Source organism: Balearica regulorum, chromosome 3, assembly GCF_011004875.1.
Source record: "Balearica regulorum gibbericeps isolate bBalReg1 chromosome 3, bBalReg1.pri, whole genome shotgun sequence".
NCBI lineage: Eukaryota > Metazoa > Chordata > Aves > Gruiformes > Gruidae > Balearica > Balearica regulorum.
This window is the reverse complement of record NC_046186.1, coordinates 69176357-69753072: the sequence shown is the minus strand read 5'-3', so window position 1 is coordinate 69753072 and position 576716 is coordinate 69176357. Positions and strand designations below refer to the sequence as shown.

Below are 576716 nucleotides of genomic sequence, written 5' to 3'. Positions count from 1 at the left end.
GTCTTAAGCTGGAAGCCATTTGGGGTGAGGGTTTTGGTCCTTGAAATATTTACCATGTTTAAGGGTTGTTTTAAGCTTGGAATGGAAATTCAGACCCCTGTTTTATCCCAATCTGCAAATTCATGAGAAAAATAAAACAGGAATTTTCAGTCAAATTCACTGTTAATAAAACCGAGCATAACTTTAATCTATTTTCTCCCATTCTGGTAAACCCACAATTTGACACAGACTCTGGTATTACAAACATAATCCAGAATAATCCCCTTTTTCTATTCATTCTGATATGGGTTTCTTGAGAGAATAAATGGATCTTTAAGACAACAGGAATTTAAATAAAACATTTTTTTTAAAAAAGGTTAAGTGGCGCCTGATAGTCTACAATCTGTCAAGTTAAGCAAACAAGGGGGAGGAAACCCTACCTTGTAAATAAGGCAATTACAAATCTAGTTTCTACAATCTGGAACGAAGCCAGGATCTAAGTGTGAAGGATTGAGAGGAAAATCTGTTGTAAATTCCTTCAAGTGAAAGTCCCTATTTAAAAGGCAGAGATTACCGGTTTTAGAAAGGTCATGAAGTCAAAGCAGTTTTTTCAAAGCACAACTCTAAATGTCAATTTGACCTCTTTTTAAAGGCAGAGACAGACACAGCTGCACTTGGAGGGTAACCCTTACGCTAGAAAGAGAATAGCAATGATTATCAAGATGTTTTGCACTGAACTTTGTGTAGACAGGCATAAAAAAAATTAAATATCTACTCAGTAGGCATCACAGCCTCAATGATTGTGAAAAATGTATTGTTGTGTATTCTCAGTTTAAAGAAAAAGAAACAAAAGCAAGAGAAATATACCTCTCATACAGGCACAAAGTTGCAAGTTACACACTTACATTAGAGCTTTGACTTAAGCCTGGTTTTAGCCCCGTTCTAGATAAGGGGACTTGCTGCGGGGACAGGGGAATGTGGCAACTGGCAGACCCGTGGGCCTTGATGGTAGTTCATAAATCTAAGCTCTCTGGGAAGGGGTGTAGCAAAGGTGAAGGAGTGACTCCGAAACACACTTGAGAGCTGACAAGTACTGCAATTCCATCTCTGATAAATATTATAGATGAGTAATTTAAATTCGGGCAGGACTGAAAAATACATGGGTATATATATGTATACCCGCAGACATAGGTACGCACACATAAATGCACTCATATAAAGTTCAGGCAAATTCTACTGAAACTGGGAAGCTGGACTGGAAGATTCACTTTACATTAAGCCTTTGCATTTTATTCATAAATTAAATAGACTGTAAGTGTTGTGACTAACTGGCAGACGGTAAATTGAGGTGCTACATGGTGTTTAACATGAGGTAAACTGTTGTTTCTCTTGATTTTTAATTGGAGTTTAATTGAACTCCAGCGCACTCCACTATAAACAAGTCCTGGCTTTAAAACAAAAGGACAAGGCATAATTTCATGAATGTATTCCCATAGTCTATCAAACATTCATCACTTACATTTCCCAGATATACTGTCAAAGGTGATAAACACATACATATCAATAACAATAGTCTGATATTCTGCTCCATTCCCCATTGCAGAAGTACCTGATCCTGCTTTCCAAGGGAAGCAAAGGCAAAGGGTGCAACCACACTCAAGAATGTGAAATATCTGGCTCTAACCCTCTGAAGCCTTCCTGAACATGATACCTTGATCCTGGTCCTCCATTTCTATTCACTTCACACGTAATTGTACAATGCAAAAGTGACTATGAAGTAGGTATAAAATGACCTAGCAACATTTGACACACATCTACATAACACTGGAAGGCCTTGGGGTAAATGCTCCAGACGCTTGCTGTTACCCCCAGTAACAGGATACTGGTGGATCACCCAAAAAAAAAAACCAAAACCCCACAACTTTGCAAAAAAGAAGGGTCCTGGCAGAAAAGTGATGGTAAATCCTAGAACAAAACTACTATAACACCACAGGACATGTAGGTAGACTCAAACTGTGACCAGCTGGCAAAGCTGCCACATTTCAGGCAGTACACATCTGAGCATCCTCAACACACTTGGAGTTATACTGGGGCTCAAGCAGCGATGAAGAGACACAAATACCTTATTTGTAGCTGTCTGCATACTTTGAGAAATGGAGATTATTAGTTACTGGTTTTTAGCTTATCAGATTTATTCTCTTGCATTGCTACTTTGCTATGTACATTATCCCCCCCCCCCCAAAAAAAAAAAAAAATTAAAACACAACACCCTTAATCACAGGTTGTTCCCACTAATAAATTACCTATTTAATATGTTTATATAGGCTCTTTTCCACAGTATGAGTCATGTTGAAATTGCCCTAATTAAAATATTTCCATTTATTTGCATGACTAATCAGTATTTATCAGTAACATGGCACTTTATATCTTCAAAGCATTTTAACTGCATATAAATGGATTATCTGAAAACTTGCCCAAGAACATATCTTGGAATCTGATGCACAGACTCAGCTATTGCTTCCTGAAATAACAGCTGCCTTTGTATGTGTATTGAGTCGCAGAAAGGGTAATAGTGACAGGCCTGAAGAAGCATATGTGTTACTTATGGAAAGAATGAATAGTCCATAGAAGAGATAAAGACAGCAGACCAGACAGTGTTCAGCGATGACATAGAAAAGCAGATGGCTCAGCCCTTTGAGTGGTAGAAAAGACACAGGCTATCCTACTTCCCGCCATGGTTTTTGCTGAAGAAAGCCATCTGCAAATGAAGTCCCACATCTCTAAAATTGCTTGCAAGAGACTTGCCACCATTCTTTCACTTCCTTCTCTTTGGAGCTTTCTACAGACTTGCATGCCAAAATATTCAGGGCATCTGGTGCTGCTTTCTTGAGACTCTGGCCACTGATGACTTACACTGTGTGGGAAATCAATTTCTCAGTATAATGCCATCACTGTGTCACCCCACAAAGCTCTTACCCTTGGGCTACCCATTGGTTGAAAGAAGATGAGGGTGGTTACTTTTTTTGCTTCACAGCTTGTTTTAACAAGGAACCTATATAAAGAAACAAGCTTCTTCCATAAGCACTGAGTTACCCTGCCTGTCTGCAAGTTATTTTCCTTTTTAAAAATTAAGGAATACAACAGGAAGGGGGGAGGGGGAAGTCTTTCAACTCTATTATATCAAAGGAAGTGATATAAAAGAGTAGATTTTGTAGATCTGTTTTGGTTTTCAAAGACTAAAATACCTTTTAGAGCTATCAATATGCTCTCCCTTGAAGACTCGAAAGTTTAGAGCTGTCTCTAATACTTTCCTTTGGTTAAAAGGGAAAAGCCCACAATTCCTCAAATTAAATAGCTTTGGTTTTCCAATGTTCTGCAGGTGCCTCAACTGAAGGAATGACAATGGTAATTGCAGAGAAGGATGATTTTATTCCAGACAACTGCAAATTTGCAACAGTATTGATTTCCACTGTACTGATTGTGATTTTTCCACTGAACTGAATCTTCTCATGCATTCACTAGATTGCCTCAGGCTCCTTTAAACCTCAAAACTTCACTATGGTTATAGCGATTTGAAGTGCATATGGTGGCTTTTATCCAGAACGACCTGAACGCGCTTGATGAACTCTACCAAGATGCAATTATATAGGGCCTACTCACATCTCTGCAGATTCATAAGATTGGAAAGAGACATCAAGACTTCATTAAGTCTGTCCCTCCCAGCAGGATCAATTATACTTGGGCTATTCCTGACAGAGGCTGCCTAGCCTGTTTTTAAAGACATCAAATAATGGAGGTTCCACAGCTTCCTTCAGCAGCCTAAACCAGTGCTTAACACTCCTTGACTTGAGATTTTTCTACCAACTTCAAGCTCCATGCTGTAATTTAAGCCTATTATCTCTTGTCCTCTAAATTTCTTACAAAAATCTTTATCATACTTGTTCTTAGGACAAAAAATCAGTCACCTCTTCTTAAGGCTATGCAACATCATTTTATTTAATATTTCCTCACAGGCCAATGTTTTCTAAGCAAAAAGCCCTAAGGGGTCAGTTGCCCCCCTCATTAGAAATACTTGCTGTGGCGAGTACTTCAGGTTGTGTGACTGGCACTGCTAGCCCTAAAATGGCAGTCGCCAAAAGGAATGGAAGTGCCCCCCTAGCACAGTCAATGAAAGACTCTTGAAGAACCTGCCTAAAACATCATCCCTGATCCTTTTTTCTGTTCCGTGTTGGTTAGAAATACAAGCAATTTACCATTACTTCCCAGGCAGATTATTTTTCATACTGACATGGTCACAGAGGTTGCTATAGACTCAACAGAAGATCTGAATGCCTGCTGGTTGCATCACTCTTCATCTTCAAGAAAAAAAGAAAAGAAAAATCGAGCCAACAAGACAATCTCTGAGAAAAGCTCCTCTGCGTTGCTTTTTCCATTCCAAACCAAAGCTTTTGCTGCTGCTCTTTAGGCCTTTTGAACTGTATTATTACCATTTAGTATGAAAGTGCCTAGAAGCCAATTAAATCACCAACCCAGCATGCTCAGGAAGTTGCAAATGTAAGATACAGCTTGCTACAAAAAAACAAAAAACCCACCAAACCTTACACTCTCAATAGATAAGACAGGCTGTAATAAAGGGATAGAGCATTAAAACAAAACAAAAAAAAGTTACCTTGTTTGCCAAAGTAATGTAAACAAAATGTCCAGCAGAAAACCAGATACATCCTATAGGTGGAAGCTAAAGATGTTGTAGCTGCAGGGAGTGTGTGTGTGGAGACATCTGCAAAACTGCTCTCCCCCCAATCCCATCACCTGTGTGTCCCACTCCTTCGTTGGGAGTTTTTCCAGCATTAAACAGCCCTTCACTACCATTGAGCTTACGTAAATTATTAAGTTTACAACACAGGCAGCACAAGAGCTAAGTCAAGTTACCATTTTCTGGCTGGAGAGGCACCAAATCTCACAGTTCACCTCCTGATTTCGAGGGGAGCAGGAGACACAGAAGTCACCCAGTCTGAAGGATCCCCCGCCCTAGCTCAACTCCCATGTCCTCCCCACGAAGCACTGCTTGAAAGATAACTTACACTAAGCAAATCAAGCCTGAAAAACATATAATGGATTATCACTTTAAAAGAAAAACATTTTATAACCTAGTTGTAAGATACATTGCCTCTTCAATCCTCTGAATATAGTTTTAACTTACCACAAATCTAGAGATCTCTCAGGAAAATTGTACAGTTTGCACATATGAGCCAAGAGGGCTCCCCCCCCCCCGCCCCAGAGACTCCTTCCAGTCTTCTTTTTCTTCCCCCCCACCCTGAATACAGGAAGAGAGATCACCAGCTGCCTGCTGAAGAAAACAACCACCAAATAGTGTGCATCATTCAGATGGCTTGGATGATTCAGCTTTTCCACGTGAACTTTACTGAAGTTGCACACAAATGGTGCTTTGTGCATTTCTGAATCAAAAGCGTAATTAATAGTCCAAGTACATATCAACACAACTGCTATTTGAAGAACAACTTTTCATCTAAAATGCAGCAATGTATCTTTTACTTTACAACAGGTCCAGTTCTCAAACCTAGTAATAATTACATCTACCTGTGCTTATATACTGCAGTATCTCCAGCCTTTAAAAATCCATTTTACATTGTTCTCAAAAGTTACACCAAATAGGGCAGTGAAAAGAGGATCTAGTGACTAGCTCATCATTTTGAAAGCCACCTGATGTGATGTGCATTGGTTTTAGAGAGGGCTGGGAAGGAACAGAAAAGCCAGATGTTGCAAGCAGACTGCTCTCCCAGATACAACGGCACAATAAGCAGCAACTTCATCACAGATGTCCTGCAAAGTTACCTGTGGCTACATTTTGAAAGTTCAAAATATTCTCATTGTCTAGAAACTTGTAGGAGAATAATATTAAAAGTTTCCAGACAGTAGGCTGCGAGAAAAAAACCACACAAATGCAAAATGCATACACATTTACTTGGTGTATTTCTGGTTTAGCACTGCTCAAAGATGAAGAAATAACGCCTGTTTTGACTTCTCTAATTTTCTTGGCCTCTTCTCATTTGCTCAAATGTTCACTTGAATCCTCTTCATTAACAAGATCCTATTTTCATTTCACCCCTGCAGCCATAAATCAGAAACAGCTCTCATAAACCAAACAGATTTGACAAAAAGTCAAAAGAAGAATCAGATCTAGTGCTGCCTTGGACAGAACCTCTTGCCAGACAAGCCCTGTTTACCTAGCAGGAGAAATGCTTATCTATCCTAGAGTATAAAAGCAGCACAAGCATGTTGAACACAACACTGCCTTCTGCAGGCACACAAGCGTGACAGTGCAGAAACTGCCCAAGGTGCTCAGCGAGGGCAGCCAGATTGGAGCCATCGAGAAGAATACACAACTGTTGCCCAAGCGCACGTGCAGCACCCATGCCACCACAGGCCACCTCACTTAAGCAAAGGCAGAAGGCGGGAACAGATTGAGTGGACTGGTCATCACTGGAAGTCGGTCAAGACCTACAGAAAAATAACAGAAACTTTGCTTGGCCTGGTGCTTTGATTAACAGAAGGAAGCCTTTGGAGTCACCTAGTGTGCCTCTCTCCATTAGGGCACCACAAGGGATTTTGTCTTAGGGGTGCTAGGTAGATAAGAGCACTGGAAAGCAGCCAGAGAATCATGCTTTGGCAGCATCTCTCTTCCACTAATGGCTTTTGTTTGGTTTTGCATTTTTATTACTGACTTTCACTTCATTTTAAGATATAGATGTGTTATGTATGTCCAACCCAAAAAGCTTGTATCAAACTAGTCAGGCTGGAGCAACTCTGACCTTGCAGCTCCTGCTCCGAGTCAACACGGCCCAACTCACCCACCCCCCCTAAGACGTCTCCGATCACGCCCAGCTACGTGATCAGCAAGCACTGTGTGAGACCAGAGGGTGCCTGAAATTTTCTACATTTTGAAAAAGTGTCAAATACTTCATTGGAAACTAGACCAAAAAATCCACATTTGCAGGAGTGTGCTGTGGGAGATGTCATGTGCTTTGGTTACCAGACATGGTTCAGGTTTTCTGAACTTCAAATTTCTGGTGATGGTTTTTTAATTCCCTGCCATTTCTTGATAGCAAGGGGAATACTTTTCATCACACTCCCTCTCTTTGGTCAGCCACTGGGAAAATGCGTCATGGTACTGAAACCTGAGCCTTTTGCACATCCTGCTAGAGACATTATCCCTCCCCCCCCCCAGGCCATATCCATCCCAAGCACAACAGCAAACTCCAGTCCGTAGCAAGTCAAATGCGTTTCTTCTGGTCAGGCTCACCCATGCATGAGCACCCCCGGGTGTCTGCCTCAATGCCTCGCTTCCCAGTCCCTCCCAGACAAGCCCAGTTTACTTGCCCGGTTCACTTTAACAAAGGCCTTTCTGCACAGCACTACGTGAATCATGCCTGTGCCATATGAGGAGCTCATATGCTGCCAAACCTTTTTATTTTTTTTTTATTTTAATAACTGCTCCCTCACATTACCTCTGTGTTAACACTGCATTGCAGGACACAACATCCCTCCAAACTGTGCCTACACTTCTGCAGGAAAACAAACTTTGCAAATCATGTATCATACCACATTAGGCTTTTATTCTGGTTTTTGGTTTTCTAGTCACAGATTCATTTGCTATTTAAGTATACTCATAAGCTAGTTCTGACCTACAGCTCACGGGGACCACAGTCACAGCAATCAAGCACAGGCTATTCACCCCAGGACACCACACAGCCAATACAACCAGGTGTATGTACCACCCAGCCTCTCCCCTCTCCCTGCTATGGGGATTGAGCCTCACCTGGCTCCCAGCTCACAAAAAAGCCATACTGGGGGAGGAAGGAAGTCCCCTACTTGACTACAGGGCAGCAGGAAGCTGTCAGTGAGGTTGCTGTTAGTAAAAATCCAGCCCATCCCTGAAAACAAGGCACAGAGCCGCCCCTGCATGACAGCAGGAGAGGTGACCGCAGAGCTCAACAGTGGCCTGCTGATGAAAGGGTTAGTGCCCAGCGCCACCGGCAGCATCCAGGGCAAGCCTTCCAACTGGGAAACAATTAGATGTACTCGATCCTAAATGTTTGTACTTCCTGTCTTTGAGTTTATTACTTCTAAAAAAATACCTGAACAATCACTCGTCTCTTCTGCAACCAAAACCTTTCTAAATTTGTATTTTGAGAGCTGAATCAGAGGCCCGTCACTCAGCTCGGGGAGGGGAGAGGAGCTGCTGGTTTAGCTGCTGGGCTGCTCCTCGCCGTCTCGTCCCCCCGTCCTGCCGAGGGATCGCACAGACAGCGGGAGAGGGGCAGGCGGCAAAGGGCAGGAGGCCCCTGCGGTAGGTCCGCACCCATCTCTCCAACAGGACCTGCGAATCCAGAGTTACAAAACCCAGAGCGAGGAGAAAAAGCAGACCTTTCTTCCTCTCCAGTGATAAGAAGCTGATGTGTTTGGAGCTAAAGGGCCAAGGACCTCTTGGGGTGGTCTAAGCAGCTTCAAAGCAGAGTCTAAGCCAACGGCTTACTAAGCAGAGAGGAATTCTTATGCGAATCGAGAGCTTGGAAATACCATCTTGCCGGCAACGCTATTTTTACTGGAAAGCTCTGGCCAAAATTATCTCGGACAACAAAACAAACTAGATTATGCTATAAATATTAAAAGCTTTATAGCTGTTTGTTTGTACAATAAATTCCTGGAAAGTCCCCCAGCCTTAAATGTAGGGAGGAGAAGGTCAGAGAGGAAGAAGGAAGTAGGGAAAGGGAAATAATTCATTTTGGAGATAATTTGTTTTGTTCTCATGCTACTCACTTATAGCAACTTATACCAAATTCCCCCCCAGAAACAAACAGTCAAGAGCTGTGCCAGAAGATATTAAGACTTCTGCATGTTCAGTGGGATGCTCAGTGGCCTTGGGGAAGACAGGCTCAGCTAGAGCCGTGTTATGCTTAAGTAAGCCTTTGTTCAAGTTCTGTGGAGAGAAATTGAAACACAATTGCTCTACAAGAATCTACAACACCTGACTAGAGCCCTCGCTTCCTACCGTTATGTAATAAAATCAAATAAATCACTCAAGATGCAGCCACTAAAGTCTGGCTGATCATTTCACCTGGGTGAAAATCCTTAGCTTCATTATTATTCATTATCATTCACAAAGTTATTATTTATAATGTAGAAAAAGGGTTTCTTCTTGTGTTTGGATTTTTGTTTGGGTTTTTTATTTCTTTGTTTTTTTACAGTTCATGGATAAAACTTTACAGCCCATTTGTGACTACTTCACATTATTAACATTTTCACTGTAAATATGTGAGGATTTTATTAGAAGCATTTGCACTGGAAACAGCTAATGTGGGATGAAAGAGGGAAACATGTTAATAAGTAGCACTGAGAAGCATTCAGTTACTTCAAAAAGCCATTAAATACATGTATCAGTTTGGACCGGTGTTTTCTATGGCTCTCAGTAAATATTTCCCGAACAAAAAAGCCTCTAAGTGAGGGTCATGAGGGCCTGAGGCTCACTACCTGCAAAGGCACTCCCAGGGTACATCAAAACGCGGGGCAGCTGAGCACCGGCAGCAAGCACAGCTCACTGCTCCATCAGGATCTCATCGGGTTTGCTCCACAGGTACGTTTCAACGGTTCCTACTCTGGCCCATCCATACGGAAGGAGGGCTACACTTACAGGAAAAAACAAACAAAACAAAAACCCCAAGTAACTAATCCACTTTGCTGAAAGCGGCGCTGTAAATTGGACTGGGTTGTCCTCTGATTCTTTGGCTGGTGCCTATCTGCCACCACGTGTGAACACTCATCTTTGCCAGAGCCCAGGCAACAAATAGAAATTGCAATCACAAACTGACCCCAAGGATTCTCCCTGTAAATCAGCGCTGTCTGGCATTTGGTTTATGGTTCATTCCTCCGTCTCCATACCCAGTTAACAAAACATGTAATCACCTAAGAAAATATATCTTCACCGTCGCCCAAAAAAAATGTATTAGGTTAACTCCATAACCACCTAAGAGGGAAAGTCAGTGTCTTACATCATCCTGAACAACTGAGGTGGCCACACAGGGAGGTTTAAAAAGAAATGTTTACATCTATTATATGTCATGCTAAAACAAACACTTTTCTCCCACTGGCAGGAACTGGAGGACACCCAAAGGTCTGGGGTTTTTTTCCTCCACCAAATATATAATCCTCATTTTTCTTCCCACTGGCAAAGAATGCACAACAGACAACTCCTGCCTGTTTCATATTTAGTATGTATTAAAAAATCCCAACTCTAAATGATATTGACCTGGCAATATTTTTTTAAATTTTACTTTCCACTTCTGGACTGGGTCTAGGGTAACCCAAAGTAACTAAGCTTTTGGACCACTGCATGAGGTCCCACAGGAACAACAATCTCACCAGCAGTTACCATCTACCACAAAAGAAGCCAAACCCGATGGTTATGCACTTGCCAGAGAGCTGGGCTCGCATTGTGCAGGCAACAGGATAAAGAGGGGTTCCTATTTTAAACTGATGCAGCAGCAGCGTAGGCAGTAGAATTTGGTGAAATTATATATTGACAGCAGCTCTTGACTGCTTTTGTCATGCATCTTACAGCTCAAGTACCGTGCGTGGACCTATATATAACTACTTTGAGTGACTGCCCTTGTTTCATATTCCAGCACCACACAAATGTAGCAGTAGAAACAAACGGGCATGCAGCACTCACGTGGGTTGTTTTTTCTGCGAAGTTACTGCTATGCAGCTGAAACAGCGCTCAACACAACACAGACCCATATATTCAGCTTAGCCCGGCACCTCTTCATTCTCCAGACTGAGTCTTTTCGGAGTTCTCTTTCTACATTTTAGTTTAAGTCAATGGCTTTCTTGAGCACTCTTGTCTATTATAAAACCTTACAGCCTGCAAGATGACGAAAGCATTTTTATGCGATAGCCACAAAGAGTGCATGCTCCATAACCACAGCCTGTGGAAAACTCAGACTAGAGAGAAGAAAGAAGCCACAGTCATACAGCAGGACAAAGTCAGTTTAATCCAAAGGACCCAACACTTCTTTCCAGTTGGGCATGAGCATTTCTAACTCACACTCTGAGATGGTGCACTAGGTCGCACGGTGGAAGCCAGGGGAAGAAGTAGTTATCGAAATGCAGAAACCACAAGCACAAGCCAGCACCCACCCTCCTCCAAGATACCAATCCTGCTGGCAAAGGCAGTTCTGAGAATGCATGCACATGAGTCTTGCTGCCCAGATTATGCATAAGAAACTCCAAAAACTGACTGCTGAAAGCAGAAAAGCTCCTGAGGAAGTAAAACCCGCAAAAAAAGATTTGAGCTGAATTTATCACTAAGGTCCAAGCTAAAGCCTGATGAGGGGGTTAACTTGGTCTATTCAGGATGTGGCTACACATGTAGAGCAGTTTGTGAAGACTGCCTGTTAGCAATGTAATCAAACAAGACATAAGATTTGGACAAAAAAATATTTTTCCAAAAAGAAAATTCTTTACCCTCTCCCACTATAAAGCTAGTCTTCACCATCTGTTTCCTGGTTTGGCTAAGTTTTAGATTCCCCATCCCCCACCCCTTTCTGTTCAATGAGCACCCAGCTTATGGAGTATGTTGTTTTTACAACAAGCCCTGCTTAGGAGGAAGAAAAGGTTATCAGTTCATTGATTAGTATAAAATTAGTACAATACTCACAGTACTCTGTTCACCTCTGTTGGTCATCCAGAATTCAAACACTGATTAATTTAATTATCCATAATATTAGAGGAAACACATTGCTTGAAGAATTGCCCTGAACTCTGTCTCTACAAGCCGTTAGTACTCATTTTTATATCTTATTTCCTCTTGCACATTACCATCTAGAATAGCATGTTCTTGCAATGGTTATGTAGGGGGCACTCAAGGTACTGGCTTGCAAATATGCTACAAACTAAACCAGAAGCCTGCTCAATCTTTTTGAAGTGCACATTCTTGAAACCTCTCTATGCATATAAGCAAGAGTACCAAGTACCTTGTCATTTTTGTGGGTTTTACAATCTTTTCCAATTAACTGTGTTGTTTTGCCACCGTGACAAAGTATTCAGAATATTGTGGAGGACTGTACTATGGCAGGATATCTGAATACGTATGTTGTACTCATTAGGGAAGATAAACCTAGGCACAGCTTTTGTTATAGCAGATACATGTACCTTCAATACCAAGAGATGAGCCAAGTTTCTGCATAATAGCAGGTGGTAACTTGTCACCAACATTTTTCTCAGATTAAGCTAGAAAGATATTGCCTGTGATTTATTCCTACATCTGTGGGTCTTTTTTTTTTTAACCCCAAACTATAGACCATCCTCTATATTCACTATACATAGTAAAAAGTTAAGGGATCAACGTCTTTCAAATTTAATCTTTTGGACAAAGAAAGCACACTAGTCTTGGGAGTTCACACTTTTCAGATGTTTCCCCTCTTTTTTCAATTAATATGGTACAAAGAGGAATAGCAGAAGAGCTGGGTAGGAGACAGGACAGATTTCACCCTCTCCAAATGAGATTAAAATGCAAAAGGAACGATCTGAAAATTTTGAATTTTTAACACTTCTCTATACACTAGAACTTCTAACAGGAGCTGTTACTGTAAAGAAGAAAAATAACCACACTTGGGAATATTGTGACATACACTGCTATGGGTCTTTCCTGCATTTTAAACCATTCTCCTAAACTAACAGCAGCATTTCTCCCAAGTAGTAACGATAGTGGTAAATGATCTGTGCCATGTTGCTATTTGCTAAACATCAGCTGGTTAATATTGCACATTGCGCACAGACATAGAGAAAGCTGGGGGTTTTAATCTCTGTTCTTTGCTAGGGAAGAGAGATTGTGCAGGGAAGCAAACCATCTAAAGTCCAAGTGCTTTTCATAGAACAACGTAAAAGCTGCTCTTAAAGATCTGCTTTCTACCAGTTGCTTGCAACTTCACTTTATTTCTCTTCCTACACTGGTGTTTTCCCTCTCACTTGGTGCTCATGCAGTGAAGGATTTCATTGTTTCTTTGGAACAAAATGTAGGACTTTATTAGCTGCTGCTACACATCTGCGGCAGCTTATTCAACCGACTGCATTATGATCCAGTGGCAACAGCACACTTGTTCTCTACACAACACCGAGCTCCTCTCCAGATCAGAGCCTGAAACCCCCATCTCCTCCATCAGTTCTCTTGGAAAGACCTTTCTTATATTATTAACATTTTGTAATAAATACAAAGGAAAGGAAGTAAGAGCTACATGCTTCCTTCTTTGGTAAAGAAATCATTTGAAGATTATTTGTGCATACCTGAGCCAAGACACACCCTTGCTTAGTGGTCACCCCTCAGAGCCACGTACAACCACTCCAAATAGCAAGAGGCTCCGCAGGATGGAGAAGCTTTGGTGTGCCATACACATCGCTAAAGCAGCTGCCAGAAAGTCCTTGAAGATGTGAGGCTCCTTCTGCTAGGGTTCGCTATACTGATTTAAGAATAATCTTGAGCAGAAAAGGGCTACGGAGCAGTGGTTCTCCCTCAAAATACCCGAGCTGCAGGTGGCTATGGACTTAGAATCTTCCCCAAGTCCTTCAGACCTCCTCCCACCTCCATGCAGGAAGAGAGGTAACTGTTACTTCCCCTTGGACTTGACATAATTTATGAACAAGCGTCTCCCATACATATTCCCTTCTTTTCCTTCCTTTCTCTCAGGAAAAGGGACAAAATGGGTCAATTAAAACTGATTTTCACTTCAAATCAAGATTACTAGAGTGAATGATGAGTGCATAACCATAAAGCCCAGAGACAGTTGACAAAAAGATTGTATTAGAAGAGAATCTTGCAGCCAATACCCTAACAGTTAGCCCTGTGTAGCAAAATTACATTTGGAAGAAGGTCAAGTTACATACGTTAGAGAGCTACACAGGCAAAGGAAAGAGGAATCTGGTGTTTAATTCACCTAATCAAGTGCTTGAAGTTACAGCTCTCTATATATCTTATTGTTGTTTCATTGATGCATTTGCTTTTTGGTAATCAATGTCACTGGCACAGGAAGTAAAAAGCTCTAATTTATAGATGTTAGAAAGAGCAGAGTCTGCTCCCATAAGCCTTTCAACTGCACTTCTCTCCTCATGTTTCAAAAAACAGATATGGCCACATTTTAGGTCACTGTGTTAAACTGCTTGTTCCAAAAAGTGAAGTCACTGCATTAAAAAGTCATGAGAAGTAGAAGGGTGAGGGAAGAGCACACACATCCAATATCTACAATTTATACTGCAGACCAAAATAGCCTATCTGTTACTACTCAGAACAGCTATTGGAGCTTTTCCATCTGATAATCAGAAAGGGAAAAAAACCCAACCCTCTGTTGAGGACAATAAAATGCCAGCAAAAAGACTCCTACATACCACACATTACATAAAAAGTTTTGCAGCATAGTGAGCAGCATGTAGTACTTGCAGACAAGCTTATCAAGAAGTCAAGGTAGCTTACTTGAGCACACTGTAAGTTCACAGTAGTAAGGATATGGCTTTTTACAAGAAAATCAGATATATCGTGTTCTGCTATATTTATTCTGCATACATACACTCCAATAGCCCATCAATAATCATAGAATCATTTAGGTCAGAAAAGACCTTTGAGTCCAATCGTTAACCTAGCACTGCTAAGTCCACCACTAAACTACGTCCCTAAGCACCACATCTACACGTCTTTTCAATGCCTCCAGGGATGGTGACTCAACCACTTCCCTGGGCAGCCTGTTCCAGTGCTTGACAACCCTTTTGGTGAAGAAATTTTTCCTAATATCCAATCTAAACCTCCCCTGGCACAACTTGAGGCCATTTCCTCTTGTCCTATTGCTTCTTACTTGGGAGAAGAGACCAACACCCACCTGGCTACAACCTCCTTTCAGGCAGTTGTAGGGAGCAATAAGATCTCCTCCTTTTCTCCAGGCTAAACAGCCCCAGTTCCCTCAGCGGCTCCTCACAAGACTTGTGCTCTAGACCCTTCACCAGCTTTGTTGCCCTTCTCTGGACACACTCTAGCACCTCAGTGTCTGTCTTGTAGAGAGGGGCCCAAAACTGAACACAGGACTCGAGGTGTGGCCTCACCAGTGCTGAGTACAGGGGGATGATCACTTCCCTAGTGCTGCTGGCCACACTATTGCTGATACAAGCCAGGATGCTGTTGGCCTTCTTGGCCACCTGGGCACACTTGCTGGCTCATATTCAGCTGGCTGTTGACCAGCATGCCCAGGTCCTTTTCTGCAGGGCAGCTTTCCAGCCACTCTTCCCCCAGCCTGTAGCATTGCATGGGGTGGTTGTGACCCCCAAGTGCAGGACCCAGCCCTTAGTTTTGTTGAACCTCATACGATTGGCCTCAGCACATTAATCTAGCCAAGCAGATAAACACTCCCGCACAACTTAGTGTCATCTGCAAATTATGGAAAAAACCCAAGAGGGGCAAAAATACTCCAACATTATTTGCCCTTTAGATTGAGAAACCAGGCATGAATGTGTTTTCAATGATCTTCGTGCAGTTGACATGCTGGAGGGAACAGATGCCATCCAGAGGGACCTTGACAGGCTGGAGAGGTGGGCCCATGCGAACAGCATGAAGTTCAACAAGGCCAAGTGCAAGGTCCCGCACATGGGTCGGAGCAATCCCAAGCACAACTACAGGCTGGGCAGAGAATGGATTGAGAGCAGCCCTGAGGAGAAGGACTTGGGGGTGTTGGTGGACAAGAAGCTCAACATGAGCCAGCAATATGCGCCAATCGTATTCTGGGCTGCATCAAAAGATGCATGACCAGCAGGTCAAAGGAGGTGATTCTGCCCCTCTATTCTGCTCTCATGAGACCCCACCTGGAGTACTGCATCCAGCTCTAGAGCCCTCAACATAAGAAGGACATGGACCTCTTGGAGCAAGTCCAGAGGAGGGCCACAAAGATGATCAAAGGGCTGGAAATCCTCTCCTGTGAGGACAGGCTGAGAGAGCTGGAGTTGTTCAGACTGGAGAAGAGAAGGCTCTGGGGAGACCTTATAGCAGCCTTCCAGTACCTGAAGGGGCCTACAGGAAAGCTGGAGAGGGACTGTTTACAAGGGCATGTAGTGATGGGGCAAGGAGTAATGGGTTTAAGCTGAAAGAGGGGAGATTTAGGTATTACAAAAAAAATTCTTCACTGTGAGGGTGGTGAGGCACTGGAACAGGTTACCCAGAGAGGCTGTGGATGCCCCATCCCTGGAAGTGTTCAAGACCAGCTTGGATGGGGCTTTGAGCAACCTGGTCTAGTGGAGGCTGTCCCTGCCCATGTCAGGGGAGTTGGAAATAGATGGGCTTTAAGGTCCCTTCCAACCCAAACCGTTCTATGATTCTGTGATTTATGGTCTTGGTTAATTTACAGTGGAAAAATCAGCTGCATTAGACAAAGTATTGCCAGTAGGTTGAGAGAGGTGATCCTTTCCCTTTAGTCAGCACTCGTGGGGCCACACCTGGGGTACTGTGTCCAGTTGTGGACTCCACGGTACAAAAAAGACATGGACACACTGGAGAGAGTTCAATAAAGGGACACCAAGATGATGGATTGGGGCACCTCTTCTATGAGCAACAGCTGAGAGAGCTGGGACTGTTCAGCCTGCAAAAGAGAAGGCTCAGGGGGATCTTACTAATGTGTATAAATACCTGCAGGGAAGGAGTAAATAAGACAGAGCCAGGCTCTTTTCAGTGATGCCCAGTGTCAGGACCAGAGGCAACAGGCACAAACTGAAATACAGGAGATTCCCTCCGAACATCAGGAAATACTTTCTTACTGGGAGGGTGACAGTGCACTGACACAGGTTTCCCAGGGAGGTAGTGGAGTTTCCATCCTTGGAGATATTAAAAAACTGTCTAGAAATGGTCCAGGGCAACTGACCCTGCCTGAGCAGTGGGGTTGAACCAGGTGACCTCCAGAGGTTCCTTTCAAGCTCAGCCATTCTGTGATTCTGAGAAACTGCAATACAACTCCCAGTAATTTCTACAACAGTACCCATTTCCCCTGCCCATAAGAGCCAGGCAACTCTTTCCCTGGACAATCAACAACTGGTTATCCTTGTGATTGACTGAGAAAATGACAAATTCAGTACCTTAACTCAGCATGGTTAGGACACTGCAGCATGGAGAAGATGGACATTGGTTGGCTGGGGGTTATTTTTGGCTGGGCAGGGGGATTAGCCTATATTTAGGCAAGAAGGCAGATTTTGAAAGTTTCATTCTGCCTCAATGCTTGGAAATTCCTCATAGCTGCAGTGATTTAAAACTACCTGTTAAATTAGGGCAAGCTTATTTCACCACTCTTAGATCAAACTTCAAGAGAACCCAACCGAACAAAAGGAAGCAACTTTTCAGTGTCTTAAAAGCGTGCCCAGGTGCAATCCTAAGAAACCAAGTACCTCCATAGTTTCTTCCACATCAGTATGCATGACACTTCCCCATTCATTTTTAAACCATGGAAACCAGGGCTTTAAAGATGCACAAAAGTTCCATTTTAAAGTCTTGTTTAGACAATATCTTTTACTTTAATCTAGTTCAGTAACTGCGATTCAATTTAAAACAGTCCAGTCAAATTGGGGCTAGCCTATAATACACCACAGTGCCTACAACAGGGCAGTTTCAGCCTTCTCAGAAGCAGGACCAAACTGGTCTAGAGTTTAACTGTCTTGCAGCTGTGTTTGGCCACGTCTCTAGGACAGACTGCCACCTCGGGGAGCAGAGAAGAGTGGCACAAGGCAGACATATTATAATCTGCTCTGATCAGAAAGGTCCAAACCAGTCCCCACGTACGTCACCAGTGAGTCACAATCAAATGTAATTAATTGATAACTGAATTTAACACCCTGTCTCTGCAGGGCTGTAGCACAACTTCATAAGCTTGTTGCAGCAGAATGGTCACATCTTCACAGTTTTTAACACTTATTTTATCACATACGATTCCTGCCCCAGTCCAAAGTGGAAACTAATGTTTAACCTCCCTCTTTCCCCACCAATTATTAAATATAAATTCTTCTTTTCGGCAAGACCAAAAGAGTAAAGGCTGTTGGCAATGTAGCATCTACGAAAATAGTTAAGTCTTATAATTCACAGGGAATAAAAAACACTTTCTTTTTCTTTTCATTTGACTAATCTGTGCCCAGTACCGCAGACAGAAAGGTACAAACCGTATCTGTAAGTGTAAAAAATATATACAACTATATTTAACATTTAAATTACTTCAGACACAACTGTTTGCATACTAACAATCTTATGTACATTCAGTTTTCAACAATACCTCTTTAATATCCTCTTCTTTTGTTAAACAAGTTTTATTTTCCTCCCAAAATACCCAATGCTACTTTAAAAATCTGGAGGGGGGAAAATTTGAGCTATATAGAAAATAGCAAGATGTCTTACAATTGTAAAGGATCATAGCACATATTTTTCATAAAAACAGCACATCATTCAAAAACTGAACCACTGTAAAAGTTCTCATAAGTCCAACAGGACTGTCTTTAAAAGCTTACTTTGGTTAACAGCAAATCATTCTTAAACAATTAAGGAAAAAATATATATTCTTTTACCACCTCTACAGATGCATTTCCTTGGCATGTTGTAGCAATCCATCTATCTTTACAGATGAGCACCGCAGTTGTTCAACGCTCTTTACTTGTACTGTGATTTCAATAAAATGGATTATGTATCTGGTTGGATTGATTTATAATTAAATTAGTCCAACTTCCTAAGATCTCTGAATAAGAGAAATCTCTTCCTAAGATCTCTGGATATCAGAGAAAGAATGGCAACGCTACTACTTCTTCCTTACAAGGGTGATCTCATGCAGTACTTGCAACTGCATCTTTAAGTTGCATGGAACTGCTGTTTCTCTGCTTGCCTTTCCTGGCCAGGAGAGTAACACAGCTTTTGCCAAGCTCTACATACCCTGACACCCAGCCAGTTGCACCAGCCTCTGAGAATTCAGACAACTGAAGTGCCACTGGACTTTACGGTAATGCAATGATTTCCTCTGAGTCATTATGCATATTTCAGGTCATGTGTGGCCTCTAGATCACTGATATTTTACGTATTTCCAGAGGAATAAATGCCCTCAGCTTTTGGCCAGGAAGAGGAACTTGATCTTCATCTTTCTTCCCTCCTTGCACTATGAAACCCTCTGATCCATCAAAACAAAAAAAAAATCACAAACAAAAAGGCAAAAATGTAAGATTCTCCAGGAAAAGAACATCGCATTAGTCACTATGCATCAGTTAAGCTGAAAGTAGAGAAGTCTGACCGAAGAGCAAAGGCACTTGGTAACAGTCCTATGAACAATAGTCAATGAGTCAACAGTTTCAGTCTTGTGATCCAACTGACCAGCAGCGAGGGCTCTGCGGAGGAAGATTTTGTGGATGACGTAACAGAAGATTTTTTAGCACCTTCCTCTTGAAAAGGAATTGTTGCACTGTTGTGGAGGTCTGTATTCATAAAACACCTGCTGCCTCGAATATAATCTGTTCCCCTCACTAACTGCTTGTCAGACACTGGCCTTGAGAGGGGGTGCTGTGTGGAGGGGCTTTCTTCAATGATTGGGGGTATCCTTTCATTACTGAAGTACCTGCACAGGACATCTTCACCTGTATGAACAGGAGGAGGAAAACCAATTATTGCCGACTTCAAAACTTCATTCTGGTTATATTTCTAATTACCTAGATTTTGGTTACCTTTCATAACACAAATGGACATAAGCAGCTGTCAATAGATTTATGGCTTTTGGCATATTTAACATTTTTTTTAAGCAACACAAAGAGGAACAAAATAAATTCACAGAGAGGCTACTGTTCAATTTTTAAATTCCAGATTCACACCCACCAAAATTGCTGGTACAGACTACCTCCGTGCAAATCATTATCATGAGCGAGACCTAACAAACCTTCTCATAATGTGCCATTCAAGAGGATGATAGACTAGAGCTGAATCCATGTTTATCTGACTGTAACTCATGACTAACTTAAAAGCTACAAATATTACTATAGACAACAGAATTAATTTTGTATATAAAGATATAACCACTTCCCTGGTTCTGACCATTGATTTATGATGCTTTGTCTGCTTTTACTCTTCCCTAGACACCTGACCATGGTGGCTGCTGCTAGAGACATCCTACTGGGCTAGACAGGCCTTTGTTCTGACCCCATGCAGCTTACACACAAGCCTGCAGCACTTAAGTACATTTCAAGTGTTAAGCCAAAACAAAACCAAAAGCAAAACCAAACAAAAAACCATACACACAAAAACCAGCCCTGCCACCTGGTGATCATTCTGTTAGACTTGTTACTTAGCTTGCTTCTACTATCACTCCAGGTTGATGTTTCTTGTTATCAGCTTCTATTTTCACAATAAAATCATAGAATTCAGCTTTTATTTTTCCCTAGAATTACACATTAGCTTTCATAACTGATTTCAAGAATAAACTAAATAGTCATCCTTTCTTATTTCCCACTCTAACAGGACTCCTAGCCTTTCAGATGCAAAAGGAGGAGAGGGAGAGAAGGGCAGTAGGGGAAGGAAAAAGCGCCACACAACCTAACACCCAGCATTATCAGCTTCTGTCTCTCTCCCACTCTGTGACATCTGCAGAATATGTTGTTTTCTAACAGCAGTTGCAGCAAAAACCAAGTCCCTACATTTTACTATTGAGAACAAGCTTGCTTCTATAACAACCTCCACAGCGAGCTAAACAAACAGACTTACCAAAAAAAAGCAGTTTTATGATCAATATTAAATGCAGAAGAACGGGAAAAGGGGGTTTGTAAGAGCAAAATGGTAAACCTGTGCTATAAAGAGACAAGTACAGATCTGCCCTAGTCATTTCTAGCCTACTTTTAATGCTCACAAGACTTGTAAGATGGGACAACAAAAGTTTGAGCCCCAGCACTGAATAGCCTCACAAATTTCGCAACTACCATCTGGTATTCCTGCTAAAACCAACATTTGTCATCTTGGATCAGTTCAGCAATATGTAAACGCTAATCCTCCATTCCCAATTTAAACACTTCCACCCAGTTCACCCCAAGGAAATTTTGGGGAGAAAGGGAACAGGAAGAGGGACAAGATCTAAACCCTTGCCTTTTCTCCCTGGTGCTCGTGGCCTAGAGAAGGGTTCTGCAGCTCCTATCCAGCTCCCATCAGCAGGCATTGACAAAGGACGAGGTTTTCCTAAAGGCAACATAGAAGGTTATAAGGAATTATACTAAGTTTAGGAAACCAATTTTTAAATTTATACTTTTCACAAATTAAGCAAAAGGAGAGATACAGCAATAAGGAGTTAAAATTGCAGAAAAAAAAAAAGTATTTCAAGATACTTCCGCTGATGAAATATAAGAAAGCAATTTGCCAAGTTTAAACAGCCACACTGTGGCTTGTTTACAGCAGCAGTGGACATAATGATCAAAAGTTATAACCAAAACACACATGGAAATGGCCAACCGTAGCAGCAGAGCCCAGCTAAACGACATCCATAAAATAACAGCATTTAAGTCAAATTATTACAGATGTGGAATTTCATTCATATTCACAATTTGCACAGACTGCCCTTAATATCCATCAATGCTAACAAGCAGTTTTTCTAACACAAATTATTCCAAACTGACCAAAGTGTTTATCATAACAGCAATAATGGAAGAGGAATGAACTCACCATAGGACTGTGTTTTTTCCCTCATCTTGGCTGGCAGGACATTTGCTTCCATGGGATACCCAGGTAACTGATCCGAATCAGCAATAGTAAACCTTCGCCTTCGACTCTCCTGATCCAGAAAAGAATTGGGAGACTCGGCACCCTTGGACCCAGATAGTGGCTGACTGGGTTTGTTGCCTCCTCCATATACAAAACTTCCCTTTTCATCTCTGAAAGAACATTTCATTTCAGTTAGTGGCTTAAGAGAGTTTCACACTACGGACATGAGTAGGTTTGAAAGATACTTCTAGCACCCAGTCATGCTCCTGACAACTGGCATTGTGCTGCAAACAAGCTGAAAAAAACCCAAGTCAGGTGATGGAAGACTTCATTATAAACGTATCTACCAAGGAGAAAAGAAAGCTACCGCCCACATACTAATTCACTTTTAACGAGCCAGTAATTTAACGCACAGAGAAGTTTAGAGGTATGACCCCTGAAAAAGCTTTTGAGAAATGAGACCCTTCTGCCCTGAGGGTATCGCAGCTGCCTGTTCAGTACACAGTTGTGATAGAGGAGCACATACATAGATTTATCCATCTCCACGTAACGGAACACTTATCACCTCCATGTGAGGGACTACGCTTTTCAGTCGTTGTAAGAGCGCAATAACAGCCACTGAATACTCCAACTTCTCTCCATCCACAAGTGGGATCCCCTTGAAAGTTTCAGTAATAAATTCACAGTGTATATACATAGGATTACGCAATTTCTGCAAGAACTCCCCTCCCAGAGCAATCCCTCAAACTATCCTCCAAATTAAGATTTGCCTGTTGTTTCCCCCCAACTCCTTCCCTGTACATGCTACAATCTTATTGCTTGAAGCAACCATCAGCCAAGTCAGGCATAAAAAAAACCAGCAGCTGACTTGACTGAGCATATTCATACCCCAGTATTCACAACAGCCACCTGGCCAGCACATACCACTTTTTCCAGCTCTCCATCAAGAACAATGCTAAAGCTCAGTGACTGGGACAGCGCTATTTATGGAGATTCAGGGACCAAAAATTGCACAGAACTGTTATACCACAACCGTATGTATGTGGGAAATCAGCCACTCCTCTCTGCCTCCCCAGTGTGGACCAGAGAAGATCCATGCCAGGAAGGGAACAGAAGTTTGAGTGAGGAAAAAAGAAATGACCACACAGATGTACCACAGTTTAAAGAGAAGAGCAAAACATGCAGAGGAGAAATTAGATAGATAAACAGAAGGCAAAAGAACTACCCTTTCTCCTCTTACTGGCTGCCACAGTTTCCCAAATTTGCTTTCTTTAAAAGTCAATGTCAAGACGACTTCCCCTTTCCAGACACCATCCAGGGCAAGTTTTACAGCTTACATTGCTACTTCCTTCCTTGTCAACATGGATTCAGGTCTAAAGGCATCTGAAGCTAGATATAATTCTGTGACTTTTTAGGGAAGAGATAAACAAACTGAGCACATGCACATAATTCAGCAACATACTTGAAAGGTAATGATCTAAAGAAAAGACCAAGGCATTCTAAACTCAGCTGTTAAAACTACATACTTGTTTTTATGCCAAAAAATTTGATTACTTTTTTATTTTTAAGAACCAAGCATGCATAAACATGAAAGATGGGGAGACAACAGGTCAAGGTGTGTCCAACTTCAGTTGGACTTCAGGACAAGAGACCCTACCTTGGAGAAACCCTCTCCCCCAACGCTGGTACTGCCCCAAAGACTTCAGGAATACAACCTCTGTCTCTGTATCAGGCCTTACATGACAGAAGGCAAGTTCTCCTCCCATATGATTCCTGCAGCAAAAGGTCAGAGTTTCTGTGCTAGGCTATCTAGGTGTACCTAAAGTGTCAGGGCAGGACAGGAAGCATGTCCTGCCTGAAAACCCTTTTGTCCATCACCTTCCCAGGTCAGCTGGCATGAGTCAACACAGACTTGAGAACAAACAAAAGCTAGCCATACCATACTCCCCACCTCCCTCTTTTGTGTACACAGGTCTGCATTTTTATAGCTTACACTGCAAGGGAAAAGAATAAGGTTGAATAAATTGACTCTCCCTTCAGTGGGAACATTCTTGTTTTATACAGCTTGCAAGTTTAACAATTTAAAACAAGTTCTTGTCTATCTTAACTCCCACAACAGTTACTTAACTTGCTAAAAAAAAAAAATCCCACCAACAAACAACAAAAAAAACAGTGGAAAGAGTTAGACAAAAATGACTTCTTGCTACATGCAGTCAGATTTAAACAAAATCAAAAACATAACCCCACAACAAAACCATGGATGACATCTGCTCATGTTTTAGGAACAACTCTGATCTATGCAGACACAATAATCTAATAATAAAATCTACTACCATCATGGTAATTTATGCATTTAAGCATAAGCTTAAGCAAACCTATGCATTTAAGCAACTAGAAGAAAGTCTGTAAGATCTGCAATTTCCTCAAGCTAATTTGCACAGAGCTCCAACAGCAAGCCAGCTCAGAAACAAGTGTAATAAAGGAGTTTGTTATTCAGTAGTGCACATTTATTTGCATACCGGGGAGAATAGGGAACAGCTGGTGGAGGTGGTATGTACAGATCCAAAATGGCTGGCTTCTCTTTTTTCAGTGAGGTATCCATGGTGCTTTCTGGTGACTGGGTTGAAGTTGGCAGAGGACTGGTCTGAAATGTTAGACAGCTATCAAACATCTGAGCACTGATTTATCATTCATAAAAAGATAACTCAATAATCAATAGTACCATTTAATCCCCTAGTGAACTACTATTTCTATGCTTAATAAACATGTTAAAAACTCTTAGCATTTACATTTTCCTCCACCCCCAGTTTTGGCTAGCTTTGCAGTCCCTCCTACAGAAATCCTATCACAGGTAATGCATTGCTTAAGAATATTTTGCTCTTTCCATTTCTATTTTTCCCTGCAAATTCCATAGACAGAAAAAGCAAGAGAGACAAAGCCCTTTCTTCTATTTTTAGATCCATTAAAAGAATACAATTTGTTAAATACAGATACGATCTGCAACAAAGTCAGCTCACACTACCCTTATTCTATACAGTCCAATGCCTGGGGCATGGGCAGAAATATGGTAAAGTTCACCACAAATTGCATCAAGTGATTAACTAGGGTAAGGGAAGCAAAGGAAAAAAATATTTAGTATTGCTCATCTAAGCAAGTCTGCCATTTTGTTCTTTGTGGCTCACTTCTATGTCCCCAGCATCCTGTCTGCCTCTAGATGGGCAAAGGCTTGAAGGACCTTTTCAACTTTGTCAGGTAAGACTCGCCCTTTTCAGTCAAGAACCTGCCCAGGCTTTCACTCTGGCCCTTCAGTTAATGGCACCCCTGCACAAGCATCTGCCTTTTACCAGTCAGTACGTTCTGAGTCCAGAACTCAGACTTCTCCCCTCACCCATTCCCCCAAGCAAACGCTGCTTGGCACAGCCTATAACCCAGCCCACCTCAGCTCTTCACACTGGTAACACAGCCCTTGCTTTGGGTAACTCTGGAAAACTCAGGGTGGTGTTTTCTTTGGCGCTGATTAAACAGCAGGCATGATGCCACAAAAATAAGACACAGGCATTGGTGAAAGGAAGGATAAGACAGGAGTCAAGCGCACCTCCTCTACCCAGTTTGAGAGAAATCTGCCTGCCTTGAGGCTTGCGATAGCTACTGGTATTTCACAGGTTGATAAATTATCCTCACAGCTGTAGGGAGACTCGTGTCAGAACAGGAGTAAGAATGGAAACTCTCCCTGGTTTCTTTATTTCAGGTAGTTTAGATTCAATTAGGTTATTTCCTCCTATAAGCATTAAGCCCTAAGCTTCTTAAGACATGCCATTCCTCAACATGGTTATTTAAGTTATTACCTTCATTTTCTCTGTCTGCTTTGAATTGTTCAACAACCAAATCTTATTTAAAAAAGTTGTTTAAACAACTTCTTGAAAAACACTCACTCTTTCCCACCCTTCACCAGACTAAAAAGAGGACAGATATATGGAATAATCTAAGTTGTTTCAGCAAAAACGTATTACACTGCTAAACAGAGGAAGCATTTATTACTCCACACTGATGAATTCCATACGTATCAGTGGTTTCAGCAGTTTCGCCTCAGATAAGTTCTCCCAGTGGCACGTTGACTGATTAAAATGCTCAATACACCTAGTACCCTTGTGTATCAAGGGGGCATTATCTGAGGTTAAACAAAAAAAAAAAAAAAAAGACAAGAACATTTTCCCTTTTATCTAGGAACCAGAAGAGGACAGCCGTTTCACCTAACCTTCCTTGATCATGAGTACCTGGGAGCATTTCTGGTATTTCTCTTTTTCAAGTTGCAACCAACGCATTCCCATCCCAACATCACAGTTGAGCCGGCAGTCTTTCACCTGCACCAACGGTGGTTTCCAGCGCAGGTTCTTCAGTGGAGCAGGAGTGAAATGGAAAGAGCCAGTGGGACGTTTCTTAAGCAGCAGCCTAACTCCAGCAGGGTTCTCTCGCAACTTTGCCACCAGGTTTTTTAGTTGCCATCCAACCTGGAAGACAATAAAGACATCTTTTATTTAGTATTGCTTTTCTGAAAGTGAACGAACAAGAAAAAACTAAATCCCTCAAGTGAAACTATCTGTTTTAACATGAACCTAAAGAGCGAAAAGAGATCCAAAAAAGCCAGAATAAACAAAAATATTGGAAAGGATCATCTTTGTTTTGTCTTAAAGAAAGAGCTCTACTTAAGCTGTAAACTAAACACTGACATATCAAGCAATACTTTTTATACCTCAACTCTGGTCCTAGGAGGATGTGTGAACGTGCTCAAATTGAGCAACACAGGGATTCACAGTGAACTACTTTCTCACATTGAAAGGAATTGCTTACCTATGCTAAGCAAAAATGTTATGTTTTTATCCAAGTTCCAGATGCAAATGATTTGACAAATATTTCAGGATTTTTTAAAAGCTGTTTTATCTGCATTCCAGTAGATCATAACAATGCATTTTAAACCAGGCATTAACACAACGTGAAATATTTTAATATGATGCATACAGCACTAAGAATAAATATGCAATATTTAGTGTTTATCAAAATATTGCAAGGAATTGATTTTAAGTCCAAGTAAAATTTGCCTTGAAAGCAAAACATTACAAAGCCTCAAAAATTTCAACAGGAAAACACCAGAACTGTCTCCTGACCCCATTCATTCAGAACCTATGGGGAGCAAGCTTTGCAGAGCAAGCATAAGGGAAGATTGGTAAGGCTGTTTGTTACTAACCACAGTTTGCCGATTAACCTGGATCACTTCATCACCAGCATGAATCTTCTGAGATCGATCAGCAGGGGACTATGAAGAGGAAAATAAAAGGCACGTGCTTCAGCAGGTTTTCTCCCCTCCCATAACAACCCCCACGAAGCTAAGTCAAAGGTTGTATCTATAACGAAGAGCATTGCCGAAAATTTTCGCATAGCTAGATCACACATTACACCCATTAATGATTTGAGAACCAATTAAACCCTCCAACCCACAAAATAAATCCATTTCACTTTCCCTTTTTGTTTCCTAATGTAAATAATGGCTACCAACTTTAACATGAAATTACCTGCCTGCATCAGCAAGCTCAACAGATAAAATATATCCTTGCACACATCAAATGTGCATAAACAGTTATTTTTGAAACACATATCTAATAATAATACACCTTGAAATACAGTTTGCTTGGAACAGAAACCAAGCTCTGAGGAACCATTAGTGAGGAACAGCTAAATGTGTCAATATTTATTCAGATTTATCTGACTGGTGCCATGCACCAGCTATCACTGCAGTTATAGCGTCAAGACTGTTTTTAATAACACACCAACTCTGATCAGCCTTGACAACACCCAAAGCGCACAAGCACACTACCTTGCTACATCGTCATGGGACAACTACTCCTTCCATTCCCCCTACCCCATGAGTAATCACCTGGCAGCAGGCCAGCTCTTCCTAGTGACTCCTAACTAAGCACTTGGATTAAGGATCCCCTTCTCCTCGCCATCACACTTTCAGAGTTCAAGTAACTATTTTATTAGAAGGAACTGTAGGAATAAACAGTGCAACAAGGGAAGAAAACATGGGGGAATTTGTGGGAGGCTCCAGCTATCATGAGTAACCCCATTTCTTCATTGTCTTCTTGCTTCCTCTGAGAGGAAATGTCTCCGTGGACAGCTGCATATATACGAGTCAACCATAATCATGAAAAAATGCTGGGCCAAAGTCAAGTTTGTGACAAACATAGCTCATTTCAAGCTGTCCTTTGGGGGATCAACAGCCCATCTGGAGGAAGGTGGGAGACCCTTGCATGGAGGACTCCTACAACAAGTGCCAGCCAGCACAGCAGACACTGCAATCACATTGTGAGAATGGAGGAAAGAGTAAAGTTTAGCTCTAAGCCAATGTGACACAGGAAGTCGCAAGTAGGATGGCACAACTCAGGAATCCTCTTGGCTGACCAGTATCAAATACATGGACTTCCTCAGTCCTTCCAACATACATTACTGTTAATTTTGGGGTGCAATTCCACTGCATTCCAACACATCAGCTTCTGAGGACAGCTACTAAAATACCATTCCAAACCTAGCAAGGAAGTTGAGCTAAGACCCAGCATGATCCCACACCATGAGAAAGACACCAGTTGTTTGCAGCTCTCTGACATCTCTGGTGTTGTTGCTCCAAAGGAAAAACTTCTCCAAAGGAAGAACCAGTGTTCATAAAAATGTCAAACGCTCATCAAGCTATAGAAGCTATACAGCCCAACTCCTGGCCTCCAAAATGAGATCTACAGCACAGGGAGCTTGGCAGCAGTGTTACATTCTTTCACATCAGATGTTGAATTTGCTGTCAAAGTGGCCTTGGTCTATGTTGCAGACCCTACACAGAGTTATACCAGGGTAACAGCATAAAAGCTTTCAGCTTTCACTCTGAACTGCAAGCACAGATTTCCACCCACTCCTCCCTGGCCCCTGGACTTGGCAAGGGTACAACTAGAACCACTGGTTCTTGTGACTCACCAAAAAAAAAAAAAAAAAAAAAGAAAAAAGAAGGAAAAAAAAGGCATCAATGCAAAAGCCAAGTTGTTCTGCTCCTTTTTCTTTCAGCCACTGCTCCTGTAGAGCGGCATGTCTGACACCACCACAGCAGCATCACTCACCAGCCTCAGCTACTGGCCAGAAGTCCAGTGCAATGACTGCCCAGAAGCGTTGAATAAAGTCTCAGCTACAGAGAATTCAGAGTGTAGGAACAAAACAAGCAACCATCTGCAGTAAAAAATACAGTTGCCTATCATGCTGACCACTGTGCTCCAGCAGATCACTCTTAGTCTTACTTTTCTGCAGTCTTTTTACTTTGCAAGGTAATTTTGTCACTGAACAGCTCATTGATTTCATTACTCATTACTGAACTTAGCACATCACCACCCAAATGTTCCTATTAGGTGAGATTGCCTTTGCCAGCAGAGAGCAAATACATTCAAGGCTTTGTTAAGCAAGATACTGTAAGTGCTCAGAACAGCAGATACAGTAACTTATTAAAGCAATTATTTTAATGTCAAGCATTTGAATTAACTCATGTACTTGCAGAAAATGGTTTAATTAGACTAACAGTGAAACATGCAGACACAAAATATTTACAAATTGTGGGTAAACAAATGATGCATCACACAATATTTAAAGCAGTAATATCATGAAAGTCATATGTAAAACAGGAAGAAGTAGTAAAAGAAGTCACACTAACTCAAAGCTACTGTTGGATAGCCTGAGTTAATCTACATTTACTTCACTTACGTTTTCTGTAGTTCCAGTAATTACATGTAATCCATCATAAGTTGATTTGATGTACATTCCCTAAATGTAAACAGAAAATGACAAACAAGTTTAAAGGCCAAAAAAAGTGTAACTTATCTGATTAAACAACTGTTGGCAACAGACTCAAAACATTATTAAAAAACACATAACAATTCACGTGTTCTCCCTGGAAGAGCGTGTGGTCTAATATTACAACATTCTAAATCTCCTCACAGATCACTTTTACTGTAATTAATTATGATATTTCAATGACTTAAAAATCCTAATATATGGAATGCAATTTAGAAACACTAGCTGGCTGGCAATACCAAACACTACTGGTTTTGCTGTCTTGTCAGTCTTTGGCCTTGAACAAACCTTTATTTCCTTATTGCCCTGTATGCACTAGACAATTACAGGTTTTACTAGATGGCCACCAGTTCTCTCCATACAAAGCACATTTACACAGGTGGGCTACAAAAACTGCCTACATATTCTTTTACAATTTCTCTTGGCAAGTCAATACACAGGCTGCCTTGTAACCACAGTGCTGACACAAGCAATAAAAGCTCTGGCAGAACTAAGTATTTGTGGCTGTATATATGTTAATGCTCAGTGCAAATGCAAGGACAAAAACAGATGAAGTGGGTGTTGACCATATGAACACCAAATTAAAAATCACCAACAGTCTATTAACTATTAATTGCATAGATTTCCCCACCAGAGGTGACCAGTACATTGGTTTCATCATTTATGAACAAATACATCTCTACTTTTCCTACCTATGTCTGTTGTTAGAAGCACTCACACTGAGCTGTACAGTACTGGATGTTACTTAGAAGTCACAGGCAGCTTATCTGCCTGAAGTTACCACATTTGCTTAAAAGTACAAGGGAAAACAAAAGATTTTTTTTTTTTCCCCTTCCTCCAACCAGTTCCCTTCCCTGTTTGCCTGTCAGTATCCAATTGCGTGCACCTACCTCCTCATTTCTCACTTAGTCCAAGCTAGGCTGACTCTGCTTCATTATAGCTTGTGCATTAACAAAGAGATCCCCATAAATTCAAGAATGCATGACTGATTCAAGTCAAATCCAGTGGCCTAGGTAAAACTATATAGCACAGTAAGATTGTAAAGCTTCCTCTAACAATGTTGCTCTGCCTTCAGGGTGGCAGGGGATACAAATGCATTTAAAAATTTAAAGTTCCTCCAACTCACTCTAACATGTCTGTTCTCCAGCCAGAAAATCCACCAAGATTTCAAACTCAGTTTCCCATAACCAGCACTCAGCCAAGCAGCATCCACTGAATGAACTAGACTCAGGAACGTTGCACAGCCTCTAAACATTTAAAAGGATTTTTCCTATTCCTGCTAACAGCAAGCTTCAAAAATCCTCCTATTCTTCACAATCTTGCTATAAACACCCATAAAAACATGTCTTTCAAAAACACACACACACCATTTCTCATCACCTTGATAAATGCCCCCACCCCAGCCCCATCACTGGAAAACAGCTAGTTAAGGTAACCTGCAAAAATAAAATGATGGATTTCACAAGTATCTATGATTTTCCCAATGCGATGTTCCCAATATCCTAGTTAAGACACAGATCTGCAATACTTCACCACCCAAAACTATACTTGGGATCAAACCTAATAACATGCATACCCATCTCTGGCAGTCACTCCAGCATGTCACCTGACAATTAACTTCCAGAGTTCCACCCCATGCTTCTTTCTGTTCTCCACAGGATATTAATGGGTCTGAAATATCTTGCTATACACACACATGCAGTGGCTCACAAGACTACCTATTAAACACCAGGGACATGAGGACAGAATCGGTTCTTACCAGGCCTTCCCCAGGTTTAATGTTGGTTAAATGAACCTCCTCCAGACACGCACACTGGCTCATCAATGGATCTGTAGTTGATCGGATGGCTTTGTCACAAATGCCATTTAAAGTCTTGGCCTACAATGAGAACATACAGAAAAGAGTTAGTTAGAAAACTTCTCTCCTGGCTTCTTCCTCTCTTAAAAAATGGAAAGGAAATGAGTTCTAAAACTTGGTCCACTAATAAAGCATAGTTAAGAATCACCGAAATAGACAATTATTTGTACAGATCTATTCTACAGCATGTTTATTACTGTAACCTAGTACAAACCACCTGTTTCCATTAGTGCCATCTCATCATCACTAACAGACACCAACACATCCTCTATTTAAAAAAAAAAAAAAAAACAACCAAAAAAAAACCAAACAAAAAACCAACAACCACACAGCAAAAAAATTGGATCTGGGGTTTGTTTGCTTTAACAAACTATAACCCATTAAAATATTGAAACATTTTGATGATTCTTTGTGGGAACAATTGACAGTTTTTCATATTGTTCTTTATTTCTGCTATGAGAATAAAACTGTCAGAAAAAGTGAGGTGCTAGCCACTGACTTAGGACATCTAGCACTTAAACGTTTCAGTATAACTTCTCTCCACTGTGCCTCTGAGTTGACCTCTTCTGGAATGCTTACACAGGCAAGGTTCATATTTCCTTTTGACCAAAACATAACTGATCCTAAGCCAACATTATAACTAAAGGCGAATTCTGACCTCGCATGTGTGTCAGTGAAGTCAGAGGCAGAACGGCTTTGTCTTGTAGAATTTTTAACTAGCAGAATGGCTAATTAATCAGAAAGAAAGAAAAAAAAATCACAGTCCAAATTAAGGCTCCACAGCATGTTTTGGGTCTTGATGTTAACTGAAGCGATGCTGAAACTCAAAGTAGGTTACAAAAGCTTAAAGGATAGGGGAGGGAGGATTACTACACAGTACAGTAGGTAGTTATACACAATTTAGGAACCAGCAAGGTAAGCCACTTTTCACAAGGGGTTTGAATCCTTCAGTCAAAGTAGACATATGTAATTACAAGACGCAGGACAGGGCGAGCTGTCTTGTAGGAAGACATTGGTTTGGATTACAATGGACCCCGGAGACAATAGCTCCAATGTTTTTTGTTTGTTTTACATCAGATTTATAGAGCAACAATAAAATAAATCAAAACAATGCTTAAGTGTGAATAAGAGGAACTGATGAAACAAGGGAACTCCAAACAACAATACCTACTTCCAGAGTGGGTGTGCACAAATGGAAAAAGAAAGATGCAAAAAACTCCTTTTACATGGTCTCATTATTTATGGACAAAATTATTTTTAGTTATTGTGCTACTAAATTCCTAAGCATCTATGAGCTAGCGGAAGACCTTATCAAAGAGCACAGCCTGGTTCATGTCAAAAGCAGGAAGCGATGATTAACTGTTACAAAAATATAAAAAACATTCCATTACGTTCCTCACTTGGTCACAAGGCTGCTTCAAACAACCCCAAAAACTCACGCTCAAGTACAATCAGAGACAGAACTTCAGTTCTGTGCAGGGCAGTTCTTTTACATGTAGAAGCTTAATAAGGAATAGTGTCTGCTTATTAAGGCACTAAATGCACATCACAGGCGTAATTGGTTTATTTAGCCTATGATCATTCTACAGTACTACCCTTGAAAAATCTGAGGTCTAAATTCTCTTGAGAAAATAGCTGTGCAATGAAACCTTAAGGAATACTTAATACCATGCTATCACACACACTACCTGTCTGTTCAAATTTCATTGATTTCCTCTACAGCAAAGAATATTCACAAAATGGCCCATAACAATGTTTACTTGCACAATATGCTTGTATGTGTGGGATTGGAAAGCTGTTCTCAGTACAGTCGGCATAGAAGCCACCAAAATAAATGTGAACGAGGGCAGCTGAATTTGAACAGAAAGAGGTACTTACTACATTCTGAACTTTATCTTCCATGTCAGCCACAGTGCAGTCCTAAAAACAAAACAAGAACAAAAGCCCTACATTAACCAATAAACATGTAAACACATCATCTCTGAAAACTCTGCAAAACTGCCACATTAACCTCAAACTGAAATTGAGTTATTCATGCTGTAGAGATTAATCAGATTAGTTTCATCCAGTAGGGCTCAAATGTATGGTTAAACAACTATTTTCTGCCCCTGGTAGACAGCAATAATAAACCTTGAAAAATAAGAGAACATGGGATTCAATTACAGCAGCAGACTTTTCCAGAAAAGCAGAACCCTGCACAATAAAACTAGACTCTCAGAAGGCTGGGCACACGAGCTTGCCTTACAATGATAAACCCCAACTCAAGTGCTTCTCTGTCCCAGGCATCAAAATGGATCTAAAACATATTGTTAAAAATAGCATATTTTTTAAAAAATCACTTTTCATTCTACCGATGACATTCCTGCGTGTCAGAGGACTGCACACAAAGCATTATTTACACAGCCCAGGTACAACTGTCTTTGAACTGAAACAAGTTCATGTAACAGACTACAGAAGTCGTCATTGCTTTCTGCAAGAGCAGCCAAACTAGAGAATGGTATTAGATTCTCAGATAAAAAAGTTCAAACAGCAAGTAAATAATAAAACAAGACTTACAATATCTATAAGAACAAAATCCCAAACCCCAAGCATTTAAACAAGCTTAAATTTCCAAGATATTTGCCATTGACATCTCAACCTGCACAGCTACCACACAATCCCTGAAAGATGCATCCAGGAGCTGTGAACTGAAGCTGTTCCATATTTCTAATCATCTTCAACACTACTTCTGTTCCTCCCTAGCTCTATTCTCTGCTTTTAAATACAGAAATAAATAAATAAAAGAAAACCCCCAACAGAAAACCCCCATACAGGCCTTCAAATATGGGCGCACCAGGGATATAAAAACCAGCTCAGCTGTGTTCTCTTTCATGTTTTCATATGTCTTAACACTCTGTTCATTGTTGTAATGACCACCAAAGACTGAGGTCATACTTTTTACATTCTGTCTCCAAAAGTTTCAAGACTTTTCCTGAACACTACTACAAAGTTTAGACTCCATCATTGTGCATCAGTGTAATATTTCTCTGCTAAATACATCTGCATGAATCAAGTGAATGTCACCTACCATCATGTAGCCCAGTTGCTCAATATTGCAAAGCCCTTCCACTCCTCTTCATTTCTATTTACGCTGATTATTATTTTAATCTTAAAGTTTGCCATAATACTTTAAAAAATAGTGGAGTAAACTATGTTCCTTGTACCTATATATGTATCATTAAAGTCAACTGGAATCTTACTGCATTCTAGTCCTGCCTTGTTATTCACCCACTTTTACATACCATTTATGATTATGCCGAGCAACATTGGTTTCAAGAGAGCCACACTGGTCTCCTTTCCACTATGAGAACTGACCATTTATTCTTACACTCTATTCCCTACTAAGAAATACTAAGTCCAAAAACTCACCTAAAGACTTTTCAATTATATCTTTCCACGTCAGTGGACTCCTTCAGACCATTCTATGTATTTGCAGTGTCCCAGTACAAAATAGTGCTCATTCTTCCCCATTAATGCTTTTTCTCATATGCACCAATCCCATTATTACAGCTCTCATCAAATTGGTTTATTACAGCTCATATCAAATTGGTTTATTACAACTCATATCAAATTGGCAGAGAAGTACTCTGAGGCTAGAGTTGTATTTGCCAGTTTCCATTCCCCTGCCATCAAAGGCTGATTTAACTGACAGATTAGACACCATTTTTATTTAGTTTTATTAATACAGTTTAGCAATCTCATATCTCAGTTCCTGTAGCACTCTTGGGTGAACACCATCTGCTGCTAGAAACACTTACTGTTCTACTTCACAATCTGCAAATCCGTAGCTATAAATCACTGACTTTCTGCAACTGCACACGCAGTGCCCAAACAAGAAGGGCATTCAGCAGCAAGCCAAACTTGTACGCCTTTGAACTTATAATATCCAGACACTATCCTTCCACAATAATCCAGCTGATATAATTGGGTGTCATCATAGCTTGACAATTCACAGGATGTTTCTGTCCTTTGACATCATTCCCTCAAAACAGGGAGAGAATCACCCATGTCACAGGACATGGTCCTTCAGAGTTCAAACAATATACGACCATGGACCAAGGGCTACCAGCAAGTTTGGCAGGAACCAAAGCGTGCACACCATGCTTCACAGCCAAAGCAGCGACTCGTCGTCAGGACTGTTTAGAAGACAGGCAGTATTACTCAGAGCACAAAATTATCTCATTTGCCGAGACTGCCACAGTTGCTATGTGTCATTTTAGCTATTACCAATATGAGTGCTAATCACATAACTGAGAACTGGAAAGTTTTGAATCAAAACATTGTGGTCTTACACTACTGGAAGAGAAAGCCTGGCTAGTGGGGTTTCTATCAAAAAGGTGGCAGCTCCTTCCATTACATGCAGCATTTCTCATCTGATGGCTAAAACACTGTACGAGACAAGACTAAGAAGTCTGCAAGCATGGATATAATAACAAGAGGCATAGTTTTGTTGAGAATTGGCACTGATAGCTATTTTTCAACATGTCTAGAACTTCAAATGCAGACTATTTCAAAAACTAAATCCTACTTCCATTAAAGCTCAAGAAAACATAAGTAGCCTTTAAACTGTAGTCGCTTAAGACACAGCCAGCAATAGTAAAATTAGAAATTAAGTAAATAAAAAAGCAACCTCAGAAAAATGGACAATTGAAACTCATTTCCATATATGCCTTCCAATTAGCACTCTGTACACAGCAAGCACATCAGTTCCCCAAACACTCCTTTCCTTCCCTTTTGGAAAGCAAAGAGGAAAAGAAATCAGCTGACCTTCTGAACAGTAGTAGTGAGATCCAAGCAGAGCTGAATGATTCTGTTCTTCATTGATGAAAAGTCAGCAATACCTGTAAATGGGGTCCTGCAACAAGAGAAAATTCCCCTTAGATTGAAGGGACCAATCTTCTCCCATCCTACCTTATCAGTAAGGAACAGCATGTGAGAGCAAGCGCTGTAACTCTGACATCCACACAAGTGTGAGGACACAGTTTTACAATATAAATATTCCTGACTACATAGTCCTGCTTCGTCTTTCCACCAAAATAAGTGACTGTCCAGCTCCATGGTAAGCAAGTTCAGAGAGTAAAACCAGAAGAAATGGTCAATTTTCCAAACTACAGTTCTCTCAGCTGCATGCTTGAGTTGGATCACACTGATTGTGTTCTAAAAATCACACCCTTGGGTTTGCCAGCAAGTAGATTTCTAAAGTTCCAAGTCTTTGATTACTAAACTCAGACTGAAGGAAAAAAAAAAAAAGAAAGAAAAAGATTCTCTAAAAGAAGAAAAATGGATTTTCACATTTTACATTCAGAGCTACAGTGAGGCTCAATCTTAGAAAAGGATCATTATAGATAGGGCAGCTTTAGAGCCTACAGATTCTCACCTCAGATCCTCCAGACAGCTGAAAGGGCTAGAAGCGGGGGTCAGAAACCCCAGCAGGTTTGGAAATGGACAAGCCGGCCATCTTGCTGACAGTGAGCTGCAGAAGAAATTTAGGCTGAGCTGCCAGCAACGGGGTGAGAGGCACAAGTGTTAACGTCACTGCCTGGACACAGAACCGACTCCTTGCTGGAGAGTGAGGATATTGAAGGATGAAAGCTCTCCTTGCTGCCGGTCCCCATGCAGCTCTCCTCCTAACCTTCCTTCTCAGGAAAGCTGGCAAAGGGCTTGAGAATTTATGTTCATCTGTTATCATGGACAGCATCCCTGCCAGCATCCAACTGGCTCTGCTGCCTTATTGCTTCCGCTGCAGCTGTCACAAAACAACTCTGGCTCTTGCCAGGAAAAAAAAAATAAAAGGGGAAAAAAGAAAAAAGTCAGAGGAAGAGTCTCTCCTCAGTCTTCAAAGTGCAGAGCTAAGGCCACAATTTCAGCAGAACATTAAGAATTCTTTTAGAAAGGGACCTGCCAATGACAAGTAATTTAGAAGGTGGGAAGGGGAGAGGAGGAAGTCACATGTATGAGAAGCTGACCCAAATGGGAAGACTCCTACTTTTATAAGCCTGTTTGGATGCAATATTAAGAGTTTCACTGGTTTTAGCAAGAGTGGGAGCGCTAGAGTAGACACCCAAGATTAACAACGGGGTTACAGCATCAGTGGATAAGGGAAGATGACATCTAAGGGAAATTGCTACAAGTCATCTACCTGGACTTGCGCAAAACATTTGACACTGTCCCGTACAACATCCTTGTCTCTAAATTGGAGACATGGATTTGACAGATGGACCACTCAGTGGATAAGGAATTGGCTGGATGGTCGCACTCAAAAGAGTTGTGCTCAATGGCTTGATGTCCAAGTGGAGACCAGTGACGAATGGCATTCCTCAGGTGTTGGTATTGGGACCGGCACTGTTAACATCTTTGTTGGCAACATGGACAATGGGATCGAGTGCACCCTCAGCAAGTTTGCCAATAACACCAAGCTGTGTGGTGCAGTCAACATACTGGAGGGAAGGGATGCCATCCAGAGGGACTTTGACAGGCTTGAGAGGTAGGCCCATGCGAACCTCATGAGGTTTAGGAAGGCCAAGTGCAAGGTCCTGCACATGGGTCAGGGCAATCCCAAGCACAACTACAGGCTGGGCAGAAAATGGACTGAGAGCAGCCCTGAGGAGAGGGACTCGGGGGTGTTGGTGGACGAGAAGCTCAACATGAGCCAGCAATGTGCACTTGCAGCCCAGAAAGCCAACTGTATCCTGGGCTGCATCAAAAGAAGTGTGACCAGCAGGTCGAGGGAGGGGGTTCTGCCACTCTGCTCTGGTGAGACCCTACCCTGGAGTACTGCATCCAGTTCTGGGGTCCCCAGTACAAGAAAGACATGGACCTGTTGGAGTGAGTCCAGAGGAGGGCTGCAAAGATGATCAGAGGGCTGGAGCACCTCTCCTATGAAGAAACACTGAGAGAGCTGGGCTTGTTCAGCCTGGAAAAGAGAAGGCTCCAGGGAGACCTTCTAGCAGCCTGCCAGTACCTGAAGGGGGCCTACAAGAAAGCTAGAGAGGGACTGTTTACAAGGGCATGGAGTGACAGGACAAGGGGTGATGGCCTTAAGCTGAAGGCAGGTAGATTTAGATTGGAGATTAGGAAGAACTTCACTGTGAGGGTGGTGAGGCACCGGAACAGGTTGCCCAGAGAGGCTGTGGATGTCCCTTCCCCCTGGCAGTGTTCAAGGCCAGGTTGGATGGGGCTTTAAGCAACCCGATTAGTGGAAGGTGTCCCCGCCCATGGCAGAGGTGTTGGAACTAGATGATCTTTAAGGTCCCTTCCAACCCAAACCATTCCATGATTCTATGAGATTTGTCCACTCAAGGCATTCTGGCAACACCAAAAAAAAAAAATGGGAGGAGCGAGATCAAGAAGATCTTTATATCCAAGCATCTATAAATTGCCCTACAAGGAGAAACAATTCATTATAGCAGTAAATTAAAATACGAAGATTTTATTCTTACCTGTCCAACCATGCAAGCAAGGCTTTAGCAGCACCAATAAGCTCTACCACAGAAGTAAGAAATTCATTGGGGGGCTTGCGAGAGGTATTCCCATCATAATTTGAACTTTTCCTACGGCTGCTGATGTAATTTTGCAGATTGTTGGATGATGCTCGCAGCCTGAGAACCAGGTTCTTCATATTGTCTGTTTCAAGGCCATAGTTCTGGAAAGAATATTATTAAATTTGATAAATCTCCCTACTGAGTCATCCTATTTATTATACCACAAGTTAGAAACTCATTTGGGATGAAAGGTCTGAGGATTTGCCCAATTTTTCTGGTTTTTGGCCAAAATGAAGCATCTAGGTCTTAGAAAGAAGGACCTACTTTCTAAGTTGTCCTTTAGCTTCTAGTAGACATGAAATCTTACCTTGAAGTCCCTGTTGCAAGTACAGAAGTAGGTAGAAATTGGAAATCACACCTACACCACAAGTGCAGCCTTACTGGACAAACTTAATTTCTGACTGTGCAAACTTAGTGATATTCCATGTACTGCTAATAAATAGCAAATGGGTTTAGAGTCAAAAGCTGTAAAAAGAATGGCTGGCCTCTGGTCCATATAGCCCAAAATCCCGTATCAGTGCCTACACAATAGCTGTTCCCCAGGACGGATTGCAAGCATATTCCAACACCCCCACAAACGATCTTGTCTGCACCCACCTATCTGCAGCTCAGCAGCCACAGGAAGGAATGGTGGTTAGGATTTCTACCAGAAATTCAGTTTCTTCTTTCAACCCACATGAATGTTAGCATCCTATGGCAAGGCATTCTACAAATTAATGACTTCCTTCAACACACATGCTATTTTCAAGAGTTTTTTGGGGGTTCTTTGGCTGGGCTGTGGGAGGACTACACAGTGTTAATGCTACCTTCATTTAGTGCACCTAGTTCTTCTACTGGAAGAACCAATTCCCTACTCACCTCCATAACAGGCAAGATTTTACAGACTGCAGTTGTCTTTTCCATATTGACAAATCCTAGACCTTCACCTTCTAAGATTTATTCTACACTACAGCCACTAAAAATACTTCCTGTGGGTGCCAAATCCCCTCAGTTTTACTGACATTAATGAGATTTGAGGATACTTTTCAAATCAAAATGAAATCCCAATGTTCTATCAGATCTCATTAACCTTTAAAATGCAGTTGGAGTAACAAGATTGTGTTGCTTTCCTTTAACAAAAAGAAAAAAACAACTGCTGTTTTTTCTAAAAATGTTTTCTATACTGTGGCACAAACACTAAAGTAACATTTCATTCACAACTAAAGATAAATTTAATCTGGCAAAAGATAAAAACATCTACAGGAAGCAAATGTAATTTCACAGTCAAAAGCTGGAATAAATATTTGGATCACAAGTTTTCAGCAACTGTGCTCCTTGATTACAGCAGTGCAATTTTTTGGAAGTTTGAAGACTGCATTAACACCATACATAGTAATTAAAACCATTCTTAGACATCATATTTTCAATTCAACAGCATCCTTATAAAATGTTTTAAAACCTAAAAAAAATTTAAAAATCTGTAAATCCAGTCTGTAACTTCAACTTTATAAATTCAAATACAACCAAACCACACTCCATAAGATTAAAACCCAATTGTTTTGAGCAACACATTCATCATCTCATTCCAAACATGCCAGAAATGCTACATTGCATCTGTTCTGAAGGCAACTCAATTTTGTAATCAAGATTTTCTTCTTTTTGCTGTCAGTGTGCAAATGTGTGAATCACATAGCAATCAATATGTTGCTGAGTACCTTTGCTTTTGAGTTGTCTCACCTTGCAAAACTTCTGTGGGCATTTTCTGAAAGTTAAGTCCTTTGTAATGCTTAGCTCTTTTGGAGTGAAAATTCCTACTTTTCTTTAAAAAACCCAAGAAATAGAAAACCCTACCCAAAAATAAAAAAAAAAAACAAACCCTGCCTTTATTCTTTTGCTGTTGCAGTTTCTTGCTACCAACCACCAAGTTCCATAGTTTAGTCAGCTATATTATCTATTCTTTTTCCTTTCCCCCTCAAAAAATTAAAGCAACTAAAGCAAACCTTAATTCCATGCAATTCCAAGTTTCCAGGATTCCCAACACTTCCACTTAGGATCACAGCACCACCCAGGCTGGAGGGAAGCTCCAGAGGTCTCAGTCCAACCCCCTGCTCACGGCAGGCTCAGCTCTGAGCTCAGACCAGCTTGTTCAGGGCTTCATTCTGCCAGGTCTTGAAAACCTCCAAGGACAGAAAACCTTTCTTGGCAACCTAATCTGCTGACTGTGAGAACGTGCTTCCTTAAACTCAGTCTGAACCTCTCGTTGCAATTTGTGCCCAAAGTCTCTCATCCTCCCACCATGCACCACCATGAGCAGCCTGGCTCTGTAATCCTGCTGACCCTGTACCCCCACAGTAGGTGCTGAGGATCTGGGGTCAGGCCTCCCTGAAGCTATCTCTTCCCCAGACTAAAGAAGTCCCAGGCCCTCAGCCTTTCCTCACAGGCAAGTACCACAGCCCTGACCAACCTGGTAGCCCTTCACCAAGCTCCCTCTAGTTTGTCCATCTCTTTGCTGTACTTGGGGGTGGGGGGCATACATAGACTAAGAGCACCAAGTAAAGGGCAATAATGACTTCCCTGCCTCTCCTGGCCATGCTCCCATTAACGCAGCCCAGGATGCTGCTGACTTCTTTGCTGCCAGGGCACACTGCTGGTGCATGGCTCCGTTTCCTCCACCATCAAGCATCTGTAAAACAGGCTGGATAATTTTACATGAAGTCATTTACAAAAGATGAAACAGAACCTTTGCCCCAAAGAAACCCACTAGTGTAAGGAGATGTTTCAGCTACTCCGCTACCTGTAAAATACCTACCACCTCCTGTGGATAAGATCCCAGTGGGCCTAAGTTACACAAGTGCCTCCCTCCTCCCCCTGAAGGCTCCTGGCAAGGAAGTAGCCTTAAAGTGCAGCCAGGAGTAGTGGTTGAGAGGATATATCCAATTAAAAAAATGCTACTGTTGCAACAGCAAAGGATATCCTTAAATTTTCTAGGATCAGAGAGGGAAAGATTTGGATTAGTAAACAGTGTTAAAGTACTTGCACACTGTCATGTGTGGCCTTATCACCTTTTAACAAAAAAAACCCCAAACAATACAAACCACCAACAAAAAGCATCATTTCAGACGCATTTTTTGTGGTCAGTTTTCTCCTCCTCACAGAATATTGCATATTAGTCTATTTTTGGAGGAATACTTTTTCACCAACAGGTCTGGGTGTGGGTTAAGTTTCTGTGACCACAAGAATTTCAAAGTAGCCGTGTGCCACAAATCTCCCCCTTTAACAGGGGAATTAGAGGATACTGACCCCCCTCCTCCCATAAAGGGACAGAAAATACAAAAAGATTTTTTTCTGTACAGCGGTATAACCACCTAATCACTCTGGTCAGAACTTGAGTCTTCATATATTTAAGCATCTCCAGGTCTTTCTTTCTGTCATTCAGGTGCAGATATTGTGCCCACCACCTGTGGGTGTCTGCAATTAGAGGTGGCCCCAGCATTTAAGACGACACGCATTGATATACCAGGTCAGACTTCAGCATTGGCTCTGAAACATTCACACACTCCTTATCACACCTCTTTCACCTTATTTATACAGCGGGTCAGTCCGGTGTGACTTTTCCAGTTCAGTTAGTTTTTAAATAATTCTGTCAAGTAGTTCTCAGTTTTGAGGTGGACTGCAGCCACACAGGTGTGGCCTCTGGAGATACAGGGGCTCCAGCTTATGACTGCAACCAGTCTCCCCAACTGCCTATCAAGAGCACACCACAGCCAAGCTCTCCAGTTAATGCACTAGGCTCTCCTACAACTTCTCCCAGTGACTCTACGGAGCGCACCTGAGATATCTAAACCACTTTGCCTATGCAGCATAACAGGGACCATGCAGCTCATCAGTACAGGTGACCAAATTCTCCAATTTTGACCTGTTTCCTTTAATACACAGAAAACACTATGATCTTTCACCAGACACAGCAACGCTTCTACCTTAGCCTGATACCTGACACCATCTCACCACCTCACACACAACCTCCTATTTGTGCTGTTTTTCTGCTCTTTCACTTGCAGTGGCAAGTCTGTTGGCAGGGCTGGTTTGGGGAACTAAACCATTAAAAAAAAAATCTATTCCCTTTTTTGCTGTAGTGTGGTCTCAGCTAGTTTAGCTCCCTGAAGTAGCTCACCTCAGGGTCAGCTGAGTGCAAGCACAAAAGATCACTAGTCAGAGGACAGGAGGGGGTGGAGGCAGCAGCTGACTTGGATTAATTTAACTTGTCAGGGAGCTGAAGCCCCAATTCAGGACAGATAGGAATGTTGATAGCATGGCAGCATGTCAAACAGCCTTCATAGCTACACACAGTTGTAGTGCAAAGCTTAGCAGGCTTTTCTGGAATATTTCTACAGGACTGAGACTACAATATTTAACAACCAAAAGGTTTTAGATGTTCCTCGTGAACCAAAGAACATGTTACATTTTCTTATTGCTCCCGATTTAAAACATCAAAGTTGCTTTCATCAAAACACAGGCTCAAGCCAGCAGTCAAGAGCACCCTGTGTCGAACATTCCCAGGTTGTTACTCATTAACCTGGAGAACCACATGCAGGGCTGGAGTGAGAGACAGCACGCACACGTGCACAGGACAGCACGTGCACACAAGAGTGCACGCTTTCCAAACTCCATTACATTTAATGAGAAAAAGCACACTGATCAAATAATTGCTCAAGGTCAGGCAGCCAACATAAAAATCAAATAATAAAAAAAAAAAAGCGTGGCTAAGCAAAGTCAAAAGAGCACAGCAGTTGTGTCAGAGCTGACTTGGGCTGATCCAGAGCTCTGCTACTGCCCAGGGGCAGCACTGCCTTCCCCTTCATAGCCATGTTCACATGTCACAGTGTGATGAGCTGAGCTGGATCTGCTGGCTGATCCAACTGAAAACCAGCTCTGGGGAAAAAAAAAATAATAAAAACAGATAGAAAGCCTGCTCAAAAGCTGATCCAACTCACTGCATGCCTATATAAACAGTAGAGTTAACACAAGGTACTGTCACACAATCACCCATTCTTGCTCTCTCTCTTTTAACAAAAATGCATCCTAAAGAATCCTTTGGAGTCCCAAATTTCCTAATAAACAGCACTAAATTTGAGACCTCTAGAAAACTGTCATCTTATGAGGTGGTGCATAGACATGGTGCTTTTGACAAGGATTAGTCACAAAGGACAAGTCTTCATGTACGTATGTTCTATTTCATGTTATGATGTTGTATTTTGCTGCACTGCAAATACACCAGCAGAACATTACTACCAGTGAAATAATCGAAGGCATAAATGCTAAAACCTATATTCTTTTGGTTTTGTGGGGGTTTTGGTGGTTTTTTTTTAGATTGCTTAAAACTAGTATCTCTTCATTGTAACCTCAAGAAAAATCAGCTGCTTTTTTTCTTCCAAACTCTTCCATCATACAGTGTAGGTGAAGATTCAGAAATCTAATCCAAAGAACACATTAAAAGTGAAAATATTTGCATGTAGTTTCCTGTTAATGCTTGGATTGTTTTATATTTATTAATCCCAAACAGGCAAGTCTACTCATCAGGCAATGACGAGTAAGTATTCAGTTTTCACCACCACTCCAGATGCTTTTTATCCCAATTATTTGGCTGAGAAAGCTTATTTTCTAGATCTCTGCCCCTGTTTTTGTGGGTTTGCATGGATTTAAAAAGCATACTTAGGTATGTTTGTTCCCCTCTCCCCCAAATACTTCAGTCAAGTAAGAAATTTCTTCTTCCCATCACTTTTTTCCCCCAAGCAAATATTGTCATCGACAAAAAGATGGAGGTTTTTTCCCCTCTAGGGAATTCAGTTTCTTTGATATGTCCTCTAAATTCCTTAAATAAGTCTTCAACACCTGTTCAGAGAAGTCTATTAGACCAGCTCGAGAGCAACGGAAATGTGTGCTTGCAGGAAACCTTCACTTTTTATCCTTGCCCACAGTCTCCTGCTGCCTCTTCAGCTGCAGCTGTTGCACATGTGGCCACTGCTATGAGATGATGAGGGAACACTGCCTCATCACCAAATCAGCAGAGAAAGATGTATTCACTTCTCTATTAGCAATACTGGTTCTAGAGTTCACTTTGCAGCAGCAAACACCATAGCTTGCAGATGTATTTTCAGCTTGGCAGTGTAGCTGTCAAAGAGGGCTCTATCCCTATGAAATTTTTTTTTAAAAAAAGTGTATTTGGTGTCCTTTCTAAATGAAAGGACTACCTTCACACTATATTTTTACAGCTCATCTACTGAGGCTGGAAAAAAGGTCTGTATGGTCAATGCTTGAAAAGAGTTACTGCAGAAGAAAGATGCTCCAAAGACAGCTGCTTCACTGCTTTTAGAGACACAAGTGTTCTTGCACTGTGACAGAACCAAAGCATTGATTTGAAGGAAGCTCAGCTGAAACAAGACAACAAGCTAAATAATTCTTGAGAACTCCAGGACTGGGGAACCAACAAAACCTCCTTCTCAGCCCTGCCTTCCCCTCCTGTCCCAAGAATGACAGCTTTCAAAGCCTGACCTCAGGCTGGCCTAGGCAATGCCACATTTCTATATGGGAGCTAAACATACAGTGGGGAGAAAAAAAAGAAGAAAAAAAAAGAGAGAAAAAAAGGAAAAAAATCACAAATAGTACCTTTGCTTTTCAATTCAAGGCCCCAAAAGTTAGGGAAATGTCACCATATATACACACACACACAAAAACCCCATCCACTAAATTATTTCAATACACAGACCCACTTTTAAAGAATACAGATGGAATAGGGAAACGTTTGTTCTCTCACACAGAAGAGACTGCAAAATAAAAAACTGTCTGTCACTAGAACTTAACACACTATGAATGGTGATGTAAACAACAATCCAAAAAACCTCAAGGGAAGGGGCATCAAGAAGGTGACAAAGGGCATACCTAAAACACAGGAATTCTTCCTCCACCTCCTAAAGTAACAAGGACATTTCGGCTGCGATATGAGACCTCTAATACATTAACTTGAGCTGCATTTCACAAAGGATTTCCAGAAATGAGTCTGAGGTCAAAACTTTTGTCTACAGAGGAAATTAGAAGGAAATTGTAGGAGATAAAACACAGCTTTAGGTTCTGGCAGTTGTCCAGCTTTGTTCATTTTATTCTAATATTTTAAAAAGTAAGAAGAAAAAAGTGCCTTTGGGGGCTGCCACATCCATTACTTCAGTCAGGACTGTGCACAGCACACAGTATGTTGACTAACTCACCAGACCTCTTCGCTCACCCAACAGATTATCCCTTCCCACAATATGAACTGCATTTCAGACTAATTCCATTCTTCTATTAGATTTTCAAGTTAAACATTAAAAAAAATTTTAGACATCCAATACTGAAGAAAAAAATAAAACATTTTCAAATACAAGAGCAAGTCCTTGGGAAACATTTCAGATTGTATGAAGTGATTTCATGAAATACACTTCTTTCAGTAAGGGCTAGTCAATTTGTTCCTGGTTATGGAGTACGAAGGATCCCCATAGCACTTCTCTGCAGTAAATAAAGCACATATCACAGAAGCAATAAAGACTCTCCAGTTTAAGAAGAGTATGCTCAGTACTGCAAGCCTTGCCTAGGTGAAGGGAAGGGAGGCCACTGCTGGCTGAGCAAGTCTTTCCCACCCTTCTCCACGATGTGATCGTATATGCCTCTGGTGCTCATTTGCTGCATTACATCAAACATGTCTTCAAGATTGTATCCAAACTACAGCTTTTAAATAAAGCCTGCACTAGCAAAACAATCTGAAGCATATTTATTCTCTTCAGAGTCTGTTTGTTTTAAAAGTATCTGTGCAGTTATATATCAGGAGTAAGACCGAGGAACAGCTTAAGTTCCAAATCCAATGAGAGTTGAACTCAACTGAGTTAGCAAAATACCTCTCGTTTCAAAAATGTTTTCTTCACTCTGTATGTAGACTACAGAATTGCCCTAAGCACATTTCAAGTGACGTGAGGAACCATTAGCAGTTGTCATTTCAACAGTATGTCTTCTATCTTCCATAACAAATTCACTCAATAGCAATTTTAATCGCACTATTCACTAACAGGAGCCACAAGCTCTAACAATGCCACTCAGACAACTTCTTTCTTTAGAAATGCAACCAAATTAATTAGCATTGCCTCTTATCAGGAAAATGTTAGAGCTATTAACACAAAGCTTGCAAGAATTAAACACATTCTTATTGTTTTCTTTTACTATGTTGTGTAACAGAAAGCAAGACACACAGGTATTCTGGTTTTATCAAACTCGCCTTAGTTATTCACCCAAAAGAGCACTTTAAGAAATTATTTGCGTGCCTGTTCACCACTTAACTAACCAGTGCACACAGGAGATCCACAGCCTCTAGAACCAGTTCCTGGTGTCCGATCCGTGAGATACCCAAGTCTTCAAGGTCCTGGTGAGAAATCTGTAACAACTGTTCACCATTTATCTTCTCTCGTTCAAATTTATGGACATACTGCTGCAGGCAATCATCCAGGCCTATCAAAGCACAAAAGAGAGAGAGAAAGGGATGTGGTTACAAATTGCTGTCTTTTCTTCCCCTTTTCTCCAGTTAAAAAAAAAATTAAAATTAAAAAAAACCAAACTCTCTGAAAGGCACAAAAGGCAAATTCATATAATAATTATGAAAGAAACTTGCAGATTGGAACTCGTACTACAGGGACACAGAAATGGAAAACACAGGTTATGTGGATCTTTGGGTGACCTAAGTCACTGCACGACCCACCTGCTCCTTGTAGATCAAGCTCAGCAGGTAAGAATGTCCGTTTGGTGTCCGTGTAGGCAACACTATCAGAGGGCATGTGTAGACTCAGCTATCAGGGTAACCCAAAACCCTGAGAGGCAACCAAAACAACAACAACAACCAAAAAAAGATAACGACAAGGCAAGAACAAAGATCTTGCTCAAAGCCTAGTTAAACAAGCAAACAAACAAAAGCACACAAACCTGCAGTTTCACATCCACTTTTTTTATATAGAAGGGCTGAATAAATGATGAGAGGAAAATGGAACAATCAAAGGCACAGCAAACAAAATGATGTTTGGCTCAAGTCTCATTATTCCATTGATTTATGAGACCCTGCAGCTTCCTGAATCAGCCATTCCTTTCCCTTGCTAAGGATTAATGGCACACACCAATAAGACATCGAATTCACTTTTGTATCTGTGATGTATTTTTAAAACAGTTTAGTGTTTTGTCCCAACCATATCCCCAAAATCCTCACTTTAAATTGTGATTCTATGATCCTGTTCTACAGTATCTCTTCCCCAGTGATTAGAGAAAGGATTTCTGGTTTTCATTTTGTTTTATTTAACGAAACTTCATGTGTTAATCCTGTTTTCTTGTGTATTCTCCTCATTTCCTCTGTTCTTAAAGATCCTGTACACAGCAACAATCTAGGGAAAACACTTGGATGGATGTGTTATTTTAAAGATGATGCAGTGCTCTGGATGCCCTGTTCCACTTCAACATATTAGCCAGAGCAAAAGGAACAGATCCAATTAGATGTGTTTTGTAGAAATACATCACGTTCACTGATAATAGCTGATGTGAGAAAAAAATTCAGGTTACATATTTGACATTTACTATGTGGCATCCACAATAGCTACATTGTTTCACCACTCAGTTTTAAAATTTGAACCTTGAGCTGTATAAAGGATGTTTATCCAGTACACTGGCTCAAAAGGAAGCCATTGAGATAGACAGGATGTTGAACGCTGCAGATGAGAAACACGAACAGCATCCTGAACTACAAGAAAACGAGAGCCAGAAGACCAGCACTCAGTCCCACTCACGGAGGCACAGTAGCAGCCTGGAAAACAAGCACTCCCAGCACATGCTACTGCCAAGAAAACATTCAAGACAAATTGCAAGCGGGGTTCTAGGGGTCACATGAAACACCCTCATTTCATAACAGCAGCACAAGCAGTCGCTGCTGTCTTGCAGTGCCTGGTCACAGCAGATCTGGAGCTTACGGACTCTCATCACACATCTCTCGTCTTTACACTGCTCGCTCAGAAATTAATGACAGACACCCTGGCGCTTAATAGTCACCCCTCTGCGTGACTCGGGCAAGTTTAATTATTGCAGTACATCAAAATCTGGCTGAACAAGCTTGACTCCTCCACGTGCAGAGCTACTAGTGTGCACAGCTTGATTTTTAAGCATAATTATGAGTGGGAAAACCCACATGCAAGATGAGCGGAGTCTCCCAGGGCTACAGTTGTTTGGGGTGCACGCTTGTTTCATCCCATCTGTCTTGGCAAGGCTGCATAAATTTTGAAAATTGAGCCCAGTGTTCTCTTTCCCACAGCCACCAAATTCTCCCTTAGGCTATAAAAACTTTTTTCCCAGGAAAAATAATAAAATGATCTGGCCTTCATTGTTTAACAATTTATTTTTTCAGAACAAACTCTCAACCAAGGCTGACATACAGTGCACATATTTGACATTCCCAATTCTTAATGCCGTCTTGCAGACCACTGTTTCCCATCATTTGCCACTGTAAGCCCGTAGTTTCCAATGCAAATTGCACAAACACTTAAAATAAAACACTTTATGCAACATGCAACAAAGCTTTAAATTTAAAATTTCTTGGATGCAATGCTGCTTTTGCCAACTATCCTTTCGGTGTGTTGACTCAACTTTCTAGATCCTCATTCTGTGCTAAAACACGAGACTCACAAATTTATATATTACCCTCAAGAAATACAACTATGGCTTTCAGCCTGCCTGTGCTTTTTTCCTTTTTTTTTTTAATTCATGCTTCCATGTTCTTGAAGGTCTGTTACAACTTGAACAGCTACCTCTAAAAACAATACTTCTACAATCACATAAGATTAAGTGACCAAAACTATGCAAACTAGCAAGTGAAGACAGACCCACACACTCGTGGCAAGCATTCACTAATGGTTTAAGAGGTGCTTACTAACACTGGTGGTGGTGTTATTTTTACTAAGAAACATAAGGAAAATCTTAAACATTTTAATTGAGATTGCAACCACATTTATACCCTATTGTTTAGTTATCCATTGCATGAATGAAATGCTTAAACATCATATGCAAACAAAAAATTCCTATTTCTCCGAGAGGGAAAGGAGAAGGGAGGAAAAAAGGACTCATAAATCAGTACAATAAAATAAACTAAATAATATTTAAGTCAAGTTTAAAAAGTCAACATTCAAATGCTGCTGGTAATCTAAATTAACTGCTCATTTTTTCCTCCAAACATCTCAGTTCTTTCCATGTATTTTCTCTGTGAACTTCAAAGCCTCATGCAGACTTAGTATTGCCCATTAGCAAAGTCTGGATGTTTTTGAGAAACTTAGATGAATTAAAAACTATAAAAAGCAGCCTACATTACTCAGAAAGATGCTTTCTTATGGCAGGTTCAAGCAAGAAAATAGTTTCCTCTATTTCCAAAAAAAATAATTTTTTATATAAAAATAAAAAAATGTATCTTTATCTCCTTTACCCACTGAAGAGCCCTTCCGAAGTCTAATCTATTTATTTTATGCTCTAAGTGTGTTTAAAAAGCATTTGTTTCGATTGCATGTGAGAAATCTTTATATTATTCCTTGCACATACATCAAAACCATGCACAAAAGGTAACAATCTTCCTACTCACATAACTGTTACAGAATGAGGGAAGATGGGAATACAAATAGCAATTGCAGAATGCTACCCAAGTTTTACAACAATAGTAGCAGTGATTTTGGGGGGAGGGAGGCAGACTAGTCTAGCTGGTGTTATTCCTATCAAGAAAACCCTTCTGAGGAACTGCAGTGTAACTTGAACAAAACTCCCTCCCAAATTTTGGCAGGTGTAGAGATGTGCAATAGATCCTAACAACTGTCTAGACTTTTCTGTCTACAATAACCTTCCACCACCATGCAAAGCACCCCAGAAGACATTCAATACCTTGCATTCACGCAAAAACATTAGGACAGGGCTTACATTTACAGATTTGCACTGATACCAATCTCAGTCTGCTTCCAAGATTAAGAAAGTTATTTTGAATAAGAATTGAGGGGAAAAAACAACTTTGAGGGTGTTAAGGGGGAGGCTTGAGTCTAAGCCACAACTATCAGTTTACTATTCAGAGAGAATTAGCATTTCTACTGTAGATAGATGTCAGCCATTCAGCAATGACATATCTGACTCTAAAAGTACTAGAGATGCGTGTTTTATAAATAGAGTCATTAAGTAGTTTCAAACTTTTTGCTCAACTTCTGTGCTGGACATTACTAAATAATTTACCTACCATAAAGCAATAAAAAACAGTTAACAAGTGTATTATGGCCACAGGTCCAAAACCAGCTGACTCGCTGCCTCTTCTTTCTTCCCATCATCCCACTCTTCCTCACTCTCTTATGAGACCTCAGAGTCTATATACTCCAACAGGGTGAGGGAGGGCAGGGAAGGGGAAATAGGGCAAGGAACTGAGGAAGAACAGGGAGGTGGAACTGGAAGGTGATGGGGATCATTTTCTGTTAGTTCTGGAACTTGAACAGATTCTCAAGATAGCTCATAAAATGCCAAAGCTGACACAAGGAAGCAGGAGGAGCACAAGCCACTTGAACTGAGGAAGAACTCTTAGTACAAGACCTTCTTCTTCACATAGCACCACCATGGGCATCGCTGCTCACAGGCTCAGGGAAGTATAGACTTACTACAAACATGTACTCTTGTCTGTTGGGCAACTCATTAACGAACTGGCAGCATTCAGTGTCCCAGGATAGCACCAAGATTCAGCTACAACCCTCAGCCCACCAAGGGGCTCCCTTGGACCTCAGACAGCTGGCTAGGCCAGACTGCCAAAGTCTTTTTTTGCTTCATAACCTTAAGAAACACACATTCAAACGTTGTAAGAATCTGACCTTCCCACCTAAGAAGGTTACTCTTATTCTGATCTCTCCTTCAGAGTCTATTCATTCACTACTTCTAGTCTCCAAGACACACCAATTTCAATCCACCCTCCCAAGCTTTGAAAGGTCATCAATTCTAAGAAAATCTTTGACATACCCCATGGTACGTGCTATTATACTATCATTTATATTCTATATCATTTTGTAATTGCTATCGTGATAGCTTCCTCCCTTCGTTTCCTTTACCTGTTTCCAGGACTGGAAGAAATTAATAAAGAAAAAGCAGGAAGGAATCAGGGCAGCAAAGGAACTCTAGAAAGACAAAGCACTGCTTCGTAAGTGGGTGAACCAGCACCTGAGAGGCAGATGAAAGTAAGGAAAAAGGGTCTGTAAGACAGCTGTGAAAAGCTGAAGCAGCTTAGTAGGACAGGTACAGCGTGAAAAGAAACAAATTGAAACTTTCAAGGAGAAAGAAAACAAACACAGTTTTCTTCAATATAGAATTGTTCCACGCAGCAGGAAGGTTGTTCCACTGTAACACCACGGATGCCATATCCTGCGATATTACAGAGCAAGCCAGGGATGACTTTAACAAAGGAATTTAAAGCCCTTTAACAGGATGATAAACAACACATCTAGAGCAGTCAGTAGAAACATCATTCAGTAATAATTTGAGCCTAGGTAAGAAATTGCTTTCTAGGACCCACATGCCTGATTGTTTTAGTATTTATCATTCCATAAGTTTTCAAAACAGAAGTTTAGTTATCAGCTGGTGTAAGCCACTTATAGGGGCCAGAAGAGAGCTCAAATGCCTTAGTTTTCCAAGAAAAAATAAATGTTTTCAAGAGATCTGTGAATTACTGTCTAATGAAAAAAAGGTAAAACAACTTCCTTGTTCAATTTTTTTGATCTAAGTAGTTTCACAATCACTCATAACATTGCCACCATCTGAAGTATCACTTTAAAAAAAAACCAACAAAACAACCAAACAGAATTGAAGAGCAAGAGCTGCTTATTATTAGCATTACAAAATGTCTCCTGCATAAACCAGCTTGTTTAAGTAGTAAATTCTCCTCAGACAGGCAATTGTAAGCAACTCTTCCACATTTCTGTTTAATTCTCTGCATCCTAACCACGCAGGCACAGCCTGCTGCCTCACCAGGCATTAGGCCTAGCTTTGCTGAGGACAGGCATTGCCTAGAACAGCCAGAATGGTACAGAAGCTTCTTGCCTGTCCCCCAGCTTCATACAGGAATGGAACCAGACAAATTGCTGGCCTCTGCCTGCCAGCAGGAACGCAAAGGGCAGCTCTCTCATGAAGGTCACAGCAGGACAGAGAGAAAAGGAGAAGTCTTCAGCTTTCATAATGAATGCTTTACTGTCCCCTCTGTAATCCCCTCTGACTGACAGTTGCACAGAAAGCCTTTTGCAACATGTTCCTATTTTCAGTATTTCCAACTAACATATTTAGCCTGGAAAAACAGACTATATACACATGCATTCACACTACCTCAAAATAAATCCATTCATTCCCTTCAAATCCATTCATAAATCCCTTAGCTTCTTTTGAATACAAAACTGAAAGCTTTGCCTTGTAATAAAAGAACTGGTGGGTAAATTTGGGTTGTAAACCACCCTGACCAGAAGGGCTATGGAGACTGTGTTTAACCTTTAGATAAACCATATAGATGCGATCTCAGATTGACAGGCCTTCCGCTGTGCTATACTTTTTGCCAGTCCTCCCTACAAAGCCAGTGATTGAGATCATTCATTCCAGCAGTCCCCATTACCACGCTCCAGACTGTAAATTTGAGGACAACTATAACCTTCAACACTTCACAGGGTAAATCACAAAGTATGTTAAGGAAGAGTCAAAATAGCTTTTGTCCACATGCTTGCTAAACCCTTCCAAGAACTCCAGCAGGTTTGCTAAGCAAGACCTCTCTCTAAAAAAGCCAGAAAAACTGATGCAGATTTCCTTCACAAAGTATTCTCAGGAATACTAAGCAGACATGGGGTAAGTAAGAGTGGAGTCTTTACAGAATAAGATTGTAGACAGGAGAAGGACACCACAAAAACCTATAAGCCAGAAGTGGCACAGAAAAAAAAAAAAAAAAACCAGAAAAAACACCATTTATACATAGTTTCTTCCAATATTGGAATTAGGGAGAGCCATGAAAGAGGTCCAAGTAAGCACTAAGAGAGTGATTCTTCACACAGCAGTATGCGATGAACGATCAACATCCATACGGGTTCAGGGGAAGGTGAAGAGGTTCATGAAAGAAAATGCCGCAAAAGTCACATCTGACTCAAAGACTCAAACAGAAACGGTTAAAGGCTTGAGGAAGCCTGCAGAAGGAAACGCACAATATGTCCTCTTTCCTATGATCCTCCTTACCGTACCCCTTTTTGGCAAACATTCAGGATGGGACACTGAGCTAGACTGCACAGGACGCAGGCCTTCCACAGCTATGCCATACACAGCACCAAATGTAGGTGGCAGCTTCCTTTTAATCACTGTTATTCTACGACTTAACAAAATTGTTCTCTCTTCACTAGTGAGAGCTACTATTGGTGTTAATATTTACTGTAATAGTGACACAAGATTTTCCCCCAAATGCAAAAACACTATACAGAGAAACAGAAGGGGGGGGTGAGAACCACCCAGCTGCTCTTGTGGGTTGTAACACAGCTTGAGAGATGAACAGCAAGTGGGAAACTGCAAGAGTGAATTAATTTAGAAATTGTACCTTCCATTGACAATGAGTGAACTTGCATCAGGACCGTAAAAATATATTTGACATGAGTGAATGGTAGCATACGATAAACTGAGATAACAGCAATCCTGTAATAAATGAAAAGTTAATGGTATTTAACTCCAAAAGTATTTTAACTAAAACTCAGAGCTGAGTTTTCTTTCTTTTTAATAGCTCTTTTTCAGGGAACTCATGAAATAATTGGGGTGGGAGAAAGCGAAATCTATTTCTACTATTTTCCATAGGGGGTTTCTTATTATGACATAGCTTTAAGGCTTCAAATTAAAGGCAAAATTAAAATGTAACACTATAGAAATTGAGAAGCGTATTGTGCTGGCATGCCATATTTCTAAAAAAAGAAGGGAAAAAAAAGGACACAACACAATGAAATACAGGTTTAATCTGAAAAAATTCTCTTTACAAAAGAGATACAAGCATGAAGACATAGGCCAATCATACTTTACTACATTGAAGAAATAGATCACTATGCCACAGCGCGACAGAAATAAAAGCCTTTTTTAATCTAACAGGGCATTCCCTCTAGACATGAAAAAGTAGAGCATACCAGGAAACAGACACACACACTCAATATGTATTGTCTTACATTCCCACTGACGTGAAGGCGGGTGGGTCAGAGCACACATGCAGTCATGTTTTTCACCAGCAGAGCTGGACTGGACACCTGTGCACAGCTGTGGGCCCCTGCAGCACATACTGGCCATAACCTAGTGGGACTCTGCTGCCGTCACCCGCTTCCCCAAGAGAACGTGATGGACTCCACCTCTGAACATTAGGCCGTTCAGTATCGTTTGGCTTGTAGGCTTGGAATTTTGACTTACCTGGAAGGAAGAGGGAAGAGATGAGACACACCCCCTTGTTCAGGACTTAGCACTCAGCCCCAGCCAGCCAGACTCCGCTGTGCCACCCCAAATACTCATCTTGTGAAAATCAGTTTCCAAGAAAGAAGAATAGGAAGCACAAACAAGGGCTCGTATTCAAGACCTCAGACACCTGGCAGCATGCTATCTTGCTGGCAGCACTTCAGCTGTAACTTTGCTAATTCCAGCCACCACCAGAACAGGACTGCTTACTAGAGAAAGATGAAGGATGAAAAAAAGAACTGATGCACATCATTTTTTTCTGCTGACATTGGAGTACATTTTCTGTCTGTATCAAGAATTAAGTTCCATGTGATGAAGTAGCTTCACACAATACAACACTCATGCTTTGGTTTTCTCTTTTAAGAATCAACTACATCACTCACTGACCAGCTATGCTTAGTGAAAGCAATCTTTCCATGCTTTAACAGATTTTGTTTGGCAAACTAAATAAATGAGATGGGAGCAGAGTATAGCCATATGTTCTCTGCAGATAGACCTGGCACTCTTAAGTTTCAACAAAACACGCGATGAAAGCCAACATTCAGCGAATGCATGCAAAACACATTAAAATAGAGAACACACCTGCCCTGGGCAGACAAGCCCAAATAACTTCCTAGCCAATGCCACAAGATGTCTTCAGGGACACTGCTGACAACATCCTCCCTGACTTCACTGTAAAAATAATATCCTACTTGTGGCAAGATGCAACTCACATTCATCACCTAGGTATACTGCAGCACGAGCAAGGCAACATAAATCAAATAAAATGGTAGTATACTGTAGCTGTAATGAAGCACTTTTATTTAAATCAACATTTATTGTTCAAGTAGCACCTAAGAACTACTATAAACTCCAAACTGAAATAAGAAAACATCTCTTTGCCCAATATTCTAATACATGCAAAAGTGTGCCTATTTGTCTTTTGGTTGCATTTAAAATAGCTGCAGTTAAATGGGTTTAGAATGGTTCTCCACTGACACAGAAGCACTTCCAGCAAGTATGACCCAGATCTTGTTACTCTTTTTCACCCTAAGTTTTTTACCATTGTATCTCACAATCAGGATAAATTAATGTGCCCTACAGGCTATTAGTGACACAAAGCATCATCCTCATGTACTGTGTTAAAACTCTGACAATGCCAATTTCACCAAAGTTTAACGTGGGGACTCTGTTCCACCCTGTACTTGAAAAATCTCACTCCTCTTGGATGGTCAGAAGTTGTTTCCCAATGCACAAGGACTCAAGGAACCACTATGTCTTTCTCCAGAAGGAAACAAAAGCAAGTGGTAAAATCAAAAGTAAAAAGTTGAAAAAAAACAGTTATTCCAGTATTTCTTTTTCTCACCCCACTAATGTTTTTTCTTCATACTAAGTACACTTTAAGACATGCTGGCCAATAAATTTTAAATTATATTCAAACAGTAATTTGCAGCTTCTGTAGTCAAGGTAGGTCTGTTTTTCTGTCTCACTGAAAAAGTAATTGTCTGTTCCATTGATGCAAACACCAGCTTTGCCTATGCACAGTAGGGTTTTGGCAGGAATGAAAGCAGAGTGGTATCTGGCCACTGAAAGCTGCAGCTGAGAAGAACCTACAGACAAGACCTTTGTCCTTCCTCCATACAGTGCTAGGCTTTGTAGGGAATCAATTCACTTCACCACATGCCCTCTCCTGTACAGAGCCTATGGGATGACTACCTCAAAAATAAGCCACCCATGGGCATACCGCAGCATCTGGTTCTCCCGCAGCTAGGTGGCAACAAGAACCAAGGTAGGAGACCAACTGCCATTTCATCTTCAGGCTGGTCCAACACCCTGACTCACTCTCTCAGTAAGGAGGCCACATGCAGGACAACATGACCTCAGAACATTCACTGCGTTGGATCCCAGATGGCACAGAGAGATGCATAGTTGGTTACTGCCAACTCACTCTTATCCCAAACTGAGGTAAAGCTCCCCCACACCACCAGAGACAGATTTGTCCCAGCTACTTAATATCTTGACAGCAGAAGGCAAGCTGCACGAATGCCTATGCCTCAACCACTGCAATAGGACCTTTATAAGCTCAACATCAGCAGCAGCTTTAGGTGGTACGATGGGCTGTAAATTGGGAAAAGGAGGACACAACCTGGTCTGCTATCTTTGCTGTGGAATTATTGCAGAGGACAAGAGTAGAAAGTTGCAAGGGGGATGGGGAAAAAACCAGCATAAAGTGGCACAACTACTCCCAGCAAAGCTCATCTGTCAGAGATCAACTTTTACTTCTTGAGATCCCCCATGTTGCTCCTCACTGGACTGGCTGTGGACCTCACTTATTTCCTCACACCCATTAAAGCTCCAAAGAGAAGCCCAAAAGAAACCTTATTTCTGCTACTAACAGATACAGATGTTTTCACTAAATCAGTGCAACCACAGAGAAATACATTTCCCAGAATTTTCCAGCTCACACAAGCACACTGAATTTGTTAGGTGGTTTCTTTTTTCTACCCCTATTCTAACAAATACTTTTTACAGGAGAACTTTTACTCAAAACAAGCCTTTAAAACACTTTACCATTTTGCTTACAGAAGTATAACACTGAACCTAAAACACTCTCAATACTAGCTGTAGAGTCATCCACAAAATTATGGGAAACAGATTTTTTTTTATTAATGGCAACAATTTCATTTTGTTTTATTGTTCTATTGAAATACATATTGTAGCTTAATCCATAGCAGGAATATGGAATCATTTAAGTCCCCAGAGGCAAAAACTCTGAAAGCTGGGGAAATTACAGAATTAGGATACAGTCTGTAAGTCATGTCATATGGCTGAAGACCACCTCTAGTCTCATTCTTCCCATCGTCCATCCCACTCCTCTCTTCAACATCCCCGATCTCCTTCTTTCTCATATGCACCATAATATCACCCCCTTGCCAGAAAACCATGCAGGTCCTATCCATAGCAAAAGTGGTGACAGGGTGCCAAAGTAGAAGTGATGAGGGGCCCCATGGGGTGGTCTCTCTGTGTCTGAGCATCTTCTGGGAGGCATGAAAGTGCACCAAAGAAACACTGCAAACAGTAGACTGAACAAGCTCTGTGTTGTGGACCAACGTACACCATCCCTGAGACACTAGCACACAGCCTGGCAGCAAATGACACCATGCAATACACAGATTTTGGGAAACGTACTATACAGGTGCCATATAGGAGGAACCCAAGAGATGTTGCAGGACTGTATTCAGCACCATGGACTTAATGTAAAAAGGTACTTTAGTGACTGAAGGGATACCGGACAAGAGGCCACCAAATGTAGGGGACAGCAAGGAATACGGTGCAGTGTGGGATGGAGGACTTTAATACGTGGTCCTACAAGGTATAGCTGACAATCCCATTTGCCCCTTTAAGTATTTCGGTCAGAGAGGGGGAGATGAGAAGATGAGATGCACAGAGGGACTCTGCACTGTCGCTACTTGACAGAACAACAATAAAGTCCCTCCTGCACAACACTGTTCACACCATGTCCCCAATACAAAGCGTTCGAGACACACCAAGTGTGTTTACTGCCTAAGTGTTCTACACTGTCTCTGCCACGTCACATCAGTGTCCGAGGTTGCTAGTCAGACTGGTCATCTGGGAACCAGACATTATTACCATCAGTCATTTTGTATAATATTGCTTAAAGTGAAGCAATATTTCACTTCTTACTGAGGGGTATGTCCTTTGGCAGGTTTCACCCCAACCTTCAAAGATATCTCCTTGCTCCAGTTTTCTAAGAAGCAGACATATGAAGTTAAACTTACCAAGAGGCAATTCCCTACCACTCTACTTTTCTAGCTCACCTAACTTCACTATTACTATGAAGTAATTCACAATCAAATTTAAAAACTATTTTCACAACAGCACCAGACATGGAAGCACTCCTGGACAATTTAATGGGCCATGCCCCTTATAAAGTCTTGTAATTTCAATTATAATGTTAATGCATTCACAGTAACATGCAGTTTACATCAGCACCATCGCAACATGAAATTTCAAGGTGTCAAAAATTCACAGCTGTCTGAATGAGGAAATGTTTCTGCTTCAGACAGTTAACCTCAGTAAAATATAGCCACCTGTATTAACACCTATATCACCTTTTGCCTACTGACACTTCAAAGCAATACTTCTTCTGTTCATTATTTTAATGTATTTAACAATTCTCTTTGTCTACATGGCATCACTGATTTCTTATGTATAGTCAATTTTTCCTCATACTGAGGTTTTTTCTATGCAACTATTCATTCTTTTTAAAAAGAAAACAATGTTACTTTCAAAGCTTGTTTTAGCAAAATTTTGTACATTTGTAACTTTTTTAATTAGGGTTGGCTTTCAGGCAAAACAAATTAATCAATAATCAATTAAAAAAAAGGAAAATCACCATTCCTGTGCCTGTCTCAGTTAAACATAAATCCAACAGCTGAAAGGACAGGAAGTGTTAGAGAGGAGCAAACTTAGCAGGAATGAAAACCTCTCCACTGTCATACACACATACCTTTGCAAGAGGCAAGAACAGGTAGATACCTCCTAAAAGCTGACAAACCACTCATGCAGAAAACCTCTGTTAACCCACTGGCTGACCCACTTTGTAAGGACTCTCCCTCATCCCAAATACTACTGCTCCCAACTTCAGTTATACCAAACTTCAGATCATCCATGTCTACAGCTGTAGACTAACCAAGTTGGAAGATTCTCTGAATTGGATTTGAAATAAGGCTAAATAATTAACATTTGTGAAAGTGATAATCTAACCATTTAACAGCCCTACTTCTAAGAGAGTATTCAGTGGACAATCTCCCCTTAAGGCTTTGAGTTCTGTATTTGCAAAACAGATGCATGAAGGGATGAAAATCCCATAAATGGTTTGCATTCTTAATGTCTGACACAGATTAGTCCTCGGGGAGTGCACTACGTGTGTGTATGTGGGAGATTGCATGCAATCTTTTACAGTGAGGCCCTGATCCTAAACCTGTAACATTACTTTAAGCACCAAAAATAACCCACAGTTCTGCTGCTGTACTAAGAGCAGTGATCAAAACGTCACCGATTAACTTTTGCATCGCTATGATCAGTTTATGTTCCTGCTTCCCAGCAAATCCAGTTGCTCTTCCTCAATCTTCTTGGTTGCTCTTTCAAAAAATCACTAAAGAATAAATAAATAAACCGCACAGATACTTCTCGTATGCTTAAGTTGATGATTTGGAGCAGTATGAACACAGTTCATACCGCAGTATGAACACAGACCCTGCATTAGCTACCCCACATACATAATCACAAGGATATGCTATTTAGTTGGACACTAACAACAGGAGATAACTCTTAACAATAAAATCATACAGACAGAACTCTTCAATGTAATGTCCCTAGCCTGGGTTACGAAGACATGCGAGACAAACTGCAAGAGCAGAAAAGGGATGATAGCATTTATTCTTAACACATTAGTTAATCACAAAGCATGAACTCAATCCAGAAGTCTCTGAAACAGGTGAAAAACAGGCTAGAAACAGACAGATGCAAATACTGCCCTAAAACCAGTAGGTGCAATAGGGTGGTTTGGGTTTTTTTCAAGCAGTTTGCCCACTAATAAAAAGGTCTTACATTCAATCCAGAAATACCATAAGTTTCAATACAATACAGTTACTTGTTCGTTTTGATGAACTTAAAGCTGCCCGAGCAGCCTCTCTCTTGGATGTATACTTTATCTCAAGTATTACACAGCCTTATTTCCAAGCTACCTGAAGAGATCAAATACCTTCTTCAAGCTAGAGCTTATTTCCACAGCTTGGACTTCTGCAAGTTGATCTGTCACATGGTTAGTACTGTGCAGCAATCTCCAGCTAGTAATCAAATTTTCAAACTTCCAAATCATAAGAAATTGCTCACTGTGCCCAAGGATGTATTTGGAAACAAATTCAGAAGTAATACTTCTGTGTGCTACTTCGTAAAGGCAGAGAGAACATGCAACCAGGTTGATCCTCTTCAAGAGCTGAGAATACTCCTATTTGTCACCTATGTGGTGATGGACTTTTAAGATGGTGATTTATGGAAGCCTGTTTGATCACAGTTCATCTTTGTTCTTCACTTACAGGCACTGTAGTGACTTTATTTACACCCAAGTTAATCATTAGGTCTTACAGAGAGTGGGGAACAGTGCGGGGAAAGTAAGAAGTGTGGAGGGGGAGGGAAAGGATAGTTTCTTTTCTAAATTGAAGGCATTAGTGATTTTTAGAAGTTATCGAAATGGCAGCAAAGAAACAGTGTCTCACAGATACTATTTATGCAGACTTGGCTTCACATGCCCAAACCAAGAGTGCTACTGAGAGGACGGCACCATCCCCACGTGCTCTACCAAAACTCCCAGAAAACCCACCAACTCCAACAGTGCCCTCTGCACAAGTAATGGAGATCTGTAAGCACAAAGCTGTGAAGTACTAACTTATTCCCAAACTGTCACCAGAGAGGCTACCAGGCAATCCTGTCTTCTGCTTACTGTTAGCTGGAAAAGAACAAAGGCTCCCCACCCAAGGACTAATGCAATGCATCAAATATTTTTCTGCTCTTTCTCACTTCTATAAGCATCGTCTTTACTGAGGAAAAGAGTCCAAAATCCTCTGAAAATTGTTATAAAGCAGTCAGGAGACAGTGAGGCTGCTCCTACCCAAGTAAGACCAACATGACAAGATACCATCTGGGAAAGAAGACCACATAACAGGAAAATACCGGGAATAAAGGGAAATACAGCCACAAGAGGAAAGATGAGGAGAAATAACTATTGAAAATTTCCATTTCAGAAATTCATCCAACAGACACCATTTAACTGACCTTTAAAGTCACACTGCTTCAACTACAGTAAGCACACTTTTTTTTACATTATTTTCTTATCTTAGCATTTATTTCAAACTGCCAGAACTAGCAATATCTCAAAAGCAAGCAATCCACAGAAGAGTATTATGGTCCTATAATAAACAGGGTAACACAGAAGTCCCCAAGTTACTCTGTCTAGACATCCCATCCCCCTCACATGAAATAAGACATTTACTTTACCCCCAACATTTTTGATTCTAATGGATATAAAACTGTCATCAACCTTTTGGTCTGCAGACACTAAATTTCAACTACTATTTCCCCCTCTCACGCACACACACTAATCCTGGTGAAAGACACTGGAATGAGAGCCACAGAAACCAAAACTATGCACTTACTTGCAGACCAGAGCTGACAGCAGCAGCTCACACCCTCTTCCTAGAGGGGGAATTAGCCTGGTGAGCTCTGGGACAGGCCAGACCCCCACCCAGCTACTCTCTCCACCTCCATGCCAAAACCTCCAGCAAGGGAAGCCTTTAGAGACAACTGCATAGCAAAACTCCCTGGCAAAGCAATAACCCAACAGAGACAAAAATCAAAACTTCTGCCCACTCTAAACCAGAGCTGGGCTCCCATCAGTCCATACACCCAGGCTCTGCCCATCTGTTTACTGTTGCTAACAACTTCTTCACAACAGCATGGATAAATACACTTCCAAAGGAATAAAACAGAAACAAGCATAAGCACAGAATTCCATCACATGAAATATTAATCACGGTAATTACACACTGACTACAGGCAACACAAATGCACTGTCCCCTTTGAAGCATACTTCCTAAGGTGGCTGCTTCCATGGCTTGTCAACTTTACTAGGCTAGGCCCCTTCTGCGGGGAAACTAGGTCAACACCTTTCCAGCAAGAGTAATTTTTTTTACTCTTTAGCAAGCACAAAATAAAGACCTCTGCTGACCCTAAAAGTCAATTCCTATCCTTCCACAGGTCAACTCCTATCCTTCCACAGGTCAAGCTGAAAGTAATTTCATTTTCTAAAAGCAGTAACAGTACACTCTACACATCTGTACCACTAGCACAGGAAGCCTGCATGCCAGATAACTTTATGTGGTTAATACGGCACAGCAACCCCCTGCCCTAGGGCCTTCATCTCAAACATGCAATTAAGAGCTTGCCATTTAGAAGTTTCAAGGTTTTTGTGGTTGAAGGAGTAGTTCATTAGTCACAAGAGCTCCTTTTCTTGAACTCTGGTAATTAACACTCTGATGCCTGTTCCCACAGTGGAAACAAGAGGTAACATTGCAAAACTACCTACCTCTTGGCTCCCAGGAAGAAATGGGGTGATCCCTTTAATTTGGTTTGGCTGCCTTCTCGCACCACCATGTGGAACTGTTTTGGCGGATTGCAGCAAGGTCCATTACTCACATCTGCCTCTCCTCTGTGTATGCACCTTGTGAACACTGTGATTATTGTTACGCCCATGAGCTAGCTGGAGAGCAGTTTGCTGTAAGGCAACAGCTGATGTAGTTGCCAGATAGCCAGCCTTTTAGATGACAACCTCCTACACTGTTACGAAACATTTATGACTAGCAGTTTACAATCTCACAGTCACCAGGGAGACATAAATACAAGCACATGAGAGTCACCAGCCATCAGCACCTGCTAATCACATTAATATGTCATAGCAAGCTGAATGACATTAACAGAAAACTGCTGACAGTGCATATCTCTTTCCATCACGGACAAATCCCCAGGAGTCACTACTGAATTCTCCTAGGATATACTGTCATTACTTGGATGCATACATTACTTCATGTTAAAAATCCTCAAAACATTTACATCAGGAATTCTAGATTCTTAAAAGTTATTGTTTGTATTATTTTATATAGCATGTCAGAGTCCCTTCCATGAGCCAGGACACACAAAGCGCTTCAAGACCAAAGAACAAAAACCCCAACCCCAGTCCAAAGGGAGCTTGAAACAGAGAGGGGAACATAAGGAATGACACTCCACCCTGTTGGGCAGGCAACCATTTCACTACGCTAGCCGTCACCTTGCACCTGCAAAGGGCTGGGAAGGTTGATGCCATCAGAGCTGACAGCTTTAAGGAGAACTTCGCAGCAACATGAAAAAGATCAGAAAGCTTAAAAGTGATCAAGTAAAGTAGCCATTGGGTTCCCAACAACAGGTGAGGGAAGACGTGCAGAGCAAGGCTAGGAGAACACCTGGCCACAAAGATCTCCAAAAGCAAAGGCAGCCAGCACACAGTTGAAGCAATAAAGGTGGCAGCAGAGTGGGGAGGGAAGAAGAGACTGATACAGTTAGCACGCTTAGTTAGACAAAAAAAAAAATCCAAAACTTTGCAGCAGCAAAACATGCTGATAATGTATCCTGGTGACAGGAAAGACTTGCCTTGAGGCACCTAATACAATAGGCATTTTAAAGCATATCGCTGAAGCATCTCAGCTTCCTTTGAACAGACTGTGACAAAAACCAAGGTTCATCAACTGAGCAGTCAATCACCAAATCTCTCAGCTTCCCCATATTTTTATAATTGCTTCAAGCATCTAAAGCAATTGCTTCAAACAATTAGCTGCCTGACACATTTTCATTATTCCACATTATCTTACAGCCCTAGTTAGGTGTGCAGTGAGGATGCTACTTCCTACAATAGCAGAGACCTCATCAGAGTTGAAATGCAACACCCCAACTGTAATAAAGCCAGAGGCATCTAAGGTCAACAGTGGTAAAGCTGACTGAGGACTCTTGTCCGAATCACACACAAGTCCAAAATACCACCAACCTGACCAGGAGCCCTGCCTCCTTCCTAGATGTAAAGCAGAGCAGAAAAGGGCAGGAAAGAGCCCTATATCCATCTCAGCCACTCCATCTAACATCCTCATATACTATTTTTTGTGATTACAAAGAGGCAAGAGCAGATATTCCACCCTCTTAGAAAGGTGGTGACAAGATACTTCTGACCCCCTCCTGAAGCTCCAAACACATCTTCCTGATACTTTTAGGGCACAGCAAAGCACCATTCAATATTTGTAAAGAAGTCATTCAATTTGATTGATGGCTACTTGTTTCTTTCTCACAGCCTTTCAGCTAAACTGGGATTTGTTTAGTTTTTTGTTTTTAAAGATCTGTTACAGAATACAACTTTATTGCTGTAGCTTCCAGTGAGTGCCTAATTCCTAGGTGCCAGAAGCATCTCTAGGAAGGGCCCTCACATTATGGCTAACAAAGCTACTAGGGGGACACTGCAGACAGAATGAAAACAGATTAAATCTTAACAGAAAACTAGTTTTCAAAAGTTAATACATTTTTGAGAACACCCAACCACACAGGCCATTCAGTATTCTGCAGCAACCAAGCCATGTCAATTTGAGCAAAACCTGTAAGTGTACATACAAGCTGACAATCTGGGAAATGAGTACTTCTGTGAATGACAGCTCAGCAAAAGTCTCCACTCATACCTAGCATGGAACTGACTCTACTGGGAGCTGGAATTCCTCTCCAGATAGACCGCCCTGAGAAGCCAGTACTAATCTTACTACACTAAAAGCTGACACACAGTGTTGCTAGTGGTACTATGGCCACATCCCAGTGTCCAATTGTCAATTGCTTTGTTTCAAGAGACAATTGTATACACCGAAGATGCTCACTAACTTGGAACCTAGGCACCGTGAGCTGGTCTAAGACAACAAAATATTAAACAGCTTCCCAAAATATTCAGGACTAGCTACTACACCAAAGGTTTGGTTCCAGCAACATCAATGGAAAACATAATTTTCCAACTGTTTTCCCATCATGGCTAGCACTACAAGATAGGAGGGCTTCTGCTGCAAAAAGAATCCAAAGTAGACCCAGAAAGCTGCTCCGAGTGTTTCTAATTATACCACAAAGATCTAAAAAGTATCGGCTATGCCTGATTCACTTACAATTGTTAGATGCTGCCTATTCATGCAATAACATGTGGTGCTGCTCATCTTTTCCAGGTAGCTTTACAAGGTAGTCCACCAATTAAAGGCACTACACTGGAGCTAGGCAAAGTAGAAAGGACAGAAGAGGTCAGGTACCACACTTGGCATTTGTTATTACTCTCACACGCAATATTTTAAGACTCTGTGTTAAAATATACCAAATTTTTCATCAGATACTGAATAGCACGAGATAGAATTACAGGCCTCCCGCATACGGATCACACTGATTACATTCAACAACTCTTTTGTACATCAGAGGCCTATTGACTAGTAGTATTCCAACAACCCTAAATGCAGCAATGCTCTATTTTCTTAAGCAAGAATACACATAATTTTTAAATAAGCATGCCCCCTCATTTGTTCTTATGACTTCCCACACCCTGGAAGTTCTCAGGTGACTGAGAAAGGAGGATCCAGCAACTACAACACTTAACCACGGCCTGCAAGTTTTCTTCCTCTGCTGCAGACATCATGGGATGGACCTGGTTGGAGACTGACATGCTTGAACTCCCAGGATACTCAACGGAGACCTGCTCTGTACTCAAAAGAGCCCAGAGCATGATTCAATTTGCCCCAAAACAGACACCAAGCACAAGATCTGCTGAGCCACTCTCTAGGCTCTAATGACTATAGCAGAAGTACAGACAACTAAATTAATCATGTCTTAATCCCGATTTGAATGCCACCCACTGTATGACCAGAGACAAATCACTTTCACCATATGCTCCACAACGCAGAGCCATAAATGGACACTTGAAGTAGCCCAAACATACAGTTCAGGAGTTTAAGCGCAGTGTAACTGCATTAGGGGATGAAAATAGCCAAGACAATCATGCTAATGCTGTTTCTACTACATAGACAACCTACTTCAGGTTAGTTGGGCCTGCTCTGTGTAAGGTAGGCATGCCCCAAATTCCTCACAATGTTAACTCCCTAGCTTTAAAATGAAAATAACAGCAAATTCCTTCTGAGAGGGGTGCTGAAAGAATAAAATAAAGACTGTGAAGCACCAGGGACCATGTGATAATGATCTGTTAAGGTTAAATCAAGATAAAAATTGCATAAAGCACCAAAAGAACACTTCATCAGCCCCCAGAGACTTTGTTTCTCAAGGCTCTACTCCAATCATCTTCTCTTGATACTTTTAAAATCTGAATAAAAGTACCACAACTAGCCAGCATCAGTCTGGTACACATACTCTAATAAAGTAGTAAGCACCAAAGTGTTTAAGAAGCATGAAACTATCATGAGAGCAACCATAAAAATAAATCCCCCACCACTGAGAGTCCCTACTGCCAGCCACTACCTGCTATGGAAGCACAGCATCCATCTCAGTCCATTTTAATGCTCCAGCTTTGGCACTGCTGCATCAAACCCGCACCTACCCTCCCAAATAAGCAATGAATCTTATTCTCAGTCAAATACCAATATCACATGTTGCTCCAAGATTACCGTTAAATCCTAATCATAACTGAAGGCAAACCGTGGGGGTTTTTTTGGTTGGTTGTTTTTTTTAATGCAGTGATGTCTAACACATGTTATTGTGAGATACAACCAAAATCAACAAGAAATAAAAATGTTATTGGCAGGTTTGATTTCCAAGCTCTTGTTTTGATCATACATGGATTTATTTATATAGTGTTACTGTCTGAAATAGTGTGAAGTATGTATAGTTAGGGAAAAGATGAAGGATTATTTTAAATACAAGGAAATAACTATGATGCTTTTATGTTTACACAGGGATTATATTTCACAAGAGTTATAATATTACCTCCTCTGGTGAGTACAGTCTGGGTCCAAATACTACACAGAATACTACAAATATTAAAGAAAAAAATACAAGTACACAGAATTTATGGCATATTTATCTTTTGTCTCCTCTTTCTTCCAAAGTTTCCATTACAGCTTGCATTAGGAACGCCAACAATTACTAAGTTTTATGTTTTGCTATAATCCTTTTAAAATTCTGTTTGGTGAAGCTAACAGAATACAAACAGCAAGAGTCTTGCACATTGCTAAGGATGGGTGGGTGAAGCAGTGAATCCACACCACCACTAGAACTATTCAGGGGGAGGAAAGAAAAGAAAAAAAGAAAAAAAAACCACCACCATTCATGTTAGAATAGGTATCTGTATTTCAATAGGTTCCCACTTTTCCTCTACAATATGCTCCAGACACAGCTCCATCCCCTGATCCCTGCATGTATTTTTCAGACTACATTCTTCAGGCATGTCTGAACTTGTTTGTACAGCCCTCCTTCCTCAGGGGAAGTCCTACATAGGAGGGGAAAAGAAAAAAAAAAAAAAGAAAAAAACACACACAAAACACCCCCACAAAACAAACCTTCATCCTTTATTGCTCTCTTCTCCCTCTTCACCCTCATAGCCAGGCACACATCATGTCAGCAGTGCCGTGCTACGATACCTGCTCAGGTTAAGCGTTCTGTCTCGTGCAGCCGTGGGATAGCAGCCAACCCAAGATTAAATTTTCAAGGTGCTGAAGTTATGATATTGTTGTCCCGATAAAACAGACTGGTAGTTTTTCATTCTTCAATTTACACATCCACCTGTCACCAAAGGGTTGCCTTTTGGCCATCACAGCAAGGACACAGCTCTTTCACCATGCTAGTTCAGGAGGAGGAAAAAAGTACTGCCAAGACCTGCAGCTCAGAACAAAGCATCTTTGGAACGGGCAACAGCAGTGATATCACAACAGAGGCAGAAATCCTCTTTTATTAGATAAGGATCTTTTACAAGCTACAAAAGCTAGAAAGCCAACAGAAGCCCTTAACCAGTCTGCCTCACTAGCCCACTAGACTCATAATATATCCAAAGGAGGCAATATCTTGAGTCCTTCCCTTCTGTTCTGGCTAGGAAAGCATCTGTACCAGACAAGAAACCTTTTATTTAATGACAAAATGGGTATATTGCAGAGCTTTTCATAAAGCATTAACCCAGCAAACTTCATTCCAGTAATACATGACTCTGAGAGATAAGGAAAGATATTTATGATAAAAGGATGGCAACCTAAGCAACCTTCATTTTGCACACACAAGACAGAGACATCAGGATCATTAGCCTAGAAGCATGTACCAACACTTGCTTTAGCAGAAGCCTTAGCCCTTGATGAGCACCAATTAAGTTTTAAATGGAGTTCTTTCCTTTGATCAAGGAGCAAGATAAGATCACATTTATGCCACAGAGCTTTGATTGCAACAGCACACCAGACACTTTGCTTACCTACACCTAACTACTAGTAAAAGAAACAGTCAAAAAACCTTAAGAGATTTTGTCATTACAGCGACAAAGAACTGTCTTTGTATAAAAGGGTATCAAAGAAGCACATACAAGAAAGTACATGTACTCAGCACTGATGCAATATTGTAACATAATTTGGCCAGATACTGAATGTGTGTCTGTAGACCAAAGTTACAGAGGTCAATGATTTGATCTCACCAAATCAAACACAGATACTTGGTGTCATCCAGAATGTGTGACGTTTGATGAAAATTATCTACATTTCATAATACCACAAATAACTATTCTAATAGGTAATAAATATTTAAAGCCAGTGAAACAGCTCAGGCGGATTGAGCGTACCTCCCGCAGATCCTCCAAGCTGTGAAATGTTATTGCTTGTACTCTGAAAAGATGGGGGCAGGCATATGGAAACCCACAGGCAATTTCCTTGTGCAAAGGAAGCGTGGCCCAGGGATCTGAATGACAGCCTTACAATTCTAAAGCCATCTCACTCTGGTAATGAGAGCCCAAATGACAAAAGGACTGTATACCCTGCCTAACATCAGATGGAGATCCACAGTCAAACAGCATTTTTATTTGAATTTGCTATCTCTTACTGCAGCCCTGTGGACAAACACACTAAAATCTGTGAGCAATGCTGCAACCACAAGAAGCTGGGTTCTGAACTACCGTAAATACATGAGAGGTTGCTATAGAGGCCCCACCTTTATTAACTCCTGTCCACTCCTCCTTTCCTCTCCCCAAGGTAGCCTTGAAAACATCAGTACCTCACTGCTGCTTCCTTTTGACAGGACTTATATATTTGGGGTATGTGGAGGATAGAACGAGGAGACGCTGTGGAAACACCATCCCTCTAGGGAGGTGAGACCTGACTGTGCAACATTGTTAGGAAAATGCAAGGCACAAATTAAGACCAACATCATCACTTTTATGGAAAAAACACAATGGTAATCAACTTTTTCCACTTCATTCACAGAGGCACTGTTCAGACTTATTCATTAACGTACCTTCTGTGTGAAGCTTCCCTGCAAGTGAAAATCTTGTCCTAAGACAACGCAGCAAACTGAAAACCGAGCAGCCTCGCCACCTCTTCTGCAGTCACTAACTGTTGCTAGTCATTGTCTGATGTGCCTGGAAGGAACTCATCTGTTAGACCGTGACTTAAACCAGGCAATCCAGAAGTTTAGATTTAAGAAATCAAAAGGAAAGAACAAACACCACCCAAAAAGCCCCACATACTTTTGAATACTTGCTGACAGGCTGTACGCACGCATTGCTCATAACTGCAATTCATCTGGAAGCATGTGTTGAATAACAGCCTTTTGTCAGGGTCTTTTACTTGAGAAAATAAAGCATCATGACAAATTTAAACATGGATTTTATCCAGTGCCCTGTACTTTGTTTTCCTTTAGCTCTTGCAGTGCTAGACTGTGTACAAACAGAGAGAGGCAGGATCCTCGACCAAGAGGATTTATGTGGTGGAAACATGGGGTCCCAGACAAAAGTGCAAGGGATGAACATACAAGAGAGGAAAATCTGACTCACACAACATTTCGTCAAAAAAAGTCTTTTCCTACAGAAATCTCCAACAACAGACACAAATGACTTCCTGTCACTCAAGGAACAGCTTTAAAGAAAGATGGAAAAAAGCAACCGAACCACTGGCCAATCTCTGCACCTTCTACGGAGCAGTTAGAAGAAATTTCTCTTAATAAGTATACCACCTTATGTCTCTGGTTAATACTGAGCAAGCATCTTCGCTCTTAACACTACTACCTATGTTCAGATACTACTTAAATATACCTTGTATACCTAAAATTCTTTGTGAGAGTTTCACTACATTCCTCTACAAAGGTTACAATCAACTTTCCACTAATGCCCATTGTGATTTTAGCATTTAAAATGTTTCTTTTCCAGACATTATGCTGACAGTATTTAGCTTTTAGACTTTCTAACGTTTGGTTAAAGTAGTTTGAACAGCAACTTAATGGCAAATAAACAGACCTGACTGTGAACATGAAAAGATCAGGGGGAAAAAAAAAAAACCCAGCAGCTCAAGAAAGTGCAACACAGCAAAACACCATGAAAACACGATCTAAATGCATGAGCACAGAGGCCAACTTTGGTTTATATTTTTTCATACACATTCACTGATCTTAGCAACAATGAACGAATAATTTTAAGACTGCAGCAGTACAAACTCGTTGTGCAACTTTTTACTTTGTTTCAACCCACAAATAAATAGATGTATTCAATATATTCACCCTTTGCTAGTAAAACATTACAGGCCAACTATATTCAGAATTTCAGCTGAGATCTGCAAATAGTGGTTATTCGATGTAATTTTCTGATGTATTTAACAAATACTCGACACAAATATTTTTTTAAGTAACCAAGTAAACTGAAGAAAGAGATTCTTCTGCAGCTCCAGTTATGGGCAGCTCTCTGGTCTTCATTGAAAGCAAAATACTTTGTCTTAAAAAATAACCAGGGGTTTCGTAGCGTTAGATTTTCCCAGATAATTTGAGCACAATAGCATTCACTTGAGACTACCTAAAAAGAAAAGGAAGGCTAAAAAATAACTCCAGTGCTATGCATTATCCGTAGTTGTTTCTAAAATCCAGCTATGGTTCATAGCTCCCAGCACCCACAGTTAACATCACTGACCTTGTTGAAATCTCCCTGGGTAAGCAAGATAGCTCTAAAAAAAGAATACCAGGCCTTCAGGATTAATTGCTAACTATTAATAAATTAGCATATTTCTCCCTCTTCTCCCAGGCGCACCTATAAATAAATATAGTTGCCCAAAAGCTTTACCAGGAATGGAAATCAGAGTATTTCATGATATAATAGGCACAGGAATAATGATATCCACGAACTACTGAGGAAGGGAATAACCGACCCTGGAGTGCAATAGAGAGACCAAAGCAGACGCATGATCCCCAACTAGCCGAGTCTACAGCTACAGCGACAAAGGCCAAATTGTAACGGAGCCTCACAACAACGGAGGCTTCTAACCACAAGCGCGTCAAACTGTCTTTACCGTGTAAAATTTGGCTGGAAGTCACAACTCACATAAGTACGCGAGGCCTGGGGGCAGAGAGAAGAGACAGATCAGGCTACAGCAAACAAAGCAATGTTCTCTAGTAAGAGTGACATCTCTCACGCAGGAGGCTCTATCCCATATGCAGCTTTCCTCCTCCTTGCATCTTTTGAGGAATGACCTTAGCTGAGGGGTTTTCAGTAGCCAGGGGTTTCTGAGACCACAGAAAGTTTCTCTACATCATTAGATCACTCTGTTTCCTTCAAATTGTTGCTATGTCAGCAAAATTAAGTCACTGTTGTGCTGGATATTCCTCTATGTGCACAGCCCTACAGAACTAAACAGGTTCTTGCTGGTTTCTGCACCCAGGATAGCTCCAAAAACTGCAAGCCCACCACAATCAAACAAATACCAGCCGTGTACTGCAGTTGTGCTGCAACTTCCATGGCCATATACTTATCCCACAATAACCTGAGTAACTCCAGGAATCCCTCTTGAGGGGCTCTGGGGGAATTCAGTCTCGCAGGCACACAACAGAGTGCTGTGAGATACAAGTGGGGACTTTAGCCCATGAGCATCTTAGCCTGCACAGGAGCAAGACTGCAGGTCAGCGGTAGTACCATCCAGATATTAGCTTATACCCCCCCAACAAGGATCAACTAAAAAAAAAAAAAAAAAAAAGAAAAAAGTTTAACTCTTCCCAGTATAGTCAGGAAAACAGTGCAGGCTGTATCACTCAAGGAGCATAAACTTCATGTCAACCCAAAACAGCATCCCAGCCAAAGCAGTATCTTTTCATGGCTGAATATGACCCCTGAATACCATTTGAATTTGTGTCACACTGCAAGAGAAACCTGTAACTACACTGTCACTTCTTCTAAACAGAAATCAAGGAGCTGCTTATAAAAACATCAGATAGAGTTTTCAAACACAGATGCTGTAGCTAAAAAGTTACCGCATCCTTGGTCAAAGCTGGAGAAATGCTTCACCTACACAGAAAAGCACAACTCTTCCTCGGCAGCTTCAGTTTAACTAGACCAACTCTTATTCGCTGCATAGCCTGCTACTGTCAGTACAGCGCACCCTGCCAGAAAAAACACCCTTGTTCGCAAAAAATAGCGGCATTCTAGTCTGAATTAGCAAAAGGAGACAAGCAACTGTCTTTTGTATCAGCTGTTGTTGGTAACAATGAACAGAGCACTTTTTATTTAAAACCCAACTACAAAAATCTAAAAACATTCATGTTTGGCTTACTAATTCTTGATAGGTTCTATTTTAAATTCTAGATAAATGCTATTTACAGTATTTACCTAGGAGTGAACAGCTGAAAATCACAGTACAAAACTCTTCAGGATAAGAGTTGCCTTGTTAAAAAAAGGTAGTTCAAAAGCCACTTAAAAAAAAAAAAAAAAGGCAAGTTCACCAAGAATAAAAAAGCTAACTGTCCAGCAGTGGTCATACAGCTTACTTTTGGACTTTACTTTTTGGGGGTTGTTTCATGGAATGGGAGGAAGTTTCCATACTACTTTTGGTTTGGAAAAGCTATTTTAAAAAAATCAATTTATAGCTGTTTGATTGTAAAAAGATTTGGAAAAACAAAAAAAAAGAAAAGAAAAAAGGTTCCCAGAGAAATATCCTGGTTTACACTGAACATTAAAATGGGCTAAATCAGACCACCTATTTCTGCTACTCTCTCCATTCTCCAAAATGTTTTTATCATTTTACGATAAGCATGCATCGTTATCTGCAAAACCGATCTCCCCACGGATACCTGGCATCTCCCACCACAGTTATTTCTGTCATTCTTCTAGAATACATCTCCATGGTACCTCAGCACTAACTACAGGCAGCTGTAGAGCTGTAGAGCCAAATACTCTCTCCTAAAGCTTGACCAGGTCAGCGAGGATCATAGTATCACCTAAACCTTCCTAGATGGCATGCATTAAAAAAAAAAAAAAGCGTAAGTTCCCCTCCAATCACATGTTTTATAAAACTAACCTTGACAATGAAATTTAATATTTGTAAGGTAAAATACAGAATATTGGTCTTCAATCAAACATAAAATCCAGTGGTTGTGAACTACACAGTAAATAACCATTTCAGATTAAAAATAAACTATAAAACATTGTGCTCATAAGGCTGTAAGCTAGCTATTAAAGTGTCAATTTTAATGTGCAGAGATGAAAGTGTAACCATAAAGAAAAATTTTCCACATCTCATTTCTTTATTACAGTCTTGTCATGCAGAATGTGACATAAAATGACGCTGTGCACCAAAGGGGTGGAAAGCTTACCTAGAAACTGAAAGACAACAGCAGAAACAAAAGTCACCAGCAGCCTTTAATTTATTCCTTTGCATTTCAAAGGACACGTGTTTGCATTAGTCAGAAGATCCACCTCCTAACTACAGCCGGCCCTCAAATTATTCTGCATAACACTAATTGAGGGTCCAGCTGAAGAGTTACCTGTTCAAGGAACCTGCGAGTAAAATAAATTATGCAAGAAAGCAAGCCAAGCATTCTTAAGTATAATAAAGCCTTTTAAAACGATTAGCAGGTTTACTCTTTAATCTGGCAAGGTAACAAACTTTCAGTTCCCAAAAGAAAAAACACAATGAGGGAAAAGTATTATATAAATATTCCACATGCCAAAGCAAAAGGCTTGTTTCATTGGAACAATGTACTCCTGTTTAAACCAATACCAATCAGAAAGAAAAAAAAAGAAAAAAAAAAGAGATCTTTCTGTGGAAGTTATTTATATGTTAACGCATAACTTCACAGCACGTTTGTATGGAATCCTCTTCTCACAAAGGCTGCTTGGACAGTCACTCACTGGCACCGGCCCCTTCTGCACATGTTCACGCTCAGGAGGGCTGGGAGTATCCATCTCACGCTGTATGAAAACATGCGCCTGCTTTCCAAATCTGCCTCAGACTTGAGCAGATCTACTGCCAAGTGCTGACCACAGGCACGCAGTCTAATCAGCATTATGGTCCTGAGACAGAGGAGTAATGGCTGCTATAAGTAAATGCCACTTCTAATCCAGGGAAACTTTAACCTCTGAAAGCATTCCTAATTTCACATCAACTTCAGCAAAGCCCGTGAAAACGCTTCACGTAATAAAAGATTATCACAGTAAAACGCAGTCCTACAAGAAAACAGAAATATATTTCGGAAGTCATAAATCCCTCACCTAACTCATAGCTGTTTCCCTTTTGATTTATTCCCTGTGGAGCGGGAACCGCGACAGCAATATCCTAATCGGCATTCACAAAACACCGAGTCCAACCTGATTTGACAAAACTGAGGTTCGACACGCCTTCAAAGAAAAACCCAAAGACACCCAGCACTGCAGAGGTCCCCCACGGAAGGGACGGGGCACTTCGTGGGTGCAGCCCACGACCCAGCGCCTGCTTCGTCCCCACCTTGTCTCTCCCACCAAAGAGCCCCCCGGAGCCGGGCACAGGGACAGGCTTCCCAACGCCGCCTTCGCACATCAGTCCCGCCGAGGCTTTCCGCAGCTCCGTCAACGTCCTGAAGAAACTCGGAATCGGAGCCGCAAGTTTTGATAGGCGGGATAAGAGGCAGAGAAACAAGCAGACACGTACACGAGAGGTGAAGGGTGGGAGGGATGGACGGACGGACAGATGGATGGAGGGGCCGCCATTCGACTCTCCGAGCGGGAGCACAGCGTTTTAATCCCGTCACCGTTAGGCAGGATAAAGAGTTCTTGCTTACTTGAGCTAGTTTATAAAGTTTTTGCTTAACTTCCAAAGTAAGCGGCTTTTGCTTGAAAAGCTGGAAGTTAACTTACTATAGCTGCCTGAAGGAGCATCGTTACTATCCCTGTGCGAGCAGACTGGCCAGCACAACCACAGAAGAAGGGGATCGAGCCCAGGGAAGACCCCGCTACAAGTACACGTACCCCGAGCCAGCCACCCTCACACAGCCCGGTGCAAAGTTCACCTCCCCCCTTTCCCACGTCCCAGACAACACCCCACAACACCAAGCACGCACCAGCAGGTAAGGCGACAAGTCAGGAGGGAGCGGTGAACCGCCAACTCCCAAGCAGCATGTCGGGGGAGCTCAGGCGCTCAGCCGGCAGGGCGGCCACAGAGCCGGGGCCGGCACCGCCGCGGCGCTGGCAAAGGCCCCGCTCGCCCAGCCGGGGAACCCGGCTCCGGGAAGACAAACCGCGGCGGCCAGCGCTACCTCGCCGAGCGACAGGTCACCCCGCAGCCCGACACCGGGAAGTTCCCGCGAAGCAAACCCGGCCTGGCCGGCGCTCTCTTACCCTTAGTCCAGTCTACCACTTGCTTCGGACTCCACCTGGTCACCGGCTCCATGGCGGGCTTAACCCCGCCAGCACCAAAACCCCCCGCGGGAGACCTCAACCACGCTCCTCCAGAGACGGACTCGTCCCACCTCCTCTCAGACTCCCATCCCGGCAGCGCCGCTTCGGGCCTCCCCCTCTTCGGACTGGCTCCTCCCGCCGCCGAGCCCGCCCCGCTACCGCTCCGCCCCCAGGTGCTGTACCCCGGCGGGCCAGAGGCGAGCGCGGACGCGAAGGCCGGTCACGGCCCGCAGCCATCGCTGCGGGCCGTGACCGGCCTTCGCGTCCGCGCTCGGTTCCGGCCCGGGCCTGTGCTGGGAAAAGTGCCGAGGAGAAACTTCCTGGGGTCGCTGCGGCTTCTCCCGGGAAGGAAGGCGGTGTCGGGGCGGGGGGGCGGGCAATATTTTTAAACTCTCGTTACCTTTCACCCTCTGCCTGACATCCCCCCCCCCGCCGGGCTAATAGCACCTAAAGTAAGAAAGTCACAAAAACACCTGAAACTTCGCCAAACGCTTTAAAATTTTATTGCTGTCTATAGGCCACGTCCATCTTTGACGTGGTCGGGTATAAACCCGCACGGAAAAGATGCTCTGAAGTAGCACGGTAGCCGAGACCACGCTGCAAGAGCTGGCGAGCGTGTCGTGTCTGAAAGCCACCGCTCTTGGGACCACGTGGTGACACAAATCTCACTTTTCTTTAAAGCGAGGTGCAGTTTTAGGTCTCCTAGGTGTGAATACCAGCCTGCAAAATTTAGAGAATCCAGACAGCAAGGGAACAGAAATAGTAATTATTACTAAACACAGGAATTGCTACTAGTGTTATCACCTCTACTGTCATATTAACATTACTTAATTTGTACTCAATGATTAAAGCCTTTTTTTTTTTTAAAGGACATACTTTGAAGGCTCAGGATTTCCATGTACACAAGGAGAGGAAGGCCACCACCAAGGTGGCTGCATCTGGTGATGCCACGGCGAGGAAAAGGAAGGAGCGATGGACGTACAGGATGTTTCCCCTCGCCGGAGCTTGCACGGGGGTGGCCTGGCAGCGATTCGGGAGCCACCCGGCATGGCGGCCTGCCCACGGGGTGGAGCGGCAGCCGGGCTCTTCACCCCGCTTCGGTGGCAGCTCTGTGTGAGTCATGGCCCCGTGGCAATTTTAGCAGCAACTCCAGACTGCCTTCAACTGTGCTTGTCCCAATATTGGCATTTGGAGGTTTTATTCCTGAATCCTGCACTTAAAGAGTCCCTGGGTGTGGAGGCTGTTTCACCATAATAGATGACTTCTGTTTTGCTGCTCTCGCTTGGGAGCTACATTAAGCCATCCGCTGTACCTCAGGCTTGCTTTTCTCAGAGGAAATGTTTCCGCCTGTGTCCTGGCCACCTCCTGAAGCCCATGTAAACCCTTAGTGTCAGCCTCTAGTCAGAGGTTTAGGTGCTGACCTCCAAAACTGTATGCCCAGCATACTGACCTCCACCATTCCTTGCTACCGAATATGTAGCTCAGCCTACAACCACTTTTCCATTAGCAAAGCAGCAAGGAGACATGAAGAAACCAGGTATTTTTATCCCATGCATCACTTAGGGGATCTGCCTCAGCAACAAATTCCAGCCTGAAGCCCTTTTGTAACACGCATGAAGGTCTCGCTGCTCCTCTTCCTCAGTGAGGAAGAGCAGAGTGAACTCTGCTGTGACAGTAAGACTGTGAAATTTTAAATTTGGCAGTATTAGAGAGCGGGTAAGTAGCTGGGATTTCAGACTGTCCAGTATCCCACTGTTTTCATCGGCTCCGGTCTCTATCCATCTGTTGTCCCTAGTCACGTACTTGAAATGTAGGCTGCTTGGGAGAGGGGCTGTCAGCTCTGTGCGTGGCTGTGCAGCGGCCAGCTGTGCACTGCCCAGCTTTCCCACTGTGGCACAAACAGCTGCCTTCTTGCACGCCCTGCTGCAGACCCCCGCCACGGGGTCAAGAAGCAATACTTCACAAGTCCTAGTTTTGGGAATTAGTAGTTAAAAAAAATGGTCTTATTGCATGTGTACCTAAAAATGAGTAATTTGTTCATTCTTTCTGTGGCATGGTAGTTCAAGGTATATTTTTAGTTTTTGATTATAAGGTCAACTCATTATAGCTAATTTATTTGCTTTTTAGTTTGTGAAATATTAAGCCCATCAGTCAATGTCTCTGCCTATTTGAAAGATTAAAATGCACTTCACCACAGCTTTAATATTGGTGCAACAACCAAAAGTTTCTCGATTTCCCATTGTGTTGGGTTTGCATGGCAAGGTTTTGGTATTGGGGGGGCTACAGGGGTGGCTTCTGTGAGAAGCTGCTAGAAGCTTCCCCTGTGTCTGACAGAGCCAATGCCAGCCGGCTCCAAGATGGACCCGCCGCTGGCCAAGGCCAAGCCAATCAGCGCCTCTGTGATAACATATTTAAGAAAGAGAAAAACAGTTAGAGAGCTTTTGCAGCCAGAGAGAGGAGTGTGAAGATGTAAGAAACTCTGCAGACACCAAGGTCAGTGCAGAAGGAGGGGCAGGAGGTGCTCCAGGCACTGGAGCAGAGATCCCCCTGCAGCCCGTGGTGAAGACCATGGTGAAGCAGGCTGTCCCCCTGCAGCCCATGGAGGGAGGATGAGGGGGTGTAGAGATTCCACCTGCAGCCCATGGAGGGAGGATGAGGGGGTGTAGAGATTCCACCTGCACCCCTGGAGGACCCCATGCCAGAGCAGGTGGAGGCACCTGAAGGAGGCTGTGGCCCGTGGGAAGCCCACGCTGGAGCAAGCTCCTGGCAGGACCTGTGGACCTGTGGAGAGAGGAGCCCACGCCAGAGCAGGTTTGCTGGCAGGACTTGTGACCCCGTGGGGGACCCCACGCTGGAGCAGTTTGCTCCTGAAGGTCTGCACCCCATGGAAGAGACCCACGCTGGAGCAGTTTGTGAAGGACTGTCTCCCGTGGGAGAGACTCGTGTTGGAGCAGGGGAATGATGAGAGGAGTCCTCCCCCTGAGGATGAAGAAGCGGCAGAAACAACGTGTGATGAACTGACCGTAACCCCCACTCCCCGTCCCCCTGTGCCGCTGGGGGGGGCAGAGGTTGAAGCTGGGAGTGAAGTTGAGCCCGGGAAGATGGGAGGGGTGGGGAGAGATGTTTTAAGATTTGGTTTTATTTCTCATTCCTCTACTCTGTTTTGCTGAGTAATAAATTAGATGAATTTCCTCTCTAAGTTCAGTCTGTTTTGCTCATGACAATAATTAGTGAGTGATCTCTCCCTGTCCTTATCTCAATCCATAAGCTTTTCGTTGTACTTTTTCTCCCCTGTCTAGTGAATGAGGGGAGTGATAGAGCAACTCTGGTGGGCACCTGGCCCTCAGTCAGGGTCAACCCACCACACCCATTGAATCCTGTGTCATTCACACTTAAAGAGCAGCAAACCAGCAGCTCTTCCCCCTTGCAGAGGCCTGAGTAAACAGATGGGCCTTGTTAGGTGCCCTGCTAATGGTTTCACAAGGGTTAATGTAACAGTGCTTCTGTCTTAACTACACAGATGCTTCCCAACTTTGCAGGCAGGAAAGCAAATGTGTCTCGCTGTTGGTGTTTGGAGCATTCATCTGCTGTCATCCTTCTCTGTCACACGACTTGGGCCGGTCCCTGTGTCTGGTTTGGATAAGACGAGCACCATATTTTATAAGGCATGCAGATCTGGTAACTTGCTAGCAGATTGTCAACCTGATAAATCCATTGTTCATTGATAGTATTTTTTGTAATTTGCAAAACGACAAATCTTTTTTCTTCTTTTTTTTCTTTTGTTTTAGGCAGGACAACATTGCAGTGACTCTCTGTTCTTTTATTACATTATGTCCCCCAACACCAGCTGCTTTACAGCCTGCTCTGGACAAATGAAATGGAGGTGACAGGGGAAGGCAGCGAGTCTCCAGTTTCTAAAAGGGATTCATAGCCGAGTTGCTTACCTGTGCTACTTCTTCCAAGCCCAGATTCCAAGTGTTCTTTTGAGTTGATTTTTCTCATGATTGCATCATCTCGATCTCGTCTTTATTTGAGATGAGATTAACTAGCAGTCAATTGGCATGATGCAATTAGAAGTTCTGTTTGTAGAATAAGGTCTTTTTGTTCAAAACATACTCATTGCCAAAAGAAATTTTAAAAAACCCAAACAACTCTGTCTGATTTCCAGTAATGCCAAATCAAAAAAATAACACTGCCTCTTTGCACATTTCAGATGCTCTGTGGGTTAGTTTATGAGTTTTGTGCCAGTATGGAGCATTAGGAAAATGTCTGTTCCCTTTCCCTGCTTGCAGCTTTGTGCAGAGTTTGTTGCTGTGGCAAGGTCCAGACTACCAGCCCTCCAGAAGTTCACATCTTTTCATTTGATATAATTTTCCAGTGATAAAAGTGATTTGATTTGAGAAGGAGATTCAGACCAATTGTTTGCCGATTCCCAGCTTTCTTTGTTTTCTTTTGTTTCATTTCCCCTTGCAGATCAGGGTTTCAGTGGGACATCAGGTTAGTTCACACGGGCAGTCTGGCAACACACAGCTCAGTGTGGACGAGGATCATGGTTCCACCGTACACTCTCCTATCACCCCGCAGCAAAGACTTACAAAACAGTCATAAACCCACAGCCGCACCCCTGTCAAATTGGCAGAGGAAGCTACACAGTGTTTGTCCCCTTCAGGTTTCCATCCTGGCAGCTGGTCAGCAGAAGGAGGGCAGGTCATTCTTTATAACAGAAAGTCTGCTGGGAAAAACTTAGCCTTTCAAAAAACAAACAAACAAACAACAAAACCAGAAGTGTATTTGAATCCTTGGAAAGGCTTAGCATCATTTCAGCAGCTATGTTGGCTTTAGTATGGCTTAACACTGGATTTACCATTTTGACTAAACACAGTCGGATTGACCCTGCCTCTTAGGTCGTGGTTTTTAATACCAAATCTGCGTGCTCCCAGGTCACCAGCTTGGATCTGAGTCATGCATGGAAGGTAGATGATCACATTTCTGGCAAAGTAGCCAAAGTGTACAACAAGGATGGTATTCAAATTTTAAGCTGGCATCAGGGGGACAGACAATGCTTGATCTAGCACAAAGACCTGTTAGTACAGAGAGTACACAACAAAATTCATTGAACAGCTTAGCATTTAGTGAGTTTGCACCAGGTTATCACTTTACATCACGTGGCTGCTCATGTCCCCTGACCGCTGCATCGCAGCCTGCCTGTTACCAGACTCGCTACCAGCTGCCGAGGTACGCAGCAAGTCCCTTCGGGTAGCGCGGGTTTGCACAGGGAGCAGCAGCTCTGCACAGCTGCAGAGCTCCCTGCCTGTGGGGATGCGGGTTTGAGTCTTAAGCCCCTTTCTCTGAGACGTAACTGCTGTTACTCATCTCTAGAGGGGTGAATAAACAAGTGTTTAGCCAAAGGTCATATCCCAAGTTTAAAAAGTGTGTTTTCTGTTCAGGGCCACAAAAAGTTACTTTTCTTATTGATTCAAACTTTTAGAGGAGTCAGCATATTGCAATTTGTATCTTTGAGTGGAAGGGGTTGTGTATCCTGTTAGGCAAAGCGTTGTCTAAGAAGGTTTTGCTATATTTCAGCACATAATTTGTGTTTATAGATTCATTTATTTAATACTCACAGTTGGAAGCTGTGAAAATTGACAAATTTAAAGTATCATGAACACAAGCCAGTACGTGGGTAGGAAATTCAGTTTGCCTCCATTGACAGTCCACAGATGATCATTAGGGAACAGTGATTCCCTGACTTTTTGTCACTCGTAATGTTTCAGAGTCCCCCACTACTACTGTCACTACAAAAAAATAGGGTTTGCGTATGATTTTCCAAACATTACCTTACACACATGGTCCACAGAAGTCAGCAGGACTTTTTGCACAACAGCAAGGGAATGTTACCCTACCTAACTAGAATTTAGAGCTTCCTGGTAAGGTCAGTGAGTATTTAAAGTTCATTTGGAAGTTGCAACAGGTAAATTAACTGAGTCAGAGTGAGTCAAGTACAGAACTGGGTTTGGTTCTATAAGCATGTAATTAAAAAAAAAAATCACACTAATGGAAACTATTGTTGCACAAGAATCAACATCCTACTTCTCACCTCAATACTGGAATTGTTAGTGATGGATCTCTTCTATACGTGACAGTGTGGAAGAACTTGGTATAGCCTATTGAGAGAAATAGTTCTTTTTTGAATACAATGTATTCAAAGAGAGTCTTTTTCAGCTGGATAAGGTAGGGAGGATAGCCGGGGGGGGGGGGGAATTCCTAGCTTGAGCACTTGGGAAAAACAAAGTCCTGGCCATGCCTTCCCTGTGCCTTAGGGAGAACTGACTGACTGACCGAGGTGCACTGTCCTTTCATGTGATACTGTCATGAATTCAGAATTATTTTGATAAAGCAATTAAATTTTCAGCAAAACAAAAATAGTAATTTCAGATCAGACCAACTATATAAAAAGTCTAGCCTTAAATGGACTACTGGTTGCCAAGAAAAGGAAACATCAGAAAGGTATGAATTCTGGCCCCAGTATTCGTGCCAGTTCCCTTGGTGACCTGGATCAAATCATTTAATAACTGTATTTCCATCTCCTCACCACTGAAAGGTTAACAATCTCGCACTGGTGAGAAATACCCTTTTTTTCTTTATCCAGTATATCCCTTCCTTTCTAAATAACTGGAATATCTACAGAAATAAAAATAAATTGCAAACTCCAGTTAATGGAATGATTTCTAAGCCTGGAAATGTTTCTAGGTACAAAGGAGTAAGAAATAACTAGATAAAGAGATGGATGCAAACTAGTTCTAGTGATTTTGCTAAATTCATTGAATTTTATGTGTATCTACAGCTGGCCGTAGTGCAACATGTATTGTATAAAAAGGGCTATGGTTATGACTGGTTTATCAGAAACCAAAGTTAAGTTAGGAGGACCTACATAGACCAATGGCTCTATCAGACTTCTTGTAGATTTATTAGGGTTCTTTCCCATGGTAAGTTTCCTGCACTAGTTATTTCCTAAGGATAGAGCTGCATTGGATCCTGTACTTGGATTGTCCCTGTTTTCTTTCATTCAGCTTTAAAACAACCTACACAAAGTTCCTAGTTAGGTGAAAATTGCCACTGCCTGCTGCTATAGGTGTATATATACGTCTACATATAAATATATGCATGTATATGTACACTGATGACACCGTGCTCAACTGAGCTAAGCAGTAAGAAGAAAGAACTTGTTCTGAGGTTTTTACTTAAAGCAAAATCATCTAACTGAGCATTTATTTTTTTGTTTGTTTTCCTTCAAGGGTGCAGAAATAGGACCTGAACTGCCATGTATTTACATTTTTAATCCACATGGCAATTTTATTAAGTGAGCCTCAAATCACTGCACAGAAGTAATTTCCTCCACTGCACTTTGTGCTGAGGTAGCATATTTTAAAAGAGGATCACAAACCTGTTTTGCAAAATATAAATTTATTATAAATACATTTTATAGTTAATAGAAATTGGATTATTATAAATTTATTTTGGCCTACCTCGAGTCCCTTTACCTGGCTATGAAACTATCTGACTCTCAGGTAAACAGAGCACAAAAGTGATTTGTGTAAAATTACAAAACTCACCAGTATCAATGCTTAAAGAGAAATTTAAAGTCAAATGGCAGCATTTTTGTATGCAGAAATACAGAGACAATTTTACCCAGTCCTTGTTTCCTTGCCCAAATGGCACACAAGAGGGAAGGTTTGTCTTGAACACACCCCATCAGTCAGTTTGATTGGATACAGAAGAATTATGTTCCCAAATGGAAAACAACTGCTGGGAGTCTAACAGTAGCAAAGAGAAGGTTATGCTGGTGGAGTGGGAACAGCAATTTGCAGAATTAGCAGGAGCAGCGTCTGCCCCATCTGCTGCGGATGTTTGTCCAGCAGTCACTTATCAAAGGCACACAAGAGGCAGACTCGGACCCAATCCTGCCTGATGCCTGGGGTGGCGGGGAGGGTGAGACTGGCGCGGTGCTGCACCTCCAGGAGGGGAGGCAGGCAGGGCACAGCCGAGCCCCCGGCGCAAGAGCAGAGGAGGAGGCAGAGGTACCCTTCAAGCACCACACTGCTCCAGGCTGAGGACACATGGGGACCGAGGCTCTGATGGCAAGCTGTGCAGAGGAGAAGGATCGCCCGAGCAGACGGGATGTCCCCACCACCCCTGAAGCCACACTCAGATAGTGGAAACCTCCTCCTCCTCCTCCTCCTGAAGGGGCACATGTGGGCCAAAGCAGGGAAGACCATCTCTCATACATCGAGATGGCACCAGCACACCCTGTTCTACGTTTGTCTGGAAAGTTGCTGAAAATAAGGTCTAAGAGATACAAATTTACTGATGGAAAACCAGAGCTATTCCTGCACGGAGCATACTGTTAATCCTTTATATCTTGTATTCAAAGACTCTGACTCAAGAAGCCCATGTTCTGCCTAAATCACTCTAATTCCTCCTCCCCCTCTTACCTACGTCTTCAGACATGGGGAAACAACAGCCAAAGGGATTTAAAGCCAGGCTGGCTGAATGTGCACATGCAACAGGGCAACCATGAGCTAGAAACAGGCTACATGGCCTTGAAAAGAAGACAGAATTTCTTGCTCTTTTTTACAGTCTTCCTCTTGCTTCTTCTTTTTAAAGGATGGTAGATATGCAAGTATTCAGCCATTTTTTTTTCTTAATAGCTTAAATTTATCTGCAGACACTGAAATGTAAGAAAGGTGTGTTAACTCTACCTGCTAAAGCTTTACTTGCAAATCGAAGTTATTTTTTAGAAGGGGAAAAGAGTAACAGGAAATTAAAAAAAATATTTGAATATTTGCTTAACTTTAAAAATAATACCTAAAATCTGAGCAGAAGGTTTGAAAGGTTCTACGTTTTAAGTAGAATTGGCAGCAGTATCACAACTGGTTCCTGCAGCCAAGAAAATCAACGTGATCAGGAATCAAAGACTCCATTAACTTTAGCAACAGTTTCTCTAGAAAGCTGGAAAGCAAGCTACTGTTGTAGTATCTTCTATAACATCCTCAAATCTTCAGATCTTAAAACACGCTGCAAACATTAATGAGCAGTCTCACAAAATACCTGTGGTCTTGTGGTTAAGGCAGCCCAATTCAATATCAAAAGAAAGAGGTTCAAAGCCTTGTTCTGTCACAGCCAGCTCATGCAAGACTAAGAAAGACTCTGATCCTGAAGTGCTTTAAATTTAGGCATGAGAGTGATTCTGTTAAATTCAATGGGAAGAACGTGCTTAAATGTTTTCAGATTAAGGGGGTTTAAGGGTATCTTTGGGTTCAAAGTCCAAAAAACCCTCCTGCAGCTGCTAACAGCCTCTGACTGTCCATTGGAGCACCTGAGTCGCTTGTAAAAATAATTCCACATACTCCTCTGCAAGAGGGAGGATCTGTGGCAGAGGGTCTGCTGGAAGGATCAGAGCTGGGGGAGGAGGGAGAGCAATAATATCTTAGAACACGACTGTTTAACTACTGCTGTGGCTGTCTTGGCATACCTCTGCCCAGGCCCTCGGTCTAGGCTTGGCCAAGCTCCACAGAGCAATGACTCTCTTTTGACCAAGGCCTTTTCTGGGTTCACGTGCTAACTTTGTTCACTTCCCTGTGGCACGTGGGGATCTTGAATTAATAGGCATATTCAGAGTAGGTCTGATCAAACCAGTTGGGTGAAAACGCTGGGGCTCCATCCACCAGCTGGGCGAGCTGCAGCCTCACCCAGGCTGTGGGGCATCTCAGTTCAGCTCCCCCCCCTCCGCCCCACAGGATTTCGGTTTGCTTCCCAGGGCTGTTTCTAGCAATAGGTTTCACCTCCCCAGTCTGGCCCTAGCAGTGTTTCTTAGTGGACTGGCTCAGCTAATTCTTTCAAAGCTTTTGAGATTTCGTGGCTTACACTCTTTATGTGGCCAGCTCTCCTCACGTGTCGGCTATGTAATCTGAGGAGAAAGCAAATGCCTCAGCTCTGTGGCACTTGCCCTTGTGGCAAGTGCTGTTGGTACTGGCAAAGTACCACTATTATAAAACACTACTTGAAAATGAAATGGTAAGTCACACTCAACAGTTTGCTTTGCACGTTACAGCTTTTTTATCATCATTGCTGAGAAGTTTATACCTGTCATTTCTTCATCAAGGAGTAGCATTGAAATATTTCCTGTATGTTCATCACAAGCTTTTTCCTTTAATAAATTACTACATTATGTATAACACTACCTTAGACTGTGTATTATTACTCTTGCTTCTGCAAAGAGTTGACTCATTGGTTGTGTTGAGCCTGGGATGCAAAGTGAAGCCCTGGGGAGAGTAGCTCGGAGGAACGGAGGGGGTCATTTAATCCTCTGAAAATACAGCTTTGCAGACCAAGGAGTAGGTCTGTCATTTGAATCAGTGACTGCTCTGAGAGCAATAAAAGTCACAAACAAATGTTGCACCACAAGTGTTGGAAGACCTTACAAATCATATGAGAAAGGGTAAAGCAATTATCTGAAGTACAATAGTCCTTCTTGAAACATACTGATCTTCAAAAATAGGCTTACAGCCTCCCTTCTGGACAATAATTTTCATAGCAGAAGTCTGGCAAAAAACTTTGGAAACCACATTCAGTAAGTATTCTTTGTCTCCACTGCAAGGATAATTATGTATCCTTTCCCATGCTTTCAGGACTTTTTCCCCAAAATTTGATAATGTAATTAGAAAGTGTAGCAACAGGCAAAGAGTTCACCAGACTGGAATTGCAAATTTCTGCAAGAATTAAGTCCAAAGTGGCCTTTTAGTGTAAAAAAGCACTTGGGTCACCTCTTACTCAGTAACAGCATCCTAAACGTGAAATTCTAAGACTTGAGAAAGGTACAAAGAAAGATCACAGGGCACATAAAATCTTGAACATTTAAGAAAAAAAGAAAAAGCATGGAAACAGCTTTGAGACAGCAGATTCAGTGGACAAAAATTAGGCCAACACATCAAATATACAGTGTTTATTGTTGATGCCTGAGGCCACAAAATTATTTGGAGTCTTTGGCTTTCTGTGTGTACAAGATGACGGCAGAAGCCAGACAATGGACTGATGTTTGTTCTTTCAAACCCAGCCACCAGACGAGTGGGGTTGTTGTTTTTAAATATTTAGTGTTTCGTTGGAAGGCTGGCACCTCTCACATGCTACTTGAAAGAGAAACAGCACCACAAGGATCCGGCGTGAGTTCAAAATCCTCATTCAGCCCTCAATTATCCGTCCCTCCCACACAGACAGAGCTGTATTTGCAACTTATTAGTTTGGGGCCTACTTTTTTTATTGTGGTTTTGGTTTAGTTTATGGCATTATATATTTTTGGCAATTGTTCTTCGATTTTAAAGTGATTTTCATGGTCATAGGAGGACGTAGAGACCAAAAGCTGCAGCAGAGCAAGGCACAAAAGGCAGGGTGTGCTGAACAAGTCAGCAGCAGTGGCCTTCGGATCAGGGTCGTGGCAAAACCCATTTTCCCTACACGTCCTTAGCAAAGCACCACAGCCCTGCTATATACGGGCAAATTATTTGTAAGGACCTCTGCTTGTGTTTTCCTAAAATGACTTCTCTTTTCCAGAAAACAGAGGTGAATTGGCCTGGCCCCGGGAGATGCTCATTTTAATATCAAGTCCTGTGCGAGCATCTGAGTAGCAGTATTAAAAACAAGTCCGAGAGAAAGACTGATCTCACCCAAGGTCAGCCTTGCCTCCTGGCTCCCCTCCTTTTCCATAGTCACAGGGAGAGATCACCACAGGGCAAATGCATTCACTTGGGAAGTGGGTGGGATGAATTCCTTCTCCACCGATTTACATGCAAAGCTTCCATCAACAAACAAGATTTGATCAACAATCAGCAAGATTTGATCACTTAAGTCATTCCAGTGATCTTGAAATACCTCTCTTTAATTTACAGCTTGATTTGGGACATTTTCTGATGGTTTCAAGGGAGGCCTAAGGAGGTTTTGCTCAAATTTGTTCAAGAAAAAAGAGAAACTGGGGTTCCTCTAAGCTGTTGCATTGTTTATTTTGCCCCCCCCGACAGCTGCAAATTGAAAGGGTGGGCAGATATCTCAAAGCTGAGCACCTTCAGGTCCCACGGGAGCAAATCAAAGATAATTTTAACCATGATCAAATGGGTAAATGATACTACAGGTTTTTAATACCGGAAGTGGAAAGGGCGTTGTGGTGAGTTGACCCTAGCTGGAGGCCAGGTGCCCACCAAAGCCACTCTCTTGCTCCCCTCCTCAGCTGGACAGGGGAGGCAAAATACAATGAAAGGCTCATGGGTCCAGATAAGAACAGTGAGAGATCACTCACCAATTACCATCATGAGCAAAACAGACTCAACTTGGAAAAATTAATTTATTACCAGTCAAATTAGAGTTAAATAATGAGAAATAAAACACCTTCCCTCCCACCCCTGCTTTCTTCCTGGGCTCAACTTCACTCCCAATTTCTCTCCTTCCTCCCTGCCAGTGGCATGGAGGGACGGGGAATGGGGGTTGTCATCAGTTCATCACACATTGTCTCTGCCGTTTCTTCCTCCTCAGGAGGAGGACTCCTCACAGTCTGCCCCTGCTCCAGTGTGGGGTCCCTCCCACAGGAGACAACCCTCCACCAACTTCTTCAACCTGAGTCCTTCCCACAGGCTGCCGTTCTTCACGAACTGCTCCAGCATGGGTCTCTTCCACAGGGTGCTGACCTTCAGGAGCAGACTGCTCCAACATGGGTCCCCCACGGGGTCACAAGTCCTGCCAGCAAACCTGCTCCAGCCTGGGCTCCTCTCTCCACAGGGCCACAGGTCCTGCCAGGAGCCTGCTCCAGCACAGGCTTCCCATGGGGCCTCCTTTGGGCATCCACCTGCTCTGGCGTGGGGTCCTCCATGGGCTGCAGGTGGGTATCTGCTCCACCATCATCTTCCATGGGCTGCAGGGGGACAACCTGCCTCACCATGGTCTTCTCCATGGGTTGCAGGGAAATGTCTGCTCTGGCACCTGGAGCACCTCCTCCCCCTCCTTCTGCACTGACCTTGGTGTCTGCAGAGTTGTTTCTCTCACATATTCTCACTCCTCTGACTGCAAAAAACTGCTCCTAGTTTTTTTTTCCTTCTTGATTATGTTATCCCACAGGCACTACCACCGTCACTGATAGGCTCAGCCTTGGCCAGCGGCAGGTCTGTCTTGGAGCCGGGTGGCATTGGCTTTATCAGACACAGGAGAAGCTTCTAGCAGCTTCTCACAGAAGCCCCCCGTGTAGACCCCCCGCTACCAAAACCTTGCCATGCAAACCCAATACAGGCATACTTCCATGCAGGACTCCCAGCAGATTTCTGGGGCTCCTGAGGCCAGGAGCAGCTTCTCCACTCACTGACCCTCAGCACGGTCAGGGTTTGCCCTATACAGGCTTAACACTGAAGTGAATGAGATTCTTCATTTACTGCCTACAGCAGGTTTGTATGAAGCCTCCTTTGGATCCCTGGCAATTTCTTCTGCAGTGTTTGTGTCAAAACACAAACCTCTTCTTAACAAAAAAAGGTGAACACATACTCTGCACATCAAAGTGATCAACAGAAACCTTTTTTCCTGAAGAAGCAGGGGAGAGCCAGGCAGTGCTGTGTACCCTTTGTTCATCTTCTGAAAGGAGCCAAATTAAATGGAAAAAAAAAATATATATCCCAAAGACTTCATGACTCCCTTTTCATTCAGTGTTACTGTACTGGAAAATTCTTTTATATAACAATATTTTACTATCTTTTGACAAAATTCTAGCTTTATTGTGATCAGTTGCTGGGATTTTATTGCACTACTGTATGTTTGGTAACTCAATCTGTAGTTAAGGCTGCTGGTATATGTTTGAACAGAATAGGTTTACAAATGGACTACTTGCCTGGTGACGCATGAGTGCTTTTCTATTTTTGTGTGTAATTATCTATTAATAGGCACAGTTTCACAGTACCGTATATTTGACTATTATCACTATGTCCTTTGTCTACTCTTCCTTGAATCATGGATTTTTGCCTGGTTTTCTTGTTTTGAAGACCTATGCTTTAAAAAAAAAAAAAGAAGCAACTAAATGTGATCCAGAGCAATATGAATTTGCCAGTTTTGCTAAAGCTGCTGATTCAACAAAGTCTTTCAACATTTGTAAATTTAGGGGCATGATCGATGGGGCTATTTTTGAAACAGTACCACTACTAATATGTTTAAAGTTACAGTTGTGTTTAAGTAAAGTACTTTGTGGAATCAAACCTTAATGCTGTGGGCTAAACTAAGATGAGTCATCTTAGGGAAAAAATCATATATGTGAAAAAATATTCCCACTTCCTGATAAGTCATCAAATAGCTGCTTTTATTAAAATTCCAAAGACCAGCTTCTCGTAGTTGACTATACCATTGTAAGTCAGGAAGCACAAACCTGATTTAAGCACAAACGTGATTTAAGAGGATTCAGCACCATAAGCAGCAATAAAAAATAGAAAAAAAAAAAGTCAATGTAAATGAGAGACACTTTGTTAGCTTCTTAAAGAAAATCCCTCTAACCCAAATCATAGCTGATCAATGCATTTAGCTAACTTCAAGTGAAGAAACGATTCTGGAAGTGTAGGTTCATGGTTTTAAGTAATGCAGGCAGCCAAGTAGAAAGTACTGATGCCAGATAGTTTGCCCCTAAGTCCATAAATTCTGAGTACAGCCTAGTGTTGGGTGTTGTGTTAAACATCCTGAAACCTTCATCAGCAGTTTGTCCATTGGCAGGCTAATTTTCCAGATGGTCTTTGGATTATCAATTATGTTGCTCCTAATTGCAAGTTCCTCCTCTGTGTGCGTCCTTCCCTGTTGCTTCAATGTGAAGAAAGGTAAAGTCTTTAACCATTAAGCATCTGGCAAATTTGTGTAAACAATTCTTGGCCCTGCATTTGAGAATGTTTACAAAATTGATAAGGCTCAGGTGGGCATTTTACTTTTAGTATTTGTTTTTCTACACAAAATATCTCAGAAATAAAAACAGGTAGTACACTCTCAGCTCTTTCTGATTCCATATGTTTTTTTCATGAATGCCATTTACAACAGGTAGCTCTTCCAAACATTGTAGCTGCCGGAACAAAAAGTGCAGATGAACATCAACAATAATAACAACAACAAAGCCAAAACAACAAAACAGTTCCATGTTTAAGTAGTACTGTCTTCCTCTGCCAAGTAAACCAAAGTCTTTAACAACTGCAGTTTGGGGCTATTTTTCACAGATCTCTGTCTTAAAAAAAAAAAAAAAAAGTAAAGAAATAATACATTCATGGAGCTAGTGGGATTTTGAATTTCATTTGACCATTTTTTTGTGGCAGCAGAATGTTGAGGTTTTGTTGGGTTTTTTTGCCATCATGAATTTTTTACTTTTTTTACCTTTTGAAATCATGCGTTAGAAGATTTGCTTATAAATGAAGGTATGAGGTCTTTAGGATATTTGGAACCTTTGAATGACTTCTTGTTGACATATTTAACTGTTCAATCCAATAGAAATAAGATCAGACCTCAGGTGAATCTTCCCCTGGTTACATACCTCACTGCATTCAATTTCCCCATAGTCTCTTAAAACATGCAGTGTTCTTGTGCTTATACAGACAGTTTTGAAATGTCACATGCATGGTTTGTGGCAACTTCTGTGTAGACTCTTCAGGGTATACAGACCCTTGTTAAAATACTAAGCAACTACTATTTCTAAAGACCAATGATCTTATTTGGATCTTTTTAAATGAACTAAACCACATTTGGTGCTAATCTCAGATATCCCACATTGGTCTTGTTCTTTGACAAATCCACTGAAATTTAGTCAAAGTTGTAAATGCTGACTGTGACATTTGCTGTCACAATTTGTGACATCATGTATATCTCTGTTTTTCAAATGCTGAAGTAAGGGTATCTCACAGTCTCTGTTGACACAGAAAAACATTTTGTACAGGAAATCAGTGAACAATCTCTCACTGACTTCAATACAAATAAAATTAGATTCAGCATTCTGCAGTTCAAAAGGTAGTTATAGATAAATAACCACCTTATTAAGAGTTTATCATCTGAACTAAACGGAGCCTCTGAATCTTTGGGAAACATCCCTCTTTAACTATCATTGGTTAATTATCAGCCACCTTTTCCAGATTTCCCACCTATTTATCTTTCCCATTTAACTCCTTAGTCTTCTGATATCTGGCTAATAGCTGATATTAAAAGCTTCCAAATCTGTTGAGGTTTTTTTGTTTCATTTTGCAAGTGATGTATTGCTTGTGTGGTTTTAACTGCTACAGAGTTTGCTTAAAACAAGAGGTGGCAATAATTACCTCAAACTTCCTGGTGGCTTCAGCAGTGACTTGGCAGAACTTTTTAGGAGGTTTATATAAGTGACAACATCTCTAACGGGCCAGTTCTTTTGGAGTCCTGCTATGTTCAGCTTTTCAAGAAGTCTTCAAAAGGACTGATCTCTTTTTATTTGTCCAAATATCTGGCTATTTACACAGTTGCAGGAAGGAAAAAGAAAGAACTTGAGCTAGCTAAAGTGTTCCAATGAGTCAATCAGGGTGAGCAATACATGTTGAAACTGTACTCAGCTTTGAGGAGCTGGATGAAGTTACTTTATTTTAAAAAATATTTTCTCCACACACATTAATAACCCTTTAACTTGACTTATTCCTCTTCCTTCGACATGAGTCACAATTCCTTAAGCACTTTACTTTTGAAACCTGCACCTTGGAAAGAGTTTAACAGCATAACAGTTCTTGATTTCTGTGGGCTGGTATTACATTTATCACTCCGAGCTATGTGCCAGTGGTGTACTTGGGCTGATGCAGACAATAGCCTAAGGTTAACCTGTGCCCAAAGGAGCTTGTCTTCTAACCACACCGAGATAACCACCAAACTGCAAACACCTGCCTAGCATTGCGGTGGGGGAATCATGTTTTCCCGAGGGTGGAGGTGTCCAGAGAAGAATACAGGATTGTTTAGTTTTAGTTAGCAGTGCACTGGAGCTGGTACTGGCCTGGCAACATCCCTGTGTTTTGGAGAAGGCACTGAGGGCTGGAGGGGGCGGCGTTTGCCGCAGGAGGGTATGCTGACTGCCAGGGACAGCGTGGTAGAGGAGTGGAGAAACTCGAGGGAAAGGGGCTGGCAGGCCCAACACATCAAAGAGGAGAAAGGCAAAAAGCATAAGTTAAAACACAGATACTGCAGAGGCAAGTGATAATACATAACAGGGTACAGGGGAGATTAGTCTGCAACGCCTGCGGTTCGGCAACTTAAATTTCTGCCTCCCATGAGCCACCTTTCATCCCCCAAATCCCAAGGAATGAGATAATGTCAAAGTTAGTTCCCAGAAATACCCCACTCGTATATAAGACTCATGTATGTAAAGAGTCAGCAAGATAGCCATTTGGATTACATCTCATATTTCTGGAAATTTGTGGGGGAAAAATTATTCCACAAAGAAAGGAGAAAAATCAAAAGGAGAGGTTGCTTTTTGATAAAGTAGATAATACAAATTAGATATTTGTAATGATTTTTGGCCATTTTTCTATATTCAGTTCTTTCTCAAATGTCATTTTGTCATACTGGGCTCAGCAGTCCTGTGAAATATAATTAAGTCTGTCATTTAATGTAAGGCAGAATGTGGTCCAAGTTTAAACAGCTTTTATCTATCTTTTTTCTCCCAAAATGCTTCAGCAGTGTTGTCATAGACCAAAATCTATGCTGCCAAATAAATACATGGAATTCCTCATGCTAGTGGAAAAGAGCAGCTAAAGTCTCATGCAACAAGTTAAGATGGACATCTGTATCACAAGTGTATTAGCAGAGAAGAAAGACGACTCAGGTATATCACAATGTCACATATATTTTAGCAGAGAAGAAAGAGGACTCTTGTTCTTTTGTTTTATCGTGACATTACAAATATGAGGAGCATCTGCTGAAACCAATCTTTTTAGGAGAACAGCAATATTATTTTTGTTACTAAAAGATATTTCAAATCATTATTGCAAAAATCACTTTGAGGTCTCGCTGACATTAATAAAAGTCTAATTTCAAAAGGAAGGGAAAAATACCTTATCAGGCAAAGCTAAGCAGAAGGAAGATTTTCCTTTCACTGAATTACATCATGATACTATGCTTTGATTTGTCCTTGCATAGACTTTAATCTGAGGAGTTCAAGGAAGTTCACAAATAACTAAATGAGTCTCGCAGAGTAAAGAAAGCGATAAACATTGACTGATTTGCATACAGTCATTCAAAAGTCAGTGTCAGAGAAAGGCCCAGAGCTCACACCACCTGGCTGCAGCAACAGCCATGCTGCTGATTCAGTAACACGCTTAAGGTAATGCCTGGCTTTAAGCACACATGTTCATTTTGAGCAGCTGAGCACAACTCAGCAGAGAACATACTTAAGCACATTTCTGAATTGTGATATAATTTTGTTTGCTAGGGAACTTGGTGAAGCTTGCACCGCATCTGACTTCTGTACCCATTCAGTGGGCAAATAAAAAAGTTTCTGGCTCTGGCTTGCCTCATCCAAACACAGCCATCTCTGCAAGAGACCAAAGAAGAGAAATCATCTTTATTTCACAAGAGTGGCTACCATCTGCTGATGAATATAGGTAAGATGGTTTAAATTAGGATGTTGAAATGTATTTCAGCCCTAGCTCAAACCTTATTTTTTTGTGTGCACTGGAACAGGCCAGGCACAAGCACTGAGGCTGTGTGGCAACTCGGCAGCAGAGAAGACAAGTTCCAGTAGAAAGGTGCAGGGACAGTGGAGGGGGCCGGGGGGCCGGGACATGGTGGGAAACACATTGATTCGGCACAAGGCGTCTGCCAGAGCCTCAGGTGAAGATTTGAAACTTGGAAACTAACAGTGTCAATCCCCGAATTGCCAGGCACAAGGTACTCTATAGATATAAAAGTCAATAAAAGATGGAAAAAATAGTGTTCTAGATTTCTAGCATCCTATACAACTGTCTTGTTTTAAACTTAAGTCTAAATTTCTACTTTTGCTGTGTTTTTTATCAAAATAATATTTCAACAGTGACGTATGCAGCAGCGTTCATTTAAATCAAAGAGATCGGTTGGCAGTGGAAGCTGTGAAGATCAGTTTCTCCTTGCTCTGTATGACATGTGATTTATTTCCTTCTATAACAAAGTGCGGTGTCTGATCACAGCATTTCCGGATTGCCATTCTCTCTCTACTATGTGGCATTTTCTAGTGGCTGGTATTATGCTGGAGCTCACTTCTAGAAACTACCTTCAATAGGGGCACAAACATTCCTCTACTGCACCAAATAACTTCAATGAGCCTTTGCACCTTGATGAAAAATTTATAACACAGAGTCACATTTGCAAAAGTTTAGTTGTCTTAGTCTGTATTTTATTTTCAAGTACCTGCCAAAAATTGATTCTTTTTTTCAAGCAACATCTGGAGTAAATTCAAGCAACTCTCTGCTGCTAAGACCTCACAACGCTACACTATAATACTAATAAAACACACTTAAAAAAACAAATTCTCCGTGTTCTGCTAAGCACTGCCTGTTTACAACAACAAGCTAATTTTGTGAAGACAAGGCAGGGCTTTGCATGTCATAGAAGAATTATTTTAAAACTTATTCAGTTTGCATGCTTTTTCATCAACAGTGAATTGAAATACATCATCAGGCAATTTGTCCCAGATTTGTAAGCCCTCGGAAACTAGATTTCAAGGAAAAAAAAAAAGAGATAATGAAAGTAAGTAATATTACAGATTACACTGAGCCAGGTCTGTTCCCACTCTGCTTCCAGATCTGCAAGTTGAGGGGAGAGTGAAGGAATCCTTTATTTAATAATTAGTTAAGTCCTAATTAGTTTCAGAAGCCTAGGGAAGAGACTAAACTAAAATCCTAGCTATGGATGAATTTATATGGATATTTTCTCTAAGGTTACTAACAAAGAGGAATAAGCATTGCAGGAAAAGATGGACTTCTATGATGTAGATAGAAGACAGAGGAAAACTTCCAAGCGCTTGAGAAAGTACCCTCTCGTATCTGTCAATCATAATAGCTATAGTAATGTTATTGCTACTACTCCTGTACTAATAAACAATGTTGGCAATACTTTCTATTGTGCCTTGAAAAGGCAGTTATGATACTTACCTGGAAAAGACCCACCTGCCCCCTATAGCAAGAAAGTCAGAACATACTCCAACATACTGTATAAAGCATCAAGGCACAGGAATAGAAGACAAGGTAGATGGATCCATCTTTGAACTACCCTGAAGACAGCAATATCAAAATATATACTGATCTACCTTGGGGTCTGCTACCTTCATACGAAGCGCACATCAACCAGGCTGGTGTACGCAATTGGGAGAAGAGTAGTTCTCTCTTCACAACAGCTGTAATCACAGAATAACAGAATCACAGAATGGTAGGGGTTGGAAGGGACCTCTGGAGATCATCTAGTCCAACCCCCCTGCTAGACCAGGAACACCTAGAGCAGGTTGCACAGGATCACATCCAGGCAAGTTTTGAATAACTCCAGAGAAGGAGACTCCACAACCTCTCCGGGCAGCCTGTTCCAGTGCTCAGTCACCCTCAAAGTTTGTGCTCATGGCCCCTTGTCCTGTCACTGGGCACCACTGAAAAAAGCCTGGCCCCATCCTCTCGACACCCACCCTTTAGATATTTATAAGTGTTGATGAGGTCCCCTCTCAGTCTTCTCTTCTCCAGGCTAAACAGACCCAGCTCTCTCAGCCCTTCCTCATACAAGAGATGCTCCAGTCCCCTCATCATCCTCATAGCCCTCCACTGGACTCTCTCCAGTAGTTCCCTGTCTGTCTTGAATTGCGGAGCCCACAACTGGACACAGCACTCCAGATGTGGCCTCACCAGGGCAGAGTAGAGGGGGAGGATAACCTCCCTTGACCTGCTGGCCACACTCCTCTTAATGGACCCCAGGATACCATTGGCTTTCTTGGCCACGAGGGCACCTTGCTGGCTCATGGAGAGCTTGTTGTCTGCCAGGACTCCCAGGTCCTTCTCCACAGTGCTGCTTCCCAGCAGGTCAACCCCTAACCTGTACATAGGGTTGTTCCTCTCTAGGTGGATGACCCCACACTTGCTTTTGTTGAACTTCATTAGGTTCCTCTCTGCCCAACTCTCTAGCCTGTCAAGACCTCGCTGAATGGCAGTGCAGCCTCCTGTTGTATCGGCCACTCCTCCTGGTGTAGTATCATCAGCAAACTTGCTGAGGGCACACTCTGTCCCTTCATCCAGGTGATTGATGAATATGGAAAGGGAAAGCCAAGCTGACATGGTAGTTTAGTGAATTAGAGCTTTAGTCCATTAGACCCCAGTGGCACAGCACTATTTTTACTGTCAAGTCAAGTAATGTCCAAATAACTTCTGTTTCTGGGAAGGAAGAAATATTTGCATTTATTTATCTTTGCTCTAAGAGGCAAAAATTCCCATGAAAGCCATGAATGACTTGCTGACTGAGTTTAGCAGCAAAAATGCCTAACTGTGAGGCCAAATGTGTTGCACAAATATGTTTATTTCTCCAGGTCCATCCTGATTCCATTTGCCATTATTCCCTGAGGTGGACAAAACTCTAAAGCTTGGAAGTAAAATTAGGGTCAGAGTAGTACACAGACGTTCTCATATGGATCCAAGTTTCACACTATGGGAATCCCAACTGTTTTGAAAGCAAGCTGGAAATAGGAGAACAGATTCTTTTTGACTGTTGGGTGTGTTTATTTTATCTCCCTGGGGAGAATGTGGGTTCCCTAAGCCACACTCTGCATTTAGACTCTCTACCAGGAAACCCTAGAGAGGAAATTCTAAATCATAGCTTTCTACACGCTGTACTTGACAGCTGGGTCTTGGAAACTTGCAGTGTCTCTGCTGCTCTCCCAGCTGAAGCCAACAGGATTTCTACAAAGAATTTAATAGATTTCCCACTGGGGGCCAATGAAGTTGTTACTAATATCAGTTATGATGGAGAAATCTTATTCTAAGCATTCTCCTTTGTTTCTCTTTTACAAATAGAAAACATCCACCTAGCTCATTTCAGGAAGAAACAGCATAATGGCATTGATTCAGGTTCATGTATACCTGGCCAGACCAGGCGTAGAGATGAAAGGCTTTGGATAGATACTATTATCTCCCACAGTGATTTTGCATCCTTTCTTTATGTTCTCCACTAAATACAATAAAAACTTGGCAATATTTTAGCTTGACACCTTCCTCTGCTTGATACAGCAGTTTTAATGAAACAAGGAATTTTTTTTTCTGTTTTTAAAGGGACTTTGAGTAAATTAAACACAAAATTCCAATTAATTTAGAAGTGGTCTGTCATGTCATCTCAGCATTCAGCATGTCGAGAAAGAAGACTTAATGTTCACTGGCAACCTCAGCAAACTACTGCCCTGTAGGCTATTTTGTCATGTGGTTTGATCTCTGAAAACTCACATTTTTAGGCAGCCTATTTAGCTGCTTTTCTTCATAAGATGTGTATACCAAGAGGCCCTGCCTTTCCTCTAGGATTGTGTAATTTTTTGAACTACTTATAAGAAAGCAGGAGCTTTACCTATTGCATCTTCTGGAGAATATTGAATGATAATTACATGCATCAATAAGCAACATCACCTATTTTAAAGTTAAACCAAGCTTAGCCACAGCTGGAGATGAGAGACTGGAAAGGTAGAAGTTGGAGGTAACCATGAAGATTTCAGGGCATAAATTTGCTTCACCTCAGCTCATCTCTCCCCCTTGCACAAGATGAAGGTTGACATTCGGAGTGGGGCTGCTGCTCTGGACATCTTCGGTGTTCTTCTGAAGCACCTGGACCTCCACAGCATGACCTGCCACAACGGGGCATCCTGCAGATCCGCAGGAGCTTTCCCGCAGATCACCACGCGGTAGATGCATCCTCAGTGAGACTTAGGCTGGGGTTTTACCTGACAGCTGTTGCCGTGTGATGATCTGTATTTCTTCTTGTGGGAAAGAGGTCTGTGAGTTCCGTTTGTGGCAGAAATCTCATTTATTTGAGCACAGATAAAAAGCTGAATGAAGTTAAGCTGTGTTTAGGAACATTAATTTAACATGAAAATCAATCAATGAAAACATACGGGAGTCAACTTTTTACTTGGGCTAGTTTGAAGTTAGTGAATAGATCAAAGCAGTTAAAACAAAAATAATGACTTACAAAGACCAATGATAGAGAATAAGAACATGTGCAAAAACAAACAAAACACCTGCCTGAACTTGAGGGTGGCAAGGGAATTATCCACAACGAAATATATTTCCTGAAACATGTTTACATGAAAATTGCTTGGGGGTTGGGAGCACAAAGTAATTAGCTGAAAAATGACTAGATGGGTGAGGTTAGATAATCTGTTCGTCTAGTCAGCATTTTAGCGCCAATGCAAACTAATGGAAGCAGAGAAAGGGATAGGAGGACACCGCAGGTAAAAGAAAGGAGCAAAGGACACATTTATTTATTTGGTAGAGTCAATAATAATACCCTATAAAGCTACACTGCTTATATGATTAGAGCTGATCAAGGGTCTCTAACTGCAATGCCTTTCCAACAGAAAATGCAGTTCCCATAAAGTTGTTGCTTTCTACAAGAAAATGATATTGAAATATGTTTTTTCAGGGAAAAACAACATTTTGAGTTGTTGAATTGACTTGAGGTGTTTCGTTTTAAGTCAGGTTTTCCTTCCTATGGCCAATTGCCTCATAGGAGCTTTAGACCAAGCACCTTGCTGTCTTAGGGCTGAGCATTGTCATTGTACATCTCCAGTGAGGCAAACCAGCATCACCTGATTGTATGACATGGTGCATCATCGCTTCTACTTGAACAGAGTTTGTCATGAGAGGTATAACCTAACCAGGAAGCTTGGCCCTTAAAAGAGGGTGAAAATTAACTACCATGAGGCAAAGACAAGGTTCAGCTGCACCAGACGGCGTTGGTTACACACTGTACTGTTTATGGGCTGGAGCGTGACAGGAATTATAACCAGAGCACCTGCAACACTCAGAGAAAAAACACCTAAAGTTTCTGAGATTGAGACACAGGGTGTCAAGTGTAAGTAATGTTCACAAAACAGTCTGCCCTTTCAGGGCTGGGATGAAGCTTATTCCTTGCAAGTTTTTCTAGTAATCAGCTTTATACAAGAAAGTGTTATCCTGAAAAGTTACATAGAAGCAGCTAACCGCTTATTTGTGGCCCTGATAAAAGCATTGATGGCACTTTAATGAACATCAGTTGGAGCCTTTTCCATCCCAGACAACTGCCACACCACGTTCTGGACAACGCTGGATCCCCGAAGCGCTGCTGTGTGCACCCTCATCTCCTGGAGCGTCATAAGCTTGCAAGCACTGGAGCCATATCAGGCAATGTTGCAACAGAGAAAATAATACACACAGAGTGTGTGATACAGATGGCATTTCCTGTCTTCCAGACACTGCCTTTGAGGCCCAACTGTATGATCTTTACTGACACTGAACGAGACTTTCCTTTGCATATCATGCCCTGCCTGCAACTAGTCTAGTCTTCACTATGGGAACATACTCATTATTCTTATATTCTTTACCACACAGTACCTCTGCTCTTAAATTGAAGTATGCGTTTGGCAAAACATCACGGGATGACAGCAAGTCTTCTTCATCCATTGGTGACCACACTGTCAGCATTTATTCCAGCAACCACCCTGGAGAAAGAACCCTTTCCCTCCTATTTTTGGTAATTTCCAAATGCATTTGTAGTCTGCTTGGAAACCCAGTGACTCTGGGTGCAAGAGCTAATCTCAATGAAAACGCACTTCCCAGTTGCATTTTCTTTCTGAAGAATAGACAGCAATGCTGAGGCTTGGCTAGAAAGAATGAAATTTAGCAAAGCCCTGCTTCAGGAAACAAGCATGTGCTTAAATCACACTGACTTAAACTTAAAGCTTTCATACTACCCTTGAAGGGAAACTTTTCCTGAGTGGGGCTTTGATACTTTAACCAACTTAACACTGGTGAACTGGGTTAATAGGCTGCATGGAGTCCATGCAGATGGCTGTAGGCTGTGAGTTTAACACCCTTTCACCATAATGGAGATCTTCTTAGAAGCTGATCTTCTTCATCACTGTTCCTGGGTATTTGCCCCCATAATGCCATGTGTAGGCAGAGGGCAATAAAATTTTTCTTTTATTTAAAGAAAAATAAACAAATGAAATTGCCAACCGCTGGCAAATGCCCAAAGCTGTGCTACCATCTGCCCACCCCACCCACTGATAAAATAACTTCCTGGCATTTTGCCTAGATTCAGGAATGCTGAATTAAATAAGTATTCCTGGTTGTGCACACTGAAAGTCAGAAAATCTGGACCCTAATGGAAAAAAAAGAGGAAATGAGTCAACATCCTAGGGACTTTCCACTAAGAACCTTCTGTTGCCGGCACCTGGAAATTCAAACCCGGGGAGTAGGCCTAAAATCATCTCAGGAAATATTACTGGCTATCCCAGGTCATATGAAAAGAGGAGACCTCCGAGTTCCTGAGACTAATCCTGAAAAAGGTTGGAACACCTTCCCTGAGTCCCTGGGGGAAATCAGAGACAGGGGCACTCAGCAGTTTATGTCAGCAAGAGGACCTGGGGATTAAGGCAGATTAAAGGCCCACTGTAGGCATTTGTGATGGACAAGGCCATCTACTTCTCCTTCCACCTTTGGGGTAGCGTCTGTCTGCAGACAGAGCACAGACACCAAGTCCATCTCAACCTGCAAGGGCAACGGCTGTGTCAAAGGGGGGACGGGATCTGTCACGGCAGTGTGACAGCCCACCGGGACAGTGGCAGCAGCCCTTTCCAGCAAGCCTTACGTCCCCACCTCAGCACCGCAAACCCCGTTAGCACCACATGCTGCAGCGCAGGCTCTGGCTGCTTCAGGAGGGGAAAGCTGTGAATGACCTTGTGCTTTGCTTTTCCTTCCAAGCAGCAATGGGGATCATTCAGAGCCCACAGAGGCGGAAGCAGTCCCTATTTCTGCATCACATTCTTCTTTTGAGAGCCAAGCATCAAACATGACTAGATCCCCAGAATCATTTTCCTATCCGTCTCCCACCCCATCTCTGCTGATTTACACCACTGCAAGTAAAAGTCAAATCGGACCCCACATTCCTCTTCCATGTACGATAGTCATCATCTAAACAGAAAACGCATTTGATACATAGAGTGCTCAGCTATCAGCTTTAATTTTATACTAAGAAGAGCCGCTTTTAATTTTTACCAGGAATGTGTGTCAAAGGGGAAGGAACCAAAAATAGCTCTGGATGAAAAAAAAAGAAGAAAAGCAGCACCATAGCTGCTATTCTAACAGCACATGTAAGTCTGTTAACCTTAAGGATTTGCCAATAGTAAGGGTACATGTTTCAACTCGCTGTAAAATGAATGTGCCTATGGGCCAGATTTGTATCTTAGTTATAACTATGTAAAGCAGAAATAAACTCCTTTGAAGTTGTCAGACTTATTTTGGATTTATAGTACTTTGAGATCAAAATCAGAACTGCGTTTTAAATTGAGATGAGCACAACAATGAGAGAGGCAAACGATTCAGATGGCAATGAATGCAACAAGATCTAGACATCAATTTTTCTGTGCACAGTGTAATGAAGCACGGGAACATTGCTGGCTAGATGGTTCATATTACTATGTAATGAAGTTAGTATATAAATTATTGCATGCAGACACACACGCTCTCACATGCTATTTCTTTGGCTTGTATTTTCATGAGTTTCTTTGCCTTCTTTGTTCTGGGAAGCAAGTAATAAAACAAAATACAAAGTGAATAATATGTATCCAAATACATACATATTAAATATGTTTGGAATCATAATGATTATTTTTTAAATCTGTTTTTCTTATTACGTGGTGCCTAGAATAAAGAAGACAAAGAAATTCATGTATTTCACTTCTTCTGAACAAATAAAAAAAAAATCCAAAGCCTCTCCGTTCTAGGCAGAACGCAAGGAAATATGTAAAGTTCTGGTATGTGTAAGGGATTGCCTTCAGCCAGCATTTTATAGCATTTTAGAACATCTTAGTACCAACATGTTGTATGCCTTCTCCTCTTTCCCATAAGAAAAAATAATTAGTGAATAACCGAAAAATACTGATGATCATTGAAGCATCTCCTGTAATTCATAAACTTTGTTAATCTTCTGTGATAAATACAGAAGCTAAGACAAACACCTAAACAAAGGCCATATTTAATGACAGGTGAAATGGATTTTAAAGTTCTTTTCTGTAATAATAATACATTTATGTACCTAAAAGCACACAAATGCAAATTGTTTGTTAACAAAATATGCTTCTTAAACTGAACTTACAACTTCTGGTTGTTTTGCTTTTTTTAGAAAGAACTAATTGAGATGCTGAGTAAGAATATTTCTAATTGATTTAATGGGATCTGAATATACGCAGTAGTCCAAAAGTCGGGCTTACTCTGCTAAGGAAGTATGGACCAGAAAAGCATTTTTCCCTCCGGATAAATGTGCCTGACTCCTCACAAATAACTTTTCACTCAGTTTCTCAAACAAGAAGCCTGGCATAAAGAATTAATGACACCACAAATGCAGTGTTGTCCTATACCTACTGCATATGAACAATCCTTTTCTGCATGTTACTTTGTGAATTCCCAGTGCCAGTTTGGGTGGTTTTAAAAAAAATTCTATTGAGGATATAGAAAACCACCCCAGCAGCAAGGGTGGGGTTTTGTGTTTGGTTTGTTTTTGGTGGTTTTTTTTTTTTTTTCTCAAACAGCTGCTGTACCCTTACGTTCTTCCAGGAAACTGCTTTTGGTGGGGACAATCACTAGTATGGAGAAACTCAGCCACAAAATGTGTATTGTTTGGAAAAGTTCGTATTTCTGCTGTTCACATGCAACTGGCCACGGCACACACTGTTCATTAGGAAACATCTGTCTATGGGTTTTCACAGTTGCAAGCATTTTAAAGTATAGTAATGATTCTGAGAGTAGATAACTTTGGAACAGTTATATGCAGGCGGGTTTTAATAACTAAATAAAAGTCACACGGAAAATTCATGTCACTGATGAAATGTCAACATGTTGATGTACAGGAAGACAGAGAGGAACATCCAGTCCAGTAATTACTATGCAATGTTTCTTTGTGTTTGAAAGCCAGAAAGGTAATTCTGTGCAGCAGAGAGGTTCCACCTCTATTTTACAGGAAAAAAAAAAGAAATAATAAGCTCTTAGAAAAGGCAAATAATTTGCAGCAAGATGTTTTTTCTAACATTGACCTAGACAGTTTTTATCCAGAAAGGATATAGAAAGAATGGTAATTATATAGCCCAATTCTTTTTGCATCAGTTGTACAGCATTTACATATCCTGTGTGAATTCGAGTCAGTGAAATCTCACTTTTGGTTAACAGCGTTTTGGCCGTGTTAAACACCTGAGTTCCCAAGACTGCATTTGAAGGGAGAACACTTATCCCAGATTCTGACACAAAGAAACTAGGTTTTGGGACAAATGTTTCTTGGGCTCTAGACATTGTGATGCTAAACCCAAAAAATGTGAATGGAAAAGTAATTCTTCTGTTTCAGTGTGTGACACACACAGCAGAGCAAAAACAGCTTCAGCTATGATCCAGTAGTCAGACAGTGAAATTAGATAACCAGTCCCCAGAGTCCCCAGTCTGTAACTGCACACTCTGTGTGTGAGACTTGCAATACTATCGCCTACTCCTCAGCCCACAACCCCATTAAGGGAAGCACAGTTCAGTTCTAAAATGTGCTAAACATTTATTTTAGATGCTCAGCCTGTCTCTGGAGGCAGTGGCAGTTCCGAGGCATACAACACACTTCATGGGGCTGAGCCTTTAAATAAAAGCTTCCTCCGGCCTGACAAATAGAAGTTATGTATCTGATATACTATTATGAATAGCACTTCCACCTGGAAGAAAAGTTGCATAATATTTAATAGGAATAATATCTCTACTGTTAAAAATACATTTATTTTATGCACCAAGGAAATCCAGCGCAACCCATCTGTGTGACTTATGTTAGACATATATAATGGACTTACATGCTAATTAACTACAGCAGATGATAAAGAAAATAATTAATTCTTCACCCTCAAAGTTTACATTTCTGTAGTATCTTCTATCACAGAATCAGACTGAGTTACAACATTCTAATGCCTTCATTACATATGAAGGCCTGTTACGCCTTTATATGTTCTTGGAGGTTTTCAACAGTCTCCATAAGGAATATCAAAGCATAGATCACTTAGCAAAGATGATTTGATGATGCAGTAATATTTCTGCAAGGAGGACCAGCTAATTGGTTTACCGTAGCAGTGATACAGCTGCACAGCAGCAACTGCACAGGACAGGCAAAAGCGCAGTCAGAGGAAGGACTGTACCCTCTGGAGACATCCGGTACAGACTGGGTAGAGTGACAATATAAAATTTACTGTAATGGCCTATTTCACCATACTTACAGATGAACTTTGCGTGTAGTAATAATAATAATCACCATGGTATGAATGCCAAAACAGAGTGATGGACAATTGGGACAGCAAAAAACCCAGGACGTTAGGGGTGCCATGAGTGCATCTCTCACATTCTAGGCATAATCTTGCTCATTTGGAAAAGCTTTGAATCTCAGAAGCAAATTCTCAAAGTGCAAGAATCTTGTTTAAGTATTCAGTGTTGACACTCAAAGGGAGAGAGCAAGAATTCTTCAAGACCCAGAACAGCCACGCTGGCAAATCAATCACTGCCAAGCTTTAACCTCCTGCCACCCCCTTCCCGAGCATAACATCGCAGGAGAGCTGTGAGAACCCCGGGAAGGTGACAGGGCAGGTTGTGGAATACATGTGGTTTTCAAAAATACCCATCAATGTTGTAATGTCTGCCCTGCCAACAGGTGGTTCTTACAGTGGCTGCTAAATGCTGAACATCTGCTTCTATGTTTTACTGATGCTGTCACAGCCATGCAGGGACATGCAGAAGACTCAGTTCTATCTTTCACTAGTCTTGTCAAGGATTTTACCCCCAAAGAGGCTGTAGAGTTGCATTAAAATTTTAAGAACTCAAATAAGCTGGAGCAGCAACATACTTACCTGAAAGCTCATCAGCTTGAGATATTTCAGTTTGAATTCTTCCCCTATCACATCAGAGTGCTTGCAGGCAAGCTCCCAAATGGAACACCGTGGGTAGATGTTGCACATCTAGAGGGGATTGCAGTCTTTAGGCCACATAACACTGCCATGGAGGAAGACCTCTGCTATGGACACACTGACAGTCTACGCACAGCCAGAAGTTTCCACAACTAGATTTCATTGTTGTTTCTGTCCTGGCTGCTGAGTGATTTCTTAACATGTTAGATATTCTGGAAATACCAGTACCAGATGCCAATAAAATACAAATAGGTAGATGCAATACTTAGACAGATGCTAAATCATGTTATCGTGCATTGGAAGACCATAGCAAGTACGGACACTCTTTCTCATTTAGTAGAAAGGACACATAATTAATTCCGTTTAAGGGGAATATATCTTTTCATCCCCAAAGGGTTCCAAAACAAACAAAACACAATTGAAATGTAGTTGCCCAGAGGTTGTAAGACAGCATCAGAACACACCAAACAAAACAAGAGAAAAGGTGGGAGGGAACATAAGACACTATTACAGGTTTTTTCTCCTTAAAACTATTTATTTGGGTCCTTACGTATAAACCAAACTGAATTTTAAACCCAAATCTGACCTGGAAGATTCCCAGCCATTACATCTTTCTCAGAAGACAGGCCAAGTTTACCATACTGGAGTAAATACAGAGCAAATAGATTAAAGCCTAAAATTCACCGCCTAAAAGTTTAGTTAGATTAAAAAATTGTTCTTACATCTAGGGAACTTCATCAGTGCACACCTCTGATGTAGACATAGTGTAGCACGTACTGGTGTTTGCTCAGTGCAGTTGACCTCTTCTTAAACCCTGGAAAACTTTGACACCTGTCTTGAGTGAATTCAGTTCAAGGAGGACAATAGAATATCCTCTCAAATATATACATCTTACTTCCCTGGTATTTGTTAAGAGTACATGGGAAAAGAAGACTCTTTGGTATACAAAGAATTAGAATAAGACAAGATCATAAAGAGAACTTTATAATAAAATTATTTTAAAGATAATCCACCATCTGGTTTTAAGTTTGCAGCACTGTGACTCAGAGAAAATGCATTTTCATTGTTTTTAAATGGAATAGCTCAAACTGGTAAGCATCCAAAATTCAGAAGGAATTTATTTGTTGTAGGTAGAATGCATGGCCAACGAGTGCGGATAATTATTTCCACCTATAATATATTTCTCATTCATTAAGTCAAAAGAGAATATAAACTATTTTTTAAATAAAAATCAAAGTATAACCTTAGTTTGTACTCTTTACTATAAACATATGGCAATGCAATAACCTGTTGAACAGAAGAAAGTAAAAATTACGAAATCTAATTCTGCTTTTATACATTTTCCCAACCTTACTGACTATATTCTTATTCAGCCTCCCTGCTACCAGCTGTGATATTGCTCCAAGCCAAAACCAAACTCCTCCTGTCCTTTTGCTGGGATTTAATGTTTAGAAATATATCTTCTTAATCCCTAAGGATTTGTAGAACAAGCTGTCATTTTAATCCACTGTGATGCAACTTGCCTATTATTTGAAGAAACTTCACCCATTTCTTTCTAGGTGAAAACAAAATGTGGTGACTGTCACATGGGAATGGAATCACTGCTTACTTCTGCTGTAAGAAATTTCAGACGTGGATGAAGCAACCATCACTCGCTATCTTTTCCTATATACAGCCAAAAGAACAGTGCCAGTCCAAGCAGGTTTGTCAGTAGCCAAACCCTGAAGACAGACTCCTTTTTAAGACTTTTCCAGCAATTGTGAGGATCAAGCAATAGTTAGAATTGTGCATCCTTGCACAGATAAGCACCGGCTTTCACCAGAAGATCAACAGAGGACGCAGAAACAGAAGCCCAGTGTCTCAACGCCCCCGCTCACACAGGGACACTGCACTGACACATCACTCGTCGTATCTACTGCGACTTCTCTGAAGCATTCTCACACAATTCCTACTGAAAAAAATCAACGTTATCTGTGTCACCACACAGATTAAATTGATTTTTTTATACCTCTGTGTTACACTAATCTGTTAGTGAAATTACATGGATGTAGAAGCTGCCACATTTGATATATTTATGGCAGAGGGAGCTGGATGCTGTTTGCAGCTCTGTCACTTGACTTTGAGCGACTCATGTAGTCTCTGTCCCAGTTCTTGCAGACATCAAATGATGACAATAACACTTACCTGTCTGACAAGAAGGTTGTGAAATGCTTTTCATTAATGTTTGTAAGAAGGTTTTAGAATTTCATACAGAAGCTCTACAGCCCAATTTTCCAGGTCAATATTATTACAGCATCAGAGTTGTTCTCCTTTGCAGAACCTGTCTAATTAGTAGACAGGCAAAAAACAACATCCAGATGCATACAGTCACATTGGAGGGGCAAGAGAGGATGATACAAACAAACAGCGAGGTTTTTGCCCTTGCCCTTTCAAATTATGATGCTACAACTTTGCTTTTTGTCTCAGTCACTGAGGGGAGAGCCTGCCTATGGAAGCGAATGAAGCAATAAGAAACAGTAAATTCCTCCCTTGGCTCTATGTGTGAGAACAATTGAGTGTCCTCTCGCTATGCGGTGGTAACTGTTCACATCAAGGACTCAGGAAGAGTCCTGGAAAATTTAAATTTAAAAAGTACAATCATCTGTGATATGGTCTTCTTCTTCCACTTTCAAACACTGGCTGAATTATATATCCCTTCATGGGAGGAGCAGAGAGGCTCTAGTTATTCCCAGTACAACTTTGCTGTGTGGCTACTCGAGTTCGTTGCATAATAAAGGTTCTCCGTGTTGAGCAGATCACACGTTCTTCACGTGCTTGATCCATTGCCAAGCCAAGTCTTTGAGTTCAGTGACTGCAGAGGGCTATAACCCTTTTGAAGCAATGAGACACTTCCAGGTAAGAAAAAGGGAGCAGCTTAACTTGGGAGTGCTGTGCTTGAGCGCAAGGTCTCTGCGCACCATGCACAGTTTGCTGTCCCTGTGTTCTGCTGCAGGGAACAAGAGAGAAAAAATGGGTTCATTCACAGCCTGGCAGTGAACAGCAGTGAAGGCCTATTTCCTCAGCCCTACCCAACATCCTCAATGTAATTACTAGGATTTGTCTCTTTCTATATTAATTATTTTTTCTTGTCTTTTAAACCTGCAAGCGTCACAAGACAATTAGAAGGATGAGCTGGGAAAATGCTATTATGGACTTGTACTTAAATGCAGTTTCCATCTGTCTCTCTCTCTTTTTTTTAAAGGGATTTATAAACCTTGTCATCTGTCAATGATAATGGGCCAGTGGAAAAAGCCGGGAACTGAGATTTGGATGACCATGGTTTTCCTCATCAGAACTGCCAACCATAGCAGTGTGTCTCACTCAGCACTGCCCTTCAGCTCCTTGCGTTTCTGTTTGATCTGGCTATTCAAATGGCAAGTTTGTTGGAGATGATACTGTAAGTAGGAACACCGTTGAACACAATAGGGTCTTCACTAGTGTCTTCAGGAAATACTGTATAATACATAGTAATACTTTTGATAGCACTGCCCAAATCCTACATAAAGAAACAGACAGAAGACCCTGTATTGGACATAAGGGTATATCACCTCAATTAGGATGATCTGAGTGAATATGCTTTTTGCTTTCCTTTTCCAGGAGTCCACCAAGGAAAAAAAGAGAGTTCTTATATAGCTGGAGGGTGGGAATAAAAGAAAATGCTTTTCTTCCTTATAGAAATATAATATTGAGAATAGCACCCCTGAATCCTGTCTTCCATCCTCTGTCAGTCAAAGAGGTATCTAGAGCACACAGGCCACTGCCACCAGATGGGAAGTAAATTGGAGCTTCTCACAACTGACCCAATGTTATGAAAATATGAAGAGGCTACCTCAGCTTGTTCATGTCCTGAACCTCTAAGCTGCATTAATTAAGAAAATCTGAGTCAATAAAATTGACTAGATTCTCAAAGGTGGACAAACAATAAACCAGCAATTTAATTGCACTCAATTTCCTTCTCATCTGTCAATGAAAGGACAGGATATCGCTAGTGCCTATAATTAACACCACTACTTGTGCAAGTCCAGACTTTACAGACCGTGCAAATGTATTTCTTGTATGTAGAAACAAAGAACCTGCAATAGCTGAGATGATAGAAACAAGTCATAGGATGAATCAGGTTGATGGCTGTGGGAATGGATTTCAAGGCGTTTATGAAGCTATTTGACCTGGCAAGAGCCCAGGTGGGGTGAGGGAGGAATGGAGATAGAAAAGATTTAGTTGAGGAAGACACCAATGACACATCTAGTAGTATATATGAAAGTGGGAGAGGCTGGAAATAGATTTTCAGAGTCATTGTCACAAAGGTGGCAGCTAAATCTATGGGAATAACTAAAGTAATCTCACTAATTCATTTATCTACCCACACACGTATACACCCTTGCTGACTTCCTAATTGACGTTGTGGCCAGAGAAGAAACACTGAATTCAAAGAGAAGCTATTTGTATTTTATTTCTGATCCAGCTGGACTCAAGAGGTGCCAGGAATCTTGTGAGAAAGGCTCCTTTCAGAAAGAAATTGAGCTGTATTTCAGGCAGTGTGAATTATGGTTCTCTGAAACCTCCAGTCATTTGAAAAATACTTTTTTGCTCAGTAAGGCAGCATGGTAACTGAGCATGATAATGTGCTACACTATTGGATATAGAATTTTTTTAATAATTCCTGTACTATGATGTTTTAAAATAAAAAAAAAAAAAAAGAAGCGAATAGTTCTGTGAAGAGAAAACTGTTGAATCAGTTTTTTCCTTTTGAATTTGTATTTTTTCCCAGGCATCTTTTTACAGCTTAGCCTTTCCATCAACACTTAACTTCTGCCTGCCTCGAAAAGACCCCTGGCTCCATGGTGTGCTCTCTCACTATAACTGTGGAGGGGCAGGAGGTACCGTGGCTGGATCTGAGATGTCTCTGTTCTGGCTGGCCACCCACTACCCATGTCGCCATCAGTCAATGAACACCATTATGCTCTAGACTTTTCCTCAGCGGGGACACCCCTCAGGATCTTATTCCACTCTCCAGGCACTGATTTTCCTTAAATGTGCAGGAGCTTCATATCTCTGAAATCTTTATGCCTTTTCCCAAAGTAGCTGAAATGGTTTGAAAGTTTTAGAAGGCAATTGACAAATACAGCAAAAAAAAATAAGAAAAAAAAATAGTTGTATTGAATTTGGAAGCCTTGTGTTTAAATTTCCCACCCGGTTCATGTCCTTAGTTTAAAAAATATATTAACACGTAGTTCTTAAGAAAAGCAAAATTCGGTTACATCACTTTTTTACTGAAATTTAGTTTGTGCTCTTCAGGTGTCCCAGGCAGCTACACCATAACACAGTGCCTATGCCATGCCTGCAGGACACATAGCCAAGCAGTAGTGTGGTTTGATTTCAAAGTTAGTTTAATTGATATAGTCTATTTTTTTCTATGAGGTAGGTATACACATTAAATTAAAAAATGAGCCATGCTGTAGTGGGTGCAGTCACTGGTCCTTCTTGCCTAAAAATTTGCGTTTGTCAATCTCTAATGTGATCTGCTTTAGATGAAGTCAAGTCCTCTTCTGCCCTGCTAATGCCAGATGTGCAGTGATGTGTGTAAGCAAGAGAGTGCTCATTCTCTGTCCATCAGTCACAACTGATTTGGGATCCAAAAGGGTCAGCTTGAGCATTTCATTCTCAAGGGCTGATCAAGATAATTGAATAAAATGCCAGGGTTTATTTTCATACCTGCTCAAGCACTGTATCTTACTTAAAAAATTTCCGTATTTAGCACTAGAGGATAATTGGAAGCATCTGATACAGCGTCGCTGTTGCCACTGGAGCAGGGAATGGCTGTTAGGCTACGACTAACGAAGACGGCTGTCTAGCTGGCATGGAACTGGGAGCACACCAGGTTTTCATCTCTCTTGAACACTTTTGGTACCTTGCGCTGGGTTATTTTCTTTGTTCCTTTCTTACATAATGAATGTAGTACTAGTCCAGCACCAGTGGGTTTCCCAGGACCTGGGTGTCCAGGACCACAGGGGTTCCCCATGGGGGCAGCCAGGACCCATCCCATCACTCCAGCCAGGAGAAGGCATCCAGGAGCACCAGGGCAGCCCCAGCCCCAGGCATCGGGCATCTCCCTGGGGATAGGGATGGGCTCGGACGGGACAGCAGGTTCTCTGAGCAATTTGGTAGAATTAAACTGCAATATTGGTAACTATCCCAAATGGCTTCGTGCATGAACTGTTTTCTATATTATAATTTTGGATATTAGATCTTGCAAATAGTGGATGAATATGCACAGAAATACATTTTTCTGTTTTTACAAGTTCACTGTATTTGTCCATTTACAAATGCAGCCTCCTGTAGCATTCACTGCATAAAACCTCCAGGTTCTCACCACAGAGTCAGTTTTCCTAAGAGGTTTCTTTTCAAGAAGTTCTCCATGCTTGGTTAGCCAGAATCCTTGCTGAGCTTACAACACCCAGTTTGTTGCCACTATTTTCTCCAGAAGATTCCCCTACATTTACTCCTTTTGGAGGAATAGAGGATCTAATTAAAAACAAGCTTTGCCAAATTATTCAGTTGGGCATTTTGACACACAGTAGTCACTACGTATTTGCATCTATCTTAAGCTATCAAAATGTGGAGGGAATTATACGCAGAAAAAAAAAATCTAAAATGTTTCTGCCTTGCTAATCCCTGCTATTGAGTATAGAACCAGAAAAAGTAAATTATTTCACTAATTGTTCCTGACTTACAGGGTTAACATAGCCTGTGTCAATATATTCTGATCCAAAGATACTATCCTTGTTCTTAGATGTCCTGCAGCTGCTTCCATTTAAAATCTCAGTATTTATGCTCTGGGAGGTGGTGAAGTCTTGCTTAAGATCAGCAATGTAAACAGCATTATACCTCCCTTCAGCAGGAACTATTCGCACACCTGTCTTTTTTGGAAGAGTTTCGGTTTGCTATTTTTATTTCCCTATGCTTGTGAACTCAGTAGGTTAAGGACTCTTTTTTTTTTCTTTTCTTTTTTTTTTTTCTTTTTTTTTTTTTTCTTTTTGGTACTTGTGCCAGCTACACCTATCCTTACTTGATCTGAGGGTGAGCATATCTAATCATAGGAGTGTTTGAGGACCTCGGGGTATAGTGAATATTTTGCATGCCCAACCTACTTCCACTGTGCTGGCTGCTGTTATCTTAGGCATAGCTATTACCTCAGACTTGCCAAATATTAGGTATGTGACATGACACATAATTTCCCACAATGTCTTGCTCTTCCCCACGGACCTTAGTATCTCACTCAACCGTGGGAAATATTTCTTTGTGCAATGGCACATGGAGGACAGCAGCGAATATCATAAAATTGGCAATTCCCGTTGCCTGGAGTCTCCAGATTTTGGTATGGCACAAGTATGTCTGACTCACTGCAGTTTCCATTCTCCCTGTAGGATATGCAGATGTCCATATGTGCTCCCCAATATGTCTTTGTAGATGAAGGTACAGCAAAAGTTGTGGGGTGAGGCTGGTGGTCCATTCCACCATCCCTGAATTGGCACTTGTCACCTTTGTAAACCTTGCTAAACCAGGGAGCCACAAATTACAATAGATCTTATTAACAAATACTTCCAGCAACCGAGTTGGCAGCACAGTTAAGTGCCATCATCACAAACACAGGCTCCCTCCTTCTGGAGGGCGGCTTGGAGCCCCTCAACGGCTCAAAGGACTCTGAGTCTTCTCAGGTTTTGGAGTTTCCCACCATCACTAATGTCGGTGCAGTTCAAGTACAGGCAGGGGCAGGGACAGTGCTAGCGCAATAATAATACACTCGAGTATTTCGTAAAGGTTGTGACATGTCTTTGGTAACACATTTTGAAGCTCCCATAAAGACAGCAAGGCATAAACATGCTTTGCCATTAACCTTGAACCCTAGAAACAAAACATTCATAGAACGAACAGTCATATAGAACTCGGCTAGATCCCACCTATGTCCCGCCTGTTGCCAGAAGGAATGGAGCATGTCATGGAAATATTTCCTCTATGGTGTGATAGATGCTTGAAGAGCAGGAGAGCCTCTGTGCCTTAGAGCTGGAGCTGTAGGAAGGTGATTTCTTTAGAGCATCCCAGAGACAGCCCAACTGCTCTGCCTGCTCTGCAAATGCTCTCCTACGCCTTTGTTAGTTACCTAATCTTATGGTAAAGGATTATTGCAGTTAATATGCAGTAATCTCATTAATCTAAATTTAAGAACACTACAGGATCAGCAGTAGGTTTAATATATTGCAATGCTTGTAGTATGTCCTGAATTCTTCCCATACCAGTCAAAATCCATATATTAGCGAGTGACGTAAGAAGCAGGGCTTTGGAGATCATCCGTATGACAGACACCCAGGCCAGGCACAGACTGAAGATGCAAAATCTCATTGCAGAGGACTGTTTTCTAACCAGGCTGGATCAATATCTAAAATGCCTTAACTTCTGTCATAGCGAAGCATAACCAGACTTAGATCATTACGACGCGGCATACTTACAACATACAATTCTGTTTCTTAACAGGCATGAAGGAAGAACTGCTTTCATGTGGTGACCTGCCCATCTAGACAACATATTGGCGATGTTTTAAGTCAAGCACTGGAAACCATCTGAACTTGGTCTATGTAACTGCTTCCAGTGCTAACACCACTGGAATATTAGCTGGCATTATGGTAGGGAGCTTCCAGGGGGGGAAAAGCTATTGCTGACATAATCCTTAGTCTAAGAGTGAATTTAATTTCCTAGAAAAATAGTATTTCTTTCTCATAACCCTTGTGAGACAATGAACAGCAGCTCTTACATACCAGTTCTAACACACCATTGTGGAAGGACCGGTAAATCTAACCAGTTTTCTGGCAACTTTCTGACATAGAATAACTAATTCCTGAAGATTTATCTTCTGATTTCTAGTGTACCCTATAAGTAATAATGAATAACTAAAATTGGTTTACCTCTGAAGTGGCAAGGAAAAAAAATATATATCAGTATTTGCTTTAAATGATATTCCTGCAAATCAGATTAAGCTCTATTTTTTTTCTACAGAGAAAGGAAATATATAAATAAATAAATAAAAAAAAACCAAACCCTGAAATGTCACGGAGATGGTTGTCCCAGTAGTATCTGAGAGAAAGAGAATTTGAAATTGGCAGGCAGAAAAATTTCACCAGAAACAACTGCTCAGATTAACTGTTAGGTTATTGCATACGTAATATTTTGTTTACATTTTATTTCAGAAAAATTTTTTTTTTAAATGATTAACAGAGAAGTTTCCTGACACAAGGAGGGAAGAAACCTTTTACAAACTGGTACTGTCTGCAATGTAAATTAGTATTAAATTATTAAGTAAATCATTTCTCTATCAGGCCATAATTGTAACAAGTTTAATCCATCGTAATCTGTAAAGGACATCTGGAAAGAATGGTAGAGGCATCTTCCTCCAGTTACCAATAGTGGTTTCAGAGCATCAATAAAGTCTGGAAGAAAAATTCTGTACTGCACTGATTTGGGACTGCACATCATAGTAATGTGAGAAATATTTAATGTATAAATAATATCTAAGGCATAAATGTATACAGACACATGAACATACATGCACATTCACATGCACACTCACTGCATATCTCCCATCACTAATAACTGGGAAGAATATTTGGAAAGAGCTTGATTCATCACTGCATGTCTCCCATCTTATGCCACATGAGGTTCTCTTGTCTAAGCATGGGACACTGTGTTAGAGTGGAATTGCACAGAGATGACTCGTCCAAAGGGCTTAAATCACAACAGCTTTGCTACAGCTTCCTAGATAATGTTTGGCCAATCAGGAAGCCTAAATGACTGTGCAGTTGCTCAGAAGCAGGGAAGCAAAAAATGGACATCAGGATATATCGGCTCTTAAAGAAATGTATTCCTTATTTTGCTTTTAGATGCTTTTAAAACATAGCAAGTCTGTTAACTTACCTGAATCTTAAATACATGCTAAGCATAACGCATAAGCTGTATGCTGACCTGCACAGGGAAGCTGTCCTGACATGAAACATGCACATCACACGATACTGAGGAAGGAAGCCTTCTTTCTCTATCAGAAAGATAAACTGAATTTTGATCATTTGAAGATAAAATGTTAGTTGATAGCATTTAAAAAACCCCTTTTTCGAGGGAGGGGGCAAGGTTTCTATAAGAATCAGCCTTTCCTGATCATCACTTTCAATTCTGTGTTCAGTTTCTAGAAAAGCTATTTCTTAGAAACTATAAATAACAGTTTTATTTGTTATTTCTGTCATTATTTCATTCTTTTTTTAAATCAACATGTACATAAAGTCCATACATAAAAATTATAGTTTTCCACGACCAGCACTTTCCATGTTTCAGGTAAGAATGATTTTCTTCTCAGACAAATTACGTCACCTCATAAAGGATTTAAAATGCCACCAGATTCCTGAGCAACAGCAAAAAAAAAAAAAAAAAGAAAAAAAAAAGAAAAAAAAAGTAAAAAAAAAAAAGTAGTATTAAAACGTATTTCTTTAGAACCAGAGGGCAATGAAGAGCTAATATTCCACAGTGTCACCTTAGGGTACAAATTTTAGTTACATTTTAGTAGGAAAGCAAGCTGTAAAAAACAGATTAAAACATCATATTCCAACACATAAAACTTCAGTTCAAAGAAGCTAATTACTTAAAGCCTTGCTTCAGAAACTGAAGCTGAAATAAGCCCATCGTCCTGCAACGCCCTCCCTTCCCCCATGCCCAAACACTGCTCTGAGGTTCCAACCAGGCACAGTAACCTTGGCATAGAGAAATTGCTGTCTACAAGTCAATGTATGCAATCTCTTTCACAGTGAAAAAATTATTCTGATTTTTTCTTTTCTTCTTAAACTTATCTGTTCTCACAATGTTATTGTGTCCCCAGTGGGTCTTAATTGTCATTAGGGCTCAAGGAGATTCTGAGCATCCCCTGACACCTCAATGAAGTAGGGGTTTTCAGAGTTTCCAAGGACCAGGGATGCAAGTATGTCCAAAAAATCATGATTCAAGCATTCCCAGTGTCACAACTTGAGGAGAGTGGTGACTGTGAATGCCACAAAACCCAACTGTTTTTTAATAGTATGCATACAGAATTAACAACTATATAAGGAACACAAAAATGCCTGAGATGATACTCAAATAAAAGTTTTCCTATACTCTGTGACCAAAATTGAACAATGAAAAAAATAATAATGAAAAATAAGTAAATAAACTGCATTTATTAACTATTGGAATATAAAAAGAATATTTGTTTTCACAACCTGGCATTAACACTTGAAAACCAAAAGTGTAAGCAATGAAAATACACCAAAACCAATAAAAGTTAAAAAGAATGAAAAGAAGATGTTAAAAAAAAAAATTAACCCAGCTTTTCCTTTCAATAACTGAAGCAACATTTTTTAATACAGGTGAAGCACTCCCTTCACAAATTTATGAGCTACATATCTGAGGAAACTATGGAAGTACAATGAAAACAGCTCCTTAATAACTTATTATTTCTTTAACATGCAGCAATCATCTGTTAAACATAAGACAAGTCTTGGGACCTCAGATGTAGTATCACCAGTAATATGCTATAAATCTACAGTGTTTTTTTCTCAGTGGCCTGAAGTATCTTGTTTTATCTGTTGGCTCTCTGTTTCTACGACCTTCACGCATCGTGTTTGGTTATCATACCAAACAAACAGGGCAGAAAATACAAATCTTACTGTTTCCTTTTATAAATCCAGAAATATTTCTAAAGTTTGGTCCTCCAGATTTCTGTCCCAAAGCTTCACAGGACTAGGTAGGCATTGCAAGAGGAACTTACTGAACCTTCCTTTTCTTCAGCTCAGGCCTGTTTATTTTAAGCCACAGCCTCTGACCTGCTTGCTTCGCAATGAGTGGAAGTTACAATCATCAAAGCAGTTTCAGCAATACCTGCATGAGTTTCCAGACCTAATTTCTTCATGTGGAGGAAATGGTATGTTTTCTTTTAGTAACTGCATTTTTTTTTTTGTACTATGACTTTTATTTGTGCAGCGATTAGGGATGGTACCCTCTCTTCCTCATCAAAGAGGGCACGTTTCTTTTCAGTTCCTGTGCTTAGCCGTGATGGGCAGAAGTGTGGCAAATACCCAGAATTAGAGGCTACATCCGTTGCTAATGCTAATGTACTTTAGAGAAACCTTAAATACAGTAGGGATTTTTATCTTGTAAACACCTGTGAGTAATTCCACGCTCCTTGGCGACTGTGATTTGGTACCTCTCTTCTTGCTGGGGTCCCACTGGTGTCAGTGCTGTGTGAGTGGAAATGCCACTCACTGAGGACTTCCCAGGCACAGCTGCAGCAGCAAACTTGCACAGACCTTTCACAACTCTGAAGGACTGTACAAAGACCGAGTTCACCTGGCTCCATGGCATTTAAGTGGATGTAAGTGGAAGGAGACACAGTTTCAAGGGTTTCTGTTGTTTACATGGTGGTTTTTATACTAAGATATGCTTTTCCACCTACTCTTAAGAGTAAGAAAGAGAAGCATCTCCTTTTTTGTTACATAGCTGAGTTGAATAAGAAAAATGCGTACTGTTTTGCACGTATTCTGTAGGTCTCATTTTCTCTGCAATATCTTATTCTTGCTGAGCACCAGAAGCTAAAATGATATGAAACTGTTAATAGAAAGTAAGAAAGAAGGGGCAAAGTGAGTGCCTCTGAAGAGGTCTGCTCCAGGCTTGCTTCTCTCAGGCAGGCTGAGATCTAAGGTCAAGGTGGATTTTACACATTAAAGATGCTGGCTTGACAAGGAGGAGGGATGAGCTGCCACTAATGGTGAGCAGAGCAGAGCTTTGGGCAGTCAGGCAGCGTAGTGTGTAGCAGGCTTCCCTACCAAGCTGGGGCAGAGACAGACGTACAAGCAGGTCAAGCTAAACTATGGCTCTTTGCTGTTTAGGGCATTTCTTTGGATGCTCCTTTGACAAATAAACATGACTTTGTTTTGGGGAAGCTGTTTTTTGAGTTATTTTAATTAACTGCTGTCACAACAGAGATAAAGGGTGTGTAAGTAAGTGCCAAATCCAGTTAGGCCTGTTGAGTTAACCCTGTCGGTAAACAAGCAAGTTGAAACCTTGAGATGTAATCTGAAAGTGGCAGCGTGCATGATTTCCCCGACAGGGATAAGGCAGACCAGACTCATCTGTCTCCCAAAGGGTGCGTTAAAGGGAGACAAAAACAAGTCACCTTTCTGGATGACCACAACTGCGCTAGGGAAAAGAGGAGAGACCTTTTGCTGTATCCTTTAGGCACGAGAAGAAAAAAGTGTTTCCTCTTCCTATAGGGTGGGAAGTCGAAGAGGCAGCTATGTCTTCTCCTGCCAGAAAAGGAGGCATGAAGAGGTGTTTCTATTCATCTTTCAGTTATTAAAATGGCAATCCATTGTGATTACACTATGAATTACTATCCCAGAAAAGAAGCTTTTGCAGGTGTCAGCGACACAGGGAGCACAAAGAGCAATCAGTGTGGTGTGAACCAACACACTATGCAATGGGCAGAGTCAGGTGGCACAAGAAGGCAGGAAACCTCTGGCTGGCTCCACTGCTACCACCTTTTGGAATTTGCTGGGTTTGCCTTGAAATTAAAAAAAAATGTCTTGCAAAGATGAAGTCAAGACTAACTACTCCAGAGAGCTGACCACGGTTGTATGTGCTACAACAGGGACAAGTCACATTATTTCTCTTTTCATCTTATCCTGGCACCTTCCTCTGTCCCATTAGTGACACCATCTTGGGTTTTCCCAGGACCTGAGAATTCTGTACAGGATAGTTGGACTATTGGAGCCATTTGGAGTATATGCAGATTATTTCTTCCAAGCAGCAGTACAAGAAGTGCGAAGATCTTTGCCATCTCCACAGAGATCAGTGATATTCATGAATGCTTGACATCTCTCCCAAGGAGGCTGATGCCCCGGCTTCAACATTTTCATTTATGGAAAGGAGGCTGATGGTTGTCAGCCAGCTCTGTCCCTCCTAAATTCTGTGAGGGCCTCACTGCTCAATCCCATGGATTTAATCTGGGACAGAAGCCGCATGAAGCTTTTCAGTTGTGTAGGCAAAACTGAATTTTGCAACCACAGATGGGAGGGACCCAACCTACTTTTATGGAAAGAGAAGAGGGGTGGGAAAAACACAGAAAACATAGGGAAACTAGAAGGAAACTAAGAAAAGGAAACTAGGGGAGAAACTCTGAAAGCCAAGAGTGCTGCTCCTGCTGTCACAGAAGGTTTGGAGGGGGGTTGGCTCTTTTGGCATTATTGCTTCCCTAGACCTGCTGATGTTTTGCCTGGACAGTGGCAGTGCCAGCCTGGCTTTCAGGGCTCTTGTGCCAGGCACGGTACCCCAGCAGTCTGCAAATGCAGCTGCCGCATTTGCCTTTGCCTCAAACCAGTCTGATCCCCTTTTACCCCAGCACCTGCCAGCATGCTCCTTGCTGCTGATTTTTCTTTTTTTTAAGGAAAATGTGATTGTCTCATAATAACTAGATCTCAGTAGCTGGGGCTTTTAGAAGAAGCTCATAGCATGACATTTACAACAATGTCTAGTGGGTTGGCAATTTCATTTAGACCATAGATTTAATCCTATGCAGATGGTTCCTGGAGGACCTAGTGAGAGATTTTCTTTGATCCGGCTTTTGGGAAGGGTTAAAACTTTGTGTTTGCAAAATGACATTAATTATAAATGTTGATTAGTGCTGCTAATTGTCACTGAACTGCCATATATAACTATATCCAAACATCAGTCTCTAATTGTCCAACCCCATGCTTCTGCAAATTTGCGTTGTTTTGCTAATTGAGCTTCATCTTTATTTGGCTGAAACTTGTTGTGACTGGAACTGTTACTCTGTGGTTGTATGGAAGCCAAAATATGGAGGCTTGATTCCAGCTGGGAACTATAATTGATATTATTATCTACAATGCAAATAATTATAACTCAGTGTACTTCCTCTTCAGTAGGTTTTTCTTGGCAGGACGATTTGACCCTTACTGTTGAATTATTCATTTTCTCCCCACTTAAAATATATGGCTCATTTCTTCATTCCACTAACATGGCAGTCTATCCAAAAGCTTAGCCAAATAAGGCCCAGTTCACGTACATCTTGAACCTGTATAAAGCTCCTCTCCTCCTCATCTGGACCTGCACTATATCAAAAAATGCTTCTCTGACAATTTTTTGTAAACAGATAGCAAACGAGGTATTAACAAATCAGTTAATTATATGAAGATTGCAAATTGGGTATAATTTGCCAGTGAACCTACTGTAATCTGGATGCAAACAAACTGTAAGCGAAGTACAAACGAGTAATAAACCTACTTGCTAGATATAAACAAACTTGAGGTGAACAGACTACAAATTAGGCAAAAAAGAGAAGCACACACTAGTTACAGGCTGAGTACCAGCAGTAAGATGAAGTGCTCGCCTATGTGTTCACCAGAGTATTTGCCTCAGCAGTTCTCCACCACCACTACCAGAGTTCAGAAACTGGGTTGCAGACAGCTCCTTCAGGGTGAGCTTCGCTCTTCCCAGTACTAGAGATGGCATTGCCACTTTTGTACGGAGAGGGGCTCTCAGTCTTTGGGAAGGGAAAGCGCCCAAGAAAAATGGCAATTGACAGTGCTACAAAACTTTCTTCTCTAAGCAACACTGGCTCCATCAAAACCAGTAAAATTTGCTGAAAACTAACCAGGCTTTCTACTAACTGACATTATCATCTCAGGTAGTGTCATTGGCTAGTAGCTGGTCTCTCCACAGGGGAGGAGGTGACCTCAATACAGTGTTGTGAACACCTGTAAAATGGACTTTCTGCTTCCAGGGGCTGACTTTTATCTGTAGGAATCTGTCTGAATGCATTACTGAAGGTAATTTGCCTGCAATTTTATTCCCCGTGAAATAGAGATTAAATTCTATAATTTTCTTCAATTGCCCATGGAAAGACTAGGGAAGGAGAAGAAGGGCTCCTGATCCACTACATGAGGGATATTTTGTTGGCTTTTTTTATTTCCAGTTACTGAATCATATAGCTAAACTACATTTATATTATAGCACATACTATATTGGATTATACTGCATTATATTACATTCATATATTAACAACTAAAATGTATCTCTAACTCTCTACAGGGAAGCCACTACTCTTAGCCATAAGGGTGTTAGATGATTGAAAATGAATTGTGCTGCCATACTAATGAAAGCAGAGAACACTCAGGGGGAGGGTGTCCTGCAGTCCTGCAGCTGAGAGAGCATGTGGAGAGCAGTTCAGTGCATGTCCCCACCATCAACCCACAGCATAGTGTGGGGAAATTTGGCAGGGTATCCTTGGTCCTCTCCTGACTGCAAGCCCCTCACATTCCAGAGAGCCCGGTCCCAATTCTCCTGTCTGACAGACCCTGTCTCCAGCTTCTTGTGTCCCAGAGTGTCCTCGATCCTGCCCCAAAGCACCTCCCACCCGCAACCCCTTCTCCCCCAACAACCTGGAGTGTCCCTATTTCTCTCAATCCCTAGGTCCTCTGCCCTGTTGTAAGGCTCCCACTCAGAGCATCTACATCTGCTGTACGTGAATGAGGTGTTCATCGTCAACCTGTTGTATTACCCCAAGGCATCAGCACTTGCCTCTTACCTCCCATGCATCTGAAAATAGCCTGGTACTCCCAAACCTCTTCCCCTGGGTCAAGCTGGCAAGAAAAAATAAATAAATAGCAGGCAGAGATTCAAATACTGTTTATCCCAATGGGACATAGATGGCTCACTTCATCACATATAGCCTGCACGTTGAAGCAAAATAGGGCCCCCTGAGGTATATGCTTCAGTTGAGGAAAATAGCTTCTGGTTATATACTGCTATGTACTAGCTTCAAGTATGCTGGCAAGTCAGAAGCTACACTCAGCTTTGTTTGGGCAATACCAGCTCTGAAAGGAGCAGTGTTGGGGCAAGGGTTTGCTTCTGCCTTTCTTTTGTTGTTACACTAAGACATCCTTGCCCTTGAAAGCTTTCTTCTGTGATGGTCAACAGGAGATAAATGCAAAGCAAGAAAGGGAAAGGCTAGGGGGACTTTCCTCCCTCTGCTGTTCCAGTCATTAGGGCAGTGCCTTCCTTGAGTCCTTTTGCTTTCACAGGAGACCCCAAAGAAGTAATGCTCAAGTTACCCTTCTGTGGCTGTCCTTGAGGCTTCCATTTGCAGGTTTCCCTCTTTTCTTGGCCAGAATGGTTTTCCTCATTCTTTTTTCCCCATTAACTGACCTGCCCTGCCAAGTGCTGGACGTTTGTGGGCAATGAAAGTCGAGGTCCCTGACAACAGCACACCCAGAATGTCTTCTTGAGAGCTTTGCTAAGGCAAAGGTGTTGCTATCATTACTGAGCTGATGGTAAATATCATCTATGCATATTGCAAATTCCTTGTCAAGCTACAGCTTTAACACTCATAGCTACAAAGAAAGGGAGGCAATTAGCTTTGCAGAGTGCTTTTAGTGCAGCATGCTAAGCCAAACATATGCACACCCAGTCAGGTTTTAAGTCTCATTGGATCATTAAGCCCAGCTATTACAGCATCTAATACCACTGGTTATGCAACAGAAAGGAATTGTTGTTGTTGTTGTTAGAATATTTCTCCTGCAAAGACACCGGCTGGATCTCTTCCTCTGTGGCAGTGTGAGTGCTGATCAGGCCTGCAGCAGTGGCAGAAAGCAATAGGTGAGCATTTTGGCAGTTTGCTGGCAAGACCAAGGTTCAGAAGGTCTTCATGGGACACATCGAGAAAGTGAATAAATGCACATCCCCAATTTCCACATCTAAATTTTGTTACATGAAATCCCGTAGCTCTCCCAGGGACCCGCCATCATTACTGTCAATCTTTAGTTAATTAATCATTTTAAATGAATCTTCTGTAATTAAGCATTTCAATGAATAATGAGGAGATTGTGCTACTGCAAAATAACAAGACACTTTAAACTGGCAGGATGTTTTGATGCAGATTTTTAAACATTACTAGAGCCTGTTGGACTGGAAGAGACAGTCCAAAGACACAGCAACTCAGAGAAACCCAACACATATATCCATTGGAAATGTTATGCTCCATCCCAGTCTCATTTCATCGTACTCCTGAATAAATGTTTTGAGAATGGGGAAAAGGCATTAGAAGTCTAGGGGCTGTTTGAGATACCACAACACTAACAGATGCAGGAACTGAACAGTGCTCTTGAATACAAGTGCCACGCTTCCCTCATAATAATCTCACTCAATCTGTGTTTGAGCACCATTAGACCATGAAGATTTCATACCTTGCACGCCCACAGCAATCTGCATTTAAAACCTAAGAACGCATTTCATCCCAGTCATACACAGACACTAAATAAAAATGCACCAGGAAAGCACTTCAAGCAAATCGAAAAATAGTTTGGGGTGAGAACAGCCTAACCCCCAGGAATGAGAGCCAGGAACGAGAAACATTTTCTCTTACAAGGGTTTTAGCTGGAAAGGCAGAAGCAGAGAGCATTCTTCCTCTAGTAACCATTTCAGCTCCAGTCTTTCAACCTTGACTGCAGAAGAAAGGGCAATGAGAGAAAAATCAAGCCAATCTATTTCTCCATTGGTAAATGACTTATTAATGTTAGAGTGGAAATATCTGAGATTGTTTACAGAGCTCAGCATTACAGATTAGAGTTTTACAAAAACAGGTTCCATTTTCTAAAAGAAGCACAGTTTCATGGCCTTTGGCCAACACTTTCAAGATTAGGTGCCTGATGGGAAGAACTTAATACCAAGGACCTGGTTTTCAGAATTGCTGATTGTCACACAAATTTCACCTATGTCTGTAGTTTGCTGTGCTTCTTGCCATTCCTGGAAATCAGATTGCTTATCTGTATACATCGACATTGAATGTGGGTCTCTGACCCAAGGCACGTGAGTCTGAGGGGGTTTTTCTCATTACTTCATGCTTGAAAAATCCAAGGATGGGAACCAGGTGTGCCTTTCTCCTCCGCAGGTCTGTTCATTCCCTGGCCTTGCTAGTTTGCTCCCCAAGCTTATTGAAAATGGACCTGAAGCTCTGTGGCTAGTGAAATGCAAAGAAGGTGCCACAAACCTACCAAGGGCTCCAGTGATCGAAAACACATGCCACGTGACTGCTTGAATATTCAGAGCTGCTTTACAAAAGCAAATGTTAATACAATGTAATTAACAACAGAAGATACTAGCTACCACTCTCAGACTTTGAGTGTAGCTGGGCCCCAGAGTTCCCAAACTCCATCAACCATTTAAATGAACATGGAAACATTGCCTTTACAGCTGCTGTGTACAGAATAACCTCAGGCATTCAGTGTATGCATGCAACTGTGATCTCCTGTGTCCATACTATCATCTTTGTCATAGACTACGTTTGTGCAACTGCTCACAAAGTCCTCATTCTTTTCAAAGGTTTTCCTTTATGTTTTTCTTGAGTGTTCATAGTATATATTTATGTTAACATATATCTCTTTCTGCATCTTTTCAGCCCCTTGACCTATTGCATTTTCTTCACTGTAATATCAATAATCAGCATTACTTCAGGTTGTTTTCCTCCTCCCTTTCCTATGCTCTTCACAGCCTATCTTAGCAGAGTGGCTCAAGGGAGCCAGTGTCTCCCAGGGAACACAGCCAGGCCATGCAGACAAGTGGGTTTGGGGGAATCACTCTGCACAAACTCTTAAATTGACTGCAGCTAGTAGTTTCATACTGTAACGATGATTAACACGTGGTTTCTTGCCTATGGAAACAAGCACAGCAATGCCTGCAGGCAGTACGATCTACTAGCGCCTACATTTACTCTATTCTCATGCAGAAAAGCAAGGCTTGTATGCTCAGAAACATCTTTTGCAAAATACTCTTCGGACTTCATGCCACAGAAGGTGTCATTAAGTTAATATAAATTAAAATGACAGAGACTTAGAAAACATACATAAAGTATATTTCTCAGTCAAATAAATATTTCCGTAACTAAGCAGTTAACAAATAAGATAGTCTTCAGGAGACAGCTATCCCATAAAGACTTTCCCACCCCCTTGGGATTCCAATCTTTTTCAGCACTGAATACCTACAAGATATTAAGACTTCTATAACTGGTTAGAACTTGTGTGGAGCGTTATGTCTTATTTATGTACATGTGAATTGTTTTGTGAAGAAACTGATCCAGTTGAGGAAAGTTCAGTGCTGTTACAGTGGCATAAGAGACTAACTCAAAATTAATAAACACTTTGAAAAGATAAAATGATGCAAGTACAAAGCATTCTGTAAACATCTTCTAATCCTCAGATGTTCCTGTGCCAGTTTCCCCTCCCTACTTTATAAACCAGGCTGTCCAAGGCCACACAACAAGTCAATAGCTGAGCCAAAATAGACTTCTAATGCTTGAATTTCAGTTCCCAAGCCCCAATGTTCCTCTCCTCTTTCATACTTCTCCCCTTTCCACACTGTGACTACTACTCAAATCCCCCCTTTTACTGAAGAATATGAAAGAAAAAGTTATCGAAGCCTTTTGACACCTGTGCCTTGCAAGTCCAGTCCTGGGATACCAAGGAGCTTTGCAGAACCCAGAGCTTTACAGTTTTGCAGTCTCCATAGTTCAAAGTAACTTTGATCTCAGCAGACATCCGATGTGAGTTTCTACTGCCACATCCCATACTGACATCTGAATTCATACAAATTCTATCCCCTTAGCAACAATTTTATTTTGTCTGTAGACTTGCTGGGAGACAAGCAATGGTAGGAAGAACAGACTCCCAAGAACACAAGTAAGCAGTAAAACTAATAAAACTGCCAGAGGGGCAACTATAGCATTTCCCAGTCAGAGAGATGTCTAGGCTCACAGTCATGCAGTTATCTCCAAAGATGAAGTGACTTGATTGTTTGTGCTCCTACATTGTAGCAACAGCTTCCTTTCCTCTCAGCCCAGCAATGGCATCTCACATCCTCCCTGTCTGTAAAACACATCCCAGCCTCTAGCATTCTGCTGGTGAAGAATTCTGCTTCCTGATTGATTGCCAGCCAAAACTGCTCAGATGCAAGAGAGGGTGATTCAAGCTTTTGGATAAACAGTCTTAAGTTCCTGCATACCTGAATCTGAGCCAGATTGCTGCAGTAGCATTGCTCGCTAGAGCTAGCTACCATCTCTAGAACCCAAACAGCATTTGAACTAAGCTCTCTTGAAAGAATGTCAGTGTTGAGATACACCATTAGTTCAAATAGTGGTGAACAAGCTCCAGCTTTGAGTCTTTGGTAACAGATAAGAAGGCTGCACACTTTTTGTCTCTATTTATAATATAGACTTTTTGTTTAATATACTTTGTCCTACTCCATATATCAATGGCACATATTTTGATAAATGAAAAGCGTTAACATGCTGCCTTTTGACGAAGTACCTGATGGTTTTAATAAATCATCTGTCTGTCTAGTTTCAGTTTAGCCTGTATATCAAAGGCTCCTTTAATTCTAACCACAGAAGCACAGAAATAAAGAGGATGATTGCTTTTGTTACACTTGGAGGGGATCATTAGCTCTATCAGGTCCCTATCATATTTGCTGTATTTCCTTCCTCCACTGCTCTTTTCCCCTTTTTCCTCAAAGTCTCTATCATCTAAAGTACACTTATTGCACATCTCCAGCACAACATAAGAAAACAATGCAGAGCCCAGGAACGTGGTGTGAAAAATGCAGGAGGCCGGAAGCAGGCTTTCAGCCAGACCTGGGCTTGTCCAAAGCTTTCTGAAAGACTTACAAGTGAAAGGCAAAGCAAGGCCAGGTATGCTGACAAGAGCTTCTTTAGATGGTGTTTGCATTAGACAATTAGGGATTTTGGTTTATATTTCAAAACAAGCTCTTCAGAGCTGGGAATTTCAAAGGCCATTGGGGCTGGCTGTCAAAAGTCACTACAATGAAGACTCAGTGTTATCATCGGATGTTTAGGATCTTCTGCCATTCTCCTGAGGATTTTGTAACCTCACTTTAAAAATTCACCACCTTTGTGGCACTGTGGCAGTTGACAGAGTGTGGTATGAGAATGATGTCTATGAGTCTGCTCAACTCCCAACAGATTGTGAGGTTTTTCAAAAATACTTTGTGTTTCTTTTCCCCCCATTTCCATTTGCCTGTGAGTAAAGTACTTGAAGATTAGCAACTGCAGAATACAATTATCTGAAGAGGCAGAGTGAAGTTTTCAAAGATACTGTGGTCATCCTCCCTACAGGCGCACAAACCAGACTTACACATGTCTATCTATCTTATATGGAAAATGTATGTACTTACATCACAGCTCTAGCTTTATCAGCTCCTGGAGCTAAAGCAAGAGCAAGTCTTTTGGACAGCATGAGTTTTGTTTTGTTTTTTTTAAAGTAGCGTATTTGTTCTCAAATAACACTGTTTATTTTGTATAAGACATAATTTATTTCAAATGAAAAACTCTTGAAGAGTGGCATGAGAGCAGTCACTTCCAGTGTTACTGCTGAAGGAGCACTGGCAACCAGAAGCCCATTTAATAAAAAACGGAAACTTCACACAGTTTGAGATATCTTCTTCTCTTTTGCTGTTGAATGACCGACACAAACAAGGGAAGTGACTCACTATCACTGAAACTAAACTGAGGATTCATACATGTATTAATACTTTATTCAGCTATGAGAAGTATTTAGCTATAAATTATTCAGGAAATGTTGTTTCCTGACAAAGAAATTGGCCTTTTGTGTTCATAAGGTCCTAACAATCCCAACAGATACCACCCGTGTGCAGAAGAAGGAATTGAGATCCAATGCTGAAAATTGTATTTGTTGCTATCAATCTGCTGAAGAAGGTTGTTCAAAATTATAGTTCTGAAGGTGAAAGAAAATGTCATAAAATCCCAGCAGTTTTGGTGCCTGGGCTATGCATAAGTACAATTCTCAAAAAGATCATATCCAAACCTTGTAGAACACAGAAATGTTAAACATTTTCTCAGGTGACTGAGAGGACTTTAAAAATGTCATCAGTAAATCTTCAGCATTCTTGTAACAGGTATGTCTCAGGCTATGTCAAAATAATTCAAACTCTTCTTAAGATAATACAGGACATAACACCTAAATTGTATTTCAACTTTAACATAGCCTTTTACTGCACTTGCTAACAGGCCAGATTTACATTGAAGTCAGCAGAAATGCACGATGTAGTGAGCATATTCAGCAGTGCAGCATAGGTACCTGAGCTGTGTGAGAAGCACTGGTACCCAAAAGAAACATAAAAGAGACAGTTGGCAAAGCACCACAAGTACTCAGGGGTCCAGGGCCCTGCCTGCCCTAGAGAAACCACGTCACTGTTCTACCAACCCATCTGAAGGCCACCTTGGGCCCATGCATGAAAGAGCTTCCATCACTTGTTGGGAAGCAGGATTCACTGCTATTCACCATGGGGCTTTAAAGGGGTAGAAAGTGATTAACGTTAGAAAGTGATTAATCTTAGCATAAGCGTACTCAGACACCGGCTCGATGCAGCCATCTGCATGCAGGCTGGCAACAGCTGCTCCCACAGCCTGGTCTGTCAGAGCATGCAGAGGAGCTTGCGCAAATCAGGAGCTTGTGCTGAAGTGCTTCTCTCCTTTGCTATTTCTCCACAGGGAGAAAGAAACTAATTGAACCTTAGAAGGGAAAAAGGGACACCAAATAGCTCACACTTTCAGCCTTTCAGCCTGCATGAACCTTTTGGGAAAGGGAAAAAAAAAAAAGTAGCGGTACTTTATAAAACAGCTTGAGCTGTAATAGGGGAAGGAATGAATTTGAGATCCCATGAGTAACTCCTGGAAAGACTTCTGTTGGCTCATGTCCATCTCCCAAACAACTCAGATTACTGACCATGAACTGGAGGAATTTTTTGTTGTTGTTCTTCTGTCAAATTTGTTCTTTAAGTTACAGTCTTGAAATCACATATTTCAGGAATAAGGACTCTGGATACCTCTTCAGGATCTCAGTCATTGTCCCCTCTCTCTGAGGAAATCACAACATCTGATTTTGGTTTTGGTTTCTAAGTAAGTGGATTAATTTAAATGGATCATCAAACAGAGTCTTGTAGCCCTAACTTCATATCCATACAAGTACCTCAACAAGCACCATGGACTTTGGTCTCAATGGTGTATTTATCTAATACAGATGAGAGTGAGTTTTATTCCTTGTCTCCAGATAAGATCCATCTGATTCTTCAAACAAATAAAAAAACTCACACTCTAGACATGTTTTTGCCCTCACACATTTAACTAACACAGTAATATTATCCATGTAAGTTATGTTTTCAAGTACATGGTATAGATACTCCATTGAGAACAGATTAATAAGTTTTCTAAATAACCTTCCCCCTTTTGCTGAGTCTAGAAAACCTTCTTGTGTTTTTAGGGATTTAAAAAAAAAAAAAGCTCATCATCTCCTCCATCCCCTTGCCTCTCTGTAGATAAAGACTACTGGCACATACTTGTACATCGGGTGCATGTTTGCCATGAGAAGAAGTGTTGTAGAAGTTCCTCACTTTCCTCTCAAGGAAGGTATTGGAGGCCCAGCACAGGCACCCAAAGCAGCCATGCAATCTCCATGCAGGACACGTCCGAGCCTTGGCCAGAAGTAGCCTCAGCTAATGTGGTGTAGTAGCATGACCTAGTCTTTGCATGAGAGGTTGAACAAAGGAGTATCAGAGATCCCTTCCAAGTCTGTAGGGTTTGGTGTTTTTGCAGTATTAATTTCAGCTGTCCCTGAGGCATACCCTCTGCAGCTGTGACAGGTGCCTATCACAATGAAAGCCTCGTATAACAATCATGCTTAGAGATGGGGAAAAACTCATTCTTGCAGTCTAAAGACAGTTGAATGAAGACATTGAATGAACTCCTCCCTTCTTTCCAACCTCTGCTTTTAAAATGGATTTGTTCCCTGAAGGAGAAGAAAAATCTGGAAGTGAGCCATGGCCAAATTCTTCCTAACCTTCTTGTCCTAACTTCCCAAGCAACTTTCTGAGAGGACAAACAGTGAAGTGTTTTCTCGCTTGGCAGGTTCTTCTCATCATTCTCCCCAAGCAGTGCTCCTGAATGCACCTGCAATGCCTCTTCCTCTCCTTTCAGGTGGAGATCCCAAATATTCTAGATTACTATGTGACAGAAAATAAGGCAGCAAATAATGATTCTGACAAGCGAAGAGGAATCCTCCTGTCTTCAAATGTTTCTCTGTCCTTGCTCAGAAGAGACGTGGCTGAGTGGACCCCACACGGCAAGCTCGCCCAGGCAGTGCAAAGAGACTGGTCTGCTCTCAAACAAGAAGGATCATCTGTTTTAAACAGCACTTACGTTTGTTAATTCTCCTCTGAGGTTTTTGTTTTGTTTGGATTTTTTTTAATCAAGCTATTTTCAAAAGGCTTCTTTTACTTTCTTTGACCATCACATTAAACAAAATTCTTCACATGAGCAAGTTGTCTCACAGAGACCACATTTTTCAAATTGGTAAACCCAAATTAAGTACTTAGTTCACAGTGAGACACTGAAGAAAATTACCCTGTTTTCTGAAAAGCTCGGAGGACATATAGAACATATTTTGTCCCATATAGGACAAAAGAAATTCATGGAACAGAGCTTTTTATTTAAGTAATACATTTTCAGAATTTGGTCTCTTAAGTTTGGACTTGTATTTTTCCTTTAAGTAAAAGAAATCTGAAATGCTGCACACTAGCTAATGGAAAGTGATCCAGAACAATTTGTCCTGCCCTACCATACTACAACACATTTTAGCAATCTCATGTTTTTTCTTTGTTAAAAGCTATCTATAATTAGATCTAAAATATCAATATTAATCCACAAAGCTCTTTGCAGGTGTTTAAAAAATACCACAAATCATTATGCTGTATTAGTATGAGCCCAATTTTGCTGCCCATAGTAGAAGTTCTGGGTTGTGTAAAAAGCTGCCGCCCCCATGAACGCTACACGTGCAGCTGACCTAGAGGGGAGTTGCAGTGGTTAGAAATGGTGCTCCGGCCACTGCATTGCCTCACCACCTGACAGTCAGGTAATTTAAGCCTCCTGTTTTATTCCTCTTTTTCTACAAACGAATCCTTACCTCGAGGTTCATCCATCGGGGAGAAGCTTCACTGATTGCAATGCAACTCTGAAAAGGGGGTTTTCACTTGCCTCCCTCTATTAGTATTGCACAGTAACACAGCTGCTCCCATTCACATCCCAAGTGAGCTCAGAGCCATACTCAAAAGTGATTTAAGGTTCAACTCCAGCCCTTTTGCAACACAGCCATCGGTACGTATGGAAACACCTTCCCTTCCGATGAGTCTCTGGGCAGCCCCCAGCAGAGAGGAGAGCAGACAGCGAAAGGCAGCAAGTATCCAAACAAGCTTCTTGGCTCTCCCCAGAGTCCATCAGCAATGATGCTAACTGTTGACATTACCAAAACAGGTCTTGTGCCAAACATAAGGGTCTCAATTGCTGAACTGTATCGAAAGAGTGAAACAGGGGCTCTAAGGAACTAAGTAAGTGCTAAAAATCAACATAAGCAACAAATCTACTATTTTTTTGAGGAGATGAAAAGAAAACATGATGGCTTATTAATTTTAGAGACGGTTCTGAACTCAAACCTCACATCACAGGAATGGATCTCAATGAGGACGTGGTGTCCAGCCACATACCTGTAGCATTTAATAAATCCATGTGCACAAACATCTCTGGTTGTTACTTCAGACTGGGCTCTGCCTTTGCAGTTAAAATAGCACCTTTAACTCTTTTGTGTCTGGAAATGACTTTGGATTTAAAATATCTGAAAAATTAAAAATGCAATCAGCAGAGTAATAATAAAAAAAGCATAAGCAACGGGGAAGAATAAAAATAAGAGTTATCCTTCTCTGATATGAAGGAAGCTCTCCAGAAGTCTTTTTCCTGTTGAAGGAAGGGGAGGGAGATTAGCAATAAAGAAGGATGCTGACAACGAATTTAGTACAGGCCAGTGCCACAGCATGTTGCTCTCCTCCTCATCCTCCCCCCTCTCGCCTGACTCAACAAGGGCAGCTGCTAATCCTTCCATTTTTAGCTCAATGCAAACCTTTCTCTTTGCTAATCCATCATCACATCAGCAGCACCAGCTGATGTGTGGCCCCTTTCTCCTACAACTGCAAACCCCGGTAGTCCCTGCCAACATTCCTGATCCTGCATCCATCTCCTGCCCAAAATCCACAGTGCCATGAAAGGTTTGTGGGATGAACAAAATACTGCTGCTTGAGTGGTGCCTCAGGAGAACTTAGGCAGCCTGAGTTTTAGTTTGTTTTCTTTAAAAGGCAGTTTAGTCGAATAGTGCTCAGATTTACAGGACAAAGGGGAAGAAAAAACCCTACTAACACTGTCATTAATCTCACTGTAGTGGTGGAAAGAAATTCCATCTGTGCTCCTAGGGAGGGTCTTTGCTTTATGATCCAGCGAAGGCTGGATGCTACAAGGCCGCTTGAACTTGTATCAAATTCAGTGGAGACCCACAGCAGTTGAAAACAGTCATTTAATTCTACAGTTAACTAAACTTCTATTCATTGTAGGGATATGCCCTACAATTAAATCCACAATTTTGGCACTTAGACTCAATATGAATTTGAATCCACCTAAATTTATTATAAGCAGCTGCAACATGTAAAGCAGGACAAGCTGTACAGTCCAGCAAAAATAGCCTTTGGTCTTCATTCATCTTAAGGCTCTTTTGCACCATTTTGGTAATGTAGAGGGCTGAATACTGATATAAATTATGCAAGGAAGGACGCCTTAATGAAATCGAAGAAGGCACACTTAACACAAGCTGCGTGCAACAGTATAATGTAGAAAGGGCAGATCCCCTACCAGTTTAAAACAAACCAGACCAAAACAAAACAAACAACACTCTGCACCTGGTGTAAAAAGATTTATATACAAGGCCTCACATTCATTTTTTTGGTCCTGAGAAATTGGAGGACACCCTGAATTAGCTGTTATATAATACATGGCATAAAGCGCAGCACATAATTCATGTATATAACAGTTTAAAAGCATTTGAATCTTGAAGTCCTGTGTGATATCAATAACATGTAAGAAGAGGCATTTAACCTTTACAAAGAATGAAATGTACATTTAAAATTATATTTACTTTTATTGAGAACTAATAGCCTCTATCCCACATCCAGAATATGGATTCTTCCTACCTCACCCACCACATTTCCCCCCGAGGAGAAGGTGAGCAGCTGTCCATGCAGAAAATGTCTCCTTTGCACTTGGAAACAGCTTGCTCAGAAGCAGCAGGACTAATGCTGCTGCTGCACACGTGCAAGGACATAGGCACATCCTTGCACATGTGCAAGGTAGTGCGAAGCAATTCAAAGCTGCTTCTGCATCTTCTGCAACCCCTAGAGGAGATGGTCTCAAAACTGGTACCTTTGTAACTGATGGGCATGCATCAACTGGGGAAGATTACTCAGCCTCAGGGACAGCATACTCCATATTCCTGCAAGTTACCTTGCACCATGGTGTGTACCAAAGTGGGTTTATTATTATTTAAAAAACAACAACAACAACCAACCAACCAAAGCAAACAAAAACACAAGAAAGTGTGCAAAAGTATCTGAGAGTTTAATTATATCAGCTGTGGGGTGGGACGCAGTAGTCAGGAACAAAACAATCTCAGGAGGCAACTTAATAATGGAATTGGCTTCTGTATTAGGTCAGAGTTGCTACAAACCTCACCCATCCTTGAAGCAGAGTCAAATTTGCTACTTTAGTTCAGCTTTATCCAGTAAGCCAAAGGAAAGAGGAGTACAGAGGATGTAGACATTAAAAAAATCCTGGCTCCTGCTTTGGAAGAATCAGGAAACAAAATTACATTATCATCTGAGGAACTTTCTACAGCATAGTTTTTGCAAGACAGTCAGATTCAGCTATCAGCAATACAGAGCACTACCTCATTATCTTAGAGTGAAGATACTCATCACAACTTCACCTTCACAGTCCTGCTTGCTGTGCTAGCAACCGAAAAATAAGAAATAACTCATTGAGAAAGCTCCATAAAAGGTCATAACAATAAGGTAGAGGGTGATGTAATACAGCAAGCAGGTGTTTGCAAACGTGAAATTATATCTACAAGCATGATATTATTCACTGAGGACTTTGTACAGTACAGTTTGCCCCGATACTCTCAGGCTATGTAGAAACTGGAGGAGGAGGAGGGAGGGTCCCCACCAGGCCCGGCGCTGTCTCTGCAGGGAGAGGTGTCCAGGACGTGCACCCGGACTCAGGAGCTTAGGAGCAAGCACGAGGCTGGCAGGCTGAGGATCAGATTAAAATCTGAGTGTTTGTTAAAAGTCTGTTCAGATAATCTTGCACAGAGCCTGGTACCCATGGGCAGAAGGGAGGGAGGGAATTCCTCAGTGACCCTGTGGAAGGACATCCGTCCCCGGCACAGGGAAGTGACCCCAGTACTGTATTTGCTATGCAGGGAAAGTGAAGGCAGCTCTGGACAGAGATAGACACGAAACACAAAACAGTTTTCTCAAGTCTCCTTTAAAAAAAGAGTTTCATTGCTCTTCTTTAAAAAGAAAAAAAAAAAAAATCACAATCAGCTTTCTACTGCTTATATGGCACATCTGCCCAGTAATGTGAGATGCTTTGCCCACTGGTACAAGGCTGCATCTACCTGGCTATTCTGCATCTGAAAAGCCTCCTGGCTACTGGCAAGTGCACAACAATGGAGGCATTTCCCTAAAAAACAAAGGCAAGGAAAGTCTGCCTCTTCTAGCCCACAAGGGTTTAGGACCTACAATGGATCAGCATTTTTTAAAGGAATCAGAACTGTTTAACATATGAGCTTCATTTAAGTAAGAAACAAAGGCAAGATTAAAAGTGAAATTAAATGCAGTGACACAAAAGAACTGAGGCTGGGCTGTGATACAAAAATATAAACAATATAATTCTTAACAATACTCTGTTTCATGTTTCCTTTCCGGAAACATCTTTACTTTCTTTTTTAAAATCAGTATTGGTAGGAACATATTGTCTCAGTAAATAACATTTGTTACTTTTCTCTTTCCCCCACTCCCTTCCCACCCAGATATATGCTTAGAAAGCAAAAGTGATTACAATAAATTCAGTGTCCAGGCACTTGAGAAGACATCGCAGTGAACACAGACCACCCACTGACTTCATCTGCTTTGTTTTTCTAGTTCTGAATTTTTGCAGATTTTCCACTGCCCTTGATAATGAAGAACATAAGCTTTTGCTTTTTCTTCTCTTTTCTTGTCTTTTCTTCTCTTTTTCTTTTTTTTTCTTTTTTTTTTAAATTTCTACATACAAAAAGGCAACATGCAAGGACAGGTAAAGGAGAATTTGTTATATGCCAGGAAATCCAAGACATCACATCGTACATATTGCCTTTCTCTTCAATCTGTGTGCCATCAGTCAGAGCATCCTCCTTTCCTTTCCACTCACATTGTAGCTTAAATGTAGATCCAAACTGGTTTCCCTCTTAGTTCGCCCTCACAAGTCTAGAACAAGACACTGACCACCGTAGTTTGCCTTCTCATACTGGGGTTACATCTATTAAAATTAAACTATAAAGGTAAAACAGAAGTAAAAGTAACCCAGAAACACAGCAGCTTTGTTGTGGTTCCATGGGTCAAAGCATTTATAGAGCTTTCTCCCCAGGGTCCACAAATTCTCTAAAATTTATTGATTTGGCACAACAGCTTGCATAGCATAGTTTGGCTTGGGTGCTATCACACAGAGCTATGTTCTTCGAGGGGTAGGCAAACAAGAGCATACTGCTGACAGGAACAACAGAAAAAGAGACAGTTTAAACTATATTTTGCTGTTGGGGAAAAAAAAATCTAGCTAGACTGCTTCTGAGTCTCCGCAGAGTTAACATACTAGCTTTGCTGTTCACTTCCAAAGGTCACCTTCCTCCTGCTGAGGAGCCTTCTGCCACATATCTGTCCAGTCTAGCTATTTTTGCCAGATAGTTTTTGTCAGATTAGGTTAATTATTAACCCAAATCGCAAAAACAACCCCATCACAAAATCCTTTTATTTTAATTGCAAACTGGCTACATTACTGACAAATGCTGAACAAGCTTAATCTACCGTAAACAGTGGTCATGTGTTACATTTACATAGCTTTTGTCAGCAGTGCTTCAGAAAAACACACACAAATAGGGATCACTTCATCCTTCACTAAACTTAATCAATTTGGAATTGTTAAATGTTATACGGTGATGGTTTGTAAAGCAAAAGGCAGAGCATAACTTCAGTGAAGAACAGAAACCATGAAAAAAATATATTTTTAGAAGGTCAGGCATAAACACAAACTGAAATATGTCCAGAACCATAGAATAGGCCCCTTATAAATAGGGTGATGTAAGTTTTACTGACTGCAAATGGCCAGGGACTTTTATTGTCTGCTTTACTTCAGAGGGTCCACCAGCACATCTTATTTTACCAGTAGATAAACTTCTACCTCAGGAGAAAGTAAAGCCCAGTCCCATAGCTGAAACCTCACAGCTTGAAAGCTAGATATCCAGCATATAAATACATTTGTTTAGCCTTATTTGAACTGTGTGGGGATCTTTGCTTGATAACCTGTCTGTAAAAGATACTACGGATTTTAGTCTTAAACCAGTTGCTTAATTTCCCTCCCTTGACTTACTACTGTATTGCCTACTGCAATTCTGAAGCTTCCACTGGAAAAAGGTTGATTCCTCACAGGGAAATCCAAGCTAAACATCTGAGAAAGAAAAAAAACACCAAAAAAACACCAACACAGAGAATTCAGTACAAAAGTACAGAAGCAGGCATTCTGAATATTGCATTATTGGGACCACTTGTTATAGCAACTTGGTTTAAGAATCAGAGCTGGGTGAGCAACTTCTACTTCTGTACTAATGTTGGATTTGGGGGTTTTGGGGACCTTGGGGGTCTGGGGTGTTTTGTTTGGGTTTTTTCCAATAAAAACTTTCTCATTATTGTTCCCGGTGTGTTCCCCAAAAGTTTAATGCAGACAGCATTTAGCTCAGCCGTTGTCAACAGCTGCAGAGAGAGCAGAACCTGGTGGCAGGTTTCAGTGGAACGCCAGCGCTCAGGCACGCTCTCGGGATGTGTGTGCACGCACTGAAGCTCGCTCTGGTCACACAGGCCCTGTTCTTGAGGCTACAGGGGCTTTCTCAAGTTTCTAATACAGTAGGCATGAAGAAAATAGCTAAAAGACACTTGAGGATAGACACCAAACCATAATTTAACAACACAAGAGAAATTCATATTCTGGACTCCTGGCAAGAAGACGCTTTCTCACTGTAGGTAATAGCTCACTTAACGCCACTAACTCCAATGCCTTGCCCAACTACAAAATCCAGCTCATTAGAAAGTTTAAATTAGCTTTCTTACATCTCCCGGGTAAATCCTGTCTACCCCCCTGCCAAAACACACTACTCTTCCTCTGCAATCCCAAACAACCCTTCACCGTAGGTATCTCCCCTGCAGCTCCTCACAGCGCCATGCAGGCAGTCATATTGCACAGCCACGACAAACGATTGGAGGCAGAATTAAATGCATAAAAGTGTCAGGCTGTCTTCTGGGAATTTGGAGAAAGCTTGATCCAAAAAACTAGACCAAAAAGGAAGAAATATTTCCAGGGTTCAGCCGAGCTTCTCTCACAAGGCCTGATGCATCTCTGCCTGGTCAGCCCCTAATTACACTCATTACTCACGTTCATATCAGGGACATGCTGCAATGCCTGGAGCGCTGTCCTTCAACGGAGATGGCAAACTGAAGCTGCTGTGGGAATTTAGCAGCTGCCCAGAGGACAGATAACAACAGGATGTCATTTATCCTCTGCGGCAGGGTTGGAGGTCTTGCCGAAGCAGTTAGAAGCCAAAGTTAGTTACCAGGCAATGGCTGCTTAGTGATTCATGCAAAATTATTTGTGGCCTGAGCCAAAGTGACCGTGAAGAAGTGTTCACATGCCATTAAGGCACTAATTAGCACTGCCACTGGATGGCTCCATGCAGGTCACAGCCGGGTCTGGATCACACGGTGAATTACCCTGTCCCGCCTATGACACCAGTGTTAATGAAGTGAAAGTTTGCTCCCATGGAAAGGTTAAGTCAGAAATTACTGCCTTATCTGATGCAAATAGAACAGGGAATGGAGGCTCTGCCCCCTCCACTAGTGTCAGCCAGTGCATGCTCAGAGAGGGAAAGCAGGAGCCATCCCAGAAGCTGGACCCTCTGCTCCCTGGGCAGTCCCTATCCCGATCGCTTTTGAAATGAGTCCTTCCTGGTGTGTGTCTTAATCCTGAAAAGGCATGATTTTTATCCTAGAGTATGGGAGCAAGTAGATAACAAGCAGCATGTGGGAGTAGTAGTGACTGCATGGCAAAGGTAGAAGATTTGGTGCCACTGTCAAAACACACATGCTGAGCTTCCTCGCTTGCTTACTGCCGTGTGGCTGAGTGCAGACAAGAGCAAGGCTGGGTCTGTTTTTCACCATGTTAGAAAGGTTCCAGGGAAAGTTTCTCTTTTGACAACATAATTTCCTTAAAAACAAATCAAGTTCTTCTTACGTTGGATGTATATAAACACTTCATAGGAAAAAAAAATCCACACCACTGCTTCCATTCTACATTAAGCCTAATCACAATCTCATTTATAGGTCTTCACAAATTTAGGTTTATTTAATTTCTAAAGAAACCAAATTCCCCACCTGTTCCCAATCATTTCAAAACATTAAAGTTCATGGGTGCCCAAGGGGACCCACAGTAGCAATGTGGATGTTCTTGTTTGATGGCCTGCAGGGAAAACAGAAAAGACAAGAGAAACTCTTGAGAACTTCGCAGTTTTGGAAAAAGTGGAAATCTAGAGCAGTTCGGCAGGTAACTAGAGCAGATGAAGTCCAAGTCTAGATTTGGTAGTGGGGAGTGGCGGCTGTGGCGATGCCATGGGATGCGGCAGCACTCCTGGTGGTGGGCAGGCAAGGTGTTAATGAATCCGGCTGTACACTACATCCTGCTCAGGAGGCCCACATCCATTTCACTTCAGTAGAAGTCTTGACTTTCTTCAGACTTTTTTTTTTTTTATTAAACTTCTTAAGATTTTACTTGGCAGAGGGAAAAAGGGTCTGCAACATTTCCCAGTAGGGTAAGACAGTGAAATTTGATATGTGTTCTTAATCTTTAAGACGTCTGTTGACATCACAAACGTGAAAGTGGAGCCAACGATCCGGGGAGGTGAAGTTTGGATTACATGAAGTACGCTCTTTTCATTTTTCTTTCTAAGCCATTATTGCCTTTAGTGCAAAACTAAAGAATTAAAAGAATTTTAAGAGGATGGGGAGTTGCATCTCTGAATAACAACAGCAGTATGCGATGGTCTGCATTTCAAGTAAGTACAAAAGCAAAGACAGAATTAACAAGGAAGCCAGAGGTGCAGACCTGGACCAGGAAGAGTGCAAGCCTCATGTAAAAGAAGTACCTGGGCCAAACAAGACGGATGAGATCCTGCAAAGGTTAAGACACCCTAAGCAAAGCCATTCCTTCTCCATGATTCCAAAGGATCAGGGAATACACAAGATGGGGCAGAACGGCTCTGTTTGTTTGCAGAAGTGCTCATACAATACAACACTACTGCCCATGGTGGCACCAGTTGAAGTAGTGCAGCAGCCTGGATGGTCACAATCTTCACCCTCCTGCATGCTCTGGAGAGCCCCAGGCCCTCCAGCTCCATGCAAGAGGGAGAGCTTCTGGAGATGACCTCCCTGCCCTGGCCAGGCCCTGGCTGCTGCCCCAGAGAGGGATGCAGTCCTGTGGCCATTGCCCTGGACTGCAGCTCTGGGGATTAACCTCTGCCTAAAGTAGGGCTCTGGGACTCCAGTTACTGGGCTAAGGCAGGGGGTCCCCAAGTCCATCATCTTTTGGGATTTATCCTAGTTGGACCAACCTCTTTAAAAAGCTGAGGAGCCTGCTGTGCACTGCAAGCAAGGAACAGAGCAGTGGGAGTCCAATCCTGCTCTTACGGATGGCAAATGAGGGCTTTACTGTTGACTGCAATGGGGCCAGGATGGCATCCTCACAGCCAAGCAGAGGAAACAAGACAACAAAGGCAAACCTTGCAATCCTAAATAAAACAGCAGATGTCAGATCACACATTTCCAAACAAGAGACATTGAAATCAAATGTTTGAAATGCTAATTGCCAGTTTTGGATCCAGCTCTTTCCAACAGCCCACTTTGACACATCAACTTCTAGTGAGGTTAAAGATCTCTGAATCCTTTTAAATAGGTTTGGGCAAGTTAGCACCTTCACATTGCTTGTTCTCTAAGAGGTTAGATAAGACACATCTAACTTGGGCGGGAGGAGGACTTAACAGCAGGAACAGCTTTCTGCATTTTTACATTGTTTACTACCAATGTTAAAACACACAGAAGTTATGTTTCCTGGAAGCTCTTAGAGCAAAAACCTGATACCATAGCCTGAAACACACCTTCTGCTCACAGGCCAAGTGCATTCTGCTCACTCACGGAAACAGATGTCCTCACTGCCTTGTCAGGCTTGAGGGAGACATGCACAGAGCCTGGAAATCAGTAAATGCCACAAAAAAACAAAGCTCTGTCTTATAGTCCTGATTTAAATTTATTGACATGCTACTTAGAATCATAGAATGAATCATAGAATGGTTTCGGTTGGAAGGGACCTCAAAGATCATCTAGTTCCAACCCCCCTGCCATGGGTTAATGCCTCTCTTAATGCCTCTCTCAGAAGAACTCATCAAATATTTTAAAGAGAGCACAAATTCCTTTCATTACTTCTACAGAATAAAAACCCTGTCATCAGAGTGGGAGAGGGCAGGCCTGTGCCATTAAATGTTTAAACTCTGCTAAATATCCAATTCTTGCTATATTTGTCACTTATACAGTCAAGTGAATGACCCCAGACAGCACTGTATGCAAACTTTAACCAAGGGGTAAAACATCCGTAGCTAATCACAGGTAACTGAAAACTTTTGTGACCACTCAAGCAAAACTCTGGGCAGAAGCCTATTATGGATGTCCTCAGTGCTGGCAAGACAGAGAAATGTAAAAAGCAAACAAAACTCCCTACAGCCAGTAACACTTAGTGAGAAAAGGTTTCTCCTATTACAGAAGTGACCAAACTCACTTTTTCCTCACTGTTAAGCCTGAAGACAACTATTCATCTTTTTACACAATCATATGGGGTCAAATGGGGGTAGCAGAGGCTGAAAAGCAGGAGCTAATGTTAGCGCTGTATATTTTTATGACCTTTGGTGTGTTTACAGAATACAGAAGCTATTCTCTGGAAGACTTTCACGTCTCTCTGTGCTGAGGGGGAGGGAGCTGGCAAATAGGATTATGAACAGTGCTCTGCTGGTGCATGAAAACCAGAGCCAGCATCCCAGCAATGGTGGATCGCTGACCCCCACCCCAACACTTCACCCCAAGCCACTTTAAGAGCAGACAAGAATTGTAGAATACACACCAGCATGTGACAATGAATGGGAAAGCAGCCTTACTTTTACAAAAAAAGGCAACCAAATAATTCTTAGTCTTCTGCTGAAATTTTGTACATAGCTTTGGAGCCCACACAATTCCATAGTTTCGTATTCTGGACAACTTCTTGTAAATACAAGATAAAACAATACGTACAACACTGCCTCTGTTGCAGCAACTCAGTTTTACACTTGCCCTTTCTTTCCCATACAAAAATGTTGCTATAGAGGTGCCTTTCCTTTTCCTTGGCCATGGAGGTTCCTCATCATTTAATTTGCCATCAGCCACATCCAGTGCTAACTGAATGAGGAAATGCTGATTTTACAAGGTTTTTGGACACAGGTGTTGTAGTTGGATGCTCACACTAGTGCAGTCTGTTTTGATGGAAAAATATTCTCAGGTCACAGAGAGGCCCCATAAACATGGGACAGATTTATACTTGCTTGCAGGTTCTCTATTATTCTAGCCATCTAAGAGATAGCTAAGAGATAACTAAGAGATAGCTTAAGCAAACTATCTTCCTCCTCCTACATACAGTAATCCTGAGGTACTTCAATGACTCTCTTCTTGCCTGACTTAGCTACTTGGACTGGAAACTTCTAAAAGCAGGGAGGTTTTTTTGAGTTTGGTTTTGGTTTGTTTGGGTTTTTTTGGCCTTTTTTTGGCAGGGTGTTTGCACAGCAGATTTCCCAGCTGCACTCCAACTGAACATGATACCGCTGGATAACATCACTACATTATGATTGTTGTTGCTGCTATGCAAAAACCTATCTTTTTTCCACATGCTGCAGTACTCTGGTCAAAACAATGAACCAAATCTTTTTAGAACCCACAAAATCTCCTGACCATCAACTCAACCACCTTTCACTAGAGCTTTTCTTCCTTTTTCTACTGTGCACAGCAAGCAGATGATACTGGCTTAAGGACTTCAAAACTAGAAATAAATTAATAGAAAAGAGCAACATATTAACCTTCATTGTATGAATTAGTAGAGTGATCAAACCATCAAGAGAGAAAGGACAAGAGTTGAATCCACTGCTGATTTATCTTGGAGGAAAATGTCACTGATCAGTCATGTCGCTCTAATGTCGGAACAGTTATTGCCTGCTGGTACGGTCCACAGCCTCTAACAGCAGAGGGTCCCAGATGCAGACGCCCGCGGGGATCCCTGTGACTGCACACCAGTGGCAGCCAGCATGCCCGGCCTCTCGCAGAACAAGAGGAGGCTGTTTTGGGTCATCTCTTCCCTCTGACACCTTCAGCTTTCTGTTTTCCAGAAAACCCTGATGAGACAAACCCTCTTCTATCCCTAGTTCCTCTCCATTTTGTAAATACCCTCCCCAGTTCTGTACAAATTATACACGCTCTAGAAAATTACTTGCCTGCTCAGGATCTGCTCAATAGATAGGCATGTGTGAACAGGAGTTCTTAGACTAGAAATTGAAGCTGCTGGTGACCATGGACAACTTGCACTGATAGAACTGTCAAGGAAACTGTTACAGCCTTTGGCTCTTCTACCAAAGCACCATTTCACATGTTGAGTAAAAAAAATAAATAAATCTCACTGCAACCTGTGCTGCTTCCTTTCTGATTTTATCCCTTTTAATAGATGCTAAGAAGTATCCTTTGCTGGGGAAAAACCCCCACAGTTAAACTTTTTGCACTCCATAGAAGGCCAATTTCCTGCAAACCCCTGCCTTCTAACTAATGTCTCAGACTCTGCAAAGGCCATAAATAATTCTGTGAATATCAGAGCACTGATTTTTGGTATTCAAATGAGCAACTTTCATCTGCATTGTTTCAGACCATACCAGTACCGGGAAAAAAGAACATTAGGGAGAAAGAGAGCAGATATTGGTTTTGGAAGTCTGGCTGAGAAGGGCAATTTGGAGATTTTTCCCCAAACTTGAATATTCCCAGGAGCCACCATTGTAACATGGTCTCTGTGCTCTTAACAGGTTAGCAAGCTGGTTGGAGGGGAGAGCAGATGTAAACACCTTTGGAATGCTCGGACACTTTTGTAGGACACTCCTGGTGTGCTCAGAAAGGAATTGTCACCCCAGCTCACACTGTTCATATCATTAACCTTTTTCACATACCTTCTTCCAGGCAATCAGTCATTGCCTTCACACACCATCACATGTACACATTCCACATGTCTCATCAGCTACGTGGGGCCTAAAGAGACTCAGCTATGTAGCAGCTCTCCAGAGTTCCTCCAGAGTTGACCTGGGGATCATTAGTAGGCAGGAGGAGCTGAAGCATCCCACCAAATATTCCTCAACTGGTTGGTCAGAGCCAGCACTTGACCAACAAGAAAATTGTTTTTTCTCTCCTCTGAATGATCTCTACTTCTCAGTGTCACTTAGAAGGAGCCTTCCTTGAGCTGGGGACTGGAGTTATGACTCTGGTTGCTCCCTGGTAAAGCTAGCGCAGAGGAGGGGGCCAGAACATATTTAGACTGTGCTACTAGCTCGCCAAGCTCTTTAACAGTTCACATGGCAAAGGCTGCTCCAGGAAAGGTTCCAGATGAAAAGGTCTGAGCATATAAATCACCATCGACCAGAGTTATTGATATTAATGCAAGAATATCACAACTCTCCACAGCTGGATCTTCAGCACAGATTGTGAGCCAGCAGTTTTGCCATCCTGGGATCTAACTGCAACACGCTCTGGTTTTAGCAGCATCCTCGCTTGCCAGATCTGTGGTCGTATTGGTTTTAGAAAAAGCTGCTTGTTGTGGGAGTAGAAACGAACAAAGGGGTCTGACACCTAAAGAGCAGCCAGATTAACAAAATCAGTTCACATTTCGTTGTTACTTAAACTCTAGTAAATCCAGCCCTAAGAACAAGGGAAATGTGGATGAAATCCAGTAGATTCTTTGGCCTGAATAAACAGTGCTGTACTGGAAGCTGAGACAGGGAGAAAAGGCTTTAAACAATGTTTGCACCCTCTCCATCCTCAGGCTGACCCAGCACAGCTGTAGGACTTGGACATGTGTGACCAGCTCAAAGGCCTGTTTTCGCTGGGGCATCGGAGCGCTCCTATGACGACACTCTGCGCAGTTCATCCATACGTGACCTCCAGCCCTTCTTTTGGGCCGCCCACGCTCAAAGTGTTAGTGCACCTACACACAAAGTAAGCCTCTCAGCACCCTCCCTTCCGAGTGGGAATGTCAGAGTCCTCCTTACAGCCTTCTGTAGGGCACATCTCCCCTACTTTGCAATGTTTCCCTCTTCCCCCATCAAACCTGGTTTAAAATCCTCCTTCCTAAGTTAACAACTCTGTTTGCAATATTTTCATTTAGTTTAGTTAAGACTGCTGGGTTTGAGCACTTTGTATGTACACTGACTGATTAAAAACAAGTACATTCTCACTTACACTGGTTTACACTTTCAAAAAAACACATTCAAGCTGCTAACAGGCAGCTAGTCCATTAAACCTTTTCCCTCCCTTAACTTTATCTTTAAGAACTTGAGGATTTTTTCCCATGCAGTAGTGCTTGTTCAAAAATATTTAAAAATTAAAAATATATATGTATTTGAAGGTTTTTATTAGAGGTGAATAATGCTTGAATCATTGGAAAACAAAAGGTTTGTGACTTTTTTTTAACTCAAAACCCAAACCAGACATTTAAAAAGAAATTGACTAAAATAAATTTCCAACTACATTTCTATCATCAAAATAAACTTATAGGAAATGTAACACTGAAATTGAAAAAGAACAAGTTATTCCTCAAATGACCAGAACAGCCATCCTTTTACATTCTTAAATAATAACGTATTGCCAGCAAACTCATAGGATCACCAGAAATAACTACAGTAGATCTTGAGCTCAATTTGACCGGGAAAGCAGCACATACCTTTCCAATCAGTAACTCACAGATGTCACCCTGTATTTCCAGTGTGCAAGACCACAGGACAGCACACTTCTCTCCCTTTCCAGTCACTAAGGCACACCAGTATTAACCAGTACACTTTCCAGTTGCCTGAGCACAGCCAACCAACCAGCTATGCCCCAAATTGTGTCCATTTGAAAATATATGTCTTTAGTCTTGCCAGTGTCACACATGGGCCATAACAGCATAGATAAGACCTGCGACAGAAGGAAATAGTTTTAGACATGGCAACCCCTTGCCTTCAGTGTTTCATTCGCATGTTTGGGCATCATCTTGCAACTTCCTGGAATACTAAAGAGTTTCCACTTACCAAAATCTTCTTTATCCCATAACCCATGACAGGAAAGGACTGGAGGCCCTTAATGTAACAGATGATCCCTCCCAACTTTAATCACAGCAATGAGAAGGAAATAAGATTTCAGCTTCTCTTTTAACACACTCTCAGTGAACAGGCACCACGTGTTCTTCAAGGTGATAGCTATTAACAAGTTGCCTGTTGAATCCCACCAGGATTGACATGTATTTTCACCTTCTGAAGGATTGTGAGACTGAAGTACCAATATTTTCTAATAGTCCCAGAGCAATCTTGAACCTTTGTTGCCTTAGAGTGAGTGCTGCTTTGGAGATGCATTTCTTTCTCAAAAGAAGTAAGGCTAAACCATAATATGAATCTCTTTGCAGACTCTTACTAATCTTTTGATCAGGTTGCCCATACCAAAATATCAGCCCACAGATAGGTAGAATTTCCATTTGCTGGAAGCTGGCTATCTACTCCTGCAGTGGTATGGGGAACACTGGATGTTTAGAACAAGCACCTCATGATGTACGTGACTGCTCTGCGTAGACAAAAAGGCAGATTAGCCTGGCCCACACTACCATGAGCATGAAGTATCGCAGGGAATGCCAGGCCCCCTGAAAAATCCTTGCGGGGCTACAAGAAGGATAGGCAAGTGGTCCTGGGGAATACTCCACCCTTGAGTCACAAGAGAAGAAGGAGAAGAAAAGTGAGATGCATCAGCAGCATGATGACAACCACCCTTGCTGTGACCTACTGGCACAAGATCAGAGAAGTAGATGATGGAAGAAGAGGGTTTTCTATCTTCAGTCCAACAGAGCGAGTCTGTTTCCTGATGTCCAAAGTGGGAGGTTTGATGTTTTGTAAAAAAAAATTTCAACATCACAAGGCACTTTCTCTGGCTTGTAGGTTCAAAGGAAAAATGTGACCAGCCAGGATCAAAAGCCTTATTCAGTCATGGCTGATAAGCATGTGCTTTATGGCACCTGTCCTGTAAATAGGGTCCTTCACCTTTCAGAGTACATTGTAGCTGTGGGACCACCTACAGCAGAGAGAGGTAGGATGGGCCATCTCCCCATTTACTATGGAAATAAAGAATAATGAGAATCCATAACTGCAAGTACCTACGAAACGTATTTTAGCCTGAGCTTTGTGTTCTTTCAATAGGTAAAGGACATCTTGTCAGGTTAGTTGTATCAAGTTTACAAACTCTTAGAATGGGTCAGTTATTATAGCAATACAATAACAGCAATTTCACTTTTTTACTGGTATTTCCTTCTTCCCTTCCCTTAATTTCTCATCTTCTGGCCCTTCTTTTCCTCCATAACATCAAATTATTTCTTAGTAAAATGTTTAAAGTTATTTATGTTTCAAAAAGTGCAGATTGTTGCATTCTTTTTTCAGCTGGTTGGAGCTACATTAGAGTTTAAATGCCTCTCACACAATGCCTGACCTCCTCATTCCCAAGAAAAGAAAATCCTTCCAGTTTTAATGAAGGAGAACCATTGTGCACAAAGCAGATGACTAGTACTGAGAATACTTGATTGTTTTCCAGTTTCTGCCATGTGCTTCTTGGGTGTTTTCCAGGAATTCATTTTACTTTGCTGTGCCTCAGTTCCCCATGTACGAAATGGAAATAACATTATCCAACAGCATGGTATAAGAAGCAGATATTATCATTATTGCTAAACCAAACAAAATATTCATAGTTTGGGTTTGTGGTTCTAACACCCTAAAAATAAACAAGGAACATTCACCTCTTCCAACAGAAAATAAAACATGTAAATGCACTTCATCCACAGCACCATTTTTACACATGGGAGTAAGAACTGCGTTTATAAACTGAAAGGAGTGAGACTCACTATTTATCACAATGTAAGAAGACAACCCAGCAGAAGTGGCTTGATCACAGCGATTCTTAGCATTGTGAGCAATCTTTACATACACAAATGAAGTCCGTAAGTAATTGCTGTGCTTTGTTACATGAAATAGGGGCTTGGGGAATCTGCTTCCCAAGGGAACTCCAGAGAAAGAAAGTATCAACAGTAGCTAAGAGAAAATTGTTATTTCCCAGTGACACAAACTGAAGTCACTAACAAAAAAAGAAAAAAAAATCCAGTGATGGAAACAACAGATAAGTCACTTAACTAATTTGGCAATAAAAAAAAAAAAAAGAGAGAAATAGGAAGATGCTTCCTGAAGAATTTGAGCCTCCTCAGATCCAGAAAGCAAGCTGGATGCCATATACAGTTTTATAGAACATATTCACCACTGTTTACTATCCTCTTGCCCCAGGGCAGCTAAAAGGTTCGTGTTAGGAGCAGCATGCAATAAATATTTAGCTTTTTTTAGAATGGACTTTCAGTGATCAAGAATTTCCTTTATATGGGATACTTCTTCTGTCACGTTGGCTAATAGTTCACTTCACATACTCAGAAAACAGCCCTAAGTTCCAAGTTACTTTGAATTCATAGAAAAAATATCAGCATATGGGGGGAAAAAAAGCAATGTTTCCATGAAAAAGCATAACGGGCAACTTCCTGTAATAGACTGGTTTTGAAATGCCGCAGAAGATAGTGGCTCTCTCCAGCATTCACTAGGCTGCTAGAAAGGTAAAGATGAAGTACGCAGAAGCCCAAAATTAATCACTGTATTACTAGATACTTCCTCTAGAGAAGTGGACCTAGGCAATACTTGTGCCACCTGAGGCAACCAGACCGATCCCTTGACTTTTCCTTTTTTGTGGCGCAGTGCGATCCGCACGCTCCAGGCCTTCTAGGGAGCCAGAGGGGTTGGACCGCTGTGCCTCCGCGGGTCCCGTCATCTTCTGCCAGAGGCGTAACTCTGCAAAAACGGACTGCGAGGACGATTCAGCACGTCAACTGCTCCGAGCCCAGTCGAGAGCTTGTGAGCTCCCTCCCCTCCTCTAACAGGTTGGAGTGCGGGAGGGATGCAAAAGGAAAATAGGATTTCTCATTTAAAAGAAAAAAAAAAAGGGGGGGGGTGCAGCATGCAAGGCATCCGTGCAGGGCTGCGTTTGCCTGCCGTTCGGCTGCAGGGAGCCCCTTAAAGCACTGTTAGCGTTCTCAAATTTCACGTGTTTACTCAGCGTGGAAGGCTCCTGCCGGGCGGCGGCGGCGGGTTGCGGGCCGGGGCCGCCCCCCAGCGCTGGGTGCCCGCCTGCGCACGGCCGCCCCCCCGCCCCGGAAACCTCCTCCGGCGGTCCGCCTCCGCTCTGAAACCTTCCCGCGTCTTCCCTGGGATCGTATCTGTGTGCTCACAGGTCTCTACATATATATATTCTATGAATGTATCTATAGAAATATATACTCATAGATCTAGATATATTCTATGAATATATCTATGGAAAGATATATTCCTAGGTCTATATATATTCTATGAATGTATCTATAGAAAAATATATTTTTATATTTCTAGTTAAATATATATATGTGTATGTACATATATAGAGACTCAGCTGCACGAGTAAATATTTACACTTTTCCCAGAGAAAAAGCAACTTTCTGCAGACACAAACCATTGGTACTTTATCCTTGTTTGTATTAATATCAGCACAGGGGACAGACAATACAGCAATAAATATATGAGGCTAAAGTGTGACGAAGAAACAATGATAATTCAAACATTTCTTGTAGATATGACAACTGAAGCTCCCTAAGCAATGAAGATGGTGCTTTATATCCTCATTTCACTTTCACAGCTGAATTCCACATCAATAGGGAACATCCTGCTCTGTAAATGTGTGCTCGCTCTCTCTTCCCCCCCCCCCCCCCCATCCTCCGGTGCTCTTCTCCTAAGGTTTTATGATTATTTTTATTCCCAACTTTCCATAGCATAGGTGTTGACCTTTTATACACAGCAAAAAAGCCATAATTAAAGCTTGAGATTGCCTTCAGCTAGGGGTTTGTGTTCCAGAGTCACATTTTCCTACCTAAAACGCTTGGAAGACTTCTGAAATGGTCCTGCAACGCTTCCCAACAAATAATTGTGCAACTTCTGCTGGGAGCAACAAAAGTGCACTGCTAAAAAATGCCTCATGCTTTTTAGGTCCATAGCTACCCTCCTGAAAAATCCCATTGATCACAACTGGATGTCACGCTGCTGGAAACATAGTCACTTTGGAGTATATGGGTGAAGTTTTCATCTGTAGATTCATACCAGTTTAACACTTTATTCCATATCGACCCTGCCAAAATTTACAGAGACTGTCACCTCATTAAGGCCACAGAGGAAAGTGTGTTTTGCCATCCGCCCTCCCTCAGGACACCCCCATCCTACCACGCATAAAGTCCTATGGTGGTGAGTGACTACTTCCAAAGTTGGGACTTACCTTCATTATTTTAAATATGATCATCTTATGCTCTCCCTAGAGAGGGTTAACTTGAGATTCGCCCTGCCTTTGGTGGTCTCCAGTGCCTGCGAAACAGAACTGTACACCCTCCCCCCCAGCTCCGCAGGAGAGTTAGTCTGCCAAAATTTTCCCTGGGCCTTCAGAAAGCTCTCACACCAGATCTTAAGGATGACTCAGCAAACAATCCTTACCTCTCCTACACCCCCTCACATAAAGGAAACTAATCCAGAGGCCTAAATTAAGATGATAAAAAACCTCAGAAACCATGCAGTAATATAGCATCACAGAAAACACAGACACTTAAAAAAATAAAAGAGCTGGAAGAGAAGGAATAGCACAAGGAGCTACTCAAGGCATAATGTGGAAAAGCTAAGCCGCTTCAGAAAGAGGACAGTATTCTCTGTGAACAGGCAGAGCAAATGGTACTTTCCTTTTGATTTAATTAGGGCAAAGAACACAACTTCAGGGATACCTCAGACTTGTTTAAATTAAGAGAGGAAATGACAAAGTATATGGACAACTGCTTTGATTTCATATAATAATTTGTACGTTCCACCATCACGAACCACATTAAGACAAGGATGTGTAACCTTTATGTTGTGCTATGCATTTTAAAACAAACGTATCAGGGTTAGATAGCTGTTATTATTTATGTACTTCCTAGCATATTTATTAATTTTGACTGCGCTCCAATATCTGGACCAGAACATTTGATGTTTTGAGTTCATCCAGATAAGTATAAAAATGCCCTGGTGTATGTGTTGCCCAAATACAGCAAAAGAATTTTCCTAGTCATGCTAAGCATGCTGGCATGTGCTGTACTCTCACATGAAGAATGGATCAACAGAAACACTGGCTTTATTGCTTTCTTTTTTAAATAAAATAATTTCCTAATATTTTCTTAGCTGCTTAAGCACACTGGGTACTGTAATACAAAGAAAAAGCACTTCAAGCTTTGAATAGTGCTTCTTTGTTATGGTAACAAACCCAAAACAACTTATCTAAAGCAGGATTTGGGATTTTGGTATTAAAGAGCTGCAGTGGTGTGACCGTAGAGACAGTAATGGTCTGTCACAGTTCAGTCAGACAATACCCTAATCCCTTGGACTTTCTTAAACTAATTTTAGAAATCACTCTGTTATTCATAATGCAGCACTTTGTCTTCACATATTCATTTTCTGCTACAGCTAGCAGTAGTTAATACTTTTTGACACTCCATCACTCTAGCAGTTGTTTTGATTTTGATACTGCCCATGGAAAATGTGACATTTTAAAGTAAAAAGAAAGGAAAAAAAAAAAAAGAAAAGAGAAGAACCAAGTACAAAACAAAGAGAGACTTTGCCCTCATGTGAAGGCAGCTCTGCCGGCATGGAAATAGGTGGACTAGCAGATGTGAAATCAAGGGAGGCTTTCCATTGATTGCTGAATCATTTCTTCCTTTGTTATCGCTACAGGGCTTCCTGTCAGCAAGTCAATAGTGCATTCAGGATACCGCTAAAAGGCCAGACCCTATTCACGGAGGAGCCCCAATTAGCCATGCAACGTCAGAGGACCTTTTCACATCTAACACAGTATCATTGTACCAGAATAAAGGTTATCCACTTCCAAAGGTGGAGGAGTGAAAGCAAACTGGAGCACACCCATGTACCACATTTGGGAGCTATAATAGTTTTTTTACAGTGCACATATCAAGATTCTTTCTGTTCTTCCTTTTTCTTCCATCAGATAAACATTATTGAACAGGATTTTCTTGTCATTTTTATTGTAAAGGAACAGAACATAAGTTACATCCAGGCCCTTTAAGGGAATGAACACCCAAGTTTCACTGAGAGTAAAATGGACTGAATTCACAAGCGTAACAGCCACCCTGTCTTTGGGGTTATTGGATGAGGAGCTCTAGATAACCAAGACTGAAAATCCATTCTGACCTGTTCTGTGTAAGCTGCCTGAATTCCTCCCCCAGCCTCAAAGGCAGAGGAAAAGATGAGAAAGTGCTCTGGCTTTAGGGCTACAGAGGAAGTTAGGCAGGCATTACCCGCGGTTCTCACTGACAGCTGGGCTTTGGCAGGAAGGTGCGAACTAGCCAGAGCAGCCGCTTCTGCCTCGCACCTGAGCCTACGGCAGCAGAGCTCTGACATCTGCTCCCCACACGGTCCCCATCAGAGACAGTCACACACCAAAGGAAAAGTGCAGATTTGTACCTAAATGTCCAACTCTTACTGTTCCTACAATGACTCTTGGTGACAGCTTACCCTCATTTTTTCTTTTCCATGAGAAAAAGAAACCAGCTCTCAAGATGACAAACCTCCAGCATAATTATGTGTTAAAAATTAAGAATGAAAACAACAAAAGCGCTTTCCACCCTTAAAACAAGGGCCTCAAGCAAAAGTTATCCAGCTCCACCATGCTCAGTAGTCCCAGAGATGTATTGGGAATTGAGATTTTGTTTGTTTGTTTTTTTTTTAAAGGGAAAATAATTAAAGGAAGATATACACAGGATTTATTCTGCAGGGAACCCTTTCAACTTCAATGGAGGAGAGATCATAACGTGACAGGTTGAGGCTCCAACAGGTTTTTACTGCAATTAGTACTTGCAAGATGACCTATTATTTTATTTGGGAGGTTGCATAGCTATTGCCCATACTACTCCAATTTCTTTGTTGTGCTGGGCTAAGATCTCTTCTGCTCAATCCATGTACCACCCAGCAATAAACTCTGCCACGCTGTAATAACTCCCTAGGGCTTACTTACTGTGCTGCATTAGAAGATGATGGTGAATAGAATATGCATTTTATTAAACTCTTCCTGCCTGTTCCAAAGCATGCATCTTATTTCAAATGATGCATCCAGGAACAGAGGACTTCCATTCTCACTTAATAACAACAAAGAAAACCCACCTGTGCTAGCAAAAATCTTCCAGTGATTTTATGAACTGAGTCTGCATAAAATGGAACTGAACAATAAAATGCACAAAATAAAACATTAGTAATGCTTTATATAAAGCTGTGTGTATAAAATCTGCAGTGAAAAGGGAGTAACACTGCTTTGTAAAATGCCTGTATCCAAAGCTTAAACTCTATAAGGACTTTGTCCATGTAATTCATATTATAGTTGTAGCTGTATTCCAAAAGGAGGTAACTGAAAGAAGAACTATATAGCTTTTTTTTGTTGTTACCAAGGTTACATTTGATATCTGTTTAAATACAGTTATAGTTCAGATATAATTTTTTTACTTGAATTAAGATGGTTTCTCCAAACTTCTGCTTGTTGTAATGTATCTCTGTGGGATTATTAATTACTTCTGACATCACACTTTCAGTATTTTCACTGAGATTTGGAAGAAAAAGTAAAAAACAGCCCCAGACTCCTAGCAAATATAATATCACAGGTAATGGAGTTTAGAAACAATCAGTTAGGTTAAAGTTAGTACTGCCTTTGAAGATAAGTGAATACTTTTATGCTGTATTTTACATCATGGAGGGATAAGGTTTTTTTAAGTTAATTTGTACTCCTCTTAACACATAGGTTACCATAAACTTCAGGGTTTAAAGTTTCATTACTTGCAACTTCAGACAGATGCACCTTAGCTTTAAAAATGATAGAACAAGTACACAGTGTGCACAGACAGCTTGAACAAAGCAAGCCAATAAAAACCTTCTAAATGTTACAATAAAAGTACACTATGCCACATCAAGCCACTAAGGCATCTGAATTGAAAATACTGACTAGATTTTTTTTTTTTTTTTACACAAGCCACTTTAAACTACACAATAAAAAAGTCAGTTAAGTAAACAGCACAAGTTTTTATCTTTTCATACCTTGAATATGAATTCTTTCCTTAGACAATCTTAGTACTTCCCTCTCTTTGCTCATTTTTCTAGCATAGTTCTATTTTCATAAGCCATTAAGCCACTTTCTTAATTTATTTGAGCCTTTAAGACACAGAGTATTCATCTTGGTCAATGACTAACAAGAAGGCTACCTAGCAGCACGATATGGAATACTACCAATACTACATTAGCTGCAAGCATTGCTGTCTTTTTTTTCTGCACAAAACTTACAGGTTAACATATTCTTAAGTACAACCACAGCATAATTTCCTCTGTCCTCAGAGGTAACTACACCTTTCAGGTAGAAGTAGACAAACTGTACCTTTTATTAGCAGGAACACACACATCAGAACCCCTCAGCTACAAAAACCTCACAAGAAGACTTTTGATTTTTAGCATGCAAAAGCAAATTTATAAATACATGCACCCTCTCCCTAATAAACCCCTTTAATCTCCTTATGTCAGATAACAATACCTTTTTCTAATAGCTTACCATTTGAAATAAGTAACTACCCCTTTCAGTAAACTACACCATCTCATCCCTAAATAGGCACAGCTGAAATTCAAGCCCTTGGTTTCTGTCACCTGTCTCTTTTATTCTCATCAAGAAGATTAAGCTATCTATTTAAGGTGGTTTTGTGGTTTGGGTTTTTTCCTTCCCTAGAATACCATATAGCAGACTAGAGAGGCAGTGAAACAAGGTAGCTGTTGTACTTATTTGCTGTTTAGATATTTCTATATTGAATGAGTATATAGATTAGTATAAACTTATAAAACATATGGTATGTGTTTTGGTTGTGGTGAAAAAATTATTGCTATTTTCATTGCTTTAATATTCCTGTACAGCTATATTAATTTAATTTTAAGGAACTTTCAAAGACCCAATACATTCATTATGAGCTCTACCACTGCTATGGAATTCATATTGTGCTTTGCTAGTCTTACTATCTAATGGTGCTCAAGAATACAAGTGGAACTGATAATGGAAAAACAATCTCATTCTGCTCTTTGTCTTCTAGTGATAGGTACCCTATAGCAGGGAAAGCTGAACTTTTTATAAAGTCAGTCTCCAAGAGCTGAGCTTAGTCTAGTGTACTAAAGTCAACCAGTACTTGATATGCAGTGTTACAAACTGTATTAAACCAGAAGATGCTTATTTGTGGCTCAATAGTACCTTCCCCAAGGCTGGAACAAATAATCAAGGTGGAATTATTTCTGCTGAGTTAAGTCTACCCATGCTTATGTGTCAATGAGGTAGTTGACTGACTTCACAGAAGTGGCTAAAGTATCTCAGGTGCTTTCAGTGAAGCAGGTGCTATTAGTAATCCATGTGTCTGAGGTGAGAAAAGTGCTTCATCTGTTCTGGGCATCAAGGTGGTGAACTGGGTGGGTTTTTTCTCTTCTGAGAAATAGCAGGACACAAACTTTTGTCTTCCATAGACTGCTGTGTACATGAATTGCGTAGAGTGCAAAAAGAAAGAATTTTTTTCGCATGGGACCTCAGGTAGAGTGCAAGCTCCTTTTTTGTTTCTTGTGGATAGGGAAGCTGTGATTCACTATTTTTTCTTATTCTACCTTCTACTAAGAAAGCTATTGTACCACCATGATAAACTGGGAGGAAAAAGACAATTGTGAAGCTGTACTCAAAAGGACCAGAAAAAAAATGGCCCTTATGGCAGGTATCAAAACCAAAGCATTTGAATAGAAAAAATAGTTCTGGGAAGCTTTTCTACATGTTACATTTCTTTTTTAATGTAAGCTGTATTTATGATTATGTGGCTATGTTGCAATTTTTCTGGTGTCTGCCTTTCTAGAACCAGGGCACTACAGTTCCTCTGTTCCAGATCAAGCAGAGCACTCTCCCCTGGTTCCCCATACTTCATGGTAAATATTGCTGTGTTTGTGGCAAAGGGAAACTCTGTGTGATAAATACCACTCCTTGTTGAGTAGTGGTCATCTGTTATTATTGGGTATTAATTGTCTTATCTATTCTAGGAGAGGCTTCTTTCAGGTAAGTGCTAAGCCTTTTTAGGGAACTGCTAGAGAAGAGAATAGGAAAAAAAAGATAAATACCTAGCAGGAACACAGTGATCATCCTGTAGCATGTTCCTAACAACTTAGCTGTAGCTTTCAGTTAAGGCTTTTGTTAAAACAACAATTTAATTTATTTTTTTAAAAAAGTAATATTTACTGTCTATCTCAATTTTAAGTCAGGCTTCTTGCTCTGGAGGAAGAAGTCTTCATTATGTTCCTTGCATATGAACAGATTAAATTCATTGGTTTTCTTTCCCTGTATAATTATCATATGTATCTCCACAGAAAAACTGATGTATTTTTTCTTGCCTTAAAACCATATCCAAAACCTAGCATTAACAGTATAGTTTGAAGTGCAATTAGGGCTTTTGCTAGCCTGGAAATGTAAGGTGTTACATTGTGGGCTTGGGAGAGGAAATGTATAGCTAGTAAAGGTGCTTAAAATAAATGTGCAGGACTCTTTCAAGATTATGCAATTTAGACATGTTAATAATAATTGTAAAATGAATGCAAGCCATCTTTATTCCCTTATTTGGTGCAGTGAAGTTTATATAGAAGTGGTCTCTGGAGGGAAATGATGCAGAATTAGTGATCAGAATACTATGATTTTTGTATAGGTTTCATAGAATCATAGAATTTTTTAGGTTGGAAAAGACCTTTAAGATCATAGAGTCCAACAGTTAACCTAGCACTGCCAAGTCCACCATTAAACCATGTCCCTAAGCACCACAGCTACACATCTTTTCAATACCTCCAGGGATGGTGACTCAATCACTTCCTTGGGCAGCCTGTTCCAGTGCTTGACAACCCTTTTGGTGAAGAAATTTCTCCTAATATCCAATCTAAACCTCCCCTGGCACAACTTGAGGCCATTTCCTCTTGTCCTATTGCTTCTTACTTGGGAGAAGAGACCAACACCCACCTGGCTACAACCTCCTTTCAGGTAGTTGTAGGGAGCAATAAGGTCTCCCCTCAGCCTCCTTTTCTCCAGGCTGAACAGCCCGAGTTCCCTCAGCTGCTCCTCACAAGACTTGTGCTCTAGACCCTTCACCAGCTTTGTTGCCCTTCTCTGGACACACTCCAGCACCTCAGTGTTTTTCTTGTAGAGAGGGGCCCAAAACTGAACACAGGACTCGAGGTGTGGCCTCACCAGTGCTGAGTACAGGGGGATGATCACTTCCCTAGTGCTGCTGGCCACACTATTGCTGATACAAGCCAGGATGCTGTTGGCCTTCTTGGCCACCTGGGCACACTGCTGGCTCATATTCAGCTGGCTGTTGACCAGCATGCCCAGGTCCTTTTCTGCAGGGCAGCTTTCCAGCCATTCTTCCCCCAGCCTGTAGCATTGCATGGGGTGGTTGTGACCCAAGTGCAGGACCCAGCACTTGATCTTGTTGAACCTCATACAGTTGGCCTTGACCCATTGATCCAGCCTGTCCAGGTAGTCTCTGCAGAGCCTTCCTACCCTCAAGCAGATCAACACTCCTGTACAACCTCGTGTCGTCTGCAAACTTACTGAGGATGTACTTGATCCCCTCATCCAGATCATTGATAAAGATATTAAACAGGACTGGGCCCAGTACTGAGCCCTGGGGAATCCCACTTGTGATCGGCCACCAACTGGATGTAACTCCATTCACTGCAACTGTTTGGGCCTGGCCATCCAGCCAGTTTTTTACCCAGCGAAGCCCATGCCCATTTCTCTGGGAGAATGCTGTGGTAAACGGTGTCAAAGGCTTTACTATAGTGCAGGTAGACAATATCCACAGCCTTTCCTTCATCCACTAAGTGGGTCACCTTGTTATAGAAGCAGATCAGGTTAGTCAAGCAGGACTTGCCTTTCATAAACCGATGCTGACTGGGCCTTTGGTTTGTTTAAGTACAGCCTAATTAGCATTGACCTGCTTTCTGAAGCTGTTCTTCTACTGTAGCATTTTCTTCTTTCTGCTCTTCTCCAGGTCTCCCTCAAATCTGAAAATCCACGTCTAGTTCAGGTATTATAGAAAGAACAATATGCAATAAGTCACAACAGATGAAAACTCAGTCCTGACTTCTTGGTAGAAAACCTCTGCGTGAAGGATTGCACTGGCAGCTTGCCAAAATTTTAAGGACTACATCTGACTTGTGATAAAGAAACTGTGTACAATAGCATTTATTGTACCTTGCTTATTAGAGGAACAGTCATTGCTTGTTTTAGTCTCGCTAGCAACAGAAGCATGAAATTTAGCTTTGCCTGTGACTGATTCCTTGTGTTCCAGATTCAGCCGGTCTTTTCTCAAATAAATTTGAAGAGAAGTCCTGGGGAATTGTCAACATCAGTTAGTCATGCAGGGTCTGATCCTATAATTGGATGCCACTTTGTTCCTTTATGTAAAACTTCAGAGGATTGCTCAGGTCCATGAACTCCAGCGGACAATTTGATGTTAGATTTGAGAAGAATTACTGTACTGAATTATCAGGACCAAATTTTCTGTTAAATGCTTTTTCTCTGATTTTTTTTCCTTTGTCCAGAGAGCATTCTGGAATAAGACAAGTACGTTGAGCTAGAGACATATTGTACTTCCTTTTCTCTTTCAAAAGTTCACTCAGCTAAAGATTCGGAAATCAGGTTGATAGTAATCACTGCTTACAGGTACTACAGCATGCCTAGCTGACCTGATTGCCCTATGTTACCTAACTGATAAGTATGCAACTGTGAATTTGATTTTTTTTTTGAGAGTATTTTTGGACAGTAGCATAGGTTTGTTTCCTTTTTATGGTTGCCTATCATAGTATATGTTAACGATTCTCCTTTTGTTATTTTTATTACTGTTGCCAGATTTCTAGTACCAACTAAAACTTGTTGGATTTTTAACATGTTCAGAACTTGGGGTTTTCTTTGTTGTACTCAGGTCATCGTTTGCCACACTAGCATGAGATACCACCAAGCAGAAATGACTAGTGGGTTCTCTTTATTAGAATTAGTGCTTTAATTACAGGATTGTCAGATGTTATTAAGCAAATACAGATGCTACAGCTGACAGACCTTATGCTTGTGGTTATCATGCACTTTATCAATATATAGCCTCAGCTTGGTTACGTTATGTTACAGGCTCAGCCCTACTTGATGCTAAATCAGGGGGTTCAGAGTTGTATAAAGAAGTCTGAAAATTCACCAGTGGTAATGACTAGGAGCTTTGAGAGGCCAAAAACGCATACTGGAGTCCTGTTGCTGTAGCCTGAGTGAGAAGCAGTCATTAGTAGCCTGTGACTGAACCAGAGAGCTCAGATTTTGAGAAAAATTAGAGGGTGAAACCAAGGCATTAAAATTAAGAAAGAGAATGGGTTTTTAAAGGCACTAATGGACTGTTAGGTTTCCATTTTGTATCTGCTTACACTTGGTATCATTTGCCCATAAATGACTAGAAGGAGATAATGCAGGACATCTCTAGCAGAGGTGGTTCACAACTTGCATTTATTTCAGCAGAGCTCTGTATGAAGGCAGTGATTGATAGACAAAAACTGAGTTCACAGGTTCTGGTCCTCAGCATGCACAGCACACTGGGTATAATCTTGTTATTAGAGCAAAGCAAATGCATGTAGACTTCAGCTGAGTTGGAATACCTAAACTGGATAAAAATAAGTAAAAACTGTAGCTGAAGTGCAAAGGTCTTGCTAATAATCTGGCTTTTGTTTTGATGTGGCATATGCAATGCCCATAGCAGAGCAGTATACAAGTAAAGGCGATCCTTTATCAGCCTAGATCTTTAGCAGAATAGTGATTTCTTTTTTTCTTTTAAATCACTTCTACCTGTGCAGATGGGGGGGATAGAAGAGCTTTCTGGAAAATAAACGTGCTGAGCTGGCCTGCTAATGTTGAACTACCTCTTTTCAGCTGCCTTGTTAAAGCCATTCTATTGGAGAGGATGTATTGTTTCTTGGGAGAGTCGAGAGTGAAGGATGGCCAACACCTATGGGCAAGTAGGCAGGTACAGTCTCAGGTGCTCATTGCAAAGTACTTTGGGCAAGCATCGCAAGGAGCTGCTGGTTCCCGACCGCAGAGTGATATGGGGAGAGGTATTTGGGCGGGGAGAGCAGGAGCACCAGGGGCAGGTACCGCATTTCCCTCCGGGAACGAGGAGTGTGAACAAACCGGCTGCCCGAGCGAGCGCTGTGTCCCGCTCCCCGGGCCGGGCCGCTCCCGGCCCGCCAGCCGCCCGTGGTGCCTGCTCTCCCAAGCGGCCACCAGGTGGCGCCATTGCGCCGCGCCGTAGCGGGCGCCGGCGGGGGTGGGGGCGGAGCCTCCCGGTGCGAAGCGCAGGGGGCACCTCTGGGGTTGGAGAGGGGGAACCTCCCCACTCAGGAAGGCGTGGGGAAATGTTGGAGAGGGGCAACCTCCCCACTCAGGAAGGCGTCGGGAAATGCTGCGTCTCCGAGGGAAAGGGCCGGGGTTAGGAATCGCGCTGTAAGCACAGTCTTGAACGACGAGCAACGGGACAGACCGACGTTTGCTGCTTGCGGGGACGCCGAGCGCTGAGCTTGCTCTCAGGGGCTGCAGGGCTGCCTCCACGGAAAACCGGGGCTGACTTCTCGTCTCAGACAAACAAGCCTGCAGGGTTCTCAATGCAGTCTAAGCCCAGAGCTAAAACACAATAATGCCTCTTACCTGCAGGTATTCGACTTTTAAAACTGCTGTCAGAGTTACTCAGCTCTCAGTTCCCGACTGGGTGTCCAAGGCCAGGTGCAGGCTGAGTTACCTGACCCAGCGGCTTACAGATAGCTCGCAACATCTTGACCGAGCTCCACAGAACTGCATCTCCTTCATGAGGCTTTTGGGAAAAAAAGTTTTGATGGTAAAGAAGCATGAGACAAAGTTGAGAAGAGACTACAAGCTGTGGCCCAAAAAAAGTCAGGAGCCAGGATTCTAGGGTTTTGTAAGCCATTTAACCTGTGAGGTGGCAACTGCTGAGACAGATTTTTCCTTTGGAGATATTGTTGCAATGCATTTAGTAAATGTTGTCAGCATGCTAGGAAAACTGTGGCTGAGGAGAGCTTTTCTCAGAAAAAACTCTCGGTATCCCTTATCTGAAGGACGTAAGAATAAATCGTAGTACTTCTCTGTATATGTTTTTTAATACAGCAAAAACAAGGCAAGATTGCATTTGAAAACTTTTAAACTCAGCAAAGGTTATTAATACACTATTCTTCTTTAAATATTTATGCTGTTTGTCAGCTTTTTGCATTTCACTTATCTCTGTGAGACTCTGCACCAGAGTGGTTTTAGATCAGACATTCAAGAAATTGATATTTTTGCAGATTGTAGGTTAGCCTTTTGTCAGTTTAATTATAACTGAACAGATGCATATGAAGCTGAAATGCTGAACTGGGTCATGAGTGAATGCATTTTTTTGGCCAGTAGGGCACATACCATACTTCTCGTTGTGTAAGACTTTTTAAATGATATAATCTTGTTTTGTGAATTTTGCAAAGGAAGCATAAGACTGAGAAGGTTCACCTGGCTCATAACAGTTCATTCCACCAGTGGCTGGGCTCTGGTCTGGAAAGATAAGCTTTATTTTTCCTTTTTTACATCTTGTTCTGAGGGGAATGTGGGGAGGTGTGTCTTTAAAGCGTTATTGTCACATTGCTTTGCTGTTAAGCTGAAAAGCTCCGAGAGCTTATCCAAACCTTGCTTCTGCTGTGTCCTACTGTGCTTCTGAATGCGTCATTTAGTAACTTCTGAGTGATTTGGGCTAGCTCTGTCACTGCTTAATGAGAGCAATTCTTTGACTAATGCATTCACATCAAGAACAGATCTGGTGATACAAAATGTTCTTGAATGTTCACTTCCTGTAGTAGTACTATTACCTATGCAAAATAATCTTTCAGTTAAGACACAAAGCGTATACCAGTGCTAGTGCCTTAAGGCTTGTCCTTAAAGGGAGTGACCACTATAAAATACATCAAGCTTGACAAGATGATTTCTGCTGTGTTGCTTTTCAAAAACCTTTGAAAGTCAACAGTCCAGATCTTACAACTACAAAGTCTTAAAAAAGCTGCCAAAGAGCTTTTGAATACCTTATTCCATAAGTTCTGACCAATGTAAGATCTACCTGTTATTAGTAAAAAAAAATAAAAATCACTACTATTTGATTACACTAAGAACAAGTCTTATAGTAAGCGAATATTAAGTTTATCAGTGTTTACATCCTTGTAGCAGTAATATTTCACCTGTGTATCTGTAGTTTTATATGGAATTGAAAGGCTACACAGGCCATATACCTCTCATTGTCTTACATTAAGGCTATAAACACCCTTAAGAAGTCTAAGTCTTAAAAGCCTGAGAGTTGAAAGTGGAGCATACTTAGGGATATCAAGTGCGGCAAAGTATACCTTGTTAGTAAAAGGTATTTACTTAAAAAGGCTAGGTAGATTACAAGTTGTTCTGTATCAAAGCTAAAGCCAACAGAGTGGTTTGGACTATCTTGTGAGGTAGATATCAGTGTTCCTACAGAGGCAGCATGAACTTTTGCTCTCTATCCCCAGCAATGTAGCCAATTCCACTAGTTCAGGTACCAGCAGCCAATGTGCTGTTCCCAATATTATTTTATGCAGTCCTGGGTTTAATCCTTACAAGAGGGTGGTTTCTGTAGAGCTTGTCTTTGGCCAAGCACAGTCTTGGACTGGGAAACTGTAGCAATTGCATAAGTTTGGTTTTGTTTGCTTGTTTTTGTTTCTTAAAGTGAGTTTTCAAAATGAGGTACATATTAAACTATATTGGAAGAGGTTTTCCTCCAAATGATAGATTACTACAGGAAAATGCAACTTTCTATCTGATTCAATGTATCAACTTGGCTTTAAAATTAAAGAATAAAAACTTCCCTGAAATTCACAGAATACTTCACACATTTTTGGTAACACTCTCTTCCCTGGTCTGAGATCAGAGCTTCAAGTGAGCCAGAGAAGGAAATGAACTAAAGTATCATGGTGGTTTAACTGGACTGTTTTGAGGACCACTCAGATCTAGAAGGCATCTCCTTGCTGTGGGCTTGACAAATGTATAGACATACCTGGGAATGTTACTGCGAAGCTCTGCTGGCCTCGAGATGGTGAACTCCCAAGACACACCACCCACCCCCCGTCCTGTCCCCGGTGGCTGCAAGATTTTGGGAAGTGTACCTGAGTGTGTCAGTTCAATCCAGCTGAGTTTAGCAGCTCTGGGCACTGCCTGTGCTACAGTTTAGGTGGCATTTTGCAGAGCCACACAGTACTTGTAGTTTGCATGGTTTCTCATCCTTCATAATGAAGATCTGTAACTATTTCGACACATATGGAGTTAATGAGAATCAAATAAGCATCAAGTTCAGAGTGTTAAAAGTAACTATACTCAAGTGGCACACATTTCCCTCCCTGGATGGTCTTTACAAATAATTCTTGTTAGCTACTGTCTTGTGCTAGTTATTGGCCAAGGGATAACAAAGATGTCTAAGGAGCGCGTCTGTGGACTCTTGAATCTTTTAGATAGGTTAGGGATTAAGAGGTATTTCTAGACATTATTAACCACTTTAGTGGACAAAGGATACTGCACACATTGAAGGTGTCTGTATTTCTTCTGTCAAGCTCCATGTGTGCAACACTCATCTCCCGCTACATTAGGGATTCTGCTTACTCTCTTCTGCCTACACTTTCAAAAGATGAGGCTACCTGGTTGACCTGCATACCCTGTGGTTTTTTTAAATATTTGCTGTGCAATTTTCTTTCTTAAATGTTTGTATTGTCTTTGTGAGCTTGGATAGGTAAGTCTTATTCTTGGAGGAGGATCTGCCGACATTCCTTCAGTTTAGTTCTGATCTACCAGTCTTACAGATGATCTAACTAATGGTGGAAACTAGTAAGCATGTGCTCATGCCTTGCTTGAAGCGTACTGATAGTGTTGTCTAATAACATTCAAGAAGGATGATCGTTTCCTCATGCAGAACTTGAGCATTACACTCAGGGGGTACCATTTTTTTTTGCTTGTTTTATCCCAACCATATATGCTTTATTTGAATTAAGTAATTTTTATTTAAGGTATCTGGAGAGAAATCTGAGTGTTGACACAAAAAGCAAACTGCAATGCCAGGAACATATACTATTTCAAAACACAGTCAATAGTGTAAATAGCAAATACTTTCATTCTAGTATGTATTTTCAGTAATCACATTGGAATGGGAATATAAAAGGATAAAGAAAGCATAGCTATGTTAGTTTCTTCTGCAGAAGTTGTAAGTAGCCAGTATTTTTTTCCATGATTTTCCTTATCACCCCAGGTAAGGTCGTGGCTATTTAAAATTCCTTGGACATTTACGTTGGCCAACAGCTCGTGTGTGTACATGTAATCATCTCTGTTCTGCTTGTTTCCATTTAACTTTTCCAGTGCAAGGCTTTCATGCAGACTGACCTGTTCTTTTGTAAAGCACAAGCATGTTTTTGGGAAGAAAACATATTTTCTGTATAGTTTGTGCCACCATGGCCTTCTGATGTCTCTCCTATTGCGGTATGAATTGCTAATGAGCTGAGCCTCACTGCCCAAGAACTAACAGAGGAAGTGAGTGAAAGGAAATCATTTACTTTGCTAACTGGAATTACCATTTGCTGAAAGATAATGGAAGAGATAAAAATTCCATCTTTTTAGACAAAAAAAGTACAATTGATATGACTGTAATGAGGTCATAACTTTCTAGAAAAGAAGTTCTGAAACTGGAAAATCAGGCTTAACAACTGAACATGATGAGAAAACTTTCAATGTGATAAGAAGGCATATTTCATCTCTGGTGACTTTCTTCCTCAAACATTTTTTTTGTCAATAGTTGATTAGGCATTGCAGATAGTCAGGTTTAATCAGTATGAAATAAACCTTGCCTATTCTTTCATTTCTGGTCTTCTACAGACTGTGACTTTGGTAGCTATCAGAATACAGATGCATGTGGTGAGTCTGGACCAACCCCTGCAGAAAAACTTGTCCAGTTCCATACTTAGCTATAGTAGACATATGCCTAGGAGATCTGCCTACTGATTTTATTCTCTTTATTGTGGTATTTTGCATTCTTACTTTTCATAGCAAAAGTGATCTTAAGCATTGGCTAAAATTTTGATTTCATGTCTATGTAGATTTTTTTTTAAGGTAATGAATGTGGTAGTCTAGGTCTCATTTGTTAAGCTTGAAGCAAACAAAAAAAAGCTTGAACCAAAATTGTTCATTTTCCTGTGCTGTTTGCTTGAGACAGTAGAGAAAAATGATGGAAATTACTCTTAGTGTATTGTGCTCACTTTTGTTATGCTCTGTAATGAGACTGTCTTAGCAGACTGGGAGAAAGAACTCTGGTTTTGAAGCCTTATCGTTGCCAGTTGGAGATTTGGTATATATGGGCAGGATAGAGACAGTAACATAATGTGAAGGAATGATCTAAACTGCTAGTCAAGGTCTGCTGTCCTTGCTGTCAGCCTGTATCTCAAAAGGAACATGAGCCAGCTGGTAAACACTTTCCTTTTTTTCTTTTTTTATTAAGAAGTATTCTCAGTCTGTCATCTCTAATGTTCTCCCTTCAGGTTTTTTGGCTCTAGGGTTGCTTATTGCTCTACAAACAGCACAACCCAAATAAGCAGTTTCTTGCTATTTATAATGTCTGAAAATTATCAATGAATCCTCCTTGTATTTTTCTTGAAATACTTAAGTATAGTTTTCAAAGTTTTACTTTTTGGTACTGGAATTGAATTCTTCAACATGATTTCAGTACATATATATTTATTTATCCACTGAAAAACTGTTTATAATTTTGTTTTAGTTTGAGCTTCCCTCAAGCAAAAAATGGATATGCTTCTAGTTGGAACTGACTATAAAATATTTATGTCTTTTATGGTATTTACAAGCTGAGATCATACATTAAAATGAGATAAGCATGCTATAATTGCTGCTGCAAAACCACTGTCTAACGTTTCTTTTAAAAGAACAGCCTTGCTAGAAGCAGAACTAAATGGTGACTATGCAGCTATAGGAAAGAATGATCACTCCACCTCGTAGTTGTAGGCTATAATCAGAAACAGGATGGCACAAAGTTCAAACTTCAGGATTAGAACCCCATACAGTACAAGAAAGCATTAGGAAATGCTTCCAGGCTGAGCTTATTTTAGTGATGTTGGAAATGTCACAGTAGGTGTGACTTGTATTGCCAGCACACTTGCATCACATTATCTAAACCTCCTGCAAGCAAGTCTGAGAAATGTTACCTGAAGGTAATTTCGAAGTCTTTCTTCTGCTTTCCTGATAAAAGCAGTTCCCTTTGAAATCAACAAAGACTTACAGGGTGTGCATCTGAGAGCAGAAGCTGGCCTGTAAATTAAAGCTTCAATTGCCTTTGAATATGTTTTTCCAATAAAGTAGTCTTGAGGTGATTTCTGTGGTGTCATGCTGAGAGAGTCTGACACCATCATGCTAGGACAAGTGTAAGATATTCAGAGTAAGTCAAGCTTGACCAGAAGTAACTGCATAGTAAAGTAACTGAGGTTCCCAATTATCAGGTTATCATGAGCAACATGTGGTTACAAATACAATGGTTCAAAATTTCTCTTACAATCTCTGAAATTCATAAGTACTTGAAAAAAAGGAGCTCCTTATGTGAACATGTATCTAACAAATGCAGGAAAAGTTCAATAGAAAATTTATTTCTATACTTTTAGTTACAAATGAAGAGCTTTTATAATGGTTATAGTGAAGGAGGAATGGTGACTGAAAGCGCAAATGAAAGAGGAAGATGAGGTAGTGAGGAAGGACAGAGGAGAGAAATGTGCTAAAATTCAGTCAAAAATGTAAGCAGCTCTTTGAAAATGCACTGAAAAGTTAAGTAGAGATTGGCAGTGTGCATGGAGGATGACTTGTAGCTGTGCATTCCAAAAATGTGTGGAGAGAGTTATTGAGAATAAAACTTAATGACATCCTCTTACCTGAAGCTACAAGTGGCTAATAACAGATCTGTTTTCCTCTCTTGTCTGTGCCTACTGGAACACCAGCTCTCCCTCCTGACACTTGCACGTGGTTTTGAATCTAACACTTGCTTGTGGTTTCCTCTGTTGAGAGGAAACAACAGGGAATTGCTTGCTTGGATGGAGGATTTCCTAAGGGCATTTGCCAGTATGACATCTGTTTGATCTATTGAGTCTATATTTGGACTTGTCAGAAGTAGGAAAAAGGCAGGCATACCTATTTTACTTTCTCTTATGGAAAAAACCCCCTCACTAAATAGTAGATTTAAGATCTATTCAGTCTTGCTTTTCTCTCAGAATTGCTAAGGTGTTTGCATCTATGCAGGAAGCATGCCTTGTCATTGCAAATCCCACATATAATTCATTGCCATGTTGGAAAGCAAGTGGGGTTTTATTTGCAAAATTGAAGTTTGTGGTATGAGTTTCACCAGTTGTGCAGAGCATCGGAACAGCAGAAAGCATGTGTTGCACAGCAAGCTGACAGTCATTCTGCTCCACAACGTAATGATAAATCTCCCAGCTTTGGTATGTTATGAGTAATAGTACAAGTCATTTAGACAGTCTTGTGGGGCAAGGCCACCTTGCCCCAGAACGAGCCAGTGTTTCTGCACTAATACTGTTTTGATATTACTTCATTTGTATGCTTCTGTAATTTAGAACATTTAGTTATAATTGGAGATGTATTGCAGCATTCATTCTGTAGCCTTTTTCTTATTCTTTGATGATAGCTAGCTCCTTATGAGATCAGAGATGTTCTGTGCTCCTATGCTTTTTTCTACTGCTGGAATTAAACAGGGTTGTTAAAAGCCTTTGTTACCTAAACTCTTTAAGTGGTAAATATATTTGTCTAAATGTTTATTACAGACCTACAGCAAACAGGCTAAATATGGGGGGAGAGGAACCACTTAGTTTCAAATTCAGGCTCAGTGCTTTTGAGGTGAAGACTTTGTGCATATATCTCTAAGGGTAAATCCTACCCCTCCTTCTCTGGTTTCTCCTTTATTCACTCTTCCCCATTCTTCACTGGAATAATTTATGCTTCTGGAATAAATATTCTAGAAAAGCAACTGTGTGGGAGTTTTGTGGTCACTTTGAGGCCAATTTCAAAAGTTTTTGCAAAGGTTTTTCTTGCGCAGTGTAGTATTCCATCCATTTTAATAAGGAAAACTAAACTTGCTTCAATTTCACCTAAAAGGAAAGCTACCGAATCCTGGAGGATTGTTTGTAACTACAGCATTTCAGTAAGTTTTCCAAAGGAGTACAAAGCAATCATTTTACCAGTTACTCTTGTAATCTAATGAATCCCATGTAAAGCCTCCACAATAATTTGAACAGAGTTGTCTCTTCACATTTTATTTACTCTTAATTCCTAAAGGAAAATAAAGAAGAAAAGAGGAACAGAGGCCTTGTCCCTCCTGTTAAGCATAGTGTACTTCTCTTAAATCATCTGTGAAGGAGGGCCGCTTCTGGCAGAAGATTGCCAGAAGGTTGTGCTGAGCTATGTAGCTCATACAGTACCAGTGTTACTCAGCTTGGAAGGGACAACAGGAGGTCTCTTCCAGCTTCTGGCTCAAAGCAGGGTCAGCTGTGAGCTCTGAGTGGTTTACTAAGGTCTTTATCCCATGGGACCTTGGAAAGGGATGGAGACTTTGGGGAGCCTGCTCCACTGCTTGGCCTTTTTCACAATGGAAAAGGTTTTCCTTCGGTTGTGTCAGAACCTCTCCAGCTTTAAGACCACTGCCTCTTGACTTCCTCCTGTGTACCTGTGTTAGACACTTATTCAATTGTTTCTGAAGCATCAAAAATGTTAAAGAGCCTTGTTCAGCCATTTTACTTTTCAGGTGTTGGCTGCTACTGGGTGCCTTTCCTACCTGTGACCATCTTTTTTTTTCAGTCTGAACAGACCTGGTCCTCTCATCCTCTCCTAACAGGACATTTGCTGTAGCCTCCTGACCCTCTTGGTGGCCTGATACTGCAACAACACTGATGGCTGGAGATGGGCTTTTTCTCTAAGTAAGCCTGTTGGGGGGTGGGGGGGGACTTTCCAATTCTGTTTGTAACAAGACTTAATGTCTTGTGTTTCTGTAAGAATGGAGCTGTAGGATTTCAGGTCTGTGTTAAATGTTGGACTTAATTTATAAGTTACCTTGTTTGTTGAGTAAAGCCTACTTCAGTTTGGAAGTCCCTGACTGGCCCGTAGTGGGACCATTCACCAGCCATGAAGAGCCCTTGTGGCTCAAGTCTCTGGGGGCACTTGGGAAGGCAGGAGGGGGTACAGTCTATGAGTCTTGGCTGGAGAATAGTGAAATGCAATTCGGTTTGGAGCCTAATTCATGCTGTCATAGCTCTGCTATGTTGGTAGAGTTGAAAACATAACTGAGCTCTGGAAAAACAGCAGCTAAAGACAAACCTAAGATTTTATCCTCGATGCTTCTGAGCTCCTTGAGGCTCTTCCTGATGAAGGTGAGTCACGTGGCAGCCTTTATGTTTGAGGGAACAAAAATCTGTGCCCTGGAAGGCAGTCCTCCTGTTTGATACAGCTGTTGCTGCTGGGATTTCTCGGCTGAGCGAGGTGTTTGTGCTTCAGGGAGAGGCAGGTGCTCTGCTGGGCTGGCATGGCGGTGGGGGGTGCAGGTAGTACCACTCTTCACAGGGAAGCACACACTGTCAGAAATTTAACCTGGGCATATGTCCCGGGTAATGAAACAGCAATGCCTTAACACTGGGTGCTGGATTTGGTGAGTGTTTGGTGTCAGATTGTCAAGTTAAAATATTCATGTAGTAAGTGCACTGGGACTTATGATTTATTTTCTCCTTATCTCTTGATAAATAATATTCTTTGCTAATTGCTTGTGATTTTTTTTTTTTTTTTGCCCTTCTGTATCCCGCTGATTCTTTTTCCTGTTGTTTTTCTTCAAGCCTGCATGCCGTTCCCGGTTTCCCCGGCGGGCCTTGCTGGGAGGTGAGGCTCTGCGGGCAAGGTGTGAGGAGGCAAACGGTCGCGCCTCCCTCCGGGGATCCGGCCTTCAAGCTGGAAACAGCGAAACCGGTGTCCCGAGAACTCCTGGATTTGCTCCCGGTGACGAAACACCGCGGCGTTTAACTCCTCGTTCCCCTGCCCCTTCGCTTTATTCCCGCTCGCAAGGCCGGGCGGGCGGTCGCGGAGGCGGGCGGGCGGTCGCGGAGGCGGGCGGGCGGTCGCGGAGGCGGGCGGGCGGTCGCGGAGGCGGGCGGGCGGTCGCGGAGGCGGGCGGGCGGTCGCGGAGGCGGGCGGGCGGTCGCGGAGGCGGGCCGCCATCCCGGCAGCGCCTCTGTGGCGCGGCCCGGTCGGGCGGGCGAGCGGGAGCCGCCCGGCAGGGGGCGCTGTAGCCGCCTGCGCCGCTCTCGGCCCCTCTCGGAGCTGCGCTGCGAGGAGCCCCCGTGTGTCCGCCATATTGGCGCCCGCGCCGCAGCCGCTGCGCGTTGTTCCTCCATCTCCCTCCGGCGCGGCCGAGCGGAGCCGAGCGGGGGAGGGGACGTCGGCGCCGCCGGGCGGGAAGCGGGGCGAGGAGGCCGCGCGTTGCCGGGAGGAGACGGAAACGAGCCGGGGCCCGCATCCCTCCGCGCCCGCCCCCTGCGCCACCCGCCATGGCGAGGAGGCCCGGCGGCCCCTGAGCGAGGCGCGCACACAGACCGAGACTAGCCCCCTCCCGGCCGCGGCCAGGCCCGGCCGCCATCAGCGGAGAGAAGCCGCCCGGCTCCCGCCTCTGCCGCGACATGGAGGCCGTGAAAGCCTTTAACAGCGAGGTGTGTAGCCCCCTCTCCGTTCCTTCCCCTTGGGGTCGGGGAGCGGGCGGGGCCCCGGGGCCCGGCGCCTTCCCTGCCCCCTCCCGCTGCGCGCGCCTCGCCGCGGGGAGGGGGCGGGAACGGGGGGGGGGGGCGCTCAGCGCGGCGTGGGGGAGTCCGGGGTTGGGGGAGCGCTCCCGCCGGCAGGCCCGGGGGCTCCCCCTCTCCGCGTAGGGCGGGAGCGGGCCGTTGTCGCCGTCCCTGGGAATCGGGAAGGGGGAGAGGGTAATGGAGACGCCCCCACCACCACTCCTCCTTCCGCCGTGAGGCTGGGGGAGACTGAACGGAGAATAGCTTTGGCGGCGGGCTGAGGGGAGAGGAGGGAGCGGGAGGAGGCCGAGGTGGAGGAGGCCTCTTTCCTGCGCCTGGCGTGCGGTGGGGCGGGAGATGCCCGGCCAACTTCACGCAGCGGTCGGAGGAGGCTGCGCGGGGCGGCAGGGGGGTTTCCTGGATCGCCGGGCGCGGGGTCTGTGCTCTTCCCCGCGTCCCTCACCTCTTCTGCCACGCTCGTCCTCCTCGCTTGTTAAACGCACCCCGCACTTGTACACCTCGTGGAGCTGTGTTTTACATCTGGGGATGAGAATACAAAGGCCTGAAGGCTCGTCTCCGTGTTTGAGAATAGTATATTTGCTGTGGTCAGGATGGAAGCGCACATTCCCTACGAGCTGCACAGAGCTCAGGTCCTGCACCAAAGCACTGTGCTCAGGGTGGGCTACGGCACCCACAAACACACGCTTACAGGCTGAGGTGTTGATACGGCACCTGGCTTCTCTTTTGTGCCGGTAGTTCATGTTTATTTTGTTGCAAGATAGTTCTTGCGGCAACTCAGCTTTGTTCCTCTTCATTGCGATAGTTTGTATGGTTTATATTTTGAAGTTAATGTAAAAACAAGGGAAATACATATGTGTTTTCTTTAGGAAAAAGTCATATGTCTTTAAAAAATAGATCTTTACTTACATTAACCGTAGAAAGTATCAGAATGGTTACAATGTATACTTTTACAGACTGCTCCCATATTGGCGCTTTGGGTTGCCCTCTTGCTACCCCCAGTGGGGCTGTAGTACGATTTTAATGATTTTAAGTAATACAACGCTGGTTTGGGTTTTTAAAATGTTAATTTGATTTGTAGTGAAACCATGTGCCAACCGTGTTGTTTCTACAAGCCACAGTAAGATAGGTTTTTAAATGGATAGGTACTTTCTCATAACTCAGGAGCAGTTGAACAGCCATAACTGATGTGCAGTTCTAGGTCTTGCACTTTATCCAAATTGAATTCTTAAGTAGAAGAAATCGCATTGTGGCCACTAGAAGAAAAATAAATACTAGAAACTATTATTTTCCCATGTTATTATTTGATTGGCTTGTGTGCTTTATTGTTAAGTGGGGAAAAGGAAGAGTCTAGTCACAAGAACAGAAGAATATAAGTGGATTAGAACCTTTTTCTTGTATATACCTACTAGTGTGAGCAAAAGTCTTCACTTTCATATTGAAAACCAGCTTCTGGCTGGCTTGGTGAGCACTCAGGTATAAGTACTGTAAATGCAATTAACTCTGAATACCGAAGGTGAGAACTGTACTGAAGAGGACAGATTTACAGTATGCCTTAAATCTTCTAAATGCTAGAAAAAGAGTAAACTTTGGGTTGTTGGAAAAGAAAATGCAGAAGATCAGGCAATGACATTTTAACCAACTTACCTCCTGTGGTATAAATAGACAGCGTCTATGAATAGACTTGTTTTTATGACTTCTCTTTCAGTTTTGTTTTAACCTATGTCTCTGTATTTGAATGCTGGACTACACCAATAGGAAGGTTTTAAAGATGCTATGACTAAACCCCTGATCCTGGAAGTAAATGGTACAAAACTTGCTACGTTTGGGGAATCCCGAGTGTCTTTGTCAGCCACTCTAACATGTCTGTACCGAGTGCAGAACTTGACTTTAAATTAACTTTCCATCATTATCTCTGATCTGACCTATACACATTTTGCATTTTAGAATTGTGAAATGATTAATAAATATTTAAGTAGATGAAGTTATGAGTCTGTATATTGTAGTTTGTATTGTACCTAAATGCTTTGGATTAACTTACAAAATATTTATACTTCACTTCTAAAAATCCTTTTCTTTGTTTGTATTATGATTTAAGGTCGTGTTATACTCCAGAAATGACGTCAGAGCTCTGTTCTAGAGATCTTTGGCTTAAAATAGATGTAAATTAAATTTAGCAGCAGATGAATAGACTAAATTGTAGAAGAAACTTTTACCATACTTTCACTTATACAGTTTGCATTCAGTTAATAATTTTACAACAGTTTATGTAACTTACTGTTGAAATCCAGATGACACTTTAGAAAGAACTTTCCAAATACATTTAAATGCTGAAGTCTGCAGGTTGGGTACTTCTGGGGTTGTTTGTTTTTAGAGGAAGGAGTTGTGTTTGGCTTCTGCAATGAAGCTAAAGTAAAGGCAGCTGTCCGTCTAGGTAGTATAGCTTACACCAAATGTGTGTGTGAGCTGAGCAATATCCTGTATTATAACTATAGTATGTGATAGTCAGAATTCAAGTGATTAACATAGGCTTATCATTAATTTGATTAGAAAGAAATACTTCAAGTCTGTTTGAACTCTAACTGCTGGAAATTATACCTGCTATTGCAGAAATCTCTTCAATGTCTAGTGATGATAGATGGCATTGTCAGTGCTGTACTTAATCGTATGTATAAAATTAGCTCTAACATTTGAAGTCTTGGGAAAGATAAATTTAAAGATGAGAAAGAATCACACTCTTAAATAAAACATGCTCAGTATTGTTTTCATGTAATGGTTGATGGTTTACTATTTGATTAAAACTGCTTGGCAGGTGAAAAATACAGTATTATACAACTGACTTAGTATACCATTGAGGTAATTGGCAATGTTTTATACCATATAGTTTATCATTTGCTACAGTTGACATCATGAAGGCTAGCCATTGCAGAATCATTGTCCTCCGGTTTTTGTTCAGGCTCTGAGCTTTTTATGAAAAGCACAATATCAAAGTCAAGAACAGGTCTTGACAGAAGAAAATGACTGAAATGTTTCAAATTCTTCATACATTCTATAAAATGTATTTTGTTAAAAAGGAATTGAAATGGACTAGAGGCAGAAATGTGTACCGTCACAGTTCCAGCACCCAGATGGTAATATTTTATTGCAGAATTATATAATTAAAATTCAGTGTTTGTTATATAGTCAGTTCAGTGTTAAAGTCTTGCCATCAGCTTCAAATCTAGCCATTCTCACATTGGTTTCAGGTACTGTACCTGAAGCTGGGTTTGGGTGCTCTACTCTCCCAAATTTTCTTGCAATCCTTGTCCTTTATGTAGTGGCAAGCTTTGTATTTCCAAATTATTTTTCACTTTATGATGTGAAGAATGTGTGCAGACAAGTGTGAAAGGAGACTAATAGATGCTTTAATTCTGAAACACATTTCATTATTTTTTAATTTATTTCTATATAAATCTGTAGAATAAATGCAAATAGTTTTACAGACACATAAATAGTCGTAGGACTGGAATTTGTTTTGGGAGAAGTGAAGATCACAAATTAGTTTTAAGTACAACACAAACTGGATGTTTGCAGTAATACTTTGTTTAGACATGTTAACTCCTAGTATTGAATAATAGGAATCTTGACAGGAAATTTAAGTTTTAAAGGGCAAATTCAGCTTAGATGCTTATTTCTACAAAAACTGCAATAGTAGTTCACTGATCTGGTTTAATTTAATTAAGCATAGCATTTCTATTCATTTAAAGTTTCTCAGTATCTTTAGTTACATATAGGCACATCTCTTCATGTATGAGCTTTATTAAGTCTTGCTGTCCATGATGCTGCTCTTTCTGGTTTTTTGCATGCTCTTTATTTATAAACAAAAATATCTGATGCATAAGCTATGCACACTTTGGTCAAATAATTGAAAAGTACTTGTACTTTATAAGTAGCTGACACTGGCACCTGCGGTTTTGTACTACAGCCATTTAGAAGGTTAGCAATGGCAAAACCTACTTAGGGCAGTTTGATAGCTTAAAAAAATCCAAAAAAGTACCTAGTTGCAGAATTTACATTGTTGAATCTAGTGAACAATAGTTGTTAACATCCAATGCTACAAATTTGAGCTGAAATGTAGTGGAAAAATTGCAGGTTTCGTATTTGTCAGGCAACATGATATATTATGATGTTGTGAAAAGGGTAATCTTATATTTAAAAAAAGATGAAAAAGAATAAGGCAAAGTTTCTCCCTTGAAGCCCAGGAATGAGAAAGTCATGTGTCTTCTGATTCTTTTCAGAAATGCTGTGTTCATTTGAGTGTGTTCTTTTTAAAAAGTTTAATTTCTCTTCTCTGTACCATTGAGTGCTGATCTTTGCATATACAAGGGAATTGAACGGAAAACTAAGTGTCATCATGGAGATGTGGATTATGCTCTGTCTTAAAGTGATTCAAGATGAGGATGCACATAAAGTGCTGTAAGATTAAGATAGTGATTACAGTTTCCTTAGTGATGTGGATTCCTATGCCTTTTCTCTTGTTAATCTAAATGTCTTTTAGGATGTGAGGGTCACAATTAAAACTTCCACAGGATTGTTAGTCTGGGGTCAGCTGTTAGATTGAAAATGGTTGTCCTTGCATAGCTCATCATAAAGTGAAGTCACAGTGAACTTTTGTTGTGCAGAATTGTTGTAAGAGCCATGTAAGATGATATGGAGCGATACATAAAGTGATCATCGGTACTTTGGGTTAACTGGTTCTTCTGAAATTTGTCAGTGGTAGGGACGTAACAGTCAACGATCATTTGCTGGCAATGCTGTTGTCTATATATTCTATTTGCACTTCATTTTTGGTCACCTTTATCATGATGTTTCTTTAGAAGGTATGTCTTAAAGTGGTGGTGGGGAACAGTTCAGTTGACTGCAATTTCAGAAATGTGATTCTTGGAAATAACCCACATTTTAATTACTGCGCATTGGAGTATAGGTGTGCAGAAGTGTAAATCAAATATTGTATTTTAGACAGCTTTATTTAAATGGCTTATTCTAAGTCACCGAGGTGGCTTTTTCAGGAAAGACTGCCAGTTGATGCTAAAAAACCCTAAATGGTATGCTCATGAAGATGCTAAATAGAGATTGATGCTGAATAGCTGGGGAGAGTGAAAAAAAGGATGCTCTTTGAAATGAGGAGCCAGGGCTTTGATTACTGCAAGTAGTGATACTAGCAGTTAAGTACAAGGAATGGTGAAAGGGCAGGTAGCTACTCTCTGGCAAGATATTTTTCTTAGATTCTGCTGCACGTTTCACTTTGACTGAAACATCTATAGAGCTTTTTTCCTAGCTGCTGAGAAAATGAGAAAAACTGTGTCTGTTTTCTCTCTCACTAACATTTTACCAGTCATAAAAAAGTGCAACCTTCTTTCGTATCCTCTTCTGTTTTGAAGGATTCTGCAACTGTGATACGTTTAAAGCTTTATTTTTTTGTTTATTTGATACTGCATTTATGGTCTGATATTCGTAAATTTTGTTGTAGCAATTTGGAATGAAAGCTTTTGGTTTACCTCTATTCTTATTTTTCAGAAGAGAAAGTTAACTCAGTGATATTGGCGCGCACATGTGGACACCCATATATCTGAAAAGTTGTCTTTGTTTTTCATTCTTAACCTCTGGGGTGAATTTGAAAAAGGTCTTCAGTTTTATTTTGCTTTATAATTCCATAATGCTCCTCAGTGAAAAAACACTTGAATCTTTGCAAACTGTCTGAATTCCCTTAAGATACAGCAAAATATGTAAGAATTTGTTAATTTCCCTTTTGCTGTCAGGAACGTTAAGAGCAGTATCAGTGAAATGTAAATATTTCACTCTGTTGCATCCCAGCAAGAGTTGAACTTTGTGGGCTCTCTCTATTCACTTTTTCTTAAAAGAGAAAGTAGGCCCTTTTCTCTTCAAGATACAGTAAATATTCAATAGACGTTCACCTGTTTAATTGTCTTCATGTGTGCTGAATAAATATTTTCAGTTTTAATATCACATGTTCAAAGATTGATCTGACCTTAGACTTTTGCCAGGCCCAGAATCTTGACTTCTGGCCTTGTAAAGACATGATCATGTGTTAAAGGCCCAAAATGTTAAGGGATTTTTTTTAAGTGCGTAACTTGCTCAAGAGCCTCATTTCTTTGGTGAAGGTAGTATAGGACAGACTGATTTTTTTTTTTTTTTTTTTTTTTGCCTTGGATACATATACTTTACATTTTTTCTTAAACTGTGGTCTAGATTAGATCCTTATGAGCCTTGGAGGGTAACGTAGATCTCCAGATTCTGCTAACACTCTTGAGTTGTAACTGGGTAGTTACGAGTATCGATCCTGCTTGCTACTCATTTAGAGAGCAGTGAACCATTTTGTACTTTAACACAAATGCACTTCTGGACTCTCGTGCCTTCAGATCCTTTGATTTTCACCTGCTTACTAAGACCATGCCTGCGGCTACAATCTTTGGCAAAGTAATTGAAATTATCTTAACAAGTCTTATTTGAGTTTGCCATCAGCAGTCTGTTTTCCTGTGGCAGTTGTAAAAGTGGAGTCTAGTAATCTTACAGAAAAAAACCTCACATTCAGGACAAAAGTATTTGATAAAGCAGGTCTTAAAATATGGTCTAGACACTTGATTACTTTCATGAGGATTTTTTTCACTTAGGAGGAGGCCCCCTTGTTTTTCTTGTCTGTAAAATTGGTCCATCATTCTACCTCCAGACAACCACCAAAAAATTTATCCTGAGTGGCTGATTGCCTTGGTTAGGGTCCGCGTTCCTGGCCTCAGTAACTGCTGGTGTAACTCCATTGCGAGCCCTGGGACAATGGTGGGTAATTGTCTGTTCACATGTGTATCCAGAGTTCAGGGAGCTTGGCTTTAAACTCAATAAACAATATTAGTCCTTGTTCCTGTATCAGAACTTTTCATGAATTGCGTGTGCATTTCTTTCCTTGCATTTCTTCACTTCTTTGGAGCTACTTTTCTGCAGTATTTCTCTGGGAGCTCTGACAGCAGTAGCAGTCAGCTAGGTAATTTTATTAACCTTACTTGGCAGCTGCTTCTACGTTGTAGGCTCCGTGTTCTTTAAGTGAAAAAGAGGACCTTCACCTAGTGCTGTACTAGTTCTTATGTTCATCTGTCCTTGGCAGTTGTATTGACCAAAAGGAGACATTTTTTTGAAATAGAATTTAAAAAGGAATTGTTAAAATTTGGAGGAAGTAAGAGGAAATGAGTGCATTGCCAAAATGACCGTCCGTCAGATTTATCCCCACCATAAACGTGTATTTCTTGTAGTAGCCTGCTATTCATCCTGTTATGCTTTTAAAGTTCCGAATGAATAATACTGCATTGCTATCTTTTCTCCTAGCTTTGTGATTATACAAGCAGGTAGCTGATGGGCATTTTTCTGATGCTTTGGCATTCAGAAATATAATGCATGTGTTTAATAAAACACATATGTGGAAGATAAGGCGTGGCACCTGTGCTTGCTGTTGATGGTTTTTGAGCATTGGCAGAGTGTGCTCTGGTTCCCGCTTGCAATGAGGGCACAAAGATGATGTGTTAAAAGTGGAGGGGCAGAGCTGAGATGCAGGAGGCAGTAGTAGCAAGGAATGGTGGTTTGGGTGGATGGTGACTGAGCAGTAAAACAGTGCACGGCGGCAACAGCTGAGAGATTGAAGGCACCTGTTTCGGTAGCTTTGAGCTTGTTTATTGTGAAGTTCTGTCTATAACATTAGTTTTGAAAGATTGGAGTAAATATTCTTTTATAAACACTGGTGACAGCTACACAGGGTATTCTATGCAAGGTAGTCTTACATGTTTGAATTGGAATTTATAATTGAAATAGCGTGCATTTTTGGGAAAGATATTTCAGAAGATCCATCTTCTTGTGTTGTTTGGCCTAGGGTTCAATGTTTCCAAATATTCATTTGGAATTGAGTGGTAAGCGTTTCCTCCTTGTGTTTTTGGTTTTTTGGGGGTTTTTGTTTTTGTTTTTTTTTTTTTTTTTTTTTTTTTTTTTAGTATTCGTTAGTGACTTTTAGAAACTGAAGTAGAATTAGTTACATGCATCCTTTGCTTTCCACCTTATTATTCTGTAGCTCCTTTTTTCTTTAAAGAAGTACAAAATCCTGTAAATTGCTGCTCACTATAAAACTGTTGGTTAAAAAATGTTGGCCTTAAATGATGATGAGTTTATGGAGCTTTCTTGACAGATAATTTAGAAATTTGTATGATAGATGAAAATACAGTTCTAATATTTTGATATTGATGTGATTGCAGTTTTAAAAAAAGAAATAATCATACTTATTTGGATTTTCCAGAGGTTAAGTCCAAAGAGCTTAGAATGTATTAACCAGATTGTTGGAAGCCTATGGAAAGATCTGATCAGACTGAAGTTTTTCATAATACCAAATCTCCTGTACATATTCGCAAAACAAAGCTGGTTCATGTGAAAAGGAATAGGTTATTCTCTGAATCTGCTCAAAATTAGAGCTTCAGATAACATGTTGATCTTCAGAGCTTAGTTACCAGATATGTAGTAGTAGCCACTGCTGCTTAATTTTCAGATAAGTGGAACACTTAACAGGGAAGGAGGAACATTTATATAACAAATATATTGGTTGGAGAAATCCAACCCACTATAAACCATGATTTTTTAAAAATTGTAAATCGTGAAGTTCCATTGTGAGTTATGGGGATTTTAAAACATATCTAAGGAGAAAACATTTTGAAATCAGTATGACACGACAGCTTTTGTTGTGAGCCCTAAAACCAATTGTTAGAGAAAATGTGTGAGTCATTGATTTTCACTATGTTTAGGATCTGTCGTTATATTTCATATCTCACAATTGTAGAGGTGTGATTGTATTTAGAATTCTCTAAGGGATTTAACTCCATACTGTGTCACACTTTACCAAACCAGTGAGTTGCAACAAGAACAAAGGGCACTTCTCCCGTGCAGGCAGCCCCCAAGCTCGCCTCTGGAAATCTACAGAGACTGACATTGTGTCTGAAGCTGATTGATTTTCCTGTTGGTGATCTAGAATTAGCTATAAAATCACTATAAAATGTTAATGATGGAAATTAGCCATATGGCAGGAATGATGAGAAAATTGCAGAAAGTGAAATACCCCTGTTATATTTCTTGTTTTCTTATATGATATGCTTTCAAAGATCGTCTGGAATTTTCAGTCTATCTTTCCATTCTGTTGTTGGGAGTTTGGGCATTGGCAAAGCGCTCAGTCTTGCCTGGCTATTTTATGTGGTCCATTTAGGTTTTTCTAAGCTTTTTGTTCCCATGCAGTATACAGGAATCCTAAGTTACTATGAAGAGAAAAAGGGGCATTGTATTTTATGGCTTGTAAAGGGCTAGGAGCAAATGAAGTATGTTCTAGAGGCTATTCTGAACTAAAACATCTGTTTCATAGTTGCATGCAATTCAGGAGACTAGAGTTGAATCCAGGTGTTTTCTTTCAATTCCAGTTTTACGTTCATTTTACGTATTTGTACAAAGGCTACACCAACAGAACTTAGAGGCTTTCTTTGAAAGTAGTAATGAAGAGAGTTTAGAGGAAATGGCAAATAGGCTGTAATATGCCTTTTGGCTCAAATATATGAAAATTAAAATGGAATTTTGTAGTTCCATCTCAAATTGTTCAGGTTCAGTAAATGTGAAAGTTATAATTGTGCTTCTTCAAAATGAAAGGGGTAGGAGAAGGACTGAGCATGAGCAGTGCTGGTAACACCTGACTCCTTCATGAACTGAAATGTGATGGGCTGGAGAGACTGCTCTATTGCCTTTGCATCTTATTTCACTTAATTGCTTAAACACTCAGGATGAATATTCAGATGTCCTCTTTAAACATAATCATGTGTGAAAAGTGGTGTATAATGCAACTGACCTGTAGGGGGGTAAGCTTTTCATGTGAGTGTTCTTGGTTGGTTTTACATTTTTTATAAATCAACAGTGAAAGGAAGACACAGACCGGGATATAAAGCATATCGACTATTATTTTATGTTGTTAATTTAAACCACATGTCATGCACTTCAAGTGTTTGAAAACAGTTGTATTAAGATAGTTGCTGTTGAGTTGCAACTCTCTCTTGTTCAGTGCTTTTTTTTTAATGTTGAATTTTGGTAACTCATATTGTCTTGGTTGATTACTGCAAGAAAAGAACTTTTTTATTGTTTTCCTTCCAAACGGAAATACCTTATTGAGAATGGAGCATCTGCCATTATAGTCATCCTACACGCTCATCTTTTGTGTATATTTTAACATTTCTGTGCAGCACAGAGAGCAACAAGGTGCTCATTGGGTTTAAGTAACAGTTCTTACTGGTAAAGGAAAAATCCTATGCACTGAGGGATGGTCTCATGTAATTTAAGTAACTTTTCCTAGAGATTAAATTTCAGGCGAGTGTGTAAAATGCAACATAGTAGAATTTTGTTGATTCTGTCCTTTTTAAAAAGCAATAACTGACAATACTCTTTTCTTGTTCTTTGCAGTGTGGTGATATAAATATTTGGTAAGCAATTCAGTGACTATTTCTGTATGTACAATTGGATTTGATTTATTTATTGCTATTGAAATGTGAAAGAAATTAACCTAATTTGTTATGGTAATATGTGTTAGCCTTGACTTCTAAGTATTTATTCTGTCTTTTGCACATCGAAATTGCAAACATTTATTATTGTACACGATGTCTGGTTAGTGTTGTGTCCTGGTAGCAGCCAGAGAAAACTGTAAAAATATTTCAGTAGAGATATGTGTAATTGATATCCCTGACACTGCTTGTGGTCATAATCTCATACTTAGAGATTGGTCTGAGTCCTAGAGTATCAGTATCAAAATATTCCCTTAGATGCTGTAACAGTGATCTTTTGGATCACATGGGACCAGAGGTTCACAGCTTTCAAGCCTTATAGTGGCAAAATTAGTTTTATATGAAAAATTATTTCCTAGCCACTCTTGCTTTTGTAAGATGTGGCCAGAGGTATGGAAAATAATATATTACTTAGGAAGCTGTTTTTTTAATAAAGTTAGTGCTTTGTTCTAATTTTTATTCAAAATTTTGGTAGGGAAACTGCTGTCTGGCTTTCTTGCTTGTTGAATAAGAGTGGTGAAACATTTTGGAATTGAGTGCTGGGCTTTGTAAAAGTGTAGTATGCCATTGCCCTCCATGGAGATGCAGTAACTTGCTCTGTAAGTGACTTATCATCCACAGAGGATGTAGTTCATGTTCATGCTGCCGGGTCTTCACTTGAGAAACTTTAGACTGTAGCTGAGCACCATGTAGTACACTGCCTTGTAAATTACAGCTATTTGCAATAGAGTTCACTTTTTACAGATATTTAGAATAGTATTAACTTTTTAAGCACTTTGTGAATTAACAGTTATAATGATAAAAATATTGTTTGCATTACTGAACAATCAAAATTTGAAATATGCTGTTGAATTCCCAGACTTTCAGTAATCCTTCTCTTGAAGACCACTTTTCTTAACAGAATTAAAGCAAAAATACAGAGCAGAAATTCAATGCTTTATCTATAGCATCAACCTGATCTTTTGCCTTTCCTCTCATTCCCAACGTATAATTTATATGAGCAAGCCCATATTTTTTTCCCCAAAGTTTGGAAGTAGGACTTAGTTTATTTAAAATGATGTTGGGGAAAGGAAGTGTTAATAATGTTGCTATGCGTAACTTTTATGTACACTGGAATATTGCCTTTTATGTAGTTACTTAGCTGTCAATATCATTGCTTTTTGCTGTATAAATCATTACATCGTTTCATCAGATAGAGGAAAATAGAAAATTGTGAATATATTTGGCTTTATTTGCTAGCCTCGTCTTTTCTTGGATATGACGCTTAAATGTACATTTATGTCGTAAATCTGTGTAACTTGTTTCATTTGGAACCTGTTCCAATTCTGAAGGAGGTGCGCGAGGAAGTGACAGTTTTTCCATTGTGCAACAAATGTACACAAAATCCCTGTGAGGACAATTTCCCAGCTATTTCCAGATAATATTGATTGACTGCAATGAAAAGAGTGGTACGGAAAAACCACTTGTTTTAGGGTATTATACTAAAACCTGAGTCTTAAGGCTTTTTTTTCTTTTTAACCAACGTAAGAACAGAAAAGATATCTCAATTGGAGGTGATGAGAAGTAAGTAGAAGAATTTGAATTTGTTTGAAACAATACACAGATGGATATGATAAAATGAGGAAGAATTGGTGTGACTTTTATGAAAGAAAATAATGTGTCATGTATGTATGAGAGTTCTTTGAGAGAATTAGAAAGCATATGGACAGGGATGAACCAGGGGATGTTACTTGGATTTCCAAAAAGTAATTGAGAAGATCCATCCCCAGAAGTGTGAAAAGAAGTTGAATTGCTGTGGAGAGTGCATCCTTACATTGGTGGATGACTTCTAAAAGGGGAGATGGGGGAAAAGTTCATATGTAGAGATAAATTGTATTTTTTCATGGTGGAGTCTTATATGGGTTTGTGCTGGGAATCCATGCATTTCATTGTATTTGTAAATGCTGTGGAAAAGGGGTAGAATAATGAGGTGATAAAGTTTGTTGACAGTATTAAGTTATTCAGGATGTTGGTACTGAAGGGCTAGCCATGAAGGACTGAAAAAGGACATTGCTGTACTGTTAAATGGCACCCTGCAGTTTCATCACGTTAAACGTGGTAATGCAGGCTGGGGAGATAGTACAAAAAAGGCAACCCTTGCTTTATGTACACAGTGATGGGCACGGAAATTATATAATTTGTTAATTAATAAAATCTTGCATCTGAAATTAAAATGTCTGTTCAAAGTTCAGCAGTAGTCAAAATAGCAATCGGAATCCTGGAAATTATTAGGAAAGAAATAGAGACTTGTTATATTGCCAGTACCTCTTTATCTTAGGCCACGCGCAGTCTATAGTTTTCACCTCACAAGACCATGTTGGTGGAACTGCATGTACAGAGAGTGGCAGAAAGAACAGTTGAAGGAATGGAACAGGTCTTTGTGAGAAATTACTAAATATTAATACTCCTTTCGGGCTGGAACAGAGATGACTGGAAGTTAATGAGATAGGGGTCTGTTGTGCTGGGGAAGCAGAAGAGGTAAATCACTGTTTTTTCCAATGCAGAAGCTAGGTGAATATAGTGTCACTAACGATCACAGGTTCAAATCAAGAAAGAGGGAGTTTCTTTGCACAGGTTTTGATTAAACTATGCACCTTTGCCAAAAGATGAATGGCATGCTAAAGATTTACATGTACTGAAAAGTAATTTGAATTCCCTAGGTGGAGGGAATTCAGTGATTTTATGAAAAAGATGAGTTAGTACTGGCTCAGGAATCACTCAGCTGTGGGGTTGGTAGTGGCTAAAATAATATGCACAGAAAGTATCACTTAAAGGGCAATTGTATATTACCTTCTATAAACATCATCTATTGAATGCTGTTTCTGTTAGTTTTCTCTGAACTAGTTGTATGCACCAGTAACTAACACATTTTCTACCATGCCCTGGCACAAAGAAAAGGAGGAGAGCTGGGGCGGGGTGGGGGGAAACAAACAGAAAAAAAGAGGAGGTAAAAATAAATTATTGCAACAAGCTAGAAAGGTGTCAATAAAAAAAAAATTTAAAAAGAGGGAACCAGAGAGGGACAGAGAAAAGCAATCCTGATAGCAACCGTCATTTTTTGGTGGGGTCCAGGTAGGAGTGGATGCTCCTTGGCGATGCTCAGCCCAGAGGCATGATTAGACAGGGATCTTGAAACAGATGCCAGGTCTCTTGTCGAACTTCCTGCTCTTTCTGACACTTGAAATGGCCAAGCCAAATAGGGCTGGGTGAAGTTTGACAAGAACATCCTAGGACTTGTGAGGCTTTGGGTGTGGAAAGTAAATAAAAAAGAGAGTATATATGCAATTTCAGGACATTCTGGAGGAACTGGAAAAGGAACGTGGCATATTTTGGTATCTATATGGTTAGACAGTCTTCTCTCACCAGGGAATGGGCCTGAGTCAGGATCACACGAGCACACCTGTGCCTATGTCTCAAGTTCTCCGCAAAAAATTTTCCAGCTTGGATTCTGGTTAAGCAGTAGACTTGGTTAACAATACAAACTACCAGACTGGAGTTTTTCACCTTCCTGTGAGTGTAAGTCATGGTACTGAATGTTTTGGTGTGACACAAGGCAAATGAGTTGGAGGAGTGAAGCACAGTTGGATAGGGATGTTTTTTGAGGCTTGATTTCAAGATGAATTGGTTAGCTGTTATACACCCTACTAAAGAGACACAGGGAGGAATTACTGATAGTTTTGGAGATACGATGCAAGTTTGACCCTTTCTGTCTCTCTCTGTTACAGTTCTGTACAGATCAGTTAGGATAAGAACTTATAAAATAGCAAAAACATTTTTTTAAAAGTCAAACAGTAACAAAACAGAGATAGTCCTGTAAAACCAGAACATAAATCCACCCTTAAAACTATCTATTACTTTGATCATCTTGAAGACTTTCAGTGCTATCTGTCTAATAAACTGTTACGTGCTTACATGGCCGTTTGGCTGGCATCTAATTCTTACTTTGCAAGATCATTACCCTGGGAATTGCTTTCATTGAGACAGATTAGGATTTGGTGATAAGTGTATCTTTGTGGACTCATTTTGTCCCTGAAGTGCCATTCAGATTCAAGCCTTCTCTTTAAGGATTTCCTGTGATTTATATTCAGTGTTTAATCAAACATGCATACTTCTATCAAAGGCTTATTCATTGTCCCCCGCCTAATTATCAAAATGAAGATGTGCATAGGGCATGGCTGGATGGAATCATCATACATCAAAGCAGTAAAACAACTTCCTCACACAGAAATTCACTGCAAATTAACTGGTGTTTTCTTTAGCTATAAATGGGTTGGGAAGATTAATGTTCATTTGTATTTTGTAGTTTCTGGTATTGTTTGCAATGTGTTTGGATCTCAGCATGTCCAGTCATCTGGAATACTTGAGATAGGCAGTTCAGAATTTTGTCAGCTTTCTAAAATAAACTGATAGAATATTAAATTTTCATTGATATTGCAATCAAATATATACTACTAAGTGTGCTGAGTTGAAAAAAATCAGTCACTTTTTACAGTAACTTTAAAGTATTCTCTTTATTTTTGCTATTCTTTTTCTCACAAAGGAAAACAAATTTATTCCCAAAAGGTCATATGGGAAGCCTGCATTTCTGACTTGATTATTTAACACTTGTTTTTTCAAAAACTGAGCCAACAGTTTGGAAATGGTTCCTCTTACCAGTAGTTAGACTACTTGTGACTTGTCTCTGTGTTAGAATCCCCCCCCCCCATCAAATTCTGTAGAAGTTTAGTCTTTGTTCCTTCTTAACATTTATGTTCTTTCAAAGTCATTATTTTTTTTCTTTAGCACCAGACATGTAGTTTATTTCTGTTGCTCAGTTAATTTTGCATGTGATAATGCTATCTACCTTTAGAGAGGGAATGTCTCACATTTAGTTTTCTGAGTCATATGTTAAAGAATGGACAGTACAAAACAAAGCTTTGTATAATTTTGTAATGAATTTTAATAGTTTGTTATCAGGGTTTAACCTTTCAATTTATTCAAGTCAGTTGGTCTTACTGAAGCAACATTCTCCCAAATGTTGTGTTTGTGTTGTGGTGACTTTGCTCAGGAGAGCCCTTGTGTCACAATGACCCTTGGGTGAATACACAGCTCTTTGCAGCAGAGCTCTTTTCCGGGAAAATATCAGGAGATATTAGGATATCTGGGAGAGGAATATTTGTTTTGTTTAGATTAGCATATTCTTTTTAGTTTCTGGTGCAAAATCAGTTCCTAAATGAATGGAAAAAATAAATTGATCCAACAATGTGTGAGGCGGTTTTTGAGTTACATGTTGATATGTATGCATATCATCAACTGGTGATAGATGGGCAGTGTTTGGAAAGAAGTTTTTATTCTCTTAGCGTGCATTGTAAAAGGAGACTCCAAACTGTGGTGCTCACTACAGCAGTGCCTCAGATTTCAACAGCAAGTTTCTGTACTTACTAGTTTTTCACATAAGAAATTATGCAAATGCTTTCACTATGCAAGTCCTTCCAACTGTGAACTTATGAAAATAACTGGAGAAAACAGATTTCGTTGGTGGTCAGATAGCTATCAATAGTGATCAGACTCTTAAAGAAATACCAATCAGTTTTTGTCTTTTTGGACAAGCGTTTTGTATGAGTTGAAGTTTATCCAGAAAAGCAAGTAAATGACTAGTGAATGGAATCAGGCAGATTTTCTTCACAATTCGCAGAGTCATATGGTAGCTCAGCTGTAAAGCATGTTTTTTGAAGTTTGCATAACGGTTTGTGTGCCTGCTCCTTTGCGTTCTTCTTCCAGCTTGTATTGTAAATGTGACTAGTGTGCTTCAAAACCTCTGAAATGTCCCCTGGTTTTGTCTGCCACTTGAAGATTACAGTGTTTCACTTTTGACCCTTTTAAATGAACTGTATTTCTATTGTGGGAAAAATGCAGCTGCCTGATGTGGTAAGGCTCAAACTTCATTTGAATATGTTCTTTTAAGCTAAGAGCTGCATTTTATACTAGCATACAGATAGCTAACTGTATTTTATACAGTTATGTAGAAGAGTGGGTGTGTTTCATTATGGTATCTGGGCACAGACTTAGCGAGTTGGTGATAACAGTTCAGGGGTGAGTCAGGTCGCTCTGAGGCACACCAGAGCTGCCCTCCCAGGCTGTGGAAGACCATGTCTGGCAGTCTGAAGCCACATCCACTAGTATGGCTCTCACTCGCTCCCTGCTTATCTTATTTGGTGTGCTCCTCCAGTCCCATCCTTCCCACTACTCAGATTGTATTGATATGGGCCATCCCCTTAGTAATCCTGTTTGCAAGGTGAAGAGTCCTAGCCACCTTTGTTCTTCACTTAAAAGCTTCTTCATAGTTTTCATTATCCCTAATGATTTCATGCCAGCCTTGGAGATTAGAGGGCAGGGCAGAAATTCCAGAAATATTGAGAGGTTGAGAGTGCCCTGTAGGTTAGTACAGTTGCCTAAATAATGTTCTGGTTCTAAAAGTCTGTTTGCTTCATTTACTACTGTGATTTTTCTGGTTTACTGTTGAGTTGATGCCTTCAAAGAAATGTCTCATGTATCAGCAGATCCCTTTCCTGAACTGCAATAGTCAGCTTCAAAGCCAGTGTCCACTACTTCATGTGTACTCATGCTTAATTTGTCTGCCTTTTTATTACTCATTAGTGTCAGTGATCTTCCTCTGCAGCTTTTGATAGTCTGACTTTGTCCTGTGCGGAATATATGTGACTGCACAGTTCCCGCCACAAGTGGGACTCTATTTAGACTGTCCCTCCACTGTAAACAAAATGACTGTTTATTGAAATTGTTTGCTGGCTGTCTTTAAGGAGTAATTGGTCAGGTTATTTGTCATGCATGGGCCTGTTTAGGAGATCTTAGTTTCTTTGGAGCCTTTGTGAGAGATCTTTGGTAAATGTCTTTTGGTAGTCCAGGTGGACTATATTAGTGATTTCTTAGTGTACTCATTGAGTCTTTTAGAGAAGAGCAATAGACTGAGATGTGGCTTTTCCTTACAACAGCTGCATGGAATTATCCGTGTGCCCACTAATTCTTTTATTTCAAGTAATTTATACACATTTTTCTTGTACAAACATTGAACTTAATTGATCCGCTGTTTCCCAATTACCCCCTTGAACACTTACCAGAAATTCATGTTGCTCTTCCTGTCTCTTAAAGCTACAAGATTGAGACTGTTAAGTGAGAATTGTGAATCGCAGCTACTAGGTCTTTCATTCTTGAGTTCCATTCTAGCACTGCATTATTTTTCACATTGTGAGCTTGAGGAGGATTCTGGTATGGGAAGTCTCCACAGTTTTTCCTCAGTGCGTAGATCTAAAAAGAGAAAGGGAGGATTCTTTTTCTGCAGGGCTTTATCTCCTATGAGTCCTTCTTTATGTGTTGATTGTTCTGCAGGAGCACTCTAATATATCTGCTATTCCTTCGCCCTTCTGAAACAGGCTGATTTTTATGCTTTTTCCTGTTTTTTTTTTTTTTCTCAAACTTGATTGCTTTATTTTTCACATGTACATTCCCAGCTAGAGTTTATGATACTTCCCTCCACACACCACACACCCTCCCCTTACCCGCTTTGGATACCACTTCTGATTTTCTGAAATATATCATTTTACTTCAGATAGTTTCTCTGACTTTACTATTTGGCCATGTTGCCATTTTTTCCTAGTTTCTTTTATGTGAGGACAAGCAGTTATTTTCTGCCTATAAGCAGGAGTGCCTTACAAAAGCATGTTCAGGAAATAATTATAGCAAACTGTTTTGGCTAAGCATTTGTACAAAAGGGCGTACAGGAAAAAATGAGCCAGAATATAAGCATAAGTTTTAAAGACAAAAATAATATCTATTTTTATAGATATATTTTAACTCTTTATTTTCATATTTTATAATTCTGAATAAATTACAGTTATTTTACTTTAATTAAATTTGAAGAATATCTGGTTTCTTTGAATTCCCACTGTCTTAAAAATCATCTGTGCTAGATGAAAACCCACAAGTTTTCATTGCTAGAAAGGCAACCAAGTCTTGTTTCTCTAGCCCACCTAGCAGCAGACCAAATGGGTTTGATGAGTTGACTGTTCAATGGATAAGGAGTTGACTGGATGGCAGCATCCAAAGAGTTGCAGTTAGTGGCTCAGTGTCCAAATGGAGATCAGTACAAGCAGTGTCCCTCAGGATATTTAATACCTTTATTAATGGCATAGGGGGATTGAGTGTGCCCTTAACAAGTTTGCAGATGACACCAAGCTGTGTGGTGCGGTTGACATGCTTGAGGGAAGGGATGCCATCCAGAGGGACCTTGACAGGCTTGAGGAGAGGGCTTACATGAACTGCATGAAGTTCACTAAGGCCAAGTGCAGGGTCCTCCTGCACCTGGGTCAGGGGGATTACTAACACCAGTACAGACTGGATGATGGATGGATTGAGAGCAGCACTGTGGAGAAGGACTTGGGAGTTTTAGTAGATGAAAAATTGGACATGAGCCAGCAATGTGCGCTAGCAGCCCAGAAGGCCAACCGTATCCTGGGCGGCATCAAAAGAAGCGTGACCAGCAGGTTGAGGGAGGTGATCCTGCCCCTCTACTCTGCTCTCATGAGACCCCATCTGGAGTAGTGTCTAGCTCTGGGGTCCCCAACATAAGAAGGACATGGAGCTGTTGGAGCAAGTCTAGAGGAGGGCCACAAAGATGATCAGAGGGCTGGAGTACCTCTTCTCAGAGGACAGGCTGAGAGAGTTGGGCTTGTTCAGCCTGGAGAAGAAAAGGCTCTGGGGAGACCTTATTGAGGCCTGTCAATACTTAAAGGGGATGGCGAAAGACTTTTTAGCAGGGCCTGTAGTGACAGGACAAGGGGTGATGGTTTTAAACTAAAAGGGGGTAGGCTGAGATTAGATAGAAGGAAGAAGTTCTTTACGATGAGGGTGGTGAGACACTGGAACAGGTTGTCCAGAGAGGAGGTGCATGCCCCCTCCCTGGAGGTGTTCAAGGGCAGGTTGGATGGGGCTTTGAGCAACTTGATCTGGTGAAATATATCCTCCCATGGGCGGGGTTGGAACTAGATGACCTTTAAAGGTCCCTTCTGACACAAACCATTTTATGATTCCAAGTGTAGAGGGATTCCTCTACGCTTTTGTAAGCAGAACTTGAATATTAATTTTTTCAGAAGCAAGCGCTGCATTAAATGTTGCAAAACCGCAAGTAGATACTTCACACTGGGCCCTCACTTTGTCCCTTGCACAAATGCTGCTACTTCGGAGTTCTGCTGTGCACCGACATACCTAAATGATCGGTTTTCCAAGTGAATATACTTTTCAAAACAAAATGTATTTATAGGAAATTAAAAGCTTCTTGAAGACAGTTAAGGAAAAATAATTCAGAAGAATGTTTTTTTCCCTTGGCTTCTTCCAGGTACTAAATTTGGGATTTGTGTTTTCCTTTAAATGGCTGTTAAAACCTGGAACAAGTGTATCTGTTGTCCAAAAAGCCTCTCTTTACAGAATTATGTTCTTAATTTTGCTGTTTCTTCTGGTTCATTTTTTCTAGCTTGAATTATTTGTCCTTAAACTTAATACTAAATTTGGGTCTCTGCTACCTGCAATAAAGTAATGGGATGCCAGCAACAACCCATATTATCCTGTTGTTTTTTGGCATATTCTGGATGTGTGGTACTAAGATACCAGACTGCACACAGCTAATGCTTGCGTTGAAGCTTTCTTGATGCTTTGAACTGCCCTGTCCCCTTTTTTTACCTGATCATTTCAAAGCTGGTGGACTGGTCAGGTGTGGTCCCAGCATATCTACATGAGTCAGCGGTTCTGCCTCACTATAGCTGTGTATGCCACAGGTGAAGGAGCCACTGTGCCTATCTCTTGTGGGACTGTTTTGGGATTGGCAAGGTGTCATCTTGAATCTAAGCTGATTTCATATTTGCTCACACATTTGTAAATTGCTTTTACTAGTATTTTGTGCTTTGAGAGTGCTGACCAGGAATACCCAAACTGACTCTGCTAAGGCACTGCCTGAATGTAAGCAAAAATGTTTCTGGCACTGTAGTGGCCCCAGAAGTAGTTTAGCTGTAGTTGCACATCGTCCAGCTAAGCCAGTAGCCAGGATGAGTAACTCACAATCTGGTAAATCACCTGTGAGTACTGGAAGTTGAGCTGAACTATGAGTATAAAACAGGGAAGAAACTGATTGGAGACTCTTGATTTTCTACCTCTTTTCTCCCTTTCCCCCCATGGTGGTGAAGAGCGTTTATATATTTGAGTTCTAGAAGTGTATTGCTTTTTGTTGTAAGTACAGTAATTCAGAATATTTTGCAACAACAATTATGATCAGTTGAGAAGTAGTAACAGTTGTTTTAAAAGTGGATGTCCAGCTGTGAACTGGTTATAATTTCACTGTTTTAATGAAATTCCTTTTGAGCCAAGAAGACAGATGCTTATGCTTGGACAAGCTGATTTTTTCAGTTTGTCTTTTGACAGCTATACAAAGTTTTAGTTAAACTTTTTGACAGGAAAGGATAGAAAAAAGCATCTCATGTTTGGGGGGAGAAGAAATCCTTATCTTCTGGAAACTCAAATGTGACTGAAGAATACCTACTTGTTAGGTTCACAGTGATAAATTATTATAAACAACTTGAGGAGCATGACCTGTATTTAAGACTGTCTAATCCTTTCCACTGTGTGATCCTGTTTACTATTACATTTTACTTGGTTAAATGTAAACAAGTCTGAATTATGTTTTCTGAGCTAGCAGTTTGCCAAAAGCTGAATGAATATTACGAAGTTAAAGATATTATTAGTATCTGTATGGATATGAATCTAGTTCAATATATTGCATTGCTCAGGGTGTGTAGTTGGAGAGGAGAGGGGTCTTTTGATTTTGTTTCTGTTTCAATGACTATTTTATGGAAAAACTCGAATTCTTCCTGTCTTTAGGAAGGAAATAAAAAATTGTCTATGGATGGTCATTCCCATTATCAGTCAGGACTCTATTTTTGAGCTAATGTGCTTCTAAACTTGTGTGTTGTAAACAAAAATACCATATAAGTTAAGTCAAGAATATCCTTAAAAATGGTTTGGCATTTTGTATCTGATCTTTTTATGTATGAAAGCAGCAAATACTTGACAATCCATTGTCTGTTAACACCTAGTGTTGAAGCAGAAGAGAGCAGCATTTTGTTCAAAGCCGTATATTGTGAATAATCAGAGGTTTTAACAGCAAGTAAATAGCCTTGGATGATGGGAGTCCTGACTCAGTGTGAAGGAGGGAGTTGCTTCCAATTACCACCTATCAGTCATGGCTATGAAGTTAGTTCATGTGCAGTTCTCACTATGTAGCAAATTTCTGATGAGTATCTGTCATGCTGGATTGCTTCTGCTAGGAGATGTATGTACAAGTAAGAAGAATGGAGTTATTATTACATCCTGGGTGAAAATTGTTGCAAAATTCCACTACCTGTGTACTGTGGCTGTTTTGCTGGTTAGATATTGATGAAGTTACAAAGCTGTATTTAAAATTGAGAACCCAGCTGGATTTTTGCTTAAGCATTTGTAGTATTTCTGATATATTATTTCTCTGAGTTAACACAGTGAATGAAGGAAGTCTATACTTTTTCAGAATCTGTTGTTTTAAGTGGCAGAATAGCTACGTGCTCATTCTCACTTGGCTGGATTTTTTGTTTAATGGAAAATAAAAATATTTGATTCAGCAGGCATATGATGATGAATATAGTAAGTATTTGGTTAAGCTTCTGTTATCACAGAAGGTAGGGGTTGGAAGGGACTTCTGGAGATAATCTAGTCCAACCCCCCTGCTAGAGCAGGTTGCACAAGATCATGTCCAGGCAGGTTTTTAATATCTCCAGGGAAGGAGACTCCACAACCTCTCCGGGCAGCCTGTTCCAGTGCTCTGTCACCCTCACAGTGAAGAAGTTTTTCCTTGTGTTCAGATAGAACTTCCTGTGTTCCAGTTTGTGCCCATGGCCCCTCGTCCTGTCACTGGGCACCACTGAAAAAAGCCTGGCCCCATCCTCTAGACACCCGCCCTTTAGATATTTATAAGTGTTGATGAGGTCCCCTCTCAGTCTTCTCTTCTCCAGGCTAAACAGACCCAGCTCTCAGGCTTTCCTCATACGAGAGATGCTCCAGTCCCCTCATCATCCTCGTAGCCCTCCACTGGACTCTGTCCAGTAGTTCCCTGTCTGTCTTGAATTGCAGAGCCCAGAACCGGACACAGCACTCCAGATGTGGCCTCACCAGGGCAGAGTAGAGGGGGAGGATAACCTCCTTTGACCTGCTGGCCACACTCTTCTTAATGGACCCCAGGATACCATTGGCCTTCTTGGCCACGAGGGCACCTTGCTGGCTCATGGAGAGCTTGTTGTCCGCCAGGACTCCCAGGTCCTTCTCCACAGTGCTGCTTCCCAGCAGGTCAACCCCTAACCTGTACTGGTGCCTGGGGTTATTCCTCCCTAGGTGCAAGGCCCCACACTTGCCTTTGTTGAACTTCATTAGGTTCTTCTCTGCCCAACTCCCTAGCCTGTCCTGGTCTCACTGAATGGCAGCCTCCTGTTGTATTGGCCATTCCTCCCAGTTTAGTATCATCAGCAAATTTGCTGGGGGTACATTCTGTCCCTTCATCCAGGACATTGATGAATATGTTGAATAAGACCAGACCAAACATTGACCCTTGGGGCACATGGCTAGCTACAGGCCTCCGACTAGACTCTGCGCAGTTTATCACAACCCTCTGAGCTCTGCCATTCAGCCAGTTCTCAACCCACCTCACTGTCCTCTCATCCAACCTGCATTTCCTAAGCTTGCTTATGAGGATCTTATGGGAGACAATGTCAAAAGCCTTGCTGAAGTCAAGGTATACAACATTGACTGCTCTTCCCTCATCTACCCAGCTAGTCATGCCATCATAGAAGGCTATCAGATTGGTCAGGCATGATTTCTGCTTTGTGAATCCATGTTGACCGCTCCTGCTTCCATAAAGGTGGTCAAGTATATTAATTTTTTTGCCCTAGAAAGAAAAACTTAATGAGAGTTACCGTATTTGCATGTTGTATCTATTTCCTTTGTAACTTCACCTGCAGGTATCTGCTGTATTTAGTGCTAGTAAAACTAGATATATAGTGACCTAGGTATATAGTGACCATTGCAAAGAAAAACCTGTTATCTTTTAAGCATTTTGGATATTACATTATATTTTATTAGGCCTTTTTTTTTTTTCCAAATGGGGATGCCTTTTCTGGTGTAATATATACTTAAAATCCAATGAAAATTAAAAGTGGCATTTTCTTGTGGAAAAATAATATATCTTTATACTGCTTACAATTGCAGAATATATATCTGATAACTTTTTTTTTTTTTTTGGCAGTTGTACTCGCTAAATGATTATAAGCCACCCATTTCTAAAGCTAAAATGACACAGATCACCAAGGCAGCAATCAAGGCTATAAAGGTAAGAAATTGGCTAACTTATTTTGACTTCCTTTCCATTTCTCCTCTGCGTCAAAATAACTGGATAGCTTAAAGAACTTGCTTCAGAGCTTTTCACCTCCCTTGTTGTATGTACAATTTCCAAGTTGTGATCAAATGTGATGGTGATGGGATTTTCAGGAGAGCAGCAGCAGGCTTAATTTGTTGTGTGACTTTCATTTACTGATTGTCATATGTGAGAAAGAATTATATGAACTTGACTCTTCAATCAGATCTCAAAGACAGGCCTTTTTTCCTCAGTTTAGAAAGGAAACACTGTGATTGCCTGAGAACAGATGAATGAATATAAAACTTCAGTTCCTCATTCTCCCCTTCTCCCTTCCTCCCCCCTAAAAAAGTAAGATATGTGTGCCTTTGGATCAATACAATTATTTAAGTTTTATTTCATTTTTTTAAATTCCTAGCATACCTTTTCATGGGCATTGTTCATAGATTTTAGTTTTTATGTTGCTTAAGAACAAAGTGTTCTTAAGTTTCAGCATTAGTATACTAATTAAAGACTTTTATTGCCACAAAGTAAAACTAATTGCTGAACAGCAATGGAGCAGCAGCAAACAGGACAGAAAAATGATGAAGGAAAGGAGTATGCCATTAGTGTTAAGCATTAAAACAAATGGAAACTCTTTGAAAGCTGGAGAGGTGAAAAAGAGGATAGGATAAAAGCAAAAAAGCCATGAACTTAAGCTCTTCCTATCTACATTCCTCTGCTGAGAATGCAGATACATTTTCAGATAATGAAATCCATGTTGGTGTTTTGTGTAATTTGGAGAGAGAACAATTTGATGACAAAAGAGTGAAATTCACTTGGCTGTCTTAAATAATCATAGTATCAGAATGAATCATAGAGTGGTTTGGGTTGGAAGGAACCTCAAAAATTACCTAGTTCCAACCCCCCCTGCCATGGGCAGAGACACCCTCCAGTAGACCATGTTGCCCAAAACCCCACCCAGCCTGGCCTTGAAGTCTGTGTAAATTAAAGTCTATGTGTTGCAGTATAATCAAAATGCTAAAAACTTGTATTGAAGATAAAGTGGTAGTAAATGATAGTAAAATGTTCTATAAATTAAACAATTAAATGATACCAAAATGTTTTATCATTGGAAATCCAGCTTCCACTCTTATCATTTCAGTAACAAAATTTAATTGTGTCAAAGCAGTTATTGAGGTAACACCGAGCCATTGTGATGATATGTGAAATTTAAAAAGAAAAACCAAACACAAACAAGGCCATTTTTAAAGAGAAAGTATTCAGTAGGTCTTATAATGTCTTCCTATACTCATGTTTTTAAGTTAAGTGAACACTTGGAAAATAAATGAAATACAGAGAAGTGCTATGCTTAGTAACATTAGGCTAACATCTTCAGTCATGTACAATGAAATAAGCATATGTTTCTGAAGGAACAATTATATTATTCTCTTAATTCTCACTAAATAAGCACATTATTGAAAAAAATCCAGTGTAAAAACCCTTCAGAAGGCAAGAATAAGTGAGATTATCTTTTTTATATGCTGTTAAATATTCTGAGGAAGACAGCATACTCAGCTGTAGGTATTGGACTGCTGGCTAATCAACCGAAGTTTCTAATTCTGGTTTTACTGTCAATATTGCGTGACTTGAACAAGTATATGCCTCTTCAGATTTTCTCCTCTGTTGAAATATTATTTTATTTTCCAGTTCTACAAGCACGTTGTACAGAGTGTTGAGAAATTCATTCAAAAGGTAAGTCAGTTACTGTTTTTTTGTGTTAGCACTGAGAAAAATTTCCTCAATATGGATTACAGAGTATTGAAGACCATTGGGTTTTAGGTACACATATGGATTAATGTTTTTATCACACGTTAGTTTATTTCAGTTTTTAGTCACATTCAATTTCTGCTAGTAATCAATAGCTGATCATAACCCATGATGCAGAAAGACAAATACTTTGTCCTCATTTTGTAGCTATGATATACTTTGATCTGAATGACTGTGGATACTGTTTTAGAACTACTGTATATATTCATGTAATGTTAAAGGAAGCTGTCAGTGTAGCCCACGTGAACAGCTAACAGCAGAAGAATTGACAGTGGTTTTGCGAGCAGCAATTGCTTTTGCTTTTCTGCCAGGTTTTACCATAGATTTTAAAGCTGAAGGGAAGATCACCATTCAGCCTCATCTTTTGTGTAGCAGGAAAATTAGCGTTTCAGTCAGTAGTTCCTGCTAGTAATTTAAAACACAAAGTATTCATATGGCTAGACTGGAACTACTTTTTAGGAAGATGCAGAATTAATTTAAATATTCTGCATAACAAAGAATTTTTAAGCTGAAGGAGAGTCAATTTAGATTAGATGTTAGAAAGAAATTCTTTACTGTTAGAGTGGTGAGGTACTGGAACAGGTTGCCCAGAGAGGTTGTGGAGGCCCCATCCCTGGAAGTGTTTAAGACCAGGCTGGATGAGGCTTTGGGCAACGTGGTCTAGTGGAGGGTGTCCCTGCCCGCAGCAGGGGGGTTGGAACTAGATGGTCTTTGAAGTCCCTTCCAACCCAAACCATTCTATGATTCTATGATTTATTGCATTTTGTTTTCTTGCAACAGTTAATTATTCTTGGGTAGAACTGCATTTTACCTTCAGTTGGCAGTACATGGATTCCAATTTGTGTTTCCTCCCTGTCTGCATTGTATCTGATTGTTCAGTTGATCATTTTGGTACTGAATTTCTTCTCCTTTTGTAAATAGGAGTAAATTATGATCAAATTGCCTTTTATTTTGACAAACAAGCTAGAGAAGTTAGTCTGTTAATTAATGTTAATTGCATGCAATTTTTCTTCTGTTGTCTGTTCTATGAAGTAGTCTGGGTTACTCTGTGTCAGTAACCTGTCTTCTTCATTGTCCAGTGTATGCTGCAGTGCCTTTTGGCAGGGGTTGGGCAGTGTAAACAGAGTTCAGCTTCAGCCTGTTGTTTTTAACTGTCTCAGCACAGTTCATGAATGAATTCTTTAGGTACTAGAACATCAGTCCTATGTGGAAAAGGTGTCATGTATGTTTCATGGCAGTAGTAAAGACTAGGAATATGCTGCTAGTGTTTTGACTTCTTCCACCTCTAAGAAAGGGATCAATATCCTCTGATCCCTGTTTAATACTACAAGTGGATGTAGGAAGATGAGAGCAGGTGTACATCTTAGCCATCTCTGATCAGTAGCACTTTGCAGTTTCGTGTCCCAAAATTAATCTGGAATTGTCTGAGTTCCAAATACTGCTTATTGTGGTGGCTGTGATTGGCAATTCTTTATTGAGGGACATGAGACATGATTTATCCTTGGAAAGAATGGCAGTTTGTCAGGAATTGCACTGGTTGTTTGTGACCCTTCCACAAACTACTGAGAGTATGGGTTATCTTCACACATTTGTGTTCAGTGTCAGAACAGTCCCTCTGATGAGGGATTTCTGCACTGTTCAGTGCTAGTTAGAGAAGGCAGGCGTATGTTGTTACTGATAACCTTGTTAATGATCGTTCTGGATGAGATGTTTCCTGTTGGTGGGCTTGATGTGGTTTTTTTTCAGTATTTCATGAACGATTTAGTGAAACATGCAAGTTATTAATAAAATCAAATAGTAAGTTCTTATTTTAGTAGAATTGGAGATAAGCGGATGAAAGCTAGCCATTTGATATTTAGGGACTTAAGATGTATGTTTGGAAGATAATTGGATTATTCTTCTGGAAGCAATCACTTCAAATTACAGCTCAAGACTACTGAATCTTCCATTAAAATCTGCCATAGATTTATCCAGAGTGATGTCGGTGCCATCTCAATTAGTGTACTGTTGATTCTTTACTATTCTGATACTTTTTTTTCTTCAGAATTTTTCTCATGAGATTACTGAAACTCCAGGTGAAATAATTGCCCATGACATTCTTTGTTTTGTGACACTTAACTCACTGGTCTAGTGTCGTTTTGGTTGACTGTTTTATTCCCTGGCAAAACATCACTTCAGGGGTCAAATGACCACGTTTCATGTATGTAAGGGTATTCTACTCCGAGAGCAAGACTTAGAATAAGTGAGTATTTGTTGTGTAAAAGCTGTCTCATCTGACATTAGGGATAGGCAGGCTCACTGCCCCAGTTGTAATTCTTCTTTATTTAATTTTTTACTTGTATTTTATTGTCTTTTATTTTTTATCATCCGTATTATTACATTAATTATAATCTTTTGCTTTCTGTATGTGCCATGTTTTTAAATACTCCACCTAACATATTTGTTGAGTTTTCTTATTAAATATCTGTGGGCTTTATTAATTTGAATATTGTGAAAAGTTGCATACCTGTCCTATATGCAGAATACTCTTATTTTTGGTAATAATTTAGCTAAAATTTCAGTAGCTACAAAGCATTGAAATGGTTATGTGAAGACAGTTTATTATATCCAATCAGATTTTAATTTCATAAATTTAATAATGCACATTTATTCTTAAAAGATGCCACACATTCTTAAAACCAAAGAATGCTCTACTTAAATATCCTGAACCATGTTTAGAGCCTAAATAAATACTTTATCAAGGTTGCAAATGTTAGCAAATCAGCACTTTTCAAAACAGGTAGGGTATAATAAAATTAATAATCTGAAGCCTTTGTTTGACACTGTATTAGAGATTGTGAATACAGTGTGTTACGTAATCTGTTTCTAGACTACTTGGGCCAGAGAGGGAATGGGTGTACTTTTACATGTTTGCTATAGTACCTTCTGTGAGAAGTGTGTACAACCAGTATTCATGAAGTGAATCCATGTCGTAGTATATTGTGGTGATGACTTCATTACATTTTTGTACCACTTTTCATTCTGTCTTACAACTGGTTGCAATAGTCCAATGCAATTATTTTGCAATTAAAAGACAAAGGTTTTACCTTTAGTTGTTTAGTAAAATTACCTAAGTAATTAGTATTGCAGTTAACAGACATGCTTTATAAATATCATGCTGTTTGTAAATTATGCAAGTTTTCCAGAGTTCTAAAATAACTGGTATATTCTAAAATCACTGGTATATTCTCAACCAAACAGATGTCCACATAAATATGTTTTTGTTCTTGCAGGGGGAGGATATACCACATACTAATTACAAAGATATAAAATGAAGTAAACTAATGTTAACTTTAATGTTGACTTTGATCATAAAGAAGGACAAAAATATTCTGAATTGTATTTATAGCTAGTCCCAATGTACTGTTAAGAATTTGGTAATGCTTTATGCTGTTCTCTTAAAATAGATGTGTGTGTTTAAAAAGTATATGTGGTTCCTGTGCTAATTTTTCATAGCTAGATTCTAAAAAGTTAATTTTTTTTTTAGGAAATTGATTTTAAACCATTTACATATTTGCAGAATACACATAGATGCGATAATTTGTGCATTAAAGATTAGATATTTTTGAGACAGTTTCATTTTTCAGGACAATTTATTAAATAGAGAACAGTTTAGTAATACTTTGACCCATTTAAAAATTAGAGAGAACTGTTCATATTTACGCCGTCATTAATGGTTTTTGTTAGTTTTCACATATGCGTATTTTAAATTATTATTCGTTGTAGTGCAAACCAGAATACAAGGTACCTGGTCTGTATGTCATTGACTCCATTGTGAGACAGTCCCGGCATCAGTTTGGACAAGAGAAGGATGTATTTGCTCCAAGATTTAGCAATAACATCATCAGCACTTTCCAGAACTTGTACCGTTGTCCTGGGGATGATAAGGTAAACCACTTACAGATTTTTCTAATTGAAATAATCTTTAGTATGTTATCTGGAAAGAATAAAGATTTTGATCTCACTTTCTGCTTGCCAGAGTGGAGCTAATTACAGACTTACACGTTCATATGTATTGCTTTAATTTTTCCTGAGTGTAGGGATGAGGGAATATATATCCAAGTAGATTAAATAGACTTCTGGAAAGGTTTTCAGGAAGACTGGATGGATTTGAGTTAATGTATTTTGATGGGAAAAAAGTTAAGTGGGCATGTGGCAGGACAGGGAGTTATAGTCAGTCTTTTATTGTCATCTTCAGTGAGAAAATGAGCAAGCAGATTTGGTATAGTCTCAAGGAATAAGTATTTTTCTCGGTAGCAGTATCTTCAGTACAAGCGTGTTTTGGACTGAGGGAGCAATAGAAAAACAGCAAAGTGTCTTAAAAGTTGTATTTCTTTGATACTGAATCAGCCAACAGCTGAATAAGGCCTGACTTGAATAGTTTGACCCAACAGTTCAGCTGTTCCCTTGGACCACAGTAATAAAGATCGCTACCAAATTATCTTTATGATAGGTTGGCTGGAAATAGCAGAGAGTGCAGGCAGTTTAACTTCCTTCATATTTGTCACTGAGTTTCTTCTTATTGAATTGAAAAAACACAAAAAGATGGGAAATGCTAAAGGCTTTCTCTCCGCATAAATTTGTGTAATTGAGTCATTAAATGTAGTAGTAAGTGAGGTAGGACACTGCAGGAAGAGAAAGATTACTCTTTGAATAGTCACATGCATTCCTACAGCTGTATAGAACAGAAATAGTTTTATATTCCTGTTCAAGGTAGAAGAGGGAAGTTAGAGCCTCTGATGGATTTGTCAAGGGCTACCTTATAAAACAAACTTCCAAAGAAAAAAGGCTCGTGTACTGTAAAGCTGAATGGAAGCCTTCAGAAATTTCTGTAAAGGAACTCTAAATTATGTCCTCTATGCAGTGAAAATTCAGCATTTCTCTCTATTGAAGTTAAGTATCTTCTTGGAGTACTGGGCAAACAGACTTTTCTCTTTGATTTAAACACTCTGGTTAAGTACACTATCTTCATGTTTTATAGAATTTAAATAATTAAACCATCTTCGTGACAGCGAGCACAAGATCCTGTGAAGAACTTCTTGCTCTTTATAATGCAACTAGCTTCCTCCCCCCTCCCTAAATAGGCAAGGTTTCTTTTCCTATCACATAAATTTCTATCCAACTTTTCAAAATAGAGCAAAATCTTGCATTTTGGTAGAAGTGAAGCTTAGAAAAGAAAACATTTGAGAGCAGATCAAAACAGTGGAATAGAAATGGAATAGAAATGCAAGCTGAACAATGAGTTACATCTAACTGAATTGTGTGAAATCTTAATTTTGATTTTTCTTTCCCTGTGATCCATATTTTTTTAATATTACTATGTCATTTCAATAGATACGGAATTGTGTTCCAGTTTAAACTTTTAAATTCCTCACTTCATCAAGAGAACTTGCAAAATATTGAGCTACTTTCCTAATAAAAGTATTTAGCAGTCTTATTTGGTGTGGCATATATGCTCATTTTTCAGCAGACATAAATAATTTTGATGCATAGGTAGATCTGCATATATGCAGACTATAAAAGTTTAGGAGACTAGTAATTCCTTGTTTTAATTATTAGTAATACTTTAAAATGCTTCCTTAAAATAATTTTCCTTGCATACTGTCTTCAAGAGTAAAGATACAAAGAGCCAGATACATTTGTTTTGTTTTAATATATTTCATTTTCTGTTGAGAGAAGACGATCACTATGTGCGTAGTGTGTCTTTGCTGTTGCCTAGGGTCAGCCTCAGGTTTATAGCTTAGACATCTTTGGTGCAACCCAGTATAACTATTCTTACGGTTATTGGTTGTAAACCTAAAGGTGCTACCACCTAGACAGATTGACATTGCTAGTTAAGAGTTCCGTAATTGACAATAACAACAAAGATAAGAGTGACTCAGGTCTTTTGTTATCCTTTCTTCATTTTAGAGTAAAATTGTTAGAGTGCTAAATTTATGGCAGAAGAATAACGTGTTCAAGAGTGAAATTATTCAGCCTCTATTGGATATGGCAGCAGGAATTCCTCCTCCAGTTGTGACCCCTGTCTTGCCCAGTACTACAGCTGCTATGAGCAACAATACACCAGGTAAACAAAAACAGATTAAAATCATACTTTGAATCAAAACCTGTGTGTCAGCTTTGGTATGTTGGCTGTTAACATGCTGAAAACTTGTTTCTTTCGGACAAATCAGATGAATGCTAGAAAGAAATATAGCCAGGGTCTAGACCAGAGAAACAGCAAAACCAAGAGGCAGCCTGTTGTGTTTACATTCTCACTGTATATTATAAATATATTCAGATTGAGTAACAGTGCAATAAGACCTAGTTTTACACTGAAAAGCCAAAAAAGTAGATCACTGACAGAGTTAAAGTCCCAACAGAGCACTTAATACAATCTTGGTTAATTAGTGGTGCCACAGTTGAGAGAAATGAAAGAGAATACATCAGTATCTTTTTGCTATCTGTAGGATTGAGCTTGCTGGATAATGTCAGACAGTGCTCCTTTACTTTTGCTGGCCAACAGACAATGATTTCAAGGGGAAAAATCACATTGACAATATATATTGCAGCCAGTGACATACTTCCCTCTCCCTCAAAGCTGAAGTATGTGAGCCAGAAATCATGCTGGAGAGTCACGTGGGCAAACAACTGCTCATGGAGTATGTCCCACGTTACCAAACGCTAACGTTATTATACATGCAGGCTATATTCATGCAGGTCATTTTGTGCTCTAAGCATCTTCCTTACTTATGTAGGGTAGATGGGGGGAATTGGCTTTTCAACTTTTTTTCACTTTGTGGAGATCTTTTTCATTTAAGGCTGGGATATATGGGAAATATTACATATAGAAATTGGTTTTTAGCACATACGGACCTGCTTTTGTCACCCACCTTTTGCTGATCCATGCTGAAAACAAGGAGGTGGACAAATCCACCTTATTTTTCATTGGTGTCTGTAAGTATGTGAAAATTTCAACTCTTGGATTAGACTTGTTGCAACTTCTAGCTCAGTATTTTTTATTTTCATTATTTTCATTACTTCAAATTGTTGAAATCATAGCTTTACTCTAATGCTTCTTTTAAATTCTGATGCAAATTGTCTTTTAAAACAGTAATCTAGTCATTTACATTTAGCATTCATCATATCTCTAATTCTGAGCTAAAAGCAGGAGAATTTGCAGGGATGGAGGATTCTTCTGGATTATGGCATGAAAGTAATTGTCAGATTGCTGATTTAGTCTCAGTGTTCCTCTTGAGAAAAAATAATAAAATGAGCAATCCTCATGAATCCAGCTGCTGCAGGTTGAAATTTTTAGTAAAATCCTTAAGGCTTCTCCTGGGGATAAAGTGCAAGTCCAGTAAGTTCCAGACTAACAGACGTTTCTGAGTAGATTGCTAACAATTATAAGTTGATACATACAGTTTCCACTAAATCGTTTGGATTACTGTGTGAAACATAGTTATTCAGTATTCTTCAGTGTTTTTGTTAGTAGTCCCCATAGGTCAATAGTAGAAAGAGCTGTGAACTACACTTACACAAAGTAGCCCTGCTGCTTGAGGATTGTTGATGTGAGTCTGTGTTTTTGTTGATGATAAATTGATGTTAATACACTGCTTTCTCAGTATTTAATATCAGCAGATTTTTTTTTCCTTCTCTAACACTTCTAAGTCTGTATGCTAAAATATTTTGGCATATTGGATTTTCTCTTTTTTAGGAACACCTGTGACTCCAGTTACTCCAGCCAATGTGGTGCAGAGTTTACCTGATCCTTGGGTATCTCAGATTGCTAATACAGATACCCTTGCTGCTGTTGCACAGATTTTACAAAGTCCTCAAGGCCAACAGGTAAATATTTTGTAGACAGTTACACTGTACACTGATGCTTTGTGTCTTTAAGGTACACTTAAGGAATACTGCTTTCTTGAGTATCTCTTAGTTTTGGGTCCAGTATCCGTGTTAACTATCCCATGAAGTTGTTCATCACAAGTGAGTTCCAGATAAACAAAAACTTCCTGTTACTTTTTGTAACCAACCCTGTTTGTTCCTTAAAAGTATTGCAGAATGTGACTTCAGATGAGATGGTCTGTAATACGTACTTTTCTATATAGTATTGCAGATGACTAAATCAAGAACAGCATTAAGATTTCATGGATATAGGTATACAACAGAATGCCAGTTTAAGCATGTTTCTCTGCTGGATGCCCATAGAAGCTAAATGTTGTACAGAATTATATAATGGGAATGTAGTCATCCTGGAAGTGCATTGTGTTTTGAGTCTTTTTTATCTTTCCATCAGCTAAATATAGTTTTTATTTTGCAGCACTCAAAAATAAGGTCTTAGAAGTGACCATGTTCCTCAGTGTGTAAATGCTCAACTCTAAAAAAGTGGCTTGGTGTGCAGCATGCACTGGACTGCTTGCCCTTTTAACCCGCAGCCACATAAGTTGAGTGCACACGATCAGCTTTCTGTAAAAGTGTCAATCATTGTTTTTCAATTTATGCTAGAACTCTGGCACCAGCATAACTTTGGCATTACTATTTTTATTTGGACTGAGGAATAGGAACTTTTACCTGCTGGGGTACTAAACAAAAATCCCATGCATATGAATGAGAAGCAGTCACCAGTGAACTGTTACGAAGCACTGATACTGACAATAATAACTTTACTTAGTGAGATTGTTTTACAGTGTTCAGCTAGGCTGAGTCGTCTGTAATTGTTTTCAGTTTTCATTGAGTATTTTCATTTGATTACACTGAAAGAAATTGATGGGTCATTGAAAAGCAGGGCAAAATGAGTTTGTGGGCTACTTTGTGAAATGTGGAGGAAAGATATTGGAATAGCTCTTAAACAAGGAAGGAGTATGAAGTGAGAATGGGAAGTACATGGAAAGTCAGTAAGGTAATTCTGAAGGTTATTACCTAGAGAGTATTCTGCGGGGGGCGGGGGGGAATCAAGCAAAAGAAAAAGATTTTGAAGATGAGAAGGGAATTAGAGTTTTAAAGACAGCAGATTGCAAAGAAATAACATTTAGATACTTAGCTCAAAATGGTAAAATGTGGAAGAGAATGGATTTTGGGAGAGGGAAAAGATGGTCTTAAGCAGAAGTGTGGAGACAGACTGGGTACATAATAAATATGTACATGCAGACCTCTAGGATTGGCAGATGAACCGCAAAATTTGCTTCCATCCTATCCATCTCTTTTCTCCTGTTCTCCAAGCCACTCCACCATCCCCCCTCAAGCTCCAAAGTCCTTGATTTCATCTTAAGATTCTGTTCTATGGGTGAGAATGTATGCAGGTAAACTGAGAGTCTAGAAATAGGAGAGGGCAGAACAAGAAAGATGTGACCAACAAGAACGCGAAAACAGCTAGAACGATGACCGCCCAGGATTTTCCCACTCTAGGGCTTCCATCTCTGCTTCTTCAGTTTGATTCCTTCTTAGAGCAACGGACAAGGTGGACTGGCCATATTTGCTCATCTTTTGTGGATCAGCCAAGAAGGGAGGGGAGAGCTGTTCAGCTTTGCCTATTGCAGTAATGAATGAAAGCTCTTTGTGAGGTGTAGAACAATAATTGAAGCCTTTTCAGAGGCTCTACTATATAAAGAGTCTGTGTAACTGTTTTTAAAGAATAGGAACAGTTGTTTCACATTATCAGAAGGTAATTCTAAAACAATCTTGAAAAAAGATCACATATTTTTGATGCATTGTGAAAAAGAAGATCAACCTCATCAGCTTACGCAGATTTTTCTAGTGAGCCCTGTAAGAGTTCAGTGGTGAACCCCATGAGGAGGTGAAATATGAACATACAGGTAATCAGGGACTTATGTCAGCATAGTTCGAACTGCCTGGATTTGTTCAACCTTTTTTCCAGAAATACCCAAAGGTAAGGCTCCAGGGGTTTATCTCATGGAAGGTCAAAGGACTGCTTCCTTTAATTCCATGGTACTTTAGGAGAGCTTCTTTTCATAGGGATAGTATTTTTTCCTTTTGTGTTAAGGTAAATCTGTACAATTTTATGGTAGCATCTCTATTCGACAGATGAATAGATATGCACATGAAAAAGCCTTTTACTTCCTCATTGGGACAGCTCCTTTTAAAAAATTACATACACATAGGAAGTTGGAGTAAGGAAATCAAGATACACCAGGTGATTGGATTGTACATTTGTTCTAAAAAAACTATGGATGATATTCTATTTTTCTTTATTTTCCTCTATATTTGAAGGAAGACACTCTTACAGTATCCTGATATACTCTGATGAAATGTCTTAAGTCCATTCACTATACTTTTGAAAGTTCCTTCTCTGATAATACTTAGTGCTCATTCCAGTGTAATCCTAGATTTCTCCCAAGTTGTGAGTGGAGTTGTTTAAACAAACAAACAAACAAACCACCCCAACTACCACACAATCCCCCAAAACTATTTTTAAAAAATATTTGAAACACCCAACACTATTTTTAAATAATATGTCTTTTGGCATTACCCATACTTTGTTTTTACTGTAACATACTTTGTTGTTACTGTATGTCTGTTGTCCCAGAGCTGCTGGTTCTGGTTCAACATTACATCTAGGCAGTTTTTATCCTGAGATGGTGCTATACAGAGCCCAGAGTCTTTGCCATTGCAGGAAGTCAAATTATCTTCCCAGTTCATGGTTAATTTGCTTTTTATGTTTTGTTAACATAGCAAGGGACTTATATTCTATCAGCACAAACGTGAGTTTCAGCATGAGATTTTTCCTTCTGACTAATCCAGACACTAATGCAAGCTCTTCATATAGACATATTGCATCAGCTTAAAGTGGAGCTTGCAACAGTGCAGTTACTTTCTCTACACAAATGTTACAGCATACAGATTTTTCTAATACAGGTGGGCCCTTAGGAAGCTGGAGTAGGCTAACAGATTTTTTTCAGGTCAGAAGGAATCAAACTGGAGAAACAGAAGAGGGGAAATCCTAGAAAGCAGGAAATCCTGAGTGGTGACTGGTCATCATGCAACCTGTCAGAGCAAGTTAGGAGGAAGAAGCATCTGCATATCTTATCAGCCACAGAAAACAAATTAGCCAGTAAGTGGGAACAAAATTTGCCGTAAATGAAAACAAACTAAGATGAAATAATAGCCACAGGTTAGATGATACTGCATTCCTGAGGGGTTTTTTTTTTCCTAATTGGAAGGGGAAAACACTAGTTTGTTTGTTATTTTGCTTTAAGATTTTTTTCTTGTTTAATGCATTTGTTATCTTTTCTCTTTTAGCTTCAGCAGTTGATACAGACACTGCAGATACAGCAGCAGAAACCTCAGCCTTCACTACTTCAAGCCCTGGATGCTGGTCTAGTTGTGCAGTTACAGGCCCTCACAGCACAACTTACAGCTGCAGCTGCTGCTGCTAACACACTTAATCCACTGGAACAGAGTGTCTCTTTTAATAAGGTAGAAGTAGAATAATAGATGTTTGAAGAAATATTTATTGTTAAAATATATGTAAGTGGAAGAGTCGTCTTTTGGATTTTACAGTTTGACTTTAGCGATTTTAAAAATACATGAATATACTATGAAGTGCTCTATCTTGAAAATTTAAAAAAATGTCTAGAGAGAGTAGTATAAATGAAAGTATTAGTTTTATATGGGTTTAGGGCTAAATGGCACTTCATAGAATATCTTGAGTTGGAAGGGACCCATAAGGGTCATAGAGTATGAAGATGGATTTGATTTAGCAAAGTTAAGCCATTATTATATGTTTTTCTTCACCCTTTGTAACACAGCAGTGAGAATTGAGCATGGTTTGTATTTCCCCTTCCTGTGTTTATCATCTGAGGTAGGAAATGATTTCTTACTAGGTGATGAAAGGGAAACATGCAGAAATTTATATACACTGTTTTCCCAGAAGAGTAAAGCATGATTGGGCTTGTAATCTTCTGACATTATAAATGCCATGAAAACTTCTAATCTTAGCCACAAAGTGATAGTAAGTGAAGAAGTTAGTTTATGACTGTAGTTAAAACTAGTCATGTGACACTTTAAAAAAGATGTCAAAATGTAAAAAAATAAACCCTGTAGGTAAAGAAGCTTTGTATGTGTTGCAACATATGTGCCTATCAAAAAAACCCAAAAACCAGAATGCAGGAATTTAATAAGACTAATATAGTTGAATGACAGGTAGCAATAACCATGCTGGTAATTACAGTAGTAGTAGTAGTATAATATCAGTAGAATAAAAAAGGAAGAACTTCTACACAAAGATGAAGTTCCATTACCTTTGGAAGAAACAGCTCGTGAGTAGATAATCTCTTTAGGATTGTCCTGGAGTGAATAAATAATGAGGAAGTCAGAGAAGCAAAAAACTTCTTTTTTCCAAACCCACCTAATCTCTTTTTTAGGCAATTAGCTGCTCAGAATGTCACAAATGCTGAGTTTAAAGTTTTAGGACAATTTATCTTACATTTCTAGAATTTGTTCAGATAAACTCAAATCTCTGAAGTAATAGAGTTGTCATTACTAATGGAAGTAATGCAGCTGTAAAAATAAGTCAGGAAAAAAATGGCCTGTGCTCTTGCTGTATCACAGCTGTAACCATCAACTCAAGTGGGGTATAATCACAGGGAAAGAATGCATCGGTTAATAGGGACTGCCTTAATATTTTGATAGAAAAAGTAATTAAGAATAGGCATTGTATTGTGGTTTATTCCGCAGACTTCAATTCCTGCATTTATATGGATAGGTGTACTCATAGGTGTGGCTGTCTTGAATGTTGGACAGCTTAGCTGGAGCAAATTGAAGGAATTGGCATTCTGATGAGATGTTTATATACCTTGAGTGAGTGCAGCCTGATGCTCTTTACTTAGTTTATGCCAGTAATGGTATGCAGGAGTCTTGTCATGGAAGTTGTCAGCAGGGTGAATGTATGTAATTATGATTTCTGGGACTTTGACAGTAAGTGTTGTGGAAGAAACTCTTGTGCCAGTGTGATAATTTAGAAGCTTTCAGTAGGGTATGTATTGTTGATTTCTTCTTATAAGCTGAGGAAGAATTATGTTTGTAGTATGTGATCTGTACTTCAGTTCTGCATTATACAACTAGTGTTAGATTATATTACATCTCAAATTCCTTGTTCAGTGTTCTATAACATCTCTAGGAGTGAACTGCTGTATGTCTTGTTAGTCCATTGAGGCTTTTACTCAAAGGTTATTTAGGGTGCTTTGCAGAAATAACATGTTTTAAATTTCCTCTTTTTTTTAATATAACATTGGCACTACCATACCTATTTTCTCCTTTTTCCAAGGTTTGAGGATTTCTGAACCTAGGTGTTCTAGAGGAGTACATATTAATATATGGGCATTAATAGGTGATCTTATTTTTGCAATGATAAGTTTTGGGGATAATGATTTTCCTTGCTTTTTTTAATGGTTTCTCAGCACCAGTATCACCTGCTGCCTGAATCCCACTTCTCAATAGCTGAAGACAATGACTCATAATGATACAATTCTATTTATTAGACTCTTTACTTCCATTTTATGATATAATTAATTGTATCATTTTTTTACTAGACATGGCAACCTTAATAACAAAGTGTTAAAAAGGCAGTATTTTCTTTTTATAGGAAGCAGCTACATCAGTGTTTTAGTTTGAATCGGGAGCATGCTTTTGTGGTGAAACTTGATTGTTTACATGTACCACACATCATTTCACATTGCAGAGCAATCTTGAATTCATAAAGTAGACTCATTTGGATTATGCTAAAGCAAAAGATAGGCTGCAGTTGCTAACAAGCACTCAGTGGACAGGGCCAGACAAGAGCTGCTTCAAAGTAACTGGTAACAAAGTCCAAATAGCATGCCCAAATAAAATAAAATAAAAACTATAAACCAGATTTTTTAAGAGGAAAAGTTTTGGGAATGCTTTGCTTCCTGACAACAAATCTAGATCTCTGTTAGTGATCTTCCAGGATGCTCTGGAGTTTTTGTATGCATTTTAGAGAGCTTGCAGTAGTTGTACATATAACACGAACTGCCTCAATTGCAGGTGACAATACTGTTAGAGATACAAGTATCAAAACCCAAGGTGTTAGAATAGTACAATAAATAGCAACACTAGACTAACAGCCTTTGAGTACCAGACACACGGTTGCTTAATCTCTGGGATTCTAGTCTTTAGAAGATTATAAATTGTTAACAAGTATAACAACAGAGCATGAGGCAAGCAGAGTGCCCTGGCAGCAAAGAGGGGAAAGGACATCCTGGGCTGTGTGACCAGGAGTATAGCCAGGTGGTTGATGGAAATGATCATCCCATCTAGACATCCCATCTACTCTAGACTGCATCCAGAGTGTCACATCCAGTTTTGCCGCCCCCGCTCCCATTTAGGAAAGACATTGCCAAAGTGGAGTGAGTTTAGTGGAGGACCACCAAAATGGTCAGGGCTGGAGTGCTTGCCCTCTGAGGGATTGGAGCTGGTTAAGCCTGGGGCAGAGGCAGCTTTAGGGGAGACCTAACAGAAGCCCCTCCTGCCCAGCACCTACGGGAAAATCAGCAAGAAGATGAAGCCAGGCTGCTCACAGCATGGCATAGTGGCAGGATTACAGACAGAAATTGAAATGAAATGGTTTGGAGTGGGTATAAGAAAAACCTTTTTTCCCATGAGGACAGTCAAGCACTGGAATAGGTTGCTTGGAAAAAATCAGTCTCAGTTGTTGGAAACTAAGATCTTTCTAAGACTCAACTGGATAAAGCACTGAGTAACCTGATCTGAGCTCACAACTAAGCTTGCTGTGAGTAGAAAGTTGGACTGAGAACTATTGAGGTCCCTTTCAACGTGGACTGTCCTGTGATCCTAAGATTTATGAAGAATGGGGCAGAAGAGATAGTGTCATCTAGTGGAAATTGACGAGGTGTTATTACCTGAGGTACATTGACCAATCCTGAACATCTTAAAAAAGCTGCAGCAGCAAAATTGGAGAATCTAGCAATTCCTGAAAGAAATAATTAAAAATACTGCGAAGTTTCTGTAGAAGATACTGAGCAGACTTGTGATGGAGTTTAGAGAATGGAGGAGGGGGCCATGATGTGGATATAGAAATGCTTACACGGATGAAGGCAGTGTCCAAAAGGCAAATGTGCTGAGTTGGCAAACACAAAAAAAAAAAAGGAGACAGGTTTTATGGTAAATAAACAGTAAGCATAATTATCCAAAGAAAATTGCGAAGCTTAGTTCTCATTCCATGATAAAATGATGGTGAATTGGATAATAAATATAAATAGTGCAGGAAAATATTTCTGATGAATACATAAGTATCCATCTTTTAAAAAAAAAAAATCCCTATTTTTAATAAATTTGGCAGTTCTTCCAGTCCTTTGATTTCAAGCTCTTCAGTCTGCGTAGTATCTTGTGGTAATGAGTTGCACAGATTAATATGTATTATGTGAAAAAATCCTTTCTTTTGTCGACATCAAATATGTTTTGCTGTATGACCATATCCTTGTGTTATGATAAAGATTTTTTGATCAACATTTCCTATACACTTATGTCCTATTCCTTTTAATTTCTAAAGAGAATGTCCTGATCCTTAAGAAGAATTTTGTTTCCTTTAAAATAAAAAGCTTTTTTTATGTCTTTAATATTCCCACTGCTTTTTCTGAACATATTCTCTTCTTAGGTAATTAAAGTAACAGGTGTAGCATTCATGGAAAGTTCTATATTTTTATATGTTTGTGCATAGTGGGTTAACCTAGGTATCCTAATATTTTAATTTCTGCTTCTTTATTGTAGAGTATTCTGTTACAATTTATTTAAAAATCAACATAGTTCAGATTTTTCCCTTTAATATCTACTATGTTATTTAAAACAAATTTAAACAAAAGTCATGCTGCACATTTGCCTATCTTGACTAGAAGTTCTTTGGTTTTCTCTGGCCCCAGTTTAACTAAATAATTTTTTTGCATATCATGATTTGTTGACTACTTTCCATTTGTTCCTTTTCTCAGATGATTAAATAGTACATATTCTGTTATCTTCCTTTCTACTTTGTCATGGTGCAAGATATATGATGATTAATAATATTTTAAAGATGAGACTGGCTGTTTTTCCAAAATGCATATTTTTTCAGACCAGCAGCATTTTGCAAATGCTTTTCTTGAAAATATCCTAACAATATGAAAAAAAATAAAAAGAAAGTGGCCACCTTGGTTTAAACAGATCAGATATATACGGTGAAAGATATTCTGGATTTTAGCATCCCATCTCACATGAGCTTGATGATCTATGTTTCTGCTGTGTTTTCTCAGAGATATATTCAGTCCTCCTTTCATATATATGAGATTATTTCCTTGGGAAAATAGTTCTAAAAATTCTTGATTGATCAGTCTCTTAGCTTATGCTTTGTTCTTCTTGCTGGACTCCAGTAATTGAGACTAAATAGAGCATCCTGAGAAAGAAAATGGGCTACTGAATCATCATGGCTTGTTACTGGAGACATTTTTGCCCTGGTACTTCAAAATGACTACCATATGTTCTCATCCTCTTGTTTTTTTTCTTCTGAGACCAGGGTTTGAGAAGAAGTTATGGCGGTTTGTAGTACAGCATTAATTCTGCTTTTCAGAAAACTTCCAAGGTGTAAAGATGCATGGGCATGGGTTTGATAGCACTGCTCTATAAATAAATAGTTACTGAAAAAAGACAATCTCAGTGACAAGTAATGTTTGTTATATTTCTTCATGCTGCTTCTTTAGTTTTGCCTTCAAGAAAGTAAAATGCTACTGAAATGCTTCTGGGCTGTTTAAAAATTAATAAATAAACCAATTTTTTTTTTAGTTCAGCAGAACTACAGTGTAGGCATCTTTACAGATAAACCAGGAAGTTCACGTTTTTTCTTTTTTCCTGTCAGATACCTTTCTGTTTATCCCTCTGGAGGCTTATTCCTATTACATGATAACTGCTTGCTTTGATTTTTTGCAGACTCTGTGAGACATTGTTTTCAAGGAACAGTATAATTGAAGGAATTCAGGTTGTCTAAATGACACGTGTGTGAAAATACAGTAATTCTTTGTGAAGTAATCAAGCTGTAGGTCTTCTCTTGATATGAGCAGAGCAGTTTGCTGATTGCCAAAGGATTGAATAGTTGGCCTCTTCGTAGTAATTTCTTCTAATTAAAGGTACCATTATATAAAATTAATCTTTATTTAAGCCTTCCTCCAAACTAGCTGTTACTTGCTATGGAAACAACATATGGTTGTACTTGTAACAGCAGCCAAAGCTCCAGAAGGCCATGGACAAAATTTGATATTTGATGCATTCAAGAGTTTGGAAGCAATAGCAGTATGACATTTAATTTTCTATTCAGGTTATTTGCCAAACTTATTTCTCAACTTCAAAAAAAAAAAAAAAAAGAGCATTTTTCTTTTGAAAAGTAAATATGCATAAAAGGACATATAAGGAATACTCAGTAATACTTATTTTGCTTTCTCCTAGAAGCTGATGGACAGGTTTGACTTTGGGGAAGAATCTGAACAAAATGAAGAGCCTAAAAAGGAAACTCCCACATCCCAACTGTAAGATCAAGCTATGTTTCTTATGGAAAATGCTAAAATTTGCCTGACTCTAGTTGAACATTAGGATTAAATAGTAACGAAAATGTTGTTTCTTTCAGAGCATAAGTATACTAAAACAGTAGGAAAAGACAGTTTACTAAATTTATGAAACATACAAATTTTAAAAATATTTAATATAAGTCTGCGAGCCAGAAGTTTTGTTGACTTCATCTTAAAGTTAGCATGTTCTTTGCTTTGTTAGTTATATTCATAGCGTTAACGTCATAATGATGATAACCAAAGGTGGAACTGGCTACATTGTCTTCATTGTTTTACATTTTTAGTTAAACTGGAAACTCAGTTGTGAAGACCTGTTTACCAACTGCTTTAAACCAACAGAAACACTGTTGTGGGGGTTTTGGTTTTGGGTTTTTTTTTCATTTAAATTACTTCATTTTAGGCCTTTAGTACCAGAGTCTGTGAACAACTCACTTTTTCACCAACTAGCTGAACAGCTACAGCAACAAAATTTAGAACATCTCAGACAACAGCTTCTGGAGCAACAGCAGCCTCAAAAGGTAAGAACTCCATCTTGTGGCTGTCATAGTATTTGTGTTCTCCACTGATAAAAATTCATACTCCACTTCAGGACAAAGAAATTGGTCTTCTAACTGACATTTCTGTTATAACGAAAGTCTTTGTCACTAGCTGATCATCTAACAGAAGCTTGCAGAGTAAGTGGAATAAGTAGAAGAAAGTGCTTAAAACAGAAAAAAAAAATACAACCAAGTGCGTGGAGCGTGGCATGTAGATTTTACTTCTCTTAGAGTACCCTTTAGCTGAGTTACAGACTGACTGCTCTGGTTGTTCAGCTCCTTATATGGGGGGAAAAAAAGCTTTTTCCCTGCTGTCAGAAGGAAGGTGAGCACTGAAGTGGTTATGCTGTTGTCTGTGAAGGGAGAGCAGTGTGCAAGCTGCTGCTGCAGAACTATCAAGAGGACAGAAGAGAGATTGCAGATAACTGGAATTTCCCCTATCAAGCTTTAAGTGTTGGCTAACAAATGTCTTGTTCTGTTGAAGAATCTGAGCTAAGGAATAGAGTTATGTATTTCCTGAGAAATGATTAATTAAGAACTCGAGATAACCCAAGATTCCTTAACTGTGGACTGGGTCCTGTCTACTCTATATTGCAGTAAATTGGCTTATTTCTTCTGAGGTTAGTCCTTGGTATTTAGCTGCTCTTTCTCCCTCCTGATCCCAATTCCTCATCCCATTAGGAAAAAAACCCAAAAGTTTATTCTGTCTTGATACTGACCAGATACAAAGTGGACTCTCTGTGAGGTATTTGGATCTAGTTTCACAGTCAAATAGGGATCTTAAATTGAAAGAAAATCTAAAGGACCACAAACTTAACAAACATCTGTTGGGGATTTTAATTTAACCTGTGCAAAAGTGCAGTCGCTCAGTTTTCAATCAAGAAAGTCATTTGAGTTCTGAATTTGGGACTTTTGAGTTTTTCATTGTTTAGAAAAATAGTAATTTAATTTTTAATAGATATTATTTTCTTATTCTCATGCTTTGCTTATGTTTTATTTTAATTTCTCATTTGAGTGCAGTAACTGAGAAAGTTTGTACAACATAGCTACAGACTAAATAATAGTTTTTGATGTTGGTGGATATCTAGCAATTTCTGGCCTTAAACACTAAAATGTTGTAAAGGAATAAAACTTTGAAGAGTGCATCTGTTTTAGGAGCTTTTGATGTGACATATCTAAAATTAACTCTAATTTGAAAAAAAATAAATGCTGAATGCCTACCTTATTCTAAAATAAGCAGAATTAGAGTTTAAATTAATTTCATCTATGAGATCAAGTTACAGTGCATTTATGGGTAGAATGTTCATATGACTCACCCCATATTATTTGATCTTCTATTCCAAGTCCAAAAATTGTTTCCCTTCAGGTCCACTCAGCTTCTTGTCTAGTCAGTACAGAGATGAAGTTTTATTTTCACCTTGATAGCAGCTAAAAGATACAAACTTCTGCTGGAACTACTCTGTAATGACTGCAGTGTGTTTTGAGGAAGATTTTTCTTTAGTTCCATTTTTAAGTATCAGTGAGAAAGATTAAGGGAAAGAGAAGGAACAATAAACCACAAAATTATTAAGCATATGATTAGGAGCAGAGGGAGGGGAGGAGAGAAGACAGAGTCAGAAGGAGCAACAAGACATGTAGGAAATGATATCAAGAAACAGATTGTTAAATATAAGGAAAATGAGACAAAACAGATAATGTTAGAAGGCAAATGCATTAACTGAATTATAATAGATTATTATAATAGAATACCTAGCATTTTTTTATTTAAAGTGAAAATGTAATGAGAATCACTGAAATGTTTACTTGCAATATTGGATTATAGGTTTAAAATCACTTTTCAAAATTGTCCTGATAGCATTTCTGAGTATTTTCATTGCATTTCCTGTATTTCTTGAATTTCTCTCGTATCTTACAGATATTTATTCCAAATCTGTACTTTCGTTCCAGTGTACAGGCCCTCACAGTTTTTTCTGTAGCAAATTAACAATGCATTTAGTATTTTACATTTTTTAATTTTGGTGTTTTTTCAGAACTGCTTGTTTTGTTAGGTCTTTTGTAATTGACATCCCGACTTTCATGACACAACACCCTCCTTTATTTTGTAGTAATTATTTGTCTTAAATCACATACTGTAAGAAAGTTTGGAGTTAAATGTAAATTTTTAACTAGTTCAATTGATATTGCAAATATTTTCATTATATTAATGAGAAAATATAATTTATTAATGCATGTGCATGCGTGACCAGTGGATATCTTTTAGTGTTGCTGTACGTATGGCTGCCATCACTGTTGTTTGCCCTGGAAGTTTTTGTTTTGAAGCCAGCCAAATTAAGCAGCAAATAGTGTACTTTTTTTTTTTATTCAGAAAATAGTGATTTTTTTAATGCTAAGGAATATTAATTATTTCAAAGTTTTGTATTTAAGGATGATACAAAAAAAGGAATGGAATGGAGTGACATCCAGTTCAGCTTTCACATTAATGGGAAGTGGGAAAATAAGAGAAACTTGATAAATAGTTTTGCAGAGGTATTTGAACAATTGTTTCATGTAGTATTGCATTTTGACACAGTAAGCATTTTGAATTATGAGGCTTTTTATGGTATATTATTTGTTATCTAGGCAAGCCCTGAAGAGAATCAAGAAGGAAATTTTGGTTCAGAGCACTCTGCATCACCATCACAAGGGAGCAGTCAACAGCAGTTTTTAGAAGTGGAACCAAATGTAGATGATTCAATGGATATTCAACAACAGGTAAAACAATTTTAAATTTGGTTCCAGGAGTTGAAAGAAAAACACATACTAAGATGATTTCAAAAATAATAATATGGATGTATGCTTTCATATAGTCATATATATTGTGAGTATATTTATTAAATGTTATTGAACATCTGTTATATCTGACCTCAGGATATGGATATAGATGAAGGACAGGATGTTGCTGAAGAAGAGATTTTTGAACAAGAAGAAAAGAAATCAGCTGTTCGTTCAAGATCAAGAACTCGATCAAGATCTCGTTCAAGGTTTCATAATTAACTTGTATTAAGTAAATGAAGGTTTTATGAAACAAAATTGCAATTTGTGATTATCATTCTCAATTCTTTATTTTCCAAAATTGTCATGAGTCATTTTCGCACTGAAAAAAAGTGTTCATTTAATATTTGTGTGTTAGATGCAGACTTTCTTTATAACAGTTCATTTTGCAAATCTATGGTTTACTTTAATTTTTTTAAGACCTGTTCAGGTAACAAAAATAACACTGACTAGCCAGACAGGTTTTCTGTGCCAGAAAAATAGATACTGTTATGGAACATTTGGAATGTGTTTTGTTTTAAGCTCAAAGGGTATGTTCTGTTCCTCACACTAATGGCATTAAGTTTATTTCCTGAAGCAGTTTGAGTGAATATAGTGGAAATGTCTGTATCATGCTTAAAGTTTATAGTTAAAAGACAACTAAATTAGAATTTTTTTTTTTAACTCAGCATACTGAAATTAAGTATTTTATAGGTCACCAAGAAAACGAAGGTCTAGATCACGGTCTGGTTCTCGTAAGCGTAAACACAGAAAACGTTCACGCTCAAGGTCAAGAGAAAGGAAGAGAAAGTCGTCTCGGTCGTATTCCAGTGAAAGAAGGGCTAGGGAAAGGGAAAAAGAACGTCAGAAAAAGGGATTGCCTCCTATACGGTCAAAAACACTAAGTGGTAAGTGGCAGCTGCTCACTGTTTTAATAACGTAGTATTAAAGGGAAAAAAGGCTTTGTCTTTCATTGAAAGAACTGTTGAATACTGTTACAAAAGACAGTAACCATATTCTTTTTTGTAAGTTTCATTTCCCATGTTTCTTACAACTTAGGTACATAATTTCATCTTAGAGGAAAGCAAATATACTGTTCTACCGATGATTCTAGTTCTGAACAGAGAGTAGCAAGGGCTGTCCCTAAGTTACTGTCTGCTTTCTCTTTAATGTTGTCTTCTATGTGGCATTTGAAGATGGTCAGCGCTTGATCTGAAAATTGGTATGCCAATAAGACATTTAAGTATGTGGTACACACTTTGGACACTTTACTGAATATCTTAGAGGCCAGTTTTGTTAAACCTTCGGAGTGTTTTTTTAAATAGCTTTTCACAGGAACATAGAGCCAAAGTAGGTAAAAGGTGAAACAAGTAATTTGCTATCACAAGACAGACCATAATGGTCCTGATTTAAGACAAAAATCAACTGCATTTCAGCTTCTGCAAAGTGCTGCTGTGCACTGCTGTAATTTCTACGGAGAATTTACATACTAGAAAGAAGGAAGCTAGTAGGGAGAAGAACTTTCTCCACTCAGTTGCTTAAATCAAAGGAGTGCCTTTTGAGATGAGCACTAGAAACAGTGAAATGGGTTGTAGTCATCTTCTACTGTATCAGCGTATCCCATTGCTGTTGTTAGCAGGTCTCTGGATTCTTGGGATGCGTAACTGTACTTCATTTATTTTTGTAACGAACTTGTGTTCCCAAATTTAACTTTGTTAGGTTATACACAATTTCTGGTGTAATTTTGCATTTATTTTGTGTCTTAAAACTGTATTGTTTATCTGACAAGATAAGCAGTCCAAAATTCATTTTTGCTAAGGAAAGAGTGTTCTGTTCACATTAATATTTTACATCATTACATCATTACAAGGTAGCTTCAAACTCAAGACTATACTACAGTTTGGATGTATATTTTTTTTCTTCTCTGGCTTTTCACATGAAAAGAGGCAAATCAGTTTTATGGTGTAGATTTGTCCTAGTAGTCCACAAAGCAGAATGGATGGGAGCTGGGAGGCAGGGATGTTAAGTAACCTGATGAACAGCAGCAGCAATTGAGGTCCTGTGAAGTGACCCAGCTCATGGAAAGGAGATAATGAGAAGGCTGAGTGAAGTGTGGAAACATTGGGGTGGTAAATAAATAAATAAATAGGTAATTCACCCGACAAGCATTTCATTTCATAAAATTTGTTCAGTGACAACCACTGTTATCACTTGCTGAGGTCTGAAGAATTGTTTCGTAGAGCTTATCACCATGAGAAACAAAAGGGCCATCTACAAGGATGTGAGGAACAAGTTCTGTCCAAGAGAAATCTTAAAGCTTAATTCTCAGTACTGCTGAGTACTGCTGTCAATTGAAAACGTCAGTTGACAGAGGAGCACGCAACACTGGTTTCCAGTTCGGTGCTCCAAGATTGGTACAGGAAGGATGTATGATGTATCATGATGATGAAGAAAGAATGTTTCCTTGGTTCAGGGCAGGCCCAAGCAATCTAGTTTGTCTCTGCATTAGATCCTTTAAGATCCTGGGTGGATTACTCAGGGTAGTAAGATACTGGAGGTAAGCCACCAATATTGGCCTAATCTCTTGCTGATTTAGATCACCCTGTGTTGAGTGGAAATAACTGCTGTGATTTTGTCAAGGCTTGCACAGATAGATTGGGTAATATTTGGGAGGCCAGAGAATTGGAACCATGTACATATGGGACAAGGAAGTTTAAGCTCGCATGCCAGTGAGTTTATCTTTGGTGAGGGGGACGGGGGTAGGCATTTGGGAGACAAATTGCAGGGATCTGGGCTTGTGGTAGAATTGACGAGAGTCAGAAGTATCATGGGCATCTTCAGCTCAGTGGTGGGCCTCAGCCAAGTTTGCCTTTCTGGGATATTCCCCAAGGTAAAGTAAAAGTATAGTTTCCGTTTCTTTCAGGTGAAAATCTACTGCATAATACTGCAGTTAAGTTCCTTCTGTAATACATTTCTAGTCAGTTAGAACTTAGTCTTACTTTGTTAAAACTGACTTTAAATCCTAGAGGCATGTTTTGTATGGAGCATGGAATAGAAATGATTTTTTTTTTCTAAGTAATTTCTACTGCAGTTTACCTTAGCTAATAATCTACAGAATTTTATTTTATAATTTCTTTTTAAACAACTGTTTTATTTAAAAGAAAATGAAACAGTAAGAATGAACACTCATACTAGATATGTTTTGTGTCTTTTAACCCTTTAACATTTTTGTTAATGTACTTAATCTCTATATAGTAAGTAATAGATTTACTATTCTTGCTTTTTGATCAGTGGTTTCTGTGTAATTTTAAAGCCTTTTATACTTTAGAGTATTTTATAAGCTAACATTCTAGTATTTTGATTGACATGAATGTGTCTCTTGACAGTTTGCAGTACTACTCTTTGGGTAGGTCAAGTAGACAAGAAGGCTACACAGCAAGATTTAACTAACTTGTTTGAGGAATTTGGACAAATAGAGTCAATTAATGTAAGTAAGCATGTTATTATGCATTTTCGGGACTACAGACTAGCAACTTAAACATGCTTATGCCTCTGAATTCCTTTTAGCAGCTTAAGCTTCTATTTAGGAGGTTTTAGGTTATTTAGGTTTTTATCACTGCTTAAAAACTGTGGCTATGATATTTGCTTGTTGGTTTCCACGAACTGTCTTTTGAAACACTAAAGACAGTACACTTCATGGCAAAATGGCTTTTCCCAAGCACTAATAACTTACACAGTTTTTTAAACCAGGGTCTTAACAAATAAAAAGTTACTTTTTTCTCTTTTTGTGATGTGACACAAGGCAAGTATCATTTTTCTTTGGGCTAATGGACACAAACTGATGTATACCCATGTTGTTCCTGATTACGTTCTGTACAGAGGGTTACTTAAGTGGAATCAATGTGGATAAAACATTTAGAAGAAAAGAAATTGTACTGTAAACACGTGTTTATTCTAAAATGTGGCAATTAAAAAGATGCTTATAATTGGAGATACATTTCTCATGATTTAGAGTAATTTAGACTTAAATGTTTAGAGTCGTGCTTCAGTGATTCCTATAATTCAGGTTCAAGAGGAAGTATTTTTCTCCTAAAATAACATATCTGCATGAGCAAAATTTGGATTTTTGTTTCTTGCTTCAGCAGTTTTAAAGTGTTTCTCATACAATTTCATTCATTTCAGGTAATATTTTTACTATTTTTCCAATCACATTGAATATATTCCAGTATATAATTAATAAGGAATAGTTTTTGTGGCATTACAGAATCTTTTAAAAAACTTCACAATTAAAAAAAAAACCCATAACTTGATGTTTAAGCCTCATTTTGATTTGCAGGGACTAGCAATTAAGAAAAGTCAAAAGAAAGTAATGTAACAACCATGACGTCCCATGATGTTACATTTCAGAGCAAACCATATTGTAAATAGTTCATTCTATGCATTCCACAAAGCTTTAAGTACCTAGGATAACATTATTGTATATTGTTGTGATATAGTTGAGTATATTAAACGTATTGTTATAAGAACTGCATTAAAATCTGTCATCTTAAATATTTTTAGTTTTTATGTTACTGTGTGCTCCTAAACAGCGTTTTTGACTAAACCTAAAATAAGTAGTTGTCACACCTGATTTGCAAACTTTCAAAGATTACGTGCCACATTGTACTTTTCTTTCCTAAATAAAATATTAAAGCTAGTGGAAATCTCACTTCAGTAATGAGAACTCTACCCTTCAAAAATGTAAGATACTTTTAATTTCATTTAATTTCATTTTTCATTTGCACCTCTGTGACAGGTTGTTGCTCAGCTTGCAGTGAATGGGGAGCTTAAGAAGAGGTAGCAACCTCTGCTTTTCTGAAGTTGTCATAGTATATATAGCTCCCAATTCTTGGGGGCTCCATCATGTTCAAGTCTTTCGTGTCATTTTTAGCACCCATTCTTCAGCTTGCTGCTGCTTCTTGACAATGTTATAACTGAAGTACCCTGCCAATATCACTCTTAAGTTTTGCTCATGCTCAGAATTGTTAATATTGCTGATTAAGGTAACGATTGTTTACAGTGTAAGCCTTTCCTTTTTTAGTATCAGTATTCACTTAGTGTAGGTACGTAATCTGAAATACTGGTTTTCCTACTCTTTAAGACCATTGCTTTTTCTTTCCCTAGATGATTCCCCCAAGAGGTTGTGCTTATGTCTGTATGGTACATAGACAAGATGCGTATCGTGCTCTTCAGAAACTTAGTTCTGGGTCCTATAAAATCGGATCTAAAATTATTAAGGTAAATTGATTTTAATCTAAGGAAGCTGTCCATTTTGAATACAGTACAGTTTTAATATGATGATATGTTATTTAGCAGCTGTTCATTCAAATGTACAATATGGAGAAGAAGAATGAAGCAATAAGGTGTAAATAGTCTTATTTCCTGTGTAAAATGGAGCTTTTAACAGCCGAAATGAAAGATAGTAAAATGAAATTATGACTCGATACTTAGGAAATGTTTAGGAGAACATTTTATGTGTGTGTGCTAGTGATAAGATACAAGACTGTAAACAAACCTAACTCCTATACCTGACCATGTGGATCGCTTAATATTAAATTTGGTAGTATTCTTACAGAGTTAAGTATATGATTAAATGCTGTGGTCTTTTCTACTTTCTTTGATGCTTTAGGATGGGTCCTTGAAATACTGTATTTTTCATTTCCTCGTATATGTGTTAGAATTAACGTAGAACAAATTTAAGCTTTTTATTGTAATTAATCTTCTGCGTTCCTGTTGCAGAGGCCAAGTAAACTTCCTACAGGTTCATTTAAAATTAAAAACTTGTTAAAACTTTAATAAATAGACACTGAAGATTGATCTGCAGTGACAGAAACATGAAGGAAATGATCCAAAATAGTATGTTCACAGGTGCTATGATTTAATGACATTATCTGGTTGGGTTTTATTTTCAGATTGCCTGGGCTTTGAATAAAGGTGTGAAAACAGAATACAAGCAGTTCTGGGATGTGGATCTGGGAGTTTCATATATTCCTTGGGAGAAAGTAAAATTGGATGATTTGGAGGGCTTTGCTGAAGGTGGCATGATTGACCAGGAAACAGTAAATACAGGTACAGACATTAACAATGATTCTGATAGTTAGAAAATGTGTTTATTTTGGTAACTGCAGATCTCCAGAAAGTTTATTGTTTAGGTAATACATATTCTTTTTCAATTTACACAAATGTTACTAGCTGCTTGTTTACAATATAAATAGCAGTGTAATCATGAAATCTATATTGTCTTTGGAGATACCTAGTTGATTTTCATGACAATGAGGATTTATTGACAAAGGGGAATCAATTTAAGCAAGTTAATAAAGGTTAGCATTTTTAAAAACAGTTATGAATTTGCTGTGCACTTGTTTGCAAGTATGTAAAACAGAAATTTTTGTAGAAATAATGATCTGCTTGTGATTGTGAAAAGTCTTATATTCAGGAATAAGACTTTAGTTGAAGTTGGAACTTGTCCAAACGGGCATAGCGGAGCTGAACCTTAAGGCATTTCCTCCATAAAGTCAAAGAGACAGGAAAGCAATTAATGTTAGACCTTAGTCTGAAACCCAGTTAATTGAGAAGTTTGCTAGGTTTGTAAAAGATTCACAAGTACTGTGTTTCCTTGAAACAGATCTAGCACCAAATGACTGGACTATACTGAACTAAACAGTAGATTAAGACTGGTTTATAGTAGCAACAATAATTTTTCAGGTCAAAATGCAGTCCTGCTTTGAGTAAAAATTGAATATAAATGACAGAAAAATTGAAACATGGAACATTACTGAAATACATTCACTATATTATATGTGAAATATAAAACTTTTTGAGGAAGTGGCAGAAGGAAGAAATGAGGGGGTGAAGTTTGTTGAAGATGAGGATTCTCTAACATTGTACAGTAGCCAGCTGATCACGCAGATATGTTGACAACAGCAGTTTTTAGAAAACTGGAACATACTTTATATTACAAATTATCAATAAAATGACTGGTGAAAAAATGTGGCTAGTTTTGAAAAATCAGTTTGTATACAGGCATAATTATAGACTTGCAGGTGATTAAGGATATTTTACATTCTTTAAAATATATAATAATAAATAATTGTACTTGCTTCTTTTCATAATAAGTTTGGGGGTTATTTGTACTGAATCTATATAGATACCAGATACAAATCTATTGTTTAAGGAGGAAGAGGACTTTTTAATATTTAAACAAAAATAACACATTCGTTAACTTCTTATATTAAAAATATACCTTTTTTTTTAAAAAAAAGAATGGGAAACAGCCCGAAGCTCAGAAGCTGCTAAAGAAAGTATTCAAACTACGCAGAGCGCTGCAGTTGATAAGAGTACAGTTATTACAACGCAGACAGAAGCTTACACACAACCAGTCACTATGCTGCAGGTTTGTATTGGTTTGAGTTTGCAAAAAGCCCACAGAACTGGAGGGCAAACTTTTTATTCAATACAGATAAACTGTAATGATGAGTTAAAGTACTTAAATCAAAAATACTTAAGTCCTGTGTCCGTGTGTGTTTATCTCTGAAATATTTTAGAGCAGACTCAGTTGCTGTGCTTGAGCCAGATCTTTAGTTTCATGTACAATGTGCCCCAAACTTATGTACAATCTTAAATGAAGGTTTAAACGTTGAAGACAGAGCAATTGTAAAAAAAAATAAACCAAAACTACTGGCACGTTAGTTCTTTAACAAGGAATTAAAATGAGCTTACAGAAAGTATTTTGCTTATAGAATAAAGCATCTTTCTGTAAGCTAAGCAATGCAATAATCTTTTATTCACTTGTGTATGTTTCTTCTCTACCTACGTGTTTTTTCCAATAGCCGTTTTGAATATAAGTTTAATTATTTTCTCATTAATTTTAAGCAGGATTTCATGAGGACAGTCTCATCTTTAAACGATCTGATTATTCAAGTAGTGTGCTGTGGCACGCTACGTGCAGTAATATGTGAGAGTCTTTGAGTCTCTGCTGTATTTTTTTTCCTTCTGCTAAACCAGAGAATTTTTTTAACATCCAGTCATTAACAGAATATTGTGGAAGGGTAGAAGAATACAGTGTAATTTCTCTTGAGTACACTACACATGTTTATCAAGTAAAAATACAAATGCTTTTTTTCCCCCACTCTTTAAATCCTTTTTTGTAATGACTATATGAAATTGTAAAATGAGAAGCAGTTGCTTAATACAAAATTTTTGGTATTTATATTACTGTTTTATCTTTCCTAATGTGCATAGACATTTCCAGTACTTGAGCTGACATAAATTACTATGAAAGTTCACATATTTACATTTACTTGCACTGAATTTTGACCTTTTTTTTCTTTTTTACAAAAATTATCTTCTGTCTTATTTCAACTGTCTCCTAGTATACACTGTGGTCAGTATATATTTAAATATACATAAATATATTGCTTTTATTCTGCTGCTAATTACTTGTAATTATGCCACACTGTATCAAAACACAGAGCTCAAACAGAAGTTTGAGGAATACTAGGTAATTTTCAGGATTTCATCAGGATTATGAACCTTACGATTACATACACTAAACTTCCCAGTGCTGTTCTAAAATATGTAAATTTTTCTAATGAGAATAGGATGACTGTTTTCTAAGTGCTCTCAAATTGCCACACTATCTACATTTTCCTTCCTTTTCTCTCTCTCCCTTTCTGCATTCACCTCTCTCACATAGGTAAATTTTTGTTCTTGAATAAGCATAGTATTTAACTATGTATTTTTCTGTTCTTTTTAGAATAAAGAAAAGATAGCATAGGATTCTTCCAGTGTCCTTGTTTACCTGTAGTGTAGGTACCATTTCAGAAAGCAGTCTCATTTTTCAGTGTGTTCAGAATATATACAAAGCCTTTGGTACATTTAGTGCTTAACATGAATTGCAGCTGAATCAGTTTATCCCTCATTTATTGGGATTGTATACTGTTAAGTATTGAAGTTGCTTGTTTTTTCTTTCATGAAAAAAGATTCCAGTAGCTCCAGCTGTGCCTGCTGTTAGCTTGGTTCCACCTGCGTTTCCTGTCACAATGTCTGTCCCTCCTCCTGGTTATAGTGCAATTCCTCCTCCGCCCTTCTTGCGGGCAAGTTTCAACCCTACACAGCCACCTCCAGGTAAGTTAGTAAAAATAAAGTTGAATATGTGATGAGTATGCTCAGTTTCTGTGCTTCTGGGTGTAGTTTTCAATCAGCTACTGGTTAACTCTTTGAGCCAGTTGACCTTTAAATCTTTAATTTTAATCTAGTATGACATTTCCTCTGTCTAACTTAGTATTAATTTTACCAGTGTACTCTGTCAGGAATAGGAATTGCAGCAGAATTTTTTTTTAAACTTTTTTAAATTTTGATTTTTATCAATCCTTAAGATTAATCTCTTTCTTTGGAAAAAATTTTGAAACTCTTAATTTTCTTCTTTGGATATTTCTGGCAGAAATCACTTTTAAAGGTGCAAATGCAGATCATCTTCAGTAAAGATGGGGTCGTTTTCAAAAACAATAACCACTGTTGCCTCTTCCCATACCTTTATTGTTTGCTAGTCTTCAGTGATGCAGCTCTTCAGGATGAATAATGTAGGCAAGCTTTACTTTACTTGCTTCCCTTGTCATAATTTGTCACTTTTTCCCATACAGGTTATATGCCTCCCCCAGTTCCACCTGTAGTCCCACCACCTGTGGTCCCACCACCTGTTGTCCCACCAGTTGTTCCAACACGTAAGTTTGATTCTTCTAATTGCTGTTTGTGTGTTATGAAAAGCTTAATTATTTGCTACACTGCGTTTTATTTAATCAAAAGCAAGTGAATCCTGTGTAATGGAAAATAGCAACGCAGAAGTTATTGTTTTGCTGGTTATAAGCAAGTATTGAGAAAAAGATTTACAGAGCTTTTCAAGTTGACTGAAAAGTGATACCTGCAGTGGAGTTACTGGAAAAAAAAAAAGGCAAATGAATTATTTATGATTTGTATGCATAGTTCAATATTTATACCTGTTTGTAATAGATGTATCTGTTACTTGAGCTATTTGGTGTTAATTACAGAATAATTTATAATAATTTATTTTTGTTTAGCCTTTTAACTGTATTCTTTTAATGTTTAAAAATATCTGTTAAAGAGTACTGATTGCTTAGGTTGCCTGCAATTCATGGTCTCTACAGAAAAATTAAATATTACAGTGCTGATTGAGGATAAGAAATTATTATCAAAAAATGTAACACTTAAGGTAATTAATTTCCCTTATTTTGATTTATCAGCCTGACCTCTGCCAAACTAAGCTTGAAGGCTTGAATATTTGATTATTGTGATACACTTCTGTTATTTCTCTACAGCTTTAGTACAACCTCCATTACCAATTGCACAAGAGACGATGAAGGATGTTCCTTTTACTAGCCTTGTTCTACCAGTTGGCACAGTTACTAGCAATCTAGCTACTCCAACGTTATCTGCTGGAAGCATTTTTAATCCTCTGCCAGTCAACAAACCAGAATCAGATGAGAAGGGATCACATCTTGCAGACCTTCAGATTTCTTCCAGTGAAAACAGTAGATCTGGTAAGAAATGTCTTTGTTGTCTGATATATTCGCCTACAGGAAACATCATACTTCTGAGGGTTTTTTTGCAGATCGTATTCCATTGCACTAATAACTACAGAGTAGGAAGTTTTAGGCTGGGTATCGTTTTCAGTTTAAGTTGGAGGAGTGGCGGGAACCGTCTTTGTCTTCATCTGATCATTGATTTCTAGCAGCTTATGCTCAGGGATATTTTCTTCATAGACTTGAGAAGTAAAGCTGAGACTGGAAGCCCTTTAGAAAACTTCTTAAAAGTGCATTCTCACTACGTAAGAGGCAATGGAAAGGAGCAGTAGAGGATAGGATAGTATAACATTTATAGAATTACAGCAAAGATTTGAGTACTTCCTTTGCATAGACTGGGTGATGGCTGTGGGGTTTGTCAGTTTTAAGCTACTGTACATTCTTTACATTCATGTAGAGAAATTCATTTCTGTATCATAATGTCTGTTTAGCACCAATGTGATTAAAATCATGTATGCTCATTATAGAAACTGAGACAGACCTTGTCAGCAGTATTATCACTGAATGCATTAACTGAATGTGGATGAAGTTGCATTTTGTTTTGAATGCTGTGTGTTACACCGGCATTTTCTGTTAACTGTTCTTCTTGTTGCTGCATTTTAGTGCAAAGTGATGTCTCAAGTAGCTCTGGACTTGTTGGAGGAGTGCAGCCACCTAGCGTCTCAAGCAGTTCTGGGCTTCCTGGAGAAGGGCAACCACCCAGTGTCTCAAGTAGCTCTGGACTTGCAGGGGGAGTACAGCCACCTAGTGTTTCAAGCAGCTCTGGACTTATAGGAGGAGTGCAACCACCAACTGTTTCAAGCAGTTCTGGTCTTGCAGGAGGAATACAGCTACCTACTGTCTCCAGTAGCTCTCCTCTTGCTGGCGGAGTTCAGCCAGCCAGCGTCTCAAGTAGCTCTGGACTTATGACTGGAGTGCAACCACCAAATGTCTCAAGTAGCTCAGGGCTTCTAGCTGGAGTGCATCCACCCAGTGTCTCAAGCAGCCCTGGCCTTCTGACAGGAATGCAGCCACCCAATGTCTCAAGCAGCTCAGGAGTTCTGGCAGGAGTACAGCCACCGAGTGTCTCAAGCAACTCTGGGCTTCTCATAATGCCACCACCCAATGTTTCAAGTAGTTCTGGACTTATGGGAGTGCCACCACCAAATATTTCAAGTAGTTCTGGACTTCTGGCAATGCAGCATCCAGCTGGGGTTCAAAACATGCCTCATTTAAATATTAGTAGTCAAAGGATGCCTGGAATGCCTCTAATAGATATCCGTCCAGGCCTAGTGCCCCATTCGCCTGGACCAAGGTTTCCATTAATACAGCCAGGAATGCCACCGCAGCGTAGTATTCCTCCTCCAGCAATCCTTGATCCATCTCTTCACCCACCACCTCGAGGTCCTTTTCCTCCAGCAGATATTTTTAATCAAACAGAAAGACCTTTTGGAACCCCAGGAAGACAAAATATCGATAGCATTTCTAATCCAGAGAAAAGACTACCACTTGGAGGCGATAACATTCAGCAGGAAGGAGACAGAGATTATCGCTTTCCTCCAGTGGAAAACCGAGATAACCTTAACAGACCATCTCCAGTGGATGTCAGAGATTCTGTTGGACGGCCACCGGTTGATCCAAGAGAGGGTATAGGAAGGCCTCCAGTAGATGGAAGAGAACACTTTGCCAGACCACATGTAGACATGAGAGAAAACTTTGGAAGACCAGGTATAGACAACCTTGGTCGAAGAGAGCATTTTGGTTTTAATTCAGATAAGCACTGGGGGCAGAGAGGAGATTATGATGAAAGGGAGCACCATGCCTTCCCTATTTATGGTGGCCCTAAAAGCTTCCATGAAGACAGAGAGAGGTTTCGGCATGTAAACTATAGGTTTGATAGTAGAAGTGGTCCCAATTGGAATAGAGGATTTGAACAAGATTCTCACAGAGATTTTGATGACCGCAGAAGACCCTGGGAAAGACAGAGGGATAGGGATGACAGAGATTTTAATTTTTGCAGAGAAATTAATGGGAACAGGTTTGGAAGAGACAGAATGTCAAACAACTGGATCCCCCCTCCACATCCACGGGTTTTTGAATATTTTGACGGGGCCACTTCTCAACGCAAAGCCGATAATATGCCCCAGGTAAACGGTGAAAATACAGAGACAGAAAGTCAGCCACCAACTGCACAGGTGCAGGACGATCCAGAACTTTATGAAAAACTGACATCTTCCATCGAGATAAACAAAGAGAAGAGTGACACAGAAGCTGATATAGAAAGTGAACCAGTGGTAGAAAGCACAGAAACTGAGGGGACATAATCATCACTCAGTAGGTAAAAGATACCTTTTGTAAAGTTGTCATCTCTCTGTAATAGATAAATGGCTGACTGGACCGTAGCAGTTCACTTTTGTCTGCCAGAATTAAGTTAATCTGATGTTCATGTTCATCTTTCACTTAAATAACTGTACAACTGACTTGTATAGAACACTGTTCTTAATTTGAACATGGTAGGTAAATTTTTTTTTTTTTATTTCTCTGGTAAAGCATAAACTTGCCCCCACTTGCTTTTAATTTCACAAAGATAAAATAACAGCTTGTCAAACAAAGACTTCCTATGGAAGAAAATGGAATTTTTTTAGATACTACCCTTAGGTTGGCTATTGAAATTGTTATACTTGAAAACAGGTGCTGGTGTATCTTGTCCGTGTTTTTAGGCTGCTGCAGAATTTTAAAGTATAGACAAAGCTGTGATATTTTATGTTCCTACAATTCGGCAGAAAAAGAAATGGCCCATGTTATTTAAGGAGCATAACACAGAGATTAAAAGTGATTTTGTAAAATCTACACTATAGTCTCTGTTTTCTCTAAAGTAAGTGTTTGTGATTTGTTCCTCGTACTGCAGTGGGTTTAAAAAAATGAAAAAGTACATTTTAATGTTGGGTGCATTTTGTTTTTAGATGCCAATAAAGCATATTTGTTTGATAACAGTGTTCTAGGTATTGTATTTTTTTGAAAAACCTGCAAGCTCTAAAAACTTGGAATCAGCTATGATATGTGCTTAGCTAGTTGTTGCAAAAGGTTTATTTTACTTTTGTAAGACCAATGCAACAGTTATATGTGCAAGAAGCATATGGTTTTTACATCAAAAATCATGCAGTCGTATTAGTTTGTGTAAATAACATGTATGTAAATATTTGTGTAAACTGTTTGTAGATACCACTTTTTCTGTGCGTGTCTGTGTATATGCACGCACTCACAGAATATTGTAGGCAGTTCAATAAAATTGAAATGAAACTAGGTTGTACAAATTTGCCTTTCACCTTCTTTAGGTAGTAAGATAACAAAACTTATTTCACTACGCTACTGTCCAGCTTATGTTTACCTTCTCATGCTCATTGTTACAATGTCCTTACTACTTCTAGAAGGTGGAACATGATATACTGTAAGACTATACAGTAGGACTTTAGCTTACTTTTTAAAATGCAGATGCGCATGAAGCCAAAACTTAAGCAAATATTTGCATTGTCTTATTTTGTAATATATTCGGTATTCTGGATAGATAGTGGTAGTGTTCAAGTACTTTGTGGTTATTTGTTTTTAGTGACTCAAAGTCCAGAAATGTTGCACGAAAAGTAAAAAGCTGTTGTTGGTCTAAAAAACCCTACATGTTTTTTAACAGAAGTAAGGGGGACTTTGTGTTTTGATGGCTTAATATTGAAGTAGAACCTTTTGTTAAATTGAGATGAACTGGCTGCTTAGGTAAATTAGTAGCGCTATTCTCTCCTATTTCACCTACTTTGCAGCTTGTGTATTCTTTACATTGGTGGTGAAAGATTTGGCTATAGGCTAATGTCAGATTTTCAATTTGTTCCACTCAAGTGCATTTCACCAACTTCTTTCAACATCACTTTTGTTAAAACTCTGTGTCCGAAAGCGTCCTTTCACTCAGTTTTGAGAAAGTTGTTTTTCTTTTGCATAATAGGATCCAGGGGCGGATTCTGTTACACGAATGCCCCTTTGGTAGAAGAAACATTTTTAGCTCAGATTAGAATTTTGATCTTTAACGTTAAAGCGTTAACATGCAGGATTTAAGTCCCCTTCTGCTTCCCCCAAAGGGATGAAAGTATGGGAAAGTATGAAGCAAGTTACGCATGTGTGTGTTGCCCTCTCCCTCTGGGAGGTGGGGTATTTTTTCATGCTGTGTCATGGTTCAGGTTTTCAATTACACGGACTTTCATTCTGGATAGTAAACAAACTGTCAGCGTAATGAAGGCAGCCCTTTGAAAGAGTAGACTTGAATGAATGATTCTTTATCTACTGTGCAAGTAGTAGTCATTAGGATGTAGTGAGGTATGCATTAAATAACTATTGCTTTGTAATAGACCTTGCTTATGTGTTTATTACCAGCACATGTCTCGGGAGTTGAGATGAACAATGTTTAAGGTAAAAGTACCTTCATGGGCAGACTCTGGCTCAAAGAACTTGACTGATGCTGCTGCACCGCCTACTAGTAGTATTCTCGTCAGGCAGATATGGTTGTGTGAAAGTCCAAACGCACAAAATAGCTATAAGGATACTTTATGACTTTAAGGTCATAAGGGTTTTTCTTTATTTCATTTTAATATGTCCAGTTTGAAAAGGTTTCAGTCATAGACCCATAAATACTCAGAATCAAACACATATTGGCAGTAGCTTTACTTTTCAAACATCTTCTTAAATGCCTCTTTGAAAGTGAATCTGTTTTCTCTTTCTAAACTGGGACTGGCAGTATGCTAAATTACTCATAGTATGATGATTTAGGTAAATTACCAAATGAGGGATGTTAAACAATTTGGTAGCGGTATAAAACAATGTATTATTTAATGATTTTTCATCTCTGTTAATATCTTTCAAGCATTAATAAATTGGCTACTGTACATATGTGTTATACCATCGATTTCTAACAACTGTTTTATTTTTTTGTAGAATAAAAGTTTGTTGTACAGTCTTCAGTTGCATCACATTTACAGCTAGAACTGTTCCTTTTCTTACTTTATTAATGTAGCGTGCAGATAAGTATCACCAAAATAGCCATATTCAGAAACTCCAAAGGGACTTAATATTACCAGAACAATATGGGGTTTTTATCTTGCCAGTAGGAATTTTTAAATCTTGCAGAGTTTGAGTGAAGACTTTGCTTTCTCACTGTAGATTAAGCCATCATAAGCCAACACGTGCACTGAAAGGAGCTGTCCTGAGATCCAGACCAGTTCTTTGATGTGGTTCATGGTAGTGACATGTAGTTTTTGCTGATGCAAAGGCAAGAGTGAGAGTGGGGCAGAAAGAAGACGGAGGCCAGGCATTTGGGCTGCAGTTCTGGATTATGCCTGTTTAAAGCTTGCTCTAGTGATGAAAGCTGTCGATTCTAGCAACTGAAGAAGCTGATCACTATTTACATAAGTAACATACATATTGAAACATATTTTAGGTAGCTTTCCAGGCAACATAATATATTTAGGCATGCACATTTACTTGAAAACCTTATGCGTTACTAAGTTACATGTATTTATTACCTTTTTAAACAGCCTGTGATTCTGATCTTTCAGTATTTGAGCAGAATGCTAAGTCCATAAAGATTACAAAGATGAAACATAGCCGTCATTCACTATGAGGACATGATTTCTTTGCTGAAGCCTTTTTCTGTGAAATATTGGTACACTTTCATTTTTACATGTAGTGCTTCATGTTGTTATTACAAACTCAAGGGTATGGATTCTGTTAGATTCCTTTACTTCAGCAGAGCTGTATACCATTTTTCAAGCCATTTCAGTGATTTAAATGGCTTTATTTGTGAAGTTAAGGTACTCTGAATAAGGCTAAATGGGAATACTGTAATCAAGCTTGGAGTGTGGCATGCACAGGCATTACTTAAGCACAGTTGGTAAATTATCAAATAAACTGCCTATAGAAGATATTTCTAAATAAGCCATTGCCGAATTATCTCAAAATACAGTGTCAGCAGTTTTGAACATGTGCACAGATACGTTATGCTGGTCAACACTTAAAGTATTTGTTTTCTTGATTCATGTTCTCCTAACTCAAATCTTTGGGTCATTTGATTTGACACTGGTAAAAATGGATCCCAAATTTAATTCCTTGTATTTTCAGTAATGTATTTAAAAATAACATATTAATAAGAGTGACTTTTTTTGTTTCTTAATAATAAGAGCTAAGCAGATACACTTTTAAAACCTGTTCAGAGTATCGGAGTCATAAAGGGTACCTAGGACAATTTTTTGTTACTGTTAATTTAAGTAATGAAAGGATCTTTCTTTCCTGTTGACAGCTATTACCGATTCTTTGAATTTTACTTTAGTCACATTTTCCTTTCAAGTGCTATGCTTTCACAAGTAAGCATGTGCTGGAAGCCATCTACTTCTGTAGATGAGAGATTGACTTAAAAGGCATAAAGGCAGGATATTCTTTTTAAATTCGAAACTATTTGAACAAGAATGGCAAAAGCATCTTTCCATCATGTTGCTTTATTATATTCATTTGCATCAGCAGAAACTTTGCAGTGGCAAAGAGAATATATTATTGCAAGACTTTCTTAATTGTAACTACTCTTACGTTTCTCCTTGAAGGGTCATCTTAGTGATATTATTCACTCTTCTTAGTCTGTACAAGTTCTTTGGGTACTCATTAAATATTTTGAATTTTATTAATGTATGTACATGATATTTCATAGTCAAGAAAAGTCAATCAGAGCTACTAAAAATAAAATTCATGACATCTCTTTGAGTAATTAACTTCCAGCTAAGGTATATAGGATCTGAAAAGTAATTGTCAGTGATGGGACAGCATGAAATTCTGTCAATAGGAGTTTTGTTGGTGAGCTGTTAAATTGTATTTGCTATAATCTTTGTATTCTTTCTGTCTTGCACAAACTTGGTGAAAAAGGGTAGTCTCATTGAATATCCTACTTTTAGTATCTTTTAGATGCTCTGCTACCAAAGATTAGAGGAGGGGAAGGACCAGTGGTCTGTGCGCTCTTAATGTTGAGATATGTTGTGCAGTTGAAGATGAATGTGTTTTCTCTTTTTAAGAAGTTTAAAATGCCCATTCCAGCACTTGCATAGAGTAACAGTGATATTAGTGGTGTCACTGGTTTACTAGTCTTATTCTGTACTTTGTCATTTTTCTTTTAAAGTTAACTCACTAATGCCAATTACAAATTTTCTGTCAGACGAAATCATACTAATGCCCTCAGACAGGAGACTTTTTTATGCTTAAAAAAAAATAATCTGGTCAGAGAGTTTTGTAACCTGTAGATAGGTTAGTTGAACATTTTTTCCTCCCTGATTTAATGCTTTAATGCTCCAATTTTCCTCTTGAATTATTTCCTGTATGCATATCTGTGTTGTAATGGATATGTGTTCACATTAGCATGTATCAAGCTTTCTGCTGAAATGCTCAGAAGTTGTGAGAGTCTTTAAGGTAGATGACTTGATGTGTTTCTAAAACTCGGGTAAACTTCACAGCCATATTGATTTGTATACTGGAGCATCGTAATTGTGTTGGAGCGTTACAATTGTGTGCAAGCCAGTGCAAAAAATCCTTAGTAGGTGAAGAGTATCAAATGGATCTAGAATTGTTAACTCTGGTGTAGATTGGTAGGATTCACATGGGGCATAGGTGCAGGGACGTTGGATCTGAATGTGGCTTCCACACTAAAGGAGAGATCATATTATAATTACATCTGGGAAAATAAGGAATGTAGTTTTTCTTGGTAACAGCAGTAATTAAATAGAAGCAATCTTAGTTTTTAAAGTCCTCTCTAAAAATCCATCTGCCTTCGTCTGGTCAAAGGAAGCTCTATCATTGTCACTTTAGTTGATCGAGGGAAAAAATTACTTTAGATTTGTGCTATTTCTGAAGTAATCAGATATCATTCAGCAATGCAATGAAATGCAGTTTTAAGTGTGCCTTAAGTTTTTTCCCACTGAAAAAAGGAGCATATATTTCAAAGTTTAGATAAAAATGTGGACAAAACCAATAATTTTTTGTCTGTAGAATTTGAAATGTAATTTTGGATTCAGTGATTTTCTTCAAGAAAATCTTTGTCATTTCAGTAGTGTAAATACATAAATACTAAATGGACCCTCAACTTTACAAATGTTTACTGAAAATTATACTAGCCTGTCCAGTTCATTTTTCATTTATTTTCACATGCTTGCAATACATTTTGTCAAGTAGTGCCATCACAGAATCCCTCTTGCCACAAATTAGAAATACATTTGAATTATGTAATTCAGTTGCATAATTGAGTTATTTAAATCTAGGACAATCCTAAATCTTTCTCTTGAAACTCATTGATTTCTTGTACAGTATGACTACCAATATAGGTAATTCACTATTGAGAACCTTCTTGTTCAGGCTATCTGTGATTAAAAGTAAAATAATGAAAACAAATTGAACTGCTTGCTGAATAATTTGGAATTTTTTACTTATTAAAAGCAAATCAATGACATCTTCTCAAATTTCATGTTTATTAAAAAATTCACCATATTAAAAATAGGAACTTGATGGGATGTAATTCTATGAATTGATAAAATGAGAGAGACAGCCATTGTTTTTATTAGAACCTAAAACCTTGAAGTGATTAGGATAAATATTTGTACAAAATATTGAAATATAGTCTTTAAGTTTTGCGTACATGCTGTCTGCAGTTTCTGTGCGTACACTTTATATGTGCTTTATACCTGCAGTCCTCATCGCATGATCAAAACCACTATGGAAAATAGGAAAGTGGCATAAAAAAGGCAAATTCTTGCAGACACTAAAAATGCTATACAGATTGGATCTATATGTAAACCAGTGGATGGATAATGTTGTTTCAGAGGCAATAGCTTGTTAGCCTAATTTGAAACCAGGTATAACCTCAGGTGCAAAGCATGAATAAACGTTTCTCTTTTTTTTTAGATTTAATAAAAGTTAATGCACATGTTCTGGTTAAATATTTACTAATTAACAGGCAAGCATCCAAAGATTTTAAGTAGTCCTGAGCATTTTTCTTAGTGTTGCTCATACCTTAATTAAACACAAATAAACAAGTAAAACCCCACAAAAGTGAAAAAAAGAAAACCCAAACACAAAACCCAGGAAGGTGTAAATGTTTGTAAAATTATAAGGTTCTTGGAAAAAATAACTTGATGCAAATTTAATACATCTATTTGGGTATTTTTTAAATAGTAGATACTGCAGAACCCAGGTAAAAGCATAATAACTATTGTACTTGCAAGGAATTTGCTGAACTGAAGTGTTGGTGTAAAATCCATGGGTTTTTTTGTTCCTTGTTTGTGTTATCTCCCAGTCCAAGTACTGACCTTGTTCAGGGTTCCACTCTGAATGATTGTTAGAGGATATTCTGATTAATGTGTATGTATTTTGTATGTTATGTAATACATCATAAGTATTACATCACTGTAATACAGACACAGCTAGTGAGAAGTTGGGAGTGATGTTTGGGCAAAACCATTGGAGAAATCAAAAGAGGAGATTGCGGAATTGTGTGAACCACCAATCTGAAACATTGCTGTTGAGGAATGTCTACTTAATACAGAGATAATTAATGATTACTTTTAAGTATCTCAGTAGTTAAAAGGGTGCATTTCACAATAGTATCCTGGTTGGGGAAGTCCTAGCTACAGTTTCATTTCCTTTCTGCTATCTGTAGAAAATACAATTTTCTTGATGAAAATTTTTACATTGCCTTTTATGTTATTTCTGGAGACTTTAAAATAATGCTGCTTCAGTCTTAGTACTAAACCAGTATGTGATACATAACCTTACTTGTTTACCACTGGGACATTGGTATTGGCTTCATTGGATCCAGAATTTCAAACATTTGGTCTTGTGTGTCTCAGTTTCTTCTTCTGCAGCCTTTGGAAAAGGAGGTGGTAGAAGGTTATCTGGTGCTAGTTACATTGATTTTTCTGCTGCTTTTTAAGCCCAAAGCCTGCTAGGGGATAATTTTTTTCTTTCAAATCCAGTTCCCCAGTGTAAGTATTTATGAGCAAGCAGCCCTAATAAAGATTGTTTTGACATTCTGAGAGTATGGTGGAATAGATTGTACAAAATGTCTGGAAAAAATTGCAGGTGCTTTACTTGTCTAGTCCTGTGCTAGGAAATTCATGGGGTGAAAGAAAGCAAGGAAATTAAATCTAGATAAATGCATTGCTCCTATCTTCTGGCTCTCCCAAGATGATCGTCCTTTCAAAGTAGATCTTTTCACTGCAGGAGGTAGAGCAGCCCTGTAATACATGGTCACTGATCTTTGTTTAGAATCCATTATGTCTTCTAGCTTTCTTTTCCCTGTCTGCCTACTGCTTTTTTTGTGAAAGGTTGTGTTTTATTTAAATAGCATTTTTTCCTTCAAGTTATTTTAATAAAAAATAATGCACTAGGTTAATAAACTTTTCTATTTCATTTTAGAGTGCGCTGCCTAACTCTCCTCAATAAATTTCCTTCTCCAATGAAAAGTTCTTACATTTCTGTATTAACTAGAATAGAAATAAGAATGGATAACATGTAAACAAAGAAATAAATTTTTTATCCAAAATTACATTTTTGTCATGATAGTTTGGTTCCAGCATGTTCAAGAACATAACTAAAAGGGCTTTTTTCGTACCACCTAGCAGTTTTTGCTGTCTCTGATATGCAACTTGAGAAGTTTCGCACAAGTTAGAGCGACCTCAGGAGCTGTCCCATACAACACTTGCACCCTGCAGTGAATGCCAAGGTCTTTCATTTCCCTTCTCCATTCCTTACCTTGTCACCAGGTATTTTAGTCTTTCTTATTCACAGTGAAGAAATTTAACCCACAAGTTGTCTGAAAATGATGAAGAATGTCACCTTTCCCAACTTTGAGAGTTAATTTGTTCTAAATGCTTCTCATCTTGATACAGAAAAGCAAGGAAAGGTAAATCCAAAAGGAACAAATATGTGAAAGTAATTTTCTAAACATTTCTAGCATTTTATGGGTAAGAAAATAAGACTTCAAGTCTGCTAGGGAACTGGAAAGTTTTTTAATTTGTGGTTTGTTTTACCATGTGATTCGCTTTTTTTGAAAGCTCTCTCTTTGAAAATTCTATTTTCTTAGGGGTCTTTTCCAAGAAATTTCACTGTTGTTCTTTTGTCTCATTATTTTTTTTCAAAACTGGGACCTATTAAGCATCTTATAATACAGTTTTGAAATGATGCATCTTATCTTCCAGTAATTGTCTAGCATTGACTTGAGCTACCTACCACAAGATACACAATTTATTTATTAGAATTTATTATTGTTGATCGCTTGATGTATGTGTATATATCCATTTCATAGAAGCTTCTGGTAAGCTCAGCCACAGTGTTTGCAGTCTACACTATATGACACGAAACACAAAGTACAGTATAACCTCTTGCTGTATATGTGACATGATGTTCCTGCAGCTGACGGATGTTTGTTTTGTCTTCCACTCTTGCTGCGTCAAAGGAGACATGGGTCTGTTCACATATAGATTTAAGTGCACATCATCTCTGAAAATCAGGTGAATATTTAAATAATATTAAGTTAGGGGTCTAAATTTAGATTTCTGTGAAACTTTTGGTTGGTTACACCATATTTTTATACCACTTGATGGTTAGGATTTTATTTTTTTAAGTAAAATGAAACAGAGTAACTGCTTCATACGTAGGAAAGGTTTGGTCTTGTTGGTGATTTTGTTATGCAAGACTATAACTTTCCCAGCCTTATAGTATAGGAAATGGTGCTCTGGTGGACTGTGACAGACAAAGCCTTGATTACTCCGGCACTTGGCTGGAAAACCCACCTACCACAACTTCTTGTCTCAGGCTATGAGGTCACGGGTCCAGGCAAACTGCCGTGCCTTACAGGTGCACGGGCAGGTGCCTCGAGGGTGGGCTGGTCTTGAGCCGTATAGACACAAGGGATCAAGGTTTTCTTTTCTGCCTGAGTGGCAATAACAGTATTACTACAGCAGGGCAGCAGAATAGTCTTTTTATACTGAACTTTGTCATGTGGTTAATATTTGTAAATAGGAGAAGTACTTAACCAATGTGTTTTTTGAGTTAATCATCGCTGGCCAAGTCAGATTGGTGAACCAGGTGCTCTACTTGAAAGGAACCCTGCTGCAAGAAAGAAAGGTGAAAGGTGATCACTGTAGGTGCTTGTTTGGATTGTTCTGAAGTAGAATTGTATCTGAAGACATTACGGGTGTGTGATTCCTACTTCTAGGTCTCACTTTCTGGGAAAAGGCCAAGAGTTAAATTCTGAAACTTTTCAGGGTTCTGACCTAAAATACTAACAGTAGATGGATACCTCAAATGTAGCATTCACTTGCATTTACTTTCCTGTTCCTCATGTGGTCTTGACCATGCTTGGTAACAGCTGGCATAAAAGTGCTACATCCCATCCTCATTGCTATTCCTAACCAAGATGTTCTTAGGTCGCTTCCAGTGGCCTTTTGAATCCTGCTGATGCCATCGTTCTCTATTTCTGAAGAGTTTGAAATTGGATATTTGATGTGTTTTGGCACAAAATCTCTACTGGAGTGACAAAAGATTTCCCAATTTGTATTTTCACTCTCAGTTTTTTTCTTTGGCAAAAGCTCTTTGCAGTGAGCGTTTCAAAGTTGATGATTATAGCATGGTTTCCAGTGTCTTCAGTCTGAAAGTGAAGTTTTGGTGGGTTTTGAAGTAACAGTTTCCATATACTCTTGCTATTCCTTCATGCTTTCCCCACCTACATAAAGCAGTGGTGTGTAGCCAGCCCACTGGAGCCTACTTTTTCACCTTCTTAAGAAGGGAAGGTCCAGTGTCCCCAAAAGATATTTGCAACTTCTGTGAAGAGCAGCTCCTCAGGGTGTGTGCAGCCAGAGGAGCGTGTGAAAAGAGTGAGCCTGCTTTGCCAGGACACCTTACTCAGTTTTTGAACCCCTCGTTGCAGCAAGCCCCTGCATATAGGAAGACAAGAATGACAGCTGGATGAGTTACTCCCCTAGTTAGCTATCATCTGCACTGGGACTTGGCAACCTTATATGAATTAGAAGGCCAGCATCTGGCTATCCTTTTTGTGAAGCGTGGCCAGTTCTGACATACTCGTTCCAAACGCTTGAAATAGCCAGCAGAGCTGTGAACCCTCCTAGTACCTGTGAAGTACGCAGATACCAGGTATTGCTAGGTCTTGTCTGAGGCACGAGGCAAAGTTTTTCTGTCTCTCCTTTAAAAACAAAACACTATTGCTCTTTCACTGTTTAGTTCTCTCTTGCATAAAATAGAGCTAGCGGAGTGCAACAGTTGGTGAGAGGAGTTGCATATCCCCTGCTCACAGAAATAATTGAGGTGGTCAGGATCCTATACTCTACACCAGTGCCATTACATTTGTTATTTTCAGGTAATGGTTACATTTTTCTTGGATCACAGTATTTCTATAAACATACATGTTCTGACTGTACAGACTGTGGTACAAGAAATTTTTATCATTTTATCCTTTATTCTTTGTGTCCTGTACATTGGTTCTATGTACAGTGTGCTCCTTGAAAAAAAAAAAATCGTTTTCTGCATTTAATTTCTGCATTTTGCTTCTCTCAAAAATTATGTTTTCTGCATTTAATTTCCACCTGAGTGTATCACAGCATAATGGAGTGAGAAGAGGATGGAAAACTGAGCAGTTAGACAACAGGAGAATAGCACGGCAAGTGGGGAATCTGTTCTAGCAGGGCTGAGTTATGTGCAGGAACAGGAGAGATCTTGGAAGCTCAAACACCTTACCCATGGTTAATGATGTAATATTTTATTCTGCGCTCTAAAATGATGAACACTTTCATAATCAAATCCACAGGCAGTAGCAAGCTGTCACGTGACAGAGTATCATGCGATTTTTCTTTCAGGAGATCCTGGGTTTGTGGAAAATTAAAATTAAATAGTATAGAAGCTCCTCTCACAAAGATGCAAAATGTTGCATATTCAAAAACATTTTCTAAGCACTTCCTGATTTTATTAGTGATGCAATGAACTTGAGTTTTGATATTCCTTTCTTTAGTGTTTTATTACTAATTAAATACATTATTAGAATGTATTTATTTAAAAGGGAGATTATTGTGGTTTTGAAGAATTGTGAAATGAAAGGATTTATGAGGGATATTAAGTGAAGTTACGTGGGTTTATATGTATTTTCCCTTGGTTATAAAGTAGAATTGGAGCCTAACTAGCTGGCTGCTGTTGAGGGTTAACACTGTTATACTTTGACATTTTGTTTTGCTTTAGGTTTGGGATTTTCAAAGGTGCAAGAGTTTGAGTTATGTCAGCTTTACAGAGCATGGAGGTTCAGGTGTAACTCCGAACAGTCAAGAGGAGTCTTGTAAACTAAGGAGAAATGATTATTACAAGCCCTGTTCATAAAAGATATGTTAAAAGGGAAAGAAGTGATTCTGAAAACAAGAAGTGCTGAATCCTGTGTTTATAAGAGTAGGGTGTCGTTCTCAGTTTGATAGAAACTGTAATGAAAACCAGCTGAAATAGCTGGTAGGAAAATATCTAGCTTACTTAAAAAAATAATTAAAAAATAATGTAATCACTCACTTTGGTTTCTTTGCTAAGATCTTTAAGATTAGTCTATTTGACTTGTTCTCTCAAAAAAGAACAGAATACTGAAATCTAACCAAATGCTTATTTTAAAGTCTTTTTGAAAAATGCAAGTAGACTTAAGCAGCTATTAAGCTACAGTAAAAACATAGGTCCAGTAATTTGCAACCTGTAATGAGTATCTTTGAGCAAGGGGTGTTACCCAATAATTAATTTTCTTTTTGTAATTTCAAAATAAAAAGGTTTTGCAAATATTTATTTCTTTTAATTTTTGAAAGTAATTTTGGTATCTCCTTTTACTGTCACTTGCAGTGAAGATGGCTTTCCTTCCCTGGATTTTCCTTTACTTTATTAAACTGATTTCTCGCGAGGTGGTTGCTTGCTGCTGTGAAACCGGCAGAGGGTGCACGGAACATACTTAGTCATAGGTGGTTCTTCCCAGACCACTGTGGTGGTGATCTGTGGAAGGCAGATAGCTGCCCTCTTAAGCCCTATTCCAGTGAGGTACTGTATGACTTGAGTACGATTCTCAAAATAATTCACTGTTGTGCTTCAGTGCACTGTTTTCCATCTGATTCGTGCACATACATGCTAACTGGGGGTCATTTTTCCCCTCTGTTTTATGCCAGGCTCAGGGTCATGTATAGGTTCCTACACGCCTGGCCTCTGAATCTCATTAGCAGGGATTACATAGTCATTTTCACTGATCAAAGCTTACTTTAAAAAACATTGGTGAATCATAGTTATTTATCACCATGATATTTTATGAGAAAGGTCTTTGAAAGTGGGTGCCTAGATATTTCTCTGCTTTTTTGACCATAACAAAACCACTCCCGACACTAACCTGTGTTAGCACGGAGGCTCTGCTGCTGATGGCTGCCACCCTCCCTCCCCGCTCCCACCAGCTAGCATTGCCTGTTCTTATCTGGCCCATTACAAAATAGTTCAAGCACTTAGATAACTTTAAAAAGTTTGTTTCCTTTTACAAGTCCTGGGCTTCTTTTTGTCAGAGTGGTGCTGCTCTGCTTGATCCTGAAACACTTTTATTTTATTCATCAGAGGAACATGGTCAGGAGAGCTCAGTTAAGAAATGCAGCTGAGGGAATCTGCTTTTCATTATCTTTAGAATACATTTTTTTCACATGTAGAAATGTTCTATTTAACTTCTGTTAAGTAAGTTTTATTATGTTGAGTACTCTTGCGTTTTTGTTGGTTTTGTTTTTTTTTTTTTAAACTCTGTAATGTATCATTTGTGGAAGGGGACCAGCCAAGTACACTTCTGAAAAGATCTAGGTAAAGAGCTTTTATCTAAAACTGTCTGCTCTAGTGCTGAGGATTAGGATTTGAGGTGCTTTGTAGATTTGTTGCAGCTTTTAGTAGGATGATTTTGATCCTGTCATCTCTTGTATATTATTCCACTATATTTACATATACCCTCAAAGAGATCAGTTTTCTTTGTAGAGTAACATTCATGGGCTTGCACGCTTGCACATGTTTAGATTAATATATCTGATCCTTCTCCGGACATGATTACAGGAGTGTTTTAACCCAATAAAATAGTCATAAAACTCGTTTCCAGACTAGGAATGTTGTAAATACGTTCATACATTTTTGATGTTTCTGGATAGTGTGACTGGTGGGTGATACATTTCAGCAGATAGGTATTTCCATTGCTTTTATACTGCTCATGTGGTTTTCTTATCAGCTGTGTAGGTAGTTGGTGTGCTGACAGGTGATCAAGTACTGCTCTGGAGGAGATTGGCACCTCTCAGTAACAGCCCCCCTTCAAATCCTGTCTCTCCGACAGGGATTCCCTTTCCACCAGCAGCCATCTCCTGCCACCTGGCAGGGCCGAGGCTGTCTCCCAGTTCCTCGAGAGCTGTTGCAGCGCTCTGTCTGTGCAGTCCCAGTTACGTCTTGGTTTTGATGTCCATCCGCATATCCCACCAATTGCAACAGTTCAGAAATGGGAGAGTAGTTGTAATCTTTGACTTTCTATCAAATATAAACCAGTGTCTATCATCAGTCCTGTGAGAAATTCTATGAATGCTTTAATTGTTTTTTTGCGTAGTGTTTGGTCATTTATATGACCTTTGGCTTTAATCACAAATTTGCTCAAAATGAGTAGTATTTATTTTATTATGCTCATCTGAAAGATTTCTTAATGAAATCATTGCCTTTATGTCCTTTAACAGTAAATGTATTGCGATAATGAATATATCATACAATATAAGAATGATTTATATGTATTAGTATTTAATAATAATGTATTCAATACTTTGAGTATATTGAAAACATGAGCAGATTTTATATATAGTTTCAGTAGCTTAATGTAAAATACAGCAAAGGTACTATTTTCTAAGACATAAAAGGAGTCTTTGTAAGTTTAACATGTAGGACCATACAGCTGTGACACCTAAGCGGCCTTAATTTAGTTTCTGTAAGAATTATCTTAAGGAAAGGAGGGAAAAAACAATCTGTAGTTTAGTTTGATAATGTAAACATGAATATACATTTATCATCAGGATGATACAGTTGCATAATACCACTTTGAAGGATTTTTTGTTCACACAGTGAAGCACTTTTATCCTGTGTTTAATTTTACCCTTATGTCTGGCTGAGTTTCTAACGCTTGGTTGTTAGAATAAACGCCTAATTCTTTGAATTAGCCTGCCATAAATCACTGAAATACACTTGTTAGCTCAATTTCCTGTTAACATGTTTCTGCTTTCTAATTTCTCCTATTTGTAACTTTTTTCAAAAACATCTTGTTTTTCCAGCATCTTGTTGGAATCAAGATCATTGTATCAAATACAAGTTGATTTTTGCTTATTTCTAGCAGGCAAAGCTCATTTCTAGCTGAGTTACACTGTAATTAAATGTCTGTCTTTGGATCTCAAAGCTTAAAAAAAAAAATTTCTTTGTATTGTTGCTTGTAAGAAAAATCTTTCGTCATTCCAATTGAGTCTTATTTTTGTAGCTCTTAGGTGAAAACAAACTCAAAGCTGCAGTTACCCTAAAAAACTTTTCTTGTGGATTTACAGACGTCGGCCTATGCTCTTCCTTTCACCCCCCCAGCTCATTGTCCTTGTAGAGGTAGGAAAATGTCAAACCAGCTCTAGAGAATGTTGACTTTGATAACTGGTGTAGACTCAAGTTTTGAAGCTTCTTCAGCCTGCTGAAATCCCTCAAAATGTTTTAAAGTTAATTGGTCACCTTAATGTCAAACAGCAAATTTCAGCATATTTGTGGTGGGGTTTGTTTTCCTTAGGTACTTCTTTCCTCACTCTAAACCATAGTCCATTGGCATCTGGGATGCACAGGCTGGAAACCAATGACTTAGGCAGCTCATTACGTCAGCAGTTCTTTCTTTTCCAGATAAACACCATTTCTACCTCAAAGTGCTCAGATGCCAGTAAGGTAGCTAAAGCCCATGATGTCTCTGACTCTGGGGTCTGTTCTTGCAGAACAACATGGGTTCTGCAGGGAAACACACCATGTAGATGCTAGTACAATAGGTTTGAAGTGTAACATTCTTTGTACCAACTTGTCATTAGTCTCATTTTTACCGGCTTGCAGTGTTTGGGAGGAGGGGTGGTGAAAGGCAGTTTGTATCTAAAGGAGCAAGTGATTTGAAGTCTGCTTTGCTTTACTAAAATCTTAATCTCATTCATAATAAAATTAGTCTGAGTACAGTTTGGGTCAGCTGAGATTTGCTTTCATGGAAGTGTTGTATCCATATTAGTTTCCTTAGTGAGGGTTACCTTTAGTACATTGGAATGCTGGTTGGATTTTCTATTTCAGTTTTTTCACAGTGCTTTGTACTCAGTGCATCAAGAGCAACCCACAGGTTTACTCTTGTAATGTTGACATACGAAAGGAAATGCCAGAAAACTAGATTTTCATGCGATAACCTTCGTTGTTAGTGACTCATTTCTTATTCATCTCTTTATTAAGATCTTTCACAGTTCTTCTCTGAAGTTCTGATTCTTTCTAGTACTACAGTGAATATCTTCTCACTCTGTTCAAGAACGATGTGATTGTAGTATTCTCTGCAGCTACAGAGTATAGATTCAGTTATGTTTTTTACTGTGAATTAAAGGAAGGAAGTAAAGGAGAATCTAGTTTTACACCTCTGGGCTTTTAGAGTATAAATACACTTTCAGTTTTTTACATGAGTGTGAAGTCATGTCAAATACAGATTCAATAAGGTGTTTTTAAAAAATGTTGCTTAGAAAAACCAAGCTAGCAGATTTTTTTTTCATTGCATCTATTAACAGAAATCCTAATTTGTCCCAAATGGTAGGAAAGAGGCATTTTTTGCAGTTTTATTTCTATCAGCAAAGAAAGAAACTTCTCTAAGTCCTTTTCCTCTTGTTAGAATCGGTTGTGTGGAGGAGGTACAAAGAGTTCTTTCCACGCAGCGATACTCAGGTTTGATCCAGTAGAAGTTATGTTGTTGGGTTGCTGGTTGAATTACCTTTATCAGGGTAGCACAGTAATTCCAGCACGCACATCTGGATGGGTCTCCCTGTGTGTGGAGCCAAGGGTAGCAGCTGTGTCATTCATAACCTCATATTGTTGCTTGTCCATCCTGGATTCTTCTACTCCTTTACCATCTGGCCACCGTGTTACTGAGGGCACATCAGTGTGGTAAAATCTCACCTGGTCCCTTCCTCCTGTCAAGAGCTCCGCTTCTGCAATCCTCCTGTAGCAGAAAGAAGGAAAATTCTCCCATCTTCCAGATTTTCTAGGTCAGGCTATTGAGCTCGTGTTGAGACAGGAGAGAAGAGCATTTGGATGTTTAGTGAATAGTAATTGGAGAGGTGGCAAGTGGAACGGCTTCAAGACAGCTTGGGTGGAGAAGTGCAGCAGCAACGTGCATAATGGGAGAGCATAAAGGCTGCTCTCCACAGTGGAGTCAGGGAAGTAAGGAGATGGATGGGCTTTTGTACAGTCACTTTGTTCACGTGGCGGATGAAGGAATACTTATGGATATACCAAAGAAAACTATGTTGCCTGTTGAAACCCAAAGACAAGCTTCATTGCATAGGTGACTACAAAGCAAATGGAAATTTGATTAGGTCTTCAAATACCATTTACAAATAATGACTGTACATAGATTCAAAGGGTGAGAATTGAAGATAACTTAAAATTATCACTTCGAAAGTAAAATACATAATATTTATAATCCTCTTAGCTATAAGAAATCAAGATCTGAACAGGTATTAAACTATGTCATTGCTAAACAAATTTATGTTGACATGCCATATCCTCTCAGCAAAAAGTATAATGGTTCTATTAATTCCAAGTCAGTATGTATGGGTGGTTATTTTAGTGAGAGTAAACCTAGGAAAATAAAACCCACAAAAAATACAAATTGAAAACCCTGAGGTTCCCTGGCCCCCATGTCAGGTGACAGTACCAGGAGGGGCGCCGCCAGCCCAGTGGCTGTGTTCCTGCACCACGTGCCTGTGCTGCGGATATGGCTGCTCAGCAGCTCTGTCACCCATGTCTGATATGTGGGCTGTCCTTGGAAAGTGCCAGTTGTCCTAGCAGCAGAGTGAGAAGGAAGGAAGGAAGAAGTCATCTCTCTACCTCTTTGCTGGCCAGGTAAATGCGGGTGCATAAGTTCTTATTCCTGTCAGAGCAAAATGCAAACTTTCCCTGGGGTTTTCCAGGGGAGGGTGTACTGCTCAGTGAATAGTATCAGTTTCCAAAGGCCAGCTTTCTTAAAGATACTTCAAATATCAAGAAAATACTTCTTTTTCGCATGCTCATGTCATTAGGTTATGAGCCACCCACCTTACTGTTGCTCATCTGCCTGTGGGCATGCCTGTAACAAAGCCCCAGCAAGGTGATGTTACCCAAAGGAGTTTCTTGGAAACACGAAATCTCAGACTCGTCCTGCTGAGAAACAGCTCTGCTGGCAACTTGACAAACCTTGGAAAAAACTGCTGCTTTTCATTTTATTTTACAGCCCTCCTATCTTTCTTTTAAGATGCTTATAAAAATCTGAGAGGCCCAGGAGAAATCATTGTATCATTTGGAAGGAGTCAACAAAATTACTTATTGTTCTATCCAATTCTCAAGCTCCAACATGGCAAACCTTTTACTGCCTAGAAAAGGGATGAGATTTTGAGAGCAGAAATTATGTACATCTTCTATATAATGTTCATCTTTTACACTGTCATTCTGCAAATTTGAGCTTGCATGTGAAAGTATGAGGGGAACTGACACACAAGAGGGTCTGCATTACCGGGGATTTTGTGGTTATCAGGGCATCACCGTTCCCTATCATTGCTCTAGGCACGTTCTATATCCCTAATAAAAATTTGTTTTTCTAAAGTGTATCTTAAATATTTAACGCCCTCACAACTAGAGGCACTAACTTACATTAACTCAGAGATCACTGTGGAGAGCAAGGCTTAGTTATGATAGAAATTGTTCCCGGACTGGTGAGATGTCTACCTCACCTGTTTCCCAAATTCCTGCTTGATGTCAAATGAAGCACTTGGTAATTTCCTGTGATGCATGAGGCATCAGCACTGGTGTCGGGAGCAGGCGCTCATCCTACTCTGCCAGCTCCCCGAAAGGGTGAGGAAAGCACCCCTCAAACTGGCTGGGGAGCTGAGTCCAAGCTGTTGCACCTGCCTTATGATCAGTACCCATCCATACTCATTTCAAGAGAGTATAAAGTTAGTTTTAACAATAGGATAAAAAAATACAGTGCCTAAATATATAAACTGGTAGATAAGAAAATAACCTTGTGGTAGAATTTAGTCAAAATTAAGTATTTATTGTTAGATTAGGTTCTCCTCTAGTAAAGATGGTTTGAAAATTATTAGACCATTCCTTATCAGGGGACAGGTCGATGAATGTAAGAAAATTTATGACCAGTTCCTACCAGTTCAAATTATCCTACTGTTATAAAGCAGATAGCATGGTTTTTTCCTTTTATCTTATGTGTAAGCTGATGGTGGATGGGATGGATGTTGTTTTGGTAGCTATTGATTGCCCAGTTGCTTTGTGCATCTAAGGTTTCAATGCTGGCCATCTGAAAGCAATAATTAAACATTACTTTAATATGGTATGTAATTTAAAGCTCTCCTGCCTTCTTTTGTATGCTTTTATTTCATCCTTGACAGTTTTTAGGATTAAACCACATTCGAAGAGGTTAAGGGCAATGCTGACAAAAAGAGAGCACATAAAAATAATCTATTTGAATATGTCCATTGGAGACACGATCAGCTGTGAGAGTGTTCATTTAGATACTCAGCAGTGCTTTAACTGTTATAATAATAAATGCCTTTGATTTCTCATTAATACTTTGAAAAGTAGATTGAACTGTCCCCCCTGTCGATTGTACTTTTTGTTTTAACCACTCCTTTTTATGATTAATATGAAATTTAAGAATCTAAATGCTAATCCAGCAAAGCACATAAAATGTGACTAGTTTGATTAGAATAACTGGAATTTTTTATGTGCTTAAATAATAAGCACATGTGAGTGCATAGTTGCAGCAATGCCTACATGAAAAGGGATAAATAAGGCAACTATTGAGAAACAGAACAGAATGTAAACAACACTTGTAAAAAATGAAAGACAAGTTTAAAAACAATAATTATGTAAACCTGATGATTTGCTTACTTGGTGTAAGCATGACTGATAAAGCAGTGACAAGTTTTAAGGTCTAATATGTTAAAACACATCACTAGTTTGTCCTTTTGCTCAGTTTGTGTTTGTTTCCCATGCTTCTGTTTTCCTGACATTGTGGTTCAAGGTAGCTGAGCTTGTGAGATTTTTGTTTTGGTTTTGTAATGAAACCATTTTTTTCTATGCTAGAATGTGCAAAGCTATTCAGATTTTTTTAAAACCACAACATTTCATGAAACTGGGTTGAATGCCCTAAGTTTCATATTAAAAGTTAGGAAAATGTTATACAGAAACTACCCTCCTACCAGCAAGCTCTTACTTGATGGAGTTACCTCTGGCAAACTTCAAAATATTTCACATAATGGAGTTTAATCCTCTGAAACACTCTGCGCATTATCTTTCACGAACCATTCCTTGAGATTCTCCTTCCTGCCATCTGCTTTCAGCAGCATGTCACATTTTTGATAGAAGCAGAGGGAGATTTTTCATTAGCACTGTGAGATATGATACCTTCCTTGGCTTTTAATTAGGTTTTCATAAAGCAAGTATGTTTTCCAGGCTGCAAGATTTTTAACTGAGACAGATTTTAGTGATGTTTTATTTATGTGTATTGAACCATATTTTAATACCTACAAATGAGTGTCCATAAGCCTGGGTATTGTCTCGTCACGGTAAATATCATGTCACAAAGCTCCTTGAAGTTTTAATTACAGTCTTCCTGGTGTCTGACTGCTTTTAAGCCAATATGATATTTAGCTTGACTCTTTTAAACAGACTAAAATTTACAGCACTTCTAAGTCCCTTTCGGACAGTCAGGATATAGATGTAAATAGCTATGCATCCTTAATTTGTCTCCTTATCTGCTTTTATATGAACTGTGAAACTGTTTTATTGAATTACTGCACTGTTTAAACAAAAGAAGACTCAAACAAAGACATGATTTGTATGGAAGTTGCTATACAAAATAAAGCTGCATTGTAGTTATATCCAAAAATCAATGTGTCATCACGTTAAAAAAGGACTCCTTTGCCCTAATAGATTATTTTTGCTTTGCAGGATATAAAAATGCCGTTTTATTCTTTGCTCTTGAAAAAATCTTTTTTTCAGCACAGGAAATGAATGCTTCTACCTTTATCAGGTTTCTTTAGCTTATGATTGTGTATCTATGAAAAGTAATCAATTACAAGCCAGGACAGTCTGGCCTTCAGTACTAAAGATAAAATCATTTCAGTCTCAGAGGTTACACAAGTCCATCGTTCCCTTCCTTTGAGGCATCTGTTCATCCCGAGTGTGATACAGAGCGCAGTACAAAAGCACAAGTTTTCAAAGACCCAAACTTTGTTCCCCAGCAGATGGGTGTAAATCCTGATGGAATTGCACCTGGAAAGTAAAGCAGATTTTGAATCAAAATGTTTGATAGTTCCTGGTAGTTGTGGTGAAATCAGCCTATCTAGGATTAGATTATCACAGAACCAGCCTTCTATACATGCTTATAAATATGCACTTACGTAGTCTTTCATGTTGGAACTTCCTGTCTCTTCCCACAAAGAGTAGTATCTGTTATGTTCAAGCTTTCTTTTATTCTAGAACTGTCCAGCTCTTGCACACACCATCACCTCATTTCTCGAGGTGCTTAAGCCACTACTTAACTTTGTGTCCAGAGATTTTAACTTGAAATAGTTGAAGTACAATGCTGAAAAATGTTGTGTTCTTTTTGAATCGTAGCCAGTTATGCAAATGTGCTATTTTATCTTTCAGGCTTTCATGCTAAGATATTTGTAAAACAAACCAGTAAAGTCACAAAATACAGAACTTGATGATGATGGTTAGAGTATTGTGCCTGCTGATTTTCTGTAAATTCCTTCTTCCTTCTTCTTGTTTTGCAGAGATCAGAGGAAAGGACAGTGTTAACTTCCATAAACCTTGATCCCTCATTGCATCTTTATTTTTCTCCTTCTTATTGTATCTCATCACCTGAGCATTTTGCCTAACATGCTCCTGTTTCCATGCTATGCACTCCCTATTTCAGATGAGAAGCATCACTGCTTTATTTCTTGTCGGAAGGAGTCTGGGGGTCTCATTTAAACACATCAGCGATACAATGTAGTCAGGGGAATTAGGTGTTTCTATCTGTGTTGATGTCCTGTCTTTTATATATATCACTAATTCATAGGAATATTGTCCATTATATGAATTATAGTTTAATGAAAGCTGGATTGAGTGCTCTAAAGTTAAGATCTCACGTGACTTACTGTAGACTTTCACTGTGATACTGAAGAAATTGCTTCATGTCTCAGTGTCTTGGTTTTCCATTCATGATAAAGGGATGATGGCAGTATTTCCTTTTTCAATTCTTTCTCTTGTCTGTTTTGAGTGTGAGCTTTTAGCTGAGGAGCCTTTTTACATGTGTGCATTATGTTTCGTAACAATTGCTAGGCATGCAATACTGCCACTACTGGTGATGGGAAGTTTTGTGATGCCTTCTCATTTAACATCCTGTATGCTTTCAGGGAGATTTTGGCTGAACTGTTTAAGAAAGGCAAGGATGCTTTCAGGTAATTTGGGAAGTTACGGGCAACTTTTCTGTCCTTGGAAGCTCATGGTTTTTTTTCTCTATCCTCAGTCTGCATAGTTTCTTCAATGTTTGTGTCACCATAAATGTCTGTAATAATTGTTCAACTTGCAGCAATCTAAAGAGGACACGATACATAACAGAAAGAGGAATATTTACTACATTCATAGTATTTACCAGGTGCCAACATTCAGTGAAGAGACTAAAGTGGATGTCCAATAGGTCAATCTTATAAAATGAAGAAAAGCAGGCATTTTCTGGAAACTGATGATGTGCCACTTAGCTACACCGTTTTATAGAGAACTCACCTTCAGAATTATTCTTCTTCCTGAGTCGTCATTACCTATGCAAATGTGGTCTGCAGAGGCTCTAGAGTGACTGAGGAACCAAAGGAGGAAAGAATGCCTAGGAGTGTTGCTTTGCTGGTCATTTCTAGAATTACAGGTGTACCCCCCCTCAGAAGTGGTTAAGGGTGAAAATAACTGTTAAATTTAAATGAAATTTAAAGGGCATTAGGCAATCAAATGTTAATGTTACCTCAGTACATTTGAAAAGAAATAGAGATTAATCAGGATGTTGCGTTACAAAAATTTCAGTATCAGTATTGTACTATTTCTTTTATATTGGTTTTTGCCCCTGCAGGGACCTTTAAAACATTCACAACTGAATTTCTGTAAACTGTACAGTCTCCTTAGTTGGCTACATTTATAAGTAAAAACTAACATAATTACAGTAATTTTGACATCACACCAGGAAAATCATGTAAATTATCATTAAAAGTGATTGAAGTATGAACTTATTTTTTTTATTCTCACCTAAGGAAGTTTTTCAGAAAGCTGTCAGGCTTGACAGGAAAATAGAAAGAACAACTGAGTAATTGACAGGATCCGTTTAATCCCATTTATCCATGAATTTGATTTTCCTAGGGCAAGAGCTATAGTCTGCGTTGTCATGCGAGGAGAAAGTTTCAGCATACACAGTACGTTATCCAGTCTTTACAAGTGATCAAGTGTAAGAGCAGATTTTTGGCTATGTTTGCATTTTTTTTTTTTAATGGAAAGTAGTTTGGTTTTATAGATAATTTTGTTTAAGGCTAAAACACTGACAAGAAAAGTAGAAATGTTTTGCTCTGCACTCTGATTGCACACGCTGTGGTTTGGTAAATGGATTTGCTGCACTGGGAAGGCATCGGGTCGAGGCAGGGCGCTTTACGCCAGACGCGCTGCAGTCAGGCACGGGCCATGTGTGACTGTGGTGGAGGGAAGAACCTGCGGAAGAGCCCCTGCACACTCGGGCTCACCCTTCTGTGAGGGAATAGGACCTTTCATGCCCTTTTCCCCGATCTTTATTCCTCGTACTCTTCTAAAGGCGGCAAAACTCGAGGGCCTCACCCCCGAGGTTCCCCCTGATGAAGGCTGTCTTCCCCCTCCGTGTCGTGCTGGGGTTTCTGACCCTCGTTCCCCAGCCAGCCTTGAACAACAGCCCCGCTGGTGGCCGGGGCAGCCGGCCCTGCGGCACGCTGGCCTGGCGCGGCAGAGCAGCTCGCCCACTCCAGCAGAGGTTCAGCACCGGTGGCCGCCGGCTGTGCCCCCGCAGCAGGAATCTCCACAGTGCAAGCTCTTGGTGTGTCACCCCTTTTCCTCTGCACGCCATTTGCCTTTTCCAGGCTGCCATGGTCGGGACCTGCCTGGTTCCTGCCAGGCACTGCTACAGCCTGGGCCCTGCCTGTTTCTTTTAAAGCCTATTCGTTTCTCCAATGGCTGCACAGTGGTGTATACCTAATTACTTTGTATCAGTCCCTATAAACCAGTGAAAAGGGCTGTTGGCAGCAAAGGTGGGGTAAATAAAGGCACGACCAGGCATGAGCATGTTAACCAAGTAAAAGAGCATGCAGCGGTGACTGTGTGGGTGCTCCCTGCTACTTCCAGCCAATTGGATTTATTAACTAAACGGATTTGGGAGATCCTTGTCCTGCAGGCTCCGTCCCTCCTGGCAAGCACCTCGAGACAAATGACAGTTGTGCGAATCATGGTATTTAGTCTCTTTGATGGAAAGCTCTGATCTGTGCCTTGCTTTTGTGGCCAAGCATGAGGCGTAAGGCTGGACGGGATCTCACACGGGATTGCCGGGGCTGTTCACCTGCTTTCAGGGAGGATTGAGCAAACCTCTCCTCATCTTGACAGGTGTTTATCTCAACTGCTCCCATCGCTTCCTGTGACAGCATTACATGTAATACCTGTAGATAAGCTGCTGCTGGGCTGATTGTCCTTGTGTTAGAAAGCTTTTCTCCGCAACTGCATAGTAACTCTTGTCTTCTGTGTGATGAACATGGAGAACAGTCACCATCCTCTTCTCATAACAAACTTTTACATATTTTAAATATGTTATCATGTCTTCTCTTTAGTTTTTGCTTTTTCTAGACTAAACAATCTAATTCTTTCAACCTTCCCTTGTTCTACATCTGTTACCATTTTTTTGCGGCTTTTACCTGGATTCCTTCCAACTGTCTCCTTCCTCTGACAGCCCAGTAGGCAGAGCTGGACACAGTAATGCAGTGAGGGCCTTGCCACTGCTGGTAAGGGAAGAATAATTACTTGATTTGCTTACAGTATTACTATGAATATATATCATATATTCCTATTTCTGCAACTCGATATTGTCCTGACTTATAATTTGCTTAAAGACCACTGTAACTCCCCTACAGATCCCTTTTGCAGTACACTTGCCAAGCAAGTCTCCTTTGAATACTTGTGCACTTGAATTATCCTTCTATGGTAATTTGCACTTCTCTTTTTGGATCTAATGCATTAATTTCAGAACTTTTATCCAAATTACTGCGATCATAGTGAATTCTAATCCAATCTTGTAAACTGCTTGCAACCTCACCCAGTTTTATATCACATCAGATTTTACAAATCTCTTTAATCGCCAGAGTATCAGATCCTCAAATACACAAAGCATCAGAATTACAACTAGCTTGTTTTGAGAAACCTGATGAAAGGTCTTTGTCTGGCTGTGCCCACCTCTCTGGTGAGCAAGCAGCAGCTCTGTTGTAGGACGTAGTCAAACTTTCTCTGTTTGTCACTGTGCTGGCTTATGATGACCCAAGGTAACTGACATTTCAGCCACCAAAGGCAACGCTCAGATGCTAAATGAGCCTGTGCAGAGCTCCAGGTGATGGCAGCAGTATTCTCTCAGGCAGAGCTTATTTTAAACTAGCAGGGTTGTTCTATGCTGCATTTCTTTTTCTAACATATTTGCAGGTTTTTTTCTTATATTTCGTATTCTTTCTTTTCCCTGTGTCTTCGCACAGTGAATTCTTTGCAGTTCTCCCATCATGCTAAGCCATGTGTACTTACTGATACCTTTTAAATTACTCCTTTAGGGCTTTAAGGTAATTAAATATTTCCTGGTATAGTATACTGCTTGCTTACTCTGCACTGGGTTAATTTGGTGCTGTGCCTTTAGCACTGCCCTTCTGTAAACTTGTCCTCTCATCTGAACTCTTTCTCCCTTGGATTGTCTTTGCCTGGGGGCATCCTGGATTAGTCCCTGGAGCTGGCTGTGGCTGCATTCCCTGCACTCCCCTACCATTCGTCTGCTCTTTCTTTCCTAGGAATCATTAATCTCTTGTTTTATAATCACTTTCACTTGATTTTCTTTTCATCACTAAATTCTTAAAAGTTCTTCTACAAAACTAAAGTTAAAGCTAGAACACCACCACTTGTGCAATGTCTTTTATGCCTTTATGGCCTGCCAAATTACCTCTTCAGCAAATACCTGAGTATCTTTTTCTCCAAGAGAAATAAATTTTGAAAGCCTTTTGAGTTTTTTGTGTACTTTCATGGAGTTCTTCCATGCAGGAAGCCAACAGAAGACTGTTTCGGAGGTTGTCTTCACTCCTTGAAGTAGCCAGGGGAATATTTTTATGAACTTGCGATCTAATCCTTTCTGCAAAGCAATTACAACTAAAAACCACAGCCTGCTCTGACCTCAGAATCCTAACGTTATTTTAAAAACGTATCCTGCAGCTTTTTAAAGAAGAAACTTCCTGAAAAAAACTGCAAGGGGTGCTGTGCCTCATCAATATAATGGCAACCACAAAGAGATGAGGTATAACCAGCTATGACCTTATCCTTGTGACAAGCAGTCAACATGCAGCGTAATAAATACTTAGCAGAGCTAAGTCTGACAGGGACTTCTTCGACATATATGATTGTAAAAAAAGAGGTGACGAAGTTAAATCCTGTATTGGTAGAACACCCAGTGAGAACATTGGTCTAAGAATGAAAACTTTACAGTTGATCTGTCTCTTATGGGCCAAACTGCAACCCTACATCTGCAGCCTTTTTTTTCCTTTAGGAAGAGACGTATGCAGTTCAGCTATTTGAGCATGTTTCTTGTTTTCTTTGTTTAAAAAACGTTCCATAATAGTTATTTCAGACCTCTGTAAATGGATGACAAATAGCCACATTTTAGTTAAACCAGAACTTTATAGCCATTTCTTACCCTGCTATCAGTGCTATTTCAGTAGCTCTGTGGGTAACAACAGCATTTTTCTTTCTTTGGAGGTTCCAAATATTAGAATTATTTTAGGGGAGTGGTTTTGGATTCAGTTTGTATTTGTACTGATAGGTTATATATCATGGGTATTATATAATGCCTGTAATTTAAGAGTCCACAAAGAAAACAAAACATTTATTATATTCTGAGGCATTTCCAGGGAGTGAATAGCTATGATTAACAGAATAAGCCATTAGCTACCACTATTTCTCTGCTCAAATGCAGCTGAAATAGCATTTCTTTAGTGGTAAAAATATTTGGCAGCACCGCACTCACAAAAAAATCCTTACAAATGACATTTTTGGAAAGTCCTCTACATTCTTAGGAATCTCCAAAGAAGTTGTATTTAAAGGCACCAGACTTAATTTTCCTAGGCTGAAACTATTCAAGAAATATAGTAAGTATATATTTTAGGTGAACATTATATTACACCAATCTTATGCCCGCATATGTAGGAATTCAATAATTAAAGTACCTATGGCGATAAAGTTTTCTTTGGATTGATTAAGCCCTCTCACTCAGTTATCTCCATTATATTGTATGTATTTCTGGTCAGATGTGGTTGTTCTCCACAGTACATATATTTTTCCAACTATTTATATCACTGCAGAAACATGTTCTACAGTTAGAGAAAAAAAATATACTGGTTCATTTTATAATAACAGAATTACTAATGAAATACTGATAGCAAGATTTTGCTATTAGTGGTATGAGCCAAAGAGCATGACTTAACAGTTAATAAGTTAGTTACCATTTTTTTTACTTCTGTTGTTTTGGCTTTTTTTTTTTTTTTTTTTTAAATGCTATTTTGGCATTGGAATATATTCTTCTTTTTAGTGTATCTTAAACACCTTCTATTGCAAAGCCTTGTTTTATTAACTAAAAGCTTTGCTTACAGTAAAGGAATTTGTGCTGAATTTTTGTTCAAAAGAAGAAACAGAATATGTCTTCAAGGTAAAATTAAGGGTCTTCAGATTATTTTTAATTTAATATTCTTGGCATCTTAATCTGATTAGAAACTAACTATCTTCTGAAGTTTCTTTATCTTCCTCTGCCTCAACTAACTTGTTAATATATTTTCACACTTTGCATAATGTCAGATCTCTTTAGAAATGCTGGTGGTAGTTATGGTAAGAAAAGATTATAGTAATTAGCAAGAATATTTGTGGTTTAAATCCATTGGTGAACAGGAATTATACAAATTTGGCCATGTTGCTCTCTGGACATCCTTGGCATGCAGAGCAGGCTGTGTTCTTCTGCTGACTGGAGCTGATGAATAACTTTCTGTAGATTGGGTGGTCTGCAATGGAGCTGAGGAACAAAAACTCTAGCTCTAGTGATTGTCTTTTTTAGAAAAAAAATATTGACTCTGTACAACTAAAGCTGAATTTTACTTTAATTTTCCCATTTCTTGAAAAAATAGTCTACTGAAAATAGTATCTTTGAAAAAGCTGAAGATTTTTAAGGTCCTAATATTGAATGCCTGATAACTTTGGAACTTCACAAGATTTTAGAAGTGGGCATGTGCAAAAGGGATCATTTTAAAAACAGTGGTATCAAGCAAATGCAACTACCATTGTTTAAAAACAGATCGAAGTCTTTGTTTGTCAAAGTTAATGGAGAAGAATAGTGATCAAGGAGGTGTTTCTGTGTTGACATGAAGAGTGCCTGGGTCTGTATTTTAGGAGAAAAAGGTGGGCTGAGTAGTTGGTAAAATAATAGATTCTCTTGTTTTCTTCATTAAGATTTCTTTAAGTTCTTGCAGTACTGTGAATAATCCTGCTTAATTGAGTATTTTTCTAGTTATCATAATTATTTATACAGTTGTTTTTTATTAAGAAGGATATTAAAGATTATTCCTTTTTTTTTTTTTTTTAAGAGCTAGATTTAGGCATTCTAAAATGTCTAGAATGTAATATGAGTGAATGTAGAAACAAAATCCATTGAACAGTTCATCTAGTTAAACCTCCAGTATGGATTTAATAGTAAGTTGCTGAGAGACCATTGCTGGCATAGTAGCAATCAATTGCCTATGCCCTGAAGCTTTGTCATCCCATAATGATTATCAGAGGCATTTTTTATAAGTTGTGGTATTTGATTGGAATAACTGAAATGGATGCGTGGTATCACCAATATAGATTCAATCAATGTTTTTAGAATTTGCAGAGACACAGCTGACTAGAAAATCGAGTTAATGATCTGAAAGAAAATTACCTACAGGAAGAGTGTCTTCTGCTTATTTACTGCTGGATGTGTCTACCATCAATATAGAGACATTTATAGAATAACAAGGGTATGGGAGTAAGAGGCATTTTGTTTACATAATTTATAAATTTTAATTAAAGGTGCCAAAATATTTTTAGAGCCAGGCCCGACAAGATAAAACCAGCACTGGAATTATTGGATTTCTGATCAATATCAGCTAAGGTCACAGAGAAACCACAAGTAATGACAAGATCGTAACTTGTAACTAAAGTAAAGTTATTTAAGGCATTAATTAAAGCTAAATATAAAGAATTACATTTACATGTAGGTTGATAGTTTCAAGCCATTTTCAGGATATCGAAGAGAAGCTCTAGATTGCAAGGTTCACCTTTCATGGCTATTCATACATTTCTAATTCACCAGGGAGGCAATTCCTGCACTGCAGCTATTGGAAATGGTATTTCCACTGCAGAGTGGGAACTGCAAAGGGCATGTGGGAAGGAAGCTGATGGTCTCCACTGCATGGCTAAAGCCAGGCAGAAGACACAATTCTTAGACAGCAGAGGGGCCTACAGGAAAGCTGGAGAGGGACTGTTTATCAGGGAGTGTAGTGATAGGACAAGGGGAAATGAGTTTAAACTAAAAGAGGGTCGATTTAGATCAGGTGTTAGGAAGAAATTCTTTACTGTTAGTAGGGTGAGGCGCTGGAACAGGTTGCCCAGAGAGGTTGTGGATGCCCTGTCCCTGGCCGTGTTCAAGGCCAGGTAGGATGGGGCTTTGGGCAACCTGGTCTAGTGGAGGGTGTACCTGCCCATGGCAGGGGAGTTGGAACTAGATAATCTTTGAGGTCCCTTCCAACCCAAACCATTCTATGATTCTATGTAGGCACAGCAAACACATTCATTCTGCAGATGGGTACCTTTCATCCAAAGAAGATACTGAAAGACCAGGATGAAATTTAGTAGTACAAATATAAAGTCAGGCATTTAAAGAAATAAACACGGTTTCTTCAATTACTTTTTGGAGACAGTAAAATGAGGGATACCAAAGTATGTTTATTAGTTGTGAGATGTCTCTGAGCCATTGGTGTAATACAGCTTTGTCAAAAAAAAAAAAAAAAAAAAAAAAAGAGAGATAAATGCTACCTTAGGACATATCAAGCAAGGTGCCTCCAGTAGAGAGAGTGAAGTTATCAGTGCCTTTATCAGAGAATCATAGAATTGTTTAGGTTGGAAAAAGACCTTTCAGATCATTGAGTCCAATCGTTAACCTAGCATTGCCAAGTCCACCACTAAACCGTGTCCCTAAGCACCACATCTACACATCTTTTCAATACCTCCAGGGATGGTGACTCAATCACTTCCCTGGGCAGCCTGTTCCAATGCTTGACAACCCTTTTGGTGAAGAAATTTTTCCTAATAGCCAATCTAAACCTCCCCTGGCACAACTTGAGGCCATTTCCTCTTGTCCTCTCACTTGTTACTTGGGAGAAGAGACCAACACCCACCTCCGTTCAGGTAGTTGTAGGGAGCAATAAGGTCTCCCCTCAGCCTCCTTTTCTCCAGGCTGAACAGCCCGAGTTCCCCCAGCCGCTCCTCACAAGACTTGTGCTCTAGACCCTTCACCAGCTTTGTTGCCCTTCTCTGGACACACTCCAGCACCTCAGTGTCTGTCTTGTAGAGAGGGGCCCAAAACTGAACACAGGACTCGAGGTGTGGCCTCACCAGTGCTGAGTACAGGGGGATGATCACTTCCCTAGTGCTGCTGGCCACGCTATTGCTGATACAAGCCAGGATGCTGTTGGCCTTCTTGGCCACCTGGGCACACTGCTGCCTCATATTCAGCTGGCTGTTGACCAGCATGCCCAGGTCCTTTTCTGCAGGGCAGCTTTCCAGCCACTCTTCCCCCAGCCTGTAGCGTTGCATGGAGTGATTGTGACCCAAGTGCAGGACCTGGCACTGAGCTTTGTTGAACCTCATACAGCTGGCCTCAACCCATTGCTACAGCCTGTCCAGATCCCCCTGCAAAGCCTTCCTACCCTCAAGCAGATCAACACTCCTGTACAACCTCGTGTCGTCTGCAAACTTACTGAGGATGTACTTGATCCCCTCATCCAGATCATTGATAAAGATATTAAGCAGGACTGGGCCCAGTACTGAGCCCTGGGGAACCCCACTTGTGATCGGCCACCAACTGGATGCAACTCCATTCACTGCAACTGTTTGGGCCTGGCCATCCAGCCAGTGTTTTTGGCAGTGAAGAGTGTGCCCATCCAAGCCATGAGCAGCCAGTTTCTCCAGGAGAATGCTGTGGTAAATGGTGTCAAAGGCTTTACTAAAGTCCAGGCAGAGAACATCCACAGCCTTTCCCTCATCCACTGAGAGGGTCACCTTGTCATAAAAGGAGATCGGGTTAGTAAAGCAGGACCTGCTTCTCATACACCCATACTGACTGGGCCTGACCAGCTTGTTGTCCTGTACATGCCACATGATGGCACTCAAGATGATCTGCTCTATAACCTTCCACAGCACCAAGGTCACACTGACAGGCCTGTAGTTTTCCAGATCCTCCTTCCAGCCCTTCCTGTAGATGGGCATCACATTTGCTAACCTCCAGTCAACTGGGGCCTCCCCACTTAGCCAGGACTGCTGTTAAATGATGGGAAGCGGCTTGGTGAGCACTTCCACCAGCTCCCTCAGTATCCTGTGGTGGATCCCATCTGGCCCCATGGACTTGTGTGTGTCTAAGTAGTGTAGTAGGTCACTAACCATTTCCCCTTGGATTATGGAGGCTTCATTCTGCCCCCCATCCCTGTCTTCCAGCTCAGGGGCTGGGTACCCAGAGAACAACTGGTCTTACTGCTAAAGACTGAGGCAAAGAAGTCATTAAGTACCTCAGCCTTTTCGTCATCCTTTGTCGCCGTGTTTCCCTCCTCATCTAATAAAGGATGGAGATTCTCCTTAGCCCTCCTTTTGTTGCTAATGTACTTATAGAAACTTTTTAATTTTTAGCTTTTTTAATTTTTAACTTTTACAGCAGTAGCCAGATTAAATTCTGTTTGGGCTTTAGCCCTTCTAATTTTCTCCCTGCATAACCTCATGACATCCATGTAGTCCTCCTGAGTTGTCTGCCCCTTCTTCCAAAGGCCATAAGCTCTACTTTTTTTTGCAAGTTCCAGCCAAAGCTCTCTCTTCAGCCAGGCTGGTCTTCTTCCGTGCTGGCTCGTCTTTCAGCACATGAGGATGGGGCCTGCTCCTGTGCCTTTAAGATTTCCTTCCTGAAGAATGTCCAGCCTTCCTGGACTTCTTTGCCCCTCAGGACTACCTCCCAAGGGACTCTGGCAACCAGTTTCCTAAACAGGCCTTTGTAGGATAAAGTATGTATGTCTCATCCCTAGTGTTCAAGAAAGATTAAATCAAACTGGAAGAGACTCAGAGGCAAGCTAGGGAAAGAATAAGAAAACTAGGAGGGAAGAGGATGCTAACAGATGTTGACTTAACCTAGTAAAAGGAATCCTGGGAAAGAGACTGTGATCACAGTCTGTCTAACTGCCTTCAAGTAATGCACACCCAAAACCAAAAGAAATCTGCTTATTGTAGACACAAGCCCAAGGGATAAAAATTGGTCATGAATAAATCTAAGCTGCAAATTAGCAAAAAAGATTCTAGGCATCAGAACAATGAATTTCTGGAACAGTAAGAAAAAAAATGTTAAAAAAGAAAAAAAAATTTTAGGACAGAGCTTGGCCAGTTAATGGAAAGGAATTGAAGGAGCCTGTGCACTGAGACCTTTCTGTCTCCTGTTCCCCTACTTTGTACCCCTCCTATTCCACATAGCAAAGGACTATGAACAGTTTTGTATGCTCCTGAGATTGTCTTCGGGAACCAGACGCTAGTAGATATTCAGTGAGGTGGGATGCAATAGTAAAAAAGCAAGAAGACACTTCAGCTGTGAGAGAGAAGAAAAATCTAGGTTTGTTGATTGTCTCAAGATCTCCACAAGCCATCAGTATGATACAGCCCTGACAAACGCTCAGAGGGGTCTAAAGGCTTCAAGTCCATTTCAGGGTAGGGATGCTGATTTGGGTTTCAGCTTGCTGCTTTCACATTGTTGGAAGGCCAACCATCAGTTACTGCTTAGAGACAGTACAGGGAGCTGCTCTGTGCTCCTGGCAATTCGTTAGCTGATTCCAGCTGATATTCAGTGATTTTGCAATGACTTTATCTACTTTGTCGCAGTCTGACCAGTTATGGAAATGCACCAGCCCTACAACTGGAGGCAGTGGCACCCAACCTGCCTTGTCAGGTGACAGAAGTGCCAGCGGTGAGCGCTCCCTCTCCCCGCTGGCTCATGCTGGGGAAAAGCAGCAGTTTGGGACAAATTACATTCACCTGAACCCTGGCAGCAAACAGCTCCTTAAATCAGACAGCCACCCTGCAAAGCAAAGAGGTCCAGGTTAGTTTAAGGCTTATCCCACAGGACTGACACAGCACGGAGCAGTCGTGCTGTCTGCTCCTGGCTCTTCCATGGGACATGTGGCTGTGCGGTGGGAATGCTCTCGCCATGCGTATCGGCTCTTGGTGAGCCCATCCTCATGGCTTCAGCACAGTGCAAAAGGGTTGGCTTGAACTGCCCCTGCTGTGTTTATGGATACGCCTTTACCTTGAATCAAACCAGAAGTATTCCCACAGTCAAGCCCAGCTGAGGAGAGATTAAGGCTGCTCTTCATTAAGACCTTGAAGTGCTGTTTGCAGTTTCCAGCTCACACCCTCTGCCATACTGTAGGCACCCCTATGAGCACTGTTTGGCTTGAAAGTAGGTGAAGTGTTCTAGCAAGTATGTCAAGAGTTAGCTCATGGTCAAGATTCAGTCATGTAACTGTGTAGACATACCCCAAAACAAACATAAATCTTTGTCTTCCTCATGGCAAGGCAGAGCAGGATAACTGCTTCAGCCTGAAAAGCTGTAAGACAGCAGATTTGGATGTTTCTTGTCTTGCAAATATCAAACATTCAAAAATTGTGCCTTCAGAAATTATGAGACTGGCTTTAAAATCTTGAAATCTTAAAATTAAGGCTTTGGAAATCCCTTTTATTTTGTCTTCTGTTTTTCCTCAGCCTCTCCTGAGCCTGTCTGCCCCTAAAATCACATTTTAGACCTTTTGTTTGCAGCTATGAGCACACAAAAATAAACTAAAATATGAAAACTCAGATTCTCACATGAGCGGCTCTCTTCAGGAGAAGTTTTACAGAAATGGAACGTCATGGAGCTCACAAGAAACTCTCCCTTTGTATTTGATAAAGCTAAGGCCTGAGTTTGGTTGGAGTTTGCACAGCTGGAATGAGGATATAGTTGGGATTTACAGAATTCTTGCTGAAGGAAAATATCTATGGAGTGTAAAAACAACAGGCATAGATTACCTGAAAGGAGGGGAAGAAAGTGAAGAGGTCAGAGGTGGCTACAGTTTTTGGCTTGTGCAGAGCAGCACATGCATTTTTAGTCATACACCAGGGAAAATACTGCAAGACTCTGAAATTCCCCTTCCAACACCCACTCCCATAAAAACACAATTTATTTTTTTTAATTTTTAAATTGTGTTATATAGGATTTTTTCTAATGATTTTAAATTGTTTTAAAGAATAGGATTCACTACTGTTTCTGCCTAGTCTAGGATTGTCTCATATTTTAAAATGTTTCATGTGATTGTTAAACTGGCAGATCCTTGTTAGTTTTAAAATATATTTCTAAATAAAATCTTTAAAAGTTTAGACATGTTGTTATCCATTGTAATTAAGTGTAATTTGAATTTAGCACATTGTAACTTCCCTTTATATCCCTGACATCTTTATGATATCAAGACTCTTAGATATATTCTAATACTTCTGCTTAACATTTGCTTGTTAATTTGTTTAAAAAAATTAACTATAAGAATCTTTTTCTATACAGGTACAGAAATAATACAGCAATTTAGATATTGAACATCACCTGTTCATTTTTTCCTAAAGAAACCCTTAAACTGAGTCATATAAAACACCATCGTAATTTTCAAATTTTCTGCTGCCTCTTTAGATATGACACCAAAATATATAACATAACATGATGTTCCAAATATTATCATTACCTTGATAGAGTCTTCTCTAACATCAGGGATCAGGGGCTTCATAATTTAATTCAAGTATATACAATCATCAGCATTTCCTTACTGTAAAAGCTCAGACATTTGACCTCAAGGAAGAAACAGATGGAGGTACTTCATTGTCAGTAGTACTGTCAACCCATAAACTTTCACTGAAATTTGAAGTCAGTTAAACTATGTAGGTTTTATGCTTCTTGCTAACATCAGGAAAAGTTTGGCAGTTGCTATTAATCGCTGTTTGGTAACTTCAGTCTTAATTATACCGGGTGTTAGTAATTTTCCCTCTGTCAATTGACATGCTAACGTTACACTGTTTTATATACAGACTCCTATTTTTGCTTTTGAAAAAAATGCGTGGGACTCATCTCACTTCACTTCACCCTTGCAAGGCATTTACACTGCAAGGCTGACTGTTTTGTCCCTGTAGCGTAGAGCAAGTGCTAAATAATGGGGGTGGGACACCCACACACCTCTCATGGCTGCTCCCGCCGCTTGTGTTAGACATTTAGGTGAGCATGGGACAAATTCTTCTCCCATCATTGACTGACTCTAGATAACTCTGGCTGAGTGCGTGATATTTATCATGGATTTGCTTACCTAAACAGTAGTGTCTAGTGCCATTAAAGATGCCCTGATGGTTCCCATGCTAACGAGGCAGGAAACATTTAGGGCATCTGAAAAGGCACTAGACACCTAAGCATAGGCAACTGAGTCCCATCCTTGGGCAGCCAACTCAGGTGAGGTGAGTGGCCCCCTACTCCATTCCACATGACTGGAGCAGCTCCCCTACACATAGTTTGAGGTTTAAGAAGAGATTTTGTGTGCATCGGAACTGCATCTCTGTGTGCAGCTTCAGCCACCACGGAAAAGCAGCACTCAGGAAAACAGTGCACTGGATGTTTCAAAAACGTGCAGCAGTGTTATACGAGGATTTTAGACCACTGTAGAATTACTGCAGAGGAATTGCCTTTATTTCCAGCCTAGATGGTTTCAGGTCACAGTAGTATCAACCCATCCACTTTATGTCTTCTGCCCACAGATGGGGTGCACCTCTGACATCGTGTGCCCAGCTTTGTCTCACGCATCACAGGCTTTGGCTACACTCAGCCTGGCCTACCCTTGGGCAGCCCTGTGAGATGTGTCCTGCTGTGGTGGCAGGACCCAGCCAGTGCCAACAGGCCGATGCCAGTGCCTCTCCTCTTCCTCTCTTTTCCCCAGAGGGCTATCATCAAACCCATGTTTCTGGGTTGGGAAACTCACTCAGGTGACCTCATATGCAGGTTGCAGTGGTCTTGGAGGAACAAAGCAGTATCCTGTCCACACATTAGAGCTCAGGGCTCTTCAAAGCACTTGCAGCCCATTCCCAAATCATAGGCAAGATTGCATATCCACAGAGGACAGTTCAGTCCTCCTCATCCCCCTTTCTCTGCCAACAGATGACTGTGTTATAATGCTGGTGCACAGAAAGCAAGGTTCACCCCTTAGCAGTTCATCTTTCCTTGCCTGCAAAGTAGACAAGCTGAGCACATTTCGTTTCTAGATTGCAAAGAGAACGATGATGATCTTAGAGAGAAGTTGCCATGACATGTACATCTTTTCATGTCAACAGGGTATCAGCTCTTCTGCTCCTGAGCAAGCTGCTGCCTGAGTTTTCTCTCAGCTGTGTTTCTGACTGAGCAGTTTCTCTGTCTTTCTCTTTCATTGTTAGCAAAAGTCTTAATCCCAGAAAAGGTCAGAATCCTACCCCGACTGACAAAAAGACTAATCTTGGAATCTGGATGTCTACAATTCTTGGTGAAGTCTTTTAAATCTTTATAATTTAAAACCCCTTGAGCTATTCTCAGAGAGGTGCAGACATCTGGTTTATCTCAGCCTCAGGACTTCTGACTTCCCGTAACAAGTGAGTTTTTTGTGGGAATCCTTCTCTGCCTCGGCAGTCAGACAACGGGCCGTACGTCACAAGCGATCCTGGTTCAGGCTGGCTCACCCATCCTTCCTTCTCCTATTTCCTTCTTTTCCACTGGAGAAAGTCAAAAGTATTTGTGTGTACTCCTTAAGCTGCTGTCTCTCTGTATCCACATATTTTCCAGAGGAAAGTCAGTCTCTCTCTTCTTTTCACTAGAAATCCAATGGGACGTATTCCTAAATATCAAATCAAATCAAATTTCTTGTTAATTAAAGGTGGGCTTTGTGTTGTATTTTCTGACCAGTTTGTATTTCAACTTCTGCTGGCCTCTGGTTCTTCCAGTTCAGAACTGAAAATACAGTATTGTACGTTCGTGGGAAGGATCTGGGGGCTCTGCGTCCACCTTGGGAAGCAAGTTATTTCACTTTTGTGAGTAGCTCAGATAACATAAACAGAATATATCATAGAGCAAGAAGTAGAAAAGGTCTGCCAAATAACCCAGATTAGATAAGAAGAATGATCTGTGCCTCCTGTATTTGTAAAATTGGCTTGTATCTCCATAAAGATTAATGTAAATAGTAATCCTTTCTTTAAAAGGCTCAGTATGATCAGTCCTGTTGGTGTTAGCAGTCTTCGTTCAGTATGTTTCTGATCAAGAACTTATGCAAGATAAATAGTAAACAGTAATTTTGCAGCTTGGAGTTTTGTGAAGCTGTGCAACTGATTTATTTCCAAAGGAGGTATTGTGGTGGTATGTCTTTGTTGCTTTCTCAGTGGAGGTTTCCATTGAACAAAACTCAATTTTAAGAGGCTATGAAAGACTCCCATTAAGCCTAAATTGAACAATATTCCAGTAGAGAACATACTTCATAAAAGTAGCTATATGGATGTAAAATCAGTTGTCAGCAAGACCGTATTCTCACTTGAAATCTTTTCTCCATAATGCTTTCATTTTTGAAGTGTATGCAATACTTCATTTAAAAAAGATATTTACTGGTATTATCTGGTTTATTTGAACAAGACTGTGTGGCAAAATGTTTCAGTTGTTATTATTCTCATGTGTGCTAGGGAAACTGGGCTAGAATAAATTATTATTATGTGAGTGCATAATGATTTGGAAACCATACACAGAGAGTAGTTCTCAATAATAGACCATTAAGTGCAGTTCTGCAAGTGTTTTTCCTTGTTCTGGTACTATTCAGTATTCTCACTGGCAGCTTGGATGAAAGGTTAGAAAGTACACTTAATAAATTCATAGAGCAGAACAAGCGTGTTGGAAGCAAGGCAATTGAAAATGACCTTGATAAAGTAGCAGAGTAGCCTAGAAAATATCAGCTTTCCAGCAGTTAAATTAGAGCAAATGCAGAACCGTACATATAGCTTGACATAATCAGCTGCACGTAAATACAGATGGGAAACAACTGGCCGAGCAGCAGCTCTGCAGAAAAGCCTCAGTGTCATCACGATCCCAAGCTGAGCATGCACCAGTGATGTTGTGCTACTGCAAACAAGACCAGCGTTATTGTGGGCTATAGGAAGGAGAGTAATAAAGCATAAAATGTAATTATTTTGCTCTGCTCAGCACTGATAAGGCCTCAGTGGAAGAGTTTACCCACTTGCCGGAACTGCAGCTCTGGATCCAACAAGAGAGCGAACTGGGCTCAAGGATCTAAACCACATGGGCCTGCAAGGAAAGGTTAAAGGGTTATTTAGTCCAGAGATGAGAGGAGGAAGGGAAGACGTAATAGCAGCCTTCATATAGCAATGGCTGACTCTAAAGAGGAAGAGATTTAGCTGCCATGTGTGCTGTCTGTACAGGAAAGCAGTAATAGGCTTAGATCTCAACAAGGATGATTTAGTATAAGCATCAGGAAAAAAACGTAAGTGGCAAGGAAAAGTGGAGCCCTGGAGTAGGTTGTTTAGGGGGAATTCATGGAAACTTCAGCCTTGCAGATGTTTAAAAATAGGTTAGACAAACACCAGCAGGCATGGCATAGGTCAGGCAGGGATGGGTGAAGTGATCTCTCAAATTACCTGCTAGCCCTATTCCTTTCATGTTTTCAATCTGTGTGATAATGATAAGGATAATAATTATACATGCAAAAAGTACTTCACATATGTCCACAAAATGTCAGGGTATGTAACAAAAAACTTAATATTAGTTCTGGAATTTATTGTATGACTTCTGTATTTACATGAGATTGAAGCAATTATTCTAATTTTGCCAGTATTGATTGAAAATTACTAGGGTCTGATGGCTGTGTGAATGCTCTTTGTGAAATAAATAGGCAAACATAGTCAGATACCTGTGGTAGGATACGAAGTAGCCATAAGAAAGTTTGGTCTTCAGTCTGGTTATAGTCCGTGACGAAAAGATGGACACCTTTTAAAGATTCCCGAAGGAGTCGGTGAATCACTCTCCAGAGGTACCTCTGCCTCTCCTTCTACCTATTCTGCAGCGAATATATATTGGAGGCGTATTCTTGGTCTTTCCTTTTCTCAGTCTGTGATACTAAAAGTTTGGTTTTCTGAGAACCAAAGTGCCCGGACTTCACAGAGGACTATCTGGAAAAAATATAATTGGCACGAAATCAGTGTAGATAATCTAGTGGTCTTTTCTGACCCTCAGTTCTGTGAAGCCCATTCAATGAGTCATTTATGAAGGATTTAGAGTTGCTACGATTAATAGGTGTTATCAATACATGATGGACATGACCAATATGTGTTAGAGGTAGTTCTACATCAAACTTACGTAAGTCATTTATTAATCTGTTGGATTATTACTTGTTAATTGTTTATTAATCCTTTAAATTGTTTACACTGTGTCTTGTGTGCAATGTCTGTGAGAGACAATACAGCACTTTTAGCCAGAAAACCTGCTATGAGAAATATTCTTTACAGAGATAATATTTTAATGAAGATTTTAAAGTACTAAGCTGTGGGACACTGAAAGGGAAAATTAATAATATTTTTAAAATAATGGTATGTTTAGTCCTGGATAATATTTTCAGAAGCATGCAGTATAAGACACCTTTCTTCCTTATAAGCATCCTGTGGCTAACAGAGAGACTGTAAACTTTATCCCAAATCTGTTATTTATGAAACATGTGCTATTGCCTGATTTAAAAAAAAAGAAAAAGTCTCATTTATAGGGCTTTTTAAAAATTGGAATTACGCTCCAGCAACCAGTGATGACTAGTTATTGTTCCTTTCGTCAACAGGCAAGATGAAGGAGGTTCTGGCAGCTTACCATGTCCCGGGCTCTGCAGAGTTAAGTGAGAAGTGCGCCCATTCTAGCGTGCATCACATCGCATCTTGGGTCTGAAGTGCCAGAAGGATCCCAGCGCTGCAGACTGAGACGGCTCTGAGCACCTCAGTACCCCGTTTCTGACAGAACCCAGGGATGGCAAACTTACATACCAGTATTACCTGTCTGGGGCAGGTTTAATTTTATAAATTAAAACCATAAACTCTATGAGTTTCTAGACCATATTTGTGCTGTTGAGGATGATCTGCTCAGATGAACAGTTTTGCGTCCATCGGAGAGACAGGTTCTTCTGCTGGACCAGAAGATGACAGTGGACTGTATATTGTAACTAATACAGTTTGTAGCATCTCCTAGTGCAAATAATTGAAGAACAGGTTGCAAGAAGATCCTGTAGGGAGTAAGACATGCTTTGTTTTGATCTACAGATTTTAAAAAAATGTTTTGTTTTTTTAAAGATAACCACTTTTACATAACACTATGTGTGCAGTCTATGTGCAGCTCTTCACTGTGGCTTATCTATATTCCAGAGATGATGAATTCCTTGTGGGACACCTAAACCTTCTTAGATTTGTGATGAATCCTTAAATTATGAGCCTATCATGAAAAACTAGAAGGGGAAAGTTCCAGGGCTTTTATTTGACTAGATGTCTCCAATTACTTCCTGTTAGTGTCCTGAAAGGAGGAGGGAAAGGGCAGGAAGTAGAAATAAAATACAAAAAAATACATTGCATTTCTTTTTTGGCTTATGCACCTGTCTGAATGTGTGTTTGATCTCATAGCCAAGGGGAGAGAAACAGCTAAGTTAGCTGAGTCCTCACACGAGAGGTCTGTGTTTTGGGCAGTATTTGCTAATTTTGTCTCTTGCATAGCTATAGAAAAGAAGGAATATGTATATGCCCCACCATATGTGAAAAGGACATACTCGCCATTCCTTTATTTATTTTTGCTCTTTCAAAAATTAAAGTGCCAGTTATTTGGAATGCTGTAGTCTGTGGTCTCTTTCCATTTGTTTAGTGAGATCCTTTCAGCAAGATCATTCCCATTACAGTGTAACTGCATGGTGACCACAGCTTTGGGCCTGTATAATAAAGATCTAAATTCAAAATTTTGTTTCTCATCATTTTCTCTACTTTTATGTTGTATCTGCAAGTCTTTGCTTGGAATCCTGCTTATTGCTGATCACTGTTTAGAAAAAGATTTGGCAAAAAATGTTAGAGAGGAAGGTGTTTGTATGGTTGGACCTTGTTCTCCTTTGTATCGTTATTTACAACAGGTTAAAGCGTGGAGGGATACAAAATGTTAGCAAATCAATAGTGATGCATAAATGCAATTTGCACACAAGGCCCCAGGACAATAAGGAGATCAGGCTCGTCACATCCCAAATTTGTGGCCATACTAAAGTATTTGACATCTGATCTCTAGTAATCCTGGAAAGGTAGGGGAGGAAAAAGCTGCAGAAACTCTGAGTCTAAGCTGGCTGTGATTTGCTGTGTGTGTGATACATTGTGCTGAGCATATGTACAGCAACATTTAAAGGCCAATTAGACTTTTTCCTTCCTCCTTCTTATTTTCTTCTTTGAGGATGAAATTTTAAACTGTAAAAATGTTCTTCATGTAGCAATTAAGTTTGTGTGAGCAAAGACTGCATATTGCGTTTCAAAAATGAATGTGGTCCTGACAAGGCTACCCTAGCCATGCTGCAGCCGCTGACACTATGGTTAGCTTATAGCAAACACCTCAGTTCCTGTCAACAGAGCATCCCCAACCTTTGAAACCTCTTAGTCCAGTATCGCTGTTATCCTGCCCCTTACGCAGTCGCATACAGATGGCAGAGTGCTCACCGCTGTGAAGTCCTCAGCGGTGCTTTTAAGTGTGAATGGGGTCAGACAACAGCGTCTCAGTGCAGCTTCCCCATCAATTTAAGCTAACTGAAGGCTGTGCTCCTGCTCACAGGGAGCAGTCCTCTCTTCCCCTTCTGCCCCGCTCGCTCCTTCCCGCTGCCTCCCTCGAAGAGCTGCGCACCGGTGAGGCTTCCTGGTCTGACTGAGAACGTCCCCGTGTAAGAGTTCAGCTCTTGTGCCGGCTCTGACACCGGGGAGAGGGTGGGAACAAACACCTTCTTATCAGAAGTTTAGTTTTAGGTCAGCGCACACTGATGGAGGAACCATGCCTTCAGGTCCCTTTTACTGTCAATTAACTGATCTTAGTACCTAAACATTCTATTTAAACATACTGCTTTCTTATGGCTAAGGAGTATTCCTTGATTCAGTAGCACTGCAAAGAAAATAAATCACTGGAAATGAATCCATAGAAAAACAAAAATAATAACACCTTTAAAATTATCCGTCAGTGGCAGTATTTGAGGTACAAGAAAGATACATTGTCGTGAAAGGAATACATTCTTGCCATGCAAATTACTCTGAAGACCAAAACGTTTTCAGAGAAACAGAGGCGAAAGCCATGTGCTGTAGCAGTGCCGGGCAGCGCGAGTCTCCTGTGCTAGCAGACCTTTAGCTATTCATGAGGTGTGTGCTCAGTATGTGGCCAGCTGGACCCACCAGAACTGTAGATGCTTGAGCTTGACCGTGGCACCATTTGAATTTGAATGTCAAAACGAATTTCCCCAAGAGCAGGGCTCGTTTTAGAGAAACAGCTTTTTTGTCTGTGCCTTACCGGGGGCTGCTGGAAGCTTAACCCATCCTGTTGGGTGAACTTTTCTGACGAGATGTGTGACTGTTGCCCAACTGTTGAAGGAGTGACTGAAAAACAAAACACAACAAAATAGGCAAACCTCTCAGAGCGCTGGTGAGGGCAGAGGTTGGGGCTTTTTGTTCTTTGGATGAATTCCCTTTTGAGAAGCCTGCCTGTGCTTTCCCTCGGCATCTGGACAAGCCCTTCTTTGTGAAGGAACATGAATATGGAGAGACCTGCAGTGCACCCGTCTCTTCAGTCAGCTTCAAAGGGAAGTTTCAAAAGTCTTTATTTTCTGGCAACTTTAAACATCTGAATCGGGGTAGTGCATGCTTTACAAACAGTATTAGCTGACTTTGATGACTTGGAGCAATTCAATATTTGCACAATTAGAACAAATACTTAATGTGGACTATGTGGCTTAGCAGGCAAGAGTGTTGGTTTTGCTGACGGAATGTAGTATGTGAATATGTAGTTCACATTCAAGTAAGATGGTCTTAAGTCATTTCCTTAGCAGACAATAATCCATTCCAAGAATAAGAACATCTGTTCAGGGTCCAGACCTGAAATAAATAGTAGATTTAGAGACAGGTCTTTTGTCCAGCATTGTTTGGGTATTAGACACCCAAGAAACAGTTGACTCTTCAGGTCACAGCTGGCATTTTGGTGACAAATTATAAGCATGTCTCTGCTATGGCTGGCCACCCTACCTGTGACTGCAGTTCCGTTCTACTGCCAGTCTGCATCGCTGTGATAGCACGAGCTTTTACAAATCTCAGTCTGCTTTAGATTGCTTACAGTTACATTCCCTCATTTTTGAACTATGTGTGTGTGTACATGCTGCTGTTGATTCATACTATTCATACAAGGGAAACCCCCAAATTGTCATTTATTTGTTAGTTATTACTCAAAAAAGCCAAAGTTTTTGAGAAACTATGACCATATTTCATAAGCAATTACATATCTTTTTAAATTCTCTGTTGCAGCCTTCATCTAGAAATGTCCAAATACTTGACAAATACTAAATAAGGGAGTCTCAGAGAAGTTTCCAGACAGCACACATTTTATTCTAATGTAAAAGTAGATAAACTAGTCACTGGAGAGCTAAGTAACTTCACTGATATTTCACAAGAAGCTGCTGCACTGTGGACAACAATAAAAAAAACCAAACTTTGTAAGAAAGCCAGCATCTTGAAAAGTTGTTAGCACAATTCTTCTCACTCCCTGTTGAGTTTTACTTCTATGCAAGGTGATCCCCTCTCTCAGCAGCTTCACTTCACCTCAACTTCTGCAGGAGCTCTGTACCTGCCCTCTCTCCATCTTGCAAGAAATAATTAGGTTGTATTACTCTATATGACATTATTAAGGAATCTATATGAAATGCTCCCAGGAATGGCTGTGAAGGGTCATCTTCATACTTTGTGTTGGATGGGTTCTTGACCAATTTCAAGGCTGTTGTCTTCTCTGGCTTGGCTGGCACCTTTCCCTCCAAGCGATAAATGATGCTCCTGAGGTCATGTCTGGTTTTGAAGTTACTCTTTGCTGATGAAGTCAGAGGGAGAGAGCACGCTTCTGGCTACATTATAAAGAAGGAGACTGTCTGTGGTGTGTCACTGGGCTCTGCACAAGGTCCTCCATAGGTGGTGATGTGCAGCCGCTCCAGGTGTCGGATACGAGGTGCAGAGTTAATGAAATACTCGCCATCAGTTATGAGTTTATTTCCCAGATGTTGTCACTGTTTTCTTAAACCCCAGGGCAGAGCTGGAAGCTGAAATGATGGGCAGAATTAACACAGCGCTCATAAAAGTCGATAGCGAAGCTGACTAGGAAAACCCTGTCCAAATGAAGAATTTCCCCTGTGATTGCTTAGGTTAGAAGAGGAAAGGTAGCCAGGCGCTCTCTCACAGACAAACTTAAACGATGAACTGTGAAGTCAGAAAATTGCAAAGCAGCACTGAAAGTGTGCTGTTCACACCAGTTCTGCTTTTCACCAAGGCTCCCTATTGCCAGCACAGGGTTTTAAAAGACTTTCTACCTTTTTATCACTACCACTAAAAGTAAGCAGAAAATGGTTTGATCAACTTGAAAAGAAAAAACAGTGTAAAGAAAAATAAGAATTGCCACCTTCCAGCTTACAGGGAGACAGGTAGATTCCGTATTAACTCAAAGAGCTGGATTAAATGTCCCTGACTTTAGAAGCAGGAGGCAGCAGTTGCTGCTGGCTGTGGGAGCCATGTCCTGCCTGACCGTCCTGCAGCGAGCTGCAGCCAGAGCTGCAGAAGGCTCTGCCCAGCCATGGCCCCGCAAGGCACATTTCAAGGCAGATGAGCTTTGGCAGGAAAGGGAAAGCTTCTCCTAGCTGATCGTTACTCCTGGGGACAGCACAGCCATCGTAGTGATAGCAGGCAATGAATGGGAACTGAACTGAAGCTAGATCAGAATGACCCCAAGCTCTCTGTTCATCTGACCACAGACACCTTTCACAGCTACCACCCTCAATTTGCTCCAGTATTCACTCAGTGTGTATGCACTAGAGAGTTCACGCTCCGTCTCCATGGGAAGCTGGAAGTGTGGAGCTCTAACCATCAGTGGATGTCAGGAAAACAGCAATTTCAGTTGTACCTGTGGCAGTCAGCCAAACAATGATGTTTTCCTTAAAACCCCAAATATGTAAGTTGAGACGGAACAAAATAAAGGCCCTAACCCTTATTTAGGCACAAAGCTTCCTATCAAATCCAGTTGAACTGGAAAATTAGAAGCTAAATATTCAAAACTGTGCCACCTATCATCTTTAGTAAAATTCTGGAAACTAGCCAAAACCAGAAGAGTGTTTACTTGTTTGAGTACAAGATGGGTTTTTTTGAAAAATGACCTAAAATAATATGTGAGCTCCAGATCAGATTCTTATCACTTAAGCGCTATAAAACATTTCTGTTAGTCTTGCTTTTGCTGTGACACTGAAATGTCCTGTGCGATGCAGATTTGGACGGTTTCAGGAATTATCCTCCCAACACCTTCATTTATAGGAGTTTTTATCAGGTGGCTTTCTAATCAATAACCCTCACATGGCCCAGACTAGGATCTGCTATATTTGGTTTATTTTGGGGGTTTTGTTATTATTCTTCATTAACAAAAGAACTGCAAAATAAAAGTCAGAATTTTAAAGTGAGGTAAACTCAGGCAGAGTCCTTCATGGTTTCCACCTGGGAGACCCTGTCTGACGCCACACATATCCCCCACTCCCCCGCAGTGGGTATATTAAGCAACTGATCAGTGCTGTGCTGAAGTTGCTCTGACGAAAGCCCTGCGCTGCACAAAATCGTGCTTGGTGCTACATGGCCCATGTGAGATGCCAGGCACCTTGGCTTTCTTTAGCTTGGGTAAGAACCGAAGCACTTGCAGACCTGGAGGAATAGGCTCTCTGAAGAACTCAAACCATAAGCTGGCTGAGATGGGACCAGTTGTTGATGTATGGTGAAAGAGCTCCTTTGCGCAGCAGGAGAAGCAGGAACGGCCAGTAGCATAAGTAAAACCATCCCCGCAGAGTTTGAACAATTATTGTTATCTCCATCTGGATGACACTCAAAGGAAATAAAACATCTTTGGTTTTTTTCTTTTTGAGTCCATATTCTGTAGATCAGCCAGTGCTTTTTGCATGGGCATTCTCCCAGCCTCCCTGCGTTTACCACAGTGACAGAGTAAGATAAAGACTTGTTTAAGCATAGCTTCGAAGTTTTAATAATTTCTTCACTCAGTATTGCAGCCTAACTTCACACAACTGATTTCAAGTACTGTTACAATAAGAAAAGCATGGTATTTACTTAGCTGTTAAGGTAATCTCCAAAGAGAAGGATATTCATTCCTATCCCAGCTCCACTTCTTAGGCAGTTTTACAATCAACTTCTGCAGGGAATACCAGCGCAGTGATTCATCATTAAGGGCAGTCCATCCCATCCCATCTCCAGGCCAGAACATCAGATTTCCGAAACGTCATAGTTTATAAAATATATTCAGTGACGAGGCTCCATTTTTTTGTGCTGTCATTGTTCTTTTCTGTGTTTGTTTTTAAGATTTTCCAACCCAGAGACAGTGGTTTCTTCCTCTTTATTCACAGACATAAATTCAAGAGCTCCAGGAGCACTAAGCAACATATATTAGGTGATGAATCAAAGCAGTCTTGGAAAGCATCGTGTGCCGTTGCGGAGGTAATCAATAGGAGAACCTATACATAGCAAATTAGTTCTGTAATGAATTGCTTTGCAGGTCCTGGGCCCTTCTTGTAGGTAATCACTTTGTTATCTCTTCCTGTAATAGTACAGACCATGTGCCTACACTCTTTTGTAGGATATATTTGTGCTAAGAATTACAGACTGAATTCCTGTAATTCATTGCCTCTTGAAGTCCGTGGCAAAACTTGCACAAACTTCAGTAGGACCAAGGCTTGGTTCTGGATGGTAAATATATATCTGTGCACAGCAGACACAAAGTTCTATGCAGAATATCACGGTTCTTCACCACATATGGAAGCTCTTGTCTACATCATGATGACATCCCTGTGTAACTGAACTTGCTGTGGCTGGTGTAGACACAGAAATTCAAGGGAGAAAGAAGTGTCCTGAATGATGAAGAAATCCATGTCATGTGAGTCTGTTTGTAACGTAGCAGGTGCTTTCCCCAATTAAGTCAATGGGAATTGATTAGTCCTAAATATTAAAGGCTAGCAATAATTGAACTCAAAAGAAACAAGAAGCAAGCATAGAAATACAGAATGGCACAATGTGTTTTTCTGAAATAATTGCATTTCTGATCTTTCAAAAACCCCAAAGGAAAATTCAGTTACCATCTTAAATAAGTTTCCAGTGGTTCCAGGGGCATACTAGGCTTCGAGACCAAACAAAAGCTCTCTTGTCCCTAAGATTCCTGGTCTTTAGTCAAGAACAATGAAAAATAATAGAAACACATGAAGACCAGTTGAAAGATGAAGCCTCTTTAGCAGCGGTAGCACTTCAAATGATAAATGCCGCCGTTCAGGTTTGGAAAGGCAACTTCAAAGTCAGCGACATGTTTACCTGGCTTGGTCCCCTGTAGGTCCTTCCTCCCATCCTTGCTGTGTTTCCATTTGTGCACAGGGGAGGTAAAACCATGCTCTGAGTCATGGCCGTGCAATGAAGTTGAAGTCAATGACCAGTTTTGCTTCCTTAAAACTATAATGAGTGTTGCTGATCCTGGAAATGCTGGTCACTGCTTTGTGGCAAAGCTGTGTAAGTCCTTTCAGGGCAATTGGCCGCAGCAGAGTCAGTGTGAGTGTGTGGCTACCTTTGATCTTTTGATGCACACTCCTAGCAAAACAGCTGCCATGTTCCAGGGTAAATCGAGGAGGAACATCTGAGGTCAGAGCTCCAGCAGCACAGCAAAGCAATCTGATGTCAACAGCTACCAACCTGCTGCAGCTGGGAAGCATGGGTCATATAACTTTCAAATGCAGATGAATAGGGCCTTGTAATAAAGCTTAACTTCAGTCTTAGGCTTTTCAGATTAATAAAATATATATTAAAAATACAGATTCTTTGCCATTCCCTTTGCTACTGCATGCCCAGTTACATATAATTCCATCCAGCCAAACCTTTTTGTCTGTCTTCTTAAAAAGTCCAGGTTGTTAGGATCCATTTCATATTTATTTCAGAACATCTTTTCAAGTATTGCACATGCCAACTTTATGTTCTTATAGGTGAGGACTGTCGCCTAGGTGGGTTTAAGAGCAGTACTCTGCCATACATTTGGCACTTCGTATCTGCAAGGTCTTTCCAGGGCGGCTTGCGCCTCCCTGGTCAGAGGCAGGGTGGTGGAAGGTATCTTCCATCTTCCTTTCCCAGCTGCAGCACTTGTCTCCCTTTCCACTGTGGCCCATGGGTCAGGGTGGCAGATCCCCCCCATAGGACCCAGGAGCAGGCTGGGCTCCTGATGGGCTTGCCAAGAGTTAAAGGGCTGAAGCAGAACCCAAGGGCTGGGTTGTTGCCGCTGCAGACTCCAGACGGGAGGGATCTTTGGCAGCATTCCTGGGTCTCCGCATGAAGGCAAAGGGAGCCAATTACTAGCTAAATGAAATTATATATTCAGTCGAAGTTTAGACAAGACAGAGTAACTGATTGCATTCCTTGGGAGACTTGAATAAAAACACCTCTCAAAAGAGCTCTTACTCCAAAGCAAGGGCTGTTTGCCCAAGTACATTTTCCTTCTGGCCGATGTAAATCTAGTGCATTTTTTCCCCCCGTGCACTGTTAAACCTTTTCATCCTTTCAGAATCAAAGTAACTTCGGACTTGTTTGCATTCCCTTTATTTTTTTCCTGGCTCACTTTCCCGTATTTGCAGAGTGGCCCATGGTGTCCAGCGCCACTTCCAAGCGGGTCATTTCCCCAACATCACTAGCAGGGCTCCTGCGCTCCTCTGGCCCCTGCCGCGGGTGGCCCGGCGGGGACCGGGCGGGCGGGCAGCAGGGGATGGGGAAAGGCTCTGGCAACTGGCGGTAGTTTTTCCCCGCAGCTACCACGGGAGGGAGCCCTTGGCCAGCCCGACAGTGCCGCCAGCGCCGCCGCCCGCGGCCGGGGCCGGGGCCGGGGCAGGGACCGGGGCCGGGGCAGGGACCGGGGCCGGGGCTTGCCCAGTAACCGGGGGATGCCCGGGGGAATTGCGGGCTGAAGCGGTTGTTCTCGGTCATTTGTTAGCCCTCGCAGAGCTATGTTTTCCCACTTGAAACTCTTTCAAATAAAAGAGGGCGCAAGAAAGAAAAAACAATCAATCTGGAGGGATGGGGGGTGTGGGGGTGTGGGGGTGTGTTTCTAACCATTTTTTGCGCTTCAGAGGGCTAGGGTGGACCCAGGCAGGGCTATTGCTTTCATGCTCCCATCCGAGCACCACTTTCCCCCTTTATTTGAGGAAGCCTTTCCATGCAGCAGGGAGGAAAAAAAGAATTGAAGAAATAAACAGCAAAATGTCATTTTTAGTTTAGCCCTACATTTTACAGCCCATTCTATCATTACTTTCATGGGAAATGACATATTCTCCTGCAATGACCATTACCAGTTTTATTGCAGAAATTTTCTACATTCCTCAGGATTCGGCTGCAGTCAAGCCCGTCCGCGGGCTGCCCAGCGGAAAGCAAACACCCGCACATGTCTCTGCACACTGAGGCTGGGTCTGGGGCTTAGCAGCTAACTAAGAGATTAGGTTTTATGTCTGGGCACTGGGGCGGTCACAGCATTTGCTACTTGAACCGGCCTGTGTGGCTGGCCATGAAGAAACGGCTCAATGCCAAAAAGCAACTGAACTAGCCCCCAGCTTTCCGTAGCCGTGCCTAGGGTGCACCTGGGAGCCCTGTCAGCTGGCTTCAAGCTCTGTCTCCACTTCAGCAGTCGAACCCAATGTGGGAGCTTGCCTGTGTGAGCAGAGCAACGAAGGTGCTTTCTAGCAGGATGGCTTAGCCTAAGCAGAGCTGTGCACAAACACGGCTGCTACCATTTCCGTTGCCTCTGAGCAGCATGGTCAGAACTGACTTGGCATCATGCTGTGCAGATGTAGCCTGACAGCATATCCTATTTTGACTAGGTCTTCATATGGCAAGAAACTGAAATGTAACTGGCCAATAAAGAGTTGAAATGACCTTTGGGGTGGTTTGTAAAGGAAGACTGAGAAGGGATGTGAAGCCAAATCCTTCACCCATCAGTTCTCTGAGATGCCACAAAATTACGCAGTGGTTGCAGAGTACATGAACACTTATGGAGCATCTGAGAATAAGCAAAGATATTCCCTGAAGCAAGGGCTATGGATGTGTATAGAGGACTTTTATTGTCTCCTTGCTGTCTGTGTGAAGAGTCGGAGGTGGGGAACTGGGACGGGAGTTACAGAACACAGCTGCTCACATGGGAAAAGGGAAAAGCAGCTTGCCCAAAAGAGAAACCGCATCTCATCTTCACACAGCCTGAGGACCTTCATGCTTGAAGAAGTAGAAGTCCATGTGAATATTCAAACTGGGCAGGCTGTAATGTGAGCAGTGAAAGAAAGTGCTGCAGTCAGGCAGAGACTGAGGAATGTAGGTCCCTGGCATACTGGTTAGCAACTGTCTGTGTTTTCAGGCAAGATTCAATCCAAAGATGGATTGAAATAACAGACCATCCAATTTGATTATAGCGGGAGATGAGAGACACACAGAAAAGCAGACAAGGAGATCTATTACATCTCAGCCAAAATAGAAGGATATACTGAGATGTCCTCCATCACGTAGGGTGTTTCTTGTCCCAGATAGAAAGCCTGTACCTGAAAGACCCAGAAACATCAAGCTGCTGAAGCCAAAACAGCTAAGCCTAGGTTAAACAGCAAGCAGAAATGCCTAGTTGAAGCAGAGGTGGCAGCCAGGGTAGTAATACTCATTCGCTTGGACAGATTTGTCTTTTCTTCCATTTAATCAGTGGCTCTGTCTGCTTCGCTGTTCCTCGGCAGCTGTAGCACTCACTTTCCACACCGACCAGCCAGGGACAGGCTGAGGAGCAAGAAATACAGTGGTCTCCTTCATGCCTTAGCAAGGGCAAGACCTTGCTCCATCTTATGTTCCTCTCTGCCCTCTTCAACACACTTCTCTTTCCAGCGTCTTGTACCATCTTCTTCTGTCCTTCTCCTGCTCCTACAGCTTTATAGCCAGTCCCCACATTTAAAGCATTTGGAATTTAAATTGGCCTTCCCCTCTCTCCAGAAACAGCTTTTCTCAGTCCCCTCATTTGTCAGCCTGTGGGTCAACTCCAAGGAGGACTCAGGAGTATGAACTCTTTGGTGCTTTCCGTGGCTCTTGTACAACAAAATATACAGACGTATTGTGGTCAGTGTGAAAAACCATCCCTTTCATCAGCGAAAACGCAGCCCCTGTGCCTGCCAGGCCAGCTCTGTAGCTTTTATTGCGTGTCATAGTGGAGGGATGGCTACAAGCAACTAGGCATGAAGGCAGGTTCAATGGATTTTCAGCTGTGAAAATATATCAGCAGTCTCCCCCGGGCCCAGGAAGATGGAGTACAGCCACAGAGCAAGTTCTCTTCACGTGAGTGAAACCCCTTGACCTCCCCCAGAGCTCAGCCTGTCAATGCAGGAGCATCCTAGGGGTACAGGGTTTCTAATCCACATCTACTTTTGCAGGCCCACCACTGGTCTGAAGCTGGTGGCCCTAGCATGGCTGTGCTTTACCAAGCCCCACGTGGACTTTCTTGAAGGCTTTGTGTCTCCAGAAGGTGCCCGCAGCCCCCCTCCAGGCAGAAGGAAAGGGTTACATGCGTCATTAACAGGCTGTGTTTACACAGAAAAAACCAAAACTCTTCAAAGAACATGACGTATGCGCACAGTGAGGCCAGTTGCCTTTTTTAAAACATAGTGACACACTTGAAGGCTGCCAGATTCTGCAGCTCTTACATGGTATGCGGACGGTGAATTTTTTCATACTATTTAACTTTTGCCTGGGTCTGATTTTAATTAAAAACAGATTGAGAAGCTGGGGGAAAAAAATAAAAAAAAAGAAATGAGAATTAGGAATTACAAAAGCCAAACATAAACCCTCTGATACTTGCCACTGCTTGGGGTTACAACATATGCAGAAGACAGCAAAACCGCTGTCGGTGAATCACTGTGGAATGCATCGATTTGTTTAACTCCTCGGGAGTCGTGACATGACTCATTCCCAACCTGGAGACCAAAGAGAGGTTTTGAAGGGAAAATGTCGGATAAAGCAGGCTCCTTGCAAAAGGAGGACAGTTTTAATTCTAGCCTTTGAGATCTGATTCATTAATACTCTGCAACGTGATTGCAAAACATGGCTGTCCCCATTTGGTAACATCGGGTGCTCGCGTTTAGTGGCGCAAATTTGCTACAAGTGGGCTGGACAACGCTGAGCTGGACGTTATTTCTGTCAATGACAAATGTTTTCCAATATTTTGATGTATTTTTTCATACAGTTTTGAAAACCTAGTTTTGAAATCACTGTGACTAATTTGCAGACAGGGTCCTAAAGCCATTATGTGCTGTGAAAGATATTACTCAAAAGACGCCATCCTTCTTTTTCAGTGGAGATTTGTCAAGCATTGCATCTGATTCATATGGGAAAAGAAATTTTGACCATATGAGTCACTTCAGCCTTTGGATACTCAACAGAATGTACGGTGTGATTTGATGCATGACTAATGCGTTTGTGTATTTAAGAGTCTGTGGATGCTAATGGAAGTTACAGAGCCGTATCTAGAAAAGAAGACACTTCAGAGTATACTGGTTCATTAACTTTCATCTATACATAATCAGCTGCTGGTTTATAGATCTCAAAAATTCCTTAATGCTCTGTATGTTTTAGGACTGCATTTAAAAAGTGCCCTACATTAAGTCTTTGTTTAAACATCCCACTCATCTACCATAAACCATCTTCTTGTATTTTATTTCAGTTCATTTGCAAAGCCTGCGCTCTGTCTAATTAACACAAATTTTGTTGCTTGCTGGGAGCTTTCTTTCTCCAACCTGTCACTCCCATATATGCTCACGAGAAATTTCAGCCTCCTTTTGTTAATAGCATTTGCAAAGTGACCTTTATTCTCTCTGGACACCTTCATTATTCACAGGTAGTTACTAAGTAACCCGTAGAAATGCTGCAGGCGATGCATCTCTTATTAAGTGCTGTGCTCTCTGGCTATTCAGCGTTGGTGTGGTAGGAGTGAGGGCCCAAACCCTCTGGTATTGGATCTACCCTCCATTTGAAAAGGATGCTCATGAACCAATCTTGAAACTTTTTAATTAACAGGGATTTTCTAGTGAAAAACTGGGCTTGCAATAGCAAGAAAAAAATGTAGGGAGAAGGTTCTTTTGGTCCCCCCCCCTCCCCCCAATTAGCATATTATCTGTATTCCTACTCGTATTCCTTTCTAATGGATGAAAAGTAATAAAAAATTCTTTAGAAAAAGAGGTGAACTTTTTTTATTTTTTCAGATAAAACTGTAACCAAAGTTTTAAATCATTTAAACAAAATAATTAGTTGCATTTTTAATTAATGCAACCATGAAAATTAGTATTACATAATTTCAATACACCCTAATTGTGGATTTCCATGGTGAGAATTCGTACTAAGAATTGCTTGTGTTAAACTTAGTGAAACTTTGTGAATATTTTCATTTACAACTAGTAACAGTCAAAACACATTGTTACTGAATTTTCTCATTCTTTGAATCAGTGTTTATCACTACCATTTAAGACATTTTTTACATACATATATTTTTCAGCTATCTGAAGTATATCCTTTTGATTCATTTCCTTTCCTGCTTTTGGCTGTGTTTTGCACAGGCACTATTGTGATGTTTAAACACCCATCACATGGCTTTGGCACTGCACTGTAATGAGGTACGTGGGCAGAATGGACTAGAAATTAATTTTGAGCGCTGGGTCCAAACCCATCCAGTTGCCATATAGGTAACGTTATCTTTGCATCATCCTTCTGCTGTTAGTACTGAGCAGAGTCACCACAGCATGAAGGAGCCAGGAGAACCAAAAATACCTTCTGACTCTCTCTCAGGTCAAATATAGTGTCACCCCAGTCCTGTGCTGAACTTAAAGCAGGTCCAGTAATGATGTCAGACAGTGACTCCAGTACCTAATTCTGCACCTAACAGAGAAATGCCGTAACAGAAAAAGAAAACTTTCAGCTGCTCTGTCCCAGGACAGTAGGACCAGAAAGCATTTTCAATGATCCCACCACTGGCTTTAGACCTGAAAGAAAGGAATAAAGGGTCTCTGACACGTATGTCATGCAAAAGTCCCTTCTCAGCCAATGATAACCCCTTTAGTTGGTCAGGATTAACCCATTAGTGGAAGGATTTGCCAGCCGTTATTACTTGAGCCACGTAAAAACTTTTGCCTGTGAATCTATCTGCCTTTAAACAAGAACGAAGGCCAAATGCCTGTAGCAAAGGAGACACTGAGCCCATCCTCCTCAGAAAGCACGTGTGCTGTGAACACAGACCCTGTGTCAGCCCACAGCACTGTCTTAGCACCAGACTCTCCTTGGTAACATTGCAAAAACCCTGTTCCTTTCACATGTTATTCGTCATGCTATTATAATTGTTGCCTCATGGAGTAACACTAGAACATTACCCTTCCTTTCCCAGGAGCAGTACAGATCTGCAAATTGGTGTTGCAACTGCATCTGTCATAAATTGGCTGCTAAGTGTTATAAATGCCAGGTGTATTGTAGTATTTTTTGCCTACAAGGCAGTGCAATTATCAAACACCGATTTGGGATTACCCTGTTTCCCCATGAGAGGTGACATTCGTGCTATTCAGCACTCGTCGGGATTTCGACATTAGCTTGGCTTTTGCTGGCAGCCGCCCAGCGCCGTGCCTTGCAACGCCGCCGACTCCCGCGGCAGGCATGGGAAGGCTGACGGTGGCTGCAGGTCCTGCTGGGATCAAGCTCGGTAACAGCGATGTCAACCTGCTGAACCTAATTGAAAGGGAAGACGTGTTGATTTAGAAACAGGGCAGGCAGTGTTGCATTTTTGAGAAGTTCTTAAGCGCTTAGTCCTTCGGGAGCCAGCTGTGGAGCTGTGGTCTGGATGCGGGCCCTGGCATACTGCAGACATTGAATAGGGATAGGTTTACTCCATGCTAATATCTGTTTACCCCTGGTAAAAAGTTCCAGCATATTTTTGTTTCTTGTTTATTTTATTGCAAATGTCTTTTGGGAAAGCAAATTTATTAATGTATCCGTGCTCTGGCTTTACTTGAAATCCTGACTGGTGGTTTTCATTTGCTTTAAGCTGTCCCCACCTACTGTACTGTTCGAAATAAGTGGACAAAAAAAGGCAGAAGCGTGTGTCAAGAAAAGAGGGGAGAAATTGTGGTTGTTCGGTGAGGTGGCAAAGCCTGTCTGAGACAAAGGGAGTCTCTTACTGCTGCGCCAGTTCTGCTGGAAAGACGCAATAGCATTTGATATCGAGAAGCCTCGTGTGCAAATTTGAGCTATCAGCCTACAGACTTTCTGGCAACAGAGGTTTCTTTTTTTTCCTGAAAGCAGTCTGGTGTCTGATATCTGCAACCGGCTGCTGTGACAGTAGTCTGTCCTCTTTCTGATTTAAAAATACACCACTTGCCTCCCCCAGGAGGCTTCTCTCCCTGTGGACCTGGGGCAGGAGCTGACGATGCCCAGAGCATGTCTCGCTATCACCCCAGGTGCTCAGGGAACACTTCTTTTTCCATGAACACTAAATTCTTTGCAGCGACCGGGAGTGCCAGGTAGCAGGTCAGAGGGAATGTTGTTGCAATGGTGCATCTGTGGGATTTCTCTGGGCTGTGCATCACCTTGGTTAAAAGAAGGTCAACTTTTTGTCAAAGGACACAATCTCTTTTCACACCAGACATCTGAGTAACTACAGCAGGGTGACATGTGGTGGCCAGAGTTAAAGTCCAGACAGGAGATCATGGTGCTGAGCTTTCTGTCTTGCAGAGGAAACCTCATTGGGCTTTCCTCTTACCAGAGGCTGACCAGTTGTCACAACAGCTCACTGCTTCTCAGGCAAAATATTTTAGAAAACCTTCTGTCCTTACTGTGGACTGATTTAGAAGCAGGAGTACTTCCCTTGCGTGTAATCCTAAAGTGTGTCACTATGTGATGCAGAGCCACCCCGTTACTCATTTTGTGAACCTTGCAAAATTTTGGAATTTTGGAGTATGACTCATTCACTATACCTCTAAGTCTCTTCTAGCACAGGCGGAGGGTATGTGAGAGGCTAATGGAAAACCAGACCTGTTAATTGCCAAGGTTTAAAATGCAAAGTCAAAAGGTGCTGCCAATGGGGAAAGACTGTATTTGTGTCATCATGCCAGTATGCTGATCCATCAGTGCTGGAGCATGTGGGATACCTGTGTGACAGCTTTCACAAAGTCATACATCAAATTACAGGCACACGCGAGTGCCTTTGGAAAAATGGCTTTTGAAAACCTCATTTTCCCCTGGCTACACATTCAAATTCTGTGAATGGATCCCTGTAGATAAAAAAATCGATAGAGAAAATAGGGTGGAATCAAAACTGGAAAAAGTACTGCATATTATATTCAGGGTGATGGTTTACAGTGCAGCAGGTAGACAAACACCTCTCCCCAAGATCTTCCTCTCCCATTCACCATTACAGTGCTGTGGCATGGCAAGAAGCTGTAACAACCTAGTCATTTCCAATTTTTTTTCAAAAGACTACAACTGCACTTGTCAGGAAAAGCAAGTCAGTAAGAGCAGAATTTTGCCAAAAGCAAGTGTTACTTTGGGACACTTTGGGACACATCAAAAGCAAGCTTTTGGGGAAAAAGATAGAATTTGTCTTTGGGTCAGGCTCTAGAGCCTTATGGGGAGAGAAAAGCCAGTGTTCATTTTTGCTTTCTTCCACCTTCAACCCAAAAGTATGGTGAGGAGGACGCACAGCTGTACATCCCAGGGCAGCCAGCTCGAGGGGATCTCATTAGCTCCTGTTCCGCAGATACAAACAGCCAAGGCAGAGGAACAGTGTGTGAACAGCACACCAGTGAAGTCCACAAGAACACACAATGCTGGAAGGACCTGAAGTCATTCTGGCCGGCTTGACATTTGCTTGCTTCCAGCTCCTGTTTTAAATGATGTTACTGAGAACATGGATTTAAAGTGTGTTCCAAAACCAAACGAGATGAGCAGTACAAAAATTGCATATAGCAAGTGCAATGTGAGGAGTCTGGTGACTAAGCAGTGAAATTGTCTCACCACAAAACCAAAGCTAGCTGCTTGAGCCTTGCTAGCCAAGTGTGAAAGGTTTCCCCAGCGGGCCCTGACATGGGTGTCTGGGACACCAGGGGTAACCAGATATGACGCTTTGGCAGTACCAGTTTCTTACATATCATGAGCTACAAAAAAATTCTTCCTTGACCACGAGGGCCTGGAAAGCAGATAGGTGAGGGTGGACACTGTTTCTTACAGTGTGCAAAATGTGTCTGCGTGAGGCTTACAGCCTCTGTTTGTTCTCCTGCCATGAGACTTTGGGAGGTCTGGAGACCCCAGTTTGCATATGCGCTTCTGGTACTGTGAATCCCAATGTGGATGTACTCCTGATATAAATACAATGAGTACAGAATTGATCATTATTCTCACATCAAATACTGCAAACTCATTGTCTGTGAATGGGTCCATTTTCTTGCATATCCTATAGCAACAGCCAGACTGTCCCAGTGATCCAGACTGATGGAGGAACATTAATTTTCACTTCCCAAGGATGCAGCCCACCAAACAATAGGAATGTCAGTAAATGCAGAATTTTTATCAATCCAGTATATACCAGAAACAGATAATTGTTTCAGATGATAACACATAACTGTGGGCTAAAATAGTTGTACGCCTGGTCTGTTACTGCACTGTATAGACTTTTCCTCATAATTTACATGTGTTTAAAACTTGAGTTGTCAATAACAAATGGTCTTCAGACTTTACATGATAGTATCTGGTAAAGACTATGTATCAGTGAAGGGCTACTAAATTGCAGAATCATAACAATCTCTCTCACATTCTCTTGTCTACCATTTGCTAATCCATCACTACTCTTTACATAGTGTTGCTGCAAATAATCCCTGTCTAAAAATATAAGAAGAGCCAAAGATAATGTTTTCCTTCATTTGATCGCTACTCTTCCAAATGTGATTTTTCTCTCCCAGTGGGCGGTTCTGTAGCACCAAATTTATGCTGGTGAAATGTGCATACACATAACATCCTGAGCTCATTCATGGTGGTAGGAACCCAGAGACCTAAGCGGGATACGGGGCCTTTCATATCTAGGTCACCAGTGTGCATATAAGTAGGTCAGTAAGGAGTGGAAGTAGGTTATCCAATTGTTATGGGGGGTGAGGAGTGCCGATCCACTTCTCGGGTACGTTTCCAGAGCACAATAAAATAGCATCACAACTGACATTGACATTGACTGGTGTCCCCCCTGGCGATCTCCATGGAGATGCCATGAAATGAATGGACAAGGAAACAAAACTATCCTGTCACACCGGAGAGGGCACACCCGGGCCTCGGTGCAGGCATATTGGGAGAGCAGCACGTAGTCTGGCTGGTGAAGCTTTTGCTTTTCCATCCATTCTGTGCCTGATTAATGGACAGAAAAAGGACTTCACTTTCCAGGGCTTTATTCTGACACATTTCATCAGCACTATCGCTTGAGAATACGTATAAGACAAATAGTTTTATCCTATTATGTCAGAACAAATTGCAGCCTGCAGGCCTGATTCTCTGCTACATTATGCCATTTTTACGCTGGTGCAATTTTACTGAGCACTGATGAGCTCCACCAGACTAAAATGAGCGTGACAGCATGAAGATGCAAGGTCTTAATCTTCCAGGGAATGGAAGACAAAGCTCCAAGACCCTACTGCATTAATAGCAGTGCTCCTAAGTACAGCCTTGATGACAAGTAGAGCCAGATACTGCATTTTGAAGCTAGGTCATTTTTACAGCAAGGAACAGAAAGACATGGTCACGGTATTTGTGCAGCAGGTGCATTGTAGCAGGTCTTGGTTTGGATCTTTCAGCTTTCTATGGCATAGCCTTGGGTGGTGCAGGTTACAAGAGGAACCGATGACCAGTTCCCACAGCTGTTCTGGGCTGATGGCAATTTAGAGCTCAGCTCTGGGTCTGTGTACCTCTCAGCCCTGGATAAAAGCATTTCACAAAGTGTTGGGAAGAAGGTACTTCTGCAGTACCTATTCTGTGGTTTCCTTGTAAAGCAACAGCTGCTCAAAGGGAGGGGGAGAGGAAGCTATAGAATGCAAAGCAGATGCCATGTGGTGCTTTGTAAAAGCAAAGAGTCTTGCAAACTACTAACGGTTGGTATTTTATTAGGGTCCTCAGAAGCACCTGAGGATGAGGAATGTCTGGATTTGCAAAGCTGCTCCAGCAGTTTGCCCTGGTTTCCTAAGTTTCTCCAGGCTGGCCTCATGCAGGTGGTGAGCTTGAAGGAGAAGGAGGAAATGGTCAGACTATTTCCCACCCGCCTGGCTTATGTAGTTTCTTTGTTCATCTCCTTCCTGTGTTCTATCTCCCCATCCAGGCTGATTTGGATATAAAATCAAATTGAATGTGGGGGAAGGGACTGAAGCCATACATGAACCTGTATAAATCAGACAAATTATGTATGTTCCCTTTGCCTCTCTCTGGGAAAAAAAGTCTGTGTTTATAGTCCAGCTTTTAGCTGTATTATTTTTAAGTACAAATGCATGTGAGCTCTAAGCCTTTCAACACCTGCAGTAAGCCCCAGCTCGCCCACAAAGTCTTCTGCGACAGTTTGACAACAGGAGTAACTGAGCAACACATGCAGAAGGGGGGGAATGGCAGATGCCACTTAAAGCAAAGACAAAATGTAAATGACTACAGAGGTCTCAGCTGTTTAAAAAAATACGCTGAAAAGAAACTAGAGTGGGTTTAGATATTTTTGACAGGAATTTCTTTAGTACCCACCCCTGTAATATCTGATTACTCCATTCAGCAGTCTTTCCCTTGTGCTCTCTGCTTTGTCCTAGCCCTATCTTAGGGCTGCAGAGCCCTTACAGACATCAGGAGCACTACTGTTATCTGCAGTTTCCTGGGTGCAGCATAACATGTGATCCAAGAACATCCTTCCTCTCCACTTCCCATCTCTCTAGATAACAGCACTCTGCAAAATTCACTTCAGTCACTATTCAGTGTTTCCAAATCCCCTGATTTTTCCTTTGCTGGCAGCTGGAGACTGCTGGTGTATGTAACTTAGTATGATTCACTTCGATGTTATGAATTACCTGTTGGCTTTGTTGTGCATAGTTCCTGCATGGTAGGGGGAAGAAAAAAAAAAATTAAAAAAGCTCACCCAAATGTAAGATAAGAGAGTAACTGAGCATGGCTGCTTGGAAATGGCTTGACTTTTATTGGGGAAATAACCGTTTTCAGACACCTTAGTTAAGCAGCAGCATGTGTCAGTCCATTTAAGTCTTCTCCTTAGGAATGGATACTATATTCTATAATATATATTCTATATATATGAAAGAGATTCTATATATTCTATATATATGAAAGCGATTTGAGGACAAATAGTTGCTATTTAGTTCCAGATAGAAAATTTCAGGGCACGTAAATAGATTATGTTCCCAAATTCACTGTAAGGTAGATAGATAGGTAACATGAATCTCATCACGTTTTTACTCTTCATCTGCTGTGTGCTCACTGACTCAGGGAGGCATGAGCTACATCTATACTAGTAAATTAACACCAAGGACCACTCTCTGGACTGAAGCCAACATATCCTTATTCTTAAAGTCTCCTGCCCTCCTAAACAGAACGGCTGCACCCAAACTGCTGATGGGAAGGGGTACTTGACCTACCCCAACTGTGCTCAGAGATCGTTTGGGAGGCAAAACTGTGCTGGGCATGGCTCAAATGATTTAACAAAGTCAAGCTCAAGTCCCAGCAATCAATCGCAGTTGAGCGTTTCCTGCCAGTGTTTAACTTAGCCATATAGATACAGCCAGAGAGAGCTTGTGCCATGACACAGGACACAGCTCCTGCATCCCAGCTCTTCTTTCCATGGCCTGAGACTTCAGGTCCAATGTAGATTTTAGGGCGTCATTGCTGTACACTGCAGATCTTGGTGTCTACCCAGAGCCAGGGAAGGGGATATTAAGAAAAGCCAGTGAGCCAAACTATGGTGCCACATAACCTAACAAGATATATGCCTGTGGCTTTAGCTCTAAGTTAGATTATTCTTGTATTTAAGCAGCTAAGTTCACCATCACTAATGTATGAAAAGGGCATTGTTTTGGCACATTTGCAGGAAAAGTCTAAGTGTGACTGTGAGTCACATTTCACTTATACTCACATTTCTATATAGCCCTTTCACAGTGCTCCCGCTCTCAGCAGAACTTCCTATGATTAGTCATCCAATTCAACCTAATTATCATGGCAAGAGAAGTTTTCTGAGTACTTGCAGAGAAAGCAAGGACTTTTCGCGGGCTGTTTGCTGTCAGGACATTTCAGGAGAGACAACAAAACATATGGAAAAGAGGAAGAAGGGACAGACTATAAGGAAACAAAACTAGCAAAATATTTTGATTGCAGAGGAAGCTGACTAGTCAAAGGGTCCTTATCTGTGTACAATTCTGTTGATTTTCCACTTAATTTTGGATATTGGATAGCAAAACAATTATGAAGAAGGCTTCCTAGTAGGCGGGACTGTTTTGTATGGCCTATTAAACTGTTGCAGAATAACCATAAAGAGTGCATTAAATCAGTACCTTCAGCAAAGCTCTGAAAGGCAGAGTTGCATCCTCATATGCAGGTATTTCACACACTTACACCCCACCCTTTTGTGTTAAAGGCATTTCTGCATGTGATCTACTTGTACTGAAATAATAGTATATATTTAGCATGCGCTGTGCTGAGGGAAGGGCAGCAATATTGCAAGTCAGCGCAGGGGAACCTCAGTAGGAAAGGGAGACTTTGAACTCCCAGCAGCCATTTCAAGTCAGAATTATGGGGGGGCGGGGGGGGTGGGGAAGAAAAAAGAAAAATAGTTTGGATGCTACTTATGCAGTTTTATAAGGTAAGAGAATGAGCAAAGGATCTGATACATACACAATCGCACATACACATTTCTCTACCGCCATGCGATAATTTGTTGGAAATCCATAGATACATATTTTTTTTCTTGTTGGTACCCTCATAGGGTCTATGAGTAATAAGAAATTACCAAGAATAATGGTGTTACTGAACTAGCATGTGTATACCAGGGCAACAAAAGAAATCCTAGCTAAGCAAAGAAATTTTTAAATTAAGTTTTCATTAAGGCCAGTTCTTTTACATTTTTCTAGTGGGCTATATAGCATATTGCTTGGGCAAAAAAAGGAACTGATTCCAACCTGCCAAAAGTCAATAATACTAGATATCAGTTTCTCCTCACACCATTTCTGAGTTATTTCCAGCTCTGTCCAATCACATCTTGGCATGATTTTTTTTTTATACCAGTTACGGGGGTAAATTATACATTTGGGAAGGACTTTCCCTGATACTGATGTGGCAAAGCCCTTCCTCAGAAATCTACTGTGTGATCACAACTTGCACACAAATCTTGGAGGTCTGTATTTGTAGGTAGTCTGGGGCTTAGAAAACACTTTGCAACACAGTCTTCCTGAGGCTTGGAAAAATCCCAGTCACTTAGCCTCAGTAACTGCATTTGTAAAGAAAGGTTGATTGTATTCACCTAGTAGCTTCAAGAGTGTCGTGAAAACTGGTTATTCAATGTTTGCAAGAGGACCTGATAATGAAATATGCTCCGGGCTGCTTGTGTCCTGTACATAAAGCATTACATTATCTTAACACAGAATTAAAAGGCTGCCCATCTCCAGGGACTGTTCCCCCTAGATGTAATGCACACCTGTAAAATGAATGCCCAGAGAGCACAATTAGACTCCGAGGGTTTTGTAACTGCCTTGAAAGCACATGGTCCCCCTGCCAGTGAGAAAAAGCAAAGGCTCTCAGTGGGCAGAAATAGGTAGAGATGTTGTATATTTGTTTCCTACTCCTTGGCATCCCTTACCATTTGTGTTTTATCTCCAGAAGTTCTCAGAGGCTGTGGTTGGTTTCTTCTGGAGGCAAAACTCACCAGCCTTTGCTGCGCTCAGTTCAGACACTGTACCTATGAGGGGGCAGGCGCTGACACACACTTGGCATTTCAAGCGTTGCTTCAAACTGCCCCCTGTCAAACCAAACTTTGCACATGTGTGGAAAATGTGTTCAAACAAGTTACCTCTGCCTGAAACCATTCAGAGCCACGTGGAGGGGGTTTATTGAAAAAAAAAAACACCCAACACTCAACACATCTTAATATTTATATATATATCTTAGTATTTATATTTCTTAATATTTATATTTTTTTATATATATGTAATTATTAACAATCCTCTTGAGAACTGAACAGAAGGAAAGCCTAACTTTTATAATGAAGTGAGTAACATACACTCATGTGACAGATAGTTTATTTTCTCTATGTGAGTCTGAGAGAGCAGGGAGGGGGGGAAGCAGAAACCCCAAGGGGCCTAAACTGCTCCTGGGTTTTGAACTTAAGCCAATGTATAATATTTAAGGCTGGTGCTTTTCAAGAGCTTCCAAAGCACATACAAGATGGAAAATGAAACATGCAGTCAAATCTGGACAGGCTTATTCAATAAATGCAGTTACTAACTGCAGTGATGAGCCAGTGCTCCATAGCAAGGAAGATTCTGCTGGAATTCTGCAAGGGAATGAATCTGAAGGAGCTGGAGGAGAGAAATTGCCTGTCCTAGTGGGTTATTTTATGGGTCTCTGCTGTACTCTCCCTTACAAACTTTTGTATTTTTCTACATCATTCTCACTTCCAAAAACAGTATGAGCAGCTCCTTTTTGTGTTCCCATCACCTCCACATCACTGTATCACTAACAAACAGCTCCCTCAGGCCAGTTCTCCACTATCTCCAGCTCCTTCCCAGGTCTTCTACCTTTCCTTATCCCAGTAGCTGAGCAGAAAGCAGTGTGTTTTGTGGCTTTTTCAGAAGCCATGCAGGAATTGCTGTTTAGGCAGCCACCTACATTAGTGCTAATTGGCCAACCGTTTCTCCTAAATCCCTTCAGAGCAAACAAACAAAATGGTGATGACTGCCTTCCAATCATTAACAGCATTAATGTGGCCGCTTCTCTGCCTCCTTAACAGATTTGCACTAAATGTGGGCAGCTTTGAGACCTCTTTCACTACATGTGCTTGAAACTGATTTAAGTTCAAAAGGTATTGCAGGTAGCAGGACTGATGATGAGGAACACTGATGAGCAGGCAGATAGACAGCAGTTCACATAAGTCTTGTTTCCTTAGGAACCAGACTGAAAGCAAATTAGAAATGTAAAAAAAGAAAAAAAACCTTCTCACTTCTGCTTTGTGGTTAACAGATCTGGTTTTTATGCTGTTGTTGCTATGGGTTCATTGTTATTGTGTACTTCATAATATAATAGTACCAAAGAGGGTTAGTGCCAAGAGATAAGACGTAGGTCTGTTGTCACATCAACTTCCACGCAGTCCAAGGGATATGAAGATGTGCTCTAATTAATACTGACTTCAAACCCCTCAATCTCAAATTAACATGCTCAACAGACTTGTGGTTGAAAGAAAGACAAGGAATGTGTGCTGGTCAGCCCTGGCCCATGAGAACCACCAGCAGGATCCAGTCCTGCTAAATCCAGAATTTTTTTTACTCGGCACCACCTTACCGCAGCCCATTCTCCCTCCCTGCTCCCAGAAAAGAGCAAAAAGGAGGCCAAGTTCTCCTCTCATTCACACAATCCAGACTCACAAGCAAAGCACACCCAACGTAGACTTGTCCTTGATTTGTCTTCTGTCTCCAAAAGCCATGTATGCTTGGCTTCAGCCCTCCCTCGCTCTGGCCTGACATTGTACTTATCTGATGTCCCTCTGGGTGTGCTGGGTGCTCACCAAGCCCTGGGTGGAGCACAGCAGCAGTGACCTGCCTTCTCGCTGGCAAGCCCTCAAAGTGGCCTGAAATGCTCGCTCAGCCTTGGGGTAGCTCTGCTGGAATGTCAAAGACGTAGTAGCAATGCTTATTTCTACCACGTCAGGAGGACAAGCGAGCTGCGCCTTCACGGCAATGTCCATCTTTTCAGAAAGGGGAGAAAAACTAACTTCTCCCAAAGCAAATTCTTTCAAATCCTTCTCTCTGAGGGGGGGTATGCTTGCTCTCTGTGAATATGTGAGAAGCAAAACAGCAGAAGATAAATTTAATCTAGAATACAATACCTAGCCAAGAAGAAATAAATATGAGGTGATAATGAATGCCTGTACCCTGGTTAGTCAAAGATTTGTAATTGACAGAGGAATGAGGAAATGAATGATTAGAACAGCAAAGGAGACAAAACCCTGGTAAATTAAGCTCAGTGAACATAAGGGGAAGATAAAAGGCAGTTGCCTACCAAAGGTCTGTGTCTGACAACCTAGCAGGACCTTCCCTCCTAAACTCTTGGGGGCTGTTCTCATACAGACTCCTCCGCCTGACTCAGGCACCGACAGTGCAATTAGCTGGCAAGTGTGGGTTGTGAGTCAGTCCATGTAAAACTACCCCCTTCGTGTGGAGACTGATGTGCAAAGAAGGATCACAACATGACTTAACACAAGTGGTCAGTGCCATGAAGTGTCATCTCTGCCATGGTCACAGGGCCTTCATTTGTGGTCCTCAGTGTGATCCACTGTTGCTGCTCAAGATGTGCTCTAATTACAGCATTGGCTGCAGCTTCCAGCTTGGCTCTGGTTTCCTACCAAAAACTCCTCTTTGAACTCACTGTCGGCTATTGTCTCCCGCCAAGTCCTTCCTCTAGGAAGTCCTTGTGCTGGCAAGGACTCCATCAAATTTTCCACCAGAATTATCCACATGCCCTCCTCTTCTTCTGAAAATCAAAAAGGAAACAGATACTCAGATTTCATCGTGATGAAAAACCGTATAAAATACCTAAGAAGGAAGGGAAACAACTAAACCAGCCAGTCTGTCTTTTGCCAGCCTAAATGACCTAAACTGACATCTATAGTGTGAATCTAAAATGGAGGACCAGGAAGATTGGGTCTCTGCCTTAATTTTGGATCATCTGGCATAAATCAGTAAAAGATTCGTGGGTCACACACAACTACATCCTTGTTGTCGTGCTCCATGGTTGTCTGCCTGCCCTGCAAAGCAACAGCACAGACTAGCATAACCCTTTTAAAGGCTCTGTTCCTCATCAGGATTTAATTATGAAAAATCTGCCTGCTGCAGAAACTTGTGGTCTGGGATTCAGTGGTACAGGCTTATTATGTAAAGGGATACCAGTCTGCCTCTCAGACACATAATGCTGACCCTTTTCTCTGCTCAAGCACTCTTCTGGAGCAACTGCTGGCAAACTGAAGAAATAAGTCACTGCTGGGCAGCTCCATGAGTCCAAATGCTACAGTACATAGGAAAGAGCAATTTTCCTGTTCCAGGAAGAAGTTCAGTCATGCATACTGGGTTAAGCTAGGACATGCAACATATCAAGAAGTCCTTTAATATGTGCAGTCTTATATCTCTCAAACCATGTCTGTATTTGGCCAGGTTGGGGGTTTTTTTTGTTTTTATTTATTATTTTTCTAAGTAATCATTAGCTTTTGAGATCCACAGAGCCTTCTACTTCATACATAAAAGTGGTCAGAGTTTGCACAACACTTTTCCTACATTTTGCATTTCATGTGCTAATAAGGTTCAGAGATAGATAGTGCTTGGACAAGAGGTGCCCAGAGAAACTGTGTGTGTGCACCAAGGCTTATGTTGGCAGTTTAGGGCTGGACTCTGGATGACATCTTGGTTCAGGACAACAAGTAGGCACATGCTTCAGCCTATTAAAATCTGGAACCCAGTTAGAACACTCCCTTTTTTTTTGAGCCAGCCATAAAAGCCAAGTCACAACTGCCTGGCTCTGCCATGACTGTGAATGCTGGGACAGACAGGAAGGGGGGATGAAAACCATAGAAATTAGTGATAATATTATACATTTTTACTGTGCCTCAAAGTTCAAGCCAAGAGTCTGGGCCAGAGAGTGTTGATTGTATGAAGAAGTGAGACCTTGTTCTAGTCAGTTTACTATATGTCTATATGAAGAAAGATATTTTTAAGAAAGCATTGATTATGCATTTCAAACTATTACGTTAAACACGCTTTGGCACCTATTGATGACTCAAAGGAAAACTAATCTGCCACATTAGTCATATGACATTGCTTATATGTTTTCTCTAGAGATAATAAATACAGCTCTGAAATTGCAGGGAAGAAAGTACAAATGCAAAAGTTCCTTCAGACAGCATGCTTGTTTTATAAAGTTAATGTCTAAAAAAAATATCATCTTACTATATAGTAAATCTGCCCCCCTCATTCTATTTGGAGTCGTGTCTGCTGCTAACAAGGGAGAAAGGGGACATTACCCTTCTCTTTTTCCTAGCAGTAAGGGGCTAATGAATTCACAGCACAACTGGATTTACATACTGCCCACTGTAACAACAGGAATCAATAGAAGGAGAAGAAGAAAAGACCAGAATGAGCACAGAAACCAAATGCTGACACCTAAATGAAGTGATGGAGAGCACAGTCCCTTTTAGGAGTTGTCTTGCAGGTTGGCATGTGCTAATACAGTAAGGCAAGTGGAGAGTCTGTAAATACCCTGTTGTGGAAGATAAGATATGTTGTGACTGTGGTATCTTTTGTACCAGTGATGGTGTCAGTGCCAGCAGAAGTGTTGGTCTCATTTTGGTTAGGAGAGAGGGGTTGTGTCAGCAGTACTGGCAGTTCTGCCACTGCTGACTTGAAAAATAATAATGTCCAAACGTGATAAAAGCTTGAGAAAGACTTTGATATGGAGTCCCACCAGTCATCTCTCCATCAGTGTTCTGAGAATGTGAGTACGTGCTAAAGCCCAAAGTTTTGGTATCTTGAAGTGAAATTAGTATCTCTAAATGAAATTAGCATCTCGGAGGAGCCAAGGGGCCCAGCTTTGCCTTGCACACAGAGAGCTTTTAAGTAGAGCTTTTGGAAACTGTGAAATTAGGCATGACTTTGTGTTTTCCAGAGGCTGCCATTTCCTTATCTTCGCCCTCGCTTGGTGCCTAACAGGGCAAACGGCCTTCACCAGAGGATGGACTCACATAATGGTCATTTTTGAAAATAGTCCTCTTTGGGTTTAAGACAAATCTGATTTAATTCAGTATAAAACTGGCTTCAGACAAGGGCTTCTGGGGCTGATTTGACGTGCCAGAAAAATGCTAGCATCCCAGTTTGGCCTTGGAGCGCCAGTTTGCTGAAGACCTTGGCCAGGGTGTTTTCTGTGCAGGTGACAGGGGTTTGAGGAGAGGAGGACCTGACAGGCTTGGCGAGCCTCTCCTGCCCAAGGGAGGCCACGCCGGCTCGGGGTCGTCATGCAGGGACGTCCCTGAGAGGCTCCACGCACGCTTCGCTGTGCGCTGCTCCCTGCCCGCCCTGGCTGGTGCAATGGCTAAAGGACAGAGAAAACAGTTTTCTTCTTGTATTGTGTGCATGCATTAACAGCCAGGGGCACTGAAATACAAGAATGGTGGTGAGCAAAACCACACACACAGCAGGGGTGAGTGCAGGGGAGGAGAGGTCGTGCTTGCAGGAACAAGAAGAGATTTTAGATGAAGTTGAGCAGAAATTAGCCCCTGTATTGATTATTTTAAAGAGCACAATGTCATTGCTTTCATTTGTACTGTCAATGCAAAGAAGTGGCTTTGTCTTGCAGTGATACAGTCATGGATACCGGGTCACGTGGAAAATACTGAGAATAACGCCACAGCCATGAGCCTTGTCTGAGGTCAGTCTCGTACAAGGGCACAAACAGGAGGGGTTTAGGGAGCTTGCACCTTTGCTGCTCATTTTTTCTTCAAGCCCATCAGCTTCCTCTTTACATTCTAGCTTTTTCTGCTGTTTTAAAAGTGATAAAGCTGCAGAACAGCTCCCTATTTTTATATCTTTTTAAAGACAGATACTTTTAGTTCTTTACATGCAACATCTTGAATTAAACTGTACTTCAGCTATTCGAACAATACATGATTCTCTTTTAGCAATTAATAAAAACTGCTTGATCAGCAGCACAATCTTTACTTTTTTTCTCTCAAATTGTCCCAGCTTGACTTCTTATAGTAGAAGATCTGCAGATGTTACTTGTCAGGCCTCTCAACCCCACATCTAGGTCAGCCCTGGTCCCTTTCCACACCTGCACTGGAACTGGTGGGTCCTCTGGGGTTTGGACGTGCCTTTGAATGGCTTTGCCTTCCTGCTGAAAGCTTCTGGCTGGTGAAGTCCAGTCCCACTGATGTCAATGAGACCAGCAGAGGTTTCAGTATAGGTCTTCCAGATGCTGAGCATGACTCTAATGGAACTGTTACCTAAGTTATACATCTTTGGCTGTTTTCCTCTCTATATATTTATGCTTGTTTCAAATCTTTAATTTAATCTTTCTGGATTTCATAATTTATTTTCGAAATCGGGTTTTTCCTTAGAAGTTTCCACGCATAAGCTCAAAATATTGACATACGTGTATATTTGTACATATATAGTATATAGGGAGTGATAAATAAATAGGTTTTTGGAATTTGTTTTTGAAGGAGAAAAAATACAAAAAGGAGGAAGATCTTACATCGACAGACTGGAAATTACAAAGGAATTAATACAACATCCCATCCACACACATTGCCTGTGTTTTGGAGATGCTCCTTCACTGTAAAAATTTTTACAGTGCTCTGTCGGCTTTGGACATCTCATATCTTAATATTTTAAAAATATTTTGAGCCTGAATATATGTTTGGAGCAAATAATTCTGCAATTACTGTTCTGTGGGGTTGGTAAAGTTCCTTATCCTTTGTAGTAGTTTTATTAGCATGTCTAATTTTGTTAATGGGCCAGCATCATCAATAATTCCAATACAATTCCAATACTTTTCCAAGTATCTTTGTTAATACAGATGCATAAAGGCCAGCCAGTAGAGGGGGCACAGAAGCCAAAACCCTGGTTTGGTTGTATATCAGAGATGATAGGCATTTTTCTCTAACTGTGTTTGTGCGTGTGTGTGTGCATGTGTGTACATGCAAAGAGTAGAAGAGAAACATTTTCATATTCTTTAAATTACCTTTACTAATTTACCCTCAGTGAAAACATGTTCTGTCTTAATTACAGACAAATACAGACTGTATTTCATTAAATATGTTGAAAGTAAGTGCATTTGCAAAGGATATATAGCATTGGCCATCTGATGATTTGCATCATGTACATAATTTTCCAATAACAGAGCTAGAAATTGTCTTTACACTTCTATACTGTACTGATGAGAAGAGTAGGTGGGATAGAAGGCATCCCAAATATTCAAGAAGTCCCAGGCTGCTGACTAGCAGAATACCATGAGTTTATGAGTTGAAATTTAGGGAACAACCAGCTCCACAGTCTGTACCCCTTATGCCAGGGATGTGGGTGTCCAAGAAGCCCCCATGGGAACAGGCAGAGGTAGACCAAATGATGACCAGCCACCACAGCTGGATGGGTCAAGGACAGCTGCCGGAGAGCAAGAGAACAAAAACAAAGCAGATGCCCAGAAGCCAGACGTCCAGGGAGGTCAGAAGGGGACAGATAAAGGATTTCACTACTTAAAAGGGAGAGAGAGGGATGTGGAGAACAAGCAGGAACACCAACCACCGAGAGAAAATCCGTGCAAGCACTGACTCAGTCAGACACGCTGCTCCACAGCAACCCAAAGGGAGAAGCATTAAAGCAGTTAAGATCGAAGAAACATCTAATGCAACGGCTCCTTGAGAGGGAAAACCAAGGAATACAGGGGGCAAAGGGGGAACTGAATATTCTTACAGAAATAGCACTTTATTGTGTACTTTGGGAACCTGGTGTGCACGAGGAACAGCCACAGATGGCATTCGCTAAAGCCTGCTTAGCCAAGATGCCGCCGGGTAAAGACCCATCGGAAGTCCTTTGGTAATCTCACATGAGAATTAAGCTCTGAACAGCAAACTTTGGGTCCACATTAAGGAACCAAACTGCCTTAAAAGACCAGAGTGTTTATATCCCTATTTTGATTTTGGCCCATCTCTATCTTTTTTTCCTGCCAAATTCCCATCTACTTCAATAGATATTTTGCTTGAGTGAGTCATGAAGTAAGGACTGGGCCTGAGACTGCAAAATATCGTAATATGTGAGTCTGCAAGGGTTATACTATTTTGTGATGTTTTCAAGAATTTTAACGGTGGTCTTAAAAGTAAATTTAAAGTATGTAGCATTTGATGGTGATATTAGCTTTAAATATTCATCACAGCAGATGAAAGTTTCTGGTATGACTCTCTCTTTCGTCTGTTTTGATAGGCAACTGGTTCAGCACTTTGCAAATGTAAAGATTTTCCTCCTTGGAGTACACTACAGACTGGATTTACTACTAATATGAGTTTACTATAAACACAGCCTATTACAGCGGAGCAAAAGTGTAGGGCTCAGTGGGGCATTAATGCACCCATCACCACTTTTGCAGTGCTACCAACACCACAGATATGGGTATTTTTTATGATCTTCAGTTTCTTTGAAAATCCCTGGTCCCAGAGGTCATTTGAATACGAGACAATTTCAAGCTTCCATCTCTTTTTAAAACTAAGCAGTTAGCTCTCAGGCCTGTGAAAAATAAATTGGAAACACAACCCTGGCACAATCCTGAAAGTTCAAGAGCTAGCTGCTGAAGAACAAATAGTTTCTAAGGGCTTCCATATGACTTTTCAGATGACTTTTTCATATGCCATATTAGCAGTACTGCCACTGATTGTTTCCAACAGCTCTCCATGGGTCTGTTCTGCTCCATCTCCTGCTCGGTGCACATAGCTGACACCATGGACACCAGCCGAAGGCCTGTCCCTAGAGTCTTTACTGAGAGGTGTTGCACATAGGCAAAGTGATACTCTAATTACAGGCATATAAAGGAGAAAAGCTGTTCCCAGGAAGGAGAAGGTGATCTGGAACAGGGTGAACACCCCAATCCCAAATTCAATGTCCTAACTATGTAACAGAGACCCCTGTCCACAGAGACCTCAGTTAAACCCAATCATGGTGCGGATGGCTCCTCTGCATAACCTTCAGCAGAGTCTTTCAATCCTGTCTTGGAAAGTCTGCTCCTTTTATTCTGAATTATTACCTTAAAAACAATGAAAGAGCCTGATTTTTGACTGATCTTTGACTGATACTTGCCTGATATTTCTTTTTATATATATATATAATGAAAAATACTCATGCTCTAATAATTTTGCAATGTTCATCTGCTTACTGCCATCGGTAGTGATGACTTCAAATATATTCCTAGTTCTCTAGACAGTACATCTTGCTTAAACGCTCTCTGCGAGATCAGTAGAAGAAACCATACCGGGGGAGATGCCACTCATTTTAGCCTTAAAACTATGGAGTGCTTTATATTTAAAGAGATCATATCACTGTACAGATTTCTTCATGGAAATGTCATAATCACAATTGGCTAAGCTAGTTTGTAGGGCAGGAGTGCTGTTAGTATCCCTCACTGACAATACACTTAGGCATCCTACTTCACACAGGTAGTTTTTTCTGACAGAAAGCATTTGTTGGCCAGAAGAGTCTCTTCTCTCCTGACAGACTATGATTCTGATGACTCCATCTCTCACTAGAATACAGAAATGAAATCGCAGGCATGAAGCCAACAGAAAACTCCAACTACCATAGTGTAGTGTCTAAGAAGCTGAGCCTACCATGAACATATGTCCTCTGCTTCTCACTTCAGCCTCCCATAGAGATTCACTTCCACTCAGTTTCCCTACTCTGAGGCAATGGACCTCTCTGCAGACAGGGTACAGCCTGCCTGGGGAGGAGACAAAACTTTAAGGGCTGGCTGTGGCACAGACTAGCTGAGGAACAAAGGACCACCACAGCCTTCACCACGCTGTTCTCTATTGCAAAGACCATTTTTTTAATTTAGTCTTTTGATGAGAAATGCATTGTTCCTTGCACTTCTCATGTTATTTATGCTGGGTGAGCAATCTGGAGCAGGGCGACTGCAGTCAGGTCTCATTGCAGGATTAGAACTCATGGATGCGCAGTAAAGCAGATAAATATGACTTTTAGTAGGTATTTTTTAAACCAAAGATCGGTAAAAAAAATCCAAATCAAACCAAACAAGAATTGTCAAGGGAAAAAACCCCAACAACTGACTACCCCAAAATAAAGCCCTTCTCTCCAAGCTTGCAACTGCCCTGGGGAGAGAATGACGGGGCTACCAACATAACAGAAGTTAATTATGTAATACAAGGTGCAAGTGAACTGTGCTTGCACAGTGCAATAATAGTAATAAATACATCAGAAGCATTGAACACAGGAAATAATTGCAGATGATGTGCCTGCTCCTCTGCACGGCTCGGCTGCACAGGGGCAGCAGCCTGTCCCTGCCCCAGCTTTCCTGAACAGCTGCAATTTTTGCAGCTGCGCTGCCGGAGCCGTTCCCTTTGCAGTTCCTTCGGGAACAGCTCTCCCAGGTGGTTTCTCTTCCATTTAAAAACCTGTGTGGGGAAAAACCCAAGAGTTGCGAGGTTCCTCTTAGGTTTAATTTCTCCTGGTGCTGTATTAACAGGGTAGGTAACCTCTGCCTGCCCTTGCAGGGACCCTGCGGGTACAGGTAAGCACCCCCGGCCTTCCCAGGGCGCTACCAGGGCGGGCACATCCGCCAGCCTCGCTGCTTGCCGGGCCGTACCTGCAGCCCCCGCCGCTCGGCCCTAAGGTGCGGGCGCTCCGGGGCGCCCGCCCCAGCTCGGAGCCCGGAGAAGCCGCGGGGCGGGGTCAGGCCGCGGTCCGGGCCGCCGCCGCCCCCGACGGGAGGGAGGGACGGGCGGACGGAGGGGGCGGGTGGGGGAAGCGCCGCCGTCGGTGCGAGGAGCGAAGTAGAGGCAGAAACTTCTCCGCCGGGAGCCGGGCGCGCCACGAAGTCCTCGGGGCTGCGGCGCTCCGCACCCGCGGACAGGTAAGGCGGGGGGCAGCAGGGCGGCGGGTTGCCTGCCCCCGGCAAGGGCTACCGTGTGGTCTGTCTGTGGCGAAACCCGTCCTTTGCTGTTCGTCTGCGCGGCCGGGAGCGGGCGGCTTCGCGGGACGGGATCTGGCCGCCGGCCGGCTCCGCGGGCTCCTGGCGCCCGGTCCCGCGGGCCCCGGGGCTGAGCCGCGGTATGCCCGGCTCCGCGGGGCGCGGCCGCTCCGGCCTCTGGCGCCGCCGAACAAAGAGCCGCGGCCGCGCACGGGTCCGCGCCCGGCGGAGGGGGAGCCTGCCCCGAGCCGCCGAAGGAGGCGCAGCCCCACCGGAGCCCGGCAGCGAGCGGGACCGGCGGGCAGCGGCAGCGGGGGTCCCCGCGTCCGGGCGCTCTCCCCGCCCCAGGTGCTGCGGCCGGCGCCCATCAGCGACACGCGGGGACACCTGGGCTCCTCCAGAGCCCCCGCAGCCGGGCTGGCAGCTGCCACACGCTGCCACACGCTGCCCGTGCCCGCTCTTCAATAAGTGTTTACTGGGAAACCGTACTCCGGCAGAGGTAGTCGTTGTAACATAGGGTTCGGCGGTCTGAGAAAACACAGGTCAAAATTTTTAGCAAAATGAAGAGGTTTGCTCTTGCAGATCTTGGTTTAAAGATGACTGGAAAGTGAGCTTTCAAAGAGGTAAAAAGGGAAATAACGTAGTTAAAAATAACCATTTATAACGTTAGGCTTGCAGAAGTCTGGTGAAGATAGCTTGATGAAGGTCATTTTAGTACTGAGTTTTAATAACATGGAATAAATTTTGCCTTTCTGTATGTCTGCAGGGCTCTTGTCATTTCCCAAGAGAGCTGCGTGTATGAATCCAAGGGTGCCATGCTGTGTTCCCTACACATCCAGAACTCCCATTGAAATTAGTGTTTTGTTTTAAGTTAACAGCAGGATTAATGGTCATTTTCTTTAATCAGCTTTCAGTGAAGCTATACAAGAAAATCCCACTGGAACCGTTGGGATCTTTGTATATGCAAAGAATGTGAAAGGAAACCAGTACTTTGTATGACCTTTTTTTTAATCTAACTTAACTTCCAGTAACGTCCTTTTATGTTTTTGGCATGAGTGAAACTTAAAATCCTACAAATATTTCTCTATGTATTTGGGTTTCTTTCTGTGATTGGTCCCCGTGGGAGGCACTGGCTTGCTCTCTGTAGTTGGGGGAAATAGAGATATCTTGCTCTGGATGCTTTTGCGCTGGGATGAGCTGCTATGGTCCCATCACACCTTCTCTGTTGGACCAGTTCATCTGGCCCTGTGGAAAGCTAGCTCCAGGAGCCAATTTATCAAAAACCTAACCTGTCCTGAGCATTTTTTGCAGGAGTCTTTTGCTGCTTTGGCTTCCTAGGGGAGGATCTGGGAGCCTCAGTGCCATGGGGAGAGAGAGGACATGGAGATGTGGGGAGAAAGGAGAGGACCACCCTTATTGCTCCACTGTCGGTGACAGTCAGATGAGTGTAGCAGGGTTGAAACTACAGTGTTGGGTTATGGTTGTACTTTGGGTGGTTTAAACTGACATAACCTGGTGTTTCCCTGGCAGCCCCTGCCTACCTCAGCCTCTTTTCCCCATTCATGCCAGCACAAATGCTTGTGCTACCCTGCGGTGAACTGGGTCTAAGCACTGAGCAAAAACCAGATTTAATTTTAACCTGGATCAGTTCCATGATTTGGTTCACTGGGGGGTAAGAGAAGAGGAAAGAGGGTGTGGGGAAGGTAGGGCTGCTTTTTTAAGATGGCAAAACTTGATACCGCTGCCAAAATTGCTCGTGGGGCTGCTGTGTGACTGTAGGAGCTCCCAGCTGCCTCTTCCCCAGGAGCCTGTCCAGTGATTCTGCATGTAGCCTTGGAAGCCTTCCCTCCCCGGGTAAAAATGAGCCTTTGCAAATTAATTAATTAAATGTAATGGAGTAGTTTGTAACAGAGAAATTAAGCAAGTGCCCAAGTGTTTGCATAATTGTTGCTTTGGACAATAGTAAACACTATTAGATAAAACCCTGCACGTTGTGCTGTGCAATAAAAAGTATGTGCATTTGTAAGCTCTTACAGGTTTTTGCTGTTCTTTGCGGTGTGTCTGTCTAGCACTTAATGCACAGGGTGAGCCAGAAGTTTTACAGGCTGTCGTGACAATTATAGTAATAAGTAATTATCACATGGGCTCGTGACAGTAATGGTGCCAATCTGCCGGGTGAAATAAGCTCTGTGTGTTCTCAATCGTGGAGCTGGCTGAAGAGTAGAAACTGGTTCACAGTGTAAGGCAGCAAAGTCCTCGCTCCAGCCAAAGATGAGGAATCCAGCCTTTCCTCTCCTGGTTTGTACCATCCCTACACGTCGCTTGTGCTGCCTCTAGTGGCTGTGAGTCAGATCAGGTCACTGATCAGGCTGAAAATTCTTCCTAGTGAAAAAACCCATCAGTATACTGACTGAACTGCTCCTGTTTCAACATTTATGGTAGCATGGCCTTGAGACAGGAGGTGGAAATCCATGGCCGGAGATGGAGGGTGCTGTGACACTCTCCCTCCTTTAGTGGCAGTGCAGTTTTAGATAATGTTAAGTTGATAGTACAGTTGCTCCTTCCATTCCCCTTACAGCAGTCCCTTGAAAAGCTGGCAAAAGGTATTAATTTAGTGCTCAGGGGAGCACTTGCTGTCTCATGTTAGATCCCTACTGTAAAGTATTCTGACTATCTGGAAGTAATAACTGTTGCTGCAAGTGCTAACGATGATTAGTTCTTATTACTTGTTGCCTACAAAAGGGAGGTAGGCCATATGTTTGCATGCAGAGCTTGATGGTATTGATTTACGGCATTTGTGCACTCTTTCCCCTTGTGTCATGGTGCAGCTCTTCATGGGGCTGACTGTGAGTTGGTTGAAGGACTGTTTTTTTGTTTAACAGCAGATGTACTTCCCAAACCTGCATTTGTTAGCCAGAGCTGAGTTCTTCCATGCTCAGCTGATGACATTACCACCAAGCAGTGCTGAAGACCTCGCTGAATAGTCTTCAGTGAGATGCCTGCAGAGGGTGATGTGGGTACCCTGCCCACTCACTGTGCACTAGTGAGCTCCCTGTGCTGTCTGCTCGCATTTGCAGTGACAAATTCAACTCAGACCTTGTGTTTGATAGTGCATAGGCACATCAGTAAGGATCCTTCACGCTGCTGTGAAACACCTTTATAGATTGGCAGGGCCGACATACCATTTAGAGCCAAAGGTGAGATTCTGATGGTGCCAAATGAAGTGCATTGCTTCTGAAAGTGGAATCATGATAATGTAATGGAATAGAGAAGCTGCAACTGTTTCTGCATATACTGTTATACTCTCTGTAGGACACAGCCCACACCCCCCTGCCTTTCCCCAAAAGCTAAAATGCAGCAACACTAATGCACTGGAAAAGTTTGAACAAATGCTACCAATGAGATTGTATAATACAATAGCTAAGGAATTTATTATGAAGCCTGTTCTTGATTCAAAGATGAAAGATTTTCCCTGGTGGACTGTGGATAGTTTATAGCTTTCTCTCCCCTCCCAAAAGCATATGTATCATATTGTGTAACAGCAGAAGTATATGCTTACTCCTCTTCAGCAAATGTTTTGTGAGACCTTTAATAGCAGTTGTAAAGCTTGTAGTTAGTTGCTTGGGATAGCATAGCTGAAAATAGGTTTTACTGTTGGTGGCAATTAAAATATGAGCACTTTTCTGGGCTTTGTTTCTATTTCTTGGGGGCCATGATTAAGTGTTGGAGTGTCTGGATTTACAATTGCTCCTGTCTATAGGCGTTTAGATAACGATTTCCTCGGTGATCTCATTGCTTCCTTTCTCTCTTTAGAATTGTCTATTTCTTTGTTTATTTTAAAATCAATTATTTGAAAAAAAGAGTAATAAAGTAAGAGTAATAGATTGCATGTGGTTTTATCACATTTGCCATTGAATCAAATATGCTCTGATATGCAGTTTGCAAAGCAAATAGGTGATATTGAGAAGCCTTAAAAGTTTTAAGGTCATGAAGGGAAGATCACAGCAAAGGAAGCAAGTTTACTTTGCTTTAGATGTAATTCTTATCACTCGTCTTTAATTTTTCATTCCTTTCATAGTTTGTCTAGTTTGGCTTTTCTTTCTTCTTTAGTATAGGGTTTCTTATTTCTAGGATATATGTGCTTATATCCCAAACATCAGGGAAGTGTGTTTCTCTGCAAACACAAGTGGTATCATTCCAAGGGATGAAAGGTGAGAATGAAACCCTCACCAGGTGCTCGCCTGCTGAGTAAACAGCGTCTTCTCTGTGGTGGGCACTCTGTACCTTGCTGTTGGGACTGGGTCAGCTTGTGCCTGGGCACAGCGCCATGGAATAGCAGTCTGGCTCCTCTTTGCTCACCTGTCAGCTCCTCTTCCCTGTGTGATGCTGTGACCGGCTGGGTCAGAGAGCCGTGGGGTTACGGTTGCCCGCTGCTCACGTGTCTGTCGTCTGTCAAACTCCGCAGTGATGAAGGAGCCCTGCTGTGACACGCCAGCGTGCCGGTGATCTGAGGAGAGCCTTGATTCTGAAGGTATCAGAAGGCCCCTTGGTTGTCTTGTCGCCTGGTTGTGCTGCCTCGTTCACTAATGTGCTTTTGTACTTGCTGGCCTGCGTCTTAATGGAGTTCTTCAACCACGCTAACTGATTGTGATAACTTTTGCCTGTCTAGACAGGGCCTTACTGTGTCTGATTAGATCCCAGCCTTGTGGTGTACATCACTGCCTGTTTCTTATAAATGCGATGAAGGGGGGAAAAAAGTGCATGTTAATAGTGCTTAGTCTGGTTTTTTGCTTTGCAGTGTCAGTATAAAATGTTTATAGATGTTTACTTTTTGCCTGGAGGAAAATAGTTTCAGTCAAATGTCTCTAGGATGCAATTTAGAAGTGAACTTATCTCTAGTTAGGAAGGAGAAGACAAATGTTCTCTTTGAGGATATTAATTGGGGCTCCACTGAAGTTGGTTGTAGAAGTTTGTTGCTCACTCAAGTCAGCAACTTTTTCTTGGATGCGTAAAGAAATTAATTTCTCTGACTCATTAATAAAAAAATTAAAAGCAGGAAAACTGTTCTTGCTGTTTATTTCTCTTCCTTACTGCTTTTTGGAAATGAAATAAGTTGAATTTAACTCTGTTGCTCTCAATATTTAAGAACTGTAGAGGAAAGGTTGTATAAAATAATTTTCTACTGTAATTATTTTCTCATTTTTTATTGGTATCGAGTTTTAGAGAAACCAATCTTTACAAAGTATGGGGCTCGAAATAAATTTGGAGTGGCACTAGGGTCTATCTTCTCTTTCTCTCCCATGCCTTCCCCAGAAAAAGATTGAGATTTTAAAGTCTCTTAATTAAAAAAAGAAAAAACACCTTGGGAGAAGAAATGAACTTCTAGTTTTGATTCAAAAAGTAAATCAGAAGGTAATACAAACATGCACGCTTTTCAGTAGCTCTTATTAGTGTTTTAAACTCTGTATCATGGTAACAACTGCTTCTGTTTTCCTTGTACTGTTAGGATGGATTTAGACTTAAGACAAGAAAGGAAATACGTCAAAGTTGTTAGCAGTCCCTTCTGGTGTATTGCAGGAATGGGAAGTAAAACTACATTTTTCTGAGCTGGGAAAAGCAGTTGCAGCTTTGCTGGTGTGCAATGCCTGCCCAGAGGAAATTCCTACTTTATAGCGAGAGAGTGGCCGAGGACTAGAGCATATTATTGTAATTAAATCATTTAGGTTGCATCATCGTCATTCGAGAGGCTGTGTGCATCTTCTCTGAGTACGAAAATAAGAGTTATAGACGTGTTCTGCAGGGACACTGTAAAGAGTTTGGATACCTGCATGCCAGAACGTCGTCTTCAGTTGATGCTGTAAAGTTTCAATTGCTGATTTGTTTGGATAGTAGGCACTTGAAAATGCTCTTAAAACCTCTATCTGTTCAGAGATGGGAGGCATGTGTAGGTGCATTAACCATATGTAGAATTAGCTTCCTTTATGAAGCACCACAGAATTAGTAAAATCGCTTTTAAAAGGAAACACTAAATGCAGCCCTATAAAAATAGGGTGTTCACCTCATTCTAGTTCCAGGGACCAGTCTACTGTGGAAAGACCGAGTCCTGGATCTGGGGCTGATGTTGGTGTAGCTGTGCTCCCCTTGCAGAGCCAGTTGGTGCAAATTTTGTCTTGACTGCCCACAGATGTGACCTGCCCATTAATACAGAGACATCATGCTTTACCTTGGTAGTGGTACCAATAATTAGTGTATAATTGTCATGATTTCTAATAGAACTCTATCACAATTTTAGCGTGTGATATTTGGCAGTGTTAACTCCCTATAATTAACTTGTGTGATCATTGTATGTACGACAGCAGAAAGAAGAGAAACTTGAACCATGAAGATACCATTGTTTGGAATACAAAGCTTGTTAAGTAATTATAAGCTTTCAAGCTTTACCAACTGACTGCAAGGCATCTTGTTTGAAAAAAGAAACTGTTAAAATAATTTACTTTTTTTTGGTGGTTTTAAACCAACAGGAATGTTTTATTTGAGCTAAAATATTTTGTATATATTCCCCTTTATCAGATCTCAAAGGGAAAAATATTTGCTTAAAGATGTTCAGGTTTTCAGATAAGTAACATTGTTTAGTTTCAGGCATTTCAGTCTAAACTAATTAAGTTGAAATCATCAATGAGTACATGCCTGTGTTGGGTTTGACTTGGTCTGAACGTGAGCTTTCTAAAACCATTCTCGTTGTGGTACAAGGGGGTCTTATTAATCTGATCCTTACCCTTCTTCCATTCAAGATATGTGCAGACTAACGTTCACCTCCATCCCGCTGCTCACCAGGAGGCATAATCGGATCCATTTCGAAGGGATTCCCCTTCCATGAGCTTTTGTTTCCTGTTACCGAGCAAATGTATCAGCTGACACTATGGTCCCCTTTAGTTGTCTGTTGAATACAACTGGCTGGTATATGGGAGATGCCTGCCGTGCTTTTTATTCTCCATGTTATCTTCAACTCAGCATCAGCTTTTGAGGAAAGTGCCAGAAAAGGAAGGAAATTCCTAGCCTGCTGTATTCATGCAAGCAAGAGGGCGTGTTGTCACCGGAAGTCCAGTGAGTTTTTCTAACACTTTGATCCTCAGAAACGACAGCAGTTATTTCTGTAGGAGAAATATATTGCTCATTTAGTTGCATCGCGCTTTTTGCATAAAAGCTTTGAAGTTTCAGTTGTGATAGTACTGGCGCTAAAGCCAGAAACCGATGGTGGAACAGATATGGTGCTGCTTGTTTGGAATTAATTTTCACTGACAAAATAAATCAGTGTCACCTGACAACAATGATTTCAGTGCAGCTATTTATCCACATAACTGTGGTGCTTGTTTGCCATACTGTACCTATAAAATCCTTCATATATGGAAAAATGTTAAATGGTGCTAAGTGCTATTATGCTCTTTCATTATCATAAAGTACAAATAGCACCTGAAAAGCTAAGTTAATAAAATAATTATAAGGTGGTGTTTGGCGGTTGGTTTGTGTGGTTTGTTTTTTTTTTTTTTTAATAGTGTAATTACTCATACTGACTTTTTTTTAACTCCCTCTTTGTCTGAGTTTTCTTGACCTCATGTTCATGGTCTTGCTATGAATCTTTCCTCTCCCTTGGTATTTTTTATTTGGTGAAAGTATCATTTTTGTTGCTGAAAGTAAACAAAACCTTTGCCTTAACTAAGTGCATTGGGTTCATGGAGTTCTGAATTAGGGGACAATTTTTAAGTTGTATCACAATCCAGTAGTTAACAGCAATAAAGAGAGCAATAAATACCTCTACAAGACTCACAATACTCTCCCCTCTGTAAGTTTGTCTTATTTATATAATGCCAGTAATGCATTGGATGCTAGATAAAAGAAGATGCTGCTAGCAGGCAGCTTAATCCAGAAATATCCCCCAAGGATAATATAGATTGCAATTGGTAATAGGGATTGAACAGGGGTTTAGCATGTCATATCATTGCTGTGATTTTTATTTTTTGTAATTACTCTGTAGGCTGCTGGTTTTCTCTGCATCTGTGACTTACTTGTCTCAAGCCAGGTCAAGGTCAACACAACATTGCTAAGATTATTAAGATTCATCTTATGACTGACAAAGTGATAAAACTGTTATTTTCAAATTTGCAATTGAGTTGACATTTCAGGAACATAAAATGATGTGAACTTTGATTCTCAGCAATCGCGATGTAGGTTACTGATGTGTGTTGATGCTCCCTTCTTTTTGGGCAGATTTGTTGCAGTTGATGTATTATTGCTAATAGGTCTCACATTCCTCGCGGTAGTCCCATGCTACCTTTGCTCTTGTTATGAACAACCAGTTCCTAGGCTGGCAGCAGGAAGGAAAATTGTAGAGTAGTGGGCAACTAACTGTTACATCAGCCACTTGAAAGCGTGCAATAGATAGCAGCAAGGCCTAATTAACAGCTGCAATTGCACCATTGGGAAGTATCTACACGTACAGAGACGTCTTGCAGTCTGCTCAGGGTTGCCTTGATTATCTCACTGGATATCATGGACACTTGAACCCCAGTAAAAATACTGTGTATCTGATTACTTCTCCAGCATCAACCCCTTATTAGCCATCACAAATACTTAAAGGCAATGCAACTTCCCACGTACCATGTCAGATGAGGTTTGAATTCAGATAATGAAATCTGCGGTTTATATTTTTCTTTCCTTCTGTCTGGTCTAAACAGAAGTAGGAAAAAGGAAAATTGCCCTGCTTTTTCCATTATCAAGAGAGAGACTTCACCAGAGCATCTATTTGAAATAAAGTCAGTCCATATTGGCTGCTTTTAAAATCTGAATCAGGGACATCCTTTCATCAGTTATAAAGATTGATTTTTACCTTCACTCTGTTATTATGAGCAGAACTACATTTTATTGTTGTTGTACTGACACGAACCTAAAACCACAATGACAAAAGGACTATAGAACAAAACAAGAAACTTGGGACCAGTGCTCCTGTACTGCTTTATTTACTGAGGTGTAGCTCAGGTATCACTTACTTGCAGAGTGTTTATTTCTTCAGTAATGAAAAGTGGGTGTTAGTATTTTCTACCTTTCTAAGGTGATGAAGTCTGCTTCATTTTGTAAAGTAGTAGAAGACCCTCAGAAGGGTTACCAGATGCATGTATTGTTGTTTGCTCTTTCTGTTGAAGTACATGACTATATTCTCATCAGTACTGCCTAATGAAGGAAACGAAAGATTTGGGTGTTATAGTAGTGTAATTGATGCTTGAAAATTAATGACAGCATCCCTAAAGTAATTCTTCCCTAAGCGTTTTGCTCTTTCCTAACGCTACCAAACCTCGGTCTTTGAGAAACGTTTTCCTTTACCTTTTTTTTTTTTCTCTCTATTGGGAGACACCTTCTAGACATCATCTTTCTCCTCTGTATTTCTTTTGGATCTTGACAGGTTCTACATTTGGTCATGGAAAAGACATTTCCCATAGCGGAGAACTACATTAGAAAAACAAATCACCGAACAGTTGCGGTTCTCTTGTTTGACAGTTTATGGAGCAAATGCTGGCTATGCACCATTTAGCATTCTCCAAGACAAAGTACCCACACAGTGCTGCCAATTTCATTAGAGAGCTACACCAGCTACTTTTAAAATTTGGTCCTGTTTACATAGGAATTTCAGTTTTACTACCAAACCCATCAAAAGGTTATTGTCTGCACACAGAGAGTCACTGTTTTTAGCAAATCTGCCTATAAATCTAAGTAACCAGTAATTAAATGGAAGTCTGAATACCAGGCAAGGAATAAAACTGAGGGTCTCCCTATGGATTACAAAGTTATGCTTAGCATGGGCTGGTTTTAAGCACCAATCAGCCAAAAAATACTGTAATTCATCATTGGGACCTACCTTTCCAAGAACCCACAAGTTAAATTTCAACAAAAGGTGAGAGATAACTCAAGGAACAAAACGGTCACCACAAAGTGATCACTTCTTTTTCCTTTCAGAGAAAGGTAGCTGGAATTGGTGTTGCTTTTCCAGTTCATGATGCACATGGGAAAAAAGCTGGGTGCCTGGGGATGGTGTTGGGAAAAGTATGTCCAAAAACTTTGTTGTTTTCTCAGTTACAGCATCAGCCTCACACTGGTCCTTCGCGTCTATCTGCTTTCTCCCTTTGCTCCCATTTCCATGACCCAAGATCCACAACAGGACCTCAGCAAGTTGAGAAGCAGGGTACAGAGTTCACATACTATGCACGTGAATTATATGTCCACAGTGTATCAGGCTTTGCCAGAATCTGTCTACAGCCAAGACACAATGTATAGCAACACTTTTTTAATGAGGAACATGCGTCTGTTACACGTTTAGCAGAGGATATTTCTGGAGCAGTGTTAAGAAAATATGCTTTGGTTTTACAGTCCCATACCACTCAGTTTGTCTGTAGAGATGTCATTTTTGAGTCAAAGACCAGACACAAGGGCTTTCAAAGGCCTTAAAGCTGGATAGAAGCCTGGCAGCTCTACCCACTGTAAACACAGTGTAAGTCTCATCGTCCCCTCTTCCGCTCCCCTACCCAACCCACTAGCCAGGCCCGCTGATTGGAGGATTGAGGAAATATTTCCAAAGAAGCACTTGAATAAAAACTCTGTTTTCTTTATGAAGTCTCATGCAAATGTGTAAATTCCTAATTGTCAATAGAAAAGCTATTGCAAAACAGTGTAATTCAATGCTAAAGTCAAGTGTATTAGTTTAGTTAGACTCTCATTTCAACACTTTTCATCACCTTCAGGTGAAAAACTTTGTTTCTGTGTCAAAACATTGACCCTTAAGTCAAAAATTGCCTGAAATGTTTTTTGTTAGATTGATAATGCAGGTAATGGGTATGAATGGCCCCAAGATTGAAGTCAAGGCCTGAAGACAAAACTGTGAGCATGATGGCGGCTCCCTCCACGTGTTGCGGTGAAGGCAGCCAGGAATGAACTCTGCCCATGTTTTGAGCCAGCACAAAGAACTGTGAGCATTGCCAGCATGTGCCGAGCCCAAGGTGATGGCACGGAGCTAAAGGTGATGTCCCTGCAGCTCGGCAGAGTTTATTAGCTTGGCCCAGAGCCATGCTAAGTGTTCAAAAGCCTTTTGGTTATCTCCGAGTGTGGGCAGAGATTGCTTGTGTCTGTTCAGAACAAGTTTGAACCTGTCAGCATCATAACCTGTAGATGTATCCTGTGAATCTATATCTTTGATGAAAGGAAACTGGCATCGTTTAGTATCTTGTCTCTCTTGGACTGACTTTGAGTTTGTTAATTTATTTTTTTTTTTCCTCTTTCTTAGCTTGCAAAGCTTGTCTAGCTGTGTAGAAATATTAAAAGACGAAGAAGCAATTAGTTCCTGATTTGGTGGCCATCTGAGTCCAAAACACTTTTTCTAGACTGTGTTTTACCTTCTTCATCAGACCTTCTTTTTCTGAGCCCTGTGCCTGTAGATTCAGCAGTCTTCAGTATAAAGCTACTTGGAAAGCAGTGTTTCCATGTAGGATGGTTAGGAGAGGTGAAGCTTTTGAATCAATGCAATTGCTCCCTTCCCCATATATAACCGAGGGCTCTTTTGTTTCCCCTGCTACCTTGGTCTGGCTTGGAGAGAGATTTTTGAGAAAGATACAATGGTATAAGCATTTTTGCTGCTGTCCATATCTAGCCATTTTGTGCTTCAGGCTCTGTCTGCTTCAGCTGTGCTTGGATGGCATGCTGCGGGTTCCTCTGGGTTGCCAGATGACCTGAAGAGGAAGAGATGCTGAGGAAACCTCCTTAGCTGTACAGTGCAAAGTGCATTGAGGGAATGGTGGCTTGGAGCGAGTTACAGGCAGAAGCATCATCCTGGTCAGGAGTACTGGTCAAGGGCATTTTGTTGAAGCCAAGAATCAGATGATGCAGAGTTCACATCTGCTCAGGATTTCCGTGGCACTGTCAGCTAAAGAGAAGTCATTTACATGGGCTGGTGGTGCATCCATGTGAGGAATGGGTCATCCTTGTGCCTGTTGTGTTGGGGTGGGGAGATCCTATAGGGGTGGAGGTGGTGGCTCCTACACCCAGCTGCCTGGGCTAGGAAAGCCACCTTGGCCCCATTCAGCCTTGCCCAGGCAACGCCACATTTCCTCAATCTTCTCTATCCAGGTGCGTGACTTGGGTTTCTCCCCTTGCTGGAGGAGAGCAGCTTTGTCCGTCAGGAGTTGCAGTGATGGCCTGATTTCTTCCCAGGCTTTGGGTGCGATCGGGCTGGGGAGCAGCCCAGCGCTGCACCCCATGGAGGTTGCGCCGCCAAACCTGGAAAGTGCCCTTCATGTAGCACCCAGTGCTGCTGGAATGGCTGCCAGCCCAGGGCCCTGTCTAGCCCTTAGGCAGCAGGGCTGGTTGCCCTTCCCTGGTGCTGCAGATCACCCTCAAGTATTGAGAGCTTGCCTGGCTGTCTCCCTCCTCCCGCAGCTTCTCCCAGCCTGGGTTCGCTCGTCTGTGGCTGTGCCTGTTGGGTCTCACACCCCTCACCCCCAGCTGGCATGGGGGTAGTAGAGCTCCAAGTGCTTTCTGTTTGACTACTTCTCTAGCAGCAAAATAGGTCAAAGTGTGTTCAGGATGCTGTTTCAGTATATATCAGAATATCTTGCTGTATTTTGCTTTACTAAATATTTTAAGGCTTTTACACTTTGGCCTGTGTCAGGATAAAAATAAGTACAGGACTATCAGACTTTCCCCGCAGGACAAAAATTCCATTTTCCAACCACCTCTAATTATTTCCATTCTGCTGTCTGGAAAGGATCTGGAGACAATTTAGGAAGCCAATTTACAATTGACTTGGGAAAAAATTATTTACCCTCCTGAGCCTCCTTAGATGTACAGCCAGTGGCACGTGATCAGTAGAAAATCTCATGCTTAATGATTTTGATGCTCACAGAAGGACCTTGAGACCATGAAACTCAGCCTGGGTCCCGCTTACCTGTACACACAATTTTTGTAGCTATGGTAGACCAAGCTGCCCTCTTGTTAAATAGCTTTCTGTGGTGGGGGAAGTGCCAAAGGACTGTTAAAAATGTGAAAAGTGTGGCTGCACTCTGCAAAATGCTTTGTCGTGAGGTGGGTGGTGTGCTGTTGCCTGCTTGGGTGACCTTGCAGCTTCTGGTCCCAGCAGTGGTATCTCCGGAGGGGGCAGTGGGGCACGCTCCCAGCTCCTGCGGTCCTGAGGTTGACCAAGAGTAACATGTGTAACTCCAGCAATGAAGGGAGGTACCGGGAAGGGTGCGTGTGCACCTCGAGCACTGAGCTGCCGCTGCTCCCAAAGCTTTCTGCCTGATCCCTGCTCCACGGATGGATCCAGATTTTTCTTTGGCTTTTCTTACATACCATGGCTGCATACATCATCCTGCATGCCTCTTTAATCCTATTAGGGCTGTGTTTAACTGAGGTTAGGGTTTGTCACTAATGAGTGCGTTGAGGTTAGTAATTTTCAATTACACTTTTCTAACTCTCAATTAAAAAGGTGGTTGACTTTTTATATGGAGAATTTAAAAATTCTTATTTTACATTTAGGCTGGCTGCAAATTGTAAAATCAGGACTCGTGGGTGTACAGAATTAACATTCTTAAGAAATACTGTAAAAAGTGTTCTTCATGGTTAACATGTAGAAATTTTATTTTAAGTTTTTATATACTTTATGCTATGCTGGCAAATTGAAAAAATATTGGATCCTTATATGGAGAACCAATAATTTCCCACAGCCCTGCTTTTACAGTGCTGAACACATTTCATTTTGTGTGTGATTTTCCCCAGTTGCCAACTGACTACATCATACAGTTTTTTTGGCTTATTCTTTCTGTCTTATGACCATCAGCAGATATTTCGAGTAGCATATTATAAAGCCACAGAACCTTTTTGCTGCCTTGGATTTTGCCTGTTACCACTGGTAATGGAAAAGGTTTTATTAATTTTGCGGCATCAGTAAGCGTTTCAGACAAGGCTTCGAGAGAGCCTTTGTGTGTGACCCCCAGCACTGGTTGCCCTCCACACGGGCAAAGGAGAAACGCGTCTGACGGTCTCCGGTGCGTTCTTCAAAAGTAGCGCAAGATCGATCTGGAGAGGGATGAGGAGAAAGATTGATACTTGTAAATAGTTCAAGATGCTCTGCAAATCCTCAGGGTGATCTAAGTGTTGAAGAGATGGAGCTGAATTTGAGGTATACTGCTGAAGTTGAGAATAACTGACAGGTCCCTGAAATTCCTCCTCTAGAAGAGAGGGAGGAGACGGGACCAGACACAGTGGGGAAGCCGGCGGGGGGTGGCAGTAGGGGTTCTAGAAATGTGAAATATTCTCACCTGGCAAACTGGTGTTTTATGGAAACATAGACTGGCCAGAAATTGAGTTACAGAAATTGGAGAGGGGATAATGCTGCTGGTCCATTGCAGTGCTTATAGGGCTGCATCATGGTTACTGCCTTCACGTCTAGGCGCTGCAGTGGTGGGAAGGCATACAATGACTTCAGTTCCTAGCAGTCTGAAAAATTCGGGTGTTTAGGACATTGCGTGTATTTTGGAGAGGGTTTGTAGGAGAGTAACGAATGATCAAATACTGAAGGCTGATTCAAGTGTAGTAAACGAAGATGCGATCATGGGGAGAGGGCTAACGTACTAGTTGGCATACCTGAAAGCTATAACCCTCATGCAGAAGGGGCTGTTACTTAGGATGCTGTGAGAGATTATACATGGTGAAAATTGGAAGTAGTAAGTTTAGTGGTAAGTTTAATCTGAATAAAAGGAAGAACATCTTCACAGTCAGATCTCATAAGTAGTAGAGCATTTCTTTGGGGAAAGGATGAGAGGCCTGTCCCCGGAGATGTTTAAATTTAGGCTACATAGGACGTCAGAATGTGTATTGCTGGGAGCCAGCCCTTCGCTGGTAGGATTAGGATTGGCTGCAATATTTGGCCATCAGGGATGTTGTTATGATGAAATGTTTCCTGGAATGGTCCACAAGGGTGTTTAGCACCATAAAACATTTGGGTTTTTGTTGGTATAATTCTTGGGATGAAAATATCTGTGACAAACTGTCAAATCTCTGAGCCAACATTTTTATTAGAGAACGTGTCCTGTAAGACCTCCACGTGCATAGTTATCTGTGTGGAGAGGGTGTTGCCCAAGGGCGATGCCAATAGATCATTCACTAAACCTCGTATTGTAAATGGCAGTGTGTACTGTGGGCTAAAAACAAGTGTAAAGGGTGGCTTTTATTGCTGCTTTTAAATTCGCCTTTAGTCATTGCTTTTGTCCTCTTGTACTTTATGAATATTGAATCCCGGTTGTGCAGGAGGGGAGATATTAATTGTCATTCATTGAATTCAGATAGAGATGATTCTTAATCAGTGGCTACTTCTTACTCATTTAAAACTGGCATAGAAACTAAGACATTCAGCCTCCTAGCTATGGAGAGTAACAAATAGGGCTGAGTCAACACAAAAAGTGTCTGGGTAATTTAAAATACTTATCTTCTACTAGTTTTATTTTCCCCATCACAAGATCATAATAAAAGTTTTTTCCAGTTTCTGAGCTGTGCTCGACCAGTAAGCCCATTTAAACATTTTGTTTCTTTGAAAACAATTTACTTTGGTTTGGAACAGTTTTTTATTTCCTCTGATCCACATGCTGACATTGTTTTTATTTCTTGTGGTATTTCGTGTTTCACTGGGACTGCTGCATTATAGGGAAGATGGTCTCCCAAATAAAACATGTTTGGTAAATACTTCAAGCAGCTATGTTGAGCGAACTGCTTTTGGATCTCAGGACAGGTGCTTGATGTTAACATTTTGTTCACTTATATTCTCTATATCCTCTTGAGATAGGACATTCTTATTGTGTGCAGTTATCTTCCTCAGCGACAGACCTTTTTATGGAGAACTTCTATGTTATGCTGACAGCTTTTTCTGTTCCTCTCTATGGATTTCTTTGTAGAATTGCTGTAGTTGAGGTTTACTTGTTAGTAGTAACTGAATTTGTATCATTTCTACTAACATGTTTACCATATTGCATGTAGCATTATGGTACAAAGAATTATTGATAATCTATTCATCATTGTTTTGAGTAATTTTTTTCCATTCATTATTGGCATTTCATTATAAGTATATAATTGTTATATGTATCATTGATATACACACACTTAAAATACTTCTAGGTATACATAAAATCTTGCAGAGGAAAGACAAGAATTATTAAATGCCATCCTCAAAAGTTCACAGGGGAAGCTTATGGGGGAGCGATATCGGTAAAGGTACAGCAAAAGTTCTCTCTACTGTATTTCTTCATGGTTCCTGCTACGCTTTCTGGACTGGTTTTGGAGTAGGAGCCATAATCTCCAAAGCTTTAAATGCTGAACCCTGAAAAGCTCCAAGTTCGTGGTTTAGCCATGTGAGCTCTTTGCTATCACATGGATAATAGACATTCCCTTTTGCATTCCCTGTGTAAAAAGTGAGTCAACTGGAAGCATGTTTATGCTTCGCCACAGCAGAGTTATCCTCTGAATTAAGGCTATATAATAGTTCCTTTAAGAGTAAATTTGTACAAAACCATCAGAATTTAATTTTTGTTAGTTTGGATATAGTTGGCAGCTCTAGCTTAATCCCTATTAAATTTAGTGTTTTATTTCATCTGAATGAATTGGAGTGTGGTTAATTTGTGTGCATCTTCATATACCACTAAAAACTTCCGTATGGAATTTAGATTAGATAAGGTTCCAGGAAATGAGAATGAACCTTAGATGTGAATGACTGTAAACGTGCTTAAAGAGTCACTCTGTAAGATTTAAATAATGTTTAGATTTAATTCTCCTGATTTTTTTTTCTTCTTTTATAGAACACAGCAAACGGTGTAACTTGAGTCCCAAAGTCCAGATGCATATCATTGTGGCGCTTTGCTGCCTTGTAGTAATTCATGGGCTATACTGCTTTATATAGCAAGGCAATAGGAGCTATGCAAAAAAAAGTCAACAAAACCAAATCTCCCACAGCCAGAAACCTCTGAAGTTTTTTAGTAGGTGAGGATTTTGTCCCCTAGCTGGTTTGGAATAGGAAATGATGCCTTCAACTCTAGGTCGCTGCTTTGAAGGCAGGTTGCTAATTCACTGGAGTTCTTACTGTGGTAAAGCCTTTTAGTCAGTCATCCTTCAGCAAGAGAATGTTGACACTCTCAGCCTGTCCACATGGTAAAACTATTCTTTCCCGTGCATCCTATTGTATTTTCAATTATAATAGTGGCTTTAGCTGAATGAAACAGTGGGTTGTTCCAGTGAGGTCAGTATATCCCCAGCATTAAGTATGCCAGTATTTCCAGTGATTTAAATGGTAGCAGACTTGTGCCTGGGATTATGTCCATGTTCACTACCCTCTCTGGTTTAAAGCTCATGTGACAGAAATCCAGTTCAGCAGTCCCATTCGGTTTTATACTTACGTTGCAAAAAGAAACGTGTTTCACCTCAAGTGTTTCATTGTTCTTGTTGTTCATCGGTTTGTTTTGTACTTTTGCAGGCGAGTAAGTGTTATAATTAGAGTAGACTCTTCTTTACTTTCTGTTTCCCAGAAATGTATTAATTAATATTAATATTAAAATATATTAATTATTATTAATCTCCCAATGCTGTTCATCTACTCCATCAAGCTTTCCTGATACATCCTTTGTTTTCTTGGTGGTGGATGTATTTATTGGTATTTGCTGTTAAAGCTGCATGCAGTTTTATGATTCTTTGAAACCATTGAGATAGTGGCTCTCTTTGTATTGGAATGGGATCTGGTACAAACGTCCTCATTATTTTTTCAAGTTTTTAACAGGTTTACATTATATTATATATTTGCCTTTTTCTGCAATGCAAAACCATAGAGGGGTCAAATTTCTGAATTATGAAACATGCTTTTAATGCTTCATAAATGGCAATAAAGGCAGGTTGTGAAGTGTATGTGGTGTGATCACGTCAATGAAGATGGGCTTTTTTGTTTTGTTTCGGGGATTTTGGTGGATTCATTAGCACTTCCTCAAGTGGAATTCTGCAAGTTGCATCTCAAACTAGTCTAAACTTGTCAAGTGACAAAATAATGCCTTCAAAAGTAACTTGCTGATCAAAGTATACTATATTGAGTGTTTTAATAATTCAGATTCATTAAATGCTGAAATCATTTTAGGAATAGAGTCAATAACAAGATGCAAAATTTTCAAAATGTTTTTTAAAAGTAAGCAGTGAAGTAGCCCAGCACCAGTAGTAATACCATGGTTAGCCAAGTGCGGGATACTTACCTGATAAGTACACATCAATTATTTTCTTCGTTTTCAGCCCTCTAAATTCTAGAGTTTGCGTGTGTCAGGGCATTGCCATGGGGGAAGGATGAAGACCTGCCCGGTGCATGAAGCTGGTCCTTCAAATAAGGCAACAAATGTTTTAAAGGAAAAGTGGAAGAGAAAAGGTTTTTTCTGTTGTTTAATAGATGGAGAGAAACCCCTGGGAAGAAGTCACTGTAGCCAGTCATCCCTGCTTGTTAAGTTACTTAATGCCTGTGACATTGGAGCATGTTGTGCTCTGTCTTTGCAGACCAGTAACCTCAACTACATGGGACCTGCAATAAGCAAAGCTGTGAAACACTAATATAACTTAGGTACTGATTGCACTTTTCATCCCTGTTGATCGGGACAATTAATGTATTCTAAATACCTATTTCTCCTTTCCTGGCCATGTTCTCCTTTTGGCACTTAAGTATTTGATGCAATAGAAGCTTACATTTATACTAGCAATGAAGCAGTCTGTGATGTTTTCTCAACAGGTCATGTTCCATTTTCTTGTCTTGGGAGTTTTACAAACTGGCTAAATGTAGATAAACTAGGAAGGTGTTGGCAATCTGAAACCCTTATCTGATCTTTCTCTGATGTAAAGAAATTTCTGTAGCTAAAATAATTGAATCAAAATTCTCCTTTTCATCAAGGTTAAAGAAAATGAAATTTTTTCCCTACTGTCTCCACTCACACTTTATATGTCTATGTGCTCTGTGTGTGTAAGCTTCCCCTCTCTGGCTCCCCTCTCATACAAGTCATTGACTTCTAGAGTACAACTTCTGCAGAGTAGTTCATGGACTTCAGGATTTTTGTTTAAAAAAAAAAAATATGTTAATCCTTTTGGTTTTTAATTCCCATTGCCAGCTAGATTTTAAGAAGTCTTCTGTCCTGTGATAATCCTATCAGTTTTGAGTGGTTTCCAAAAAATCCTTGGGGGCTTTTTCTGAGTCTCGTCTTTCATGCCCTCTTGCTGTCGCCCCTGTCTTACGGCCTCAGGTTTGCTGAGGACTCTTCACGAAGAAGGCATTGTCCATTGACATTTATTCCTCACCACTAAATGAATAGTTGGAAAAATGTGAGCAATGCTCCTGGCTACCTCAAAGCTGTCATTTTTCCTGACCCTCTGCAAAGAAAGCTGTCATCTTGGCGTTCTTGGCAGAGGTCACAGCTTGCTACATCCCACCTGTGAAAAAGCCATCCCCAAAGCCGGGCAGGCAGCTGAGGATATTGGCCATTGATATTTCATTCCTTTAAAAAAAAAAAAAAAAAAAAAAAGTCCATTGGCGGGCCAGCTGGTTCATTAGGCAATTTGTCAGACCATTAGATAACTCAGAATGTGTTGACACTATTGTGTGACAAACAGAGAAACGGGGAATGGGGGGAGCTGGGGCTTGGATCTAATTTCAGGACAAGGTGGATTTCATTACCAAGTCTGATACGTCTTTTGCAGATGCTGTGTCTTGCTTTGTGGGGAAGGGATCATATAAAGTAGTTTTTCTCTGCTGTTGCAGCCTGATGTAGAGCCTGTTAAAATGAACAGAAGTCTTTCCATCAGTCTCTTAGTGAGTGATACCTGCAATCTTTCTGTAATGCAGAGATGACTTCATAAATGCTGCTTATTTTTCTATTGCTATTGCATAGACATTATTGGACGATCAGAGCTAAAAGTGCCGAACAGTCGTAGCAGCAGTCCTGTGCCAGTACCGTGGTGCTTCTGTCACAGATCAGCCTGGGGGATGCGCAGGAGGAGTGACCAGTGGTCGTGTCGGGCTGCCAGGCTTCCCCCAGCCCTCAGCCCCCTCCTCGCTCTCCTCCCGGCCACTCTCCTGGCGTGCCGGATGCGCTGCCAGCAGCAAATTTGTTAGTCAGGGGTTGGAATGTGTGGGATGACCGGGGAATGGTAAAGTAAAAAGGGAATTTAGGAATTGAACGGGGCTGGGACCTCTCAGATTTATGTTAATTTGTGCGCTACTACGATACACATACCAAGTGTAAATGCACCCTGTGTTTAAAAGGGATTAAATGGTTAAGTTCAAAATTCCTTGTGTGCTGAGCATGGTCTAGATGGTTTATAACTGTAAGAGTGCAAAAGGTTTACTTACAAAATTGATTTATATGTTCATTTATGTTCCTGAATATTGAGAACAGGCAAGGAATTAGCAGTGTTGCATGAGCTGCACTAGCACATTTTTCACCTTATATGGAGAATTGCCTGCCACTTATCAAGCAGGGGCAGATTTGCTGTTATTGTCACATTCCTTAGAGTTGGAAGAAATCACGTTTCTCTGACTAAAGGGTCAACTCATAAGCTTATGGTTTTGTAGTTTGAATACTTTTTTTTTCATCCAGGACTTGTTGGGATGGGCAGCTCTTCTTCGGGGAAAATAGCGGCGTGCCAACTTTCACTGCCATGTTGCAGAGTTCATTCCTCAGCTCGGGTGGAGAAACTTAGATGCTTGCAAGGGAAAATATGTTTCTGTCTGGAGTCATCTGGAGTTCCTCCTGGCTGGCTCTTCTGCTCTTGAAGAACACAACAGGAAGGAAGGTCTTGGGGAACGAAGGGAAAGACCTGCAAATCGTGTACCTGTGGTATTTAAGTGGGGGAGACCTCACTGCTTTGTGTTGTCTTTATTCCTGCTAGGCTGGCTGGTGTTTGAAGCAACCTTTTCATGGACTTGTTTAGACAGTGACTGACAGCTGTTGGCTGTGAAGTCGTCGACCTGCTGTGGAAATAACGATGTCACGGATTCATTACCTGTGTGAGGTTAAGTGGAAAATATGGAAGTGGAAATGAATCGCTTGTTTAGTCGGTGATACCTCAGATTGGAGAAGCTGGACAAAAGACTGAAAAAATACTCAAAAGATTGAGAAGGTGACAATTATAAAATTTCCTTTAGTGATAGTGTAAAATTACAGCACCCAAGTGCTAATGAAATCTACATTCACTGAAATACTTGAATTTGAAGGTGGGAAATCACTATCAGGTCTGACTTAGTTAAGTCTTTCAAATTGAAAAAAAATAATAATGCTTTCTGTCTGAAATATTTCTGGGATTGTGGCATTCAGTAGGGCAGTAAGTCTCGCCTACTGCTGCTGCTTGTTTGTTTGGTACGTAGACCATTACAAATTTTTTAGAGTGGGTGCTCCACCACTCTTGTCACTTGAGTTTGCATGCTGATTGTAGAGATTTCTATGGTACCTCTTGGGAAATAAAACAGTTTAAAATGGTAGTGATTAGGTGCAATGATTAGAAAACCTGGCCTGAAATTGCTGTTGCTGATTTCACTTTCATGCAGATCCAGAAGAGTTAACTGGAAAATGATACTCAGGTTTTTCTTGCTCCATGAAGACGATGTTGGCTGTATTTTTTTGAATAATAAGATGTAAGGAAGAATTCATGAGCCTAGGAACATTTGAAGCCAACAGAAACAAAAGGGTAGTTTATATGGCTAAATACTATGAAAAACCAACATTTGAAACATTTAGCCAAGTGGTTGTATTGAAGTATCCACGCAATTTTGAGGGGGTAGGGCAAAAGATATGGATTTTTATTTTCTGTTTGGTTGTTTGTGGTTTTCCCATTCTTCCCCTTTTATGACTCACCAGAAAAGAACCAGATTTCTTATCGTGTATGGATATAAAAGATCTTAAACTACATATATGTATTTTTAGGACTCCACCCTTGGGCTTTGGATTTTGTGAACAGCTATTTCAGTAAATTTACATCTATATGAGGAAACTGGCAAATTGAATACTGTGCAAATCCATGTTTTAAAAAAAGCAATTGCTATTATAGAAGGTAAATGATATCATAAGAAAGCCAAGTAAAAAAGATTGCATTTTTGTTTGCTACTAAGGGAATGATCAATGCTTCCTGCTGGCTTTTGCACCCTGCAATTGGAGATTCTGGCATGCAAATGGCTTAAATAATGCTAGGTTTTGTGACTGGTTGGCGCTGTATAATACCGGGACTGGGGTGACTTAAATATACAGAGCGTGGGCCAATCCCGAAGTCCTTTCTCAAGCAGAACACCCACTGAAATCACATTTAAGTGTCGTCAGTGGAAACTTTGCCAAAGAAATCACTATGGATTTGACCCCAAAGTTATTACTACTAAATTTCATATGTAAGCCTTTCATTATTGTGTTTTTTAAGAATGGAGTACCCGAATGAATCCTGGAATTCATTATAACTTTCAGATTTTTACCAGGTAATTGGCCTCTTAAACTACATTTCCATTGGAAAAAAATTTTCTTCCTCTTTTTTTTTTTTTTTTCTTGTTGCTCAAAAAGACATAGAAAAGATATTCTGTGGCTCAGATTTGTTTTACCTCAGGCAAGCAACCTACTGAGGTGCCTAAATTAGGAGCTTGGTCTTCCAGCCTCTCTATGTGCACGGTGGAGAGGGTCATAGCCAGAGGGGATTTTGCTCAATGTCTTCTTCTGACTCCCCCACCCATTAGCTTCAGGGGTGGCGTAGGTTGCACTGATTTAGGAACCCAGAGGGATGTGATTGGTAGACAAAGGACCTGCTGTGATTCGTGGTGTAAGCCCTACGTAACTTATTTCAAAATTCCTTTTTAGAAGTTAGTGGGTTGCTTTTTTTCCCGTTCTTTTCTCCATGGATGATGGAGATTGGCGATAGAACTGTATAGAAAATCCTGTGTTGCAATAGGACCCTTGCAAGATCTCCAGTCTCTCTTGCTCTCTTGTACGCTTTATGTCTGTGGCTTTGGTCCTTTCCCACAGGCTGCAGGTTTCATGTTGGATCTCGTGAAGTGTTTTGTGTGTCGTGATGTGGATGGATGGATGGATTATGTGATCCACAGACCCTTCAGACCAGATGTCTGCAGTGCTTGGCCGCTTGTGGCGGGACTGGCTCAACCAGGTGATCCCTTCCTGTCCTCAGATCCCAAAAGAGGGATTTTCATCAGAGAAATCTGGATGTTTCATACTTTGTAATGCTAAACCTGCAGTAATCTTGCCTTCACCTGCTTAAAATATTGAAGCAACAACAACAAAAATGGTGGGCCATTAGTGGTTTAAAGCTGTTTAAATATGTCTTTACGCTTTCAACTGCATTATACAATATATATATAAAATATTGTAGGTGGAGGCCTTTAAGCATGCCTCCTGTGTTCTGTTCGTAACATTGTATTTTCACCTGTGTTTAGTTCTTGCAAGCCTTCAGCCATTCATATGAAAATTTCTACAGTGTTTTTTCTGCTTCAGGCTGAAACCTCTAGGAAAGGTTTTCAACAGAAGAACAACTGTTTTTTAAAAGAATGCATTACAGAAAATTAGAGAAGTTTGTCAACTTTGTTTAGCCAGCCATTCCTTCAAAGAGCTGTTATACCATCAGGGAGTAGAGGGGGGAGTCGGGGTGCTTTTTGCAGCCCCATGGAAATTAACCCAGATTCATCAGCTCTGGTAGGTTGGTAAAAACTGTTATCTGCACGTGCTCATGAGAGCCGGCTAGAGGCTTACTGATACAATCTTCAAATACTCCCACTTTCTAAAACATGCTTCAACCCCACCAGCCTCTCTGTGTGCCTGGGGTGATGAATCTGATGGGTGGTACAGAGCACCCAGCTGGGTGGCACCGTGGTTCCTGCTGCCTCTGCTTTGTCGGAGAACAAAGTATCTGGGCATTGAACAGTCTTGCAAATTCGGTAAAGCTTTCTGCCAAGGCATGATTGAGAAAATAATTGGAAAGCAATTGAAATCATTACTGTTATACTTGTCATCATTCATGCAGTTAATTTCTGATGAAGCTGGGAGTAGAATTTATACTCTGGTCTATGTACAATTCTCAGCTGTGCCTAGGATGAGAGGTGTGATGCCTTAAGTTTGGGAACAAGGTTTGAAAAATAACTTCCTGTTTTCTATCTTTTTCTCCCAGATTTCAGGGATGCTCTAGCACTGCCAGTTTTTAGGGTTTTACCAATAATTGTTTGTTATTTTAAAGCCACAACTCTAGGAGTCATGACTTCCATAGAGGGGATGGATCTATCTATTTTATTTAAAAATAGCTAAGCCTGAAAATAGTACTGGGATGTTTTCTGAAGGTTGAAATAAACCAACAAAAGCAAGAATCTAATGCATGTTATCTTTAAGCTATCAAAGAAATCAGGATAACACAGGCTGATAACTTGAGGCTGATGGCAAGACTAAGGTCAGATCTGAGTCATTCTGCAGGGTGGTAATGAAGTTGCTGCTGATAATGTCAGCATCACCCCAGTCAGAGTCTAAAGGCTTCATGGAGTTTGGGTTCCCTCCTCCCGCATTCCTCTTGTTCTTTCACGTTTATAATTGCATTGATAACTCTTGCTTCTCCCTATCTTAAGCCCTTTTAAAATATTCAGCTTGCTCAGAAGGCACAAAATATTCCTCCTAGCGAGAAGTGCTTTGGATCTTTACTTTCTCAGTCATGATCCCTGAAAGGTACCAGGAGCTTTTCTGAAAGGGAGAATTTATATTTGGGCAGTTGAGGTGAAAAGGGAGAGGGCAGCACTTGCCAGCCTCCTAGTGTTGGCTAAGTTAGCAGGCTAAGAAATAGTTCAGGATTGCAACAAAGACATAATTGCCTACTAAGTATAAATGCCTAGGTTGTTTTTACAATCTGTCTACTAATCTGCTACACTAAACGTGACAAAGAATGCTGTTTTGTCGCCCTTCAGATTCGCATCCACATTTCACACCCAAAGGTGAATGTTGCCATGGATGTCCTAGCAACCTGCAGCAATCGTGATACACCGTTTAGCATTTTCAGCCTATTCAGGCTATTAGGATGTTCTGTAAGGTTTGTTCCTTAGCGCTAAGACTGCCCGTCTCAAAGCACGCTCCCACCAACAAAAATGCCATTAATTAAAACTTGTGTGAGTGGAAATGTTATCATTTGTGTCACCTTTATGCTCTTAATTTGGAAAAAACAAAGTGGTGTAGAGCGAAGTAAAACAATTAAGCAGTTCAAGGCCCTGTGTTATAAAATGTTAGATAAGACTTAGTCAGTGTGGCGAATTATAGGTTTTGTCTGCCTGGCAGCTGGAGTTAATGGCGGGTGACTTCCCAAGGAGTTTGGGTGTTGAGGCAAGGAGGAGCAACCCCAGTATTTCCCTTAAATGTTTATCTTGATTTACTGAATTTTTCACAAACATATTTAAGCAAAAAAAAAAAAAAAAAAAAAAAAAGAATTTTGGCCTGTCTTTCAGTTTAATATTTTGAAGTCAGTTTTTCCCACCACTTCTGTTGCTTTTAATCAATTAGGAATGTCCTGATGAAAACACAATATTAAAATACCAGGCTATTTTCTAGAGTATGACATAACATACTAAAAAATTATAGAAGATGAATATGCCAGAAAAGGAAAAATAAAGTACTTAGAGAATGCTTGAGAATATACTGCATTATCTTATATTTTTCTACAGCATGCTATGTGTAAAATGTAGTTATCTAAGTCTGTGAAACTTGGTATCTACCATCAAATGCAAGCAATTACCTGTTTATAGCATTGCTAGATTTATGGAAATCTGAGGCTCACCTTTCTGCCTGCAACTTATTTTGACTTGCTTTGTTAACTTCATGGAAAATTTCATCAGAACTAATCTCTAACTCTTTTACTTTCTTCTGTAAAAGGTTTTAATTTCTTTTGAAATTTTGCTTAGAAATGAAGAGTTGTTTTTTGGGTTTTTTTTAGTGTTTTGTCCTGAACAGTAGTACCATTTGTGGGTCTTTCCTGGGGTATTCAGCCTGAGCTCTGACAGAGAATAATGCCGCTGTTGCTTTAAGCTCACAGCGCTGCTTTATATAGATACGGCCTGGTTTATAGTGTTGCTTTAAATACACAATAAGAGAGTTCATCTCCATTTCAGAAGAGGTTTATGACTGATCTCTGCCTGGCTAGGAATGTTTATGTTCTTAAGTTGCTTCACTGCAAAAATGTTTTGAAATTGAGAATCCCAAACTGGTGATGGGGCCATGCTTGTGCTCTCTGCAGATCTAATCCCTTCACCACTAGAAAGCTGTGGTTCTGTGATGGACCTCACATAGACCAGGCTCAGTTCTGGTATTTCTGTGTCCATTCCCCATCAGTCAGCCTCTCTTCAAGTCTGCATTGTTGAACTGATCTACGAGTGTTCGCAAGACCATCAGAAACCTCAGTAAGATGTAGTTATCAGTCACAGTCCTTTACAATAGCATAAGCTTATTTTCTTTTCTCCATAACTTGTTCATGCTGAAATAACCTTGAAATAAAGGATTTTAGGAAAAAACCTTTCCATCAGCAGGCATAACAGCAACAGAGGAGGCAATTCACGGAGGATTGGTTCTGGACACTCTTAAAATGGCATGTTGGTGTAGGATCGGCTTTCTCACTCGACTTCTGCTGACGCCATTTATTGATTATGTATTAAGTTGACAGAGGCCAATGGAAAAATCCTTTCTAACCACGTACCAGGAGTTCTGTGGGGTTGTGGTGTCTCCTGCGTGGTGGCTTGTGCTTTGAAAGTGAATAAATAATGCCAAGTATGGGAAGAAGCATACATAGGAGAAGAGATGATAGAAAGCATGTAATTTAGGATGTGGAAGAGAAAGCCCTGCTCCTCCCTCCCTATCCCGCCTAGCCTGGCTGTCTGGTCTGCTCCATGTCTGTCTTTCTAATGTTATTTTCTGGTGACCAGGAGAAGGATTGAGCTGCTCCTGTACACAGAGCTGAGTCACCAACTCTATCTACAACCTTGCAAGAGACTTTGCTAGACAAAGGGAGGCGGAGCAGGAGGGTTATTTGCTCGATGTCGCCTGGGAATCAGCCGTTCTGTCCCTAGACCTGTGGGAAGGAGATAGTGTCCCCCTTGGTCACAGGGCATTAGGCAAGGAGAAGGTGATGCTCTGGGGATGCTTTCTATTCATGTGTAGAGACCAGGAGGGGATTTTCACGAAAGAGAAAAGTTAGTCAGTCCTTCTTGCTGTTCAGAGCATCAACAGGCAGAATTGCGACCGTAAGGCGAGGTGAAGAATGAGCTTTACCAGACTAAAAGCAGTATAAGTTGTGGCGCACAGATGTGGTCAAGGAAGGGTTACCCATTTTTTCAGGGGTAAAAGACTCATGATCATGCTGTAGGCCAGCCTGTGGTGGGAAAAATTTTGATGAGAGCTTAAAAATAGGTGAGGAGACCTTTCGATAAAGTTTTCTATTTGATTGTCCTCCTAGGTGAGACGCTGAAACCACTTGCTGGATGGGAGTATACCTGGTTTCAGCTTTGGTATGTAGGTAACGCTGTGTACATTCCCATCAAGTATCAGTGTCATCCTTCATTGCTTGCCTGAGCCAACTAATTCGTGACTGCAGTTCTTTGGCAGAACTTTGCAAAGGCGTATTGAACCTCTAACCTGGGTTTGTTTATTTTTGTAAAACCACAATAATTAAAAAAAAAAAAAATTAAATAGATGGATATGAAATCCAAGACAAGAAAATGTGAGACTTCCTAAAGAATAAAGTAAAATAAAAAATACCTCAGAAGTTTAATACTGAAAGGTATTTTGTTATTGTTGTGTTGTAGGTTTTTGTTTTGGTTTTTTTTTGAAGTTGAATAGAGGAAGGCAGTTTAATGCAGAACCAATTAATGCATATTTCTCTGGGGTGGAGTTATCCCTGTTCAGTCGCACCTTCTCCAGAGTAACTCAAGTGGATTAATCAATGATCATCTTTCTAATTAAACTGCTGAGTAGAGAGTTAGAGGCTTTAGATGATGATCATTAGTTTTGTGTAGAATCAGTGAATTAAGGGTAAATAATGTTAACAAGATGTTCCTTTTTCTCATAGGATCAGTCAAAGGTTAGGAAAAAGGTCAACACTTTTGTTCACATGCTGCATCTGAGAAGTAAAAAAATACTTTCAAGCGCTTTCAGAAATGTATTCTGAAAATAGCAAGAAAGGCAGGGAAAGAAATGCCTTGGATCATCCCAGAGATACATACCTGCTTGGCTCATTTCCGCATCTGGCAGACCAGTGAGGATAGATCCTGAAACGCTGCTTGGGAACGTGAAGTTTCCCGAAGCAAATGCCGAGGCACAGGGAAGTGAAGTCCAGCTTTTCCTGTGCAGACGGCTTCTGCCTCCTGGGCAGAGCTGCAGGCTGCGGCAGAGCCTTGCCTTTGCGGGCAGGCCAAACGGGTGCCCTCGGTAAATGGAGATCTGAGGGTTTACTGCCCCTGAGCAGCGCTGGTGCAGCCTGGCCTCCCGGGAGCTGTGCTGCTGCCCCTACTGAATGTATGCTGAATGTGTGCATCCAGTACATTGGCACGTTTAGAGTGGTTCGATGGGGCTGAAGGTGTTTTGGGATATTTTTTTTTTCTTCTCTTCTGTAAGCAGGAGCAACTTTCCATGGTATTACTTCTGATCTGCAGACTACTCCCAAGTCCCTCCAGGGGAAGGGGGGAAAGGAATCCAAGAAAAGCACATGCAGCAAACTGATGGACTGTTGCAGAAAGCTGTTCAGTGGTTGCTAGTTTAACATAGGTGGCACAGAAGAAGTTAAAATCTCTCTCCCCTCTGATGACTGAGAGGCCAAGGCCTGGATGTATATATTGTACTTCACTATCCTGGACAGCCATCGGCAGTACACCTTATAGGAGGTCACTGTGCTGTCGCTAGCTTGGCCGCAAGCAGCTAACCCCCCAGGGGAGCCCTATGAACAGTTGTCACCTCTCTGCTTCCTTCTTGCCAGACCTGTTGAGATTTGGTAGCATCTCATACCTCCCTTTGACACAGGGGATGTACTAGAGCTGGGATGAATGGAGGTGTTTTAAAGTTGTGTTCCTGAATTGCTCAGCACCAGGTCATCATGTGCTGGCTTTAACCAGAGGCTATGGTTTGTACTGAAGATGTCTGGCAACCCAACAAGAAAACCCAAACAGTCGGTGTTTGCTCTCTGCTCGTGCAGGTGGCACCTACCCTGAGTTTGTACAGCCCTTCCCAGAGAGCAACTGAGGAACTACATCTGTGACTTGAATGTATATAATGAGTATATAATTGAGTATATAATGTAATTCACTCTTCCTTTACAATAGAGCTGGGAGGGTCCATGGTAGCTTTGTACTAACGTCTTCACTGCCCTACCAGCTAGCAATTTGCCGGTGTTTATTTTTGTGTACCCCCTTATTCAGCAGGAAAATGAAAGTGTGAATACAAGATTAATGACTAAATCAAGTCTGGGTACCCTAGCACTTACTGTCTAATCTGTTCTGTTAAGACATTCACAGCTATGCCTACCTCTCTGTCCTTAAGTAAATGGCAGACCCTATCGTGTTGTATTTGCCATGTTTAGGGTGCAGGATTTTGGCTTCATTAGTATACAGGAGGCTACAATTGCATTCTGAGACGTGAGGTTTATATGACTGTTACTTTAGTATAGAGAAACTTTGTCTCTTAATGACTTCTTGCTATTTTTTAAACTTCTCCCTTTGCTTGACACACAAAAGATTTTTTTGTTGTTGTAGTTGTTCAGGTGGATTTCTTTAGAAATGCTTTGCCCTTGGTAGAAGTTTCAGAATCCTTGGCATTAAAAGGCTTCTTTTAGGAAAGGGGAAGTAGGAGTGTTGTAAGATCACTGGGTGGAAGATGCCTGTTTCCCCCTAGACTGCTATAAAAAGATAATTGAATGAGTAAAGCTCTGTATGTATGCAAGAACACACTACCCTTTATTTGGAGGTCTACAGGTTAATAATAAGGGTATCGCAGAGCTGACAGAGTGTTGCTGGGAAGTTTGTATTGACCATGGCAAACTTCCTTCAGCAGTTGATGGCCTGTTTGTGGGCAAACATCATGACCTCCCTGAGAGGCAGCTTGCCGGGACTGCTGGAAGCGCTTCAGAAACACTGAAACACGGAAACACTGGCCCTCTTCCCTGGCTAGTACGTTTTCTTCAAACAGAGCAGGATATCATCCTTAATAAGTCTCCAAGTAAGACCTGACTGGTAGGGAGGTCTTGTGTTACTTTACCATAAATTGGTTCTTTCCTATCAAAAGTAGTGCACCGTCTGCCTGCTATAAACTTTGTGCTCTCATTTCTGCCCGTTCTTGCCCAGATTGAAATGTTTTAGCTGTACATTTACAAATCTGGGATGACTGAGTGTTAGTACCATGAGGTCACCGTGGCTGAAATTAGCTAACAGCCAGCTGCATTTCCCCTGTAGTTATGGGCCAGTAAAAATCCAGGGGAGACAGATTTGCCCGTGAGGGCAGAGTTTAACTCTACATTGTTGAAATTACATGTATATACTGACACGGATCTTGTGTCTAGTGTTGTACTGGCTCTCACTCTGTGTCTATCAAAGCATCAGTAGAGCAGCCCTGTCTGTGAAGAGCTGGAAACGTGGTTCCAGCAGGAAAGGGAAAATGCCCAAGCAGCTCTCTGCAGTGAGCTGGAGCATGGGAAGAAAAAGGGCACTTCTCAATTCAGGGATTTTGCAGTCAGGCGAGTGAGAGCAAGCTACTGTCCAAGTCTTTTGAGTCTTAGTTGCTGGTGTTTGGGAACTGGGTACCATGGTGAAGGAAGCGCTGTGTGTCTTTGAGGAGCGGATTCATGCTGTGCCGTTGTGCAGGAAAAGTAAGTATGGCAAAAAATACGTCAGGCACAGTGGCAATGCTGGGAACTTTGTGACAGAAGGGATCTGCGACAGAAAGGATCCGTGACACGTGGGTCACGGTGGTGTTATCTGAATGCCATCATCGTGGCGCTCGCAGCCCTGCCCTGCAGCACTTGGCTCCGTGTCTCTCAGAGCGACCGTGAGGAGGCTTTTGGTGTTCTGTGCTCTGAACGTTCTGTGTAGGTAGATACAGACCCTTCCCCACCAGCAATGCATTTGTATTTGGGAATTTGCAAGTGGTTTTATGGTAATAACTAAGAAAAATATTGCTTACACCTTGTTACTCACATTTCCTCTTGGGTGTAACTTGCAGCCTGATACTGCTTTTTACTTTGCTGGCCCATTGTTAATTTGTCCCTTTTCTGTGGTGGTTTTGCAGCTTGTATTATTTGCTATTTTGTCTGCATTTTATTTGAATGGGACAGCCATTGTTTTTGGTGAAGTCAGTTTCAGACTTTGCTCTAATTCCACTGAGTAATCTTATAAAAAGAAAACTTCTAGTACTATGTTGCCCTATTTGTATGCTTGACAATTTTAGATGGAGGAGTAACCCCTAGTTTCTATTTTACGTGTTTACGTGTAACATTTTAATTGAGAACCTGTTTTGTTGTGTACTGACTCCATCACCAGGCTTTTCAGTAAGATCTGCCATTTGAAGCACGAGTATGATAAAATTCTTGTGTTAGTTTTAATTCTGCTGTGGTATGTCAGTTTAACTGTTGTAGAAATAAGGATATTTTTATGACAAGGTGCTGTGTGCCGTGAAGAAGCTGTTAAAAATCAGCCATGCCAATTTAAACATCACAGAAAATATTGCAATACAGTCTGACACTTGGCAGTGTGAAAACGACAGACATTGTAGAGCACAAAGTTCTCCTTGCCAGCTTTTGGGAGCTCAGTTAGACACCATCTTCAGTGTATTTGCATTGAACAAGAAGAGCGGCTATGTCTTCTGTCTTACCGTTTTCAGGTGGTGTGGGCAAAAGAGAAGCTGGTTACTCTGGTTGATCTGCTCAAAAGCAGTGGCCAGCTTTTCAGAACCTGGCTCGGCTGGTGCAAGGAAAATTTCACGGGAGATCTTTGTAGCTGACGCGCGGCTGTTTTGCAGAGGTGGTGGCTGGGATTTGATAGCCTGTCCAGGACTGGGATGCGAGAACCTTTAAATAAGAACATATAGGAACAGACCTGCAGGTGCTCTTGCGTGGATCGCGGTCCTGTTGTGGTGCAGGCACCGTTTGCGGTCAGTGCCACCACCGTAGAAGAGAGACCGTGACGGTGCTGGCCCGTTTCAGGCCGCCTTTCCTGTTTGTGTGTTTCCCAGATGGAAACCTGGACAGCTTAACAAAACCTCCTCTTTGAAGCACGTGTTTGTAATGCGTTGCATTACCGGTTTCTAACTTCCCTTTGTATGTAGAGAGAAGTTTTTAGCCGCTGCGCATGAGCGGTCTGTGCAGAACGCATAAGTGAGGTATGAATTGAGTGGAGATGTTTCTAGCTGCTTTTTTAGCATGCAAGTTGCTGGCTTTGCATGGGAGAGGTTAATGATTTAGTTGGCGGTGGTTCAGAACAAAACTTATTTCTAACGTATCTAGGGATACATGTGTTAACAAAACAATTTTTGTTTTTCAGATTGCCAGTGCTACGAAAATAGAGATTTCCAGCAACAAAGTCTTCAGCTCGTGAAGCATCAAGGGCAGTGTTGAGAATACACCCCACCCTCCGTGCTTTCACCCCAGGATGCAGAGGGAAACAAGGCATGTGGAGAACAAATAAATTATGCAAGGTTTGTTTGTTTTTATTTTGTCAGTTTGTTTATTTCTGAATGTATAAATTGGATTATGAAACAGCTATAGGCCAAGGTCCAGATACAACCAGCTTAAAATTCACTTTAGTCCCTGGGTCTTAATGTTGCATATTGCCTGGGTGCCTTTGAGGTTTTAGAGTCAACCAATAGTGAACACTGGCACTGCGGGGGAGTGTGGGCTATCTGAATTGTTTCTCTCGAGGCATTCATCCAACTCTTAATGCCTCTGACTTCAAAATAGGTTGTATTTACAAAACTTCAGTCCAGAGAAGCGTCCAAATCTGTAAATAGCATAGATGCAGTTTTCTATACTTAACTTAAGGAGGGAGAGGGAGGGATTTAGGCTTTTTCCTGCCCAGCTATTAAGAGTGTTATGATGTGGTAGATGTCTGTCTATCAAAAGAGAGGGAGTGGATGAGCAGTTTCTGGTATAGACTGCATCGTTCCAGAATTAGACAGAAAATTACTGGCAAAGAGATTCCCTACTCCTCATGTCTCGCTGTCCCCAAGGACAGAGCGGCATTAAATTTTAGTTCTAGTGATCATCAGATGTCTTTCTGCTGTAGTCACAAATCTTACGCACGGCATATGAGAGACACACGCTTTGGCTGAGGGTTTGAAAGACCTGGTGCAACTGAGCTTATGGGAGGATGGGTTCCCTCCACCCCCTTTAGTTTTGTCATGTGAAATAAAGGGGTTGTTTTAGAGATTTTAAAAGACTTAATCATAATGCTTTATAAAAGGGTGCTGGGGGTGTTTGTTCAGCTTTTCATTATTTTTAATTGCTTCAGCATTGTTTGCCATTATTAATTGAAGAAACCCCACATTGTTGTCAAGACTATGCTATCTACTACACCGTGTATGCTACTAGTTAATACGGAATCCAGACGTGTTTGGGCTTTGTATCAGGAATCCACTGCGTAACCCTGACAAAGCCACCTTTTAGGAAGCTCAGGCCTGTGGGCAGTTCTGCACATCACAAAGTCTTTTAGGGAGCAGGGCTGGAGCTGAACAAATCCAGTTCATCCTCATTCCCTGGGAGTTTGTCTGACGTGATCTTAAAACCGGTGCGCTGGTGAGGGCTGCAGTTTCAGAGGGATTCGGTCTCATCCTGTGCTAGGACAGGATTGCTTTTCTTGCCAGACAAAATACTTTAGGGCAAAATTGTGCTGAATAAACAAGGAAACTCTCCAAGTTGCAGCTTTTTTTTCTAACTGACACGCACCAGGCAGGTGACTCTTAAGAGCTGGTTGTTACATAATATTCAGACAGTTAAAAAATAATATATATGCACGCAGCTAATGTTTGTAACCCACTCATCTCTTTTAAAATCAGTATATAATGCAGCATTGCTACATTTTGTAATGACTTTAGAGTTCTGCCACTTGAAAGGAACTTAGGGCACTGATGCCACAGAAGTAAATATGCATGAGTTCTGCTTTTGCTGTTCTTTAGTTAGTAGAGTATTTGACCCTTTTTTTTTTTTTAATACAGACAGCTTATTTTTAATACTAGCTTATACATTCAGGATATATTATAAAATTAAAATGGATTTGCAAGAGTGATCGGTATAATGTAGAACATGATTACAACAGTCACAAGCTCTTCTGAAGTTTGGAGTTTTCCCTCCTCAAAAAGGTAAAGTAATACAAACAAACAGCCCCAAAACAGTCAACTTCTAACTGATTTTGATAAAAGGACAACCATGATGCTGTGCCATTGTGATTGATACACCTAAACTTACTGTTCGATGTATTGTGCCATGCTCTATTGTTTCAGGTTAAAAGTGTCACTGAGATTTTATACACTGCAGCATTCATAAAAAGTCTTAATTTGTCATGTTAGTCAACCTGTTGGGGGCTTGGGTTTTGTTGTTAGGAGGTTGTTTGTTTGTTTTGTTTTATCTGTATTGGTCAAAGGAAGTGCTGAATTTGATTCTAAAATGTAGTGAGACTAAGGTCTGTTGGGGCATTGGGTCCCACAACCATCAGAGCCTGCTGGTGGTTTTTGCCATGTTTTAGTGCTGTGGGGTAGATGAACTACTTACTGCCTTGCAAGTTCTTCAGCTTTTTAACAGTCAGTATGTTTCATTTCATTTTGATTGTGATCACCTGCAGCTTTCCAAAAAGCAATGAAAACCCAGAGTGTGCTTGTCAGTGGCAGAAGGTGAATTTGAGAACCATGCGAAGACATGGAAGAGAAAATTACGGCATGCAGCTTCCTAATGATAAACATACCAAAAGCATCCTAAAATTATAAAGCAGTGTGGTGCATTAAAGCATTAATTTGCATTTTGGCTGAGGCGTAGCTGCATTTTTGGACTATCCCTTTAATTCTGCTCTGTTAATTACCTGCTGACCTGTTCCTGGAGTGGAAGCAGCAGGAGCTGTGCCTGCAGCAGTTCCCTGACGTAGTGGTTTCTATCAGACAGAGCAATGGGATTCCTAAGGTTACTTTGAAACCTGGGGTCTCCTGCTGTAGACTAGCAGACTAACTTGAACAGAAGTCTAATTAAAAAGTCCAAGATATTGAATAAAGCTCACAAGTGCCATCTGTTCAGTTTTACAACCTGAAATTACTCCGTGAATCGCAGTAACAAGTTTGATTGTTCCTGCATCTATGTTGCAGCTGAGTTTTGTTACAGCAGCCAGCCCGTACAGGCAGAGTTTGCAGACTCTGTTCGTGTCAATAACTGCTTGGACTTCATTAGCTATTCCAGCAAAGTATGTTCTGGAGATAGAAGTGGTTTAAAACTTAATCTCACGTGGAAGGCACTGATACCCTGCAGGCCGTGTGCTGGCTTACCAGCTTAGGGCGTGCTTGGAAGGGGCAGCACGCGTTGGGCACCAAAAAGGCACGTGGCAAGGCACGCCTCCTCGGGCCCTGCGGGAGCGAGCCCTGCCTGGCTGTCTGGAGGCACATGGATCGTTCGCTTTGCAGGGCGATGGGTTCTGGTTCCCTGGCTCCGAGGGCTCCTGGTTCACACGACCAAAGTACCCGCTTGCTGTGCATCGCGTGTAGGCTTCAAAGTGTCGCTCTGCCTTTGGGCACCGCTCAGAAGACACAAGCACGTCCACCCGTGCTACACGCCAACTCATGGGTTGCTCTGGAGAGTGATTTGTTGTGCATGCACAAGCTGTAGGAAACCTGAGTTAGGAAGAGAGACAGTTGGCATGGGATACGGATGTGCTGAAGGTGATATGAGTGAAGTACCCCTTGGTATGTGTTCACGCTGGGTCTTCAATAGTGGTGTAGCCTGAGGAGGACAGACACCTGACTTTTCAGAAGAGCCTCTTTTGAAGCAAAGCTGATGTATAATTGAGACAAGTAGGTCACTGTGTGCTTACTTTAATAGCTGTTTAATTATGGCCCAGCATTGCTGGCATATGCAGTAAGACTGTGGGCCCGGATGTTCGATTAAGACATGATCATAACTCCATCTGTAGACTCTTGCAACAAATTGTTCCTAGGTTAAAGTAATTAAAACCAAGGCATCATTCTTTATCTCCTTTCCAAATGAAAGTCTTGCTCATGTGGCTGATTGGATGAGAAAATGCCAAATGAAAGTTTTTCCCCAGGGGCGAAAAAAAACCCCACATTTGTGATAGAATGATCAGGAAGCTAATCAAACGTGAGAAGAATATGCACCAGTGCCTTCATGTAAACCATGGAACGGAGCAATCCTAAAAACTCTTTCAGGAACATATAATGTTGGTACCAACAGTGTACCTTCAAATCTTGTGCAAAACAAGGTAAGAACATGGCAGAAAGAAGCTTTGCAGCTGTTTGGGCAAGTCCCTGTGACTGATGTTCAGGTGTAGTGTACAAGAGGAAAAGCGCAAAAAAGGCTGAGGTCTACTGAGGGAAGCCTTGTGGGCTGCTGTTTAAACTCTGTATTCAGGAAACAATTTCTTACTGACAGGCAACAGCGGATAAAGTCAGTAAAACTGAGTTAGTGATTTCCTAAAAAAAAAAAAAAAAAATCAATCTGCTGTATGCATTTTTTGCAATGTAACCCTAGAGGGAATATGTAAGGCCCTAAAAACTTCAAGATGAAGTAATACTCCTATCTCCAACACTGGCTAGCTGTAGCTACTGCGTAGTCTTAGTTTCTAGCCATACATTCATTTCTGTGTTGCCTCGGTGTTCTCTGTCACAGCCCCATCCTCCTCTGCTGCACAGCTCGACTGCACCAGCAGCAAGGATCATCAGCCTTACTAAAGACGACATGGAAAGGTTAGGCATGCCTGACAAAGTTTAATGATGCTGCCCTCCAGCCTGTTACATATATCCAGCTTGACACTTGTATAAGCTGGCACTGCTGGCAAGATGCTGCGATGAAAGGAGCAAAGTAGGACCTTTTCCTCATGAAGCTGTTGGGGTGTGCCGTGGGAAGGGGAACGCAACTTCCCGGAGAGGGGAGCGTGGGATGCCGAACTGCGGCCCTGCCAGGATAACTACTCCTCTGCCCACTCTTGCTCTGTGGCCAGCAAGATGTGGCTTGTCTGTCGTGCTGGAGAGCTCGTCCTCCTTTGTGTGATGTGAGGTGGCAGGGGTTGGTGGATGTAGGTAGCGCAGCTACCAGGTTTTTCCTGGTCTGTATGGCCAGGCCTTGAGCAGAAATGGTGGTGCTCTGTGGGTGAGCATGGGAGCAGGAGGAGTATTTGTGTTTATATTTCTGTGAGAGGCATTTTAACTGAGCTCCCTGTCAGTCAGGGTAGGTCATTGTTCTCCCACCTGAGCCTTACCACTGTCATCAGCAGGCTACAGAAATAAATCCCCGCTCGAGGTTCTGACAGCTGCTGCTTTTTGTCTGCTACAGGGATCTACTGTCCTGCTGAGGATGAGCTCTCATTTCTGCTCCCTCTTTCTAGAGTCCTGCGAAACCTTAAGCTATAATCTGTCTTCCCCACTGAAATAGTGTCTTCTGTCCTGATATGTCAGGCAGAGGTTGGGTTTGTTTGTTTGTTTTAAATTATGTACATCAAACGTTCCCTACAGTCTTCAGCTGAATTTGCATATGGAACTAATCTCTTAAAAAACATGTTATACTTTAATATTGAAGAATGACATATTTCAAAACCATTGACTATGTAGTACAGGATAACGTTAAATAGGATAGCAAAATGATCTTGGAAATAGAAGATCCAGAAAATAAAATGATGGATAGTGAACACTGAGTATCCTCACTTCAAAATAAAATCAGTGTTTCTTGTTCATATGCTCATGCCTTGTACAACCTTTGATGTCTTATAAAAGCATTGTGGACAATATTAAAAAGAAATCGGGGGGGAGGGGGGTGTGTGTGGGGATGACTGTCTAAAAGACAATGTTTAAGAAAATGTTGCCTCTCTATATTTGCTGTTACAAGCAAACTTAGTGCTTAGTCCAGTCCTAATGGTCCATACTTTTGCATGACTTGAATTTTTTCTTACTTTTCTGTGTGGCCTGCTGTTGGCATTTAAAAAATAATTATTGATGGGTCTGAACAAAACAGGTGTACTAGATTTCAGATTTTTATAAACATAATTAAAAATACTTTTATGTTTTCTTTTCTGAAAAAAAAAAAAAATTCAGTAGTTTTGGAGCTCAGCACACTTCCCTGTAGCGACCACTAATCTGGTAGAAGTTCCTACAGAGCTGCAGAATTTACTGTTCAGGTGCCTGGGGCAGTAAATGTAGCCTCAGCTTGTTCATTAAGGTCTTGTGTGAAAGCTTTGCTTTTCATGTACTGATACAGTTGCTGTTTAGGTTGCCCAGAAGTGGGTAGTTTGTATGTGAGTAACAGTTGTTGTTAAGAGTCCAGTGTCTTAAAGACATTTGTCCTTTAGGTGTATTTCTCCCTTTGGACCTCCCAAGCCATTTGATTTCCAGAAATATTCTTCTTTTGAAGTCTCTGCAGTGTCTCGGTAGAGGTGGCAATACAATTGCAAAACTCCCTTTCATTTGGGACCGGAGCAGAATTTGAATGGAAACCAAATGGTGCCGCCCAGTTTCCTGCATCTCTGATAAGGGATCTTGTACACCAATTGCTAAGGAACTTCCCTCTAACCTTAAAAACCTCAACAAAACAAAACCCCCCAAAAGTCCCTCAGTTTTAGGAAATGTGGTGCTCTGGATTGAGTCACTGCAGAACTGAGTTTTAATGGCGCAGATATTTTCCTGTGCTATTAAAATGTGACTGGTGTAAGAGCTGCTGTGCTGTGTTTTGCTGGGCACGAAGCAGTGGAAAGGGCAGCGTACGGTCCAAATCTGTACGGGAGGGTGAGATCAGTCGGGTACCTAAGCTCTGAACCTTCGGCTTGTTGGCATTTCAGAGGGAGGGGCAGAAATTGCATGGGAGATGGAAGGCATCAAAAGTGGTGATTAAAGCAATCTTATTTATTGTTTTAGTTTTATATTTCAAAGCTTTTTCTTCACCCTTTTCTGCTTTACGAGTTGGTACAATGGATGAAATTCTGTCGCTATTGAAGTCAGTGGGAAGTTTGCCATCAGCTTTAATGGGACCACGATTTCACCCACCGTATTTTAAGATGGTTTGATTGTTTATATGGCATGTGTGTATTTTATGGTTCCTTGGTTTCTAGGTAATAGTGAAAGTGTTAGGTATCTTTTTCAGCTACCTGAAGAAAATTATACTTATTTTTACAGTAGGAAGTTTCACCTAGTTACAGCAAATTTTGTACTGATTTTCTCAAAACTTTCTTTTTTTTTTTTTTGTCTACAGCAAAGGGCATTTTTACTGACAGACTAACTTTCACTTAAGACAAATATTGTCAATTATATTTTGTCTTTTAGTAGTAAAACTAGTCTTATATTTCTTTGCTGCTTAGCTTACGTACTTTAGGTATTTCACCAGCCATGTGACCTCAATGTACTTAATGGTAAAATTGCACATGAAGTCTTTTGAGGTAAGGACTTCTGTCTCAAAACAAAACAAAAACCCAAACAACAAAAAAATCATGGTATGACAGGGATGTTGTCCTGATTGCTGTCTTGAAACAGCCCTGTTAATTCCTGTAGTGGATAAGGAAAAAAATGCAAGAAATAATTAGATTTAAAGTGTGTGTCAGCATAATCTACTTGTGTAGACCTCTGTGTATTTAAATTCATATAGAATACTTCTGCTCTCTTTTTTTGTTCTAGAAAATAATAGTATAAAGGTGTCTCATACTGATTCTTAGCCTAGGACACTGATGTCAGATAGGGGGTTTTTAATATATTGTGTATGTGTGTATATATATCTGCGTATGTGGCTTTCATATACTTTAATTTCCATTAAAAAGCTGGATGAATGGCGAGTGGGAATAGTAGAATATTAAGCAATAATGAGATAGGAGGCTGAAATAATTCTTCATTTTCGTGCTATTTTTAGCCAGTAAAATTTACTTAGATGAAAAGCAGTTCTCTATACTGTGCAGTCAGTTAAACCCTCATGAGCTATGTCCTAGCATTCCTTAATAAAATCCATGTTAAAATGTTATTGAGCTCATCTGGCTCCCATGACATGGTCTTCTGTTGCACATTGGCAAACTTCACTGAAACACAATTATTTCTTCATATCTATTGATATCTTGCCATAACCTGAATTACGTGCTCTTGAGGGCAGGAACTGAATTTTTACTCCGTCTGGTACCTGACGCAGTGGGAGCTTGTAGGAAGGGAATGGTCGCTTTTGAGCATTAGAGTAGAGTAACACGAGCTAGTGAGATGGGATCTGAATGGAACTGGGGAGACAGATGAGGAGAAGATGGGAAAGCTCTGGCCTGAGGATTACGGCAACTTTTTTCCTTGTGGCCTTCTTTTCCCCAGCCATAACTTGAGCATTCACCACACATTAATCTTCAACTTTCTTGTTTTCACAGCCGCTGCAGGTCTGCCCCCATCTGTCCATAACCACCACAGGTGAACCATGACAGTACCAAATGGTTGATACCCAATAAAGCATATTTCCAGGTGGCAAATAACCACCTATTCCAAAGCTTGTTGCCTTGATCATGCTTTTCTCCTCACAGGACCCAGAAACCATACTGGGAGAGGGAAGCCTTTTTGGTTCTTGTTCATTCCTTGCGTCAGCAGCATCTGGGTTGTTTCAGGAGCTCAGCAGATTGCTGTGCTAGAGCTTAGGAAATGATTGTAAGATGTCTGTGTTGGTTTATTTTCCGTGTGTCATTTCCTGCGATATTTCTACAGAATAGCCCTTTCTGTTACACGGGCATAAATCACGTGCGCTATAATGCTGCCATAGAAAACGGAGCAGTATGTTACACATGCACACATGCAATGAGACTGTAGTGCTCTCTACTAATGCTCTTAAATATAGTTAATACAGTGGTAGATTTCTGGAAAATCAAGGGTGAATTCCTGTGGGACTATCGAAATAACAAATGAATGGATATTTGTGTCTCATTTTGTGACAAGTCTAAATGTATTTCTGTCTTCTGAAATGCTTTTGGAACAAGTTGCGTATTTAGCTAATGTATGTATCCTCTAGCTTTTACAGGCAGTAATTTCTTTACTGTTGTCTTTGTTCTCCTCTGAATATTTTTCATTTCTTCTTAAAATAATGTGAATTTAGATCAAAGTATTAGCAAATAGCAGAGGATTGGCGGTATACCCAGAATCTCAAAATCAGTATTTATCCAGACTATATATAGCCGATTGATTAAAGTGGTTTCAGGTTTTGTGCAAGTCAAGAAGCTATTTATGTGCGTTGGAATAAAAGCCATAGTGTTGAACAAAGTTTTGATTATTCACAGAAGTTGGAAATGAAAAGATATTTGATTTCCAAGACTTTTGTAGAATCAGTAAAGGAAGATTTATAGTAAAATCCAGGAGATGAAGGGTGGGTTTCCTAAGTTCTTTGGACTTCATGGGGAAAAACCCAGAGAATGATGTTGACGTTTGATAATTTTTTAAAAATAATATATCGCAAGGCCAGAAGTGATCATTGTGATCATCTAGTTTGGTTTCCTGAATAAACAATTTGTGTGACTGAAATTTTTTTCTTTCTAAAGATACAGTAGTTCACATATTTTTGTTTTAAAAAAAGAAAATAAGCTGTAATCCTTGATAGAATGCTTCATGATTACTTTATTTTTGTAATTCCCACCCCCCCCCCCACCCCCCCCGCCAACCTTGCTTTGCCTCTCCTGCTGCTGGTCGTTGCTGGAGACTGGTTCTCCTCAGTGGACCTGTGAGCCTGACCCACCACATCCTCTTCCCGGTTCTTGCAGAATGAAATAAGCAATATATGTTGCTTTAGCAGCTGCTGCTTTTCTGCATGTGTTTTGACAGACAATGCACGACACGAAATCCTTTCCTGTCGAATTAGGCTTGCAGCCTAGAGGAAAAGATGCAGCAGTAGAGATTGGGGTAGCTGAGCCTCATCCATCCCCATCTCCATTTTGCCTGGAGAAGCCCTCTTGTCCATGCGCCCATGTCTCTTCTCCCTGTCTTTTGCCTCTATTCCCCTCGTCCTGGACTGGGGATGACGATACCGCTTCAGCACAGCACTTCTGGATTTATAAATGAAGACCCCCGTCTGTTATGATAAAACGCCCCATGTAATTGTTTGAACATGCTTTGCTAGGCAGTAGCAGGTGGCATTCAGCAATAAACAACCTGATTTTTGAACTAGTTATGGTAGTGGAAAATTATAATAATTTCCCTAGACAAAGTCTTGGCATCACTGAACACTATGGGAATTTTACTATCAATGAGATCTGGGTCAGCATTCATCCATTGCTGGGTATTTTGGGGGGGGTGGTTGGTTTTTGGGTTTTTTGGGGGTTTGTTTTGTTTTGGTTTTCTCCTTCCTCCCCTTGCCCTTGGCAACTGTGAGGGAGACTTGCCCTACTGGGACAGCGATGGCAATCTGATCGTAGTGCTGAGCATTGCCTCCCCCAACAAACAGTTGGGTTATTAACAGTCCTGGTCAGAACCATGTCATTAGTTCAAATGTTGTAAAATTTTAAAACCAAGGTTTTAAAACTGAAATGATTTGGAAGCCTTAGTTACAAAGTCACTGCTTCTGTCTAGAGTGTGGAAAGAAAAGAGCAAGTGTTACACTGTCAAGTGGTAGCTTAGGTTTTGGCTAAAAAGTAACAAAATATTCTATATGTCATACAGAAAACTGACTTTGTCATGAAGATCAGTTTTTATTAGGGGAAAAAAAGGGACAGAACTGTACTGTCAGCTAGGGGATGTTTTTCTCCAAACACTTCTGCAAGGAGTGTATGGAAAATTTATACTATGATTTTTCCCAAAATGTAGTCTAAATCTGAAAAGGCTATTTTAAAATAGATACAGTATTAAAAAGTTTCAAAGACATTAGTTGTAAGCTGTACGCTATTTATTTGGAAATGATTGCTTTTGCCTATTTCCTGTAAAAATGGATTGAGCCCGCTGACACTTGCAACAACCATTTTTTGTTTCATTTTGGCACAGTCAGTTACTGGAGGCTGTTAGCACCGCTGTAAGGGATAACGCATCATTTGCCTTACAGACTGCTGTATTTTTTTTTTCTTTCTTCCCCCTGCTCCCCCTAATTCATCTGTATATGTAACCTTCCTAAAGTAGCTTGGTCTTAGATGTCCTTATATTTAGAAAGCTTTCCCTGACATCTGTGCAAAGGTTTCCTCACTGAAAATCAAGCCGATTTATTTCTCATCTGTTTGTGATGAGGCTGGCCAACAGCTGATCCCACATCTCTTTATAACAGCCTTTTATATACTGAAAGAATATTCTACTTTCCATTTTTTGTTCTTTTCTAAAGAGGTTTGTCTTTCCTTTTTCATTTCTTCAAATTGCCTGTCTTTCTTTTAAGTAACTGAACAAAGTAGTTCTCTAAAAGTTCCAGCAATATTGATGAAAGAATTACTATCTTTGATAATTTTAATAAATCAATGAATATTTTATTTTTGTTTAAAAATTGTTGACTCATAGTTTTGTGCCTATATCTTTTTAGTCATAGTGTCATTCCTACTGCCTTCATGCACATCTGAAAAAAATAAAATGCACTAAAAGGAAAAAAAACCTACAAAAATGACGATTTGCATGAGGAGAAATGTCAATTAATTTCCATTTATTTAATGAAATTGTTTGAGCTACTCTCAAAGCTTGACACTTTTTTTCCCTGCCTGTTGTCATTGTGATGTTTTATTCTGTGACTTACTTGTAGGACATACTTTTCAGCCAAATGGAAAAACGCAGGCTTCATTTTGGTTCTCAGTTGCACCAGTGTGCAAGATACAGGACGGAGCTGTTCTTTTGCTGGCAAAGATCAAGAACGTGTCACAGGTTCAGAGGAGTTTATCGCCTGAATTCAGCACTGTAATGTGCACATGCACAGTTGGGATATTGCTAGCTAAAGAAAAGAAGATGGTAGAGGGATATAATTACAAAAGGTTACCATGCATTTATCTATTTAATTGGATGATGGGGCTTGCGTTTCTGCACCTGACTTTACAAATCAAATCTCCCCCCTTGCATTTTTGAGAAGAAGAGCTGGGCTCTTGGACCTTGTGCTGCTGTAGAGTTCCTACCTGGAAATGCATTCAGACGTGCCTGGTAAGATAATAGAGCGTTTGGAGACGGGCTGTGCGGTATCGGGCACGTCAGGGAGCAGCAGCAGCCTGGGGTGGGGTTCCTGTTGGCAGCCGGTGCTGGGGTCTGCCTGGGTCCCCAGATAGTGGCCGGGAGCCGTTAGAGCAGCTGCAGGAAAGGGGTCCCTCCCGGGGTCCCCCCATCCCGTGATGCTGGCACCTGCTGGAGAGCCTGTTGGAGGGGCCGAGCTGGTGGGGAGATAACCCTCCCCGGAAGGCAGCGTGCCAAAACACATGAAGAGTTTTCTTTCAGTTGAGCCATTCTTAATGCTCTTAGGCCATCGTCAGGTTCTTTTCTTCTCCCAGGTTCAAGTCTTTGAAAGGGCCTGGTGCGAGGGGCTGGGGCACAGGCAGGGCCAGGCAGCACCTCTCTCCGCTCACCTGTACGCTGCGGTTGCGCGATGGTTTGCATCACCTGTGGAGTCCCTCTGCTCTTCTCGGCTGGTGGTTAGGACACGTTTGCGCCTGTCCCGTCTATTTTCAGGGCAACAAAAACTCAACAGCTCGGGTGTCACGGTGCGTTTAGCCTGGGAGGCTTTCCAAAGGGCGGGAGGCAACTAGCTACAAATAACTTTGTCGCAGGGGAAAACCGATCTTGATTTATTGTCTGATTTCAGAGCATCAGCTCTCTCTCTGCATAATGAATAGCTCATATTCACTGCTTTATTTTGTTTTCTTTAATAAACTGTTACAGTGGAAGAAAAAATAGCTGTTCAAAGATTATTCAAAGCTAGTTTTGACGCCATGGCACAGAGGGAATAAAGAAATGTAACAGAAGTTGATTCCCCTGCTAGTCAGGGTGGGCAGAGGAACTTGAAGTCCAAGGATGTGAGTGGGAGAAGGCCCGCATATCCCACAGGATGACAGCACGGCCATCTGGCCGTCTCGCAGCCGTCGGCTAGACGTCCTCAGCTCTCCTCGTACGAGAGGTTTGTAGCAGGCAGCTGTAGCAGAAAATGTTACCCACATCCTAAAGGCCGGGTCGCAAAAGCCAAGTGAGGCAGTGAGATAAGGGCGTGGGGAGAGCCAGGCGGTTGCGGTGGCCGGGGCTGTGCGGCAGAGGAGCTCCCCTCCGCCAGGAGCTCACCCCCAGCTGTGTGTCAAAGAAGAGGGACTTCTGCAGGAGGGTGAGTGGGGCCACTCATCAGTGGGTGAAATTTGCAGCTCTGATGTGAGAGTAAGGGAAGATGGGAAGAGGAAGTGATGGAGAAGAATAGCTAGAAAAAGAATCCAGGAAGCACAGGAACGAAAACGAATACAAAGTGTAGTTTCTGTTTTATAATTACTTGGTGAGTGAAAAGGCAACTATGAGATTAGTTTCTGGATGAGAGACAGAGCTTGCACGTAATTTGGACAGCTCAACGGCACCCATTCATTGCTCAGGTTGTAAGATATCTGACTTGCCTCACCAGAATTCTTCTAGCTGTAGAAATTATTTCATTTTTCAATTAGGCTTTTGCTTAAAGAAAGGTAACTTTTGTGTAGTAATGCCCATATGTGCAGATGTTTCTTATCTTCTTGAAAAAGGAAGTAGGAGAGTTATTTCAAGGCAGACAGGATACCCTTATCTGGTACTGTCCTTTTTTCAATTACTGCAAGATTGTCACAAAATAGGGAAGGCTTGCTTCCAGGAAAAGTAGCAGTTAAAAGTGTCAATGAGTACATGAGTGGGAAAAAAACCCAAAACTGAAACAACTTCATAGAGTAGCCTGTATCTTGTATTTTCATAGCAAGAGAGGAGGCACGTGTGTGTTCTGGCTGCAAGATTACTCAGAAGAGAACAGCTAGTACAAGCATCCAGCTATCTCTGTTGCTGAAATGCCTGGGTCATTCCACTAACTGTAGCAGGAACTTGGATTACTGGTTAATTTACCAAATCAGCTAAGATCAGAGGAGATGAATCCCATCCCCCAACCCCCCTTTGCTCGCTGCTGGAGATGCCTGGTGCAGAAGAGCCCTTCAGCGGGTGTCCGGGCGGTGCTTTGGCAAGGTTTGGGCTGCGTGGCAGAGCCACGTGCCGTCTCTGAGTAGGAGCAAATACCAGCTCTCGTGCACCGTTCGGTTGCTGCACAGATGGAGTCAAAATGGCATTTCAGGCTGCCTTCTCCAGGGTTGTTTATGGCTTGTAGCAGTTTCAGGAAACGCTGCAGTATTAATGTGCCTGGGATTCTTGGATGGTGCCGTTTCCGTCACTTCAGGAACCATTGTCTGACACAGGAGCGGCACACAAATGTTTGTGCTAAGACATACTGCTTTTAAAAAAACAAAACACTTTATTTTTCTCATGATATTTTTGCTTTGTGATCTATCACTTTGTCCTTCTTACAGGGCTTAACCAGTAGAGTTTAATCAAAACCTTTGGTTAACACAGATATACTTTATTTTTTTTTCTTTATGTAAGAAAAGTTTGAAAATTTCCAAGGTGGTGCAAGGAGTTGTTTTTACAGACCACAGCAGCTTGTCGACATGTTAGCAGCAAAGGTAAGCCTGCACAAAGTGGGGAGAACCCAGTGATTAAGTGATCCAGGACGTTCATACGTTTGTGGTGGATTCAGAGGAGGAAAACTCTCTCCCCTTTTCAGATGCAAAAGACTCATTACTACACACTGCCTTCCTGCAAGTTATTCTCAGTAGTAATACAATTATCGGCATTCACAGCGATAGCAAAAACCTTCCACCAGCATTCTTGTGAAGTTGTGAATCACACTTCTGTTGAGGAGCCCCTTGATAGACTGCATGAACAATGGTAGAGATATTTATGATGAATTATAATATGAATGCGAACACAGTATGAATTATAATATGAATTATCTTTGATTTGCAAAATGTGTTATGTCTGAGCTAATGCTGCTGATAGATATGGGGTTACCTGCTGTACTTACAAAGGAAAAGTCTTGTCCAGTTATGTGGCCGGCCTTGTTAGACGTGCTTGTTAATCAAACAGTTTTCACAACCCCTCCTAGATAGATTAAATAATGTTCTTTTCAATTTGCTATTGGAGAAGCTAAATGTAACCAAAGGGGCAAACCAGTGGCATTGAACCTGGTATTTGAAGCTGGGAGCTGCTTCCTGCATAGGCAGACTCTTGAGCAAGACTGTGTTTCATGCGTGTTTTCCATTTTTGTAGCTGTGGTTTCTCAAATTGTGGTTCATTAAAGTGAAATTAATCTAAAATCAGAATTTAGGTAGTTGTTTTAGGACACTGTAAGGCCTGATATTTTCTCATTCGCTAGTAGAGAGGTGTTTGTGTTGGAAGGCAGTCTCCACTGCCTATCGGGGCTGTGTCCTGGAGTGGGCATGTGGGAACGGGGTGTTTCTTCTGAATTATTTTGAAACTTTGACAGAGACATCATGAGTCTAAATAGATGCTGTTGCTTTCTAGTTTTCTTCTGTGAAATAATGATCAAAGCAATAGCTTTAACTGTTGCGGGACCTTTCTCTCCTTACCTCAGAAGATCCTAGAGAAGGATTAAATGATGTGGTTATGGTGCTCAGAGGCACAATGCTTGGTTGGTATGGGCAGTGAGTCTCTAGGTCTTGTTTTTCACAGATTAGCTTGTTTCCAGGGCAGCTCCCAGGGCATTTTTGTGCAGCTTGGAGGGAAGCCAGGGTGGGTTGCTGGGTTGCTCCCAGGGTGCAGAAGTGCTGGGGGGTTAGTGGGGTGCAGAGGAGCAGTCCTGGCCACAGAGTGATCTTAAAGATTTCTTCCTTGCATTTTGCTGCAGTCAGGATTTGGATATCTGCTACCATGTTTGTGTTGCTTCTAGACCTGACCCTGGGGAGGTCTGCACTGCAGTGACAGCTTCTGCTTTCCTTTCTGAAAGCCGGCTCTTGGTTTTGGGCGTTGGTATAAAAGTGGACGTGGCTGTACCTGGCATTCAGCTGGTGGCCAGCCTTGGCTCTGAGGCTGCTGCCTGCACGTGGCGTGTATTTGCCTGTGGGATTGGCCTGGGCTGGCTCCTGTACGTTGGGAACTGCGCTCCTCCTGCTGTCAGCCTGCTTGGAGTTAAACTGTGGAGGAACAGAGAGGAGGAAGGATGAGGAATGATGTGAAACATATTTGTTTTAGAGACATCTAAGTTTTGATGAAAATTGAAGTTGAACATTTGTATGCCCTTAATTAAGGGAGGGGGGGGGAAAGTATGGTTTTATTCTTACTGGCATAGCTTGTGATGATGCCATCATGGACTCACACGTTGCCAGAAGCAAACAACACATAGCAGGAGGAGAGGGGCCGTGTGGTCCTGGCAGACATGGGCGGCAGGCGGGTGCTTTGTGAGTTGCAGGGCTCGGTGCCGCCAAGGTCTCGAGGTGCAGCCGACTGTCAGCTTGTGCCATTCCCTGCTGGGTCCCTGGGGCCAGCCCATCATATTCTTCTGTCTTCTCTTACTCTGTCTCCTCTGGCTATTCCTCAGTCCTTCCTCTCTTTCTCAAGTATGTTGGCAAAGGTTTTTGTTTTAGCGAGTGCTTTTGTTTGCAAGGCAAGGAGCAGGGTGCTGTTGCCTTCTCCGCATACCTACTCAAAAGTGAGCTCCGTGCAGCATGTTCTAGTCGTCCCGTCCCCCCCACACTTATTGGGCAAAACTTTGAGTCACGTTGAACTATCTGTTCTTAATACCCTTTGATTAGAAACTGCCATCATCTTCACTGCTCGGCACCAGGCTAGATGGGCAGGCTGCATCCCACACCGGCCAGGGAAAATGGCAGTTTCCCACCCCAGCACAGAATGTGCCATTTTCTTGCATGTATTATTTGCACTACACAAATATTTCTCCTGCTCCACACCACGCAACACAATGCTGTTTTGTTTTCATGCTTTCTTCTCTCTTGATCAAATGTTTACGTTTAAGGCTTGATTAGTTAAAGCACTCGGGAAAATTAACTGAAGCAGAGCCTGCCTTTTTCAATGGCAAAACAAAACATAAGGCAGTTTGAGTGGAACCAGTGTTTGTCTTGCTCACAAATGAAGGCTCAGATAATGTTCTGCACATTGTTATTGTTTTCTTTCCTTTTAGTGCTTTTGGGTGCATCAAATGCCTTAATATGCGGCAGGCATCATCAAAAGCTAGCCTGACAAGCAGCCCAAAACACTGCTTTCAGCAACATTTGCTTGTTCTTAATGACTTTTTAGTAGATCAGCTGAATAATTTCAGCAACAAGTTTCCAGCAGATTGCGGATCGCCTTTAGACACCCAGTGTATGTGTTTAAGAACCATCTTTCCTCTGCTGCTCACCTGGTGGCTGGAAATGTGTTTTGCCTCTGGTTAACTCCGAAATCTGGCTTTCTAGAGGAGGACATCTGACACTGGTAACGTTACCTCCGTTATCATTGCTATTCATTAACTTTCAATAGCACTAGCTGTTCTCTTGTAGCATTTTGCAATGGGTAACGTTACCCGCCAGCCCAAACTGCGTTAGAGCAGAGCGCTCCAGTTGCTTCCCTCCTGAGGGCATCAGCAGGAGGGGAACCAACCCCCCCCCCCCCCGACATGGGGAGCAGGGGTCCCCACAGGGTAGGCATGAGGGGGTTTTGTCCTTGGAAAGACTGTGACAGGGCTTCAAAGCAAAGGCTTTGTAGCTTTGTGGCTGCGGGGTCCCCTTCTGGCTTCCTGGGCTTTCCTCGGCCCACCGGGACAGCCCCCAGGCTCCTGGGTGATCAGAGGAGGACGTGCTGCCTCTGGTAGGCAAATGGTAGCGTGTACGTTTAAAGTAACGAAACAGGGATTGCAATGGAGCAAGTCAGTCTGGAAACTGTCCCGGCTCTAAATGTGGTCCTAGGTCTCTGTTGCCTGCAAAATGTACATTTTGCCGGCAAAATGTATGTTGTCCTTTTCCTTCCCTTTTTTTCTTGTCAAAGTCACAGACTGGATTTTTGTCCTACCAATTTATTTCAATCTGTGGAAAAACTGGGATCTCTAGCTTTTTTTGTCCACTTAAAGAATTTAGCAGAACAGGGATTTTGATGACACCAGTCGTGAAAAATACTGAACCAAGCTGCATTGCATTTACCTGACAAACACCTGCAGAGGTTTCTGGGCTCGGTCCCTGTTGCGGGCTAGGTAGCTGTGTCATTGTGACTTATATATAAATATACCCAGGACGGAGGTTTGATTAGGGGGCCTGCAGAGACCTGCTGCCTCAGGCCCCTGCCAGCTGCTGGGGCAGCGGCCGGCAGTGCTGGCGGCTCCCCACGTGAAGCACCCCTGCCCTCTGCCGCCGCGGTCGCGGGGCTTCGCTCCTGGGATGAACCCTGAGAAAGGGCAAACCACCTGGGGCCGGTCAGGTCAGACCTTTAAAAACTCAGGGGGGGCTGTAAAATCTAGTTAATAAACACTCTGTTTTACAGGCGGAACGACGCGAGAGACCTTTACAAATCTTCTTTATTTGCCATCCCAATTGTAGTACAAGTCCGCATCACCTTTTTGGGTTTTATTTTCTTCTCTTTCATCCTCAGAATATTCCTGCAAATGAAGAGGAAATAATTCTGACAATCATTTATCGAAGGTAGCTAATAAAACAATGGAAGGATGTAGGCTGAGGCATAAATGGGATATTGTGACAGATGTAGATGATTATTAACCAGCCGATGTTTCCGCAAAGGCTTCTAATCATAAACACAGCGTGGAGTGAATCTGCGTGTATTAATAGCAAAGGTTTTATGGAAAATCTGAGTGTGGGCTTTTTCTTTAACATCCTATTTCCTGCTTTAATTGATAGAGTGTGAAGCTTTCATACAAATAATTTGGAAAAGATTATTTTGCATCTCTGACATTAAGTACATGGTACAGGCCAGGAACAACATGTTGCGGAAGGATTTCTTGAAAAGGACTCCTACAGTGATGCTTTTTTAGAGATGTGACTAGTGACAAATGCTGAACTCGGTGATGTAATAAAGCCAATTGCCTGTGGTAGAGGAATATCTATTTGTGTCTATGCAACCTATGTTTTAATGTGACTTTGCAAGAAAGAGGAAGATATTATCAGAGAGAGATCATTATGCTGCAAAACTTGTGGGCTACGCTTCCAATTTTTCCCTGGCTTTCTATCAGATGTCCTCTTATTTAGTTTTAGTCTCATATTGTCCTGTGTTATGTTTTGGGGAATATAATACTAGGTTTGTACTGTAATCACTGGGTTAGACTTGAAATACTTTAAATGTGCACCTTTCTTTCTGAGGGTCTGCTACAGCTTTGGCCTATCACTCCCCTTTTCTGAATTCGAGCAGGGAGTAAAAGGGTTAAACAGAAATTACCCAAATAGAGCAATGAAAGCTCTATTTAACATCTTCTACCGCAGCTCAGCAAATATTGAGTCCTGATACCATTTGCAAGCATAAACCGTTCATTTGCCTTATAGCCACTGGCATTTTTGATGTGTAGAGTGCTTGCTAGTGGTGGGGATAAAATGGGATAGAAAACGTTGAGGAAGAGAAATACTGTTATACTGCTATAATACATTAAAAAGACAATATGAGTGCAAATGCATGTGTTGTTTTAATAATAGTTTATATTCTGCCAGTACCAGCAAATATATTCCAGACATTTTGTGACAGGAAGACCCCCATCTTAAAATTTGAAAATAAGGGAAAATAGCATAAGTTTAATCACAAAATATGGACAGGAACCAGTTTCTCCACTGGCCACCCCCAGCACTCCAGAAATGAGGTATAAAGTGTAAAGCTGGAGGGGACTAGCAGTATCGAACTCATGGCGGTTCCTCTTGCTACAGGATGTGCTTTCTGCAGGAATGCCGATGGGTCCGCAGCGAAGCACGGCACTTACTGCGCGTGGTCTCTCCCAGCTTCGGAGCCTGTTCTCGGGTGGCTAACTAAAGAGAAAACTTTATTATTCTCGATCTTAATTGTTCTCTCTTTTTTTTTCTTTTTTCCCCAAAGTTGCTCCGCTAAAGAAATCTGCTTAAATTAAGCAGTCTGTGCCAAGTGAAATCATTCAGTTATTGGTGCTTTTTGGTCTTTTCTTTGAGTAAACAGAGCCTTCCTGACGGCAGGGCAGTTCCTCAGGAATTCCTTTATGGTGAATTAGGCAGGGCAGTGATGAATAACTGGGGGCAAAGGACACTCTGAGCAGCGAACCAAATTGATTACCTAAGTCCTCCACTAACTTCTTTAGGGGCAATTTTGGATAGGCCCGGTACCCTCTCAGGCGCAGGTGGAGCCTAATCTCACCCCAGGGGCCTGCCTGCTCTTGTTAATGTTTCCTGCCGTGTTGTCTGCTGTGCCTGCAGACAACAGCAGCTTTAGAGGGCTAAAACTGCAATGAATTAAGGATTTGCAAGAAAGCCCAGGAGCCGGAGTCTTTGCGCAGTCGTTCTCATGGACACCTGGCGTGTGTGGGGTGGTGGTGACAGGACGTTTGGGTGGTGCTCCAGGTACCCCGTGTCACTGCACTCTGCTCTCCCAGGAGCGTGCCCCTGCCAGGCAGCTAGCCCTGCTGCTGGTTCACCACGGTGGTCTTCCCTCCCTCTTGGCATGTCCGAGGCAGTTCCAGCAGCCATGGGCTTTGCCACAAGGCTGTTAGACATCCAGACATTTGAGGGGTCCAGCCTGCCTGTGCCCCTGCTTGCACCCGTGCCCCAGTGCAGAGCGTGCACCTACCAGGGGAACACAGCAACACAATTTCACCATCCTGCTGTGACTTGGGGAGAGGTTAAAGCATCTGACAAGGAGCCTAGAAAGACCCTTTGCCAATATTTTGAATATCAATTCCAAGAAGTATTATAAATACTTATCGATATGTACACAAACCTATGATCTACCATATCTTGTTATAGGAGAGAACAGAGGATCATAGCATGGACTGTTTCTAAGTGCACTTGATGTGGTAGCAGCCTAATGTACTCACTAGCATTTTGAGGGACTTGTCATTCCCAGCAGTCCTTTCTTTCATTTTTTCCTTTAACCAATTCTGGCTGCTTAGGTTATCACAGTAACAGCAGAGCATCAAGCCAGTCTGTAGGGGTATGGAGCATGACCCCCCCATTGTATCCTGTACAAAACTAATATGCTGTCTGATCATTATCTCAAAAGGCTAAGGTGAATCAAAGGTTGTTTATTACACACAGGTTTTTTTCTTCCATTGTCCTTTCATCTCCTCCAAATGGTCTTCTCAGGATTCATTTAAAATATGACCCATCATTACCCATCTGGTTAGGTTTGAAGAGGCCCTGGATTTAATATTGAGTGCTGTTCCCCGGTGAACACGTTGGAGACGCAATCGAAGATAGAGTGAGGAAATGGGATGTGGGATTCGGGATGAGAGCAGGAGGGAGCAATGATTTTCAGCTGTTTGTGTTTGCACTGCCAGCTTGCTGTGCTGATAAGAAACTACTTCAGCACCATCCGATATATTCAGAGATAGGTTGGTGATGAAATATGCTATTTCTTATGGAAACTATACAGGCTTATTGTGAAATAGGCATCAAAGTGGATTTAGCAGCATCCCCACTGTTGCTTTTCAAAGAGCATGGACACAGATGGGTCAGTCTTTGTTCCTATGCAGTCCCTACGCACTTGTTCCTTACCTTCTCTCTGAAAGAAGAATCTTCAAAGTATGCCAAGTTTTGAGGGTAACTTCAGCTCACAGGCTTTAATCAAACCTGCACAGAAATTCAATGCCTGTTGGGGAATCATTTTGATCTTTTTAATTTTTAAATTTTTATTTTCAATGGGGGCAATTTTTACTTCCAGGGGGAAGTAGGAGAAGCAGCAGATGGAAGATACACAGGACAGCAGTTAGAATTTGCTGAGCTCACCAGTGGCAGACTGGCATGCACAGTTTAGATTTATTCCCAGTTTCCAGCTTCTTGCAAGCAATTGCTACTTCCAGTGACAAGTTTCAAGATACCAGTAAACTCCTGAAAGAGTAACTTTTTTCTTGGAGGAAAGAGGAAGGTGAAGCATTGTGGGAAGCTATATTTCTTTATCTTAGATATACAGAATGGAAGTGAGTTCTCTCTGACATTGTCCTCTCCCTGCTTCTGGGATTAAGTTCTCATGCTCTGTGAAAACTTTTTCTGGGCCAATATGCTTCCCTCCAGTAAGTATTTAACTAGCTGCATCTTCATCAGAATTAAACAAGGAAGTACCCTGCTATAGATGGCACATACTTATGTTGGGATTTGTGCTTCTTGTTCATTCAAATTGAGTGGAAATGGTAGAAGGTGTGTGAAGAGATGGGGAAAGGGAAAGGCTGGGTGGGAAACAAAGTTCATAAACTGTCTAGATTAATTTTTTTTTTCTTGCCATGACCTTATGCAGAAAGTCAGTCTGATGTAGATTCACAGGTTGCCTGGTACAGAGGTCACACATGGAAGAGTTTGTCACGTGCTAAATTTTGTGTTCAGGTTCTTTGCTTCTTCATGCTATTTGTTGGACAAGCTTATAGAAGGAGCATGGGAAGCTTGGCTGGGCTCTGGCCAAGGAATTGCAGCTGGTCCCCTAATTGCAAAAAAGGAAAATGATATACAGGTCTGTGGGGATCTGTCAGACGCAGATTTATTGGGCAGGATGGAGAGGGACGTAAAGCTATCGCCTCCTCTCAGTTGCCCCCTCCCCATACAGTGCACGTGCACTGAGTTTCATGGTATTTTTGCAGCTATGTGAAAGTCATCATCTGGAGCACCCTTACCTCCCTTCTCCCTGGTTTCTGCCCAGTTTGCAGCTCCTTCAAGACCTGTCTAATGGCTGCATAGCACAGGAAATAACATGCAGAATAATTTTATCTGTATCAAATTCAGGGATTCTGCAGTTTAAGATTGCTAAGTGATAGTCCAACTACCTTTGCTGTCTCTCATGCCTCCTCAGACATCAGTAAGGAAAAATCACATCAAGATTGCCACTGATGAAAATGCGAAGAATTTGCAGCATCAGCTAGTTGGAATAGTTGGGTTTTTTTTAAAAAAAAAAGTTTGTCAAAAGTGAAATTTGTTGACTTATACTGATTTCTGCAGAACTTGAGTTCCCAAACAAGTTCTTGGGACAGTGCCTGGGGAGGAAGAGGGACTTCAGAAGAGCTCATATTGGGAGTCTCTGCGCTCTTCTCTTGAAGGGCTTACATGTAACTTCCCTCATGATTTTTGATTATGGGAAAAAGAAAGCAGGGGGGCTTAAAGGAAAGTGGGCAAAAACATGCTTGTCATTCATTTATGCAGTTCCAGGCTTTAGCTCATGTCCCTTGGACTTCTCGCTGCCTTTGTCCTCCCCGCACAGCCAAACCCTCCCATGGGGACTGCAGGCAGAGGTGTGCAGTGAGGGCACAAGTTTTGTACTATTTATCTAACATTGTCACAACTCTGAGGACAGAGTTTGTCCCAAGCTAATCTGAAGAAAATTCATAGCTGGGAGTGAAATCCTGGGTGTGTAGTAGGCAACCCCATGCTAATTTTAGTCTAGCTGGGATTTTACCTTTAAGAATGTGGAAAAAAAAGAATCAGAAAAAAAAGCACTTTTTAAAGGGGGCAAGCATCAGTTAAGCCTTAAGCACTAGTTCAAGATAAAGGACCTCAGTAGGATAAAGATGTGTTAAACTTGTGCTTAAAATGCTTTTCTGAGGTTTTTCACAAACGGAAACTCCGCGTGCTCCAGTTGTGTACTCTGGCTGCAGGATTCTGGAGTATATGCGCCACCCTAACATATGTTTTTCAAAGCCAGGGGAACCATTGCATATTATGTCATTCTTCATTTCATGACACTGTTGATGCAAACCAGGACAGGAAGCTGGCTGGGATCACGATATATCTCCTTTTTTTTTGTGTGTGTGTGTGTGTGTGTCTCTTCTCCTTGCTCTCTGGAAGGAAAAAAGTATTAAAGCAGAAAAGAAAGGATAGACTTTGAAAGCTAAGTGGATAAATGCTTCCCTTTTCAGAGAAGCTGTACACATTTTCTCTAGTCTAACATACAGTGTAACTCTTGATAACAACAACTAAATATTTTAAAATTAAAAATAACATTAAAAATTGTTTTATAGCTACTGTTTCCTTTTTGACCTTGCTGCTTGACTGTGATTACAGGAGAAGCTGATCAAGAGATCTCAAGAGTTGCAGCTTCCTGGGATTGTCTGTCATAGGGATGAAGAGCAAAAGAATAGCTTTCCGTTGTGAAGTATGTGCCAGTATATTTTAAAGTGTCCTTAAAAGACTTTTCTTTGGCCATAATCGAGTGGATTCAAGGACTCAAGAGGCCAGACCAACAAATACATATCAGTCCTTAAGCTATATTTTTTTAAATGAAAGTCAGCAGTTGATCTCAGTAACATTTCCTGTGTAAAATACTGGCATGGCTTTTGGTGCTGGTTTGCTATCCGAGCTGTTTACCTTAGGAAGCAGAGTGACCTAAAGAATTAAGCATTTATTTGAGGAAGCGTTGTTCCTTTACGGTGAATATATGAAGTCTCCCCTTCAGCAAGCAGCTGGAATCGAGCAGTGGGACGCAGAAGGATTGATCTTCTGCTTTTCCTTAACGTCCCAGTCCTCTTTTCAACTATCACTTTACTGAGACAGCACTGTCTTGATTTATCTCAGGGCCGGGACAAAAGTGTTTCCCTCAATGACCTTGAATTTCTGCAGCCTCCTCCATCTGCTGGTTTGATGGTTCGGGCTAGATGTGCTCGTCCTCCCAGCAAACGCAAAGACCGGCTGCTGACTGACCGTGCTTACAGTCTCTATTTGCATCCTTGCTGCTCAAACGCTTTCCTCCAAAAGCTGTACGTGGATAAAGGGCAGCTACTCTGTTCAGCAATTTTGGTTAATTTTTACTTGGAATAACAATATTTTAATTTACTTAGACTCCAGTGGGATCACTGTCATGTAAATGCTGGTGTACATGGTTCACTGTAAGTGAACTTGGTGCCTAGGACATCAAGATGGAGCCTTTTAATGGTTTTTTTTCTCTGCCTCAGAGGTATCTCATCTGTAGCTGAGTACTTAGCTGCATACTGAAAATGTTTTCATGTAGAAAGTGACTCGTGCAGTTAAATTGCAAGTAGCAGCATCATGAATTCATCACTTCCCTGGCTGTATGAATGGGCATAAAGAGACCATACCCTGCCCTTGGGGGGTTGTGTGTGACCTTTCTTCCTCTTTTCAAAATTGGATTTATTCTGTTCTGGAAAAATGGCAACAGCAAGCATTAGTTGTCTTTTCAGGTGGATATAACGTGCCTCAAAGTTAAGCGCTGTTGCATCTAACTGCTGTCTGAGGGGAACAGCCTTGGAAAAGGAGGGTTTTGGGGTTGCATCCTCATACAGTGCCTGTACGGAGAGGCCCCCGACTGAGTGCAGCTATTGTACGAGCATGAAGCAGTAAATGGCATTTCATCTGATTCTTGTTATGCAATCACATTACCTTCATGTGTGGCCTGGGGAGGGAAGTGGGAAGGGAGGGCAGAGCGAACCAACCCACTTACCTCCCTGGTGGTAAACCAGAGTTTTAAATGTGAACTGATTTGGGGGAGGAGAAAACCAGACCAGCGTCTGGCGTCTCTGACTGCAGGCTTTTGCCATGTTCAGATCCTGTATGTGTGTGGAAACTGGGCTTCATCAGCATGGGAGGGTTTGGAGTGGCTTGTGCTGCCATGCTAAGGGTCACCTGTGTTTGGTAGTAGTGAGTGTGTTTGCTCAGCTGTTAGAGACACAACAATGACTAGTGTTTTCTTCTGACTTGCTTTTTAATTCTAATTCAGAAACAGCGGTTTTATCACATTTTCTTCTCTTTTTCTTATTTAGTGCTGAAATTGTCCATATAAAGTTATGCAGAAGAAGAAAAATGTGACTTTTAGCATAGAATCAATTGGTAAAATCAGAGAGGACTTGGTGGTTTGAGTGGCTGTTTCAATTATTGAGCAGATAATCCCAAGTTGCAAAATTTATTTTGTACTGGGCACTACTTGTCTTCCTAGAGCTGGGTTGGTTGTCCTTGGTTATTTGCTACTAAAAATTTTGTTTTGCAGCTGAGAAGCTGTCATCATACTTCTCTTTTTGCATATCAGTTTGTCACGTTATACCGAATCATTTTTTTATTTAAACATTTGTGTGATTGTACCTAATTTTAGCAAATTCTTAATTTGGCACTTTTATGTGTACATTTACACATGACGTTTTCATGGCTTGTTAGTCTGTTAGTTGTGTCAAGTTCTATTTTTTTTTTTAATTTTTAGATATATTTAAAATGAATAAACAATATATTTATTTTAGTTTGTTGACCAGAACATCTTAAATGTGGTGGCTACTAGAGGAGAATGGAGAAAGTTTATCAAAATAGGCGGTTATTTAACTGAACTAACAAAAGTTAGTTCAAAAGACCCATGGAAGTGCAGCTCTGCTGCCCTCCTTCCCAGGCCCTTCCAGGCTGGCCAGGTGGGCTGGTGCTGATGGGGAGAGAAGCTGAAAGTCAGAAGACCCCTAACATTCCTGTACCCCTATCCATAGGCACTGGAGATGTCCTGGCCTCCAGCTTCTTAGGAAAAGAGGAAATGATGATAAATATGGAGACAACTAAATGATACCTGGAAGCCATGTGATGTTGGCCAAAGAGAAATTTATTGTGGAAGAAAAGGAGCAAGTAGAACAGCGGTGAGTATTTGAGAACAGATTTGAGGAAAAAGATTAAAATTTGCCAGGTGGAGTAGGTTAAAAGGAGGCACACATGGTCTGAACACCAGTTTGGTTGTTTTTTTATTTTTGTTGGGGTTGTTTTTTTTTTTTTTTTACCCTAATCTTGGCAAAATCAATTGTCTTAAGTGCTCTAGACCTACCCACATGCACACACTCTACAGATGTTTGGTGAAAACTTTATGAACACTGAGCAGTCTGTGAACTTAGTCCAGGTCTTGACAACAGTTTTATGGACTGATTAAAGTCTTGTGTTACTGTAGGTGTGGGTTTCCTCTTCTGTCTGCTGGTGGTGTAACTAAAACTTCCACAGATGTGGCTTTGGGGGGGGGGGGGGGGGGGAAGGGCAAACAAACCAACCCCAAAACTCAGGGACACGCTTTTTTAAGGCACAGCTTCAGATGAGAAAGCAAAATGGAGAACTTCCCTCCCAAAAGCTGAAGAAGGAATATGTCTGTTTTATACCCTATAGAGTAATGACTTGTGGCTCTTAAGAACTGCTTACCTTGAATTCTTAAAGCAGGGAAAAGTGGAGTAGATGCCACTTATTGAACCATCAGAGGAAGGAGAGCTGTGCTAGTTATTTTAACTCTTGGTTAGGCAAATAGGATTAGGTATGGTGGATTAAAATGATCAGGTCTGAATTTTACTTTAATATAAGTAGCAGCCCAGACCATATGTCTTAGGGAAACCCATCTGGTTTCAAGCATTTTTAGTGGGGAAAATGAGACAATTTTGATACTTTTGTCATCTGTTGTGGGTTTTTTGGGGGCGAGGGGGGAGTTGCCACAGTTTCAATTTGTTCAGTTCATGAAGTTCCTGCTGGATTAATATCCTGTAAGTGAAGTGTTTTGGTTTTGTTTTCCCATTTGTCAGCTTTACACTGTGTTTTCTAAAGGGACAGAGGCAGCTTGAAAACTGAATGATCTAGTAGAAAAAAAGAAAAAAAAAAAAGAAAAGAAAAAAGAAACCTTGGAGCCCATCATTTCCCATAGCTTCATTGTCTTCAGAAAAATCTGGCGAGACCATTTTTTTAGAAGGAAATAGATCCTCCCCCTCCCCGCTGTTCCCTAACTGACTTATATAAGTCACAAATCTTCCATGTGAAATGCAGGTTTCTCGGTTCCCTTGCTTTCCAGTGTACTCACAGGTTCAGTCTTCAGCCGATGATACAGAAGAAGCAGAGAAACAGAGGAAGCTGTACGAAATAGATGAATTAAACATGGTAAACCAGCCCAATTGTTCCTTTCTCCAGCATTTCTTTCTTTGCTTCAGAATAATTGCACTGATTTCACTGGAGTTATTCCCGATGTAAAGATGCTGGTCGGACATTGTTATAGTGGTCTTTGTCATGTAAGTGGTCTTGCAGGTGTGGCCAACCAAATTGTTTTAAAATACCACAAAAGTGTGATTTTTTTTTTTCTATTTAAAGAAAAAAATAATATCCATTTAAAGTAAAAATCTTACATATGGCCTCATAGTTCAGAGTCAGCCAAATGTGAATTCATGAGTTCATCCCCTTAGTTTTGCTGAGAACGGTTCATCTTCTTTCTACCTTTGCCCCCAGTTCTACTATCAACCTGGAGCCTGCAGGATAAAGTTACTGTTTCATCTGTCACCTCATTTGGATCCTAAATGGCTGCGTCACCTCATAGAGTACAAAATAACAATAGGAAGCAGGAAAAGAAGAATACTGAGCAAGCCTTGTTTTATAAGGGAAAGTGAAAGGAACTGGTGCTTCTAGTCCCCAGGGAGGAGAGAGGAAAAAGCTGTACAATGGCTGAGCAGGACAAGCCAAGCTCAGGAAGAAGGTTGCTGTTTATGGGCTTCCTAGGAGTACCCACATACAGCTTGGTGCAGTACGAGAAATGCAATAGTACAGAAAGAAAGGAGAAACCGATAGTTCTAAATATAAATTTGTGCATAGCAGAAGAGCCGCACAACACTTTTTTCTCCAGAGCAATTGTATTTCCTGGTTAGAAAATGGTACTTTTGGGGTCACCAGAAATTCTGCTTCCCAGATGAACAACACAATATGATTTTCTTAGTCCATGTTGTACGCTTGCCAGAAATGCCGTACTCCGAGTCTGTGCTCTGAACTCTGGTATTTATTTAACCCAGCTTCCAGTATTTTGAAAAGAGTGGTCTTCCACCCCGCTCATGCTTGAGATGAGCTTGATTATAACTGTTTCTTATTTTCTCAACCAATAAGAATAAATGAGAGAAGACAAGACCAGATCTGCTGTTTCCACTCTGTTCTTGAACAAAAAGTTAGTTAAACAGGGAACATTTATCAGGAACTTTCTGTCTTGTGCGTTCATTTATGCTGGTACAAAGCAGGAGGAAAGTATTACGTGCTGTGATGGGTCAAATGTCATGCCCAGCCTGCACTTGCAGAGTGAGAGACAATCTTTTGTAGAGACTTCTTTGAAGGGAGCTGGATGTTCTTCAGAGGAATGAAGTTTGAGTTGTAATCCTGTCTTTAGGAAATGCACATGCATCCAGTTGTGTTTATTCATAACTTCAGGTATTTAAAAGTGAGTCAAGGAGAGAGAGGCATTTTGCCTGTTATTGCCAAATAATGTGCTACATGCAAACAGAGCAACAGCTTTCTTTCACCACCCATAATTACCAGGTGTCCACCACAGAAACCTGTAGAAAGCAGGCATGAAAAAGGGCACCAAATATCGCTGAGCCAGCGAGGTGCATTTACTAGCTTTCGTTCGTAATGATGCTGGGCTTCTCTCCATGCCAAGGCAGAGGGGCTTTGGCCTTGTGGGGAGTTTGGCTCACAGCTGTTGGCCAGAAAGCTCTAGTCAGACTGCTGCCAAGGGGCTGGCTGGCCGGCGTCTCCATTTTCCCATCAGCCTGTGGCTTGCAAATGGTGATAGGCATTCGGCTTAAGGGCTTCTCAGCTCCTGCTGCCAGAAAGTGTGAAGATGTGTTTCTGTTCCTGCTCTTGACTAAACATCCCAGAAACTCTGGCAGCTGTAGGTGTGGAGCTTTGACACATATCTGGTCCTCTTCCTTCCCTTGCATGTTGTTCTGTCAGTACTTCTGAATCCTACCTCTGCTGCAGTAATGGTTTTCATAAGCAATAGTAGCAAAAAAACCCCAAAACATCCCAGAGAAGCAGTCCTCCTGCTCTTCTGTCCCTAAACACTGGTGAGGCCACACCTGGAGTACTGTGTCCAGTTCTGGGCTCCCCAGTACAAAAGAGATAGACGTAGCAGACAGTCTGATTAAAGGCCACAAAGATGAAGGGGGCTGGTGCACCTCACTTACGAGGAGAGGCTGAGAGAGCTGGGACTGTTTAGCCTGGAGAAAAGAAGGCTCAAGGGGATCTCATCAATGTGTATAAATACCTGAAGGGAAGGTGCGAAGATGACAGAGCCAGGCTTTTCTCATGGTGCCCATTGACAGGACCAGAGGCAATAGGCACAAACTGAAACACAGGAGGTTCCCTCTGAACATCAGGAAACTTTTTTTTTACTGGGAGGGTGACTGAGCACTGGGACAGGTTGCTGAAAAAAGTTTGTAGAGTTTCCATCTTTGGAGATACACAAAACCCATCTAGACATGGTCCTGGGCAACTGGCTCTAGGTGGCTCTGCATGAGCATGGGGGTTGGAGCTGATGACCTCAGAGGTCCCTTCCAAACTCAAGCATTCTGTGAAACCTGGCATGACCCTTGGGTAGTTGACCGTTTTCATTTGCTAGTAATGGAATTGCTCATAGTTAAATCATTTCTTTCTGTGTACCTTGAAAAAGTAACAAGGAACAAACTCAAAAATGTTTGCAATCTCGGCCACAGTCATGGCTGAGTTTTCACTCAGGTGTTAGCTTGATTGCTGCAACAGCTGCAAACCATGTTACCGAGGTTAATCTAGTTTATTAAAAGCAATGTTCTGTGGCCACACTATCAGTGTAGTTTCCCTCAGTTCTTCAGATGCTGGTGGGCCTAACAGCTGTCCACACTAGAGAAGACTTGCTGCCTGTCAGGGATGTTGAGCATTGACAGTTTATCTTAACCTTGCAAATACAGACCACTGCACTGAAAAGGAGGTTCTCTGCATGTGTTTCTGTGTGCGTATGTGTTCATTTATCAATTTCATAGTTATCAACTGTTTCATAGTTATCAATAGTTTGCTGTTAAAAAATGAACATGTAGAGGATTTTTACATGGACTTTGTTTTTTCCAAAATTTTACATTTCAAGAAAAGCGTTATATTAAACATGTGATTTTTGAAAAGTTTCAAGCACCTGTAATTACTAAAAGTAGCTATTTGTCCAAATTAAAATATTTGATTGGAACCACTTTGAAAACATAGAGCTGAAATGCAAACTAGACTGTGGATTTGATTTATTCTAGATGCAATTAAGTGAAGCTTTAAGACCCAGACATTCCTACTTTTTTAATATTGTTCAAAATCTAAGTCCAGACATGAATCTTGCATTGGAAAGCTGACCAATTTATATATCACTGGGGGATATTTCACAAGGTTTGATTAGACCTGGAACGTAATGACTGCCTAATATTTCTGATGAATAGAGAGGAGTTAAGGATTTCCAGGAGATGGCCCTGAGGTCATCTTGCATTTCACAAAAACAGCCTGCAAGAAAAGGTTGCAGACTGTCTCATGCATTGCAAAACTAATGTCAGTGTTGATAAACTCAGTATGTAGTGAGTGTGTTAGGCGAGCAGAGTGTTCCTTTTCCTTTTCTGTGTTTAGCACAGTTAAACAAGGTGACAGTTTGTCTTAAGTAAAGGTAACCTTTTCTTGATTTGTTTTTGTTGTGTTTTTTTTAAAAAAAAACTTTATTATCTCAAAATTGTGGAAAAATAAAAGAGATAATAATCTGAGAAAAGGAATATGTTTTAGTATGTTGGCTCAGTGTACCTTGCCAGCCCAGCATAAAGTCAAGAATACAACACAATACCTAAAGTTAGACACATTTTTAAGGACATACTGAAATGAAAAGCAGATCTCTGTGACTTCATCCTCTGGGTACTTTCACTGCTTTCGGCCTGATCCAAAGCCCACAGAAGTCAGTGGGAGCCTTTCTATTATCTGTGGTTGGCTTGGATCGGGCTCTCTCTTTAGTAATGCCATTATGTCAGCAATAATATTTCAGGAAGCTGAAAGGCAGCTTGATAAGGTGGGAGAGAACAGGCAGGACACAGAAACCCCTGCTTCAGAGTAGAGTGTTCACGCCGGCTTGAGCGTTGTTTAGAAAGAGTAGAGCACTTCGGAAAAACAGATCTGCTTCTGCAAATTGCTTAGGGATACTGAAGTCAAAGAGCATCCAAACATTGCTTTGTGGGTTGCCTTTACTGCAAATAGAGTTAATGTTTCATTATGTGTGGAAAAATGGTATAGAATTCCCCTCTGGGCCCCACGGAAAAAATGAACCAACAGGAACGTTAATTGTAACCCCCTTCTCAGATGCCAGGAAAGAAGAAAGAGTCCTTGAGGCTGCCATACCCTAACAAGATATCCTGTTGAGGTCAAGAACATTTTTTTTTTTTTTTTTTCTTCCCTGATCTGAGCTTTCTACCTCAGGCAAGGAGAAAGGAACTCAAATTAGTTGAGAGAAAATAGGAAACAGAAAATGCCGATGCTCTGCTTGTTAATTCACATTAAACTCTGGGATGCATGTGGGGAAAGTTTTGTGTCTTTTCTGCAGTCTCCATGCTTGCAGGGAAGAGCCCCTTGCCTCCGTCCCTGGAAGATGGATGGAAGCAGGGGGACAGCTCTGCTCCGGGGCAGGGGTGCAGCCTGTGGGAGGGGTGCAAGTGGGGCTGGGCTGGGACCAGGGTATGCAGAATTTCACAGTGACCCAGACATTATAAACTTCTGCATGTTGGGGAATTAAGGATTACATCCTTAAGTGGCTTAGCTATGGAGGCAGTAAGTATGGGCAAAGAGGACCTTGGAAACCCCTGGTCCCTGATTCCCTTTTGTCCCTGAGCTGGGAACTAAAGCCCGTCCCTCCTGCCCTCCCTGCGGCTCAGACTGGAAGTGGGAAAGGATGCCCTGTGCACAGCAAGGGGAAGAGGAAATCCCTGGCCACATGACTTTGTGCAGATGGCCTTAGGCTTCTCGCATAATCCTACGCTTTTGTTTCTTGGGAGGGACCCCACGTCTCCCTTGCCTGAGTGTAAGCATGTGTAGGAGGCTCAGTGGGGAGAATCTTACTGATTTAATTATTCCTTACATGTTGTTTGCCTGTGTATGGGACAATTGAGCCCATAATAATCAATCTTGCATGCTCTCAAACAGGAAAATGCTATGTGTGATCTAAGCTGCATGCTGAAATGTGGTTATTGGAAATGAATTTTATGGCTGAATAGGCCAGTATCATGTTGTCTCTTTGCTTTTTTGGGCTTTTAGTTATTTATTCACAGTGTCATGCCGGCAAAATATTTTATGTCTTTCCATTTAGCTCACTGACTTAATCTTCTGCTTCTGGAAATGTTTATATGCAGATGACAAAATATAGATTTTCTATGTAAACTGGTGGCTTACTTTTTGTTCGTGTTAATTGAAAGGATTATCTCTGTAGCATCTTTTTAAAAGATGGGAAAGGAATTTCCCAAACTCCTATTATATGCATTAAGGTAATTTATTTTTGCTATTTCATATCCACATTGTGGTTGCTTAGGAACAGAAGTAAAAATATTAATTTTGAAGTCTTCTCCTTCCGTTTGTCCTTCCATCAAACTGGCTATTCCCTATATCAGTCGTGTTCCATATGGCAATCTACTAAATATTTACATGTCTTCCTTTATAGCCTTTGAATGAGTTTGTAAATCTCTTTCTTCTCACACATGGTCTGTGTTTTGGTAGTAGAAGTCCTAATTACTACACTAACATTCCTTACAAAGTTTACATGAGGAACTCTGTTCAGGTGTTACAGTTTTGAAGGGATTCCAAAGTTTAGAGGTCTCCTGACGCTGTGAAGAAAATAAGACAGTCCTGTTGATTCGAAGACTGTTGCATTTTTTCCCATGTTCAGAAAGGCTAGGATTGCATGAGATAATTACTGCTGCAGAGAGTGTTTGATTACTGTTAAGATAAGCAACTGAGAAATAATCCATCATCAGTAAAGCTGCTGTGATTCCACTTCCTTACTAGTAGCATTCCCCTTCATTCCTATAGATATTAGATGTGAGAATGCCTTTGAATGATCTGGCTCTTTAAGTAAGAATGTCATTTGTCTGTAACTTCTGGTGCTGCTACATTAGTTTGTTTATACCTGTCATCTGTCATATGGCAGACAAGAAGAAAAATCGATAAATAGCTATTTTGCCTCCCCCTCCCCGTAACTTCCCATATGTTGAGATACTTACTGTTGCTCACTTAGCATTCAGGCTTGAAGCAGCATGTTTCAAATTTCTCTTTAATATAATTTACTTGTTTACTTTGTCTGGTAGGTGTAGTGCTTATCAGCAACATATGTCCTCTTTGTTTAAAGTGAGGTTTTGAAAAAATGTTGAGATGCTATACCATGGTGTGTATCCTTGCGGAAGCCGGCGCTCTCCGTCTTTCATTGTACGTGGGGATAATAGAAGCCTCTTGCCTACTTAACTCATGTGATTAAAATGGGACACATTGTGATGTTCTCCTCAATTAGCATTATCGGCTCCTGGGGAGCAAGGGAACTCTGGCTGCGGTGGTTCGCATTTTCCCCTCTAATGAGTAGAAAGAGTCTTTTGAGAATTGCTAAATAATTCAGACCATTAGGAACCTGTCAACTTAAACAATGCCCCCTCTGACCAGAAAAATGGTTGCGAGCCGTCGGACACCCTGGCAGATGTTGAACGTGTTCTCATTGTTTGCTCTGCTTCAGGCAAATAGCTGCGCAGCCACTTACAGGATTTGTGTGTCGCCCCGCTCAGGCGGTGCGTGAGGGTATAATCAACACATGTTAGCCAGACTTCTTCTAGCTTTTATACCCCGGTATTTCTTTTAGTTAATTTAATGATACTGTAATAAGCTCCTAATATTGCCGTTTAGCACGTTTAGTAGATTTGCCAGCCAGCTATGAGAAACCACAATTAAGGCTTAAAAAAGAAAAGCAAACAAACACACCCCCACCCCCCAAAAAAGTTGAATTTGACTTCTTAATATTCCTTCTGTTGAGTTAATTCTTTGTTTTGCATTTTGAAGTGCTGCTTTACAAACAGAAGGATTAGAGGTATTGTCAAGCAGAATTTGCTGTATATTCTTATAACCCTAGGATCTGAAACTCTGGGGAAACATTCACATCTTGCAACTGCCTATACAATCATACATGTGCAGGAGACTGGCTTTAGTTAAAATTCATTATGCAAGAAGATCTATTTTATACGCCTTTTGGTGCATGCTATTGAAGCAAACACCGATTTGACATAATTTTCTTAGAAACTTTGCCATACTTATCCTTCTGTAATGTCTGCAGATTTTTCTAACTTACTTGATGAACCAATGATCAGTATTTTATGAAAAATTATTTAATACATTTGATTAGAAAACAACCCCTTAAAGCTTCCCTGCCCCCTAGCAACTGTTTGTGCTTTTGTCTTGAATGGGTGATAACAAATGGTCAATCTTGCACAAGCAATTAGCTGGTCTGTTGGATCAGTTAATGGAACAAGCTATGGTAGTAATGCAATGTGAAATAACATCTGTGCTTTATAAATATTTATGTTGTAAGATCTCCTAGTGTATTCTTGTGACAAATGACTCCACCTTCAAATATTTTTACATGTTTAATAGCCATGCTTTTTTTTAACAGCATGTGTGAAGGCTTCAGTTCTCATTTTTTAACCTAATGCGTTCAAAAACCCTTTCTGCTCCTATTTCTGTGAGATTTGTCCAAGTTTTAGATTTTTGTTCCTGCGAAGTAAGTCCTAAACTGAGAGCATTTTTACACCTATCTGTCATAGTAAAAGAACTTGGGAGATACAGTTACCGAGTTAACTAAAATTTGTTACTGCTTTTACGTTAGTTCTGAAGAAAAAAGAAAATTAAAAAGTGTGAGCCTCTCTAGCAGTAGCTACCACCGCTTCTGAGGGCCACCTTGGTCTCAGAGGTTAACTCTTGTGAGGGTCTCATTGCTCTCTGATGTCGCAACAGCAACCCTGGCAAAACAAGCCCCCGATTTGTATTGCTGAGCAGGATGTTATATGGTGTGGTATTACCCCTCTGGTCCGTTGGGTCAGCTGTCCTGGCTCTGTGTGTGTCTTCCCCCTCACAGGCTCTTGCCCACGCCAGCCTGCTCGCGGGTGGGGCAGGGTAAGAAATGGAGAAAGCCTTGGTGCTGTGCCAGCGCTGTTCAGCAATAGCTAAAACCTTGGTGTGTTACCAACACTGTTTTGGTCACAAATCCAAACCACAGCACCATAGGGGCTGCTGTGAAGACGACTAACTGCATCCCAGCTGGCCCCAGTGCAGGAGCACTGATTGACCACTGCAGGCCAGGCTTCTCGCATCCAGTATGCTCGGTCATCTAAATTGAGGAGATGGGTTTGCTGCGTAGTTCATCTCTTTTTCTCTCGTAATTGATTTCCCGTTTTTCAGTAATGCTTCTACCACATGCCCTGCCATCACGTGATCATGCTTTATCTTTCTTCATTTAATTATACTGCAATTAATAAGACAGTAACCAGAGGCGCTTTGATTCCCCAACTATTCTCTATAACTCACTTGAAAATAGATCGTAACCACAAATAGTAAGCCCATGTGTACAGCAGTGCTAAAGAACCGCACAACACAAAACTAAAGGAAAAATTTCATCTTATTGCATGCCTTAAATGTCAGTGGGTTCTTGCCTGTTTTGAACACTAGAGAAACACATTTGAGAGGAGCGAGATGTGTGTGCGTGATCCCTGAACAGCAGCCCTCTCTTCTGCTGAGCTGGGCAAGGGCACGCTGGCTCCACAGGGAGGTGGGGATGGGGAGCATCCCTTTGATCTCCTGTATTACAGCATTTCACAAAGAGAATGGGAGCCTCTGGCAGGAAGGTAGTAGCCATCTAGGGCATTGTAAGTATCTGTGATAGCTGAGGGTATGAAATTGTGTTCATCTGCACCGTTCTTCATTGCTTAACATCTATTCTGACCTACAGCCACAGCTGTTTGACTTGTGTTGATGCTGTCGTTCAGTAAGTGAAATGGCTTGTTGGGGTCTACGAGCTCTGGAGAGAAGGAACGTGCTAACACATAGGCTCCTGCTCACTCTTTTCCCAAACTCCTCTGAATCAGAATTAAGTAATGAATCACCTCAATTTCTTTTGTCCTCTTCCATCTGACAAACATTAGGAAATAAGACCAGGAAGCTGCGTGGGTGAGCACTGGTTTGCAGAAGGGTGAGAAGTTCTCAGAAATTGAATTGATGTCTTCTAGGGGAATTTCATATGGTGTAAGGCTTCCTTTCACCGCTGACTGAATGGTAGACTGTCACCTTTCTTGTGTAGTTTCCCTCCAGGACCAAAGATATCAAGGATGTACCCTGAGTACAGCTTAATCAGAGGATTTCTCTAGCTGATGTTGCGTGATTCAGATGTTTTAGTCATGAAATCAGCAAGGCTTCGGAACTCATCTCTGGTTATTATCTTGTTGACAATAACATGTAATTATTTTTTAGCAGCTTAGTTACACTTAGCGTAGCACAACTTCCCAGCTTTCTTGAGAGCTCCGTTAGAGGTTTCTGGTTTGAGAAACCCGTATTTCCTACTTCAGACTTCTTTAATTCCTACACACATTCTGGTTTTGGGAACACAGGAACATGTTTTGGATTTCATGGGAAGTCTCTGTACGTATCTGCCAGTCTGTGGATAAGCCATGATCAGCAAGATACCGAAATCTGGCCACGCGTGCCCATCTAGTGCCCATCTGTTGAGCATTGGCTGAGGAACCTTGTGGACCAGGAGTCTGCACACAGCTCAGCTGTATTGCTCTCAGGTGAGTCAGACAGAAGAGGACAAGGGCAAAGCAGAGAAGTGGCCTTTCAGAAACAGTCTGGACTGTGTTTAGGAAAAGATATTTTCTAGGGGTGGCATATGTTTATAAAAGTGGGTTGACTTTAGTGAAGGAAGTGTGTCATTGTCTTAGCGTGAATGCTGGGGATATGTGTGTTTTCTGTGTTTTTCTTAGTGGGTTTCCATTGCTTAGGAAACAAAACAGTGGTGACAGTAGGATCTCTTGGCACTTTACAAAAATGTCTAGATTTTACTTTGAATGAGGAAGTAATGTAAAATGTGGGTTAAAATAGCTGTCTTTAATTTTGATAATTCATTTATCTCCACCTATAAAAATAAGTTCTTGGCTTTAAAACGTTCTATAGAACACGTTTAAAAATGTTATGAAGATTGTGTGTGTGTGTTAATCTAGAGTGTTTATATAGCCAACCTGCTATCCAAGGCACAACTTTTATTTTTACTTTCATTATGGACTTCTCTGTGCAAACTACTGTTTGTTTTTACTGCAAAACAGAGATGCTGAGAGCCATTCATCTAGCAGAGACATGTATTAACACTAGCTATGGAGCTTCCTTTTACTGTATTGAAATACCCTTTAATTTCTGATGTGATCTAGCAGTTCTCTAGAAAATGAGGTGAATGGCACCCTTCCCCTTCCCTGCAATGTTGTGATGATACATTTCTGGAAGATTGTGAGGCACATAAATAGTTCATATAGTAATAAGAGATTAATCTTTTGTGTTCAGCATGGATCTTGCCTACTCCTTGTTGATCTCCAGAGGATATTCCATTATCCGGTTATCCCAAGTCGATAATGGCAAGGCAGTGGGTGAGAGATGGGGGAATGAGATGGATGTGGTGGTGTGATAAAGAAGTCTGTGAGTTTTGGTGGTCTGATGAAGAAGGCCCCTTATGCTAGGGTCCTATGCTAGACTATGCCAAAGCCTGGTCAGGCCATCCTGCCTGTTCCCCAAGGAGCAAAGGCAGGAGGAGACCCCATGTGCAGGGCAAGGCACTCACAGCAGCCCTGAGATGGAGGATGTTAAAGCTTCATGTAAGTCAAGTAGAAGTCAGAAAAGCATGCTACAAGTAATCAGTTAAGTACATTAGAGGTGGAAGCAAAACCAAAAGAATCGGGCAGTATCAACTGGACTTTTGAGACTAAACTTAATGAGTGTTGGTTGGCTTGTCACAAAAAGTGGGAATGTTGCGTTGATGAAACTGGCTGATAAAAAGTGGGAGACATAGTAGGTACACAGGTAGATTAGAAATAATGTAGTAAATAGCTGAATGACCCCTAGGACTGGATGATAAAATGCAGTGAACTTGAAGGAGAAAGTACAGGGTTGAGTGCTTTGCACTAATAGCAAGAATGCCTGTTGACATTTGGGAGTCACCCTCTGAAAATGAAAGAGGAAGGGAATGGACAGCTTTATTATCCGTTGCTGGAAGATTGTGAGGCACTAATGTGATTCAGCTGGGTCTTAGGTTATGTCAGCCCAGGTATTTTTCGTTGAGTTGGGGAAAAATTACTGTTATGGAACACAGTACTGGCGAGGCGTCTTTGGGAATAGTAGTTATACTTCTGAACATGCACCTTTAAGAAAGATAAATTCAACAAAATAGCTGCTGCTGAAAGACTTCTGGACTGGTTGGAAGCTAGCTTTATCTAAGGAATCATTTGAACATGGTTTATTTAACCTGCTAAGAGGTGGACTCATGGGGGAAATGCAGTACTCGGTGTGAGAAGGGGGATAGCACCAGAGGCCAACTATCGCTCCTGAGAGAGACCTGGTGCCTTGACTCGTGAGCTGTCATTGCTCCTGTGTTAGTCTCAGCACTTGGATCTGGCCTGTTAGTGAAATAATTGGACCACAGCAATGCTAAGTGAAGAGAACAGGAAAAAGAGAATAGCCTGCTTTTCACAGAGAGCAAAGCTGTCACCCAAACAAGCAGATGTGAAGCTCCCAGACGTGTATTCTGAATTAGGAGTACCAACATAAGTCATGTACTGTTCTATTACATTTTACAAAAACTGACCTATGGAACTCACTTATGGAAAACTTAATTGAGGTCTGTAGAATTAAAAGGAGGATTTGACCTTTGCCGTGATGAGGAGAGTATATTCAGTGCTAATATTGTTAACCTGTGAAGTTTGAGAAGAGATCCAAGTCGTTGTTTTCCAGTGGAGGAGTGTAACTATAACTGGGCTTTGGAGTTTAAATAGGATTTAGTTGCAAATTATTCCAAAGTTGCTGGGTTTTGGGGTTTCCTCTGTAGTGAGACAGGATAGTGGACACAGTGAAACAGAGGTCCGCTTTTAGGTGGCAATTCCTATGCTACTATGCAAATCCCTATTTGGTTTTTGTGGCTGTAAATATTGATTTGGGGCTTTTGTGGGTAACTAATGATTTCTATTATAGTGTTCATGTGTTTCTTTTCAATTGAATACGTCATCTGCAGTGTAACTTGGCTGTATTTTCACGCTTGGCACTTGAACGTGACCCTGCAATTTTATTAGAATATTTGAATAAATGCCTTGGGTTTTGGCTGCGGTTTTTCACCAACCGTTGCTGCAATCAATGAAGTCTTACGCTTTTCTGATAATAAAGCAATTGTTTATGCACCTAACTACAGACTTAACAGCCTAGCTCGGTATATTGAAACTTGGAGACGTCATTTGCATCTTAAGAGACCTATCTTATCAGTTATTAAAACCCAACTAATTCTCTCTGTAGGACAGTATAAAAAGTGTGACAAAAGAAAGCGGCAAGGAAGAAAGCGCCAGAGTTTGTGGTTGTATACGTGATGCCATTGTGCAGAATCGTTAAACACGACTGAGAGCCACTCTTCAGAGTGGGTTTTCGTGACTACAACATTCCCGCTGTGGTTTGGGGAGTTACGTTTTAGCCAGGGCGTCTCACATGAGGATGTTAGGAACACACACTCCCTCCTAGCAAGTTTGAAAAGGAAAAAAAAAAAAAAAAAAAAAAAAAAAAACCTCAAAAAAAATAGGAGACCCTGGAGCTACCTTCAGGCAAGCAAACCCCTCTCCATTCGGCAGCCTTCCCAGCAGCTTTCCTGTGGAAGCAGCCTGGCGGCTGAGGAATGTGGGGTCAGACAAGAGCCCAGTCACGGCGTATTCCCCGGCGGCTGCCCAGCATCGTGGCAGGCCGGCCCGCGTAATCGTTTCAGGCGGCCCGTGGAAAACCACCCTCTGGTTAAGTCTGCATCATGCTGTTCCACCAATGGAAAAAATTGAACGGGAGGAGGGTGTGTAGCCTGCAGACAAAAATACATCCAGCCTCGCGCAGGGTCTGTTTTTAGTTCCTAACGGCTGAGCGTTTTGAAGTGTTAGGCACAGTTTCCTGGCGTGCCCAAGGCAGGGAGAGTCCCTGTGTCTGCGTGTCCGTGTCCCCGCAGCAGAGCTGGGGCGGCGGGGAGGCTGAAGCTGGCTCCTTGGGGAAGGTAAGCGGGAATGGAGAGGGGGGCTCGAGCTGGGGAGGGAGCTGCCGCGGGACCGCGGTCCTCTGCTCGCCGGCTGCCGGCCAGACCTGGAGAACTGAAGGAAAAGTAGGGAAAGACTTGGGAAGCCTTTGAAAGCGGAGGGCAGGGCGGGCTGCTGTAGTGCCAGGACTTGCAGCCCCTGTGCTGCCTCTGCTATCGCCAGCTGTGCCCAAGATGAATGGTTTTCCTCCAAAAAACAGTTCTTGGTGGTCATCTGTCAAACTCAATTGCCCGAATTGCTAAATAAACTACCGCTAGGATCGTTTTACAGCTCTGCTATGACGGGACTGGATTTTTTTTTTTTTAAGGCGAAGTATGAGAAAGTATGTTTGAAAGTGCTACAGTTTCTGCAACATTAAAGTGACTCTCATAATACAGTATGATTAATAATCCCTCTGAATCTTTTCTTTTTTATTATTCTGTCTATTCTCACTAATACTTAAAGTAACTTGCAATAAATAGACAGGGTACCCAGTAAGGGTTTTATGTTTGTGAAGTGTTAGAGGAAAAAGTTTCAGTCAACACTGCTACTACTACTACTGAACTGGGATAGTGCAAAACCAGAGCTTCTGCATCTGGCGGAGGAGGTAGGTCCTGCACAGGTTTTGAACTTTCTACATAGATTTTTAATACTGCATAGATTTCTAATACATAAATGTACACAAATTGTGAAAATGCTATGTTCTGTGGCCAGAAAAGAAATTTAAAAAGGGAAATGCCCAAGAAATGGAGAAGTGCCTTCCCCCCCGCCTTTTTTTTTTTGAGGGGGGTGATTAATTGCTTGTGCAATGTAACCAAAGTTTGCTACTTTGTTTATGCTTGTTGCTGATGTGGTCACGGAGTTAATTTTGTACACTGGTGACTTCATTCTAGAAATCATGCATTTTTTTCCCTTTAGGGTGAATGATTTGATAACATTATACAATGTATAGCAAATTACTAGTTAAAGGCAAAGGATGGAGGTTTTTGTTTTGTTTTTTTTTTTTTTTTTTTAATCTGATCACCTTCACTAGGAAAGGGGTATCCACATACCATACAAGAGAGGACTCTCTGAATAGGGCACTCTGTAGCTGTGAAGCTACAAAGCAAGTGTTTTAGTGGGGAAACCTAATCCTCAGTGTACTTCTTTTTAATTCTTTTAATGTGTAACATGCTGGTATTACAGGGGTACAGGAAAGGAAGCCCTAAGCTGTGTTACTGCTGTAGGGCTCTTGGCATGCAAAAATCAAGATCTGCTTTTATTTTTCCAAGGGACTGTGTCTCAAGTTTACTTCTGGTGTCTAACTCCCAGATCCCCTGTCCTCCTCAGGAAGTCCCAGGGCTGAAGGTGGGAAAGCGTTTACTTTGGAATCGACACCCTCAGGTGTTTATGAATGTGTAAACTGAGAAGTAGAGGAGACATGTGAAACGCAGTGTGGTTTCCCCCTCCCGCCCGGGGAGTGGGCTGTGTCGTAGGTGGCGGGCGGGGAGTCCCACAGCCGTCCCAGCCCCTGTCCCTCAGCCTGAAGCACGCTGTCCTGCCGGTTCCTACTGGAAGTTTTTCTCTGGTGCCAAGGGTTAAGAGTTGGAAGGTGTTACACCAAAAAGGCTCTTTGGGGGCAGAACAGGTTAATGTTCCTGCGTGGGATTGCTTGTCCTTGCTGCCATTTGCTTCTCCTTTTGGGAGGGAGGGTCTACGGGGCTGCTCAGGGTACGGTGTTGTAAACTGTGTCCTAGTCCAAAAATAACCTTTCTCCTACTCTCTCCAAAGCTGATGTTTTGGCACCTACAGTTTTGGGTGGGTACACGTGAGAGAATATCCCCATAGCTGCCTGCTGACTATGGTCGTATTTGGTAGCGTGAGCTGATTGCTACTGAAGCAGACAAGAGAGGAGAAGGGCAGATTTTCCTGGTGGGCTTTGGGAATCCCAGTTTCACCAGAAAGCCCCAGTCTTACCTCCTGTTGTTATCACGAGTAGGGGCTCTGCTGGGGCAGAGACCTCTTCAGGAGTTTGTCTAAGCTCAGTCAGGAAGCCTGCAGAGCCGAGCTTGGTCTCTGAAGTGTTGTTACCCCACTGCCCAGGGCGTCCAGCAAGGCTGGAGCCGCGGCTCCCCTGCTTGGAGCATCTTGGCTCCTTTCAGGTGCGCCATCCTCCCCACCCGAGGCCCCAGGCCTTCAAATCCCTTGAAAGCACCGCATTAATCTGTGTCAGGACCAACCAGTGTAGGTGGAGAAGCAAAGACCTTTCAGATCACTAAGTTCATTTCCCCTTCAAGGGCAGGAAATAAACCCTTTGACATATCAACTCTTTAACTACTGCAGCTACTGCATTAAGCCAAGACGTTAGCTGGCATTCCTTTTTTTTTTTTTTTAACGAGCTTAATGGCTTTTATTTAAATGGATGTGCACTTTAGCCATTGTGTATAAATTCAATAACATTTACAAATGGTGAAATTTGTTTTTCCTGCCAAAGAAAAATAAGTCCCTAGAGATTTAGATTGTATCAGCACTGGTGTAATGTGATAAGGATCTTCAGGCTTGAGTCAACCTTCCATGTTGTGCTAACTTGAAAGCTATAAAGCATAATTTAATTAAGCTGCCAATGTCTTGGGCCCAGAAGAATGGGTTGACTAAAAGAAGGAATCATGTCCCAGGTACAGGATGTGTAATTCTGATGCGATATGTCTGTGATGCAGCGTAGACCTGTTGAGATTAACGTTAAGAGAAGGAATCAGAAGAAAAGATTGTCCCTTTCCTACTTAAACTGTGAAATTAGAAGTCTATATCCAATGCAGGTATGTTTCACAGCATGGAAAGAAGTGTCTGGGGTCATGACTACATGTGTTTAATGAGAAAAATGATTGGGTTTAATCTGATCTGTGAGCTACCAAACAGTTCCTAATACAGGAGGATGTAACTCAAAAGAGACTAATGAGTGAGTGAAAAATTCTGGCTTCAAATTGGATTTTTAAGGGAAAATAGTCCTATTTTTTTTTAAGGAAAGGCATACTTGTGGTGTTTTGGTTGTTCATTCTTTGAATACAGTAGTATATAATGCAAAGTATCCTGCCAAGAATACCACGGTATAATTATTATGGTATATTTTTGTAATAGGAATGTGATTGAGATTGCAGGAATAAGAAATCTGCTTCTGATTTGTGGAAGCATGTAACCAAAGTGCGTAGTCCTAAAAAACACAGTAAATTGTTTCCAGTAAGAAACTCCACGTTTAATCCAGCTACAGTGTTGTGCTAACCTACCTCCCTCATTAATTTCGTGTATCCATCCATACACAGCTGTGCAGGAAGGGGAGGGCAGGTTCACATTCTAAATTCTGTATTACTTTCATATTAAAAACTAAAGTAGATTAAAAGTTAATTAAAACTTCAAACCTGTAATTCTGTATCCCTGTAAGAATTCACAAAGCATATTGATTCTTTGCATAAGTTATGAACACGTTAGCATCTGAAAGATAGTTACATACAATTTCTAAGACTTTATAAACCATTTAAAATGGATGATGTTTTAACCCTTAGGTGAAAGAGAATGTACAAGTAGTTTGAAAGAAAAAAAGAGGAATTTCTTGGTCAAGTTAAAAAAAAAAAAAAAGACAAAAAACCCAGAAAAAAAGAAAAAAAAGCTTTTCTTGATGTAAAAAAGCCACTAATGTAGTTGCTGTACATCAAAGCCTGCAACATTTCTAACTCAATCTGCCATTAAAAGAAAACAAGTTGGTCATTTCATATAAATGAGGGGACTTTCTGTTTCTATTTTTTATTGCTCTGAAATGCTCTCAGATTCTCCATTATCCCAGCTCCACTAATCCTGATGACAGTCTCCTGCGGTGCATTGTGAAGCAGACGCCCAGAGGAGCCGCCTGCGTAAAGACCCCGGCGCTGCCTCTTCTCCCCGCCGTGCCTCCCTGCTCCAGCCCGCGCAGCCCAGGGGTGCCCATCGCAGTCCCGCTCTGCACCTGGGAGCCCTGAACCGCCCTTGTGGAAATACTGTTTTCAAACACAGCAGAAAGCATGCATGACTCTCTCTTCTTGCTTCGTTAATAGAGAGCAGTTGATGGGATGCGCTCTGCCCTTTGCATATAAAGGCAAACCTATATACCCACGTGGATGGCTGTGAGGGACTGTGCCCGGTGGCAGGCTCTCGAGAATCGGTCCCGTGCCCTCTTGAAAGGTGCCGCACTGGTGTGCAGGTAACAAATCTCCTGTTGATGAAGTCTGAAGAGTTTGTGACACATACTTGCTGCTTAAGTTACAAGTAGGAATAAAATACCTGGTTAATTTATTTCTGTCTTGAATAATTTTCTGTCCTTTCCTTGAGGATAGGCCTTCTTAAAAAGTTTAAACTATGTCCTGATGTGTTGTTGTAAAGAACTGAAAAGATGGAGGGTCCTATTTTTTAGGGGTGAAGCAGCTAGCTCTAGCTCTTACCTATTTTCTGGCTCTTAATCTAGCTTTTCTTTTAAAAGTGCTTTTCTTGTTAAAGATGGGAGGCTTCAAATTTAAGCTCTTCTGCTGTGCATAAAGAGTTATTGTTCCTGGTAATGCTGAAAACTCTCATGAGTTCCCATGTTTCTTAATGAGTCCTCACTCAGTGGTGCTAATTTGATGGGATGATGTTATCCTCATCTGGACCAATCCATACTGTTCTTTTTTTTGTCATTGTTTTTGCCATTTTTTGCACTGATGCCATGTTTAGTGAAGTGAGAATTAACTTCCCTGCACCTCGTCAGTAGATTTTTGGGGAAGCTTCAGCAGGAATTAAATGGTTTGTAGATCACTTATTATGCATCTTCCAGTGAAGGTTCGTTGTCACCAGCCATCCAGAGCAATAAAGGCATCAAAGTACATCAGAGAGATAGCTTTGGTGCATGTGTTCGTGTCTCATGAGGGTAGCTTCTTGACCCAAGCTAAAGCTTAACATCGCTAGGGCTGACATTAGTTGAGCTCTTACAACATCCTGGGTGGCGAGATTGTCAGTCCCAGTCAGGGAAATCTGCTGAACCTCCCTAGGAAGATGCCACCACAATCTCTTGCCTTTTGTAACCGGTATATGGCCACTGTCCAATGCTGACTGTGGCTGTGGAGCATTCAGTCTTATGGCCCTGTGCTCGCCTTCCGTCAGTCTGGAGCTTGCCGTTTTCTGACCTGTAGTTTTGGAGAGTCTCAGCCTGGAAAGTGTGACCGTACTGAAGCAGGTGGCTGGCAGTAGTGAAACGTTTGGTGTGTGTTCCCGCTGTAGCAGATGAGACCAGTGCACGAGCCTGTCTGCCTTGACTCAGATCCCACACTAATTCTTAATATAATAATTTCTTGTTGTATCTCATAAGCAAACCTTGTACTGGGATATTATTGTTATTGTTCAGTTGTTCTTGCAATATGGTTAGCGAGTCAAGCTTTGTAAACCTTTATTTTGAGAGGTGAAGGCCGGGGAGGAAAGCACCCGTGCAATTGCAGACCGCTACTTGTACGTGCGCTCACTTTAAGATTAAGCAAGACATTTCCCCTCTAGCATTTATAGAGCAGTCTAGCTGTGGTGGTATTAATGAGGGAATATAGGTGGCAGGCGCTTCCCCGGAATGGCTCCAGAGCTTGTGTGTTTGTTTTTCGGAGCCAAAAAAGTCTAGGAGAACTTTATGAGAAGAAGCCCCAAGGTGGGGAAATACGTTTTTAGCTCTGGGGTTATGATTTGTGTTAATTATTGGGTGTGGTGGGGATGGTGGGGTTCCCGGATTAGTATGTTTGCATAGCTGTGTTTTCTGAATGTGTCAAGGGGAACCAGGGTGAAGATTAAAAACTTCTTTTTTAGGGAATGTGGGTATAATTGAAAGCAAATAGACTCTTAATAGTCATCTTCAGGCGCAGTGAGCTGCTTTCTAAATATACTGATGATAACTGCAGAAAATATTCATAGAAACTGGTTTTACTCACAAGAAGTATTCATCCCTCTGCATAGGAAGAGAGAAAAGCACGTTGTCTTCTGCAGTGGTAGGTTGCTGTGAGAAATATAGGAGAAGCTGAACTCTGTTCCCTGCAGTGTAATTTGCAGTGCTTCTGTAGTTCAAATAGCGTAAAATGTGTGAGTGTTTGGAGTCGGCGCAGCCAGAGCTTGTCCACGACTGTCCCCCTGCCCCGGTGTCACGCTGCCTTTGGGCACAAGCTGACTTGCTCTGCTCTCCCCCCCCTCCCCATTGTAACTAGCAGAAAGAAAATCGCTCCACACAAGTGTGAGGCAAGAGAAAGGCATCACAGCTGATTTTTCAGGGTGATGATCTTTGTGCAGCCTCGCAGATGCCCCGATTGGTTATCGCAGCGTGTGCGAATGTTTAGCCTACCGTAGCTTTCTGGACGGCCAGGATGCTGAGACAAAATCCCTCGGGGCTATTTCTATGGGATTTATTGACTGCTCTGTTGTGCTGCTGACTGATTCCCGCACAGACTGAGATGCTGTTTTGTAGACATTGTACCCCGAGATGAATTTATTCGTTCACCCATTATGTGACCTGTGTATTGGATCAGATGCGTACAATGGACTCTGGTAGCAGGAGCTCGAGCCTTGACGAATTGAATGTCTATCTTCTGAGGTTCATGACAGCAGCTTGCTCGCTACCCACTCTGTTAAAAGGATTACCTAACCATTGCACAATCACTATGGAGACCAGATGGTCTTTTTGCCTGTTTCTTTAGACAAATTGGGTTCAGTGTTCCCTTATGAATAGATATAAACCCTTCAAAGCCCCCTTGTTGAACGTAGTTTCTGCTCCCAGATGAAGAATTCTGAATGTAAACTCATTGCTTGTTTGTGGTCTGCGCCTCCTGGATCAAGGAAGGCAGTTTTGCTGGCGGTTCGCAATTTGTTCAGCAGCTTAGAGCATAGGAAGCTTGTGTGTTGTCTTCTGTTTACCTTGAATCAGAAGTCTTTTGTTCAATCCATGTTACATATGACGTTTTTAAAACTGTTGACACAAATGGGTGCATTTAGCAGCACAGGCAAATCAAACCTGCAAGGCAAGGGTGTCCTAAATAGCAACCTTCCAAATTGTTAGAGAGAATACAGAAATTAAACAGATTTGGGGTTTGGGGGTTTTTTTTGAGGGTGAGATGAAATTTCTGCAGCTTATCTGTTTTATCAAATAGCTTTGTGATAACAGCCATGAGTTTGTGTTTATAGGCCTGTAGCGTCTCTAGCATGATCCAAAAGGATATATCTCTAAGTATTTATTTGCTAACTTTTTTCTAGGCTTGCTGTTGAGACCATTTTTAGTTCTAATTTGCAACCTTTACCTTTGGTTTTGGTAAGGTTAGCAAAATACCTAGGTTACCAGTGAATTCCTTTAAATATCTTCAAGGTTCTTACACAGTAAAATGAGTCAAAAAAAGCAAAACTCTGTGTGTTCAGATCAGGTAGTTATCCAGCTGAAAATCATGAACAGTAGCCACTGAATTTATGTGGAAAATATTTTTTTGGTGGTAGTGTATTAAGAATGATTTCTAGTTAAAACATTTCTTGTAAAACTGAGCCTAAGATCTGGTACAGCTTCTTCTATTGAGTGTTTCAATCCCTAAACTGCTGGTGTATTTTGTGAGATTCAGCTTCTGTCCTTTTGTTTTGAGTTGCAGCCTTTGCGTGCCAAGTGAAGAGCTGCACATTCAGATGATCAGAAAGAACTTGAGTCTTGTTACCTTTGGGTGTGTGCAGTGCTTGGTGCTGCTGTTTTCTTGGTTTACTGGCAGATTAACTTAAAATCAGAAAAAATAAACGGAAGAGGAAGGTTGCTGGGTAGTTGGTGGAGTGAATTGCGTGGTGGCCTTTCACTGCAAGGGTCACAGTTGGAATCCAGGCATGGGGAAGGATAAACAGATGCTGTGGGACATCACTCTGATCGGTTTGGTCCAAATTGTAATGGATCACTGCACAATCCTGCCATGTGTAATTGGTCTTCCAAAAATCAAACTGGAGTGGGCTCAAAGTTTGTCCAAACTTGTCAATGTGAGGGGAGAAGGACAGAATTAGAAACTACACTACTTACCCAAAAAGTGACTGTATTAATTCAATGTCCATTGTTAAAGTATGTTTATAAAAAAGTATGTCTAAAGTCCAGGAATCCCCGTAACCAGACCTCTCTTCTCCATTTGTAACTTCTGTCTAATTTTTTTTTGTATTCATTTTGCTTACAGCTGGAGTACAGTGTAAATTCTATTTGACTGAGAGCCCTTTTTGTCTTTTTGCTTTTTTTCCCAGGAAGGCTGCGTGCAACTCCATCCTGGTTTAGGCAAGTGTAGCAGCTGGCCACGAAGACAATGCAGAGCATGTTAACTGCTAACTGTACCCGTGTTTGAGTGATCCTACAGGTATGCTCTTTGTTTTATACTATGCTTGTCATCTAAAAGTGCTGAGAGCTAGACGTAGAGATGTTAAAATATATACAAAGTCTAGAAGATAAGATTCTGTTTTCACAGTGGCTTATTTTGACAAAATTTTAATGAGGCTACAACGTACTCTCCTAAGAGTGATAGTCTGAGATCCAACATGCAAAGAAGCACAATGCCGATGGAAAAAGTGCTTTGATGTTGTTTCTGTAAATTACAAACAGTGGAGATTCACTCCAAGTAACAAAAAGAACAGGTCTATCTTTTTTACTTTGGGGTACACTTTATGTAGATCTAAAATCTTCAGTCATCTCACTGGGGCAATTTGACAGCTCTAGTGTGTGCTGTTCCCTGTGAATTCAGTAAAAAGCTGAAGAGCATTTTACTAAGTGAACTATCTAACTGCACCATGCTGAATGAACATAATGCAGTTCTGTGCTGTAATGGAAGATGAGGCTGTTCACTAACCAAGTTATTTTTCATGTGCTTTTTTTTTGGTGTGGGTTTGTTTTCTGTTTTTTTTTTTTTTTTCTCCTTTCTCCTGGATTGACTCCATTTAAACACAAAGTTGGGGTTTGCTGAACAGTTTATGGAGGCAACACTTGGTTCCACCGAAACCAGTCAAGCTGGAACTGCAGTGGGCTTGTCTCCTGGCAGAAGGGATTTCTCTGAAAGTACAGTTCACTTTACATCTAACTTATGATTATCTTACTGTCTCCCTTTCATTATACCATTGTTCTTGGGAGCCAGAGATTTTGTAAGTTATAAGAAAAGGATGTTGCCAAGGGTGTGGGTGGAGAAAGGTGTTGACATGATTTCAATGGAGCTAGATTCCAGCTTAATAACAGAGGGGTAACGAACCATACAGAGAAAAGGCTTTCCTAGCCTGCCCCTAAAATAGGTTCAGTTATGAATTTAATGTTGTAAATGGCTATTTAATGGCTTTTTTTGAAACAATTGTTTCATATCATTTTTTTAAAAAGGCACTTTCCTGTGTTAGAGGGTAAAAACGGTCTGTTGCTTTTTGCTCTGTCTTCTAGCCATTGTTTCTAATGAAACTCTTCTTAATTTAGTGGAAAATGGGGAATTCAGAAAGCCAGTACAGTCTTCAGGGATCAAAAAATCATGCTGCTGCTGCAGCTGGTGCCAAGCAGAAGCCTTGCTCTCTGAAAATTCGCAGCATTCATGCTAAAGATGAGAAGTCTTGCTCTATGCTTGGATGGGGACATACCAGTAGCGGCTCAAACTACAAATCGAGGTCCCTCGCCAGAAGCTGCCTTTCACACTTCAAGAGTAGTCAGCCTTATTCATCTAGACTTGGTGACACTGTGGTGAAGGTCTCTAAAAGCAATGCCCATGCCAAACACAGGACAAACGCCTCAGGGGACTACTGCCAAGGAAATAACATGGTGTTTTTGCCCGAGAACGGTTTCCACTATATTGGCCTTCAAGCTGGAAGTAATCACGCTGCCTCTCGAGAATGCAATGGACACATTTTAAATTGCTACGGAAAGAATGAGAGTCTTGCATCAACCTCCCCATCACAGGACAGGAGGAGTCCGAAAGTTCTCATTAAAACACTGGGGAAGCTGGACGGTTGCTTGAGGGTCGAGTTCCACAACAGCAGCAACAGCAAGGTGCCGACTGAGGAGTCCAGTGGACCGGTCCAGTTGCTGAGGTATTCGCCTGCCTTGGAATCTAAGCCGAATAACCTACTCGACGTCAGGAGGAACTCCAGCGCAGACTGTTCTTCAAGCCATCGTCTGTCACCTACTGATTCAAGGCTTCGATCTAGTAAAGGAAGCTCCCTCAGCTCCGAGTCTTCATGGTATGACTCTCTCTGGGGAAATGCTGGGGATATCAATGAGTTGGATGGTCCGTATTTGACCAGGAGCACTCCAGATACAAGCATTCATGCCAGTTTCCCAGCAAGTGACAACAAGAAGTCCTTCAACCAAAGTTCATCTCTTTCCTCGCTCCGAGATCTCTATAAGGATACAAATTTGGAAAGCACCCCTCCACCTAGGATCAGGCTGTCTGATGAGTATATTGACGCTCATGGTAGCCTAAGCAACCGTGTCTCATTTGCCTCAGACATTGATGTTCCCTCCAGGGTAGAGCAGGGAAGTCCTGCACATTACTCTTCCTACACACTCCCATGCAGAAAGTCCAAGCCCCTCAGTGAGGATGCATCCAAGAAGGATACATTAAAAAGCCGAATGCGACGCATCAGTGACTGGACGGGAAGTCTCTCGAGGAAGAAAAGGAAGCTGCAGGTTTGTACAAACCCCAGCCTAAGTGCCTGAAAGTTGGTTTGTAGATTCCTCTTATAAATGTAGCGATTGCATCATGTTTGTCTTTCTCACAGGATAATTACTTGCTAATCTCGTTTGGTAATTTGTGGAATTCTGAGAAGTATTGCATCCCTGGAGCTGTCTGAAATGTCAACAGCAAAAAAAAAAAAAAGATATAAGTTTGTGTGTGCAAATTTTCCCTTCCTATTTCTTCAGCTTCTTAGCTAACTCCAATCTCTGCAGCCTAATCTCTCAGTGAATTAACTTTTGAAATCATTGCATTACTTAGAAAGTAACTTGGAGCTTTTAAGCCTTCTCTTTATTTCAACTATGAAAATATAATCTAGATATAGGTATGCTATGAATCAGCATACATTATCTAAAGAGGGCAGAAGGAGCAGTAGAAGAAAGATGTTAAAATATCTTTGCAGGTATTCCCTATTGTATTACTGGCTTCATCACTCAGTGTGGTTTCACTCTTGGGCCATCTCTAGCAAGGTGAGCAACTGTAAAGTGTCGACCTGCACTGCTGGTTGTGCCTCCACCTCCAATGAAGGCATTACATGGAGCACCCTCCTCCTTCCTGCACGTCAGCTTAGTTCACCAGATGGAAAAGCTTGAGTTGCCATCTGGCTCGCCGGGAGATGGTGGTGTGAAGAAGGAGATGGGAGGAGGGCAAGAGGGGGGGAAAGGATGTTTCTTTAGAAGAGTTTAGGCTAATCCCATTAATAGGAATATAGGATGCCTGTGGTCAGGAATGAAATTCTCATCTCTAGCTGCAGGCCCCAGAATCAGCTCTTTAAACGCCAGATTGTGCCTGGACTTCTGCGCGTGAGTTTGCAAACTGAGGTGGAGGGCAGAGACTGGTTTTGGTTTGGAGTTTGTGGTTTTCTTTTTTTTTTTTTTTTTTTTTTTTAAAATCTTGCCTAGTGTTTCTCATAGAGGAACTGTCACTGTGCTTCTCTAAATGAGGCATCTGCTCCCTTTCAGCAACACTGGGGTGCTGGTCACTTCAGAAGTGACCCCATAACACACACTTTCTGTGGCATGTAGAGCAAACGCTGTCTCTCGTGTTGGAAATTCAGACAGGTATCATGCTTAATAGGCATCTGTCATTGCAATGTAGAACTCTGACGGACCCTTAGGTTCCGAAGTGAGGTCAGCATAAGCTTTGCCAGCATAAATCCTAGGTAAGGGCTACAAAATGGAAAAAATGAAAATGAAAGCTGTTTCTTTCAATCACTTCTTTTGTGAGTTGGTGCTCATGTATTTTATCAGATGCTGTCTTTTCACCCTCTTACTCAGCTGTGAAAGAGAAGGCAGAAAAACCGGAATCAGTGAAGAGCCTCAGCACCTTGTGTCTTCACTGGTTTCAACATCCCTAGCTGTTCTGGATTTTACAGCCAGGCTTTACATAAAATCTCCGCATCCCAGACCTTTGCCATGTATTACTTAGTTATGACATTTTCAGAATGGTATTTGTGGTGTACGATTCATAGCTGTTTTGAATTCAGTGCGCAGCAAACTGACTTCAGACACAGCAAGAAAATTTAGCTGGCAAGATTGCATCAAGCTTGAATCTGATTCTGGTAGAAGGAAATTGGCCCGAGCTCCAAAAATGGTGATTTCTTAGAAAAAGACATAGGAAATAGTTAGTCATTGATTTTTATCAGACAGGATACTCCCAGCGACAGGAATGATAAGAAAGGTAGCGAATGCTTTATGATTTTGCCCTCCTCGTGAGGCTTGGTCAGCTCCTTTCCACCTGGCACGCTTTGAGTAACCTGCTGTCTCTTCTGGGGGTTGCCGTGTTGTAGTTTGGTAACAATTATACTCTCACTGGGTCCTGCAGCTTAAAAATGCAGAAAATACCGTGTGTGGTTATATCTGTCAGATGGTTAGTCCTCGTTTGTAGGACTCTTCATCACGGCAACTGTAGCCCCCGTGCTTTGCTCTGAACAATGTGTCCCTTCCGCAGTACATTGCTAATAACTGATTGTGAGTCACTTGGGCTGAACGTAGGGGAAAGCTGGAATATTTCCAGCCTAAGGGCTGGTGCTGGCTGGGTGGATAGGTCCCTCCGGCTGCCCCAGTGGAAACAAGTCAGCCAAGCCTCCTGCTTCATGGGGCGCAGGACCAGGAGGCACAGTCTTGGGGTCTTGAGGCCAGTCCCCTGCCACTAGAAAGGCAGTGGGGTTTAATCCCCTTCGTGAGAAAATTGCAGCTTAAAATCAGGTGGGCTTTCCCCAGCTTGAAGGCTGTTTCCAAACCCTCTTACTCTGACACTTGCTAATTTGCAGAGTAAATGTAGTCCCGGCCAGTTTGTTCTGATGCCAGTACTGTCCATTACGTTAGTTATCCTTCCCTATTATTCAATCTGTTACGATTTATTCAAAGGGTATCTTTTCTTGGCCCACATTTATGGGGCTATGCAGACTCTCTTTGGTCTCCTGTCTTAATATAGGAAGTCTATTTCCTTTTCATTTTGGCACCTTTCCTCTGCACCTGTTTTAAATCATCTGTAAACAGATTTGGATATAGGATATTCCAGAGGAGCCCTCAGCTGTGCCCTGTCCAGTGACTTGGATGTTTCCTGATGTCTTACTTGATCCGATATATCCTGGAATTGCGTTGCCTTTCTAATAATGATCTCATGTCAAGACTTGCAGTCATTCTGTGCTGTGACCCAGCTTTCGTTGCTCAAGGGTGTCCTAATGCATTCCCTCAATGCATCACTGGCACTCTCCTGCATGGCATGTCCTCATTTAGTTAAATCCTTGCTGAAATGGCATTGGGGAGATGCTCTATCACAATACACTGTGTGTGAGCAGCAAGATATATGTGATGCACGGGAGACCTGTGGACAGAATTCAGGCAGACCTGTTGCACAGTCAGCCACTGCTAAGGGTGGTGGTGTGGTGGTGTAAACTCAGTATGCAACTGTATAACATGGAGAGAATGAGCAAACACTGTGTAAAACGAAAATCCAGCCACCAGAAACAACTGTTGCAGATAGGTTCTGCAATGAAGTAAATAGACTCTTATGGGAATAATTTCTGAAATTTCCTGAGTTTATAATCCTGAAGAGAGGTGTAAAGAGAATTTAAAAGAAAAGTGCATTGAGACAACTTCTTTATTTGGATTGAAAACTGGTGTTAGGTTCCACTTTCAGCTTGGGTCCTAATGAATTTAGCAGGCTGCGTTGTTTCCTGCGCTGTTCTTTACAGCTAATTATTACATGCGTCTCTTTGTCTAATTGGTATCTTAGCCACTTTATCTTTTGTATTATCTGTAACTATTCTGAGGTATATCTTAGACATGGAGAGATCTACTTGAATGCAGCTGAGCAGAAACAGTGGTAGTTTTCTATCATCACTAGATGCAGCAGAGGGAAAATGAGCAGAAAGTTGCCTGGCAGGGAAACCACCAGCAGCAGCTGTTTGGGTCAGAACTTTTCACTGGTGACCAGATACTACTACAGTGACAGCCTCTTGGGGGACCAGCAGAGACTGCGTGACTCTGCCAATTCTGTTGTTTAAAAAAAAAAACCAAACAAGTGATGTTATCATGGCGAAGTGTTGATATTTATTTTGGATGCTGTGTCCATTTACTTCTATTTCCTCATTTCTACCCTTTCTGTGTTCATGGAAAAAACATAGGATGTGGTTAGTGGCTCTACATGAACAGGTTGTATCCTGCTCTTTTCATTAATGCTTGTTGTTCCAGTAGTGGCCCTTCACAGCAGACACTTTCTTATGTATGTGTCTCTTGTTTTTCTTATTAGTGCGTTGGGGCTGAAAAAAATACGTATTCTTAATAAACTGTATGTTAATGTTTTCCAGAGGCCATTGGCAGCTCCTTGAGAATAGTCAAACAATTAACATAGAGGATTTTGGCTCATGTCTAGGGTGACAGTAATTAAAAAGAGGGTGGAGAAAGCTTCCAGTTTCCCACCGAACTGCAGATGGCCAGAGCAGTTGTATGATCCACATCATAGAGTCACTTTATGGGCATAAACGCGTTACCTGCGTGATATTTTTTCCACCCCTCCTTTCTCTCCCTTTACCATATAAAAAGCAAAACTGTTGATATTTAGAGAGTTATTCTCGGAGAATGCCAATTAACACTCTGCAATAAGATTTGAGGACAGTGCTCCATTACCAGGAGAATTGGATCCTTGTTGCCAGACACAGTGATCTGAAAAGCCAGACTTGAACTTCCACGTACTGTAAGGGAACATGGGTTTCAGCTGAAGCTGGCTTTTGTGAGGCTACGAGCGGCAGTGTCCTGCTGCTTCAGAAGTGGCTTGTCTGGCGACGCTCGGGAGGGCGTGCAATCCCACTGTTGCTCTTGGCTGCGCGCTGGAGGTCCTGATGCTATCAAAACACGGCACAGCTTTTCCGCTGCAGTTTTGAAGAGCATCAAGTAAGAAGCGAAGGAACAAAAAAGTAGTTGCTTTCAAAGCTGCTGGCGAGAGCAGCTCACAGGAGACCAAGGTTTATTTACTTTATTCATGTACAGAAGTCTGTGAGCAAATAAATGATTTTAGAGAGGCAGTCTAAACTTGAAAGTATAATAGTTTTATTATTACTGAGGGTAATACCTTCACTTCTTGAATTGTTTATAGCCATGTCTTTTTTTTCTCTTCCCTCACACTTTTACTGCACAAGGCAGCATGTTTTTTGTGTTGTATGTTCTTAAATCTTGGTTGCTTTAAAATAGCATCAGCAACACTTGATTTGGGAAGACGGTAAATGGCTTCTTACGATGGATGGTGTGGTTCTCAACTGTGAAGTTAGTCCAAGGAGCCCTGTCTTGGGTAGTATGAAAAACCCTGGCCAGCACTGGAGCCTGGGAGAGTTGGAAGCAGTAATCTGGGAAAGTCTTAAGAAAGAAAAGGCCCAATCTGCCAGCAAGGTCCCACGTTCACAAGCAGTGGGAAGAAATGGGCCTATTTTAGCATCCATATCACAAGGCAAAGTTCAAGTCCTACCATCAAGCCTGAGTATTTCAAATAAAATTGGCCAGTCATCTCAATACAAGGGATGAAGTTGCACAATGCAATTAGGAAAAAGGCCTGTTGGTGCTTGATGAGATAGTCAAGCTCCCACGGGGTTTCCAACAAGTCAGAAAATAGACACCTCTGCAGTCTGGAGACTGGATTCGTGCCAGTCAGCAAGTGCATCTTTCTTTTTTAAAATCACATCTTCTGTTAGATTAGATTTTTGTCAACTGGTCGATACTAACAAGCTTAAAATATTCTCAACTTTTGACCTTTTTTGTCTTGATTAAGCACAGTTTATATGACAAATAGAAAGTGGGGGTAAAATCAGCCTAGCTGTGCTGATGCTAAATGTAGCTGCCTTGCACAAATGGAGTGTCACCGAAGTATTGAAACCCCTGTAATAATAAAGAAACTTGTGATGCTCTTCCCGCTTGTACTCAAGCAGGCATGTAAGTGGTGGTGCTGGGTTTCAGCTGGAGGATGTGGTTGTCTCCTGGAGTCCCTCAGGTTTCAGCCAGTAGAAGCTCCAGTCATTACTAGTGAATATGGAGATTGCTCGCAGGTGTCTGAGTTGCCAAAGCTCGCAGACATAGTGGTTAGTGTTTAATGGGGTTCTGCTGAGAAAGCCATGAGTGGTGACACCGATGGTGTCGGTGGCTGCTGAGGTAAAGCCTGTGATGTAATGGTGACAAGAGCGGCCCTTGATGAAGGAGCTGATTGTGGCTAAGCGTTAAACAAATTTAAATGCCAAATGAGGTGTGTCTTTTCATCGTAGGCAATTTCCTTTTTTGCACAGGAGCCAAAGTGTAAAGATGGGAGCGAATACTTTGACAGCAGAATGGACAACTTCACGACGGACACGCTGGCACCGTCACAGCTCTCCACTTTGCTGTGGTCACCTGGCTCCAGCCACGTCCTGTCCCAGAGAAGTGAGTCCACCAACGCTGTCAGCAGCGATGCCCTGAGGCAGAACATTTATGAAAACTTCATGCGAGAGCTGGAGATGAGCAGGACGAACCTGGAGAACACCGAGACCTCGTCAGAAATGGATGACTCCAGTGGCGAGTCCCTCAGCTCCTTGGAGCAGCTGGATTTGTTGTATGAGAAAGAGCAAGGAGTGGTGCGCAAGGCAGGGTGGCTGTTCTTCAAACCCCTGGTGACCCTGCAGAAGGAGAAGAAGCTGGAGCTGGTCACACGGCGAAAGTGGAAGCAGTACTGGGTCACGCTCAAAGGTAAATCACTGCATTGCTCCTTCGGCTTGGCAGCAGCAGTTGTTTCCATTGAGTCTCAGCATTGAGTCTCTTTTCATGCATGCTGGTTTCTCTAAGTAGGTTCAGGGGATCAGAAATTCATAGAATCATAGAATAGTTTGGGTTGGAAGGGACCTTAAAGATCATCTAGTTCCAACCCCCCTGCCATGGGCAGGGACACCGTACACTAGACCACGTTGCCCAAAGCCCCATCCAGCCTGGCCTTGAACACTTCATGCCTAACTTTACACAGTTTACCCACACACTTAAAGTGGAGAATGTGCCCACTAAATCCGAGGTGGTGCTCAGGTGTTTGGTATTGCATATGCAGCCTTGCATTTCATACCGTAGCAGGAATTGTTTTGTCTGACTTCCCAGTTTCTGTACTCACAGAGTTGGGGGTTTAGAAGATGCTTTAGGGTGTTTGGAGGTCAAAGACCAAATTGAACCAAAACTGAGAAAAATACGGAAGTTACACCTCCATAGCAGAGGAATTCAAAATTTAAGGATCAGGAGAAGTCCCCAGTGCCCGATTTCCTGTCACAGACACGCAGTTCCTTGGTCTCTGCTCTGAAGTTTACTTAAAGTTGGGGTAAGTTAATGTAAAAATATTCAGTTAATTTCTAGTGCTTCAGGTGGCAACATAACAAAGAGGTGAACTCCTCGTGCTAGAGCATTTACACAAAAAAGTGGGGGATTCAGGGCATAGGAGGCCAAAGCAGCAGCAGAAGCAGCCCTGCAGTGCCCGAGGCTTAGCTGCCATGGACCGCTCCCGCGGCTCGCTAGTTTCCCTCCTTTCCTTGGATGGTCTTTCACCTCGTCCGCTCCCCACAGTACCAACCCCTTCTGGCTTTCGGCATGCCCACCTTCCCATCTCCCCCAGCTGCTCCTGCTGTGAAAGAGCCCCATGGGAAGGCAATCCACTCACAAGGGGATGCTGCTGGTGGGGTGCAGGGTGATTGCTGTGCTCAGCGCTCGCGCTGCATGTTGATGGCTCAGAGTAATAGAGCAGGTAGGTGTGCCGCAGGGAGTCTGCGGGTGTCAGGAAGTGTGAGAAGGAAAATAACATCTATTGTGGGGAGGAAAGGGAATGTAATGGGTGAGTTCATAGGGGTTTTTTGTTTGGTTTTTTTTAAATTGTATCCAAAAGATTTGCCTTTTAGTAAATATAATGCTAAGTTAATGAGTAAGGAAATGATCAAACTTAATAATTTCCTAGCATATCTGGGACTGGAGGAGAGAAAATAACAACTTTCCCACATGTTGCCCTTTTCAAAATTCTGCATGGGTGTAGACCTGAAGAAAAAGGAACAGCGAACACCAAGTGCTGGGAATGTTGTCCTTGATAGTGATGATTTAAAAGAAGCAAACTCACAAGAATGTAGCAATTCTGCCTAATAATTCAGAGACCTGTTATCAAGGAGTCAAAATGTAGGCAGTCTTAACAGTTTAAATCACTTATCCTGATCATCAGATAACATGATTCATGCTTGCAAGCAGTGTATACAAAGGGAAAAACAATATCAGAATGCCACCCTCTTATTTTATGTGTTTGCGTTATGGAGTACGAATATGAGTTTGATCTGCCTCTTCTAAAATTCAAGTAGTTTCTAATCAACCCTATCAAAACTCTAACCTGAAGTACATTATATAGTAGTACTTCATGCATTTCTGGGATAATGAAGCTCTGGGAAAGCATTTAGGTGCTTCGTGTTCGGTTCTGTGCTATAAAATTGGTTTATTGCTGACTTTGAACAAGTCAACTCTCTTCTTGCTACCTGAATTTCCCCAGCTATTAAAAAGGAATAACAAAATTCTTTGTAAAAGGCTTTTTTAACTTCTGACATTATAGGAAGTATTAGAAACACTTCTTACTCTGGATGGGTGATATGGCTGCATTCATGGTGCAGAATCTCTTCCGCTTTGTTAGCTGTTTTAAATATACATTCCTCATTTCCTTGATCTCGTACCTTTATTGTGCTGTGGAGACTTTTGAAGCCAAAATAAACTTGCCTGTCTGGATATCAAGGCGTAGTTCTGTTTTCACAATATGCTATATCAAGATCAAGGCACTTGCTTTGGTTCTCCTTATACAGGATTTTGAATAAATCTGTATTTAATTTGTTCGTGAAGTTTAAATAGCCAAGATATTTTAAAATATGACTTAAAATAGCCACATATGCAAATGGAGAACAGCATGTTTCTTTGCACTCTGTTGAGATGTGTTTAATTATAAATATGCAGAAGGCTTATAACCATCTGGTTACCTGCCAGACTTCAAAGTATGTATGTCCTGAGGCCTCTGCTCTACTTTCAGGGCCACCAAGACCTGAGCTTGAACAGTAACCCTTTAACAAGAGAAACTCACTTTTCCATCTGTCCTGTCTAATTATTTTATTTTAACGAAGGAAATTGTTTTCCCATTGCCCTCCCCCTCCAGTTGAAATTCTGATTAAAATGCTTGGACGATAATCAGTCCCAGTGGATCTGTCAGAGTTTATGAAACTAGCCGCTTCCAGGGATCACTTGGCTTGACCTGAAGATATACCTGGGGTGCCATACATCTAAACACACACGCCTGCCCTTCAAAATATTTTATTTATGGACCTCTAAGCTGTCAGGATAAAAAACCAATGTATTTTTAGCTATCTTTTTGATAAAGCATAGGGGAAATATGGGAGTTTAAAATGGAACTTAATTCGCACTTTCCTAAAATGCAGAAGTGGAAGTGGTTGTACAGTCCTACTGCTGAACACAAGAAAGGACTTGGTTTTGTTGGTTTAGTATGCCCTGACATGCAGAGCATAACAAACCATATTCTTCTTTTCCAACTGAAAGCTGAGAGAGCTCCAAGGGTTTCTGTGTCATAAAGAAAATCAAGTGAGGGCTGCTAAGGGGAAAGGATAGGACCAACTCTGTAGGGTTTGCTCTTACTCTAAATATTCTGCCAGAGACTCTGGACAGTAATAAGAAAAGGTGCACTAAAGTAGTATATAGGCATTTCTATTTATTGGATTCCTTCCTTTGGAAACTTTTCAGTCATCAGATGACTTGGTCAGTAACCTCTGATAAATATTTCCCTTTTTCGTCTAAGTGTTGTACATTCACTGGCACTGGAGAATGTGATGAAATCCATCTGATAGATCTCACTTTTCATACACTTTAGATTTGGGCTGTATGAGGATCAGTGTATTCCACCATTTTTCACAGCAAATGTGCCCTGTAGACCCTAATAGGCCCATCTTTCCCCTTTACCAGACAGAAGAATCAAAAAAAACCTTGGTTTTGGTTCTGATTTCCCATTTGACCTTTGAGGAAGCTCACCTCAAATTTACATGACTTTGGATGATGTGTCTGGGATTTTTAATACAGAGTTAAGTGTAAATGTTAGAGAAGTGCTAAAATAAGTTTGAACTCTGTTTTTACCTAACTACTGTAAAAGCATCCACAAAAGAAGCATAGTTAGTTTGAAGGTTTTGCAACATCCCCTTTATACATACTTCCTAGGCATATTTGCATGTGCATATGTACACAGAGTGTATCACACAGAGAAACACTGACAGCCTGAAAATCAGCAAGTCAACCCAAAACTTCAGTTTTGGTGCTGTCCTGTGTTGTGGTGCCTCTTTGATTTGAAGGAAAAACAAGAAAAAATGGACTATAGAGATAACAATGCTGTAGCCCTAGCAAACTTAATCCTTATATTGGCTGAGTTTCAAGTCCTCTACTGAATATGTATAGGGGTTACAGCAGTAATATATTCAGGGATTACTGCGCCCTAAGGGACCACTGTGATCATTTAGCCTGACTCACTATGTAATACAGCCGTAGGTCTTCTCTAAATTAATTCCTGAATAAATTTGAGCATATCTTTTTGAGAAGACTCGCCTTGCTGCAGAATCCACCACCAGCCTCAGATTTTTCTAACTGCTTAGGTTATTCTCAGTTTTCAGAGTGTATTTGTAGTTTCTGATCTTAGTTCTTCCAGGATAAACATTCATCCATAGTTTAGTATTAATTTATCTTCCAAATTAAAAAAAAAACAAACAAAAAAACCCCAACCAACCACACACAACTCATTATTAAACTGCTGTTTCCCAGGGATGAATTTTTCTCTGTTATTTTCTCTCAATGCGCAACTAGCCTAAGAAATTCTTGAGAAAGACAGGATAGTTTTTAACTAGATTATTTGAGTAATGCAGTTCAGTCTGTCACCCCTTAGACAGGCAAATCAGTGCATTTCAGAGGACAGTGGATTATAATGTGGGGTGGGGATGGAGGGGTCAGGCCCTTCTTAAGCCAGCTTCACTGCCCAAGGCAACATGGCAATGTAGTCGTCCTGCTGGGGAATGGGATCAAGTCTCTTCTGCTGTCATCCAGAAGTAATTCTTGTTATACTCAGGACTGTCATCATCAAGGATAAAGTTTGCTTTCTGGATGCAAGTCTTGTACCTTACATGTTATACTATTTATGAGACTGAACATGCTCAGACTCAACCCCTTTAAACCATTTTAAATTATTCAGATTGTGTTCATTGTCCAAGCCCACAATTTGCAGATAGATTCAAGGAAATCCAGTTTAAATTTGAGAAGTTTATTCACAAAGCATGTTGTTTGAAGACAAAAGTTTCTGCAAATCTTTTCAACAAATACAAAGATTTCTTAAGTGGCTGTTATGAGAGAGTTGGTTCAATTTAATAAAGAAACACAAAAGCTGATTTAACTAAGCGGGTATTAATCTTTTCCACATGCTTTAACATTTTAATAGGCTGACTTTATTCATAGAATTGCAGAATAGTTTGAGTTGGAAAGGACCTTTTAAAGATCATCTAATCTGATCCCCCTGCCATGGGCAGGAACACTTTCACTAGATCAGGTTTGCCTTGAACACTTCTCTGTTGAGGTTCCATGTTGTTGGTTTTTTTTCTTCAGTCTATGAGTGTTTTTTGTGTACCTATTAGATGTTTGTTGCAAGTTTTCATTAAATTCATCATTAACTTTTCCTGTTTTCCAGTTTAGAAGATATTTCTTTTTTCTCTATTTTTAAAGAGGACCAGAACTGATGTTCCCTGACGTTGAAGGGTATCTTAGTCACAAAAGCATTAATATACGAGAACTCAGACACGAGATCCAGAACTTACTTTCTCCTTATGTTTTTTGTCCCTCTGAACTGCAAAGGTTGTACTCTGCTGTTTTATGAGACCTATGGAAGGAACTCGATGGAGCAGAGCAGTTTACCTCGATACGCCCTCTTTGCAGAAGACAGTATAGTACAGTCTGTTCCAGAACATCCCAAGAAAGAAAATGTGTTCTGTCTCAGCAATTCTTTTGGAGATGTCTACCTATTTCAGGTAACAGTATGCATACATAACTGTGGTTGTTTCCATTTTAGGATGCATTTGTGAGTATGCACATGCATGTATATGATTGTATATACACATACTTACACACATCATGCTTGAGCCTTTGACTTAAAAACAATAATAGTTATACTATTATACTGTACTATTATAACTTGATTTAAATGTGTGGTATGACTTCAGGTATATTGATATCCATTGGCTCAGTTAGTTACGGATCAGAAATAAAAAGAACAGATTACAAATCTGCAAGACATTTTTGGTATCTGGTGGCTACAAGCTTCCAGAACATCAGCGTCGTTATAATTTTTTTTTTTTCATGTCTATTAACATTTCACCCTTACAGAATGATGGGCTCAGCCCTTAATCTGGTGGCCTCAAACAGAGTTTGCTTGAGCGAGACGTTCAAAAAAGAAGGCTAAAAATAATCTGAAGATCTTGGCTGGTTAACTGCATCACTGGAAATGTTAATAAAGAACAGTATTATGTGGAACTGCCTGCATAAAACCATGTTGATTCATAAGCACACTTGTAAATATCTCCAGAGACACTTTGTGCAGACGTATTCTCTTTACCTCGCTGTCCTCTCTCCACTAACTTGGCATATTTTAAGCAAGCACCTCTCCTCAGACCTTAGATGTAAAATCCTCTCTGTTGCTGTGTTACATGCAGAAGAGGAGGTTTATCTTTGAAACCTGTTGGGTTTTACCTTAATTAATTGGAGGGATGAAGGATTCAAGTCACATCTTTCCCAAAGCTCGTGGGGCTATGTCGTGCTTGTGAAGGCCTCAGACCTTGCAGATCTAGGAAGCGGAAGCTGAAGGTTGGAGGCAAGTCATGACAGAGTGCAGGAGAAGCTCGCAGTTCCTTTATTTTCACAGCTTTAAAGATAAAACCTTATTGTACTGGTTTTAAGATAAAGTGCCTAAGATCTTGGTGAAGCCATCAAGCACTTCAAGTCCTAGAGCTGCTGATTTTTAATTTTTTTTTTCCCTCTTGTCTGCTCATAATGTTGCACCATGATTTGTTTCACAGGCGACAAGCCAGACGGATCTGGAAAACTGGGTTACTGCCATACATTCAGCCTGTGCTTCCCTCTTTGCGAAGAAGCTTGGGAAAGAAGACACTGTTAGGCTGCTGAAAAATCAAACCAAGAGTCTCTTCCAGAAGATTGATATGGATAGCAAGATGAAAAAGATGGCAGAGTTGCAGCTCTCAATTGTTAGTGATCCAAAAAACAGGAAGGCAATAGAGAATCAGGTACTGGAAACAATATTTTTACAGGAGCATATTTATCATTATGTCTTGCTTTGGGCTCTAACTGTCAGTGCTTTCTAGGCCTGAGAGTAATTGTCTTGGGAATAGCTGGCACAGTAGTCGTAATTATTGCCAGGTTTCTACAGCAATCTAGAGCAGCGCGGGAGGTGGGCTCCTCAAAGCTGAGGATCAGACCAATCTGGTTTATGAGCACAAAGCTATTTCTCTTCTCTTCTGGAAAAACGTATTTAATTTTCACTGGTTTATGATATACTTGGCTGTTAATAATATCTAGCTGTTACATAGCAGTATCTCAGTATAATCCCAGGCCCATCGCTGGGTAGCTTGGGACAGCTGACATACTACAGACAAAATGTTTGCATCCAAACTTGTGTCTAGGCTAATTTTGTTTTGTTGCAGCAACAAATGAGTGAAGTCAACAGTTGGCCTTCCCCTGCAAATCTGAGTATGGCTTCTTAATGCCTGATGTGGTATTCTCAACACGTTTTCAAATTATGGTGATAAGAACACCTGAATCTTGGCTAATGCAGGAGCTTAGTGCTGAGGAAGATTCACCACTAAGATTTGTTTTTAAAACAAAAACAGGAACGACCCCCCCAAAATTTAGTGTTCATGGTGTGTACGTACCTTGGGATTTTAGCCAAGCCATGCCTAAGACAAAAGCTCAGGGCAGATTGATGAGCAGCTAAAACTGTTCCTCAGTGAAAATGGTCACCTTATTGTCTGTACGGTGGTGCATAGACATCAAGCCTTACTCTGCTCTCACTTCCAGCATATGAACCAGGAATCACGCCAGTGACACCTTATGGAAGTACATCTAGAGGTGTTGCCATCTTCCCCATGTCCCCAGTTTTGCAGGTAGCAACTGGCAAAAGATGCTTTAGACATGTTTAGCGTTCAGGCAAAGGCTTCGTGACCCAGAGCTTCTCATATACTAAACTTGTCTAGTAATTTAGCCTAATAGGTCTGTGGACTGAGGTTGCTGTATCTTTTATTATTAGGCCATTAACAGAAGACATGTGATAATTTGGATTCATTGACTGGTATTTGAGAGCCCATCCCTACCTGCCTTTCCAGTCAGAGTAGCTATTGCTCTGTCATTACTTTAGGCTGCACGTTATTGCTTCTTGAGTAGCAACTGAAGTTTATTTCCTTTGATCCAGTACAGCATAATTATGTTTCTTTGGTTAGTGGAACACTTTTAGTTTCATAAATTTGATGCTTATAATAGTTAAATTCTTACTATACTGGTTTGAATTTGAAGGGCAAACTGACTGGTACTGAGTTCACTGTCAAGATCCTGTAATGCATTTCAGTCTGAAGCTGTGTGAGCAGAGTTCAATAAGTATGCAGGTTTGTGTAGGGATTTGTGGTGCAGATGTTTATAAGCCCTTTGAGTGCACAGATGTTCATAATTTATTTCCAGGTCACTTTATTTCATGGTCCAGAGCCTAGTGAGGTGAATGGAGGAGGAAAAACGTTAAGTATCCCTTTATTGTAGTAGGTCTTGAGACCTAGAAGAATATGCAGACTTCTAGAGATGTCTAGTACTTGTAACATGTGATTAACTGAGGATAAATCCTGATGTATATTAACTTAATTTACCCCTCCCCCCATTAGATACTGATGCTGCTAGCTTATCTAGAGTCAATTGAAGAGTATTAATGATGCTCTCTTAATATCTGCTAATTAGATGTTCTGTCCTTGAACAACTGCCATTGTTTTCCAGCTCAGTCCCTGGAAGAAGTTGGTTGTGTTCTACAAGAACAGAAATCCATCACTAGGGCTGCAGAAGATTTATTCCTGTTAATCATCTGTCTGTGAATGTCTCAAAACATTGAATGAGGGCAAACCAGTGAGACAAAGAGTGAGATGGATCATGTGCAAACATCCACTAGTTAGCAAACAATAAATTTGTAATGAGCCTTTTCTCCAGTCTTGATCCCTTTGATCTCTATAAAATCTCTCCTTACAACTGAAGGTTTGTTGGCAAAGTCGCTTTAGAGAAAAGTCAATAGATAACTGAGTTACCTAATCTTTTGATTTAATGTCTCAGAGATGGGCTTTTTCAAAAGAAAAAAAAATCTTGATGCAATTAGTAACCAAGAATTCTTAAGATACTTAGTAAGCTAACAATTTTGAAGAAAACATTATTCCTGAGGGAGAACTTTGCCTGTATGTAGCTCAGTTGTTTAGTAACTGTGGTTGTTTAGTTGTCTTTTGCCCATTTTGAGTAACAAGGAGAATATAAATTCTGGGTTTGGTTTTGTGTAAATTTGGTGGTGTTTTCAATCATGTGGCAGTTATGATTCCTCCATGCTGAAGTATATTGTATTGCCAATACTGTAGTTTATAAGCATGTGCTGGAAACGCTGGTGATATATTTTTGGGAAGTCAGCGGAAATAGTGTGATTGATTTCAGAGGGACCATAGTGCTTTTTTGTGTAGAAGGATGAAGCACAGTCTTAATTTCTTTCCACTGTGGAATTTTCCTGGAAACTGTGATTTCTAAATCCTTTCTCCTTTTCCTTCCTCTTCCTCAGAAAAGCAACCACCCAGCCTCAACTTTCTGTTTTACTTTCACATCTGTATTGATTTAAAAACAATACTTCTCTGCGGAAGACTTAGTAATTCACAGGGCCTTACAAGCAAGCAAAACCTTTTCTTCTTTCACAGTTACCATCACCTGAAAGACAGTTGCAGTAAAGGAACCTGGACTTCTAAAATTGCTATAGGTTTTTTAATGTACATACATGTTTCTTTTTGGTGTCCGGTAAATGGGCTGAAGAAGCTCATCTGATACCATCTTATACATTTAGTAGATTTGTAGGCTGGGAATTGATAAAGCTAGTGCTAAACAGAAGAAGTGCAAACAAAAAATGACAAGGAAAATGTTGGTTTTCTAGAGAAATTATTGTTTTAGAGACTTGATGCTATCAAACTGGTTGAGAAATATCTTCAGCCTTGTGGCCTAGATCAGGGATTCTCTCTATGTGGGCTTACTGGTCCAATAATAGACTTAGTAGCTGTTTTAGAGAAGGTGGCAGCCCTTCAGATAGCCATTGATATTGTTGGGCAGTTTAGAAGAGATCAGTGAAGCATCTGCGAGAGCAGCATACGTACAGCAACCAGTCCCAGTAGGCCACTGGCGGCATGGCTGGAAATCCCAGCTCTGCACATACTACCTACAGCCGTGTGTGTTTATATTACTGTATGCAGTAAATATGTTGTGGGTGATGGTATTCCCCCAGGGTGTAACTTTTCCCCTAAACCAAAGAGAATTAGGATGAAAGGTAGCAAGTTTGAAAATCCCCTGGCACTGAGATGAATTCAAAGCCCATGGAGTCACAGCCTTTAAAAAATGTTCGTTTTCCTAGCTGTTTAACCTGCTAGAGAAATCACGGTGTTTGCTGCGAATATGGAGCCCTGTCTAACTGCTACTGAAGTTAGTGAAATGGATTATTAGCATTTATGTGGAGCTCTTTTAAACAAAATATTGCACATTAAGTTGAAAGTGAGGCTGTCTGTACTTGTGGAACTGTTTTAATGGTATGGAAAATCTACCTCACAGTGAGGGCACCGCAGCTCTGGGTGTATTTCTTATGTACTTGGTACATAAATCTATTGTGTTGTCTCATTTTAGAACAATAATATGGATAATAGTTTCTTGAAAGCATTCTGGGCTTTTCAAGTTTTAATATATTGGTATAATCATGTTTTCCAAGCTATTCAGAGGTTTCTGATGTGATTCATTTTTTCTGTGCACATGATACTTAACTTACTTATCAGATGGGTTATGAACATAGGTATTTACTTACAGGCACTGAAATGATGAGGCATTAATGAGAAGAACAGGCACACACTTGGAGATGATTTTAATGGAAGTTTGTGTCCTCCAACTAAAAGTAGTTTGTCTGTTGCCATAAAAATCAAAATGAGGGGATCAGTAAGGTGGTATCCTGTTTACTCTGGGTAGTTATTAAATCCATTAGTACCTTTCTTCCCTTCCCTGTGGTGGTCTTTGGCTTTTTACACAGAGCATGACTTTATTACGTTTTTTGTTTAAAATGTACCTGACACTTTCTCTTTTCTCTTACATTTATAGGAAGGTGACTGGAATAGTTTGGGTGATCTTATTCTTCAGGCTCCCCAAAGCCCAAATTTCATGTCTTCATTTTCTTTAAACCGCCTGATGAAATATTGTCTGGCGTTCTGATGAAAACTCCAATAACAACACTCAAAGAGAATTCTTTCAGGGAACTTTGTGAGCACTGGCCAGTTTTGCTGCATACAAATTCAACGTGAATCACAAAAACCAGTTACTTTTCTTTCTTCCGTAGTTTCCTAAACTAGAAAAAAATCTTCAGTTTGGGTGGTCTTTGAACTGGCTAGACCAGAGCTCTGCTTCCTCAGAGATTCAGTACTATTTCTTTTCGTGTGTCACTTTCCAGTGTGGGATGGTCCTTGTCTACATCACTATCAAAATCCTTCTGGTTGTTTGGTAGTAGCCAGTCACTAAGGAATGAAGCGAGTTGGCAGCCAGGAAAGTTAAGGAAGGTCATCTCCATTCTCCTCATGGCTGTAATTGCTGTTTTGCAGATGGGTGAATTTCCGTCTTTGTTTCACAAAGATTGAGTACAAAATAATGAATGAACTGTTACTGAATGTGGAGTTGCATAGCGTTATCTCATATGATAAAGCTGGCAGGGGGAGCCTGTGCAGTGAGGGCTGGTCTTCTGGGTTTGGGGAGGGGCAGCTGGATAATAAGATTCAATCCCTTTCTTAATTACATCTCTAGCTATAGACATACATGTGGTACTGACAATTTCAATCAGAGTATTGACAAGAATGTAAATTAGGTACACGTGGGTGCACTTTTGTGCTATCAGTGGTATAGGCAATAAGATTTCCTCTATTTCGGTTAGAAATGATGATTTCTGTCCTTCCAAAACAAGCAGAAAGATGGCATTTATTGTAAAAGATGTTGTTGTCTTGTTATTTCAGGAAGTTTTCCTAACTGTTTTTTAAGTTACTAGACAGAATGAAGAATAAAGGGTATTGCTAATTGTACATCATTGGTTTTGTACTCTATTATATTCCATTTTTTATTCCTTTGAGATAAAAGTTATGACAGTATCTTTGTAGTGTCCTTTAAAGTAATGGAATTTCTGGGAGAATTATGTTTTTGTGCTTGTTAGAGTTCTCTTTAGGAAGTAATGACAATAATAATCTTTTCCTTGTCCCCAGAAACCGAGTGACTCATATATCCAGATGGGTACAATATGAATTGTGTCTGAGAACCAGGGACTGGAATGCAAAGAGTTTGGTGTTGTTTGTAATGTGGTCGAAAAGCTGTTCATATAAAACAGCAGCAGAAGTTTCTTTTAAATCCACAGAGTTCCCTACATCAGCTTGCAGAGACGCTTTCCATCTGGCAAGATGATGTTGCGTAGGGGAAAATATGTGAATTTTTTACTGCTGTAGATAATGAATTGTATCAGCGAGGAGCTCATGTTTCTGTATGGCATAAGAACTGTTACTAAACCAAATCAGTTTTAGAGGCTTAAGCATGGAAAGAAGGCTGGCCTCCCTGTGCATCTTTTCTGTTGTGCTACCTTATGAAAGTGCCAAGTGGAAAACTGGTATTTTGTTATTAGTTGAGCTGCCCAGGAAGTTTCTTCCATCCTTCCTGTAGGTCCTTGAAGTATTGCTACTTCAGGTTGATACGGTATCATTTCTGGCACTGCTTTCCACCCTTCACATACTGGTTTAGTGTTTATAACACTGAGCTTTTCTTACTTTGTACAGAACAGGTATTTGAAAATGAGATAGTCCTTGCCCAGCCCCCCCCCAAAGACACTGTTTGTACCGTACTCTAAGAAGGGCGAGGAGCCAGGGACCATCCCTGAGCAACGCTACTGGCACTGTTTTTGCTGGGACTGTCGGGATCCTCCCTTTTACAGTCTGCAAACCCTAGGCATATTCTGGTGGAGGTGCCACTGGAAATGTCACTTGCAGAGAGGACTGCGTAGCATGTAGGAGCTGTGGATCTCCATGTCACCTGCTGGAAACCATTGGTCTGTATTGTCTGCCTGAATGTATTTGCTTCTTGCCTTTCCCAAGCTCCCACTTTAGAGTTTACCTATAGAAAACCTAGCAGGGTTATTGAATTGAGACCTGCTTTCGAGCATCTTCCTTTAGCTCATATATTTGTGTGATTTAAAATGTAATTAATTTACAATTGTTTCTTAGTGTCTGAATAGATTTTTCACTAACCTGGAGAATTGGCTATTTATGTTCTGAAAAATAATCATTATTGCTAAAGTACTGCCAAAAGTACTGCGCTGATGTTCTTTTGTATGTTAACTCTTAAAAACTCACTCCTGAACTAAGTCTTTCATGCAAAAGCTCATTCCTTCTCTTAGCATTCTGCACATAATTACTGTCTTATCCTTACACCAGGCTTCCTTGCATGAATTCTCCTGGTGGCCCAGGCTAAATAATTCGTGGCCCTAACTTTTAAGACTTCCCACATTTTGCTCCTTTCTATCTCTCTGCCACAGCCTCCTTTTTTCCTCTACCTTACAGGGATCCTATTAGGCTGAATACATTTATTTGGGTGGCCCCTCCTTGCCTTTCTTCCGGGTGCTCTTATACGACCACTAAACCCAGAAATCCTTGCCTAACGTTTGCCTGTACTGAGAATGCCATCCTCCCTTTCCTCTAGGAAAAGCCTTTGATGCTTTTCCTGGAACTTCACATGGAGGTTTGAAACAGTGACTGAGAGGATGGTTTTGGATGCCTCGGGTGATGGTGCAGGCAAGTGCAACAGCTGAGCAGGTCACATGAGGAGCTTTTCACGTGTGCTTGATTGTTTTGGCATGCCTCACGTCAGGCCATATCTCCTAGCAGACTCGCTTCACGTTGCTGTTGGCCTTTGTGACCCATTCCTGCTCTCACGGCTGTCTGGTGCATCCACTTTCCCCTTTGCTTTTGAGCAGATTTCAAAAGGCCTGTTTTGTCTATGCATGATGAACTTAAAGTCCTTGAGCCATGTTTTGGGCAGTCCTCCCACGTGGGGCAGAAATTTGCCTCACACAATAGCAGAATAAGGATCGTAACAGCTAGTCTGCAGGCTGTAAATTAACTTCATGGTCCAGGTCATACTCCGCTTTGAAGTCATTGCTTTTTTATTTGTGTGCTTCCCCCATTTAGTCCTCAAGAATATAAATCTTTAGGAAGAATTATCATAGTTTAAAAGGCTTAGACAAATAGCAGCTGGTATTGGTTCGTGGTCTCCAATTGGTTCCAGACATCCCTGGTTTTGATAAGATTACAAGACAATTCCAGAAATTCCCTGCCTACAGCTTTTGCTAATGCCATTAAATGTAACGTCGTGATTACTGATGCTTTTGGAGCTGATTAGCTAGCATCCTGTGTGACTGATAAACACCCTGATTTAATTATTTCTTCAGAATGTCCTCGTGTTGTACCCCACTCCCCCTTCTTAAATTATCTTTATTTTAAAATACAACTTAACAAAAATGTTCAATGAGGATTTTTAAGAAGGCTTCAGGAACGCAAGGATGCCTGTGTTCAGCTTGTGCTCAATGGGGACAAGATGCTCCACTCCAGCAACAGCCAGAACGAGCCTTGCTCTGTTCCAGAGCTATTCAAAGTTGGCTTGGCTTTGTACCCATGGAGGTGTCATCCCAAAGGGAAAGACTTCACCTGAATTGTAGCTTTTGACTTTGTGAAAAGCTGACATCCATGTTTTCATTCTGGTTGAGTGTTGACACAGAGAAAGAGCTTGTCACAAAACCTTTTATTGGAGTCGTCCCATGCGTGAAGTACTTACAAGCAGAAAAATGCTCTGTGAGAAGTGTCTGAGATCACAAAGAATGCAAAGTAAAAGACAATGATGAAATAAACACCTCCCTTCCCTCCCCCCCCCCCCCAAAAAAAAAAAAAAGATTATTCTTTCTGGGGCACAAAGGATGCATGTTTTGAATGTCTGTGGTGTAGAATTAGATGAGGCATCTTCGTTATGTGTATAACTCTGTCCTTTTTCTCTGGACTTTTGTAAATTGCTCTCATAAGCTTTTGTAAATTCTATCCTTTGCTTTTAATAGTCATTCCGTGAAAGATTTTTTTTTTTTAAATTGTACAGTAAATTATAATTTTGCATTTGCAGGTGTACAAGATGGTCTTCCCTTTCTTCACCCTCCCTGCCAAATAAGATTACCTCTTACTTCCAAAAGTATAGCCATAACTGATGCCACAGTTTGTGAGCACACATGTAAGGAAGGCAGAATAGGTAATGTCTCAGTTGTAGTATAAGCCTCAGCACCGTTTTGTTGACAGGGCCTTTTTCATTGCTTACTTCTTCATTGTTGAAAGTAAGAGTCAAGATTCTTGTTTAATTCTTGTGATACTTGGCAGCATTATAAGGAAATTATTTTGCTTTTAGATGAGCCTGCAGGTCATAGTTCGCCTGAGATTTTTATTATATTTACCAGCCTGTTTTATGAGTCACAAAGGTGTTTGTCCCAACCTTGGCTAATCTCAGCGTGAGGCGATAATGTCCTGTATGCACAGAGACAGGCAGAGCGTGCCAGTGAAAGGTATGAAGTCAACGCACGTTAGAGAAAACGTGATGAACTTTCTCCGCAGCCCTAAACCACCTGTTTCAACAACCAACATGTAATGATTGGAGCTGACATTGGAAGATCAGCATTGGCAGGGGATTTTAACAATCTTCAGTACATGAACTTAGTGTACATTAACCTAATGGACATGCCTTTTCTGCTTTCCCATGTGTGAATGTGCCTACTCTATTAAACACAGCTGCCTTTTTATTTGTACTGTTTATTGGTATTAATGTATATTGTATGCTGTGAGGCAGATTTTGGCTGCAACCACCAGTCTGTAAGCTGGGGAAATGTAAGGCAAAATTTGACTTTTGTGCAGTGCATAAGAATATGTGTTTGTGTAGATGAGCGTGTATCTACACAGGTACTTAAAATCTGTCATCTGAGTCAACTTTATTTGTCTAGTAAATATTTGAATCTCTTCACTTTCCTAATTTTACATTGAAACTGGATTAAGCTGTCTATTACATCTGCATGTACCTGTGTTAGATATGTTAAAAAATTGCATGAAGGGTATGTATACATTCTTGCTTTTGGTCCAGTGATTTGTATTGGGCATGTATAGCTCATTTTTGCAGTTTGCCTGAGTGTAAGCATGTCTTAACCTATTAGTCAGACAAAGAACCGCACATGCTTGTGTTGCCAATATTGTCTCCTGTTTACATACAGAGAGGCTATACGATGATAGTAATGAATGAGCAGGACCTATCAGTGTAGGTACTCCACTTTGCATATTGCATTAGTGTAGCTATGCAGCTTTGCTTTCAGCCAGCAAGCTATACGATCTAAGCTCATAAAAATGAAGGAAACAAAACTAATCTCCAAAAAAGAGAGAGAGAGAAGGGGGCGGGGCGGAAACCTTCGTGAACCACACAGTTGTGTTTTTATGTAACTGCTTTTGTGGCTATCAAACTACCCGAAGTTCATGGTATGTTCATCTTGTCAGTATGCATTTAAGACCACCAGCTTTGTTTTATTTCAAACCATCTTTTGGGTTGATGTAACACAATATGACTGAATGTGTTTTGGCAGGGAATAACTAATCTAATCCATATACCACCAGATGAAAGTAATTTACTATGGGTTTGTGGAAGAGCTTGAATTTTCAGTGCAGCCCACAAAGACATTTTTCCCCTTTTAATTGTCCCTTTTTATATCTAAACAGATCCAGCAATGGGAACAGAACCTGGAAAAATTTAACATGGACCTTTTCCGAATGCGATGTTACCTAGCCAGTTTGCAAGGTGGGGAGCTCCCAAACCCAAAGAGCCTTTTGGCTGCTGCCAGTCGTCCTTCAAAATTGGCACTGGGGCGGCTCGGCATTTTCTCCGTCTCATCCTTCCATGCACTGGTAAGTCCGAATGCACTTTTCATGGATGCATTACACAAAGCATTCATTAATATTGTACTTAGATGTGGAATTGTGTTGGGATAATATGCGGCTGCACCCAAATGTATTGGCTCAGACAGCCCTGTTTCCTTCTCACCCTTTCTGCCAGTTTCTTGACTGCAAAAAAAAAAAAATCTCTTCCACAGACGCAGACTTTGAAACCCTGAGGATATGGCCATGACTTTTTTTTGGCCCCTGAGGACTCTCAAATTGGGTTCTTCTGACCTATATCTAAAAAAGTAACAAACCACAATATTCTTCAGCTGCAGATGAGTCATTGTGTTGAAATTTTATCACCACGATTTCACCTCCACTGCGTTCAGGGTTTAAAGTGTATAGGAGCTAAGTCACTTGGAGTGAAAAGACCCTAACACTGAAATTCCCAAAAGTGATTCAAGTCCCTCTGGGCTGACCTGATATTTTTTTGAGGTCCCAGAGGGGTCTATTTTTCAGGAACAGTTTGATACTGCCCTGAAGAGGAATCGTTTTTCTAGGGAGAATCCAAAATTATACGTCACTTTGTAAGAACTGTGGCCTGCGTTTGCAAAGAAGAATGAGGGAGATCCTCAGCTGCCGTAAGCTGTTCTCACCGTGTCGACTTTAAGTGAAGCGTGGCAGGAGCAGGTTCGCCTCTGCTCTTTAACCTTGGCAGGGCTGGGACGCTGATCTCGGCACACAGGGGTGGACCGTGTTTGCTGCGTGAGAAGTCAGTCTGAATAGTAGACCTGAAAGTCCCGTCGGGGAACGTGTTTTTATCGATGTGGTTTATGTCATCGCTTGTTAATAACTCAGTGCCATAGCACATTTATCTCCTATGTTTGGCAATTTTGAGTCTTTCTTCCTCTAGCAATTTCATATCTGAATGATAGGTTATCATTCTTCTTTGGAGTCTTTTCATTAACTTCTGTTGTTGTACAGAGCAATATTTTTCTCAGTTCCTCCCTTCCTATGACCTTCTAATTTTGCCCCATAAAAAAAAAAAAAAATTACTGCACCACTGGAATACCAAAACAAGCATCACTGCTGAAAGTTTAAAACACTGTCCTTGCACCTTGACGTGTCACATTGATGTAAACTGAAGTAATTCTCATTTGATGCCTTAAGTTGAAATAATTGGCAATATTTTGCTCTTATGGAAGTGATATAGGAAGGCCTATCTCTGTGTTTAAATAGATCTGCTCCAGGGATGAAGCTGCTCTCAGGAAACGTACCCTATCTCTGTCACAAAGAGTCCGAAATAAGAAGGGTTTATTTTCTTCACTAAAAGGACTGGACACATTGGCAAGAAGAGGAAAAGAAAAGCGACCTTCCATAACTCAGGTAGATCTTATTTGCTGGGGACAGCATAGAAGGGCTTGTTTCTGCTGGGGCTTATCCTGTGAGGTGCTGTTGGTGCACAGGGGAGATGTCTGTTCATCAAATTTCCATTCGCAGTTTCAGTAAACGTGGCACACTTGCAACAGGAGCATCACTTGTGAAGAGTATATATCTAATTTGGGGTTTTGTTGTGATAAATAATGCTGGTGAATGAGAGGTTTTGACCCAGTGGGTTAGTTCAGCAGCACGAGGCCATGGGGTTTGGATTTGTAACAAAACTTGTGTTCTTGTTTGGCAGTAGGGTTTCTTTGGAGATAGCCTGCACGCACAGTCCTTAACACAGTGTTTTGCTGGCTTATGACGGGGGCTCTGAAGTACTGCTGCAGTTTAGTGTAGAGTAACACAGGTGAGTCTTCAAGGGAAAAAGAGGAGACACTGGCTGCAAAGACAGCTGTCTTTGGCATGGCCTCTCAAAGCAACACGCCATTTTAGCCAACAGGAGAAGACCGCTGTCGCGCAGGAGGCCGGCTGCAGCTGACTAATAAAGCTGTGCAGTTTTACACCAGCTGAAGGCTTGGCTCAGGTTTGATGCACTGGGGCAGGCTGGCCCCAGGGAGAGGGGCTGTGCTGATGCGTGGCCCCGCTGAAGGGCTGCGTTACGGCTAGTGAAGCTACAGCATCTCACGGTCATTTCCTCTTTGTGAAATTAATGGCCCACGCACACATTCAGTGTAAACCCCACACTTCAGGAGCCCATATTTTCTCGATAAAAACAATTAAATGTGAAACAAAAGTTCGCTGCCTACTCCCTGACAAAAAGGTAAATAACAGCAGAGACGCTTCCTTGACGGTGAGGCAGAAGACGTAGAGGTGCACCCGCACTCAGGACATTACCATTTTCACTAGCCTTTGCCATGTCTGCTATCTCTCCTGCAAAGCAGGGGTTTGTGCATTGTTCGTTAGGTGACTTTGCCCCTGCTGTTCCCTGGCCCTTGTATTTTGATTTTATTAGTTAAAAATCTATGATCAGCACTTGAAAATTGTCTGTTCTTGCATGTCTGGTAATCTGCTTGTGGAATATTTAAAGAAGCCTATCTGTACGCATACTGCAATAGTCCCAGAGCTGATGCAACAGATTTAACATTGCAAAATAGTACGTCAGGATTTTCTAGTCTAGTGGTTTGTATTTTTAATAGGTAAATATTTATCTATGTGTTGCACTGGGATTAAGCTGCTTTGGGTGACTGTTACACATTTTAGCGTATCGATGGAGATGCAATTATATGGTGAAATTGAATAAGAATAAAACTTGAGTCTTTCTTAAGAAAGAGGGAACCGAAGGAGAAATTTTCTCCCAGTCATCCTTTTTACATAATTTCCCCTGCGTTTCCCAGCAGATGAGACTGGTCTTCAAGTTCTGCACCTCTTATTTCTTTATTAATAAAGAGCCCCGAGGGAAGGGAAGTTATGCCCCTTAGCTCCGTTCCCAGCGGAGCTGATACCTCGCACTGTCTTAGCTGGGTAATATGTCCTACTGTACACTTTATAGCCCGTGAAGGGGATTCTGCAGAGCTTGGGGACGGAGAATCTTATTTCTGTAGCAAGGAGAGGAGGCTCCTGCTGCCCTCCCAGAGCTTTTCTGAGCATGGAGGAGGGAGCCCTGGCGCAGGCAGAGGTGCCCCTGGCACGTCCTCACCCTGCTTATTCCAAACCTCGCAACCAGCTGGCACAAAGAAGTGTTCATTTTCATCCACAAGCTGAGGTTCTTGATTTTTTTTTTTTAATTAAACATCCTACAATAAAATTAAGGAAATGTCAATGCTGAATGTTGCCTATGAATAACATCGGGCTATGACTCATAACCATAAAAGTGAGGAATTTTTAAGGGCACGGCTTGAAAACTGACCCATGAACCTAGAAGGTGGCTGAAAAGGGAACCACGTCCTTGCTCAGGCTTGTGTGTATGCACATAACTGTGTATCAAAATCAGAATAGGCCTGAGGCTGCCTTTCTTCTTGTCTCTTTCAGCCCACTGGGAAACTAGGTTAAGCAGAGAAGTGGAGCTGGCTTCTCTGCTCATTGTGCTGCGACGTCTGTGTCAAACAATAGGTTAAAAATGTCTCGTTTTCTTGGATTTAATTAAAGTTCATTTGACTGGAGCTGGTATGTTTTAATCTGCCGTACCCTAGCTTCAAAATTAGATGGTATATTCTTGAACATCATTGTGTCAGAGAAGTTTTTAATTTTATTTTAAGTTTAATTTTGTGGTATTAATAAAAAAAAGAGTCACAGTTTCTATGCTGGGAGGCTTTAATAAACATTGATGAAGTGGCTCAGTTAATAAAACTTCACTGTAGCAGATGGGGGATGTCTAGGCTCACATTATCCTCAGTTTCTTAAATGCTTATCTGCTTTCTTGTGTCTAAATGATAAACTGTTTTGAGAAATCATAAACAATAAAATACTTTGATTACATCTGTGGGTGAGACAAGGAAGAGGAAGTTCAGAAGTGGTGCCCTTTATTTGCATTGGCAGAAACTGGATTTCATGTGAAATTTTAAGAGAGTTTGTTGTTGTCTTGGATTATCCAAAAGGCTTTTGCTAGTCCAAAAAAAAAAGAAAGGGGGAAAAAAAATAATAAAACAAACCAAAAACCCCCAAGCTCAGATGTAAGTTTGATATTGTCCTGATTTGTTGACTGCAGGAGGAGTTAAAAATTGCTATTTATATTTGCCTTTGTGATATACCAGTAGTTAAGCTTTCAAAACAGATGGGGAACGTAAGTCTCAGTTTCTGCTTTCATCACTTCCAAAGCAGACACAGTAGTCAGCTATTTTCATTACTTAATAGTGCGGGTTTTGGGTCAAGTATGCCTCTAAAGCTAAGCTAAAAGTTTCCATCGATAGTGTCAAGCTAACTGCTCGGTTAGAAGAAATGAAAAACTATAGGGTAAGAGGTTTTAGAAAACAGCAACAATGATTTTAAATAGTTCCTTTAAATCATTATGAGCTTTATAGCTGTAGCTAACAGTGTCTCAAAGGGTGAATCTATAACTTTGAGTGTAGTGCATGATTTGTAGGTAAATTAATCTTATTAATAAACAGTAGATAGGAAAAAACAAGGACATGCACACTCACATTCAAATATGTTTAAAAGTAGTCATGTAGCCTGAAAGAGAAAACTTGCTTAAATTTTCTTTATAGAGAGAAATTTGTATTTCTTTAATGCTACTTCTAGTCAGAATAAAGCAATATAAAGTACAAAAAGATCTCAGGGGTTTAGCAGGTTGATATATATTTATTAATTTCATTTTAATTTTTATTTTTCCAAAGAATTTACCTAACACAGATAAGAAATAAAGGGTTTAATTTTTTAACTTATTTATCTGTGATATTTTTAATAGATTTTTGATTCAGCTGGAGGACATGGATTTGTTGCTGTCCAGAACTCAGCCAGCTCTGCTGAGGTAAGATATGCCTGTCCTCATTCTGCACCATCTTGTTTTTAAATTCCTGAATATATTTCACTAAGTGTATGGTGAGGCTGTTTCAGAAACCCCACAGAGGTTGATAAAATGCAGTTAGTGTTAGATGGCAGGATTATAATTCTGCTAATGAAACCACTTTAACATAAGTTTCTGAACATGCATGGTAGCCCTTTAAAAATAATTAAAAAAAATTCCCTAGAAGCTTCTTCACAACCGTAATCCTTAGAGTGTGTACACTGCCTTAGAGAGATTTGAAACCGAGCTTGTTTGAAAGCATCCTTCACAGTATGGCAAAACCCAAGGTGTATTTTTCCCCTTTGCCTACTTCAACAGAACCTGTATATTTTTAGTATAAAGGCAAACAAAGTCTAATTAAAGTCTGTGGAGCATACCAGCAGAGAAGTGTGAGTTAATATATGGCTGGAGATTTCCCAAGTAAAGGAAGAGGAAGCGGCATCCCCTCAGCTGCTTTACCCAGTAAATAGCTGCGGCTGACTTTCTCCGGTGCCCAGGAGGAGGAGAGCTGCTGCCTGGAACAAGTCATGGTCCCTCTCAGCTCCTGCAGCTTCCTTGGGGATAACATCACTGTCCCCTAGTCTGGAAGCAAAGCTCCAAAACCCTTGATCACATACACATGGGACCACTGAGCGTTGTCTGCGTACTGCGGGGCTTACGCAGACAGAATCCTTCTGCCTCGCTAGTCTTGCGCAGTCTCCAAATAAAAAATTCAAATTAAGTCTTAGGCACGGAGTTTCTGGACTTTGCTTTCTATATGGTATAGCTGGGTTTCTTTAATGGCAACATGTGCCAGACTCAAAGGGGTGTTTGTCTTCCTGTCTACCCCCTGTCCCTTTTCCTCCTTTGTTGCCTGATATACACCTGATGTAGCTTAAAACTTGAAAGAAGACTTTAAAAAAAATCATACTACAGTACTGTTCCCTTTCAGCTGAGTTTGTGTACCAGGTATTAGACAAAAAGTCAAAATCTGCCTTTAAAATGAAATATTGCTCTTGAAAATGATTAACTATAATGTAGAGTGATACTGAATCTTATGAGGAAGATTTGGACAAATTTCATCATTTTTCATAGGTTTTTGTGGGGGTTTTTTTGTATCGTTATGTGCTACATGGTTTATTTTCTCATGAAGTGCATCATGTAATGGCTAGTTAAGAAAGGAATATATAATTAAGCAGAAGGTATCTCCCACTGACAGCAGCTAATCCTATAATGCTGTTTTGCCTCCTGAAAGTATCTTCACATTTTACCTGTTCTTGGAGGAAGTATTTTGAAACACCTGAATTACTTGACCACTTGCTTGTTATGTCCTGGGGTGGGAAAGTATTTAAACCAAATCACTCCTCTCTTTTCAAAATAATGATTAGGAGACATTTCTGGGTGAAATGATCTCAGATCTCCTGTAGAGAACACTTACAAATTTCTCCCGAATGTACCATTGGGTGTGGTGTGAGATGGCATCCATTTCCCACCTCAGAGACAGTAAACACAATTAGTTCCTGTCCGATCCTGTTAAAACGTGGAAAGATTTTTGTCCCTCCCGAACCTGAGTGGAGGTAAAATCTCTCGGGTGCACCCCCGAAGGTTTCTGCACCAGTCCCTCGGCTTAGTGCCGACCCTCTCGGGGTTGGGAGGTCGATGGCGCTGCCTTGTGCAACGGGGCCTGCTCTGCGTCTCCTCTCCTCTGGTGCAGCAAGTGCACTTGCTTTTCCAGAACCCTTTTGGGGAGACAGAGAAAGGTTTTGAAGGTGCCAGGGAGCTGGCAGAATGAAGTTCCTCTCTCATTGGTGCCATGGCGGGGAAGGGACAAGGTCTGGCTTCTTGACCCAGCTTTCGCAATGGGGTTTATGTGTTCTCCGAAGCTGCTGGGTAAAAGCAGCCTGCTCCGAATTCCGACGGATGTTCGCAGCCCCGCGCCCTGGGTGGAGGTGGCCAGTGTGGGGACAATATCGCTGTAGATTTTGGGGCCAAGCTTTTACAAAGTTTAGCGGGGTTGTGTTTCAAGACTGAAAAAACCCACTCCAATTTAGATGCTGAAGCAGAGCTCTGGAACTCAACCTTATTTCTAGAAAAACATTATCATCATTATTATTATCGCACCCTTGTTTCTAAAACCATTTTTTTAATGGGAATTAAATATAGCGTGGGCATTTTTAAGATCCTGACATTTTGATGAATCATACGACAACTCAGAAATGATTCATCGTAACTCTGAAAACCGTTACTTTGGCATAAGCAGCCCAGTTTCATTGGCTGATTTCAAATGAAAAAAAACCAAACACCCACCATCAAAACTTTTATAAAATGCTACCTGAGGACTGCAGTGAATGACGAATAGTGAAGTCTGCCAGGGACGTTGTATTTTCCCTGAAAAGTATGATAAAACCAGAGGCAAATAGTGGGGGAAATTATGAAGTAACCTGTTGGTCCTGCAGCAGCCCTGTGGCACAAAGTGTGACAGTCTGCAAATCCTGGCACCTATTTCTGGAAAATTGGATGGGTTGTTATAACTTTATGTGGCAATGAATGAATGAACTATTGTAGAATTAGTCACTGCAAGCATAACAGGGAAAAAAAAAAATCTCTTTTCATGTCAGATTTTCTGAGATGGAAAATGTGGATGAAGCAACAGTACCTTGACTGCAGTTAAGGAACATAGTCATGGTTAATAACAGAGGCGAGTTTATCTCAAGGCGTATGCTTGAGCACCAGTGTACGTGGCAAGGAAAGGAAAGCATCTTACTCTGGCTGCAGAACTTTCTGTCCTGTCTTAAAAGCTTCTGGTAGAAGGTGGCCTTAAACCTATTTCTCGTCACCTTCATCCTCTGTTTTCAGTTGGTTTTCTTTTTATCTCTGGCAATAGTAAGATTTATTTCTGTCGGACAGATTTGAAGAACTACTGTTGCAGTGCAATAAACTATTGTAGTTACAAACCTCTGAGCTGCTGGGAGCATCTCCCTAGCTGAGGCAACGTATCTCCGGTTTTCCCTGGAGGAAGCCGCCAGAGAATTCAGTCTGACTCATTCCTGCTCAAGTCTCGCAGCCTGTCTGCCTTGCCCTTTCTCCTTTTTGTTATTTACACCGTGGAAGGAGGTCAGCATTTATTCCCCGACACTTGATTTAGTACTGAGAGGACCACGCTTCTATGGGAATTATCTTCAACAACACATTATGAGCAGACTGTAACCACAGCCACTGAGGTGAAACTTCACCTGGTGTAGATTTCATCGCTCCATTAATTGCAGTAGCATAACAGGATTCCTGTTATATATAGTAGTTGCTGGATTTTAGTAGGATTTCCATGGACCTGTGTTAATTGAAATTTCATTTTCAACTACTTAAAAGGGACAGTTGAGCAAGATATATAAGGTTCATGAATGCCATTAGTTCATTAATATTATTCCACAAAACCAGCATTACGCAGGCATCAATAACCAAATTATTACTGTGCTATACTCTGCGTTGGTTGCAACCTGAATTTCTGCATTGTTTGGTAATTACCTGAATAGGATTGCTTACTCCATCATATTCACAGCCACAGTTGTTATTTGGAAAAGCAAAATAATATTGGTGTCTCTGTTGCTACTGGTAGATTGTTGTCAATAACTTTGCTGCCTGCAGCAAGGGAAGCAGTCCCTGTGCAGTGATTTTACTGCAGCTTTTAATTGCAATGGCTTGTGTCCCTGCAGAGCCAGGAGGAAGAATTGCATAATCAAGGGGCTTTATCTAGGCAACAGCCCCCCTCCCCGCCCCAACCCAAACAAACAGAACTACAAAGAAAAAGCATTAGGGAGGTAGGCACTCCTGAAAACAGCTCAGAATATCTTAAGATAGGTCTTGGATGGCAGTTCTGCCACTTTACCAGGTTATTGTCCCTTTCCGTTGACTCTAAGGGGAATTGAGGGACCCTGTCTGCGTAAACTTAAATGCCTTGGTGTGGGTTTTTAAGCAACATGCTGAATAGGCAGACCCAAATATACAGGTGAAACTCCACATTCTGAACAGCTCGTTCTCAGTGTTTTTCTTCTCCCTGTGTGGGGAGAAGAAACATGTAGCCTGAAATGCAGTACAGGAGGCAGTGTGAAAATGAAAGGTGAGAAAAACGACAGGGAATTTATTCAGGGTGGATGTTGTTGTTTGATCAAGCAGAGTGGCTTTGGAACAAGGGTGAATGTGAAGCAAAATGGTAAACAGGCAAAATACCCTGTGCTACCTATGAAACAATACGTTCTTAAACTGTAAATAGAATAGGAACATTTTATTCCTGCTCTAGTCCTTTATTATGTTATGGCAAGCCTTGCTCCACAGTGCTCTCTGCTGGAAGTTTACTATATTACCATCTTCTGTCAAAATTACAGTAATTTGGGGTTGGGTTTTTTTGCATTTGTTAATTAAGTAAAATTGTAGTAGTCAGTTCTTCTTAAGAATTTATTTGCACTACGCTGTAATATCAGGTAGCTACATATTTTCACTTTGAGTTAAATCAACAATTAATATGAGATAAAGGCATAAAAGCCTGTGAAGGGAAGTGCAATCCAATCTCAAGAAAATCAAGTCTTTGATAGTGAATGAGAGCAGGTAACAGAACTTTGTCCCTGTCTTGCCAAGGGGGAACACACAGTACCGTGTCTAAATACATATCCACTGCAAACTGCTGATGTAATTGTACTTTTGGGGTTTTTTTGCAACACCCACATGTGTTGTATGTTTCTTCCTTGTTTCCAGCAGCAAGTCGATGACTTTTTGAATGTCTACTGCTCAGTGCCAGAGAGCATCCAGAAGGAGAGTGCTTGGGAAACACAAACGTATGTTCACTTCTGTGACGGCCAAGGAGTGGCGCTGACCCTCAAGCCAGAGCACAGGGTGGAAGATGTTTTGTCTTTGGCATGCAAGGTACCGATTTTTCCTGTACGATTGCACCTTGTTAATAGCTGTGGACTTGAGAACGAATGTAATATATCAGGGGATGCGTAAATAGTGAGAGTATAATACCAGCATCTCCCTGTCACTGTATTAAGGCACATTGCTCTGTTTCCTTTAGTTGTGCTATTTATGTATTGTAGCCACAGCAGCAGGGTTGTGGAAGGGCTTTCAAGAAGTGTTGCTTGAGGCAGCACACATCGAACACTTAAAGAGCGGTGACAGTTTGCCAGGTAGTCAGCCCCTGAGAAATCTCAGCACGTGCCCACTCCGTGTTGTCATTGCGGCGAACCCAGTTTTTTCTGTGCAAATAATCACAAAGGACTAACGGGGAATGGTTGGGTTAATGCCAGGAGATTAAGATATTTAAGACTGGTGTGACAAAGGCTATCATATATGTTTGCTTCTTAAAGGAACCTTTTCAAGGTTCAAGCTTTTAATTAAATAGCAGCTCTACTTGTGAATTTCAGAGCACATTCCTTTCTGAAAGTCAGTGCTAGCAATTTGAGAGGGATTGCTATAGAACTTGGGAGAGAAAAACTCAGTAATAGGTTGAAGGTAAAGTAGAAATACCAATTTTAACTACAGACAAAAGACCAGCACCTCTAGAATATCACAACATACCTACCACCTTTGTCTCCGTGTGTGTCAGTGCTTGAGTTTAGCTCTAACTTCATGATTCAAGTCACTTAAATTATGCAAAAAAAGGTTTTTGGAAAAACTGACTTTTTACTCCCAAGTTCTGTTTTCTGATAACTGGTAAATATAGTGTATTTACTTCACAAGTAAAGGGGAAAACCAGGAAAAAAAAGGAGTCCTGCTCTGTACAAAATCCAGCTGTAGATTTTGGCATTGGTTAGCGTGAACTTTCAGGTGAGCTCATTCAGCTGGCTTGAAGTTAATGAATTTTGAGTCTTCTGATGAAGGAAAGGACCCAGTTTAATGGCTCTTTTCATTGAGAAAATGTTTTAAAGAAAACTGTAAAAAAAAATTATTTTTATTATTTTTTTATTAATTGTTGTAAAAAAATAAAATTATGAAAGATACAAGTTTTTAAAAATCTAGGGCTAACTATACTTTTAAAATCAAAGTAAGAACATAGCTTTAGTCAAGTCATAATGCATCTCCATGGTATCACTGAGAAGAAATTATCTTCTCCTAGCTTTTGCTGGTGGAAACTGAATCCTGGAAAAACAGTTTATTGCCTGGCTTTACTTTTTAAAATTTCCCTTTACTAGGCTGAAGGGATTCGCTGAGACATTATTTGACCACCAGATGGCACGGTAGAGCTGAAACATGTGGAAGTAGTTATCGTGACATGCAAGACCCCTGAAAGAGAAAATAAAATTTATAAATGTAAAATTAAGTTGAAAAGGAAATTCCTTACCTCTCTTACTCCATCCTTCCAAAATATTTGTAACTGTAAAACTGACTTTTTAATTTTTCAATGTCTGTATCACATGAAAATTTAGTCTTAAATTCTTTGATTTTTTTTTTCTTAAACATTTTTCTGTTTTATTTTTTCTTTCTATTCTGTGTGTAAAGCTTTTCATAAGCATTATCTAATGCTGAATACTTTCTGCTCATCTGTCCTGGTTCTTTTCCTTCTTACATTTTCATTCCGCTCTGGTGAGTGTAAGGAATCTTTCTTCTTAACAGAACATGTTTGAATATTATGTGTATAAGGATAAAGTTCAAAGGGATTGTTTGGGTTTTTTCCCCTTCATTCATGTTTTATGGGGTTTGTACTGTTCTCATTTCTGTTATTCTTCTGAGGCTTTTGGATAGCACATATAGAAAAAAACGTGCATTTGAATACAGTTGTTCAGGATACAGAACACATGTAACTTGTAAACTGTTACACATAATAAAATGTGAAGGTAATTCCTAGTTACTCAGTAGATTTAGATTTTGTAAGCTGCAGAGATGCATTGAAGGTAACCCTAAAGTTTCAGTCACTCCTCCTGTTTTAGAAATGTTGCTCGATTAATATGCTAAAATGAAATGTTTTGTGCAGTGGTCTCACCAGCATCCTGATTTTCAGAGACACTCTCATCAGGGGCTCCACACTTTCAGGCTAATATCCTTTGGGAATATTCCTATTTCCCTTTGACTTCCTGTTGAGACAGGATTTTTGCTTTGACCTCACGTGGTGAAGAAAAATAGGTGAAACTCTCTGATCATAGATGAAACCCAGCAATAAAAATAAAATCCAACAAAGGCAAACCCTTAGGGAACTTGCTTCCCATCCCCTCTCCTAACAGCCCGTACATGCATATACATTTTCTACATCAGAAGAAAAAGTTGCTGAGCCGAACTGAGTCGTTAAAAGTAGTCACAGAAATAGATGGTTGTGAGTGTAAGCTCAAAAGAAGAGAAAATAGTTGTGATATCTTTGGAAACATATAGCAGTGCTCGGTTAATCTAATAGCAAAGACGTAGTGTTTGTGAAAGGATTTGGGAGGATCTCAAGGGAAAATGGAAATTGCACTTGAACCTTATCTTCTAAGCAATGCAGCTAGTTTTGTTTATACCACAAAAATAGTTAGAAAATGACTTGTTGAGGATTTCTTTTGCATGATTTCTAAAGAGCTTTTTGTGCATGTGTGTCACTTCTTTGTCTTCTGGGTTTCTGGAAATAAATAACAAATTCCAAACCCCATTCTCTTTATTTCTTAGATGAAACAGCTGGAGCCAAGACACTACGGCCTACAACTCAGAAGACTTGTTGATGAAAATACTGAGTATTGTGCTCCTGAACCGTACGAATACATAGTAGACCAGGAAAGTGTGACTCCTTTTAGATAAAGCTCTATGATGTCTGTAGCTACGGTTGAATTATCACCTATCAGTATGTGTGATTTAGATCTAAAATAAGGTTGTAAAGCTGTTCCTGGATTGCATTCTGCCATCCTCATTCACACAGTCCGTGCCTATGCAGACGTTTGGGTGGCTGGGCACTACAAACGCGCTCTTCAAGAGCTGTTTGAAGATTTAAGTGGGGCTTCTGGTTCGAAAGCAAAGTGTCAGTCTCTGCTCCAGGCTGGGTTTTCTATCTTTAGCTTACTCTGCGTTTAGTCCCACTGATAGCAGTGGTGCTTGTACAGTAACACAGTTCCCTGTGTAAAGACGGCAAGTTTTGGCTCTTTATTGATGCAAAGGATATTGTGCTTATTTCCCATGCTGTGCCTTTGGGTTTTAGTGCTTGCAATTTCATAATTTTATGACTTCTATTATTGATTTTTTTTTCCAACAGGTGTATGATGAAATAGAAATTTGTCCATTAAATGTTTATCACATTCATCTTACAAAGACTGAAAACATAAGTGATTTTGGTAAGTTTAAACAAAACAGCTCTCAGGAATTCCTCTTTTTATTCTCATTGCGTACTTTCTCTCTTCAAGACTTTTCTGTACCTGAGAGCAGGTAGAGCCATCCTTGATAGCTCAAAATCTGAGTCTGCAAAGGACTCAAGGCATAATAACAAAGACCCAGACTGGTGGTTTTACACTGGCAAGCGCATTTCTTATGTTGCCGTTTGGGAAGCGTCCACTTTCTAATTCCGCTGCGCTGGCCAAATAATTCAGGCGTGGAATTCACAGAAGACAAATGTCCTTTGCCAGGATCAATACAATTGGTCTCAGTCGGACCATGGTCAAGGTCTGCCTGCCTTTTTTTTCTTTTTCTTTTTTTTTTTTTTTCCCAGTAGTTGGATCCTCTGTTGGCACAGTATCAACAGAGCATCCTTTGGTACAAATTCTGACAGGCTTTTTATCCGTGGGAGGTGATTATGCCTAGGAATAATTATATACCTTGCTCTGTGCTGTTGTTCAGCTGCAAGTCTGTTGGTATAAATTATTCCTTTCTGGGCTCTCACTCACTGGTCTACATGGATTTGTTGCTTTGTAGTTTGGGCTTCCAGCTTTTGGATCTGTTTAAGACACCTCTATGTCTGATGGACACACTGCAGAACTCTTACCATAACAATGAGCTGTGCTATTGAAATGTCACATGGGGCTGAGGTAGAAAATATTTTTTTGAAATGTAATGTGCTTTTTTTACAGCACAGCATGACATTTCCTGCAAGTTGGAAAGTTCTATTAACTTTAACAGGCCTTGCGATGACTGAGAAACAAAGTGATAATTTCTCTATGCTCCGTGGGTGTGTTCTCACAAGAAGCGTAGAGTCTACTAAATACACAAAATAAAAGGAAAATGTTTCCAAGACAGCTTATTTGAGTTAAACCTCTTTTACTTCAGGTTTTGCTGTCACAGCACAAGTTGATGAAAATCAGCATCTCACCCGTATATTTGTAAGTGATGTTCTCCCTGACGGACTGGCATACAAGGAAGGTATTGTATTGTATTTATGTTTAATACTGTACTTCATTATCTTTTAAAGTCCCAAAATATGAAGGAGCTTTAGTACCGTTGTCTGAAATGGTTCTTGGCTTTTACTATTCATAGTTTTCTTTCCTGAGGACCATGGGAAGTTTGTGATACGAGGAAAGATAATGTGCATAGAGTAACTGAATTATCCTTTCAATATAGCAGGCAGAGTTCTTGTTCGCCCTGGGAGACAAAGTCTGTGTTCAGCCATCCGACCAAGTGCTTTTGCAGAGAGGAACAGGCTGGAGAAAGAGTTCATCTCACACTGGGGAACCTCATGGGCTTGGTCAATCTCCGAGACCTATCTCTTCCACTTTTGCTGGCAGAGAAAAGTAGCCTCCCTCCCCAAAACAGTTTTCTGCATACGTTTCTGTGAGCATCTTCTCCACTGTGCTGCTCAGAAACCGTGCTTCTCTTCATTGGCACAGCAGGATCATGTCAATTCTGCTCTCTGAAAAACAGAGAGACAAACCCAGAAAAACAGAGACAGTTTCATTTGCTACCTGAGGGTAATGACCACTCAGTTGTTGCTGACGTTGAAAGGCAGCGGTTGCCACTGTTTAGATTTATACAGAAGCTGATAAAGACTCTATCTGCTGTTGTTCCAGTTTTGCATGAATGATTTGATCTGCGTGACTAGTGCCTTGTTCTTCCCGGATAATGAAATGTGTGTTATGGTGCTGTACACTGGTGGTATCTGAGTCGTGAGAGGTGCCTCGATTCTAATTTTGAAAGTTGTGCTGCCCCCCGCCCCCAAATTCTGTAGCATCTTTAGAAAGAAACAGTTCGATTGCTGTACTAAGTGTAACACCTATCAAAGAAGGCATGAGGTCGATCTGTATAACTATAGCACAAATAAAGCTCCCATCTATTCTAATAGACTTGTGGTAGGATTAGGCTATTTGAATTGAAACCACAAAAATAAAAGGTGAAGCAGCATAAGGTTTGGTTTGTGACCCTTTATGTTTGATGTTCCCTCTTTTTTAAAAAAAAAAAATTTCTTCTTCTTTCCTTCCACGTGCTCCCAGGTCTCCGAGTAGGCAATGAAATCCTGAGCATAAATGGAGAGGCTGTGTCTGATCTTGACCTCAGACAGATGGAGTTACTGTTTTCAGAGAGAAGTGTAATGCTCACTCTGAGAATGAACCATTCCGGGACCCAGCAACCATTATGTGTGTCCTGGTCAGATGGTGACATTTCCAGGGACCCAAAGAGTTTGTTGCCCCCTCCAAACCAGTCACAGCTCCTGGAAGAGTTTCTAGATAACTTCAAAAAGAACACAGCAAATGGTAAGAGACTGACATTAATTTCATTACTTTCACCTCACTTCCAATATAGTTTTTTAAAACTCAATTATGTTTAAAATTCTGTTCTTGCCTCAGTGAGAAACCCAAGTATAAATTGTTTAAGTTCCATTTATGCTCCATATCTGTCTGTTATTTTACTATTTTCTAGAAAATAGAAATGGAACAGAATATGATCATTTCTGCAGGGAAATTATATTCTTTTAATCTGTTTGGCTGCACCATCCAGTATTATGAAGCTCTTTCTTAATTGTTCTGTGTTGTCTCGGGTACCTTGGATACATCCCTTTCCCAGGCATCAGTGGTTGAAATGATGTGATGGCTTTCAGAGGCAGAAGTATTCTGTGTTTAGCGTGCTTTACATATGGCAAAGTACCACATACATTAAGAGTACCTTAAATGTAATAATCATCGTCACCTCAGAAAGAAATAATTTAGCTCTGCTCCCACCCAGTGACGTTATCGTGTTCCCGTTGGATACAGCCGCTCGCTGTGTAAAAGAAAGCCTACGAAAGCAGCTTTCATAGGGATTGTTTTGCTACGACTTGCTCATATTTCTTACTCAACGTAATACCACTGTGTTAAACATTGAATGGAGGACATACCCTAACAGTGCTGTGTCAGGGTGAGATCCTGATGGGTTTCCATATGAGGAGCAGCAGGTAGGGAAGGTGCCAAAAGCCTCCGTGGTAAGGACTGCTCCTGGATGATACCACGGCCCCCCCAGCCCCAAGGTGAGTGCCAGTGCTCACCGCTGGGTTGCCTTTTCAGCTGGAAATAGGAGGTGGCATGTAGAGGGGCACTGCCATGCTGGGTGGAGGAGAGCCGTGGTCACCTTTCCCTTCCTTTAGCTGATCTTACCTCGCGTGAGAAATACATCTTGTGAAACCAGAATTCTTGTAAACCCCTGTCTGAAATAGAAGGTATGTGGGGATTTTCTCCCCTTCCTTCCCACACCTTGACTATTTTTCAAACAAGATAGAAGCAAATTTAACTCTAGTTTCCCGAGTGTAAAAGGTGCAGTTTCCTTGCTGCACCTCTGGGGGATGCTAGTAAAATTCTGCATGAAAGCTAGCCAGAGCGCACCGCTGTGCGAGGAGAGCAGTAAAGGTACAAAAAGGGATCGCTGATTTTTGTATAAAATTATGGTGGCGAGTGTTTTCTGATTGGAATTTTTTTTGTAATTAAAAATGAGGGAAAAAAAGAATCACATAGGAGAAGTTGTTAGAATGGATTTAATTATAAAGCAATTTTATTAGGTCATCTTTTGAAATTAAAAGAAATCTGAATACAAGATTTGTGATACAGTAAGTAGCATCTCTCTCAGGGGCCTTAGTTCAATTTAAAATGCCATTAAATTGACTACTGGCACATAAAAGTTACTGTCATAAAACAAAAATTATGATAGAGCTAATTAATTACATAATTATACCAGGGCTGTCATTCAGCTTGTTGGCTTGATATCATAGGCCAGCATTACCTGGAGTATTCAATATAATAAATGTATGTGTCCATTCACTAGATTCCTCATTCCTCTGGGATAAATTTGCAAATATTCCATTATACTAGGAAATTACTGGAGTATATATTACAGTCTAATCACTAGTGGATAAAGGGACATAGTATATTTGCTTTTCTGCTTAAAAGCAGCTAAGGAAGAGTTCATCTATTCTGAAAGGGAACAAATAGTTCTAAATTAAGCTTTGTGAGAAGGACTTGTGTGTTTATTGAATTCAGTGCTTAGTGTCCAATCACCTGATCGGATTCAAATGGAAACAGAAGAAAATGGCGTAACTTTAAATTAATAGATAATCATAAAGGGTTTAACTGTTCTATGTCCTGTTACTCAGGAATTGAATAAGATTTTAGATAAGAAGAGGGGGTATTTAATGATCCGAGCAGGGATTTGGAGGCCAGAGACTCTTAAATTCACATCCAGTGTTTAATACTGGTCTGTCTCCTTTGGTAGAGTTGAGTGAGTCACTCTTAAGACCAGAGTTTTCAGAAATAATTTCTGAAGTTTGCTCGTCCATGTTAGGCCTGTTCTTCCAAGGCAGCGCCTTTGAAAGTGCCAGCGGAGGGGGACCTCTTTCAAAAATCAAGCACAATTTGGCCCAAGGTACATGCCTGCAGTTAAAAACCTTAATGTTTATGCTGTCGCCTCCCTGTTTTTAAAAATTAACTAACTCTGTTTATCTTTCTAGAGTACTATGAGGATTAATGAACTAAAATTAACAAAGTGCTTGAAAAATGGAAATTTTCAGCACTGAGTCACCCGGTAATACCCTGCCTGGTGCTTGGTGACAACCACCAGGCAAAAGCAAAACAGAATTTACTTTAAATCACTGGCTTTGTATAACTTGGGTGGCAATAGTTTGTCCACATTTGTTTACAGTTTTGTAACTGCTTAGCATAACTCTGATGAATGCCTTTTCCTATGTATTCTGCTACATTGAGGATACCAGATTATACCTCGTGGCAAACTTTGGCAGCCTTTGCTGTTCAGAAGGGAAGTGATTGACTTTCTCCAAACCCACTAACTCTGCCACTCCTAAAAATCATTCCCAGGGAGTTTTCTGAGAGTGATTCATTTTCTCCAAGAGGTTGCTATACCCTCATAGCTCTATTTTGGACCTGCTGTGGACGTATCATTTGATCTCCCACGTGGCAATGCTATGTGCTTGCTGCTTAGCCGCTTAGCTAGTAATAAGCTTATCCTGGAAAAGAAATGAGATGAAATACTTTTAAAAAATGCACTCATAAATGTGGAAAATCAAATAACAGAGCAACTAAATTTGCTCGAAGCTCCAGTGCTAAGGAAATTAAACAAATATTTGTGTAGAATTAAAAAAATGAGGGAATTGGACTGGAATTCTTACAACTGTGGAGGAAAAAAAGGCCTCATTTTAAGATGGCATGGATAGTTGAGGAATAAACAGAGAAGGTATGAAAATTGAAAACTGTATATTTAGGACAACCCCATGTGGGTTAATGAGATATCTATAGAGTGCTGAGGGAGGAGGTAGAAGCATTAGTAGGTGTGAAAACCCATTGCAGTATGTGAGTTGCTGTCACAGTTGAGCAATTTTAATTTTTTTTTTTTCCCCGGCAAGTGAGTTTCTGCCAAAAAAGCTGTCATTTCTGGTTAGTTGACACTGTTGAAATCAACTCTAATTTGTAAATAGAGCTCTCTGATTAAAAGAAGGAAAAAAAAAAAAAAAAGAAGAAAAAAGTAGGGGGATAGCAGTTTGGATATGCTTTAACAAGTTTATATGAAGACAAACTTTCATCTAGGAGCATTAGAGAGCTAAATGGGAAACAAACTATTAAAAAAAGAAAAACCAATAAAGATGGACATACTGTTCCTTTGCTCCCTGTTGTACTCCTCATCTTTGGGGTAGGGCACTTACCTTCTGTGCAGGGTCTGGGTTCTTGTCTGACTCATCTTTCTAGAGGTGTGGTCCAGGAGTGGTGGAGAAGGCTTGGGTGCTGCTGACAAGGGGGATGCTTGCTGCTCCTCCTCCTCCTCCCCTGCACTGCCTTAGCCCTCCCTTCCAGCCCCATAGCACTTGCCCCGCCCTGGTGCAGGCAGTGGCACTTGCTGGAGCACTTGATGAAGCTAATTAAGGAGAAAACTTCCTTTCCCCCTAACCCCCTGCAAACTCAGTGAGTTGAACCGGTGGGTGCGGAGGTCTGCCAGGGGCCAGAGCCAGGTAAGCAGGAGGAGGAGGAGCGGGGAGCAGGCAGGTGCCGGGGCAGAGCTGGTTGCGAGGAGAGTTGCTGTCAGAGGCGGCGAGCTCTTTCGGTCGACCTTCCTGCAGAACACCTCCCTAGCCATTTTGGAGCATGGGTTTTGCCCTCTGCTTCCCCACCTCTCGTGCTGATCCCTGCGTAACGGCATGATCTGGGATGTGCCGGCTTGAGTCACTGCTGATGAAGCTATTTCATGTTGTATAAAGCATGGCTGGAGTCCGAGAGAGAGTCAGGCTTCGTGCTGTTTGCTGGGTTGTGTGTTGGAGAGGAGCAATGACATTTCAGGTCCTGATCTACTAAACACTGAGATATTTTTGCAAAATGTAACTGTTTCAGGAGGAGGATCAGTGGTTTGAACCCTCACGTGGGAAGTGGCTCTTCAGTTTCCCAAGACGTGAGCCGCTTCTGATTTTAATCTTAGGCTTTGCTTCTGTGTATGCTTACTATCGGTTGGCCACAAGTTTAATTTTGATATGACTAAATTCTTTTTAAAAATGTGGTTGTAATAATAATTGGTTTGGATTCAATTCCAAGGTACTTTCTGTTTCAAATACACTTTGCTAGATAATTTACATGCCTCTGTAACGTGTAATTGCAGCTCACAGCTTCTCCAGAAAACTTTGTTCCATTCAGTGTTGTCAGATACCACTGAGTCGAGGGAGGCAAAAGGGAGACAGAGGTTGGCTCTGCAGCCCGCTGGCTGCATGCATGTCGCTGTGCACACTGCTCCAGGTAGCACTCCCTGCATCCTCTTCCAGCCTGAGTATCAGAAAGACCTGCGTGTCCCTCTCAAGAAAAGAGAGAAAGTCAGGAGGACATGAAGCTAAGGGGGTCCGTAGCCTCCGGCAGCTGGGGGCTGTGCCTGGAGCACTGGCTCACACTGCTCTGCTTGTTGCTGTTTGCCCATAGTTTTTAAAGCATTTCGTAAGCGTCTTTTACTGTAACGTTCAAAGCATTTCGTAAACAAAAGTAAAACCAAAACTTAACTGAAAAACATTTGTAAAATAACTTCTACTTTTAATTCTTCCCAAATCAGGTCCTGGTTTTTTGCCTAGCTGCTGTTTCACATTTAAATTCTCTTCATCGTGCTGTATGGCCCTGCCTTCGTTGCGCTGCATGTGTGAGGAATCAAAGCAATTTATTTTTATTCTTTCACAGGAAACTCTTTTGAGGTCAGAAGAGGTGAATATTGCTTCTTAGCTTCCCAAGTCCTGAAGACACCCATAGTCCTGTTAGATGTGGGCGCTAATCTGTGTTAGTTGTATGGGTCTGCACCGGTCTCCCTCTTGCCTGGTGGATCTAATACCAAATATCCGGTGGTTTTGCATGGTGTGAGGCACCACACTAGAAAAGCAGTGCCTTATTTTAACATAGACATGTAGTAGTCTATGCAGCATGACTGCTTATCTGCCTGAAGATCGATGACTGCTGGGTTTTCTTTTTTTTTACTCATTGCCCAATTTACTTCAGCAGGAAGCCACGTAGATGTGATAAGACATGCAGTGGCTGTTCACCAGAGCAAACTCAGAGGTGAGGTGTGTGTTTACAGTAGTTTCGGACAACCGTGGTAGGTTGGCTCCTGCCTCAGCCATCTGTGTGCTGCTAACACGAGTGCCTTTGTCCTGCGCTCTTGTGAATCACTGGGAAAAGACTAGGTCTGGCCTGTGACGATACCTGGGCGTTTGCCTCTTCGGAAGCTGGATCCATAGGAGCACTCATTGCCTACTGCACGTTTTGCAATACAGAATGTTTCCCAAGAGTGGTGGTTTAATGAGCTCTTGCTGGCACTTGACAAACTGTCCTGTTGGCTTCCTGCTAGATGCGTATGTTGCAAATTAAAAGATTGTTTATGCTATAAAATGAGACAGCCTTAAATGCTCTTCATTGTGCTTTTCTACCGAAAGAGCGTTCTGTTCTGCTTTGCTAAATGCTGCTATGATTTAATCCCTTGTGAAGTCAGTGGGCCAAATTGCTTTTTTCTGGTGTAAACTCCATTAAACCCTGTGGAGCTGCACCTTCTGGCTCAGTGACAATACATAGGCATTAATCATGACACTGCCCGTCCTACTGAATTCTGTAGAGTGACAATATGGACAGCAATGAGATTTATTAATGATGATAAAGTTAGAGACATCCACATACAATCCAGTGCCTTAGGCAAAATTTAAAACATATCAAACAGCAGATGTTCTGTGTTTCACGGAGGTAAGGTGGGTTGAGTAATTATAAAAACTGTCTATAAGTAAATTCTTGCTAAACTCTTAAGTAACTCATTTCCCCCCCCCTTTTTCCTTTCTGTTTTCATTACTCTTGTGTCTATAAATCTGAGATGGAGGAGAAAATGTACCACTAAGGTGGTGCACTTGGTACCTGGGCAGGGCCAGCTCCATTTGCTTTCCAACTCTCCTCCATGCAAATGACTTCTGAGAATGGCCAAAGCCATCCTATGTAAGCAATCCTGCAGTAGCAGCTGAAACCAGGGGAGGAGCCACTCACAGCACCCCTGCATGTCCAGCAGCGCCAGCCCAGAAGACCCAAGGGCAGCAGTGGGCTGCAGCCTTTGCTGACGCTCATAGAGGACAGTGGCCACCCAACATGGGCTCTGCTGTGTCTTCTTCCTCCCTACCGCAGCCAGACATGTCCAGTTGTTAAACTGGAATAGAAGGGTGATGCGCTAGCTACGGTTAACACTGGCCTCCAGTGAGACTGTATCCAAGAAGGCATTTGTTTTGCACTTGAATGTATTTAGGTAACAATTCGAGAAGCCAGTGTGAAGTGGTAAGCTTAAAATTGAAAAGCCTCAACAGTTGTCTGACTGGCTGGTACTTGGACAGAGAGTTTAAAAAGTTAAATAACCTTATAAAAACATAGCATTGACATGCAGGGGCTAATCAGGCATTGCTACAGAAATGCAGGGAGCTATTTCCTGTTAAGTTGCTAATTTGTATCTCCTATTGATTACTGAATTAGCAAATGAGTCAAATTACTTTGCTTCACAATTAACAGTTAACTGACAAAGGAACTCCCGAGGAATCTGAAGGACTCTGCTCCAGCTTCAAAATGGATGTTTCTGCAGATATTTAGAAAAAAAAAAAGAAAAGAAAAGAGAGCATAAAGCAGCCTACAGAAAGTCGCACTTGCAGAAGTAGGTGGCTGACTGGAGCTAAGCCACTGTTCAGCATGTGGCCCAACGTGTCTCAAGCAAGCTGTACGATACAAGAATATTTGCATTAACATACTGGCTTTTTCTTAATGTGAAAATGTGGAGTGTTTAAAGAAGCAGCTTCGCTTTCCTCACTGAAGGATGAGAACAAAGGAGACGTCCTGCTTGAGCATTTCAGACCCTGGCCATGAGTTTCTCTTTGTCTAGGCAGCATCAGATCTGCAAAAAGAAGCAGCCTGGTTACGTTGTCCTTCAGGGTGCATGCAGACCACCTTCTGATGTTTCGTAGTTTGCTCCCTGAAGCCAAAACATACGGATGAGAGGGGCCACGAAGGGAACCTTGTCTGGCCTGTAATTGCATGTCTTGTTTGGTAACACTCAGTCTTGTCAGTGACAGGCATCTATTAATTCTGTGTTTAAGAACCCTATCTAGGACGACTGCTGTTATGACAGCTGTATGCTAATTTTCTTTCCAGTTTTAACATCTTAAATGAATTCCTGAATGAAGTTTCTAGCTATGCCAAAGAGTCAGTTGTTACAGCCTTGAAGCTAAGCGAGAACGTACTTTCCAGATAGTCCCAAAATGGGTTACAAAATACAACAAGTGATAAAAGCCAAAATATCTTGCAGAGATTAAAAAATTACTGAATTATTAAAATCTAGTACATTTTATTTGTGTTTCTCTAACATCTTTAGTTTAAGCTTTCTAGAAAGTGAAGTTACTTGCATTAATAGACTTGAGACACGTTAATTTAACAACGAGCAATTTGAGCTACTTGGTATCTGAACTTAGGTCAAAGGCTTTCAGAAGAACTTTAAAATTCCCTAGACAAAAAGAGGAAGAGGTTATTTAATTGGTAATAAATTTAGCATTTAACTACCTTTTGAACTGTTAAAGCAGCATAAAAGCTGTAAGCCACTGTACAGTTTAACCACAGTTCCTGCCTGCAAATTGTTTTGAATTTACTCCAGCATTGGAGTGTGAATGCTTAAGTAGTAATACTTGCCTGTGAGTACCAACTGTGGGGAAATAACTGAACTGCCACTGTGCAATAGTTAAAAACTTACATAAATTCCAGTTAAAATTACCAACTTTGATCTAACATGAATGCTCCCATGATTCTGGAAAACTTAATTGAAGATTAATAAGAATCTGCACTTAGGGTCCATGGTACCTCAGTTGTTTGCCCAGATTCATAAAGAACCCCAAGGAAAATGAAAGTTGAATCAAATTGCTTTGGTTGTCAGCTTGAAGTAGTGGAGGTTACGATATGTTTCAATGGATATTTCTCATCTGTGGCTGCAACTGGGTTGCTTGTCTACCTGCTTTCTCTGAGATCTGTTTCCTTAGTGCAGAAGCTACCTGGAGACAGCTTTTGGTCTAGAAATCAAATGTGGCTGTAAAAACACCTCATCTATAAGTTCAATCTGTAGCAGTCATTTTTCACGTTGAGGCTGGTACTGGTAAGACATAAGAGTGCAAAAAAAATTATTTATTTGTTTGTTTATTTGCTGCTGTGACATGCAGACGAAATAGATCAAGAGCGTGAGGCAAAGTAGGACCTTTCAGTGCACTTTTCCTAGGTGGAAATCAGCTTTCCACATGTCACTTGAGCTGGACCATTCTTGTGTTACGGGCTCTGAATTCTTTTTGGCTGACTTATCACCAAATTTATAATCATCCTTCTCTGGCCAAAGAGGGTTTAGAGGAAAAGAATGTTTTTGTATGAAGTCCTTCTTTAAAGACCTGCATGCCTCCAAACTCCTCCTGATGCTTCCAGACGTGGGCCTTCCTTATGGAAGCTCTAGAGCGACTCCAGTGACCACTTGTGTCACAGGTCTATTAAACCTTCCTACCTAGATTTATTCACACACCTCATCTTCTAGACCCTTCTCTCTCTCTCTTTTTTTTTTTCCCTCCAATTTCTCCAGTGCAAATGGCTGTTGTGGGACAGTTAATGAATCTTTTGCGATGTGGGACAGTTAATGAATCTTTTGCAGGAGTTTATCTTCTCCTCCCAGAAGTCTCTTGCCTTTTTCCTTCCTGACCATAGTTAATGTGCCCTTTGCAACCTAGACAAAAATTTAAAAGGCTGCAGAGATTGCAGGGGCCCTGTCCTGGATGCCAGCCGCTGGATGCCTCTTCTGTGCTGATCCCAGGGGATAACATGAGCCAAAGCACTGAAAGGTCTGATCCTCACATAAGTTATGCATAACTGAACTAGTGAACCCAGAACCCTTCATATCTCTGGTGAAACTTGGATGCCTTCTTTAACAAAGCTTGTGAGAATGTCTCTTGAAAGCCATTGTATAAATTCCTTTGGATCAACTGTTACTTTTTAAAAGATATTTCTTGAAGTCTTTCAGAAAGGCAAAGGATACAGAAGGAAATGCTTACATACCTATTTTTTAACTTCATTACAAAAGAGTAAATATACTGTTGAAAACCTGAAATATATTTACTTGGACCAAAAGAAATAAGCAGATGCGTGCTACCTGCCAGGCTGAACCGTTTAACTGAAGTTATGAGTACTAGTCTCCAAGGGAGCATTTTTAGAGTTCACCACACTGATATTTCTCTTCTCCAGGCAATGCTGGAATGCTTCACCTGCCCCTCCCTGTTTTTCAGTAAGTCTGAAGGAACTAAGACCACCAAGGCTTTGTACCTTTCTAAGAGTTGGCTCAGGCTTTGGTATTATTTGCACCAGAGATTTTGGAAATATTTGTTATCTTCTCTTGGAAGCTTACTTTTCTCTTGATAGTAACATTGGATAGAAGAATATAGGAACTGGAAGCTTACCATAATTAACTGATCAGTCTGGAGAATTCCCACAACAATGAAAAATGCAGCTTTCCATACACCTGGCTTAACCTTATTACCCAAATATAATAGCTCATTTCCATCTAAACCATGCAGCTGTGTTATGGAAACTCTCTGTAATGGGGAGAGGGAGAATATCCTACGTGCTGAAGATTGGTTGTGCTGTGTTTTATTGGCAGTTCCTAGAGCACTTGGGAATTAGTGAAATGATTGAATACATTATTTCCTAATGGATAGACCAGACCTCCTATAATTATGGATCCTAATTTTTTCAAGCTAAAATTCATATAAGTATTCTCAGAAATAGGTCAATGTCCAGTTTATTGCTGTTTTGCAACATTTGTCTGAAATCACTGTACAACACCAGTGTGTAAAAACACTGTCAATTGCTCTGATCAGAGATCTGGGTATCTTTCTTTTACAGATGAGACCAAGGCCATCATAATTGCTTGAAGCTGTCTGTGTGTGTGTGTGTTGCCATATCCGAGACGTCTAACTACTGCAGATTAAAAACTGCAGCAGAGAGGACAGGAAATGAGAGCCCCATTTCCCTCTCAAGTGCCAGAGAGCTACAAACAAAAGAAAAAGATCAGTTTGCAGCAGAGTGACCACTGGACTTAATAATTTACATCTGAGCTGGAATCAGCGAGTGCTGGGGTGTAGGACAACCATTGGGGACTTCTTCGCCTATGTGCGGTTGTGATATAAGCATTCTCTTAGTCATAAACACTAAGACACTTTGCTAGGATCTTTGCACGCCAGCAGTAGTGAAACTTAAAGTACTGCTTGTGCTGTACTGAACAGATAGACGGCTTCTGGCCATCTGTTTGCCTGTGCAACTGTATTTGGGCATCCATGTAAAATTTGTGCTGCGTTGGTGACAGAGGAACCTAGGATGGGAAGGAATTTCCAGACTCAGTAAGTCCAGTCCTCTGCTAGTTGAGGCTTTCAACAACCCTATTGATACATTTGTCATATTCCATTTTAAAATAGGATAGACCGTTTGCATCCTTTGCTCCCTAGTAAGCCTGTTCCAGAAATTCATTCATGTGATGGTTAAAAAACAGTCTTCTGATTGCCAGCATAGACATATTCCTGGTCAATGTTATAACTGATCAGTCTCTGCTGGCCTTGACCGTAGCTCCAGCTACACTAAGTAACTCTAGCTCACAACTACATGTTGTTAACCCTTTCTCCACGCTTCCACACTTTTCTTCCTTTCATAATTCCAGCTCATGAGCCACAGCTTATAGAAGGAATTGCTCTTCTTACGGCACCCTAAAACTTTGCATTCTGGAACTGTGGCTCCATCTTCAAGGTCATCCTGTCATGTTCTTAATACATGATGTGTATTAACTTTGAATGAATAGAGTATTTAATCAGAGTACTTCCTATTGCACTTTCTTTGCTGAGACAAATGATGAAAATATCAAGTAAAATTGGTCCCCAAACCCACTTTGGACAAAATCTTCCATTAGCCTCTCCCTGGCCTCAAAGTTCATTCAGACCAATCTATTGTTATCTTACCTGCTAGCCACTTCTGCCTTGTTTTAATTCCCGTCCTTTTCAGTTTTGCTAATAATTTCCCTTGGGATATTATAAAGGTCTCTTTTTTAAAAACTAAGTTTCCAGAGGCTGGATTTATCCTATGTTCTTTGTCTTAAAAAAAAAAAAAAAAAAAAAAATCTTTTATCAAAGGCAGATGTCAAGTTAGTTTGACACAGTCTGTCTACCCATATTGTATGTATATAATTTTCCATTTATCTCCACGTCTTTAATTTTTCTTTCCTTGACTTGATTGTGAAAGCCTTAGTTAACTACGTAGGTCACAGATCTGGAGTTTCCTACATTCGATTCCCCCAACATTCTCATTCCTTCTTTAAACATAGCTATGGCTTGCTATTCACCAGCTGCATAGCATCATCCTCTTTTCCCCATCATTAGTTGAATCATTTATTAAAATCCCTGCTCGTGAGTTTCAATTTCATATACCAGGTTTTAAATGTTGACAACTAAAGGAAGTTTAATCCTCTGCTAAGTTGCAGGAGTGCAACTTGGTTTGCACCCACCTCAGACACGGTCATTTTCTAGCAATTAATTGCTGTCCTGCCTCACTCTTCCCTGTTGAAAACAGATTTCAGCCCACGTCAGTCATGTCCTATGGGACTAGCTTTACCATGAGCTTTAGAGTCTTACTGTATTTGCTATAGTGAATAATTGGTGATATGGTAAGTGGATCAGGTGGAGCTGGGGATAGCAGGAAAGACTCACAGCTACTAGCTATTAATCAAGCATCTCACCTTAGCTGAGACAGACCCCGGTTCAGTTTCCTCCTCTGGGTCTGACAGAGCAGGAGACTTCATCTCTCCAAATCATAGATGAATATCCTGGTGCCAAGCTACTTCTTTTTGCTCTGTGGTGTCTCTTTCTCAGCACTTTGGCAAAAAAAAAAAAAATTCTGATGCAAAGCAAACCAGTTTTGCAATTTCGGAAATGTTGCAAAACGGAAACCAGATTTTCCATATTGGTGTAGTCACTATATTTTTACCAAGGTCAGGACTGCCTTTGGCTGTCAGAGTGCTTCTTTACTTGCTGAGGATAGTTATCAAGTGATGCACAGAACTGCTGCTCCTGCTAGAGCTGAAAATGATGCCCTGCAGTGGTCTTAGTTTGTCTTGGAATGAGAGACTGGGTACATTTAATTTTGCTGTGTTGTCTTCTCATGTAGAGCTAGAGGGAATTTTTTGTTCAATTTCTCATTGTCAGTAGAATGGCAGGTGGAAACACCCCCCCTTGCTGTAGTTTGAAAAAGGAGGTGGTTACACTGCCTACGTAGTGCTTGACATTTGATAACACTTGACATGCTTGTGATGATTATTTGGCATTTTTTTAAACTGGTGAGAAAAATCTGAAACAGAACAAGTTCTGAAGTCTTAAGAAAAAAAGAATTCTAAAAGAAACAGGATCCTCAGTTCCTACTTTCTCCTCATGGTAATTTTGCCTTTGCAGTGAGCAGCTAAAGTAGCTAGAGCAGCACTGACTAGAAAGTAATTAAGGCTTCTTCATTAATTAAACAGAAAGAGAGAGATAAGTGACATTTGCATTTGTTGATGGCTTCTTTATGGTAAATGAATTGCCGGATGGTCTATGTTGATGTTTTCCAGTTCATTTCCTTTGGTTTCTTGGCTGGGATTGTAGCACAGAGTATTATTGTCTCACACATCTGCTAGAGGATGTGTTTCCATTGTACCTCACCACTCACAAACATGTGAATAACTTCCATATTGACCACTTGTACGTGTATCACCGTAGCGACGTGGGAAGAGACATTCCTGTAGGCGGACAGAGCTCTTGGATATGCTGTATGTGTTTGTTTTTCTCACCGACTGTCCCATCTGCGTGCTCTGTGCCCACTTTTAATTGAATGATGAGTAGTGAGGAGCATGACTTAGGAAGTACGCTTTCTTTCAGTTTTTAGCACTTACATTATAATTTCTCTTGAATGATTGTGAGTCATGTATCTGCCTGCCAGCAAGACATAACATTGCAGGAGTAATGGCATTCTTCTTTGGTGACGCTGTTGGTAGCTGAAGGTGCTGAGCAGGTTCTTAGTATTCGGTCGTTCATTGCTAGAAACCAAGCAAAACATTTGGTATGCATTTCATATGATGTAGTTAAGCTCTTCACATTTTCCCCCTGTGCTTTTCTGAGAATTTTAGCATTTATCTCAGCTTGGTACTCTTCTTGTTTGCAACAATCTGACTTTGTATGTCTGGAGACACTTCTGTTGGCTAGATCAGAAGCAGCTATCTGCTTAAGAGGTTCCTGTCCTTCCCAGATGGAAGTGATACACATCTCAACTCGCCACGAGTGAGTGAGTGTGTGTGTGTAAATGGGACAGAGAGGCATGCTGCTGTAGAGAAAATTACGTTAAAAGATTTAAACCAAGTTTTGTTTAATCCAATATTATCAGTCCCTTTTTTCTTCCAGATTGGTTTATCATAAGTATGTCAATAGAATAAGTCAAATGTACTCCTGTAATGGAGCTGTATAGGCAGACTTAATCATGAGGTACTCACCATTACTATGCTGGAAAGCCTGTCAAGCAAGGTTTCCAGCAAAGTAGTCCATATTTTCTTTAACTGGTCAGTAATGTAATTGTAGTAAGGTAAGTAACATTAGAGATAGGTTTTTAAAAATAATAATAATATTAATTTAAAAAAATGGCAGGAAGTGCTGATTTGACCTTGCATTTGGAAGATTTTTACAAATGTATATCTACTTGCATACTGTGCTCATTCCCAGCAAAGATCCAGAATGTTTTATACTGGAACATACTCGCACAGCTGTAACATTTCTCTGTGCATTCTCTTTACAGTTTTATTGCTTGTTTTGCCTGAAAAGGTAGTGGTTACCCAGCCTGTAAGATAACAGTTTTACATTACTACTTTTGAGCATCTTTGTTAATATGAATGCCATTGTAGAGCTAAATCCAAATTTGAATGTTTAAAGAAAATACACTTCATATTATTTGGCTTGTTACTCCCCTTCCATTTAGTACTAGAAGTAGAGAGAATTTCAGTATTAAATTTGCTGCTGTGTTTATGTCCTTAGGCTTTGCATTTGAAATTATCCATCCTCTAAGGTAATACTCATTTTCTTTGCCTGTTGATTTGGGTTTTTTTTAGCTGTGCAGCTGATGTTGATGCTTCTGTGCTCTTTGGGAATAGCTTGATGGTTTGTAGGAGCAGATCCAAAGGAAGTCTGCTTCCACAGTAAAAGAAGGAAAGGGAGACAGGATATGGATGCTAAACTGATCAACAAGCCATACGTCCTTCCTTCCTGCCCTCCCCCTGTTAGTTTGGCATACAACATGCAGTAGGATGTCCTTTTTCACCTTCTTTTTTTTTTTTTTTTTACTATTTAAAATAACATTTACTGTTGCTTACTCTAACTACCATCTCCAACACGTTCTGCCAATAGCAAATGCCATAAAAATGGGCAAGACTGTGTAGACCTACCTCTGACAGTCCTATAGACTACAAAGAAAAACAAAAATGAGGGTGAAAGGAGGAAAAGATAGATCATCTTGACAAAGTGATATGATACTCAGTTTGCCTACTTTGGTTGTGGTTATCCTGATTTCTTCTGTTTGTGTTTTCTGCTCATTGTTTTACCTTATTTTTCCACTTCCTACATTTATGCTTTCTCTTCATTGCTTACGTAGGTTAGTTTTACTTCCTGTTTTGTGAAGGAAAAAAATGTTTAATGGTCACTTTGTAAAATCAGGGAAAGAACATAGGGGTTTTTTCTCCTTAGATAACTACCTGGGATCCAACACTAGGTCCTTTATGCCACTGCAAAATCTGTCTCAGGTGCATGTTGTTTGGAGGTACAGGGGAGAAGTGCATTAAAACCCAAAAGTAAAAAGAGCACAAATGGTAAACCATATTCTTGGCATCACCTTACCCCCAAGAAAAATTGTTATTTAAAAGTCAATTAATGTTTGAGGCATTAGGTTACCTTTTGTGAACCCAGGAGCTGACAGTGGTGGAAGGCAATAGGTATTCATGTGTACCCATATACAGAAGAGGGACTCAAAATTACAAGTCCAGAGGACAGGAGAAAATTATTTGAGCATGGTGGAGGAAGAGGAGGTAAAAGCAGAATAAAATAAATAGACATAGCAGACTTCTTGTTGAGTTCTTAAAGAAGATGGGTGGCTGGCTGGTGAAATTGTGTAAAGTATGTTTTGTCTGCAAAAGTGTTTACTCCTGGGGTGTTGCATTTTATGTAGGCTCTGAGATATCAGGAGCCACACCTGACTCCAGGATGAAAAGGTGAAAAACACTTGAGGGGAGAAAAGCGATAGGACCTTGGTTCTGCAAGGATAGGGGAATGACAGAGTACTCAAGTTTTGGGCCTCTGAGTGGAAAGTGTCAGCCTCGATGCTAAGCTTGGCATAGGAACCTTAATAACTTATGGAAAAATAAAGTATCAAGATGACATCATACTGAGTTACTTGCCTCTTTCTCCCTGGCTTTCCTATGAAGTCTGTCTGCCATGTTTTGTTTTCCCGGGAAGACTCCTCATGGGCCATAAGGTGCTTTTTTGGGCCTAAAATTCCCATTTCCCTCCCTGCTTCAGCCCATGTTTGTCAATTCTTGCTGAGAGGAGCTGGTCCTGCTCTGCATGGATAGGGCAACAGCAACACCCAGGCAGAGAGATACTGTTGTCCTTCACAATTTCATCATTGCTAATACCCCTGATTTTCCTGCAAGATGAGTGATATTTTTCTTAATTATCACCTCAGTTGCTGGAGTCAGTAACTAAATAAGAATCTCAGCTTTCACTTAAAAATAAATCTCCAGCATTTGTGGGTGTTGAGAAAGACTTTGAAAATGTGGTAACGTGGTGTGCATTATACTCTAGAGGCTTAGAAAACAAAGCAATAAATTAAAACCCCCTTCATTTTATTCCTATTCATCTGAGGTTGCTAAAATTCCTCATTATTTTTTTGGTGGCTGCTGTATGATTTTCAGCTACTGCAGCTTAAAAATCAGAGAAATTTGCTTCACTTCTAAGAATTTTAAGTAGAATTTTCATGTAAACATCTCTGCAGATTTTAAGCAGCCAGTTGAGGAAATGTAAAGAGAAAACCCATCATTTTTATATGAATGTTCAGTATTATTGGATAAATCTTGAGTTTATACATAAATGTTATTGAAAACTGCAGTTCGTCAATAGGTAGAGCAGTGCTTCCTCTGGGTTTTGCATGGTGCCAGCTACTATGTACATGGACTCCAAACTTAGTAAAATTGGTAAACTGTTAGTAACAAGAAAGGGTTTTGTCCGTTTTATGACCTGTGGTGCTTGTTCCAAAGAAAAAATTATCTTTTCTTCTTAGATCTTTAAAGGATTCAGGACTAAGTTGTGTCGAACAATAGCGTGCTCATCCAAGGAGAACTACTGAGTGCATTTAATTATCCTCACTGGTTGTCTCAGCACAGAGTGTGCTGATTATAGATAATGCTGCCTTCGAAAGCACGCTGTTAACAAGAGCGTTAAGTTTATTTTTGTAGATCAAACATGTGCGCTGCTTCAGATGGTTTTAGATGTCCAGCTGCTGTTTTGAAAGCAGAGTTTCCAGGCATAGTTGTTCCTTGCTTTGACCTCGTGTGTTATTTTCTGGGGAGTGGGGAGGATCGCAAATTTTATATTCCTTCTCTCCCTCTGTAGTAATTCTACTAGACACTGAAAATACTTGCAGATAAAAGCAAATACTTTTCCTCTTCCTGACCTATAACCCTCTAATTTATTTGTTTTCTTTTGAATACAGATTTTAGTAATGTGCCTGATGTCACATCCAGCTTGAAAAGGAGCAGTACTGATGGCACTCTGGACCAAGCGCCACACAGGGAGAAGACTGATCCACCTTTCAGGGTAAGAACATGCTTGACATGACAATCCTTACGAACAAAAGGACAGTGTTACAGTGTTAATGCTCGGCATTTTGTGGGAAAGAATTTAATTTATGGCACTAATCTGGAAATTTTTTTATGCATGTTAGCTGTACTTAGTGTTTTGTTATCTTGTGGTCACGTTGACAGGTCAACATTTATGGCATAGCTGCTGCACCTCCAAAAGCAGTGTGATGGGGGCAAATGGCAAACAGGTGGAGACTTGTCAAATTCATCTTTCTGTGTTGCTTGAACCCAGTTCTGCAGAGAACAGTAAAGCTGCTACAGCTTTCCAACGGATTCAGTCTGGTTCACGTTTTCTTTTTGCTGATACTTCTAGGGCTTGTTATTAAGATCACAGTGACCATAGCAACACTCACCTAACATCAGTAGTTTTAGACTGGACTGCAGACTTGGAGAGGTGCAGTGTTTGAGAACCAGTGATTCCCCCTCCCTAATTTGGGGAACCTTTATGTGTCTGCAGTTACTGTTTGACTTCAGCTGAAGTAATGGATGCTCAGACCTTCTCTTGGTCACGACTTTGGAAGCTGAGGCAGGGAGCCCCAGAATTAGTGTCCACCTTTGAATGCATTGGTCTTCGAAGAGCAATTTTTCATCCATTTTGCTCTGAGTCAGTCAAATTGCAACCTGTGTCCAACTCAAGTGCATGTTGTTTTGAATCCCCCAACTGCTAGTATGGGTAGTGTTTTCATGTTGGTGGCCATGATTTTACTAGGCATTGCCATTCTGACAACAGAAATGTGGTCTAGTGGAAGGTGTCCCTGCCTATGGCAGGAGGGTTGGAACTAGATGATCTTCAAGGTCCCTTCCAACCCAAATCATTCTATGATTCTATGTTTTTGCTATTTCTGTTGATGAGTTGGTTGTATCTCCAAGCAAATTTGTGATAACACTTGCGTTACACTCTTGCATAACAGAAATTAAGTTAGAGTTTTTATGGTTCTGGAATATATTACTGTCTTGTACCAGGTTGTATGAAAAATTGGTAGAGATAAGGCAGAACATAAAAAGTCAGAAGACCAGAACAGGGAAGATATATTACGCCTCTAGCCATACCTACCCAGAGGAGCTGTGACCCTCTCCTACTTTTGGCATTACTTTGTAGTTTACTTCAGTCTATTATAGGTGACTTTATGCAGTTTCCCCTGAGGGTAAGGAGAAGCCCAGTGATTGTGGGTCTTTAGCCCGTCCCCTGCTGCACGGGGGATTCCCACAGAGATAATCTATATCCTGTGTAACACATTGTTTACGCTCCCAAAAAATCTTTGCAACTAGACAAGAATAAACTGGAGTTTTCTCCTCCTAGGACACATCGTTCCTTTGGAAAGGATAATGTGGATTTCTCTACTATCCTGCTTTAGGGCTTCTGCAGTGTTTTTGGAGCAGGGATCTTTGCGGGAGCACAGCAGAGGTGACTCCAAGGCGTAGGATGTCTCGGTGGCTGGTTGCACCAGCAGCCTGGTGCTTGGCCAGGTTCTCCTGGGTGCCTCAGGGTGCCCTGCTCACCCGGGGTACCTGCTGCCCCCAATGCACTGTGCAGACATGCACGGCTGAGCTCCTGTCCTCCTTGAGGGGAGGAGATTCTGGGGCGTCAGCTTTGGTTTAGCAGAAAAAACAAAGCCAATCCTGATTGCCTGTGTCAAATGCACCAGATGACAGAAAATTAGGGGGAGTTCAGGAGGATTTAAATACACTGAGAACAATTCATGTACACTAGTTTTTGCTCTGAATGCACTAAATTTGTTCTAATGCTCTAAATTACGTGCTGCAATTAAAGCTCAAAAAAAAAAGGGGCAGTGGGGTACAGACAGGTCTGCCCCTTGCCCTCTCTCCAGCCTCAAATCTGTCACATATTGCATTATTAATGGTCTGTGCACAATTTGCTGAAGTAACTGCCCATGCCATATTGCAGTTTATTTCTTGAGTTGGCATGCAGGTCTGCTAGTGTCATTTTTTAAATTATCTGAAGCTGTCCTAGTTTTGTAGGTACAAGGGGGGAAAACGGCTTGGCAATCAGAGTCAGTCTGACTGGAACTGCAGCTGTAAATGAGTCTGTGACAGCTCTACAATTTCTGCAAATGGTTTGTAATTGATTGCTGTCTTTCTGTTGGAGGGCATCTATTACTGTCAGAGCTTTTTGTGTGACCCTTTTGATTTCTCCAATAGATGTAGAATTAAAAAAACCCACCAAAACCCCAAAACGTCACAGTAAATTTAGGTAGTGTATATTGTATGTGCTTTTGTGATTGGCTATAAAAGGAATTAAAATGATTTCTGTTTTTATAGCTGTGATTTGGGAATGCTCATCAGATGAACAATAGTTATTGCTAATAAAAGCTAGTTTGAGGAAATTGTGCAGCCTCAAAAAGCATAGCATCTGGATTTGGGTTTGGGTTTTCTTTTTTTCCCTTTGCCTTCTGTTTCCTGCCTGTGCTAACTTGACCCATGCCGGTGGGAGAGCAGTAGTGCAGGCACCTCAGCATTAGGCGATGCTGAGGTGCCTGCAGAAGTATGGGGGAGAAGAGATCTGTAAGCACAGCCCTGTGGAGAAGACGTTGGTGGCGCTAAGAGGTTCTGAGCAGAGCCTGGAACAACAGGCTGTTTGGGATTATTTCAGGGGAGAGACAGCTAGAGATGCTCACTTCCCAGTTGACAGCAACTGTAGATGTAATTACTTGGCTCTGAGGGAGCAGACTCCTTTGAAGTTTGGTTCATTTTTGTCCCATAACATGTAAGTAAATAAAAAACAATCTTAAAGCTTTGGATTTAATGGTTGCATGTCTGATTTCTGGATTTTGTGTTTCTCATTTGGAGCATTTTTGTTTGTTTGTCTTTCACTATTATTTTCTTCATCTCATACCAAGCTAAGGTTAAGCATCGTCTTAACTGAAAGTACAGTGAGGCGTTTCAGAAGTGTCTTGTACTCTCAAAGGAATAGGTCTTTTGTTGCATGTGTACTACATTCAAACATGCGTTCATTCAGTCAGTCAGTCATGTTTTGTAGTCCAAGAAATGAATGAATTTAGAATAGTTGCCTGTTTGTCTTTGATCTGAGAGCTAACAAATCAATTAGAAGGGCAATAGAGGATTATTTCATTCCAGAAACAGAAGCTGTTCCTTAAGTTGTAAAATATTATTAAAAACACATGGACATCAAGAACCATCCATTCCAGATGCTCATTAGTTTTGTCAGCTCTGTATTCTCTGGGTTGCCCCATTTATACCTTTAATACCTTTAACTTTATTTTCTAATTTATTTATCAAGTATAGATGTTATACTTCTAACACATTCTGCTGCAGTACATTTTCAAGCTGTGTTAAAATACTGTTCATGTGGCAGCGGCATGTCGTCCTTGCAGTTGTTGGTTCTGGAGTATGTAGGCGTACTGTTGACAGAAGAATAGAGGACCTCAGAAAATCTGGGAATTGAGTATGCCTGTCAGTACAATTAGGTTTAGTTGCGTTTAATCGTTTTGAGAACTAATTGTCTGTGCTCCTGGTGCTCAGTTAAATTCTGGTGTGTTGACAGTTGCCAAGAATCAAGCTCTCTGTACATCAAAGTAGCACAAAGCTGAATAAATAAAAAACGCAACTTTTCCTTTAGCTACTCATGATTTCTAATTGTATTGCAAACTGTATTGGTTAGAAATGTTTGGTCTAGCCCATGTTTTTTTCTAGGATGAAGTTTAGTAGTCTGTTACTAATTTGCTTATTTTTACTTTGTATTTTTGATATATTAAAAATATCCTTTTATGGAAGACAAACATCACTAAAAGATGACATTTTACCCTATGAGTAACTACTATTCTAAGGTCTCTTGTAAGACTGCTGTGATCTGACTTTCGGTTGCTCTGAATCTTTTGAGTATCATCAGAGGTAAGTATTTCCGAAATCATATTAAATTTTAACAGAAGGAAAGAAGGAACTTCATATAAATGCATGTGTGAGAGGGGAAAGATGTATTTTCACTTTAAATATTTTACAGATCATAAGAAAAAAACTTAGAATAAACTCTGTGTAAATATTTCACATAACTTCATTATGTTCTCAGCTGTATCTTAGAGTTCTTTAAGAAACTTAAGAAACCCAGTAAAAATAGCTAGTGTGATGCTTTGTAATCACAGTAAAAATAGTCAACGAATACAGAATGGTTTTGTGCTGGCATCTTCAAAAATTAACATTGCAGATGCAGAACGGAAGCTGGTGTGATGAGAAACTTTGCATGTTAACAAGAATTTGCTTTCTAAAGAATGGTCAACTGTCAGCTGATTTGTTTTTGTAATGCTTTGGAAGTGGTGCTAAATTTCTTTTAAACAATGAAGTAAAATTGATTCTGGGAATAAGTTGGGTATAGAGACTTACAGAATTGCTTTTGCTTTGCTGTTGACTTAAAATAGTCAATCTGCACTCAGAATGGGTTATTGATCATACCTCAGTACATGTATATGAGGAAAAGTCTATCCCTATCACCTCTTAATAAAAAATAAACAAAAATACTACGCACTGCAGAGGGAGAAAACTAACTTCTTTTCTTGGGAATATTATTTTTAATGCAATGAACAGAAATAATGGTTAAAAATCCTGAACACCTTTCCCTAGCATGGACTGCTTCAGATTAGCTCAATCCAATCCAATCCTTCTCTGCTCCTGTTTGACAACCATGTTCACTTTCCCTCCACCTGGTGAGGAAATGAAGAACTCACGACAAGTCTGGTCAGCAGAGCACGTGGCACCTTTGGCAAACACAAATCTGCATCTCCAGCAGGATGGAGCATTTTCATCAGTGCTTTCAGCTTTTTATAGGGGTGAGATGCAGGTCAGCATAATGGCCCTACTTGAAATGTCCATATTTAAAGATACCGGGGGGGGGGAAAGAAAGTAGAAAAAATATGTACTTGTGCGTTTCAGAAGTCTGCTTTTGGATGCTGGTGTTTCCTATGTAATGTCAAATCAGCCTTCCAGTGCTTCTGAGGCTTGTGTATTCTGTTACCGTGATGCCAGTTGTGGACAGTCCTCCATTTGCCAGAGAGGAGCTTTTGCAAGTGCAGTGAGAAGTAGATGTTTCCATGAACTCTGCATGTCTGGGACCATGGGGAGAAATCTGGTTTTTTGTCTCCCCGCATACAGTCCCACTTCTCGTGCTCAAGGAGCCAACGTGCAAATGTGCCTAACTTGGATAACTGTTGAGGTTTTTCTTCCAACCCAGATGGGGTTGTGTATGTATGTAAAGTATATGTGCAATTGAGCAGTCAGTCTGCATGTCAGATGGTGCCCAAGCGGTGTGAATGCAGAGACTGAGGCTGGGTCAGAAAGCAAACCCATCTTCCCACTTCTGCATCATCCAAGTACCCCAGCAAGCTTCCCAAAACAGTGCTTTCAACAGATGCAAAATACACGCATCATGATTTCAAAATGGAAATTCTTGTGTTACCTATTAGCTGATTTCACACAGCTATTTCTGTAACGAAAATCAGTGAGTATTGTGCATTTCTGGTTTTGGCCTCTTATATATACAGCATAGACGTATACTGGAGGGATGGTTTTCCTAAGTTGAAGAAATTAATATTTTATCTTCAAACTGTCTAAAACTGAGTTTGAAACCCCTTCATTAGAAGTAGCACTAAAGCCATCAACTTCTCATGCAGATAGAGTAATTTAAGGGTAAAAATCCTGAGGTACAATATTATATTCAGGTCTAGGTTCAAATCTGAATGAATGAATGAACGAATGTGTATCCCATTGCTAGTCTGCCTGAATGCTCAATTGTTAAAGAAAAAAAGTGTGGTTTGATTTTGGGGAAAGAAAGGGGGCAGCTGCGACAGGTGCCATGGATTAGTAGAGGTGAAAGCAGTTAGTAATCATTACTCATATAGTCCAATCTCAGCAAAAAATTAATACAATTGTTCAATGTTTATGGATGATTTGAATGGCATTTTATCTTCCAGAAGAAAGGAAGTGGATGCTAGGAATGATGTATTCCTCTGATTTGTTACCTAGAAAACATTGTACAAGCATGTGATTTGTAGCATATGTGCTGTGGGATAGTTCAGGGCACCATTTTTCAAAACACACCCAACAGCCTTCTATTGGTGCTGTCAGTAAATGTAATCCTATATATTCATTGTGGTGGTTCATTTATTTGTTTTGATCTGGTGATGACACTCATTCACTCTTAGAGATGAGATAGGGGTTATCACTCTGAATGTGTGTATATAAGCAGTGGATGATTGTCTTTCAGTGGGTAAATGTCAAGAAATGTTTATTCTTCCCCACCAAAGTTAAACAGTTTCCTAGTCTGACTTTTCAGTAAGAAAGTTAAAAATTTACCAAAGTATACTGAATTAGAAGGAAGATTTGCAATGCTATGGTGCATAAAACATAAAGACCGACAAGTACAAATTGTGTTTTGTTTATGTTTAGGATGGTGTGGCAGTAAATGTATGTATGTTAACATGTGTCTGGTAGATTTCAGAGCCATATTTCTCTCCTTTTGGTATAACTGACATCCTTTCTTGCTAGTCGGTTAGTGACCCCTACCCCCAAAACATCCCCAAAGAAACATTAACATTGAAATAAAACTGGGAAATCTGACCAAAAAAAAAAAAAAAAAAGTACATGTGGAGTAATTTTCTTAAGCAAAGACTGTAAAAATAAAAAAATCTTGGAAGGCGAATGTTATCACTAATCAAATAAATGCCAATTGTTGAGTGATGTTGAAAGAAAGCCGAGCAGAAATGACTAGAAGCTCAACAGAGGTTCCTCTGGGGAAAGTAAAATAAGAGGAAGAAAAAAATACTGGTATGCCCCTATGGCCCCAAACCTATTTCTTGCATGGAGGTAATTCCAGTTAAACGATGTTCCTGGTGATAGCTTCTCCTTAGCTCTACTTTGCATTGCCCGGGCAGTTCCCACTTGCACAGCATGTCATTAATTGCAGGAGAGGTGCCTGCCTGAAGGTTTACACAGTATCCATAGGACATTAAGGATCTTTGCTTTATTTTAATTGTGAAAACTTCTCTTTAGCAGTTGATGAGATCCAAAAGCTTGGGGAGTAGTCTGCAATTAACATCCTTTTTTTCTGTTCCTTGTAGGAAAGGGATTAACAACGTAGTACTCTCAAAATCATGTGTACTTCTCTGCAATCCAAGTGTCATTTCCTTCCAGATGTGAGATGCATTTAGGGAGTCTAAGAGCTAACGTGGGAAAATAGCATGTTCCTCAGCAGTGGTTTTCTTTGATTCAGTTCTGCCTGGAGGAGACAGTTCTGCATCAGAAGTACGACGGAAGCCTGTGGGGAGCTCTGCTAATAATTGTGCTTCGCTTGCAGACAGCCCAGTCTGTGGTGAGCCCAACCAGAGTTGCTGGCTCCAGCAGTGTGGAGCCGTGGCTGGAGCCCTGCTGTCATCATGTGCCTTTTGAGAAGGGTATCAGGGATATCAGTGAAATTGTAGCCTATTAGAAGTCTGTAAGAGTTTTGCTAATTAATTTAGGTTTCAGTATTTTATGCCATCCCTCAGAGAAGGCACCAAAACTGATAGACTGTAGGTTACATATGGTCTGCTGTAAACCTGCCAGTGAGTGCTTGCCTCTGACCCCAGTCCTGGATTTCATTTTGTTGCGTTGATCCTGCAGTTCTTTAAATGCAGCAGAGCCACCCAATGGATGGCCCAAAATTCAAATACAACAGTTGCCTGTCTTGGCTAACATAGTGAGGAGCCTTGAAACCATAAAGCTTAAAGTGTGAAAAGTGCTATATGTAGAATGAACCTGCAACTTTAGGTTTTAACAACATGAGATTGAGTTCTAGATGGAGACCTGTCCTGGTTTCAGCTGGGATAGAGTTAATTTTCTTCACAGTAACTACTATGGGGCTGTGGTTTTGATTTGTGCTGAAAATAGTGTTGATAACACAGAAATGTTTTCGTTACTGCTGAGCAATGCTCACACAGACCCAAGGCCTTTGCTGCTTCTCACCCCACCCCACCAGCAAGGAGGCTTGGGGGTACACAAGGAGTTGGGAAGGGACACAGCTGGAACAGCTGACCCCAGCTGACCAAAGGCATATTCCATGCCATATGACATCATGCTCAGCATATAAAGCTGGGGAAAAAAGTGGGAGTGATGGCGTTTGTCTTCCCAAGTCACCGTTACGTGTGATGGAGCCCTGCTTTCCTGGGCATGGCTGAACACCTGCCTGCCCATGGGCAGCGGGGAATGAATTCCTTGGTTTGCTGTGCTTGTGTGCGCAGCCTTTGCTTTACCTGTTAAACTGTCTGTATCTCAACCCACGAGTTTTTTCACTTTTGCTCTTCCAATTCTGTCCCCCATCGCACCAGGGGAGTGCACGAGCGGCTGCATGAGGCTTAGTTGCTGGCTGGGGTTAAACCACGACAAGACCTGTGTGTGTAGTTACTGGTGGGGAGTCACAAGAAGAGCAAGGAACAAGAACAAGAGGAGACTGTGCAGTTCTTGCATGCAGAAGTGTGAACTCGTGTTGCTCTGGTTTGTGCTATTACATTGGGTCACTGGGGTTTGGAGGGGGAGGTAGTATTTGTTGTCATTCCTCTGATGGAAGGAAACATCCTCTCAGAAGTACTGCGACAGTTGTCCGTGTAAAACGTGCAGATGGTTTTGATCAGGAGAAGAAATTGTGTTGTGTTGATGCTTGCAAATGAAAGCAGCCGATGGGAGATGACTTATAATACAGCTTGTCTTTGTAGTCATCCGGGAAGAACCCACGAGGCTTACCTGCAGGTGAGAAGAGAAATGTATGACAACAGTCCTGGTTCATTGCAACAGGATATGGTTAGCAGTGTCTCTGGAGACGCTTGTGATTTTACTAATGAAGGGCAGGAAGTCGCATTGGAGTCTGCCACCCTCGACCTCCAAAGGCAACCCCAGTCCCCTGCAGTGCAGGATATGACGGCAGCATTTCACTTTGAAATTAAAGGCAGAGTTATCTAATCACGCTTCTGACAGGCCCAGGGAACTGGGTGACTTCTCTGCCAACTGTAGATTATTTTGTGCTTTTTTTTTTTTTTTTTAAGACCAAGATACTGTTCAGTTACAGTGCTGACAGTAACACCCGTTTTTTTCCTTGCGATGCAGAAACATTTAAGCACAATTTTAGTAAATGCCAAGGTATGTGATGTGCCCAGCAGTTGCCCACAGGACGCAAAGTCACTTCAAAGTCGCACAAAGTTGCAATACAGGCTTTCGGACAAATACTGCATCCTGGGTACCCTCACACACTTTGATGAGGCTTTGATTCCTATTCTGTGCTGTCAGGAACGTGTAAGGCCAAAGGTAGACTTTGAAATGCCCAAACTGAAAAAAATCTGCTACCTGTGGCAGATTTCGCAAAATCAAAGATAACGAAAAGTTACCTGAAAGGAAGGAAGAGGGAGGAGAATTAAAAAATTTAGGATCAGTTGAGTCAGATGCGTAGGGAAGTTCCAAGAGATTTCTGTGTTCCATTGCCTGTTGTCCACAGCACTCTGTCTCTACCTGTTCCTACACTGCGGGCAGCCGTAGACCTTCACTCACGAGGTCATTATTTCCTTCTGAGACAGCAGAATCCTTCTGTAGTGCCTAAACAAACCCCCACTGAAACCAGGGGAGAGGTTGATGTGGAATTTGGGGGGGGGGGGGGGGTGTCTGCATCTGTCTTTACAGGGGGATTATCACATCTTTTAACATTTGGAACGCAATATGCCTGCTACTAACAAGAAGAGTTAAGGGTCGCCCTCTCTGTCTCTAAAGAAGGCACGGTGCAAAAATATATTGTGAAAGATGAATGCAAGCGCAAAGATAATGGCTCAGTGGTTGCCATAGTTTCTAATTCAGCACTTGAGAAAAGTTTTTGCATTCAGCACAAAACACTTGGGGTGAGAATTTTACAAATAGTATTTAAGATGCTTGAAATTAAAAAATTACCAGGAATTCATTTTAAACATTTGTAATGTTAACTAATTTTTTTTAGCACTGGAATTAAAGCAAATGTCTTCACTGTGATCAATTATGCTTTGAAAATACATTTCGAAGACATTTAAAAACATGTCATTAGTGTAATCACGATAGAAAAACATTCAGAAAAATCATCCACCCACATTTATGAGTAAAAACAGAGTATCTCTAGTTCACTGTCGAGATCCGGAGACCACCTGAATTAAGCATGAGCTTGTAATGCTTAGGGACCACTAATATCACAGAGCTCCTCTTTAGTCCAGGGAATGTACGTACATATTGTGTATTTTTTATGTATATATATACATATGCGTATATAGATATATATATACACACACTAAAATATCTAGAAAATACATGTTGTATATACAAATCATGCTTCTGCTTCACTGGTGGTCCAGACTGATGTTATGAAGTAGCCCAGAAGTGCTCAGAATTGTCCCGGAGGCAAGCTGCTGTTTCCTTTCATTCAAAGTATATACAGACAGAGTAAAATTAACCTTTTACCTTCATGCATTAAGGGCAAAAGCAGGATGGGAAGTGAACTCGGTGCAGATAAGCGCACCTAGACATATCGGGACAATAGAGGGAAGCCTGTATTATGAAGGATGTTACTGTTATGGTAACTATCAAGCCTGGTGCCACTAAAATGGAAAGATGAAAAGCAGATGTCTGTAAAGGGGAATGCATGTTACTCAAAGCACACAGGAACAAACAGCAAGCCTATGTCGTTTTTTCAGTCATCTTAAAAGTATTTCAAGGTGATTGATTATTTTGTATGTAAATTTTACGCAGGAGATATTCTTGAAGAGGTCTTGAGTGTTTGTTGTGTGCTTCTACAGAAGAAGAAAGGCTAAAGAAAATGCTTTCATTCGTTTGGTTTATTTTAGTTTGTGTTTTCCACTTTTTTGATTTATCCAAGTCCCTCAATAGGAGTTGGAAGTATTACTAAAACATAGTGGGGGTTTTTTCCTAATGAACACACATTTTAAAAAAAGCTGGTAATTGGTAACATCTTTTAGCTGGCATATGGCTAACTAATAACTCAGGCTTAATTAGCAAATCTGGGGAAGAATAACTTCCTAATATGGAATTAAAAAGGCCTGTCATTGTTTTTCATCAAGATTGACGATATTGTTTGGACCTGAAATTTAGCAGCCTTTTTCCCCTCCCCCCCACCAGTTCCAGTGGATGAGATGTGTTTTAACACATATCTATTACAAAACCAGAGCTTGAAATTTCCACAACTAATGCTGATAGAAACAGTACCTTTCCCGAAAGCATAGTTATACTCTTAATAAATGTGGATCTGGTGACCTAACCTGTGTGGTTTTTTTTTCAATGCCATATGCAGTACTGTAAACATTTAATTTCCACACACTGGCAATTTTATTTTTTTTCCTTTTCAGACTTGCTCTGTAGATCCCTAGGGTCTGTGGACTACTGCAGAGGCAAGCGCTAACAGTGGATAAGAAAAGTAGCCTTGTACATGCTCCACAGTAGTCCATATGATTGGATTTTTTAAACCAGGCTGTGCGTCCATTGAAAAAGGAAACGTCAGGGAGCAGGCAAAACCTCTCTCGCTCCTTCAAGACCGTTCCCTCAGTTTTCTGTTATATAGTCTTCTCACCCAGTGAATCCGATATCTGTCTCCAAAAGAAAGGGCATAGTCCATCAGCTAAACAAGAGGTTCCTACTGCTGTGATGCGTTCTGCGAGCCGTATCAGCAGCATGTTGTTTCAGGGCCCCGGCATCCTTGTTCTTCTGGTAGGCGGCCCCTCGGCAGCTGAGCGTCGCGGTTTGGCAAATGCCAAGCTGTCAAGTTACGCTAATGATTTGGAAGGAGATGGATGTAAGTTTAATTGCAGTAATTAAAGGAAAGGGCTGCGTTATTCCCTTGCTTGTATGAAGGTGAATATCCTTGCAACCTCTGAAGCAGCACACTCATAACCAAGGATATAGATACCAAGGCTTGGTGCATCATTTGGGTTCAAGAAAAGGGTTTGCTAGGGAGCAATGGGCGGTGGCAAGGGCCGTGTTGAATGAAGCGTTATAGTGCGACATCATTGCACTCTAACAGTGCTGAGATAGAGGGAACACGGGAGTTACTGTGTTTTATTATACCACTGGTATAGTGCTCATTTTATCAATGAATTGCTTGTCAGTCTTTTAAGTCTTCAGGTCAGTGGTGTCATGTCCTATAATGTTTTATTTAAAGTTATATTGTTTTTAGAATAATTTAGCTGAGGACCTGATTGATTTTGTGTAAATACATCAACATGGGGACTTTTACTTTCAAGCCTGAATTTATTACTGAGCACAGTTTAAATTTCTTTTTATTGATGTAATTGCAACTAAAAAGTTCAAACAAAGGACAAGCACAATTATGTAAAGAAACCATCCAGCGAGCTGCCTATTTGTTCTTCGCTTTATCATTGTAAGAGCATTTGTATGCCACACCATTTAGCGGCATATACCCTTGACAGAGCATCAGTACCATTGATAATTCATGCTGACCTTCAGGGCAGTCAGCACCCTCTAGATATTTTTAGGTATTTGGCTAATTTTCTCGAAGCACCTGATGTTTTGTTGATGCAGTAAATTTCACGGGCATAGGGGCAGGTACATTTCTGGGGAGATAAAACCCACCGTCCCTTGCCATAACTGCACTTTGTCCTGCATTCACTACATCCAGCTATTCATAAAAAACCCCTTCTCATCTGGCATGTTTTCCTTGCATTCGTACTAATAGAGAGAGACATAGCAGGTCTGTCTGTGCTCTCGTACGCTGCTTAGCCCCGTTGCACGGGGATGTTGACAGCGTCTCCAATTTTTGTTAATCAGCACAAAAGAGAAACTTGTGCAGCTGAGCTCAGAGAGAAGGTGCGTCCGTGGGAGATCGCAGCGTCCGTGGCTTCCTTCCGAGGGGCCTTTTCCTTTGGCAAAGTTTGTGTTCGCGAGCCACAATGCCCGCCTTCAGGAGGAGTAAAACCAGAGCTAAGAGTTTAGCGTTGGCTCGCAAAACCCAGCAGCAGGCAGCAGCAGCAGCGTACGGCTCCCTGCACAGGATGTTTTCTGTGGTGAGTTCTGCAGCGGCGTGGGTTAAGCTGGGGGGTGCTGCTTAATTAGGGTAAGGTAGGTGAGCACGAGCGTGCCAAGCTGTCTGCGCTTGATAAATAGCGACTATCCCAGCATTAATAATCAAATAATGGATTTTGGTAGCGTGGTCAGTGGGTGAGTTTATACCAGTACGCTGCATGGGAAAAGGTTTGGGCTTTTTGAAGTTTGGGGGAGGGAAGGGTGGGTTGGTTGCCTGCACTGTTTGCTGCTGGGCTCAAGCAAATAGTTATTTCTTGCATCTGTCAGAGAAAGGACTAAGTAATGATCCAGATTTTGACAAGAAGTGGGATGTTAAAACAAGATTCTTCAGGGAAATTTGGAAATAACTGCAGCATGAATGTTTTAACTATTTCTTTGGGTTTTGACTAATAATTTAGGATTGTGGAAAAAAGGAGGAAAAAGGATACACAATCAAGGTACTGCTGGGGGAATATAAGAAGGCTGTAAATTTGTTACACAGGTGGTAGAAAAACACTTGAGCCTTCTGCATTCCGGATTGGATAACATCAGGATAAGGACACGGGGAAGGAGAGAATGACAATATTTTCACAAGGGCAGGGTTTGGGAAAATTTGCATTGTGTGCTTTAATATTACCTGACAAGAGTCTCCTTTTTGTGACCTGGGCTGTTAAGGGTTCCTCTCTCTTTGTTTGCCTGATGCTCTTATCTTTACATTTAATATGGTCAGGATTTCACCTTCCATGATGGAAATTATTTCTCTTTTGCCTTTGATTTTGGTATGCATTGGGTCAGATGACTTTGATTTTAAAGATGCTGAGCACAGCAGCTCTGAACTCAGTGGGAGCTGAAGGTCCTCGGGACCTGGTTGACGCAAGCTCTTGGGCCCAGATCCCTGCTGCATGACTTGTTTTATAACTGGCGTTTCAGTCAAGTACCCAAGTCACCAGCAGTTCTTGCTCTATACCCAAGGAGAAAGATGGGCATCTCTCTCTGCGTGGCAGCTAGGAAAGGGAAGATTTGCCACCATGCAATTCATATTAATAGCTCAGGCACCGTGTCAGGTGAGTTGTATCTTAGCTGTTTTACACAGCCATGTGTTCAGACTTATTTCAAGCCTTGACCTGTGCTGTCAAGGAGGAGTTACTAGGTCATCAACCCTTCTTCTTACTGTACTTGTGATTTCTAAATAAGGTTGGTGACACCTACTTGTGTTACAGGAACAGGCTGACTTTGCTAATGTAAATGTCCCTGAAATTGGGAAATTTGGACTCAAAGACAGAAGTTTATCCTTAACTCCTCCCCTGTTGTCTGGTCTGGTAGTGTCTGGTAGGGCAGCTTTTCAAAGTGCAGCGTAGAGGGGTTGCTTCTCCCTCCTTAAATCGTAATTTTAGTTATGCTTCGCTTATTGCTCGGAAGGATCTGAGTGGGCACTTTAAAAAACAATACCTTTAGCAATGTTTTAAACATTTTAAGTAAAAGACATGCAAGAGACACAGCAAAACCAAACAGGCCCCTAAAATTTCAGCAGTGTCAGTCAGGAACAGTTTCATGTTCTAAGTGGCCTTGAAGTTGGGGGGAAAAAAAAGGAGAAGAACCAGAAGATAAGTGATGACTGAGGCTACTACTTTGTTTCAGCTTCTGTTGCCCAAAGCAGAGAGGCAGTCTTGCCCAGATACCCGTGATGAAAATCCTACAAGGCATTTTTCAGTAAAACTCTGCTGACATTTTTCAGTCTTAATAAACAATTTAGAGGAGTGCACATACTGTATTGGTGTGTAACAGAAGGCAACTTTTTTTAGTGGTCTTTAAGGAAGCTAAAGCCTGCAACTTTCTGGCCTTTTACATTGCTTGGTTACAACATGCTTCCCAGTCTGAGGATGACTGAGAAGTCTGTAGAGTGGTGGACTCACAAAAAACTGACGGCTGTTAGGGCTGCCTTCTTTCTTCTAACACAAAGGAAAAATGATGGACATCTCCAAAAGCTTTCCTTCTTCACAGAGTGAGGGATGTAAAGAGATCTCTGGCCAGTTGTTCATTTCTCAAAACCCCATGTAATTGTATTTCTTCTGCCTACTGGTGCATCCAGTCTTCCTGGAAATATATACATCAGACTGAGCTGAGCTGCTGGCTGTTCATTTTTAAAACGTACAAGACTAATCTGTTTCTGCAGGATGTTTCCTGAGCATGCTTCCTCTTCAGATAAGGAATTCAAAGGGTTGGTGATCACCCTGTAGATGTGGTCAGTCTCCTGCACAAGGGTACGGGAATCTGAAAACTCATCAAAGGACATGCATGGTTTTAACCGTCCCAAGGGGTCTTTCTTAGGCTGTAGATTTTTCTAAGCCTACTCAAAATATTCCTTTCCATCCCTTTTTCAAACAAATCCCAATTGACTGATGGAATACATGAGGTGTATAAATGAAGGTAAAATAAACAGCAATGAGCAGTGACACCGTAACACTAATTGACCTTGTGCAGCATTTATGCTCAATCAGTATCATTCAATAGAAAGTCACAGGGTAGCCATGAAATTGTTGTGCTAATGCTTAACCACTGCTGATTAATGTCTTCTGCTGTCTCACCAATTAATTTTATGGAGATTTTTAACTCTGGTGGGGTAGCACAGCCTCAAATGATGATATGCTTGTCTGCAAGGAGCAAAGAAAATCTGTAAGAGGTTACTTGTAAGAGTATCCTTTTGTTCAGTTTAAAGGAATAATCTCTAATATTTCTTACCAGGACTATTATTGAAAGTGGGATGTGCTTCATCTCGATCTGACCAGCTCAGCACCATTGTGGTGGTTGACTGCTATGGATCAAGCTGGCACTTACATGGACTGGAACTTTCCCCTCTAAGGTTACTGCGAGCAATCCTCACTCACAGGGAATACTCCCTGCAAAAGGATGTAGGACCTAACTATGAGTTGCAAACATGAAGGGATGAAAAAGAAGTTTCTCAAGGCTGCTTCTGCACATCCTTCAGTTTTTAGAGGCCAAGAGAGTATGGGGCTTCCCCTGACTGCTAGGTCTGTGGAAGAGTTTATACAGCTTTGTTGGAAAATCTGTGAAAATGGCCTATAAAACAGTACAGTGCTGCTTAACTTCATTCTCCCTGGAATGCAAGTATTTGCGGGTTTTTTTTCTATAAACCCTTCATAAGCTCCAGTTGTCTTTCCCAACTCTGTCATTCAAACCTAGCACTGTTAGTCTAAATTTTTGGATTTTTAGCCTCATCTGTATGCTGTTCAGTGCCAAAGGTAAGCTGAAGCTGCTTGCAATCTCATATAAATGTTACTGAAAGTGGCATACATAAGCTCAAGTGATGGATTTTGGAGAAAGTTTGTTGCTTCCACTCTCTGGTCTCCTCAGCTTTTCTCTGCACCCAGCTACCTTGCAGCCTTGTCCACAGTCAGTCATCTGGGCTTTTCTTTTCATCAACTTAAATGGTTTTATTCTGATGAGCTTCACACTATAAAGGTTGGCATAAATAATTATTTTACCATTTGCTAAGTGCAGACAGCCTTGGCCTTGTGCAAATAAAAGCAGCTGTGTGCTTGAGGAGCTTACCAGATATATCTGAGAGTCAAATCTGCCTGTGTTAGTTGTTGCAATGTCATTGTCGGAACAAATTTGGGGTTGTCACCTTAATTCAAGGTTATGGTGGATGTATGTAGTGTCAGCTTGGGGATCCTCTTGAGACTTCTTGGTTTAAAGGCACTAGACTGCCAAACTCTGCTTTGACATCCAAGATGCCCAAGTGGCTTTGAAATCCCAGCTCCAGTCAGTAACAGGGCAGAGGCTGGGCCTCTCCTGCCCACACGTAAAAGATAGAAAAGACATTTCTTAAGGGTTGTCACTAGAGTCTTTCTAGAAAAGGTCTATTTTAAGCAGCAAAAATAATAAAGAGCAGGACATCGTTTAGTGTGGGAGGCAGAAAGTAGCACCTAGAGCAGTGTGGGAAGAAGATGGAGATCCTGACCTGGGTGGTAAGGGAGTTTTGGAAAGAAAGATGAAGCAAGAATAGCTTTTAGTGCTCTCTATTTGTTACGAAGTTTCTCATGAATACTAAGCTCTTGGTCCAGAACCTAATGTACACTTTGTGATTTCACTGGCAAAATGTGTTCCTACATGTTATATGGTCCATGCAATATGTAAGAGTGAATGTGAAATATTTCCATCCTGTGATCAAGTAGCATTTCACGCTGGCTTTGACCCAAACGTAAATACCACAGTGGACACAAAGAGTGAGAATCAGGTCTGGATATTGTAGAGTCTGAAAGTCTTCCATAAAGGGAAGGACAGAGGGCAGCAAAGCTGTGGGAAAGGACCAGAGCCTACAAGGGGCACTGCAAGACAAGGACAATATTTTTCATGCCAGACTTGCTAACACAAAGTGCTTGCCTGTTCAGGAACATAATAAAGTTTATAAAAATCACTACTTGTTGGCAGTATGGCTGAGAGGGACCTTACGGTAATCCTGTGGCTTGGGCTTGGGCCAGTTATGTGGAACAATTTCTTACACCAAAATTTTGTAGCTTAGGTGCAATACTACAAATAGTATTTGTTCAGGACTATCATCTATTTCATATGCTTTCTTATCCAGTGGTTCTTGGTGGCAGATGCAGCTCTAGCCCCAAAACTGAAGAGGACTGAGAACATAGCATGTTTTCCAAGGTCTGCCTGCCCTCTGTGCAAAGGTGGTTGAGGAGGAGTAGAGGACTTCTAACTCCTTGTAAAATTGTGCCTGATGATGATGTTTATGAATCACTTTCAATAGAATGTCTCATCCTTGATCTAGTGTCCTTGATCAGGCATCAGGTTGATGTAAATCAAGCTGCCCACGAGCACCTTGAGCTGTAGAGAGCGTAAAATCTGAGTCATTCTGATACAAATACAAAACTTTCTGACATCAGAAACGAAGAAAACAAAATTCAAGTACTCTGGCATTCAGCTGTTTAGAAGTTACTTTAAAATACATCCTCTCTCCATTTCCTAAATTAAGTTGTGATTTATTTCCAAAACACTAATTAATGTTAGTGTTACAGAGTGACTGATTTTTTAAATGTATTCCATCAGTGTGCAGCTGTAATTCCAACAAACACCATTAATATACATTGCATTTTGTTGGGTCCTAATAAATGTTGTAAATATAAAATGTATCTAAATTTCATAGTCCTGCAAGCTGTCATTATACAGGATGGATATACAGGTGAAAGATGGCTGCACATATTAATGAAGAAATTAACAACTTTTTTGAGTGGTGGCATTTTTCAAAACTGAGGGCTGGGAAGCTATAGAGTACATGGCAACTATCTGACATTTTAACGTTTATTTCCATCATATAGGTGTGAGGGATGTACCTATGTTTTGTCACATGAATGGTTGAGATTTAATATTGCTAGGGAATTTAGCCTCCACCTTAGAGAAGGCTTTGTGTAGCTCAGTTCAGTTTCAGAAGAACTTTTGCATTTGCTCATTTGATGACCTAGTATGCTGGTGAATTTAGCTACACAGGTAATCAGTGGTGAATCAGGAGATCCAAAACTGACCACTTTTATTCCACGTGTGGAACAAATTAGTAAAGATTAAGACAGTTCTGAAATGCACTCATGTCCTGATTTCTTCACTGAAACAAGATCTCTGAAACAAGACTTCCGCTTGAAATAAGGCAGCATTGACGTAGTTCTCATTTGAATGCATTCACTAAATAGAAGACGTATATATGGCACAGCATATGCAACTGCCCAGTATCTTAGAGAGGATCTGAAAGACAGAAGCATAGTTTGTTTCATGTGGTATAAAGAGGTGGATAGTGACAGCTGTTAAGGTAGAATTGAGTAATGGTAGTGATATTCTAGCTTTCAGCAAAATGTCATATAAGAAAAAGCACAGTGGAATAATTTTCAAATTAAACATTAAAGATTATTGCCTGCAAAAGTTTCTCTTGGATATTAGTGATGAGCAAACTACACAACCATTTCATAGTGTCAGAAAAACCTCTTTCTCTTCTACCTTCAGCTTATGTTGTTGTTTTTCCATCTGCAATTCCTACCTTGCTTGAAAATTTTCTGTTTTTTTCATTTTTATCATTCTTGTAAAGAATCTTAAAGGTTTAGGTTTCCGTTTGCCGTTTTTGAAAGCAAAATGTCTTCATACATAGTTGTCTCCTTGGAGAGAAAGCATCTATACATCTTTTGACAACCCAGGACATTGGAATCTGAACCCTCAACCCCAAGTCTCATTGTTTGAGAAAAAAAACAGACAACAGAATAAAGGTAGCAAATGACAAATAAAACAGTTATTCTAGATGCTTAAAAGATCTTTATCTCCTAATTCTTTCTATTTTGATGCAGTGAGTGCTGCAAAATGAGAGAGATGGAAAATAGTGTGATGCTAGTGTCATAAGAATCAAAGTATATGATATATCTGAGTGCTCTCTTTTACATCCCACGAGCTAGTATCTGAAGACTGAAAATAATTTGCGCTGGAAAATCACTAGAAAATTTTCATTTCATTTTGCTGCTGTGATCCGGATCTGCTATAAATTGAAGCTGTTCAAAGCTATCAGGATATTTGGCATCATGTCATGTTTGGCAAGAATCAATGGCATGCTCTGGCCCCTGAATTTGGAACAAGAACAACATTTGAGGAATTTAAAAATAATTGTAGTACAGCTTGTATTCTAAAACATCAGTGCTTGTCCTTTTCTTCTCATTTAACAGAGCGCAGAACAGATCAGTGCATTGTGCCGAAACTTCCAAGAAGTCCAGGCGAGCAGTATGGAAGGACAGAAGGACAACCAGGATCCACCTCCACGGCCACTGGCTCGCCACCTTTCTGATGCAGATAGATTGAGGAAAGTCATCCAAGAACTTATGGACACTGAGAAATCTTACGTCAAGGTAAAAAAAATATAAATTCTGGCTAGCTACAGCCTTGGTTTTGAGGATTTGTGGATAGTCCTAACATATTTAATGCTTACCTTTATATAACCAGCCATCTTACAAGGGCCATAACCTACAAAGTCCACTTACCTAGTTGTTCCTGTTGTTTTCAACAGGCTTGCTCCTGCAATAGAGGCTGTAGGATTTGATCTAGTAGCTTTATTTTTAGTCGATTTGTATTTATATTGGAGAGTGGTAATTTGTGGGGAGTAGATACCTGCAATATGTTAACATAGGGGTTTTCCAGGGGATGTTTCCATAGTTTTCAAGATGAAAATAAATCTGGTAGAAGAATAGAATATAGTCTCCTACAAATCAGAAAAAAAGGTTAGCTGTGGAAAATAATGCATAATTATTTTTGAATCAGCTAAGCTAAAAGGCACAGATCCAGTTGGTTGTAGCATCACACATATGTTATTTCTCCTCTGACTAATAAGTCCATAATTTGTTAGATGTCTTTTCTTTTTATAAACCCCAAATTCCTGTGACTGGATGCCAAAAGAAACATGAAAATATTGATTTCATTGACCTTCAGCAAGGAGGAATCATCTACTAGATCTCAAAACACATACTTACAGATATCGGTACTTGCTGCAATAACGTATATGGAAAAGAGAAAATGCTTTCAGTCTGTTGTTGGTAGTACATCCATCAATACATTAATACAGCCCTATGCTGTAAAGCTTGAGGAAGCTTTACAGAACATGGACCCCCACATACGTCGAGCTGATGTTTCTTATAGAGGAATTGCTTGAACAAAGTCATGACCATGGAGGTCACTGACATGTGTGAAATTTTGCACCAAGCAAAATCCTGGCAGGTTGCACATACTCGTTACAGCGTTCTCGGGCAGATGCTCATTATTCCTTCTCCGTAAGAATTTCTGCAGTTTCTGTTCTCAGGGTTGGAGAGCCCTGCAGTGGGCCCCAGCCCTGCTGTCATGCTTTGGTCTGGGATAGTAAGTCTTCAAAAGTGGCACCAATTCTTCGAAGAAGTTGCTGAAAAAGCCCCTAACCGTGTCCCCCCAGCAACATAACTGAATGCATTAATACCTAATAGGATTTTTAAATGTTACGTGTCTTTCTGAATATTACTACAAATGTTTAAATGAGTGGTTATTTATATGGTTTATCTAACATGCATGATTAAAACATTTGATGCTGTTCATATACATAGACTCTTTAGAAACCCATTATCTGTAACATTTTCTCCTCATTCTATACTAAAATACAATTTGTTATAATCAAGCTGTAAAACCGTAAAGATGAAACAAAAAACATTACACTGAAATCAATTTGCATCTAATTTAGCAATCACTTTAGCACTAAGAACATGCAGGTGATTTTGTTACAGAAAAGGAATTGTATCTCTAGTTCATTCCCCAAAATTACCTCTATCCCGCAGGTGTCATATAAAGAACAATTTCAGACTGTTACATAAAAAGTGAATGAGTTCTGTTTCTTGCAGGATTTGAGCTGCCTCTTCGAGCTGTACTTGGAGCCCCTTCAAAATGAAACCTTCCTTACCCAGGATGAGGTGAGGGAATAACTGAAAGATGTGCTTTTCATTCTTTTATGGGTTAAGACCTTGGCATTTGGGTTTTTCATTGCTGAGAGCATGACAGAAAAAGCAAACAAGGAATGTAACAATAGGAATTATACCAGTCAGTGCCTTTCTGTCTGGTGCATGCGTCACTTCTTTTTTTAAAAAGAACTAGCGTAACTCCTAAGGAATCTTTGCTTTTTGTAAGAGGTTTTTTTTTATAAAACCCATTTGAAAAGTATTAACAAAGACGTTATTGGCTTTTGCAACCTCTTTGTGTGTCACATCTCCTTAGTGGACTGTTCTCCCAAGACCACCGTTAGGTGCATGGAGTGCTGTACTTCATAGCCTGATGTTTTTCACAGATGGAGTCCTTGTTCGGCAGTCTGCCAGAAATGCTGGATTTCCAGAAGGTGTTTTTGGAGACCCTTGAAGATGGAATATCTTCTTCCTCAGATTTTAATACACTGGAAACACCATCCCAGTTCCGGGTAAATATTTTGTCAATACTTTGTAGTGTGCCTGCAAATGTTTGTGAAAATCTGGCTGTGAGAACTCTGTAAGTTTCATTGGTTGCTTTTATGTTTGAAGCTTTACTTTGGATTACAGACATCTATTCAGCAGTGAAAGATAAGTGCTTATTTTCATGGGTTTTATCTTCCTCTTTCCCACGGCAGAAGATGCAACACGGAAGATGCAGAGTAGACTTTGAGTGTGCTATAAACTAGCAATGCTTATGATGCAGAACTCCTTTTAGACAGGTTATTGTCACTGGGCTGAATTCTGCCCTGCCCTGCCCTGTGCTCCTCCCCGCTGTGCCCAGTTCACCCGCTATAGACCAGGAGCTTTTCCTGATAAATGCCACGAGTTGCTCATGTCGAGAGGTCCAAGAAGAGGGCCTACAAAGTGCAAACTTCTGTAGACTGTGCCCTCACTGTCCTGTCTCGCTCATGGTGGCACTACTCAGTACCTGCCCTAACGGGAAGAAGCAGATTCCCTGGAGATGACTGACACAGGACCAGGCGAGACTGCTGGCAGGTCTCCTGGACACTCGCTGCCTTTTGTGGAGCAAACATTGATTAAAAAGAGGGGAGAGGGCCGCTCTCCTCCTCCTCTTTCTCCTCCTCTTTCTCCTCCTCTTCCCCCCTCCTCCTCCTCCCTCACTACTCCTCTTTCTTATCTTTGCTTTGGGAAGCATTTTTCTAAAAACATCTCCCTCGTGATTCAGTGCCTCCCACATCTTCCCAACCGCCCCTTCATCCAAGAGCATCAGAGGTGCCTTGTAATTACCACCTGCCTGAAAGAAGGAAAACAGTTGGAAAGCAATCCTCTGTGTTTGTTTTACACTGTCCCTTCTGGCTTTGGCACTTTTGTGCCATGCTTCCTATTGCTCATGTTTTTTTCCCAGCACAAGATACCCTGTTACGTGTCTTTTGATTTTTGTTCATGTGCTGCCTGAAAGATACAGTAAGACAGAGCGTCTGCAGTGGTGTACCTGCTCAGGGAGAATAGAGAAAATTGCAGGCTTTGTGTAATTAGGGTGAACTCTATGCCCAGAGAAATACAGAAACATTCTGGAGCTACTACCATGATTTTTGAGCCTCTGTATTATGTGCCTGAACATTTATTTTGGATTCTAGTAATGAATTAATATTTCGATTGTGTTGATTTCAGAAATTGCTGTTTTCCCTCGGAGGCTCCTTTCTGTATTATGCTGACCACTTTAAACTGTACAGTGGCTTCTGTGCAAACCACATCAAAGTCCAGAAAGTTCTCGAGAGAGGTAATTTATTGTCTTTATTGTAATCCATGTGCATGAATTTAAACTGCAGTGAACTACCGAAACAAATCTTGTTGACTTGCAGAGAATATTGGTGCAAAGCAAGGGCTAATTGGGTACCTTTCCATAGGAATAGCTAAGATCTGTGGTTCTGCTGAAGTATGGTATAGAACTGTGAAGGGATAAGAGTCCTTTTGTAACATGCAGGCAGTAGCCTGAATAGCTAGAAACATCTTCCACAAGTTTGTGCCGTCTGCAGATCCAGTTCATACTCCCAAAAGCAGCAACAAATGGTAGACTAAGTTAGGAATTACTTCCTCTGCCATCACTGCAGTGCAGTGGAAAAATTACACTGAGGAATAATCTCACCTTGATCTAAGTGTTCCCTTGGCCCTTAGGTATGTTATTTAATGCAGGAAATGATTATGAAATGAATAGTGTGAGCTACTTTGTAAACCATCTGTTGAAAAAGGTGAGGCTTTTGATGCTGGTTACAAGCTGCAATTCTGTGCTTTCAAATTCTTGTAGCTTCTATGACTTCCATGTTTAACTGACCAACTCTTGTATTTACACCCAGCCAAAACAGACAGTGCCTTTAAGACCTTTCTGGATGCTCGAAATCCCACAAAGCAACACTCTTCTACACTGGAGTCGTATCTCATAAAGCCTGTTCAGAGAGTGCTGAAATATCCTCTGCTTTTAAAAGAGCTGGTGTCTCTGACAGATAACGAGAGCGAGGAGCACTATCATCTGACAGGTAACTTCTTCCTTTCTTCTACAGGAATGCATATGAGTTAAGTTTTATTTCCAGCCCTTTCTGAAGATGTAGATAGCACAGAACTCGTCAAAACCTATAGAGAATTCCCTCCGTCTCCTTAAAAGTAATAAGTAGCTTTTTGTACTTTTAGCAAAAAGTCCTACTCGGTATGTCCAAGTCCCTTTGAGAAGTAGATATGCCCAGGATTTGCCATGGCAAATAGGACTGGAGTCTTTCTCCTCAGTTCTTGTACAGGAGCATGTCAGGACATAGTGTTGCTTCTTTTTTTCCCCACTTGGGAAACGCTGACCAAAGCTCCATCTTGTGGTTATTACTCAGTTCTTGAAATGTGTTGACGTTTACCAGTGCCACCAAAGGAAATTTTAGGTGTTTGAGATTTGGCCATGGCTCTTGCTTGTGCAGAAGAGATCCGTGTCAAAGCTTTGCAGTCTTCCTACATAGACAGACTTGTCTGTCTAACATATATTAGAGTTGATTGCTTTTCTAGGCTCAGGTGCTTGGGACCTGGCAAATTCCAGTTCAGGTCTGTCACCGGCTCATGGACGAAAGTCTAGAGATTTATTTTATGGATTGATTGTCATTTTAACAAAATAGATTCAGGCAAAATACACTGTCAGCTGTTACTGACTTCAAAGGGAGCTTCTAATACAGTTCACTTGCCCTTACAACCAAGCTGGGGGTGACTGACTTGCAGGTCAGGATGAATGCCAAACTTCTAAAAGGCTGCACTATTAAGAGCTGGCAGGACTGGAGAAACTAAGTGCCCTTCTCCAACTCCTTTGGGTATTAACACAAAAGTCTAATGAAATCTAGTGTCATTCTTGCTTAGAAAACAAAATTTAAACAAAACCTGGCCACTAGCATTTAATTTCGTGGATAGAATCAGTGAGGAAGTTGTACAACCTAGAGCTGTATTTCTTTGCCTATACTGTGGTGAGCCAAATGCAATTTGTTTCTATTAAAGCTCATCAGATGACTTATCCTAGTATGGATGTAGATTACGCCAGAGATCCTAGTGACCCTATATATACAAGATCCAAACCTAACCATGTTTACTGTCACATTGATAGGAATATTCATACATTTGGGGGCTCATCACTGGAATGCTCATTGCAGCCTTTTCAGGCACTTCAGACACCAGATGAGCATTTTTCCCTTACTCTGATCAGAAAGCATACCTTCTACTGTTGCTATGAGAAAGCACTGATATAAAGCTAGAATTGTGTTCATCAAACCTTGGGAACACTGCGTCATTTTGCCTGCCCCAAGTGGAATTCAATAAAAAATGCCATGTTTAGAAAATACAATTGAATTACATAGCTGTCTATGAAATTTTAAAACCTTATAGAAGCGCTGAAGGCAATGGAAAAAGTAGCAAGTCACATCAATGAGATGCAGAAGATATATGAAGATTATGGCACTGTATTTGACCAACTGGTTGCAGATCAAAGTGGAACAGAGAAGGAGGTAAGAGAAGGAACAGTAGGTTTTATTCACTCCTGAAGCATTATCTCGCTTGCTGTTGGGTGTTTTATCTCCTCCTGAGGTAATTTTGGGAACTTATTTGTGCTGGACTTCCTCCGTTCTCTTTTAATATTTTGACTTCCATTTCATATCTGCCTGTGAAGTTTCTTTTTGTCAGTAGGTTATGGTAAAATTTTCAGACAGCTGCCAGAGCCGCCTTCTGGACTGACAAGAATTACAAGCAGGAGTAGACATAATCCTCAGTAGGAAAAATCCTCCTCTTCTCAAATGTTGCAGAGATTATCCGTGCCCCAAGTCATTCAGATTTTATGCTATAGAGTTCTTAAATTCTTAAGATATTTTTTCACCCATATAAATGAAAATGGCAATTTGAGGGATTTCACGTTAAGGGCTGTTATTCTCATACTCTATGCTTCCAGCACTGAGGCATCCATGGGTATTTGTCAGAGCAAAACCCGTTAGTTAAACAGACGGTGTGCACACATCTCCCAGAACTGGGGCAGCAAGGTCTCAACTTAGCTATTTACATCAAAGAATTACTAAGCAGATCAAGTCTGTAGAGGTGGAGATCAGATATGAGAGATCCTGGCTTGGCTGTTTTATTTCCTTCTAGTAAAAGCCAAATCGCCCCCACTGGCTACCTGGTTTCCCACCATTTATGGGGAAACAAAACCTGACAGCGTGGGAGATTCTTCACAGTGTTACGTTGTGTCCCACAGAAGAAAGCAGCCTCAGAGTACAAGACCTCCATTAATTCTGCCATTGGCAGTGTCATTAATACTAATTACTCTATAGAAATTAAAGATACTTACAGCTAATAAATCGGCCAGCTCACAACTGGCTGTATGTGTGTGACAGATCATCAGATCAACTTAATATTCTTCTAAGTTACTAATAGTAAGAACTTCTATCCAGCCTCCATAACTTAGGGGCTATTATTTATAATTGTCGATTATTTTAAAAAAGGGATTACTCACACTTTTCCTGCTGTAGTGCAAATCTCTCTGCCTTTCTCTCTGTACACACAGTAAATACAGAAAAAAATAGATGCTTAAAGTTATTGATGTGTACTCATTAACGTTTTCTCACGTATGTGCATCACAGCACTGATGTATACATTTATGCTATTTATTTATATCATGTACTGTTATCATTTATTACAGGTGACAGAGCTGTCGATGGGTGAACTTCTGATGCACTCTACAGTTTCCTGGCTGAATCCTTTCCCGTCGCTGGGCAAAGCAAGAAAAGACCTTGAACTTACAGTGTTTGGTAAGTGTCTTCCTTAATGACTCTCTGCTCTTTCAAATATAAAGATTTACCACATTAAATCTTCTCGCAACATGAAAGCCACCATCTCCTTTCCACGTAGCCATGTATCTAGGGCAGACTTACATCTGAAAAAATACATAGTTGTATTTCCTAATATGAGAAAAGTTTACATTTATTTGTTTGCCGTTACTGCTTGCTCTGTGAGCTAACGTCAGCTGCTCTCATGCCTATATGTAAACTATGGAAAACAGTGATTTTCAAGAGGCAATATTCTCTTTAGAACAATCTGCTAAGCCAAGCTTTCAAAGGCAGCTGGTAGGCAAATGGTGATTTATTCTACTCTTGTGAATTCGGACTAACCTCTGCTTTATGGCTAACCTCTGCTTTACAGCGACTGCATCAAGATCCCTGTCCAGGTTATTTTAACCTGAAAAATGGATGTGGAAATGAGAGCACACAAACAAGAGTTTTATTTAATAGTATATCTACAATTAATCATTTACTAATTATCTAAGTAATTAAATCTTCCAGTGAAACATCTTTGGCATTGTCCATTTCTTTAAAAAAATATTTCTTTAAAATGTCATTGGATAAACAACTACAGAACAACTCCAGGTTGACGAGAGACAAGTTTCATGTTCTCAGGGCTGTCATGTACTCCCTTCCCGGGAAGCATGACAGTTTTGGGGAGGGATGCTTCTAACAGAACAAACAGGAGCTAACTCCCCAGTTCCCATATCCCAGACACTTCCTAGCAGGACATGTATGAATGAATGGCAGACTGCTCGTATGCCACTTGGGAAACTGAGTGTTATTCTCACTTCTAACCCTATGTAGGCAGCTTAGAAAATGCACCTGATACGTGGAACTGAGAGAAACAGCCAAGCTGCAGGGTAAATGCTATGCTTGCTATGGCTGCATCCTGGCTTCATGTGGGGATGAGACTCAGCTGCATACCATTGCCCCTCTCTCCTCTTCCACTGGAAGGAAATGTGGATACTGCCCTAGAGTCCAATCTGGGATCCAGGACTGCTGTGCAGAGCCATCCCATAGTTTGGCTGCAGCTTCAATGCCCCCATGTTTCTGTTCCTCCTTACAGACAAGAACGAACGTGTCCCTGCCTCCCTGGAGGCTGAGAGATTAGATAACGTTGGTGAGCCACTCCAGTCAGATGCTGTGGAAGCCAGACAATTCCTGCAGGTGGAAAAGTTAGGAACTGAGATGAATGTTTGAGTTTCCAGCTAAACAAATGCTGAACTGCAAGAAGAACAGACTTAGCATCCTTTCCCACAGCCCTCTCTTGCTATAGGCCCTTACTCAACTTGAATACATCCATCGGCTACAAAAAGAAAATCTGGACCTTTACATCTAAACTAAATCCGCTGTGTTTGTTTATGTGAAGACTTACAGGAGGAAGGCTGCTGGTAGTTTCAGAATAAATGTGCAGAATGGCTTCATCCTAAATATTCAGAACTAAATCTGAGGAAAAAATACTGCCATTGTGTGAACAAGTGTAGGATGAAAAACTCAGTTGCCATCTTAATACAGGGCAGGTGCTTTTCAATCAGTTTGCTTAACTCATCCTTCACATTCCTGTGACTACAACCATCAGCTTCTCCAAGATAGTATTTTCATTGAATATTACACCTGTAACTAACAGTTTTCCTTTTTTTTCTTTCTTTTTTAGTTTTTAAGAGGGCTGTAATACTGGTGTATAAGGAGAACTACAAACTGAAAAAGAAAATGGTAAGTGTGGTATCAGTGGAAGTGGTGGGTGTTTATGCACGGGATCCTACTGCAGTGTGAGATGGACCACACCAGTGTCGACGGGGGAGTGGCTCTGGTGAAATGCCACCTTCCCTCCCTAGGCTGGAGTTCTAGCTATCACAGCTAAAACAAGTGCTCGGTATCTATGTAGCAATAAATAATTTTTGCTATTTAGTAAGCAGCACCATCTTCTCCTTGTGAGCCCCATGTTAGTTCCATCACGTGAAACACGAAACATTGCCACGTAGGAATCATTAATTGTTCCAGATGACATTTACGATGGCCTACCATAACACAGTGTGTGGGTTAAAGACCTCTGTCTGTAGACCCTTGATCATCCTGGAAGGAAATGAAAGGGGGCACTATAAACATAACCTCCTCTGTCCCCATTTAAAATACTGGAATGCTGAAATTCAGTAGCAAGTTGTATATCCCCAGTACCAGTGGTGAAGCACTGCACCACGCTTATCGTAACAGATGGAGGGGCTCTACAAGGACCAGCAGCAGCTACATGATTAACGTATTCTGCTAATCAACAGTCTGTGGGTTCCTTCATGGGAAATGTGTTCCCTAGTAGTACTTATATGCAAAGTATTATTTTTATCCATTAAAAAGAAGTGCTTTTAAAAGTTGAAGCAATTACAAATTCCAAAGGTTGTGTCTATCACCATTTCAACTACATTTACAAGCACATATAGGGTACTGAAGGAGAAAGTCTAATGGATTTAGTTTCTCTTCAGAGGCAGGTCTTTTAAGAGTAACACAAACCCCCCCCCACTTTTTTACGTCTTAAGAGATATCCTTCTTGTTTTTCTTTTTGCAGCCTGCTAATGTTCGTGCTGCACATAATTATGGTGACTTGGATCCATTTAAATTTCGCTGGCTGATTCCTTTATCTGCTCTTCAAGTTCGACTGGGGAACACAGCAGGTAATTCCCTTGCACTGAATACTTCAGGACTGAATGCTTTTCTGGGATTCTGCAATGCTGCTTCTTCCGTATGTCTTTCTGGAAACAGGCAGGTGTAGAGAAAATAGTATCTACTGTTGTCTCTACACTCAGGGGGGACAGGCTTGATATATTAACAGACTTTATTCATTTGCTATGTCAGCTTCAGTGAGCTCAATAAGATGCAACATGATGTGAAGGAATGACAGAATGGAAATCCCCAATGAAAAGACACCATGAACAGGAAGGTGATTCACCATGGTTGGCGTCCTGGTGGGGAAGTTGACTGTGTAATTTGTTGTAGTAGAGGGCTGTGATTTCATTATCCCTTGGAGTTGATCTTTATGATCCTATCCAGTTTTATAAACACTGTAAAGTGTCACTAAGTGTTTAAAGCAAATGCTTTGCACACCTGGGAGCAGGCCTTTGAAGGCTGGGAGGCAGCAAGAAGCACTAAGAATGGGGCAGAGCAACTCTCCAAGAGAGAAGGTCAAGTTATCAAAGGCAGCAGCACTAGGCTGCTACAACAGGAGAGTTCAGGGGACTTTCCTGTGGGTTCCATCTTGGGTGAGATCCACCCATGGCTATATTAATGCTGTCTTCAGGAGCAGAGGAGCTCTGCACTGGTCTTTCTAATGCTAAAGGTTTTGTAAAGCATACACAAAAATAACGTTTCCTTCCATGCACAGGAACAGAGAACAGCTCTATCTGGGAACTGATTCACACAAAGTCAGAACTAGAAGGCCGGCCAGAAACAATTTTTCAGTTGTGCAGCAGGTAAGCTTTACATGGAGGTTGTATTTGATAAATCACATTAATGAAATTAAAAAAATAAAATATTTTCCCCTGTGTGACCTTTGCATCAGCACTTCTAATGCAACTCTCACTCTTTGAATCCAGGCACTACGCCAGTGTTTAACTGCCTAAAGTATAACAATTTGAAATGGGAGTGAATTTGGCGCAGTGATCCACCATCAGAAATCTGCACAGATGTATGATCATAAGCTCCAGTATGATATGGGCAAAGTAACTGATTCTATCAGACTCTCAGTTGGTTAGCAGAGATTACCGTCTGATAAAGACCACTTAAGGGGTGATCTCTGGGTACAGAAGTTATCTTTCAGGCCATTTTTCTAAGGCCTCAAGATCTCAAAACACAAAGTGTGTGAAATGCCTAACACATAAAGATGTTAACTGCAAAACCACTACTAAAGCAACCTACTGGAAAAAAAAACAACATTGCACTAAAGCACATCAGTAGAAAGGAGCGGGCCAGATTTTATCCCAATAGTGTCTTACTTCAGAGGGGAAAATTAGGTTATCTGTTTTCTCACACTTGCAGTGACTGTGAGAACAAGACGAACATCGTGAAGGTGATCCGTTCTATTTTGCGGGAGAATTTCAGACGTCACATAAAATGTGAGCTACCACTGGAGAAAACATGTAAAGATCGCCTTGTCCCACTCAAGAACCGTGTACCTGCAACAGCCAAACTGGGTAAGAAACACATTCTCAAAGTGAAAAATGGAGTCTGGACCCCAACACTGGCAGAAAGTTTCCAATTATTACCATGACTGTAGTGTGTCATGTGCCAGACCCACAAATCCCATTGCTTTTTCAGGCTGGGGAGGTGGTAGTTTCTCCGCAGCTCAGTGCATGACAAGGGCTAGAGGAAAGAAGCAAACTTGCCGTTCCCCCACACTGTATTCTCACATTTGATGTGTCATTAGCTCTCTTCAGGGAAGACTTAATAAGGCCCAAATTAATTTTCCTGGGAAGAAACGGACTCCTTTTTGCATGCAGTATTAGTGTTCTTTCCTCTGGGTTCCCTTTAGTAACTCAGCCCTAATAACATGTAAAGCTAAAACAACTGGCAAAAGGCAGGGGTCTTGCTGCTTTCAGTGCACTAAATCTGCATCCCAGCAGATACCCTAATTAAGCACAGGCTTCAGATATTTTAGTTAAACGAGTAGCTACTAGTATTTCAAGTTCTCCATCTGATCAGTTGTCTGTAAATTCCCCTTAACATCACAGGAACTGGGACAGTCCAACTCACACCTCCAACCTGGCCCTCCAGTGCTTGAGGTGCCTGAATCAGTCTTGCTTTCCTGGGGATGTGTGTTGCTACATTTTTGGAGGATTTTGTATCTCTTACACACGAAGGCAAGCATACAGCCCTGGGGTAGGCGGAATGAAAACTCTGACACGGGATCGCACCGTTGGTATCAGAATGCTGACACACCGGACCTGGGATGATTATCAAATGAGACTATGTACACTGTAATTATAAATGGGCTATTGAGACAGACAGTATAACCAGCTGATGCTTGCTGAAAAAATAAAACTGCCTTTTTCCTCTGCACAGCTTCCACGAGATCCTTGAAAGTACTGAAGAATTCATCCAGTAGCGAGTGGAACGGTGACCCGGGGAAAGGCACCTTCCAGGACTCTGATGAGTGCAGCCTGAGCAGCAGTACTCAGAGCAGCAGCTGCCACACTGCCGAGAGCATACAGGAGCCCAAAAATTCATCTCCCGATAAACACGTACAGAGCTGCGCATCCGACTTTTCTAATGTGCTTGTCAAAGAATCTGATATACTCAGTGATGATGACGATGTGGACGATGACTATCAGAGCCTAAAGAAGGACAGCCCTACAAAAGACATTGAAATACAGTTCCAACGGCTGAAGATTTCGGAGGAACCGAGTACTGACTCTGAACGGGATCAGGCTGCTGAAAACGAGGAAGGAGATGGCTTTGAGACAGGACAGCATCCAAAGCTGGTGCGTGGCCATTTTTGCCCAGTGAAGAGAAAAGTAAACAGCACAAAGCGTAACAGAGGAACTTTAATGGCAATGCAAGAACGTCACCAGTCCCTTGACAGTCACTCTGATGCTGCTAACCTGGATCTGAACTCAATTTTAGAGCGAGAATTTAGTGTCCAGAGTTTAACATCAGTAGTTAATGAGGACTGTTTTTATGAAGCTGTGGAGAGGCATGGGAAATCCTAGCTTTCTGAGCACTATATTTAAAATACTCATTTGAAGTCCACATAAAATTCAACAAACTTATTTTGCTTTAAAACTAGTAAATTCATGGAAGCTGCAGGAAAACTACTATCTGATTTTGTGCACTAATACATTTTTTTTTCCACAAAAACAGCTGTAAAGGATTCTTAAGTTATTTTAATTTATTGTGGATCAAAAAAAGATTAAGTTGGCCAAGGTCTGTAAATTAGTTCATCCCTTTCAAGCAGTGACTAAGATGATGTAGTATTCTTGGGGAGGGGAGGAAAGAGAAGGATGGCCTCATTAGTATTTTAAGTAATGTGGGAAAGGTGCTAGTGAGTGGCAGAGGGGATTACAATGGAAAGTAGCATTGCAAAATGAATTTTTCAATACCTTGGGCATTTTATTTCTTTGGGTTTCATTTTTGCTTTATTTAAAGCAGAATTAAGTTATTTTAATGTGTTTTAGTGCACAATAGTGCAAAAATTTCATTTTTGTAAGTTTCAAGATGCTGTTTATACTTTATACATATGTGTAAATACAAAAACAAAGCTTGGCCTGTAATCTTTTATTTGACTGTATTTTTTATTTTCTCTACCAGCCTGTACAGTAAAAGACAAATAAGTATTGTACTTAGCCATGTTTTCTACTTTTTACCATGCTGCTTTTCTCTAGTTGGAGCTTTAAATCCCAAATTCTTTGCTTTTGTATAAATGAGAAGAGTATTAGCAGACCTTGAAGCAATCTGCACGTTTTATCCTCCTTTAAGCTAGTCACTTGAGTATATTTATACAAGAGTTTTGGCTTCTGTTTTTTAAATTACTCTGCGGAGTAGGATGTTCCAGGATAAAAAGAGCACAAATCCCCAAACACCATCATGCTGAAGTATGAAAAGTATTTTTTTCTTACGTTTCAATAATGCACTTTCATTCAGACAAAATTAAATTATTTCAGAAGTATCCCAACTTAATGACATGTCTCACAACATACCTTGTTCATGGTATGTGTTCTAACCATTTCCCAAGAACCTGCAGGCACCTTGTAACTGGACTGTCGTATCACTTCTGTCTATAGCTGAACAGAATGAATAAATAAAATGGGAAAGCCCTCTCTTGCCACCACTTTCTCAAAAGTATTTCTTCCATACTTTGCACAGATGTAGGAATACATAAGCTTCCTTTTAATGAATCAACATCAGGAGTTAAATAAAAAAACAGTCTGCTGCAATTACAGCTGCTTTTCCTCTTCCATCTGTTCAGGCTGACTGGTACTTTTAAGTAAATTCTTCACCTTCTTCTTTTGCTTTAGTTCTTCTCTGTAATTGTACGCAAAAAGGCTCGGGTCTTCATCGCACATTTTCCTGTATGTATTGCATAGATTTCTAAAGTGTGACATGGATAGCTGAAAAGGACGCAGAGTTGGATCAACATCTGCTGTCATCATCAGCTCTTCAGTTCTTTTCAAACGTCCACCTTCAGGAAACAAGGTCCTAAATGGTGTGGGGAGAAGACAAATAAACAATTCAGACATTTCAGTTTCCCTTAAGAGTAACAGGGTCCTCTTGGGAATTTACTTACTTAATAGTAAACCTATATTATGTCATTATTTTAGCTTTAACATTCTTAATATAGCTCATTATCTAAGCAAATGGAAACATACAAGGGACCTTTTTCTGCACATGGAAATTGCAATGACATAGGAAAGCATATACATACATTGTACATTAAATACATGCATGTATGTTCATATTTGCTAACATTAAAAAGAGCTTTGGGTATGGATACAGTCACAGAGCCTTCTTAGAATTAGCCTCATATTTAGAGAACAACAACAGATTAAACTGCAAAACAGATCAGATCCAAACTACACGACTCTCTCAGGCTGTTTCATTCCAATGGAAACATATTGTTATCATTTGTCATTAATACTGTACTTCTAATGCCAGAAAAAAAAGCCAAGGAGGAGGAAAGGAATATTTATCATGCACTTTTTAATATTCAGAACCTGGAGAATGTGCCAGGAGTCCTAGATTTTGTTTTCTGCTCTGTCACTGTTCATAGATAGTCAAACCACGTCATTTACTCTGTGGCCAGTGTTCCCCAAATTTCAACGAATAGTATTAATTCAAGTGATTTTTTAAGGTCTTGCAAAAATGCATACTACAAAGCGCAAACTACTTATTAGCAGTAGTTCTCAGTCTACAACAGGTGAGGAAGGCAGAAAATTTGCACGATTGATGTGCATATCTCAGTTTTCAAATTATCTGCCGCTGCTATACATATGTAAGACCTGAAAAATGCTGTGCATCTGGTAACAGTAACACATCCCCAGCTGTGTTTTGCAGGTTGGCTGGACAAGCTAGTCAAAAGGGTTTATATGAGGTGATAGCCGGCTCTTGGTGGGCAGGCAGAACACAAAGTGAAGAAATGGTTTGAAATGACAAGAGAAGGATGGAACTTCTGGGAACAGCCTGGTTTAAAGTACATGCTATTCCAGGCCTTGGTCAAAAATGTCCCTATTAGTTCAGTATGTAGGTCAGCAAGGTTAAAATGGATCAATTCTTATTTTGATATCCCTTCTGAAGTAATTCTCGCCTTTGGTAGTTAAAATATGTACCTGGAGCCAAAAATATTTAATCACGTTTCATATACAAACTATGAACCATCTTACAAATGCCCAGGAACAGCAACTCAAACTACAATGTTTTCTTCATAGACTTAATAGTTTAATCTTCTATGCCATGGCTCTCTCAGATCCCAGAATGTACACTCAAATGTCAACTGACTCGATTACCTTGTTTTTATACAGTACATGCAATAGATAGATACCTTGTAACAAACTTAATAGTCTTATTATATTCCAAAATGAGCTTTTTTTTTTTTTTTTTCAGTTTAGCTAAAGAATAAGAGGATTGTGTTTCTTAGCTGCACACTAGGGCTAAAGTATGATAAGCTGCTAGGGGATACATGACGTCCAAAAGTTCAGATTCCCCCCTTGCCTCAAAACAATATAGAGCAGTTATTAGCAATCTGAAATTACACAACAGTTGAGGGGTTTGGTTTTTTTTTTTTTTTTAAACTCTGCCAAAAATATTCTGCAAAACATAGATACGCTGATAACATATACCTTCTGTCTGGATTGTCAACCAAAACCGGTCTTTCACCAAAAAAAAACCCCAACCCTATAAATCATGTACAAACCTATTTGGAGTTCGCATAGCTCATTTTCTAACCACCTCCAAATGCATACTCAAACTTTAACATAGGCAAAATTTCAGGTCAAATGTCTGCATCGCAGACATCAATGCCATTCACTGCCTCAAGCAGAAACCCAAAAACAAACTAGAGACAAAATTCTATGGTCACCTTTAAAATAGTGACACATAAGGCTTGTAGTTCAAGCAAGGTAGCATCCACCCTAATCCTGGCCTGCGTCAGAGCCAAAAACCACATCCAGCAAAATTCAGCTAGCCCAAGCTGCAGCAGCGTGCCTCTAGTCCTAACAGCAGCTCTGACACATGTCCTAAAACACTGAATGCTGGGTTTTCCCCATACCAAGTCAGACACATGCCTGTGCTAGGGTTTTAACAGGATCCTTGGCGAGCAGACTGCAGATTTCTCGCATCAGTTAGTTAGAGAACCTAATAAATTCCCTAAGACATGGGGATTTTTAAAGAATCAGTAAGAACTCCATAAAAGGGCAAGCACAGAAACAAGAATTTGACCTTTTCGCATTATTCCCAAATAAGTAAAATTTCCCACAGATGATATTCTCCCTCCTCACGCTGCCATCTTTGGTTCTGAATTTTGAGACTTTCATTTTTTAACTCAACTAACAAATGCTGTAGTTTTTGTGGTTGGTGGGTGGGTTTGTTTCTGAGAGACAAACTACTGGAAAGATCACCAATTTATCCTAGTAATTTTAACTGCTTCAACTGCTCTAACAAAAATACACAGTAATTATTATATAATTACAGCAGAAAGAGAGTCATCTCATAGATGTCTCCAGAAACAATTCTGAAATGGAAAGATCTGATGAACTATACCATATTTAAAAAGGGAGGAATAAAATCAAATGCATACGTACAAGCGTTTCTCCATTGATTTAGTAGCTTACACATTTACAAAAACAGTATCTCAGAATTTTTTTGTTAAAGATCCTTACTCGACTCCACGGAAACAGTATTTTCTTCTAAACTGAAAAACACTTCGAACCACTTTTTCTACTAGCTCGAATGGCTGCTGTATCTTTGGTTGCACCAGTGGAGTGAAATGCACCACAGCCACATCCACCTGTAAGGGGAATTAAAAAAAAAAAAAAAAAAAAAAAGATGAGCAGATAATATTCCTCTGAGACATATTATTTCTAAGTTAACCAGTCAGACATCAGGAAACCGGCAGAACATAGGCAGACATTATTGTGACAGGTAACATAGCTGTGCAGTGACTAATGTCATAGTATTTGAGTATAGAGCTTTGGCTTAACTTGCAAGGCCCTACAGAATTTTAGTCTGTCTTAGTTATCTACATATTTCCAATTAGTTCACATGTCATTAGTACCTAGTACTTTTTTCCCCATGGCACTTCCTCCACATCCATGTAATCTGTAAAGTAATTAGCACTTCTTTCTTCAGATCCTTCCACAAGACAATTCTGACATGATACACAAATTAGACAATATTCAATATACAGGCTGAAGGGCAGCCAGAGAAAATTGCTATTATAATTAGAAATCAAACTCAATCCCTATATGTTTTCTATTGCTCTAGGGCTTTTCTAAAATGTAAGCCAAGGAATTACTTTTCAGCATATTAAGCTTTTAAAATTCTAGTCTATTTAAAGGAATAGTAGGTAGAAATAAGTACGCATTCAGTTTAAGTGACCATACAATTCTGTATTTACAATGTGTATCACAAAATTCTATTTGAATGCTTCTACACAGATCTCTTTCAAGTTTGTTTTATTCTTTTATAGTTCTAAAATCAGCTTGGGTCACAGAAAGGGTAACTTTCCCTTGTCTGAAAACAGAATGAAGTAACATCATTCCTTCAATGTACACATACATAAACACATAAAATACGTCATGCAATTACAGAGATACTGCATTATACAGAAATGCCCTGAATTCAGACTTCCGTATTACAAAATACAGGTTGGGCTAAAAATCCAGTTCTGCACCACATCAAACAAAGCAGTTCATCTTCCAAACTAGACATTAACAACAGTAAAAATGAAAAATTTATATGGAGGAACACACTGACAATTTGTACAATTTGTACAAGTACTGGTACTGAACGACTAAAAAATTTTAAGTGCTAGATTTTTAAAAATATTCAGTTTCTTATTAAAAAAATCTGCTAATAAGATGGACAATCATCCATCTGTTTTAAAAGGTCTGACAGTCAATATTGGTAACTCATAGAACAGATTCTGTGTGACACTAAATTGAAAATGTGCTAGTTCTGACTAAAAGAAAAGATACACTCAGACCAAAGAACAGCTTCTGTTCTAAGCAGAACAGAATTGTATCAATTGTTTGAGAAAACAACCAAAAAACCCAACCAACTTCAACAAAAGAGAGGGTTTTTTTCTACTGCTCTAAACAAAACTGCTCTAAGTTTGTGGGGGTTTTTAAAATCAATTAAATTGCAGTAACCTCTGATGCGGACATACTCTTCTGGCACAAAGGTGCGATCCATCCATGTTGTACTTTCAATGGGAACAGCTCAGCTGTCAAATACACCTATCCAGTACAACTGTTTCAACAGCAGAGGCACTATATTTGCTTTCAACAGAAATGATGAAATTCAAACAATGTAAAAGTTTTTCATGTAGACAGATCTTAGTAAGCTGAATGAAAATACTGGCTAGAGTAAGGAAAGAAAATACTGATTAACAGTGCTGATGAAAAAAACCCACAAGTTTCCAGCATAAGCACTGCTATCTTAAGGGTATGTTATACAGATAGTGTTTTTTCCTCTAGTTTTCCACCTTTTCTGAAAGCTAAAGTCAAGCATAAGACAGAAAAAATACTTAAATTACTAAAATGTAAAGACACGAGAACTTATTTAAAGAAAACCTGACATATGGAATTTGCAGTGAAATGCACATAAATGTATTTTCCAAAGCGGTTTCTGAATTTCTCCTGCATTGATAGCTTCTCCCCTTGCCACAGGTCCTACATGTCCGAAAGAGCACAGGAACGCAACGAAAACTTGTGTTCACATTGAGTGACAGAACAGTATACCTTTTTAAACAGGGCAAATACATGCTTCACACAACCAACTGGCTCCTTGCATGGAAATACTTATTTACACACAGATATGTTTATCTACATTTTTGTCAAGAAATAAAACATAGTATTTCCCCAGCAAAATCAGGGATAAGAAAACCATCAGAGACCATTTGGGATCTCACAATGGCCTCAGTTTTGCAGAACTGCTTGTAAGCGAGATATGAGGGCTCTTTGGGAGTAGAAGCTGCATCTTTAACAGAAATTTCTAAAGGAAAAGAAAAAAAGAGCAGAGTCTAGATGCAGTGTACAGTTTAAGAGAAAAACAGCTCAATTTGCAATCTCAAGGCCAGTGGGCAATAATTTCTGCTTCTGAAACAAAACACAGCACTTCTCAGCATTTGTTCCATTATAGACACTGTTTTCTTTGGACCCCAGGAAAGCTGCCTGGTTACTATAGCAACAGATACAGGCGAAAGCTTTTCACTGTAATTGGCCACTCCTTTAAAATTATACATGCTATTTTCTCCTAACCTTTTTAATATGCATAAAATAGAGAGTAGAATTATGAAAGCCAATACAGAGTACACAACAGCACTTAAAATACACAAGTTAAATTGCGCATAACTTTATTAGTAACACTTTTTCCCTCACCAAGTACATTAGAAATATTTACAAAATAATACTCAATTCTTACAAACTAATGACTATGAAAATTATTCAACCGATCTACCCTGAACTGTCAATAGCACAGCAATTATTCACCCCTTGCTGTTTTAGTGTATCAGTACAATGAAGGTTTATGTTCTAGTACGGTAGGAGGAACACATGACGAGTACAGTTTAATTCAGAGAAGTCTGCTGCCTTGCTGACGAAATCAACACTCTAAATCAGAATAAGCTTAAATGAGACAATTTTTACTAATTGTTGACAATAAAGATCTCATGACGGGCAATACGTGTATCCTGCAACAGGGCTGTATTAAAAGCAAATCCACATACCCTTTTCCAAGCTGTAATTTACTCCTAGGGAACTGAAACCCAAGCAGAACGTATTACAACTTCATTAAAACAGACTACTTGAGATCCTACTAAGATAGTTCTAAGCCAGCACGTTCACCAGCATTTTATCTGTCTACTACAGACAAATGTTAGGTCTAATACCAGACATGTTATCTCATAGTGATCCTGTTCTGATGGGAGGGTTTCATTTTGGTTCACTTCCAACAGAAAATAACTGTGCCACTGCTCTAATACCAATAATCTAATTCTTAACTTAACTCTATTCACACTAGGCTCAGAAACAGGATCACAAGAAACCAAAAGTCAAGCGCAGAACCTATGGGTGTATCGCTGCAATCAGCAAGACTTTTCTCCTAACTTCTTCATCTCACACACCAACTTGTCGAGACCACTTCACCGATGTGCTGCAGTTACCATATGAGCCTTACTAGTAGCTTTTTCCCTTCGTTCCTTTATGCAGACTCATACAAAAGTAACAAGTTATAGGATGACCTACAGAAGGCTAAGGCTATCAAGAAGACATAAGCAAAACCTGTAGTTGAATAGAAATGCCCTATTGTTCCAATTACAAATTTAAATAAATTGCATAGTTCTTGCCTAGGAAATTTAAACTCTTAATAAGATTATCTGTGATGAAAAAAAAAAACAAAAACAACCCATAAACAAAACCCTCTGGCTCTGGTTCTCAGTTCAACTTAAATGAATCCGACCCTCCCCCCATTCTGTAAGTCTACAGTTTGTAGATTCTCAAGATTTTACTTTTAATCACCATTCACAGTTTTCATCATAGAACCTGGATAACATTATGTATTTAGGACTAAGGGCCTCCATGTGTTTTTCACCATAATCTCTTTGCTTTCCCTTACTGAGTGTTTGTCAAACAAAACTCATTAAACAAAGTACTCCTTTATTCTCGGGTAGATGGAACTAAGAGAGCGAACAAACAGCAGTAATGCACTTGCTGTAGAGAAGAGGAAAAAAACAACATTCCAAGAAATTTTGTTAATACATGCCAATGCAGTTTTATATGAGACGGGATAGTTCCAATTCAAGAGAAACTGCATTTTTCCAGGACATCTGCAGTGAAGAAAACATCTCAGACCTCACATCCAGCAGTAAGTGCTACACAAACAGGAATGAAACATAACTGTCTTTTTTATTGCACTTGCAGTGCTTATACTTCAATTTATCATGCCTTTAATTTGGTTCATCCCATTAAATGTAACACATGACTACCATTTGCAATGGTTTGCGTTTATGTTTGCATGTTTGTATATGCTGAAATTTTAAAAAGGAAGCAATGAAAAAGGCTAACTCAAGATCCTAATTAGCTGTTCCAGAATATGCTTTTGAATGTGTTTTGAGCTATCCAGACATGTCAGTTCTTTCGGTAAAAGGAAGTTAAGACATCTTTCCCATGGGCCCAATGCAGCAAATTATATGCATTTGCCAAAGCAACTCTTTATGTCTAAACAAATTGAAGGGATTTGGAAATAGGTAGGTCTTTGAAATAAGATTTTAAAAATGAGTAGCTGTTAACATTCTCACCTTAACTATAAGCATTTTTAATATATATATTCTGGACAGAGTTAGCACATCTTTGAACAATTACCTGAACTAAGTGCAATATATAAATTAGAAGATTACTTGTTACGTAATACCAATCAAGACAGACAGAATACATATTGATCAAAACCCTGTTGTCTTATGTATAATGAATTGAAATAAGAGTACAATGCTGCAGATATTTTGTGTTCCATTTATTTCAACTTTATCCCGTTATGGCTTTTCAAAAAAGTTCTAATGCTAAAGACCAATTTTAATATTTTTGTTCATCTTTAGATAGGAGGATAGAAAGCATAATCCAGACTGAGCACTACCCTTTCCCTATCACTCTGATAAAAGACAAACCCTACCAATTACACAGCCCCACTCAAAAAGGCAGAACACCATTTCTAGTCCTCATCACAGAGGTTTCAAACCATTTTTCTTCATCTGCTATGCCAACAGTCCAGCTGATGTAACAGCAACAGTTCTGTCTTCCCAGGTGCACTGTTATCGTATTGCCTAAAATGTTCTCAACTGTCAAATGAAAATTGACTCTTTATGCAAGAATAGCAGGGAGGTTTTTAATGAATTTTTAAAACTGCCATGGCAAATTTGCATATGATTTCAGACAGGTGACTGATTTAAAAAATGCACTTATACAACTGAGTTGTTCTATATCAGTGTTAAATACAGTATTTTATTTCAAACATAAAAGCACATCATATTTACTCTTATGACTTGTTCAAAACTGCTACTTTAAGTCAAGAACTGAGAATCACTGACAAAAAATAGAATATTGATTTAGAGAAGTCACATGTGACAATTGTGAAAATACTGCATAAACTAATTGCAATCTTATTCTCCTTCAAAAAAAAATTTGGTAACAGTAATTAAACAAAAGAACAGATAATATTTAAATAACTGACATAAAGGGTTACCTTTAACCATACTTTGAATGAAAGATAGTATAATCAATGTTCATTGTTACAAAATAGTCAACAGGAACCAACTACAGCCATCAACACATTTAAGAAAGGTACTTGAAGAGTACAGTATATTTTCAGCAATGACTTCTAATCTGCAAGTTTCTAATGTGCCATTTACAATGCATATTTGTCTAATAAGCCCGCAATCTGTATACTATTACAAAAAACAACTCCAGTAAAATAAGTTTTGCTTGATGGCTTGCAATCATGTATGAAAGGGCAGCAGCTCCTTCTTACAAGCAATTCTAAAACACTGTCCATTTGCCGTCACTTATGTTCAAGTACCTTGTGTACAGCTGCTCAGCTGCTCTCCTCTGCTGCAGGGACATGTTCAGATATTCATTCAGATAGCTCTAATTTTAAATGCAAGCTTTTTTGTTTGCTGATTTCTTTTTCTTTCCCCCTCGCACTCCTCCTCCCCCCCTTCTTCCTGATTACACAGAGGGCTACAGCCTTGGCTACGAAGCCACCAACCAGTTACACTCATTTACAAGAGAGAAACGGGCAGACAAAAGGTGACAGCAGATAATCATCATGGCATCAGCAAGTCTACAGTTCTTTGCTTTTCTTCTGGCTTTGTTTGGTGTTTTTGGAGATATCACAGCCACCTTGCTACCAAACTGGAAGGTAAACGCAGATGTGGGTTCAAATATTATAACAGCTATCACACAGATGCAAGGACTTTGGATGGACTGCACATGGTACAGCACTGGGATGTTTAGCTGTACCCTGAAATACTCCGTTCTCTCTCTCCCCATCTACATCCAGGCTGCACGGACCACCATGGTACTGTCTTGTATCCTATCAGCCTTTGGGATCTGCATCACTACAGTTGGAATGAAATGCACAAAGCTGGGAGGGGACACTGACAGCAAAAGTCATGCTTGTTTTGCTGGAGGAGTCTGCTTCATTCTTGCAGGAATCTTTGGATTAATACCAACATCCTGGTACACAAGAGAAATTATTTCAAATTTTCTGGACCAGGCCATTCCAGAGAGCAGTAAACATGAACCAGGAGGAGCGGTTTATATAGGATTCATTTCAGCAGGGTTTCTGCTTATCGCAGGTGTGATCTTCTGCACTTCCTGTTTTAAAAAGCAGCAAGGAGCATGGATTTACCCTCCTAAGGAGCACCATTTCCCATCCACAGAGCAGGAGAGCAACGCAGGTTACAACCTGAAGGACTACGTGTAAATACAGTTATTTCTATCCACTGAGGCTTTCTTTGTGCTAAGTGTAGTTTGATTATTTCAAAGAATGTATAACATAACACTTTTCTTAGATATGGGTTGCAATTATGTTTAAGCAAGGTATTTCATTTATAGCTGCTTCCACAAAAAGAACAAAGTAGGAAACAATGCTTAAGTCTGCTACAAGAGTACTTTTTTGTGTTGATTTTTTCAAACTATTTGACTTTCCAAGTAACGTTTATTGAAAAATAAGGAACTATTTTAAAACATAACTGACAGTACAACTAATGTACTGATCATTTGTTACAGCAAAGATGCTGAAAAACTAACTGCTTTCTATTTAGCAAATCAGGCTATCAATAACATATAATGTTTTATAGTGTATTTTACATTTTTATCTTTAATTATGATACAAGGAAAAAAACCCCAACCACTCTCTATCCAAGAAGCTCAATTCAATGGTTTTTAAATAGCAGACATATCTGTCTTTCAATTTCAGCTCTAACTTGCCTCAATAACTAGATTTCTTTTTTAAAAAAAAAAAAACAAACAAAACCAAAACTACACACAACAACCCCCCCCACACACACAAACCAAACTAAAAAAAACCCCACATTAAAACCCTATAGCCCCAAACCTTAGCTGCATTGTATATTCCCATACCAGGCTGAAAAATCAACAGAACCATTCAGATCTTGCCAAAAATGGTTCTCCCGCTCCAAACTGCCACCTGCTGTGAGTTTCATTTATTATTCTTAAAGAAATGTCTACTGGGCATTCTCCAATTGCTACTAATCTATCACTACACAAAGAATGTTAGATTTGAGGAGCAATACAATAACAGAAATGTAACCATGACTATGAAAACATTTGCAAACTGTAACACACAGGATACAAAGTAAATATCTATGTTCCAGAAAATCTGGAAGCCTTCTGGCTTACACTTGCTCAAAGTAGCTTTTAACAGCTCAAATAATACAGCTACCATTTGTTGTCTTCTATGTTTCTGGCCTTCTAAGAACTTTATAAGTCATTTTAATTATTCCAGTAGGGTCTGTTTCAGGCACACTCCCATATATTCTATTATAGTAAAATGTAACATACAATAGCAACAGAGACAACTTCATCATTTAAAATTTATTTCCTTAACCCCTTTATTTTGCTTAATAATCTTAGATCCTTTAACCTTTCTTTCAATGCACAGACTTTGTTTTGTATTGGTCATTGGCAGAGTACGTTCTATATAAACGCTTCGCTAAATGAGAAGCAAATTGATGTTAATTTGTTAGCACGGGCAAGGGAATGAAAAGGGTATGACACAGGCCTTTAAATTTAGGAATATGATAATGCTGGATGAGTCTTTCAACAAAACCAACTGCGAATGACTTTGCATATTTATATACAACTTTCTTTTCCCATATTATTAGCCCCAAATTCACTAAAACGGTATGAAGAGGCCTTAACATTCTATGTATAGTCTGTTGGAAAAAGTAAGATCTTCTGCTACAGCATCTGACAAAGTGAAACGTTTTATACATCTAATATATAAAAAGTCTTTAGTCTAATATACATAGAATGAAATTACATCTTGCTCGTATTACTACTGTTACGTAGCCATTTTGAGTTTCTCAGTATTCATCAAGGAGCTTGTTTTCTACTATTCCTAATGCTAGTATCAGCAGTTATCTGGTATTGCAGACTTAACTATGACCAGAAAGCCAATTTTTCTTTGCTTAGACACAATGCTGTGGAGCACCATTCCATTCCATAAACCAAGAGTCTTCTATGTCTCAACATTCATAGGTATTGTTGAAATAATATTAATTCATTGGGCAAACAAGGTAAACAGGTAATTCCCAAAAACACGGATCTCCACCTTTAGTAAGGCGTTTAACATGACACTAAGCTGTAATCACTGCTAATGCATGTGAATTAAAACTAACATTTGTAAAATTAGAACCAAAGGCACTCTACAGGAGGGCATAAGAAGGTAATAATTGCATGCTAGGAGCAAAATGAAGTATTCATCAGTTACATAAGCAGCAAATTCTTCTTCCTAAAACTTCATACACAAGTACATGAATTTCTTTGCATACGTATGGAATAAAAATCAACACTGAGCTACTTCGTTCACAATACGCTGTAAGAGCTTTCCAAGAAAACAAAGATTCTATCAGAAATGGTAATATCTAAAACCACATGTCAGCCTACAACTGAAAGAACACGGACAAATCAGAAGATCAATCTACAACAGGAATTTGAAGGAAACAAAATATAGTGAAACCAGGTGCCAGGTCCATCTGAAAAATTTGCACTTTCTGCTTTTGCAATATAAGCAATATTTGTTTTAACTCAAAGAACTGTATTAAATAAATACATGCTTGCCTTTAGTGGTACTGCCTTTTTTATTCAACAGAGCACCAACTGAATGTAGGATTTGCTTATACTAAGACGTTTGTCACAACTCTGAGTTACCTCTCTCAGTCAACTATGGCCTTTTCGGTACAGGAAAATGGAAATATCAATTATAGCTTCCCAATTCTGAGGCACAGTCTGCACAAGACTTTGACCACGCTAGTTCTACTATGCCCTCAAATTGTATCCACCCTCGAGAAACCACCACCACAAAATTGGAATTTTGGTCTTACTGAACATATTTAACAGTAAGATGACATCCTGAAATTATTTTTCAATCAGCTAGGAGACGGAGGGGGAGGAAAGCAAAGCAAAAAATGTCTTAAGCATAGTCATTTTTCTTCACAACAGACTGCTGTCACAACTAATAATTTAATGTGCTTGAACAGTTACTTGCTCAAAAAGTACTAATAGAATTTTAAATCATCATCAGAATAGGCTTTAAAATTCATTGTGATAAGAGAGAGAAAGAATGACCTTCCAAAGATTCTCAAGAGATAAACCTGAAGAGTAAAAAGACCAGACCAAGAGATAGACTGTGATATGGGGGAAAGGAGATTTATTGATGAGCTGAGACAATCAGTTTAAAAGGAACTTTTCAGAAGCTGCAAGTTCATTTCTGAAATGGAACAGTAGATTTCCACGTGCATTCAGAGGAAACAGATCCCACTTAGTGTCAGACACATATTTTTTAAATAAATAAATAAATAGATAAATAAATTCTTGTCCAAAATGCAGTTTATTAATTCTTGATTCCTGTAATAATAACAGCTATTAATAAATAGCAGTGGCAATACATAAGAGCACAGCAAAAAGACTGGTCTCTGTGCACTCAAGAGCAGATAGGAGGGAGGAAAGATTGTAACTTTTTTAAACAGGCAGTGGGATGTAGGTGATAAAATGCTACAGTAAATAGGAGGGAGTTAAATATGCTACAGATAAGGTAAAACGTAAAGATTATAGACATGGTAAAATTAGAGATCTTTGACAAAGATGACAAATGAAAAGTTATTATTTATCAGGGTCTTTCAAAAGACCCATCGAATTTTCTAGACACAATTCCCAAACTGTTTTTAAATGCAAACTGTAAACCAGCAGGCTTTCCAAAGATGCTACAATCCTAGCAGAGTATCCTGTCATTAAACCCTAATCTTGCTCTCCAGAAACACCCAAAGAAGTATGCTGATCCTACAGATAGACTTGAAGGTCAAAGCCAAATTCTGCGGAACCAAAAAGAAAAGCATTTTCTTGAAGCAAGTGCGCTTCATTTACAGGAATATCACATCACTCCACTTTGTAGTACAGAGATGTTGAATTAGCACACAACCATGTTCCTTACTCAAAATCAGATATATTGTTTGACTGACAAATTAACAAAAACCCCAAACAAATACATCAAAACTTACCTCTGGTTTTGGAACAAAGGCTTGACCTGGAATTACGAAACAGTTTTCAACATTGCAGAGATGCTGAGACATGATGGACAGTCTGCTACGTTGCTTACCTCCTGGATTAGCTGTAAGCCTCTGTTGAAGACTCAAAACATGTGAATCAGTGAAACTGAACTGACCAAGTGGTGAGTTACATTAAAGCTTGATTTTCAGTGTAATTAAAGGCAAAGACAAATTAAAAAAAACCCCACTTAATTGTTAAGAACCCACATCAAAGTTTATGCCCAGTTCATCTAGAATTATCTTCTCCAATGTAGCAGCATTTCACTAAGACACCATACTAGTTTACAGCCTCAGTCCTACAGTCAAATGCTCTTGAAAAGCAGTTCCTTGAACTTCTGCAGAACTTAATGAATATAAAAATAATTATGTGGGCACAAGAAAAGACTAAAATTCTTCTGACTGCAGGATTCAAAACAAACATAACACCAGCTGACAGTATTCCCACAGCCTTTCCTTGCACTGTATCAATTTTTTTTTCCCCCTCCTTCAAGGTCGAACAGAGCTCCATAAAAATCAGTATCAGAAAGAACAAATTTTCCTCATTATTAACTGGTCTACGCTTACAATATATGCAAGGAAGTGGTATCTACTTAACATAAATTTAGAATACCTAACAGTAAGAGCATTTCATACTTAAAGCTCAATTTAGTAATTATCTGATTTTCCCAAGAAATTTCTCACAAATATTATCAAAAAAGTAGCCTGGACAGAGGTTTTCTACAATTTCATGACCTGGCAAGAAATACTTTGTGTTTTGCTAGCACAAATAAGATTTAAACATAAAAAGCACTCAGTAAAACAAGTTTCAAATGGTAAAAAACATTACATCACCCATGCAGAAATAGAATTTTGAAGATTCTTCTTATTTACCATTACCTTAATAAAAAATAAAAACTAAAAGCAATTTGCATATCTGGTAACATCTGTACTTCATGTTGCTTCAGATGAAAAGCCTACTCATGAAATGCTGCCATGCTTATTAAAACTATCGCTGAAATATAAAATTAAAGCTACTGTTGAAGTTTTACAATTTTTTTAAACAACTCTCCTGAAAGGCAGTTTCAGTATTAGCATAGAGCAAATAAAATACTTTTCAATGACTTTTCTGAAAGAAAGCTCAGTGATTCTTTTTGCCTACATCAGCATTTAAAACTAACTTCATTATTGTTTCAGAGGAGACCTATTAAAAAAATACAATCTATCTGCCATCGTTACTATTCTCTGAAAAAACAGGCTGGAAAGTCTAACAATGCAACCAGATACGCACTTCCTTAACCTCTGCAGTGGAAATGAAAGAGATCTTGGGTTAGTTCCTGCATCTCAGCTACAGAAGGGGTAAGTTAACGACATCCACCCCCGGGCAGTAGCATCTTAAACCACTTCAACCACATCAGCAGGAACATCCCTGTGTATGGCGCTGCTCAAGGAACATGAAAATACTGAGGATATACTTCTGTAACCTGACATATTTTTGTAGGGCTTTGCCCTTCATTTCTCAAAATTTTCTTTCTTCCTACTTTTAAAATATGGAGAGCACCTGAAAGCGCACTAAGTAAACCATGCTGAGCTATACCATACAACTGTGCTTTTCAAAAACGTGTGTTAAAATCCCATTATCAATGAATCTGCAAAATCTGTCACACGAATTAACCTACATGAAGAATTACATTGGCAAAGCTGACCATATAAAGGAGTATTAAAAACATTTTAGTACACAAGCCACTTTCTGCAAAACAACTTTTTTTTAGAACATAAGTATTTATATTTAACCTATATTGCTTATGAAAACATAATGGTAATTTTTCTTCTGTTTGCTGCTCAAAACTCTGAATTATTTTTCACTCTATTAACACCTTTTGCCTAGTATTCTAAATAGACATCAGTGTTAGATACAAAATGATTAAGTATTCTGCTCTTCTAACATGCCTGTCTTCTAGATATCTAACAGTTTAGCACCCCACCTCCCAGCCTGCAGATCATGTGGCAGAGCAGTGCAGGCAAACTACTCTCTCTGCCCAGTTTTACTCAAAATTAGAGACTGACAAAGATCATCTATTTAAACTGAAACATCACTCATTTTAATGGAAGTGGGCCAGGAAGTACCCTGCTCAGGTGGCAGATTTGAGGTGAAGCACTGGGGAATTTGGGGCGAGGTAAAAATTCTTATCCACAAAGTAAGTTACAATTTTAAGAATGTAAACTACAGAGAGATAAAATGATCTGTTCAACATTTTTAAGTGTCATTTTTACTGCTGTGGATATCCAGCCTTATCCTCCTTGATAGGCCTCAGAACTCAGTACGTAATGTAACTGCTGGTTCTCATCAACAGTTTTAATCAGTTTAATCAAATCACATCAGAATAGAGAATTGATTATAAAGCACATGGCTTCACTCTATGACAGCATCTTACCCTTCTGCTGAGCTTATGGCATATACACTGAGACCTTCTTTGATATTTAGGGTCTTAGCTTACAAATATCCAGTGAGGACAAACTTTTGAGTATAAGACATTTTCTTCTCAAGAATATAAATTCACAGATACATAAAATATCGGTAGCAACTTATTTAGTATCTGCATTACACTGTTCTCTATTTGCTGGTACTGAGTATGTCTGTATATGCCAAATTACAACGGTTAACTTCAGCATCTTCAGAGGGCCAGAAAAAGACGACACAATCTTTTCACTATTGTCCCTTCTCCTAATCATAAAACAAAATAGTCTCTGTCAAAAGAGTTTTTCATTATGTCAAATCAATTATGGAAACGCAAGCCAGAAACTGTGAATAATTTTGTCTTCAGTGGAAGATCTGTGTTTAAATAGATGTAAGAACAAGAGTCAAGATATCCCAGAATGTAAACTCAACAATTAACATTGATTCATTGCATGACCTCGAACAACATACCGTTCAATTTCCTAGTGTTTCTAACTTCTCAGCTTGCTAAGTACAAGGAACTTAAGAGCGCATGGTATTTTGCATCTCATTGAGCTATGCTGGGTGCAGAACCACTATAATCTGCACGTCACCAATGGTGTATGCAGCTGGTTACAGCTATATAAAGTACAGAGTGCATTTATGCTCTCGCTCAGTGCTAGACCAATTTTTTCACTGCTGTCACAAAACTTTGCATCTTACCCATCATCATTTTGCATTTTATATCATAGTCCATCAACCATATTTTGCAATGAGGTATAATCCCAAATGACATGAAGTCCTTCAGGAAAACAGCTCTGGATTTTTTAATGTATGAAACCACATGAGCTCGGAACTGAATTAAGAAATCTAGCTTATTTGTACTGTATGTTTGTCCCTGGTGTTCTCCAGAGCGACCTACTGGAAATACTCCAGTACTTGTCTTGAATCTTGATTGCAGGGCTAAAGTAATGACAGTACAACATGGTGTGACAGCACACATGTCACTTGCATATATAATTATTACTAACTTACATACTGAAAAAAAACCAGCAAATTTTTCCTAATAGAATTTTTAATTTGAAAGATTAAAATTAAAACAACACACATATTTAGGTTGCACATGGAAAACCACATATTTACGAACACTGGAGTAATCAGATGGAAATTCAGTTTTCAGACTGATGTGCATTTCGTTTTGTTTTTTTTTTTTTTTTTTTTTTTTTTGTTAAAGCAAGTGAGATGCTGGTAAGAAGCCATACTGCTTTTCATAAATACAAAGCAAAAAGTCTTCTGGCCTCTATGGTATCACAGAATCACAGAATCTTCTTGGTTGGAAAAGACCTTTCAGATCATCAAGTCCAACTGTTAAGCTAGGACTGCCAAGTCATATGATATGTTCCATGCAATGGCGACAGAAATAAATGGTAAAATAAAATGGCAAATAAAACAGTAAATAAAATAAATAAACCTACTATCAACTGATGTAGAACTAACACTACTACATAGCAGATCAGTCTGTCCTTCTTTGAGTACCTAACTATTGAGACAAAGTGAAATCTCAAATTGCTCTTGGTCTTGCAGTGACAGAACTCAAATGATGCCTAAGACTAGCAGCAATCCATTCATAATTCCGGTATCAAATCTCATTCAAAAAAATCTGAGCCAGTTTCCATGGTCTTGACAGAACACTCCCTGTGTTTTAAGTGTTTAATCACAACTGGAAATACTACTAGCCTTCCATTTTTCCTTATTTCAAGGAAGGTATCTTTTTTAAAGATTAGTTTTAATTAAGAGGGCAAAGGAAACAACTATGAGAGAAGACAGATACTTAAAAACAGAAGAGTGCCATGGAATCTATTCATGTCGAAGAAATCAGACTTCAGAAAAGCACAGATTAAGTACCTTAAGGAAATATATCCCTCCGTAAGAAATTTTTTTAAAATATCTATGTGCTGCGAAAGGATCATCAACATTAAAATTCATAATTTACAGCCACACAAACTAAAAATTGAACCAACTCTTTCTTTTTAAAGCCAACTAAGATGGTTTTCTATTTTAAACAAAAGGTTGCATGCAAACAAACTTTTGTTTAATTTAGCATCTTTAAAATTTTGGGAAAACAGTAACATCTTACCTCTGCAACTTCCTTCTGAAAAGTCAATGTCATTTGTGTTCTGCCATAAATAAAAGGTCCATCCTTTTTGGAAACATTTTCAAGCCATTTGATGATTAGAGGAGTTGAAACACTGAAGGGCAGATTCCCAATGATATGTATATCTGGTGGCTCTGTTAATATTTGATGGAAGAAAAACAACCGTCAAAAGTTTTCCATAAGATTTTGCCATGAAAGAACACGTAAGTAAGATACATGCACATCAACCTAGACTTAAAATATGAAAACAATTTTTATCATGCCACGCCAAAATTATGCCTTTCCATTTATACTTGTCTTACACTGACAAAACTGTGTTACTATTCTCAGTAATTAGTTGGAAAAAAGTGGTTAGGTTTGGTTCTCATTTACATCTGAATAAATCAGTAGCTTTCAGCTGATCAGTAGATTTCTACTGAGCTACTCTAGAATAGCAAAACTGTATCAACAGCAAAACTACAACAGTGTTTCCGTGATTTTAAACTATGACTATTAGGTACACTCATCCATCTGTCCAACACATTCCTCAGGACATTTTACCCAGTCTTCATAATCCCCAAAACAATCACCTAGCTCAGACCCGACAGACCTCTCTTTCTGTATGGAGTCCTTGGAGCAAGTACAAGACTTAGCCATAAGAAGTGATACGTATTGTTCAATTAAGGATTTTATCAGTGTATAAGTGCTGTAGAACACAAAGTAGGCATGTCATTAGTGGGGATCCTTATGTCTAAGCAGGAGTGCAACAGAAGAGGAGAAAAGCGTGTCGTTGTTTCTTAGATACTACAGCATTTAATAACATGAATAAGACATGGTAATATCAAATTCAAGCTGGTTTTCTGGCAAACTTATTATGCACTTTTTAGGCTGTGATATTTCTAGCATATTTGTGATATTACATATATAGCAGAGATGACCAAGTGTTTCTCTGAAATCCAACAGCCTTTCAGATTTTCATGTAGCAATAACACAGCAAAAGTTTATCTTACCTCTAATTAGTTAGCTTCAAAGATAACAACGTCTTATATGTATGTTCAAGAAAGGTAAATTTTTAGAAACTGCTGTACACCTTCATACATGCATTTGCTTATAGTTTTGTTTTGTGAAGCACTCACCTTTTGCAAGGAGGCAAATATGGCATGGAATTTTTCAAGATTAACGTAATGTGGCATGGTCTTTTACATCCTAAGTCAGAAAGCAGTTTACTGTTCTTCAGGCACTACAGACAGTGACTCTACCTTAAATTAAGAAACTCAGAAAAGAGGCCTGGGAGGTTATCTCCGATTTATGTGATACTATTACATATTTTAAAAGGAAGGTGCAATTGAGTCCTATGAGAACCACAGATTTGAAAAAAATATCTCTAATTGGATTCTACTTTTGCCAAAGATATCCAACTGAAGCCAACACAATGAAAAGACTAAATTTTTGACGACAGATTTCCTAAAAGCTTCAAAGAAAGTTACAGAAATTTCTTCAGTGGAATGCCAGCAGTGCTGGCTTCTGGCTTCTTCAAAAAGTGGAAGAAGCTGGGATGACAGTATACCATTTGATTTGCTATTATACTTCCCAAGAGTCATTATTGTATGGTCAAGACACCTCAAGGTTAATAACTGCAACGCTCCTCAATAATGTTGACTAAGGTGAATGTCACACAAATGCCACTGTCTTGTCATAGAAGAGGAAGATGATTCTCTGTTTCCTTCTAATAAGGAAGAAAGTTAGCTTGTCTCTCTCTTCTGACCTTCAAAATGTACCAGAAGAGAGTAACACCCACACTAAGTGAACTCCAACTACATCACCACACTTAAGACTAACTCAGAAGCCTTAAACATGAAATAAACCAAAGTCAAATACTAACCGTCCTCCCAGTTCTTTTTTAAATGCTTTGGAAAAGCCTTGTCCATCTTATATGTCAGAATATCTCCATGAACAATGCGCACTCTTCCTGGAGCTGCTTCAGATAGCATCTGTTTGCAAGCAAGCAAGCAGAATTCACAGTAAGTATTAACCAAACTGATTTCCAGCCTCAGCCACAGCAGGAATAAAACCATTGCTATGTATTTATCTTCAATATACAAAAAAGCACAACAGCAGTTAAAACTGAGCACTCCATTAGTAAGCATTTACCTTCAAAAAGCAAACACTAATGAAAAAGTTTAATGTGTGATTCTGTAAACGCTTACTACTCACAGCTGTAGAATTCTTAATAGGGAATTTAAACTTGAAAAGACTCCTAAAAGTCTCTTCAACAAGGACAATTAAGAAACCCTAGGCCACTAATAGGACCCCACCTGATCTAAGTAATAATGCAAGCAGCAGGTTTTGAAAAGGTTTTAGATCCATTATCTATGGAAACAAGGCTCATGTTGTTTATTCTGTCTCCCCCTAGCTGTAGGGTCTATTCTCCAATTTTAGCCATATGTGATACAAGGCTGCAGAAACATTCAGTCATTTTTTCTTTTACATAAAAAAGGGGGAAAACATTCTCTCAATACTCCCTGTAGTAGTCTGAACTCACACCATTAGAAACCAAGGAATTGTCAAAAGTGAGGGAATGAATACCTAACTGTAGAGAAAAATCTCAAAAATTTGTACCTTCTTAGATGCTACAAAACCCACTCTGTTGTCAACTTCTCTATCCCACTTCTGCAGATTATCTAGTATTTAATAAAGGCTGAAATGCAAACTCAAGTTGTAGCTTGATGACCAATTCTTTCGTTTCTGGTGTCTGTTTACACAGTCAAAATTAGGTATGTTTTTAGTGTTGCTAACTTTTTCTCTTACAGTATGAAACTATGCACAAACAGCACAATTCAAAAGCAAAGTCAACGCTTACAAAGATGACATTTGGGGATATTTATTGTTCCTAAGTCAGAGTAATGAAAAACGGCTTAAAGAACAATTTTGCTTTTGCACAGAAATCCAAATCCATAAACAGTACAAGCTAGTGGCTTAAGTGCTGAAATAAACTGCTCATCACTGTTAGTTTCATCTTCACTCTGTATCATGTTAACATGCTCAGGGGCAGAAACAGCTTTCACAGGTCTCTGAGCCAAAGGGAAGTAGTGCTTTCTCATACTGTTCACAAAATGTTTGCATGAAATTTTTTTGAGTAAACGTTTATTTTACTGTGAAAATAGCTAAATTTTGTGTAGAGTACCAAAAAAAAAGAAAAAGCTTAACTAAAACCTAAGTGTTCCTACATGTTTTAAGTGCAATTATTTCCAAATAGAAAAAATAAATCTAACCTCAAATCCAAACCACTTAACAGATTTTTCAGTATTACACTAGCAATAATATTGCATACAAATTCACTAATCTGCCATGATTTGTCAAATCTTTCTTTGAAGATGTTATAAATGCTATAATAGAATGAAAGATAATGTAAGATCAATAACGTTACAAAAAAGCGTAAGAGGAAGCAGCTGCCTACACAATAAAGGATTATTAACATATGTTATATCGCTTTTTAAAAATGGTTTTCATGTCAAGAGGAGTCTGGGGTTTTTTGAGTATCACATTTAACATAATTGCAAATTGCATTTAATTTGTGAGCAGAAAATCACAGTTGTGTACTTCTAATTTGAAATGAAGACTCAGAAACCCACTGAAACTTTCTCCATTTTAAGGCCAATGGGTGCAGCTTACACAGTTCCAGGACACAAGCCCCAAGCACACAAGCCAACTGACCCTCCATCATCCAGATCCCCTTGTTCCTCACACGCAACTAAAATGGCATGAAGAAAATATAAAGGGCATAGTTTAAAAAATGAAATGGTATTCCTGGAAGAATTCTGTATTCAATCTACTCTCTGGCTGAGCACCCTTTCTCTCTTCATAAATCTTTCTAGCCTAACAACTATTAGGGCATATGGCATAGGGAGGTTGTGATTCAAGAGCGAGACAGAACTGACAGACTCTCAGCTTGTGTAAACTGTTACTCTGTACACGTATGTTCTTCACTATATTTCAGTTTTGCAGTAAAGAGGATCCCAACTTCAGTTTTATGATAGAGATCACAGCCTGAAAAAACAGCTAATGAAAAATGCTGTACGCTTCACATTAGTGATTTTACAAGTATCTAAAGAGACTTTTTTATGTAATAGTCGCCAATTGTTATTTTAATATCTAACATTTTTTGTTATTCAAATCTCAACCCTTTTAGGAGTATTTGGTTTTGATAAAGCTTTCAATGGGAAACCAGAAAAAAATAGATATTATAACCCACATTATCACAAAACAAAGATTCATTCCGTTATGTACCATCTTATTTGGAGGAAAAAACCAATACCAAATTTAACACTAATGGATGCAACATATTTCTTGTTCATTCACATCCACTGTTACTGAGCTATAGCATCGTTACATTCAATAACCTCATTCAGACACATTTATTTCTACTGTGAGAAGGTTGCTAATTAAAAATAATGACTAATAATAATTCACTTGAACAGTAAAAGAAAATGACATACTAAAAGCTCATTATAGACCCTGAAAAGTACACTATCATTCAGACAAATCTGTTGTAGTGGCTGCATTTTAGAAGACCAGAAAAACCGGAAAAAAACTCTGTTAACTAAAGCAAGTATCATTTAATCTCAAATTCCCTCCAATCCCAAATCAGTTCTTAAAATCTAAACACAAAATGTAGATTTGCCCCCACTCAAGAAAAGTGAAAATATGGAGTTTTCATACTTCGTAAGGTAAAGATGGCATACTGTAAATTATCAATGGCTAATCCTACAAAGACATAGTTACATGCCTATTCAGGCTTAAGGATATGAGCAGTTTCATTCATATCTTACATTGTTATTGTCCTACAAAGAGATGGTAGCACTTTGCAAGTGAACTACATATTTATTTTTCACTGCTGATGAATTACAGAAGACACAGTGCAATATAAGGAAAGCTCTTTGAATTGCTATAATCTGAAACTGTAGAGGCACAAAGAAACAGTCAAATCTGAAAAGATTTTCGGACTCTTATTTTCTTGCTAGATTTATACAACCAAATTCCATAAACATGAAAATTTAATAGCAACACAAGTAGATGGTGTTTGAAAAACGTCACAATGACTTGTGAATTTATACCAACTTTAAAAGAAAGGAACAGAAGTTTGAGAGTATTTTTTTTGAACTGTAAAATAAATGCTTTATTCTTCTCTATCTGGATGTTAATCCACATTGAACTGTATTAACTGGAGATACGCTTTCACAATTTTATCAACTTTAAAGCATAATTATTAGAATTAAAATGAAAAATAAGACCAAAGGACATTACATTCAGCCTTCAGACTACTATTTCACCTGCATGGATAGACCTTTAAAGCATCTGAAACATCTCAACCTAAAAAAAAACAGACAGGCCTCAGCCTTAATTCAGTTGCAGGATCAGGTCCTGAAGAGACAATGGGTATTTAAATGAAAGGGCATATGAGACAGCAGGAGTAATTAATTGCTATTCTGTGTATTTTGTTCTTCAAGCAAATGATAGCTCTGATTTAAGACAAAGCAGCAAACTTATTTTCAATGTTGAGATCTCAACAAGACGCTTGGAACCTTTCTTCTTAAAATGTTCTTAAATTCTTAAAATGGAACCTTTCTTTCTTAAAATGTTCTTATTCAACGTTGTGGATACATTTATACAAATTATTCTCCAGTTGGTACCTGCAATCCTGGAATAAATCGAGCATCTTTTTCAATTAAAAGGAGCTGTTCAACACCAGCACTGAGAATGGATCTGGTAATTCCTCCTGGCCCAGGCCCCACTTCGCAAACATGGGCATTTTTCAGCTTGCCAGCCTGTCTCACTATCTTGTCTGCAAGACACAAAGAACATACTAAGCCTTTATTCTCCAAAAGATTCAGCTCACTAAGATAAACCCATTATTTATTGTTAAAGCACAAGTGTGCTTATCTCAGAAGAGGCACAAACAGTGACACATCCCAGTTAAACGATCACATGCCTGCTAGACTGCACAGAATTCAGATTCGTTTCATATTACAAGATACCCTCAACTATTTTAAAAAGACTATTTTCAATTTAATGTCTTTAATATACATTGTTGCTCATTACAGAATCAAATAAAAAGAGAATATTACTTCTCATCTGTAAACCAGCAGTACTATTCTCCTGCAAGTAAGCACCGGTGTTCAACATCCTAAAGTCTCACTACTCATCCTTAAACAGGTATTTCACTAAAGTACTTCTGTTTCAAGGAAATTCAAGAAGCAAAAAATATACAGTGAAGCTCTGCCAAGATTACAATATGTACAGAGTAATTTTATGAGGGAGGAGCTGGAGTAAAGAAAGAGTTGGAATACAGGCAACTGGTAGTTATAGAAAGTGGGACAGTTGAAAGATGAGGAGAGAATACCTGTAGTTAAGTGGAAGGATACAACATTGGAAGGTATTACAGCCACACGAGAAAACAGATGAAGGATTGAAAAAGGATTAAAATAAGGATTAAAAATGTAGCTAATGAAACAAAGAGATCCTTAGGAAGCATGGAGAGAGGATGTGGAGAGAAATTATGCTGCTCGTTCCATAACTTCTTAAGTATGCAATAAAAATAAGAAATATCTGAAGACGTGTCTATCTGTAAGATTTTACTAAATGCACGCAGACATTTTTATTCCAGGGTAAGAGTCCAGTTATTCACAAAGTGGAACTGAGTTTCATGTTCACATCCTAAATCTTTATCAAGTTGAATCTTCAAATGTAAATCAAATCATCAGCTACACGAAGCTGCACTGCATTTATTACTGTAAAACCCTGCCACCACTAGGACAGTGAAGAAACCCACCACTGATTGAACAGTGCCAGCTTTGTCACCCACTGCTGATGTGACGCTGGAGAAAACTGAATTGTTCAGAACAATGTAACTGGTTCAAAAAAGTTACAAGATTTCTGATAAACTGAGACAAATGATCTTCCTAACATCAGTATATAGTAAATTAAGCTGCACAATGAGTTATAGCACTTTCTATGATATATAATAATCTGAAAAAATACTTATTTTTAAATCAAACTTATAAACTATAATATTAACTGAATGGTAAAAGTACTACTAGGGCTTGGATTTTTACATTTCAATCAGTAACTCATATTTTATATAGAAATATAGTTTCTACCTAAAAATTTCTCTATAATTTATAAAAAAACCCACATTTTATAGGAATTTACAAGTAAAATCAATTTGCTTAAGCTAAAACTACTTTTAAAAGAAGTCTTTAAAGGTTTAGCATTGAGCTGTCATGAGTTTGACAGATGTCATTATGCAAACATCATCTCCTTAGCTAGAACCTAGATTTTGAAGAAAATCAGGATACATGCTTTAAAGTATCTAAAAATATTAGAATAAAATATTTAACCTGTCAATCGCAAATCCAGTAGAAAGTTCTGGGAAAGTTGTTTCTGGGCTTTAAGGCGAAAGAGTTTAATAATCTCTCCAACAGTTGGCAGGGGAGGCAGATGGAAAGCTGCCACCTTTCCTGGAACAGCCATAAGACAAAACTCTTGTTCCTTCCTCCTAGAGAGACATTAAAAAGATGATTCTAGTACATGCGATAAATTCTAATATGTTTAATAAAAAAGCTACTAAGTTTATGAACCAAGACACGATTTGCAAACCAGTATTGCAGTGCTAAATTTTAAACATCACTATCTTGACAACTGTGTGCAGTGCTTATGCTAACCGTGTATTTGTGGGATTGGGCAAGTCTCATTTTGTATCTTTGTCAAAACATCACGTAAAACAAAACCCCCTCACGATTGTTCAATGTCAATCTTTCACTACTTTAAAAAAGAATCATTAGGGATAATCTGCTTGAATTCCTGGCATCACATAAAGACAGAATATATTTAATTAAAGTATCCCTGAAGAAGAATTAGGGGGTTTTTATTACTCATCACCTGCTTTTCTAAGCAGATGTAAGGATAGGAATCGCAAGTGTAAACAATGGCATCAGCCAATTTAAAAATAAATCTTTTCACTTTCAGCATGACGGGACAAAACATTTCACCTCTCTCAGCTCGCCCCCGCCAGCCCCATCTCACCATTACAGACCCCGGGGCCAAGTCTGAGCACCAAGCGCTGACTGCTGGGCAGCAGGGCCTGCACACAACGCCACTGCCTTCCGAGGGCTCTCTCACAAGAGGCCGCCCTCGGAGCTTTAGGCCTTGGCGGCCTCATGCAGGGACCGAATGGGCCAAAGCCGCGGAACGGCGAGACCAGCAGACAGGAGGCGGAGGCGAGCGTTTAGTGCAGACGCCGTTCGACAGCTGCTGATGGGCCGGGGGCAGCGCACGGCCCCTTGCCTCGGGGAGCAGCCTCACAGGCGCTGCACACACCGGACGATGAGCCGCCCCCGGCGGCAGGAGGGCGGCCCGCTCCTGCAGGAGGCGCGGCCAGCCGGGCCGGGCCGGGCCGGGCCGAGCCGAGCCGAACCGAGCCGAGCCGAGCCGAGCCGCTCCGTCCTGCCCCGCGGCCCCTCCCACACGGCCGCGAGCCCCGGCAGCGCTGCGGCCCCGCGCGCAGCAGAGCCCCGCCCCCTGCCCCTCCCCTCGGGCCGCCCGCGCCCCCCTCCGGCAGAGGACCGGCGCCCGCAGGGGTGGCGCGGCGGACGGCTGCGCAGGCGCAGGAGCCGTCAGCGTGGCTGGGGAAGCGGGGTGGCGCCAAGGTCCAGGGGAGGAGGGGAGCGGGGCGCCGCGCGGAGCCGTCACACGGGCCGGGGCGGAGGCGCCATACGGCCGCACACGCTTCTCCTCCCTCTGCTTTTGCGCAAAGGAAACCTCAGAATAGCACCCCAGCAGTTCCTTACGGTGTAGAGTGGGAGCTAACCCGGAAAAGGAAGCGCCTCGCCTCTGTCCGTGCCCGGCTCCGTAAGAGCGCATGCGCCTGTTCAGCGCCTTGATTGGCTCCGTGTCTCGAGGGAGGGAGGGCTGCGCATGCGCAGCGGGGTTAGGAGCACAGCGCCCGTGCCGTGTGCGCATGCGCGGTTGGCGCGTGGGGGCGGTGCTCCCGTTGGCCTGCGGCAGTGTGTTACCTCGGCGGCCTTTCCCGCACGTCATGTCGCCCTCTCAGAAAGCTGTCGTTTGTCCTGCCGCTCCCTCGGCAGCTGGGGCCGGTTCCTGCTGCGTCCACACAGGAGGCCCCGCGGCAAGGCCCCGTTGGAGCTATAGGCTCTGCTGGCGCGAGGGGCCGCAGTGGTGGGCCTGAAGTGGCAGTGACCCTTACCGCGGCAAAGATGAGTCTGGAAATAAAAAAAACCCAAAGCGTTGGTAGTCGTTATTGTGGGTTAAAGTGTAGTTTATCCGTTCCCGCGTAACTCGATTTGTCTTGACCCCCTTTCAGATAGGTAAAACAACTTGCAGGCTCCAGGAACAGGCACGTGGTTATTGATGGTACGTCTTCAGAAGGCATGGAGGTCAAATGGGATTGCAGATTTGCAGATCGGCGTGGAATTGGGCTTCTGTGTTTGCAGTGAAGGTTTCTTTCTTTTTTGAGTGAGCCAGTTACGAGGCTGTTTTTCCAGCTAGGCTGGATGCTGCACAAATGTTTGGCTCTGCTTATTTCTGTGTATCTAGAGATTAATTTTAGAGTAAGATCAGAACCTGTAATTAATTTCCTTTCAATATATGAATGCTTATACGTTTCTGTATATCTAGGGGTTTTTTCCAATTGAAGCCGTACAGCACACATATCCTGATCTGACTAGGAAATTAGCAGTGAAGAAACAGAAGTAATAATGGTGTTCTTGTGAATAATTATATAAACTGAGCAATTGTATGTTGCAACGGAATTTTAGCTGCAATATGCTGTAGCAATGTATAAGTGCATACGTTCATATATACGTGCACGTATACTTACGTATATATTCTTAAAACATCCAGTTTTGCTTATCCTAAAATTCACTGGTAGCATCAGAAGCCATTTTTGCAGAGTATTTCTGCAATATCTTTTGTCATAGTTCCTTCCTCCACAGCACATTTGAACAATTGTTGCATTTTAAGGTTTTTTTTCCATTTTGCCTTTATAATTCCATGCTTGATTATTATTATGATAGCGCAAATAAATGCTAAGAAGACATTTCCAGGAAGCTAAACGGATACTAAAAAGCCACAGATCACCAAGGATATTGTTAGGTAGATGTAAGAAAACGAAGACATTAAAGGATTTGCAAAACACAGTTCCTCACTCAGGATAAATCATGGGTATAATTCTAGATAACTTTGTGAATTAGACAGTTTCTGGCATCAATAGCCTGTTCTAGTTAAATAATAACAGCAGATGCTGTAATGTATTTTAGTGTTGTCCCGTGAAGAATTAAATGGAAGAAGGTTGATACACAATATCTGCATCAGTATCTTTTTGCAGATGTGGGTTCAGTTGTGTTCTGAAATCAATCATTTATCACAGTTGAAACCTGTGCATGTGAGATAAATAATACATGTGTGAACATTAGTGGAGTCAACAGGAAAGAGAATATAATGTGAAGGGGCAAACATTTAAAGAAAAATTAAAATGGATCTAATTATGCAGTCATTAAAAACACAGGGAACTTTGCAATTAGTAAGAAAATGAGCTCGCCTAGTGTTTATTGTTTGCATACACTGGAATGTTGGACTGAAATGTCATGGTCCTAATCTTATCTGAAACACTGGAATTTTTATTTGGGGGGGTATCAGGTGCTTGTCTTTATATTTGAATTTAAAGTAATTATAAATGAAACTTAAAATGTAAGCTCCACCTGTTGGTGAAAATGTGGGATTTCAAATAATACTTGTTACTTTCCCCAATTCCAAAAGGGCTTTATGAGAAAATAATATAATGGTGATTTTTCTACTTAAAATCTTAAGAAATTTGAAGGAATATGGACTGGGTCTTAGGTGTAGCAAGTGCGAAAATAGCATGGGATGAATCAGCTTTATGACCAGCTGAGACATGCAGGCTATTTTAACTCTAAAGCAAAAAAGATGCCAGTTTAGTAGTTTTTCTCAGTATGTGAAAAATTTTATGTCAGAGCAATGTTGCAGTAATACATTCCATACTTGACCGTCACCAAGGCTGAGCTTTTTTATCTTGCAACCTCAAGTCTACTCAGTATTTGTATACAAATACTGTTCTGTGGTGGTTAAAGTACACACTCTTTCTTGACTGCATGCATGTAGAGAAGTTTCCAGGTATTTTGTGTGGCCATAACTCTTCCTGTAATAGTAACAAGATATAATAGCTTTATATTTAAGTACTTGAAAGAAATATATGAGCACAGGCTTATAGGTCTACTTTCACAAAATTTTTGGTAGAAAGATCACTTGCTAGAATATTAGTTCCAGTTTATAGTTGAAAAGTTTTACAGATTATAGGGGTAGTAGTGTATGAGTTGGAGAGTCAAGGTGGCCCCTAAAGCTGATAAAAGGGAAGTGATAAAAGGAAAGCATATGAGTTAGGCTGTAACTCTTCACGTCATCTGGTCATTTCTAGTAGATGTCTCCAACTAAGTCTTACGTATTCTGCAAGAGGAAAAGTGAGCCTTGCCAGCTTTCATCTGTTCATTCTGCTTATTCCAGCCCTTTCATTCCTTTGCACATTATGTAGGGCCTACAGGAAGAGCACTTCCTTCTTATGGTCCTAACAAAGTTAATGGAAGAAATGTGAGAAAAAGAAACTGGAAGGAATTTTTCCATCCCTGTGAATGCCTGACATCTACTCTGTGACTTTCCAGCATCTTATAGGAAAATGCTTCCTCCCTTGATGTGTTGGAATTGTTGCTGGAAGACGTTTCTGATTATGTACCTCAAAGTCTGCAAGAAGAAGAAGCAGCTGCTAGAAGATCTGCATTACTCTAGCTACCATGTCGCATCTCAGGCTCTGCCACTGTTACGAAGGTGGCCTTCTAATGGCCCGTGCACTATATGTGAAATGTTTGTTTTCCAGAGTTCACTGTCCAGAGGAGAACCTTGCAGAGTCATTGTGGTGCCACAGAGATAAGTGGGGAGTTCAAGATTTTGTTCCCAGCTGTCCCAGTGATCTGCTATGTGATCACTGGGGGATGCCACGCATGCCTCTGTCTGTTCACTGCCTTATAGCTGTCTTAGCTGCTTTGAATGTAAGGTCTTTGGTGACAGGACTGACTTTCTGGTATTTGTGTAACAGCAAAAGGTTGTGAGCAACATGGTCAGGACAGTCCTTAAGTATGTAGAAAACAGCTGGAATATGGAGAACACTACCATAAATAGCAATAATAAAACTTTAATGACCCCGCAAGTTAGACTTTGGGCAATGACATTTTGATGCTGTAGCTCAGCCCAAGAATCTATTAAAGAAGTTTTTAATCTATATTCTTTCCTTCCTCCAGGGTGAGAGTAGTCGACAAAAATAAAAACATACAGAATTTTGGAATGCTGGTGAAACACTATTTTGAGAATGGTAGGAATCCACCATCTGACTTGTTTCATCGTTCAGTTGTGTCTTGACCTTACAGAGTGAGCCTGCTAATTTTGAAACCAATGAAATATTCAACACGTTTCCACAGATCATACAGATGCCAGGGAAAGATAAACTGGGCATCTGAAGCAGCTCAGATTCAGGTCTTGAGATTTGTTGTGCAGAGACACCCTTGTGGGATCACTTGGAGTTCCTTTCTTGCCTGCAGCTTCTGTTCAGGTTCACCTCCCAGCATTGCAAGTTGTTGAAGCCAAAGTTGTGGCCATAATTATGAAAAAGCATGTGCACCAGTGAAAAGTTTCCACAGCAATTGTGGAATTTCACTGGCAATTTCAGCTTTTAATTTTGCAGACTTGCTGAACTCATTCATAGATACTAATGATTTACTGGTTCTGTGTTCAGGTTGTTACAACTTAAAAATAACCCCCTGTAAACAGAAGTACAGTATCACTGACCTGAATCGATTGTGTTCCTCAGGATTATTGTTACTAGTTTTACATTAATGGCATTATGTTGTAGAAAGCCGGGTTCTTGAAATGCCACACTCCATTCGAATTCTGAGAGAGAAAAATCCATTAGACAATTATTTACCTCAAGTTAAGGTAAATAAGATGACAAGTTGTAAATAGCCAGATTGTATTGAAAAATGATAAGGAAATGTAACACCCAAAAGAGGTTAGATACAGAAAATCTTTTTATTTTTAACCCTGCTGGAAGTATTTTCATACCACAAGGCCTCTATTCTTCAGCTTGTTCTCAAAGACGCTGTTTTCTATTGTTTGTTAAAATAAAATGTTTATTATTTCTATTGCACTACCTCATAAGGATCTGAAATAGATTTTAGGAGCCCATTGCACCAGGCACTGTACAAACACACAGTGACTGCCTTCCCTCAGGAAAACTTCTGTGACCAGATAAAATGCTGAAGAAAATAAATTAGCAAATGGTAAAAAGTTTAGGCAAGATAACAGCAGAGAGATGTACGTTTGCATAGTCACAGTAATTTTGGAAGCCACAGGCTGCAAAAAGAAATGCAAAACTGCCATGAATCATCTTTAGTATTAACTCTGTAGAGGATCTGTAAGATGGTTTCTTGCTCTTTGATGGTGGAGACAATGCATTTTAGAATACCTTTTTTGAACTAAATGTTCTGCTCAGTGCAATGGTTACATTCATTGTGAAATAAAACACAATATTACTACATCCATTTCTTCCCCTAGAGCAAAACAATCCAGTTAGGGAGAAACTCTTCCTACTTTTGTCAGTCTACCATTGTGGATTCATCAGGCCACGCTGTGATCCAGAACAGTATTTTCCTTGTTACCACTTCAATAATGTTGTGTAGCAAAAACTAAACACGCAAGGAACAAAGACTTCCCGTTAACAGAAAATCTGGCAGGAATTTCTGTCCAGACTGCTGAGTTCTTTCCTAACATAACTCAGGAAGTACAAAGATCCGTGGCTTTCAGGATTGCCACAGCAGATGTCTAAAAATCATTATTTTAAAACATTAGAATTTCTTTTAATGCTTGATTCTTCTGATGTGCCTTTTGAGTTGTGAGCCTTTTAATCTGCTCGGGTCACATTGTCAAGCTCTAGCCATAGCCATACACACTAGAAAGTTTATTTTTGGTTGACAGTTTTGATTTCCACTTGATCATACCGTTCTAGGTGCTACAGCATTTAGAAACAGTATCCATTAATGCAAAGTTTGGGGTAGAATTTTAGGAATGCCAGGAATTACAAGAATCAAGACTGTTCTCACTTAACGTTATCTGCTGGCCTCTGTAGAAATGGAGATTTTCACACTGCAAGTAGGACCCAAAAGCACAAATCCAGACTCAGCACTGCAAGCCACTGCACCATTATCACCCGTTTATCATTGGGAATTTTACAGCATTGTGAAACATTGGTGTTTTAGTGAGTTGGTCTTGCTCAGCCAACACCCAAGTCTTCATCCTGGAGAATGTTCCCTTGAGGGTAATAGTTGTTTGCATCTTAATTAGGCTCTCTGGCAGAGTGGTTTTGAAATTGATGTTCCTTTTTTAAGCATTAAGTATGTCTATATTAAAGAAAAAAAATGAGAGTAAAAGCTTTCTCACTACTTGCAACAGCTCCTACAAAGAATTTCATTAAAAGTACAGCATACCATATCAACTGAAACCCAACGTTTTATACTCTGATTGTGTATCATGAAAAATGAATACAAAATTACGTGAACCTCTGAGAAGCACATGGAATGTGTACTATCACACAGGTAGCAGTGTTCATCGCCACACTATGTCACCATCTATTCCTTCTTTGCAACAATCTAATTTATGGTCTTGTAAAACCCAGCCGCAGACTGGCACAGAGCACAGAGCCTGTATGTTCCCTGCGGGGGGAGATCACAAAACAGGCTCTGTCCCTGGGTTTTTCTTTCCTGCTGCAGCATTTTCTTCGAGGGCAGTTTAAAAACATATGCTTACCTCATCTCATGTTCGGCCTGGACAATGTGTTAGAGTTAGATGAGGTCCTTGAACTCCTGTGCTTATGTCAGGCAAGTCAGTCACTGTCTGATCCCTCAGAAGGATGCAGCACCCTGTTCTAAGTGCTTGATACCCGTGGTGGGTTATTGATGCGCTCAGAAAAAGTGATATTCAAGAAGAGTACAGAGAGGAAACCTTTTAGCTTCAGTTCTCTAGCTTCTGTCTTTCAAGTACAGAGGTGGGAGAGGAGTCTGTGAGCTTGAGCACGGAAGGATATCTGTTTTCAAAACGCTGGAAGAGGATTTCTAAAATGCAGAAGACAGAAACTTCAGGGCATGAGTATTTGGACCAAGCTCTCTGGCCACTGGGTGCCACTCTTGTTCCACGGCGAGCGAACTGCACAGGAATAAAAAGTTTACTGACTCCACTGTATGTCCTTATGTTGGAGTCAGGCTGCCAGAATACGAATGCCATATATTCCGCCTAGCAGAAGTAAAAAGCAGAAGGTCAATGGTAGGCGCTTACAGTAAACAAGAAAGGAAGATTTAGCAAGCAAAATCCAAGCCGCGAAACCTGGTGGTTCAGGTTTACGGAATACACCACATGACAGGGTAGGTAGGTAGTCGGAATAGCTCTGCTTTTTGGGAGCTCCTGAGTACGCTAGGTCAGAATTTGTATTTTGCTGAGAAAAGGATAAGAAGACTGATTAAAAAATCTATTTTAAGAAGAAAGCATTTCATTAACTATTAGACTTTAAGTAATTTTTTTTTTGCAGCTGGTACAACAAAACATAGTGCCCCTGTTTGAACCTTGACTTATTTATATCATGAGGGTGTTGCCGCTACCACAGCGCTCTGACCATGCATTTCTGAGGTGGCAACCGACCACCACTGCTGTAGTAATGAGTATGGGACAGTAAAGCTAACTAGAATGATTTCTGTGTCCAGACTAGGGAAGTGCTAATCTGAAATTAAAAAGCATCAGCAAGAAATTGCTCCCCTAATCAACAGTGTGAGTTTTTTCTAAATATATTGTGCTTAGGCTTTACCTGCCATAAATTGCTACAGTTCTGTTAAAGTCTTGGTGACTGTGCTGATTTCTAACAGGTGGGAATACTTTTTGCTTTTTTTATGTCTTGTCAGTTTGATTTGGTTTTAAACCAAAATATTCTAACATCTTTGAAAATACAACAGTGATCTGCTCACTTCCAGATATATTCTGTCACACCGTGATCTGAAAATGGAGGTAGATGGGTGATAAACTGATTTCTTTCTGGCTCTTCACTTGCCAAACTCTCGTTTGAAGTTAATTTGGAGCCACAGCTTTGCTCAGACTGCTAATGCATGTGTCTGTTTAGCCCTGTGTATTAAATAGACACTATTCAATGTTGTATTTAAAGCTTAGAATGGATTTGTGTTACACCCAGAGGTCCCCAACAGAACTCCAGCATGTCAGAAATTGTACTAACACAGCAGAAGATATGACCTCTGTCAGGAAAACCTTGCCATGAGAGTCTAAGAGAATAGGGAAAAGTAGATACTGACAGATGAAGAGAATAAGGAGGCACTGAGTTAGTACTGGTCAGCATGACAAGCTGTGGTCTCAGCAAGGCAGCATTTTTCCTATAGCATCACAAAAGAAGGATCTGGAGGGTACAATAAGGGAACTTTGCAGATGTTTCCAGGGAGGGCAGAGGGGAAAAAACGACAGGGCGCTGCTTTGAAATGTGGGCTGCTCTCATGAACCAGCTGGCCTCTCAACAATGAGTAAGTTTCCAGGAAGCAAACTCAGAAATCTTTGTATAGGGGCAAGTGAACGTGAGGGTTTGTGGCATATGTTGCAATATAAAAGGTGAAGCAGGGGAAGATGTAGAGAGAGAAGGGATCTGGCCAAAGCGACAGGTAGATAGATATGTGAAGGATGGATGTGTCAAGTGAGACAAGGAAGCATTTATGAAGGCCAGAGAGAAGGTGGTTTCAGTATGCAAGGTATCAAGAGTTGAAAATTGGATGAGAATTTTTAACCACATGAGTGAGAAAGTGTCTTACAGATGTTATGCAGAAAGATCTGCAAGACAAAGTTTGGGAATGAGGCCCAGTTAGAGGTCCAAGGTGGTAATGATAGTCTGATTAGATGAGTAGATGGGAGCACAGTAGTTGATGCTGTTGACAGTGATCGGAAAAAGTATTGCTTGGGAATGTGCAGGAAGAACATTTTAAGGTTTGGGTTGGTTTTTTGTTGGTGTTTTTTTTTTTTTTTTTGACCAGATCCTGCCATCCCAGGCCTATTCTGGCCACACAGGTACACACTGGAAGCTTTAGCTCTTGCCCCCTACTCTTACCACATGCAAGAGTGAAGTGAGAAGATCAAGTATCAGAAAGCACTTGGGAAAGACTCCCTATACTTGATAGCAGGAAGAATTTAGGGAAGTATCTGAAGGATAGGAAGAGTCTACTAGGACCGAAGCTGTAAATGAGAAAAATACAAAAGCTTGGATCTGGCTATGATCTAGAAGGACAGTTGAGCTTTAGAGAAGGAGATCTAACCAAGGCTCTGAAGGTTTGTTGCTCTGAGTACTTTGGAAACTTTGTTTCTGTGTTAAATAAAAGGCTTTAAAACAGGAATTAAATTCAGCAGGAATCCACGGTATAGCTTCACCTGGATAAGTAGCTCACTGACTTGTAGAGTCACACTAGTGAACAAGAGATCATAAGAAGAGTTGAAATAGGGCATTGGGGGACTTCAGGGTGAAGATAAGTGGCTTATATTTGTTGTGAGAGAAATGAAGACTTCCTTTGATTAAATCCACAGTAACTAGGCTGCACAGGGTCTAAATACCTTATTAGATATTACTAAAACCTGCAGTCAATTACGTGACACTGTTGGAGAAAAAGTCCTCAGAGACTTGAGGAACTCTCTATGCAAGGACTCAGTTTGCAAGATGGTGTATCGAGATATATGTCTGAATATCCATATTATCAAAGTATCTCATCTGCAAGTTATCAAACCATTCCATCTAGCCCTAGCAACAGGATGTGGAACAGGTACAGCTTATATAGGGACTAGAAAGGCAGTATAATATAACTCTTGGTTTTCAGGGATAACAGAGCTCGCCAACATCCATTCATTAACTCAAGACTGTTTTTTCAGTGACTCTTCCCCAAGTCTCTTGCATTTCATCAGCTCAAAGCATCAGATTGGGTCAAATTCTTCAGGTTTTGGTACCCTTCTAGAAATCAATATAAAATGCAGATGCTACAAGCTAAAACAATTGGGACTTTCAAAGATGCTTAAATGAACTATTTTCTGCAACTATTTCTTGCTTGTCTTTGATAACCACCTCACAAAGTGTTTTCTTACACTTAGGCAGTGATTACATATAGTTAGAAAGGTGTTCAGATGACCTGGTTATCAACACACCTGACAACTTCTTAACCAGTAATGTAGCTTCCTCTTTGAGATCTGTGGTAGATTTTCTCTGAGGAGTCATTTAGGTCCTCTGTGAAGGCACGTATTTGAATTGTTACGGCTAGTTTGGACAGCACAACCTTAAATTTAACACATCTTCTGTGTTTTCCAAAATTGCAGTAGACTATCAGCCACATTTCCCTTCTAAACAAATCACATTTTCAGCTTCCCAGGTCACGGTGGTATTTAAATGAGACATGACAATTACTCACAATTTTGTGGTGTTTTTCATCAGAAAGCAAAATCTGATCAGCTTTTTGGTAAGTAACTCTCAACACTGAATTACATTAATATTGAGAATACTGTGTGGCATGTAGGTTCTCGGCAAAGGGTCCAACTCTGTGCAACCTCTCCTTCAGATTGAGGAAATATCAAATCATATTTTTACTTGTGGTCCCTGTTTGTTTTTTCTGCAGGTTCAATATTACCTGGTGCTACCTTATGTATAATAACGGAAAGAGAGAAAAGTCCATAGATAACCCTGAGACTTGTTAAATTGGAAACAAGAAATACAGCAATGTCTTTAAAGAATCACAGAATTGTTTAGGTTGGAAGGGATCTCTTGAGATAATCTAGTCCTGTGTTTCAGTTTTTGCCCATTTCCTCTTGTCCTGTCACTAGGAACCACTGAGAAGGGTCTGGACCTCTTTTCTTCATTTTCTCTCATCAGGTACTTACACACACTGATAAAATCCCCCTGAGCCTTCTTTTCTCCAGGCTGAACAGTCCCAGCTCTCTTGGCCTGTCCTCTTATGAAAGATGCTTCGGTCCCGTAATTGTTTTTGTGGCCCTTTGCTGGACTCACTCCAGTAAGTCCGTATCTTTCTTATACTGGGTAGCCCAGCACTGGACCCAGCATTCCAGATGTGTCTTGGCAGCACTGAGTAGAGGGGAAGGATCACCTCCCTCGACCTGCTCTTCCTAATGCAGCCCGGAATGCTGTTGCTATTGAATGATCTTGTCTTACAGGGAATCAACATCTGGTGTTGGAAAGCCCTGATCTCTTCATTCCATGCAAACCTTGTCGGGGCATCTACCTGTGGTACTGGAAATCCTGTGTGGGATAAACTGGCATCTCACTTGCCAGTCATCCATAGAGTGAACTGACCAAACTGGTCACCTCTGCCTGCCCCAGAAACACAAGTGATTTTTCCAGTCAACCTGCAGAGACTCACTTTCTGGGGTACACCATTATCCTCCAGTGATCCACCATTCTGGACGTGATCTTCATTTTTTTTGAAGTGATAAGAAGAAAGGACAGGTTCTTCTAGGCAATTACACAAGTGTACAGAACTCGATTTATGATCCATAACAGAAATCAGTCTCCTAGGTTTCAGTTTCAAGCCTAAATCAATGTGCAACAGGGTCACAGCTGTTTGTCATCATCACCTTACCTGGCTTCAGTATCGGTATCTCTTTGGCCACATGGTAGGGTCCACAACTGCATCCCATAAACATGCCATGGGCCTGTTACTCAGCTTTGGGAGTTCTGAGTTGTCTGCTACCTGTGTCCTTTCCACTGTAGTTCTGGAAGCTCTCCAGCAACCTTTGAGATAAAGCTACAGGTACTCAACATGAGGGAACTATGGACATTAGGTTTGTGACTTGTTCACAGTGAAATAAATTAAGAACCTCTCCTTTCTGCTAAGGTGCTCATCTCTCCTAAATCACTTCTGTTATCTGCCATGATACCCAGTGTATGTGGACAGAGAAAACTAGACCCAGCTCAGAAGAGGGGGCAACCTAGAAGTTCAGGAGGAGTTGACAAACTTAAGAGCTCAAGACCTTAGGCTTTTGGCTCTTTCAGTTGTCTAAAGCCCAAGATAAAATTCCTATCAGTTTTCTGCATGTTATATCATTTCCTCAGGGCTAGAGACATTGCTGGAAGCAAACCTTTTCTTTGTGTGGTGCCAGATAGCTATTGAAAAACAGGAGAACATGCTTCTGGTTGAGCTGCACAAACTGCTGAGCTGCAGTGATGTTGTCCTAGATATGAGTCTGAAGAGAACATTTCCTGCCTAAATAATCATCAGTACACATTTTCACTCACATTGCTACAGTCAGGGGTGGCAGCTCTATGCCCCATGCCACACCATGCCAATCACACAAAGACAGCCCATACACGCCCAGGGCATTTATGGGCCTCACAGATCACTCTGAAACATCTGTAAAGGAGCTGCTGCCATATTAGCATTCCCTCTCCTTGTCTGCCACTACCTTGTGTGGCATATCTGAGCCCAGTCCAATAGCTAGAATAAGAGTAGTTGCTGGGCCTCCATGTGCTTTACAGCCTCCTGCAGCTCCTGCTGCCCTACCACCCATTCTGCCACTGACCATGGCCTCATTGTCCACATTTGCTCCACTATGGGACTGCTGTTCCTGTCTTCTGACCATGATTGCTGAAGCCATGTCCCACCATGATAGTCTACTGTCAGTCTCCGTTAGACTTTCACACTGGCCATATGGGACAGTTAAAGAATGATCAAGCCTTGCTGATCACTTCTTGGCTCTCCCATCGATGAATCAGCTTATGGATGAGAACTGGGGAATCTCGGTTGGTGCGATATTGCTACCAGTGCACCATTGTGGTAGCGATTGGCACCCGTTGTTCTTCAACACTCAGCAACCCCACAACGGAAGGGTCCTCCAAGAGACCGGGCAAAGTAGACAGCTGTTTAATTATCCAGCAATTTTATCATACCATAATCCAGTGTTACACAGTACAGCAAAATGATAACTGATATCCAGCCTTCAGAGATGATTGACAGCACCACAGGGAATATGTACAGCAAGTAAGGGGTTACGTAACACAGCTCTGAGGACCAGCACAACAACTCTGAGAGCAAATAAATCAACATTCTGACCAGTGACTATTAAACTAATATAATGAATGCTTATATCGCATTTGTTTTAACATGTTCTGGTCAGATTGTTGTTATCTCAACCTTTTGTGCCCTGTGTTGTGGTTTAACCTGGCAGGCGGCTAAACACCACACAGCTGTTTGCTCACTCCCTGCCCCGGCAGTGGGATGGGGGAGAAAAGCAGGAGAAAAAAAATTAGCATTTATGGGTTGAGATAAAGACAGTTTAATAGGACAGGAAAGGAAGGGAAAATAATGTAATAATACTAATGCTAATAATAATAAATATACAAAACAAGTGATGCACAGTGCAATTGTTCACCACCCGCTGACCGATGCCCAGCCTATTCCCAAGCGGCAGCCCCCCGGCTAACTTCTCCCCTAGTTTATATACTGTGCATGGTGCCATATGGTATGGAATATCCCTTTGGTCAGTTGAGGTCAGCTGTTCCAGCTGTGTCCCCTCCCAGCTTCTTGTGCACCCCCAGCCTCCTCGCTGGTGGGGTGGAGTGAGAAGATGAAAAGTCCTTAACTTGGTGCAAACATTGCCAAGTAACAAACAAAATATCAACATTATTCTCATCCTAAATCCAAACCACAGCACGATACCAGCTGCTAGGAAGAAAATTAACTCTATCCCAGCCAAAACCAGGACAAATGTTTGCTACAAATGCTGCGTGCCGTGTTACGCTTCCTCTGTCCCTCCTGTTCGTTAAGGCCTTCAGCTTCTTCCCAGTTCCAATGTATTGTTTCCCAACTCGGTGAAAGGCCTCATACCTTTGACACGGGTTAGCACTGATAATACTAATCTATATATGTCACATTTTTATGTCACATAGATGCTTGCATTGTATTGAAAGTCAATGTGATTTAGTCTCCTAACTCAATTCCTTTTGAAATGTTACCTTTGATAATCTCATGTATTTGATGAAAAATCCAGTTGTAAATATAATTTTGATTTAGTTGATAACCTAGACAAGTAAATGTTATGATTTTCAGCAGCTGTAGCATCGTTTAGAGACATTAGCAAATGTGGGTTTATAGCCATATACATCTGATCATCCTTTCCCAGCCTAAACACACATTGAAATCTCATTCTTGTCTATTTCAGAAAGCAAAATATCCAAACAAGAGCAGCTAGGAATAAATAATAATAATAAATAAACTGGAAGGGCTTGAAAGCACCGTCATGGACAATGTCCTGAGTTAAAGTCATTTTGCAAAATGTGAAAGTAACTTGCAAACATTCCAGATTCATACCCTTTGTAAGAATGATCTGTGCTGTTTCCCATTCCCGAGGTAAAGGGATCGGCTTAATCTACCCTTGGATTTATTTTCACATTCTTCCAGACATCTGCATGGACAAATTATTCTGGTTAAAAAAATTGCATAGTTCACACTGTCACATTGTCGTTGTGCTTTGATGCTATAGGATACTCAACTCCTTTACTGAAGCAGCTATGTAAGACTGAGGTGACAAATGTACCTTTTCTAGAGCTTCCAAATGGAGCTGTGCAAGGAGTAACTCTGGGCAGATAATTTCAGGATGCTTTTTGAAGAAAGCTTTTTTGTCATATATAAAGTCATTCTATATTTAAATATCTTAGGTCATCTTTGTATTTTTAAGAAACTTTAACTTTATTTGTTCATCTTTTTCCCTTCCTGTAGCACAATTTAATCATGTGCTCCATCCTTTTAAAGTGACTGGGTGGAATTTTAAGTAACAGCATACTAAAAAAGTAATTCAGCTGTGGATCTGCTATCATTCTGATGGTTTGGGTTCAACTCTACATGAGAGCATTAATTAGCTTCAGTTCATGAAGCAAGCTCTCAATGACTGAATTTCTAGATTGATATTGTCTCTTAGAGTAGTTTTCATTCCTCTGCTTAACAGTATGTCCCAGTGCTTTGTGGTGTTGGCAGCTAGTGGAGTTGAACTTATACAGTAAGGTATGAATTACTTCCCCCCCCCTCAAATTTATTTTATTGACAGTGAATTTTGAAAATTCATAGATCCATTTTCTCCTATGAGCTTTGGATTTTTGTACACTAGTTAACACCATTCAAAAGAAAGAGGATAAAATCAGCATAATAAAATGCCTTCTGCTCTATTCCTCCCATCACAACTGCAAGCGTTCATAAATGTTTTCTGATTACTTCTGCAGGAGGTGAAGTGTACTAAATCCTTCCTCCCCTAGCATTAATTTAATAGAAAATATTAGTAAATGGAATGAGAAGGAATGAATTTACTTTTGTAAATAGTATTACTGCAGACACAGCTTTAATGTACTTTTAAGCAGGGCAGTAACCAAATACCATTAGTTTGGATTACTATGGAGCCAATAACAGAGGTGATAAAGAGTTGGGATGAAGACTTCATATCTGGTTCTCTTAGAATTTATTTTAAGCTGTTAATGGAGAGTAGACATAAGAAATAACTGGGTCCACCTTTGCAATCTTAGAAAATTCTCTAAGTACGAGCAAGGTGGCAGAAATCAGAAAGCAAACAAATGCAGTGTAGCCTCAAATGGTCATAAAAGGGATAAGTGCATCTGTTATGGTTTAACTCCAGCCAGTAACTAAGCACCACACAGCCGCTCACTCACTGTCCCCCTGCAGTGGGAACATAGAATCATAGAATCATAGAATGGTTTGGGTTGGAAAGGACCTCACAGATCATCTAGTTCCAACCCTGCTGCCATGGGCAGGGACACCCTCCACTAGACCAGGTTGCCCAAAGCCCCATCCAACCTGGCCTTGAACACTGCCAGGGATGGGACATCCACAGCTTCTCTGGGCAACCTGTTCCAGTGCCTCACCACCCTCACAGTCAAGAATTTCTTCCTAGCATCTAATCTAAATCTACTCTCTTTCCGCTTAAGGCCATCACCCCTTGTCCTGTCACTACATGCCCTTGTAAACAGTCCCTCTCCAGCTTTCCTGCAGGCCCCCTTTAGGTACTGGACGGCTGCAGTTAGGTCTCCCCAAAGCCTTCTCTTCTCCAGGCTGAACAACCCCAACTCTCTCAGCCTGTCCTCATAGGAGAGGTGCTCCAGCCCTCTGATGATCTTTGTGGCCCTCCTCTGGACTCGCTCCCACAGCTCCATGTCTGTCTTGTACTGGAGACCCCAGAGCTGGATGCAGTACTCCAGGTGGGGTCTCATGAGAGCAGAGTAGAGGGGCAGAATCACCTCCCTTGACCTGCTGGTCACACTTCTTTTGATGCAGCCCCCCATGGGATGGAGGAGAGAATAGAAAAGAAAAAAAAGTGAGAACACTTGTGGGTTGATATGAAGACAGTTTAATAGGACAGAAAAGGAAGAGAATAACAATAACAACAAGAACAACAATAATGTTAATAATAATGATGATACAGGAATATACAAAACAAGGGATATGTAGCACAGTTGCTGCCCAGAGCTGACACTCAAGTAGTTCCTGAGCTATGCCACCTCCCGGCCCACTCCCCCACTTATATACGGAGCATGACATCATATGGAATGGAATATCCCTGTGGCCTGTTTGAGTCAGCTGTCTCTACTGTGTCCCCTCCCCGCTTCTTGGGCACACCCCACCTTCTCGTTGGCAGGGCAGTATGAGAAGCTGAAAAGTTCTTGACTGCTTGGCAACAACTAAAACATCAGTGTGGTATCAACATTATTCTCATCCTAAATCCTAAACACAGCACTACACCAGCCACTAGGAAGAAAATTAACTCTATCCCAGCTGAAACCAGGTCAGCATCCCAGGAAACTGGAGCAGAATTTTATTTATTTACCTAGCTTTATTATTTGTTATTATAATTCTTTACATGAAATATTTAGAGAGGACCTTTAATACACTTGAAAATTTTCTGATCTGTCCTACACGAAAATGAAATCTTGGCTTTCCTGGCAACGCATTGCTGTGCTGTGTGGTGTTTAGCTGGATTCTGTTACTATGTGAGGCAACAAGCATTTTCCTGTGTTCTTTGTTCAGAGTAGGATCAGGCTTGAGTCCAGCATTAAAATCTGTACTCAGATATTTGGATAATATCACTCAGTAGAAAAACCCAAATCTTGTTTCTTTTCTGATACATGTTATTTTTTTGTTTCAAACCTCCTATTTTATCACAGAAATCATGCATTGTATGCCAGAGGACCTAGTTTTCATGTAAATGCTTTATATCATACATAGAATTCAAAGAGTGAGCCAGCATGTATCCCATGCTGGTCCTGTATTAAGTATATCAAAGTATATCCTGATTAAGTATATGAAAATACTTACCTTTCAAACCATGCTGCCTAATAACAATATTAACCATTGCCACTAAAAAGACAATAATGCAATTCAGTTTTATCTTCATTCAGAAAACTCACAGGTATTTTTAAGGGCCGTGTCAAATATCCATAATACAGTTTATGGGAGAGGAAGATTGGTGTAGCAGTTCAAGCAATAGTCTTGGTCCTGAAAGGCTGTGGATTAATCCTTGTCCTGCTGTTCCTTTGAGAGCTTGAGGCAAACCACTTAGCATTTCTGTGTCTCAGTTCCCCATCTAAAACTGGAAATAATAAATTTCCCCCCTGACAAGGATATTATGAGAAAACATACATTCAAAAAAGCGTTTTGAACCCCAGAGGGAGCACTGCACCTTTTAGCCTTGATGCTTAAGTAGCAGCAGCCAATAATTTGAACCCCATTAAGCAGCTGCACCAATAACTTCCACTTAACTGAGCCTAACTTGTGTCTGTCAAGTGTGGGTCTTCCAGAGTAGCACCCAGGTTTGACTGGATGACAGCAAGAGATACAGGTTTTACCATTTCCAGTGAGGCCTTCCAGTAGCTAATCACCTCCTCTGTTTAAAGTGCCTTACTTCCTATTTGAAATTGTTCTTGTTATGCTTTAATTACGCTAGATTAATATGCTAGATTAAAGACCTGCTAGTGCCTAGATTTTCTCCACATGAAGGTACTTGTATGTTATTACAGAGTCATCTCTTAATCTAATTTTTTATATGCTAAGCTGATTGAGCCCTTTAATTGCAAGGTATTTTCTGAAGTCCTTGAAGATGTTTGTGGCTCTTTTCTCTACCTTAATTTCTTAATATCCTAAGATGTACAACAGAACAATTTGCAATATACTGCTATTAGTCTCATCCCTCCCATGTACAAAGGAACAATAATCTCTTTTGCTGCATTATTTTACTGAGTGCCTGTGATGAGATGTTTGTCTAGTAAAGCCTCCGTTTCTTCTTCGGTGTCACTAATTTCCATGGTCCAGCAGTATGCTCTGAGTTTGGCATGCCTTCCATGCCCTGTGATGTGCAGCTTCTCAGTTGCATGTGTTCAGACAGTTTTTGTCTGAGTGACTGTTCTGTGTCATTGACCACTTGTAAAAGCTTTTGAGGTATCCAGACCTTTTTTGGTGATGTGGGCTATATGAGAGTTTTGAATAAGATTGTCTACCTTATATCTTGGTTGAAATTGGTTGGCAAATTAAGCAATATTTGCTGTGGAGTAAAGGGGCAGAAAGGGAACCAGTAGACAGACAGACACACATCATAATTGCATAAGTCTTACTTCTTTAGGGAACCACATTCCAACCAGTTATTATGGCAAATGCCAATCTAAGAATTGAGATTGGTCTTACTTGGCTCCCTGGAAAAGGGGACAATTTCATACCCCTATATGAGACAAAATTTATTTGGAGAGCAAAGCCAAGAAAATTCCCAGTTTCTTCACTAACCCTGTGAGAAAAGTCTCTTCTAATTTAGGAAAAACTTCCCTGTGGAAGCATTTGGTGTCTCCCTTGAACAAAGCTTTCAAGATACAGACTGAGCCTTGAGCATGTGTCTAAACCCCTGGAAACAAAAAACCCATATTATATGCTTTCAACTAAGCATAAGCACAAATGCTCTGCTGAACTGGAGCCTGGTGTAGTAACATTAATAATATAATATAAATTATATATACGGATATAATTGCATCCATCCCCAAAAAGATGTTTCCCCACTTACAGACTTCGTTATTGATGGCTATCTACATGTATAGCAGTAAGACAATCAGCATGTGGTAAAGCACTGGCTATTTCATTATAAACAAGTCAGACAATTTGAAATGAATTAATTTTTTTCCTTTAAAGTTCAGTGTTCGATATTTGCAATATATAATTCTGCACTGACATTGACTAACTGTGCCAAATTCTACTGTCCTCATTTTGGCAAAACTCCAGTTAATTTTGTCGTCTGGACTCCAAAGGTCTGGTTCTGCAGAATGTCAAGCAGATGATACAGTTTCTTTTGGTTTCACTAAAAGCTCTTTCAGCTCAGCACCTCCCAGCATCAGACCATTTAAAAAGTGTTTTCAGGCTCACTTATGAATGGGCAATGTTATAGAAGGATGATGCACTTGCTGTAATAGACATAGGGTGGCCAGCGTCTGCGATTATGCTTGATGTCTCTTAGTATAGATACATCTTTGTAATAACAACCACAGCTTCCATTAAATAATAAAATAGTTGATGTACATTCCTGTCACAGAAATTGTGCTTGGGCATGTTTGCATTACACAAGGTCCAGTTCAGTCAAATCTAGCTGTTTTCCACACAATTTGTATTTGAAGCAGCTTCTGTGTTGACCAGTATCACAGCATACATTTGTTTGTTTCATCCTCAAACCTTTGATATTACATTCAAAATTGTCCGACTGTGCCTCTTAACTATCTTTCGCTTGCCAGCGTGGTAAGGAATCTGAAGAAGAGTAATCTTAAATGGCTAACTCTGCATTGGTATGCGTTCTGTGTAGCCCACTGAATTTCCTTAGCAGCACACAAACCTAGAAAATTGCATGGATATTTTACTAACATTAATGAGCAAATGGTAGACATTCTTCAATCTAAACATTTTTATCTAAATGTAATGTAATTGTGTAGTAATGTATAATTAATGAGTGTGATGTGTTGCAGGTTGATTAGGTGCCTGTGACCTTTTGAATTCACAGTTTGTCTTTCATTTTTTTAACCTTGATCAATTCCTGGAAACATGAGAATAAATACATTGTGCTTGTTACAGGAAGAGGAAATCGTGGACATCAGCTTCTGTGAGATCTAATGCAAATAGGTTTCTGCAAATTTCCTGTGTGCATCCACACTGCAACTACTGTGTGTTAATTTGGGCTTGTGCATGCTTCCTTCTCTTTGCTCACAAAGTTCCACTTAATTCAGATTTTTGACAGTAATGATTTCTGTGAGGGGTTTTGCAGCCTTGGACAGGAGCAGGAGGAAAGACGTTGCTTTTGTGCAGCCTGTCTCAAGCAAGGGCATAGGCCTTTGCATGGGACAGAAGATTCAGCATTCAAGGCAGCAATGCTGGGGAATGGTCAGCAGTAAGTTGGAGACCAGGACTTCTGTCCTGGAGGACAGGCTCATATCTGCCCTCTCTCCTGCTTATTTGAATTTATCCATGGAATAAAATGTTCAGATCTGCGTATTCATCATTTGGCCAAAAAAAAAAAAAGATAAAAGCTCTCCCCAAACCCACATTTTTTGCTTAATAGAAGCGGTAAGACCACTGAACAGCAGACCTTTTATTAAAGTGCAATCTTATCTGTGTACCTTAAGGCGAGCGTGACTGTAAATTGTCTTTCATATTCAGAATTACTGTACCAGAGAAATGGTCTCTAGACAAGAATCAAGACAGTCCAGTAGTTTAATATCTGAATAATACTGATCAGCCTTCAGGACCCAACCTTGAGCCTGACATCAGTCTTCTGTGCATGAGCTTCAAAGGAAACCATATTTAGTCCTCTAGGACAGTAAAAAGATTGTTTGAAGTTAGTAAAGCACATGTGTAAGTATTGGCAGGCTCAGGGCTTTTATCCTCAATGAATACAAATGTCTTACCATGTTAGAAGTCATTATTGTTTAGAAATCATAGTCACAAATATTTGAAGCAGATGATAGCTTTTGAAATATGCTGGTTTGAGTTGTTCGGTGTGCTATACAACTTTTGTTTGTTTCTATATATTCTGAAAGGATATTAATGTCTTTTAAAGAGTTTAAGCCTTTCTTGCTTTTGAAAGAAGTGTGTTTCCATGTCAACTGACACATTTGTTCACATATATTAAGACCATTGTGTAAATGAGGGGTTTTTTCACTATAGGAAATGATTTGTGGAAGGTCAAGATGACTCCTGTTAAATAGACTTAACTGGTTAGAGTTTTAAAATGCAAATCATCAGCCCTCTCTCATTCCAACATGTTCAGGAACATGTAAGTAGACATTCCGGGAAGATTATTCTTTTTGTGTGTACTGAATCTGGCTGAGAGGGAGTTAATTCTCCCCACAGCAGCCCTCACTGTGCTGTGCTGTGTATCGGTAGCAAGCAAGGTGTTGACAACACACCAGTGTTTTGGCTACTGCTCAGCAGTGCTGGCACAGCATCAGGGCTTCTCTCCAACATCTCTCCCCTCCTCACCAGCAGGCTGGGGGTGGGCAAGATCTTGGGAGGGGACACAGCCAGGACAGCTGACCCAAACTGACCAAAGGGATATTCCGTACCGTAGGGCGTCTGCTCAGCAATAAGAGCTGAGAGATAGGGGGAGGAAGGGGGGACATTAGTTATTTATGATGTTTGTCTTCCGGAGCAATCGCTACACATACTGAAGCCCTGCTTCCCTAGAAGTGGCCGGACATCGCCTGCTGATGGGAAGTAGAGAATAAATCTTTTGGTTTTCCTTTGCTTTCACACGTGACCTTTGCTTTTGCTTTATTAAATTGCTTTATCTTGACCCACAAGCTTTTTTCCATCTTATTTTTCTCCCTTCTCTGTCCTGCTGAGGAGAGGAGTGATAGAGCAGCTGGGTGGGCACCTGGCATCCAGCCAGGGTCAACCCACCATATTGTGTCTGCAGCTTTAATGAAATGGACACCTGATTTTATGCCACAGAAATGCAGAATTTCTCAGATAATTAAGTGATCCCACAAGAGGAGTTGGTGTTGCTGCTGCAGAATAGGTAACCTGACTGAGGGGAGAAAGCCTAAGCTCAGCTGGTTTCCAGCACTCAGAAGGTTTAGGTCCGCCGGTCAATGGTAGAGTGCCCTCAACCTTGTAAGTGGTCGCCAAGGTGACTTCACACCCAGTATTTAATTGCTGGAGAAGTGTCAGGAGAAGAGGTGAAGGCCTAGGGACAATTTGCCTCTGCTGCACGTAGTACTGCCCCTTCCAGTCCATCACTTGCTATGCTGCTTTGATAGTCACGGGTTTGCATTCCTCATTACTTTACTGACTATGTATGTTTCATTTAAGCTTTTGGCCTTCATAGGGCAAGCTGGGTGGAAGCATTGTCACATTTTTCTTTTCCTTTTCTCTCTTCCTGAAGAAATGCGGGTGTTTTTCCCTCAAAAAAAAAAAAAAAATCACTGAAATTGTTGACCAGTTGAGATTATACACCTACCCTGTCATTTAGTTTATTACTTTTCTGTAGCAACTGAGCTGCCTTTAAGGCAGTTCTTATAGAATCTCCTGTTAACCAGGAATACTCAAACATATGAAAAGTTTGACACTTTTTTTGAGTTAACAGTATTTACTCTTAACCATTTTATTATAGCTAAAACCAGGAAGGAAGCAAGAGAGTCCTTATAATGATGATGATGATACGGTACACACACCGTATGATGGACATTCTGTTAAGAGTGACAGTTCCTGTTTGATCTTTTAGTGTAACCTAAGGAGCAGACTTGCTTAACTGATTTCTACTACATGCATAACTTTGGGGGAGGGAGAGAGACAGGGGAAGCCCAGAAAGTATAAACCTGCATATTTCAATTTACACTTACTAGTGAATAAACTTAAATTATCGTAACACAACTTCAATCATTATAATACCACTCTTTTTATTGTAAGAGCCAAAGTAATTAATCTGTGTATTTACGATCCCTGTCTAAGATTAGCTTTCTGTCACAGGATGTGGTGAGTCTGTGCTGTTATGACTATATTTTATTTACTAATATTTTCCTACACAGTGCTGAACACTTCCTGCTGAAGAAGCTGAATGGACAAATCCATGAAGATATCTTTCATTTTCCCTGACAGTGAATGATGTTTCCATATATAAACATAATAATAGAGTCATTACATATGCACTCACATTATCATAGCTGCTGTGTGCTCAGTGTTACTCAAAACAAGGCAGGAAGCCAAATCTTCGTAGTTCCCATTTTGATTTAAATTGTATTTGTAATAAAGGGTTTTTCATTCAACCTAAATGCAGTTTCATCCTAGTCCAACAAACCTCCCCACTTCTTTTATTATTATTATTTTTCCTTTATTCTAGGTCATTCAGTCCTGATACAAGTGAAATTCTCCTCTGGTGGTGATAACAGCAGTGCTACTCAATGAACTATAACAAGGGCTCTAAATGCATCTCCTGTAGCATACCACAGTGATTTGCAAAAGTGGGAATAAATCAAAGCAGTGAAGAGATGCCATGTTGAGCCAGAAGCTAAATGTTACATCTTGTTGCATGAGGCTAGGGGGAGAACAGATCCTGTTTTTCTGGCAGCACAATATCTTTGTGCTTGTTACCTCCGATCCAACCCCATTAAAACAATCATTCAGAATCTGCAGGAAATTGTCACCTCTTTATTTCATGCAATGGCAGCTGGTATTGGTGCCTACACACATTTCTCATTTCCTTCAAGATTTTCAACACACATTAAAAAAAGAAGCTTAATTTATATTAAAAAATGTGTCAGCTTACCCTGAGGCTCAGCACGGGCACCAGGGAAAAAAATAAAAGATAAATGCCTCTAGGTGAACTGGCAGAGGCTCTAATTCTCCACTCACTCTACTGCTACACAGTATGCACCACATTAATCATTTCACATAGGCAGGCATTTTAAAAAAACTTCAACAATTTTAAAACAAAGATGCATTGCCCTAAACTTAATAATAATACAACTGTAACTGGTAGAGCAACCTCAGTTCACATATACTGTATCCCCTAATAGAGGAGGTATAAAATAATATTGGAGTCTTCTGTGACATAATTTTTATTATGCTGGGGTTTTTTGTCTATACAGTTATGTCCCCTCTAGTGGGCATTTTTGTGTGTGTGTTTAAGTATACATATATAATGTCGTCATTTGTCTTATTTGAGTGCTGACATACACAGGATGTTTCCTACCTCCTATTTTTATTGTGTGGCTGGCAAAATGCATTATGTGATCCTGGTGAACTCTGTTATGCCTCAGTCCAACTCTAATATAGTTTTTCTTTAACTTTCTGTGCTGAGGAATAGGGAAATATTTTCTCATTTTTCTAGCTTATGTGAATGTTACAACATTCTCATATTTTGTGTTTTGTTTCTCCCTCATTCCAGAATTATCCTGTGCTCCACATGCTTAACAGTGCTAAGCTAGAGAACAAATAATCCTTGATGGCGGAAGACAACACCAGGTCTAGGAAGGTGGCAGTGTCATACTCGGACATCAAACACGAGCAATACAAAGCTGTGAGGGAAGGACTGCGTTAGGGGATAGAACCTATAGCCATGGCAGCTCTAGTGCCAGTGAGAGCCACGAGAAGATGAGTAAAGATTTGGGTTGCATGAAGGCCATTGTTTTGTTGCTTTGATATACAAGGTGCTGCAAGGCTGGCCAACCTAACCAGCTGGAGACAGTCCTGTCTTGGAGAAAGCAGTCGTACAGATGGCATGCGTAGCTTTACGTTAGTCCCAGCACGTTAGAAGATGTGGCTCCAGGGAACGCTCCGTGGGCCCTGGATGGGTTGTTTGAAACACAGTTGTCAGACAACAGCATTTCCAGCAGCTCTGCAGTTGGCCTCGGTTGTGTTTCAGGACTCCCAGCAGCTGCCTGAGAAGATTTGCAGAGGTGAAAAGATGACTCTGTTTTGTACCTACCTCTCAGTGCTATGTGAGTATAGCAGAGACCAGATAACTAGTCTAAGTAACATAGTCTGTGACATATGAGGAAAGGCTGGATCAGTTAGAAGGCAAATTTAGAAACAAGAAAGGCAGATATGAATTAGACTTTGTTAAAAATGTTAAGCAGTGATATATGTATGGGTGCATTTTAGACTCATACACCATTCTCGAGGCTGTCAGCTTGGCATACGAGAAAATGGCAGGCAAACGCGGTTCCTCCCGCATCGGCAGAGATTATTGAACAACCAAACAAAAGGCTTTTCAGTATGATGGGCAACTTGGTGGTCATGGATCCTTCAAGTCAACAGTTGTGCAGCTGGTGTTAACAGGGATCTGGCTTTTACAACCATGAGACCCACTCTGAGGATTGAGAACTGTTAGGAAGAGATGAGGTCCACTGCAGTGCGGCAAAGGCTGACTAGCCTGTCACAAGAGCTTTAAATTAGGAATTATGGGGAGGGAGTGGATGACCAACAATCCAGCGAGGAAGTGGTGGACCAGGACGACAAGCAAAGCATGCAGGATGATGTGCACAGGAGAGACTTCGCAACCAACAAAACAGGGCAGAAGGGGATGCACTCAAAGGGTATCCACAGAAACAAGCAAGTGCCTACAGGACAGCTCTGACACCTATTCTGGAAAACCCACATGACTGGATGCCTCTCTGAAGTGCCTGTACACTAACACACGTGGCATGGGGAGGACACAGGAGGAATTCCATGCTTGGAAGGATCCCCTGCATTATGGTCCTAGAGAGAAGAGGAGTCTGGGAGAACTGGATGATTTTCAAGAATCACCTCCTCCAACTTCAAAAATGATCCCTCTTGCAGTGGAGTAAGTCAACAAATGTGGTAGGAAGCCTGCATGGATGAACAAATCCCTCCTGACAAAACTCAAGCACAAAAGGAGATGTACAAGAGGTGGAAGAAGGGACAGGTGACGCAGGAGGAGTATAGAGACACTGAGTGTGCAGGGATGGGGTTACGGAAGCCAAAGCCCATTGGGAGTTGAGTCTGGTGAGAGAACTGAAGGGCAAGAAGAAAGGCTGCTATGCATGCATGGAACACTAGGAAAATGTTGGTCTGCTGCTGAATGGAGCGGGAACCTGGTGCCCAAGGCCATGGAGAAGACAGAGGTACTCAGTGCATTTTTCACCTGTCTTTACATGTAAGGCTGACCTTCAGAGATGCTAGACTCCTGAGGCAAGTGGGAAAATCTGAAGCAATACAGACCTCGGTGAAGGAGGATCAGGTTAGGGAGCTTTTAAACAAATCCATGGGAACTGATGGGATGCACCCACAAGTGCTGAGGGAGCTGGCCATTCCTCATTATCTTTGGTCATGGTGATGGGAGGAGGTTCCTGAGGACTGGAACAATGCAAATGTGGCTCCTGTTTTCACCGAATCGGCTCTGAGCAGGGGGTTTGGAGTACGTGAGTTCCAGTGGTGCCTTCCCACCTCAGTCACTCTGTCATATATCTGTGATTCTGTATCTTTTAAAGCCTATTCTTCAGTGCCCCTGAAGCCGTGTGACATTTAAAGGACACCTGAAACTTTTTTCCACTATTTCAGCTGCCTGTCTCAGGAGATCTGTTTGCTGAGTGCAAAAATTTCTGGAGTCTCCTTAACATATTAATCCTCAGAACATAGTAGCTTATGGCATGCAGAGCCACCATCGCTGCAGAAATGTTAGGTTTAAATGGTGCATAGCTTGGTAGGGCAAAAGGAATTTGTTGGGCAGTGTGTGTATAAACAATATTGCTACAGCTCAAAAGGTGATGTGGATGTGGATGTGTGCGCAGTGGGAGGCTATAAGGAGTGTAAAATCAGAACACCAGGAAGAAAATGCTTTGAATGGCTGGGCATGATTTAAACAGCAGGAATATGAGTATTGCCTGCGGTAGTATTTTGATCACACACAACAATGAGGTACAGTTCTAAATGTCTGTTTTACTCATGCCTTTTTCCTCAAAGGTTAGTCGTTTGTGCTTGTTTTCACACAGACATAGATGGATTCACAACATCATTAAGTAAGCAATGGAGATTCAGCTCTTCAGTTCTTTGAAGGAAAGACTAAGGATGGGGTCCAAATCTTTAGTTGGCATAGGATGGCAAAGGATGGGGTCCAAATCTTTAGTTGGCATAGGATGGCATTTTTCTACTGAAGTCAATGCACCTACTTCAATTTACAACTCCTAATGTCCAGCCTGAATGCTGCAGAATGAGTAGAGGACAGGAGAAGGTGAGGAAAAAACCCATCATTTGGTAATACCTATTATACATTTAAGAAGTACAGCCTAGAAACTTTCTTTGTTGTAGTGAAACTGAACTCCTCTTGGATCAACTGATGAATATGAGTTGCATGTCTTTTGAAGGATCTTAGAGAGAGTCTTGGGTCCACAGAAGAATACTCCAATACTGTTGCTGTAATTGCAATAACAACACAAACATGAGAGTAGCAGAGTAAATGGATAAACTGTACCGTTTAGCTGACTTCAGCTTTGCATCTTTTGAAATGGCTTTTTGAGAAATACATTTGAAAAAAATTGTGTTACTGTCACAAAGTATTACAGTATAATTATTTTAATGCTTTAGTGTTTATTATGTCTTATTGCGTTATTTATTTGAATTGCTGTATTACAGGTCACAAACTATTTTAGATGGTAGTTCTTTGGTTTTGATCTTCATTGCTTTTTTTAACCAGAGAAGCAAACACACTGCTTGGGCTGAAAATTTTCAATGCTTTTTCTCCAGCCAAGTTAATTTTTTTTTTCTAAAAAATGCACAAAATTCTCAGCTACTTCTGAGTTTTCTTCTTTTTTTCCCTTCATTTTAACACTTTTCTGCCTATGGAAAAATGTTAAATGGCTGATTTAATAACAAAATGTCTAAGTAGGTAGTTCTTTTAAAATAAGAACATGACCAATGTAACAAGAAATTGTGTTCCTAAGTGCCTAAATCTGTTACAGGGAGCTGGAAACCTGGTTACTTGCTGCGAAGTGCCTTAAAGAGTGTGCTTCTAAATACACAGCACATATTGCTTTAAAACACATATATGTACACACAGATACACACACATGCTGTGCTACTGGGAAAAGCTCAATCTCTGTAAACACAGTGCAAGTGACAAGTGACAGCACGAGTTTCAAAAAGTTTGCTCCTGTAAAGGAGGTGCCGGAGATATGGTTTGGATGCCCAAACCATAGTCCCTAGAAGTAGTGCCCATATTGCTCTGGTGCTCAATTGCGCTAGGTTGAACCTGGAGTGGTATATTCCTGCTAATCAGCTAAAAGACAGTGCTGCAGCCAAGGGAAAGTCCATGGACTTTGGGTGCAGGGACACAAAATTTAGTCAGTTGTAAAACCTGATTGTTCCATCACACAATAGAAACACTTTTTATTTGCCTCTTGAACTTTCTGTGACTCAGAGCAAGAAAAAATGGAGTATTTTTTTCTCATAAGGAATGCTTATTTCATGCAAGGTTTTCTTTAAAAGGTTCAACATTGACGATAAACATCTAGGCATCTAGGTTCAGAAGCAAATACAGATTTTTCTGTCACTTAGCACTGACTTTCTAAGGAAATACCACAAGATCCAGTATAGAAAGTTAATGCCCATCTCCTTCCCTGAGCATCAGAAAACCAGATTTTTCTCAGTTGTACTTAAAAAAAGTAACAAAAAATAAGGTTCCAACTATAACTTTAAAAACTCTGTTTATGCAGTAGAATCCCTATAAAGTCTTTCAAAAATCATATTTTCTACTCTTGGCCTTTTTCTATTTTTAATCTTTCATATTTCCTGATTGTATTTATTTTGACCTCCATCAAGTGCTTTCTCTGTGACTGTTATTTTTGCAATTTTATGGTATTCTTGTAGTTTACTGTATTCTCTTTGATCTCCTCCCTTTCAGCTTTTTCTTGGGTCTTTTTCATCTTTAAAAAATTTTTTCTTCTTTTTCTTTTTGTATCTCTGTCTCCCAAGTGCAAGCCTTTATTTTGCATTAGCAGGTAAATGTTTGGAAATCATAGAGAGTCACAAAGATTCTGGAATTTTCTACTGCTGAACACAAAATATTTCAAATTCTTGCTTCAAAGGCTTTCAGGAACAAAGAAGCTTTTCTCAGACTACTAGCGAATCCACCAAGTTCAAATGAACTGTCTTTGCCAGGAGAGATGAACTAATAACAGAACAGCATAGTCTTGCAAGAGTAGCCAAATATGTTAGGGGAACAAACATATCCTTGACATCATAAGAAAAAAATCACAGTTTATCTCTTTAATAACCATCTTCAAGGGAAATTAATGCTACTTTGTCCTTTGTGCAGAACAGTAATTGGATTGTGTGTTTCAATTATATCTGGACAAAGGCCAGGATATTGAAATACTTCTAAATATTAGATTTTCTTGTCCAAAAATTAGATTTTATTGGCATTCTCTTTCCGAGATTTCTTCATTAAAAGCTTCATTAAGCATAAATCTTCTTTCCACGCAGCAAAAAAACTAAATTATTTTAAAAGGGTCATTTAGAAAGGTTTGCCCTCCCCTTCGCCCACTGTTTATGCTGAGAGAAGAGTTACCTAACAAGGTTAGAAGCCAGCCTGCCTTACCTAGGATGGTTTTCGGCTAGTTGCTTGAACTCATTTTCCCAGTTTGGCCTTCCATAGCAGGTCTTCTGTCTCAAACCAGTAATTACATCCATCTTGTCATCATAATGTAGGGCTATGTGAGTAGCCTAAAGGCAAATTTACAAGATAAAAATTTTAGAGTCAACAACGTATACTCCAAGTAAGAGGAGAAAGCAATAATGCTGCTTCGTGGTGAAAGGCAGAAGTATTAATGAGGGAAAGGAATATGTGTAATTGTCAAATGGAAGGAGGAGAGGAGAGGAGAGGAGAGGAGAGGAGAGGAGAGGAGAGGAGAGGAGAGGAGAGGAGAGGAGAGGAGAGGAGAGGAGAGGAGTACTCAAGAGTTCACAAAATGACTAGAACTACAAAAAGTACTTCCAAAAGTGCCCAAGACCTCAGAGTTCACCTTCTTGAGATGAAATGTTTGAAATGAGGTGGGATTAAATACCTGTCCTTACTGGCCTGGGCCTGAGTGCCTCAGTCCTTTCAAAGACAGGTCTTAGATTCCTAAACCTGTTCTCAGTCTTTGAATTGCACCCTACAGTTCCTTCATTGCAGATCCTGAAGTGATAGTCACCATTATAAAGTCCAAGTTGGAGTTTAGGAAAGGGAACAAAATGTACTATAACAGAGTTTCACAATAAATTTTAGCAATTGCATGCTACTATATATGCATACATCCTGAATGCACATGCATTCTGCTGCTGAATGGAAAAGACAGTGCATGTAAGAGCTCAGCAGGGGTAAAACCGTGAGTGATTTGACTCTTCTCAGATCCTCAGGGCAGCGAGGAGGGTGCACAGCAAGCTCACTACCCTGGACTTGAGGAGAACAGACTTTGGCCTCTGCAGGGACCTGCTTGGTAGAGAACCAAAGGATAAAGCCCTGGAGAGAAGACGGGCCCAAGAAAGCTGGTTGGTATTCAAGGGTCACCTCCTCCAATCTCAGAAGCGACACATCCCAACAAAGAGGAAGTCAGGCAAAAATGCCAGGAGGCCTGCATGGATGAACAAGGAGCTTCTGGACAAACTCAAGCACAAAAAGGAAGCCTGCAGAGGGTGGAAGCAAGGGCAGGTAGCCTGGGAGAAATACAGAGAAATTGTCTGAGCAGCCAGGGATCAGGTTAGGAAAGCCAAAGCCCTGATAGAATTAAATTTGGCCAGGAACATCAAGGGCAACAAGAAAAACTTCTGTAGGTATGTTGGTGATAAAAGGTGTTGTCAACGACATGGACAGTGGATCGAGTGCACCCTCAGCAAATTTGCTGATGACAGCAAGCTGTGTGGTGCAGTTGATACTCTGGAGGGAAGGGATGCCATCCAGAGGGACCTTGACAGGCTGGAGAGGCAGGACCGTGCGAACCGTATGAAGTTCAGCAAGGCCAAGTGCAAGGTCCTGCACGGGGGTCAGGGCAATCCCGAGCACAACTACAGGCTGGGCAAGGAATGGATTGAGAGCAGCCCTGAGGAGAAGGACTTGGGGGGGTATTGATTGATGAGAAGCTCAACATGAGCCAGCAGTGTGCGCTCACAGCCCAGAAAGCCAACCGTGTCGTGGGCTGCATCAAAAGAAGTGTGACCAGCAGGTCAAGGGAGGTGATCCTGCCCCTCTACTCTGCTCTCATGAGACCCTACCTGGAGTACTGCATCCAGCTCTGGGGGCACCAGTACGAGAAAGACATGGACCTGTTGGAGTGAGTCCAGAGGAGGCCACAAAGTTAATCAGAGAGCTGGAGCACCTCTCCTATGAGGACAGGCTGAGAGAGTTGGGATTGTTCAGCCTGGAGAAGAGAAGGCTCAGGGGAGACCTAATTGCGGCCTTCCAGTATCTGAAGGGGGCCTACAGGAAAGCTGGTGAGGGACTGTTTACAAGGGCATGTAGTGATAGGACAAGTGGTCATGGCCTTAAGCTGAAGGAGGGTCGATTTAGATTGGATGTTAGAAAGAAATTCTTGACTGTGAGAGTGGTGAGGCACTGGAACAGATTGCCCAGAGAGGTTGTGGCTGCCCCCTCCCTGGCAGTGTTCAAGGCCAGGTTGGATGGGGCTTTGGGCAACCTGGTCTAGTGGAGGGTGTCCCTGCCCATGGCAGGGGGGTTGGAACTGGATGATCTTTAAGCTCCCTTCCAACCCAAACCATTCTATGATTCTATGATTCTCCTCAGGTGGAGGCAGGTGCAGAAAGTGGATCAGCTCAGGTGAAGCACTGAACTAAACAAGCCGCACAGCTCTGAGTGCCAAGAAAACAAATCCTGATTTTCATGGGCATTGACTGTCTCACAGCTCCTATGCTACACCCATTACCATGCTATCTGAGTACTCCAGGTGCATTTAAAAACAAAACCACCGTCTCTCCTAATTGTGCTGCTATTGTGTAGGAGTAATACGCTTGTTTTCACTACAGACTATCATCGTTACTATCACTGTCAAGAAATTACCAGAGGAAAGCTAAGTTAAAAAATGGGCTTTGCATTTAGTTCAGGCCCTAGCATGAATTAGGCATCATTATCATCTCTTGCAGAATCAGTTGCTGAAATTTAGATCCATTTCCCGGGAATATTGTATATTCCTCGTGCTAATGAGTCTTCCATGTTGCTTAATAACTCAATTATTCTGGTCAAGCACAATTGTCACAAGAGGTCATGTTTCTAAAAGATCCTTCTTGTTAGTTAGGGCCAATGTCATGGAGGACTTGGAAAAGTCTAAGAAAGAACTTAAAGTGTTTGGTGGGAGTGGGAAGTGGGGAACTGCAAGATTTTTTAATTCGCTACAACAAAATTGTGCAACTGAGCAGATGGACTATTTCTTTTCACATTAAGTGGAACTTTTCCAGGATTTTTAGTGTTAGCCCTTGGTATAGCTCACAGCATTAAAGTTGCCTAGGAATCTCAGGGTCATTGCAAGGAGCAATAGGCTGAAACGTGATTTCTTGTCCAAGCAGAGGCAGATATGTGCCATATCTGTTTGATTATCTGATGCCAACATGAATCTACAAAGAGCTCAAAGCATTGCACAAATGTTATGTCTGAGAGTAAACACCTGCCAGTAGTGAAGGATGCACTAGAAGTTGTAAATTGCCCATCCTGCTTGGGTTCAACTTCACCTGACTACTGGTCATCTATATGGTGTGACAGGGAGAGAATGGGGAGAATATTGGTTTTGTTGTTTGCTAAGTAAAGCATCTTCCAAATATTACTGGTGCTGAAGCTGAAATCTTGAGGAGTGATGAACTGGAATTTACTAAAGATGAGTAAAACCTATAAGATAAGGGAGCTTTGTGGATGTCTGAAGAAGGAGGAGCTGTTACCCAGCACAACTCCCTGGGTTTGGTCAGAGTAGGAGAAGCAGCCACTGAAAAGCAATCCTCTTACCCCACAGCTCTTTACAGGTGGGATGCTGGGGAGCTCCAGGAGCAAGAGCAGTACCAGTGTAGGCAGGAAGGCAGCACAGCGTCAGGGATGCTCCTCTGTCATCTATCCAGCAGCACAGGATAATGAGGCAGTGCTGACAGGAGGCTGGACCACGGCATTTGAAAAGAAGGAGGCCCTTCAGAAAATGCAGGGCACACGACTGAAGAGTCAGACATCCCAGCAAGAAGAGTTGTCTCCCTATCTGACTTCTGGCCTGATGTTTGCCCAAGAGGGAAGTGGGATGATGACAGTTGAGAGATGAGGACAACTTTGTGTTTTGTTAGGTTCCTCAATAGCTTCTTTCAAAACAGGTTTTGGGTAATACCCTGTGATATTGCTAATGCACAGTGGTGGTTTCTATGACTGCCATATACTTCACGGTGGGAGTACATTTTTCTGAATAAAGCTTTATGCACATACCTCATTACTTGACAGAAGCCCTAAGGAAAGCAGAAAGGAACAATGGTTTTTTTGTGGCAGCAGAGGCAGGAAGGGAAAAGCTCTATGAAATCTATTTTTTTAATCTCTACTAGACAGTCCTTCATTCAACAGAGACAGCAGGAAATAAAACAGTAGAGCAAAGACTTTCCTGTGAGAGTTGTTCTGGCAGGTGCCTAGCTGATTAAAGTGTCATCTGAGTGATCCATTAAAAATAAGAGGGAGAGAAAATAAACTCATCTGGGTCTAGGTAAAGACTAAAGAAGTTGAATAAAAATAGACCCAGTCTAAGGATTAAGTGCTTCAAGTTGGGATGATCCAATGAAATTGTAAGACGGCAAATTTGAAGTAGAGAAAATATATTTTCAAACAACATGAAATAGTCCATAGAGTTTGTTGCCAAAATGTTCTAAGCACAGCAGGGTTCAAAATTGTACTGAACAGCAAAAAATATACTAAATAATAAGAGTAAAAAACCTCAACACTTCTTCTACAACCCTCCGTTTCAAAGACATGGACAAAATGTCCCTTTACAAGCTCCTGAAAGGCTCTCTGCACTTTCTGCAAAACACCTGGCAATCAGTGCTGCCCAAGCCAAGACAGAAGACTGGAAGGATCACTGGCTTGATTTCTTCATTCCTGTTTTCCTAAATGTAAGATGGAAACAGACGGCTTGGTGTCTTTATATTTACAGTTCTTTGTCTCTCTGCTTCATCCATCATTTATTCAGCTGTTCCTGTTCCATATGTTACCATACTGGAAAAGCAAGGTACATTAACTCAAACTCATAAGAGTTTCATTATTACCTGATTTTCATCCCAGCTAGTAAGAAATATATGATAACTTAGAAAACCATTTTTCCCTTTTTCAGCCATTTTTGTTTCCAAATGGAACAGAAGATCAGCAAACCACTCAAATGCTGATGGGTCTCGACAAATCCAGTAAAAATAAACCTGCCAGATAAAAGTAAAGAGATTTAACAAGAAGCAAACTTACTATAAAACTTCCTAATGATTGGCTCAACTCATTAACCGCATAGTGTGTAACTCTTTTCCACTGTAAATTTAAACATAATTACATATCATTTTGGTGATGTAGTTTCTATCTTTAAAATTTTCATTTTCTTCTTAAACATTGAGTGAATATATTAATGTGCTGGTGAAGATAGGCAATGTACAAGTTCCCCATCTCCCCCTGCCAGTGCATCTCAGCTTTGACTAACCTAACACAACACCTAACTCTGCATTTCTTGCAAATAACATGATTATTATTTGAAATTTTTTGTTTATTTTCAGTTATGTTCAAAATGGAATTTCAGTCTCATTCAGCACTGAAGCAAGGAATTCCTGTTTCTCAAGACCTTATGCCATAGGTTAACAGTTGATGCGGTCAAAAGATACAGTTATGTTCTTCAAGTCAGATACAGGCCACAGAACACTCCTACTTCTTTTATATTGTATTTTTTGTTTAAATTGGAGCATATAATTTCTAGATAAACTGTAATTTTAAAGTTGCCAAAGGGGTAAAATGAACCACTATCCCATGACTGGTTTTCTATTGGTTGAAAACCTCCTCCCAATGAAAAACTTAAAGAGTTTCTCATCCATATTGCTCCAGCTTCATCTCCCATATGGTGGATCTTGGTTTAGTTGTCTATTGGATTGGAGAGCCTGTTATTTAAGTGTTGGGTTTTTTTCCCCCAGGTAGAAATTAGAGGCTGAGATCAAGTCATCCTATAATCCTCTCTATGGTAAACCAAACATTCCTGGGATCTGTCACTGACAGGCTAATTCTCCATCCTTTAATCATTCCTATGGCTTATTTCTGTCTGTTCCTCCTCTACTGCAGTCAGTCACAAACAGAGCAGAGACTTTGTTTTAAAAAAACCCAAAAACCAAAAAACAAACACTATTTTATTAGGATCTTGGCATAGGGTAATGCTTGCATAAGGAATAAAATCTTCCAAACAAGATGGTTAGTCACTGTCCATATGATGATGAGAGCCTCTATTTCAAGAGTCCTTGCTGTGGCATCTTCAGCTGGATCAGGTGGGATTCACCAAACTTCTTTTTCTGCTCAGTTCTTATAGCCAGCTGGCCCAGGTCGCCATTGTGACCACTCCAGCATGTGCATGGTCTGTAGTGACATATTGTGATCTATGTCTTAACTACATGCAAAGCGTCATCTAACTAATTAACTGACTATAAAAGACTGTCCTGTGTGACCGCTTCTGCAGGAACAGTTTCTGCTGACCATTTGCAAATGTCTTATCTATGTACAAGTTAATGAATTTTGCAGCAGGAACTGCCTGGGGAGTCTCAGGACTGGTGAGTTTCCCTTCCCAGGATCTTAATCAACACACCGAGACACACAGTTGGCCTAGGCAGAGCAGGATCTGCCTTAGGAAGTCTTCAGGACAGCTGTAAATTCCCACCTGGACACCTCATCCACCAATGTTGTGCTGCAAAGGGGGTTGGGAGTACAGCCCATCCCCTGGTTGCAGGTCAGTCCCTTGTCTCAAGCCTGTCCAGCTGTGTAGATGACTAGACTGGGAGCTCCTGCACCACCCAGGGGATGAACGTCTGCCGTTCCCTGGGTGTCTGCCCAGGCACTACCGTGATGCCTGGCAGAACCACAATTATCAGAAAAATCTGACTGCAATTCTTATAACTCGACTTCTGTAGCCCTTGCCACACAATCCATCATTACTTTTGAACAGAGGGCACCAGACCTCAAATGGGCATCTGTGGGCAATGTAATTTTGAATGCAATTATTTTTATAGTGCCTCCAAAGAAATAATTCACAAAGATGGAGGAAGCCTAAAAATACACAATTTCAGATGAAAAAAAAACGGCGTGGAGGACAATGTATAAACTTAAAACAAAGAGATGGTTGGAACTTGTTTTATTGTGACTGTGATTTTTATTTTGTTGCAAAATCCCTTCATTTCCTCCAACCCATCTTTCTTTGTGCTCACCAGCCCCTCTGTCTTTTATTATACCTCAATATCAAAGGTAATATAGATGGTCTGTCCCCAAGGCAATCATTGTGGGAGCTCTGATGATTTGGAAATTGTAGCCCTTTTCCATAGAATCAATGAGATAAAGATACATATTGGACACTTCTGAAGTGAAAAATCAGAGAAGAAACCAGAAAGCTATCAAGACATTTCCCGAAGATTTAATATACTAGGTTGTTGGACTTCTGGTAAGGTGGTGGGAGAAAAATGTGGTAACACCATGCTTCACTGGAGATTTGGTGGAAGAGACTAACAGTAATTTGAGATGTTTCCTAGATCTGAATGTACTGTAAGGGACCATCTGTGGTTTCTGTGAGAAATATAAATGAAGTATGATCCCAGGAAACAGAGATAAAGCATTCAGGGTTAAGTAGGGTATTTTTACAGCCTAGGAATAGGGCTGTCTGCAGAACTTTAGTACTACCCATCTTGGCTGTTTGCTTTTCCCCCTTCTGTTTCAATGTTTTGCCTTAAATGTAACCTCATTTCTTTACAGGGGGGTTGCTGCAGATTTACACTGGCATAGGTTATGAGGGAAAAGTAAGACCACTGACTTTATAGCATTTAGTTTTTGTGACCAACAACAGCATTATTTTAGATTACCAAAACTAGATAAGATTTATAGCCTTAACCTTTCTGTAGGTTTTTTGTGCCTGAATCCTGAAGTCCCCGCTTGTTCTACATGCTCAGCACCTCAAAGATCAGGCTGCTGAGTGCTGTCAGTCTGTATCACACCATGGCTGTTGATTTGTAGTGACAAATTTCTTCACCCAGCCTCTACTTGATTATCTTATTTCTCAAGTCTTTTCAGTAGTTCAGGTTATGGAAATGTATATTTAGAACACCTGTGTGGAGAGGAGGCATGTGCTTCTAAATGAACAATGAATTTGTGCATGGGGCAGCAACTGGGAGCATGTGGGCAGGACTGGGAACCCAGCGCATTTGGGGAAGGAGGAAGAAAAGCTAGCTGATGAGTTGAGACGATGTGGTCTTGGAAATGGGGGACTGGTTTCCAGAATATCAGGCTATGGAGCTCAAAGGAGTGCTTTTAGCTGGTTGCAGAACTAGCTGTCACAGAGGCAGCGAATCCAACCGAAGTGGATCAAGCCACCTCTGGCACAGTCCTCTCGAGAAAGGATGTAGCTTTCTGAAGCTGCAGAAATTTCTTAAACTCATCCCTGGTGTGGTTCCACTGAAGCGTTTCCCATCACACTGCCTCTAATTTTCACATGTTAGAGGTGGAGAGCATTTGGTAATGAAGACAGACTGTCATTATAAGAAGTATTTTTTGCCATGATTATAAGAAAAGAGGTAGTGAAGAAGGATGGCCTATGGGTAAAAGGTCTCCTTTTCCCTTAGATCAAAGAGGACTTCTAGTATAATATGTTCAAATAAATGGTGTTTACAAAGAAGTCCTCCTTTCTTTACACTGACTGCCCATAGCATAACACATTACATGTATAATTAAAATAAAATAAATGCACAAAAAATTAATCCTTATTAAAACTGTAGAATAAAGCCAGCATCAGTACATTTCTATAATTAAACAATTATTCTGAATATTTTTTTTTTCTTGTAAGCCTCATACTATTAACTGACTGCAAATATTTAGGACCCTTAAAAATCTGTTACAGATTTATGTTTCATTAGTCTCCACCCACCCTACCCCTATCGACTACATTCATCAGCTTGATGGCTTGCCCAAATAAACTGTCTTAAATTTTCCAAGTGCTCCTTTTGCAAATTGAGTTAGATGCAGTATTGCTATTAATCAGATCTGTAATGCAGGGGTTTGAGTAGTCGCTTAGTTCTGTAATACTCTGCTCCCTTGCAATGCATGCATATTTATCATTCACTTTCCCACATCCTGAATTTTGTACGACAGGAGCAAGAGCTCCGATACCACTTTCCTGTAAGGTGAAAGAACGTATTTTGTAAATCAGCTTCCATCATGCAGAAAGTCATTAATAATTATCTATTGATGACCATCCATCTGTTTCTCCCTGCTCCCTGAAGACAGAGGTGGAGCTGCAGCTCTGGGCAAAGCCAGCTTTTCACCAAAGGTGATGAAGGGGGGATGCCCAGGAAGGCATCTTCATCCCTGACTCTTGCTGCTCCCTCTTAGACATGCATGACTAGTCCCTGCAAAACCCTCATGCAGAGAACCGGGGTTTGGCAGCCTGCACGAGGCACTGACTTACAGCTAGGGCAGCAGCAAGCAGCCTTTTGTATAAACGCAGGGCAAGGCTTGAATTCATACCCCTAATTTTGAAGCAAGAAGCCTAAACTGTTCTCGAACACAGCTCAGAAAGACGGTTACATTTGACAGCAAAAAGAGCCCAGTGTTTTTAGGTCTTTGGGAGATGTTTTGCAGAGAAGGCTGTGAGCTGGGGTAGAGCTTGAAGGAGAAGGGTATCTCAGGCAGGGACGGTCAGTCTTAAAGCAAATGGACGAGGGTGTTTTTGTTTTCCACACTGTATGTAGCTGAACTTACTGCTACAACTTGCTGTGGCTGTCAAAGGTCTACATGGCTTTGAAAAGCAATTAGACAAATCAACGGAAGAGAAATCTACTAAGGGATATTAAACAGAGAGATGCAGCTCTTGTGTCAAGACATTACTGAACTGCAAGTTGGCCAAAGGCAAGAAGGTGTCCACTAAAGACATATTCCCATATGATTTTCTGGTCTGTATACTTTTCCCTAGGCGTTCATGAACAGTCGCTGTTGGAGACAGGATATTGGGCAATATGGATCTTTGGTGACACTCAGTAGGACCCTTCTCATGTCCTTAAGTAGGGTAAAAGAGAAAGTGGATGTTTGCTAATATGATGGATCAGTACAATTTTATTAATTTTAGCAGCAATTGATCTGAAAAATGAGACCACTAATGTGAAAAAAAAGATCATTTTATGCATAACTAAAGCCAGTAGAAACTTTCTAGCCATGACTAGTGGTAGCGCCCTTCCTCATTGCAAAAAAAAATGATAGGGAAATGAAGGCTCTGAGGCCATTTAATCGTGAAGAATCAATTAGATAAATGTGTACTCCTTTTGATTTGCTGGGTTTTTTAAATTATACAGCTGCAGACATTATGGAAGCTATGAGTATTTATATCTCAACCGTATGTGGGCAACACTAAGAAATATTAGTTCAATAAGCGTAATGATAGCTGTACTCAAATCAAAACGAAGTTGTTAAAAAAAGAAAAACCTCTTATTTATTTCCTTAATAGACATTTCTATGGTACTCATCATGGCAGAAAGAGAGTGCTGAATACTTTGAGGAAGATTAAATTATTTGTAATTATACCACAAGTGGAAGCTTTTAACCAATGGAAAAAAATGTGGAACTACCCTGAGATTAATCGTTCTCACTAAGATGACTGCTAAATTTTTTAAGTAATGCTGTGAACTTCCCCAGCAGCTTTCATCCAGGCTTTCAAAATATTTTACAAACACCAATGAAGTTTAGCCTCATAACACCTGCGAAAAATAAGCATCACTATTCCCACTGCACCAGTAAGGAAGCCAAAATACAGAGAAAGGACATATAGAAATCATGATACTTTTGTATTTCACAGGAATTCACAAAAATTGAACTCTATAGCAGAAAACCATGGCAGAAGGCACCATGCACTTTTATTTGCAGGCACACTTACCCAAGATTCAAGCTAAGCTATGGATGAACACCCTGAGGTATACTATACTATACTATACTATACTATACTATACTATACTATACTATACTCTCACTGCATAGTTAAATTCTGTTCTTTTCCCCTTAAGATAATAACCGCAATGACAATAATAACAATTTTACTTGTATACATCTAGAAAATATATAGTGTGTATATATAATGTGTATATACATATATGTAGCTCTCCTTCCAGTGGAAAGGATCATTTTGGAGTATTTGCAAATACACTTCTTTTTACATCTAGCACATATTTTCATTTTTATTTCCCTCCCTTCTCAGTGCTTTTTCTGCCTCAAAGATCCCTCCTGGCAATTTGAACCTGTCCTCAACTCCTCAGTTACTGAAATCCCAGATGCTTTTTCAGTGGCAGCTTGTCATTAAGATGCCAGTTTTAACACTCTTTCATTTAAAAAGATCAGCCCCTTGGTCCTGCAGTCAGCTCCGTATGTACTGACCCTCTCAGAGATCTGTCCATTCCAATGCAATTTCAACATCTGTCCTTAAATGCGAAATGTTGAACGGTTCCTGATTCAACTTTTACAATGGAAAATACCACTTGCCATGATGGACAGGGAAGAGAATGTTTAATGCTGATTTTTTTTCTCCGTTACCTTCTTATCCCTCCCCCTACTTCACCCATTATCTCTTCTTCACCTATCCTCCCCCAGTGCTGCCTCACATATCCTTAGCAGAAGATGTATAACAGGTTAGCAGATCAAGAGTATGTTAACTTAATTGGTACCATCCATGCCTTACAGACCTTAATATATTTTTTCAACAAAATAATTAAAGTGGTGTGAGGCAGTAATATGCATCTTGATATATGCATCTCAACCAGAGCTTAAATGCCTTTTTTATTCCTTCTATGCTGGCTAATATCCTGATTTTGCAAGGTGAGAAAAGCAGCTAATGGTTGCTGAATGCAGCATTCTGGACCAGGACACTCAGCCAAAGGGCCCTCATGAAACAGGCAGCTGGACAAGGAGCAAGTGCTGTCCTTCACTTCTGTCTGGGATGACCTTGCAATTCTTTTTTTACTTTTTTTTTTTTGTAGGAACGAGGACAAATGTCTCTTCTAGCTCTCTCACTATCTGTCTAGGTATGAAACACATTCCATATCTATCTGCAGTTGCTATTGAAAATTTGATTCTTCAGCTTTTACTAAAAACACTGTGGCTAGGGATACCTTCTTCCTCTGGAAATGACAGTGAATTTGAGACTCTACCCCAACAACAGCTCCCGAGGCAGCCGCCAAGCCAGTAACTGCTTCTGGGAGGGAGTTAAAGCACTCAAGTGAGTCTCTAGCTCTGAATTGTCTCTCTGACCCGGCAAAATAGGCTCATTTGTGGGCCTTTTTGACGGAGCGATAAACTTTCCCACCTACCTTCTGCAGCACCAGTACTGTGTTAGGGTTGCAGCATTTGTACCAAATGGATTTTAAAATAGAGGCAAACGGCGTGACTCCGATTCCTGCTGCAATGCACACGCTCACTCGGTAGTGAAAGACGCCTGTGGTTGCAGATCCGTATGGTCCGTCCACGGCCACTCTACAGCAACGAGACAAGGGTCAGCAACATATAAAATGGCAGAAAGGTTAAAATTTGTTGGGCTACATATTTTCAAAACTGAACTTCTGTTAAGGTAAAAAAGAAAAGACACGTCTAAGCTGGCACACAAATTACTCGTACTAACACATTTAATTTTCACTGGGCGCCATTTAATAGCAAAGCAACTGTTTTTTCTGAAATGAGAGAACAAGAGCACCCATGTGGGTTTGGGGCCTGGCCATCTATTTAAGCATGCAATTGCAATTTTCTGGCTTTCTGAAATGTGATTAGTCATATAATTGCATGTCCAAATTTAGCTGCAGAATTTGCATATTTAATCATGAATTACTGAAAAGCATCCTGGTTTAGAGCTTTATTTTCTATATTGTATATATCAAAGTAAAGAGGAACAGATTATATTAATTATTTTGAAAATTTCTCTATATGTGTTAAGGTAATAAAAGAGAAAGCAGGAAAGCAGTCATCATATGCAAGGAAACTACTATTTTCTCAGCTCTTTCTGAAAAGATTCAGAAGATTCTTTCTGAAAAGATTTCAGAAATACATTTTTGGCAATAATGCTATACTTGGTATCTGACATAAAGTCCAAATGTGTAATGAGAAACGCTTGTTTATGTTACTACCTCTTATAATCAATGTTGCTGCTGCTAAGGCACTCATTTTGGTCAAAATTAGAGATGAAAAAGATTATTAAATAATCAGATTCATTCCTCTAGCAACATGGAATGTAAATACACACAGTACTTTGGAGTCCAGTCTGTCTTTAAATAACCTAAGTGCTCTGGAAGATGGTTTCACTATCTTTTTCACTGTTTCACTGGGTTTCACCCAGTCCTTAGGAAAAACAAGTTTTTTCCTTCTTTCAGATTTTCTATTGTTTTGTGCTCTTTATTGCATGAATCATCTTTAAAATTCAGCTGAAATACTACATGCAAATATGCAGACATAAGAAGAATTAAATGTTTTAACAGGAAAAGGGGGATCACGAAGCAATGGTACACATAAATATAGGGATACAACATATCTGAAACCCTATTGTTGCTTTCTTAAAGTATACCTGAAGTCCTAGCAAACATTTTCCTTTTCATTTGTGCTTGTCACATGGTTAATTTTTATTTCAACATTGCAAATGCTCTGCAAGTGTGGTAGCAAATTAAACAGCTACTCACGGATAACATTTCGGAACCTGGCCTCACATAGAAATAAAATAAACTTTTTTTTTTTTCTTTTAGTATGTTGTATTATTCATATTATTACCCAGCCTGTACTTTTTAGCACTCAAAACTTCCTATAAAATACAGTTAATTTAGGGTATATATGTAAAGTGCCTAAGAACTGCTTTCAGGTAAGCTTTCTATGTAGTTCAATGTGGTCTTGGGAGCAATTCTCATTATTGTTAGTAGATTGAGAAAAAAATTATCTGGAAGGAATTTCAAGAGATTCTTTAATCTGTTGCTGTGCTATAAGACAGGATCAATTATTTCTGAATCATTCCTTACAGAGATTTATCTTGTTGGCTTGCTCCTAAATCCTCAGGTGACAGAGATCCCATCATTGGTTTCAATGTCTTGTTCAGCCATAGCTAGAGAACTTAGCCAAATACAAAAACTCAGAGAAATAGGGAGGAGAAAGCGGAGAAAGGGAATCTGAGCTATGCAACCCATTCATTTGACCTAGAGAGGGTGGAAAAAGGTAGGAAGAGAGTGAGCAAAGTGACAAAAAATACTACATTTGCTTTTGCCAATGGATAAGTGGAAAATAGGACTATAGGCGGTTTCTAGCTATGGCTTGGATTGTCCATACTCTTTGTGTCCATCTACACAACTTCATTAGAAAGAAGCATTATACTTTTAGGGAAGGCAGGGAAAGTATTTAGTTTTGGAAAAGTAACATTAGCAGATTCTTGTATTATTTTTAAAATTTAAACATTTGCTGATTGGCATGATTATGTAGTACAGGAAAAGAAGTTAGATTTTGGGACAATGTGCTAAAACAGCAATTAAGTGAGCCAAAATCCCAAAGAGGCATAATATGCAACTTGATTATTTTCACAGGAATAGTCTATTAAATGGTCTTATCTCTCAAATTGTCCAGAAATCACAACTGTCTTTGGTACCTGTGTAAATGCATGTGCATTTTATTTTAGTCTTCCTTTATTAATTACAATATACATATTTTATTTTTAGAACCTTACCTTATCATTCAGTTGCTACATGGCTTCTGTCTTATGCTCAGTTTCTGCTGTATATTATTTTTTAATATAGTCACCAATTCAGTGTTTATCTTCAGGTATTGAAACCTGTGAAAAAAGACTTGTTTTTTGCTTTATTGCTAGCTTAACTATTGAAATATTCTTTTTAATATATTGCAAGAAAGCAACTGAATGATGGCATTAGGCACCCTAACAAGATTAAAAAGAAGAGTCTTTATATACGACAGCACTGTTAATTTCAACTCTGCATTATGGCCAGCAACGTTTGATAACATTTTTCTCTTTCTCATTCTTTACACTGGCTGTCAATCACTTTGGACCATTTTTACTCCATTTCTGCTGAAATGGCATACTTCTCATTCCAGTTGCCTTTAACAAAGGCACGACTTTCATTTCTAATTCTTATTAACTGATATAATGCAAAGACTGGACCAGACTTTCTTCTCTGTCCCCACCTTCTAGTATGCCTCTGTAGCTCAGTGGTGTCTGTAAGCTTTTTAGGACAATGTTCTTTAGCAGCTAAGTCGCATTAAACTATATAAATGCAATTAAACAAGTGCCTTTTGCTGTTCAGATTTACTGTAACTCCCTCATATAAAGCAATTTTCCAGGGGGAAAATCGTCCCTTTAGTCCCAGGCCCTTCACACTCCATCAGGATTGAAATGATCCTATGCTGGGCTCTTCCTTGCTGAAAATCTCCGCTCTGCCTGCAAGGAGCTACATGGTTTGAATCCATTACGTATAGAGCCAGATGCCTAGTTGGTCTAAGTCAGGATGGCCCCATTAACTTCAGCGGAGCGCTGCTGACTTGCAACAACAAAGCATCAACCTTTTGCTTGGATTAAGATGCCTCAGACACAGAATTTGAATGCCAGTAACCTTTATAAAGTGGAGCATGGTTTGTACGCCAGAGACACAGTTGAGGGAGACTGCTGGAATGAAGTAAGGTTCAGGCAGAAGTTCCTGGGGGCCACAAAATATCTAAGTAACTGAAAGGGAAAAGCTAGAAATTTGGATGGCAGGTGATGGGTGCCATCAGAGCATAAGCATACAGGCACAAAGCTAGCAGATAGCTTCCAGTGTTGTTTTAATTCAGTTCTTAAGCACCTATCTGTTGAAATTTATAGGTATAGATTTAGATGTTAGAGATGTTTTAGGTAAAGATATAGATGTTAGAGATTTAGATGGTAGTGACAGAGCTATAGCTATTGATATAGACTTTAAATCTTGGATTAGTCATCATGTCTTCTTGGTAGCTGTTGACCTAAGCTCATGACTCTGATTATTTGTGCATTTTTTTAGGGTAATGGCATACTTATGGATCCAGAACTACAATCTAATACTGTATCATAAAGAGCACACACAACATTTATTAAGTTAAAATGTTAACATTTATTTTAAAATGTAGAATTAACATTTTAAAATGTATTGTTTGTTATTCAAACCTTGGTAACATCCACAATTCCTTGAAAGCTTTTTCCTCCGCTCCGAAGGCCTTGAAGAGGGCTGCAGTCCAATCCCCGACGACCCGTATGTGAACGCTGAAGAAGTCCTCCTCAGGAGCTGAGGTGAGGGTGAAAGGATGCCACTCCAGCTGTGAGACAGATGGGCACTGTAGAAAGATATATTGACCAGGTCCCATTTTGAAGCCAAGTTTCTTCATGTGAAGCTCAAGGACTCCAGAGGAATGTGTCACTACCTAAACAATAGTAAAAGGACCTGTTTTATTTTCCTTCAGAAGAATAACTGTTTGTTTCCATTAGGCTACAGGTGACTTTGCATTCATTTCTACTTGAGTTCAACCACAAGTTAATGCAAATCGGGATGCATAATAATTTTTAAATGTCTTGTAGTTATGGCTTAAGCTGCATGTTGCAGCACTGTTGCTGCCTAACGGCTTGAGAATGAGTACAGCGTGTATCGTGGGGCAGCTTGCTTTGTGAGTGTAAGAGGCAGAGGAAAGGCTGAAACAATTCAACAATTTTTCAACTTTCTGTCTTAGTATAGCCTGTGCACAAGTATTTCTTAATGGACTGGAATAATTTACCAGTTTTACTCTCAGGTAACAATTAACATGTATGGGATTATTCTTGGTTTGGCAAGAAGAAAAAAGCCCAGTGAGCTCAATTCTAATATACTTTTATTAAGAGGTAATCTCAGTTAAGCAGCCAGTTTTATGTGTTACACATAGTATACTGTGATTCTTAGATCACAGCCACTCTGCAAAATCAGCAGCAAGACTTACACAACATGCTTTTCACCTACACAAGATAAGCTTATTTCCGATTGCCAGCTTTATACGTGTGGACTCGGCTGCTTCAATAGCAGCATTCCCCAGCCATTCTGATGTGACTTAAACAGGCCCTTAGCACACAGAGATATTTACAACTGGGATAAATTCTTACAGTGGTATTAAGGAAACTTTGACTAGTCATGCTAACTGATAATATAACCCTCAATCTCCTTGAAAGCCTCCAGATTTGAAGGTAAAAATTGTGTCCTACTGAAGTCGAGGGCGTCTCTGGCATTTATTGCAGTGGAACATGGTTTCAGTTCATTAAAGAGAGAGACCCTCTGCGCAGATGTTTATGTTATGGTGGTGTAAAGTCTAGTACTTCATTAATCAAGTTTGGTCCCATATGGAATATTCTTATGGACTTGCTATTGGAATAAATGCAAAACCTAAAATCAATACTTGGGTGAAACCACGGTAATGATGGAAGAGTTGCTAAGCTACAAGTGAAAAATGAGGTCATAATATAGAGAAGTTATCTATAAAAGATAAAGTCATTGACATAACTTTTTTTTATGCAGACATGCAAGCTATGTTACATACCTTAGTAATGACCACCTCCTGTTGAAATCTCCAAAATCTAACAATTCTTTCACAGACGTACAGCACTATAGGACTTAAAACCCACTTCCAAGCCTGTAGAAAGTTGAATATTAAAAAACAACATTTATTTTAATGTCAACAAAAATATTTTGTATTTCTGGTTTAAATCAGCAGGTAGCCTAAAAAGAAATTATTTGATTTATTTTTTGTGATTTTTGGTTCGCCTTTCTCAAGAGACTATTTCTGTTGCTACTGTAGCAGTTCTGGCTTTCTTGTGGAACAGACATATGGAACTCCTTCACAGATGCACTCCAAAAGTGGTGCTAATATCTATCTGTATTCTGGCCAAGAAGAGTCCTTTAAAATCTTTTCCTACTAAAAGGCAAAAGGATTAATCTATTTAGGTGTTAGATATAGATGTCATTGGACCTGAATTCATATAGATGCATACATTTATACAATATTACCCATTGCCTTACTATTTTTTTTGTTCTTCAAAGTCTAAAATATTTCAGAAGGGTCAGATAGGAGTAGCTCTTATTGTCAGCTGTGAATTTTCTGATGCTGCATGAGAAAACATTAAGTCCCAAATATTCAATTAGAGGAATGGGATATATTTCCATTTAATCCATTAGTCAGGTCTATATCAATAAATGTGCTTTTTTGATCTAGACTATGAAGCTGGTCATGCTTTAAGTATTGCAGATGATTGCTGTGCTTCTACTTGCTAATCGTATGTACTGATCACTATAACAATCAAAGATACTTGGCTATTCAAGTATACTAGCTGATAATTTCACTGAGTTGCACTGATAGCTAAGATAATTAGATGTAATTGAATCTTATGATTAAAAAAAAATTTCTATAGGAGATACAGTTTTATTTCCAGTTTTGTTAATTACACAGCTCATTCTAGCAAACTGAAGATTCCACAATCATGTGGCTTTTAAAATCTCAAAAGAGTAACTTTACTTGCTGAAACATTGACTTTGCTCCACAAGCTGGGTAACAGGGGTTATAAAGTATCTTTTATGAGGAGCAAGCCATAAAATTATGTGGCTTACTTAGAAAGTGCTAAGAGGATGGAGTGGCAATTTCCCAAGGTTAAGTCTTGAAAATTAAATTTAAAAAAATATGCATGATTTAATAACGGAAAGAAACCAGCATAAGCCAGAAGATTCTCGGTGAAAGCAGAAACTCAACACATCCGTTGTCCCTAAATACTACAGGTGTCTCTGCACAGTGGGTGATCTCACATGTCTTGAATATATTTGCATATATCAAGCCACAATAATGATGAGACCTGCTTTTCCTCCCTTCCATTTGTGCTACCTGTAAATAAAAGCACGTGACAGGAATGTTAAGGCTGCAGGCTACCCTGTGCGAGAGCTCAGCCGAGATCTCAAACGTGCCATCGCTCCAGTGCAACGGAGCATTCAATCCAAAATATCTTTCGGCTGGGTTGGGACAACAGGGCATCCACCTGGAGGGATGGGCTGCCAGGCAACACGGCTCCTGGCCGGCTAATCAGGGCATCGGTATTCTAGCCCAAGTGGCGTTTCCTCCCGTAATGAGAATGAACTGAGATGAGGCAGTGATGGCTCAGGAGAGACTGCGAGGATAAAAGTCCGGACGCCCTGGATGCAACAGAAGTGCTTCATCATCCTCAGTGGGAGCCAGACTTGGTTCCTACCTGCTGAAATATGGAGCAGGGGAGCAGATGTGTCATGACTGAGAGAGGGGCTCTGCTGTGGCAGCCCCCCCGGGAGCCATGGCCGGCAGGGCGTGCACTCCAGTGCCTCCTCACGCAATCCCAGCTGGGCACAAGGCTGCTCCCGCCCTGCTCAGCCACATCCGCATCCCGCCCTGCCAGCGCTGTGCGAGCCTCGCCATGGCTTTTTAGCCTCTGAATGAATTTGTGCTAACTAACTGAGGTGTCTAGCAGGTATCGCACCATAGCGCATTACCCATCCAGCAAAGCGCTGTTCTTATAGATGATCTATATGCCGTATGGTATTATCACAATTCATTTAAAGTAATGTGACTTTGCAAGTATGGCCTTGGGTATGCAGGAAAGTGTGGCAAAATAGGTTTAACACGGAGAAGTGGAAGTTCTCTCCGGTTAGCTTTATGATAATGAATGTGAAGACGTGCTGTTGGAAGCAAGCTTGTGTCTGTATTCATGGTGCGTAGCCATGTATTGATTTTTATGGCGACATTGTAGCTGAAATTTTTAGAGAGGCATTCATTTTCTCATTAATATGCAGGTTGGATAGTGGCTAACAATAGTTTAGTTTAAGAAAAATCTATGTCAGCCATTAAAAGAGCTACAAGACACTGAATGCTAATTTTTCTCCTTTAAGATTTCCTTTGGTATGTTTCCTCTTTTTGGAAGAAACAACAAAAACTTGCATATGAGCAAGCTAAATCTTGAGCTGTAAATGTTAAATGATTTTGTTTGGATGCTAGACATCTGACATACTGTACAAGTCTGCTACTTAATTACCCCCTGTGGATTTGCAATCTTGTTGCAGCAAAACCACCCTTCCGTGGGACATTTTTCCTGCCTTTCGCCTTTCCCTTTCATAATTCATTGTTTCAAATTCTCTCCTTTTTACCTAACTTAAGACATCAAGGCTGGACGATATGAAGCATGTGCCCCAAAGCAAGGGCATAATTTTATCTCCAATTTATTCTCCTTTGGTATTTAGACTATCCGTATTACAGTATTATTAGGTAAAATAATAATATTAATTTGCATCCCTAACTTTTCTTTTCCATTGTATTTTCTGTATCTTTACCCTCATAAGGTTTTCACTTGGAGGCTCTGTTTGTGCAATGAACACATCAAGGGTATTGGTGATACTGAATAATTAAAAATAAATGTACGCAACAGATTTAAATAGAGTATAATTCTGAAATCCATACCCTTCAAAGGGAGTGTTGCCTAACTAAAGGATCTTCCAGAAATAAAAATTTTTATTAATAACACCAAAATTTTACACATCAGTCTTCATCTGTACCTGTCTATACTGATTATATAGGTCGAGATCAATATCTTAATGCATAGGGAGAGGTCATGGAACAGAAATGTGAAACTACTCTCTAAACATGACTCTAAGTGCCAGTCACTAGCACGCACTCCAGCCCTCTACTGCCTAAGACATTTGGCCTCCCATGGAAGGACATTAAGTTAAAAACAGAAGACAAACATCACTCTTACCACGGGTTTGTTGCCAGAAAACTGCGGCAAAGGGCACTGAGTGGTGTTCTCCCATTCCAAGTAGTGATCCTTGCAGTAAGTGACGTTGTGAAGCAGCAGACTCTGAGGTGTCTGACCTCGGACAAGCTGACTTAAAACAAAAATGTTCATCTGTGATACGCTGCTTTGCAAGGTTGCCATGCATCTGTAGGTTTTGCACTAGTAGTCGAATGCAGATTTGGAGATAACTGAAAGTTCAAGAACTGGCCATTTCAACCCTTTTCTGCTCTCTTGTTCAAATTACCCTTCCTTTAGCTTTAACATGACTTTTTGCCCAAATGCAAGAAATGTGTTATATATAGTATTGGTATACATCAGTGCAGCTAAAGTGTGGAGAGTCCTTGCAGAAAAAAATGTACATTTTGCTGTTTGTGGCAAAATTAGAATGATTTCCAAGTTCTTTGGAGCAGACACTTTGACCTCCTTTGTATATGAGCATCTGGTATTGTTTAGAAAAATAATAAAATTTAATAGTGACAGACCTTCTCTTTCCTTTGCTGCTTTCTAAATGCATTTTTTAAAGCTGCAAATAAAGTTGGAGGACTGTAATTAGATGTGTACTCTCTAAACATATTAAATTCTAGCTTCTTTACTTCAGAGAATGTTAATGATGTGAATTTTCCTAAACATACCAATCCTGACTGTTCAGTTTAAATGGGTTTCAGCTGGTGTTGATTATGGGTAGAGAAGGAAGATTTTTATGGGGAAACCCTGTTTGTTTCATATTGTTTCTCTGAATTTTCCCTTCCATACTTAGTTTGGCTCTACAAGGTCAGCTTGTCCTGCCCACTAGTCTAACAAGGGACGAGGAGATAAGAAGCGCTGCTGCCTTCTACATGGCAGTGTCATCGGCTGCCGCCAGTTCAGACAGAAAGACAGAAAAGGAGGTAGGCTCGAGTGAGTTTTGTTCAGTCACCCGGGAAGGAGAAAAGACGGGAAGTGAACGAAACCTTGGGGCTTGACTCCTTTTCATAAGTGGGGTAGTGGTAGGGATGCGCTGGGGCAGCAGGGATCGCACTCCCAGCCTGGAGCAAGCAGCCTGCTCACTGAATGCTATCGATAGGGCTGTTAAATAAGTGTCCCCTTTTCAGGGAAGTCTCTCGCTGGCTAGGTGGAGGGAGCTTGCAAAGCTGGAGGTTTAAAGGGTTCATTATAGTTGTTTGAAATTGGATTCTAAAAGATTTGCCAGAGAGAGAGAGAGGAAGGGGGCCATTTAATCAGGGCAGGATACAGTTTACAGCATTTGTTTGCAGCTGTGCCTCTGAAACTTGGGACTAATTAATTGGGCCAATTTCAGGAACACTCAAAGCCAAACTGAATGTGGCAGCTCTCAAATCGCAAGGAAAGAGGTGAGAAAAGTAACACACCACAAAACATTGTACCGGCCCGTTCCCTGTGGTGACGCCACGTACTCTGGGGAACAGGCAGACCCTCATGCTGCTGTGGGCGAGGAAGTTCCTCTGTGTCAAAGAGTAGTGGTCTGTACATACTTTAGTGGTGGGCAATACCATCTGAATGTTTTACGAAACGGACATAAAAAGCGTATTATGAAAACACCAAGGGACTCTATCCTTAGATCCGAAAAGCTTTACAGCAGCTCGAGGCCATGCGTACGCTAGACAGTCGGCAGGAAAAGATCTATGGAGCAAAGCAGTCTTTGTTGACGGCCTTGCACTGTGTGTGTTTGAAGATTACCTAGGGCTTAGGACTAGGTCTGGTTTGATCCTGTGAACAGATCACTTGTTAGTGCTCAGCACACAGAGCTGTGTTCCTCTCAGGGTAATTTCATCTCAAAACACTGTGTTATGCAGCCCATGGTTGCGCCATGGTGTGAACCAAAATGTAGGAAGTGAGGAGGACAACAAGATTTGCATCAAAACTGCACTCCCTGTCTGAATTAAAATGTGAATGTAGATGCACTGCTGCAGATTCATATTAACACTATTGTAAATAAATGAGAAAAGGAAATGGGGGGAAGAACACAAGGGAGAAGCAGCAGCAGATGTCAGTGGAGCTGGAAACAGAAGATGGAAATGTTTTCAGAAGTAGATGCCTATTTGCTCTCACTCTGCATCACCAGGGGATTTATCAGCCCTTGAGCTTCTCAGGGAGGCTCCCCCAACCCTGCTATCCCCCAATGTGAGAAGCGGAGCCCTTACCAACAGGGTGGATCTTCCTCTGGTACTGAGGAACAGGGAGACAATCCTGGCAGTCACCCCTCTCCATAAACACCACCTGACTGGGCTAGTCATAAACTTGAGCTGTTTGTTACTGTAGTCATTTAAACCTGGTTCATAGTATAGTGCCTGTTTCTCTATGGTGAGGAAATTCGGGGTTCTTTTCCCACAGAGAAAGAAGGGCAAAACCACTTTACATTTATGGATGTAGAGGAGAATGGGCACAGGGACGTTCACCACCAGGTAGCTGACATGTTGAAAGCTTGTCAAGCTTTTACAAGCTCTCTCACAAAATGCCTTACAAGAGCTATGAGCATAAGGTCTATCCCTTAATAATTTGAATCCACAAAGGTCTGATTCCTAAACTGCAATGTCCCCATTTTTCAGGGATGACAGTTCATTTGGACTGATGCATTGATAAGGTGCAGGTTGTAAGATGGTATGAGTGTCTGAAAAAACTAAATCACACTTTTAGTCCTCTGAAAAGTGGTGTGGTTTAATTTCAAAATGCTTTCATTTTGCAATCAGTCTCCAAGCAGAGATCCCAGCAGTTTGTTAACAGAAAAGCACAGGATTATAGATTTGAATTGTGTTTCATCTCAAACTGTGTACGTATACCCCATGTAGTTTATGCAGACACTTACCCCATACCATGGATTATTAAACCAATAAAGAAAACCACAAAGAGGTGGTGGGAGTACCAGAACAGCTCATAGCATGACCTTCTGATGAGCTCAGTGGATGAAGTAATGATCAGAACTAAAGCCACAGTTATCACAACTCCAGTTACTCCAGCTATGGTGTTTAGTACCTCTCCCGTTGTGTTCTAGAATAAGAATACATTATTAGTATTAATACTTGCATTAGTTTTAGTTGTTGTTGCTGTTATAATTGTTATTTTTATTATTACTTCTGTTACTGTTACTGTTGTTACTGTTGCTGCTGTTACATGTGAAGCCAAAATTTAAGACATATTTTCAGCACAGGAACAAAACCAGAACAAGACATGAAGGCAAGACAAACCTCCATTTTAACACAGAAGAGCATGGAAAAACATGCCTCTGTTCTATTTCCACTCAGGCTTATCCCAGACAGATGTGTACATGTTTGCTGCCACTTATTTGTTTCAGAAATTGAAAGGAGGAAATTAGAGAGTCTCATTAGTACTTTTATCTGTTTTGCTTATGAGAAAGTGTCTCAGAAAAAAAGGAAAATTATTAGAGAAATGAGAAGATTAAACCTAGAGATGTAATAAGCAAAACAGCACTAGAAAACAGCTTATTCATATGGGGGTGATAAAGTGAGGTGCTAAGACACCTGCAACCATAAAGGTGTGTGGCTCTTTTGTGCTTATTTTACTTCAAAGTTTGTGGATTTTCAGCAGTCCCGAAATAGTGTAAAAAAATGACATGCTCTCATTTACCTAAACAGCATATCTCATTTACCTGTTCCTTACATTTACCTGGAGATACATTGGGTAATCCTTGGGTTTATTTTTTGAAAGGTAAGTTTATATTTACTTTTTTATGCTTGTCAGTGATGAAACATTAATATGCTGAACTTGAACATGTTCCTTCTTGCTCATGACTCACAGACATCAGCACAGGTCTGTTACGTCTGTCTAAACTCACCAAAATAAACTGAAGTGAGAACAAAGATGTATTTTGAACACAGCAGTCAGATGCTGATCTCAGTTATAAAGTGCAAATCGTGAAGAACAGCAGTAAAAATCTCACATGCAAGATGAGACTCAAGCTAAATATGCCAGCAGAGTGTAAATGAAGGCCCCATTTGGCCAGCAAAGCATATATATCTGTTTTCCTTGTGCTGATGTGCAGGAATGAAGGTGCTCAGCATGCCTTCTGGATCCTGAGTTGGTTCTACAACTTAATACGCTAGGAGAAAAAAAAACCCTATATTGTACTTGTAAAGTGCACTCATTTGATATGGAAATCCTAGAGGTGATAAAATTCCACAATGCCATTTTTACAGTCACTTTTTACAGTAAAATCATTCTTTCAAATGTTCACACTTGACAGCACACAGTACATTTTCAAATTGGTGCCTGTGAAGACTGTGTTCAGATCCTATTACATATTAACAGGATTGATCTAGGTGATATTTTGAACATTTCCATTACAGTGGCTAGTTTGAATGTTGAGATGAAACAATGAAAAATGTCAAAGACATTTAGTGCATTGCTACTACAGGGGTAGGATGAAACTGAAAAGGATGCCTGAATTGGTGCTCTTGGAACTTTCTTCTCTGAAGTTAGAAGCAATCTTTTATTTGCTTTCCTTCATAATTTATTAATTCTGAGTGTAGCTACTGAGACACAAGTGGGCGATAAAAGAAATATAAATATTAGAGGTTAGCGTAAAATCTAGGCTGGTAATTGTGGGGCATATTACTGTGAGAAATCTGGGAAAGGATCTCAGAAAATGCTAGCCTTCCTCCTCAAGGGTATTTAGGATCTTAATTAGAGGCCTACCTCACAATTATATCACCATGAGAAGACTTAGTGGAGAAAAAAATGCATGCTGAAAGATGGTAGGTTCCTGTTCAGAGCTGTGAGCACTGTTCTGTTCTTGGGGAACATTTCACGTGCATGTGGTGAGAGTGGGCACTGGGTGTGCAGAAAGACCGGGTAGCTTAGTCTGTGCTTGCTGTCGTGTTCTGATAAACCTAACTACTTTGTCAGCACTAACATCAAGACTTTTGTTTTCATGCCATTGAGACCATTCATGTGCTTGGCTTTCTTCAAACTTGACAATTGTTTATTTGTTTGTTTTGAAAGATGCAAAAATCACATTATCTAAACTGGAAAAGAACTGTGAAAAAATAGGACAAAATGCCTTGTAATTGAAAAGTGCTATTGAAGCCTACTGATGGTTGTCCGGCCATCATCTCACTTTGTTTCTTGTTTCAGTGGAGCACACCACCGACCAAAAGAGCCCCACGCCGTGTTCATGTAACCTTTATTGCATGCTGGCTATGTGGGAAATTTCTAAAGAGCAGAAACAATATGTGTGAGAGTCTCACCAGGGTCATTTCAACCCTGGAGTATACAGGGGTATACAACAGTGTACATAAGCAAGCAGATAACATCTATGTAATGTATAGTATGATGGAATAAAGAAAAAAGCTGATTAATTTTTGCATGTTTTACCTGCATGCATGGCAGAAAGGATCTGTTTTTCTTTATGACTATTATAAAGAATAGCTTCTCCACCCATGCTCTCTTGAGATAGCCAAGGAAGAGGACAGGAGACACAGTCACCTTTCTTTCCCAAAGCAACCAGAACCATCCATTTGCAGGGCTGAGGTGCTCATAGTCCTGCTTGTGTCTGAAGAGCACACAGCGGCACTGGCTCCCCAGTGCACTGGCTCCTATAAGCAGCAATCCTCCGGGTGGTTTTGCACGTTCTCTGCCCTGGGCAGCCACACTCGACATCTAAGAGGGCAGAACCAACCCCCAGATTGGGAAGATACTGCACAACCATGGGGAGAGACAAATAGCAACTGTGAAGTAAGTGTTGTTACGTGATATTGTTGTGTTTTGGTTTGGTTTGTTTTTTTTCTTTCTGGAAAGAAGTTGTGTTTGTTCCATATATTAACAGCTTAGTTTAGTTTTTTACAATTCTCTGCAGGTTCATTTCACTGTCTACTATTCACAATATTCCTGATCACACACATACACACACACCCCAACCGTCTCCTAACAAACTAATTAAAATACTGCAGACATTTCTTTGAGCTTAGTAACCTGAAAATTGCAGCTCTGAGTAAGGGTTTTCAGCTGAAATTGAGGTTAACCTTTGGCAGCACCTTCTTGCTCCGGTTAAAAGGCTTTGAAATACAGTTTTCCCGACAATAGAATCCACAGAGGAAAACTTTTTAGATGAGGAAAACCAAAAAGTGACAACTTACTGTTTCATAGGTCCGGATTGGGTTCAAGTAGCTTTCATTTGGGCTCTTGCCAAGGCCGGAAAGTTTATTCCGTAACTCCCCGGCTTCCTTCGACTGGCTGGTATGGTACCGCTCAATGTTGATCAAGTGGGCAACAATATGGATGGCTGCACGACAGAAAGAGTGGTGCAAAATTACAGACACACTCATATATGTATTTGAAAAGCTTGGGTGTAAATTGAGACCTTTGCATCTGTTAAGCTGACAATAAAAGGAAAATTTTATCAAATGCATGTCTATTATGAAGCAACTGCTTCACGTTGGGGAGAAGAGGAACAGCTCCAGGGTCACCTCCCACATTCACAGTCAAGTGCCCTGCAGTTTTCAGTGTCATCAAAGGAGGACCTCTGGAGATATGATATAAAGGTGTTTGTCTCTGATTTTAAATTATTGAAAATGAGGTAAACTGATTAAAATCCCTATTTTTTTATTAATATACTAGGATGTGCCATGGTTTAATATTGTTACGCAAGACACTAACTTGTCTGTTTTAAGCATAGGCCAGTTTGCAACTTGCACCAGGGATATTTAACAGATGCATCCAAAATCTGTCCCCTATTAACAAGTAGCTATAGCATTACTTTATGCAGGTGGAGCCTGGGGAAGTGCGTTGTCTAACCCCAGCCGGCAACTGAGCCCCACACAGCCGCTCGCTCACTGCCACCCGTGGGTTGGGGGAGAGAACCGGAAGGGTAAAAGTGAGAAAACTCGTGGGTTGAGATACAGACAGTTTAACAGGTAAAGCAAAGGCCAAGCACACAAGCAAAGCAAAACAAGGAATTCATTCCCCACTGCCCATGGGCAGGCAGGTGTTCAGCCATCTCCAGGATGGAGCAGGGCTCCATCACACGTAACGGTGACTTGGGAAGACAAACGCCATCACTCCAAATGTCTGTCCTGTCCCCCCTGCCCCTTCTTTTTTCCCCAGCTTTATATGCTGAGCTTGATGTCATATGGTATGGAATATCCCTTTGGTCAGTTGGGGTCAGCTGTCCTGGCTGTGTCCCCTCCCAACTCCTTGTGCACCCCCAGCCTCCTCGCTGGTGGGGTGGTGGGGGAAGCCGAAAAGGCCTTGGCTCTGTGTAAGCACTGCTCAGCAGTAATGAAAACATCTCTACATTATCAACACTATTTGCAGTGCAAATCCAAAACATAGCCTCATACTGGCTACTGTGAAGAAAATTAACTTTATCTCAGCCAAAACTAGCAGAGGAAGCCACAGGAACTATGATTTCAAGGGAGAAGTCTGAATCACAGTGTTAGATCTGATTTGCCCTGAGCATCATATATCGCCTCTACTTCTGGTCTGCTCCCAGAAGGTATGTGAAATGGTTAGTTTAGAAAAACATCTTAGAGTGTATTAAGAAGTCCCCTGTAATTCTTTTCCTAAGTGGAAAGATGATAATTTTAAAAGAGGCAAAAAGGAAGGGCTTTGTTTTATTATTGGTTAACATAGATAAAGTCATAATCATGCTAGGTGCAGAGTTTCAGTTTTCAATATGAAAGATTCTCAAATCCATTACAGGAAAGTTGTAATTAATGCAAAAATATTAAATGCCAAAGGATGAAAAAATGACAACGAAAAACAATTATATGTTTACAGTAGAGCTATTAGGATATGCTATTTGTAGTTTTTATAATTAGCTTCCCGTTATCATCTGTCCTTCAATGTGTATCTGTTCCTGTCCCTGACCATTTAAAAAACCTTTCTAAAAGGCAGCATTTGTAGTAAACCAAATATGAACTGCTTCCCTGAACAATATTCTCTCAAAAGAAGATTTTTTCTTTTTTTTTCTTTTTTCCTTTTTTCTCTTTTAGTTTTTCTTTTTTTTCTCCTCTCTTCTCTCTTCTCTCTTCTTTCTTCTTCCTCCTCTCTTCTTCTTTCTTCTTCTTTCTTTCTTCTTTCCTCTTTCTTCTTCTTTCTTTTTTTTTCTCCTTTTTTTAATTATAACTATTGGCACTGCGCTAGTTACTGTGTAATCATAGATGAAAACAGAATTAAATGCATAAAGACTTTGGTAATGCTAAGTCTGTTAGGTGCCAACCACTTAGTGAGCTCCCTCACTCTGCTTGCCAGAGTCCAGCTCCTCTGCAGTGCCTGGGGAGAGCTGTGAGCATAGGAATATGAGTTAAGGTAGGATGCTGGCCATGGAAGTGCTTAAAGCAGCCAGTGCAAAAAGGTAGAAGATTGCACTCTTCCCCCCAACAGTAGGTTAGCCCATGTGTCCAGGCTGGAGAGATGTTATTTTCACTCTTTTCTTCAGAGGTGATCCTTCTAGAGCAGTAGATGTGCTGTGGTTGGTTGACTGGCAGGTTGCACTTCATTCAAAACATAATGTTAGTTTAGGGACTGCCCCCCCCCGGCCCCGACTCCCTAACACCTGCTTCACCTCATTGCCCCATGCTTAGATACTCACTGGGAGATGAAAGACCTATTTTAAAATCCTTGTTACATTAAATTTAAAGTAGGACTTTAAACCAAATCACATGTCCTAGTCACTGGGCTGACTGGTTATTCTCATTTCTCCTGATGAAACCCTTAATAAAAATAATCAAATATTTATTGATACAGGCATCCCAAGTGAATATCCTCAGCACCCAAACTGCAAAATCAAGCTCCCATTTTTTCTGAATCTTTGGCCCAATGAATAATAAATTATTTATACAAGCTGGAATAGCTTCAGCAGAATGGAGACTGAATCCAAATGGGTATGAACTGCACAGAGATAAAATGAGCCAGGAAATTAGAAGACAGATTCAAGCCATCAAAGGAATGAGACTCTAAAATAACCTTTCAATAAATGGGATAATGGGATCAAGCAATCTAAGCAGCTTTCGGCTGAAGGTTGGTCATTTTATGAAATAGTGTGTATGACGCGACTGTGAGCATTAGAAGGTATTGGACCCAGTGACCCGGCATGTCCTGCGTACGTCATTATGGATTAGGTGCTGCATGTGAAACAACTGGCCAGCATCAGTCGGGAGACGCTCCCTGGATCTTGCACGTGAGAGGGTGCTCCCAGCACCTCGGCAGCACCGGGACGCTGGAAGGAAGGTTGCACAAGACCACAAGCAGCGAGTGAGATGTGTGGAATCAGACTGTCAAAACCCAAAAGCCCGAGAGGCTCTGAGCTGCAGGGTTTAGGTGGCAGCTGTGTGGGGGCTGTGGCAATCTGTTCCCCAGCATACAACTGATGTATAAGCAGTATATAAACACTGCTTATGTATTTAAGTGTAACAGCACTTTTAAGTGCTGAGTGGGAAGGGGGGGAACTATTCCTACAAGGAGCTCCTTTCGGAACAGATGTTTTGGCCTGGTAAGGATGTTATCAGATCCAGCTGGAAAGGAACCAAGTCATTGCTTGATGAGAACCTGATTTCTCTGACATCTGAAAGAGCTCACTTGGAGGACGGGAGTGCGGGGTAACAGACTGCCGTCTGCGGTAGGTTGTGGGGTTACATGCTGCATGTAAACCAGTACCAGACACAGGGAAAGAGGACAGAAAACTTTCAAAGGATGGAAAGCCCTGACAATGAATCTCTGAATGGACTTCTACTGAGTGGTTATATCTTGTCATCTGCTAGTGATTATTGGTGCAACCAGCAACGGTACTTGGGCCTCTTGTCCTCTACACCTGCAGGATGCTCTTTATAACTCTGATATGATGTAATAGTCACCATAGCCTTGGGACCACGTGAGTTACACACAGTTTTACCAAGGGTTCCCTGCGGCATATAAACTGCAGGTTTTGGATTATCCTTGCTCACTTAAAATAGCAACATTGACTAGAGGTGGAGGTTTGAATCTGTGATCATAACATAATACACTTTCTCTCTTTCACCTTCAAAACACCTAGATTTTTTAAAAAGTGATACGGCAGATTGCGAAGTCTTCATGTGAAATGATGACATTTCTGTTGTTTAGAAGGCTACGAAATCTTGCACTTTCCTCACAGTGCAGGATTGTACATGATTTGTACAAATTCTAGTCATGTCAGCAGTGACAGGAAACCTAGTGCTATCTGGTATATGCCGAGTGTTGAGAGTGAAATGAAGTGGTAGTTTCTTCCAGACAGACAGAGGTCCATGTTTCCTAACAGTGTATTTCTAGTCTTGAAGAGAAAAAAAATGGATTGAATAGATAGAGCTTCCCAAGAAGGTCTTGAGCCTATGGTTTAATGAAGAGGCAACTTTTCCCTGTAAGAAGAGATCTGCTTTCTGCAAATTAACGTAGTAAGATATTTCTGCAGGCTATTAAAGGACACCATTTTGTCCATCTACATATTGTTCTGCTTTACTGTAAGTGTTACTGTCAATGGAAACATCACCATACCTTCTTGTTTTGGGATTTACCACATCTTCCCTTCTGGGTGACATTTCCTCCTGCTTTCATCTAACAGGTAGAGGATATTACAAGTGTAGAAGACTTCCAGAATGAACATGAGAGGGGTTTTTTCTGCAAGCTATTCTATGGTAGCTGTTAATGTACAGAGTATAATGATACACTGAAAAATATTAACATTCAAACTCATGATGCACTGAATATGTTGGTTTACCTGAGTCTTCCATGATCTTAAATATTGCCTAGAGTATTATTAGATTAATACTTCTGATGGTTTTTTGTGTGCTGCTAGGAAAAAATGATGCAATCTAAAAATGAATTATAGCTCGATGGTAAGAGTAATGCAAAGAACTAATTCCATTTTCAGTGTGGTTCATTTAATGTACAATAGTTGTAGCAGACTAAAATGTCTGGCACTGGATACATTGCCATTAGCTAAAATATTTTACATCCCTACTAAAGTGCATTTTCTGAAGGTCTTTGCATCTGCAGTGTATAGAATTTACTAAACAATTTCAAAATTAATATGCAGATTTGTGAAATCTGAACTTACAAGAGTTGTTGTTTGTTTGTTTGTTTTTTCCTTGCACCACTTAGATAAGTTAACCATGAGGGCAAAGTTTAAGGTACCTACATGTCAGGATTTTCAGTTCAATTTTTTCCTCATTCTGCATGACCAAGTATAAAGTATGGAATAAATCATGCAATATTTTAAACAAAGTTCTTTTTTATAACTGTGCATGAAGACTGAAGGATTTTGACTGTTGTTTTTAACAACATCTGGAACCTCTGAAGCACTTAACATACATTAATTTGTATTTGACCCCGAGATGTTCTATCCAGTCCACCTCTGAGATCACATAAAAGGTTTTATTGGAAGGAGGGAGATAGGAAAAGGGTTGCTATTAGAGCATGGTGTTTACTGTACATATTCTTAAATACAAAGAGATGTAATTAAATTATCTTGAAAGTCTGGTCAATTTAGCTAGTCTTACTCAGCCAATTGTGCCTTCAGTGAAGCATGCACAACTCTCATTGAACTAAACAGAAATTGCATGTGTTTATCTGAGGACAAGATTTCACTCTCTCTTTTTCTGCATGCCTGTACAGGATAATAATCAAATTGGAGCTTCCTGCTAGCAGTTAAATGTTTTGGTTAACCAACCCATCATGATGAAATCAAAGGGTCAAATCCTGGCCTTTCTGCCCACAGTGAACAAAACGGCTTTGCACACAGCTAACCCAGGCACAGGGAATTCTGCCACCGACCAAGCCTGGGTTCTTTTGCCACCCACTGCCTTGTGCCGTTTGTAGTTACACAGATCCCTTAATTCAGCTTCATGCTGTCTTTGTGGACTAAAAAAGTGCAGGTTATGTAAAAATCACAACAATAGTGACCACACACATACTTGCACTGGATTTTATTTTTTTTAGAATGGTTAGAAACATCAAAGAAGAACATGACTTGGACCATTTTTTATCCTAGCTGGAAGCTTATAATCTTTAATTTAATGTAGTTTCCTTCCTAGTACTTGCACTAAGTCTGGATTTAAACAATCTGACTGAAAAAAAATTCAATGGATATTTGATTTTCTGTAATTTCTGGAAGTACAGCACTGAGATAGCAGCTAAACCTCTTTTGAAGATAAGCATCCCCTGAAAAACTCTTTGCTCACACAAAGCTGTTACTCAGTTACCCTTCAGATAGCCAACACTACCAAAATGTGGTTGAAAATGGAAAGATTTTTCTAGTATTTTTAGCTGTAGATTTTTCAGTGCTTGCCAGAAGCCAAACACACCTGGCATCACTATATTTCTATCTGCATTTTGCATGTTTTTAAAGAAAATTACACTGCTGAAATTTTTAAGGAGCAGGAACCACCATTTCAAACAACCTAACTACAAAGAACCTTGCTGTCCTTCCCCTACTTTCCCTCAATTGCTTAAGCTTTATTCATATCATAATTCAAAGACTGTTGGAACAATATATCTATATAACCTTTCTGCAAACATCAAAACAACACAAGAAGCAGTTTGTTCTTCAAAATATGCACTGTATACCAAAGTGGAAAAAAAAAAAGAAAAAAAAAAAGAACCCCCCCAACACTCCCCACTTCAGTAATGTATGAATATACTTCCTTATGAGGGTATAAACAATACAGTAAGTGAGAGGAGTTGTAAAAAATGTTATTTACTACCTCTTGTAGATATCTTTAGGTTTCAGACAACCACCTCTCCACTGGAAAGTCTCTTTTGCATTAGAAAGCATAGAATGATTTGCACTGATCAAACTGAGAGTGCATGAAACTATGATTTTATTCTAGCAGAGTTACAGGTCTATAAGGAAGATTTATTAGTGGGTGAATAACTCCCAGACAGCTCTTATCACAGACAGGCATGCAGAACGCAGGAAGCCAAACTAAGCAGAATTCCCTTTACTGAATTTTCAATGATGCCCTTGATTATAGATAGCATTGTTTACTCTCTCTCTTTCCTCCAACTTCCCTCTTCCACTAGTCTCTAATTATATCCCTTTATGACCTGACCAATTAAAGCCTGCTCTTGAATTTGTATTAGAGCTGATGAAAAATTAAAGATACAGATGTACTTTTTCCAAGGCCATGCGCACCTCAGCTGAGCTGGCTGCCTGTTAGAAGCCAGACAATACTAATGTTGCACTGACTATTTTTAGCACGCTATTAAATAAATATGCTGGAATAACACCACCTGGCAAGCTGAGATGAATACGTGTTACTTTAATAATAAAGGAGTCTACAGTTTTATATTGTGAGGCTAAGCTTACTGATCTGATCTGCAAATTGGTTTAATTTCTTGCTGCTACATTTAGGCGATTGATCATACAGGGGAGAACATTCATTTAACTAAGAATTACTAAATTGCAATAGATTAATAGGAGTTGACTATGCTTTTGTGTAACAAAAGGCAATATAGGTAATACTTGGATAAATAATGTGTCAGTTGAGAGGAAAATGGCATCTATTTACACATCATTTTAACACTGTTAGATTTTATAAAAAGGGACTCAATATACTTGTGGGTACCTCTTTACTCTAAAACATTGCTTTTCTGTCACAATATGTGCTGTAGATTGTATTTTTTTATGAATTTGAAATTTAATTTCCACAGCTGAGTTTCTGGCCATTCTTTACCCAAGTCTGACTATACAGCAATGTAGTGGTAGTGTTTTCCCATATATGATCGTTGTTTCTCACTTGTCTGTTAGGGAAGCATGAGTTCATGAGTTGTCAGGTTTTGTTCATTAGACTTGCCTGTATTTTATTTTCTTCCTCAAATATCTCATCAACTGTTTGTCCATTTTATTTTCTGGAAAGAAACCCAACTCAAATAACAATCCAACAACAAACCCTCATTTTCTCCCTAGAGAGTGAAGGAATTAAATAATGGTGCTTTCTGTCATTTCACATCAGCTTCTGTGTCTTTTTCCTTGGAATTACCAAAGCCATAAAGTAATCACTTTTCTGATAGACTTTCACTTCTCAAACTGTCCACCTTAATGCACTAGCAAACATTTTTACATGAAAGTAAAACCCAAAAACATAAAAGGTTTGACTGTGCAGTTTTGCTTTCTTTTCAGAGCATGACAAATTATACACCAAGTAGAAGTTGGTTAATTTACATTCCTGGGTTGATTTGTTAATTAAAGAAGCAATGTTGCGTTCTGTAGGAGTCTGCTTTATGCTGAAACTGAACTCTGATAAATGAATGGACATGACAGATAAGTAAATCATCATAATACACTATAAGATGCACGTTCTTATCCCCCAGCCTTCCTCTCACTACATACAAAGGACAAATTTTAGCTATTGATTCCTGATGGCAATCCTGACTTCATGTTCTTGCCTCACTGCATGGGGACATTAACAGCCTATACACACTTAAAAGCAGCTCCCTCACATTGACTGAAAAAAATACTGGGGCCCAGATCCACCCTGACAGCCTGGGGAGAGAACTGTTACCCTGCAATGTCTTATGCTTGCAAATAACCCCAATTAACTCCTGTGTCTCCTTCACATTTTCTAAGAGAACTGTCTGCCCCAGATACCTCTCCATCTCTATGTGCTTATGTCCTTCCTCTTCCCTTTTGTTCGTCCTTTTCCACACATTCCTCTTCCCCACGCTATCTCCTGTTCCCCTCATGTCCTCTGAATTCCTACAAGCTTCAGTCTTCTCCAGGTCCTTTAACCACTTGGGGAACGGGCAGGTGCCATGTCTTCTTCCCAGCCAGGTGAACAAACACCTGTAGCTCAGTAAGTCACTAGGACTGGCAGAACAGATAACTTTTAATCTCAAGATGAAGTTTTTCCCTCAAGGGGGGCATTAGTTCCCTGTACCCATCGCCTATTTAAAAAAAATATTTAGGATTATAGTGTTTTTGAGACAGCTGCTTGTCTTAAATTCATATTAAATTTATTACCTGGTTGAAAAATTATTCAGTAAGATGTAGCAGTGGACAAATGAGCAGTGTGACTCATAAGCACCATTTTGTTAGGAAATCAGACTGTAATGCTATGTCATCTCCCCAAATATCTACTCTCAGGGATTTAATGAAAGTTATTTGCACTAAATGTTAAAAGCACACAAGTTGGTCACATTAACTAAATGGTAACTAGTAGTTACTGTCCAGGTTGAAAGCTTATTGACTTAACAGTTAATTTTTTCTCAAGCAAAAATGGTTACAAATGGTTAATCAGACGGGACTCCTACACCTATTTAAAGCTGCAGTCACCAAGTGATTGCACTAAAATAGCACATCTCAGAGCTGATGGGGATTACAGCATTAGGCGGAATGACTGTGAAATTCAAAACAGTTCAAAGACAAAGAAGAAATAATAAAAAAAAGCTTACTTGCATTTACAGCTATTCCATAGGCAACCATCTTGTGAAACGCGATGTTTTTGTCAAGCTGTCTCCTCAGTGCTCCTCCACAGCACTTGGTGAAAAAGCAGAACTTGTTTTGTGTCATTCCTATTACTATTCACAACTCACATTTTGGAGAGGAGAAGAGAGGAGTTCAGTACATTTTAAAATGGAATGTGGAAGGAATTCAGTGGAAGTTTTGGGATAGCCTTAACTTTGCGGCTCAGGTAACTCTTTTTGGCATAGTGACAGTCCAGGATTTCTTAACCTATTCAGCCTCTGTAGGGGCTCAAAACCAGGTTTGATAAAACTCTGCCGCCTTTAGCTGTGATTTGTGAATGGTTTGTCTAGGCTGGTGATTAACTCATTTGCTGGTACTAGGACACCGGGCTGGGCCACCACTGCTTTCCAAGCTCAGGTTTAGCTGCACGAATGCAGCTGAACTGCTGGCAAAGCCAGCTTGCAGTGAAAACATTTTTGCTGCTTTCATGAAATGCACACCCCAGGAGGGTGACGCTGTCTAGACCTCAGGTGGCTGCACGCTTATGTGTTACTGAGCCATTTTCCCATTACTGGAAGCGCTCCACAGTGGTGCGCTCGTGGCCAGCTGGGTGCCTCTGCGCAGAGCCAGCCTGGGGCTGGGGCGGGCTGCAGTGAGCCAAAACTAACACGCTCTGCTGGAAACCTAGACAGCCCTATTTCAGTCCCTGAAGGGTGGTGGGGGTGTCTGGATTGTTCGCTTGACCTGGCAGAGTGCCGTGCCAAAGATCCAGCTAATAAATCTTCCAAAAATCTAGAGCACGGCGGGGTGCAATGCTAACACACAGCACCTCCTTGGAGAGTCACTGGATCCAGCCCTGACCATGCTGGGGTCAGACAAGTTGGTCTCTACCATGCTCCTCAAGAGCAGAATATTGTCCAGAAGAACAAAATATTATCTGTGAGAAGAGTGCCAGTTCTCAGGGTTCTTACTCCACATCTAAGTGGGCACGCATATATCTTATGTTAATTTACAAACTGATTCAGAAGTCCAACAAGACTTTTTTTTTCTTAAATGCTCAGCTCCTGGACTCAAACAATTATAAAAGTGTTGATTCCCAGCCTAAGGTCTGCTTGAAATGTAACGCTGAAGAAAAAAAAGGCAGAACTGAAGTAAGAACCAGCTTACAACAAAATAAGTTAATGTTACGATTTCTAAATTCCTGTTGTTCTTGGAGTCATGAAGTGATCAGTGATTTTTTACCCAGACATGTGGAATTGGAACTGCTCTGACTATGATAATTCACTGCAAGCTGAAACTATAGCTAGAAAAGCTAAAGCCTTAAGTACTTCCTATGCATGATGCCAAGGTTAATGTAAATCTGAGAAGACCACTCCATTACAAAAACACATGTTTACAAGAAAGGAAGACCTGAATTGTGGCCACTCAGGCAGAAGGGTTTAAACATGTTCGTTATTATCCTCATGACACTTGTATCTGTGTGTAGATAGATCTCTCTCCAATTTTCACCTTGCTGCTGCACAGGATACACGATGGATACGTATTTTCTCCATTTGGCCAAGTTGCATTATTACGTCCCTTTTTTGTAGCTCCTCACTTTTCACTTCATGACACCATGCTATGCAGCGGCTGCCAAAATCAGTGTTGCATTTAGAGCACTGTGTTAAACAAGCCATTTGTTTCTCTTCAGTCATGAATACTGACAATTTACATGGTAATAACTAGGCAATAGTGTACAGACTTCTCCATCAAAAATTAAAATTCCTTGGAAAATGTTTGATATGGATAACACTGCTGAACTACAGAAATAAAAAAGGGAGGATAATATGGCTATTTGAGAAATGATACTTACAACGCTTGCTCCTCTTAAGAATGAAATAAGGTTTCTACTGACTGGTAACAGGATTATCATGCAGTTAAAATTAAGGCACGTTGCAGAAGCTCTTGCCCAAGCCAGGGTTGACTGTACATATAACAGTATAAAGAAATTAAATTACAAGCTTGGTATAGGAAGAAAGAAAATACTGTATTAACATAATACTCTTACATGGGACAATTACTGTTGAAGCATCAAAAATATTATTATGAAGGATGTAAATAAAATCAGACTGTGCATACATTCTTCTTGTGGAGCCCTTTAACAATCAAACTTGTACTTACTCCCAGCATAATCCTTGTATAAATGTAAGCTTCTTCGTCTTCATACCAGTGGAAGGTATCAATAAACAAATAGAAATTCAGTCCCAGCCACACCAGCTACAAAGCAGACAGGCTACAGATTAGGGACACCTGCAGTATTTTTGAATGCATATAAAACTGGTTATGGTTATAGTTTTAAAAGTATCTGAGAGCTACTTCAAAATCAGGGTGCAATGCAGCTCTTGATCACAGATGATAGAAATCACAAATGCCTGCTGGAATGAGGCTGTCTTTTAGCAAATGCAGGATTACAGTCCTATCCCCACATCCCCAATAGAGGATACAGATGACATTTACTGTGTGATGGTAAACTTGATCTTAAACACAGGGCTTAGCCTGGTCTCTAAAAAGGCAATAAAAGCTAAAATTAAAGAATTCCAGAAATGGAGGGAGTTAGGAGCTGAGGAAATTCCTTTCTCTGCCCCCCATACTCAATTCACCAAAGCCTCTGAAAATAATTCAGAATATAATTTCAATTAAAATTGCAAATCCCTGTTCCCTTTATCTGAGGTACACGGACTTAAAAATAATTAAAAATAAAACAGTAAGACTTTAAATTGTTTTTAAGACTAGTTATAAAAAGGCTGCTGAATATTTTATAGCAAGTTTTACATTAAGCTTGGGAGTATTACTGTAAGCAAACCATAAAATGTATTTTAAACAAGCTTAAAATATTTATATATATCCAATTAGATTTTTTTAATGCTAAAAATACTCACTAATAACAGCACTGAGAGTTTTTCATTCAAAATCCAGCATCCCATTCTGAGTGCCTCTTCCTATGCTAGCAGCAGCTGACTCTTGCCTTCCAGTGTAACCTGAGTTCTCTGTCCATTCCTCAAGCTTTTCTACTAACTCCTTTTGTCTTTAGATTTTAATAAGCACCTAGTGGGAGCAGGAGTTCTCTCTAGGAATTTTCTAATTAAGGACTGCCTGACAAGAACAGATCACCCAAGTGGCATGTCTCATGACCTTTGTAAATATACTGCCGGTCATTGTCCAGTCCTTTCTCCCTCCAAAGTTATTTCTCAGCAAATGAGAGATGCTGTCATTAAATTGTCCTCTTCTACTAGCATTTATTTGGATGGGTTTTTTTGCTTTGTCTTTGCAGTTTGAACCGTCTGCAACATTTCTTCATG

At 40.6% G+C, this 576716-nt stretch overlaps 6 protein-coding genes across 21 annotated transcripts; 3 read left to right on the top strand and 3 right to left on the bottom strand.

The window, feature by feature from the left end:
- Positions 1–18228: 18228 nt before the first annotated feature.
- On the bottom strand, positions 18229–77202 carry CNKSR3 (CNKSR family member 3). Of its 5 annotated transcripts, none has more exons than XM_075748370.1 (13): positions 77028–77201; positions 47427–47590; positions 38984–39186; positions 36312–36399; positions 33384–33425; positions 31407–31526; positions 29558–29617; positions 27015–27083; positions 26047–26280; positions 24292–24416; positions 21734–21942; positions 21158–21253; positions 18229–19665 (listed from the first exon to the last, which is right to left on the bottom strand). In XM_075748370.1, the coding sequence occupies exons 1-13, from the start codon at positions 77077–77079 to the stop codon at positions 19373–19375; spliced, it is 1755 nt and encodes a 584-aa protein (XP_075604485.1). In that variant the 5' UTR covers positions 77080–77201; the 3' UTR covers positions 18229–19372. The 5 variants fall into 5 exon arrangements, with proteins under 5 accessions (XP_075604485.1, XP_075604486.1, XP_075604487.1 ...); XM_075748371.1 differs by having other exon boundaries at positions 26134–26280; positions 77028–77198; XM_075748372.1 differs by lacking the exon at positions 77028–77201 and adding an exon at positions 46001–46137 and having other exon boundaries at positions 47427–47564.
- A 95525-nt stretch (positions 77203–172727) lies between these two features.
- On the top strand, positions 172728–340783 carry SCAF8 (SR-related CTD associated factor 8). 6 transcript variants are annotated; one of them, XM_075748369.1, is made up of 22 exons: positions 172907–173120; positions 183723–183742; positions 197226–197309; positions 199023–199067; positions 202908–203069; positions 205092–205248; positions 206878–207008; positions 210420–210596; positions 216627–216706; positions 217146–217263; positions 219901–220032; positions 220189–220301; positions 220786–220979; positions 223458–223558; positions 225235–225348; positions 226023–226179; positions 227373–227503; positions 229092–229236; positions 229752–229832; positions 230445–230666; positions 231312–233025; positions 340654–340783. In XM_075748369.1, exons 3-21 carry the CDS (start codon positions 197271–197273, stop codon positions 233009–233011), a joined length of 3999 nt encoding a protein of 1332 aa, XP_075604484.1. In that variant the 5' UTR covers positions 172907–173120; positions 183723–183742; positions 197226–197270; the 3' UTR covers positions 233012–233025; positions 340654–340783. The 6 variants fall into 6 exon arrangements, with proteins under 6 accessions (XP_075604479.1, XP_075604483.1, XP_075604481.1 ...); XM_075748364.1 differs by lacking the exon at positions 183723–183742 and having other exon boundaries at positions 172728–173120; XM_075748368.1 differs by lacking the exons at positions 183723–183742; positions 340654–340783 and adding an exon at positions 273575–274724 and having other exon boundaries at positions 172728–173120; positions 216630–216706.
- Positions 340777–480974, top strand: TIAM2 (TIAM Rac1 associated GEF 2). 4 transcript variants are annotated; one of them, XM_075748360.1, is made up of 27 exons: positions 340777–340807; positions 389766–389875; positions 390967–392169; positions 397989–398424; positions 403621–403793; positions 404838–405062; positions 414897–415082; positions 416295–416441; positions 419842–419904; positions 424669–424833; positions 427540–427645; positions 428118–428195; positions 429121–429213; positions 430278–430538; positions 447630–447733; positions 467541–467720; positions 469230–469298; positions 469670–469795; positions 470979–471087; positions 471662–471841; positions 473211–473329; positions 474511–474619; positions 476307–476365; positions 477210–477315; positions 478023–478110; positions 478676–478830; positions 479699–480974. In XM_075748360.1, exons 3-27 carry the CDS (start codon positions 390973–390975, stop codon positions 480343–480345), a joined length of 5181 nt encoding a protein of 1726 aa, XP_075604475.1. In that variant the 5' UTR covers positions 340777–340807; positions 389766–389875; positions 390967–390972; the 3' UTR covers positions 480346–480974. The 4 variants fall into 4 exon arrangements, with proteins under 4 accessions (XP_075604475.1, XP_075604474.1, XP_075604477.1 ...); XM_075748359.1 differs by having other exon boundaries at positions 424666–424833; XM_075748362.1 differs by lacking the exons at positions 340777–340807; positions 389766–389875; positions 390967–392169; ... (10 more) ...; positions 430278–430538; positions 447630–447733 and adding an exon at positions 450179–450502.
- Positions 480975–481161: 187 nt separating this feature from the next.
- On the bottom strand, positions 481162–508708 carry TFB1M (transcription factor B1, mitochondrial). 4 transcript variants are annotated; one of them, XM_075748380.1, is made up of 8 exons: positions 508582–508708; positions 507133–507290; positions 505426–505577; positions 501618–501726; positions 499739–499890; positions 495141–495260; positions 484507–484634; positions 481162–481831 (listed from the first exon to the last, which is right to left on the bottom strand). In XM_075748380.1, exons 2-8 carry the CDS (start codon positions 507263–507265, stop codon positions 481570–481572), a joined length of 1056 nt encoding a protein of 351 aa, XP_075604495.1. In that variant the 5' UTR covers positions 507266–507290; positions 508582–508708; the 3' UTR covers positions 481162–481569. The 4 variants fall into 4 exon arrangements, with proteins under 4 accessions (XP_075604495.1, XP_075604493.1, XP_075604494.1 ...); XM_075748378.1 differs by having other exon boundaries at positions 508602–508689; XM_075748379.1 differs by lacking the exon at positions 508582–508708 and adding an exon at positions 507784–508170.
- CLDN20 (claudin 20) lies at positions 490664–491763 on the top strand. Its single transcript, XM_010306486.2, has one exon. It carries the CDS (start codon positions 490664–490666, stop codon positions 491321–491323), a length of 660 nt encoding a protein of 219 aa, XP_010304788.2. The 3' UTR covers positions 491324–491763.
- A 26512-nt stretch (positions 508709–535220) lies between the features above and the next one.
- On the bottom strand, positions 535221–576341 carry NOX3 (NADPH oxidase 3). The gene is made up of 13 exons (XM_075750074.1): positions 576297–576341; positions 575539–575634; positions 575231–575341; positions 573366–573450; positions 564098–564243; positions 560812–560993; positions 557952–558081; positions 554729–554821; positions 553338–553591; positions 549496–549658; positions 542200–542346; positions 537530–537654; positions 535221–535347 (listed from the first exon to the last, which is right to left on the bottom strand). The coding sequence occupies exons 1-13, from the start codon at positions 576339–576341 to the stop codon at positions 535221–535223; spliced, it is 1704 nt and encodes a 567-aa protein (XP_075606189.1).
- Between the last annotated feature and the right edge of the window lie 375 nt (positions 576342–576716).

Excerpts from the sequence above, each read along its gene's own strand:
- CNKSR3 (XM_075748370.1), bottom strand. The coding sequence starts at position 77,079 with ATGGAGCCGGTGACCAGGTGGAGTCCGAAGCAAGTGGTAGACTGGACT. Across the intron at positions 39,187-47,426 it reads TGGATCTCCTGTGTGCACTG|AACTATGGCCTTGAAACAGA; the intron begins GTTAGTTAAGTG and ends TATTCTTTCCAG. Across the intron at positions 29,618-31,406 it reads TTAAACCTGGGGAAGGCCTG|GGAATGTACATCAAATCAAC; the intron begins GTAAGAACCGAT and ends GTTTACATTTAG.
- SCAF8 (XM_075748364.1), top strand. The coding sequence starts at position 173,091 with ATGGAGGCCGTGAAAGCCTTTAACAGCGAG. Across the intron at positions 220,033-220,188 it reads CAATGGATATTCAACAACAG|GATATGGATATAGATGAAGG; the intron begins GTAAAACAATTT and ends ATCTGACCTCAG. Across the intron at positions 226,180-227,372 it reads CCAGGAAACAGTAAATACAG|AATGGGAAACAGCCCGAAGC; the intron begins GTACAGACATTA and ends TTTAAAAAAAAG.
- TIAM2 (XM_075748359.1), top strand. The coding sequence starts at position 390,973 with ATGGGGAATTCAGAAAGCCAGTACAGTCTTCAGGGATCAAAAAATCAT. Across the intron at positions 467,721-469,229 it reads CTGAGAAATCTTACGTCAAG|GATTTGAGCTGCCTCTTCGA; the intron begins GTAAAAAAAATA and ends TGTTTCTTGCAG. Across the intron at positions 477,316-478,022 it reads TCGACTGGGGAACACAGCAG|GAACAGAGAACAGCTCTATC; the intron begins GTAATTCCCTTG and ends TTCCATGCACAG.
- CLDN20 (XM_010306486.2), top strand. The coding sequence starts at position 490,664 with ATGGCATCAGCAAGTCTACAGTTCTTTGCTTTTCTTCTGGCTTTGTTT.
- TFB1M (XM_075748378.1), bottom strand. The coding sequence starts at position 508,654 with ATGCGCTCTTACGGAGCCGGGCACGGACAGAGGCGAGGCGCTTCCTTT. Across the intron at positions 501,727-505,425 it reads GATTTATTCCAGGATTGCAG|ATGCTATCTGAAGCAGCTCC; the intron begins GTACCAACTGGA and ends GCTTGCAAACAG. Across the intron at positions 484,635-495,140 it reads CCTTTGTTCCAAAACCAGAG|GTGGATGTGGCTGTGGTGCA; the intron begins GTAAGTTTTGAT and ends TTCCCCTTACAG.
- NOX3 (XM_075750074.1), bottom strand. The coding sequence starts at position 576,341 with ATGGGATGCTGGATTTTGAATGAAAAACTCTCAGTGCTGTTATTA. Across the intron at positions 564,244-573,365 it reads TGGAATAGCTGTAAATGCAA|CCATCCATATTGTTGCCCAC; the intron begins GTAAGCTTTTTT and ends TCTGTCGTGCAG. Across the intron at positions 560,994-564,097 it reads CAATCCGGACCTATGAAACA|AACACAACGGGAGAGGTACT; the intron begins GTAAGTTGTCAC and ends TTCTTATTCTAG.